This window comes from Stigmatopora nigra, chromosome 2, assembly GCF_051989575.1.
Source record: "Stigmatopora nigra isolate UIUO_SnigA chromosome 2, RoL_Snig_1.1, whole genome shotgun sequence".
NCBI lineage: Eukaryota > Metazoa > Chordata > Actinopteri > Syngnathiformes > Syngnathidae > Stigmatopora > Stigmatopora nigra.
In genome coordinates this window covers 15,352,501-15,910,000 of record NC_135509.1, presented here as the reverse complement: position 1 = coordinate 15,910,000, position 557,500 = coordinate 15,352,501, and the positions used below count along the sequence as shown (strand labels likewise).

At 39.1% G+C, this 557,500-nt stretch overlaps 40 protein-coding genes and 1 long non-coding RNA gene across 75 annotated transcripts in view; 21 read left to right on the top strand and 20 right to left on the bottom strand.

Moving 5' to 3' along the window:
• Window positions 1-4,347: 4,347 nt before the first annotated feature.
• rassf7a (Ras association domain family member 7a) lies at window positions 4,348-31,153 on the bottom strand. 5 transcript variants are annotated; one of them, XM_077710574.1, is made up of 7 exons: window positions 31,015-31,153; window positions 29,440-29,541; window positions 11,507-11,702; window positions 9,173-10,089; window positions 7,274-7,448; window positions 7,099-7,188; window positions 4,348-4,824 (listed from the first exon to the last, which is right to left on the bottom strand). In XM_077710574.1, exons 3-7 carry the CDS (start codon window positions 11,607-11,609, stop codon window positions 4,793-4,795), a joined length of 1,317 nt encoding a protein of 438 aa, XP_077566700.1. In that variant the 5' UTR covers window positions 11,610-11,702; window positions 29,440-29,541; window positions 31,015-31,153; the 3' UTR covers window positions 4,348-4,792. The 5 variants fall into 5 exon arrangements, with proteins under 5 accessions (XP_077566700.1, XP_077566704.1, XP_077566701.1 ...); XM_077710578.1 differs by having other exon boundaries at window positions 7,099-7,185; XM_077710575.1 differs by lacking the exon at window positions 31,015-31,153 and adding an exon at window positions 30,240-30,386.
• A 1,212-nt stretch (window positions 31,154-32,365) lies between these two features.
• Window positions 32,366-34,516, top strand: LOC144185900 (uncharacterized). The gene is made up of 2 exons (XM_077710509.1): window positions 32,366-32,505; window positions 32,852-34,516. Exons 1-2 carry the CDS (start codon window positions 32,491-32,493, stop codon window positions 34,010-34,012), a joined length of 1,176 nt encoding a protein of 391 aa, XP_077566635.1. The 5' UTR covers window positions 32,366-32,490; the 3' UTR covers window positions 34,013-34,516.
• A 1,158-nt stretch (window positions 34,517-35,674) lies between these two features.
• On the bottom strand, window positions 35,675-43,244 carry lrrc56 (leucine rich repeat containing 56). Of its 2 annotated transcripts, none has more exons than XM_077710480.1 (12): window positions 42,955-43,244; window positions 42,292-42,379; window positions 41,779-41,839; window positions 41,257-41,353; window positions 40,938-41,135; window positions 39,144-39,312; window positions 38,855-39,061; window positions 38,275-38,342; window positions 37,905-38,047; window positions 36,942-37,135; window positions 36,530-36,836; window positions 35,675-36,254 (listed from the first exon to the last, which is right to left on the bottom strand). In XM_077710480.1, exons 1-12 carry the CDS (start codon window positions 43,111-43,113, stop codon window positions 36,167-36,169), a joined length of 1,779 nt encoding a protein of 592 aa, XP_077566606.1. In that variant the 5' UTR covers window positions 43,114-43,244; the 3' UTR covers window positions 35,675-36,166. The 2 variants fall into 2 exon arrangements, with proteins under 2 accessions (XP_077566606.1, XP_077566607.1); XM_077710481.1 differs by having other exon boundaries at window positions 38,855-39,058.
• A 273-nt stretch (window positions 43,245-43,517) lies between these two features.
• LOC144193299 (GTPase HRas) lies at window positions 43,518-58,708 on the top strand. The gene is made up of 6 exons (XM_077712106.1): window positions 43,518-43,878; window positions 51,295-51,453; window positions 52,584-52,762; window positions 54,183-54,342; window positions 55,324-55,448; window positions 56,335-58,708. Exons 2-5 carry the CDS (start codon window positions 51,343-51,345, stop codon window positions 55,441-55,443), a joined length of 570 nt encoding a protein of 189 aa, XP_077568232.1. The 5' UTR covers window positions 43,518-43,878; window positions 51,295-51,342; the 3' UTR covers window positions 55,444-55,448; window positions 56,335-58,708.
• Window positions 58,709-59,267: 559 nt separating this feature from the next.
• On the top strand, window positions 59,268-60,121 carry LOC144209504 (tumor susceptibility gene 101 protein). The gene is made up of 5 exons (XM_077735862.1): window positions 59,268-59,344; window positions 59,476-59,560; window positions 59,640-59,705; window positions 59,779-59,942; window positions 60,011-60,121. Exons 1-5 carry the CDS (start codon window positions 59,303-59,305, stop codon window positions 60,119-60,121), a joined length of 468 nt encoding a protein of 155 aa, XP_077591988.1. The 5' UTR covers window positions 59,268-59,302.
• Window positions 60,122-61,474: 1,353 nt separating this feature from the next.
• LOC144193297 (tumor susceptibility gene 101 protein-like) lies at window positions 61,475-67,668 on the top strand. Its single transcript, XM_077712104.1, has 10 exons — window positions 61,475-61,817; window positions 62,461-62,548; window positions 62,834-62,899; window positions 63,058-63,221; window positions 63,608-63,734; window positions 64,075-64,132; window positions 64,260-64,354; window positions 66,061-66,263; window positions 66,380-66,619; window positions 66,711-67,668. The coding sequence occupies exons 1-10, from the start codon at window positions 61,776-61,778 to the stop codon at window positions 66,798-66,800; spliced, it is 1,173 nt and encodes a 390-aa protein (XP_077568230.1). The 5' UTR covers window positions 61,475-61,775; the 3' UTR covers window positions 66,801-67,668.
• A 1,399-nt stretch (window positions 67,669-69,067) lies between these two features.
• On the bottom strand, window positions 69,068-75,351 carry ldha (lactate dehydrogenase A4). Its single transcript, XM_077712105.1, has 8 exons — window positions 75,184-75,351; window positions 73,235-73,360; window positions 71,942-72,059; window positions 71,704-71,877; window positions 71,449-71,622; window positions 71,206-71,323; window positions 70,085-70,208; window positions 69,068-69,937 (listed from the first exon to the last, which is right to left on the bottom strand). Exons 2-8 carry the CDS (start codon window positions 73,358-73,360, stop codon window positions 69,773-69,775), a joined length of 999 nt encoding a protein of 332 aa, XP_077568231.1. The 5' UTR covers window positions 75,184-75,351; the 3' UTR covers window positions 69,068-69,772.
• A 16,044-nt stretch (window positions 75,352-91,395) lies between these two features.
• On the top strand, window positions 91,396-224,403 carry brsk2b (BR serine/threonine kinase 2b). 6 transcript variants are annotated; one of them, XM_077739779.1, is made up of 21 exons: window positions 91,396-91,597; window positions 91,703-91,825; window positions 166,434-166,528; window positions 182,259-182,344; window positions 184,747-184,887; window positions 193,296-193,412; window positions 196,951-196,984; window positions 197,426-197,494; window positions 199,038-199,184; window positions 203,462-203,493; window positions 204,150-204,314; window positions 206,375-206,472; window positions 207,578-207,728; window positions 208,920-208,985; window positions 213,377-213,440; window positions 214,442-215,198; window positions 215,269-215,317; window positions 216,059-216,182; window positions 218,215-218,395; window positions 219,690-219,779; window positions 222,281-224,403. In XM_077739779.1, exons 2-21 carry the CDS (start codon window positions 91,732-91,734, stop codon window positions 222,415-222,417), a joined length of 2,697 nt encoding a protein of 898 aa, XP_077595905.1. In that variant the 5' UTR covers window positions 91,396-91,597; window positions 91,703-91,731; the 3' UTR covers window positions 222,418-224,403. The 6 variants fall into 6 exon arrangements, with proteins under 6 accessions (XP_077595905.1, XP_077595904.1, XP_077595907.1 ...); XM_077739778.1 differs by having other exon boundaries at window positions 91,397-91,589; XM_077739781.1 differs by having other exon boundaries at window positions 91,397-91,825; window positions 222,498-224,403.
• A 1,499-nt stretch (window positions 224,404-225,902) lies between these two features.
• rxfp3.3b (relaxin family peptide receptor 3.3b) lies at window positions 225,903-227,146 on the bottom strand. Its single transcript, XM_077735848.1, has one exon. The coding sequence runs from the start codon at window positions 227,046-227,048 to the stop codon at window positions 225,903-225,905; it is 1,146 nt and encodes a 381-aa protein (XP_077591974.1). The 5' UTR covers window positions 227,049-227,146.
• A 2,593-nt stretch (window positions 227,147-229,739) lies between these two features.
• ciao2a (cytosolic iron-sulfur assembly component 2A) lies at window positions 229,740-231,975 on the bottom strand. Its single transcript, XM_077739810.1, has 5 exons — window positions 231,654-231,975; window positions 231,043-231,207; window positions 230,928-230,977; window positions 230,494-230,539; window positions 229,740-230,066 (listed from the first exon to the last, which is right to left on the bottom strand). Exons 1-5 carry the CDS (start codon window positions 231,679-231,681, stop codon window positions 229,966-229,968), a joined length of 390 nt encoding a protein of 129 aa, XP_077595936.1. The 5' UTR covers window positions 231,682-231,975; the 3' UTR covers window positions 229,740-229,965.
• Window positions 231,976-232,134: 159 nt separating this feature from the next.
• Window positions 232,135-252,323, top strand: spg11 (SPG11 vesicle trafficking associated, spatacsin). Its single transcript, XM_077710248.1, has 40 exons — window positions 232,135-232,465; window positions 232,896-233,071; window positions 233,994-234,221; window positions 234,485-234,674; window positions 235,053-235,190; window positions 235,362-235,738; window positions 236,447-236,592; window positions 236,664-236,760; window positions 237,045-237,200; window positions 237,269-237,429; window positions 237,928-238,104; window positions 238,178-238,249; window positions 238,536-238,651; window positions 238,715-238,893; window positions 239,477-239,672; window positions 240,201-240,398; window positions 240,662-240,768; window positions 241,033-241,178; window positions 241,957-242,121; window positions 242,359-242,425; window positions 242,771-242,933; window positions 243,030-243,238; window positions 243,609-243,708; window positions 243,777-243,936; window positions 244,009-244,239; window positions 244,312-244,518; window positions 244,611-244,718; window positions 244,806-244,974; window positions 245,041-245,252; window positions 246,118-246,841; window positions 247,092-247,240; window positions 248,125-248,329; window positions 248,402-248,536; window positions 248,696-248,829; window positions 248,937-249,056; window positions 249,141-249,312; window positions 249,519-249,598; window positions 249,673-249,828; window positions 249,893-250,044; window positions 250,143-252,323. The coding sequence occupies exons 1-40, from the start codon at window positions 232,260-232,262 to the stop codon at window positions 250,318-250,320; spliced, it is 7,062 nt and encodes a 2,353-aa protein (XP_077566374.1). The 5' UTR covers window positions 232,135-232,259; the 3' UTR covers window positions 250,321-252,323.
• On the top strand, window positions 251,538-260,075 carry LOC144182352 (uncharacterized). The gene is made up of 15 exons (XM_077710249.1): window positions 251,538-251,666; window positions 253,052-253,234; window positions 253,310-253,414; window positions 254,010-254,129; window positions 254,201-254,263; window positions 254,355-254,471; window positions 254,633-254,746; window positions 255,717-255,889; window positions 256,031-256,700; window positions 257,108-257,250; window positions 257,768-257,828; window positions 257,968-258,182; window positions 259,199-259,385; window positions 259,501-259,596; window positions 259,905-260,075. The coding sequence occupies exons 2-15, from the start codon at window positions 253,052-253,054 to the stop codon at window positions 260,052-260,054; spliced, it is 2,397 nt and encodes a 798-aa protein (XP_077566375.1). The 5' UTR covers window positions 251,538-251,666; the 3' UTR covers window positions 260,055-260,075.
• Window positions 260,076-260,626: 551 nt separating this feature from the next.
• On the top strand, window positions 260,627-265,438 carry LOC144215230 (beta-1,3-galactosyltransferase 1-like). The gene has a single exon (XM_077744071.1). The coding sequence runs from the start codon at window positions 262,729-262,731 to the stop codon at window positions 263,770-263,772; it is 1,044 nt and encodes a 347-aa protein (XP_077600197.1). The 5' UTR covers window positions 260,627-262,728; the 3' UTR covers window positions 263,773-265,438.
• A 145-nt stretch (window positions 265,439-265,583) lies between these two features.
• Window positions 265,584-274,404, top strand: slc7a10b (solute carrier family 7 member 10b). The gene is made up of 11 exons (XM_077744041.1): window positions 265,584-266,660; window positions 268,093-268,297; window positions 268,476-268,627; window positions 270,363-270,488; window positions 270,582-270,735; window positions 271,079-271,202; window positions 271,321-271,424; window positions 271,493-271,589; window positions 271,671-271,820; window positions 272,418-272,595; window positions 273,219-274,404. The coding sequence occupies exons 1-11, from the start codon at window positions 266,465-266,467 to the stop codon at window positions 273,338-273,340; spliced, it is 1,608 nt and encodes a 535-aa protein (XP_077600167.1). The 5' UTR covers window positions 265,584-266,464; the 3' UTR covers window positions 273,341-274,404.
• A 115-nt stretch (window positions 274,405-274,519) lies between these two features.
• On the top strand, window positions 274,520-280,812 carry dus2 (dihydrouridine synthase 2). Of its 2 annotated transcripts, none has more exons than XM_077744053.1 (16): window positions 274,520-274,684; window positions 275,217-275,347; window positions 275,426-275,471; window positions 275,534-275,625; window positions 275,690-275,733; window positions 276,325-276,385; window positions 276,542-276,589; window positions 276,659-276,724; window positions 277,181-277,251; window positions 277,342-277,428; window positions 277,826-277,994; window positions 278,517-278,638; window positions 279,266-279,412; window positions 279,497-279,584; window positions 279,683-279,756; window positions 280,097-280,812. In XM_077744053.1, the coding sequence occupies exons 2-16, from the start codon at window positions 275,231-275,233 to the stop codon at window positions 280,296-280,298; spliced, it is 1,434 nt and encodes a 477-aa protein (XP_077600179.1). In that variant the 5' UTR covers window positions 274,520-274,684; window positions 275,217-275,230; the 3' UTR covers window positions 280,299-280,812. The 2 variants fall into 2 exon arrangements, with proteins under 2 accessions (XP_077600179.1, XP_077600187.1); XM_077744061.1 differs by having other exon boundaries at window positions 274,548-274,684; window positions 275,190-275,347.
• A 252-nt stretch (window positions 280,813-281,064) lies between these two features.
• LOC144209534 (nuclear factor of activated T-cells, cytoplasmic 3-like) lies at window positions 281,065-292,417 on the top strand. Of its 3 annotated transcripts, none has more exons than XR_013329163.1 (14): window positions 281,065-281,389; window positions 282,235-282,478; window positions 283,021-283,329; window positions 284,140-284,520; window positions 284,924-285,086; window positions 286,075-286,280; window positions 286,367-286,539; window positions 286,610-286,750; window positions 287,425-287,483; window positions 287,550-287,841; window positions 288,758-288,916; window positions 289,906-289,989; window positions 290,056-290,522; window positions 292,266-292,417. XR_013329163.1 is itself a non-coding variant. In XM_077735909.1 (11 exons), the coding sequence occupies exons 1-11, from the start codon at window positions 281,323-281,325 to the stop codon at window positions 288,853-288,855; spliced, it is 2,133 nt and encodes a 710-aa protein (XP_077592035.1). In that variant the 5' UTR covers window positions 281,065-281,322; the 3' UTR covers window positions 288,856-289,384. The 3 variants fall into 3 exon arrangements, 1 of the variants encoding a protein (XP_077592035.1); XR_013329162.1 differs by having other exon boundaries at window positions 289,885-289,989; XM_077735909.1 differs by lacking the exons at window positions 289,906-289,989; window positions 290,056-290,522; window positions 292,266-292,417 and having other exon boundaries at window positions 288,758-289,384.
• On the bottom strand, window positions 289,521-291,317 carry pdcd2l (programmed cell death 2-like). 2 transcript variants are annotated; one of them, XM_077735959.1, is made up of 2 exons: window positions 290,817-291,317; window positions 289,521-290,503 (listed from the first exon to the last, which is right to left on the bottom strand). In XM_077735959.1, the coding sequence occupies exons 1-2, from the start codon at window positions 291,268-291,270 to the stop codon at window positions 289,896-289,898; spliced, it is 1,062 nt and encodes a 353-aa protein (XP_077592085.1). In that variant the 5' UTR covers window positions 291,271-291,317; the 3' UTR covers window positions 289,521-289,895. The 2 variants fall into 2 exon arrangements, with proteins under 2 accessions (XP_077592085.1, XP_077592095.1); XM_077735969.1 differs by having other exon boundaries at window positions 289,521-290,497.
• Window positions 292,125-294,728, bottom strand: immp2l (inner mitochondrial membrane peptidase subunit 2). Of its 5 annotated transcripts, none has more exons than XM_077735981.1 (5): window positions 294,667-294,728; window positions 293,188-293,351; window positions 293,001-293,104; window positions 292,628-292,796; window positions 292,125-292,410 (listed from the first exon to the last, which is right to left on the bottom strand). In XM_077735981.1, the coding sequence occupies exons 1-5, from the start codon at window positions 294,698-294,700 to the stop codon at window positions 292,282-292,284; spliced, it is 600 nt and encodes a 199-aa protein (XP_077592107.1). In that variant the 5' UTR covers window positions 294,701-294,728; the 3' UTR covers window positions 292,125-292,281. The 5 variants fall into 5 exon arrangements, with proteins under 5 accessions (XP_077592107.1, XP_077592139.1, XP_077592130.1 ...); XM_077736013.1 differs by lacking the exon at window positions 294,667-294,728 and adding an exon at window positions 294,398-294,542; XM_077736004.1 differs by lacking the exon at window positions 294,667-294,728 and adding an exon at window positions 294,189-294,269.
• znf277 (zinc finger protein 277) lies at window positions 294,357-300,603 on the top strand. Its single transcript, XM_077735947.1, has 12 exons — window positions 294,357-294,760; window positions 295,281-295,521; window positions 296,002-296,090; window positions 296,156-296,238; window positions 296,583-296,674; window positions 296,826-296,936; window positions 297,593-297,725; window positions 298,783-298,850; window positions 298,909-299,005; window positions 299,290-299,332; window positions 299,844-300,018; window positions 300,115-300,603. Exons 1-12 carry the CDS (start codon window positions 294,733-294,735, stop codon window positions 300,293-300,295), a joined length of 1,341 nt encoding a protein of 446 aa, XP_077592073.1. The 5' UTR covers window positions 294,357-294,732; the 3' UTR covers window positions 300,296-300,603.
• ankrd27 (ankyrin repeat domain 27 (VPS9 domain)) lies at window positions 300,339-319,775 on the top strand. 4 transcript variants are annotated; one of them, XM_077735892.1, is made up of 29 exons: window positions 300,339-300,471; window positions 301,365-301,519; window positions 303,807-303,929; window positions 305,954-306,064; window positions 306,203-306,520; window positions 307,312-307,371; window positions 308,317-308,370; window positions 308,447-308,512; window positions 308,580-308,656; window positions 309,142-309,270; window positions 310,274-310,357; window positions 310,443-310,575; window positions 310,959-311,039; window positions 311,116-311,237; window positions 311,490-311,572; window positions 312,005-312,120; window positions 312,615-312,707; window positions 313,240-313,437; window positions 314,088-314,156; window positions 314,241-314,366; window positions 314,433-314,477; window positions 315,196-315,303; window positions 315,948-316,142; window positions 316,207-316,326; window positions 316,394-316,567; window positions 316,633-316,726; window positions 317,061-317,124; window positions 317,212-317,272; window positions 318,451-319,290. In XM_077735892.1, exons 2-29 carry the CDS (start codon window positions 301,493-301,495, stop codon window positions 318,874-318,876), a joined length of 3,357 nt encoding a protein of 1,118 aa, XP_077592018.1. In that variant the 5' UTR covers window positions 300,339-300,471; window positions 301,365-301,492; the 3' UTR covers window positions 318,877-319,290. The 4 variants fall into 4 exon arrangements, with proteins under 4 accessions (XP_077592018.1, XP_077592010.1, XP_077592024.1 ...); XM_077735884.1 differs by lacking the exon at window positions 300,339-300,471 and adding an exon at window positions 319,314-319,775 and having other exon boundaries at window positions 300,726-301,519; window positions 318,451-318,907; XM_077735898.1 differs by lacking the exon at window positions 300,339-300,471 and having other exon boundaries at window positions 300,726-301,519; window positions 310,277-310,357.
• A 68-nt stretch (window positions 319,776-319,843) lies between these two features.
• Window positions 319,844-326,947, top strand: LOC144209544 (transmembrane emp24 domain-containing protein 6-like). 2 transcript variants are annotated; one of them, XM_077735934.1, is made up of 6 exons: window positions 319,844-320,116; window positions 320,701-320,827; window positions 320,948-321,111; window positions 321,886-323,911; window positions 324,896-324,916; window positions 325,129-326,947. In XM_077735934.1, exons 1-4 carry the CDS (start codon window positions 319,844-319,846, stop codon window positions 322,099-322,101), a joined length of 780 nt encoding a protein of 259 aa, XP_077592060.1. In that variant the 3' UTR covers window positions 322,102-323,911; window positions 324,896-324,916; window positions 325,129-326,947. The 2 variants fall into 2 exon arrangements, with proteins under 2 accessions (XP_077592060.1, XP_077592053.1); XM_077735927.1 differs by lacking the exons at window positions 319,844-320,116; window positions 320,701-320,827; window positions 320,948-321,111 and having other exon boundaries at window positions 322,106-323,911.
• An 838-nt stretch (window positions 326,948-327,785) lies between these two features.
• Window positions 327,786-334,611, top strand: LOC144214506 (E3 ubiquitin-protein ligase rfwd3.S-like). 5 transcript variants are annotated; one of them, XM_077742968.1, is made up of 13 exons: window positions 327,786-327,953; window positions 328,606-328,844; window positions 329,122-329,396; window positions 329,464-329,513; window positions 329,637-329,819; window positions 330,981-331,072; window positions 331,137-331,251; window positions 331,325-331,550; window positions 331,822-331,972; window positions 332,038-332,214; window positions 332,734-332,948; window positions 333,304-333,518; window positions 334,076-334,611. In XM_077742968.1, exons 2-13 carry the CDS (start codon window positions 328,609-328,611, stop codon window positions 334,217-334,219), a joined length of 2,079 nt encoding a protein of 692 aa, XP_077599094.1. In that variant the 5' UTR covers window positions 327,786-327,953; window positions 328,606-328,608; the 3' UTR covers window positions 334,220-334,611. The 5 variants fall into 5 exon arrangements, with proteins under 5 accessions (XP_077599094.1, XP_077599058.1, XP_077599067.1 ...); XM_077742932.1 differs by having other exon boundaries at window positions 329,458-329,513; XM_077742941.1 differs by having other exon boundaries at window positions 327,821-327,953; window positions 328,609-328,844; window positions 329,458-329,513.
• A 180-nt stretch (window positions 334,612-334,791) lies between these two features.
• LOC144214492 (Golgi apparatus protein 1-like) lies at window positions 334,792-349,515 on the top strand. Of its 2 annotated transcripts, XM_077742913.1 has the most exons (26): window positions 334,792-335,191; window positions 337,803-337,832; window positions 338,371-338,457; window positions 339,188-339,403; window positions 339,586-339,789; window positions 339,870-339,941; window positions 340,471-340,657; window positions 340,738-340,946; window positions 341,801-341,922; window positions 342,324-342,425; window positions 342,517-342,670; window positions 342,793-342,828; window positions 343,683-343,907; window positions 344,073-344,135; window positions 344,210-344,323; window positions 344,576-344,664; window positions 344,852-344,969; window positions 345,133-345,225; window positions 345,317-345,454; window positions 345,536-345,659; window positions 345,888-346,030; window positions 346,400-346,501; window positions 346,574-346,681; window positions 347,231-347,351; window positions 347,498-347,604; window positions 347,807-349,515. In XM_077742913.1, the coding sequence occupies exons 1-26, from the start codon at window positions 334,859-334,861 to the stop codon at window positions 347,972-347,974; spliced, it is 3,465 nt and encodes a 1,154-aa protein (XP_077599039.1). In that variant the 5' UTR covers window positions 334,792-334,858; the 3' UTR covers window positions 347,975-349,515. The 2 variants fall into 2 exon arrangements, with proteins under 2 accessions (XP_077599039.1, XP_077599047.1); XM_077742921.1 differs by lacking the exon at window positions 342,793-342,828 and having other exon boundaries at window positions 334,794-335,191.
• A 1,835-nt stretch (window positions 349,516-351,350) lies between these two features.
• On the top strand, window positions 351,351-359,040 carry LOC144191556 (mitochondrial inner membrane m-AAA protease component AFG3L1-like). The gene is made up of 16 exons (XM_077710907.1): window positions 351,351-351,625; window positions 352,877-352,961; window positions 353,080-353,150; window positions 353,819-353,968; window positions 354,053-354,124; window positions 354,784-354,908; window positions 354,989-355,256; window positions 355,789-355,926; window positions 356,158-356,311; window positions 356,376-356,483; window positions 356,573-356,698; window positions 356,776-356,886; window positions 357,519-357,634; window positions 357,706-357,906; window positions 357,985-358,179; window positions 358,665-359,040. The coding sequence occupies exons 1-16, from the start codon at window positions 351,497-351,499 to the stop codon at window positions 358,890-358,892; spliced, it is 2,277 nt and encodes a 758-aa protein (XP_077567033.1). The 5' UTR covers window positions 351,351-351,496; the 3' UTR covers window positions 358,893-359,040.
• Window positions 359,041-371,242: 12,202 nt separating this feature from the next.
• Window positions 371,243-396,876, bottom strand: LOC144181008 (voltage-dependent calcium channel subunit alpha-2/delta-4-like). Of its 4 annotated transcripts, XM_077709221.1 has the most exons (40): window positions 396,471-396,876; window positions 393,105-393,186; window positions 392,732-392,848; window positions 392,474-392,533; window positions 391,564-391,726; window positions 391,349-391,480; window positions 390,584-390,644; window positions 390,183-390,333; window positions 390,034-390,108; window positions 389,703-389,792; window positions 389,508-389,621; window positions 389,335-389,413; window positions 389,126-389,259; window positions 388,986-389,003; window positions 388,698-388,775; window positions 387,825-387,905; window positions 387,680-387,754; window positions 387,344-387,430; window positions 387,199-387,270; window positions 386,998-387,059; window positions 386,333-386,400; window positions 386,196-386,241; window positions 385,971-386,068; window positions 385,658-385,748; window positions 385,088-385,180; window positions 384,891-385,012; window positions 384,418-384,486; window positions 377,880-377,941; window positions 376,457-376,471; window positions 376,337-376,381; window positions 376,193-376,255; window positions 375,802-375,872; window positions 374,962-375,037; window positions 373,939-373,991; window positions 373,325-373,380; window positions 372,997-373,017; window positions 372,776-372,893; window positions 372,580-372,700; window positions 371,802-371,879; window positions 371,243-371,362 (listed from the first exon to the last, which is right to left on the bottom strand). In XM_077709221.1, exons 1-40 carry the CDS (start codon window positions 396,557-396,559, stop codon window positions 371,261-371,263), a joined length of 3,288 nt encoding a protein of 1,095 aa, XP_077565347.1. In that variant the 5' UTR covers window positions 396,560-396,876; the 3' UTR covers window positions 371,243-371,260. The 4 variants fall into 4 exon arrangements, with proteins under 4 accessions (XP_077565347.1, XP_077565364.1, XP_077565355.1 ...); XM_077709238.1 differs by lacking the exon at window positions 372,997-373,017; XM_077709229.1 differs by lacking the exon at window positions 388,986-389,003.
• LOC144181027 (leucine-rich repeat and transmembrane domain-containing protein 2-like) lies at window positions 378,645-383,980 on the top strand. The gene is made up of 4 exons (XM_077709257.1): window positions 378,645-378,825; window positions 381,195-381,293; window positions 382,195-382,845; window positions 383,138-383,980. The coding sequence occupies exons 2-4, from the start codon at window positions 381,248-381,250 to the stop codon at window positions 383,593-383,595; spliced, it is 1,155 nt and encodes a 384-aa protein (XP_077565383.1). The 5' UTR covers window positions 378,645-378,825; window positions 381,195-381,247; the 3' UTR covers window positions 383,596-383,980.
• A 3,123-nt stretch (window positions 396,877-399,999) lies between the features above and the next one.
• Window positions 400,000-402,001, bottom strand: LOC144187786 (galactose-specific lectin nattectin-like). The gene is made up of 7 exons (XM_077710644.1): window positions 401,955-402,001; window positions 401,821-401,874; window positions 401,080-401,107; window positions 400,903-400,988; window positions 400,694-400,828; window positions 400,207-400,312; window positions 400,000-400,135 (listed from the first exon to the last, which is right to left on the bottom strand). The coding sequence occupies exons 2-7, from the start codon at window positions 401,872-401,874 to the stop codon at window positions 400,062-400,064; spliced, it is 483 nt and encodes a 160-aa protein (XP_077566770.1). The 5' UTR covers window positions 401,955-402,001; the 3' UTR covers window positions 400,000-400,061.
• A 388-nt stretch (window positions 402,002-402,389) lies between these two features.
• LOC144215199 (uncharacterized) lies at window positions 402,390-423,349 on the bottom strand. The gene is made up of 4 exons (XR_013330363.1): window positions 423,068-423,349; window positions 403,020-403,118; window positions 402,859-402,921; window positions 402,390-402,798 (listed from the first exon to the last, which is right to left on the bottom strand). It is a non-coding gene; the product is annotated as an uncharacterized LOC144215199 (long non-coding RNA).
• Window positions 420,064-425,873, top strand: LOC144215188 (myoblast determination protein 1 homolog). Its single transcript, XM_077744024.1, has 3 exons — window positions 420,064-420,798; window positions 421,893-421,980; window positions 424,262-425,873. Exons 1-3 carry the CDS (start codon window positions 420,142-420,144, stop codon window positions 424,507-424,509), a joined length of 993 nt encoding a protein of 330 aa, XP_077600150.1. The 5' UTR covers window positions 420,064-420,141; the 3' UTR covers window positions 424,510-425,873.
• A 1,351-nt stretch (window positions 425,874-427,224) lies between these two features.
• On the bottom strand, window positions 427,225-436,477 carry LOC144213536 (troponin T, fast skeletal muscle isoforms-like). Of its 2 annotated transcripts, XM_077742057.1 has the most exons (13): window positions 436,350-436,477; window positions 433,174-433,214; window positions 432,659-432,672; window positions 431,382-431,510; window positions 429,530-429,548; window positions 429,407-429,452; window positions 429,099-429,215; window positions 428,616-428,693; window positions 428,433-428,546; window positions 428,068-428,180; window positions 427,861-427,951; window positions 427,723-427,763; window positions 427,225-427,449 (listed from the first exon to the last, which is right to left on the bottom strand). In XM_077742057.1, the coding sequence occupies exons 2-13, from the start codon at window positions 433,191-433,193 to the stop codon at window positions 427,413-427,415; spliced, it is 819 nt and encodes a 272-aa protein (XP_077598183.1). In that variant the 5' UTR covers window positions 433,194-433,214; window positions 436,350-436,477; the 3' UTR covers window positions 427,225-427,412. The 2 variants fall into 2 exon arrangements, with proteins under 2 accessions (XP_077598183.1, XP_077598176.1); XM_077742050.1 differs by lacking the exon at window positions 431,382-431,510.
• A 2,477-nt stretch (window positions 436,478-438,954) lies between these two features.
• On the top strand, window positions 438,955-444,357 carry LOC144193332 (uncharacterized). Its single transcript, XM_077712162.1, has 2 exons — window positions 438,955-439,074; window positions 440,975-444,357. Exon 2 carries the CDS (start codon window positions 440,990-440,992, stop codon window positions 443,675-443,677), a length of 2,688 nt encoding a protein of 895 aa, XP_077568288.1. The 5' UTR covers window positions 438,955-439,074; window positions 440,975-440,989; the 3' UTR covers window positions 443,678-444,357.
• Window positions 440,159-456,565, bottom strand: LOC144193373 (uncharacterized). The gene is made up of 13 exons (XM_077712224.1): window positions 455,831-456,565; window positions 450,565-450,705; window positions 449,593-449,827; window positions 448,446-448,582; window positions 448,141-448,369; window positions 447,501-447,632; window positions 446,337-446,380; window positions 446,051-446,129; window positions 445,608-445,745; window positions 445,071-445,166; window positions 444,902-444,988; window positions 444,724-444,826; window positions 440,159-440,448 (listed from the first exon to the last, which is right to left on the bottom strand). Exons 1-13 carry the CDS (start codon window positions 455,887-455,889, stop codon window positions 440,426-440,428), a joined length of 1,503 nt encoding a protein of 500 aa, XP_077568350.1. The 5' UTR covers window positions 455,890-456,565; the 3' UTR covers window positions 440,159-440,425.
• Window positions 456,566-461,460: 4,895 nt separating this feature from the next.
• On the bottom strand, window positions 461,461-463,608 carry LOC144209470 (troponin I, fast skeletal muscle-like). The gene is made up of 4 exons (XM_077735799.1): window positions 463,494-463,608; window positions 462,674-462,763; window positions 462,437-462,610; window positions 461,461-461,659 (listed from the first exon to the last, which is right to left on the bottom strand). Exons 1-4 carry the CDS (start codon window positions 463,545-463,547, stop codon window positions 461,582-461,584), a joined length of 396 nt encoding a protein of 131 aa, XP_077591925.1. The 5' UTR covers window positions 463,548-463,608; the 3' UTR covers window positions 461,461-461,581.
• Window positions 463,609-466,700: 3,092 nt separating this feature from the next.
• On the bottom strand, window positions 466,701-470,763 carry LOC144209460 (troponin I, fast skeletal muscle-like). Its single transcript, XM_077735774.1, has 7 exons — window positions 470,681-470,763; window positions 470,096-470,125; window positions 469,625-469,664; window positions 469,434-469,562; window positions 469,156-469,245; window positions 467,967-468,140; window positions 466,701-466,793 (listed from the first exon to the last, which is right to left on the bottom strand). The coding sequence occupies exons 2-7, from the start codon at window positions 470,101-470,103 to the stop codon at window positions 466,716-466,718; spliced, it is 519 nt and encodes a 172-aa protein (XP_077591900.1). The 5' UTR covers window positions 470,104-470,125; window positions 470,681-470,763; the 3' UTR covers window positions 466,701-466,715.
• Window positions 470,764-472,621: 1,858 nt separating this feature from the next.
• Window positions 472,622-477,085, bottom strand: LOC144209465 (troponin I, fast skeletal muscle-like). The gene is made up of 7 exons (XM_077735784.1): window positions 476,911-477,085; window positions 475,178-475,205; window positions 475,056-475,092; window positions 474,371-474,499; window positions 474,183-474,272; window positions 473,491-473,664; window positions 472,622-472,755 (listed from the first exon to the last, which is right to left on the bottom strand). The coding sequence occupies exons 2-7, from the start codon at window positions 475,183-475,185 to the stop codon at window positions 472,678-472,680; spliced, it is 516 nt and encodes a 171-aa protein (XP_077591910.1). The 5' UTR covers window positions 475,186-475,205; window positions 476,911-477,085; the 3' UTR covers window positions 472,622-472,677.
• A 2,458-nt stretch (window positions 477,086-479,543) lies between these two features.
• Window positions 479,544-484,622, bottom strand: LOC144209452 (troponin I, fast skeletal muscle-like). The gene is made up of 7 exons (XM_077735767.1): window positions 484,517-484,622; window positions 481,664-481,699; window positions 481,394-481,430; window positions 481,136-481,264; window positions 480,978-481,067; window positions 480,174-480,350; window positions 479,544-479,845 (listed from the first exon to the last, which is right to left on the bottom strand). Exons 2-7 carry the CDS (start codon window positions 481,672-481,674, stop codon window positions 479,765-479,767), a joined length of 525 nt encoding a protein of 174 aa, XP_077591893.1. The 5' UTR covers window positions 481,675-481,699; window positions 484,517-484,622; the 3' UTR covers window positions 479,544-479,764.
• Window positions 484,623-485,670: 1,048 nt separating this feature from the next.
• On the bottom strand, window positions 485,671-489,345 carry LOC144209447 (troponin I, fast skeletal muscle-like). The gene is made up of 7 exons (XM_077735754.1): window positions 489,315-489,345; window positions 488,167-488,195; window positions 488,044-488,080; window positions 487,163-487,291; window positions 486,787-486,876; window positions 486,097-486,273; window positions 485,671-485,881 (listed from the first exon to the last, which is right to left on the bottom strand). The coding sequence occupies exons 2-7, from the start codon at window positions 488,172-488,174 to the stop codon at window positions 485,786-485,788; spliced, it is 537 nt and encodes a 178-aa protein (XP_077591880.1). The 5' UTR covers window positions 488,175-488,195; window positions 489,315-489,345; the 3' UTR covers window positions 485,671-485,785.
• A 3,572-nt stretch (window positions 489,346-492,917) lies between these two features.
• On the bottom strand, window positions 492,918-495,286 carry LOC144209438 (uncharacterized). Its single transcript, XM_077735743.1, has 4 exons — window positions 494,760-495,286; window positions 494,604-494,684; window positions 494,228-494,424; window positions 492,918-494,124 (listed from the first exon to the last, which is right to left on the bottom strand). The coding sequence occupies exons 1-4, from the start codon at window positions 494,944-494,946 to the stop codon at window positions 493,324-493,326; spliced, it is 1,266 nt and encodes a 421-aa protein (XP_077591869.1). The 5' UTR covers window positions 494,947-495,286; the 3' UTR covers window positions 492,918-493,323.
• A 997-nt stretch (window positions 495,287-496,283) lies between these two features.
• On the bottom strand, window positions 496,284-503,606 carry LOC144182746 (synaptotagmin-1-like). 2 transcript variants are annotated; one of them, XM_077710279.1, is made up of 9 exons: window positions 503,212-503,606; window positions 502,342-502,455; window positions 502,049-502,221; window positions 501,290-501,382; window positions 500,809-500,976; window positions 499,971-500,138; window positions 499,681-499,798; window positions 498,418-498,551; window positions 496,284-497,322 (listed from the first exon to the last, which is right to left on the bottom strand). In XM_077710279.1, the coding sequence occupies exons 1-9, from the start codon at window positions 503,231-503,233 to the stop codon at window positions 497,059-497,061; spliced, it is 1,254 nt and encodes a 417-aa protein (XP_077566405.1). In that variant the 5' UTR covers window positions 503,234-503,606; the 3' UTR covers window positions 496,284-497,058. The 2 variants fall into 2 exon arrangements, with proteins under 2 accessions (XP_077566405.1, XP_077566406.1); XM_077710280.1 differs by lacking the exon at window positions 501,290-501,382.
• Window positions 503,607-504,920: 1,314 nt separating this feature from the next.
• Window positions 504,921-509,901, bottom strand: LOC144193308 (dihydrolipoyl dehydrogenase, mitochondrial-like). The gene is made up of 14 exons (XM_077712122.1): window positions 509,759-509,901; window positions 508,845-508,920; window positions 508,671-508,750; window positions 508,356-508,424; window positions 508,177-508,246; window positions 507,999-508,099; window positions 507,783-507,926; window positions 507,599-507,700; window positions 507,324-507,514; window positions 506,856-507,026; window positions 506,541-506,730; window positions 505,775-505,912; window positions 505,608-505,697; window positions 504,921-505,334 (listed from the first exon to the last, which is right to left on the bottom strand). Exons 1-14 carry the CDS (start codon window positions 509,795-509,797, stop codon window positions 505,269-505,271), a joined length of 1,527 nt encoding a protein of 508 aa, XP_077568248.1. The 5' UTR covers window positions 509,798-509,901; the 3' UTR covers window positions 504,921-505,268.
• Window positions 509,902-516,985: 7,084 nt separating this feature from the next.
• The window catches only part of LOC144213367 (receptor-type tyrosine-protein phosphatase zeta-like), a 48,915-nt gene continuing 8,400 nt past the window's right edge, over window positions 516,986-557,500 (top strand). For 2 of the 3 annotated variants that reach the window (XM_077741804.1, XM_077741798.1), the window contains exons 1-24: window positions 516,986-517,235; window positions 530,953-531,015; window positions 533,109-533,288; window positions 535,730-535,881; window positions 535,963-536,058; window positions 538,382-538,451; window positions 538,525-538,682; window positions 539,533-539,683; window positions 540,722-540,906; window positions 541,549-541,675; window positions 543,853-543,893; window positions 544,050-545,460; window positions 546,322-546,759; window positions 547,918-548,056; window positions 550,943-551,022; window positions 551,094-551,179; window positions 552,353-552,373; window positions 552,931-553,027; window positions 553,548-553,630; window positions 554,690-554,824; window positions 555,572-555,706; window positions 555,797-555,960; window positions 556,602-556,737; window positions 557,236-557,382. In XM_077741804.1, coding sequence (XP_077597930.1) covers window positions 517,175-517,235; window positions 530,953-531,015; window positions 533,109-533,288; window positions 535,730-535,881; window positions 535,963-536,058; window positions 538,382-538,451; window positions 538,525-538,682; window positions 539,533-539,683; window positions 540,722-540,906; window positions 541,549-541,675; window positions 543,853-543,893; window positions 544,050-545,460; window positions 546,322-546,759; window positions 547,918-548,056; window positions 550,943-551,022; window positions 551,094-551,179; window positions 552,353-552,373; window positions 552,931-553,027; window positions 553,548-553,630; window positions 554,690-554,824; window positions 555,572-555,706; window positions 555,797-555,960; window positions 556,602-556,737; window positions 557,236-557,382 — 4,356 coding nt within the window. In that variant the 5' untranslated portion in view covers window positions 516,986-517,174. The remainder of the gene's footprint in view (window positions 517,236-530,952; window positions 531,016-533,108; window positions 533,289-535,729; window positions 535,882-535,962; window positions 536,059-538,381; window positions 538,452-538,524; window positions 538,683-539,532; window positions 539,684-540,721; window positions 540,907-541,548; window positions 541,676-543,852; window positions 543,894-544,049; window positions 545,461-546,321; window positions 546,760-547,917; window positions 548,057-550,942; window positions 551,023-551,093; window positions 551,180-552,352; window positions 552,374-552,930; window positions 553,028-553,547; window positions 553,631-554,689; window positions 554,825-555,571; window positions 555,707-555,796; window positions 555,961-556,601; window positions 556,738-557,235; window positions 557,383-557,500) is intronic. The other variant, XM_077741813.1, reaches the window with a different exon arrangement.

Here is a 557,500-nt window from a genome sequence, read left to right as displayed (position 1 = left end):
AGTTTCCTCAAATGTTACCGAATATATATATGGTTATTAACGTGGCAAAGAATTAGAAAACAAGGATAGTTATGCAATTTTCTGTTACATCTTTTTTTCTTTAAAAGAGCAAGTTTTATGTGTTTGATTGTTTCATGCACAAAATAAACCACTTAAATGCATATGTTAAAATTCCATTCCTGCACAAGTGTTCTTTATTCATTTAATCATTTTTTATTTTTATTTTTACATTTTCCTGTATTTATCACTGTCACGTCCATGGTCAAATCAACCGAGTGTGGGTAATCTGTTACATAATTTAGTGTAATCCTGATTTCCAACTTCATGTCATCGGGTTATGTGTATCCTAGTCGGGAATAATCCATTTGGGTGTCCATAGCCAAATAGTGTTTAGGCCGTAAGGTTCAAACTAAGGTCTCCAACCGGATGTCTGCCTAAAAAGACACAATGTTCTTGGTTTGTTACTTTTTTGTTGTTTCCTTTTTTTTTTAGGAGTGCTTCATCTAAAACAAACTTGAACCATTCTAGATGTGAAACCCAACGTAAAATGCAAATAAATACCATTCACCATGTAGCTATAATAATTAATTTATTATATACATATACATATATACACATTTATATGTATATATATTTATATAATGTCATTTCATTCTTCCTACTAATGATCGTGAGATCAGATTGTTATGCAGCATCCTTGCTACGTGCACAACCTCCCTCTGCTCATGGCACACTGTACACAAGCGAGTCGAGTCTAACCACTACGCACTGTACGCATAGGGGTGTTATTTTCTTCAAAAGGGTTCATAAAACTCCTATGACACACTAATAGCAGTCAATGACGTCTAAAGCGTTTACAATATTATAAATACATTCAATGGTATCGAAATCGTGGGATAAAAATAACTTAATTGACTATTTGTTAAGGGTGAAATGGTTTATCCCTAATGTAAGACGTGCAAAACTGAACGCACCGCACCCCAACCGGAGCACAAATCTGAACGTAAATGCTAGTTGGGGAAATACCATCTTTCTGACGATTTCATTCGTCGATCATGTTTTGTAGGCGGGGCTTATTTCTGTAAGATGAAATTTTATTGGCTGGACTTCTTGCCTGTTATATTGTTGATGTTGATTTCCATAACCAGGTCAGGTTGTCGATGCACGGGAGTGGGCAGGGTGCAGCCAGTGCAAGTGAACTCAACTTCGGATGTGTGGGATTTACTAGATTCTAATAATGCGCCCAAGTTTGACATTTTTTAAAAGGATAAAATAACTCACGTGTCTTGATATTGAAGCGGTGTTTTCACATAATTGTTTTTCTCATTGTGTATGTATTTTTGAAGGTATCCTACAAGTAAAACTTGGTACCGGTAAGTAGACGGCACAGTAAGCTCTATGGGATGGATGTTCTATATTGTATTGTAATATGCTACATCTCCTCAAATTAATTTAATTTTGGCATGTCATCATACTATTTTTTTTACGTATAGTTAGAATTAGTCATGTAAACTGCGTGTCATTTTCAAAAGTATATTACATTATAGTTCTTATACATGTTGGGGGTACCACATGCTTCTGAATTGATGACCTATGTTTAATTTTGTTCTATCTTGTTTGATTGTCTGTTATTTATCACACTATGTGTACCAGGGTTGTGATTTCCAAGATCTAAAAGCAGGTAAGCCACTGACTAACGCACATTGCGCCCAATGACAGTTCCACTGTGCGTGTGACAGCGGCTAACCTGGTTTTTGGGATGCCTTCTAGAGCAAGACATCATCCAAGAAGTACTCCACAATGTCCCACTAGTACTTTAATGTATTGCTGAGGCAGGCCTACCAATATGGGCACCCCAGTCAAAGGGAGGGCCCTTTGACAGCCTACTGTACAATTGGGCACCATTTAGGTGGTGACACGCCCCCAATGAACTCTTTAACACTTTTATCACTTTTACATGACCTAGTTAGTTTCTTCTAATTCAGTCAACTTCAAACTCATTTATGTAAAATGATGTGTGGTTTGTAAAGTGACACATTCCATTTATGCCAAAAGGTGTCATTACATCATCATACCTGTCAACTGGTACGTTCTCGCCGTAATTGGTACAACTGAAAGCCCATTTTTATATTGGTACGCTGTACACATGAAAATGGTACGCTAAACGGTGATTTTGAGAAAAAAAAATAAATTAAGGCACTTTCTAGCCATTTTTCACCATCCGCCATTGTTTCTTCCCGGAAACGCATGTCTGCCAAGTGATATATGTACCGGCGCCTCTGATTGGCTAAAAAAAAAAGATCATGATAAACATTTCGTTTTGTAACACTTTCACCATGTGATTTCCGTTTCCTGTCAAAAAAGTAAAGTGGTAAGATTTTCCATGTATTTATACATACCTGTCAACCTCGAACCATTTGTGATCTTACCAAATTTTGTTTTCGCCCTTACATATATGTATAAATACATGGAAAATCTTACCACTTTACTTTTTTGTAAAAAATCACGAACAACAAGTAGAAAATGTATGTTTATGTGTTTATTGCTTTCAAATGAAAGTAAACATAAACAAGGGAACAGGAAACGGAAATCACATGGTGAAAGTGTTACAAAACGAAATGTTTATCATGATCTTTTTTTTTTAGCCAATCAGAGGCGCCGGTACATATATCACTTGGCAGACATGCGTTTCCGGGAAGAAACAATGGCGGATGGTGAAAAATGGCTAGAAAGTGCCTTAATTTATTTTTTTTTCTCAAAATCACCGTTTAGCGTACCATTTTCATGTGTACAGCGTACCAATATAAAAATGGGCTTTCAGTTGTACCAATTACGGCGAGAACGTACCAGTTGACAGGTATGTAATTTATACATATATGTAAGGGCGAAAACAAAATTTGGTAAGATCACAAATGGTTCGAGGTTGACAGGTATGCATCATCATGGAATGTCATCGCAGTTAATCATTAAATTTGCATGATGTCAGTAGCTTTTTAATTAAGTGCGTGAGGTTTACATTATTTGAACAATAAATATGTTAAATATCTCATCTGTACTATTGACTTCATTTAATTATTTTCATTTCATAGCCATAAGGACATGAAAGTTGATAGGTTAATGTCTGATTGACGCATCGTGTTGGTGGGGCGTTTTAATAGAAACGCTTGGATGACATGTAATACTTTTATATTCCAGCAGGTCGCGCCAGAGGTGCGGGTTTGTACTGTGTCTCTACAGACTCCAGACAGTGACGCCACCTCAAGGATTTGGGGATTACATAACACTTGCCAGACAGTTTTAAATCTTGGTACTATAATCCAATTCCCAATGATATCTAAAATGGCAATTTTATTGTGTTTAAATGCACGTTTACACTAGTGTTAAAGGAAAAGAGGGAGCATAAATAATGTTCTTGAGGTGTCAAAACAATGGTCTTAGTCCAGAACTGGGTGGCACTGCATAAAAAAAAGGCTAAAATTAAAAAGATAAATCACATTAAGCACGCAACAACTAGTATTTTTGTACACCAAGATGGAAATAAATATGCAAATGGGGGGAATTTTGTGTTCATTGTCATTTTCAGCACAAATATTCAAATAGAGTTGTGCTTATAGTGAACTTGAATCCACAGCTGCAAGATTATGCAACAAATATTTAAAAGAAGTTCAAACATTAAACCTAGTAAAGTGTGACTGAGTTTTTATAATTTTGCATTTATCTAAAAAGGACAGCATAATTGAAATAAAAGAAATGAAAATGAATGAGTTATCATTATACTACTAATATTTTTTGAACAACTCGGCATAAGAACTAACCAAACTAATGCTAGAAATAGAAAGTGTTATTGTTATTCACACAACCTAGTGGTTATGATAAGTCAAGATTGTTGTATAATTAATTGATTATAAGATACAATCTAATAAACACATCTTCAAACGACCAACATTGTTTTGCAACAATCCACTATGAATAAGTTATACTTGAAATGTTGTGGGAGGGCAACGATGAACTTGCCTGTTGACTGATAGAATTGTGCGCCTTAACCTCATCACACAATGTTATTTTAATCTGATAAATTGCTATTTACTGTTTATCACAAATTGGAAACTACCTGCTTGTTTTAGATTAAAAGTCTTCAAGGGCTTCAATAGGCCCGCTTTTATTAAACCATCCTGTCAATCATGTAAGTTTGATCATGTGGAACAGCATCAGATCAGTGAGGCCAAGATACGTATTTTCCTCTGCTGGATGCAAGAGTGCAGTATTCAATCACCTATGAATGCTGAGAAATAATCGCGACGCATCACAGGACCCATTGTGCCACAAGGAGGGGGAAAGAAGCCTGAATAATTCAAAACATATAATATATTCATATTTCACAAAGAAGCAATGTCATTTTTGGAATGCCTTGTTGGTTATTCACCGCTGGAGGTTATACATTCACAGTTTTAATTCACATTTCTATCATTGAAAAATTAAAAGCATCTGTAATAAAAAGGCATTAAATACAGTAGTGTCACGAATCATTTTCTAAAACATTAAGATGTTTTATTGTATTTAAATACATTGTAATAATTACTCTAAAAGGTCCTTGATTATTTTACATTTACATACAGTAGATAATTTGTAGCATGTACAGTGGTAAAACTCAAAATATATTTGTATATATTGTCTTATGTATTTACAATATCTATGTCATGGTACTAATGAATATCTAAAGGAAGAGGCTAAAAAGAAGGTGATGGTGACATAAAAAAGGAATAAGATTGCCTTGGCCCTGGGGTCCATGTTTTTATCTCCACGATGACTCTCGGGATGTCAGTGCTGCAAGACAAACAAAAACAAGTGGGGATAATGATCCCTTTGTTTAAAAAAAATAAAAATACAACCCTTTAGGAGAAACCCACATCACCAGGATATTCACACATGCTGGTAAGAACACAAAATGGAATAGACTAAAGCTTACAACGTGGAAAAGTAGACTGCAAAGCCAAAAAAAAATGTACAGAAAGTGTTTTGAAGTACGAAAGTAAGAAAAGACAAAAAAACAGATTTCCGTCTTACTTGTGTCTTTTTTTGTGCTTTGCATACAATCAACACTGGCTTTAGGAATTTAAAATGTATACGTGCTAAACACCCCCTAAAACTATAATACACTTAGGGAACTGTGTAAGGTACGACAGGTCAAAAGTTGTGATGGGAAATAATCAGGCACATATTAAGGAGAAATATTTCTTAAACCTTGGCCTCCTTGCACATTTTGAAAACATTTACTTTCACTAGCGTTTGGGTTAGGGGCCTCGTAGCTTGTATGCGTGAGTGTCAGATTTGTTTTAACTTGCAAACAGGTCAAGGTTTTACACAGGAAGAGAATGGGACAGTGCAAAACATGCTGAGCCCTCTATTAAAGGCTCTTGTTCTTTGGATGTTGAGGGTCACCAAAGTACAAGGCGTTGGGAGTTGAGATAGACCCCCTTACACATAAAATCAATTTAAACATACGTAAATTGAATAAAAATTCTACATATTCAAAAAGAAAAGAAAAATGCACATTAAATGTGGAAGTACAGTGGGTATGGCAGCTGTTAGAAGTTAAGACTTGGCAGGAAGGTTGTCTCAAAAGGGAAGCCCACATTTGTTAAAGCCCAAATTTTTAATACCCTGGCCAAGTTTTATTGGTTCAAACAATACTTTTTGGGGTTTGAAATTACAAACATTAAAAGTGCCTAGAGATATGAATGACAAAATATTTGCCAATGTCAGGAAAACCTACTTGCACCACCCTAGAGTCCCACTTATAAAATCTTGAGCATCATATGCCTATACTAAAGCAACATTTTATTATATTTTGATTATGAAAATTAGAAATACATTTTTAACCGCACATTAAATTACTGGTTGGCATGTCTGCAACAGGTGTGATGCGTACTTAATTTCTATCCACGTATGAATGATCGGAAAAAAATCTATATTGAACTAATATAAGTGCATTAAATAAAAAAATATATAAATAAATAAATCGCTCCGACTGCCCAGCTCCAGCCTAATAATCCCACAATTGATTCATCTAATTAATAAGCCCAAAGAAAAAAAAATAATACTAGGGCTTTGAGGATTGATGAATATAAATACCTTAAGTATAGCTACCAGATGTCATTGTGATCAAGTCACAAGTAGCAGGGTAGTAGAAAATTAAATCCCCCAATTTAAAAAAAAATATTAATCAGTTCTGAGAAAAAAAAATAAAAATAAAAATAAAAATCCAGCTCGGTACAGATGCATATACATCCAGAAACTGATATGTCAAAAAATATTGCCAGAGTAGCAATTTAAGTTTGTGTGTTCGCCAATAACAATAACTAAGTAAGCTATTGAGACTTACCCCGTGGCAGGTTACGTGTTACATATTAGCAAAGAACCGCAATGGACCTGTGGTGTGAAAGTGTTTTAAATGATTGACATTTAAATAATTTAAATTATATGTTGTATGCCCTGTGAAGGGCCTCTCTCCCAAAAACACCCCAAAAAAAGAAATACAAAAACTGTATATCTTCTAGTCTTCTATAACAAGTCAAACAAGATCTTATATTTCCACTGTCATTTCTAGCCAGAAAATCTCTCAGGAATAATTTGGCAGTGACTGAAAACGTGGCCAGGGAAAAATTTGGGCTGTAAGGTTTACATGTAAAATACACCAAAGTAAATTGAGCCATGAAGCAGTTAAGAAAAGGTCAAGAAGAGATTAAGAAGAACAGAAAACAGACGAGGGTAAAATAAATGAAATTAAAAAAGGAATGTGAAATTTCTTCTCCAATTAATGGTGAATCAGAGAAGGGGGGGGCTATTCAGTGTTATTATAAAAGGTATGGTAAGACAAAAAAAGGCAGGCAGTTAAGAAGTTGCAGGAAACAACACCGGGACACCATAGGAATGCTTCCACAACCCCACACCAAAAACAGCAAACTCAACCCCAAAACAAGGCAAGATGGAGAAAAATACAGGGGGCAACAGTCCCAGGGACAATGGGGGTGCGGGCAGGGCAGTAGAAGGGCAGAGCAGGATGGCTGTGGAAGGCGGCAGGGTCTCAAACATACACACCCTCAGGGTTGAGGCTGGACACAAGGGGATTCTGAAGGTTGCGTGGATGTCCCAGGAACTGTTTGGCAGTAGGTCGAGGTGGCGATTCTGCTAAAGTTACAGGGACCAAAACACACATTTGAGGGAAAAGTCTACAATAAACAGTGTTGATTATTTTTTTGACTTGTCCACTTACTGCCATTTCTGTAGCCTTCCTGGAGAAGATGTGCCAGTTCTAACTGTTCCAATTGCTCTTGGAGGTCTGTGCGTGAGTGACTATGTGCAGGCAAGACACCGGCTTGTTGAATAAATTGCTGCAGGTTACACTGCCGCAGTTCCTTGTTCAACTCCTCCAGCTCATCCTGTTTGGCCTAAGATGAATAAATAAATCAATAATAGGATCACACTGGAGAAACACAAATGGAAAATGAAAATTGTGTTGAGAGTACAGTCGATTCCATTCTATGGGTTAACTATGACCTGTAATATTGTTGGTTTTTTTTTAAAGATATGGACACAACTTATCTTTTTATGTGTGCTTGAAGTGCTTGCTGCCATTGGGGGCATCAAAGCAGGCAAATCCCAACTATTTAAACTGCTGGGCCTGCCTCATCACCAGTCACCATCATTCTTTTGCACTACCGTAACTCAGTTCAGCAACACTCCAGAGTCTTTGATTCATTTCCAAGCCTTCCATTGCTTGCTCTAAATTAATCTGAATACAGTGAGACACTCTTATACAATAATTTCCCTAATGAGACCCATGGGAAAAATGGAGGAAAAATTATCTAAATACTAAAAACACAAAGTTTAGAGATTGGTTAACTGATTTAATGTGTGTAATGAAAACAGCTGCGAGTCATAACCTCCCTTCCCCACCACCTTCTGTTTAAATGTATGCAAATGTTGGATATATATTTGTGTATGTGCTGGGGGTATTGCACAGTGAGATTCTGCTGCAGTTCCCAACTAGAGTCTCTACCAACCTACTGCCAGTAAAACAGAGCTCATTACAACCAATACAAAAAATATAAAAGCTTTAGCCCATCAGGCTTACACAATGTTCCTTAGTACATGGATATTTATCTAGTGGTAAAACTCAGCTAGAAATGTTAAACCAGAAATCCTATAAGTTTATTTCACTGGGTTTATTTGAATAAAAACGTGTAAATTGAGGAAAAAAATGAAAACTAATATGTTGGTATTGATACACAATGCACTGCAGATAGTTCCACTGATGACTGTGACAAAGAGCTTGTCTTAGAACATCAATCAGAGACCTCCGAGGAAATGACTTGCTGAAATGCAAACGAGCATATAATTATTCTTTAATCAGTTTTGCAAGCACTTAGCTCTGACATAAAGCCCATCGGAACAGGACACAATGGTCTGTATCTTATCACCTGACTCAAAGTTGCTCTGTACTCTAGTTCCTCCAAATGGAACATTCCAAATGACGTGACCTCAAATAAATGAGCTCACTGACACAGACACCAGAGTGTCTAGTTTCACATGGACTAAGAGGAAAAATTTCAACTGGATTAGGCTTTTATTGACATAGTCACAGGCACACCTAAGAAAACATTTGGCTGGATAAATAGCTGCCTACGGATAACTCTCATTTAGTTGATCTATTAAAGTGAAGCTTTTGTACTTCCAGAGAAGTATGTATGTTCATTTTATTCTACATGAACAAACAGTACAAATATTGATAGACATTGTCACCTGTAATATCATAATGGTGGATGGTTATGACATCCAAAAAAATGAGTCACGCTAGACTAGTTCATCCATACTAAATGTCTCTATCATAACAATTCCATAGTGTACAGGTTAGGATATAACAATTGAAGTAATTTTGTCAATTAAAATACATAAAGATGAATTCAAAAAGTTGCCATTTGACTTTTTGTTGCTCTGTGCTCGTTAAATGTTCTTATGCAGAAATGTGTCTGCTGCAGTGTACAAGGAGAAGAGGGATATATATTTAAGTCTAGCTAGAAAAGGGTCTATTCTACACTGTCAAATAAAAAATCACCATGACCTATAAGGATCATTACAGCCCCTTTTCTAAAATGATGACCTCTCTCCTTACCTGCAGCATGGACTCTGTCTTCCCCAGGGCTTTATCAGTCTCAGTGAGATGGTCTTCTAACTCTGTTGCATGCTTTTCCTGGCACTGGAGTTCTGCTTTCAGAGCATCGAGGGACTCCTCTGGCCCGTTGTTTTTGGTTTCCACTTGACTTTCTTGTTGAATGTCTTGTTCTAGCTGAGTGGAGCGTGCTGCAAAGTCATGAAGCTGCCTTCCACAGTCATCTAACTTAGCATGGAGCTCCCTAAGCTTCCTTCTCATGCCTCGTTCTTGCTCCGCCTCACCGTGAAACTCATCCTCCCAGTGCTGTTCGTGGGCAAGCTCAGCCTGGTTCATCCGCATTGTTTGCTCCAGAGTGTCCAGCTCTTCTTGGAACTGAGAATCAGAGATAGGTGAGGGACTCGGGGAGGGGTAGTGGCGCTCCCAAGTATCAGACTCTCTTTCGAGGGTTTCCAGTTGTTCTTCGATGGCCCTTAGTCGCTCTTGTTGCTGAAGAACTGCCCGAAAGACCTCCTCTTTGGATGGGCCTATTGTTGAGGAGGGAGGTAGAAGATGAGAGGTCGAAGGGATCGGCGAAGAGGAAGGTGAGGATCTCTGTTCTGGGGAATCCCGAGGAGCCCTCTGAAACTGCTTGACTTTAGGAGAAGTTGATGGGCCTAGATTGAATGTAAGCGATTTCTTGGGTTGGCTCCGTTTTAAAAGGTCTGGCTCAGATAATGTGGGAAGTGTGAGGGGGCTAAGTTTGTCTTGTTTTGTGCTAGGCTTGTCGCTGCTGCTCGGTCCAGTGCGACGCAAAAAGAACTGAACCTCATTGCCGTGTTGGCCTAACTTGGCTAGAGATTCAAGTGGCTTTTCTGTGGCCAGTAGCTGTCGCTCAGTATCCCGCAGGCGTTGGATAAGAACGTAGCGGCCTGTCTGACCTATGGACAAAGGAGGAAAATTATGTAAGCAAGTATAACTGTACGTATTTACTACTTTGCAGAGTTTCAATGGGTGAAATTCAAGCCTTTAGAACTGAATTCAATGATAAAACAGGGGAAATGTTTACGGTCAAAATCGGTTAACAATTAAAATGGCAGACATTTTTACAGACAGTTCACACAATACAGTGCAATTTAAAATCTAACCCATGAAGGCTCTCTCACCTCTGGTGGTCAGGTGAAAAAAAATGATTCATATGGATCCTGGAGTAATTATAGACATTTGATAAAGATCATATTATGATTATAATATTCGTGTCTAGTCTTGTAATGGCAACATATACACAGCTATATTATGAATGATTTTGAAGTTAAGTCACAGGGTGTTACCTAGCACCCACCATTTGCTATTTAGTGATATGTGATACACAGAAGGATTTTACAGTCAATTAAATACCTTAATCACAAAGAATTGAATTCAATATTTTAAGGACCCAAGGAAACCCTGCTTTCCTTTATGTTTTACAGCTTTTTCTACAAATATAAAAGAAGAAGGTGTAAGGTACCAGTGACCCATTGAAGACATTTCTTCAAGGTCTGTTTCTACGACTCACTTCACTGTGTGAGGAATATTAAGTGAACAAATTACATCAAATGGATTATGATACTTCCAAAGGCTCACCCCTGAGAATGAGGGAAATGTAAGGGATTCATCACATGTAAAAATGTTCGAATAAAACGAAAGTTTCCAAAAGGACCTTGAAATTAGGACAAACCCTCCCTAACGGCTCGGCAGGCAGCTCACTCATGAGGAGAAAGGAAGGAAGAGAGTGCTAAATCTGGTCTTATTTTGTTTAATGCAGCTGCTGTGTACGGCTTGAATAAAGCCAGAAGAATATGGTAAAGCTAAAAAAAAATTAAATGACCTTATGACAATCCAGTTGGGCTTTTAAGTTAATGCAAAGCTGTAACTTCAGGATTTAACATGATGCTCAGTTTTGTCCGCATGCCTTTTTTTCCCCTTCAAATTTCTATCTGTATCAATGTAGCTGTATAGTAGTTTAGTTTGTTCACCACAGTATGGTTAATGAGATGGTGTTAAAAGGGAGAAACCAAGTATAATAAGAAGCACTTAGTAGTTGGACTTTTTTTATGTTGATGAGCCTCACGTAAATTATGTTCCTCTCATTGCTTTATTATTGCCATATGGAGATGACAATTTTCAGTCCAGCATCAAATAGTTGTTTATCATCAAATATAATATAACACAGCTGTTTGTACCCAAGGGGCAAAACGTGGTTGATTACCGTTTGGGTACCGAAGAGATTAAAATGTACCAAGCGATACACATTGGTGGAAACTGGCTTCAAATTGTATCAAACTAAGTGCTACAAATCATATCAAAGGTAGTACTCACCTATTGCCTGGGCCAGAGCGATGACCACATCCTGACAAGATGTCTCTTCTGATAGCCCGCATACCACCCGCACCACTCCGTCCACCCATACTTTGAGCTCCATCTGTGCGGAGTGATGTACGGCAATTGGTGATGTAGTCTTTCAAACAGATCACTAGTTAAGCTTGCCTCAGCTCAGCAATGCATGGCTCAAAATCTGCATTGGATGGATAACAGAGACACATGGATGTTGAAAGTTGTAAATATTTTGTGCCTATCTTACACAAAAAGTATAGTTGATTGAACTTTATACAATTCACATTATCCTCTATGTGATCCACTGATGTCAAGAAAAAGATATGGTTATAAACCAACCACGTCAAAGTACAAGTTTTACCAGCAATAAAAAAATGTGACGGTCTGTTAAGAGTTGTGGTAAGATCTTATGGACCTTGGAGCATAAATGCCAATCTGTAACCCAATTAAATGCTCTACTACTCTCCTTAAAAGCTGTTATGATAGCTTACTGCCAAGGGGAAAGAACAGGGAAAATGGAACACTCAAACGTGTATGCATCTTGGAGTGCGTTAGATTACAAACAACATCGAGAAAAGAGGTGTGTGTGTGTGTGTGTGTGTGTGTGTGTATACGTGTGTTTGTGTGTGCCACTCAGCATAACCTAAAGTGAGTTGAATGGAAAAAATAAACAAATTCTCGCTAGACAGCTGGTTTGGCTCTAAATTCCTGTTATTATGTTGATTGTAGGTGCTGTCGGTTTTTCACTTTTACAGACAAGCTTCAAAACAAGGTAATAAAATACTGTAATACGTAGTCATAAAAAGTGGCCCGGAGGATTGAGTGGTTAGTGCATCAGCCTCACAGCACTGGGGTGCTGGGTTCAAATCCATGTCGGTCCACCTGTGTGAACGTTGCCTGCGTGGGTTTTCTCCGGGTACTCCGGTTTCCTCCCACATTCCAAAAACTGCATGGTAGGTTGATTGGACACTAAATTGCCCCTAGGTATGAGTGTGAGTGTGGCTAGATATCCGTCACCTTGTGCCCTGCAATCGGCTGGGCGCCGATTCAGGGTGTTACCCGCCTCTGACCCGTAGTCAGCTGGGATAGGCTCCAGCACCCCCTGTGACTCCAATGAAGATAAAGTGATTCAGAAAACAAATGAATGAATGAATGTGGTCATAAATTGTGAAAACACTCAAACACAGAGGTGTGATTATCTACAGAAGTTGGAAATGAGACAGAAATCATGTCAAACTCAAACAGATGGCATTCTTTTTGGTCGGATTTGTTCTAGGTCTCAATGGGAAGTGTTTCAACTCTAGGCACCCCCATCTACCTTATCTTGGCTTTCTTTCAGTGCCTGGCCGTGCTCCGCTGGCTACCAATAAGAAGCTGACTCTAAGGAATGCACTGACTTCATCAACTATGCGGAAGAATTCCAAGGTTCTTTTTTAACACAATTCAACCCAGGCCAGGCCAGCCCACCCCTGTGACCTCACCAACCTGTGCCCTCATTACTTCTCAACTTGTTTAAACGAAAAACAATGGTATAGTGACAGCGTTAGAAACTTCAACCCAACCCAAGATCACACAGAAGAGCTGACGTCAGTGCCTGAGGTCAGACTAGAAGAATGTACTCTGAAAATTAAGGAAAATAAATATAATAACTATAAACATTAAGAGGGATGTGTGATATAAATTGTGTAATGTAGGGGGAAGAATCTTGAATCTGGCAAAAACAACAAACAACGACACAGCAGTGATGTCAATATTTTTCTTTAAAAGAGGAGTGTTGCAATACATAATAAACCTGACCAACTGAGTCACAAAGTGCGAGTGAATACCTAGACAATCATCTACATTCCCAGAGTGGCTTTTTAAATCTGATAAACAGGAAGCAACATTTCAAATCTTGGAGCCATCGGCAATGGAATGACGCTTTGCTGCCCGTGTCACGGGGAAGTGACACACCTGAACTGAGTTCAAAGTACTTTCAGATCTAGAGATGGCCTGTTAAGAGTTAGACCCAAATGGAGGATGAGTGCTACCCTTCTTTGAAAATACTACTACAAGCAAAGAGGGTTTTGCAGTTTGACCTACTACATATGGCGTTATACACACATCTTAATTGGTTCCATTTCATTCTAATTATCTATATATGGGCTTGAAGAACTCAAAAGTAAATATAAACAAGAATTCCACACTCCTATGTTATTTAGTTCTAGTCCCTCCTGGCAAGTGAAACATGATAAGCTGAACCAACAAGAAAAAAACAGGCCTCTGAGTTTCAAGTTGCTTTCTGTTCCCAGTGTCGTGGACACCAACAGTGAGAACCAAACAGCAGCCTAAGCGCTTTCTGATTCAATGATTGGTGGATACACCAGCTGATTTTGATGTACTGTAGCTGGTTTAGGATGAACCCTAACTCGCATTGCTCATTCACGACAGCCCTATAATTGACTGCCAAACGGTCAATACCTCATCTTTAAAAAAGCAATAGTGCACCTAAGTGTTGGACTCATTCACAAAGGGTGATAACAAATCACTTAATTGTTTTAGCATGCTTCAGAAAGTGTTGATCATGTTAATCATGCGTTTACAGAAAAAAAGTTCTTTAACATAGAGGCATAAATGCATTCAAATCAAATTCTTACTAACGGGTTAAAAATGTTCATTGTAATTTGTGTTTGTAAACAAAAACAAGAGAAAATACAGTAGAAGCTCCAATAAAAACAGCATTAAAAGCTCCCCGAATGATATTTGGATATTAACACACAAAATCTATGAACTTACACTGACTGCAAATATTTCTACACGAAAACACACATCTATTCAAGTAAATGAGTTTAAATTACTTTTTTTTCAATTCAAATTCCTGATTTCATCTTTATTATATAATATAATGTATAATATTCCATGGCTTTAAGCACTACTTATATCCAGACCCAACCCACCCAAACAATCCAACACACAGTCTCACTTGAAACCAGACCCTTCACAGGTGATATTTTGACTTTTAGTGCAGGGAAGAAAAAAAATTGTTCACTTTGTGATTAACCGGCAACCACAAGAAATCAAAACTCCAGCCCAGCAAAAAAATATCAGGACCGTTGGCTGAGTGCATGATGAAAGGCATTGAAAGAGAAAGACAGAGTGGAAGACAGACAATGAGCAAATGAAACAGGCGGTTGGGGAGATAAATGTGAAAAATAGATAAAGGGAGAGGAGAGGAAGAGCTGCAAAGAAAATAGCTATGATTGGAGCCATGTGTTTGCAATTCTCTCCTCTCTCGTCAGCCATCAAGCAAACCCGCCTTGTCTTTTATCACCCCGTCTGTGCCTCTTGTCTCTCTTTAAAAACAGTCCTCAGTGAATTCCACCAAAGGCACAAGGGTTTACCACCACTCACAGGCATGCATACACCAGGCATGTCACAGCTCATCTGTGTGCTACTCTGAGTGAGGAACAATGATGTGAGCTCCTTTACAAGCGACATGTTTTCACTTGGCGATATTAAAGACAGGACAAGGTCGGCTTAGCGGCTCAAGTGGTTAGCTTGTCGGGCTCACAGTTTTGGGGTCTTGGGTTCGAATACAGGTCAGTTCTCCTGTGTGGAGTTTGCATGTTCTCCCTGGGCTTGCGTGGGTTTTCCCTGAGTACTCCAGTTTCCTCCCACGATCCAAAAACATGCATAAAATGGGCTGGACACTCTAAATTGCCCCTAGGTATGAGTGTGAGTGTCAATGGTTGTCCATTTCAATGTGCCTTGCAATCGGCTGGCCACCGATTCAGGGTGTGGAATTAATGATATTAAAGACAGGTAACTAATTCACTGTCATTGGTGGCAATAGACATCCAATCCATTTGAACTAAGGCAGGCCTTATTCGCTGTCAAAATGCACGGTTCACCTAACTTCAAGTCAAATATTCTCAGAGACTAAATGCTTAATGGTTGAGATCTCATTGCAAAGTGGACAATTTACTTTTTATGATTATGGCAAATCCCCATTTTGAAAATATTTTTATGCGAGTCATTTTTCTGTCAGATTTGTGAACTAAGTCAAGCAAACTGGAAACAGCTGAAGATTTTTGCCCCAAACTATGGATGTTAAACAGCTTATTAACATCTAGAATTTCAGGCTCTATATGGACCATTGTCAATAAAATAAAGATGTGTTCTATCCAACACATCAGTCACAGGTTGGATATAGTATCCAGTATGCATCCATGTACAAGCAGGGAGGCCATTAATGCTTATCTTCATGAGAGGGTGCTTCAGGTCACAGCAACAGTTGGCCTAGAAACAATGCAGTGTGCATCCCACTCAGCATCAGAGCCTAACCACAGATGTGTACTCACTCATTCTTATAACACAAAGCTGCCAGTGTCAACACACACTGTGCACTTGTATTTGGTGAAAATCCCAATGAGTAAGAGCAGGGAACAGAGGAGCGTGTTCCAGGCTGGGTAAAGATTACATAGTAGGTTAGATATTGTTGCTTGATAACAATGAACAGTTGGTGCGAAAACCTCACCATCTCTGTGCTCGAGGTTGGCATTGCCAACACTGGCACTAACCAGACCGCTCCCATGTGAACTGCAGACAACTTATTGTTGTTTTGGCTTTATAGAGGACAGTTGTCTCTTTTGTGGCCTCTGGTATCACTGGGTCGTGTGCAGTGCCAATTATGGCGGCTATTCTGCTGCATCCACATGTTGCGACTGATAAAACTAATAAAGTGCTTGCTTTTGTGCTCCCTGACGGCCGATTTGCATTTTTTATTCTACCCCTCCTTCTTTGTCCTCTTTGCTTTTAGCCTGCTGGGAGCACAGTTGCTATGTTCAAATACCAAATACAAACAGTTTAAGTGCACACCATGCTCCGTTGTTAAAAACAGTGATAATTATCAGCTATTTAACAATTTAGCTTCCAAAATTACATTGGAAGAATGACTCACACCTGTTTACTCTGCTACATGTGAAACAAATAATAATAGTTAAGTAAAAAAAACATACCTACAGTTCAGTACAAAGATCTCTGAATGCAGGAAAAAAATCAAATGTTGGTACACGGAAAAAGACTTTGGCACTCCTTACATGAACAAATAAACTTTAGCATATACAGTAAGCTGAACTATGCACTTGCACTAAGTGGTGTTTGCGTAGTTGAAAATATGTGTGCGACGGGTGTGCTTGCTACTTGTCTCAAACAGCGCAGTTTTATGAGTATACTGAATAAGTGTTTCTTAGAAAGGTGCAGAACATTCACTTATACAGTCATTAAAAAGGAAAGATACTAAACCTCCACAAATTTGTATTTTGTGTGCACATTATATTATTAGAGTATAGTGCAAGAACAATACCATGGGTGTCAAAAAGCATGATATTTCACAAATGCAAATCAATAACCTCAATGTTTAGAGTTTAGGGACTACTGGGTTTAGGGCAGTGATCTGAGAATCATCAAGTCATTTTCATAATAATTACATTTTAAACTGTATGTCCTCGTGCTGATTAGCAGGGAAATTACAAATTTAAGTTAGGCAGCCAGGTGCTTTAGTGTGTCTGAAAAATGTGCTCATGACCTACAAATACTATGACAATGTCCTCAGTCTGCTTGAGCCTCTTTTTTTGTTAGTATGGAAATTGACTTTGATTAAGCGAATCCAAAACAGCACTAAAAAAGCTGTAGTCATCGGAGATGCAAAAAAAGCCCACTATCAAGCACTGCAGCCTTCAACTTGCTTACTATAATGATCTGCTTGACCAAGTGTGAAATCTCAATCAGAGTGGATTAATTCTTGCTTCTAACACTTGTGCCATAAAATCGAGGGCACATACAATAAGGGAAGCAATTAACTTTAAAATATTGCCATGTAGCAATGTCTTGGTAAAATCTAAAAGAGCACAGTGATAGATGACTATACATTAAATTCAAACATTCAGTTTTTAATGTGATCCGCTCATAGAAATTAGCTAATTTGCATGGACATAAACGCAAATACAAACTCAAATTCCAGACCAATGTTGTAATAAGCATAACAATGCATTCTTAAGGGGTTGTGACACAGCAAAGGTGTGCAACAATGTTGCCACTTTCTTGAACATAGTTTAACATCAAACTGTTCTTCAAAATTAAAACCGGTTGAAGCTGAATTAACAGCACCAGTGCTGCCAGCAAACACATTGTTTTGAATCAATTGATTCAAAACAAGACTCACTGAGAATCGCTTTCAGAAAATCAAGCAAATCTTTCGAAACCTATAAAATTACATGACAACTAACAGATAGAAAGAGAGAACTGAACTCATTCACTGCTACAAACATTGTTAAGTCCGTTGACATCTGGTTAAAATAAAAAGGACCATGACATTACAGGGTGTGTAATTGATGATTGAGGTGGTTTGACTGACATCGATGCCCTAAATAAGAACTAGATATGGCCATGCAGCATCAGTCTATCACTTTTCAATGGCAGTCCCAAATTCTGCAAGAGTCTTACTGTGTAAAACAGCTTCGTGCATTGTCATTCATCATGAAGCATCTAGGTAGGGATGTCCAGATGCAATTTTTTTTACTTCCGATCCGACCATTTTCAAAATAGATTTTTCCAATTATGACCCAACGTAGTTTCAGACCAGTAAAAATAATGCAAAAAATTATGTTGACTTAATTATTAATTAATTAGATTATTTGAATAAAAGTGAACCCTGCTAATGCCTCTCCAAGAAACGACTCGTTTACAAATATTACATGATGCTCAGTTACTACGATTAGTTTCTAAAGAAAAGTAATCCCCCTCAGGTGACAAATTTGCCTAGTAGTTTGATTTTCAGCAGCCGAAAGCACAATTCTACCAAAAACACACACAATCTGATCTTGTGACCAAATCTGATACATCAAAAATAGCCATATTGGGTGTTACTGCATATCACATGTAGACATCACTAGTAGAAGTTTACAAAGTTGAAAAACTGGATTGACCAGAAAGCAAATGAAGAGGTATAATACTGTAAGATGCCACATTCCATTCTACTAAAGAATCATCAGGGTAAATTCCACAGGATATTGTATACTGAAATCCTTTATTAAAATGTCACTACAAAACCACTACATAATTCATCTGGCCAAGACTTACTCATTCAGAACCTGGCTTGTCAGTTAGTTTTACTGGCGTCAGCTGAGAAACCAAGCAGAAAAGAGAATATCACAGACAGGGACTTTGTTTGCGCTGACTCATGATTATACACACACACACACTACACACTGGCACTCACACACAGAGCCAGCAGCAAATGGTGAGAATGATAATGGCAGATTGCACAGGGCTCCACTGAGAGTTTGGTTTAGGATGAGTGGGTTGGCCAGCCGCAGGCTTAGCCCTTAAAGCACATACGTTCATATTTTTTTGTGTGAGCCAAAGGAGAAGGCTCTCCGACTGCTGATGGCACCCAGGTGTAATTATACACTGCCAAACTGAGTCAGCAGCGCTTGCCAACCAAAGAGGCCAACTCTTTACCCAATCATGCACATGCACAAATTGACAAGCTTGTCAGTAAGTGTGAAGTACATTTTCACACAAAGCCCAAATTGAAATGATAGCTGAGAGTTCTCATCAAAAGCTTTCTTGAGGAAGAAAATGAATTCTGAAATATTGACGTTTTTTTTTTTCTCAGGTGAACATGCGTGTGTGCCACTCTCATTTTCTGTATGCGTGCTTGCATCTGACACAGGGGATTCACGTCTGCCACATCGGCCGGTGTCACAGGTTTGAAGCTTTAACTCATTATTAATTTAAAACATTCCTCCACATCTTCTCAAGTGAATTATTCAACACTGTTTCCTAATTTTTTTCTTTACTTCCAACAAAGATTCTTTAAAACCTTAACTGTTCACAATAACATTTTTAAAAATACAGAAAAAAATTAGGGCTCGATCGAACATGACTAGTGAATGTTTGTTATTACTGTATTTGACTTTACATTGGATGGACTTCAATAAGCAAGATTCTCCATTTACAAATGTTGTGCTGCTTTCAAGATTTTTTCAATGTACAGTGCGTCTGGATAGCTTGGTAGTCAAGCTACAGATAAGCACGCACCTGGCTGAGTGGATGCCTTAAGCATTGCAACTGTCTTAAAATGAGTCAAAAGCAAAATCTTAATTTAAAATGCCTTCTGGGATAGATTGCAGTGTTTATACCAAGGAAAATGGAGAAAAAAATGGGTTATCTCAGTTTTATTACAAATGAATGCCATCACATAATAATGAATGTCTTACACCACACTAAAGTGGTATATTACACCAGCTTCAGAATCAATTTAAACTCACAGAAACTAACGGATGTCATATGTGAAGGGTGAAAAACACAGGTGGCTTGGGTGGGCCTAAACTTATACTTTGTAATTGTATAGTTTGATGGGAATGTCTCAAACGACTGGGCCTAGCTCACTCTCTCATTACTCTTGGAGGAGTTCAGACCCTCGAGCCTGCCAATTCTGCCCAAGTCGAGTGTGTATGCACATGTATGGGTGTGGATGTGTGCCTGCTTGTGTGGGCGTAGAAAATAGTGGGATGTAGATTTATACCTTGTTGAAAGTAATTAAGGGACCGAGATAGTTCTACTAAAACCAACTTTCATCTCTCCCAACCTCAAGATTACAGGGTGTACTGTGAACACGTCTTTTAAAGCCTGCATTTCTGCTCTTAAGAACAATAAATAAAGTAGCTCGGAGTGGGTTACAAAAATCCAAACAATAAATGACTGAAATCTCAGAGCCCCTATGTCCTCTCAGCACTTTAGTTTGTAATTGGGAAAAAATCCCATGGCATAGTTTGCAACATTTCTTCTGTGAATGTCTACTAACTGATTATTGGAAAGTATTATAGGCTTGGATTACGAATGCTACAGGAGGACCTCATTGAAATTGCTCTGGAGGAGAAAGTGTGGGATAAAGTGGCAGAAAATAGGAGGTTGGAAAAGTGGTTGATTTTCGCAACAGACTATTCTATCCTGCATTTTGTACGAAATTACTTATGGTGTAGTCAATGGTTATGTTTACTATTGTATTTGTGCACTTCATGGTGAAGCTTTAAATCTCATTATACTTGTGTAATGACAATAAAAAACATTCAATTCAATTGAGTACACACTTATGATTGCAAATATCTTACATTGATTCAAGACAAACACAATCAGTCTGCATTTAGTATATTGAATTATAAAAATAATTCACAAATAATTGATTATTTTGGTCAAACCTCTTGTTCAAATTAACCCAGTGTCAGAAAAGTGGGGAAGTCAGTCCAATGCCACTGTCTGTCCCTATCCACAAAGCTGGTTGTGTATTTTCAAGTTTAAAGGCAGACATTTTTTTCTCTCATCTGGGTGGTTTGACCCCCTCTCCTTCCTTTCTAACCCTGGCTGTGGCCTTTGGCTGAGGCACCTTGTTATTTACTGCCAGAAGATTTCTGTGTGGACAAAGTCAAAACAGCATGGTTGGTTGAGCAAAGGAGGAACCTGCTGCTCGCTCACACACACAGAAGCGACGTGGCCATCCCAACAGGGGCAGAGATGTTTACTACACTGCAATCACCATGGACAAGAGGACAAATAGACTTAGACATCCATAACCCTTTTGACAATAAATGTCTGCCCTGTGGAGGAATTACAAGAAGAGATATGTGGGCATGTGTTTGGTCATGTGACAGAACAAACAACCAATGACGCATTGCCCCATGAAGACTGTGACATTTTACCCCTAGAAGGTCCTAGCAGTGTTCTCAAAGTGGAACTTTGTGGTCAGTTGAACTAATTTGGGAACATGACCTTAGGTGGACAAAGTTCTGAAAGTTAATCCTAGAAATCAATTGTATAAATCTGACCACAAACCAGCTTACATTTTGGGATTTTGACAAGAAATTTCAAAGACTCAAACTTTCTAAACTTTGTGCAGCAAGTGTTTGTTGAGCATTTTACTACAGGACTTTAAGTGTCAATGAATGAGTCAAATAGGTGGAGTGACCCATTTTTACATTTAGTTTTACTGAATAAAATATTCCTGCAAAATCTTAGCAGATGCCAACGGCTAATGAATGTTTTTTTCCGACAATATGTTTGCAAATGAATTTTAAAAAGATCTAAAACCGTGACCACAGTGCAATTTCTTGCCTAAAGCCCTTCTTTCCACTCAATAATCCTAGACTCCCAGCTAAGAATGCACAAGTCTGTTGTATTTGTTTTTGCCTTAAAAAAATGAAAAATAAAAATAAAAAAAATAAAAAACAACAGATGAAGTCGAGCTTTCTGGGCTGAATTAATATTTTTTTTAAATTGTTTTGTAACCAAACCGTGTTCTACTCATTGCATCTCTGACCTGGGAGATAAGAACCCCTCCCACACAAATAAGTGATAAATAAAGTGGGTTAATTTTGTATTGGAAAAGGGTGTGAGGAAGGTTGAGGGAGCTGGGTGTGAGTTGAGAAAGTAATGCAAGAAGGACTGGATCAATCTTTTATCACTGCAGTGTACTTTCATCCCTAATGGATCTGACATGAGCACAGCACTGCCTCCCATCCCATTGCACAGGCAAAAGAAGGACACATGGTGCAAGTACTTTGAGCGTAAGAAGAAGCTACATGACACACACAGAAGCTGGGAAGCGGTTTGAACCACACTCCCAAACTAATCATACACTTGAAACATATACATATTATTTCGTGTGCTAGCATCATCCAATTACCTCTTGCCCTGAGTGCACCCATGGGAGCTGGTAAGCATGGCCAATAAAGGGTCCAAAAAATGAAGTCATTTCACAGCATGAGAACTTACTTTGTAATTTCACATCAAAATTCCAAAAGCTATTATGTATTGCATGGGCAGTCTTGCTTTCTTTTTTATGTGAGTTGAATGGCAGAGAAAAAAAGTGAAAGACTCACTTGCACAAGTTGATGGAAATTTATGTAAGCAGAGAAAGAGTAGTAAAGTAAATAAGTATAGAATATGGCACAGTGACTCTCAAATGATACTGAACTCTTACAATCCTAAAAGGTCTATTCAAGGACAAAAAGAAAAGTCAAAGCTGTGAGGAAGTTGTACAGAAAGGAGGAAATAGGCACTTACAATGTGAACATAAAGTTGTGACCCCAAAAAATGCTTGCTGCGTGGTCAGGGCAGATACTTGTCAATTAAAGAGACACGTTTAAAGTATTGGAACATTTTCAGGAACTAAATACGGAAGAACACATTGTATGTATGCCCTTGCAACAACTTCCAGTTTTCTAAATGATGCGGGACTTATTTGGGATGTTAATACTGTTGGAACAAAGTTAGACAATGTAAAAAAAATGTAATACATTTTTAAATGATAAGAAGGAAAAAAAAAGATAATTCAGGCAATTCTATTTTAAAGAGAAAGTGCAACACAACACAATGTGTCAAATAATGGTAAATAATTCAAGTCAACAGTGATATTATGAGGTTGGACTTTTACAGCAAGGGCAGACAAGACTCGAAGTGGCAATTTTAGGTGTATTAAAATGAATTAATCAATAAAGATCTAGCTAAAGCATTAAAAGGCAACTGTTAACTAACAATACTTGGTCATCAAGCCTTGTTGCGGAGTCATAAAAGATATAAATATCTCTGACTCACATATGTAACATGGGAATTGAAAAGAATGTAGGTAGAGAAGGTTCCAATCAATACCCAAAATCCGGTAGAAATAGACTATTGACATCAAAAGTTGTTTTTTTTTCTTGCTAAGGACTGTTTGGATTGGCGGACGTAATGTCAATGTTTAAATAAGGTTCGACATAAAATAGTATTAATTAAAATAGTGTTTGTACCACACAAAGAGTGATATGCTGCACTTAACTCTGCCTACGTCTCCAATGGATTAATCTTTAATACCCCAGTGTTAAAAACAGCAGTCAGTGTGTGACTACAAGTAACATGCACTTGTCTCATAGCTCTTACAGTGAATGTTTCTTTTTGGAGTAGAAAAAGACATTGAAAAAAATAAAAAATAATACTCAGGGAAGTCACACTCATTACAACACAAAGCCAGTGGTTTCGCCCAAACAGGTTTGAGTCGTTCATACAGGAGTACTTGCTACAGACAACTGAAAAGGTATACTTTGAGGCATGGCAAATATTTTTGTTAATTTATAAAGGTGCATAAGAATACAATGGATAAAATGAAAATATACTCATTCAACTCTGTGATGCAAAGTCACAGAACAGACAGCTGACTTAAGAGAAACTTCCTTGTAATGACATTCAAATAAGCAAGGACATTCAAACAAACTAAAATAAATCTTTTGACTTACCAGGAAAAAATATATTTTCACTTCCTTTGGGTTCTAATAGATCCAACTTCTGTTTGGTCTGTCTGTGTGAAATCCTTTACACCTGGCACTGTAGCAGACTCCGTCCAGTGTGTGTGACAGGGTTTCCGTGCATGAGAGTGGAAGCGTCTGTAGACGTGTGTATAAAGAGAAAGAGAGAGGACGATGACAGCCAAGAGTAAGAGGTCAGAGGCAGTCAAATGTAGTGACCGAGTGATAGGATTTGTCTTCAATAGTTTTCGCTCCGTGTAGCTGCCTGCCTCAGGAATGCACTGCTCCTGGATGTCTTCACCACAGTCAAGATCAGAGAGCCTAGAAGAGTTCTCTCTCTCTATCTCACTCTCTGTCTGACTACACCCCTCCTACTCTCTCACCCACAGAGAGGCACACTATCAGTCACTCCTCTCTCTGTCACACTTTGTCCCCACCCTTTCCTGCTTTGTTGACATCAGGTATCTCCTCGCCTTTCAGGTAAGAGTGTTTACAGCCACACATTTGTATTGTATCCGTTTCCACATATTAACTTGTTATTTGGTATTTAATCAACGTGCCAGAAACAAAGTCAATTAAAGAGCAGCTGAAAGTATTGGTACACTCAAAGGATCAATCCCCTGAACTTGTGGGGAGAAAGCAGCTGTTAGTGGATATTCATCTGTCAGGTGAATTTTGCGCTTACTTTTCAACAGAATGACATTCCTGTCCAAGTGACGAGGGGCAACTGAAAAGTTGGTATGCATTTTTGTCTGAGTTAGCCAACGACTTAATCAGAATTCTTCATTGTAGAGAAGAATAAGCTCAATCTAAAATCCAATAATGGTTGCACACATTAAATGGAACTAAATTATTTCTTATGAAGATAAAACATCCATGATAGAGTACATTGACAGTACGAGCTTGGCCCTAGAATAGATTGTGCTTGAAAAATATGGACTTACTGTAAATTCAACTTTGAAAATAAAATAACATCAGCCATTTCACACGGGTGTATCTGTTCGGATAAAAAACATAGAAATTTACCACCGCCCAAATATGAAACTAAGACTGGTGACTGATACTACACCTGATACCATCAATACTCCTGCGGAACAAGGAGTGTTGCTCATCATGAAACTACATTAGCCAGGGCATATTGTATTATAGTAGTCCCCAAGATGTACTGTACTTTATATTGAAAGGCTATTGTTATGCTTCCAGGAATATATATTTTTTTTTTTTTTAATTAAAAAACAATCACTGTCCCCATGTTGGGAAAGACTTAGTATAGCCCAGACTGTTTAGTAGGGCAGATATTGAAAATTAAACATTCACACATTTAGATTCAGCACAATGGACAATTTAGAGCTATTAATGAAACTAAATTTCAAGTTTAAGGACTATAAGGTGGAGCCAGAGTATCCTGGGAAAAAAACTATGCAAGCACAGAGAGAACATGATTTTTTTCAGAATTCCATTAAAGTTGTGCATCCTTGCGGAACTTAAAGATCAAAGGCTCTTATACCTTTTTTTTATTACAGAACTTGCCAAACTTTGTTACACTTTTAAGCCAGAAGGGAGAGATGTTTCATAAAATACAGTTCTTTCAATGTAATGCAAATGAGATGCAGATTTAAATCTAGGCCAAAGTCAAAACCTGCTCCATATTATTTTAAAATAACATTCAATGCAAAATATTCTAGACAGACATATAACAGTGCATAAGCAAATGTAAATTGTTTTATATGTCAAACAGCAGTAAATTGCATAATGCAAACACTAGTGTACACTCCTAGCTTCTAGTGACTAGATGTCAAACTCATTCCAGAAACGGGGTGCAAGTGGGTGCAGGTTTTTGTTCCAACCCTCCAAGACAACCTTTACACGTATCTGTTCTCTTACATCTGTAATAATTTGATTGCAGTCAGGTGCTGCTTCTTCTAGCAGGCCTCCTCATTGGCCTGACTGTCTTCGCTGTTTCAGCAGAGAGGAAAACCTGCAACCACTTGGGCCCTTTCTGGAATCAGTTTGACACCTGTGTAATCTAGTCAAACTGACCCAGTGGAGAAATGTTTCTTTTCTGCGGGGCACTTTAGAGTTCTCCCTGAAGCAATGCTTTTGGCACATCTAAGCTGTGCTGTCAGACAAATCACTTAAAGAACAGTCATGAATAAAAGTCTCCTGAGGAATTGCTGAATCAAATCCGAAAGTGATAAAAGGTTAAGGTGCTGTTGAGTGATATTTTCGAGGAGCATAAAAGTAAGCACATTTGGATCTTGACCAGCTACCAAGTTTCAGAGGATGATATGCATGTCCATTTTCAAATCTTCATAGAATCCTTTCAACGGCTTTTTGTGAAACTGCCCAAATCTTGCTTCGGTGGCTTATCATTCTGAAGAGAGAAACAAAAGAGGACTGCAGAGGGTATAGTAACGTGATGTGCCAGATTAGCACACCAAAGTCTTCTAGAGTTTGCTGACACCTTCCAGGAATTCCTCAGGGCACCTCCTCCTGCTGTGACTATTTAGTCCACCTTCCTCGGTCAAAACTCACAAATCATTCTTCGATTTAGCGTGACTCAAACATTCTTGCAACACACATTCCCTTCCTCCCACTTGCCCATCCTTTATCATTCAGTCAGGAGAAGTAAAACGAAAAACCAACATTTCTAATCACGCAATACAAAGCCAGTAACATGCCTTAAGTAAACACATCTGATCTACCCAAAATGTGGTGACCAATCAATCAAAGTCTGCTAAGCAGAGATGAGAAGTATTGTTGGCTATGATAGTAACAGCATGGTAGGGATGTCCAGGGGTTTCAGAGGTTTAAGGGAAAGCAGCAGGCAGAGGGAAAGGTTTGGTGAAAGTGTCTTTGTTGGCCTTCATGCACCATTAATGAATAGCATAAAGCCCAAATACGCTTTGCCTATCCCCATCTTCTGTCTTGATAACTTCACTACTTCTCATTGAGTAAAGTTTTCACAACTTTGCCAAGCCAACTAGTAGTATGAAGTATAATCGTACTGCAAAACACGTTACACTAGGACTGGGGTGCTTAAAAGGTCGCTCGTGAACTCGATCCAAGGTACTATTGGTAGAACCAGTCTATTAGTTTCCTTTGGGTCTCAACGATGACTCTGTACCACGTATTTGCAATCTGCCCAGCGCCATCCTCACATCGCAGGACGTGATATTTTCTCCACTAGCTTTTCTTACGCATGTGTGGCTCTTTGACTCTCAGGTTCAAAGTTTTGCTCTTTGTGTCTAACTTGTTCGGCACCCCTGATATACATGAAAAAACAATGTTTTCCACTTTATGCAAAAAAAGTTCCCAGAGTTGTATGTCTAACGATTGCGTCACTTGTTTAATGTACCTATGCCTTGTGTAATATTATGACTTCTCCCACTGAGTGCAATTACACTGTTGTAATTTAAATTCACCGCATTCTTCAATGAAAAAGGAACTAAGGCTTCCCAGAAGACTATGCAGGTGAATTGGAAGATTGTGAGATCTGAAAAAATCCAGATGGTTATGTTTTTTCTTTGGAAGTTTGTCGCAGGCTTGACAGCCTTTAAATTTGTAACTAATCAACTACAGTATTTTTGATTTTATTGGAAGATACACCTGTAGTACACTGCATCTTTGTCTAACTTCATGAGAAAGTTCAAAGAAAGACAAGAAATTAGGAATATAATCATCTACTTGCACAACTCTAAAAACATTGGAAAATAACGAAGATTTGTATCATAGCCTGCAACACACGGTTCTATCAGACGGGCATGATGCTAGGCAGGTCGCTGTTGTAGTGAACAAAACGGAGACTGTGCGACAGGCCATAAATCCCAAGGCGAAAGGAGAAAAACACATTTACGAAACTCTGTCAATTCTCAAGTCATGACATCTCTCTGTCGGTGCCTTACCTTTAATCAAAGGTGATGGATTCAATGATATGTGAGACATACTTGACCCGTACAACACACGTGCGTGCTTTAAAACGTAAGGAGTAATATTTTTAATCGGTTTTTATTCCAGAGAAAATAGGTAAGTCCAATGGTAATAATTCACAATGCAGCTTTATCTTTTTTAGAAGGTCTAAACGGGAGCTTTGATTAAGTTTTGGTTAATTACACAGTAAATTTACGCCTTACATTGTTTTCTGTTGGCGCTGAGTGTGTGTAGAAAAAAATCCTAAAACACCTGCTCTAACAACAGTATTTAAAAGGTTTAACTGGACCAGTCTTGTCAGTCCTTTCCCTCTGTTGTTTTACCGGATCAAAGGCAAGCTGTAGCTGCGATTACGTGAGAAAGTCCTTTGTAGCTTCAATCATGCATGACACCCAGATGCAGCTAAAGAAAAATACTGTATGCCCACATATGCATATAAACATGATGACAAGAGTGAATAATAGAATTGTCAGTTGCAACAACACAAGCTGTTATTTTAGAACAGAGAATGTATGCCAAAAGATTCACCCAATCTACAAGCTTAAAACCTGTTGAATTTTAAAGAGACCCATCACCATCTTCATCAGAAGTGGAGTGTGCAAAAGTGAGTGTTCGTGATTTTGAATTAATGTCTCTGAGCAGATATAAAGCTCTTTGAAAATTGCCAAATGCCTTTCAATTCCTACAACTGATATACAATACAAGTGGTATGGAAAACTTGGGCACACCTAACAATATTCAAGATTTTTCTATATGAATCAGTGGTTGTGTGGATTGGCAGTTTAAGTATATAGAATTATTTGTGTATAAGTGTATAAAGGTGTGATGAAAAAATTGTAATAATTGGATAAACAAAAGACAGGGTGCGTACATTTAAAATGACAGGAAAATTTGAAAATTGTAACACTGACCGTTTTTTCTTTTTTAGCTCTTCTGATTGGCAGTTTTTGGCTACTACATGGCTCACACAGATATGACTACTCGAATTTGTGATATTTACAGATAAAATCAAATACATACCATACAATGTTCATTTTGATGTAGGAAGTGCTTGGGGTAACTGGATTAAAAGCACCTAACGTAAGGGGCCACAATACTGCATGTATCGTTTCCATAGAAACCAAATAAAGATGCAACCACCTGGTTGGTGGAGCCCAAGAAGAGGAGCAGAGCACCACTTCAGATTGGTTACCATGCCAAAGAATTCCAATTGGTTCATGTTTTGATTAAATACCACAATATTTTTACCTATTGGCCAGGTTTTGGAAATGTAAAAACAATTAAAATTAAAATTAAAAATAAAAGACAGACAGACAGAAAACAGATTGCAACAAGGCTTTTTTCTGACAGGTAATATCATTGCCATCTATTTAACAACACAACCCCACCAATCCTCTTTAAGTATCCAATACTTAATACAACCTCAATATATTTAACCATTCATTTTTCACCACCGCTTAATCAGACTCCAGGGGTGCCAAAGCCTGTTCAAGCTCATGTCAGGGGAAAGGGTGGAACTACACCTTAAACTTGCTGCCAGTCAGTTTTAGGGACATAACTCAATAGATAAATACAATTCAATTATATAAATAAAACATGAAGTAACCCAGAACTTTCTTGAGTTGGAATGTTTTACAATTAGAGACAATGTATCCATTATTTACTCACCTCTTGCAGCCTGTCTCTGCGATTGTCTGGCGTAAGAAGAAAAGCGGGAGGCGAAGAGCGAGACAAGCCTGCTACTGACAGTCTCCGTTACCTGATCCACCACTGCCAATAGGAAAGACACAAACACACATGCTTACAGAAGCGCAGAGGGGAGGGAGCTGCTGAAGAGCAAGTGAAGGGGTGCCGCCATTCCCCGTTGCCTGGGCAACCGACGCTCTTTCAAAGAAATCATCCAATGGCCAACACAGGCAATTGTTTTCAGACAAAAAGTCACATGACTGCTCCAATGCAACTCCCAAATAGCAGAGGTGAAAAGAGAGGGGGAGACATGGTGCTTGTGGAGACAAGCAGGGAAAAGGCTATTATGTATGCATCTATCTATATAAATGTACACACATACACATATGTAGGTAAACATATATACATATAGACACACACTTATATAAATATAAATACAAATGTTCTACATAGTCAACAGTACCTCTCATAAAAGAAATCCCCTATTTAAAGTTTAGTTATTTGGCCCAATGATAAAGCTCATTGTATTTTTTTTTTGTAATCCAAATTAGGATCAATATTATTGAACTCAGGCACCCTGGCGGATGAGTGGTTAGCGCGTCGGCCTGGCGGTTCTGAGGTACTGGGTTCAAATCCATGTCGGTCCAATATGGCACGGCACGGAATTTAAAACCATCAACAGAGCAACTTCAAATGTCAAATACAATTGACTCACTTTCAGCTTTTCCACTTAGGGGTCACCACAGCAAAACAGTCAATCCAATACAATGAATTAAACTCACCGCAGTGGCTTTAAAATTAACAACGATAACTCCACCATGTTGTCTGCTTCAAAGTATATTTCGGCCTATAAAATAACCAACTTTCCATGAAGATAGTTCCATTGCATTGCCACACGGTGCCCATATCTACAGCATCAAGGTGTACACCGCAAAATTGCATTTTGGCAAGTGCGTTAGGCGATGGAAAGTGTTAATGGAAAAACTGCACACCTTGATACTGTAGATATGGACACCTTGAGTTTAGATCATATTATTTCATTGCAGCTGTTCCCTACCTAATTATTAGATACATACCTAATAATTTGGTTAGGGCACAGCTGCCATGAATTAATAAGATCTAAATTAGTGTAGACGTCTAAAATAAAATTGGTCGTCATAAATATTTTTGTTTGACCTTGAAATTAATTTTATTAATTTTTTCACAATAAATTCCACTTTAGAGTTCCTTGTTTACCTTATTACGCAATCTGAGAAATTCGTCCAGTGTTGGCAACCCTAATTGTACATTTAAGTTAACCACTAGAACGGGCTGCACAAAATCATTATGATAATAATATGTATAAAATTATGAGTATCAATTATCAAACATTCATGACCAGTGGAATGAGAGAGTTCAAAGTTCTACTGAGTTTGAATCTGCAGGTGCACAACTTGTTGCATCAACGAGCGATGAGCGACAAGCACTCCCACAAGAGAATTCTATACAGAACAGTGCAATATTTCACTTAAACAGTCCACACCAACACAAAACTTGACAAAAGTGACCAGAACTTACATTGAGACGTCGAAAAGCGGCGGATCAGCTTGAACACCACGATCAAAAAGCGACTTTGGTCCCTCGAGAGAACATTGTTGTCATGCTGTTTCGGAAGCGCGTTTTGTGATTTCCGCTCAATATTTCAAACTAAATATTTCAAATTAAAAGAGCTTTGTGCGCCGATGGTGTTGTTATCAGCGCACTATATATATTTGCCAATACTATAGGTATTACGAGAACTTTCAACACGTTCTAGGTATCTCCTCGTGAGAAATATAATATTATGGAAGTTGCATTGTATTCAAGTGTACATAAACTTGATTAAACAAGTTCATCTTTCAGAGAATGGAATGTTCCTCTCTACATTTACATTATAAACATTCCATCCCAAACGCGTCTGAACAAGTGGTAATTCCAGGTATAGCTTGTGAATAAAATGACTCATCTACAGTCAAAACAGAGACGTTTCCTAAGGCCAAAACAGAGACGTTTCCTAAGGCCAAAACAAATTCCATTTTTTTTTTGTATGAAGAAGGTGTGTTGATTGTTTTCTTCTGTGTACATTTAATTAATGTTGTATTTTCGTGTCTATTCAGTAGTGCAAATCTAGAAAACGGGCGAAGCTAGAGGTGGGTAGTAATTGCTGACAGTTGTGCTCCACCCGGCCCCAAACCCCCCGAGCTTTGGGACACACCATAAAAAATAGCTTTCACCTCATGTTCTCTTGCAATAATAAAGTCATTGCTTTCATGTGCAACAATAAAAAGTACATGCAGTTGTGATTGGGACTGTTTCATTGCTCATAGTTCACTGGGATATGCTCCAGCACCCCCACAACCATCTTCGAAATAAGTGGCAATGAAGGTTATAAAAATTAATTAATATATTGCTGTCAATGGCTCTGAAACATGATCCTTTTCTGAAAACCCTCCCATTTAAAATTGATTTGACATCTACTTCCATCAATGGCAGCCAGCATGTAAAGCGATGGAAAGTGTTAATGGAAAAACTGCATCCTGTTGTCTAGGCGGAACAATTATGGCTGAATGACAACAAGCCAACACATGCTCACATACTGTACTTGAAACATGGCACGTTTAATCCATAAAGTAGGGGGAGGGGGGTGCCTCGTGGGTGCATAGACAATGGATTTAAAAAAAAAAAATTGGTTCAGTAATTGCATTTTTCCTAAGTCGTGGCTGTCTTAAAAATTTCAAACCTCCAACCATAGAAAAGAAACATAGTACATCATCTTTTTTTATTTAGAAGGATGACCTTACATCACATGGCTTTGATGATGTCACAGAAAATGAGATCATCGTGTATTTTATAATGATATCATGGCTATGATGCTGTCAAACATAATATTGTGATTTATATGCTGGAGTTGAAATTCTGTAGCTTGTTGGAAAAAATACAAGTTCAACACAAAACCTCTTTAAGATGGTTGTGAATCTCACTGCAAATTTCCCCTGAAGGAAGATAGTGCCAATCATGTTGCCCGATAAGGTTAGATTATCCATTTGTTTTATTGGACTTTGCAACCAATATGACTGCCAATGATAACCTACACAGTTATTTACACATGTATAGTTCTGACCTTTTTTGTTTTTCAAACATGTAAGTACAGTAAAGCACTGTATGTAAACACATTCAATTTATCTGCCAATTCTAGATGCTTTTCACATTATTATGCATTATTTAATGCACAATATAGTATTCTGTTTGTACTCTTCTTGAAACACATAAAAGTTTCAAAATGTATCACTGTTCAAATATTTGATTCAATTCTGTTTTTAAAAAAAAAACATAAGTACATGAAACTTTCATTCTTGTATTCTTTTCCATCTTTTAGATTGAGGCAAAAACCACCAAGGAGCATGTACCAAGTCACAATAGAATACGCTTACTCCTCTCTGGAAATACCAAAAAAACATTGCGTGCTTTTCTGCAATCAATCACGTTTGGTCTTCAGGATAAGAAACTAACCTGTCGGCCCTGCCAACAGAGTATATTCAGATGTAAGAAGGACCCTAACATCAAACCTGAAGACCATGCTGCCTTGGACCACGCTTCTCTGATCCCACAAATAATTGAACTCCAGAATAAGGTCCAGGAAAACACTGCCCATCCACCAAAGGTAACTAAATCAAAAAGAGGTGGAAGAGAGCGTAAAACTCATCAACAAAGTACTCACTCCTCAATACATCGGGTTCCCAAACATACTAAAGAGGCATCCACACTGCCAATTAACATTACCCCCAAAATTACAAAACTGGATGTTGGAGCCAAAAAGCACAATGGGCCACCACCTATCTACAAGAATCCTAAAGGCACTCAGAAAATTGCATTTCAAACAATCACTTTGGACTATGACAAATGCAAACAGAATCGACTCATCCAGCCTTCACTCCAAAATGATGCAAAACTATTAGGCAAAGGTATTCCACAATACAGTCCACTGGTCCCCCATAAAACTAAAATACATTCAATGCCCCACCTGCAGAAGAAACCCTACATTGAATACAGGAACAATCAACAAAGCGACTATTCCGTAATCCGTAAGGACTGTAATAACAGTCACCAAGAAATCACAAAGGGTCTCCAGATAACAAAATTGGACTGTCCAAATAGACAGACTGTCCGCCCCATCCACAGGTATGACAAAAAGATTCAACAAACTCTTGCCCAATCCATCGCTTTGGTCCCTGATATATCCCAACTGAAACAAAGCACCAATAGGCATGGTGTCTACAGAGCAATTAACAAACCCGCTAAAGGTACTCATCAAGAATTCCCAGAACACATCTCCATGGGCCTACAGATAACTGAAGTCAAGTACAGTGAAGATCAACCACCTACACATAGAGAATCTTGCAATAAGTGCTCTCACGTAACCAGAGTGGATTTCTGTCCTGGTCTCAATCTCAATAATCAAATCCACAGGCAAACTCTACACACTTGGCCAGTTGACTCACAACCCATTTCCATGTGCCTTCAGATAACCCCACTCTAGTATGGTCTTTAAAATCCCCACCTAAACATTCAAAATTATGCTAACGCACAATTCAAAGGCATTCTGTAAACCAAAATAATTTGTCTGCCGCAAGACCACGACTATTCTGTTTAAAGGGCATGGTGGTTCTCAACAACAAGGGTGAATGTTTATCCAGAAATTATTTTCAGAACTCAGATTCCTTCAGTAGTAATGGGGTTGTTGTTGTTCTTTGGACAAGCCATGACTGTGCAAGTGTTTGATATGTCACTAGATGGAAAGATACAAAACAAGAAGTAGAAAGCCAATGTGTTTCATTTACTGTACCGTACTGTAGCTTCAAATGAAATGTTACAAAAAACTGATTACTAAAGCAGCTGGAAACAAAAGAACATTTGCAGAAACATACTACCAGTGTGACAGTGAAACATTTTACTCTTTGCTTGTTATTTTGTTTGTAATTATGACACTAGTTATCTTGTGGTTCTGAATGGGGTTGTGAGTGAAATAAAATTTAAAAACTGGTGTTGGAAGTTCAGAATTAGCTCTGAATTTAGTTACTAATTTCAGATTGTAAATCCTAGATTCTGCATGACATTGTTGGAAACAGTTGAAGGTGACGTTCTATTATTCCACTTATACCACCTGCTGGATTACTTCTCTTTTTATAATACATCATTGGTTTCTCCCAGCCACCTGATAGTGTAGTGGTTCCCTCACCTGACTTCGTTGTAGGCAAGTGGGCAAAACACAGAAGGGCATGGAGCACAGGCGGGGAAGACAACATGATGGCAAAGACAAAAACAAGTCCCACATCCCAAAAACTTGCATGATCTAAATTTCCCATAGGTTAAAGTGAGCATGAAAATGAATAAATTTATTGTATTTAGAAACCAAAAATACCCCCATTCCCTATAAAATCACTTACAAGCAGTTCAAGTATTTTGAAGTGATGAAGGAAAAAGTACAAAGAAATTGTTATGAAGCTGTTTAGTGATTTTGCCCTATATAATGTATATTTATGGCTCTGGTTTATGTAATTTTATTGGGTAAATCATATGGAACCAAATTCCACACAAAAAAAGCATTATTTTACCTTGTGATATTGAATAATGGTTTGTGTTTACATTTGAAATTTCATGGTATCCTCTGTTTTTATGCTCGTCGAGTTTGTTTTTGTTACTAGGTTAGAAAAATAAAGGGGAAAGGAGTGGAAATTGGGCCTATATTGTCGCCTAGCGGCTCCCAGAGGGCATAATTTGAAATAACAATCTAATAAGATTTTTCTCTTCATGATGATTGATATCTTCATTTTTATTTACAACCATTTCAGGATATCCTTATTTACTGAGTGGTATTGTGTTTTGGTTATTGTGTTCAATTCAGGGTTTTTTCATGGGTCAAACTGGGAGAAATATGAAGATCTGAAGAAAAATGAAAACTTGTATGGATGAAGAATTAACCGTACCTTGGCACAGCCCTTTTCATTTTTCTCACTGTCACGTTCTACTTATTCTTAGGTGCTTGGTTTGTTAAGTATGGTGTGCTTTAGCCAGAGTAGACGCAAATGTCCCAAAAGCTTTGTCTTACATATCACTTAAGTTCATTCGTCTTCAACAAAGCATGAACAGTTCCACTGGCTTCCTCCATCATTTCTGGGCCCATAAACCATTGGTTCTCACATTTTAGCGGCATGAATACTGAGGTAAGTTTCTCTTTTATTGGCAGAAAATTGGTTTCCTGAACCACAATCCTTTAATATTGCAACAACTTAATGTATGTTCTTTTTCATGCAAGAGCATATTTCACACCATCAAAATAAAACAAAGGCCAACATATAAATATACTTTCAATGTGATAGGCCCCATTGATTAGGAAAGCTGCCATAGTTACCAACTCAAAACCACTACATTCTCCTGCCCACACCAAAGTCATTGAGTCCAGAATCGAACTCCATGTCCACCTTAAGATCCACAAGGATCAAGAAAGGGCAGTCATACTTGACTAGGAATGACTGAGGAAAATGATGATGATTTTAAAGATGTGCTGTCTTGTAGTATGGTGGATTATTGTCTGGGAAATAATTCAATGAATTCCCTCATTCTTCATTCAGTTGGCAGTCAATACCCTCTTAAAACACTGTCCCACGCGCCAGCCTGGAAAACACTTGTGCGTTCACTCTGATGGGACTGGAAGTCGCCGCTTTGACCAGGAGTTTTGACAGTTCACTTTTGTTGCAAGTCGGTACACATCCATCTCTGCACTGAAAGGGGGAACATTTAAATCCAATTTAAATCAGAATCAAGTTCAACACTTTAAAAAGCAAAACACTTTTTACATTGCCAATATTGGTAGTTAAGGTCGCAATTTGTAATAAAACAAAATTGCCCATCTTCCAAACTGGGCTGTACAGATAAGTCATCAAACTAAAAATGTCTGGGTTTTTCTTCAACTTCACCAAAAACCCCAAATTTAAAAAGAATCATGTTATAAGGAATTTAGTAAAACATGTTACATTAATAATAAATAATGCTTTACCCTGATTCCTTGTGTCGCTCTTGCAAAATAGGTAATTCATATGCTTGTTTAAGTCTTGTAGGTGATGTACGGACACTTTTTTTCATCCTTGTCCTCTGATTGCATGACACGCCTGAATGTGTCATGATTGTGGCCATCCCAACTTTGTGCTTGTCACTGCAGAAATTAAGCTCGTCTTCTGAATTGGCCAGATTGGTTCGAATCCTCTGTGTACGGATTCCTATAGGCTTCTCCTTACCAGATCCATATTTGGAATTCAGAGGAGGACAAGGCAAATGTTTATCGTCACGATAATGGTTATCCACATCTGTTGACACAGATTTAAAATCAGTTCAAATAAAGCAATATTATTCCCTACTCTCAGCGAACATCAGAAAAACAAACCAACGAAGTTCATTAAGATAGTTTTTACCTGTGCAAAAAGACTTGCCAGATGAATTAGATGAGCTAGTGTCTAGGCTTGCCTCACTAAATTCTTCATTACAACTATCGCTGCTAGTGCCATCCAGTCCTTCTCCTCTATCATCATTGGACGATTCATTGTCGTTGCCATGCTGAACAACAAGTACTTGCGGGAGTCTATCACTTTGTATTTCTTGGACACGCCTGGAAGAAATGTGTGAGTTTTGATTATGTTGAAGTCAATTAAAGCCTAGAGCCTATCCCAGCCAACATTGAGCACCAGGTGGGGGATACCGTGAATCAGTGGCTAGCCAATCGAAGGCCACAAGGAGACAGACAACCATTCAGGCTCAGACTCATAACTAGGAGCAATTTAGAGTGTTCAACAAGCCTACCCTGCATGTTTTTGAATGTGGGAGGAAACAGGAGTACCCGGAGATAACCCACACAAGCCCGAGGAGTACATGCAAACTCCACACAGTGAGGACGCACCTGGGATCTAACTGTGAGGCCGACGTGCTAACCACTACCCCACCTACATAAATAAATGCATGAATATATTTATCTTACAATGTGCATGTCGTCAACCGAATTCAACATGATTTTAAGCATTCAAATTTCCTAACTACGTAAACTCACTGGGTAATTGATTGTATATGCTCTGTCAATCTAGTCCACAGAGAACAATGAAAGTAAATAAAAAAACGAAAGACTTGTTGAAGAATGAGATCCCAAAACTGAAAATGAATTTTATATTATATATTAACGATTGTGAAGATCTAATACCAATGTTCGTTAATTCATTCACTTCATTGTCAGTACCACTTATTACTGGCCACTGGGCGTGCTGGAGCCTATCGTAGTTGTTGCAAGCCAATCACAGGGCACACCACCACCAAATGGAAATAGAACCCATATTACTAGTTGTTTATTTAGATGTTAAAATAAATCTAATAATGAGAGGGTTGTATACCTGTCATGGTTCTTTCTCCAAGCTCTAAGTTCAGTGAGCACATCGTCACTGTCTTTTCCATGTGAGTCTTGGGGGTCATACATGTGCTCTGGTACATATAGGGGCAAGTCAAAGGGGGTAAAAAGTGGCATAGAGGGTGATGTCTGTTAGCAGAAACAAATATGAATAAACAAAAAAGTGAACATGAGGATTATACCAGTCAAGAAATAATGTTTGTACACCCAACAACTGTATATAAGGCTGTGTTCAAAATTAGTACTGTCAAATACTGTAGGGCCACTTTAAGACGCACATTGCAGGTCAACTGTTGACCTGGTTCTCACAGCAAAATGTGAATATACCTTAACTTCTATCATGACATGCCACCTACCTTCAACTTCTCACGCCTTGCCCGTATTGCCTTTGCAGGGTTTCCACAGAATAGAATGTTGCCAGCTCCTGCACAGAACATATAAAAGGAATACATTCATTCACCTTCGGAATGGCTTATCGTCACAAGGGTGCCGGAGCATCTCCCAACCGAGTGTGGGCATGAGGCATAGTAGTACACCATAACTTGGTTGCCAGCCAATCACAGGGTACACAAACAAAAAAATACCTATAGAGAAGTTGGTGTGTCCAACAAGCATACAATAAATGGCTTAAATATGTAGAAGGAAACCACCGTTTCCAGAGAAAACCTATGCAGGCATTGGGAGACCATGCAAACTCCACACAGGAAGACCGCATTGAACCCTAAATAGACTTTTTAAAAATCTATGCCCTGCCATTGGCTGGCCACCAATTCAGGATTCCTTCCACCTGGTGCCCATGGTTAGATGGGATAGGCTCCAGCACCCCACGTGACTCTTGTGGGGATAAGCGGTTCAGAAAATGTGTTAGGTGAATTAAAAAATCTATAATATTTTTTGTTAAATAAAAGGCAGCAGATACATAGTGTAATATGTAACCATGTGTCAGGGTGCAGTTGTCTTCTTCAACTTCAGAAAAGTCTGAATCCACAGAGCCAGGTGTGGAGACTCGGGAGGAATAAAATCCTGATGAAGTTGCTGAGACGGGTCTGGAACCAGTTGCCCTTGCTAATGAGTGGTTCTGTGAGGTGGAGCCAGGGCGCCTGGCTGTACTGGGTCGGCTGTATGAACCATTTGCTTCTGCTGCTGCATACAACAATAAGAGGGTCAATACAAATACCATAAATATCCGTTGTTTCATGTGTCCACGACACAAACGTATGCATACCATCTTCAGACGAGGCTGGAGAGGAGTTCCTCAGACATTTTCGGAGAATAGCCCAGTCTTCCCACAGAGTGCTTTCTGAATCCAACCTGCCATCCTCAACTCTTGCATTGTCAAGGTAAAGTAACTGTGGAACTAACTCTTTCACTGCATCCCAATATCTATAGTCCGTCTAGAGAGAGAGAGAAATAGGCAAAATAAATTATTATTATTATTATAAGCCTGGTGTTCATAGGTTTTACAGAATAATATAGAAAAAATAAACTCAGCGTTTCTTAGAAGCTCCACCAAAACTACAAAGATACTATCTAGAGCAAGGGTGTCAGACTCGGGTTGGTTCGCAGGCCGCTTTAACGTCAACTTGATTTCACGTGAGCCGGACCATTTTAGATATAATATTTAGATTCTTTTAAATAAATGGATTAAAAGAACTCGATTAAAAGCCTTGAATATTTGTTTTTATAGCTCTAAAACCATGTTTATTTCAGCTTTTTTAAAATATATTTTTAGATTTTACAAAATGATTTTTAAACTAAAAACACAGAAAAAAATTATTAAAAAATTACAATTATTGATTTAAAAGGGGGAAAATCAGGACATTTAATATACATCTATACTCTTCATTTTAATTTGATCCTAAAACCGAATGTCGGCACTCATGATTTACTTTCCCGGGCCACACAAAATGATGCGGCGGGCCAGATTTGGCCCCCGGGGCACCACTTTGACACATGTGGTCTGGAGGAACAAAACAGAAACTAGGGGAAACTAAGACAGTGAGGCTTAGAAAAGAGAACGAAAGTGTTGCTGTGTGTTTGTAATTTGGAAAGAGAGTTTGGCAAAATCCAAGAACCCCTCAGTTGCTTCAAAGCACAAGCCTCATACAGATTCAGCTCAGCTTTTCCTTTCATTGCCCTAGTTTCCTAATGAATTCTATGTTGGCTAGCATAAATAAACCCTTTTACAGTGGCCTCCAAACTTATCACGCTGTTACAAATCAGCAAACGTCGGAAACCGTCAGTCTACACAAAACATGCTGGAACTGCAACTGGTCATTGAGGAAATGTTAGAGCCACCAAAATATAATTCCATGAACCTATTTAGTATAAAATGAAAAATGCATCTGGTAAGTAATTAGAAAGTCCAACTTAGTTCATTATAGTAAATGTTTTATGTAATAATTTGTACTAAAAATGTGCAATATGTAAAGTTGCACTCGTAATTTTATTATGTGTTATTGTGTTTCATGTTTTCAACCTTTAAAATATTTCATTCAATTCAATTCATTAACTGTACCGCTTGTCCTCATGAAAGTCATTAGGGTGCTGGAGCATATCCCAGCAGACTATGGCCATAAAGACATTTCAGCGATTATTTTTGCATATCACAAAAGAGGGCAAGGCAACACGGTGTTAGCATGTCCGCCTCACTGTTCCGCGATCAAGGCTTCAATCCTCGGTGGGTTCCGACCTTCCTGTGTTGAATTTGCATGTTCTCCCAATGCATGCGTGTGTACTTCAAAAGCATCGTAGGCTGATTGACAGCTATAAATGGCCCCTAGTTTGAAGTGTGAGCATGAATAATTGTTCCTCTCCTTGTGCCCTGTAATTGGTTGGCACCCAATTCAGGGTGTCCTCTCCCTCCTACCCACAGTTCCAGCACCTCTGCAGCCTTTGTAAAAAAATAAGCGGTACATAAAACGAATGAATGATTGAATGTATAAATGAATAAAACTAAGCAGCGTACCAGAATTGGCAAAGTTTGACAATCATTGAGGGAAAAAACATATTGACCTACTTGTGTGGTAGTGGGGTTTGGCTGCAGACACACAGGGTTCCCCTCCAATGTCAGGTTTTGTAATTTGCTACATAAACCGAGATATTGGACCTGGACAAGGTCATCTACTTCATTTCCTTCAAGATCTAACAATTGTAGGTTTTCAAGCATGCCGACCTGGCTTAAATCTGACACCTTGTTAAAGGCCAAGTACAATTCCTGTAAAGTAGAGGGTAAAATAGATTTTCCTTAAACAACAACAAAAACAGCCACTTGTGAATTGTTAAATGAGGTGACTTAGTATTTTGAACTAAAGCAATGTATGGTTTATGAACTATACCCTAAGAGAGGAGAGAGACGAAATACCATCCAAATCTTGTAAGCAGCAGCAAGACAGCCATAGAATCTGTAGGTGGGAAAGGGTGGTTCCCAGGTTTCTATGACAAACAAAACAGAAGATATAAAACTATTTTCCACCTTACTGCTACATTTCCCAAAATGTAAGCCCTACTTTTTTTACAAGCTGTAGTCCTGTCTAATTTAGAAGACATTTTTACTTCCGAAAGAACGATAAGAAAGATGAAAACTCTGAACACATAAATTCCCAATTGTATTTATTAATAATATCAATTAATTCTAAAAAGATTAACAGAGCACATTGTGTACATTGGAGAGTAGGTGAATGCCTAGATAACATTATTCACTACACCGCCATTGCAAAATCAATAAGTAAGATATGTATAATCTGTAACAATGACAAGGGAATCATGAGCAGAACCGGGACAGAAAAAGATTCCAAACCAGGTTGAAAATATTTAGACTCTGTTTACAAAATGTCAGCTATTGTGTCATTTTTACTCACCGTACAGTTATCAGCACACTGTTGTTCATCTTAAGCAGCACCAAACTGGGCAAATAAGAACCTAAAGAATGACATTAGCTATTTATGATGAATGAATGCAAGAAGAAAGGAGCTTCTTCAGTTCAATTCAAAAAGAGTTCTTTGCTACTCACTTCATTATTTTGAATATTAGCTCTCATACACACAGACAGTGTGACTTCAACATTAAATGTATTGTGTATATAAAAACAGATATCCAGACAACAGAACAAATGCCACAAGCAGAAAACTAAACATATAAACTGCTATTGATCAATTCATAAAGATGGATATTAGAAAAATTCTATAATTAACTATTGCAGATGTAATGCTGCCTTCAGGCCAGAGACTGGGGACACCCTGAATTGGTGGCTGACCACCAATTCAGGGTGCCCCCTCCTCTGACCCGAAGTCAGTTGGGATAGGCTCCAGCACCCCCCACAACTCTAGTAAGGATAAAGCGGTTCAGAAAATAGATGACTGTAAATAACTCACCAAAGTTACCCAAGCTGTATTCTTGAGAGTTCACGCAGATTTCTAGCGAGGTCACCTGAGACAACTGTTTTGTTCCACAGAGCACCTCCTGTGAACAATCATCAAACAACTGCCAATCGAAATGTATAGCATTTATAGACACAGTAAGGCTATAGTTTTTTTTTTCCAACCAGGGTGCCGTGAACAATCATGAACAGCATCCAGTGAACCAGTTTTACTAATGTTGTCTTTTTTTTTAAACAGCATCATTACCAACCACTTATCTGGATGATGGTTGGGTTCTCTCACATCAGATTTTATACCAATATTTACACTTTTTGATATATATCATTAGGTGGCTCAACTTTACTTATATATTCGATCAATCAATTATTGTCCCTTATGGGAGTTCCCTCCCACATCCTAAAAATATGCAGGGTAGGTTGGTTAAACACTGTAATATGTGCCCTTGTGCTCTGTGATTGGCTGGCCACCACTTCAGCCTCCATCACCTGATGCCCATAGTTGGCTGGGATAGGCTCCAGCACCCTCTGCGGCCCATGTGAGGATAAGCAGTTCAGAAAATGAAGGAATGAATAGTTTTTGCTGAGATGCACTTTATCAAAACCTTGTCTTTAATTATAAAACCACTAAAATTACAACAACAATTTTGGATGACCTTACCAGTTTTTCCTGAGATAAATAGACCTCCATCGTCGTTTCATTCTCCTCGTAGATTTTCATGACAGGAGCTGGATTCATCGGACCCGATTTATCCATCACAGTCACCCGGACCCGACCAGACCCAGGCCGAACCTCTCGTTTTACACGCACATCACTCATTTTTCTCCCCTAAAACCGCATTAAAAAGGCCTCTCTGTACTTCAACGCACATGTTTTTCTTGTATAAATGCTAATTCTGCCATGTTTTTCAGCCGATCGGTGCGGGCAAATGTTTGCTTGACAACCACTTTCATTTTCCTGGATACAGCAAGGAGCGTCCTTTAGCTGCGTGGGAAATGTAGTTTCTGCTACCCACGGTACACGGAAGTCATCCGAATGTGATGAGTACGTAAGTGCATTAAAAAGTTATCTAGGTATTTTGGTTTCACGTAGCATTTTCCTCTCAAAAAAGTGCAAGGATCATCACTTTCTGGAGTGAAAGGCATGATTGTTTGTGACTGCAAACAACGTGTTGGTTGTGCGCGCTCCCGTGAAATGCGTGCGCTGGTCCTGAATTCGAGAGTCGGACGCGGCTCGTGCACATCGGGGCGGTTCTGCGTGGGTCTGCTGTGCTGGGCGTGGGCTTCACTCACTTCACAGTCCCCACTCCTCGTCCTCCTCTGCTTTCACACTGGAGCCACATTGTTCGTCGTGGTCGCATTTTGGGTCCAACCGATGCCCCTCGGAGCCCCCCCAAGTCGCCTACTGCTATCTATCTGAGGACAAGTAATAGATCATTCCAATTTTGGTGGTTTGAAGACGATCGGAAGCTGTACGGAGGCTGGATATCTTGGATTGAAGAGGGAACTTGAGTTGGAACATCTTGTTTTTACAACCCTTCTTCTTTAGAGGACGAAACATTGCTTTATTATACGACCGCTCATTGTGAGTAACGCACCAAAACACATTCCAGTGTCCGAAAGATAATAATGATTATCTATCCGCCTTTTGCAGCCCGTGTTGTGTTTTGCTGCTCATACATTAGCTAGCAATAGTGATATTTTAATGGAGAAAAAAATCCCCCTATCGTTTCCATTCCCACGCGTTGGTTTAGTTCAAGCGACGTGTGTGTTCCTAATAAATAATACATGAGTAATTCGTACTATTATCCTTCTGAAAGAAAAAAAAAACGACCCGGGTTCATCGTGGGAGGAGGTTAGTATAGATGTCTATGTCTGTTGTTCTTAAATCAGAATATGGAGGAATTCTCATGCATGCCGTTACAATGATTGCATTGTTAAAGAAATCAAAATCAACGAGATTACGTTTGTTGCTAACGGTGTGCTCTCAGATCGAAGGGAGGGAGACACCCTGTCACGCTGTGGGAAAACTGCAAATGTATCACTGCGGAAGTTGAGCTGCTTTACCAAGGTGCATACTCTTATGATGCTGCCTCCCTAAATTGTAGCAAGAGCAGAGGCTAACTGGGAGAAGAATGCTCAAATCGTGGCTGGTGGGATTCATTCATTCATTCATTTTCTGAAAAGGAGCCGTAGGGGGTGCTGGAGCCTATCCCAGTTGACCCTGTATCCATTGCCAGCCAATCACAGGACATGAGGAGATGACAACTGTTCACACTCACTCATAGCTAGGGGCATTTAGTGTCAAGTCAGCCTAACATGCATTATTTTGGGAATGTGGGAGGAAACTGGAGTACTCGGAGAAAACCCACGCAGGACCAGGGAGAACATGCAAACTCTACACAGTTGAATGGACTTGGATTTGAACCCAGGACCCCAGAACTGTGAGGCCGAAGGCATTTACCTGTCAACCACCGGGCAGTTGGCTGGTGGGATTCGTACAGCATAAACAGTATGGGTCCTGAGCGCAGTATCATCAGCATCATCAGCATCATAAAGATAGCAATGTTGATTATTGATTGATAAGTAAATACCATGCTGATTATTGTCAGGTGTAATTTGCAGTTTTATAGTGTTTGTGAGCCTGATGTGCGAAAATATCACATTGAAAGCTGTCCAACCATTTTTCTTCTACTTCTTTCTACACTATCATAATTGAATTGACTTGAATTGAATGTTTTCAGTGTGATTATACAAGTATAATCAGATTTAAAGATTCACCATGAAGTACAACAATAAATAATCATGATAAGTCATCAATAAATAAGTAGTCAACCTACATATTTAAGACAGCCAGTTACATTTCAGAAACTAAAAAAAACCCAAAGCAGTTTGAGGTTTTTTACTTTTTTTGTATTGTTACATTTCAGACATTTAAATGTAAAGCATTGTTTTTAAGAGGACTACATATCTACAAGATGATGTTGATCAATGTTTTGTGTTTTTATGCATTTCAGTGTTATTATGGTTAATCAATCAAAATATCAAATTAATAGTTTCATCTCTACTGGTAAGCTGACAAATTTGTAGGTTGCTTTTAACACCCTCACCTGTACTGCATCTAACAAATGACTTTTTTTCCCCCAGATATATGTTAATGTTGTCCTGGCTCTGTTCCAGACGTGCCTCTTAACTTATAAAGGATGGTGCTGGCCCTGTGGAATTCCTTGCACTTTAAGATTTTGTTCCTTTAATTAAAAATAAGCTTCTGAGCCCTAAGTTTACAAAGATTGATTATATTTTCAGACTTAAAAAAAACCAAGAAGCCAAATGTTTGAAATCTGCAAAGCTGTTTTATCAACATATGCATAAGGTTCTTTTTCATTTGGAAAACAATACTTTCCCTTTCACTGCAAATAAGTATCGACCTCCTTGAGTATTAGCCCCAAAAATGGCAGGTTATCTATTCTCTACGAAAGATATAATCATGGCCCAACTTGGAATTTCTTTCATATTCTGAAACAACATTTTTCCATTTAGGCAATTTATAAATGGAATATTTTCTATTTAAAGACATTCGTACGTAGAGGTACTATATTTTATTCAATAACTGGAATTAAAATAAAGTCTTGGAAGATTGCTCTCATACCATTGAAAATTGTATCTCTTATATTAAAGAAAACATTGGTTGTTCATTTTCTGAATGCCCCTCCCTAATAGAAAGAGTAACAAATTCCATTGATGAGCTCTTCATTGAGTCATGCAAGAATTGAGACTCCAGTGAATCAGCTGGATCAAGTCCAACTAGGGAGTACCCTAGAAGTGAACTGTATCTGTCATTCTTTTCAGTGGACATCTGGGCTTAACAACTAGTAGCCTGTGCCCAGTAGGAGAGTGATAAGGATTTTTATGAAGATATTCTTACTCATTCCCTGAATGTAATCAGTTAAATGTGCAACTGCAATATCAGGACAGGCTAACTAACTTGTTTTATGATAAGTACAATTTAGAAGGACAGCTCGACTTCCTTTTTAAATAAGCTTTGACAGATTTTAATTAATTGATCTGTATCTCAGGAGGGATCATATATGTTTCTCTTACAACAGTGGTCCTGCCTTGGAAAAAAAAAACGAATCGGTCAGTTTGGCAGGATTCTGTGTCTGATGATAAGCTGCTTGGCTCCAATAACCAATTGTCCTTTGTGGAGGTCAGCTGGCCCTTTCATCTCTGCAGTTTCCTCCATGGTCTTACTCTTACTCTGACCCTGTAGACAAAAGGTCACCTGCACACAAATTTTCAAATGTTGATTTGACACTCATTTCCAAATTGAAGCACAATATATATATGGCCTTGTAATTTTTTTCAGCCTTATTTTTTTTACAAGCGAATGGGTAGTGGAAAATTTTAGCTATTCAATGCCATTTGGAAGAATGTATTTCATTCATCATACATAAGCTTTCATGAAAGTATGAGTTTGATAGCTAGCTAGTTCATCCATCAGTCAACACTTGTTTGGATGCTCTCTGATGATGTCATAGAACTTCAGGAGGGTGCAGTAGCCGTCGGGGAGTCGTGTATTGGACTGGGATACCTCCCAAGGGAGGTTCTTCTTACCAACAACGCTCCATTAAATATCTATTATCTCTGCTGTAGGCTTGTGGCTCTGCCAGTATGGATTCTTTTACCAATTAAGCACTTATATTGAGAGCACAGAGCATACTATAAAAATTGTCCATTCTTACATAGGTTATGTCTTCAATGATGGTGAAATATCCAGTTTTACAGATCTTGGAAATATAGCAGTGGAGAAAGTTAATCTAAAAGTTAAATGACTCTTGTTGTCTCTTTCAGTCTGCTTTTTATATATGCGGTTTATTCCTCATATTCAGCCACTGTCCAATGTGTTCACTTTGGCAGCACCCTCCTAAAACTGTCATGTAAGATTATCCTCTTGGCTCATGCGGGGGTCTAGGGTTTCAAAACCAACTGTTAATTTCCCAGGCTGGCGGTGTCAAGTTATAAATAACAAAACACATACGTACTGTTAGTTATCCTTGCTCACGACAGAGCCATGCATAATATTTGGTAGTTGCATATGTAAATAAAGTGGTACCCCTACTTAGGAATGTTTCTACATATGAAATATTCAGGCTACGAAAAGCCTCAATGGGAAAATTTTGCCTCTCTTGCATCTATAGTCAAAGTGGCAGCCCGGGGGCCAACTATGGCCCGCCGCATCATTTTGTGTGGCCCGGGAAAGTAAATCATGAGTATTGACTTTCTCTTTTAAATCAATAATTGTAATTTTTTAATACATTTTTTTCTGTGTTTTTAGTTCAAAAATCATTTTGTAAAATCTAAAAATATATAGAAAAAAAGCAAAAATAAACATTGTTTTAGATCTATAAAAACTGAATATTCAGTTCTTTGAATCCATTTATTAAAAAAAATATCTAAATATTATATCTAAAATGGTCGAGTTGACATTAACTCGACCCGCGAACCAACCCGAGTCTGACACCCTTGATCTATAGTAAACCTCATCCAATCCAATCAAATTAAAACCATTAACTGGTAGCGGCCTCGGATCTGACAGGGAAGCACAACGTCAGCCTGATCCAAAGGCATAAATATTTTATGCAAAATTTGAATAGTTTTATCATTTTTAAAGGGTTTAGAGGGAAGTATTAAAGATTGTGGGACGATGTATGCTAATTCTTATGAAAATTACAAGTACTATCAGAATCACTTCTGGACCCAATCTATTTTGTAAGTAAAGGTACCACTGGAATATTAAATTTAAGTTTTCCTTACTCGATTTTACATTCAGTTTATTTACCAAAAATTATACTTATTTAAAGGTTTTTGGCAATTGCACTGCATTCACAAGTTTTCCATTAACCAAAGAAGAAGCTCGTTACAAGTGTGTATTAAAGGAAGCAAACATGGAGATAATTTTTTTTAAAAATTCATCTCCATGTGTTGATTATTTATCAGATACTGAGATGGCCTAGATTGAGAGGAGATCGCAAAGCTTTCTAGTTTCTGGCTTCAGTTACTGTGGGGTGGGTGTACTACCCTTTTTGATACCGCTTTTTTCTTGAAATTACAAGTATTGTCACAAGCATTTCAATATTTCTTTATACCTGTATGTAAATGTTTTCCCAAAGCTTTTAAATTCAGATGGATTCCTGTTATGGTTGCCGCTCAGAGTCACTGAATCTGTAAAGCAACAGTTTAGTGATGTAGGCTCTATTACTGCTACTTAATGGCTATGCCCTTCGTTATGGAGTCTACCTTTCAGTCATTCATTAACCTAAGTGAGCAAGTCATGGCAAATCTTATTTTGCTTTAGGCAGAGATTATTAGACGTCCTACTCAAAAGCAAATACAGTACATTTCATATTCTAAAGAACAAATTTGGGTTTACCCGTGTGCCTTTCTACATTTTTAAAAGCCAAAGTGATGTTCACCCCAGCTGTGTTTAAAATTAAAATTGTATTTTCATGCGCAGGTGCATTCATAAGATCAATAAATCATTCATTTGTAGTGAAGTCAGGGGAAAAAATACTCAGTACAATGGCTCTTTGGTCACAGACAATAATCAGGCTACTCAACCACAGCTGCCTCATTATTGTAAAGCGTTGTAATTCTTATAATGGATGGTGGTTGGTGCCTTGTGGATTCTATGGTTTGTTTCCCCACTCTAAGGAGCTGATCGGGGTTTCTGGGGGCTTGGAGCGGGTCCCCTGGTTTAGCTTCAGTCACAGGTGACCTATGAGGGGCCTTTCCCCTCGTCTGTTGCCTACACAGCATTTCCATACACCACATGGTTAATGTGCATATATGCCTCAGTACACTATTAATAGGCCCCACTAGACATATTGGATTTATCTTCTTGTACCATAATTAACAATGACACGGTGAATATTATAGCATCAATTCACTAATTCTCAAAGGCGATTAGTATAAATATGGATTCCCTACCTGTACGTACTTCACATCAATAGTACTGCTTATGCACTAACCATACTCTGTCTTACACTATTCCTTTTTGTCTTCGCAGGTTTTTTTTACAATTACAATTTTACAATATCCGTATGTTTGCTCTTTTTGTCCTGAAAACCTTTTAGTCATGCTGTGTTTTTGAATGAACACAACAATATATTTAAAAAAACGTAAACGGAATATTTAAAACTTACCTCTGGTACACCAGAATCTTTCCAGCACTAAAAGGCATTCTGATCTATTGATTATCTATTTATGCCTTTCCAAGCACCAGACCAGGGCAGGTTAAAAAGAAAGTGATACGATAAAGAGTAAATCACCACATACATGATGATACATTACAATATCGTATCTTCCTACAGCGATATGGGTCGTTAAGATTTAAAGGTTCTTCTGAAAGAGAATGACAATGATGGTTCAAATTTAGACATTAATCAATCAAGGCTGTTGATGAGGTTCATTGTCACTGTTTCCAAATGAATATTAAAAGTGACATGAAAGATTTAAGTCTTTATTTCATGAATGCAATAAAAGGTAAAATGTCCTTTACAATGTCCTGTGTTATGTTATGCTACATTTTGGTGGTTATCAGGGCTCAGTACCACAATGTTGCATGAATCCAGTTATTTTCATGTCCTTTTAAATTTATAGTGAGACAATACGAGACTTTTCTAATCCATATGTCAAACTGTCTGCAATCTCAGGGTCTCTAAGGGCCAGCAGCAAAATGAGCATAGAGGGTGGTCATGGTCTGCTCGCCCTAACTTGCATCTGATGTAATCTTGCTAAAGCTTCATGGAAATTTCTCCTCCTAGTGCTGACTCATCATGTACCATCATGCCTACCACTAGTCTGTTTTCAGGTCATTTTCAGGTTGCTGCTTTCTTACATTTGTGTTAAATTTGCGAAGACTGAGTCACATGGCACTGTACTTTATGTAATTGTAAAATGGTATGACTGCTTTGTCTACTCTTTGTAATGTTAGGAAATAGGTAACATGTCCTGCATTTGTAATTTAGTGGAAAAAAACACCAAATGTAACCTTTTTTTTTTAACTGTTAATCACAGTTTTGCTGACATTTGATATGCAGTGGAACCTCTAGTCATAATTACACAACCCAGTCGTTCATGCTGGTAGTAAACCTTTAACTTTAATAATTGTAATAATTGCAAATTTGTTCTTATAAAGATGATTAATTTCCAATTAAATATTTCGAAAAGGGCGACCATTCTTGGGTGTAATATGCCTTTCGCCTGAAGTCAGCTTGGATAGGCTCCGGAAACCCTTACGGGGATTTGCGATACAGCAGATGAATGAATGAATAATGAGGAAAAGAGAAACACAATTTCACATGACTTTATTGTAGTGTTTAGCACTTTTCCGATGTTCCATTTAATGTGAATATTTTAAAATCTTTCTTTATTCCAACCAGTATGTTTGAAATCAGTGAGGAAAAAAAACATCTTCCTACACACTGTTAAATAAATAAACACAAAGACCTCAGATATCAGATTCTAAATTTAGGAAAAGCTGCCCCTCAGGAATGTCAATCCTAGAAATCTCCCCTTTGTCATGTTCCTTTTTCTGTCCACTTCTCACTGAGCAGAAGAGAGTAGAACGCTGAGTACCTTCAGCACATTTTTAAAATTCCCACTCCCAGCTTCTCTTTCTCTCTCTCTCTCTCTCTCTCTCTCTCTCTCTCTCTCTCTCTCTCTCTCTCTCTCTCTCTCTCTCTCTCTCTCTCTCTCTCTCTCTCTCTCTCTCTCTCTCTCTCTCTCTCTCTCTCTCTCTCTCTCTCTCTCTCTCTCTCTCTCTCTCTCTCTCCCTCTTTCTCTCTCTCCCCCTCTTTCTCTTCCTCTCGCCCTTTCTCTCATTAATTTCTAATGGTAATATATTCTTAACTTAAGATGTTTTTTTTAAAATATTATTGCAGTATTTTGGGTTTGTCTCTATACTAAACAGCAACTCGTCTCTGCTTGCTTTTCTGCTCAGCTACTGCAGCAGTGTGCGTGAATGTGTCTGTGAGCCACCGCGACAACGATGACGGAGTATAAATTGGTGGTGGTGGGAGCTGGAGGCGTGGGCAAGAGTGCTCTCACCATCCAACTCATCCAGAACCACTTTGTGGATGAATATGACCCCACCATTGAGGTACAAATTTGTTTCTTTTTCCACTGTTTTTCATTTTCTAGCCTGAAACCCACTACAATTGAATAATTAAGAAGGTAGTAAGCAAGCAAAACAATTTGATATGAACTATTACGATAGCCATTCTGGTGGTGTGCATTTCTGGCGTTTTACATTTGCTTGGCTTGTAAACTAATCTGGTGCACAGAAAGTACTTGCAAGACAAAATCATTAGATATCATTATATACATTTTAGGATTCTTGCGAATTAAAAAAATAAGCAACACATACTTTCTTGTAAAAAAAAAGAGTTTGTCCCTCCCCGATTGGGTTCTCGTTTTCTCACCACGCCTGCTGCTGGACAGACAATGTCCTTTTTGTAGTGTTGCATTCCTGTCTACTATGCTGTAATAAACAAAGGGAAGGCACTCCCATGTTTTTGTGGTTTCACTTTGGAAAGTTACATACCAAATTGTTATCTCAACTGTGGTTGACCTGCAAGTGAAAAGTCCGTTAACCCAAATGAGAAACTAAGGACCAAGTCCATTGCTGTGAGCTGTACAACCCCTATTCCATAGAATTGAAGAGTGTGCTAAACATCAATAATACACAATAGGACAGTTAGAAAATCACGTTGAACCTATGTTTACCTGAATACACTACATAGACATTGCGGCTCAAAGGATCGATACATCCCTAGAATGTACCTTCCAAATTTCCTTTCGATCTGGCCATGATTAATAGAGTAGCAGTTTTAATTTGTGTCCTCAATAATAAGAACAACGTTAGTGACCTTTTGAGTCTGGCCTTGAGCGGTGTAAGAAATTTGAACAAGCCAAGACCACCTGATAGAACGCATTCAATCTAATGTATTGTGATCCCTGCAATCTCACGTCACAATGTGTACATTTACTTCTTTTAATCTCATGTGACCGGCATTCATTATTTCAATAAAAAAATTGAGCTATAGGGTTCTCTCTATCAGTAGTATATCAACACCAAAGATCCAGTTTGGATAATATTAAGAGAGAACTACACTAGTGATGCCCACGTCTTTTTGTGTGTGAGGCTTGAAACATTTTTATGTGGCTTTTTCAAACTTTTATGTGTCTGAGATCATCTCTGAAATATCATCTGCTATGTTTGCTTTGCAGGACTCTTATAGAAAACAGGTTGTGATTGATGGAGAAACCTGCCTGCTTGACATCCTAGATACTGCAGGTCAGGAAGAATACAGTGCAATGAGGGACCAGTACATGAGGACAGGGGAGGGATTCCTCTGCGTTTTTGCAATCAACAACACCAAATCCTTTGAGGACATACATCAATACAGGTGTGGCAAAATTGTAACAGTTGGCAAATTTTAACTTGGATATGTTCAACTTGAATAAGTGCATGGACATTTCTACGTGTTACACTGCGCCAGAGAATCAAAAGAAAAAAGTATTTCACTGTGTGCCAGCTCACTGCAGTAGTTGGGTGATGTCAGGCTGTAGCATTTAACACGGCTAGAGAAAGCCTCAGCCCCAAGTGGAGGATTGCAGCACCAAGCCAATGACATCGATCCTGACGCAATTAGGGGATCTTGAGATGACACTCTCAAGGACAGGAAGGAGGAAAGAGGGCAGGAGTACCCTATTCCTTCTTTGAAATTTGGATTTACTTACCGTATTTTCATGACTATAAAGCGCACCCTCAATGAATGACATATTTTCCATATATAAGGCGCACTGTATTATAGGGCGCACTGTCTATTTTGGAGAAAATTTAAGACTCTTAAGTGCGCCTTATAGTCGTGAAAATACGGCAATTGCTATTGACTTCCAGGTATGAAGCACTCACTACACAGTCACATCTAGAGCCAGCCATTGTTGATGTTTTGGATTTTTTTGTATAAAGTCTTGCAGTGGGGGAGGAGCTATATGATGGAAGATGTTGTAAACTTAGATGGCATCTGCATATTTAACAGTATTGTTTCAGTTCAGGCGTTTGTGTTTTTTTTAATATCCAACAGTGGTGGTTTTTCGTTTTTGGTTTTGTTTTTTTTCCCATATATAAGACGCACTGGATTATAAGGTCCACTGTCTATTTTGGAGAAAATTTAAGACTTTTAATTGCGCCTTATAGGCGTGAAAATACGGTTGTTATAATTCGCAAACTTCATTCAACTACTCTAAATAAAATCAAATATTTGAACACTAATATCTTTGTTATTGCACCAAAAACAGTGCTCCACATTTTTACTGTTAGAATGTTGTGAAGTCATGAAATACTAGTTTCTTTTGACTCCTATACAGTTACAAGTTGAAACGGGGTAAACAACATTAGTGGTGTTGACAACAGATGGTCTAGCTTTGTCTAATGTGGATGTGTCCTGCTTCTCTGTAACTGAGGGGAAGGAGCTAATAGATTGATTGGACCCCCTCCTATTTGTCAGCCGCTGGCTGCTGTAGCAATGAGGTAATGCTCTTTGCCGCCAGCATGTCGTCCATCTCCATCACTCCCACTAAGGCACACTCCTTCCTCGAGCACTACAGAGAGCCCCCCTGAGCTGATAGGAAATGTATCCTTCCTTCTCAAGGTCCTAGTGCTCCCTATTTTTTGATTTTGCTAAGGTGATACAGCTGCTCTTTACAAAACAGGGAGCTCTACACTTAAATCTTGCATTTTTGAGGGGAATTTAAAAAAAAAAAACAGCACAATACTGCTAATGTTTCATCATATTTCCTATTTGGTTCATGTACATCCTGCAGAGAACAGATTAAACGTGTGAAAGACTCTGATGATGTTCCAATGGTGCTTGTGGGCAACAAATGTGACCTCCCAGCACGCACAGTGGACACAAGGCAAGCCCAGGAACTGGCCCGTTCCTATGGCATCCCTTACATCGAAACCTCTGCAAAGACACGACAGGTACATAATGTCAAACTTCAATCCAGTTCATATGCTTATCATAAACCATATAATCGTTTTAATCATTTTTATTGCCCATCCAACCTAGGTCTGGATGATCTGACAAAAATGTCATTAACACAGCTCTTTTTTATCGTTTGATCACGATTATTATCACAATTTCTTCAAAGTATATATTAAATACCATAAAAAGTTGACTATTTCACCACATGTTATTTTCCTTATGTTAGATTTTAATTATTTCAAGTGAAATTAAACATGATATTCACATTTCCTTCACATTCTATCATTGAAAACATAATCAGATCTAATCAATGAAAGTGATCATATTTTGATATTATCAGCAACACCTAATTGAACATATGCCCACAACAATTAATTGTTTAAAACACATGACCAATTTTAGTACTTATGTCATTAATGGAAGCCTAAGAATTCAATTTTAAAGAAAAAATATATGTTTTGTTCATGTTCTCATGCCATTAAAAGTGTTAATTGTATTGGTAGAATTATGATGAGGATGCCTTGTGCTCCAGGCGTGACTCACATTCAGGTTATCACGGCTGGAGAGTAGAAACATATTTTAAAAAAGACTCTTAAGTATTGATAGTGGCATAGTTCTCTCCTATGACTCACTTTTATACATTATTTTCATCTACAAAACCGACCATTCATCAATCATTTAAATGGAAGAGCGAGTACTTTATTTTCCTCATATTATATCCTGATGAAAAGTAGTTGAGGTGATTGCCATGGTAACGTGACACACTTCTCCATGGTGAACTGTCCTGGAGGCTTTACAGTCCCTGAGGGGAGGTGTTTGTTATGCAACCCTCTTTAGATAAATTACATTAAAATTCTAATCAGTTTTCTGAATATGAACTCAAACATCTTGACTGTATTATGAGATCAATCATTTAAACGATAAAACATTAGTTGATGAATAAAACATAGGAAGTAATTGTTATTTTGTGTTTACAGGGAGTAGAAGATGCCTTCTACACATTGGTCAGAGAAATTAGGCAACACAAGCTAAGGAAGCTGAACCCACCAGATGACAGTGGTCAGGACTGTATGAGCTGTCGCTGTGTCATATCATGATGAAGGTGAGGCTACTTAGTTTCTATAGATGGGCTTATTTTACACATTTGGAAGTTCGCAAGGAGCAAATCTATTCCAGTGTATTTGATTTTTGCTGACATGAACAGCAAATTGGGAATGGGTGAACGTCCATTGGCCAAATATGGCTCAACTCTTGGTTAAAATATTGCAAATGTCAATAAGACACAATGTCTAGTGCAGGGTTGGACAAACTTTTCAGACCGGGGGCCACATTGACTTTAAAAATTTGACAGACAGGCCGGGTCAGCACAAGATAGGATAACATAATAAAAACTGCATCCGTTAACAGGACAAATGAAACATAAACAGAAAAAAAGGTACTAAAGTATGAACGTACTCATCACTCATCATTAAAGTAAAAAGAATAAAGTGCAAAGTAGAGTCAAAAGGGATGTATTAAGACATATTAAAATGTAATTTAAAAAATGATAGAAGGGCTGTAAAACACAAAAAAACAAATAAGAGTGGACAGAGCTACTGCCACTGGCTTCCGCGTGACGGCGCCATCTTGGGCAAAAAAATTGGACAACTTCGGCGGGCCGGATTAAAAAGCATAATGGGCCGGGTGTGGCCCGCGGGCCCTAGTTTGCCCATGACGCCATCTAGTGGAATGAAAGTATAACCAATTGATTATTTTCATCAAAAACAAACCTGTGGTCAGTGTCAATGTACTTGTCTCGGAAGGATAAAACAAACTCAAGCATGTCTTCCATGTCGTCACATTTTCTAAATCAAGTATTCCGATATGTATTTTAGTCTAACAAGCTTTATCTTTAGTGTGTAAAAGGTGGGTGTAAACACATAATAAAGCATTTTGAGTATACATATACAATGCCATTCATACATTTTACCCTGTCATCGTTCCTCTAGCACTCCTTCGCTGCTTGGAAGAAAATACTACAGCACAAGAAGTCACAGCAAGGACTTGAAAAGAGGAAGAAAAAAAAACTGAATGATAAAAAATTAAATGAACAATTGCAATTTTGGTCTTGCAAGAAGAAGCTGAACCAGAGCCCTTTTTATGGACAGGCGGTTATGGACTATTGCCTATGTGGGTGCCTGAATAAGCTTGGGCAACCGTCTTTTTTTTTCTTCCTTCCTTTTATCTTTTTGTATTTGTTTTCTCCTTGTCAGCCTGCAAGCAACAGCACTAATCACTGTCAACTACAACTTGGTCTTTCTGGATAACTAACTTATTGTTTTCAGTCTCGACACTGTCCTGCAGGGGGCTACTCGGGACCTTCTACTTTACGCTGAAATGCTTATTTCACAATGGGCATTAGTAGTCATTGGACATTTGTTTACTCTGGAACCACTTTTGTAACCCACTTCCGAAAATAAAATCTAGCTACCTCCCTTTAAAAGTGGAGGCTGACCAGGGAATTTATAGAATGTGTTGTTATTGTTTAATAGTTAGCCATGCCGCCGCAAAAGATGTGCATTTTGCTTTAGAACTGGAATATATTTTTGTGAGCAGATGATCCGAAAAATCACTGAGTACTATTGATTTATTTCAAAGAGCTACTGTAAGAATACTTCAAGACTTGACGATACTACAGTACTATAAGGCTTTTCCCTGGGTCAAAAGAGCAGGCCAACTCACCCCTTTTATTATAATTTTACTCAAAACACTAACTTTGAAATGGTTTTGAAAGACATACGAAGCTTTATTAAGCATTTCATCACTCAGTATGCTGTATATAAAGTGCTATAGTGCTAAAGTGCAATTTACTATATGGTCGAATTGGATTTTGTTTTTGTATATGTGGAAGGAGTAACATTGAGTCCATTAGGCCCTAAATCTCTACAACCTGCACAAATAGCAAATTGGACGTAAAAATGAAAGTCTGAGCTCTAATAAGCTGCCTTATGTTTTCCACAAGAGGGGTCTTTGTGGATATTAGTAGTAATAATAACAATTGATGTTTAAAAATCAGTAATGAGTAATGGTTACTACGTAGTAGATTGTTGCCGCTGCATTGAGATGCATATCTTTTCATTGATGTCCATCTTACATTGCACTGTTAGCAAGAGAGGGTACAGTGCATTTGCACAGTTGCTTCACCTGGAAAAATGTTCCTATTAGGATTGGAGCAACTTGATACGCTTGCACAGTTACACAAACAGGTTTTCGTAGAAATTGTTTATTTTGGAAAGAATATGCTATAACTGTTCTGTGTGCTTCTAAATATCATAACACATTTTTTAAGAAATTCTCATCCTTTACGGTGTCACACAAACACATGACATGCCTCGGAATGCTTCAACTTCTCACACACACACCTCATTACCTTCAAGAAACGTGTATACTGTACATGTATGTGAGTGATTAATATATGTAATGGATGCTGGATTATGAGGTGCGTGGCTGTCTTTCTCAATGCTGGCTGGCTTGTACTCAGTAGTACTGTGTTCATTTGCTACATTATTCAAAAGACTGCTCTTGCCTGTTTGTACTTGTAGCTTCTTATATATGCACATGAGAAGTTTTGCCTCTTGTTCACTTTGTGTGCAACCACAGGAAAGAAAAAGCATGTTTTGTTAAGACATGCACTGTACAGAAATTGAAACTGCAGCATATTGAAGTGTCTAAAAGAGAGGTTTTCTGTAGTATATAGCCAATAAAAGCCAAATTGCCTCACTCCTTTGCTTAATTTGTTGGAGTTAGTGACTGTAGTCCTTTAAAAATGCCACTCACATGCATCCCATGTGGACATATAGGAACGTCCCCAATGTCGAGCAGAGATGAGTTTATGTTTTCCCACCACACATTACAAGTCATAAATAGTATGAAATCCCATGCTAAGTCAATAAATATCCAGAACTGAAATGTGAATGTGTTTTTAAAAGTATTCATCTGTGTTTAGAATTAATTTAGGGCCACCTAGGTGGACTGAAATATTTTGCTTTTGTTGTCTCCCAAGTCCATATACGTCATTGCCACAATGCCACAAATCTATGCATAACATCTCATGGTTTTAGAATGTCTCGTATTGTTGCCGCATGGATACTTAGCCAGTAATTCCGAATCTACGTGTCACTAAAAGCGTGTACAGACCAGTGGAGGTTTGGACACCTCTATTTGCAATGTTCTCAAGGGCTTCCCTCTCCCTTGAACACTATAAAATGAAAGTATGGTTGGAATTTGTAAAAGATATTGTCTGTTCAAGCTATTTAAGATGTATGTACTCTTTAAAAATGTGTCAAATGTTTAGTGGGGCAGGAATAAAGATCTTAAGGTAAATAGGTTGTTTTATCTGTTGTCTGCTTCTTTCAATTTTGATCTTTGCTGCTACCAACTGGTGAGAGCTTGAACATCCACAAGGCTCTATCTAGTTAGTGTAGTTCATACATAATGTATTTTGTGTAACACAAATTAAACTTGTAAAATGAAGTATGGATATACCAATATCAAACTAATAAAACAGTGTCAATCAGTTCAATGCATTGGTTTTACCAACATCTGTAAAGCATAAACGACAGATACATTTGCCAGGATATACAATTGTCATTAGATATCAAACAACAAGGATATACAATTGTCATGAAATATCAAACAACAATTATAATGGTTATATTATTTCAAAATAACCTTAACTTTGATGTATTTGTTCAGGTGTCACAGCGCTGAAATGTTTGTTTGAGGCATGTTGCCAAGTTTTATGGTTTATAAGTCACCTGATCATCACTACTAACCTGACACTGCTCTCCTATTGGTGTTTAGGGGTCATAAAGTTGTATGCTTGCCTATAAATGTGAGAAAATGATAAAGGGTAGTAGTGTATGTTGGTGAGACAGAAAGAAAAGACGAGATCAATTCTTGGATTAAAATACAAGCATGACATCCTTCAAAAACAGCATTAAAAAAATGCTGCCAAAGGTAAGTGAATGAATGATAAGTGATATGTACTGTGTGCTGATATTATGGTAGGAAAACTTTAAATGAGGATCAGATCAACATTGTCATATGTAAATATTCTTTTTTGTGCTTGCTTTTTTTCTGTTGTATAGACATATCTTAGAAGTCATGTGGCGAATGAAATCTACGCTGCATTAATCCACTTCAAAAACCTTGCTCCAATAGTGGATAAATATAGTAAGAGAACACAAATTGAAAAAAAAACTAATTTGATTACAATGTCAAATACTGACATCAGTCATGTTGCTTTATACAGTTTACAATGATGGAACCACCAAAGTTTTGATGAGTCTAACAGGAACTATACCTATCCTTTTTAATGGTAAAAAAAATCCTTTGTTCTGATACAATAAATCCTTTCACAAGATGATAAATATACTAACTGCCCCTGTTAGATAAGAATTACAACATTCCCATAAAGGTGTGGCTTGAGGAAAGTTATCCTCAGTCAGCTCCCATCTGCTACGTCCGACCAACGAGGGAGATGGTCATCCTGCAAGGAAACTACATCTCATGTAATGGTGACGTCTTGTTACCATACTTAAAGGAATGGAAGCAGGTGAGCAGCATATTTGAGGGATTTCCTACCTTGCATAGTGTTCACATACCTTTCTATACCCCTTTCAGGGGAACTGTGACCTAGTGAGTCTCCTGCAGGTGATGGTTGCCACGTTTGGAGACAATCCCCCCATCTGTATGCGACCTTACCTCCAGCCATCACAAGCACACTGTAAGTAAATATACCCGTAAGCAGAAGAGTGCCAGCTAAAACCGTCAGAGCAGCACAGAGATGGTTGAGTTGGTTAGCAAGGCCTGCCGCATAGTCATTAACATGGACTTCATTTTCTTCAAATGCCCAATTCAGTTTGAGGATAAAATTCTGGTTTCCTTAGAACAAGGGTGTCAGACTCGAGTCAGTTCACGGGTCGTTTTAACGTCAACTCGATTTCACGTGGGCCGGACCATTTTAAATATAATATTTAGATTTTTTTTTTTATAAATGGATTAAAAGAACTTGATTAAAAGCCCTGAATATTCTGTTTTTATAGATCTAAAACAATGTTTATTTTAGCTTTTTTATATATATATATTTTTAGATTTTACCAAATGATTCTAGAACTCAAAACACAGATTTAAAAAATGCAATTATCGAGTTAAATGGAGGAAAATCAGGAAATATAATATACATCTATAATCTTCATTTAATTTGATCCTAAAACAGAAAGTCAGCGCTCATGTTTTACTTTCTTAGGCCACACAAAATGATGCAAAAAGTAAAGACACTGTTTGTCCTAGATATATTCATGTTAATTACTAGGCCATGTCTGATCAAATCTGTGATTGTTTATTATGGTCATGAACTTTGGACTGGAGTACTATAAATGTCTTCAATTCCTGTTCTTAGGTTCGCTGCAGTTCCACAAACAATCAAATGTGCTTTCTAGGTCGGATGGAGGTTTATATTTGTCTTTACTAACAGAAGATGGCCGACCTCTTCTTCAAGGAAATGAAACCAGCTGTTGATAGATTTCATTATTAATGTTTTGCTTGCACACAACATATTGTGACCATGAATTGAATGCTTTGATCGTCACTATACAAGCATAATGAGATTTCAAGCCTAAACATAAAGAACACAATAACAACAACAAACAAACAGACAAATAAATAATCAATAAATAATAACAATAACTAATGAATAAATTATCAATAAATAAGTAATACATAATAACAATAGCTAATAAATGATCTATACATAAGTAATAAATAATAGAAATAACAAAAAAATCAATTAGCAATAAATAAGTAATACATAATAACAATAACTAATACATAATTGATCAATAAATAAGCAATAAATAATATATAAATAAATAAGTCGTCAACAAAATGCTCATTAAGCATCAATTAAGTCATGTTCTTTACAACACTCATACTTTTTTAAATTTGACTGAAAATGATTTTGTCTTGAATAACGTTTCCTAACTCTGTAGATGGCAATTTGTTACAATAAATCTGAAACATTATCATAAATCTGTTGTCGCAAAGAGTTTTTTCCTTTTGACGTCATTGGTTACGCCGGAAAATGTCAGCTGTCAAACCGGAAATTCCGTTTGTTGTCAGTCGGCTAGTTTTGTGTTGAGCGTTTGCTCTTTGCTCCTATTAGTCATTTTCCCAATACTCGTCCCTTTATTATTTTGATCTGTGACAACAAGAAGAAAAACTTACTTTAATCTACCGGCTGTTTAGTTTTAAATAAAGTGATTTTGGGGGTTCAGTCAAGCCCAAGATTGCGCTACCACTAGCCTAGCATTTGCGGAATCCTAGCTAGCGATTTGCCAACTCGACGCATATTGTTCACCTTTCTCAAATAAACCGTGAACGGGAAACGATGGCGGTAGTCAACGAAGGCGCCCTGAAGAAAATGTTAAAGGTAAAACCGGAGAACATGTAAATACTCTATCACAGAATCCAAATCTAACATGGGAGCTATAATACTCTCAAGTTTTGTCATTTCCTAGTTTTTTAAAATGCTTTGTGTATGAAACGTCATGTGTTATAACGCTGCCATCAAACTTAAACCTGATTAATGTTGACAGTTTTAATATTGTCCGCAGCACAATATTGTTTTTCGGATTCTCTAACATTCCTTAGCCATACTGTTGTATATAGCTCATTCACGGCCATTGACGTCCATTGCCGTCCAATCCATTTGAACTCTTCGGGTGATAGTCATTATTTACTGCAGTTCAAATGAATTGGTCGTCCATTTTGCTTTCTGGTGCCCAGTGAGTAGAAGTATGGTACATATTTGTTCTACCTATCAATATTCTTGACACAGGGATTAAAATGGCAGCTGATAAAAGTCAACGTAGTATGGCAAATAAAAGAAACATGTTCAGCCTTTGTGAAGCGAAAGACTGTTTCAAGAGTGTGTAAGAAATACTGATTACACAGTAAAAAAAAAAAAAGAATGACTCACATGTCAAGCTTTTCTTTCTTGTTATAGGTGTTTCTATTGTTTTCAAAATACGAGAATCAAATCATTGTCTTTGTTTCTCCTTATTGTATTGCAGCAATACAAGTACAGAGACCTGACTGTTCATGAAATCACCAATGTCATCTCTCAGTACAAAGATTTGAAGCCTGTAATGGATGGCTATGGTAAGCTATCCTAGCATATTCATATTCAATTAAACCTCTTAGTCCAAACAGAACCTCTTCCACTCTTACATAATGCTGTCTGGATACCTTCAGGCATTCGTTTTCAAAATCTCATACAAAAATAAAACATCTTACCAAATCTGGTCAGGCTCAGGTTGGCTCAGAAAAGATGAATTCTCGGTGGTCTTTGTCGCCCAGAGGTTTCACCCTGCTTCTTTTTTATGTGCATAGAATTAGTACTTAGGAAATATTTTGCCTTTCCTTATCAATTCAATTTGCTTTCAGTTTTCAACGACGGCTCTGTAAGGGACCTGATGAGTTTAACAGGAACGGTGCCTGTAAGCTATCGAGGTAAAAAAATTGTCATGTTTTTTCTTATGGGCATCAGTGTTAAATTATAATTCATTATTATTCTTCAAGCTATATCAGTGGTTTTTTTTTACATTAAGGCTGCCACATTACATGTTGAAAATGATAAAAGTGACATTTCATATTTAATTTACCCCTAGGAAATGTCTACAACATCCCAGTTTGTCTTTGGTTGCTGGACACCTACCCTTTCAACCCTCCAATTTGCTTTGTTAAACCTACCAGCACAATGATGATCAAAACTGGTAAACATATCGATGCCAATGGAAAAATCTATCTACCCTATCTACATGAGTGGAAACATGTAAGTATATTAGCCATGCAAATTCATAATTTACACAAATATTGGATCCTATTGCATTACATTTTTCTTGCCAATATGCATATAATAAACCTGAAACAGTCAAACTCATAAAAAAAAATAGATTTGATCAATCACGATATATATTATAAATTGTCATTGCATTGGTCTCTTTGTATTTGCAAAAAAACTGCAAAGTGTAAAAAAAAAAAAATCTATTATTTTCTGAAACTAGTTTGTCCCTAGGAGACATACAAACCAGTTCAAATAGATTGGACATCTGTCGCAGTCTAATGCCAGCCAGTGTGAATTACAATTCCACGAAATGTTCAATTGTTCTTTTTTTCTCTCCATTAGTGTGCCTTTCATATTTTCCTCTTTATTTTCAGCCTCATTCAGACCTGTATGGCCTCATTCAAGTAATGATTGTGGTGTTTGGAGAAGAGCCTCCAGTTTTTTCTCGCCCTACCACACAAGCACCTTACCAGGCTTTTCAAGCTGCTGGACCTCCTAATCGTGAGTGCTGTTGTTGTTTTTTTAAATTTAATTACTATCTCCCTCTCCCATGACTGAATTACCCAGTTTAACACAAGGTGGAGCTCATTGACTGCAGTAGTGTACTACGTAAAATTATTTGAAAATCCCTGATTGGCTCCAGCACAAACATGGAAGAAAGATGTTATTTAATTTCTTTCTACATAGATGGGTGTGACTGCAGCATGACTGGTGATAACTCGCCCTCGTTCCCAAATATTACAAAATTAAGATCATAACCCTGCGGCAGGGTACGATGAAATGTTATTTGGAAATACCTGACTGTATAACGTCGTTGTGTGTATTCATTCTCTTACATCAGCTTCTTATGTACCCGGCATGCCCGCAGTTTCACCTTATGGCCCAAGTCCAAACACAGGGTAAGATTTTCCACAATAACGTGGTTGTTATATTTGTTTGACATGTGTGCGCACTTTACACCTTTTTAGTCTTATACTGTCCAACACATTTTTAAAAAAAAACTAAATAGTTGAATTTTCTTTGCAGAGGTTATCCAGGGTATCAATACCCGGGGGGCAACTCCTACCCAGCTACATCTGGTCCTACACACTACCCCACCCCAACTCCTGTGTCCACAGTGGGTATGTATTACATGTATTACCATGTCTAATTATGTCTCCTATCATGACATGTATGATTAAATTTTAGTCAAAGACAATGATAAAAATCAATAGGGTTGGGACCACGACGGTATAATATCAACATACTTGAGTTTATTTCAAGATATAGCGCCCCGATGGGTGACTGGTTAGCGCGTCAGCCTCACAGTGGGGGACCTGGGTTCAAATCCAGGTGGGTCCACCTTTGTGGAGTTTGCATGTTCTCGCTCGGTTTCCTCCCACATTCCAAAGACATGCATGGTAGGCTGATTGGTCACTCTAAATTGCCCCTAGGTATGAGTGTGCACGTGAATGGTTGTCTGTTCCCTTGTGCTCTGCGATTGGCTGGCCATCTATTTAGTTTCTCCCCCCGTCTCTGGCCCGAAGTCAGCAGGGATAGCCTCCAGCAATCTCCACGTCCCTAGTGAGGATAAAGCGGTTAAGAAAATAAGATGAGATGAGATATATTTCAAGATCACAAATGATCTGCAGTGCAATAGTTTGTGAACTGGTGTAATAATTAGTTATGGGTGCAAAAATTAGTAATGAGTGGTAAAAGGGGTTCCTTGACTCACTTGGTGCTTGTCACTTGATTTTTCTGGGTCCAATACATTTTCGAGGAGTCAGTCAAGGCTCTATTACTAGTTCCTTGGCTGACATGTATCACTTTGTTACATTTCTTTGAAAGTAACCACTGTTACTAACCACCAATTTGCTGAGTTTGGACATCATCTTGTGGGATCTTAAGCATCTAGAAAGAACACAAAAAAATGTGAAGTGATGAAAAGAAACCATGAGTTGGTACGTGGTGGCAGAAATAAAAGAGAATGTTCATTTTGTTATTTTTGCAGTTATTTTTGTATGGATCATGATATTAAAATATATATAATGTAATAAAGCATCTAATGTTGTCCAAATTTAGCTGTTTGACCTTCACACTCAAACTCTCAAACCTCTAACCCTGAGTCTGACTTTGGTGGTATGCTGAACCCACAGTGAAAGGTCATCTGATGTAACTAGAGTTGGTAGAATTAAAGGCCAAGAGGACGTACGGTATGGGCCAGAGAGTGGTTGTATGTGCTATATTTTGGGACGTAACAGAAACTCCACACAAAGACTGACCTGTGATCAGCTGTTTTGGTGCGCTGGTGAAACGCCAGTGAACCATCTGCCACCTGGAGAGCTTTTGGTAGTGTCTTATATTTAGTAATGTCACAACTGTGACATTTGTAGTGCTGATTCAAGACTAAAGTATATATGGATGTAGGGTTTACTCTAAAGACCTTTTCACGCTAGCAAATCTGAAAGGTCAGGCGATGGCGGTGCGTGACGACGGGGATTGCTGCGAGCCTGAGCCTATTCAGGAGTGCTGACATAGCAGCATCTGAGCAAAACATGGCGAGGATTTTACTAGACTCAAAATGGAAGTCTTCAAAAGAAAACCATTTTCATATCTTTTGAAGAAAGATGTCATTATTTCAGACAAATGGTGTTCAAAATGCTAGTAATAAATGGACAGCAGAAGCCTGGAACCTACCTAATCTTAACACTGGAAGTGCTTAATCTTTTGTCCTGCACACTATCTGTTCCATTGGTTCATTCAAATGAATGTATTATTGTTTTTCTCAAAAAGGGGTGGAAGAATAAGATATTTGGAGTGAAATTAACCATGACCTTGTCTTGTGTAGGCTCCAACAGAGACGGAACCATCGGCGAGGACACCATCCGTGCATCTCTGATATCAGCTGTTAGTGATAAACTTCGCTGGAGAATGAAGGAAGAAATGGACAGAGCTCAGGCTGAGTTAGATGCTCTCAAACGAACAGAAGAAGACCTCAAAAAGGGTCATCAGAAACTGGAGGACATGATCTCAAGATTGGATCAGGAAGTGGTAATTTTTTCCCCAATTTTACGACATTCACCCACAATACGGTTCATTAGTCCATGATGATAATGGTACTTTAAATACCCTCCCCCAAACGTGACAATTAAATATTCTTGGACCAGGCTGATGTCGACAGAAACATTGAGTTGCTGAATCGCAAAGACGAGGAACTGAGCGAGGCACTGGAGAAGATGGAGAACCAATCGGAGAACAACGACATTGATGACATCATTGTGCCGACGGCCCCCCTGTACAAGCAGATCCTAAACCTGTACGCAGAGGAAAACGCCATTGAGGACACCATCTTCTACCTGGGAGAGGCCCTCCGCAGGGGAGTTATAGACCTAGAGGTTTTTCTCAAGGTGGCTATTTCAACACTCTTTTGAGATAACAAATGCACTCTACAGTGTTGTGCGTCTCTATCAATGCCGATTCATTTCCTTTGTGTTGCAGCACGTTCGCGTTCTCTCCAGAAAGCAGTTCCAGCTTCGCGCCCTCATGCAGAAAGCCCGCAAGACTGCCGGCCTCAGTGACCTCTACTGAGTGACACAAGCAGGCAACCAACATGGTTTCAGGTCCTCTGTGCTTTCCCTCTTTCCTGTATCCCACCTTTTATTGGGTCACAGAGCTCTTTCGATGCTCCTAAGATTTGTTCTCTGACCTTGTTCAAACCAAATGCTAGAGAGATTTTCAAAACACACACATGGGCTATCCTTTTAGCCAGGCCCGCCTTGTTTGTTGAGTAAGCACAAAGAGTCGGGGGTTCTGGGTTAAGAGCACCCCGGGGATCCCTTCGTCGTGAAAAGGTTAAGCTCGGATACGAATTCTGAAAGTGGTTAACCTTAAGAACACCCTTGATTTAGTGCTGCATGCAGCCTGAGCCACCCCGCATTCAGAGGTTTGTGTTTCTATTACGGATATATTTGTATCCATGAACCTGTCTTGGTTTTTACTGTTTCTTTTTTGGCTTCTTATCGTCACACTTTGATTTTACATTGTCAGCTGCTCAGGTTAGCCCTCAAATTTGACTGTTTGGCTGCATAACCCAATCATGTACAGTAGCTCTTCTACCCTGTACAGTATCTCTCTGATGACAATTTTTGCAAAGGGCATCCACTTTTTATTTTTTTTCTGCCCACTCTGTCATTTCTGGTGAGATATTAGATGTCAGTATAAAACTTTTTTTTGTAAAGGTTTGGAGCGTTATGGGTACTAATGAGACTATTATACTAATCATATGTTAAGTTATGACAACCCTCATTTAACTAGCCTTCTACTTAATGCACTTTGAAATGTATCATAGAATATCTGCTGTTATTTTTTGTTTCCAATTAAACCATTGATCATCTTTTGTATCTGTAGATTTATGTAAATCGTGCAAATAAAAAAAAACGTCTTGTTTGATGGCAAACTGTCACAAGATTTTTGTTTGCGCTACAAATGAAGTGAAATGAAATAGGGCGGAGACAGTTCATTGCGAAAAATCTCCTGACCAGGTTAGATCTAGAAAATGAGTTGCCATAGTAACCGATGAGTTTTTGTTGTATGCCTTTTTAAAGTAGGCCTGAGTCTCCCCCTCGTTCCCAGCATTTTCCTTAATACAGAGGGTTTCTTTAAACCTGCTTTGTGAAATGGAACCTAGTAATATTATAATACTGTGTTTTTTGTTGAGCAGAATGATCACCCTACAAATGCTGTTTGTCTGATTTACAGTTACAGGAAAGGTAAGCCTAGGTTATTGCTTCTACAATAACATTTTTTTTCCTCCACCCTCCAGTGAATAATTATATTTTTCAATTAAACTTTAGTTTTGTAGTAGTACATAGTTTAAGTAGAATTAAATATTTGGATTTACGGACCCTGGAAAAAAAATACGAATCTTTAGCCCTTGTGGATGTTCAATTCAGATGCTCAGTTTTATGCATGAGCTTTTTCCAGGTAACCCATTTTACTTTTACATCCCTAAAAAATTGTCTTAGATACGAGTGTGAGCGTGTATGGTTGTGTATGATTGGCTGGCAACCAATTCAGTGCCTCGACTCTTGCCAACATGCCTCGAAAAGGCTCCAGCATGCACGGAAGAAAGATGCTATCTAATCTCTTTCTACGTAGATGGGTGTGACTGCAGGATGACTGTTGATAACTCACCCTCGCTCCCAAATATTACAAGATTAAGATCAATCCCTGCGGCAGTGTACGATGAAAAATTGTTTGGAAATACTTGATTGTATAACGTCATTGTGTGTGCATTTTCATACATCAGCTTGTTAGTACCCGGCATGCCCGCAGTTTCACCTTATGGCCCAAGTCCTAACGCAGGGTAAGATTTTCCACAATCACATTCTTATTATATTTGTTTGACGTGTGCACATTTTACACCTTTTTAGTCTTATACTGTTCAGCAAAAAAAAAGTGAGAGTATGATTATGAAATATACAGTGTTCCCCCGCTACTTCGCGGTTCAGCTATCACGGACTCAGAGCTTTGCGGCTTTTTTTTGGAAAAAAAATACATATATTACATTGAAACAACATATTTTACAGTTTTTTTTTGTTATAACATGCATTTCACTCTCTCTACCTGTATTCTATATGGTGTACTGTATACAGGGGGGTAAAATACAAAATAAAATGAAAAATTTGGGAATTAAATTCAAATTAAGCATTTTTGAAGGGGAATCCCTACTTCGCGGAAATGCACTTATCGCGGGTGGACCCGGTCCCCATTAACCGCAATAAGCGAGGGAACACTGTTGTTGCATTTTCTTTTCCTAAAAAAAATATTGTAAAAAGCAGGCAGACAAGTGAGGGTGTTGCTCGGTATCCTGACTTTATTTGTTGCTTCACCACATAAAAATATGCCCAGGTACATCGTTACAGTGATTTATCTTAATGATAAATAAAACTAAATAATAAATATACTTATCATCTGTAGTAATGGCTTTTCAGAAAATAACACCATTACATTTTGTTAATTTCTATAGTTTCTTTGAGGGGAATTAAGGTGCACAAACAACATATACATACAAGTTTGTTTTCTAGTTTGATTGTTTCATATCAATTACATCACAAACCAAAGGAGTGTAAGGATTTTAAATTGACTCTTGATATAATCTTAATTGCCAGTGCACTTGCGGTCAGTCATACATTTTTAGATGGTTTGCGTTTGCTTTGTTTGTATTCGAACATCAGCAAGACGGGAAATCCGCCCCTACTGAGAATGGAATGTCTCCATCAAAAAAAAAATAACAAGCTTACCAAATGGACAAAAAACAAGACACATAACCATTACACTATAGACAGAATATGCACAAAGCGCATAAGGAGTGTATGGAAGAAGCCACAAAACTTACATTCTTTCTGCGTGTACATATATGAGGGGAGAAAGTTACAAAAATAGTAATAATACCTAGCAGTAACTTCCACTTTTAGCAACTTTATAGGTATTAATGTTTGCCACAAAAAGTACAAGTAGCAATGCAGTGTTCTGATGTTAATTTGCAGTCAAGTGTGACATCACAGAGTGAGCTCCTTCTGGACGGCCCACAGGGTCTCAGCGCTCTTCACCAGCTGCTGCTCCTCCTCAGGCTTCAGGGTCATGTTGATCATGTCCGACAAGCCCGTGTTGCCCAGGACACAGGGGACGCTCAGAAAAACGTCTTCTTTCACGCCGTACATGCCCTGACAAGAGACATACACTTGTAAGGTATGTGGAAAATCATTCGATATCAAGAGCTGTATCCACATTTTTGAATGGCATTGTACACAAACAGCTCTTGTGGTGGTTACTTCAACATTAGGGAATAGAACCTGATGAAGTTTACTTACCTTTACAAGTGTGGACACGGGGTGAACTCTGTGCATGTTCTTAGTGATGCTCGCCACCAGGTCAGCCACAGACATCCCGATGGCCCATGAAGTATAACCCTTCAGACGAATCACCTCATAGGCTCTAAAGTAGACACACAAAATGTTAAGATGTTTCATTATTTAACACATTTTGAAATCCCAACATTTTTTTAATAAGGTTTTGCTTATGCGAAATAATGATAAGGTATTGTTGCATTTAATGTCTATCAAGTAGCCTATTGCACACCCCTAAGAATACTTTGTATGTCTGAAAAGGCAAATAAAAAATGAAAAGTTGGAACCAGACCCTAAGATAGGCGTGTCAAACACAATGAAATGCTTTTATTAGTTTTTTACATGGGTGCCGTAAAACCTGAATTTTGAGTTGTGTGAAAGATTGCATTAATTACTGCACATTATTAAATTTCCTATTCACAGTCAGAGGTCGTTCTTTAGTCCACCCTTGGAAAAGTTTTAATTCCTTGACTTGTAAGACAACATTTAACAATTACTATGTGCCACTGCCATTGGTGTTTATTGTTCTTAACTCTTCATTTGGTTTATCCTTAACTCTTGTATACAGCTCTCCGTTTTACCTGCAGTTGTTTTCACTGTTGCGTTAATCAAATTCGAATTTAATTGGAATTTACTCGTATAAATTTAGACATAAATGACAGTGGAGTTTATGGAGAGGAAAATTAGTTAAAAAAATGCATGTGGATGGATTAATTTTTTATTTATTTATCTTACACATGAAATTACTTACCATTCATAATAAGTGCTGTATTCAAATTGTTGGTAAACTTAAAATATTTTTAATGAATTATAATTCGAGTCATCTTGAACAGAAATAAAATGAGAATTCTTTGTTTATTTAAATGTGGGAATTCCCTTTGTGTAATTGTCAACGATCTTTCTTGAAACTCAAATGTTGTCCGACAGTTGGCCAAACCCTATTTCAAATTTTTCTCTTGGGTTGGTCACATCCATTGAATTCAACCATGGACTTTGGTCACATTTGAATTTATTGCTACCTAGCATGGAAAAAAACAAGGGATTGTTTTTTTTTTTTTTTGTAGAGTTCATTCAATAGCACTCACCCATCGACTACCAATTTGTGCACAGCCTTCCAGTCTTCACCATCTCCCTCAGATCCCATCTTAGGGTTGAGACCCTGAAGGCTTACACCAGCCACGTTCACGCCACTCCACACAGGCACTAGAAAAGGCCAAATAGCAGCGATAAAGCTGAATTCAATGACTGGCCGATAAAACCATGCTATATTTAAGTTACCCCCCTCCTAACAGCAGCTTCTGTTTTATTTATAGCGAAGCGTGGCATACCACTGGAGTCGCCATGCTCTCCGATGATCCAGCCATGGCAGCTTGAAGGGTGGAGAGTCAGTTTCTCTCCCATGAGGTGGCGGAAGCGGGCCGTGTCCAGGTTGGTGCCCGAACCGATGACGCGGTGACGGGGGAACCCACTCAACTTCCAAGCAACGTAGGTCAAGATGTCCACTAAAGGGGTGAAGGTGACTTAAGTAAGGTGACATATGCTATTTGAGATTGGGAATCCCTTGATAGAGCCGCGCTTTTTACCTGGGTTGGACACAACCATCAGGATGCAGTTAGGGCTGTACTTGACAATGTTGGGGATGATAAACTTGAAGATGTTGACGTTACGCTGCACGAGATTCAGGCGACTTTCTCCTTCCTGCTGACGTGCGCCGGCGGTCAGGACCACCACTCTGGAGCCGGCTGTCACGCTGTAGTCTGGAGAATTCAGATTTCAAGATTACCAATAAATCATTGAATTTCTTTGTCTACAGGGTCTCACCTTTGTCTGCCACAATCTTATGTGTCTTCAAGAAGAAGGAGCCATGTTGCAGGTCCAGTGCTTCACCCTTCAGTTTGTCCTCCATCACGTCAACCAACGCCAGCTCGTCACACAGATCCTGGTCATCAAATTCAGTATGTACACATTCAAGTCAATCAGATATGAGATGATATCAGAGAAAATTATCAATTTTTTTTTCGAGGGCTGTTTGGGCAGAAATTCTTACGTACCTAAAAGTTGCTCAGTCATTTCCGGTTAAACAAAAATGACATTATTTCTACCTTTGGGATTCTAGAATTGCTAAAAACAGCCAAGAAAGAAGTTCACTCTCTTTTTTTAAATGTTTTTTGTGCACTTTTTTGTTTCGTTTTAATTGTACGAAGACGTGTAGATGGGAAAATCAAATTTGTTAGGCGGATTTGGTCTCTAAGGAAGCTGGAATCACTCTAATACACTAATTCCCATTCTACCTCTTTTTATCCAAATACTAAAACATTAATTTACAATTCTCCCATCTCTTTCTTTTTAATGTGGTGAAATAATTAACCCACTGTGTTACATAAAAGTCACTTGTGTCACCGGGTATATAAAAAAAATTGAGTTTTAATATGTAGCCGGGAAATCTGTGGACACTTAAAAGTCATTTTGATATCAATTGGCAATCTTCCAATGGCATATTTATACACTGAACAATTATATAGTTTTCTTTTTGACTAATTTAACTTAGAAGACACTAGAAAGGTCGTAAGGTGCACCCACTGTGGGCCAGTTTGAGACCACTAATCTAATCAGACCAAAGATTTATACTTCAGTTTGGTTTCCCGTGGACTTTTCGAATATAATATAGTATGTGCCCTGCCTCAACAACATTTTGTTCTATCCATTATCTAAATTGCAGAGAGGCCCACTTAAAATAACGAATATGGACCGGAAAGTAAACGAGCCGCATCATTTATTTTTATGCAGCCTTGCATTTGGTTTCCAAAGCATGGACCATGTTTTAATACAGTGAGTCCATTATTATGCTTTTGGCATGGATATAGCTAAAGTGAGAGGCCAATCTATAGTTGGATAAAATCAGAAGATAGCAGACGGTTAGGTGACTGTTCAAATAACAATCCCTTAAATTGCATAAACAATGATCACAAGAATTAGCCTAAAAAATAGTTTTTGTTTCCCAACAAAGCAAAGGGAGCCTTTTTGGCTTTTTTTTTTAACCCTAATTTTGTTGAGTATTTTATCAAATTATGTTGTTGCTGTTGGTTTTTGTTTTGAGCTACCCTATAAAATTACCTTGAGCAGGATACTAATGGCGGAGGCCATGCCCACCATGCCGACGCCCACCACTGTGACTTTGTTCCTGCTGCTCCCTGGCTCCTCCTTGAGCACTTGGGTGATCAGTTTGTCTTTGGTGGCCATCTTCCAAAGAGAGAGGGAAAAGAAATGAGCACTGTGAAAGCTAAATTGGCATGGTCGATATGCAAATGGAGATGGTGAACAAATGAGAGGGCATTAGTGTATAGTTTTGTGGATTCGTCAAAAACGGATCGGGATTTAGACATGCTTACAATCTATCAACCACAATAATAGCATATTGTTATGAACACAGTTATAACAGCGTGCATGTATAATTCATCCAAGAGTGAATTCAGTTGTTTTCAGTGTACTCATTGATTCAGAGTCTCGTTTCACTAAATCGCCATAGCAACCACCGCCTGGATGCTCACTGCTTTAGGAAGTCCCTTGTGAAAGGCCATAGGTTCTCAGGGTCGATTGGGGGAAGGTAGTAGGCAATCGTGTGTTTGTGTAATGTAGCCCATCCCCCAGCTGGCGTCACACACAATACTATTTATGGTTCCTGGAGAGTTGACTATCTAAAAGGCCTTAACTGTCAATTACGGAGAGGAAATGGTAGTTACAATGTCTGATGTGTCACTGAGATAAAATCTTGGTTCAAACAAAACAAAAAAAACTTCCATCAAAGAAATACTGTGCGTGTAATCTGTCACTGATTACATGATTTTTTTTATAGTTTAAAGTATGTTAAAATGTTGATTACGATGGACTCCTTTCATAAAAGTAATGCTTATAATATAAGACAAGGAAACTATTACTATTATAATGTAGGTTTTCTGGTATTTTCACTATCACTGGTCAAGGGGCTGCGCATTATCATGTAACACCAAGGGGTTTCTGGCATTTTTCCTATCACTGGTCAACAGGAAGCACAAATAGACACACAGCAGTGGAATGTCCCTAACAGGAGACCATTAGCCACAGAAGAACATGTTTGAAAGGGTCATTTGATATACTGCAAGGCAGGTTTTCTTGCATTAGGACTGTAGCCGATTCTAGGTATGTGCGTAATGTGAAAGCAACCTCTCAGGAGAATAATACTAAACATCACTATATACGTACTATATAAAATTCTAAGTGAATGTGATTGGTCAAACAGAAGTGTCAGGGCTGGTGAGGAGGGGCACCTTCATTGTACACTGGACTAATTCTGCAACAGGCAAAGACCCGTAGAAACCTGTTTAAGATTGTGTTAAGTCCCTTTAGGTTGTCACGGCATAAGAAATTCTACCTCAAGCTGGACATACACTTCAACTTTGCAGCAAGTAGGAAACCTAACTGTTGAAGGTCAATGGTTAAAGAGCATAACCCAAAATAATTGACTGATTGAGACCTAAATAATGTACTCTAATTAGATTGTATTATTATTATTATTATTTTATTTAAACTCATTGGCTGGCATTAACGCGAATAAACGTCAGATTCATATTGACTGGGAGAGTCTCCTGGTCAAAATTGATTGGAAAAATAGCATTTATATATATTCTTCATAGTTTAAATGAATTGGACGTCTATTAGTGAGAATTGCGGGCAATGACGTCATGTCATCAAATCATGTTATCAAATCATATTATCAAATCATGTATGTAATATACCAACAGGTTATAAAATACTCACACAACAGGTATTACCTTAAAACAGTTCATCGAAGATGAAAAATAGGAGCAAAAATAACTATTTTTATAATAATGTAGTAGTAAAGAAAGATAAAATATGTATTAAACCTCATTGCGGATACAAAATACTACAAACGCATTATGAAAGGGAGCCTTGCCACGCCCCTTCCTCGACAAAAACACGCTCTCAAATTAAAATAAATAATCGATTCCCCAGACAGTGAAAATGATCCGCACGAGGTCATATAACAGTTGTCAAACACCTCTTACCGTTTGAGTTTAGTGAAAAGGATGGAATGCTTCTTGTCGCGTTGGTTGTTGCTTGACGCAGTTCTCCCGCAGAAGAGATGCCGGTTCAGCTTGCTATTTAAACCAATGGGCGTCCTAGCTCGCCCCGCCCCCTTTCCTTATGAAGGAAACTTACGCAACACACGAGAAGATTGACACGGGGGCGTGGCCAAAGAAAGACCCGTGCGTGCTGAGCGTCACGTCCGCGCTCTGCCGCAAAATAAACTAAAAACACCTCAAAGAGGGCAAACTAAAGCAGAATAATGAATTAAGAATATGGAGGAAAATTAATATAATGAACCATTTTAACATTGGCTTCAAAAAAGATGTATATACAACTTATTTGTAGCATATGGGCGAGGGAAGTACAGTAACCTTTGAGTTTGAACACCGCTATTTTGGCACACCGGTTTCCTAACGATGAAACTGGAAGTTATGTCGTTATGAAATTCATGCGTTTCCTTTCGAGGTTTTCATAGTTACCTTTGAATGTTTTACTGTTATTTGAATTGAATTTTATGCTTTGATTGTCATCATACAACTACTATAATGAGATATAAAGCCTCACCATAAAGTGCACAATAACAACAACAAACGCACAATAACAACAACAAACAGACAAATAAATAATTAATACATAATAACAGAACCTAATAAATATATTAGTCAACAACATAAATAAGTAGGCAAGCGCACAAACAACAACAAACAAACTGGTAAATAATAAATAAGTAATAATAAAAAATAATGAATAAACAAGTAGTAAATATAATACAACATAATATAATTTATGATGCCAATAATATACTGGCACGACTCACTTTAGACCTAATTATCGTGAATGTAAATAAACTAAATAAACATTTAGTTTGGCACACGGGTTTAAATGAATTGTGCGAATGCATCGATACTACAAAGTTTTGCCAACAGGTGGTGGTATCATACAGATAATACAAATGGTGAGGTTTGAATTGTACTCTTAGAACTGAGTAAAGGTCACCTGGTCAAATAGTGGTTCTTCTGCCTGACTTTGTTGCGGGTACTATGGGTTCAATTCCAAATTGTTGGCAGTGCGAGTGGTTGTCTATCTCTCAGTGTGCCCTACGACTGACTGGCGACGAGTCTAGGGTGTAGTCTGCCTTGTGTCTGAACACAGTTGGGTTAGGCTCCAGCAACCCTTTTGAGGATGGGCGGTATCGAAGATGAATGATTGAATCTTCTAGTATTAAAATCCATTTTTTCTGTCCAAAAAGCATTAAAAAAACAGAATTCGGCTTCATGTTTGAAGTGGGGAGAAGGTTCATCTTGTACGGACATGCCCAGTCTGTCCGGTAAAAGCAAGGACTCACCAATAGAGGGAGATGTATGTGAGCCTTGCCACAGAAGAATTCTCCCATCTTCTGCTTTCGGCCTTTCTCTCCTGGGGGGACAGATGCATGGGGCCACTGCATTGGTCAACTGCGGCGTGGACGAGAATCAAGCCCAGGGCCAGACTGGTGGGCGGTTAATCCTGTCATGCAATCACAGGCCCAGCATCACCATGTTGCCAGTCAGTTCACTGTTGAGAACATTCTTGTGCTGCCTGGTTTGCCTCACCTGATCTCTGACCTCTTGATTTGTTCCCATCACCTTGACCACGATTTCGACCACAAGCACGTCTCTTGTACCTTTTTTTGCCCTGGACCCTTCTACAGACCCCTTGGCTATCAACCTCCATACTATGCTTAGCCCATTATATCTTTCCTGTACACGAGCATCGACTCTTGTCATTTTCATCCGCCTCCGACAGAATGTGAGCAAATTCTATCCTTATCAGCCTCACGGGGAGAACAAACACTAGTTTGTCATGTTAGCTCCTCCATTTGCTTCGGAGGGTAAACAAGTTGCTATTGCACAGAGCATTGGGACCACAGTGTGGCTGCTTGGGGGTGATAGTCGACACCCCTTGCAGTTTGCTGTATACTGCACAGCAATCTAATCACCTCCACACACCTGCCACCTCTGTTTAGAAATGAGGCCAAAGAACACGGAGGCATCAATCATAGGACGCCCAAGTCACGATGCATACTGTTTGTGGTTTCTTGATGAATTTGTTTCAATCCTCCTGCACTCTACCTTCTTATCTCTCCTTCCTTCCCATCCCCTCCCTCACTCCCCCCCGACTCCTTTCCTGGCCCCTAACACTGCTTGTGATTGATAACATTCCCGCCGGAGCTTCTTTTATTAGCCACCCATAGCCCGATTAAGCGGGGCAATAATACAGCAATCAACAGATATTACACACTGATAAGTCCGGGGAGAGCTCTGCTGTTTCCAGGCACAAACAGCACATTTACACAGATTGGATATGTTTTAATGTAGGCTAAAATGGTTGAGCGACTACACATATATTTGAATGTGTTATGCAAGTAGGGCAAATTTATTGCACTTTTTTTGCCAGCGGTCTCTGTCACTTCCTTATGATTATTACCACTAAAATAAAACCCAGGATCCCTGCATGTCATAATGAGGGGCCAATTAAAACCCTGATTGAGCAGATTGTGTCAACATCTGTGAAGATATTATTGAGAAATATGAGCAGCAGTAAAGTTGTGCTGGGCAACTTAATAAGGAAACATGTTCTGTCATTGTCATTCTCCCACAGTGTACCACAATGGTACACAAATCCTATAATATGTATGTATATATATTTATATTTGTATATGGGACAAGGGCAAGACAAGGGAAATATGTTGGGGTGTGCTATTGCAAGAGGTTGGGGGTGGCAATGTGTATATATATCAGTGGCGGGCCGTCGGGGCCTTCAAGGCCTTCTCTGCTGGCCTAAGAAAATGTCTGAATCATCTATATTCTGCTTCCAGATGTGTGTTTTCATATTGAAGCATTTAACCAATCACATTTCAGCCATTATTTTTTCGCCAGGGTCAGAAATCTGCCTCAAGGCCTTCACAATCAGTTCATCGCTTTCACCAACTATGATTGCCTAGTAATAGAGTGGAATAGCCAGAGCTACCAAACTGTATCTGGAGCGAGGTGCACAAGCAAATATATTGTTGTGTTGATTTAAAGCTATTTTCAAGACAGACTTTTCAAGAAAAAAAAGCTGAACATCATTAAAAAAATCTGTCACGACCGGAAACAAACATTTTCAGGATTAAATCGAATAAAAATGCATGCCAGAAATACGACAAGATAAGCTCGACTTTCAGCATTAGCTTCGATGGCAATAGAAAAGAAGGAAGAAAGAAAGGAGGATGGATATTGTGTACAGTTAAAAATGATTTTTGGTGAGTAAAATATGGCTATATTCCTAAATAGGCATAAAATCCTTTGTGGGGGTTGGATTGATTCGCTGAGGGCCTTGCTAGAAAGTGCATTGACTACTGCTGATATATATAAATATATATCATATATATATATATAAATGTTTAGTATATAAAAAGGGCATATATATGTATATATTTATAAATATATTTATATATATGATCGAATATAAAGTGCTGTGCACCTCCTGCAATAGCACCCCCCAACATATTTCCCTTGTCTTGCCCTTGTCCCACTTTTGAAAGCAAATTAAAATACCTGTATGATAAATGACTCTTCTTGTATCCAAGCATGTCAAGAAATGCAAGTGCTATTCTTCCTAGTTAGTACTACTCTTCTTCCCAATGTGCTAGATATACATAGAAAGTATTTGCTAATTAATATCCCTACTTAGTGATAGAATGTGAATGTGGCATTGCAGTAATGTTACTATGAACACTTAATCAATGAAGTTGAACTTGACTTATAAGTGAGTTGTTGTCAGTTGCTGTGTCTGTTCTGTTCTCACCGAGTATGAACTCCAACAGAGAGTGTATGAAAGCGAGTTCCTTCAGGCACTCTTGGCTCAGTTGTTTTATCCCACATCCTAACATGGTTGTTATGAATCAATCCCAAGGTTTATTTAGGGAAAAAAAATGCTTAAAACGGAACACACGTAAAAATACCCATACACAACAAAACCAGATAGGTCAGGGTTACATTGACGCACGATATGAAATGTTAGGTTGGTAAGTAACACATGTAGAAATGTAAGAACTGATTGGTCAGAACATACAAAAAGCAGGCAAAAATTAGCGCCATTATTTGCTAGACACAAGGACAAGAAAAAATAAATTGGAGGCAGGGAACAGAACAAAACCAAAACACATTAAACAAACACATTTCATGATTATGTGCATCAAAAATCTGTGTTTGGCGATATCGTCAAATTCAGCCAACAGACAAGAGAAGGAATTGTGAGAAAAATGATACAAATTCGGTGTGACTTTATGTTATTGTATACCAGGCAAGTATTTATCTCCCACACATTTATAACTCGTCATCCTTATAATTGGCTAATATTGGTAATCCAAATATAAAGTTGGAAAAAATACTAGTAATTTCTTAAAGTTCAGGTAGTCAAACTGTGCTTGTGGTTCCTTCCATCCCAATAGTTCATGTCCATCTGTGACACTCTTTCTTCAAGGACACAGCTTTACTTGGAAGGAACGTCAAGTATAAGGTTGGCTGCCAAATTCCCAAATGCATGCAGTGAGGATTTCGCTGACATCAAAATCAAGAGGCGCTATATTTTATGCCTGAGCACAGCTGCACATCCTATGAAGTAAAGCCCTGTGATAGGCCTTGTTTTGAAAGTCAAAAAAAGCAACCAAAACAACCTTTTAGCTTAAGATACTGTATGCACAATTGGAAGAAGATATATATTTATATATATATTTATATTTATTTGTTGCTCTTATATCTAAAAATTATCTATGAGACAGTGCATAGAAAAAGTATTGGATGACATCACATTCCCTCTGGCACTTCAGGAGAACCTGTGAATCCCAGACCTTAACCCCCTGTGAATGTTATCAAAGGTGAATGAGTGTGTCTGTGCACTGGTGTGTTGTGCATGAAGGGGTAAGGTTAATTGAAGTTGTTTGAGTGAAAATAATTCCCTCTAGGTCTCTAGGAGCATCGCAGGTGGAGCTGGATGGGTTCAGTAGTGGGTGACCAGAAGAGGAGGAAAGTGGTGGTGTGGAAAATACAACGGGGAGGAAGGAAGAAGAGGGAAATGCCCCTTTCCCCCCTTCTGCTAGTAGGCAGTGACACATGAGGATGGGGAGGCAAATGATTCATCTAAAGGTCAGGTGTGTCCGTCCTCTCATCTATCAGCATTATTTTGTATTGCTTCTTTACTTGTTTTTCTTCTCCTGAATGGGAGTGTTTTGTGATTTCTTTTTGAGCACCCTTCTCATATTGTCCCCCACTCCCGGTATGTCTGTCCAGCTCTTGGCTATATGTCCCCTCATGTGGCCTTTCCCCTCTTCTCCCATTCTCAGTTTCATTTCACAGATGATAGCTTGGCTCACTGTTTAGTCCAACAGATGATGGGGCAGGGAGGCCCGACCAAGTGTTTTAACTGCAATCAGTTTTTATTGCTCTCCTGAGGAACACACACAAGGCTATGCCAGCTTGATTTTTTTCAGTAGTGGAAAGGAAAACAGAGCAAGAGGGTACAAAAATGCATGTGGAAGTACTCCCAAGGGCAGCAACACAAAAAGTTATTGCAGTAAGGAGGATGGATGGATGGATCAATGACTAATTTTTACCTTGAATTTGATTATGTACTGTTGTTAAGGGGAAAAAACAGAAGAAAGTGGCGTGTTCACTGTATAAATATTTCCATTTTAGACAGTTTGTGCCCTTGATCATAAGCCCAACAAATAAAAATATATTAATATCAAGGAAAATTACGTTTTTATAGTTTGTATTTTTTTTTTAAAGGAGTAAAGTAAACCAGACATTATTTCATATTATTTTTGCAGTAGAGTAACCTTGCAAGCAAGATATTCCTTCCTGATTCATCATACAGTACCATTGAGACCAGGAAGGTTGTATACAATGTCAGAGTACATAGCAGTTCTTGTAAATATGTAGGTCAATATCTGTAGTTATTGTAAATCGACCAAATTTACTCACTGAAAGGAGAGCAAAGAATGTCACAAAATCTTTAAAAAAAAATTATAATGGGAAACATTGTCTTTGCCCTTCACCTTTACCATTATGACAAACTGTTTTGCTATTCCCCATTATTGGTTATATCAGTGTGTACATTGATGGCAGCCGATGTTGAAAAAGGCAGGAATTCTTTACGTGAGGGGCCAACTGCTGGCTTCAATCAACTTCAGTGGCGTGAGAGTGTGAACGTGAGTGGGGTCGTAGCAGGGATGGAGACGTAAAGCAAAGGCCGGCAGGTAATGCATCTGCCGCTGTCGTTTTGGGCCCAACATCCCTGCTTCGCCCACGTCTGTCGCTTCCTTCCTATTCTCCATCCATCTCTGCTTTGCCACATAACCTTCCTGCTCCTCCTCTATCCATTCGACCCCTCTGTGACAATGACAAAAACACAGCTGAGAATGATGGCTTATCTGGCTTTACAGTGATTGTTCGCACGTGATTGTAATGCAGTGCTATCGCTGATAGAGAAATAGTTTTAAGGTTGAACTTCTTCATCTTTTTTTAAAGGTCACTAGGCTCATTGCTGGATAAGAAACATGGCATGAAGCAGGGAGAGCATGAGTGTATACAAGGGTATGGATTTTTACTTCAACAAAACATTTTCCTTCTCAATGATGCACAGAAAAATAGAATTTTATAATTAATACAGGAAAAGGATTATGATGTGTAATTTCTTTCATCCATTTTGGATGCCGCCCTTCATATTTGCTTGTTTTAAGTGTCTTTGGTCAAATGTAGTCAAACAATCATTCACTTGCACTTCTATGAACAAAAGATCGAGCCCCCGGAAAGGACGAACATGGTCAACAAATGACTTCTTTATGAGTATAAAAGTATCCCAACATATAGAGTACATTTCCTGCAATTTTAGTGAGAAACACGCACACATACACTAGCTGGATTTTCTTATTCTCTGCAGGGTGTTAGCCAACCTGAACTTGACTTCAAGGCTATTAAAGACACAGACAACCATTGGTGCACTAATGGGAACCATCTGCATTTTCTAACTTCCCTGCTGGTTTCACAGACCTGATGAGACCTAAGGCCATGACAAGGTAATAATGGGGCATTGATCATATAACCTTTCTACAATGTACGTCTTGCTTTTTCTCTACTGTACATGGGTTTGTTCTTTGTCAAATTTCCTCTTTTTTCACGTCTTTTTTTCATTCTATATGTTGCTATTCAGGTTTAAATGTTATCCCAAAACAAAAAAAATGCCTGTAGATGGTGGAAAACAAACACTACTGTGGAAAGGTCATCTAAGACAGATAAATTCATCACCTTCCTTATGTGGTGTCGAAATTATGATGTTTTATGTACTACATTATAACATAGAGTTCTCGGTATACAGTACAGTACAACTGTAAAAAGATGATTATTAGATAAGGCACATTTAGATACAGATAATATATTAGCTCTCAATTGATAATATTGTATTTAATCCAGTAGTTATTTAGTACATATGTGGTGTCTTTTATTAATTCAAGATTCTAGATAAGATTTGCCAAATACATGCGTATACATCCATTGATATTGCCAGCAGTAATTTTTCCAACTGGCAAGAGAGAAAAGCTTGCATTTGAATTGTTGTGAGTCATTTTCAAAGGTAGCCAACTGGTGTGTGACTGAATCAGAGTTAAAGGTCATCTTTAATGCCACTTGCACTAAATACAAACTGTTGTGATAAATGTTCAGCAGGAATTTGAGAATCTGTCAAATATTGTGTATGAGCTTTATGTTAAAGTTCTAATAGCACTTCAGGAAGTTCATTACTGAATTTGATAGATTGGAATTCACTGGGCCATAACCCATAGTCACTTTCTTTGTAAAAATGAACCAAAACAATACTTTCATTGATTTAAAAAAAAACAATTCAATAGTTTCACTCAAATAATGCTTAATAGGGTTGTATACCAAATAAGCCTCCACCTAAAAGGAAGTGGACTGTTTTGACTAAGTGACAAATGACATCTTGCCAACGAAACGTTCTTAACAAAGACATGGGAACGGATACATAGTCAGCCATGTTATGGGGATTCTGCCTCCGTTTTGAACTTGTATTTTAATAGCTCCCAGGAATCTTGTTTTTCGATACTTATTTCCTCCTTTGTTTTACTTTTAATTCAATTTCATATTCCAACTCGTCATGATAAAGACAACATGTCTCCCCTACTGTTGTCCAATGTGTCATACGCCCACTTCCTTATATCATCAGTTTCCACTATGCAGAGGCAAACTATAACATACATCATTTTTATTGTACAATTTCAATAGTTATGCATCTATGGTGAGTCCTGATAATTCATTTTTGACAAGATTCAATCATTTAATTATTGCTTAAAATTTTATGATAGTGGGACTTTAACGCAATATAATTCATGAAGCCTACTCAGTGATTGTGTGAATGTGAGCCTGAATGGTTATCTGTCTTTATGTTCCCTGTGATTAAATGCATGACCGTGGCGACCAGTCTCCAGCGTAATCAGGCTTTTGCCCAAAGTCAGCTGGGAATGGCTTTGTCTTCCCTCAACCCTGAAAAAGAAAACTAGTGGAGAAAAGGAGAGTCTGTTCCTCTCACAACATGCCAGCTGATAATTGTATGAGAGAGGAAGCAGAGATACTTGTACATGGATAATTGGTGACTAGCCATCTTAATTACAGTTAAAGCACAGTTGTCTTAATGTACGTTGCACACAAGTATTTTATCTCAGTGATTAGTGAAGAAAACAATTAGCTTAACCATTGCAATTGCCCAATGACATAGCACGTTCTTCGCAATGATTACTAATTATATTCATATAAATATATATTAAATTATCATGTCAAACTAACCATAGAAGCCTCTTCCTATACTCATGACCTGATTTGGTGTGGCCCATCAATAATTAGATCAGCTGATTAATTTTCCTGTTTGAGTAGATTGAAATGCTTCACACAGAGTGAAGCAATACAAGACCAATCATTGGAGGGGAATGTTCTACCAGAACATTGTCAAACTATCAGAAATCCACATTGCAGGTATATAAAGCTGTACATGAACCAAATCTTCATTTCCAGCGAGACAACCGGTATGGAAAAATATTTGTTTTGTTGAATGTATATTGCCTTGAGTTGATAACCTCTGTTTAAAAGACTAAAGATAAGTCTAAAGACAAAGTTAAATCAGATCAATTGCCAATCTGATTATGATCTCATCAAAAATATAAGAAATAGAATCTAACGGCAACAGTTAACTGTATTTGAAAAATTCCCAGTTATCTTTATTGGTTTGACTATTGTCGGCTGTGTACATTTTAGTAGCAGAGAGTCTGATACTCCTTTTGATAACTTGACAAAAATTATATATTCATTTTTTTTTATATTCAGCAGCATTCAGGGTCTCAAGGCTAAATGCAAAATTGTAGTGAATGTATTTGATTTAAAAACAGATGTTTTCCGTGGGAGCACGGCATGTGTGGTTAGCGTGTCGGCCTCACAGTTCTGGAGTCTTGGGATCAAATCCAGGGTGGACCTTGTGTGTGGAGTTTGCATGTTTTCCCAGACATGCGTGGGATTTCTCTGGGTACTCCAGTTTCTTTTCATATTCCAAAAACATGCATGGTAGGCACATAAGACACTCTAAATTGCCCCCAGGTATGATGAGTGTGGGTGTGAATGGTGGTCCATCTCATCATGCCCTGCAATAGGCTGGTCACTGATCAGGGTGTTGTCCCCCGCCTCCAGCCAGCTGGGATAGGCTCCAGCACTCCCTGCGACCCTTCTCAGTTCAGAAAATGAATGAATGAATATTTTCCGTGGGCTTTTAATGCAAAGCATTTCCTCCTTGGCAAATAGTTTTCGTTTTCTGTGTTATGACTCACAAGAGGATAGAGATGTCTACTTTACATATTTGGCTGTTAACTGACAGCATGGGTGCAGAACTTAAGGGCTGTGTAAAACAGATGCAAAGTGGGTCAGATGAGCGAGAGGGGAGATTTCATCATGCTGCCGGTGCTTCAAGAGCCAGTGCCGGTCGATAGACTGCTTGCCTCGCAATAAATGGCTACAATCAAGCAATCAACATGTCTACAGATTTTATTATCAGACTAATATGCAGATTAATGGGAAGATTGTTTAGGGCTCATGCAGATGGGTATTGTTGTGCTGAAGTGGTACATGTGTATTTGTGGTTCTCTCCTGCAGTACATTTCTATATACTGCAGAGTCTTGTCACCATTTGTTGTTGTGGGAGTCATATGCACATTTGCATGCAGATTCTGGTGGAACAAGTGTGCAGGAAGGATCTTACATTTCAATGATTTCTTCAATACCAACCTTATCTGATTTGTCGTTCACCCAATATGTGAACATGTTTGGGAAAAGCTCTAATAATCAATATATGCTATCCGTGTGGTATGCACAACCTTGCACATGAAAGATGGACATGTGAACATCAAGGTCTGATCAGACCACTTGTCTTCCATGTGACTTTGAAAAGATGAAGGGGATTGTGTCAGGCACTGTTCCTGTGGGTGGGCCCCACTCTCAAGCCCACGTGAACCTTTTGTGTCCATTGTCCAATAGGTGTCTTGGGATAAACCTGAAATCAGATCAGCATAGGTTTTCCCCCTTCACCATTTGATACTACAATTGTCCATCTGTGAAGTAATGTATGAGCCTAATACTTTAACCATCAGGTCAAAATGCATTTTTATTCATTTTTCATCCACTCTGCTCCCCGCCAGGTTTGTAAATGTTTGCAGGTGAACACTGATTGCTCCACCTGAATGTGGATGACACGCAAATTAATCAAACGCACCATGCGGGCTTGACCAATAACAGCCAACAGCTTGCAGCTGATGGCTAACTGGTCCATTTTGTACAACGCTGAAGGGCAGAGAGTTCATGTACATCTGCTTTTCACTTGCAGTATTGTAATACAAGATATGTATTGGACTGGTTTTCAGTTTATGCGTGTTTGCCATTGTGCAGTCGGGAAGCTTTGTGTAAAAGATACGTAAGTATCAAATGTTTTACATGAGGTTATGTGCTGGGATTATTCCAGACAGTAGGATAAACTCACTGCAAAGAAAATAGCATTTAAAGTAGGGGTGCTAAAACCTTTTTTGCTCAAAGATCTACTTTTCAAGGAGCTAACTTTGCACAAACTACCCTTTTTTTCCAGGCTCCTAACAAAGCTTAGCAGTTATGTATGCGGATGATTTATGTATATATACCTGATTTCAGTAGGACTCAACCTAGTGTAGGCAGGTAGTAATCGTGTTTGGACTTTTGGATTTTACTACGAATCCAATCCTTTGATCAAATCTTACTCTCATGGGATTGAATGGTAGCTCATAATGACATATTGAGCACCCCCGATTTAAAGCAACATTTTTTTCACTTTAACACCACTTATCCTGGCCAAGATCACTGTGTGCTTGGGCCTATTTTAGCTAACTTTTGGCCGAACCGTGGACTACACCCTAGACTGGTCGCCAGCCAGCCATAGGTCACACAGAAACAGACCATTCACACCCACAAATCTACGAGCAGGAATTGATCCCATGCTTCGCCACTCAGAAGTCAGGCGTTATACCATCAAGTGGCTTTTGTGCATACAAAACAATCCCATTTTAACTGGGTCATATGGTAGACAGAAAGTGTGGAGTACAGAGTGCAAATGGAATCTAAATCAACATTTTTGATATTTTTTTTCTATTTGCTTTGTCTTACTAATACTGCAGAATGGGTAGAAGAATCTCTCTGGTGGTTTGTGAGAGGAGTGAGTGATGTCTTACTGATCAATACTGCTGCTACAGTCAGTGAATAATAGTGGAATGGCCTGGATGTAACAGAAATGATATATAGCAGGTCTGACATTTTGGGATCAAGGTGTCTTTGTGTCATTTTACTGCTATCTATATTGCTTGATGTTCTTTGTGTATGTGTGTGTGGGAGAGAGGGTATTGTATTTTTATAATCTCCATCTCAAGTCATCCTTCTCATTACAAATAAAAGTAGTTGTGTCTATATTTCAATGATTTCCATGTCAAGTTGTCCTTAGTACAAATAAAAATATAAAAAGTCAAATAAATGGTACTGAAAGCATGGTCCAATGATTTAATTTCATTGTCGTTATAGTAGCGACAGGTCATAATGATTAGCATTAAAACTGCAGTTAGGGTGAATTGTAGTTGGTAAACAGGCTTCATCTGAGTGTATTCTCTCGAACAACCAGAAGGAATTGTTGTTAAATAGTTTGTCCTGCTTATTGACTCTACTTGAAATATGAATAATACATCTTATATAACATTCAAAGTGAACTCCAAACACATGCAAGTAAGACTTCTCATTGATTTCTCTGCAGAGGCATCTGATAAAGGGGGTACTGGTGGGGAAGCGGAGGGAAGGGGTACAGACGAGGTGATTAAAAACTCAGGCTACAGATGTTCTTGGAGTACTTCAAAGTCGTAGTCCTGCCTGCACCATTGCCAAGTGCGATGCATTATTGAGAAGATGCCCACCTGCCTGCACCTGGCACTGACATCACATGCTCAGTCCACCTGGTATAAAGCAGTCACCTGGATAGCACGGCATGTTGGGTCACACCTCCCATAACAACTAGGCTCATGGTGCGATGAAGGGCAGCCAGGGACAGTGCTTGTGAACTTTATTAATGAAATGTAACAAGGAAGGAAGTGATTTTGTCAAGCATTTCATTTGCATTTCTCATCTTGAAACCGTCAAAGGAGACATTATGCATTTTGATTACCCATCTACTTGAAGTACTTGAATTATTATTCTGTCTAGCAGAGGACAACACAAAAAATAGATTTTTATAAAAGATCTACTTTGTTCAATAAGCTTTTTCTCTGACTTTGCTTGAGAAGGAAAGTTTCTTTTCCTAACACTGACTGCTACTTCAAATTATTTACAATTCCTGCCACCTTGCCTAAGGCCTAAGATTTGATGTCCTAGTACACACATAAATGAACGTTCTTTTAATGCCTACTGCAAGTATTCATTATATTTTTCTGTGATAAGTCATACCTCGGTATAGTATTTCGCCCTTCCGCCAAAAATTGAAGAGGGAAGAGGAAAAAAAAGTCATACTGGGGTTTAAGTTACATTTTGTGAGAATTTTATTGAACCCTCATTCTCAGAAATGTGAGGTGGACATGCTGACCAATTGACTGACGATCAAACACTAAACATTATGAAAATCACAATAAAAATTTGTTAATCTATCACATTTAGAGTTATTTATAATAAGGCTTCAATGACCTAACAATTAGAAAATGTTTGACTTCACTAGCAAATCCATATAAGTTTATATTTTCATTAGCAATTCAGAAAAACTCCAGCAAACTCTGCAGGTAGAGGGCACATTTACAGCATTCTCCTCACAACTGCAAGTGTTAACCCCCCTTCTAGTAAAACCAATTAGCTATAAGTCACACCTGAATAAGATTCACAGGCCCAGAAGCTAAAGAACATGCAATTCTGAATGAAAAATGCAAGATTTCATTTCTAATAGTGTACTCTAACGGGTAAATCAAGAAAAATATATACGATGCAAGTCATCCAAGCCATTATTGGTCTTAATATTATATTTTGGTTTCATGCCTTATTTTTAATGATTTTGTACATCCCGTTTCCGTCTCAGTTTGGAACTTGAAACCACGCAGTTTGTAGGGAAGTCAGGAAAATATGCCAAGACACCAACAGAGATCGGATTTGAGTTACTGTAGCTATCCTCTGTCCCTCTGATTATGCTGTAATGTGATGATACAATTTATCTTTAGATAGATTTGCCAATGGAAAGATAGCAAACAGTTCTTTGGTTAGAAGCAATAGAGAATTAAATATTTTTTTTAATGAAAAATAGCACCAGAGCAGCTGACGTCACAAAAGACACAACTAACCATGAGTCCTTAAAATAAACTCCCTCACATTGAAATAACTATATTACAGTTCCCAGATAACTCCTACTATAAACTATTTGTGAAAGGGATTGTGCTCTATTTCTGGAATGAACAATGTCCTTAGTTTTGGGGGAGAGGACTTTGTGTTTATGATGCAATTCTTCCTACTTGCTATTTCAGACACTACTTTAACTATGTCCTCAGTTTAAGAAGATTTGGAGGTCAAATCGTGCATTTTGTGTGTGGAAGAACAAGTGCGTATCTCAAGCACACGTCCCTTGACATCTGTGCTCTCTCAGGGTACGAGGAACAGACAGAGGCCAAAGCCACAGTCACAGGTCTCAGACCAGTGGGGTGTGAAATGAATTGGAAGTCCAATACACGCTGCCCCCCCTGCTGCCCTCACACTATCAACTAGTTTGTGTTGAGTGTGCTTGTGTGTGTTTGCAGAGGTGATCAAAAGGAGACAAAGAAGTGGCTGTGGACAATGACAGAGACAAGAAACTCCTTGCAGACTGTATAAATATTTATAGACACTTGTGACAGCTGCAATGTTCCAAAGTTGGATCACACTTTTACAGCCCAAAGCTGTATTACGAAGCACAAATCAGACTCTCAGAACCTTAAAGTATTTCAAATCAAACAAAGAATGTTCTAATGGTCAATTGAAATGCTGTGGCATGATCTCAAAAGCTCTTTTCTCGCCTGATATTGCAGGAATCTTGCTGAAATGAAACTTGAATTTATTCTTATCGTTGTAGATATCTCGTGCAATTATGGAAAATGCTTGATTGACCAATTGTAAAAGTTGTGGGTTCACTTACTCTTTTCCTCCTTGTCTTGTGAATGTTCAAATTAAATCATACTAATTTAAGCAGATTCCATTGGATCATTTTTGGATTTAAGGAATTCCACAAGGGTCACAACATTTTTCATGTTACTGTAAATCAGGGGTAGGGAACCTATGGCTCAGGAGCCACATGTGGCTCATTCCATGGGTGCATATGGCTCTCCACTAACCCGTAAGGTAAAATATGGAAACTTTGACACTATTTCTACCACCTCTTCAATCATAATTAGTATTTTTTATTACTCTTCTGCGTGTATGATATTCCTGATACTGATTTATTAGCAACGGCATAACATTGTTATCAAAAGAATTCAGAGACTTTTTGTACTTTAAAAGTGGTAAAATCACCAAAAAAATCACACATGTTTCATGTATTTTTTACCTTTCAAATCTGAGAATGGCTCTCAAGAAAGAATATTAGAAAATATGAATTGTTTATGTCCCTCTCTGTCAAAAAGGTTCCCGACCACAGCTGTGAATATTCCCGGCGATTGGCTAACATCCTGTTAAGTTTGTACATGCCTCTTGCCCAATGTCACCTGGAAGAGACTTCTGATCACCTGCCAACTTTATCTACAATGGAAAAAAAAGATAAATGATGCAAAACTCCTTTCAACTTCATTATTTGTTCATAAATTTATGAGGTTTATGTCCTATGGTATTGAATCATTTCTGTGCATTTTAGATCAATGTTTAACTGGCACTTTAAATAATAGATGTAAACATTTCTAATGGATTGGGCATCCAGAACCATCAATAGCACTGAAAGATGAACATTTATAGTCTTTCCAGTTTAAGATGGACGTCTATTGCCGTCAATGACATACAATCAAAGAATGACTCTGGGAAAAAAGGACTTTAGAGTGTTACTTGGAGCTGTGAGCACTGTGAAATTATGTTTTTATAAATTTTAATTTTTAGTTTTTTAAAATTTTTGTAACATTTTACAACAAGCTTCCTGATGGTGAAGAATATCACTCGCTTGAGTTTGGTACAGGCATATGTGGGCTCAATTCCCACCGGTGCATCTTTTTGGAATGTGGAAGAAAACCAGAGTACCCTGAAAAAAACATGCCCAGGAAGAACATGGAAACTCCACACAGGTAAAGAGACCTGGATTTGAACCCAGAACCCCAGAACTGTGTGCACTAACCACCCAAGGATTAAAATATAAAATAAGATTTAAGAAATATATCTAAAATACAATTAAAAAATATAAATCTAAAATAAAAATGTAACAAATAACGTCAAATATATCAAATTCTGAAACAGGGTGTGGCGTCGCCCCCAAAAGTTTGACAGCATCCAAAGCGCCCCTGTCAATGACAGACGTAGGCTCTTCCGTGATTGGCTAAGAGCACCGCCAATCATCTCTTACGCCTCCGCAGCACCTCCCACAGTCGCGCCTCGGCAGCGCAGCTCACGCCGACAATGCTTTGAACGCACTTGGCGTTCGTCTTCCGTGATTGGCGAGCTGTAAAAGAGAGAACGGGACCAGATCGCCTCCTCTAAAACACCGAGTCAGGTTTTTTTGAGGGGGAGAAGGAGGCAGAAGACGGCAGGAGAAGGAGATCGACGAGGTGAGCAGGTGACGGACGTGGACTTTTGAAAGAAATACCTCAAAGCGGCTCGGACCTCCGAGGAGGAGGAGTAGGAGGAAGGGTGCTTTTTCCTTTCCTGCTCTTCGTTATAGAAAGTCAGTGATCTCGAAGCGCATTCGTCATGTCATCGTCCGGCAAAGACAACAGCGGAGCGCCGCATGCCAATTACGTGGGTCCCTACCGTTTGGAGAAGACGCTGGGCAAAGGACAGACAGGTTAGTGAGCGTCTCTCATTGGAACACGTGCACGTCATTTAAGTGTTCAATTGGCAGCTCCTTGTGCTTTGCTCTTCTTCGCTGATCCGCTGACATAATCATTGTTCGCGCAGTGGGACGATGGGGGTGTTGAGGGATTGCTTGATTAATTTGATGCCGATTCACATTGCTGTGCATCCCGACTTTCTGTATGAGAAATCCCGGCATTTCTGTGAGAATAAACTTTTTAGGTCCGTTTCCACACCGCCTGAGTGTGCCTGCGTCCGCGTGTTTGTGCGTGTGCGCGCGTGCCTGTGCGCGTGCGTGCGTGTCCCGGTTAGAGCGCAGCCCCAGTCCCGTTAATCCCTATTTGCCAGATGCATTGATCTATTCTTAGTCCCAAAGCAAGGCAGTCAGTCGGTTCTCCTCCTCTAGGCTCTGGCCGAATGATGTGGGTTTCCTCCAACATGGGGTTGTGGGTACCACCCTGACAGGTGCTGGGAAGTCTCAGCTTCATACTATCTGTCTTATCACAGCCTCGGGTATGTTAGTGGTCCCTCGAAACGCAGGCATATATCTAGCTAGTGACCCCAGTGACACTGCAGTTTGTTGTTGATCAGTGTAATTCATGGTAGAAACAGGATTTCAATCAATCATTGATGTGCTGAGTTCTGTGGATTCTGGGTGCTGAGTGGATGCACGCAAAAAAAGAAGAGACAAATCTTACGGAGCCTCTGAAAAAGCTGTCTTCATGTTGAGAGATTTCCCTCCCATATGTTGTCTAAAGCACAGCAAATAGGCAGAACGTGTTACCTGGCCCAGCTGGTCATGCTGAGGAGCCGTGTATGCGTGTAAATTGCATTTCTCGCCCACTGTTTTCTTCACATATAACACTGGTCACTTCATTTTCCAATTGTAGGTTTGTTGGAAATTTCTGTCAGTTCTAGGACAATGCTATATGGTTCATATTCACTCATTAAAAAATAGATTGATTATTCGGTTCACAGCCCGCAAAATATTTGAATCCATAACCCCAAATTAATATGATGACAATGTGGTTTTCACTATCAGTGCCGTAGGGCTTCACTCTATAGCAGGAAAATGTCTCAAATATTTAGCAATTTCTTGGGATGTAATGAGAAATCCCTCATAATGCCCCTATGCGCAAAACTCTTATAGTTCAATTAATACCCCCTCATTCAAAACTTGACCTGTGGAATGTTGTTATGGGCATATTTTTAATTTTTTTGGTGCACTTCCAGTTCGTAGTTGTGATATCTGTTTTTAACCTGAAACAATTCAGAATTTGCCAAATAATCGAAAAAAGAAAATTAAACAGGAACGGTATTAGTGTGCTTAAAACGAGTCAACGAAACATGAGTTTGTGATAAGAGTATTTCTAAATAAATGTTACTTTTAAAGGGACAGATGTGGTAAAACCATTTTAGTTGAAGGGCCAAATTTCAGTGGGTTGGATCAGTATGTTTGTGGGCAATAAACAATTTAATTTAATGAATGAATACATTAATTATAGAAAAAGTCCAATCATACACAGATTTTTTTTGTGCGAATAATCACAATTCATGTATTTATGTATCAAATGCAATGGGATGACATTATAAAAAAAATGATCACTATTGGTTTGTTGAGTCTAAACCAAATTTATAACTTTGACCTGATTTATACCACGCCGCCGCATTAATATTATATTTACATTCTTGTACTAGCTTTCACCAAATGTGTTAATTTCCAAGCATTTATGAATAACATTCTTACCAACCAGCATTTTTAAACTATATCATAGCCTAACACATTTCTATACTGTCCCTAAGGACACTGTCATGCCATAGCTTTTTGTGACAAAAAACAAAAGAATCTCTTTTTATACATCCGGCACACATAAAATAGTCATTAGGAACCCCATTTTCTTTCACGTGTAGAGTGATGTAGGAGAGTTCGGAGTGGCTTTGCAAAGTAAACAGTGTGCAGCTCAAATGTATACACGTAAAGTTGAAGGATTGTAGAAATCTGCCTTGTTATTGTTGGCTTGGGAATAATATATGAATAAATATCAGCTACATTTGCACTGTTGTACAATAGAAATAAATGTTAAATGATGTTTTCCACCATATATTAATGATGAATACATCACCTCAAGTACCTTTGCTCTGCTATTCTTCCTGTATAATTGTTTTTCCACTATGGAAAGGTGTTTTTAGGTGCAGAAAGCCCAAGTTTAGTTTGTTCTCAGGAGAGCAGGGAGCTAGTGGTAGGCAGCTGGCGCATTGGTCTGCTGGGTACAGACTGGTAATGATATGGTGTCGCCCGGATCATCCATGCCTCATGATGTATTTATGAGCGGATTTTCCCCCAATTTCTGCCAAGGCTTCTTTGTCAGATGCATGCAAGCTTAGATAAGCGAAGATGTCAGAATCACATCCGGAATTGACTCTTTTGACATTTCATTTTAGAGATGTTCTATTTCACTGGGATAATTAATAATGCTATTGTGTCCATACATGATCTGAAATGATATTTATTTGTCCTGAAGTAAAAGGCTCACACATGCTTTGTATGTTCTGTTAGAAATTCAATTTATATAACCAGTACCCACGCATCTATTCCACGCTGGACCTATTTAGATTAATGACATGCATTATATCCCTTATGACCATTGATGAAATAGACCACTGTCAGGTCTTTTACAAAAGGTTGGACTGTAACTGTGTATAGGTCACACAGTATGCCTAGTCATCAGTGACATGACTTGGCACCTTTCACTGAGTTTAAGTGGTGATAGTTTGGTAGTATTATTAGAGAAGAGGAGTATGTCCTCTGGTCTTGCTGAGCATTGGTGCTCTTCCCTGTTCATTAAGTGATTAGTCTTGACACACGCACACACACGCACAAACACACATACACACACACACACAGATCTACCAAAGTGGTTCTGGTTTGGCTTCCTGATTTAATCCCCTACGCAGCCAAAGTCCCCAGTCACTCACACAATCACGTGGCCCAATGCACAGGCCTGCTCTAGCTTAGCGACATATCCCTTCCATGTTGGCAAAAGCAGGCACTTTGCCCAGAGTAGTATGTACTGCATTCTGTTCTCTAAACTGATACATAGGCTAATTATAATTTTTATGGGCCAGTAACAACAAATAGTGAAGGCATTTGCAGAACATATACAAGGCTTTTCTAGCTCTCTTTCGTGCCATTTTCTCTCTATTTCCTTGGGTTATATTGCTTTCAGTCCGGTGTATGCATCCGTCCGGGCCAGAACAGTGTCCTCTAATAGTTTGTGTCTGCATGGTTGACTGCTCATTAGGGCTGGAGCCACAGAGGCATCGAAGCCAATCTTAAACCAATGACAGTTATTGTGCTAGAGGGTAAGGGACCTAGTGTGAGACCTGTTTGCCTGCCAGGTGGTTATTAAGGTCGTGCCTCGTGTGGAAATTTACTGAAAATATGCTTCAGTTTTTTCAGATTCTGTTAATATTTTTGTACTGCTACTTACTATATTTAAAATATGTTTTTGTATGGTAATCTAGAACATTTGAACAGATGGAGAGTGTTCAGATTAAAGTATAACATGACATATGGGGAAGATTTAGCATTTTATTATCTACACCACTTTCCAAAGTGCTTTACAGGTTTGCATTCACCCTCATAGTCATGCAATAAGTGATGTTGCTGCCGTGCCCACTGAGAACAATCCCTAGGGATCAGTGTCTTGGCCAAGGACACTTCGACAATAGGCAGCTTTCATCAAACTGGATGGCCGGTCACTAGACGGCCTACTTTACTTCGCCACAGCCACCCTTAGTGTTGCAGAAGGTGCCTGTAACATGTTCAGATATGGTTGTCTCAATGTCAAAATTCTTTGAAGGCAAGTTGTTTTTTTAAATTAGTATTTCTATTCCATTGCTTTATTCCCGTTTTGTATTAGAGTACTTTATACAGCTATATAAATCAGAATTTTGGCATTGTTACATCAGTCATCTGTCTTTCAAATGATTACATTTTGAGAAACCTGAAAGTTCTACTTGTCTTCAGTATAGATATTTGTTTATACATCAGAAATAAGAGGTTTGTTTGTGTGTGTTGTACTTTATCATGAAGGTACTTGATTAGTGGAATAAATGCTCCCTATTGTTTGGCAAAAACACCCACTTAATCCAGGGTAAATCCTTGTTCTTGCAGGCTTTAGATACCATGTTGACAAGCTGTGAGGTGGGGGTCGTGTATGGTCCTTGATTCTTTGATGGACATTTTGAGAATGAAATTGTCTGCCTCAATGGCCTTCTTATTGACTTAAATGCAGACAACAAAACGCTGCTTGTGATATCTCGTTGGCGTGTATCTCAGCATGTATATCTGCAAAGGCATTCCCTTTCTGGGTTTACTGCATTGAATCTGGAATAGAGCAGTTGCATTTATCATAGTGTTAGCACAAGTTCTTTTGTAATTCATATGAGGACCCTTCAGGGCATGGCTATGGAAGAATGAGGGAAATATTTTATCTAGCCTCGCATACACAGACACATTGGATAAACTGCTTTGGGATTGTAGTAGAATCCATGATGATGCAAAACCATTAATTCAGTTTTGATTGATTGGTGGCTACTTGGGTTGGTTCATTGAGATCAATTTCAAAGATTTCCTGCCCGAAAGACGTGATCCATAGTGGTTCACACTGCATGATATTCCTGATGATGAACAGTGAGAAGGGGATTTTCATGCAATGCTGTCGATGGAAAAACCCTTTGGCCAAAGCATGAAAATGCCCATGTAACCTGTTGCGGATGCAATTCAATTACCTTCCATTAAAGTCATACTGGGATCTTAACACGTTCCATTTTCACTGAATGACTCAGAATATGTTGTTGGCCGTTGGCTTCATCTGGTGAATTCGGAATATAAATACAAAAACCTGAGTTTTCATGGATTTGTCCAGAGATTTAGACGGGCGCCTGGGACCGAGACAAGGTTTGTAGCAAGCATTCTTTTTGGGCCAAGCTGCTTGATTGTTGGGCCGAGACCAAATCCCTAATCCCCTTCTCCATGAATTGTACCCTAAATGGTGGGATACTAGTTATGTGCACTAGCATTTGCCTCCACTGATCCATATGTTCTGCCTTGGATGACTTAATGATGACAATTTCCATCGCAGGGCACATCTTCTCTCCCCTTCCCATTGGCTTCCCCAGGCCACTCAAGATTCATACAGGGACTCAACCATGTGGTAAATCAGACAAGACCTTGGTAGAATTGCATCGATTGGGAAGAATGTATGTAGCCAACGATTTTCAGAGATTAATGATGAGGAAAGAGGTGGAGAAGCAGTGATGAGTATAGTGAAAGATGAATGCAAAAAGAAGAGGAGTGGTCGAAAGAAATAAAGGACCTCAAATGGAGCACATTAAGAGCTCTTTGTATATGTGACTGCAGTAAAGATGGTTAAATAAAACAAAGTATTGATCATTCTCTTCATTACGCCCATCCTCCCAACATTTTCACGTCTTTATTGCTAATCTCCAGAGGTGGACAAGCCTTGATCTGAAAATGGAAGGGAAGTAAATTAGTGAAACATAGCAGAAAGATTGGGTTTTATGAGGTGATGGATTCGTATGTATCATGCCACTGCATTCTCTTATAGTACAACTATTTTCCGATTATATTTATTAGTGATATTTAAATTAATCGAGAGCCATCATGTAAATTGGCAGTTTAGAGACCTTATCTAGCTGACAATTTGTGTATATTTGTGTGTAATTCACTTAAAGTCTCTTAGCTGTGTTGTCTAATTTCTCTAGTACTTGATGAAAGCAGACTGATTTATTGTTAATGAATCAAACTAACTTTTCAGACACCTGATTTTCCTATTGAAAACAATGATACAGTCAATTCTTAGTCCAACTTTTCTCCACAAATAAAGTTCTGAATACCAGGATGTCAAAAATAGTAACATTAATAAATAATTATAGTCTCTCATATCAAGCGAACTAATTTTGGTTTTCCAATGTGCTTCTGATTGGTCATTATTCACATTGTTTTAAAAATAAATCACTTTCTTGCACTCTCTCTACTCAATTGTAACAGAGAAGTGCTTCTTTCCCGACAAATCAATGATGTTCAGCGCCTCAGTTTGGTAATTTAAACAGTTGGTACAAGAAAAAAAACCTAAACAAATTTCACACAGACTAGTCCAATTCTATGCTTGTTGTTTTATGCTCAATAATCTTTTTTTATTATCTTCTAACAGCAGCAAAGGGTGCATATTCTGCTAATGTCCCCTCTGTAGACCCAAATGAGTGCAATTATGTCTTTTTTTCATGTCCCCCTGACAGTACGCAATACATGCTGTATTTCTTAACCGGATAGGTTTGATATTGCCGCTGGCAGCGTTTTCGTTGTTTGGACAGTTAAAAGTCAGAAACTTCACAGCTCGCGTTAGGTCCCGTTAACCCTTGCTTAGCTTCCCGTCTGGCTAAAACGGCATGGACGCGGAGTTGGCTGCCAAGGTTGGTTGTCTGGTTGTCATGGTTTCTCCGCTTCTCGCTGTTTCCCAGTCTGCCATCATGAAGAACGGAAGGGATTGCACTCTCTTCTTCCTCCTACTCACTCTCCTCTCTACTTCTCCTTCCCTTGCTTTCAAACTCTGCATGTGACTGCATTCTGAAATCAGCATCATAATATCTGACAATTGCCTGTGAAATAGGCAGCCTCTTTTTGTGTTGACTTCTTCTTCTTCCATAGTGTTTTTCTCGATCATTTGTCTAACGTCATCACTAGGAATATGTGATGTATGGTTCCCATATGCTTGTGCAGCCTTGCATGCTTTTGCACATGCTCAGACAGAAGGGTATGGATCAGACAGGCTTGTCCTACTCTTTGCTCTGCGTTCTGTTCTGTGTTCCCATTTTAAATCTGCAAGATTAACACATGTGGGGAGCCTCGGCTTTAGTGGCTGTCGGCTCAGCTTGCCTTGGCAGGATGGCTCCTGTTATTGGGGGGAAGCTCTGTCCTCATCCCCCCCAGCACTGGCTATCCTGCTAGACTTCATCCATTAACAAATAGATGGGGAGGCCATTGACCTTGACTTTGGTGCCATTTTATTTTTTTAACCACAGCATCACCCTTACTTATACCACACTTCTGCACATACTCCACTGCCTCCCAGTAAGACCATTAATCAAAGCAATATGGTAATTGGAAGATTATTCTCATTTTGATCGATACTCATTGCATTACTATCATACATAACTCATAGAGGTCGGTATAAAATTCACAGTGAGCTCATTTGCTCCATGGGCTCAACAAATATGGATTTTTGTGCCTGTTTTATATTATATTTTCATACTTTTAAGAGATGTTCGTTTGACTTATTTTCTTTAATGGAAGGGGGAAATATGAGTACATAAAAAAAAACCTTTCCATCACTTTCTGACTCTTCTCTTCTGTGTCATCGCCCAAAGAAGAGCCCCTGGCTCACTAACACATTGTGCATGTCGTTATTCATTTACAATGTGCAATCAATTGACAACATAAGAGAGGTGCTCAACGATCTGATGAAAATAATGGTGCAGTTTTCCACCTTCAAAGGTACAAAGCAATCCAATTCATTCTTTTTAAAACCTTCTTGACCCTTGTGACGATAAGAGGTTCTGATAATAAAACAATTAGTATTACCCTAATGTGTTCCTGAAATATAACAGTTGGATCAAGCGTGAACTGAGTGAGAGTGAAATGAATGAACTTTGTGCTATATGTAAGACTTTGAGCCATCTACATATAGGACAGCAAATTAATGTTGTGTTAATATAGTCATTTACAATGTACACAACAACATTGTAATTTCGCAGGCAGCTGGTTGCAATTACATATCTTTGAATGGAACTTTTCTTCTGATTTGGCATTTGACCTCTCAGCCAAGGTTATTTGGGATTGGCTTGAGCAAACCCGTGACCTTAGTAAGAACTAGAGTTTAGAAAATTCACTATAAATTGCTTTTCTTATTTTATATATACATATTGTATGGCACGAATTACATGGTGATTTAAAAAAAACATGTAAAATCCTACGATAGACTACACTGTAATAGCTCTAGATTTTACTCCTTTATTGCATGATCATTGCATCATTAGAACCCATAGCAACGTTGTTTATTTATTTTCCTTCCTCCTTTCTTTATTTGGTTGTTAAACATTTCTTATCCAAGGGATTGATCGACAAAGCAAGCGTATAACAGAATGGAAAAAAGGGGCATTGCTGCATCTTCATCCCAGATTGTTGCTTTTTTATTCTAGGCGTAAAGCTGCTTATTCATGACGATGTTGGATGTTAGTGACGCACGGCCTGCGTGTGCGTCTGCATTTGTCTGAGCGCTGCATCCTCCTCCTTCACATCAGTCTGATGATCCATAACAGTGTCAGAGAGGCATAAATCACAGGCGTTTTAGCACATGAGATACTCAGGGTGGACTCAGTGCAGCCTCAAAAGAGGAGGAGATTTTTGAGTAAGACAAAAAAGGAAAAAAAAACAGCGCAGTAAAGCACCTCTCAGGGTCAGCGCCTCTATTATCATTCAAATCCAGGACACATACTAGGTCTCTCTCGCTCGCTCTCTCTCTCTCTCTCTTTTGCGGTCTCTCTGTTACACACACACACACTTACACTGTACAATGAGAACCCTCTGCATTCACACAATCAAAAATGCACTGTGCAGCGGTGTTGCGCCAGAGAGGAATCCCAGCTATCTGTTTGACTTCAGCAGGGATGTGACGTCGTCGTCATTGAGAAAATGCAGCCACAGCAGGAATATCTGTACAAACTGAAGCCTGAATGATAAGGACACTGACCTCTTAATTCATTCATCAACATCCCTCTAATGCTTAGTTATTTCTTTTTATTTCTAGTTATTGCTTTCCTTTTTGTGGGACCGAGTTACTGAATGCCCCTTTGTATTCCAACATTTCTAATTGTAAATAAGGTACCTAAAGATGTACTTGGTATGTAGAACTTTACCATTACCCAAATAATTTACCCTCTAAGCAACTTTGGGACAAAGTAAAAAAAGAGATTGCAATCTGCCAGACTGATAAATCTACTGGACAAATTGATCAAATGTTTTGCTGATGTCCCCAAAAAACATAATCAGTCGGTAATTAAAATTGCTCCTCCCCTGTTATACTTTTGATTAGGAAAAAATTAAAATGGCTTTTTCTCCGTTCTTAGCAGACTGATCACATTGGAAGGGATAATTTAAGGATGGATACACATTGATTGTTAGAGACTATTTATTGTCTCAGAGGTAAATTTATTAGATTAGATTATAATTAATTGTGGACGTGTTGCCTATAGATTCAGGTGTGTCAAGTTGAGTGCATGCACACTCTTCCATTGTGCTTTTATGTTTCAGGGCTTATGAGGCATTTCAGAAGCCAGGCGGTTGTAGCTCATTTTGAACTTGTTGGTTTCGGTCTTTAAATATACGCATGCTCTTGCCTTTTAAGGAAATTGCCCGTCAGCTTTTGCCTTTTGCGTCACCTAAAACGTTTGTCCATCGCTGTGTAAAAGTACACTGTGTTGATAGTGTTGATCAGTGTTTTCCTACCCTTTTTGAGCTCTGGCACAATAGCAAAAATTTCAAGGCACACCCCCAGATGAAATATGTGAAGCCAAACAACTTCCAGTTCATGTATGATTTTTTTTCAGTTCGTCATATCTTGATTTTAAGCTTGCAATAGTACAATCTTTGATTGTAATGATCATCATATTTCAATTTTAATCTTGCAATAGTACAATTTATGATTTATTGTATTATTATACAAATTTTGACGTTAATCTCATCAAAACGCATTGAATTTAAATGTTGCAATATTAAGATTTTTCTCTCTGAATATTTCACTGTGCGGTTTGTAATTGCTCATGGCTCACTGGTTGGGAAACACTGGTGTCTTCTACTGCACTTGACTGCATTTGGCTATTTTCAGTAGCAACATCTATTTTGATATGAAGAGTTTGTTACCATAGTAACATGGTTATACAGGACTCTGGCTGTCCCTGAAGTATTTTTTTTTAGCTTTTGTCGGATTGCTGTTCTCAGGGCTACTTTGGTTTATTGCAATTTGTACATTTTGAGCTTAAATGGAAGACATGTGACAGAACATTAATCATGTGAGTGGTTTTACAGTACCTAATCGCTATTGCTTTTGCTTGTTCATAACACTGCTATGAGCAGGTGATTCAAAATAAATCTTTAGGTTTCTTTGGAATTTTGAGCATCTTTCATCTCAATTCTTTGTAAAATTCATTTTTTTCACTTTCTTTTTCCCTTCTAATGTTCTTTTGACTGATATTTTAAAAGAATTTGTTACAAAGATATCACTTACTGTAAGTAGTTAATCAAAACAACAGCTCAATACTCTGCTCGGATGGTCTATATTTAAAACGGGAGTTACCCAAACTAAAAAATATAAACAAAATAATTATTTACGGTAAAACTACAATTAATAAAATTTCTCAACAATGTCCTATAGTAGCATTAAGAGAGTGGGTACGTTCAGAACATGAATTACATCTTGTATTCAATGCACAGTATGTGTGAGTTTCTTTTTTATGGTAAATTTACTAGAATTGTAGTATAAGAATCAGTTTGCAAATGATCAGGAAAAAAATCTTTTCGAGGGACTGTTTCAAATCTACCAAACAAACTGGTTTCTATCAACACCACATTATTGTAAACCATAATTTTCTCCATCTTGATCTTTAAATTGTCAAGCCGTAGTTGGAAGTCAACCCGATGCAGCCAAAGATCTGTCCGATTTTGACTCCACTCCATAATACCATAAATGGCTCCTTCTGTATTCTTATATCTCTGCTCTCTTCCCTTTTGTGTTTTACTACCACCTTTCTTTCTTCTTGACCCTTGCTCCTCCTGCTTCCTCATTTCCTCGCTTCATGCCTAATGGATATTTTCCTCCAGTCTTCAGACCTTATATTGCTGTTCCGCTCAGGTAGGCCTCATTTCATGCGGGGGTGATTAGATCTCATGAGCAATTTTTTTGGACTCATGCATCTGCAAAAATAATTAATTTAACCATTATATATACTCCTAATTTACAGATGCCATTCAGAAAACTAGTAACACATATCTATCCCATGCATTAAATCAATTTAAATGCAAAAAGTCAAGTTCACTTACAATATGTATCAAATATATTTCTAAGGGCCTTTGTAAGAGCAATGCAAGTGTGAGTAAAAATACCAACACTTGATTCCACTTCTGTGCAACTCTGGTAAGAAGAAATCAAAAGTGTTATTGTCATGAATAAGAATATATCTCACACATGACCATGTGTCCAAATCAGGTAATTTGATGCAAAGGCACACTAATAGCAGACAAACATACTGTGTCCTGTAATCTTGTAAATTTTTTATTAAGTAGCATGTGTATACTTGCTTGATGTATGAAGTCAATATGAGAATTCTCCCAAATGCGCCTGCCTCTGAATGTTCCGGTCCACCGTGTTAATTGCAGCTGTACTTCCATCTTTCATGTCATTGATATTTGCTGAAAGTGGTATGTTACAGGCAAAAGTTTATGTCCCACGACTTCCTGAAAATATAGATGGCATTAAAGAGCAGATAAGAGCTGCAATCAACACGGTAGACCGTGACATGCTGAAATGTGTTAGGGAGGAATCTCGGCCTGATGTCCCTGCTTCTGGCAGTGATCACATTTGAGAACTTGAACTTCTGTTCAACTGTGTTCAAGCTAGAATTTCATACGTTTTTTGTTTTTCACATAGTGTGTGGCGAATTTAGAACGTTCTTTTTGAATCACCCTCTATGCTGATATTAAAGCCTTCTGTTGAAATGGATCATGACAAAAATGTCTTGATCTATTCCAGAAAATTGCTTTGTTTTACATAATATATAGTATTGCATCCAAGTAATTGTGTTCACTGCTCTGCGCCTTGTCTGAATTTGGTCGTTTTATCCAGGATTGTTTCATTATTCTAATGGCACAAACACTATCATCCAGATGTGCTTTTAGTTGGAAAACTTCAGTTCAGTTACTAAGCATAAACTTTACACTTGATAAAAAAAGTACACTCTTTGTATTTTCCTCAAAAATATGATGTAATTTGTATTTTTTTCCCACACCATTTGCAACAACGGTAACTGTAAAAAAACAAGTTTCACTTTCACCATTAGGCTCTATGTTATAATGCTAACACTACAATGTGTTTGGGGTTTCTTATTTTGTATTTCCAAACTTTAGTTCTACAGTTTGTTAATGACCCATTTAAAAATGTGGGAAAGGAACTGGAGTTTAGCACACATCTGTGCCAAGTGCACGCCATCACGCACACGGCGATGAATCGCAGCTAAAAAAATTATCGACCCATTTTCATTTTCTATAAAATTTATTGACTTATTGCATATTGCGACAGGCTTGGTAAAGACCATATTGTATTGCCGCCTTTACTACTGTTAACGCTCCATACTTATAACATTCAGGCAATGGCTGGGCCTAAAATGTGGACTGATTAGACTGATAAAACCCTGAATGTATTACTCAGTTTTTCCCTAGTGTCACTACACTGCAGTTTATTACATTTTGTACCTAATGAGACTTGATGAAAACTTCCAACATAGAAGAGCTCTTCATGCACAACTGTATATATGGGAGAATATTCATTCTCACAGCTGAAGTGACTATAACGCACAGAAACACAAAACAATGCTGACAGATTTAGACATGATCCCAGTCAGCACGGAAACTTATGTTGTTCTGCAATTTTCCCAAGTCCTGGAGACTCATTAATCGCCAGAAAGAACAGCTTAGTGTGTGTAAATAAGTCTGGCTCACAGCAGAATGTATGCCTCTCTTGAAAAACAACACTAAATAATGCTGACTTACCTTACATGTCTTATTTGCCCCGTAGACACTATAAACCTGCAATTAATGCAAACAAAATACACACACCGTATATAAAGCAACCTGCTCGTCCCTTTACATTACACATAATAAGACAGGCTGAAGACCACATTATAATTCCTGATGTGAAAGCTCACATTTGTCCAAAATAGGGAAATTATCTCCATCCTGTTATGTTTGAGTTCAGGAAAAGATCCTCCCCCATGCTCTTGTATGATTTCAAGGTCTCTTCACTGAAGTGCTGCTCTTCATTCAATTATACAACTGTATCTGTGTCATCTAAGAGAAGTCACATGTATGAAGGCTAGAAGAAAGATGAGCTCATAGTGGCTCCCTCTTGGGGGTCTGAGCTATGTGTCCATCCTTGGAAATGATTCATTAGGCAGCCCTCAGGACTTGTGCCAGGATTCTCATGGTCCAGACAGTATCCGTGTTTTTCAAAGTCCTCTTGTTAGTGTTCTTTAATGCTTCGTACCCGGGGATAGAATGATGGAGTGCCCAGCAAAATCTGACCCTGGACACATGGACAGTTTTGCATTCAGTCATTGCCTTTGGGTGCTTTACCAGTAAAATAAACAAGAACACAAATAGCGTTCGTTATACAATAGCTCGTAGGTACGTTGCTTTTTAATTGAATTTTTATTTGAGTTGCTATTGGAATGCAGTGTAAGGAATGCAGGAGGATTTATTGCTTGTTTGAACAATGATGGCTGGGTATTTCTGTTCTTTCTAGATATGGCGTTTCTGGTAATATCAGTATCGAGGGTGATTAATACATATTTGTCAGCTTGCTGTGGCTCACAGATTTTACATGTGCACAATCATGGAGGTTACATTGCAAAATGCAGAACCGTGCCAATTACTTATATTTTTGAAGTATCTTTAACTGTTTATTTTTATTTTTATATTAATATTGTAAAGGTGTTTGAAATAAACATCCAACAACTGTTTTTTTTTTTTTGGTGTGAAGTACTTCCACTGCTATGTTCACGACTGATATTCGATACACATGACAATCAATCAGCTTTTTAAAGTAGGATTCATCATCAATTATAAACATTCCTGAGCTGTGCTGTATTTTAGAAAAATAGTTCATCCCAATCCCAATCAACACATTGTCCTGTCAAAATGTCAGTAATTGTGAGAGAAGCTCACCTATGTCTTCAGTACCCTTTTCCCTTTCCTTCAGGGCGCATATGTGAACGTGTGTAACACCGTTTGCTTCTGTGTGATTAATCTTTGTGGATGAGAAGCGATAGGGTCAGTGTGGGGGTGCCTGTTGAGCAAATGACAGTGATTAAGATAGGGGTTGGGGTGGCTCTGACCTTCATCAGGTTCTTCTCCTCAAAACACTACCTCCTCTAGACAAGCGTAACCTTATCACTGATGGCATGAGAAAAGTGCTGGAAGCGAAAACTAGCCAACTAGAGTAAGAAAGGACCAACTCTTTGCATATAATTTGATGGGATTTATTACCAAGTCATATGGCTCAGTAGGCTTGCAATTTTGAATTAAGTCTCACATAAAGTGGACTAGGACATGGTTTTCTTTCCTTTCTGACTTTTGTGGTGCTTCAATATTTAGTGTTTTTTTTTATTTGTATGTTAAAAATAAAATGCTTGAAGCTCGCATAAGATTGATTTTGGCTGTGCCTATTTCATCTCTTGTTAAAATAAAAAAGCAAATGGAATATTGTTATGTTTTGAAAGAAAAAACTGGTGCAATCATGTACTGCTATCCATTTTTTTTGTTCCATTTATTCTTACTTGGATCCTTTGGGACCAGGTACAGCTTTAACTGGTTGTCAGAGCATGATAGGAGAAAAGTCGCCGTCATATTCAAATTTACTATCTTCCTATTTTGGATTATGGCTGGAAAGGCGAAGATCCGATGAAAACCCACATTAGACGTGTTGAGAACATACAGACTGAGCCCAAGTTTGAACCCTTGTTCTAGTTGTGATTCTATGTGCTAACCGGTCATCCACTACTGTGTCATCTTTATTTATATCTCTCCATGACATTTAAAATGTGAAACTAATACATTCACATCTCCCATGGTATCAGTAAGATGTTTTAGTTTATAATAAGCATGAGCAAGAAGCTTAGGGTTCTTGAACATTTCATGAACTGAATCTCATGTTTTGTCTCATGCTATATAGTATGCCATTTGGTGTATTTGTTTAGTCTTTCTTGTTTAGTCTTTCTTGTTTTATGGTACAGCAAATCTGTGATATATATTTACACTACTGGGTTTAACAAATCAAATTTCCTTAATACAAATAATGGTCTACATTTTATTCATCTACATTATTCAAATGAGAGTAATCAAAAGGGAAGCATATTTAGCACTTACAGTATTACCATATTTGAATAGTTTTTAAATTGCCTTCATTTATAAGGCAAGTATTTCTTACCCAAAATGGGAAATTATTTGTAACGCCTATAAATCACTGAGCTCTCTGCTTAATGAGGCGGCCACAAGATTCCAAGCCTCCCTTGATTTGTGCTGAATCCATATCTGATATCCTGTGCTGACGGGAGTTTTCTTGAAAAGGGGGACTCCTTTTAATGAGTTTCCATTAAAGCCATTTGCTATCAATTGTATTTTCTGCTTAACTGGTATGTCCGCATCACACACCTTTCTCAAACCATCCCTTTCCCTGACACTCTTCATGTAGCTTCCAGTCCTGCCTTTCTAATTGTCTCATTCTCTGCTTCTGTGTTCCTGATGTCACGGCCTAAAACGACTAGCAGTGAGCATGGTTTCCTCTCTGTCTTTGCGCTTCACTATATCCTTTAAGTTAATCAAAATGCAGCACCATTCTTTAGAACTTATCCCATCTTCTTGCTGACATTATTTATCTTTTTTTTTAAAATCCTTATTCCGTGAGGTGCATATAAATGTCTTTTTTTTAATTACCCAGACATTTGAACTGGCCTTGATGCAAGTGTCCAATTTGATGACAGGTGACTCAATTCAGATTTGAGGATAAACAGACTCTGGTTTGAGTTGATTAGATTGGAGGGGTTCCGAAAGGAAGGCGATTCAACGAGACTTAAGAAAATCTGACTTGGGAAAACTTCATGCGGATAGTTAGTGCTTCTCACCTGCTGCCGCAAATCCTTGAAAACCAGCATGAGCACCTTGATCTTGGGGACAGTCATGGATATGGTTAGTTCTGCAATTCAGTTGTATAAACTTGAAATTAGCTCCAACATTATACTTTGATAGTACATTTCCAATGAGGGACTTTTATCAGAAAAGCCTTATTATTAGAGGGCTGATTTTTGTGTCAGTTTGCTGCCAGCTTGCATCGCTTTGTTGGTGTGATGTTCAGTGGGTGAAGTGTTTACTTTGTGTAGTCTGTTGACTGGCTTGTTGGTTCATCTATCAGCAAAATGCATTTTTGCTCAGGAGAAATGATCCGGCACAAAGCTGCTCATAGATACAAATGCCTACATTTGAGAGGGTAGCACTCCGGGTGAGGCATCTTGTGTGAATCAAGACAGCGGAACTGAAACCCAACTGCATTTTTCCAGTCGACCTTTCAGGGATATATAGGCACAATAATGCATGGAAATGTACTTCAGATACTTTCTGTCATACCACATACCAATACTGACTTCACAGTGAAGGAATAGTGGGAGTATTGGTTATTTATAGATTGCTTCTGCGTCTCAACTGCTACAACTGTTATTAGTACCTGGTCACATACAGTATGGTCCCCATGGTAACAATTCACATCTCTATGGCTATGTTGACACTGCTGAGCTGCTGTATGGAGTCACCCCCCAAAAAATGGCATTTTTTTTCCTTCAGTAAAATGCAAACTGTTAATCAGGTGTAGTTGAATTATGACCAGGAATTTTTCGTATGTGGATACAAATCCTAAACTTATTGAAGTGCAATATGAAGGCTCACATTGTGATTAGCCAACATAGATGTCATCAAAAGGCAACCAATGTCAAAATGGATTGATAAAGCAGGCAGGTGATAAGAGCAATGGTGACCAAATGAGTTAAAACACTGGGGCAAAATAATTAGATAATTAGATTTTGAACTAATAAATGCCGTGGAATGATATAATGGTCACACTGAAATGTAGAAAGTTATGCAATAGACCTTCATGTGCTCCAAAATTTACACCACAGTGCTTATTGTAAAGTTGTTTTGGTCACATCCGTACATCTTTAAGCAACCATCTTTCACGTGAAAGTCACTGGTGCATGGTCTGGGCTTTTCCTTTAAAAAACAAAGCACATAAAATTTCATTACCCGCAGTGTAAATGTAGCCTCTAAAGCTGTGGAATGGTGTTAAGACAAGTAAACTTTCCACAACCTTTAATGACCAAAAGAGTCTCAATGGAAACCCACAGTTTACAAAAATCAATGACATTCCCTGGATTAAAGCCCTCATCCAGACAAGGAAGAACTCAAATAAAACAAAGGGGCCAAACCTTTGGAAGGCATCACTGATCAAGGAAGTCTTATGATAGGAGACTGCCAAACGTGCACTGTGGGTATCGCTAATTAAACTAAACAATGATAGATTTAAAAATAATGAGTCTATTTAAACTCATGAAGAAACGGTTCCTTCTGGGATTCTGTTATTTTGAAAAAAAGACAAAACAGATCTGTAACTTCAGAAAAAAATGTTTTGACAAAATACCAAATTTAATCTCATTTTATTTTAACTAAAGAGATGATTAACTACCAGCTATCACCAATTTGTGAATGGCTAAACGAGGTAATATTTTAAAAGCTTTTGGGGTTATTAAAGGCAGAAGGATAATATCGTCTTTATTTGCACCTGTAATGTTTTGTTGGTGTATTTAAGTTGTTTATATAAGCAATGTTATCATCTGTGAATTACCAAATGTAATTTTTCCTTATTGTAATATAGATATAAAGGAAGACAAAGATATGGCGGTTTTATAATATTTGTTCTTATCACGTACGTTCTTGAACAAAGTGTGAAACGGCAGGAAACCTGTTAAGACCATGTTGCAGTAAAGGTGACACGAAGGTTAGCTTGTCTGTGAGAGTTCTCCTGGGAAACAAACAGTCAGCAGCATATTCCCCCTTACTGTTGCACCCCGGCCTACCTTAGGTTTCTGCTTTGAGTTCATTTCTTATTCATGTATACATAAGGACGTGCATACTTGTGTATGTAATGCCAACGTGAAGGCAGTCTGGAACGCAAGGCAGTCAAGCGTAAGAGACACCTTTTGAAATATGTGACATTCTCACACAACAATACACCCCGTTCTTCTGGCATGTGTTATTAATAGTGGAGAATGCATTTGTTCTTGGTGATGCATATTGTCAATAGTGCAATCCAGCCTACTTTTATATTTTTGAATTATAATGCATGCATTTTTTTTAATCCCAATTCCACTGGGATAGTTGAATCTCAGTTATGACAGTGCGCCCCGATTGTATGTCTGCCCCCCCCCACGGATGCCTGTCAAACAGGAGACAATAGCAGCCATGGCACTACTTGCCTTTCTGAAGAAGGAGGGTTGCCTCACATTTATTTCCCGTCGTACCCCAAAATCCCACTCATTCTTTTACTCTTCTCTTTCTTTCTAATTGAAGAGCGACTTTCTGTCAATGACAACTTTTTAAAATCATACTAATACCCGTTTGTCCATGTGTGTGTTGCAGATAATAATGGAAAACAGTAGATTTTTTTTCTAGACCAACAAGGTTACATGTCCCAAAAAAATCACAGATAACATGTAGATTCGTATCAACATTATTTATTAGAGAAATTGGAGTGTACAGCATTACACAGAACTCATAAGAAAATGTTTTTTTTGGGGGGGGGGGGGGGGTGATTTATTTGTATAACAAAATGAGGAGAGAAACAGGTCAGCAACACTTCCTTCCGATAAACAGAATTCGGTGAAACGTCTCAGACTTGGCCAGGTACAGCATCCACTTTGTTCCCCATGCTCTTGATGACATCTACTACTGGACCCGCATATGCGAGTATGTGAGTAAGATATAAAGAGAGTGTGTTTGTGTTCTTTCTTTCTCACAATTCGTAAATTCGTAAAGCTGAACACTGCTCTGCATCAGGATTGAGCGCTGCTTTAGGCCGATTCTCGAGCGTTCGCCCCAGGCTCTTCTTCCTGAGTGGTCCCTGTGTGCTCCTCAAACTGACACCACTCATGCACGCTCACGTTTAAGCACTTGTGTGAGCACACCTGGGGATTGCCACATCTGTGTGAATGCACAAACAGTGTGCAGCCTATGCCAATGCACAGGTTGAATGTAGTGTACTCGTCATTCTGAATGTATTGCATTGTACTTGTATACTTTACTAAGGTTGTAAAAACACTGGCCTCGTGTTTCTATAGATAACGCTGATTCATGTTTTTTGACGAATACATACTTTGTGTACATCTTTTTGATGTCATTGTTTTTTTGCGTTTGCAAATGCATAAGGTGAAAAGTGCCACATAAAATGGGTGCTAGTTTTTTGGCATACTGTATGGGAGAGTTGATTGCAGTCAAATCCCACTACGAGATTGAAGCTTTTAAAAGCTACTTCAGGCATTTGTTTTTGGAAAAAATAGTGCGGTAATTAGAGGCAGAAGTAAGAGGAAATGATGACTGGAGAAGCAATTGGTTGCTGGAACGGAGGCGAGTGGAATGGCAAAGTTCAGAAGCAGTAAAATAATGAAGTTTTGCTCTTATGCAATGCTTATTTCCTCCGTTTTACGATTCAAATTGGTAAGAATTTAGCGATTCCGATTCCAATACTCATATGTTTGCAGGTAAAGCAAAACAGATTCTCTCGTGCAACGTTGTGCTGGTTGAATTGGTGGCCAGCCAATCACAGCGCACAAGGAGACATACAACCTACCATGCATGTCTTTGGAAACCAGAGATACCCAGAGAAAACCCACAAAGGCTTGGGGAGAACATGCAAACTCCACACAGGTGGACCGACCTGGATTTGAACTCATGTCGCTCACTGTGAGGCCGACGTGCTAACCACTCATCCACCGAGCTGCCCCTTTTGTGGAACTCATGTTTGTATTAGACATGAGATATGACATCAGTAGAATGAAGTCTGATGGGAGAGACAGAGACATCAAATAAATATATAAAAGGGATTCACAAAAAATAGATTAGATGGTGGATGGGTGGGGTGGGGCTAAAGGTGATTGGCAAGGCAGATGGTTTGTGACTAGTGACATGTTGATGGCAGGGGTGTGTGTTTGTCCCTGGCCTGGTTGTGTGTGGCAGGGGTGGGGAAGACAGTGGAGTTGGATGGATAGGAAAGCAGCTTGATCTCATCGGCCCCTGCTGAGTGAAGCTTTCAAGTCTTGAAAGAAAAGTTGCGGGCTTGCCTTTTGTTCGGTGGCAATCTTGAAGCCCCATTAAAATAAGATCTGGGAGGGTAATAGTGGACTTGTCACTTAAAAGGTCTGGATGCAGTATCTGCCAGCTTTGGGAACATCCATTGACCACTTGACAGAGGCGTTAGTGTGTATTAGTCGATAAGAATCCAACATGCTTTACAAGCATGTGTATTCATGTGATTTTTTTTTTTTTACAGTCAGCTGCCACAGCAAAATTTGAATGATAATAGCTCCATTGACCCTGAAAAAAATGCTGTACTAGCAGGAGTATGTTGTATGCCTTTGCATATGTCTGCATTTGGCCGTATGCTTTGTCCTTTTTCCTCATTAAAATGTTCGTGCCCAGGACTGAGGTGAATCCGCCTTTTTCGTTTATTTGATTGAAAACATGATTTGCCGTTTGACTATTTACATATCCTACACAAGTGCGTTAACTCACGTGCACACCCCCGCACACACCTACTCTCACAGGCACAGCTTTTATTGGAACATAGCACCCTGCCAACCTGCTGTCTGTAGGACAGCAAAAATAAATGAAACACTTATCTCTAAATACATTTGGCCTGTCCCTTGCGTTTTTTTGTGTGTGTGTGTCACACAGCAAGACACTCCAAGGTCATCATGATTTTTCCCCTTTTTGAAATCTTCATTCGTTTTCTTTCTCAATCTGCCAATATCTCTTCACGGTAAATGTTTTTTTTTCTTACTTCTTTCTCTTGTTGTTGAGCTATTCCATACAGTACATACATTTGTATTTGAATGGGTTGTCCCGGTCTGTATCCCCACTGTATGTCTGAATGATGCATTAAACCAGGTTACCCCAGTTTGTTCTTGGCACAATAGACTTGCACGAGCATGCATATTTTCTCACAAAGGCTCCCCTTACCTTAGCCATCACATAGGGGTGGCACACAGCAGCCAAAGAACAAAATCCTATTGGTGCATTCGGTGTTGTTGTATATAATCCCAGACCCATGCATAGATGCGTCATTTATGGTCCATGGAGCCATTGTTTCGAGTCATAGTAACCAAAAATGCCTGTAAAGAATTCAGCATGTAATAATGTATCGCTGTTGATGTGTTTTTGTGACCTCTCTGCTGCTCCTTGCGTCCATTTTGCTTTTATCATCCTTACATTTTCACCTCAAAGACGCTTCTATGCTATTTGTTCATTTTCCATCCTGTGATCAGCTTCCACAGATGTCAGTGTCGCTCTTGCCTCACTCTTGATTAGGATTATACACGTCTGTTGTGATTATGCGTGATAAAGGTCACGCTGATAAGAGACTGTTTGCCGTTTGATCAGCGTTAATTCAACTTTTAATATTCACTTCTGGGCAGTAGGTTATTTGAAAAAAGAATTTGCATTGGGGTTAGTTCCCTTTTAAAGTATGAAACTAAGTGTCTATTTTTAAAGGAGTTTATGCAGCAATTTCAACATCATACGCTCAGTCCGCAGTCCAGATTCTTCCCATGAAAATGCGTGGGAAGGAAATCTATGACGAGAAAGCTATGAGAGGCAGCACTGGTGTGTTTATCTACCAAATGGTGAATGGGGACGATGAGATTGGACCCTCCTTATAGAGCTACTAAATGAATTTTACACCGCTGTTAGCTCTGCTTTTTTATGGTAAAGTGAGTTAGGAAAGTGTAACGAAATGCTTCACTGATAAGCCGGTTACAGTATGAAGGTTTTAACTGCATTTTATTTGTATGTAAGAAGTGAAATAGCTCCCAAAATTAAAGGGACTGTATTGACAACTCTATATTCTGGAGATTTATTTGATTTTTTTATGTGAGATGGCGACCACAGCCTCATGCGTGACAGCAGACTGTCATAGATGACAGTGATACTGAATAAGAATTCTTCATTTCATTTGGAGAGCATTCAACTGAAATTAATACTGCTAAAACATGCAAAGTGATAAATTAATCCTTCCATCCAATTTCTCCCACTTATTCTGTTTACAGTTCATTTGTGATCTTGATCTGGAGCCTAGCACAGCTGGGTTTGGCAGGCTGGCTGGCTGGCTCGATAAAAATCACAATCCTAACCAGAAGAATTGACATGCTCCGGCTATAAAGAGACATCTGATCAATTGGATTATATTAAAAAGTTTGCATTTCCCTTCTGAATAGGACAAGCAGAAGAAAATGGATGGCTTATGAAACATGTTGATTTAGTTGGTAATTTTTGAATGTTATCATGCTACTGATGCAGTTAATATTTTGTAACAGGTTTGGGATTTCTATATCTGTGCCTGTTTTGTCAATTTTTCCAATTTCTTTTGTCTTTCCTCATGTGGGAAACTCCAGATACTTGAAAGAACACCATTTTGGTTCAAAGTGTCAAAGACATTTATGTTCTTTCTTATTTTTCCTCCCCTTCTTATTTTCTCATTCTGAGGCAGATGAACAAAGACACAATTTGATTCCCGCTTAGCTGCAAGTCAATCCTTATCTATGAAACACTCTGAAAGTATTTCTCCTCTTCATGTTCTTATTTTAAAATTACTGCACATATTTTAATAAGGTGCATTCTGATCTGACCACTTAGACTAATATGTGTAGCCAGTGAAAAAAATCAATATAAAAGTTTCCTGGAGAATTGTTGAGCTGAGGCTCCACCACATAAAACAAGAGCGACTGATGCACCACCACAATATGTTTAATGTTATGATGATTTCATGGTGTCTCTGAATGAATTTCATATCTCTTCTCAAGCATAGGATGTTGCTATTATTGTTTAGCGAGGCAATCATTACAACAGTGCCACATCCATGTTTTCTGTTCCATCTGATATGAGAGATTCCACCACTTTTATGCTTCATTGTCCAATATAGTGTGTGCCACTCCATATCACCGCTCCTTTGAAGCGCATCCATCGTACAACCGTGTCTCTCTCCATTCTATGCCAAATCCTGAACACATTTGCTATCATTTTTTTTCTTCCACACCCATACAAGTCGCTACAGTTAATTAGCTCTTCACATTCAGGTAAATATCCCAATGTGTTCATGCCTCAATGAAGGAATAAACAAAGTGGTAATAGAGAACGAAAAGGGTGCTCAACCTGTGCATCATCCTTTGAATGAAATTGAAAGCTATTAATGACTACATGTCTGTTCTCCATCTCTCTCTTGGGGGGGGAGGGGGGGGGGGGTTGTGCTATGGTGAGAGCTGACAAGGCATAGTCAGGCAACAGAAAGGTTCACTTCCTTTTAGTGCTACAGTTGACCGTTGTAAGTCTCTACAAGTCTCTTAACTTAATGGGCCTTACTTTCTCTCTCTCTTGCTGTCTCTCTCTTTTTATTGTTCTACTCACTCATTTTTACCAGCACTGCTGTCCTGAGGCAAGCACCATTTCCTTAAAGACTATAAGCATGCTCTTGAAAGGACTCTGCTGTGTCCCTCAGTAGCTCCCTAACCTGCCATGTCCCAAACAATTTTATCACCGCCTCCCAGCTCAACTGTGAGGAAAAGAAGAGAGAGACTAGATTCATTGAGAATCATTGTAACAGATTGTGTTTTCTGCCTTTTCAATGATAGTAACTTAGGAGGATCTTTTCTTTGGTCTTACGGTTCTGGTCTCCATTGTAATTTGTACCCATCTTACCTGTGACCAATAGAGTACCACACACTTGGAGGCAGTGCAGGAAAAGGGTGGACCTTTTCAACATAATTGTGTGGAGGCACAGTTCCCTCATATTTCACTAAATAGATTGTGCAATAATATCCATAATGTACTTAACACTTTTAGAACAGCAAAAGCATCCACTTTAGCTTGAAAGATGCATATAGTTTTTAGTGACACGTCTGTTTGCGTTATACAGCTTGCTAATGTAATACATATGGTTTATTCAACAGCTTTTATTATTCTGCTGTCAGAATCCATTGATTCCAACAATCCACCCTTCATCCTGCTTGATGTGTTGCACAGCACTTAACCCATCTGGAATGTTTGTTCCTGACAGGGTCAGACTGATGTCACATGTGAGCACTGAGAAGCTGCTGTCTTTAAAGCTTGGCAAAATTTCTCCTTATGCCATATCACAGGGATATGTCTACTCAATAGAATCACTCAGGCTCCAGCACATTGAGAGAGAGAGAAAGCAGTGGATAAATGTCAGAATTTAATAGGGAATGGTAACTTTATCATATAAATTAAAATGGAACAATTTTCCTGTGATAAGAATAGCACTCAGCCGAAGCCAACTCAATAACACAATACTACAGTGACTCGCTACGTTATCGTTTTGTTGCAACATTTTCCAAAGCATAACTCTCGGATTGCAATAATAAAGTAATGAAGGCAATTATGGAAGATATTGTTTCAACTTTCTCATGTAATGGTGGATGCATTCATCCCAAAAGAATGAAGTGTCCAAGATCAGCAGGGTCGTTATAAAGGCAGTACATGTCTGAGAACATGTGAAGAAAATGAAAGGAGGACAAGACGGCCACTGACCCGCAGAGCCGAATATTCAAAACAACGTTGGTGACATATTTGTTCCGTCCTTTTCATTTCCTTTGGCATTTCTCTTGTGAATATAGATTGGATTTAAGATGAATTTATTGAGGGAGGCAGCAATGAGGTTACAGTGTACAGGTGCTTGAGAGAAAGGTGCATTCCTTTTAGATGGATCTCATGCAATTTTGAGCAGGGCAAAGAGATGATACAATAACAAAGCGCTGGATGGAGGCCAAAAGCTATTTGCGCCTTCAAGCAGGAAGTTATTGTTCTTTCCTTTCCTAAGAATCAGTGAACTACTTTCCTCCTCGTTACCGCATAGAGCATCACCTCAAATGTTGAATATCTCTTCCATAATGTTATTTTATCCAACGTGAATGGCCAATCTTATGAAAATGACTTTTAGGTAGTTTCCCCATCAAATGTAATTGTTAAGGCCGGTGATAGACATTTAAAATTTTAAAGCTGGAAAGTACACACACAAACTCAATAAAATCACAGGAAAAACTTCCAATTAACTTTGTACCTTGGCAATACCTGATGTTTTCACAAGAGTACTTCATTAGGCCCGGTCTAAGCCGGGTGCCATGAATGTACAATCCAAAACCTCAGTTACGATAAGATCCACAAGTATCAATGCCAAAAATGTTGCCTTCATGTAAAAATTACTTTTTGCTGCAATTACAAACAGTCAGAAGAATTGTAACATACTTTAACACCTGCTTATTGTGTTTGTCGTTCAATATGCTATACAGTTATATTTTAAACTAATTGAGAACCAAGCATTATCAATGTGAAGGCCCTTTTAGAATCCTAAGCATTATTATTGTTATTATTTATTGATTCTCCCATAGGAGAAATTCTGGTTTTGCAGCAGCAGGATATATGGTCAGAAGTATAGAACTGTATAAGTTGTATGGAGTTGATAACTACTCAAAAGAATACTGGTTCTGTATGACCTTCAAATGTCTTTTTCCATCATACACTAAACCCTTTTACCCCTTATTGCTGTGCTATTTGGTTTTTAGTGTTTTTAGTGCCATTCTGTCCTCTTCTCTTCCTCTGTATAAACCATTGTGGCTTAAGGTGTTGTAATGTGCTGTGCTGAGGGCGTCATTTTGGACACACACTTAGATAAATCCCACCTTAGTGGAACCATGACGAGGGCTGAGAAGCTTAAATCTCTGCTTTGAGTCTTGATACACACATACACACATTCATGTAAAAAAATATCCCACAACAGAAGGAAAAAGGATGTAAGAATAGAAAGATGGTTGTGTCAGGTATCGTGTGTATGGCCATTGGAGACATATTTTCTCACATTTTATTTTTTCAATTGCACACACTGACTACACCGGAAAAAATGAATTATATTAAATAATGAAAAAAATATACAGATGCTTATGTAGGAAAATGCGTTGTGAATAACATTATGCACAGGTTACAGTACATTCACTTTACATGTTCAATAAATAGGTTGAGTAATGAAGACACTAAAAATAGAACAGTGATTTTTTTTTTAAAGGAAAATACTGCCGACCCACCAACTATATGTGTTCCTCCTACTGACTTGCATTTGGTCTGGGGATCTCAAGCTGAGCCCCTCACTGTGTGGTTTGCATAAGCAAGTAGGTGGTCCTCTGCACACATCAATTCATCCTGTCTAATTGAGTTGAATACCAAATGCTGCAGTTCACTATCTATCCCCTTATCTCTCGCAACTCCCCAAATACACATAGATGCACCTATCCTGCATATATAAAGATAGGACGCAGATATACCTGCAAACACACACACACACATAATGCCCTGCAGACCTGTCATTCTAAGGTAATTACCTGGCCTTGCTAACTGTCAGGGTTACAGCAGCTATAGACCCAGGGGCTTGGGAGTTGTTACCTTATATTTGCACACACTCACACACACATACATAGAAATGCATCGTGAGTCCAGGAAGGCGCAATAAATATGAATGTCGGTCAGGTCCACTGACTCCCCCCAATTTTAATTTCTTTCCTCCTCCCGGGGGGAAATCCTAATGCAGCTGCACACAGCTAATAAAGAAAGAAGCAAGGAGGAGGTGAACCACTGGAGGTGCATCCCTTGCTATTATTGACCACTGTGTTTCAAGTCAGACCGTCACAAAATTAGAATGTTTTTTTGTTTCCTCTTTGGAAGTTCACACAGATGCAGACATTTTACTAACAAGATGAGGAAAATCTCTAATAGTCCCACAGTGCGGCAATTGCGCTGACGGCCAAATTTCTGCTGCTAACGATTTATATTAAGGATCTTTGTTGTCTGTCAACATGGGAGGAAAACCTTGTAATAGACAAGGTTACGTATTCAATTCACAGATGTGATGGGGCTGTTAAGTATGTCCTAAACCAGTCAGCACGTTCCATTATGTACTGGATAAATGGGGACAAGCCAAAGGGAGAAGGCATGTACTGTGACCTTGTGCATGTGTGTTAGACAATTACCACTGTTTGGTAACAATGGCCCATCTACCAAGTAGAAAAAAATGAATTCATAGACTGAAAGCAATCCCTTCCTGGTTGTATGTGTATCTAATGTTTGTGTAAATACAGGAATGTATTTTTTCTTGTTAGTCAAGTGAAAAAATCTTGTTTCTAATACTGGAATAAAAATAAAGCCAAAATAGCTGGTAGTCAGCATAACAGTTGCTGGCAGACACTTTCAAATATACGTTGGAACTGTTTTAGGCAGTGACGCAGATTTTCTGGCTTATTTGTGGCTTATTTTACATATCTGTTGTGCCGTGAGCTGATATAGACAATGCACACTTTAAACAACCCAAGAGGTGAGACAGGCTCTGTTTAAATGCTGAAAAGGGGAAAGAGGGATTGAATGGGGACCAGCAAAAGTGTGTGCCAATTTTTTAAAGCTTCTTTCGACCTATTTCAGTTGCATTTATGTGCTGTTTGTGCGTGCATATAATTAACATCACCGTTACATAGTTAGGTAGTGCCCATGCTCAGGAGCAGTGTATTGGATTGGAACAGGATTTTTACATAATTAGGTCAAATATGTGGGATTTGCATACATCAATTCTTAAGCAACCTTCTGTCACTTTAAGGAGCTTAAAGTGACTTCTGACATTAGAAACCATTAGAATATACTACAAATAATGAACTATTTGTCGTTCTACCCATTTTGTATTGAGCAACATCCGATTCTTTGCCGTCACTGTTTCAGATGCCGCAAAAATGCCTCGTAGAAAGCATGATAAACCAGGAGAAGAGATATTTTCACTGGTCATTAAGCTACCGCCTTTCAAAAAATGCTGAGGTCTGTTTGAAGTGATACTTAGTCAAATACCCACTCCTTATTACCAAGGGTGGATTGAAGCAAAACCCATGGCTTAACCAGCAAACCAAAAAGGAGGACACCAAGGTTGAAAACCAAAACTTGATGACTTTATTTTCAATTTAAACTCGCACTGTAAAACCCACATGGTACTTTTTGTTCTATCCTGCCTTCCCCACTTTGAACCCTTTGACTTATAGTTCAGTGCAACCTAGTAATGGATTTTTACAGGGTAAAGAGCTGCATGTCCTTTGGTATGAATTTCCAATAATGCAATGTTGGCCTCTGCCTCTGTCCAGTGCAGCTATTGTATATGAACACATCACATACAGTGTGATTTCGAGTTTGGTGCCTACCCATAGTCCAAATATCATGGCACATAGAAAGATGTTAACAGATTTCATAAAAATGTCCAGGTTGCATCCTTATCATTCAAATATATAGCTGCATGTCATTGGATTTTTAGCAACTGACAGCCCCGTCGTAGTAATCTTTGGATAGGAATCATTTTAAAATATATCTATATCCATGTGGAGTGTTACGTCATTGATCTAAAGGGGCACCAAAGATCTTCTCTGAATAAGTCGGAATGTAGACGTAGATAAATGGCCTTCTCACATAGCCTTGCGAATTTGATGCTAGAAACAAAGCTAAAGGTGAAATCGCCGATACAAACGGAGAGCATGCTACTTTGCTCTGAAACTCTGAAAGACTGTTTTTGCGCAATGGAACTAGGAATCATAAACATCTTTAAGGCAGACAAGGGAGAAACCAAGAAGGTTATGTTAACAGCAATACGGGACGGAACAGTAATGAACAAACATTAGGTATTTCTGTACAGGGAATGTTCAGATATAGATGAAAAGGGAAACATCAGAACTAATTAAGGTTTCACTCATAGCTGGTCACGAACACGAGTGATTGTGAAAGCCCCCTGGGTAGCTTTCACAGGTATATTAACATGTAAATTGCCCACAAAGTCTCCGCTGCACCCACAGGTCTAGAAGGTCTAGTCTGGAATATTTTGCTGATGCTGCCTAAAATAAAGCTGAGGGATGTGAATTTGTCTGCATAGCTCAGAATCAAACAGCAACGATGTTGAAATATGTCAACATTACACCAGACAGGTAAAAACAAATATTTGCTTCAAGGCAACAATTTTGCAGCATAAAGATTTTTTGGGGAAAAGACATACAGAGCTACTATTTCCCAACGTGCAATCTTATGCATACATGCTGTTACCAGCCATTTGGAAAGTAATGGGAGAGCACTTATCAGCTCTAGTTCTTTCAGAGCTGAAAGGCAATCTGGAAGAGGTGCAAAACATTGACACTCTAATTGGGAGGAATTAGAAAGTCAAGCTCTTTTTCTCCTTTGAGTGGTCAATACAAACCAGATTTGACAAATACCGAATTTGATGGAATGAAATACCGTATTTTCACGACTATAAGGCGCACTTAAAAGTCTTACATTTTCTCCAAAATAGGCAGTGCGCCTTATAATCCAGTGCGCCTTATAATCCAGTACGCCTTATATGTGGAAAAAACAGAAAAACCACCACTGTCAGATATTAAAAAAACACAAACTCCTGAACTGAAACAATACTGTTAAATATGCAGATACCATCTTAGTTTACAAAATCTTCCATCATATAGCTCCTCCCCCACTGCAAGATTTTATACAAAAAAAATCCAAAACATCAACAATGGCTGGTTCTAGAGGTGACTGTGTAGTGAGTGCTTCATACCTGGAAGTCAATAGCAATTACCGTATTTTTAAGGCACTTAAAAGTCTTAAATTTTCTCCAAAATAGACAGTGTGCCTTATAATACAGTGCGCCTTATATATGTAAAAATGTCAGTCATTGAGGATGCGCCTTATAATGCGGTGCGGTGCGCCTTATAGTCGTGAAAATACGGTAGCTCAAGTCCAACACAAGTCGTTTACCTCGACTTTGAGGAAAAAGGAATCTGAAAAATTGAATTTCCACCATCATTTTGTGCCACTCTAGACATGCAGTTAGATCTCATCAACACATTGTGAGCATGTTTTAAACAATTTAGTATCTCTGCTGGCAACACCGCTATCATCCTTTTTTTCAACCAGTCTTTGGATTACTGCAGAACCCCCACCCTCCACAGATGTGATTTTTTTTATTTTTCTGTGCCTGCTTACTGTTCATGGCCACCTTTTTTTGTCCCACACAAAAGAAATTCATTTCAAGGGCTTTTTATTTGTAATCTTTTAAGCTACACCTCTACTGCATAATACCTCTCTTGTGGTTGCCTGCACATGGCTACTTAAAATACTTTTTTTCCTACTTAAATATTTCATAATCGCTATGATCTTATTTCAAGGGCTTAAAATTCTTTCATGCAACGGTGCCTCACAGAGTTCGCCTTTGTCTAAAGATTTTACCCACCGAAAAAATTGCATTTCTACCATCCTAATCACTATTTTTGAATAAAAAAAATGCTTGTATTTTTGTTAACAGGAGAAGTTAGTCATTATGATCCTCTCCAATGCAAATGATGATAACAATATTGTAGGTGGAATTATAATCTGCTGCAGAATGACTCACCCTGGTCGACCCACTAAGTAAATAAAAGAGCTGTGCTAAAAAGGGAAGAGTAAAAAGGTTTTATTTTTACTTTGATGAAAAAGAGCAGCTCTCATTCTGATTTAACGTATCACCCTTCCCCCCCACAGCTCATTGCTGTTCCCCCAGAAAGATTACTGAGCTTTGAAGGCACCCGACTTTCAAAATGGGGGTTGCTGGATGAAACTCTGAGGGAGATGAGAATTGGTGCCGCAGTGTGTTGGGGGGGCTGAGAGGGGGCTGTCACACAGGAAATACCAGAACGAATAGTATGAGTCTTTATGTTTCTATGTGGGGGTGTTTTTTCTGTGAAATATTTAAGGGTACAGTCACACTCCAGTCGCTCTTTTCCACCTCCACATGTGATGTAGTATCAGCTACTTGTACATCATTTTAAAAAAATCTATTTCTTTTTGTGCTGAAATTTGTCTTTGCGTTCCCCTTGAACTACCACAATCTGGTTCCATATTTCTTTTCCCTTAGAGATGACTACTTTCTCAATATTTTCAGCATTCACCTCTGTCTTTGAGGCTGCCATGATGGGTATTATTTTTATTTCTTTGTTCCTCTAACGATGCTCATCTGCGTTTTCGCTGATACGCGCAAGCGTCTGATTGCGTATTCAGTCAGATGCTATCCAAGCGTGTCAAGATGTTGTATCACTGAAATATGTGCATTCCATACTCGATGCAACTTCACTTTTCTTTCCTTATTCCTTTAAACTGTGTGCTATCAGTAGAAAGACTCACTCCAAATAGTCATACATTCTTTTTTTATCCTGCAAAATATCAAGGCATTAGAAGCATATTGGTTATAGAAATGCGACAATAAATGGGGCCTTTTTCCAAAAAGCCTTTTTATCAACAAAACAATAATAGTGGGTGAGTAGTTAGCACTTTTGTCTTGTAGTTCTGAGATGGAGAGTTCAGGTTTAGATGTTCTTCCTGCGCCTGTGTGGATTTTGTCTGGGTACTGTGATTTTTCTCCCATATCTGAAAAACATGAAGGTTGGTTGAACACTCGAAAACAAAGGTCTCAAACTGATTTTTGGTCTTTCTTTCAACTGATCCAGAGGCAACAGTTTAACTATTTGGCAGTCTTCTAAAATGACTGCAATCAACTGATTACACTTGCAAAAGGTGTCCTCTTGTTTGCTTTGAAAGAAAACCAGCACCCACTGTGGCTCTTTTTGGATTGGTTTGAAACCCCTGCTGTAAAATCTCTCTAGGTGTGTGTCTTTGTGACTAGTTGTTTGTCTCAGTGTACCCTGCGATTGGCTGGCAAGCAATCCAGAGCGTCCTTCGTCTACTACCCACACTTGGCTGTAATTGTTTGCATCGTAAATGAGCAATTTCTTGAGCTCTTACGATAAGATATTGATTCTTTTAACAACAACTTTAGTACTAATTTGATTTAGTAAATCATTACCATGTTATGTTATCATTTAACCCAATCAGTTCCATTTCATAAAAAGCAATATACATACAAATCAATTATTATGTGTTTGACAGTTAACCCGGAAACATTTAGCAAATTTAAATGAGAGATATTTTATTCACAATGGCAAAATATGGCAATATAAATTGGTTTAGGGACACTTCAGGTCACATTTTTGTTTCTAGGAACATGTATTTTCCCGATGAGTCACTACATTCAGGCGAGGTTGTCTATTTTAGTTACTTCCCTCCTAATTTGTCCATTACTAATAAATTGTTGTTGCATGAAAACCAAACACCAAGGCCTTGCCTGCTGAGTAGATTGCACCTCCCAGGCACGAGAATACCCATAATGCAGCATATTGCTAATCCTATTGGCTGCTGACGATCCATTACCATTCTGCAGTATGCGTCACTGCTGAGAAGACAGAGCCAAAACCAGACGATGCTAAACGCTTAACTGCTGCTTAAGCTTGTCTGATATGAACAAGCGGACACAGAAGCAAGATGGGTTTACAATAGCGTCATTTAGATATATATTTTTTTGCACAAATTAATTGTCTGTTACCCATAGCTTATATCTAACGGTGTGTGTCGACAATCTTTGAACAATATTTCGTTTTTAGGTCGGTCGGGAGAGAACAGCTAACGACCTAAAGATGAATTAAAAGAGTTTAAGGAATAACTTCCAGTTAATACTCGCAAATTCAGTTCCTTAATCTGCAATGATTCCCTGTGCAACACGGATTTACTCGCTTAAGAATACCCTGATTACTTTTCTATCGCATGCATTAACTTTTACTCCCCTCTCGAGTTAAAAGTGGGGGCCTAATTTATTTCCACTCATATGGTAACGTGGGTGCTTCGGGGGCGGTGTTTGGGGTGAAGCACAAGAAACAGGGCGGGGAAAGAGGGGCAGGAAGAGCATTGAGGGCCTAGGATTTAATTTCCGCTTTGCACCGTGAGATAAGTCAAGTTTAATGAGCTGACAGAGTGAGATGGGAGAGGAAGACGAGAAACAAGAACCGGGGCATGCAGACCAGGGCACGGAAAAGCGAGAAGAGGAAGAATGGAGGAGATAGTGTGAAGTCAGCATATCCTGCTGATTTGTCGGGCATAAGCGGGAGCTATTCGCAGCATTGTAAATTTGAATGATTCACAACTTTTTAATTTTTTAACCCTTTTTTTAAACACACTGCCTTTGGCAGTCTTCTATAGGAATGTCCAGATACTGACTCTTTGACTCATTCCGATTTTCCACCTTTTTTTTCTAATACCGATCCGATAGCAAGACGATGCTCATATTTTTAGACCAGTAAAAATAATGTAAATGATAAATGACTTTGTTTGTATTAATGAGATGAAATGGTTGGTCTGTTGCTGTCATTAGTTTCTAAAGGGATGTAGACACACCTGGCAGACATGTTTGCATAGTGGTTTTATTCACAGCAGTCAAAAAGCACAATAGTACTCAAAATACACTCAACTACTACATCAGATCCAGTCTTACAGCCAAATCAGATACATTCAGACACTCCAAAATACAATCATACGGTGATACTTAGTATCGGATTAGGACATCATTAGTAATAGTAAATGAAGGAGGGTAGTGGATGACCACTACCGGGCGTCACGTGTTCAAAGATGCCAGCAGACATCGGCTGATTAATAATGATTTTATACGTGTATCACTTGCATCAACAACGCCGAAGATTTGCAAAAGAACTCGGTGTAGTCATACAAATAAGCTGTCAGAACTTTGCTTTGCATTTTTGAAGCAATTTGTAGCACCAGTGTTCTTCCAAAGGTTTACATTTCTTAGTGTAAATATTCACGAGACGCCTGGCTGCCATCCTCCATGCTCAGATAACTCTGCTGTCCTCCGTTGTTGTTTCCGTTTCACCGCCAGCGTAGGATATGGGGATGGTCCGTGTGCTTTTATTTTTTTTCTAATCGTGGTGTTCACATTCATGTAATGATGTGTCCAGTTTGTATGTGATTGCAGTATTGGCACATACTTCCATCATGTACAATATTGTTCTACTGAATTATGTTTTACCCTTTTTACCAATTCTAAATTCCCACGATCAAATTTGGTCAAGCATCCCTACAAGATTAAGATTCAGGGAATATTTTTACAATTGTTTGTTTCATTTCAATTAAATCCAATTAAAAAAAACCCGATAAAAATGCCATATCTTTTGTTATTACATTTGTTTTTCTTTTCAGTATTGTTTAAAGATTAAAGACAATATAAACAACAATATAAAAATATCACAAGCTTTGTACTCTTAAAAACATTTTGATTATAACGAACGTCGTCACTACCTTCAATTGAGAGCCTCCTGCAATGTATGGCAGTGTGGCAAAATCATAGTTTAATTGAGCCAAATTACAAATAAAGCTCTTCACATGTGCAAAAATATTCATATCCGTCTGGAATATTTGGATTATTGTGGTTGAAAGTGGGTGAAAAGGTCATTCAAGGAGATTGATGAGCTCTCCTGCTTTTGTTACATGAATAGCTGCAGGGAGCTCTCCTTGGTCCTGAAAGTAGCATGGATGCTTCCATTCACATTTCCTTTCCCTCTTAAAGACGCTTCTGAGTTGTATTGACAACATTTCACATTATTGCCGGGTCCCAATAAATCTTGCCTTTATTAGACCCTCAGCATTGATCAGTTTTCACTCCCCTTAGGCCTCTAATTCTATCTGCCCATCTCTGATTAATCCCTGTTTCTCCCCCTTTCTGCTGTCTCTCTCTTTTTCATTCAGAGAAAAGTGTCAGGCACTATCTTTGTCTCTTCTCTGACTGCAGAGAATTGGTGGGGGTTTGTTTTATGAACCCATTTTGTTGGTTTCAGGTCAGTTGTTTGGCTGAATGCCAGCAAGTCAGTGGATGTGGAATTACTACCACCAAGGCAAAAGTAATGATGTTTGGTAGATTTTTTTTTTGCCAGTCTGCTCTTCTCGTATAAAAAGACCACCCCCCCCTCCCCAAATCATAACCAGCAAAACATTTTTTATGTGTTTCTTATTTACACGTATGCTCCTCACATTGATTTCTTTTAATAAATATGTACATACGCTCCCTATGACCTTTCTGAGACTGATACCATGTTGCATTTACAGACTATCAGGAAATGCTTAACAGGTGGAAAGTACACTTGAGTGATTTTCTGTGCGACATGTACTGTGCTCACACCTGTGATAAAGTTCCCTAGAGACGTGACTCTTGATTTGCCATGACACGTTTAAGTGTGGGTGTGTTGTGGTGGCCATGATGGTAATCTGGCTGTCATGTTAAGACTTTCCTGCAGGGAAATTTCTGTTATGTCTGGGGTACTCCATAGGACCACCCAACCAGATACACATAGAATAGCTGATTTTTCTCTCTCCTGCTGATACATTCCTTTACATTCTTCCTTTCTTTATACAGGCTAATGATCCATAGGTTGAATTGCTATTGGATAATGATACATAGGTTGACCTGCCTTGGAGTCTGATTTATATATATATTTTTTTACCATGAAAAAGCTTGCAAATCAAAATAAACCCACAAATTAAATCAGCTTTCCCCTCTGAAGTAAAATGATAGGAATCTGTTACACACCTCATAAAGAAATTATTCCCTGGATGTATTTTAATTAAAAAAATGATAAAATATATTTTCAATGAAAACAAAATTTATACAAGGCAATGTTAAGGAATGACTGTTTAATTATTCAAATTTTAGACAAGGTTTGGAGCTGTAGTGTTTGAATAGGTGTTAAAAATTGGTAATTGAAGTCAGGGACACGCTTGGTAAGTTTTTATCAGAATCTAATGAGGGTAGGCCACACACATTTCCAAAATACAGCTTGCATAAAGGTCTCATTTTACATTTTGACACGTCTATTTATTCCAATTGAACCTGCTTTTGTTCCAATTTACGTAGTAGAAATTAAAATAAAACTACAAAGCAAAAAAAATGTATCGCAGCTAATATGATTTGCCTCGACTGCGTAGCAACGTTGGACCCAGGAGCAGAAATCAGACAACAATTAGGGAATGCTGGTGCAGAAACCTCAGGTTTAATGAAAAAACAACAACAGCAAAACCTTCACAAACATAAATCAAATCACTTAATCTTGAAGTAACAATCAGAGAAAAATGAACAAAATACGACTTATAGTCCGGAAAATACAGTATTTAGTCTTGATGGCAGTAGACTGAAAGATAGTCAAAGGCATCTTTATTATTCCCTTTTCATACTTACATTTTTTTTATTGGATAAAAATGACTTGAGGTGCAAGTACCAGTATATTTAGGCAAGGCACGGTATATAATACAGTTTCTTCATTATGGTTTTAAGTCTTGACCGCATACAGCTGTTTCCCCATGCAGGATCGTTATGTCTAAATAGCTTTAGTATTGACATTTTACTCTGAGTTACATGGGGGGAAACTGGCAGGTTGAAATAAAGGCCATCTCACCAAATAAATACTAAAACGTACAGAGATATCGTGAAACCATAGTCAACAACTTCCATCAGCACTCTTTGCCACAGGTACAGCTTGCACTTATATACTATATATTCTGTAAACATAGAGATACTGGCCTCAGGGTTGTCATTTTTCTTCTATTATCCATCAGTGTGTAGATAGACGGAGCAACTGAGAAACCGGAACCCACAAATGACAGGAAGTCATACAAAGATAAAGATTGTTGGATGCTGCATGTTAGAAAAAGTATGTGAGTGAGACAAAGGCGAGATGTCTGCAGGCGTATGTGTGTAGCACCACACCCCTCCACCCCCATGTACCTCCCCTGTGTTGAAGTGAGTTGTAAAAGACAGCAAGGCCCAATGTTGCAAAGGCCAGCAAGCTCTCGGCATTTGCATTATCAGGTGTCCACTTGTATCTTCTTCACAGCTGTCAGGGTTACCCTCTACAGGGCAGACGCTGGCATTTCTAACCGTCCAGTTAGCCTAGAACACACATTTCACATACACACACGCACACATGTATGCAGAAGCATTTACTCAATACGTATATTGAGGTTTAGGTATCTATACTTTGCTGCTGGGTCCTGTCCGAGCTGACATTTAGCTAGATACACCCTGGAGTAGTTGATCATCCATCACAAGATATTGTAGGCTAATTTGCATGTTTTTTTTTACTTGTTTTCCAAGAAAACAACAATATGTGAGTCAGGAATATGACGATACTTGCTGAAATTAATCGGTTTCTGGCAATTAGCTGTTTTTTTTTCATAGGATGTAATCACTTTCTGTATGTTAGTGACGAGACAAGCGTTTTTCAGTTACTGTTAATCACACTCCATATTTGACAGAAGCACTCTTGCGGACACTGCTGAGTTCCCTCCACTGCTCCCCACTTAAGGCAGCTCTTCTTCCTATCTCTTCCATCAGGTCCCCTGGAGCCCAACAACCACATAAACGGTCATAATGATAAATTTGTCTTACATTTCTCTTTTCTCGCTCGTTCATCTCACTATGGTCACGTACGTGCTTGAATTAAAGACTTTAGATGGAAGTCATCCCCTGTAGATCTATAAGATGAATGATTCTTTTGGCATGTTCTCCTGTTGCTTTGCTAAATCACTATAATCCACTAATCAATATAACTACTGTCATAGCAGTGCCTCACTTATCAAATTTAGGCTCACTAATTTATATTAATAGATAGAACATGCATTGCTCCTCTACAGTATATGGCGAAATGAAATGAGGCGTGGCTATTACAGTGAATGGGATAAAGAAAATCTGGGAGTATGGGAGAATCTTGTAGTGTATACGTGAATTCCTTTCCGTTCATCTAGATACTGGAACAATGTTATTCCAACTTTTGCTCCAGAGGTCAGTTAACAGTTTAAAAATTGGATATTATTCACATATTGTGTATCAAATGGGCAAAAACAATTTTGTAGTAAATTATAATGAAAGACATCACCAAAATGTTCATATATTTAATTCGGCAAATGTTTTGCAAGCCTTATTTTTGTTCCTATTGTATTTGTTTAACATGTCAGGGATTAAAAAAATCGTTATATCAAATAAGTTGTCTGACCCCCACAAGCCTGGTCCCCAAGAGATTGCTTGACCTTTAATCTTTGTTCTCTGTTTGGCTACTTTCCCACTAAACCCACCCAATCCTACTTTCATAAAGCTTCTAGGGCTGGTACTCAAAACTCTTCTCAAACTATTGATTTACAATAAATTTGTAGGCATAACATTTGCCCAAAATGCATTATTTCAAATTGTGACTCAGTAGAAACAAGAAGATAAAACAAATTAAAAGCATTGCTGTTCTTATTGAAAGAAGTATTTCATTGTACTTTTAATGACATTTAAAATGCAATTATCACAATCACTAATCAAAAATAAAGCACTAGTGGAGTCATTGTAGAGTTGGCCTGGAAAACTCTTAATATCTAAAATGGATTAACTTGGAAAATGTTCATGGTGTTTTGTTAACCTTATGTGACCCGGAAACATCCTGAGTCAAGGACCTCCTGTACTCGGTCCCTATCTCAGTGTCTGACGCTAAATAAACCAGTTCTGACATGAAACCAACACATCTACACTTTACTCCATTGACCCGAGATACTTCACTACTTGTCCGAGGGGACTACAAGGTGTTAACGTGACAGCTGCCTGGGCTCCATATGGCGCTGAGCCACACGAGCAGCGACACAGAGGGAGGGACGCAGCTATCGATGGCGAGGAAACACACAGGACTGTCGTTTTAGCACACAGACTTGCTCACAGGGATGGGTGGTAGTACTTGGAAAGCTGATAAAAACCTGATGTCTGACCTTCTTACCAAATAGCTACATGCCTGAAATATTTTCCCTTGCGGGTTCATTTGTCAAATAAAAAAAAAAAAAGAAGGCTGAACATTGTCCGCCGCTTGGATCACGAAAAGGTCGCGATGGCAACTTTTCACTTTTCTCTAAATAGCTATCAAAGGTGGTTCTATTTTAAAGATAGAAATCTGTAGTTTGGTAGTCCACTCTAAACTTGGAGTGAACTCCAGCATCTCTTTTCTTCTCATTTATTTTAGCCAGCGGCTTCTTTTCCTTACCAGATGGTGCAGATCGTCCACGTTATCAGGCAGAAGCTGAGAAAAAGTATCAGGATGGGCTAGGGGAATTTCAGGGAATGGTGTCAGTTGCAAGAGGCAGAGTCTTGAATGGCTCTATATATTATTTAGGGCCTGTTCTTCGGAAGGCAGTTAGGCTAAAGTGGCACTTGGTTTTATGGTTAGGGACACAATCACTTTACTAAGTGACAAGTGTACGTCTTTTTATAGTGTGCTGCAATCAGACCCTATATAAACAAAGATTCATTTAATGACATAGTTTAAATCAAATGTTTTAAGAGGTACCACACTAGAAGAAACTATTTAATTGTGCCAGTGGTGGTCCCCATAGCTTTGTACGGCAAGCAATCAATCCGCAGTGTATCTACGTTTAGCCTTAGGTCAGCGTAGCGAGATTTCATCTTGCCCTGCGGGCTTTTAATCAGGCTATGCATTTGAAAATAAAATTAGCATGAAACATTTGCATCTCAATTTAACTTAATCCAATTCCTCAAATTAACCTTCACTAAACATCTGTGACGTGTGCTAGTTATCAAGGTCACCGTAACCAAGCGTTGATGTGAAAAGAAGTACATTTCTAACCTGGACATTTCCTGTTTATTTGCAACTCACCACCCTGTGAGCTGTAATGTTCATATCATATTTACTTTATGATATCATCTGTTTGCTCTTCATCTTGTGTGCTTTTAATACATTTCACTGAAATGATAAAATCAGGTATCAACACTATTGTTTTGTTGGCCCATTTTGCATGCACTGCTCCATTTCCCCCATGGAATACAAGACCTTATCATAGAGACTCTGATATAGAATTGGTGGAAAGTGCTCGCTATTGCTTGAGGAATCTCGTATCACATGCATAAACACTAAGCAGGCAGGTTTGCTTGAATGGTGCTATGGGCCGGTGGCTTGTATGGTGATCTTCTCATCTTTCTGGTTGGTCCCATCAATGAAAAGAGCAGTTTCATTATGCATTTACATTGATCCTTGTTAATTAGACTTACTGGAGATTAGACTGAATCCAATTGCAACTCTTGGCATTATGGTATATGTGGAAGGCTCCACAGTTTACAGGTCACTTCTGCTAATTTTGAAAGGGCATAGAAATTGAAATTCTTTAGCCATCAAGTTGGGTGGAAATATATTATTGGTGAAATATTTGGCATTTTATTTTTGTAGAACTGCACTGCATTGCATGTGTGATATCACCAAAAGCTGTCTAGGATTATGAGATGGTGATGTTTTAGAAAAATGAGCAAAGAGTAAAAAAAGGCTCTTTTATGCATTCATTGTCCCAACCCAATAAAACGTTTCTGCATGAATAATGCAAATAAAAGGCCATCAACATAATTTGTGAAACTAAAAGGTACTAATTAATACATGTGAAGGCATTGAGAATGTTCACAATAATGTTTCCCCCACAACCTCTGTCTTCATTTTTTTAAGGTTAGAACCGGATGAATATCAAAATGCTAAAAATCTCAGCAATTTACATTTTTAAACTTTTACAATATCCCTTGAAAGTTACAATGTCCCATTACTGGGAGCTATTTTTAGAACAGCCTTTTGGGTTTCCCATAGGGTCAACGTTGTTGACCCCTGATAAAGATAATAGCATGTCCTATCGTCTTGTCTAGGAACAATATAGAAATATAAGAAGAACGTGAAGACTCAGAAAATATAGGTCAATACGAGGAAGCAAGAGGAAAGAATGGAGCGGCGTGTTAGGTCGATCATATCAAGATCTGAAATCTGTTCTCCCACTGTCTAGTCGTATATGTAAGACGAAATAAAACGGAGGAAGCGGCAAACACACAGGTCAGGGAGCATCAGCATGGAGAGGTGAAGAAAGGGCAGCAGAAGACATTTTAATACTTACTCTCAGTTGGAGCATGAGGTGCAGGGATCAGCATAAGACATAAATGTCAAGGACTTACCATGTTATGCGCCTCAATTGAGAACAAAGCACTCGGTCTGAATCATATTGGTCTAATCTGTATTGTACAACCTTCATCCCATGCCCATGTTTCTTTAAAGTTATTCAGAGTAATGGAAATGAAGCACAATGTCACAGACAAGGTGCAAAGCCACTTCCTGTGTGTATGATAGCTAAACAGAATTTTATACTCAACATTTCTCAGCAAAATAATGTGTTCAGTCACTCAATTATGTTTAGGGAAGTGTGTGATATCTGGCATGAGCAAAAACATTCAATCAAATGGTTGCCTGGCAACACGTGACCACTACTTTTAGATGTTGTGTTGCTGTGGCTGAGTTGTTGTGAGCAATCATCCATCCTTCCATCTCTCCATCTGCACCTTAATGACTCCATCCATCCGCCCAGCTGACCTTTTAAAAGGTTAGGAGAGAGAAATGTCCTTTTAGATACTTCTTCCTTATCTATAAAGATGCCCATTTACAACAAAGTCCCTTAGTCCATCTGACTATGTAGTGTTTTTAGACCCTGCAAAAGCCAATAATATAAGCGCAAGAACAAATCCAGGTTCACTTTTAAAGTCAACCAATAAGCAGTGTTCGATTTTGTCTTTTGAATCCCTAATACAAATAACTGGATATTGCATTCACATGCAAAATATGGAGTATTTAGCATTTCTTATAGTAGTTTCCATGGACTTCTTGTAGAACTGCGCAGGATCAAACATGAACTAATTAGATTCTTTCTAGTTCAAAATGAGGCCAACCACATTTTCCTATTCAGGATGGGAATTGAATGCAGGCTTTTAAAGCTCAGGCTTGACATCAAAACCTTTTATTTTCACTCAAATGCAGTGGGAGACATTGCTGGGTATCTCCCTGACACTTCATCACTGTTATTCCCAGTCTGTTGCCCCTGGAGACGAGTGGCATGTAGCTGCAGGTGGGCGAAGAAGTAGGTGTTGATGACGCCAAAGGGTCTGAAGATCACATGCTGATGTCACCACTTGTTTGACAATCACTGGCTCTAAAAATATTGCCGTGCATAGCTGAGAAATATCATTTAGGTATTTCTGTTTAATAGCCACCTGTTAACGTGCATTACCCTTTAACTTAGTCCTTTATTTATGTGTGTATGCAGGCGTGTGTATATGTGTCGAAGAGATCATGTTACTAAGCAGAAGTCTACTCGCAGGCTCTTCATTGGTGGAGATTATCTGTTGCTGGTGTTACATAACTGCTTACATCTCATCACATCTTCCATGGGGATAGTGCAACTTTGCAAGGAAAGCGGCAGTCAACATTTCCAGTGGGGACAATTATTCGTTTGGATTTTAGGAAAGCCGAAAAGTTAAGGGAGAGTGGTACTATACTTGTGCTTCTTCTATTGCAGGCTTTTACTAGTTTAGTAATTCACTTTTTTTGCAATGTAGGACTATCAGCAGAAGTGGTCAGCTTTGACCAGGAGACATTTTAAGAGGAAAGAAAAGCTGACAAGATTCAAAGCTTTATACATCTCGCTATACTCTATCCCAGCTCTGGGTGTGATCGTCAGGTGTGTGCAACTCAGCCTAAAGGCAGGAAGGAGGTGCAAGTCACATCAAAAAGAGCTGCTCCTTCAAAGCATGTCATAGTGGAGAAAACCCCAAACTTAGTTTAGGCTGACGAACCCATCAATACAACCGTGCATAAAAAAAAAAAACGACTGGGCCTACTGATGGCTCGAGAGGACTAACTTTAACCTCATTTGATCTGATTAGAATAATGAATGTCCAAAGTGAGTTCAGCTTTTGTTTCAGTTAGAGCCCTGTCCAACACAACACGCACGTCTTCCTCTGTGCTTCCGGAAGCGCTTCCATTCTCTTTGCCCTCTTCATTTTTCCCTCTTGTAGGAGCCCTTGAAGAATAGGTGTGCACTGGGAAAGTTATTGATTTGCTTTTGTCATGTTCAAGAGGGAGAAGAGAGGTTTATTTTCTCCAATACCCACAGCCAATGAACGAAAAAAAAATCAATTTTTTCTACATTTTGTTTGGCTATCTACTGGACAGAGCAAGTCTAAATAACATTACAGAACGTACAGTGACAATGTAGTACACGCACAATAACTGGTATCTACTACTGGGCTTAGGCACACACATGTTCTAGGTGCCATTATAAGTAAACCTGTGTCCTTACTGATGCAGCCGTTAGGTGTTCCAAAATAATGTTGTCCTGCTTTCCTGCTTACTAATGTGCTTCAGGCAGGATAACGCACCATTAATCCACGTTCACAGAATTGCTACTGGGCCACACAGATGCAAAATAGCACTGAGTTGTCAACCTCGGGCTCTTCTTATAGCAACTGATGTTGGTCTGAGCCAAATCTTAACTATGGGGGAAGAATGTGGTAAACTGCGCTAAATTAAATGATGGATGATTTATAAAAGCTAAGATAATCAAGTTAGAGCAGGAGTATTAAACCGGAATTTCTAAGGGACATTTGTTGAGGCAAAAGTCAGGAAGATCATCAATTATTGTGATATACTGTGTATCGATATATCTATTCATTGTGTCTTGGAGCGGTTCTGAGATCGAGGGTTCAATCCCCGGTGGGTTCCGACCTTTCTGTGTGGAGGTTGCATGTTCTCCTCTGGCTTGGGTGGGTTTCCTCTGGCTACTCCAGTTTTCTCTCCCATCCAAAGAACATGCATGGTAAGATTGTTGAACACTCTAAATTGCCCCTAGATATGAGTGTAAACGCTAAAATGATATTTCTGTAGTTTATTAAGTTTATGTATATATTTTTTCTAAATTTCAGAAGTTCACTTTATATTTTGAGTGACTTTTCGTTTGAAACATTCATGTCTGTCCCAAAATGATGTTTCACATCTACACTTTTAAAAGGGTATTTCAGTACAATTGAGTATAGTTTTTGTTTTATTTAATAATAAAAAGGAAGTTAAATGTAAAAGCACAAAAAACGGTCTCATCTGTTTTACTAGTATTTCTACTGTACAGTCAGTCACTGATATTTATTTGTACAGAACAGTAATGGAAAATTGAGAATTTTTACTGTTGCGGTGCAATTAAATTACATTTGGAAGCTAAATAATACATGTAATCAGTCTAGTTTGAAATGTTTTCAAGTCTTTATCCTCTAAGGATTTCACCAACTGCTCATCATTGTTGTTTCAATGAGATCAATCGTAGACTTCCTTTACTTTCCCCACCTGTCACATTCCCATTATCTTAGCAAATAACTGACAGATGTGTGAATGTGTTTAGTGCGAGCGAGGGTAATGGAAGTGAGTTGGTCTGCCAATACTTTGTGTATATTTACTTGTAGGTTCAACCTCATTCCAAGTCCCATTTGTATGCACTTCCTGACTTAGCTTGACACGCTAGAACCAAAAATACTGCAAGCCAGAAGGAATGGCAATGCGGAGGCAGATTCAGTCATGAAGTGGTTTTTTTTGTGTGTGCTGAAAACTTCCCCCTCTTTCATAAGCAGCCACTTTCATCATTGCACTGATTAAGTTGCATAAGAGAGTTCAAGCTTGGCCTCATTTTGTTCCCCCAGGATAGGCAACGTGTGGAAAAGGTTCTCTAAAGAGAACAAGGTAGAGAAATGGAAAACAGGGTGCTTTTGTGATCACATTGTAGCATTTGAGAGTCTTTCGTCATTCCTCTGGCCAGCGGTTGAAAGACTCTTGAATCGTGAGGTAAAACAATGATGGCAAACAGTTGTATAAATGGAGTGTGGCTTGTTTGTGGCAGGAACAAACCTGAGCTCATGTCTAAATGGTCGCTCATAGTTCTTCTAGAGGTTACTCAGATACTGAAATGCTCAGTGTGCATTAATCATAAATGTGTCTGGTAGTAATAGCGCATTATAAACCTTAACCCCCACAATAACATTTTATCAGCACTTGTGTTGTGAACAGAGACGTGATGTAGTTTAGAGTGCATCCCGGCTCGAAAATTGATAGTTTCCCCTTCACACCTTCCCCAGTAAAAGAGCCAAGATTGCCTTTTTGATCAGCAGCTGGTGTACCGTTAAGTTTTAAATATTGTTTTATTACTATATGATTTGCATTTTATTCTGACACCGCAATGCCCCTTATGATGTTTAACTCCCCCTGTAATCCAATGTGTTATAAACATCAGAGCTCAATCTCGCTAGCCTGTTCGTCTGACAGCTGCTTGTTATTGCACAGTAGTGTATAATGTAAGAGAAGGTCATTTCACATCAGGAGAGCTGGAAAATCAGAGGATCTATGCTTTAGTGTAAAGCTTCTACACTGCATGTGACGAAGAGATGTAACCTCTAGGGAAATTTTAGAATTTTTACAGTCAACATCACTTCCAACTGTAGAACACACTACATAACCATCAAAGAAGTGTAAATGTGTTTGTTTAACTTCAAATTTCAAGAGTTTATTTATCTGAATTTGTTCATTCTTTTTCTAGAGACAGTTTGTGGGGTTTCACACTCAGGAATGTAGTTAAAAGTGATACTTAAAAGTATTGCCTAGGCAATCAATAAAGGGTTTCACAATGTGAGACAGAGGATTTAATTGGTTATTTCCGGTGGAAGGAAAACGGCACAAAATTCAAGCAATGTCATGTTTTTCAGTTGCTTTTTAGTTGCCATAGTGCCTTTCTTGGCTTGACCAGCATATTCGCCAATCAGATTCATCATAGGCCTTTAAATAGCACGAGTGTAGGATATTCACAGTCTATCCTTTTGTATTGTGCTCACATCACAAATCAGAATAAACCAGAGATGTTACAATGGATTGCATTTATGCTTTGCATTAGCGAACTTGCCTGAAGGTCAGGCTGTCTTGAATTATTCACATTAAATTTTCATTTACGCTCATAATTCGTGCAAGTATGACCACTCGGGAAGTCAGGCAGGCGGTGGATAAGTAAGGAGTTCCAAAAATTCTGACGTGCCTGGGCGTCCCTCCCCAGAAGACCTGGCTCATCTGTAGCCTTAATAATGCCACATGCGGGAAAGAGTCAGCTCACTGTCTAACGATGATGGAAGCAACTTTCAGTGCATGATTAGACACAGCGGCATTTCCAAGCCGCAGTAAACGAGGACACGAGTGTCTTGGCATTTGCTGTATTCTCATGCAGGAAGAGACTCCTACTTTGATTAAGAATGGATGAATAGGAGTTGCACGTCGGCTTTTCTGTGTCTTTTAGGCTTTCTGCAGAATTCTGACGCAGAGATGTCAGAAAGGGAAACATGGGGCGGGTGACGAGAAACGATGACGTGTGAAAGCTACTGAGCCTAAAGGGGAGGATAGATTGATGTGAAAATAAAGAGCAATTGCTTTCTTTTCATGTATTAATGTTGGATTTCAAAGACTTGACTGATTTTAAGGGAACTATGGATGTTACCGCTATACAACCCTCCCCCAAACCTCTATCTCATTACTCTTCTCTTAGCCAATCACCACACCACACTGCTGTATTTGGGTCATTGCAACATGTTGCTGCCGTCTCTACTGGCAGATTTTTATTCTACAGTAATCTCCCTCACAAAATAGACAGTGAGAAAAGTAGTGAAAACATTGACAGAAAGCAAAGCTTTCTCTTCTTAAAACCCAACCTTAAAGCTTGGAATAGAAAAGGAGCTTCGTATTTGTGTTGGGATATTTCACTGCAACCTCCATTGATCCAGATTCTTTTCTGCATCTACACATTCTGGTCACTTTTTGGTGGAACCCTACTTCTGTTAATATGGTACACCCCCTCTTTGGACTATATCCAATTAACCTAACACGAGTTGTGTTACTCACACCAGCAAACTGTTCAATTGAAGCCCAGAATTCAGACTTTAACCCAAAACCTCTGAGCTGTGAGGCAAAGAGGCAAAACAGCAGCAGCAGTGCCCTGCGCTCCTTCTCACTGCGCATCAGCTTTTTATTCATGAGCCCATTCACTCGTACACAAATCTTAAATACCATCCTCTCACATTCCCAGCACTTGAGTGGATCTTAAAATTACTCATTTAAATAATTAAATTTGTCTGAATCGCAATTGAGTTAGAAGAGAACAGCAGCAATAGACTTGAATTTAGATTCTACAGCACATTGATGAAATCTACTCAGCTCAGACTGTAAAAGTCCTTCTAAATAGTTGATGACCAAAGCTAATAATTAAAAAAAAGCCTAGCTTTGGTCTCTTTCATACGTAATGGCTTTCAATTATTTTTTTTCTTTATTTCATCTTACAGTTTTGCATCTTATTGGCTTTTTCATAGATATTGCAATAATCTATTAACGTGTGTTTTGGCATTTTTCTTCAGCTTTTCTATTCAAGTGTGGCATTTATCTCAAATATGGGTTTTGAAAGTGTTTTTAAACTCTGTATTAATGGGGATTGATTGCTAGTGGAGGTTGACTTCAAAACAAAGTGTTTTACACTTTCACTGCCCCATATAAAATGTCTCAAAATAATTCTCTTTAACGCCTTGTACAAAATTTGATTTTCGACACTACGCCAACATCATCACATCATAAAAAAATAGTATATGAAAGGGCTTGGCCAATGCAGACCGCAAACATTGTAACGTTTTGAACAGTCGGAGGGCAAATGAAGGCGGGTGAACAGTGCTGGATAACATTGTCGAGGTTTTAACTACTTTTTTTACTATCATATATGATGGAAGTTATGTGTGGTAAGCTGCTAATGTAGTGCTCTGTCAAATGCACCCTTGTGCAATATGCTTTGTCAGAGAGCGACGACATTCATTACACCCCCCGCAACCCAAATTTACTTTATCATTTTACTTTTATTCACTTTGCTCCTCCCACATATAACATTTCATACACAGATTTAAAAACAAACCAAGGAGAAAGGGATCCAATTGTACTTCAATACCGAATACATGAAAATGTTCAAAATCATTTTGAACAAGGTTTAACATATTCTGTCCATTTAGACTACATTGAGTATCACACGTCTATTTGCAATTTATGTGCAAGGATATCTTTTGTCTGGCTAAAAACTTCAGCAACTTCATTCCAGTGACCCATTGTTGTTCTTAGAGGTTTGATTTTTTTCTTGAATATGGGTATTTTCTTTTCTTTATGGCTAATTTGCGCACATTTATTTTATCTTATAGCGAAGTGGCAAAAGATGGTGGAATATCAATACTACAGAAATGTTGTAGAGGTTAATGAAAGTCCATTGTGTAACCACACAATGTGTAGAAACTGTTGACTCTACCAGTGCAGCAACTCGTGTCCCTTTCTGGGTTAATGTGACCGAAAATCGTATTGTTGTTTAAAGCTATCCATTTCCTACCACCTATATGCGTGTCTCAGGTTAACTGCTGATTATGTCACCTTTGGAAAAAAAATGCATAGTAGAAAAGTGCCAGACCATTGCAGGAAACAAACATAATAATATTACTACCGCTGGGAAATACGATGGAATGCATGTTGATGTGGAATGGGTGGGAAAAGTGTGAAAAAGAGCCTGGGGGAAACCCACACTTGCATAGTGAGAATATACTGGCTCCCCCGCAGAAAATAAGCCGACATTCAAATTCGTATCCTTTTGACTGTGATGCAGACGCGCTAACCAACTGTTCCACTGTGCCCTAGATAATCAAATACTAAAAATATTATCACAGACATTTAGATTCTTCAGGCTTCCCCTCAACCTGCCTTACCCACAATCCATTGCTCCATTTACCCTCTCCGTGCACTGTCACCAACACAGACGTCATCTTATAACCGGTGCAACATGATATAGGACTTTGTCAAACTTAACTTTGTCAAAACTCTTCCTCTATTAGGGTCATGAGTCACAAAGCCTTCAGAGTGAGTTTTGTGTGTCTCTCATCTAATGTTAGGTTTGTCCGGGTTTGTTGAGAAGAAACGAGAGCTTGCCTGAAGGCTCCCTCACGTCGTTTTTTGTACATTAGTCCCATAGCGTTTCGGTGACGCCCTCCCGTCTCCTTTCTTCACCTCTCTCTCTCCTATTCCACCTGTTCTGCTTGCACTCGCAATCCCTCCATTTTCTATCACTGCTCCCAGGAGCAGTAAGAGTCAGGCACTTTCTGCCCTGTATGATAATTTCCTCTCTTCAACATCCTCTGCTGCATGTCTCACTCTGCCTTCTAGTGGGAAGTGGGGGTCCGCCTCACTGCTTTTCCTGCATCATTGCTATCTGGTGGCCACGATAATGACAACAGAAGAGCGGGGTGAAAAAAAATGGAGGAGTAGGAGAGAGGGTAGTGCAGAAAATCCTACAGCGCATGCCAATGACGGCATTAAGTAAACTTCAAATGTTGTAAAGGGTCTGACATGGGAACTTTTTTTTTACCCTTACTGCACTATGTTCTGCTTTCTCACATACATATATAAACAGATCGATGCAATACATCTAAAATTGTAAAATGAGGTGTAGAAAGATGTCTGAGCTGATTGGAAAGTGCAACCCATCATGGATGAGTAGAAAAAAATGGGTGTTACAAAATATTAATGTATTATTTCAAAGTGGAGCAATGCAGTTTTACTTAAAATCTCAAAACTCTATTGGAATTTCATATGTATTTCAGTGTTTATTGATGGGTATATGTATATAGTGTGTATATATACACATATATATCTTAATTTCTTTGAAAGAGGATATTCAAATACATTACTGAAGGAGGGGATTTGGACATCGGAAGATTCTCAAAATTTTGGGACTTTAGTGCAAAAATAAGTGATTGGGACATCTATATATAGTGCAGACAACCAATAGGGAATGAACACAGACAGATAGAGATACCCATGGAATTTAAAACAAACCCCATTGCAATACTAGAAAAAACCGTTTCCCTCCTTTATGAATTTCATAAATGGCATATAGTGAAAAATAAATGGGCAATTAGAGAACAGAGCACTAAAAACACATTTACATACAGTTCCAGGATTGTGTCCAAGAATAAATGGATTTGGATTTGTTACCTGGCATTAGGAAATTCTCCTTGTGCATGTGTAGGCGTATTCAAGTTCTCATGGAGATGCACGATAACACGAAGAAGTATTCTTGCCGCTGATGACTGAGCGCCGAGCGCCGAACACCCACGCAGCACTCTCCAAACACGTTTAACCTCTAAAACCCTGAGGTTACTCCATCCCTTTGGGTCATACCCACTGCAGTATGTGCAATCTGGCAAGTCCTCATTGACACTTAAAGTGATTTTCTCAGATTCTCTGCAAGCCTATCTAATTAAAATGGTGCAGTGCAAGCGCTCAAGGTACCAGACCCGATTTCCCTTGTTTAACTGGCACATGGTACTCCCCATGTAGTCATAGTTGAGCAGGTTGTAATAGGTGCAGTTTTTATTCGTGTTTTGTTTTGAGCACCTTGGTTGCATGATAGAGAAAACTGATTTGTGGCAATCAGGCTTATAATATTTGAAATCCAATGTTCTTCCCCTCTTCTTTTTCATTTTCTTTTTCTAGCTCTAGTTTTTTAATGGCTTTAGCAGTGTGGTTGATGTTAACAGAAGCGCAGGATCAAATTATTCATTTCACTGGTCTGTTTGAAAAACATTGCATGTCTGTCTCATTTTCATTTTGCATTTAGATGGGTGAGAGTGAAAGAAGAGGCGGAGAGACAATATTGGGACAAGAACTTGGGGAAACAATTTTGGGGCATTGAATTTGGCAGGGCTGGAGAAATCTTTGAATTTTATGGGCATTATTTCTCCTCTTTCCTTCTATTGCGTTTTCAATTTTCTCCCCCGGGCTGCAATAGCAGCTGTTGTGTAATTTTATTGAGGAAGATTAGACAACTAAAGAGCAGGAAAAACAAGATGAGATTAATTAAGTCCATGGTGGTTGCTTTGCCTTATTGTTGGAGGTTTTTCTCTCATCATTTATTAATTGATGGAAAGCTATTTTTACCAAGCTGTCTCCTCCACTGGAACTTTTTCATTCCTCTAATTAAGTTGGATACACAGCCTTAATATCTATATGTTTCCTAATTTCCATATTGTGTTTACATTTTGTGGGTTTGTGGTGGTAAGTGTTTAAAAAAAAAAAAGCTCCCGCTATGTAATACGTGATCTGCTTTTAGTTTAGTGGAAGAATAAGAACTGGATTCCTTGAGTGTAGGGTTCTAAAATTGTGACCGTTCAGACTCAGTGGGGAGAACATTCATTACTTGTACTATGAAAAAAGAGTGACTGAAAAGAACATTTTGAAGGAAAATAAGGTGCAGTTTGTTTTCCTTATGTCAGTCTTGAAGATATGACAGCGGAGAAAGTAATCAGGAGGATGAATGGGCTGTTTGCTAAACATCAGGTGGGACTGCTTGAAACACATCTACTCTATGGCACTTTTAAGCACAAGAGTACTCTTGTTAACAATTGATTTTTCTACTCGGCAACAATTTCTTTCTACTCATAGGAATGTTTTTTTTAAAGTTTATATCACAGCACTTTCCTCTTCACATACATAATACAAGTGTGTGCTATTAAATCACTAACAAGGCTGATGACAAATGTCATAACCATGGCAACTCCAAACAACCCTTTTTATTTGTTAGTTTTTTTTTTATATCTGTGAATGCACGTAGTCCCCTTTCTTGTGATGGTCATTGAAAGGATAGGAAGGATACTGTTTGTTTGCCTTTTCAAATGCAACGAGCAAGTTGCGACTATAAAAGTATTCTAAGCACTTTTTTTGCATTATAGTGTAATGCTCAAACTGTGATAGTATAAGGAATTTGGTTATCAATAAACCCATGGAAATTGGGTCGTAAATAAAACTCAAGTTTGTTTTTTTCACCATCATTGCTGTATATTTGACCAAACAGGCATTCAAACAATTACATCGATGAAGTTGTGTATAATTTTTTTAAGGATACAATTGTTTGGCCAAATGATTTCGAATGTTTTCTCTATTGCACAGGTGGCTTCAACTTTTTATTTTCTTCTTGCACATATTATATTGAGGTAAAAATAATGCATCTTTCCGTGTAATAGCCTAAGTGGCTGATTAAGCGTCTTTCCCCTTTTCAAATTGGTTGCTGTGGTTTTTATAGCAAAAAATTACCAATGTCCCAACATGTCCGATAAATTTATTTATTCATTCATTTCATGAACCACTTATCCTCACAAAGGTTGAAGGGGTGCTGGAGCTTATCCCAGCTGACTTCAGCACAAAGCGAGGTACACCCTGAATAGGTGGCCAGCCAATCGCAGGACACGGGGAGGCAGGCAACTATTCACACTTCCAATCATACCTAGGGGATAATTTAGAGTGTTCACATAGCCTACCCAACACATTTTTGGATTGTGGGAGGAAATCGGAGTGCCCAAAAAATTACCCACTTAAGTCTGGGGAGAACATGCAATCTCCACACAGGAGCATTGACCTTGGTTCGAACCTCATTTGCATTGGACATTCTCGTCGACCACCCTCTGTGTGTATGCGCATCATTTCTTTCATTGAGTTCAATTATTGATTTTTAGTTGGACTATTTGCACCCATTTACCCAAGTGAAATTACAAGTCCACAATTTCATTGATTTTAATTGGGGACCACTCCCAAATCAACATGATGAATAAAATGCTTACTGAGAAGGAAAACATTCATGGATTATGTGTATTTGCCTGGAATTAATTAGACATTTCCAACTTGGCAAAGCATGAGTGATCCAGCATGTAGGGGATGAATTGGAGAAGATGCACAAGAGACTAGTCTGTTTATTTTAAATTAATTCTAGTCCGTTACTCATAAATCACCCAGTATATGTACTGCCTTAAGGCAAAACACTGATACAGATGACAATAATGTTTGGTATAATATTAAATTTCCTTTGTCCACACTTTTTTGAATCTGTTTATAATGCATCATTTAATCAGTTCCCTGTCAATTTGTAGAAAATATCAAAATAAATGAAAAGAAAAACATTCATGACAATTATGCTGTATTGGCTGTGGCTTGGTCAGTTACCTACCTCTCTTTTAGTTTTTTTGGTTAGCTTTAAATGCAATAAATAATGTCGAATTATTGTTTTTATAATGTTCATCCATCCAGTGCCACTTATTAGTCGTCAATGATCGAAGGGGGACTTGAGCCTATTTCAGCTGACAATGGGCAGAAGGCAGGGTGTTCGCCATCCCTAACCTAGAACTAGCCCTTTTTATGTTGGTATTTTAAAGAACACATGGTATACTTGCCAAACTTTGTGACACCACCAGACAGATCGATACGCATTTGCTAGTACATATACATTTTTTATTATTGCCAATGATTGAATTACCCAAAGAATGGCCATTTTCTATCTTTTCACAAAGTTTTGCGATAGAGGTTAAAGAAGTGAAAGAAAGGTCAGATGTATTTTGCACTAGGACTTGGCAATTGATTTTTTGGACTGAGGTAAAAGACATCTCATCACTTTTTACAGGCAGTGTAAAAGTAGCAATAGAGGCACTCCTCCAATATGACATTGAAATAAAGTGTCAATGGATGCATTTCACGTGGTAATCTTTGGGAAGGTTCCAAATAGATGCCCATGCCCCACATGACTCTCTACCTCCATCGCAGGATCCCATTACGGCCAATTAGCTAAGCTCTCTCTGCTCTAATGGAACCTGTCAAACAAAGAAACTTAAAGAACTGTACAGTTGATCAAATGGAAACCTAAACTTTTCTTGGGAAGTCTAAGACTGGGACCAATAAGTAGTGTGGCATCATAATATCTGAATATTCTGAATTTAACCAACTGTTTGAAAGGGGAAAAGCACAACTTTAGTTTCTTGGATTTCTTCAGTCAGATTGGTAGTGTCTTTGTTTACACCTATTATACATCTATCAAGAAAATGGAAAGGAATCAATTTAACAATAAAGATGAATTTCAGTAAAGCATTGAGGAATTCTAAATGAAACCGAGAGACTAACAGAATATATATAACAAGGCTTGACAGGGGAAAACGAGGTGGACAAGGTCAATATGACTGTTAGACATCCGGAAACTATAAAGGTAATAAAATCATGATGGCGGGGGATTGTCAACAGTTTTTACGACATGTGTTTGTGACTAATTCAGATGCAAAATTGTGTGCATGACCTTCACTCTTTTGTATCCCGGTGCCACTTAATAACTGCCCATTAAAATTGAAATGTTCTTCTGACAGTTCAACAATTCAATGATTGTTGTTCTGTCTCCAGACGGGAAACAACACACCGTTCTTAAATAAGCATGCTTCTTTTTTTGCAGTTCTTCATTTGTCTTTTAGAAGGTATAGTTTGTGAACCAACTTGACAATATTTAGTGCTACCTTGACTTACGAATTCCACTAAATACTAAATGTTCATGTTACCAAGCACTTTGAAATACAAATGACCATTCCAATAGATGAAAACAAGTTATAGAATCCTCCAAAACATAAATACATTTCCTTGACATTATTATTTTCCAGCAAAGGCAATATAGGCGTTCATAGCTTCCATTTCCAGTTACCATTATGCTTTAAATCAAAATAATGTGCAGTCTGAAAGAAGTATATATGAGAACACGTTGTTTTCTACTACTCAGTCACATGCCTTTGTTTTCTTAGCTGATTCAGTAATATACTCTTAATCTTCTTCTACTATCAATGACATCTTTACTGATCCTAAATGAGTAAACAATGTTCATGATAAGAGGCGATATTTCCCACACACCCCTACTTTGAGACATTTAGTGTGTTCTCTGTTCTCAATTACTACATACTTTAATGCCTAGAATCCCATGGGTCAATGTGGTACATCACTGGAGGCAAAAGACATAAAAAATCTACAATATAGTCAAAGTGCAAATGATGAAAGGCAATAGCGTTTAACGTTGATCACTTTTTATTGTTAATTTCCATTTAAATTGGATGGGCATCGTGTGCAGTACACTGTGAAAAGTGCTCATAACATTCCTGCAAGTGTTCTTTACACGTTTTCTTCACCACATTGATGCACCTGAGCCCAACTCTCTACAAGTCGGATTTTTCTTTTTCTACAACTGCCACTAGGCAGCTTTCACAACCCTTGTTGTGTGAACTGTGCATGTGAACTGGACAAGCTGGGGGAGTGTGACGAGCGTGTCTGATTGAATGTGGTAGACAAGTTACAACCGCTGACCTCTCTTCATGGCAAGCATTGAAAGCACGCAACAGGCTCAGAGGCAGAGAAATAATCAGATAAACCTAAAAGAGGACAAAAAGCCTGAAAGAGATTGAAATACAAGGATTTCTCTAGCAGCATCAAATGAGGAGTCCCCACTTAATCAGAAATCAGGGTGCTGGCAAAGTCAATTTAAACTTTAAATTAAACACACTGTAACTTTGTCACTGTTGTTGTAAGCTTTTCAGATCTTCTTTCAGAGCCCTTTCCCATCTGTCTTGTTTCGAGCGTTTTTCCCCAAAACAAACCCTACGATCAATTTGTCTGGATATACGTATTTGAACACAGCAACATTGTTTGGGTGTGGAAGAAAACTGTGGCATTGGTACCGGGATGAGGTGTTCTGGTGTCCATTGTGACAAAAAGAACGGACACAGCAACCAACATTATTGGTTCAACTTCCAAGAGACAGTTAAAAACAAGCAAACAAAGTTTTTTTTTCTTTTTTTAATGCAGCATAAGTATTGTCCTGTGATTCATGTGGCACGCGGACTTCATACAAATCAAATAGGCAGTCTGTTTTTCCCTCAAAATCAGACATCATTTCCCAGTGCAGCTGGAATTGACAGTATAATTGCATGTTTTCCCAACTTAAATCAAATCAGTAACAAATAACCACAAAAACAGTAAAAAAAATTCGCCACACACACCCAGAATGAGGCGGTTAAAAGATGGCTGGATGTTCAATATTAACCTATCAGCACATATATTGATGAAAATCTGCTCTTCTGGCTACATCTCAATTGTACTACATGAAGGACAATTATGGGAACTGTCACTCAAAAGATTAAGACTGCTAACTGCATTTGTTGTCTTTGCAAATTCATATTCGAGAAAAGCCCCATTTTTTTCCTCTGGCATTTCTGTTAAGAATGGTCCCCAAAGACAAAACACAGAAAATATTCACTTAGAATTCATGGAAACCCTTACTGAACTCTTATTACTGAGGTAGCAATAGATGGCCACTAATTACAAAGCTCAAGGTTTCACCATATTTCACTCTGTCATTTGGTAAATTAACTTCTTTTTTTCCACCTTCAAGGCATTTAAAGCGCCTTGACACTATGTTCTCATTAAGTACTGATGTTGTAGGTTGTGAATGTGGGACTCTGTTTCTTGCTTTGGCAATGTCACCAGGATGGAGAAATTAACCCACAATTACCGTTTTCCTAGTCATGATGCATGGCGACTGTAGCCAATGTGTGTAGGTAAAACTCCTTCCTGTAAGTAACTGGTGGTCAACTAGTGTAATGGGATTTCTGAGTCAGGCTCCAATTCAGAAAATGTAAGAATAGGAGGTGATTTTCTGTAACAAAGTGCTCTTACTTCAATTAATTTTTGATGGTTTGACAAATGACTCGGTATGTAACAAACCACATTAATATGGCCTGGATTTTGATACACTTTATAATTTAGTTTTTGTTATTTGCAGTAAAAGTGACTGACATTTATGATCAAGCAAATAGTTCACTGTAATTTTGTGGTTATTGCAAGGCCTCAAAATGGCCAACCTGTGACAATGCCTGCATTGCATTTAATATCAGTTTAAACCGTAACAGAATACTTAGAATGGGTCCTTAACACAAACACACCAAAAGGAGACAAATGAATTGATTTATTCCCTGAATCGAGAGAAAACTATTGGATGGAAAAGCATTTATAGTTTCTATTCTGCCAGGTCCTATAGGCAGCTTCATTTTGCTACTAATGAAACCAGATTTAAAAAATATATAAATAATATTTCATCCATACATTGATTTATCCTGTCCAGCCGTCTTTAACATGCCTGAATGCGTTGTGTAAACTATATCAGGACATCCTGGCTTAGTGATTGTGGTCAGACATTTCACAGTGCTGCTTATTTTCCCTCATATGGATTAGAGTGTGACGTTTGAGGCCAGGGTTGGATTAATCTCTAGAGATACAAGACTCATTTGGATTATGCTCCAACACGAGTGCACAACCATCTATGCCCACACGTGTACACATTTACTAGGGGTGTAACATTTCATGTAGCTATAACTGTTTCAGTTTTGCATTTTCATTTCACAATGTCAGTCTGTTTTATGCCTTCATTTTCCTTATTAAATTTATTATGAGTGCAATTTTAACGCTGCCTGCAGAACACAAGTCTTGTAGCAATTTTCACAAGGACACTGATACCCACTATCGATTATTGGCACTATTGACAAAGATAACTCTAAATGAGTAGCTTGTAGTCGTGAAATTATTTATTTTACATTTTAACTGTATAATGTATTCCAAACTAAATGAATGTAGTGTTGCAAAAGTATTGTTCTTCTTGCCGCATTACGGCAGCCCACATTTTGGCGATGCCTCTCAAAATATTCACTGTATGCAGCAAAGCTCCTTTTTAGGACAGGCATAATCAAAGCTGACCCCATTTCTCTCTGACGGAATTCCAAAATTCAGCAACAGTCCTTTTAAGCCACTTGTGGTGCTTTCACCAGTCATACAGTCGGTGAAAACACATCAGCCATTTGTCCCAATGTTTTTGTCTATCAGTTTTTTTAAGATAAGCAAAAGTATTCCTTACAATGCATATTTAGCTCTAAGCATGACATAACTAATGACACAAATTCACAGGCATGAATGCATTAGCATCTGACATTGATTTAACGTAGTACATGTTTATCCTGCAGAGACAATCATACAGTCAGGCATTTAAACATGTAATCCACAAAGAAAGACCTTGGGCTTGAATTTACAAGATTTTCTCTGTTTTATCAAGAACTCATTGATAATAGATTTTTACTCAGTGTTATGAGATACAGTACCAGTAAAACTTTGACCTTGTTTTTGATTTTTCAAGTCCAACTGTGTCCAAAAACAACACTAAATTGTGTTTTTGACAACACTCCCCCTTTTGCAATCATCAATTTTGAAGCAGTGTGGTTCATTTTTTCTTCTTCAAAATGATTGATTGTAACGTGTAGAGATGTCAAAGCTCTCTGTCATAACCAATCATTTTGAAGAAGTCAGTCTGGTGGAGTAAGAACTCTTGAGTCATTGAAAATTAAACTGACATTATACCTGAAGCAAGATGTTCCCCTGGTGTTTAAAGGAAATAGCAGTTTAAATGAACTTTCTGCACATTATATTTTTCTATCTTTATTTACATGGATTTATTGAACTTATCAAAATGCTGATTCCACAAATGCCTTTCAGATGCATTTTCTGGGTAACTTTTCTCTTGTGAAGATCCGAAGCTGAAACTTTTCAAAAGGTGTCAGATTAAGGTTTTTCTTGTGAGCTTGTTGACAAGCAATATGGTGTCAGCAAGACAGGTTTCGGTGGAAGATGCCACATCATGCTGCGCTAGTTGGAGAGCATGAGAAAAGTCTCACACATGAAATCAGCATTCATTAAAAGAGGAAGGAAGGCATCTATGAAGTAACATCAAACAGCCTTTTCAAAGGCAAAATGTAATTCCATTAGGGATTCTTCAGCTTGTAAACAGCCTACTTTTGTTTTCTTGTAACTCAGCATGTCTCCACTTTTACAGGTGTGTGTTTAGAAGGATGGCATACATGGTATAATGATGGGACACAACAAAATGTCTTTTCAGACTTCACTGCATCGTATTTGGAAGCCCTTTCATAGCAGTAAACAGCTTTTCCCACTGGTTGGTCTATTGTTGTCAACACTCTGAAATAGCTTCCTTGCTATAATTAAAATTACCTTTCCTGACACTTCTCTTCCCATTAATCAGCAATTTCAAATTAGTCTGGTTGAAAAGAACAGTGTTTGAGATGAACACCGCTGTTGCATTGAATATTCTTTCATTCAGCAACACATTGTGACACTATCTCACACCATATCATGGCATTCTCTCCTTATGTCATCATTAAACACAAAATCTGAAGTTCTCTGATTTACTTGAATCATGTTCACTCTAGCAGTGTAAAATGAAAATGGGTCCTCTTAATTTCTTTTGGAAGGACCTACAACTAATTAATTTTAACCCCTTCAAATTGCAAAAATCTTCTGACATAAACAAAGGTATCAACAATAAGAGTGTGTTGGAAATGTGTGCACTGTACCACTCAAAACCTGGCATGTGAGCAGCAAAAATTGTATCCACACTCAATAGCTCCCAAATTCTCACAAGAAGACAAGGCTGAATTGCTCAAATTTCACTGACATTAAGTCATTAAGAGAATCAAGAGATGTGTAACTAAGATATTGAAATTTGAAAAAAACAACAGACAATGGGGCTAAATTTGTAATGGATTTCTTTGTGGTAAAAGTTCTCCCTTCACTGCATGATGGACAACATCATACAAGAAAAGCCTTAATAATTTAAATTCAATTCCAAAAACACAAAAAAAGTCTTTATTTAATAATCAGCGAGCTCCCCTGTGTCTAAAACCAAACCGTCATAGTCCTTATCTTGTTTGTCTGTTGTGAAGTTTTGGTCAGATACCCTCGAGGAATCTGGAGTTTTTCTTCCATGATTAGCATTTTAATATTAAACAGAAAAAGGACCTGAGAATGCAAAGTTTCGTCTGCAACTCTGTAAGAACATGCACAAATTGAGTATAACCTTTAGTTGTTGCAGGGGAACCATTGTCCCTTTTTTAATGGCTCTCATCAGCGTCTTAAAAAATATTCATTATTATGGACCATGATTCTGATTAAAGTCAGTTTCTCTGTGCATCTTGAATTCAATATTTGTACTTGTTCCTGTAATAATAATAATAATGAAAAAAATACCAGCATATCACAGGGCAACATTGTAACTGATAATGATGTTGGCGGAAACTGGTTAACAAGCAGAAAACCCATACAAGAATTGGGCAAAGCATACTGATGCCAACCTGGAAGGCCACACAGCCTGGTATTGGGAGCTTGAGCTGAAAACTGTGAGCCACTGCTCTGACTTACATGGAATTCTACCAGGAGACCAACCACGTCAATATCTGTGGGCCTGGTCTCTCTGTCTCTCATGCTTGATCGGTCAGTGCTTTCTCCTACTATTTCTAAGTATAAAACTAACAATATGGGCAGTACTGTAGCACTTGCAAAAGGAGGAAAAATATCAGAGTGAGAGACAGAATGAGGCTAAGATTGAAAGCAAAAAAATAGGGGGGGGTTGTGAGGCAAAAAAGACAATCTTGATCTAGGTGCATCAAATGTTCCAGAGCAAATGTAGAGCTTTGCTCTGCCGGGTTTCCAAATAAAACCAGGATGACAGTCAATGTCCTGAAGAAAAAGTTAAAATTAAAGGGCACACCTAGCTAGAACTTTTCCAGGTGTGGTTGCCTTATTTTTACATTCTCTTCAGATGTGTTTAAATCTTTGCCGATTAACAGTAAATAAATGTATCTATTAATGAAGTTGTAACTCATCAGAAATCTCTCACCGCTTACATGTCAGTACACTTTATCGCTTTTTACTTCCTCATTAGCTGCACTTAATCACTGCAGCGTGACTCAGTTTATTTACGTCATCAGCTGCAGGCTGAGTTTGTGTGTTTTTGTAGTGAGTGTTGGCTGTGAGTATTTGATATGATTTTTGACTCAGTATGTGCGTCAAACTCTGCAGTAAGTGTTACCTGCTTTACATATTAGTGGACAAGTCCAGAATGAGTTCTTACACTTTAAAAGTGATTGAAATGACTTGTGTGTGACTTCATGAAATATTATGCACTCGGGAATCTAAAACCACAGAAAATCTTCACAGTTTAGGATGTTTGATACCAATCTAACACAGTGTAAACATTCTTGTTGTCTGAGTATTGCTAGAAAGCTCATCAGCATTTGATCAAACTGTTACACAGTCAGTCATTAAGCCTATTTTGGGAGCGTTTTGCTGTTGGCCCCTTACTCCATCATAATAACAAACGTTTCCAATTTCCACTGACGTTCGTTCACTGTTCAGATAAGTCCATGTGAGACTTTTTATAGCAAACAATTGAATCAATTTGATCTACTTTTCGTTATGTCGTAAACCCTGTCATTGAATTTTGAAGGAGTCAAACACAGAGCAAATTTTCAAAATGAAAGACTTCAGCGAAATATGGAAAGTGAGGTTAAAACATGGGATTTTCTTCACGTTATACTCGCAAAATTCCTGGAATTCCACTCCTTTCAAATTGATGAAATCGTGCCATTTTCCAAACTAAATTTTACTCACTGCACCTCTCCATAACAGGTGCACCCAATACAATTACCAATGCTTCCTGTGTCTTTTACAAATACCTATTATATCCTTCTATGGCAGATCAGATTCCCCAAATTCATCTGTAAGGATAGTTAACCAGCCAGCCAACTTAATTTAGTATGCTAATGAAAACCTGCGTTTTCCCCCACCATGTGACTTTATAGACAGATTTCATCCCACGTTTAAGAACAGTAAAGATTGTCTCTATAGCAATCCTATACAGAAATTCCTTGACAAAGTATCTCCTTTCCACTCATGACAAACCTCTTTATTTGTCACCTGGGGCTGAGAAGATCGTCAATCCTCTACGCTGTCATTTTGATTGCTCCCACATCTGTAGTGATCACGTTGATCTCTAGCCAGGGAAACCATAGAAGAAGGTTTTCCTCAGACTTCTTTCAGCTTTTTCAGCAATCATCCAAAATATTGCCCTTGCCACGACCCAACGAATATATCAGTGCTTGGGGGTTTCAGTGATGTCATACGCCCTAAACAGCTTTACAGACATTCATCACAGAAGTGCCTCATGAATCACAGCAATGTGGCACACTCATTTATCGACTTTAACCAGGACACATCACAGTCAGCTGATGTACAGCGTTTGATAAGCATGTTAGGAAGACCTACTGCATTCAACATCTTCCTATGACAGGCTCATGTCCATTACACAGGTGTATAAACAAATCATATTTTAGCAACCACTGTTACCACTTAGAAAGTCACAAAGAGCATTCTCCTGACTTCACTAAAACTGACTAGTATATGATTTCAGTGGTACTGTGTAATTCCCCAAAAAATAAATCTAATAATTAATTCTCATAGTTAGTTAGTTCTCTACTTTGACCAAGAGCCAAGACTTAACTGATCATACAATACATCAGTTGTTCCTGTTCGTTCTGTATGTTTTACTGTAAAAGGATTCATGGAAAAATTGCGTGTTTTGACATCTGTTCCCCAAAGAATCAAACATATAAAGATGCACAACTTGTCACACAATTTAGGCCATCATTTCACATACCTCTGCCCAATGCGAGGAATGCCATCGGCTAAAATCTAGTTGGGATAGTCTATATTTCTGACTCCCTGAAAAATTCATATGCTCAGCTGGGAGCGGAAGCAGGCAATCATTCATGTGCATGATGATGGTTAGCACTTCCAAATTCTTGAAATTTGACCTAGTGGCGTCATTAAGCCTACTATTTAGAGCAGGATATCAACTCCAATGAAATGTTCTAAAACCCTCAACATCTCCAATATGGCCATCCTAATCCAGCGTGCCATTGCGTTACGATTCGCAGTGATTAGCTTGGTAAATTATTTCCTTCCGCATTCCTCAGCCAATCAAAGAGCCCGTCTTTCGGCTGCCATCTACTTGGGACTAATAATGGGAAGATAGGAAGTGAATAAGAATACACTATTGCACGAGTTACATGACTAACTCCTGGTTTTACACCAGTTTTCATCATCAACAAAGGAAAGAATGTCTTTTTTTCCTGCCATTCTCTATGGAATAACACCATCAATTTAGTTCTGTCTCTGAATTATCTGCAACATTTTTTGAATTGATAATTTCATCAAATAATTGAGCAAATTCCAATGAACTCAGCATGGCTGCTGGCCAGGAAGCATTCTGAGTGAAAGCTAAAATATATACAGTAGGTATCAGAGCCCCCACAACGCAACACAAACATCAAAGCCTGTCCAACACCTAAAAAAAATCTAGGCACGTAGACCTACCACACAACTCAGGCTGAGCACTGCAAATACATGGCAAGATTTTCTGACCTAGTTGGAGGGAACAAAAATCTAAGCAGTGAAAATAAAAATAAATGCATGTGAGTAGCTGTTTGCGTGCTGCAATTGGCATTTCAAATAAAATAGGTTTACTTCTAGGTTTGTTAAAGTTGCAGTTTAAAATGGTTAAGTTAAATAAACCAGATAAAACTCAATGATATTTGCATACTATTTTCTTTTAGGGATGGTCTGTTTTGCCAATTTTCACCGATCGAACAAGAAACAGCCTTGGGCTTCAGTTTATCCAAGTCATTATATATTGTATTTGCTAATGGTATAGCCCAGGGGTGCAAGCTGTCCAAAATCGTGATAACAATCCTGATCATTTCATTTGGGCTTGTTTGTGGAGGAAGACCGGGATAACAGAATGAACAGAGGCTCTCGAGGACCGGAGTTGGGGAGTCATGGTTTAGGCTTTTTGTTATTCATTAATTTTCTAAACTGCTTTGTCATCACAAGGGTCATGGGCTGTGCTGGAGCCTATCCCAGCTGACTTTCGGACACAAGGCGGGGGGCAGCACCCTGAATCGGTGGCCAGCCGATCACTGGGCACGAAGATACAGACAACCATTCACGCTATCCAGCCTAGGATGCATGTCTTTAGAATATGGGAGGAAACCGGAGTACCCGGAGGAAACCCATGCAGGCCCTGAAAACATGCCAATTCCACTCAGGTGGAGTGTCCTGGATCTGAACCCATGACCCTATAACTGTGAGGCTGATGCGCTAACCACTTATCCAGCGGGCTTCCCTTGTATAGCCGTTGTAACAAAAATAATACATAAAAAAATTGAATAATGCTTCTCCTCATCCATAAAATCTAGTTACGCCCTTCAGAATATTAAAAATTGTAGTACTCTTAGCATATTTATGCCACTACTTTGAAAGAAAAAAAAAGGATTGAGTATGGATCTGTGTCTACTCTTCACTTTAGTGTTTATGTGTGAAGTGTATTCTCATTTCCCAGTCTTCCCTATGTGTGCCCTCTCTAGCAGTCTTATGTGGTGACGGAGACATCATAATAAAGCTCCTCGAACTCATGTTGAGCAGCTGTCTCTGCGCCGTCTCGTTTATCCTGGTGGTGGAATTCTTGGAGAGGACACTGTTATCTCTTTTCTTGCGCTCTGTTCTGTGGCTCTCTTTTCCCTAGCTTTTATTACCGTTCTTTTCTTTGTGTTGATTAACCTCTACACATCCATTTTATTCATGGTATCTTTTTTATGCTCTTGCCATTTAAGCAGTGTCTTGCTTTCACTCACCCATCTTCTTTTGTTCAGTTAAAAGGCCAGGTCAAATTGACTCTTGGTCAAGTTCCCTCACAACTCTGTTGCAAAGGCTTATTTAGTATTTTAGGGGTAATGTTTTTTGCCGTGAGATGTGGGAATTCATTTCCTGTCCTCGTGATATAAACCCCATATCTGATGAATGAGTCAATCTAGATCCAGGGATCGATAGAGAGCTTTTTTTCCCCTCGCCGGATCAGTGGTGAGATGTGCTAATTGAAATACATATGCATGAAATATGTGAAGTCTCACTCATGCATGAGCATATGCACTTCTGACTGGTCAACACGGGGCCTCGTTTGACAAGATCACCTCAGGCATATGCTTGATTTTAATTTATTTTAAAGGAGCAGCACAGATTAGTTTTTTTCCTGGATCAACATTAGCTGAATGAGTAGTTTGTGGTTCATATACCTTACATTCTTTTGTATTTTATTTTACATGTAAAATTGGTTTAGTAAGAATCTGTTTTATTCAGTTTCCTTTTTTTATATATATATATATCAACAGATCGAGTGAAACATTGGATAACATTCAGTATAGTCTTCCATCCTTAAGGTTGTGTTTGCCAGCTACAAATTAGCTTACAAATGAAGTCTCTGAACATGTGAGGAGTGAGGTGTACAACAACATCCTGCCTCCGTCTTAATGTGTCATTGCATCTTGGATCAATTCAAGCTTCCTAGCTGCTCTTGATGTACAGCGAGTTGGATTTTGTGGTTCAGCGTCAATCGACATCTTCAAATGTTCTCGTGGGACTTTGTTCCCAATTGATCCATGTTTGCCAACAAATCTGGATCAACTCCACGTCAACACTTTAATATATAGAAGTAGCTTGAGGTGAATTTTAGCTTATTTAACAAGAAATCGTTCTCGTTTACAATTTGAAAAAAACACCTGTTTTTACAACCACAAATTATTGCTATGTATTGTATTTTTCTATATTAGATTTTACTATGCAAAATTTATAAGAAATATTACCCGAAGACTGGAGGAGCTTTAGTCTACACATGAAGTTAAAATATGCAAAAGTTGTATTACTGCCAAATTTGAAATATTTCAAAGCTCTGCAATTATTTTGTGACATAAAAAGTTGGGTATATTTCTTCTGCCAGGCACAAAAATGTGGTCATGCCAAACGGAGATTAAATATTCTACATTTTCTTTCACCCTTCTCTGGATAAATTAAATAGTTGTGTCTAGCATCGACAAAGTGAACGTCACACCCCCTTTTAGTATCAGCAGGAATCCAGGCTTTCTTCCGAGTAGCCTGCATTGTGTGACATTAGTATACTTTGTCTGGGTAGCATATTCTGTAAGCACTTCACAATGCATTAAATGTTTCCCAAAGTGCTTTATAATAATTATTAACTATAGAGGTGGTTATGCAGTAACCCCCTGCTGCGTACACTGGGCTCCATTTAACAAAGTTGTGTGGCCGGCACCAATTTCCATATTAAAAAGCAAATTTTCTGGAAACCTTTATTTTGCCATATTAAATATGATGTACACTTAAGGTTGGCAGAATGTCACGGAGTGGTTAAGACCCTCATCATTAGTGACCTCTTTATTTGACTCCTGTCTCCCTGGAGAAGTATTGCTGCATGTTTAGCATGCGCGATGACACCCGTAGCTTTGTTTCTATGGCTGTCCTTCCTTTCACTGCATATACTGTAGTGGAATGTATGTGTATGCCGATCTGTGTATGGATGTGTTTGTTCCATCAGCTGTGGTCTCCGTAGTGTGCCTGGTGTGGCTAATTAAAAGATGCCGTCTTCTATTATTCATAAAGCTGTAATTATACATTCCTTTTGCTGATCCCCAGTCAGTAGCATTAAAAATAGATCTGAGTGCCTCATAATGCTCAGCCTGGGCTTCTCTCAGTGTTTTGACTCGGGCTACCCTGTATCAGTGTTTATCTACAGTTACCAGGCCTCTCCTGCTCCTCGCACCGGCCACATGCTCATGCAATTACCTCTCTGCCTTGTCATCCCGCCATTATCTGACGTTCTGTTTGCTCTGATCTTCCCGATTCGGGATTTTCACAGTACATCCCTCTGACAGTGTCACTGCCGCTTGACTCGGGTCTGAGATTCTGATCACTTGGGGCCGGAATTCAGAGTAGGGAATATTTAGAATTTGTGACGACATGTAGGCAGTGAGATTTCAAAGAGAAGTGATACCACTGACTATGATCAAGTTAATGGCTGAAATGGAATTCTCAAAAAGGACAGGCAGTATTGAACTGTACTTGACTGAAGATTTTGAATTGAACAATTTCCTTCCATTGTTTTCCTGATATATAATCAAGCACAATGTTCTCGCTCAAAAATCATAGGCTCCATCTAATAAATATTTAGTGTATTAGAAGTTGTAGTGGAAGTGATAATAGAATATAAATGCTTGCATACTTAAATGCGAAAAGGCTTAAATGATGTGATTAAAAGTGTGATTGGTTTTCCAACTCTGTGTGACCTGTGATTGACAGGTGACCAATTCAGGGTGTGGTCTGGCTTTTGCCTGATGTCAGCTGAGATATGATTGTTAGTATTAAGAAAACACAAGTAGTATGCAAATTGGGTTGTTGCATGAGGCTTTTCATAAACTTTACATTCAACTGGGTAAACACCACTGTAATGTCACATTTTATTATATTGTGTTCAATAGCTTTTTGTCCTCCTGAAATGCTCTATTCTACTATCTGGACAGGCAGTAATTCACTTGTTTACCCACCAGCAATATTTTCTTGATTGGAGGAAAAGACTCTTCCTTGCACACAGAGGACTTTTAATGAAGTGCTATTTGCACATGTATTTGCATGTTAGCGAGATGGATGCAGTCAGGTATGGTGGGGATTCTGGGTTATGCCATTTAAAGAGCTTGTAAGATTAGTATAGTATTTATTCACAGTCCTTTGTGTCATAATTTACTTGCCATTTTTCAATATAAGGGGAAAAAATTGATGTGCCCCAAAGCTGTTCCATCCCTTATCAGCTTGACTTTCTTATGTATGCGTGTGTTGTAAATGGAATTGCTACTCCTGTATTAATGCTGCTTTATGAGTCTTCTGAAAGTTAAATATATATGTTTTTTTTAACTGTTTGTTGTCCTAAAAATGGCAAGACTCCTTTGCTATGTGCAGAAGGTTAATTGTCAGGACAGTGTTGCATTAATGTTTTATTTTAAGTTAACAGATTCTTTATGCGTGCGTCAGTGTGCCTCCAGCACTTCTTGACAAAGCTTGCTGCTTTTGAAGCTTTTTTTGTTGGTTGATGCCGCAATTGCCTGGTAGGCTTCGGATTTGTACAAGTAAATTAACAGATTAGGCTATCTGCAGCACATAGTAAAAGGGGAGAGTTAAACAGATCCTGAAGATTTGAAAAGTCAATCAACTGACAGCTCCCATTAAAATTAAATCACCACAAATTCTCTCACTGCTGCGTAAGAAAAGGAAAGCTATTAATATGAGGATTATGTTTAGTGTTAAGACTTGTGTAGTTCATATTCTAGGTGACAGTCTCAAAATACTGAAACATTTTTTTCTAAATTTGCTAGAAATAAGACGCATTGCTGCTCCTTTTTCGTTGCGCTGTTGAGACACAAATGCTGTAAAAGTAGCGAATACTTTACATTTTATTCTATGCACTTAAAGGCAATGGGGGGAATTGAACAACAACCACACCATAAATGTGGTGGGCCCTTTCTTTAAATTGACATGATTAAGTGCGGAACCCTGTCATAAAAGCACTCTGTGATGGGATAGGCCGAAATGTTGGAGTGCATCAGTGTCCAAAATCCTTTCTCATAGGAGCACATGCAGACAAATTGAAGTACTGAATGCCCGGGCCAAGGTGGAAATTGAAAAAAAAATCCTTCGACATGTTAGACTATCACCTAGATCTTTCCAATGATTCTGTTTGCGAGGTTATTAGAATTTTACACAAATACAGCATGTACCGACTTTGAGTTACATTTCTAACAGCACTCAAATGCAAATGGTATTGAAATATACAGGACGACACATTCTGTGGGTGGAGTGTCTTTTTGTTTTTGAGGATTAAAATTCCTCTTTAGACAACTTACTTGTTAAACTAATTCAGCACCTTGCTTGCTATTCCGCTACTCTGCGTCCCAGTGACAAGGCGACTGAACACCGGGCAAGAAGAGCAAGAGAAATCCCCCTGTTCAGTCAGCTTTAAACACAGCTCCTGTGACCCCTACACACAATAAATAGTCTTGTTCTCTGTTATTATTGAAGGCAATAGATGAGTAAAACAGGGACACAGGGATATTGTGGTGGGTGTTAACTCTTGTCCTTTGCTCAGAAGCTTGGAATTCCCACGCCCCACTCTGAGGGCTTTCCATTTGGTCGGAGAATGCTGAAGTAATAAGCCCAGTTTGCACATTTTGTTTCCTTTCAAACTCTGATCCTATGGCAGAGCTGTAGCCCCAAAGTAAAGTATTTGGGGTTAGCAAGCCGAAGTGAAAAGCAGCTCACAGATCTGTGTCTAAGGGCATTGAGCTTCTCTGAGCCAGCTCCTCTTGGGGAGAGAACGCTAAGCCAGCATAAGCTACTACCATCTGCCAGCATTGGCTTAGGGATTCTCAAAGATCAGGATTCAAAGCAAGGAGAGGTGCAGAAGTGGAGCTAATTCATTTGTCAGGCTCATCTCCATTGCAGTAACTTTCAAATAAAAATGACTTTTCCAATAATCTTAAATTAAAAGCCACTGCTGCAAATATGATACCTAGTGTTGGCAAAAAAATGGCTCACTTTGGAAGCTTTGGAACTGATAGAGTTTGAAAACCACTCCTGCCACACACAAACAATTCTCAATGATCAATTCACATTGAACTATTATTAACATCTGCAAAAGTTATGGAATCCAAAAAGGTTACCGCCTGGTGATGCCATAACAAAATGATATTAATGATTGGATTTTTACACTGCTTTCAAGGCATTCCAAGTATTTGGTAAATATTATTAATCTACACCAAGTTATTCCAGTGGTGATGTAATAAGAGATACATTGTGCAAATTTGAACTATAAATGTACCTGCATCACAAATCCATAGTCATACTGAGGATTTCCCATTTGCAGTTTGTCGTTATCTCTACAATTTTTGTGAAATCATAAAAAAAACTGACAATAAACAAATGACAAAAAATACCTAAGGGGTTCAAATAGAATACTGCTAGCAAACCATCAGAAAAATGTATGATGTCAATTTTTATGCTCCAACTATGATTCCAGCAGTACGTACGGCATGACAGAATATAGCAGCATCTTACTTTGATGTACTGTACAGTCATACGCTGGACAGTTTTGTTGCCCAGTGAGCTGGAGATCAAGCTCCCCCTTTCCCTACTCTCCCCCATACACACACACACACACATACACACCCACACCATTCATCGTCGAGGCACAAGGAAAGGAACGAATGCAGTGCTGCAGTGAAACTGGGAATCAGTCGATGGTGGCCTTTCCAGCCCACAAGTCTCAGCCTTGTGCCATTATACTGACGTTGTGCATGAAGCAGGCTTTTGATGCTATTGATTTGAGTGGAGGGTGAATGGAAGGGAGTGATTGATGCACTTGCTGATTCTATGTAGTTGCAAACCCAGGTCAGCCTCTCTATGTATTGTTTCTATAGTTGTAAATAAAGTCATGGATGCGTGGTGCGTGACATTGCCTGTCTGTGTGCGTGTATCTGCCCCTAGCTGTGTTTATACCAAACAGAGACATTTCAAGCACAACATGAATAACTGTTTTTATTTTTCCCGAGAGAGAATTCACACACCACTTAAACAACAGAGTGCAGTCATATGTGCAAATATTTGTGTGTTTGATGTCTGAAGTTCTCAGTAAATATCAAAATAAAAATGCCAACGACAAAAAAAAAAAGATTAAATGCATTTTCTCTACCAGAAAGGTTCCAGCAAACAAATCGACACCAACTCTGAAATTGAATGTTTGTCTTTGTTGCAGTCATGCACTGTACAAACCAAGCCTTAGAAGTTTAAACATATTTTACATGAACTCTAAAACACCTGTCAAGTCCGTGCTCACTCTGAAGAGTGCAGTATGAATTCCAGCCCTCTTGTGCTTATTCAGTAGCAGGCCATGGTGGCAACAACCGAAGCAGAGAAAGTCCAGACTTCTCACTTTCAGGCCACATGGCTCAATCCTCCTGGGAAAGCCCTGAAAAATTCTCTGAGGCCTTTTTAACAACTCACCAGGGCATGATTCGAAGAACACCCCACCCCATCAGACTCTTTTATGATAGATGACAGCTTCTTACCCTTGAGAGAGAACAAATACCCCATGGAAGGAACTCATTCAAGCTGTTAGTATCAATGATGTTCTTTTGACCATGGGGTTGAAGGACGTAGTATATACCAAAAGGGAACCCATTTGCACTCGCTTGACTTCAGTGCGGGCATGCATGGGTTCGATTCCCGCTGTTGGCGGTATGTTTTGAGTCCCAAAGGTCATCTGTCGCTGTGTGTTCTACGACTGACTGGCGACCAGTCTGAGGTGTTCTATGCCTTTTGCCAGTTGAGATAGGCTCCAACAAGCCTTCCAAGGATGCGTGGTACAAAAGAAGAATGAATGAACCTGTTTGTCTCTACTACTTTATTACCAGGCATATACCAATGCAGATTCTGCATTACTGAATTTTTCATTACATGATTCATCCCCATAGTTTCAAGTAAAGCTTTTGCACTCTCCAATTACTGTTTATCTTTTCTGGATTCTTCTAAAAAGAAAGATATACTTTTGGCTTTTTCTTTTGACGATTCTAATGTTGGACAGTTTTTAAAAAGTCATCATATAGCACTTTAACTTAAGTCAAGATCTTTTCTGTTGATAACTGGGTAATTGTTTTCCTACTGTTTTTGACAAATATTGGTACATTTAAAATGTGATTAATATTAATGACAATCTGTCATTAATTAGATAAAAACAAGTTCCATCCCTAATATGGGAGTACATATACACATATATAAGGCCTACTTCATTGTCATTTGTGAACCGATTGTCTGAAACTTGGTAGCTCTGTAGAGTGGGGCACTGTCCATTGATCAACAAGCCCAATATTTTATACTTGAATCAAGGGTGGTTATTTAATTGCAAATTGTGTACATGCACACAGCCTTCAGGTGGTTAGTGTACTTGGAAACACTAACACACTTTCTACAGAATTTCACTAGACCATAATGTTTATTCCTTCGTAGATTTTTCTCACTAAAAGAAACATTAGATGTTAGAAGATATATGGTTCGGCAATAAATCTTGTGCTCCACATGCTTTTTCAGGACGATATTCTCTCTTTAATGCATTTAATGTGACGAGTGAGTTTTTTTGCCGATCATTAACATATAATAATCATTACAGGCCTAATGGTCTTGTCTGCTGTTCCAAGTCTTGATCAACTGCCTTATTCTCTCGTTGGAATCTTTTTATACCCTCCTCGCCTTCATCTCTTTCCCCATTTTCTCTTCCCATTCCAGCTACATTTCTGTCCATGAAAAAAACCTTAGCAAATACTACCCACTATCAGAATTGCGACAGTTACTTTAAAAAGGTAACTTTAATTCAGGGTCGGGTTTAAACAGCACAGAGATAATTGGGTGACCAGAAAAAAAAAGCGAAACAGGTGAGACCCCATTACAATTTCCTGAAAAGCGTTTCAGCTTTATTATTCAGGAAATACTAAAAAAAAAAATACTTTCACCACGCTGTACTACATTTACATTTTAAATTACACAAAATAACATTGTTCAATCACTATAAAAAGAACTTTGTAAATACAAAGTATAGAGCTGACCACTGTTTTCGAAGCTTACGGTTTAGGAAGATAATTATATTTTGAATTTGGTGAGCAAGTCTAATATGCTTTGTTTTCTTATTTCATTTTCAATATAAACCTTTTGGTTGAGGACTTGACATTGTCTGATCTGCTCTCCTTCAAACATATGTCTGATAAGGACCATGAATTAATTATATTTGTTAAGCGAAATGTCAAGTTGTTAACATATATGACATTATGCCTGGCTCGCTGCATGCCTGAAGCGGTTAGAAAAAGAAAGAAAAATAGTTCCCAATGTTGCACTTCTCATCACTGCGGCAATCTCTCCCCAATCTATCAACGAACTCATGCCGTTCACTAAAAGACTGCTGAGAGACCACTGGGAGATTGATGAGATCATCGATCGGATAAAATCATCAAGTCCCATTAATCATAGCGAGATTGGGACTGTTTTGATCACTCAATGGCTGCCCAATAAACATCTATGTTGTGTAAAAAATAAAAATAAAAAACGGGCCTTTGCAGATGCACCGAGGTTCCCCTGTCCAGTTGCTATGTTGCTCTTAGTACTCTGAAACAGCTCACCAATCCATCTGTAATTGAATGCCCCTGACTTGAAGATTTTTCAACTCAAGGCTACGATAGCCCGTCCACCTTGCATGCTAGCGTTTCTTCAATGCGCCCTAACGGTATAAACACAATGAATGAGCTTGTCGACAGTTCACTCTAAAGTGTAGTTTGTAAAGCGCTTCAGGTCATAGCAAGATTGAGCTTAAAGAAACAACTGTGACAGGAAATCAAAACAGTGCAATTAGCTGGCACTTTGTTCCTTACTTTCCACCCAAAGCCAACCAGGCTAGGCTCAAGGTCACCTAGAACCCAAACAAATAATAGGTGGTTTTAGAATTGTGAAACTGTAAAACAAATCGTGATTTTTTTTCTTTCAAATTCACGATACAGAAATTATTTACAGCACTTGGCCAATGAATTTCACGTGATCATCTGCATCCAGTGATGGTCAAGGGTGGCATATTTTAGTGTACAGACATGAATCAATGTTTCCTGACCTCTGCTGCAGAAGCTCCACCAAACCCTGAGACTGACTCACCGAACCCCTAGGGTTCGAGCAAACCCAGGTTAAGAACCACTGGGATAAGTGTTACTGAAAACAAATGAATGAACTCGGTTATTTGTCAAGAATGGGCCTGTACCGTTTCCTCTCAATTGAAGAAAAAAAAACGATCTATTACGCATTATCTCGTGTCAAACATCCCCAATCACATTCTGCATGATTGCATTGTAGATTTCCATTGGTATTTTTAATTTTCGACCATTGTATTCCACTTTGCTTTTGATTGAGGATCTTAATAAGAATATCCGAGCATTTTTAGTCAGACTTTTTTGTTCAGTGAATAACAGGATTTGATTTAATTGCACAACATTGCATCAGTAAGAGTATAAGTGAGGAAAAGCAATGGATCACCTGCTGAGAATAACTACTCTAGCGAATATTCTCACTGCTGCGTGAGCTATTAATTGTTATCACCACCTATTCTGTTTACCTCTTTTTTTAGTACTCATCCGTTACTTCAATGTGTGCTGTACATGGCTTAACTGTACCTTGACTTTAAGCTAACACTGCACAACTCCGTGTAGCTCCTAAGCACATTATAAGAATCAATAACACAAGTGGTTCACTCTCTTGCTGTTTTTATGATTCGAATAAACCCTGGAGAGCAATTCAAGGAAGTGTCACTATACTTATGAAGTCAACAACTGCATTACAGACTTAAAGTCACAAGCCATTTTACATCACTGTTGGCAATAAACCACGTCTTCACACATCATCATACATCACATTTATTTCAGCATTCCAGAAGCCCATTAAAATCACAGCTAAAGCCTATCGTACAGTTACTTTATTTTCATCGCTCAGTCCCCCGTATTTTTGCCCACTGGCTTACTGTGTGTTTGGTGCTGTAATTGGGAGAAGATTTTTCATACACATCCATAGGGAATATTAGCAGGTTACTGTTTCTGGTGGTGATTTGGCCAGCAGAAAAAGTTAAACTGGTCTGGACAACTCACAATTGTTCTCATGTAAAATGGATGTTAAATGCAAACATCCAGGTAATTTCAGTTTATTGCTGTTTTATTAAATGTGTTGTTCTGTTTACTTTGTAGGATTGGTCAAGCTTGGAGTTCACTGTGTAACATGCCAGAAAGTCGCCATTAAGATCGTCAACCGTGAGAAACTCAGCGAGTCTGTATTGATGAAGGTAAGAAAACTTATTTATGAATGCCCAGTTGTCTCCCAATGTCAACATGTTTTGTTTATTTGTGGGCATATAAACATTGCTGCTTAACATAAAAGGAAACGAGACAGTGTCTCCAGTCTTAGTTTGTGTTTAAGGAAGAATTCTTAATCCTGCCCTAATCTATTTTCATCTATGTGATCGTTGTAATGTTTTATCTGGCATAGTTTTCTTGTTAGTTTCCACATTTGGAAAACTTATCATTCCCTGTAGCACTTTGTTTTAGTTACTTAGGCTCGCCATTTCTTCTATATATATATTTTGTGTTAACTGCCAGACTGAGGAGGAGATGTAGAGATCAGAAGTCGCTGTCCTCAATTGCAGGACCCCTTGTTCTCCTCGTCTTTTTAAGGATAGATCTTTATGACTGGCTGTGTGTGGCTTGTCACTCTGCAGAATAAATCTGGGATGATCAGACGCCTCTGTCATGCCTCCTCTACCGTTATGCAATCGTGCCCTTCTCAATACTGAGACGATGTGCAAACCTGCTACTTTTGAGCAGGCATGACAGAAAGTCCTTGGAGCTCAAGGCTAAAACAATGCGTGAAAGTGTGACAAACACACCTTCAATAAACCAATGTATCTGTTAGACTAACTTGGTTTGAACCCTCAACAAAGGCCCCATTTGATTATTTTTGGAAAGGCAGGGTTTTTTGTTCATTTTTTTAAGACCTGAAGGGAATGTCTGTGAAACTGACAGACAACCCCTTTTTTATATGAGACACTAGGTTGGTGTTTTTCAATTATGGGTTCACTGTGATCATTTCCCTCTTGATATTTGTGAGGATGGTCCTATAAGAACGTTATGGTTCCTTTATATAGGTCATTAGTGGGTTTATTGTGCTTTCTGAACAATAATGTGATTGTTTTTCAGTTGTTTCAATTCACTTCTTTTTCAGTTTTTTTCCTGCTACCCATAAAAAGTAATTGTTTTGTAGGTCTTGGGTTTGTTTGATAAGAAAATGTTGATGTTGTTAATTTGTCACCAAGCAGATGATAATGTAATGGCAATAAATGTTTATTGATGATGCCCTTTGGGAAACTTTTCACAAGATTCCCAAAAAACACAATAATCTTCATGACATTTATCTTGCACAGTTTCAAACATCAGACTGATTGAATGACTATAATTGTCACGCTGATATAAAGATACTATTGAATAAAACTCTAATAATGTGGCTCTTTTGCAATTTTAGCTCTAAAATACCTATTTTTGAAATCATAGCGCTCTAGATTTTTTATTCTTCTTTCGAAAACAGCAACATAAAATAATGAACAAAACGAAGACATAGATTCAACGGAAAAAAATGTATTTTAAATTAAAAGTATGCAACTATGTTTATATGTACAAATATATGTATGTCAATTGCCAAGACAGTATTATCGTGTATGTGAACATTGCAAACATCATGCAACCCACATTTTATTCTCAGCTTCACACAGCTCCTGCCTGGTGCCTCTTTTCTGTTATTGATTGCTCAAAGAAACACCACCACCAGGATCATTTGTTTGTTCAAGATTCCTTTTGATGGCTATAATCATAGATTTTGTGCATGATTTAGGATTTATTTGAGGTTTCATGTTTGTCAGCTCAACCACTGAGCATTCCTGAGCCTCTCAAATTTGTCATTTTTCAAAATTGGCCTTATTTTGATGCCAGAGAAAGCAACAATAAACTGGTGGCAGAAAACTGTCTTAAACAGGACACCCGCTGAGGCTATACTGTAATTGTTGGCTTAAGAAATTGAAAGCAGGGTTGCAGACTTGCTTACACTACAGAATCTGCAAATAGAAAATAAATTCCTTCATTTGCATCTCGTCTGCGGGAAAATCCTTCACTCGGTGAAATGCCTTGGCTGCGCTGATGGTGGTATTTGATAAGGACTCAGCATTAATAATCCCCTTGGTCTAACAACATCTCCCCAGTTCACACTGAACTCCCATGCAGACATCTTTTAATTATTGTTTTCTCTGCTCCACGGTAGTCCCAACACTTGACATTTCCAATTTTGTAATGCATATATATGCATATTTCGTAGTATAGGAATGCTCAATTACCGTACTTACCTTTCCCAATTAACTGATCGAGTAGTACTACATGTTTTTACTTCCACGTTTTCAGTGTGTATTATAGTAATCAGCTGCTAAGTGTAGGTTAGTGCAAAACTATCGCGGGTTGTAATTGTTGCAAGTTTGTATTATGTTACGACTGTAGAAACCAAACAATATGTTTCATATTTTTGATGATATATATGATGAATAATGTAAGTCATTTGGGTGGAGTTGATGCTCGGAATCAGGTGTAAAAGCTTAAAATCTTTTTCTTTCATTTTTTCGTGTAACCCTACTGGCCGCCATTGACGGCGTGAGTCGTCCATTCCATTTTGTCTGCTAAAGCCGAGCAAATTGTATTTGGACATCTATCACCGTCAATAGCAGTGAAATATGATCACTCAATGACAGAGTTTCTAGTTTAAATGTTTTGCATATTTTTTTACGATTAATTGCATCAAATGAGTTAAGAGCTACAAGGAATAAAATAGCTCAGAGGTCAAATGATTTGTGATATCCCTGAGCTGATCACGTGATAGGAAATCAGGCCCAATTACAGAGATTTTAGAAAATAGGAATTGAGTGGAAAAAGCCTGATTTTTCTATGGCTATTAATCCACAAAATAAGGTACAGAAGGATATCGTTACAAGAAGAAAGACATATGTTTCATCAGAAATCAATAAATAATTGCTTAGGCATCTGTACTCTGTATCGGAAGACCCTCAAAATTGGGTGAATTTGACTTGAGTGCAAAAATATGTGATCGAGACAACCCTGGTCTCTTCTGCTTGTGTGGCTACCAATCCACACTGGCAAGAACATTTGGAACTCTGAGGTAAGAACTTCTACCAAAGGAAAGCGTTGATGATATTGTTGCTTAATATATAGTAAGTCATCAAACGATGGGTAACCGGTTATCTTGAAGTCAGCACCCACATTTCCATATTCTCTTACTTCAGCACATCTGTTATGTGTAGCTCACTGGGTGGCTGTGAGAGCCCCCAAATCACATTTAGAGAGGTCACTTCTTTTTATTATGCTAATATCTTGGGTTCCCCACAGTGCCATTAGAGAAAGCAAGTTCTCTTTCTATCGATACGAGTGTGCAAATGTGTGTGTAATACCACTAAAGTCACCTTCATATTTACAGTATATATCTACAGTGTTTCCATCGCCCTTCTTGCCCTAATGCCCTTTGCCTGAGTGGCCCTGGGAATTGGGAGTGGATGTGCAAAGGACAAGACAATTTGAATTAATTGTCATGATCTGCGTGTGCACACACGCTAAGATTATTACGCCACACAATTTTGGGGATACTTAATATGTAATTTAGAGCACAAATGCCACAGGGAGTAACTATGAGTCTATTACCTTCAAACAATTCGAGGTAGGATATTATTTTTTTTACTAAATAACAATCAAGCATGATCCTACCAAAGGTTGAAATGTTTTACTCTATATTAATACTCATCAAATCTATCTGCTTGTTTGAAATTATAACTGTAGTAATTATCGCCACATAATGCATAATTTAAAAAAAGTGTTAAATAAACCTAGCAACGTGCTTTCATTCCTGCAAATGAGGTTTATTAACACTGTTTGCTGACATATTTAACAGAGCAGTTACAAAATCAGACTATGTGGCATGCACACCAACGGTGATTTTGACTATAAAAAGAAGCTCATATCAAAACACAACTCCAGCAGTCAGTCACTTATTCCTTAGAACTGCAACAGTGAACATTTGTGCAGGTGACAGTTGGTGTTTAACCAAGCATTATAATAAGGAGGAGGAGAGTTTAGCCTAATTATTTTATATTATTTTCCTAAAAAAATCCTAATGATTTTATTTAGTCATTCTTAATGATACCATATACTTTGCTTTGTACTTCGTGCTTTGTTGTCTAACTTGTAACTATATCTAAATATGCCTTTCCTGTATCTGCATTCTCACCCTCTTGCTACTGTGACAATGAAATTTCCCAAATATGGGATAAATAAAGTTATCCAATCCAAAGGTACAGGACATATCAAATAATACTTCCAGACTACAACCCCATTACTGGTAACTACACTTTAACAAGCTATAGCTGTGATTTCAAATGCCTGTATCAATACAAGGAGACGATTGCAGGCTTTAATCCGCTGTTTAGTTTTAGGGCAGATCAAATTGTTACACGGCGTTGCGTCTAACATTTAACTGAAAGACCAGAGTATCTTTGGAGTACAGCAGTGTGGGTGTTTACTATTGATATTTTCCTCATATTATCCTCTGATATAGCAAGCTGGTATCAACTTTCGCTGCCAGTGCTGTTGGGCTAGGAACAACTAATTAGCCAGAATGACTTGTTCTGCTCCTCGAGCAGCCCAGCTTCAAAGTCCCTCTGTGGAATCCTAATAAGAATAGCTAAAGGGGGAGGGGTTTCAAGGAGGTGTTATGGTGTGAATGGAGAGATGGAAAGGCTGGAGAGAAGTTTGAAAAATGTATCTGAAGGAAATGGATAAGGTTATTGTGCACTTGTTGGCTTAGTGAGGTTTTTGTACGCTGTCTCTTAACGTTTGTTGTGTCCTGCCGTTGTAAAATGGGGGAAAGTTTTTAAAAAAAAGAAAAACATTTCGAATGAGAACAGTGTTTGAGCTGAAGAAAGATTGCTAGAATACCAGTAGGTAGCCCCGACGGCTGGACACTAAAGAATGGATCAATAGCGATTCTGTTTTCTGCAGTGTTAATTAAGAGAATCAATAGTAATTTTAATTACAAACCGTTTTTTTTTTCACAGGAAAGGGTATTACACGTCTTTTATAAGACCATGTTAATGGAGCAATGTGTACGATTTCCACTTCAATTACTTACCATTATTGATTAAATGGCCTTAGAATTTCAGTAGACATTAAAGAAACATCTTTTTTGGACAATCTTCTAACATGGCTCTCAATGGTGAAGCTGGGATTTCTCCAGTTTGAAAGTCAATCGTCAGCCCATAAACGTTTTAATTCTGTGCTTACAACGGATGTCCTGCCTTCCACCACCAGTCCATCACGATGCTGGTTTTTGTCTTTGTCCAGGGTCAAAGAGCCCTCAAGGACATGCATATACATTGCACTACAAGTACATATACCAATAATACACATGCATATACTTGATACATGTATGTGTACTTGGGTGTGCTGGTACTAACAGTATCTACTACAAGTAATTGTGATACAGATGTGTACTAGTACTGCAAATGTCTAGTGGGTTTGGTGAGTTCAAGATGCCAAGCATATAGTTTTGCATTGTGGCCGAAAAGTTTGATTTTTGTATCATTTGACCAGATCACCTTCTTCTACATGTTTGGTGTATCTCCCAGGTGGCTTGTGGCACAATTTAAACGAGACTTCTTATGGATATCTAGGAGAAATTACTTTCTCCTTGCCAATCTTCCATAAAGTCCAGATTTGTGCAGTATACGACTGAATGTTGACCTATGGGCAGACAAAAGGTTGAAAAGCAAGGCACTGTAATTGTACTACAACCACATGTACTTATACTAAAAATGTGCACTTGTATGTTCTAGTAAGTCTACTTGCATTGCAAGCTTATGTATTTATGTTTAATTTTACTATCAGTATATCAAACAGCACAGCAAACCCATGCAATTTCTCCAGAAATGCTAATTTTCTGACTGAGATGCAACATTAGGTATGATATGGCTTTAATATTTCAATCCCTGGTTGCAGTAGCGTTTTTGGCGACCAATCTTGAATATTGCTCCTTTGACAGCTCCCTGTTTGTAAAGCTTTATCATAAAGTTTTGTTCCAGATAATAGTCGGATGTGCTTGAATATGCCTGAAATAATTTATGGACGAAAGAAACGGAGAAAAACAAGTGCTGAGGTAGAGGCAGATATTGCAGTGGGCGGGCAACGAATCCCACCTGCTTTAATCTTGTTATTTCAACATTTCAGTGACACCACTATAGCCTTTTTGTTCTGCCATTTCAACCTGCGCTCCTAACGATTATAGATTGACCATTCACTCCATCTCTGTTTTGCTGCAGGTGAAGTGGATATAGAAATGCTTTCAACACACACATTAAGTCTCACACTCCCGTCTAAAGATATTTTGAGTTAGCATGTGTGTATATATGTGCCTGTGTGTGTGTCCTTTGGATTTAATGCAGAAACACAGTAAAATAAATGGCTTTCATATGTTGCAGCCCTTCCAGTTGATCCATCAGATTGCCTTCGTGGAAAGCCACTAGCCAGAGTTTTGTACTATATGCCTAGAGGATAGTAGCATGGACGTATTATGGAATTATAATCGGGGATTGGGTTCAAGTCACAATAAGTATAGTCTCATAACATTTCATTTTCTGAACCGCTTTATGCTCATTAGGGGTGCTGGAACCAATCCCAGCTGACTCGGACAGCCGATCGCAGGGCACAAGGAGACGGACAACCATGCACACTCACTCCCATACCTAAGAGCAATTTAGAGTGTCCAATCAGCCTACATTGCATGTTTTGGAATGTGGAAGGAAATCGGAGTACTCATAGGAAACCCACTCAACTCCACATAGGTGGACCGACATGGATTAGAACCCAGGATCCCAGGGCTGTGAGTCTGTGCTACCCACTTATCCTCTGGCCACCCTATAAGCATAGTATGTATCAGGGGTCGGGAACCTTATTGATGGAGAGAGCCATAAACAATTCCTATTTTTTAAATGTTAATACTTGAGACCCATGCTCCGAATTTAAAGTCAACATACAAGAAAATGTGTGCCCTTTTTCGGTCACTAAACCACTTTTAAAGTAGCAAATTCTCTGAATTCTTTTGATAACATTGTTACGTTGTTGCTAATCAATGAGTAACAATGAGAATATCCATGCAGAAGATTGTAATGAAAAAAAAATGATAAGAAGGTGTTGGAGGCTCTGTCAATGCCGCAATGCCAATGTTACCCTCGGCTTCCTGTGCTTTCTCACCAGCAGTTTCCATAGTTTACCTCATAGGTTAGCGGAGAGCCATATGCACCCATCATAAGAGCCATATATGGCTCCTGAGCCATAGGTTCCCTACCACTGGTATGTATGATAATTATTTCGGCTCATTCAGTGTATTTTCTCCTGCTAAATTTTGCCTTGCCACTAACTTCAACCCCTCTTCTCTTGTCTTCAATTACTAGCTGACTCTAATTCAAATTCATTCCAACCGTATACTCATTAAAAGTTTAAAACATGCTGTGAGGAATATCCGCTTCTCTCTCACTTTAAATTTTGGTGCTTTAAAAGTAACAACTACATTTAACTGTGGGATAGAAGTAGAGGATTGAAAACCCACTTCTATTTATATGCCATTTTGTCTCATTCTAAATAGAGTTTATTTAGTTTGAAAATATTATTGTTTTTATTGTTCCTGCATTACATGACATTAAACGCATGAGGTGATTGGTTGATTCTTAAGACTGTTTAAGATATGGTCTCAATGTGCAGAAATGAAATGGAGCGAGACAAGTCAAGTTGTAAAATGATCCCCCACTGAGCCCGAGTGGAGACATACAAGCATCTGATGCGATTTCGTGGGCTTCTCCTCTTAAAAGGCAACCGTTTCCCTGTTTACACTAGTTTTCATCTCTTTTGTCACATTTTGTTTTCCTCTTGCAGAGATCACCTCGATCTGCTTTAAAGTGGAATTTATATTTTTAATATAAATATATATATTTTTTTAAATCAAATTTCCCCTCAAAGTATAGTTTGAGTTTGATTCCTTTTCTTCTTTTTTTTTCTTACATTTTTGAGTGAGCATGTTCTCTTCTCGAGCGTTAAATGATTATGTATATTCTGGTTCATTTTATTTGACTAAAGTGATCTAATATTTCACCATTCTTTGATCCCTCAATTCCAATTTTACAATAATTCTATCCTTTTGTTGCTGACTTCTCTTCACCACTGTGAAAATGTACTATTTTTTCTGACATACATATCAATAAGTCACGTATCTGCCACTTAACTTTATTTGTTACCTTTTTCTTAATTTGAAATATACCTTTATTTACTCTGTGGTAATTGGTTAGATGAGCCACTTTAGATTTCATTTGCTGTACCTAATTTATAAAAAAAATTATATAGTTTCTATAGTTTTTGTACTTCTGTTTGGATGCACGTGCTGCTGAAACACCTGAAATGCTGATCCATAGAGAATTATATTATTTACATTCTTAGATTGTCTTCATTTTCATTTAGTTTTCAAAGTATTGTTAAAATTGGAAGTAAAGTTCAGTTTCGGCCAGTATCTTACAACTACTTCTATCGGATATCGATAGAAAAGAGCTGACCCTTGTCTCATTAAACAGCATATGTGGATGCCAATGTGCTTCTACAAAGAAACTACAGCATTGCAATACAATAATTGATGAGCAATGAAGTGGAAGTTACATGACATGGCATTTTGCCGTTAACAGCAATGTTGTTATACTGTAAATCTATTTCAGTACAAGACCCTGCTATCACTGTAACTGACAGCTTCTGGATCTTTATGTACTGTAGTTGTGCATTCATTGTATCCATGACACACACAAACTCACACACATTCATGTCTCCCTTGAATGCCCTGTGGGACTGTCAGTGACCGTCACCAGTCACTTAGGTCATCGAGGAATAATACTTGTGATACAAAGAATGCCTGCTGGGCAATCTAACAATGCATGAAGCGAGCAATTATACAATAATGTCAACTTTGTTTGAATGTGATTGATTGTAGGACTTTAGTACTTTTCCTTCAATTTCCTGATTGCTTCACTTTGTGTGTTGAAGCAGAAGTACATCCCTGATGACTTTTGTCTATATTACAGCTCTGAGTAATACAGGTCATTTCAGTTGACCAGCCTTACACTACATCGTTCGTGATATTGAGTCCAATGCGTGACTAGTATTGAGTAGTCTCAGATGTCAGTGATTAGGCTCAGTTTTAATTTTCAGGGATAATGAGAAAAGCTGAGCGAGTCACAGTTAGGTCATTGCCCTGTCTGCTTGGATTCCTATAGCCAAATAAGATTTGCTGTTCATGAGTTGCTCACTTTCATTGTAGTGTTGTGACATCCATTCACACCAGTGTTAGTGGTAGCCTACCCTTATTAAGTCAGCTCTACTTAATAGTTTATGAAAAAAGGGCGACAATAAAATTAGATGTTGAACGTAAACACATTCCTGGTAAAGAATTGTTTTCGCTCTCTATGGTACAAACACTAATAGTTCAGATATGGGATTTAATTCTATATCAGCTCTCCTAAGTGTCCTGGGGCTATTGGAATTATTTAGTGTTTGTGCCCTGCAATTGGCTTGCCCAGAGTACAAATTAATAGTTAATTTTGTTTGTTTGCAGTTCTGAGTCCACCCACGATTGCAGTGAGTATAAGCTGAATGGAAATTGGGTGGATGAATGATTCAGATGCAGGCTTTTGGATTTTTACAATGCAAAAACTTTGCACAATTGCTCAGTAGCAACTTTCTAGCAAGCCTTTGAATATTTTGTCATAGCTGCCCATTCTGGCACCTATTGAGACGTTCCTCCACAAGATGAAAATAGACTATTATAATAAGCCAAAATTATTATGCAGTCATAATGGTACTTCAGCGTGGGTGTGCTGTTCTACCGTGAAGTGTGGAGAAAATATGCACTCCCAAAAAAGGCTTGACCTCCACCAGTTTATACACTATATTTATTCCAACACTTGTTTCAAACCATAAAAAAACTAAATTTGTGGATTAAATGAATGCTTGTCTGTTATGTCAAATAAATTCATAGTATTTATCTTTCCATTTTCATTTTCCATCTCCATACCATTCAAGGTCACCTTATCAAGCCAGCTTTGTAAATTATCTTTCCGGAGGTTAGTCAAAAAACCTGCCAAAAAGACATTTCAGATGAGTGACGCCCCACCATAACAAAGCCTTAGACTGTCTGCCCATCAATAATAAATCACTCCTGTGGGTGGCTTTTGCACCTGCTTAGTGAATGGTCGCTCACACAACTATTGGCATGTTGTAGTCCATTCAAAGAAACTAGAACTGGAGTTCAAAACAATTCATGTCCTCACCATCTGACATCAGGGCCTCTCCCATTAGCCTCTGTTATGACCAAGGTTGTCTAGAGCCATGCCTGTTTCTGTGAAATAATGTAGTCTAAAGCCATGAAAGTGGCAGCTTGATTTATCTGAGTAGCGCAGATCTAAGTAGAACCAAATAATCAAAGTTTGATGGGAGGAAAAAATGGATTTGTTATGGTATATGTTATACGGTATTGTTGATAAGTGGAGGCCAGTAAAAAAAGAATCTGGGATGATTAGCAAGATTTGGAAAAGCTTTAGATGAGTAAAAGATAAGGACTAACAGAGACACTGTGGATATTGATTTACACGTAGCATTGATTAAAGTAGATATAAGGATTACTTCCTTGTCACAAAGAACTACCAGCGCAGCAATTATCTGAAAAGCCTGCTGAATTTGTGGATGCATTACAATCGTGATACATTGACAAGATTAAAGTCTGAAAGTTTTGTCGAAATTTTCATTTAATGGCCTGCTTGCAATTTGGGCTGAAACTTTCTGTTGTTCTCAGTGGGCTCAGCTCGGTAAATAAAATCATGGCTTTTAGAAAAAAATGCTTAAAATGCAGGCTACATTATTTACTTGTAGCAGATGGAGAAATTCAGTAAACAAATTAAACTTAGCTTTTTTTAAACTGATGGAATAATTCAAATTATAATTGATTCCAAAAATATTCATTAGTGACAGCCCTATATATAGAACAGTTTTGCTACACTATGTCTCTGCACTAATATTTTGCCCCACTCACTCACAGATGTCTCCTCATTTTCTGAAGCGCTTTATCCTCACTGGGGCCACAGGGGGTGCTGGAGCCTATCCCAGCTGATTTTGGGCCAGAGGCAGGGGACACCCTGAATTGGTGGCCAGCCAATCGCAGGGCACAAGAAGACAAACAACCATTCATGCTCACATTCATACCTAGGGGCAATTTAGAGTGTCCAATCAGCATACTATGCCTGACTTTGGAATGTGGGAGGAAACCGGAGTACCTGGAGAATAACCACGCAGGAGCACATGCTAACACACAGATGGACCGATCTGGATTTGATCCCAGGACTCCCACTCTGAGGCCGACACACTAACCACTCGGCTGCCGGGGAGCCCTCACAGATATCAATAGATCCAAAAACGGATGGTTAAAAGTATAACTCTCACTTCACTGGTAGTGATCAGTGTTTACGGATGAGTGTTTGAGTGGCTGTCTGGATGTATAAATCTGCCAATAGCATGGCTGGATGAAGAGTTGACTGTTTATGTCAAGGAGACCAACCTGTGCTGTCAACTCTTGTTCTACTCACTACTCAGTTGAATACACACCTGCCATAACTATTCGTCTCCTTCATACTTGTGTGTATCATTTAGTGTAGTGTACTGTATATATGTGACTCACTAGAAGAGTGGTTAGCACACCCATTTCTGAGATCCAGGGTTCAATCCCCAGTGGCTTTTCCCGGGTAGTCCGGTTTCCTCCCACATCCCAAAAACATACGGGGTAGGCTAGTTGGACTCTCTTAATCGTCCCCAAGTCTAAGTGTGAATCTGAACAATTGTTTGTCTCGGTGTGCCCTTGTAATTTTGGGTTTTTTTGGTCATTACTATGGCTCCTAGGCAAGCATAGCCAATCCACTGAGTATTTAATTTTCTGAAACAAATCACTCCCTGGTAGACTTTGATCCACAGATTTGAGCATCACAGGACCTTTCAGTTATTGGCCTGGGGGGTATGATAGAATTGTCTGTTTTTCCTCTTTGTACATGAATGAGAGAGACCAGTGTACCAAAAAGTACAAGAAGCATAAGCGTGTGAGATGACAGAACTTGCCATCCAATATTTTCCCCTCTGAAGTTACGGGCCAGCTTCAGGATTGTTCTGACAACAGACATATCTAATGTCTTTGCATCATATCTGTTGCTGTCTGCCTGTCTGATCCTCTCTGAGCACCATGTTATTGATGTTCTCCAGCATACGTTTAATCATCCATTCTCACTTAGGCCCAGGATTTAAAGAATCAATATCGAAGCCAATGTTAAATAGGCTTCCATCTTTTTTAGAATAGATTGAAATGTATGACCACCTATGCATGTACACCGCATTTTATTTTTCCCGTTTGTCTTGGAAGGAAAGCTGCCATTATTTGTCACCTGTTTCAGAGCAATATCTTGCTAAAAATTTACAACAGCCTTCAAACCAGTGATCTTATAAGAGTGAGTCATATGCAAGATAGTGACAGCAGAAACTCATGTCCAAGACAACTGAAGTCGGCACAATGAAAACATAGATGCTTATTTGGTAACATCATCCTGGATGATTTGAAAAGATTATCACAGCCGTCATATCCAGGAAAGCTGCGTGTCTTCACCCTAATTCAAAGATCAATTGCATGCAATGTTTTGTTTCTCTTGTATTTAGAAGTTTTGTGATTGCTTTCCCGCAAGCTTCAACAGTAGTCATTGCTAAGGATGTTGTTAATATTGCAATCCTCTTCTGTGCCGGAGCCTATCGATCCTTTTAACTTGGCAGGATATGAAGCTGATGGATTCCCTGTGGGTCAAAGTGTTGCCAATCAGCCCATCGCAATGTGTTCCTGTTTTAACGTGATTGTCTAATGACGGCTCGCCAAGAACAATATCCACACAATTAACGAGACAAATGATCTTCCTGTCAATGAAACACTTTTGCTTTTACATTTATTTGATTAGACCTTGCCTGTTCTCCCTATTCTTCCTCAGGGATAGCTGCTTTGTTATTATTAATTAAGATAATCGTGAGCTTTTGGAATTGTGGGAGTAGTATTTACAAAAAGGGTACAATTAAGAAGGGCCTAGACCCAAGTTTCTAAATTCAGGCTTTCATAGACACAACATAGATGGAGCTTTGTGTTTTATCTGGGTGTCTTAGTTACTTAGTAACTCGGTTTGCGTGTCAACCAGGGGGTGTTTCGCAGATCCTACCCATAAAGAGTGTTTAATGCTCCAAACCACTCACCTTTGTTAGTTAATGAACAGCTTAATCTTGCAATAATCGTGTGGTTTTACAGTTAAGTCACCACATTAACTTAATCCTCGTGCTTTCTTTCAATTATTGAAAAGTGGGTGGCTGGAGGTAGCTTAACAAGCCTGCTGCTGGCTTTGCAGCATTTCGACAGCTCATCTCGCCTTGAATCCCATGTAGCATTAGTCTCTCTGCAGGGATCTCAGCTGCCTGCTAGAGAGGCGCCGTCAGCCCGTTTTTATCCATTCAACTCGGTGCCAGGTGAAAGTGTCACGATGCACTGCTGCTCATAATGCTCATTAGTCTCGATTATCCCCAATTTGTTAAACCGTTACGAACACTGAAGGCAAATTTGCACGTATGTTGATGTAGGAAGGTATTCTGTTTTTTACTAGTGGCCACGAAATGAAAAACAACCATTCATGTGTCCTCTTTAAAAGCTGCCATAGGCACAGAAGATTTTTCTTTCCCAAATGACATTGAGGCAATGGTGTCTTTCTACTCCTCTGTTTGTCAAATCTAAACCCAAGTGATAGAGGAAGAAGCCGAGGACAGGGGTGAGCACAAGGCTGTCTGTGAGCCCAGTGGGGCAGCGAGGGGCTTTAGATAAAATTCAAACAAGTAGGATCCATGCTGACATTCAATGGTGGCAGGTCATGCTGACTCCCAGCTTCCGGAGATACAAATCCAAACTGATCTGGTTGATTTCAGGTAAAACCAGCACTTACTGATCCCCTGAAACAGTGTAGTTTACTCTCAGCATTTCTTGAAGGAAAGAAAGAAAGGTGAAAACCTGTTTGGAGTCAACTGTCACCTCGCTGTGAACCTGATGTTGTTTCTGTACAGATACTGTAACAGACTGTGAATCCATCCTCTGAAGAAGTTAATACTAGTGGGCATTTTGACCCCCTGTTTACCTCCAAGCAGAATGCTTTGTAGATAAACTCATCATATTTTCAGGGACGTTGTAGCATTTCTATACAAAATATTTCTCATCACTACAAACAACAAACAAATAGTAATTGCTATAGTGTTTATGTTGTTGTGAGGAGTGACAGAACAAATCAGATTCAGGCCAGGGAATATTACGCGGAATGAGGAATATTACTCAGCTACCTGAACTCAAATCATTAAGATATAATCATAATATCATTTCACAACTTAATCATGTCTGCGACAGCAGGGCATGGAAGCCTCAGCTCTGTGAAGAGCAATTACCATGTCATCCATCAAGTCCATCAAAAATGACATGAAAAATAATGAATCTAGAGAACAACGAAAATAGTGGGTTACATGGTCCATAATCATAAAAGCGCACAAATCCAAAGGACTTCCGCATCACATGTTTACTTGTGCACCACATCATTTTGAGACCTAGCATTGTGGGTCCTTTCTGTGTGGAGTTTAGTCTTCTCGTGCCTACGTGGGTTTTGTCTGGGTACTCTGGTTCCCTCCCACATGCCAAAACCGTGCATTGTAGGCTTGTTGAACACTCTAAATTGTCCCTATGTATGACTGAGATTGTGAATGGTTCTCCGTCTCTTGTTCCCTGCGATGGACTGGCCACCAGTAAAAATAAAATAAATAACTAAATAAAAACACAACTTAGACTACCTTTCATTTCAGTGAATTGTTTCGCCCTTGTGGATAGCATACAAAGGGGTCTAATTTTGATAATGATGCCATTGGCAAAATGTGGATTGCTCTGTGTAATCTATTTAATGATTTAACAACAACAACAAAAAACAAGTAAAATACAATTTTAAAAAAGTAGCCCTTCTCTAACCCAGATGCATGTGACTGCCAATTATTTCATTGGTTATTTGGGGATAATTTTCTTGTTACGCTTAGTAAAGTTGTTTGATAAAGAAAAAATTCTACTACTGTGTGGTGACAGTTGATAATTTTAAGATTTATCATGCAGTTTTTTGTGTCTGTGGTTTAAAGTTTATCTGAAGTACTGTTAGGTGTGATTTCATTTTTTTAAGAGTTCTTTGATTATTCTTTGTGTTTTTTTCCTTCTGTTTCTCATTGATTGTTCTCCACCCCCTTTGTGTCTCCCAATTTGTTGCCTTTTGTGTCACCCACCTGTTCCTCATCATCTTGTCAACCCCATCCTTGGAGTATCCTCTGTTTATATTGACTCAGTTGTCAGCTTTATCGTGCACTCATGATTTTCCCAGTACGTTTTGTTTCGCTTTTTGTTGTCACTTTGTTAGGGTTTTTTTTGTTTGTTTTGTTATTTTTTTTAAATACTCAAATGAGGTTGGATCTTATCGCCACAAAGTCTTTGCATATGTTTTCATCCGCTCCTTAAGTCCTTTTCCCTATTCATGGAGATTGCTGTCCGTCATAAGTCACCAGGTTACAACTTGACAACAAAAAAAATGTCATGAACACACAGGCCTTTTTCTCATCTTATTCCATTTTCACTCCAGGTTTCAATTCCTCACATTAGTCTGAATGATCTCAATGAGTGCCAGCCACTATTACATTATTTGAAGTATGGTCACTTATAACTAATCCAATTTCTTTTTCTCTTGGTCTCTTTTCCCACAGGTGGAGCGAGAAATAGCAATTCTGAAGCTCATAGAACACCCACACGTTTTAAAGCTGCATGACGTCTATGAAAATAAAAAGTACTTGTAAGTATCAACTTTGGATTTCTTGCAAATATACGAGGACAAAGTTGTGCTTTAACCCAAACAATGTTTTATCTTGTAGAAAAAGGTTGGTTAGTTGATTACTTTGGTGTGTTTTCCCCTACAATTCTCAAATATGATTATGTTGGCCCAAGAGGCAGTTTTAATTGGCTTGGTATGATCTAAGGACAACAATGTCAGCCTTAGAGGGGCCTATGCTCCATTAGTATTGGCATAAGGCATTTAATTATATGGCTCATGCTTTGGGAATGCTAATCGGGAGAGAAAATATCCATAATGCAAACAGTATGACACACTTGTCAGCCGTGAGATGATTTGCAGTAGGCTACATTAGCCATGGAGACTGGCAGCCGTATTATACATTCACACTCTAACACATTCATAAAGCTATTTGCTAACTTGTGGTGAGTGGCAAGCCCATCGGTCATTTGCTGTAGTCCCTTCATCCACAGAGGCCGATTTGTCAATCACATCCAATTAGTTATCATCTGGACTTTTACACACCAAGCGGGATACAGCACACTGTTATCTGTCCTTCAAGATTATAAAAGGATGAGAGTAAGAAGAATATTTAGTTTTGCGCTCTAAGTGGATTTTTTAAATCTTGTTTTGATCCATTTAGGATTGACAGTTGGTCACGAGTAGCGTGACCTAACAACTGAAGCACTCGTGTTAATAGTGTCAGTTTGCACTTTTAAAGTCTCTGTAGTGAAAACCATCGAGTAAAAGACAAACAATCAAATGGTGCAAGCTATCCGACGTTTTAAGATTTATGAGGCCTTTGCCATAAATATACAGCAAGTGGATTCCTGAGTGGAAATGTAAGCTGAGTAGGTACAGTCTTGCATCAATATTCTATTAAAGATTACTTCATTGCCGCCCAAGTAAATGATCGCATCATGATGTTGACATACATGATACCTCTAAAAAAGACAAATAGCAGCCATTAGTGTGCTGCCAAAGTAAACATAATGGAGTTGTTGAAATCTAATTTATAATAGGCTGTCTGAAAGTCTTATTTTAATCTTCGCTGCCAATGCTGCAAAGACGCATGGATTCCCATTTGCTGCCATATTATATATGGAAAGATCCCCGTGAAAGAAGTAAAATTATAATTTTAATTGTCTTTGTTGCATGTAGACTTGGATGATATGACATTAATTGTTATAACAAAGAAATAATAGTAATTATTAGTCTATTGATAATTATCACGATATCTATCACATTTTTGTGTTAAATTTAAAACTTCAAACTTCTGTGAATAAGTCAATAAACTACTTTCATTACTAATTCAAATATGAAAGTAATCCTGTAGCCTTCATAAGAAAAGAGAATATGAAATATGAGGATTTTAAAACATTTTTGATATTTTGCTGTATAATAAAGATGAGACAACTCCCTCAAACTATGAAAAGTAAAGAATCAACACATGGAGAAATTTTATTTTAATATAAAAAATTAAAAAAACTGAGCTTTTTTTCTCCAACCAGCTTTTAGTGACCCTCTTTAGATATCCTCCTATGCTTGAAATATGTATCAACATCATTTAACATTACCAATGTTCTCACGGCTCAGGGGACAAACCTTTTTTCGGACACTTTGCAACATCTTGTATAGTCTTCCCCAAGAGAGTTGAGCTCTTTTAGCTGGAGGGAGACCAGCTGCGTATTTTTTTTTTTCCTTTTACAGTCCATTTTTCCATGGCGTTTATGGGAAGGGTGCTAAAGGTATGTATTTCACCTGCTGCCTGACATTGTGTTTGTGCAGTAGTGAAGATAAAGGGAGGTTGAGCACCAAATCAATGAATGGAGGCCAGTTGAGGGCACAACTGGCCATCAGCCTACAGACTGTTTCATGCAGGCTTTGGCAGAGATTCATCTCCTCATGTCCCTTTGGAGCACGAGAGCATGGCCATCCAGTCATGATGACTTGTGGCTGAAAAAAAATATGAGATTAGGTTACACGGAGTGCATGATCCTTCTCTAAATTCTTTCATACACTTCCGATTTCTGCAGTTAACAATAACCACGCAGAGGATTTCCCTTAAGTCTCTTTCACGTGATTAACTGAGCCACACTGTCACATAGTACCCTTCTTCATTTTATGTCTAAGTATAATGAGCCTTTCTCATCCTTTTGATGCCTCCCACAGGAAGTGGGTTTGTCAGAACCCTTCACATAGAAGTGCGCTTGGGACAGTTTGAAGAATTAAATATACATAAAAACAAGGGTGTAATGTGACTTCTACTTTTAATGATGATCCCTCCCACATCATCTTATGAAAGCCGTTGGAAGAACATGCTCATTTTTTTGGGGTAGTTTCTTGCAGAAATGTATAAATAAATAAGTATATTTCTCTAAATTTGCCTTTCTGTCCCTTTTTAGGTACCTTGTACTAGAACATGTGTCCGGTGGAGAACTGTTTGACTATCTGGTGAAGAAAGGCAGATTAACGCCAAAAGAGGCCAGAAAATTTTTCAGACAAATCCTGTCTGCACTGGATTTTTGCCACAGTCATTCTATATGGTGAGTGTCTACGAATGAATGTGTGTAAGTTATGTCTGTTCTGGACTAGGGTCACATGAATTGAACTTGTTTGCTACCCTTGAAAGGCAGATTTTCAACATTTGTTGGCCGAAACCAATCTGAGCCGTAAGTAGGGCGCATTGACTCTTGTCAGGTTTAGTGAGGTTTTTCTTCCAATTTTGCGCCAATATCCCACAAAGTGAACCCTATGAAAAAAGCATAAAACATCTACAAACATCCTCACAACATGATAGAATTTTCTCTATATGAAATAGTGAATTCTAGTTAAGTTAGTGCAACACTTCCTATTACTATATGTTACCCCAAAATAATAATTCAAGGCACGATTTATTTAAATCTAAAAAAGAAATTTGGAGTATAAAAACATTTATTATTTTTATTTATATTATCATTGAGTCATTCCTTTTCTGAACCGCTTATCCTAACCTAACAAAGGTCATAGGGGGTACTAAGAGCTTATCCCAGCCAACTATGGTCACCAGGCAGGAGACACCATGAACTGGTGGCTAGCCAATCGCAGGGCGGTATTAGACGGCGGACAACCATTCACGGTCAATTTAGAGTGTTCAACCAGCCTACCCTTAATGTTTTTGGAATGTGTGAGGAAACCAGAATACCCAAAGAAAACCCATGCAAGCCCGGGTTAAACATCCACACAGTGAGGATCCACCTGGGATCAAATCCTTAACCCCAGATCTATGAGTCTGATGCGGTAATCACTCAGCTGCCAAGTCTTATCTTAAATAAAATATAATCAGATACAACAGTAGAAAGCGTGTTGAGCTATTTCCTTAGTTTTGCTGTTGTAATTGGTAATATGCCAAATTTAGTGTGTGGTCAGTGTAAAAAGAAAACTTCAACAGCTCTAAAAACCAGATTTGGTTCATCACCCTAAATGGCAGCCAATGAGTTAATAAAAATGCATTAATTCCAATGTCTTTCAAGCAATGGATGTGCAAAATTGTATATGCATTTGCTCATGTGCAAGTGATTTATTTGACTTCATGTGATGCAAAAGCAATTACGTTCCCGTAGGTATTATGTATTTAATAATTAAAGCTTGCAGAAATTGTTCCATACAGCAGCAGCAGTAGCACCTGTTAAAGAATTTCCTTTAGATGTTGATAATCTTATTATCCAGGTATGGTAGAGTAGTCTCAAATAATAAATAATTTAGAAAAGAATTCAGACTTAAGGATTTTGTACCACTGATCTGTCTTGCCTCAGGCAAAGAAAGTCTCAAGTCAGTAATTAGTGCGGGTAGTACGGATTAATCCAATTAGGGTAAAGCACCTGACACCGAGTGCCTACACACACATAGATTATTGCGGAGCCTTTGTCATGAGATTTAACTGCAGATTCATTTTCCATCGTCTTTTTTCCTCTGGCTGCTCAAATCCGCTCAGTAACACTCTTAGAGAAGGATGCCTTGTAAGTCATTGAGAGGCGGATTCCCTTTCATATTCCTTCTTTCCTCAATTATAGAGGCCAACACAAAGGCAGCCCTCCTCACCTCACTCGTCATCCCCACTAATGGGGGTATCGCTACCTCTGAATAAAATAATGGTGGCCTATTAATAGTGCATTACAATTGGGCCAAATGGTGGACATTACTGTCACACACAGACAGGGGTGCTCGGCCTCATCAGGCGATTCTTACATCACTGGAGATGTTTGACTTGCAGTCATTTTCAGTGAAGATTTTCTTACAGTATAATTTGATGATAAAAAAAAGAAATGTGGCAGGGGTGAATTTAGTCCATAGTTGTCTTCCTCTAATTAAAAACATTGGCTGAATGTTTTGTCAGTACAATATATACATATATAACTAGATACTGGCAATGTTGTGTTGAAATTGACTAGTTTGATACCCAGGTATACTCTGTCTAACTGAGAGATATCCAGTGTGACATTTACCAATTGAATGGAGACCCCTTTTAGATCGGAATTTTCCTGTTTGCACTTGAACAAGGGGAGCCAAAGCTCCAAGGTAAAGGTCGGATCGTCCTCTTAAGGTTTGCTAATCAAGATTAAAATCCTCTTCTTTTAATTCAGAAAACTAATATACACGTTTACCCTCGAATGGATCGCAACAAAACGTGACTTAGAGCATAAAAATATATCAAAATGTTTGTGCTGTCCTGATACTTTTCAAAATTTTAATTTACAAATGATCAGTTCTCATACATTTCAATTAAAAATGTGATGCAGCAGGCAGTGGGGAAAAAGCTTCAGGGGAGTTAAAGAAAGTGTACTATAATTATTTAACCAAACAAAGCAAGGTCCATCGATTTCAACACAGTGTTTCTTCATTACAATGCCTTTTAACACTGATTATTGGAAGACTAATTAAGTTTACGAAGCTCAGGAAGTACAATTATGGAAGTCTCAAAACAATTTTCAAATGACCAGAAAACAATAATTGTTCAACACCATGAGAAAGGATGCAAAAAGCTATCTCAGTGATTTTAGCTGTCAGTTCCCACTGTAAGGAACGTAGTAAGTAAATGGATTACCTCAGGCACAGTTCTATTTAAGGCTAGGACTGGCAAACTGGCAATGGAAAATATTAGATAAGCAGAGGCAAAGGATAGCAAGATCAGTACATCTCAATTCACAGATGAGAAACCTTTTATACACACATGCCATAGAAGAAAGTCGCTTCAGGTATGATAAAGCATAATTGGAATAGCCATCTTTGTTTTGGAAATTTGGAAAGGTACTGTGGACTGATGAAACTAAAATGGACTTATTTGGACATAACAAGGGGTAGAATGCATGGAGGATGAAGAACACAGCATTTCAAGACAAACAATTGCTTCCGTCAGTCAAATTTGGGGCTATTTGCATCATGCTGTGGAACTGTGTGGCCAGCATGGGTAATAGCAATCTTCTTATAGTTGAAGATCAGTGACAAAGTTGAAGTGTCTGGATACTTCAACATAATAACAACCCCCTAAACATTGTTCAAAATCTACAAAGGCATGTATGCAGAGGGAAAGGTACATCTCAGGTCATAACAGTCGACAGAGATGAATAATATATAAAATATGTTGGCTGGTTCAAAGAGAGCGGCCCATGCTCTGAAACCATCAAACTTGACTGAACTAGATTAAAGTATGGTCCAAAAAGCCTTCAGCCAGAATTCAAACCCAATTGGAAGTTATGGAACATGTTTAATAGCTGTTGTTTTTGTTAAAGGGGGATCAATTAAATATTGATGTAAATTTTCTGTTGGCTTGGCAAAATTTATGAACCTGGCTCATTTTATGTTTAAACGATTATTGCACACTTTCTGTCTTCATGGTAGGTTAGGTCAGCAATCAGAGATGTGTGGAGAAAGCTAATCTACTGAGCATGCCACATGACATATTTCCATAATTTGGCTGCGTGCAATTGATAGTGATAGTAATAATGTGTTTCCTCCATCTAAAATGTAGTTATCCATCGTAAATGTGTTAATTTGTTTAGTGGCATGTATACATACTGAGTGAATCATGTTTCGTAACCCATGTCATGTTGTGCACTTCTCCACTGAGGTTGCAACTGCCTGCTTTTGTAAAGTTTTCAACCAAACTATAATGATACACTCAAACAAACACACACACCCAATACCGTACAACCACTGACTTTGATAAATAACTACAATCAAATCTTAGTTCCTAAAAAAGCAACAACAGTTTTCTTGTGTTATGTACCATAATTTCCGGACTATAAGTCACCCTTTTTTTTCATACACAGACTTGTGTGACTTATAAAATGTTTTTTTTCTCTCTGACCACTACAAAGGTCTGTTCCTTTTTTTGTGATAGCTATCCAAAAAAGATATAAACGTTACATTAACAGGTGCCTATTTAGCCTCTTGTTCTCTATTTAACAATTTTTACTTTCTTTTTTCTTGGTTTCAAATAAAAAAATTACCCTCCTTAAAATGCAACTTATACTCAAGTGCGACTTATACTCGAGTGCGACTTATAGTCCGAAAAATACAGTATGTGGTCATACTACAGTAAGACGTTACCTAATGCAATACTCGCATCACTGCTCTTGTTTTATTGTTATTCATGCAGAGAAGTCTAAATACAAAAGAAAATCCTCCAGTACTACATACGGTACAAACTGTAAGAGTAACAACTAGTATCCCAAAATCTTTATGGACACAATTTTTATATCTTTTTGCTTGTGGACATTGTTAAAATTATTTTTTTTCCCCGAGCAAAAACCTTTTTACAGAAACTGGCAGTCTCTACTATTTCCTGTGACATGTCCAGCCCAAATGAATTGCTCCTATATGAACAGAAAGGTTATTTTGTATTGATTTTTTTTCTCAGTTCCATTGCTGCGAGGAACCTGTGACAGTCAGTCCGAGGTCAATCGAATCAACACCTCACATATACTCAATGCTCCCCAGTCACATTGTCCGCCCACATCGTCACATCTTGCTCATGCTATGTTTTCTGGAGCATGTTATGCATGTTCATGACTTTGAGCCCCCAAACCATTCTAAGGCGAAGGCAATGAACTGAAATCAATAACTAACTCCACCCAGGCCACAACATGATCTGGGCTTTCTCTTCATATTTTTTTAGTGACTGGACAAGTGAGTCAGTTATCGTCTCAATGTGTGACTTCAATACTAATTTACTGTTTGAGTGTGGGAGAAAAATACTGGTATCATCAGACGTCTTCCAAACCATGTTGGTCTTAATTCTTATGCTTAGCTTATACATTCATTATCTTTTGTACTGTGAGTCTTTCAGATCTGTCCTTGCTTCTTCTTTTTCTTCATAGTAGGATTTTTTTTATGTCTGGAGACTCAACATTAACCCTACTCTCTCACAGTACCTTTGACTGGTTCTCTGCTAGTTTTAACCGTCCCAGAGGCTGTAATGCATTTAAATTGCTCCCAAATGTACAGTCTGCATACAAATTTAATTTGGTGTGTCATCACAATATCTACCATACATAAGCATTTAAATCCATTTTTTTTGTACTATCGCTTCTACCACACAATTTTCTATTGCAATATCTTTGTGAATTGACACCAAAACTCAATTAGAAATTGGTTTTACCACTGCAAAGTGTTAAATGGAGTGGTCAGAAAGGAGTCTACTTGACAATGAGAAGGTTGTATTGAATTCTATGTATTCCATGTCTAACTTCCTTCACCATCTTTTCAACAGTTCAAACTTTTCGCTTTCAATTCAATTAGAGGTCATTTACTGTATGGAGATTCATTTTACAATACATTTCAGAGGGGGTGGTGGTATAACTGGCCTTCAAGAAGTATTTTTTTTCTTAAAAAACATGTTCTGCCTTTTCAGACAACTACAAAAATCACTATTTCTACTACTACTACTACTACTACTTTTAACGGTTTTAGCCAAGTTTATTTCACATGGACGAGGAACATATATTTCTTAAGAACTATAATATAATCATCCGCCCAGTATTAGTTTATGTAGTACAGTAAAAAAAAAAATAGCATGGCATGTGTGTGCGCATGATGACAGGCAATTAAGTACATGGTGGTATATTGCCATGTTCACGGGAAACCAATCTATTAGGTTGTTAATCTTGCCTGGGCAGCATTTATTTATATGTTGCATTCTGTACAAGTCACTACAGAGCTCTCATTTTTAATTGGAACTTAATCACACTTGAATACTGTTTTTTTGCCTTCTTTTTTAGTGTTCTGTGTTAAGTTTGCGCTCCTGACACATTTTATGTTGTTTTGTGCGCAATGTATTGATTTGGCTTTGTTCATGTTTTCAATTAGGTTTACATATTTCTGACAACAGTTAAGAGTTTTACATGGGTCTACTGCACAGTGCAGCCAGTTGTGTCCTTGTGACAATTTATTGTCGCATTATGGGGACACTTAATCATATCATTGCATTATAACAACCCTGCAATGCCAGCCAATAATTCTTCTACCATCTCAATGTACTTTGCTCTGAGAAACTGTCCATGAAATATTTAATTTGGCCTGCTTTTTTTCTTAGGAGTCACCGTCTGATGTTTTTTTTTTTTTTGGTTTGCTTATGTTTGGCCTGTGATCACAATGAGATTTTTATCAGGCTTCTCAATAAAAATGTAGACTGTTTGACCATCTCCTCCAAATGGTCAAATCGCATCATTTACGCAGTGGAGGATTTTAGATGGATACTTTGAGATGAAGATTAAAAGGACAGGTGGATTTCGTAGAAAACCAACAAGTAGTAGTTCTGCAAAAGTTATATTTTAGAAGTAATAAACATTTGTGCTTAAGGGCAACATTTTATTATTTTTTTATGATAAAGTAAGATAAAAGGTTTTCTCAGCCTCTGGCTCGAAGTCAGATGGTATAGTGTCCAGCACCCCTGTGACCGTAGTGAGGATAAAGTGGTTCTGAAAATGAGATGGCATGAGATGAGATTATGTTTAGTGTTAGGAATTTTCACTAGAAGAAGGTAGCAGTAATTGTAGAAATTGTTGTGCCTTACATTTATTCCTCCTTGCATGAATTTAGTCGTATTACGTTCTTGTTTTCTACTTACTTTAAATGACCAGGGATGCATGAAAACAAGGAGACCGAAATAGGGATGAGTGTTCTTCAGTGTCTATATTACGCCAAAGTTGGGGCTTATAACACAAAAAGTATTGTTAAACATCTTGCTCCGTTGCTGTTACAACATGCCATATAACGGCAAGTAAAATTTTAGCACCTAACTAGCCACATAGCTCCTCATATCAGTCGTCATCCTTTTCCATTTTATATTTTAGATACGGTCTCATTTTATTTTAAATTTCAGCAATAATAACATTGGAATTTAACCCAGGGTGGCATTTGAAACATCATGCATCTAATTGTCTTAATATGGCAAACCACAGTGACTGTGAATACCAAAGCAGGAATATACCAGGTTTAAAGTATGAAAGCCTTGAGCACAAAAAAAAAACTCTGTGATGAGCCAATTTACAGGGAATGCAACTTGAGAACAGCTATGGAATTTTAGTCTGATGCTAAACCACCTGACAGCTAATCCCTTAGGAGAGGAAACAGGCTGTACAGCAGCTGATGCCATATTAGGTTAAGTGTCTATTTTGATGTTGCAATGTCCAAAGGCAAATGTCTACAGATGTTTCCCCTCTTGTATCATTAGTTTCAAGTAATGAAGGCATTCTTAGTGACACTCTGATAGCTTCCATTACATTTCCATTCTGTAAAAAGCAGAAAGACACATTGGTGATATTGGGAAAGGTTACAAAACCTGTCCTGGTAAAATAACTTGTAAAGGGAAATTCAATTGGCTTGCATGCCCTACTAAATTGCATCAAAAGTTATGAAAAATATTGTAGAATATAAACGCAATGTCACCGTTGAAGAATTTCTAGATGGGAAAATATAACGTTTTTAAATTCTAACCTTTGACACTATGCCAAAGTGAACATTAATAGTTCTTTCACGAACAGTACAGTTTAGTTAAACAGATTCAGGACTATGTCACCGAACTGAATGAATACAAACTTAAGCCACAAGGCAGAAAATATGCCTCTCTTCTGAGACCAAAATGGCATTCTATTGTGTACCATAACAAAAAAACTTGTATATTGTGATTATAAAAAAGTAGAACTAATTTATATCCATGACATAAGGTCTACAACGATCACATCTGGTTGTACACCTAATGCTAATACATACATCTTCATTGTAACTGTAAATTTGATATTAACAGCCTTTCAATTTTTCAATAATTTTAAAAAGTTTTTTGTGTTTTACTTAAGGATCTTTGAGTTTATGTAAAAGCTAGTTTGTGGCAATAACCACGGTTTATAAGGACAGGCTATTGGGCACTTTTACAATCTCAGTCCTTCAGTATCATTTTACAGTCCATTCATAGACAGCAGTGGAACACAGAGGAAGCAAAATAAGATTTTTTTTTTTATCCAATTGTCTCTTTTAAAGGAGGGTAATAGGTTATTCCCCAAGTGGTGTAATGATAATGAATGACAGCTAATGAACTCCACCTCTGTGGCGGGCTCCCCTTGGTGCTCTTTATTCAGCCAGTTTGCTGGTGGCTGTCTGCAAGATGAGAGGGACGGCATTAGTGGAGGAGAGAGAAAGGAAATGGGAGAAGAAAGGGACACAGTAGGGGGCTGTCACACCTTGTAGCACTTCAGGGTTGAGGTGCGAGCTGCGGGTTTTCCTCATGAGTCAGATGAAAGGTGGAGTTGATGCTGCAAGCGGGAGGGCCGTGCACTAAAGGGTGAAGGTGCTGAGAATGTGAACCTCAAGTGCTTGATATACCAAATCCGTCCATGCGCCTTCATTTAATTTGTACAACAGCTGTGTAACGTATTCTTGTCTCATTAACTTTTGCATATTTTTATCCGTCCCGTTTCAGCCACAGGGATCTGAAGCCTGAGAATCTACTGCTAGATGAAAAGAATAACATCAGGATAGCAGATTTCGGCATGGCTTCTCTACAGGTTGGGGACAGTCTCTTGGAAACCAGCTGTGGGTGAGTAATGGCGAAAACATTCTCATATTGCCTCTAGATGAAAATAGAAATTTGGAAAGGCAGGAACTAATGTAGGAATTTTGCCGTCTGCTCGGTGTCGTGATCTCAGAGCCTCTGTCGTTGTGAGTTGAGCTCTTGAGGATGGACAGACGGTCTATCTCATAGAGTGTGCCATAGCTTCGGGCAGGGCCAGGGCCATGGCCATGCATTACTGTCTCCTCACATCAGCTGCGGGTTTTATGATGCGCTAGTCACGACCATGCTGGGCCCATCAATCCCACAATGACTGCAATGAAGTGGAAAAGTCACTTTGAAAGTGCGAGAACTACACACAAGTTTTATTGAACCCCAAAGTGTAGTGAGTGGTGTACGAGCACAGCTTGCTCCAAAAATAAAACTGAATCAATTGTTGGTAGCTTATTTTCCTCTTTGGTGCAAACTTATAGCAGCATGGAAAGAGAAAATGGCTGCAATGTTTGTATTTCCTATATTCTGCTATAATATAAAAAAAGAGAGAATCAACATCTACAGGCAGTGTCAAACTCATTTCACTAGATAATATTCGGCGGACCTTTTTTGACATCTAATTTAAGTGTTTATGTGTGAAGGAAAAATATCTCATGTTAAGCGGTTATGTCTCTCTAACAGGCAATTTCGGGAAACGTAAGAAAAAGTGCAATTTAAAGCCATATTCCCTAAAAGATAGCTTATCGTTAAAATATAATTTTTTAAAATACACAAAAAACATAGCTGAGACAGATGGCGAAAAAAGAGTTCAGGATTTCTCATAAAACACCTTTTTGTAACATCTCACTGGAAAACCACTGTCATTAACTTAACTGTCACAATGGAAATAAAAAGAATATTAAAAATGGTTGCTAAGCAATGGATTTGTCTAACCTAATTTGGAGATTTCATGACACTAAAAAAGTGTTTTTTTTTTACACTTGAGAGTTGCTTCTTTAGTCTACTAACCATTTTGTTTTTATGAACATTTGATACAAAAGCTTTACACACCTTTTAAAATCGCAAATGAGAAAAAATCTGTTCCGTTTCCGACTTTGATTTGACCTAGATTTTGACAGCCAATTACAAAATAAAATGCTTGAAGTATGTCAAAGAGGAGAAGAAAAAATAAACGCTAAGACAATGATGTTTATGCACACCGTTTTACAAATGGGAGGATGTCCACTATTAATCATTCATTCATCTTCCATGCCGTGAATCCTCGTAAGAGTTTCGGGGGATGCTGGAGCCTTTCCCAGCTGACTTCGAGCAAAAGGCAGATGTATGGCACACAGAGAAACAGACAACCATCACCACCAGAGGGAATCGAGCCCCCACCAGTGGGAATCGAGCTTCCACCTGCCTTTACTGAAGTCGGGCCAGGGAACCCCTATACCATTAGGCAGCCAGAATTAAGCAATCAAAAGATTCAAATTAAAAGGAATAAAAGGAAGCGAAACCGTTATGCAGAAATTAAAATTTTCCCTTAAAAAAAATGGTTTGAAATGTGTCCCATGCATGGTTATTACTAGTAAATCATACGATTAACGCTGAAACACAATTATTTGTATAGTTTGCATTATTTTAAAAAGTGGCATTTAAACAAAGGGTTGTGTGAAGACATAGAATTCTATGAAAATTACATTTCAACTATAGGTTTACACAATTGTGATAACGTTGGATTGAATTGAATTAGTTTTCACTCCTGAACTGTTATGAAATTACAATACACATGACCTCTAGTGTGTTTTACATTGTGGCAATAGATATAAATTATAATTGCCCTATGGAAGAATATTCCCTCAGTGGTTAGATCACGTGACACTAACCTTGCCAGCTTTACAACATCTGTCCCAAATCCTAGCCCTAATTCTGACAGATTATACCTCCTCCTTAAACTAGACACATTCAAACACACGCAACTCAATAACATGTGCACATTACTAACAATGTCTTGAATATCCCTGAACTCATATACTGAAACGCAGTGGCGTAACTTGGATAAGTCACACATCGAAGTTCACCTCCAAATAGCATTTGGTATTATTCATTCATTATTTCTTTCATTTTCTGAACTACTTGTCCTCAAAAGAGTCATGGGGGTGCTAGAGCCTATCCCAGCTGACTTTGGGCATCAGGCAGGGGACACCCTGATTTGATGGCCAGCCAATCGCTAAAATCGCAAAAGGAGATGGACAACCATTGACACTCACACTCATAACTAGGGGCAAATTAGAGTGTTCAGTGTGATCGATTCCCCTTCGGTGTTGGTAATGCCTTACATTATTAGATTAAAGTCATTTTACTAAACCCAACACTGTAAGCACGTTTAGTTTGTGTGCCTACTGTACATGCAGACACTCCATGCATTCCACAGCTTTTATAGATTTCCGATTTCTCCCCTGGACACCTCATCTCCAAGTACAGACATGACAGTTTTTAATTAAACACATTTCTTTGGCCTCCTGGTGCCATTCAAGAGCCTGGCACTAATGTGCAGTATTGAATTTGAACATGCAAATGGAGATGACTGTAGAAGATGACTGACATTTGTAAACATTGGTTAGCAAAACCATTGACAAATACATACACCTTTTGCATGCATTCTGTCTGTCTGTCTGCACGTCTGCCCGCAAAGGCATAATTGAGCAACAACCCCTCCTAATCTGAATAATTTACTAAAACACTTGAAGTCAGGAAGGCTGAATATTGTATGGGCTTGCATGTAAACTTCCCCAATGACATGACGCTTGTGGTGCAATAATAGGCTGATATTCTGCAAGCCGGGGGCAGTGCAAATGTAAGACGAGCTATACATGAAACAAACATGCTGCTTAATTGAACTGAAGTTGGTGAAAGTTGAGAAAGCCTTGACTTTTTTTAACTTCTTTACCAGCAGGTTGCATCTTGCCACTCTAATGCTGTTGTGAAAAATCTTTAGGAAAAAGAAAGAAATCATTTCCAGACATAGTCACCCACTGTTCTGTTCAACAAAACCACCTCGTCATATTTGAGTACTAGTTATTAAAAATATCTTACAATGTGAGTGTCCTCTACTGTATACCCAGTAATGTGTATAATATGTGTGAAATTCTAACATCGCAATTGGTTCACTCACCCATGGAACTAACTCTTCTATGTACTTCTATAAATCGTTACACAATATTGATGTGTCAATCTCGCAATTGACTTTACTGTCAAGATATCCAGAAACTGTAAAGATTAGTGGCTCTGCTTACTGTGCTCTGCAAGGCGACGACGCCCTTGGTCCAGAGCGCAGGAGGACTTAGGATGGTCCGGACTTCACTGATGCGCGTACTGATCCGTGTGCTTTTAAAACATTTACTGCTTGTGCAAATTGTTCTTCTCCCATTTTACATGCAGGACATTTTAAGGTATCATGACTTTACAAAGCCATGTTATGGCACTGCAAAGGCTGAGTTGTCAGGGAAAGAAAAATCAATGTCTTACTTGTCAACTAACTCTTTGTGAAATTATGCATTCATTCCTGGTGTTTCTGTTCTTTCAACAGCTCTCCACACTACGCGTGTCCTGAGGTCATCAGGGTGAGTTGACATGTTTTCCACTCTTGAGCTATTAGTTTCTGATTATTATTATTGATTACAAATATTTTTGATATATATAAGGTCTAGGCATGCCTTATCAAATGTTCTGGGTGGGGGCTTTCCTGGTGCAGAGGGGCAGGATTACAGTCTCTATTTTTAGTGGGTTTGTTGGGTCATCTCTGTGGGACCACCCATGGTCCTGGAGTGCTGATAGTGTACACTTTGAGCTTGGCCATTCAAACTGTAGTACACTTTTAGGGTCTGTGACAAAAGTATTGTAACAGAGTACCAGACTTAAAATGCAGAGCTATAAATGTGAATCATCCATGTTATATTGGTGAGGTTCTTTTGTCGTATATCATATGCTCTTTTACAACAAGCCTCCTTCTTCGGGGCTCGGTCTGGTTTTACTAACGCTGCCGTTAACTCTGTCATCCTCAGGGGGAGAAGTATGATGGGAGGAAAGCCGACGTATGGAGCTGTGGGGTTATTCTATTTGCCCTATTGGTGGTGAGTGTGTCAACTTTTTCTTTCCTTGCTGATGGATGCAAAATATTGCATTATTATAGCATACCAGCTATTGAATTAAGTTGAACAAGAAGATGGGTTGTGAATCTTCTCTGTAACCGCACGGGTCAGAGAGTTAACGTCTCAATTCCAAGACACCCTCAAGCTAATTCTTCATCCACAGACACATTGCAGAATCCGTAATGGTGCTTTCCCCCCCCCCCTGCTGCTTCATTATGTATGTGATTTCTCAGACATGCAGCCCCACAGATTTGTTTCATCAACAGCTGCGCTTTAGTTCTTACTCACTCTTGCATGAATATTTAATACAGTCAAACTGGAAGAGGACAGCTAAAAATGAATATCATGCTGACTGGCTGAAGAGTCACCATTTGGCTTTGTTCATTTCTGTTTGTGTGTGTGTGCATACATGCTGGTCTCGTCACACAACTGCATTGTATTACCGTATTTTCACGACTATAAGGCGCACCACATTATAAGGTGCACCCTCAATGAACAACATTTTTCCATATATAAGGCGCACTGTATTATAAGGCGCACTGTATTATAAGGTGCACTGTATTATGAGGCGCACTGTCTATTTTGGACTGAAAATGTAAGACTTTTAAGTGCGCCTTATAGTCGTGAAAATACGGTAATTGCTATTGACTTCCAGGTATGAAGCACTCACTACACAGTCACCTCTTGAGCCAGCCATTGTTGATGTTTTGGATTTTTTTGTATAAAATCTTACTGTGGGGGAGGAGTTATATGATGAAAGATTTTGTAAACTAAGATGGCATCTGCATATTTAACAGTATGGTTTCAGTTCAGGCGTTTGTGTTTTTTTAATATCGGACAGTGGTGGTTTTCTGTTTTTTCCACATATAAGGCACACTGTCTATTTTGGAAAAAAATTAAGACTTAGGTGCGGCTTATAGTTGTGAAAATACGGTACTCGATTTAAGTATTACTGTAACATGTTTCCAACCATTCCTTAGTCTTACACATTTTTGGCTGCACATTGCAAGATTTTTCTGGTTGTATGTTACACTTGACCTCAAGTCATTCGGTTATGCTCAGATTTTTGCTTACACATGTACGTTTTTTTTTCTTTTGGTCACGTATGTCCCTCACATTTTCTACCATTCTATAATCTTGTCACCCTGGGGAAGTTGCCATTAATCATGCAGCCACTTGGAGTGTCTCAGTTGTCATCTTATATTGATAAATGACTGATATAGTTAAATAAACAATGTGGATGCCACTTTGAGGTAATTTTTACAAATTCCCTTATTTTCATTATACTGTAGGTTGTTTGCTTTTGCTTCATAGCTAAATTAGAGCATTTAAATTCAGAGTGAATGTCCTTAAATACAAAGGATAATCATTGGAATTAGTCTAATGCAAGTAACATTTTAAGGATTCAATATAAACAATTATTTTCTCCCTTAGTGTTATTTTTTTTCAGTTCAGTGAGTGAGGATGGATTAACTGGCTGCATCTACATATTTATTTTTTTCACTTGCCTACCAATTATTTTTAGGGAGCGCTGCCATTTGATGACGACAACCTGAGGAATCTTCTGGAAAAAGTGAAGTTAGGAGTGTTTCACATGCCCCACTTTATCCCTCCGGACTGTCAAAACCTCCTGCGGGGAATGATAGAAGTGGATGCCTCCAAAAGACTAACGGTCAGTGAAGTGGAAAGCCTATGCTGCTTGAGCACCTTTTGCTTTTGGCTACTGTTTATCTGTCAGCCAAAGGCATGCCTGTACAAAAAAAATGGTATTGCACATTACAAGTGAAGCTCAGAACTTCCATTTGACGCTCTATAGGACATTTTTAATTCTGTTCAAGGCACAAATTATGCATAATTATACAAACATGCATACAATCCTCAAACCTTAATATTGATTTTTTAAGTCAATCTAAAAACCTAAATAATGTGGAGCTGGTCCTGGTTAAGTTAATGTTTTTGCAGCTATCAATTGATCAATAGGGTTAAAATATATTTAAAATGCAGTTACCTTGAATTCACTGTAAGTAGAAAGTGTAAGTTGAATTGCAAACAAACAGATGAATGTGTACTTACATGACGTAACCCACAAAGTCTCACATTAACTCACACCAGTGCAATATTCAGAAGCATTGGATTCTACTTGGACCCCTTTTTCACAACAAAAACACACAAATCGGGCACCCAGCTCTTGTCTGTTGTGTTATGTGGCAAAAACAATTTTTATTAGATCTATGATGATTTTTCAGGTCACGCAACTCTGTTCTGTTTATTATTAATGCAGATTCATGACAAAACACTCACATAGAGTTTACTTCTTATTCTCACAAAGGTCACAGGTGGGCTACAATCTTTAAGTTTAGGTAGAAGACTGGGTAAATCCCAAATAGGTTCCAACCATTTGGAGGGCACAAAGAGAAACAAAAGCAATCACCCTAAACAACTTGGAGACTTGATTTAAACTAGTTGCATTATTTTAGAACATGGGGAGAAACATAAAACCACATGGAGGATTTGCAAACATTGGAAAGCAAGGACAGTTTAGATTCAAATGCAAATCCTACACACTATGAGCTGTGCGTGCTAACCAATTAACCCCCATGTTGGCCACATTTCAACCAATTGTATGAAATGTAAATAATAGCAAGAAATATCAATGCTTACTCATGCTCATAAAAGCTCTAACCAGGCAGATCAAACTAATTTCCCCCCCAAATATTGTTGCGTCCATCAACTTGTACATTTAAAATTCCGGCCAAATTTCAGGAGCTGTAATTATTTTTAATCATATATAATTTTTCACAAAATTACAACACTACAGGGGGAAACAAACATTTTATCATCATGCAGACAGATCAATTTTCAATTGCCCTAAACATGAGTCATTGAATGGTGTTAGATGTGATAAAATCAGAACCTTGAAAGTATCCACTTCTTTTGCATGCGTCGTTAGCAATAAAAGTTTTTGGGTTTTTTTCCCCCCGTGTGTAACAAGGACAGGTCGCCCTCAGGACCTTTTAGTTATGTCAGCTAGTGCTCTACAGAGCGCTGCACAAAGACCGAGCCACAGGGAGAAAATATGCTACCTGTCCCCCCTCCCAGCCCATCTCTCTCGTGCACAAGAGGTTTAAACAGCTCCAGGGATTTGTTGTGACCTCGCAGAAAGTCAAATAGCCTGGCTGGATGGAATGTTCTTACTGTTCAGTTGTTAGTGCACGATTCACAACGGGAGGCAGTCAGAATGACAACCCAAAGGACGACATTAACGGGCACAGAAGTCTCAAAGTGACCGGCCGGGTGTTGAGAGCAAAACTACTTCTTTGCTCACATCAAACTAGTGTCAAAATCCCCTTAACTCATTTCTACATAAGTATCAAAACCATCTGAAATGGGAGGAGCTAGTAGGAGAGGATCATGTTCAAGTTGCATCAATAGACGTCCACTTATTCATCCCTCCAATCCATTTGAGCTAGAAGGCTTGACAGTGATTATTCTGCTCTCCCAGTTGAAATGGATTGGAGAGCTCAATAATCCCTGTCAGGCATCCTAGTTCAGATGGATTGGACGTCTATTGACGTCAATGAAAGCCAACAAGTTAATGAGTCATTCAGTAGTTGTAGTATCAGGGCTATCATTGGCCTCTTAGCAGCTTAACGGCTAATAATGTGCAAAGGTTAGAACCGTCAATCCTTTTCTCCACATTGTGTAATTTGGTTGTGGAATTTATTCTAAATGGAAGCTTTCATGCACGTAAGTGTCGGTGCTGTTCTCTTCGTCACTTCTGGGTCACAGACATCAGGCAATTGCTCGTAAATCAAGAGACGAGCTTAGTTTATCATTTCAATTTCTAATCACACACTTAAAATCCTCATGGGGCCAGCACACTGGCTAGAATGAAAATATACTGTAGTGGTACTCTGGTGTCTTCTTTGTTTGTTTTTATGTGATCACAACCCGTAAACCACTTATTACATGGTTGCTCCGTGTGTCCTGTTAAAAATGCATTACCCACTCCTTGAAGACATGGCTCATCAAAGATATTTGCATTGATGTGTCAGTAAAGGCTTCCTGCTGCTCTTTTTCACATCTCGCTCTGCCCTGATAAATACCCTATAAAAGATGGAGCACGTGCACTGATTTGTAATTCCATTACATTTAAACATTTACACCAGTGTTAAGCAACCTGTGGCTCCAGAGCTGTCTGCAGCTTTTTGGCCCCCTTTTTGTAACTCACTTGCCCTCAGCAACAACAATAAATATATATATTTTTATAAACATTTAAAAATAATAAATGAATAAATATATAGTATATAGTATGTATATAGTGTATATAGTATGTATATAGTATATATGTACATACATATACACACACACGTGTATATTTGTGTATATGTATGTGTATACATATATATTTATATAAGTGTGTATGTGTGTGTGTGTGTGTGTGTGTGTGTGTGTGTATATATATATATATATATATATATATATATATATATATATATATATATATATATATATATATATATATATATATATATATATATATATATATATATATATATATATATATATATATATATATATATATATATATATATATATATATATATATATATATATATATAAAGTTTTATATTGTTTGTATTATATTTTATATTATACTGTTTTATATTCGCCTGCTGACAGAAAATGTTAAGATGGCTTTTTTTATCAGAACGATTGCTAAACATTGAAAATAATTTGCCTTCAAAGCATCCATTTTTTAAAACATACTGTATTTTATCATTTTTTATTTATTCGTCCCTTACATGCATCATTGTTCAATAAATCCAACTAAATGAATCCGATAAACACATAAAAGATTGCTCACTTTGCAGAGCGAGTGGTCAAACACCAATTTATCTCCGTTAAAAGTGTCCGCAATTTGAGATGTCACATCTACTGATTGAAGGTTGAGAGATGGCACTTCAAACCTCTCTTTCGGTATGATATTGCCCCTCAGCCACCAGCCCTTCAATAGAAATAGAGACCAAAACACATTCTTACTGTATTGAACTACCATTGCCAATAATTTGACCAATGTGACGACCTCAGTGGGAGCAGTTTTGAAATGCTTACCTCCTGGCTTGTCATTGAACCAATATGACATGGAAGCAAAGCAGAGGTTTCTCCTCTGGGATTGTGTAATCATCCAGACGCTGACGGAGATGCACAACTGAAAAAATGAATGGTAATAGTTAGGACCACTCTGTCGCCTGCATGGATCCTCAGCAAGTAACAGGAGTGCATTTAAGTCCCAGCAGATAGATTGATCCTGTTTACCTCTGTGGCAAGTTGAAGCTCTATACAGTCATTTTCTTGCCCTTTAACTGGCACTTTCTATCCGGTTCTGGAAGATGGTTTCTATAAAAAAATATTATAATAAAAAAGGCTGTGTTGAGTGTGTTGGCATGGAAGCACATTAAAATTATAGAGAAGAAGTATTTGTGTGAACCGCAAAGAGAATGAGAAGTGGAGATTCCCTTTAGACCTGGCGGGCTTGTCCGGGTCAGCAGTGTGTATGATGGAGATAAAATTCTGTTTATAGCTCTGAGTTATTATCGCTTTCTCGCGCTTCCCTCTTCTACGTGCCGCACGTCTTCTCGGTCGGCCCCTTTTTATTTTTCATTCTTCTATTCACACTATTAATATTTGAGAGGCTCATTTTATCCTCGTGAATATCAATCATCTATTATGAGGCCCAATCACATTTCTATTAGTACACTGAGCTTATTGAGGCCATACTGCCTTCACCTCAATTGGATTTTCTTTTTATTATCCACCCAGGAGTCACCAAGTTGATTTTATTTTGGATGTGGAAAAGAAAAACAATGCACTTTAAAGTCGATTTCAATAGACAGTCATTGCACATTTAATTCTGACCTGCTGTCTTTCTCCTCTTCTGTTTTCTAGCTAGAACAGATCCAGAAGCACACATGGTACATGTAAGTATCTTTTCATGCCTGCTCCAACTTCCAGCCTTTCCTTTATTTGAGAAATGAGTCTAAAGCATGCAAAACAATCAACATTGAAGCAGGCCAGCTTTTCGCTTACCAGAATGTGATGATGATTTGCTCGTGCTTGAAAAAGGATAGAGAACAAACGCGTTGAACAGGAAGAAAAAGCAGCTGGTTGGGGCAGGGTGGACAGGTGTTCACTCACTCGGAGTTTTACAACACCTGTTTTGGACTTTTGGAAACAAAATTATGATGTTTATGGAAGAGTAAGCTGTCATGACATCTTGTTCAATATAAGGAACACTCACAATGGTTTTTAATTAGTTGTTAGCAAAGTTAAAATAGATTAATGTTAATTTCTGTTAATTTCTCTAACATTTTGTATAGTGGAGTGAAAAATTGAAGGGTTAATTTAACATGGGGGAAAAATAGAGGTAATAAAGTAAATCACCTTTTCTTTCCCCTTTATCTCTATCAGAATGTATTTATAAACTTCATAACTTAATGACAGAACCTTCTGTTAATCGGCAATTACGATTTTTAGTTAAGATGTTAACGTTCCGTTTTGTACCTGATAAAGAGGCCTTTACTCACCTAGCCCAATTGTAGATCTGTTTAAAAGTCATGTCTTTGTGCCTTCACAGAGCGGGTAAGAATGAGCCAGAGCCTGAGCAGCCTGTGCCGCGAAAGGTGACCATTCGCAGCCTCCCGTCACCAGACGACATCGACCCAGACGTCCTGGACAGTATGCACTCTCTGGGCTGCTTCAGAGACAAGAACAAACTCTTGAAAGACCTCCTATCAGACGAGTGAGTGCACTTTCAAACCTGAAATGAATACTGGGAAATAGACAGTGTGAAATAGAAGAACACCAAAATCTACACTACAGGAACAATAGGAGATGTTTCTATGCTCTTGTGAAATCTCATGTAGTTGTCAGTGTAGGATTTCAGAATTCAATTGCATCCTTGCCTTTTGTCAGATTAATTATACTCTACTTAAAAGTTCTGCTAAGTTTTTATTTTTACTGCAAACTCCAAGTTTGGAATGTAACTTAATTAAATAGTTACAATTTAAAAAAATGTTGATCATCTTTAAAAACATTAAAAAAATTTAAACAATAAGCAAATGAAAAATATTCCAGTTGATGAATGAACAGAACATGAAAGGTTTTTAAAAATGAATAAATCTAACAAAATGTAATTCAAATAGACACATTCGATCTGATGGACATCCAATTATTTCATTGTATAATTTTATATTATTGGGCTAGAACACATATCTAACATTATCTTATTTTACCATATTGTTGCAATGTAAAAATGGAATTGAAACTTTTTAACTAACGATACTTACTTGACGTTGCCTTGGTAATTCAAGGCTTGAATACAAATTGGCACTTTTCAAGCATTAATTTGTCTTTTTTAAAAACAACCAAGTTAAATGAGGCCCGTGAAAAATACTTTAGTGTTGTCTGGACTGCAGTAATACAAAGTGCGATGTGATACGACTTTATATATTTATGACTGATTGATGAATTACAGTAATGGTAATTATCAATTTAAAATTCCTGGCACATTAAAAATACATATTCTGCAAACAACGCAATAACTCAAAGTACTCTCAGCCTTTTCCTTAACACCTCTGTCCACGCTCCTAAGAGAATTGGGTAATAGTCCAGGACAGGGTGGAAATGTGCAATATGCATTTCTTCCTCCTGCCTCATTTAAGCTGAAACTGCAATTCTTCCTCGCTTTGCCTCCTACAGTGCTGCAGTTTGCTTTTATCAGACAAGACCAAACCTTTGCTGCTATGAATTGCAAAGAAATAGCCCAGAGCCAAAAAGATACACTTTCATTACGCCATAGTACTGCAATTCAAATCTGACCTCCAATACTGTATATATGTATGATAATGTTTTAAAGTAACATGACTTCTAATAGTCCCACAACGGGCTAACATACTTTATTCAGACATAGGAAATTTAAAAATCGCTATACATTGGTAGAATAATCATGTAATAACATCCTAAACTATTGTTATGGTCTCAATCTTCCAATCCATCAAGACTAAACCATGGACTTTTGCCCATGTCTGTGGCTAAAGGAGTTGTGCATTGTGTTACAGCTAATATTTATTTTAATGATGGACACATTTTAAGAGTAAACGAAGTACAGTATTACCTCAGTTATCGCGGTTAGTGGGGGGCAGAATCCCCTGCAAAACGTGAAAATCCGTGAAGTAGCGACGTCCCTCCATAAAAGAATCCCCCAGAGAGCGCACATAGAAAACAGTTAGATGTTAAAGGTAAACGTTTAGATAGAAAACGGTTGGATGTTAAAGGTAAATGCATAAATAGAAACTGGTTAGATGTTAAAGGTAAACGTATAAATAGAAAACGGTTAGATGTTAAAGGTAAACTTATATTTTCGTATAAATAACGATAAACGGTTAGGTGTCAAAGGTGAATTTATATTTTCTTTTCTTTAAGGGGCCCACATATGAGACATTCATGTTATAACAAAATAATTAATTTTAATTGAATACTTTTTGACCCGTGAAGCAGTGAACCAGCGATAACCGAAGCGCAAAGTAGCGAGGTGTCTCTGTAATGAAAATACTACAGGAAATGAATATATTCCTTCGTTTAATACGGTCATTTTTATCATGATATCTATATGTGGCTACAAGGCAGCACAATAATCAAGATGAATAGTATACTGTCACAAAAAACTAAAACTTTTCTGATTGATTAATTACTGAGATATATTGGGTTCACCTCAACATCAAAATCAAGGTGACCCAGACTCAAATTCGGGAGCAAAATTATTATGATTGCGACAACTCTAATTTTATGTACTTTTTACAGTGATAACCAAGAAAAGATGATCTACTTCCTGTTATTGGACCGAAAAGAGAGATATCCTAGTCAAGAGGACCAGAACCTCCCTCCTCGCAATGAGATAGGTAAGACAAACACAAAAGATACAGGCTCGAGCTGAATAATGCATCTGAGCAGTCTATAAATAACAGCATAGCCAGAGAAAATCCACAAAATATGTTACAACAAATCCACATTGTGACAATGTTCGCAGATTACTTTCCACCTTGTCATTAGCCGATGAGTACATTGGTCATGCTAAGTTCTGAAATCTTCTGTTTTTCAATCTGATACACGTCATCCATCCCCCCGTGGAAGAAATTGGATCAACTTCCCACTGAGGTGGATTGGCATAACAGTAGATATTGTTTTGTTTATTTCTTGCAATGATATACACACACTGTATTCAGAATGTGGGCAGGGAAAGACATGGAAATAGGGAAGAGTTGTTTTTTTTTTATCCTTCAGAAATGTTCTGATTTAGATGTCATCATGAAAAATCTACCTACACACATCACATTTCCTACTCGGGTACAGGTGGCTGTTACTTTTTTGCTAATGTAGTCAAGTCTAGTTTTTTATTTCACCTACCTTTGTCTCGTAGGGTAGAATGTTACTATCCGTCTGTCTACATGCACACAGAATGCAAATACCTACCCCTTTATATGTAGTGTGATATACATGCATATGATAAGGTATGATTGTCCATTCATTCTTATACGCACATAATTTCCTGCATTTCCTACCTGTTATTTCACATACTTTAGATGTCATTTGTATGTTTACTACTTACTATTTATTTGAAAAATAGATGTGGTCAAATAGTATTTACTCTTTTACACTTGTCTGTCAATCAATATGCACATATATAAAAAGTGTTCCCATATGTATATCCACACAATACAAATATTTTACTCATCTACAGGAAAAAAATATCAATTATGTACTCAGCACCTCAGCTGATTATCGCCGCAAATCTATAAGTGAGTTTATGTATTATAACAAATTTGATCCCCCTCCTCATTGAATATAATAATACCAATAATGTGGTCATTATTTGAAAGTCTGGTAGGGAAAGGAATGTTCTTCACTATTAGCGAGATTTAATGTAATCAATGCTAAATGTCACTTAAAGGAATCGGAAGTGTGTCAAATAGTGTTTCTTCATCCTGAGTACTAATTGTTACACAGATCCTCCAAAGAAACGAGTCGACTCTCCTATGTTGAACCGACATGGCAAACGGAGGCCAGAGAGAAAGTCCATGGAAGTCCTCAGTGTCACTGATGGCGGCTCACCAGTACCAGCCAGGAGGGCCATCGACATGACGCAGCATGGCCAACGGTATGAATTACGTTATTTCTTGGCACTGTTAGATGACAGATTAATTTAGTTATTTGTTTTGACAAGAGATTACTGAGGACAAAGTTAATTGATCCATACCTTTTTCGGGTGGATCAGGAAAGAGGAAAATGAAAAGACTTACCTGCCAATCTCGATTTTTACCGATGCCAAATTATTTTTCATTTTTAACCAACCATTTGATCAGGGCACCTTCATTCGGTTATGTATACCAGTGTTTCACAACCTTTTTTGAGCTGTGGCACACTATTTGCATGGAAAAAAATCTCCCAATTTAAATGTATGTCCCTTAATTTAACAATATAAAGTCGTTTTCATCAAAGTTCTATTACAAGAATTAAATAAATCCCCCAAATTATTCTAAAATCAAATTTTTCACACCAATCTAATGTCACCAATGTCTGCGGAACCTGAATCACTTCCGGTTCAAGTACGTAAAAGTATGTATGTATCAAAAGTGACAATATGAAGGTTGTATTTATCCAACCCGTCCCTTCATGCAGTAGTGTAATAAAATATCTGAAATGTAGCTGTCCACTGGTGTAGCGCAGCAGGCATGGGTTCGATTCCTGCTGGTGGCAGGATGATTGTGAGTGCAAATGGTCGTCTATCTCTGTGTTACCTACGGCTAACTAGCGATCAGTCTAGGGTCTGCCTTTCACCCTAGGTCAGCTGGGGGCTCCAGCAAGCCTTATGCGGATGCGCAGTATGAAAGATGAATGAATGAATGACATGTTTTGTTTCCCGACAACTATGTGATTTATAAATTTCCATTTCATGTCTTTCTCTCCATTTCTGCTGCCTTGTCTCATGGATATTTGATGCTGCTAAATTTAAAAAAAAAAACAATTGCAAATATAAATTCCACTCTAATGATTTTAATATGGTAAAAAGGCACCAGGCAATGATTGTTCTATTTTGAATTTTGATTTTTGCTTTGGTATTTTTGAATATGCAGTTGAGTAATCTTGATATGTAGGTGTATTTACTAGGTGATCAAAGAAATCTGTCTTTATTTGATTAGCCGTTTTCTTTAAAAACAGACAGAACCTTGTTGCTTACCTTATATTTGAGTTAGGCTAGAAGTGTTTGGTCCGGCTTGATGGAACGTTCATGTCGTAAACATCTGACCATTAGTGTAACCTACTCGCTTTGTCTTCTGTCTCACCATAGTAAGTCAGTGTACAGTAAAAGCTTGGATATTCCGCTTACCAGGACAAAATGCAGCAGAGACGAAAGGTATTCATTTCTCACTCTTTCCCATCCTTCCCCCCCTGACCCAAGTAGATGTCCATGGATGGAGAAAGATGCAGTAGTGTACTTTTTAATAACCGAGTGTTTCCTGTAGTTTTTATGAAGAATATCAATCCAAAAAAAAGTTCACTATGTAAAGCCAAAGCTTTGTGAATTTTAAAGCAGGCCTAATTTTTCTACTGAAGATGTGCAAAGCAAAGTTTAAATATCCCCTTTTAACCCACCCCACCCTCTTCCAGTATGAGCGCAATTATCCTTTCTTGAATGCATTGGTAATCAGTTCCTCCCATGCTGTGTCCCACTTTCTCTTGAGATGCAGAGGGTTCCTTATACTCTGGAAAGCATAGCCTGAACCGTGCCCCCAGAAGGCATAGGCAGTTGATTTAAAAGCTATTTTCGCATCTTATTTCAGCTGGCAATATATCATCGCCGCACACATTTGCGCTCGACGCCTATGACGTTGATGACAGCGGGCAAGATCGACTGTGAGTTACTGTGATCTGCCTAATGACAGAATGCTGCAATGTAGGGGAACGGACATAAATGCAAAGCCAGCGAGTAATGCAGTATAACTCCACTATAAAGATTTGGGAACACATCCCAACCTAAATTGTATTAATAACCCTTAATAACAAGAACTTTATATGGCACGTATTGATTATTTACTAGCTTATTAAGTCCTTTTAAAGGTAATATTTTATCTTGGCCCGGCGACCAAACGTCCGGTGGCCAAACGTCCGGTGGCCAAACGTCCGGTGGCCAAACGTCCGGTGGCCAAACGTCCGGCGGCAGAAAGATTCCCATACCTTTTTTTGGCAGCTGTTACCGATTTTGATATACAGCTTTGTAGTATCGGCCAATGGCGATACTACACCGATAGGACACCATTTGTTTAATTTTTGGAAGGCTTATTTTGAGGTTTATCCATTAGTTACATTATTATAGAAAAAAAAGACTGCTGCATCTTTTCTCCATTTCTTTTTGTTCCACACAAATGTCAAATGTGGACTCCTCCTTTTCTTTATTTTTTTTTTTATTATGCCTGTGTCATTCAATCACTCTCTTCAATACCCTTGTGTGGCATCAGTCCCTGTCGAACCCCCCCAGTTCTGTGTGGCATTGTTTCACTAATGTAAAAATGCAGCTAGATTGTCTTTGTCTACGGTGCTGATGTAGTTGCTGGTTTTACCCGCTGCTGCTTCTCTGCCTATAAATCAAATTTCTCTCGCTTCCCCGTAGATAGCAGTGGCAAAGTCATGTGTTGTTAACCAAGTCTAAATCTTTCTTTAAATCTCATTTTCAGCTTTTTTTCTTCCCCAAACTCAACGTTATTTGACTCCAAATAATTTTATCAAAATAATTTACATTTTAGTGTTATTTGAAATGTTGTAAAAAAATAATAATGATAATAATTAAAAAGTATAACTATTCCTCTGCATAAATGTTCCTTAGATATCATTTTACATCCCGTATCTCATGTTAGAAGTGCCAATTCCACATTTTCTACCTAAAATACTGCCCTAAAATGCCAAAACAACCAGATCTTGTACATTGGTTTTCTTTAAAATCCTAAGAGTGACCTTAGAGAAATGAAAGCTGGATAATGATATGCTAATGACATAGAAAAATTGTGGCAGTGTGATCACATCTTATTGAAATATTTTTTCCTTTTTTTTACATCACTGACCATCTCCCATTGCTTAATGCGAATGAAATCATTTGGGTTAGTCCATCAATTTTAATAAGTCATAGTGTTGTCTAATTAGCAAATCTAAGTTGAAGACACTTAAATATTTTGACTTCAAAAGCTGCAGGGGTCTTATTGCATCTTCAAACTTGAGGAGCTGAGCTGTCGACATTCATTTAGTTAATGTTCAGGGAGTTACACTCGTCCCAAGAAAGGAAATGAAATTCCGTGATAATTTTTATAACTAGCTACATCACACAGGCCAGATACTGCTGAATTATAGTCAAACGTAGCGACATGAACAGTATGATCACCACTTTTGTATCAATTTCATTTTACTTTACTCCATTCCTTTCTATCAGATCCATCTGAACTACTCCCATATCACACCGTCTCTTATTAGACCCCCGTGGGTGCTTTAGATGACTATGATAAAGCCCCTGGTCCCACACACACTCGAAAAGACTTCTGTAAATTGTCAGGAATTTATAAAGCAGGGTGCCAGTGCCTTTGATTTAAAACGAGCTGAAACTTTGATCTGTTATCTACTTTCTATTGGAATAAAATATTGAATTGTGATTTGCTGCTGACCAGTTAAGGTTGTCCTAACGCTGCTGCCTGTAATTGGCTGCGATAAGCTCTGGCACCCCTTGTGACCCTTTTGAGGATAAGCAGTACAGAAAATGAATGAATTTGCCACCCCTATTATTGTATTTTTTTTATTAACAAGCGTATCATCACCTAAATTTGGGGAATTCAGTTTGTGACTGGGAAATGTATCTTGACATATCATGATCAGACTATATTACTTCTTCCCATATCATTTTCCAATGGTTCAGAAGTCTCAATTTGGTCTTTAAAAAGGTCTTTAAGGTAATGTCCACATTTGCATATGAAAATATCTTGAACCCAGTCACTGTCATTCCAGATACAGTCATACTTTTCACAAAATTACACAATGTTACAGAATGTAGTTGCTCCTAAATGATGAGGAAATTTTCATGTTACAAAAAAACGTTTACATAATAGACATCCAATTCATTTTGACAGCGAGAGGCAGGCAGCAATAGACCTTTCTCATTCGGAGACAACCAAAGAGATCATAGGATTTAAATTTGAAGTACTACCATGATTATGTGTTTAAAGACTTGTTTAGTGGATTAAATAGAACATTTCTAGAAAAAAGTCGAAGTCAGTTTTGCTGCTACCTAAACAGGCTCTAATGTTCCCAAGATCATTTGATTTTGTGTGCCACTCTTTACACAAAACAGCCTCTGATATTTATTCATTGTCATCTTGCAGCAAGGCAGCCTCTCTGATGGTGCATTACTGTGCAGGATTGCCATCTGTATTATTAGCTCCATAGACCTGCTGGTCCAACACTAACAGATGCAGAGTATGTCCAACAATATGCTCATAATGGGCCAAGGAAGCTGAATGTGTCTGAGTTGACATGAGGTGCAACTGGCTGGATGTGTGCACAAGCTCTCAAGGCATTTTTCCGGTGAACTTTGGGCCTTCCATTTCGCTGTCTGCTCCTCCGCTTTTTCAAACAAGACTAAGCCCATTTGTTCTCAGCCTCGCCCACTCATGTGTGCGCATTTCACTTTGCGATCGCCATTGTGATATTTATAAGAATAACCTGTGAGTGGGAGTTCTATCTTTTCACTGAAGCAGTTACTCTTTTTTTTATTATTATTTTTGTCTCTGGAGTAAGATCACTCAGTCATGAATTAAAAGATTCTACGGTTGATATAAAAAGTAACTCAGTTTTTTTTAATTATGTCCGTGGCGACCTATTGCACCAGCTCAGTTTGTTCTTTTATAGATAGCCAAACGTAAGGTCGCTTTGTGTATTCGTTGTTGAAAATTAGGTTGTTCCAACACCAGGGAGGAGCATCGGTCTTCATTACTGCACTAGTCTTCTTAAATCTCAGGAGGAAACTCTCCTTTTACCCTTTTTTTCTTCCTTTTAAGAGGCAGACAAAAGTGTGAAGACTTGCTCCACAACTGCATCAATAAGAGAAAGGGTTGGGGGGGGTGTGGATGTAAATTGAATGACAAGAATAAGCAGTGCGCTGACGGGAAGCAGCTGGCATTGACAGCCACTGTGTGTGTGTGTTTTGTCGTATGCGTGATGGAGACAGATTGTCCCGTGATTGTTCATTTCGGGGCTCGCCTCGGCTCACAATCGTATTGACGGCATCTGCATGGAAATGGAAAATGAATGGCATGCCATCAAGCGCCTCCACTTTATTCCCCTCCTCGAGCTATTTGCTACTGATCAGATGTAAACAGACCAAAAAGTTGCCATGTTTAATTTATTAAGTGTAGACAGAGCAACAACAACAATAAAAAAAAGCTAATTTGGATGCTAATGTGTAGAAAAGCGTCTTTCGATTTCCAGGTAAGTGTGCAGTCAAATGAAGTCATTTGACATTGCTGTTGATTCGCTGCCAAATAATATCTGTTGACAAATAGGGGGCTTGCACTGTGTGCTGTAGTATTTCCTTTCCTGTGCGAGCTCAAAGGCACACCCCGTAGCCGTGTGCTTGGCGTGATGGCGCCATATGTTCTAGTGCTGCCTAGTGCAACATTTGACCTTCGAGCTTGTGACCTTTGCCTTTGTGTAACAGCTTTGCTTGTTCAGCTCCCAAATGACTTCTTTCCTCGTGTGTTTGGACCACAGGTCGCGCTCTATTAGTGGAGCCTCCTCAGGCCTAACCACCACCAGCCCGCTCAGCAGCCCACGGGTAAGTCAAGACCTTTTGACGCCTTTACAAATACGCACGGGTAGATGACGTTCCACCTCTTGACCCAGTTCTCCGGTTTCGCTTCCCCTGTGGTATGACCATCTAACTACTGCTGATATCTTCTTATCATTGTCTCGATCGGGAAAATCAAATAATGGTGTCTTCATTGCAGCACCTCCTGACTTTAACAAACCATTTAAGCACTCTTACTTGCAAAATGCAATTTTGTTTCGTTACCCGTTGGATTTGTCATCATATGATGTGTTATTTTCTAAAACGATACATTTCGTGAATTCCAGTTAGAACACACAAGGAGAAATGTTGAGCCTCAAAGCATTTCCTCCCCCTATCCTCTCAGCTTTATAGATTCGACTGTTTTCGGAGGCCTTAGCAAAGTGAAAATCCAGCTCAAAGAATTATTTACAAAATCCGACTTGTCTATTTTGGATTGGATTGGCTACGCTAGGCATAAACGTATACAGCTGACTAACCTTGAAGACTCAGGGTTATGTAGGATCCTCAAAAAAAGCCCCTTACACCACCGCTCATTTAAAAGGGAAATTGATTTCCAAGGCCAGATAAATTGGAACTATTCTGTCCATATACTTTTCCCAATGTGGCTTGAGTTTCAAGGTTAGAAATCAATAAGAGTTCAAGTGTAGGTTCTTATTAGCTCTGGCTTCTGAGCTTGCTGGTTTTTTTTTTTTTTTTCGTTTGTATGTGTTCATCCACTGATTATAGTTATTTTCCCAATACCACAAAGATAGTATGTTTGTATTTTGAAAGTATCTTGTTTTCCGACTGTCTGTTTGTTCATCTTTATTGTCCTGTTTCCATATCACTTTGCTATGTTTTCTAACTGCACGATCCTCTTTTTTTTCTTCCCAATTTTGTACCTATGCTATTGGTTTACTTCCTCGTCATCTGGCTTCTTGGTGGTTGTATTCACTTTATTCCCTTGTTGTATTCCAACACCTTCTTTATCCATTGAATAATAACAGCCTGTTAGAAAGTTTTGTGTTCCGCCTCAATCCCCTGATTTGCTGCAGTCCCCCAACACTAGTCCCATTCCATCCCCTGAGCCAATCCCAAATCGTTCAGGTCCTCGTATGTCCACGCCTAACTCACTGGCCCCGAGCAACGAGGCCCTGCCCACAACTCTTAACAAAACGCAAACGCTCCCGACCAAGCCTAAACTCGCCCCGAAACCTCTTCACGCTACTCGATCCAACCCGCTGCCCGAAGTGTCATTAGATGCCGCATCCTTGTCGGCGTCCTCAGCTTCCTGCCATATTCCACCTCAACCCCCATCTACCTCCGTGCCGCCCACCCCCACATCCCCACTTTCTCCTACCCCCCCAAACCCCGTTACTTCCGTCTTAAATAGCCCTCAAGTACGACGCTCCCATTTCGCTGCCAACCCTCAACTGTCGTTACCTTTCAGCCCTGTGGTGCCTCCCTCGCCCATCAGGCTGCATCATTTTCACCCCGTAACACCCACGCCATCTTCCTACGCTGACCACCCACCTAAATCTATCCCCCTCATACAGGTTACCCCGCATCCTTCTCCCCGAGGCAGTCCCCTACCCACCCCAAAGGGCACTCCGGTGCACACTCCCAAGGACAGCCCGGCAGGGACTCCGACCCCTACACCACCCCCAAGTCCCTCCATTGGTGGTATGCCATGGAGGACGCGCCTCAATTCCATCAAAAACAGCTTCTTGGGCTCACCGCGCTTCCACCGCAGGAAACTTCAAGGTCTGTGTGCACTCAATATCCATTTTTAATTCTTGTTTTGGTTCCACTCTTTAAACTTTTGTTTCAACAGTTCCCACTCAAGAAGAGATGTCCAGCCTCACTCCAGAGTCTTCCCCAGAGTGAGTAATTGTTACAGGTCCTAAAGTTATCACACTAAAACAGCTTAGTTCTTTTCGCGCAAGGTTTTCAAGTACAAAGTCATGTAATCAGCGTGAGTGATGGTCAGGTCTACCATAGGAAATTACCTGCCAACAAGTCATACATTATATTCCCAGAGAAAAAAAATAGAAATTACGACAATAAAATTGAAATATGATGAACAATAAGGCCATATTGAAATATTACAAAATTAAAGTCATTTTGTTTCTAATTCAATTTTACTACAATGAAGTCATACATTGTCATGCTATTTTAAAAAGTTACAATATTAAGAGATAAAATTTGTTATATCACGAGAATATTATGATGTATCTTTACGTAATATAAGTGATGAAAAAAGTCTAAATGTTACATAATTTTACATGCTATCCAATGGCACCACATTGCAATTTTTCCCTTTATAACAGTATAACCTCTTTTTTTCCATTATGTCTCATAATATTCACATTTTAGAAATGCAATGGCTAGCTCTTTTTTTTACCAGCTAATTGATCTCCTTTATTGTCATTTCGGTCAATGTACTGGCACTTAGCACATTTTAGGGGTCTTTTGGAGTCAAATGTTTACTGTAGAATGGCTCGTAAAGCCTCACATCGTTTACTTACTGAACACTGCTTGCATTCTTTTCCGAGTATTCACTTTAAACACATCAAATATGCTGCATTTGCAATTGTCTAACGTCTAATGCTGTCTCCCAACAGACTTGCCAAAAAATCCTGGTTTGGTAACTTCATCAACCTGGAAAAAGAGGAGCAAATTTTCATTGTTATCAGGGACAAGCCACTCAGCTCCATCAAAGCCGACATCGTTCAAGCATTTCTCTCGGTAATGTCAACCAAACAATCCATACAGTCTTGCAAAACCAATATACCCTATAGTCTATTATGTTGGAGTATGGTGTAGTCCAAATGAATGCAAATGATGGACTAATGTTATTTTAAGGGTGAATATATTTGTGTAAAATACTGGTTGTTAAAAAGGAAAATTAATCAATAATTAAACAATTAATATAATAATAATACCAGTCCAGATCATCTACTTTTGTGTAAAGGCCAATTCTTCCATCATTGGACAAACTAAAGTTATTAACCCTTGCAGGACAGTAGTTACTACAGTAAACAGCTATTTTTGGTCATTTAAAAAGACTTTGATATTCTTAATTATTTTTTTTATATTTTTTAATTAGTAATCATAGTTGTATCTTAATTAATTTGTAAAACTTAATCATTCTAAGTCAGTCTGTAAATGTATACAATGTTAACGAAAGCCAAATCATTAAATAAGACCATGAGGGGGACGAATGAGCATTCATCCCCCGGCCCCCATTTAAAATGGATTGTACGTTTAGTAAATAAGTTAAACCCGTTAAATAAAAGGGGAAAAAAAACAATTTGCGACCTCTAAATTGAGAATAATGGTTGTAAGGTAACCGACCACTTGAGGTCTCTCAGTACCGGATTTGTGGTTCTTAGAAATGTCTCAAACACAGACACACTGTTTCTGTGTCTTAGCCGCAATTTTTCCTCTCTGACGACTGCCGGCATAAAGTGTGCGAATGCCATTTGTCTAAAAGCCAATAAGCATATAATCACTCTCCCCTATCCTTTTTTGTTTTAGTTCTTCCGACTGTTGGGTTTAACGTATTGTAGTCAAACACCGTGCTGAAAAGAAGAACTTTACTTCTATTCATTCTATCCTTCCTCCCTAAATCTCTTCTCATCACCCTCCTGTGCCCTAGCGAGTGTGGCAGTTGTAACTCTATTTGCTTTCTTTCTAATAGCCGGCTTGGTATACGTCTCATGAGTGTGTGTTGGGCCCAAGGTCTTCTAACATGTCTCAGATTTATGTTGCAATCCAATCAACTGCTTTTGTTCCAAGCTTCTACTTTCCCCCCTGACTGCAGACTGAAAGGATGTTAATACAAAAACCTAAAAGCACATCTCCTGTAGCTTTTTATACCCTCAATTTTACATCTTGAATGTATGGTAGTGATACTCCGGTGTATGTTAAGAGAATAAATCAGCAAGTTTGTGTCGAAAAGGAGGAAGCAGTCAATCTGACCCACATTATGCAGTGCATTTGAACTCAACTTGGAACAGACACACTCATGGTATCTAACACAGTGGTCTCAAACCGGTCCTCAAAGGGCCGCAGTGGGTGCAGGTTTTCATTCCAACTCAACAAGGATACCTTTTGCAAGTGCAATCAGTTAATTAGAGTCAGGTGCTACTTATTTTAAAAACACCGGATTGGTTAAAATGTCGGCACTGGATCGGTTGGAACAAAAACCAGGACCCACTGCCGGGTAACATCTATGCAGTGCACAATCAAGTTAAGCATTTAGCAACCTGTGCTCACTTCAGTTCAATTTTACAAGATCTTGCAGTAAATGTAACCAAGTTGGGCCCAACTCATGAAATCAAGGTCAAATATGCCCCCTACCCCATCATTAATGTTGCTATTATCCCTCCCGGGCAGTGTCGACAGGAGATTGGCACCTGTATCGGTGGAATTATCCCTTGGAGCACCCTCACATTAATGGAATGTCAACACATCCACTACGCTATGGCGAAATGCGGCCATTTTACGACTGACGTGTTCATTAGGCATAAAAATGCATTTTAGGCAGTTGAGTGCAAAGTTGTTGAATGACTGAATACCACATTAGCTTTAATCCTTTGCACGCATGGCTGCTTCCTAAGGTATTAATCTCCTTAGAGTTTGGATGTGGCTCATAATTCATAGGGAATCTTTCTTTGAGGGTTATAATTTCCAGCATGCCAGTGAAAAATTTAACACGAAATGCGGCCTTCATTTAATTCTATCACTCACGTCCTTTTTCTCGGTTTGTATTCAGATCCCAAGCCTGAGCCACAGCGTCATTTCGCAGACCAGTTTCCGAGCAGAATACAAGTCCAACGCCGGCCCTACAGTCTTCCAGAAGCCGGTTAAATTCCAGGTGGACATCACCTACACGGAGAGCACAGCTGCCACCAAAGAAAATGGCATCTACTCCGTCACCTTCACACTGCTCTCAGGTTTGGATATTGCACTATACCAGATAATCACTGTATCATTTTTGCGTGTATCGTTCAATTACGGTTTTCCATACATGCAAACCTTCACACAAATCTCTACTCTGTTATTTTCTGAGTCCAGACAGGTAAACGGTACACAGAACATTACTGAGAAAATGTCATGGACAAAATTTACTATTTGGGAACAATAAAAACATCTATTTCTTTACAAGTATTTAGTACAGGGTGACTCAAAAAGATGTGTACCCATGAAAATGTCTATTTTGACTTTGATTAAAAAGCTATTTATTTCAAATTACAACCACACATTATTCAGTTTATGGAAGACCATTCACCAGAGATTCAGCTATTTCAGTCAATTTTTAGTCAATTTATGGCTTTCCCAAGATGTGTTCCAAATGTCCACCAATCCGTTGCAAGTAAACCTGTACTCGTCTGACAAAGTTGTCAATCACTTTTACACACTCCTCTTTCGGGATGGCTCTTTTTTTTTTTATTTTAGCTGAAAACGATCATCCATAGGTTCACCTTTCACATCCTGCAACAGAAAAGAAATTTGTTAAAAAATGGATTTTTTATCGAATAAAATATGGGTACGCATCTTTTTGGGTCACCCTGTATATTGTGTGTACAAGTACATATACAACTATATACATATATGTGTACAAGTATATACATATATGTGTACAAGTATATACAACTTTACAAGCATCCACGAGCCTACGCTATCAACTACAAACTCTATTAAAAAGAATTTGAATATAATAATATTTGTCCACCTTATAAAACAATACTCAATATTTCATACCAAGCACCACATTGAGGCTGTAATCCTCACTTTTTGTGGGGAGTTTGCATGTTTTCACCGTGCCAGTGTAGGAGTTCTTTATATATGCGCCATTGCACTAGCACCGGTTAAAATTGAATATTTAAAATAGAAATTGACACAGGGCTCTTGCCTCACTATGCGTATCACTGTAGGTGGGCATCATATTATTGTCAGTCTGCTTGACGAGAACCCCGCTGTCAAGAAATCCCATTCGGGGAAACCCCCTAATCCTTACCTGCCATTGTAGTGTATCAAGGGGTTTCCATTTCTGTCATCCTATGTGAAGGCAGGGTCACGACATTTTATTGACGCGCCATCTAAAGCACTCCCACTCTTTTGTCTCATGATGAAATAAAATATACTTCTATGGATGTCTCCTAAAAGGGCTAAAAATGGCTTCTGGTTCAATTATATCTGCTTCCTCATGTGTCTGTCCTTATTCAAGTTAGTATGTTTGTTTTATAGGACCCAGTCGTCGCTTTAAGCGGGTAGTGGAGACCATTCAGAGCCAGTTGTTAAGCACACATGACCAGCCTGGAGTCCAGCAGCTGACTGGTGAGTAGGACCCCCCCTTTTTTGCACCACGCCATTTTATCCCTCCCCCCTAGGTCAAATCACCACCACTCTTCTAGAAAACCTCCTTTCTCCCACGTCAGCCTTACTCAGTGGTTTGCAACGTTGCCTAGTGAAAATTATAGGGAAGGTACGGAAAGGCCAGTTGCATTCTTATGGAGGCAATGTCACCATGGCAACACCGTGGTATCCGACCTGGGCAAATGTGCTGTGAGCTTGACTCCCGAGTAGATGATTGCAGAGAGAGTAGTGCTCCACATGGGGTTTGTTGTTCTGTGTCACATTAGTGATGTCTTTTATCGGAAGGAGCTAAACGAGATTTGCGGCGTTCTGCTTATAACACAGAAGCAATCAAATGAGAGCTTGAGTCCCTTCCATGCTGAAAACTGTTCCCCGCTTTGAGGCTTGGGTTGTCGAATTTTACATCCTCGTGGCTCCTCCTGCTGGATAAATGGGAAGACACACTTCTTTTTCAGCATTATTGCCTAAATCAGGGTGCTTTGCACTATCTACCCTTTTTTACTTACTGAGAAAGCTCAGTAGTTATGATACAAGCAGGACCCAACGTAGTGTAGGTAAGTAGTAATAGTGCTTGGACTTGTGATGGCGCTCTTTGCTAGCTCAACTCCCATATAACAGCCACAGCTGCGACTGATAAAAATCATCAATAATAACCTCATACAATTGAAATGTTATTTAGGAATATAGCCATATTTTGTTCACCAAAAATACTTTTTAACTATACACAATATCCATCCTCCTTTCTTTCTTCCTTCTTTTCTATTGCCACAGAAGCTAATGCTGAAAGTCGAGCTTATCTTGTCGTATTTCTGGCATACATTTTTGTTCGATTCAGTGCTGAAAATGTTTGTTTCCGGTTGTGACAGGCTTGCTTGCTTTGGAGTTGTCCGACCTTTCTTAATGATGTCCAGCTTTTTTTCTTGAAAAGTCCGTCTTGAAAATGGCTTTGACAGTAAATCTGCAAACAAATTATTTCTTCTCCTTTAGCCATTGCGGCGTGACAAAAATGAGATTAAATCAACACAACAATATATTTGCTTGTGCAGCTCGCTCCTGATACACTTACACATAGTTGGTGAAAGCGACGACTTATCCCTACGCCTGCGAGAAGGCCTTGGTGTCACCAAATCAAATTCTGATTAGTTAAAGCATCAGTCTTATCGACACTTGTTTAATCCAGCAGAGCCTGCAGAACTGATTGTGAAGGCCTTGGGGCAGATTTCTGACCCTGGCAACAATTAATGGCTGAAATGTGATTGGTTAAATCTATCAATATGAAAACACACATTTGGAAGCAGTGCAACCAGGGGGGAAGCAATGAAAGGAAGCTGACAGACAATTTGGAATTATTTAATAAGTATTCATGGGCAAAATATAATTAACATCAGTCTGATATTTCTTAGCCCAGCAGAGAAGGCCTTGAAGGCCCTGGCGGCACACCGCTGTTTGTCCAATCACCAATGTTGTACCCATTTCAAGCGAGTATCTTTCCATATGTGAAATACATACTGTAATCTCCCAGTGCAGGCCTGAAATAGGGAATTTGATTGCAGTCAGTGTAAGCTCTATGGACCACCCGTGATATTTTAAAACATGTATAATTAATAAACTACGTGTTGCAAATGAAAATCACTTTCAATAGATCAGGTTAAACAATTGGTAGCAATGGCAGCTCATTATGAGCATTATCGTACAGAAATGGCCAAAAATAAAGGGCAGGTTGGCACCTTTCTCGTGTTAAGATTAATTTAAATGATTTGACAGTTGGATTTTAATTGCTAGATTAAAATGCACAAGGGAATAACTCTGATACATCTTAAACTTTTTCCTCTTTGCTAATACCTCCAGTTTCCCCCTGCACGGCAGGACTTTGAATGAGATAATAGCAGTTAATAGGTGGGACCGAAATAAGGGCTTTTGCATGTTCTTTTTCAATCAAATGTGTGGTAGATTGACTTTGACACTTTTGTGAGCATGTTCAGTTTTCGGGAGGGTTTTAGCACATTTACATTTTGTGCTAATGTTATTGTTTTGTTTTACAGAAGGTTTGTTGTTGTTTTTAGATTTGCAATCGTCTGACATTGTCAGTTCGATTTTTGCTATGTGAACATACTCCATATTTGTTTGCGTGCGTTGAGATTTTGCAAAGATGTTGTAGGTTTTGTCGGTGCACGTGAGAAGTTTATATTAAACTTTATGTATTCTGGTGGGAGTACGTCAGATTTTGAGTGTTGCTGAGCGATAAGTTCCTTGTGCCCTAGAGCAGAACTCAGATCTGCTAATACCTACCGCATAGTACTACCCATAATCAACACAATCAGACCCAGCCGCTTCTCGGCAACATTTGTACAACCTTTGCCGCCCTATCACCTCTCCTTCCGTATACTCTTCTTGCCTCAACCCCATGTACCATGGCAGCTTCACATGAAGTGATTTTGCCATAATACCACACCTCTTTTCAGACGAGAAGAACGGCCAGGTGCCATCCAAGCGCTGCCCCTCACCCGCTCACATTCGCAGGCACGAGCAGGAAATCCATACGTCCAAATGTGCTCTGGTCCACTTGACACTACAAGAGGAGTCACTAGATCCCAACTAGATAGAAAATGCCACATCTTTTCATCTCACCTCCTTTGTGCTGCTCACATTTGTGCTAACCTCGATTGTCTTTCGTCCCAGGACTTATCCAGAAAACCTATTAAGTTCACTCCCTCCCCCTTTTTCCTGTCCAACCCCCGAGAGCCTGCCAAGAGACAGAAGTACACGTGGAGGACTGATTTCGAGAGGTTTGGGTTACTACAGAAAGCGATCCTTCCATGCAGACTTGTACCTTCGTCTTTCCTTTTTCCCCCATATTCCCTGAAAGTAGAAGTAGTTGATTATACCATTGGTGTTCCTTACCCCCCCCCCCCCTCATGTCCACCCACTTGCACCCAACATGCCAACCCACCATAAACCCCTTGCTCAGAAAACGAGCATTTTGCTAAGAGACTCAAAATGCATACCAGCACTTGTCAAGTATGCACACTAAACTCTGGGATGTATTTCCAAGAAGAAAAAGAGGAGATGGAGACGACGCTTGCCGGATTGTAGTTTTTTTCTCTCCTGTGTGTGTGTGTGTGTGTGTGTGTCTGCTTTTATTTTGACAAGAACTGCGTATAAAATTCTCACTTGATCTGAAATACCATTACTGCTGCAAATGAACTGGAACTGTGATTTCAGAGAGAGATGGGGGTGGGGGGAAATGGCAAGGGGAGGTTTAGGAGTTGGGTACGCCAATGTGGACTTGTGTGAGTGAGTAGCTGAAAATGAAGGATTTATGGTGTTGTACAGACTGCTGTGATTTCCAATGTACAAAGTCAAAGAGTTGTCTCGTCGTGACACGATGTTTAGCTAGCCGAGAGGACAACAGACATTTGTATTTTTTTTGGTCTCATGGTCTCATCTTTGTCTTTGATGTTCTCCATCGCAGCACTTTTGTCTTCAGTTCTCCATTCAGACTTCTATCTCTCAAATACTTACCAGCAGTAGGAATATAAATGACAAACAAACATTCTAATGTGATATACGTGCTTATTTTTGTATTTTGGCCCCTTATTTATTCATCTCACGGTGTCATTTCCTAATTTATTATAACTGGACTATTTATATGAACAAAGCTGTTAGGTCAGTTGAATGTTATTTATTATTACCCCTCTTGTGTGTTTGTAAATGGGGCATCATTTGATGAAAACAAGATCTAATTTTAGCTGAATGGTGAATCTTTACCTGGGTGAGATGAGGTGAAGTTGAAAAAAAAAATGAAAAAAAAAGGAAAAAAAAAGTAATTGATTTAAGAATGTAGACTTAGCCTCTTTTTGGAGAGAGGAAATGCTCTTTTATTGCTATTTGTCCGTTTCTATATTATTGTTTTTGTGTAGGCTGGGCCTGAGAATTGAAAACATTGATCCACTGATCTTCTCTTTGTATATAGACCGTTCAAAAATGGGATTGATTGTCTTCTTTGCCATGATGGGGATTCCTGCTCTATACGTTTAACTTGTATTGCTGTGTGCATGTCAATCAAACATGAGCTTTTCTTTGCATGGCTTTGATGTAAAATGTTCCACGCTGATCAGACGCCACTAAAGTACCTTTTTGCGTTGGCTCCACCGGCCCCTTGCTTTTACTCCTGGCTTTTGTTTTTTGCACTTTTTTTGAGGGGATGTTTTTTTTTTCTTCTTCTTTTTAAACTCCCCACCCGCCCGCTGATCTTTTACTCCTCATTTTATCTTGCACACAACGTTTTTTGATGAAAAAGGCCTCCTTCACTTTTTTGCCACTCCATAAGGACTCTGAGGTCTGAGCTGTCTTATGCGTACGTGTAGAAGACATTGGAAAGAAGATATCACTATTTACAAAATACAAAGCAATACTCTCATGTCAACCCTTCTTTGTTTTCTACAAATAGAAAGCAAGCAGCTCAGTGGATAGATAGTCAGTAATTGAGAGATCCAGAGCAGGAATTAAACAAACTGCTGTAATCCCCATCTAACATGACTACTGTGAGCATCATCAGTGCTGAAAAAATAAAATCATTCAGTTATGGTGTCGTTCTTTTTTAGTTTTTTTCCCTCTGAGCAGACTTGTTGTTTATTTGCCACAAACTTGTATTATTTTTCTTTCTGTATTCTTTCTTCCTTCTGCCCATTTTCCAAACCTAGGTAAGATGCCAGCCTCACAGTTCTAGGGTTGTTGGTTCGAATCTCAAGTTGGTCCACACAGTAAGCAGTTTGAAGGCTACCCGGGCTTGCGTGGGTTTTCTCCAGGTAATCCGATCTCTCCCACATCCTACAAATATGCAAAATAGACTGGTTGAACACTCTAAATTACCCCAAAATATAAATGTGAGCTTGTATGGTTGTCCATCTGCTTGTGCCCTGCCATTGGCTGGTGCTCATAGTTAACTGGATTTGGCTCCAGCACCCCCTGTGGCTCTTGTGAGGATAAGCAGTTCGAAAAATGAATGGTTGAATGCCCACTGATTTGAAAAAAAGAGCTCCTGTGATGAAGCCTTTTATTGCCAACCTATGGAAGTGACGGTGTAGGGGGGCTTCAGCACCACTATATCGTCACATCCATATGGGATTCTGATTTACAGGAGTTTCATCATGATCTCACGGATGTTAGCTTGGCACCATCGGCTCCTCAGCTAAGCACGTTCAAAGATTGTCTCCTGTGGTCTCATTGCATGTATGGAAAAAAATTAAATACAATATTATGCTATAATGAACCTGCATTATGTAATAGACTATCCAATGTTTGGTCAATTCTGCTTCACTAGGATAGGAAGAGTCAGCAACAAAGGATAAAAAAAGAAACCAGTCCTTGTGACAACTCCAGTTGAACAAAAAAAAAACATCTGAAGGATCTTACAGCCTCGCTTTCACGGTCTGTATGCATATTTTTCTGCAATTAATGTAGTTTTCTTCACCGTTATCTTCCCTGTTACTGGTATATCTAGTTTTGTTCTGAAAACCTCCATTAATAATTTATTTGATTATTGATACTGACGAGAGTCTAAATTGTTTCATCATATGACTTTTTTTTGCCATATTGTTTCGGATAGGTTTGCCCGGCGTGAGAGTTTTCGCCTTACAGTTCTGAGGCCGAGGGTTTGATCCCAGCTTGCATGCTCTCCCTGGGCTTGTGTGGATTTTTTTTCCTCCCACATCTCTAAAACATCCACGTAGGCTGGTTGAATACTCTAAATTGGCCCTTTGTATAAGTGTGAGTGTGAATTGTGGTCCTTCACTTTGTGCCCTGCATGGTCTCCCCCTGCTCCAACACCCCCTGCAACCCTTTTGAGAATAAGCAGTATGGAAAATGAATATAGATGAAACAAAATCCTTATTTGCTGAATAGTACATCGCTAAACATAAATTTTGAAAACAAGTTACACTGTTAACGTTCAAGTAAACAAAATAGCTTACTAAAATGACATTCAAATAAATAAATAATAATAATACAAGGTACACTTTGCATCCATTCATACAGCAAATTGGTCAATGCGTGTACTCAAAGTTCGGAAAAGACTGCATTTGGTCACGTGACATTTTCATTCTCCATTACAGCCGGTTCGCAGAGTTCAACCAGTTCTGGCATTTGTGAATTTTTACTGTTCTCCAGGTTGTTGAGCGGAATCCCACACCCGCATGCATCCTGGGGCGGTGATGGGGCACGTGGGTGTATCACAGCGGGTGACGCCACCTTCCGGAACATGTCCCTAAGGTGGGCTCTGAAATCACGGCGCAGCAGGCAGTAAAGCAGTGGGTTGAGGCAGCTGTTTGTGTGAGCTAAACACACGCTGAGTGGGTGCACATACGTGTGCACCACATAGTAGGCACGGTCCCAGTGCACCAGGTTCAGCTTTACCAGAACACCCCACAAGGTCACGGCCTGATTGGGCATCCAACACAGAAAGAAGGACAGGACGATAATAGTGACGGAGCGAGTGACGTGGGCACGCCGGGATAGCCCCTTGGTGTTGCCGTGTATGCGCAACAGGCGTAACAGCAACAAGTAGCTTGCACAGACCACCCCCAGAGGCAGCAAAAAGCCCACTAGAATCTTCTGCATGTGGTAAAGTGCAAGCCAGGTGCCACCTTCTGGAAAATCCAACAGACACAGGCGCTCTCCGGCCACGTGTCGCACCGTGGAATAAATAGCGGCGGGCGCCGTGGCCACGGTGGCCCCTGCCCATAGCGCGCCCACTACCCAGCACGCTGACAACCTGTGCCTCCGTCGCTCTAGACGTGGCCGTAGCGCCGAGGCCAAGGAGCGGTAGCGCGTGACGCTCATGGCGGTGAGGAAGAAGACGCTGGCGTACATGTTCATCACCGTCACGCTCAGCACCAGCTTGCACATCACATGACCGAAAGGCCAACTGAAGTCCAAAAGGGTGTCAGCCGCCCAGAAGGGCAACATCAGCACGAAGCCCAAGTCAGTCACGGCCAGGTTGAAGATGAACACGTTGATGGTGGGGCGACGGCCACGCCCCCCACTACTGGATCTACGCACTCTGACAAGCACCAGAACCAACAGGTTTCCTAGGAGCCCGGCCACGCAAACCAGCAAGTAGAGTACTGCCAAAAGCACACGAAGTGTTGCCAAGCCATCCTTAGGCTCGTCCATAGGCACTGAAACGTTCCAGGACGTGCTGCAGTTGCGGCTTCTTGCCTCCGTGGCCATTCACTGTTTTGTTTTCCTTTCTCCACGTTGGCCACCGGTGCACCTGAGGTTGGTTACCTGTTTGACCTCCTGTTTGGCTGCTCTTCTTTCCCACTGTGAGCTGTTCCACTGCAACACCCTTTATACCAATGTGCACTTCGGGGAGGCGCATGAGTGAGAAGGGGTGGGCCTTGATGGACCAAAGCTTCTCACACATGCACACAACTCTTATGAACAAATCCCACACAAAAATCATATACATAATACTAAATGTCTTTCACATTCACACCACGTGTGGGTGCACACCTACATTTAAATGGCACATACACTACACACACACAGTCATTTTCAAGGCACACATAGATAACGTGATTACTAATCAAACACACACGCGTTCTTTTCCCATCACTAGTGGCAATACACAAAAACAAGCACATACAAATGCATTCATACACCCAAACCACAATTAAATCTTAATTACGCACACACCATCAGTAGCAATGCAGCAACACACATTTTTTTTAATGTCATTTAATCCTTTGACACATGACTGAAAACCTGCGCTTTGTTTTTTTGAAGGCTAATTTGTATGAGCATGCTTGTGAGTGGTTAGCTCATCCGCCACACAGCTCTGGGATCCTGAGTTCAAATCCAGGTCACATCCACCTGTGTGGAGTTTGCATGTTCTCCCCGGGCCTGTGTGGGTTTCCTCTGGGTACTCTGATTTCCTCCCACATTCCAAAAACATGCATGGTAGGCTGATTGGACACACTAAATTGCCCCTTTTCATGGGTGTGAGTGTGCATGGTTGTCCATCATCTCCTTGTGCCCTGTGATTGGCCAGCAGGGATAGGCTCCGGCACCCCCCATGACCCTAGTGAGCTGTTCAAAAATTTAATGATTTTTTTGCCTTCAAGCAGGTAAGCCGGTTGGCCAAGCTGAGGAAAATGTTGGCATGTTTCACTAAGTTTGAAGGCATCACTCAAAGGAGGTAATAGCCGTGACAACCGTGTAATGCCACCCTCACTCGCCTTGGGAGTGTTCTGGCCTTGAACGGCAGGCTTTGTAGTGTGCACTGTTACTAAACAGCTTAACGCTGCCGTATGATCCGCGCCCTAAAGGCTACTCAAAACTGACCGGCGTTATCAGTACCATACACACAAAGCTAGATAAGGCGTTTTTTTTTTCCCTGGCAGGTGTTAAAGAGATGCGATGTGGCTTCTTATCACTGTTTGCTAATTAAGTAGCAGGGAGAAAGCAGTGAGTAAAGTCAACACAATATTGTAAATGAAAATGACAAATTAACTCAAACGATATTTTTCCTCAAACACAATCACACACAGGAAATTAACCCGATGCAAATTGACTCTTTTAGCGATACAATAAAATTTAAGATAGAAATCCCCACTGGTCACTTTCTGTCTGCCTGCCTCCACCTGCGGAGTGTTTTCAAATATACAATCAGCTGTCCACTCTCTCTCTCTCTCAATCTCGAGTAGGGGTGTAAATCTGAAATTTTATCTATTGTTTGGCTAACGAAACTCATAACAGCAGTTTCTGCTGAAGCAGAAACTCATCAGGATAGGTAAATAGAAAGACTTCTCCATCCTATTGCATAGGGTGGAGGAGGGGCACTTAACTGGATTCCATAGATTGAATTTTGCTGACCATAGTATACTTTTTTTGTAAAATACACCAAAAAAAAAGAACAAAGAAAAATGTAATCCCATTTTGTAAGTGATGTAAAGAACGGGCTCTTCGCATATACATCTCCTTCAGTTTACTCATATTACAGTGGCGGCCAACGTTTTTTTTTTTTTTATTTCAAGAAATTCAATCTTTTTATCAGAACGTGGTTAATATCTGTTGGAAAATGTAAAAAGAAAAACACGACCACTGTCGATAAATCCCATTGTCAATCGTCTATTCTGTTGTTTTAATCCAAATATTTTCATCGAGACTGCTGTGACAAAATACATGTGGTTAATGAGTTGGGTTGTATTTTGAGCTAAACTTCAGTCAGATACTATGCCGGTGTTAGATGGTTACCATGCGGGATTGTTGTCCTGACTAGCATCATCGAAAGCACAGTAAAAAAAATTTGTATAATAAATGATTTTAGATCTTTTAGATAATAAATGATTACATTTTTTTCCCCGCCAGGTTTGCTTATACATCTAGAAGCAGCGCAACAAGAGGAGAAGCAATGAAAGGAAGTTTACAAACAAATTTGAATGATTTAATAAGCATTCATGGACAAAATATAATTTGCATCAATCTTTGAATCTTATATTTTTTAGGCCAGCAGAGAAGGCCTTGCAGGCCCTGACGGTCCACCACTGGGTTTTCGTGGAGACATGCTAGCTTTCTTTAGTCGGAGATGATAAGGGAAAAAAAACCCTGTAAATTCAATTATCAGTTCCCAGAAAGAGATCATAAAACCAGATGACCGACTTGTGAGGCCTGCTTGCATGCAAATGAATTGTGAGTATACGCACACCCACACAGTAATGACTGTAATTCCAGGTTAATGAGCAGATTCCATTGAAACATGTTAAAAATAGAAGTTAATGTAGTTTGCAAGCAAGTGCATTCAGACGCACGCCCGTTTATATACTCTACATTGGCTCACATTCCCTGAAAAATGTATACACCAGAGTGTTGCCATGTTAACTACCATTGTGATGAGCTCCAAAAAGTTAATGACACAGCTTTGAATTTTGATTGTTTTTAATAAGAATTTCTCCATTGAAGTCAACATGAAACGCTGACATTTGTTTTAATGCATGATTTACATATGGGATGTTAATACCATCATATTATCATAACAAATCACAATAGATAGGAACTGTAGAAAAATTACTACTCTATATGTTCCTCAATGTATATACATACACACACACACACTCTCCCATACAACGTGAGCATGGGTGTGCGCTCAGTCATCAGGCTCGATAACGCATTGCTCCACAATCTCCCTGAGGTCGGGGTTCTCCATGGCTGCCGCTACTCGTTCTTTGTCGTTGATCTGCTTGTTGACTGTTCGCAAACATAAAAAAAAGACAAACGTGTGAATGTCAAGCCTTTCCGTGTGTCACTGACCCCCTAAAGCAGAGGTGGGCAAACCGGTCCTCGAGGGCCGCTGTGGGTGCAGGTTTTTGTTCCAACTGATCCAGCACTGACACTTAAGCCAATGACATTTCTGCAGAAAACAATCAACTGATTGCACCTGTAGGACACCAGATTGGTAAAAAGGTGTGCTCTTTATGGGTTGGAATGAAACCTTGCACCCACTGTGACTCTTGGTGATCTAGTTTGCCCACTCCTGCCCTAAAGTGTATTAATACGCTGTAATACCATCTAAATTGCATGCTGCTATTTACATTGGACTACAATCTCCATGCAATATTAATTAGCTCTTAGTACAGTTGACTGTTTTTAAGTGATTGGATGTAAAGTGACTTACTGTCTTCTTCAGTGGAGTGCGTTCCCTCACTGATGTAAATTTCCAGCTGAAAAAAAAAACGTCATTAGACACGTTTTGAGTTTGTTGTTATTCAACAACTGACTCCATACTCACCTCTGGATTTTGATATTGTAAATGCCAACTAGATGAAGAAGTAGATCAGTGCATATATATAAAGATGTAGGTATAATTTCAGTACATCTAGGAGTGTTTAGATAAAATATTTAATTGTATTCAACCCTTGATGGTATTTGTGGATAACTATAATTAGCTAATATTTAGGTCACTTTTGGCCATTATTTGAGCACATCAAGGAGTTTTAAAGTAAAACTGTACATTAACATTCACACCGACGACGCAGCCTTTTGCTTATGTTGATTATTATTCTAGTAATAAAGTGCAAAGTATTTTTGGAGTTGTTGTCTCACACTCACTTTATGTTTGAAGGGAAGACATCGCTGAAGCTTGACTTGTAAACACAAACCTGCACATAAACATGGAAAAAGAAGTCATACGCAAGATTCAGCCAAAAGGAAGCAAGCAACTGACCGATGAGAGTGGCCAGCGAACAATGTGGGACAGTTGGGGAGAACTTGATGATGATAAGGTACTCTTCAGGACCCAGTTCGCGGACCTCCACGCAGTTCTCTGTCACCACGTCAAGTTCCTCCAGTGTGTTTGGCTTCTCTGGGTCACGGATGGTTCGGATCACATCTGGCGGGGGATATAAACAGTCCAAGATTCATATTCAAGGTATGAGTTTCAATTTCTCCATAACTTAAGTCATAGTTTATGTCTGTGTCAATAGATCTTCAATCATCAATGAACCCATGATTGAAAAAATCCCTCATAATTTCACATGACCTTAGCAGTGTAGAAAGTGAACTTAATTAAATGATTAATTATCTAATGCACTAATGTAATTAAATCCAATTACTTCTGTTTGGTGAAGCAAACACGTATTGGGTAAACAAACAGGGCAGCGAATTATTTTACACCAGGATACGACGAATGCAATTTAAATAGATTCGTTCATACTAGACTTGATTGTATTCGTTTATTTTAATTACGATCTTAAATTGTCAACTTATCATCACTACTTTATGTGCACTTGTGCTTATAACGAGTTGTTTTTAAAGGAGTCTGGTTCAATCACCCACCGTAAACTTCTAATGCTTTCTCTTCCATTCTTGTTCTTCTCGAATCATTCCTGGGATCAGTGGAGGTTAACAAAAAGCGTGTGTGACAGTCATGATGAGAGGCACAAAAACAAAATATAGAGTGATAATTTCGAAGAAGAGCTGAACTGTACTCTGATCAGCTGATGACTGACATTTTGTTTCTGGCAAAAGCAATCGATGCCCGAGTACAACAGGCATCACTTCAACTATAAATTCATTCTGAGCCACTTTATCCGCACATCGTGCATCTTTCTCTCCCAGTTATTCCTAGTCTTATTTTTCTGATTTAATTAAAAAATAAAAATTGAGCAAAATCTTTTGTTGTTGGCAATCTAGCGCTTCTGGGAGAGAAAAAAAAATCTTAAAAAGAAAAGAAAAAACTATGGCTGGCCAGATTGCTGACATCGTCTTTTGATTAAGTAGGCCTTGCCATCTGTCTTCTCATCGGTCAAACGCAATCAGGTGACACTCGTGGCTGTCACGTGACAGTTGGTTCCACAAAACAAGCCACCAAGATGTCTCCCATGCGTCGAGCGATCCGCGGTTTTCTAGCCAACAACTTTTGCAATAAGTAGGAGTGCCGAGATGGCGGATATCTCGTCGACGTCCGCCCTGGAGGTGGCCCTCCTGCCGGGCAAGCAGCACTGGCGGGAGGTGGGGAACGTCGTCAAGGCTCAGCTCGCCGCAGGTAACACTTTGCTGGGCTGCCTGGAGCTCAGCGGGACGCTTGTGCTGTGTGAACCGACAAATGAGGAGGCTGTCCCGGTCCCGCTGGAGGGACAATACCAGGAGTGAGTCCGCTTCTTATTTTTTCACACTTTACCTGCAAAGGCAATTAACAGTAAATAATCACTCCCAGACTCTTATTTCAAAACAACCCGACATCTATTCTTTAGACCAGAAAAATGCATGCAGAATATGATGTAACCAATACAGCTAGTTGGCTCATGTTGACCTCACAGTTCTGAGATCTAGGGTTCGATCCCAGGTCTGGACCTTCCTGTGTGGAGTTTGCATGGTCTCCCTGGGCTTGTGTGGGTTCTCTTTGGGTATTTAGGTACCCGCCACCTCCCAAAAATGCTGGATGGGCTGGTTAAACACCCTAAATTCCCCCTATGTTTGAGCTCATATGGTTGCTGACCCCCACACTAGAAAATAGTAATATTGAAAATACCTCCCAGTAAGCATTTAGACTGAAACTTTGTGTATTCTTTCTTGTAGCTTTAGCTGGGAGAATACTGGAAGTGACTACCCTGGAGGAGCCCAAGCCACACGCTTGCTTGCTGTGGGTTCTGACTCCGAGCTAAGGATGTTGGAGGTGGATGCCCAGAAAGAAGTTGGAATATCTGTTCATTTTATTGGCAAGTGTCCTGCGCATTGCCTCCTGCAGGACCATTGTGAGTACTCAAGGCCGCTTACCTGCTAATATTATGTTCTGATTTACAGGTTAAGGATTTATGGAAATGTTTTAGTTCAATGCTTGACAAAAGTATCCACTATTTAAATCCAATTTAAAAGGTGTAATTTTTTTCTCTCTTTCCACTCCCTCGATTTCTACTGTCACCTTCAAATATAAAACAACTACACAGGCAAACTCAAATTCTACTGGAAGAATCTTTTCAGTAACTCATATATTGGATCAACCACTCTATCATCAGCTTTAACAACTTAAAACACCATTTTATTATGCAGGTTTACTTTTCTCTCAGATTCCTCCTTTAGCTCCTGTCACAAATTTTCATGAATACAATATTAATGAGCACTTTCGTCATTGTGTGGATATGACAACTGACAAAGGTGGCCTGTTCCAGGCAGTCGAGGGCTCATCACAAAGTCATTTTTTTGCACTATAAGGTGCAACTAAAAGACTCAAATTTTCTCAAAAGAGCGTCCTATATATGGATCAATATTGGGTAATCATTGTATGAATTTGCCTTTAGCACAGCTCCATCTAGTTGACATATAACTCCACTCCTAACCACGACTACTACAGCTCCATCGAGTGGCTGTATAACTCAATCCCCTGCTAGTACTACTACCACCACCACCACTACTACTAGTACTACGACTACTACTACTTCCACTACTTATAATCCGGTGTGCCTTATATATGAAACAAATCTTTAGATAGGCCATTCATTGAAAGTGCACCTAATAATCCGCTGCACCTTATAGTGCAGCAAATACGTTACTTTTCAAATTGTCTGCATAAAAAAATAGAATACCCGGTCCGAGGCTCACTTTCAAAACAGTAAGCAGTGTGGCAATTGTGTCTTAATACACAAAGGAAGAGCATTAATTACACTTTTATGTCTTTAGGTGAGGGCTCCACGCGAGTGGTGCGTGTGCTGTCATTGGTGTCAAATCACTGCATACTACTGTTGGACAGCATTTGGTTGCTCCACCTGAAGTGGTTGCCTACGCAAGAAACTCCGCAGACACTGAGCCGCTGCCGACTTATCTCGGCGGACGGGTCCGTCCCGGAGGACGTCCATTGCTGCACGGTCCAAGACGTCGCCTTCACCCTTGGTTTGAGTGGACTTGTCTGTATCCTCATTGTGTTTCAAATAGTAAATAGTCAGCCCTATTCATTACTGCCAATTCTCTCCAGATTTTATTGTATTAGATATTATTCAAAAGTATATTTAGTTTGGGAATTACTGCAGCTGTGATGTCCCAATGGGGGTGATTAATGCTTTATGATCCACCACAAGGATTACAATTGACTCTTTTCAGACCTTTCTAGTGAAAAGAAACATGCAACCCATTATAAGTATGATAGTTTCAGAATTTCTTAACCAGGCATCCAGCTGTCTACGACGCCTCCGATGGCACTCTCTTGGCATCTGTTGATGTTGTTACCTTCCTGGCAAAAGAGGCGGAGCCAGCCGCCCCACGGTCGCAATTTTGCCGCCTGATGGTGTCAGACGACATGAGCACGGCTGTCGTTGTCACGCGTGACAATGCCGCTGTTGCTATTGACCTCGACGTCTATTTTAGGTAGATTTGATCATATTTTCTTTTTCTGTCTTGTTTTGCTTTACTGCTATTTACTCAGACTCGACCACAAATAGTAACCATTTTTGAATTTTATTGTTGAGAGGATACGATTATTTGATTATAGCTGCAATAATGATTATATTCCTGAATAATTCCAGATTTGTAATATATTTTTGGCTTCAAAATATTTGAAAAATGAGCAAAAAGCATCGTTTGTGTGCACAATAATTCCAACAGTATGGATTGTTGAGAATTTAAAGAATGGCATGTAAAATATCTAATTCTGGAATGACCCTTATGCATTTATATTTCATTTCATTTTCTGCCCGTCCATTTTGTAGATTCGTAATAAGAAATAACTTTATCTTTACCTTGCAGGAGGCACCCCGAGCACCTTCTGTGTCAGGAGAAACCTGTCGGCCTGCCATTAAGGCCCCAGCGACCGCTTGATGAGGACAACGTGAGGAGCGCCAACTGCAGCTTGGCGGCTCTCGGATTTGACCTCAGAGCTGACAGGTTAGCACATCTCTCTGAGCAATCTTAATTCTTATATTGACTTTCAGTAAGGTCAATATGCCAAAGATGTACCTGCCTCTCCCACACATGATTTTTAGACAACTCAACATGGAGGCTCATGAGGACAAACAATGTAGAATGTGAACGTATGGTTTGTCCCTCCCCGTTTAGATCTTGGGGGTCTCGTCTGGCGTCTATGTTCAACGCAGCCCGGGTATCTTCCTTCCCGTCGCCCCTCCGACCTGTCGCCACCTCTTGGGCATCTCGTCTCCCCCGCCGCGGATGCCGCCGGGCAGCGCCTTCGACACACAGCCGAGTTCCTCCAGACGGCGTAACGTCCACCTTCGCCTTCCCGCCGTCATCCTCCCCGCTTCTGCTGTCAGTCTGCAATTTCTCAGCCATGTTGATGTCGGCGTCCCCTGGAAACAAGCACACCACCGCCGTTCTGTGGGATTTTGTGTCTGGAAATGTCACTTATCATCAAGCTGAAGGCCCAGCAGCGGCGGTGGAAATGTGTGGAAGCAAACATCACGCTGTGCTCCTCAAAAGTGCGTTTTGACCTTAATTATTTCTTTCCAAACAAAGTTTTGTTTCTTATGAATGGAATGGGTACAATTCAAGAATCGGTTACAGCTATGAAACTAAGTAACAACTTTTTTTTTAATTGTGTTTTTGCCCAAAGATAAACAGTATAGTAAAATGAGCAAACACTAAAAATTAACACTTAATTATTTTCGTTGGTTCTTTTTATTTTATTTTCTGTTTTCTAAATTAATTAATGTCGGGCTGTAGCTACTATTTTTTTAAAAATTTAATTGATTTGTTTATTAATTCGTTTTTCTGATTTCACCAAACACCCTTCAAAACTAAAACGTCCCACTAAACAGCAAAAAAATGTGTGCTAGGTTTGTGCACATCACATGAAAAGCATTTTTTTTTAATTACATTATTGGGCAATTTTAGTGAATCTAAAAAAAAAAAAAAATTGCCATATTTTTTTTCAGAGTATATGTCTCAACTGAGTATAAGTCGCACTAGCCATTGAACGCACATTAAAAGGTATAATTAAGTAACAACAGACAAAAGAAGCAACTGATAATATAACATATTGACCATTTTTTTAAATTAGCCTTATAAAACAACATAGAAAGCTATTGGCGGTCATAGTAAAGCAAATTTTAAAAAGGCATACTAATAGTCTGGGAAATTTGGTACATCTCTGGTAACACTGAGGATGTTTCTTCCTTTTTTGGCAGAGTGGGGAATGTTCCAGGTGTTTTTCTCGGTGACCCGGCAGGAGCTCCTGAGCAGCTTGATGTTGTTTGGCAATGCGGCTACCGTGGATATGCTGTGTCACCTTAACACGTGGGAGCGCTGCTCCATCCCCATCCACTCCCTCAAGGTAGAGGAGGAACCTTTTGAAGTCACCCATATTCCCCCGAGTCGTCCATCTTGTGCCTTCTTTTAATGCAGGCGGGAATCAAGAACCGGCAGCTGGATACGGTGGATTTTTACCTGAAGAGCAAAGAAGACCTTCTGAAAATGCCTGGCACTGCCAGCTTCACAGAACGTATGACCCGACATCATTATTATGAAACATTTAATTGTAAACTAAGTCAGATATACTCCTGGCCTCAATTTCCATACACACTTCTTGAAGTTTTATCTATTTTGACCCAAATATTATTAGTTTTAACGGTCAATCTTAACTCGTTCAGTTTTTTGTATACTGTCATATTGCAAATGTCATAAGTCAGGGGGCTCAAACTCGCGGCCCGCGGGCCAAATGTGGTTCTTTATATATGACATATGTGGTTCTTTTGACATTAATGTTTTTTTTTTGTTTTGGCGCAGGGGTCCAGACATTGCGTCCCGCCTTGGACCTGTTGTGCGCCGCAATTAGGGAGTACCGCAACGAAGCGCAGAGCCAGCAGTTCTCAGATCAGCTGCTTCACATCACACTCAACTTTGTCCATTCTAATATTCGATTTATGCTACAGAATGGCAGCTGTAAGATGACAGATGCAGGTATCACCATCTTCGCATTAGCACTGAACACGTGTGTTTGTTTCGTGCAGATGAAGACGAAGATGTGCGCGGATGTGTCGATGTCCTGAATGAGTATCTGATGGAGCTCAGGACCTACATGAAGAAATACCCATGGCCTTTGGAGGAGGAAACAAAATGCAGCACCCCAGCGAAAGTTGACACTGATGAGTGGGACGGGCTTCCTGTAGAGGTGAAACTTTGGCTCATTATTTTCCAACTAGAAAGTGTGCGTGAGGGCGCATCAAGATGTTTTTTTTTTCTTCTATCTGTCAGCCTGAAAAGTCATATTCTATGAAGTTTTTTAAACATACTGAAGACCGCAGCCTAATTTTGAAAATTGCTGAATTAACACCATTAAAAAAAGACAATCTTAAAATGAATTACTACATATGGTAATGATGATTTTGGAACGAATAAATTAATAATAGGGGAAAAATAGGCTGATTGTATTAAGGACAGGAACCAATCTCCAAATTTCGTTAATATTAGATGTAGAATGCATCCTATAAAGTGTCGTTTTTAAGGATGTTTAAAGGGCTTTCTAAGACATATGCACTAAATACTAAAAATACACAATTAATTACATTACATTCTCTTTTACAACATACAACATACAACAACATACAACATTTTTTCTTACTTTCACACTAATTTATTTGCCCTAAAACGATATTCTCCTGATTTCCAGGAAGTGGTGCGCATGTCCGTACTGGCCAATGAGATGCCCAGGGCCCAAGCGGTGTTCCGGCGGGCGGGCCTCCCCGAGCGGCGTCTGGCGGTCCTGAGGGCGACAGGCCTTCGTCTGGTCTATTCCTCTTTGCAGGGACGAGACCTGCCCACCGCTATAGCGCTCCTCACCAATATGGTGGGTGTTTGTTCAGATACAAAATGTCAGTGTTGAGACAGCCTTGCATGACAATAAGCATTCATTTCTTCAGGGTTTTAACGTGAAGAAGGAACTTCACCGCATCTGCGTCTTCACAAATGATGGTCCACTCAGGGACTTTGTGGTTGGTTGTCAACTTCCTCTCATTTGCTCATTTTCATTTCCACTTGTACTTTCATATTCATCTTTTACACTTTACAAACGTACTTCCTTTTTTTGCTGTTATATGCCAACTTTCACATTACTTTACAAATCTGTATACAATGCGTATGTATTACACATTGAATTTTACATTTTTTGCAAGTTTTGACACTCACACCCCAGTCATGCAATTGTAATTGACTCATATATGACATTCCATGTTCATTACACCTCAATTGAACTGTGTCTCTAATTTTACTCTTGCTCAGGCAGAAGAGCTCCGTAGACGGAAATACTTTTTTGAGGAAGAGCAAGCTAGCGTCGCATTCATCGAGGAGGCATCGCATCTGAGCTCGCTGCCACGGATTGGCCCACCGACTGGCAGGTAAAATATTCTGGCAACCCTACGAGCACCATGATAGCCTGACCTCACCTGTCCATCATCAAGGTCAATCCAGCTGCGCCTGCGCACTGGCGCTGCATTAAGCGAGGATCTTCTAGACGAAACAACAGGACAAGAAATGCAGGAAGGGGCAAGTCTTTGGCAAGAAGTCAGACTGGATTGGGTGAAGAATTGGTCGGAGAACAGCAGGGCAGCAATCTTGTTGTCCAGACGCCAGAATGACGGTAAGAAAATGTACATACTTAACATGTCAGCTTGATTGATAACTGTATACAGTAATCCCTCAAATATTGCGGAAAATGTAGACCACGTGTGTCAAAGTGGCGGCCTGGGGGCCAAATCTGGCCCGCTGTATCATTTTGTGTGGCCCGGGAAAGTAAATTGAGTGGCGACTTTCTGTTTTGGGATCAAATTAAAATGAATAGTATAGATTTATATTAAATTTCCTGATTTTCCCCCTTTTGAATCAATTATTGTATTTTTAAATATTTTTTCTGTTTTTAGTTCAAAAATAATTCTGAAAAAAAGCTAAAATAAACATTGTTTTTAATGTATAAAAAAATTTATATTCAGGGCTTTTAATTAAAGCGGCCCGCGAACCAACCCGAGTCTGACACCCCTGATGTAGACCGAACATGGCAATAATCCAAACAAATGCCCAAGTAGGATCACCCCTATTATTACTACCATACTATATTTTCCAGAGTTGGATGGCTTGTTTATCTCCATGTAGCGAGTTGATAGTTGATGGGCAACCAATTTGGGATTTGTCTATAAACTGAATGCGTACTATGCTGTGGGATTTAGACTTGAGCTGGTGTGCGGCTTCTGTGTTGTGGCCTCACCTGACATCACTGCACGAGCGTTCTACTTTGCTGACTTGGATGGAGCACAGCGAGATGACTGCCACTGCCCATTGGCCAGAATTGACAGTGGACATCATAAACGGCAGCACTTTGTGCAGTTACTTCCTCAGAGAGGAAATCCTCGATGTGCTCGCAAGGTAGGACCCCTGTTCAAACACCATTTTAACATATTTTAACTAATTTTGCATCTTTGTTGTTGAAGTCTGCAATGTGGCGAAAAGCTATACGGCTCATGTATATGACTGGCAATTTGATCCAGTCAAATTGAATTGGACTTTTATCACCCTCTATGACACTGCAACTTGATTATTTACTGCCAGCCATCACAGTTTGAAATGGATTTGATCTCTATAACCCTAAACGGCAGTGAATGAGTTAACAATAAAATCATGCAGACGACTAAGGATATTGCAGTAGTATATATATTTACACTAGTGAAACTAACTTGATGGAACCAATGCAAAATGTCCTGGCATAGCAATAAAGTACCAGAAAATCACAATCAAATTGGATATTTTGTATCTAAATGTATTGATGTCTGCAACGTTTGTTGGTAACCTTGTAGGTTCCAGGTTATTCAGTAAAAGCAGCCGAGGGATCTTTGTTCAAGATCTTTCTTTAATTCTGATTTTGAGACCTCATACTGGCATTTACTCTTCTTTCAGACGAGGTGTGTTCATCCATGATGAGCTTTCAGACTTGGACCAACTTTTGTGGCGTCTGGCTCACGGCGGTGGTGTGATGTCACAGTCCATGCCGCCCATTCCTCGGCACAACGGCGCTGATATCCATTCACGGGTAATTGCTTGGTGCGGGGAGCACCAATTGCAGTACCTACTCTACGCTTACTTGGAACACTACAGGTGCGCTCAACATTCACACCTTAATGCACCGTAATCCTATAATGATCGGGGAAAAAATTGTGATGACTGGTACGGTGGGAAACTTGCAACAAGAGGCATCCCTGTTTTTAGGCACCACAGCAGTTGCTTGGCTTATCTTGAACAAATCATGTCGCTGGTCTGAATATTTTAGTAGGAAGTAAAAACAATGGGAGGTGAAAGTACATTTTCTTGCCCTGCGGGAAAAAGTTATTTGGTCTGGTTTCTTTTTATTCCGTGGACAGGTTGACCCCGAGGAACTGTACAACACTGTCCACTGGAAGCCTGATTCAGTCCCAACCATGGTTTGACTTGATGGTGAAAATGCAAGAAATCACTACAAACCTAACAGGTGGCAATACTCAGTACTGCTTGTACATATACAAAGACAATATTTACTGGATGTATTGCTATTTGCAGGAGAGCTTAACATTGAAAAAGAGACATTTTTATTGAACAATTTTGAGCATACACTTCCACTAAAACAAAAAAATATACATTTGGAGAAATTTGAGCATTTTGGGGCTATCTGGAAGTCTATTTACTGTGTACATGTACACAATATGATGCCACTCACACTGTTGTCTTCTTTTCTTCTTTCTCATGCTTCCCCCAGAGCCAGTTTTGGTGTATCAAGCTAGCCTGACGTGTGCGCAGCTTCTGTTACCAGGAAGTCCACCGTCACTTGGCTCGCTTCTACTTGAAGGTCACAGCCTGCTTGCCCTTGCAACCATCATGTTTTCACCTGGCGGCATTGACAAGGTCACAACGGCATTTCCACTAGCATACACCTTTCACAACCAATATCTCCTTTCAAACTGACTTTTATGCCATTAATACTGCTTTGACTTATTCTACTCCTTCACTCACACTTTTTTGCCCCAAGATCTACTTTTAAATGCGCCAACCTCCCGCAATCTACTTTGTTGTTAGGGTTAGAATTCAGGGGTGGGCAAACTGGTCCTGGAGGGCAACTGTGGGTACAGCTTTATAACTTTAACCAACGGGGGTTTTGCTGAAATGAGAAGCACCTGACTGCAATCCACTGATTGCACTTCTAACATACCACATTCAAACGTTTTTGCTCCAAGATCTACTTTTCAAAGAGTAAACCTTCCAAGATCTATCCTTTTTACAGGCCACTGACAAAACTCAGCAATTATTGATATACCTCGCATTAGACTCTATCAACATGTATGTAAGTGGGAAGGAACGGTGGTAATAATCCCCTGGCCGGACATTTGGTCGCCTGGAGGTTTGGTCGCCCGGACGTTTGGTCGCCCGGACGTTTGGGGAAAAAATTGAAGCGAGTGGTTTTGGAAAGCCTAACCCTGTAACATCCACCAAAGGTCGATGATTTAGGATGCACTGTAGTTTCGACTGTAAAAACCTTTTGAATCTTAAAGAGATTTCACATGGACTTTATACTTTGGACATGGACACATACCTTGCTCACATTTACATATCGTTTATTAATTCACACTTTAACCTTGATGTTAAGCCCATTGGAAAAAAAAATGTTCTACCTTGTGTTTGGCAGGCACTAGATCCGGTTGAAAAGTTGTCGCAGACAGGCTGCTCAATAGACCGTCAGTTGATGAAAATGGCACTAGCACCATACCCTAAACTGAAGGCAGCTCTTTTTCCACCTGGGCCGCGAGGGCCTGGTCCCCTCACAGATGTGTCTGTGTACCATCTTCTGCAGGTGAGAAGGGATTAAAAATTCTACTGTGCTGGAAAAATCGTGTTGTGCCAATGTTTAAAAGTTACATTTTAATTGAATTCAAAACAACAAGGAGAATTAATGGTAATTATAATGCTATTTGACATGACATTTTGTCTCATTTGATACATGAATTGATATAAAGTATTTTTTATTCATTGTGGTGACAGACTCAAGAAATGTTAAGTTGTGTGCTACGCTTTTTTGTGGTTGCTGCAGGCACTGCATCCACTTGACCCTAGCCGGATGTTTGGCTGGCAGGCGGCTAACTCGTTCAACTCATCTGGTATGTCCATTATCAGCTGGGAAATGCAGTTTGCAGCGTTATGATCCAATACCACAAAGGCATATTGTAATACTCATTCCAATAATTTGGGCAATGCAAGTCAAACAACCTTTTTGTGTACAGATCAATGTAAAATCAAAAACAATGTTTAACTATTTCTGTTTAGGACATTTTTTTCTGGGAATTATAATTAGCTAGCTATACCCAGGTTAAGTTGTTGACATTTAGACATATCTGTGAAGATCTGTTTTAAAAAGATCGTCAGATCATAATGATTGTAGTTATGTCTTGTAACTAGCGTGGGTCAATCGCATGAGCAGCAGCTGACCTTCCCTCTCGCTGCAGAAACGCCAGAGCCACCACACTTCTCCAGCTCCCATCTGGTGGACGCCTTTGCGTTGCGAGAGCAACTTGATTTCTTGTACTACCTGCGATGCGGGCGGCCGTCCTTCGCCTTTGCCAACTTCCTCTTGCATCACCTGCTTGGCTGCCCAAACATCAAACAAACGTAAGTGAAATGTACACACACTTGTGCATTCACAGGGTCAGGCTTTTAACTTATGGGGGTGGGCGTCTGTCTGTGTTTACTATGTGCACATCTTAGTCTCCAGGAGGCCCAACAGCAGGTTCACATTTTAGCAATGGAGAGTTTCGACTTGTCATCAGTGGTTTCGGCTGCTGTTTGCTTCTGCGAGCTTCTAGGCCTCAGCAGCCTCCAAATCCGAGTGGATGCCAAAGTCCTAAATACTGTATGGGCACACTGGAAACTCAACAACATCAACAATGGGCAGAGACAGCCTCTGCACAAACTGGGTAAATTCCCTTTCATAAAAACACACTTTTTAACACAGGAGCGGTTATTAACACAGTCTTGAGTTTAAATGGTACCTTTACTTACAAAATCTATTGGTTCCAGAACATGTTTTTAACTTACATTTTTCATAAATGGAGAATTATTTTATGTGTAAATTATCTAATTTGTTCTAAGGTCGTGAAAAAAATCTACCAACTGAACCCTTGAAAAGTGATCAATGTCACATTTTTGAATGAAAGATATGAGAAACACAAAATAGTATTTGGAAGTAGAGGTTCCACTGTACATGCACACACATGCTACCCGCACAGTTTCTCATGTATGATCACACTTGAAAACCAACATTTAAAACACACCATGTGGGTTTAGGTCTGAAGCTACTGGAGGGAGACTCAGGAGCAGCAGAGCAGCTGATTGGCTACTTGGAAGCTGCTGTGACTGATAGCCTGGAAGCCAAAGATGTTAACCAGTGAGTTAGTTCTACCAATGGTGTCATTGTCGTTACCACATTTGTCACCATATGTTACTTGTCACCAGGTGTTCATGGGAGGCAGCTAAGGATTGGTCGCTTCCAGTGGACTTTTGTCGTCTTCACGAACTTCCTCTCAGCAGCGTTTATCCCGCCCACTGCGCACGTGATGGACTCTTCTTCAACTTTCTGTCATTCGTGCAACTCCATCACTTTACAACACAACAGGTGACAATCTTTAAACCCACCAGTTCCTCATTTTTGACTTTCTTAGCTCAATTGTACTTTCCGTTTGGTTAGGTGCATTCTCTGCTGTCGCAATTTAGCCCCGCCCTTCGGGAACACCTTTTCGCTGCGTTCAGCGAGCTTCCCTCGTTCACCGGCGAGTCACTTGGGGGGTCGACGTCCCCCCCAGACCTCTTCCAAGTACTCCTTCGTAGCCAGGAGGAGGTGGAGCCTAGCACTTACCTGTTGCGAGAGGCCCTGAACAATCATAGCCCCTTATTGGCTGTACTCGCTTCCTGTCTACAGGTGAGCCAAACAAAAGGCACGGCGCAACTTTTCGCCACATCTCTTAATGATTTTGATGATATTGATTGACAGGACGTAGAGCTTGTGTCATGCCTGTCTGTATGGCTTGTCACGGCCGTCGATGACATCGCTGCTCAGGAAGTTTCCGCCCACCTGTCCGAAGCGCCCCAACCTCATCCATGGGGCCTTCAGCACTTGTCAATCATCTGGAGGACTCTTTTAGAACAGGGCCTTCTCGGAGCTCAAACCCTACTGAGAGGGTTCCAGCTTTTCTGCAAAGTAACTTTCACCTGAGTAAACTTTACTTCCTGTGTGTGTATTTGGTGTCCTCAGGTGGTGAAGCTAGTTGTTTTTTTGTTATAACCTGATAGGACTGCCCATTACTGGATGTGCTGAACATGTTCCTGCTCTGCTGCGACTATAGAGATTTCAACCAAGCCAAAGTCAAACTCCAAAATTTCCACAACAAAATCACAAATGTCAGTTTTCAACCCACGCAGACATCCTCGTATCTGATTGCGGTCACTAATTTGTTCATAAGTCTGTCTGTTCTTCTACTTCTTCAGATGAGCGCAAGCGGTCCAGCGACTCGCGGTGGCATCCCACTTCAATGGATTTGCAGCGAGGCATATTTTTTGCTCTTGCTCTTGTGTCGGCGTACGTGCTCACCATTTGAACTGCGCCGCCTCCTGCAGGTCTTGGCAGATGCTGGGGACATAATGAGCAAGAACACAGGTGAGAGGAACATCCACTGTAGAGATGGAGCCTATGGACACCGTGTTTGTGTACATTTGGATGCAGGTCCAGACTTCAAGAAGCTGAGTCAGTTGAGCGATATTCTGCAGGGGTCTGGAGTGGGCGTGTCTCCCAGGTTGCTGCACTGCGATTGCTCTGTCCAACAGGAGGAGTTTCAGGCTACTGTGGACACTCTCCAAGCGAGAGGATTCTATAAACAAGCCCGAAGAGTTGCTGCCTTAGCGCAACTACCTGTGCAACGACTCCTCATGTGTCAGGTGACAACTTTACTTCCTCTAATTATTTCCCTGCTTCCTTTTTTTGGTTTGTTTCTGCTTCCTTAATGATAGTGTTTCTACTTTCTTTTTTCCCTTTTTACTTCCTGTCTTCCAAGATTAGCTTTAGGTTTGGGATTTTTTTTTTCATTAGTTTATTAAGTTTACAATATTCCCCAATAAATAAATCAATGAGTCTTAGTTTTAGAGGGACTTTGTTCCATTTTCCATATTTTTACCATTAGTTTAATGTATATTGGGTTATTTGTTAAGTGCATTCTTATATATATATATATATATATATATATATATATATATATATATATATATATATATATATATATATATATATATATATATATATATATATATATATATATATATATATATATATATATATATATATATATATATATATATATATATATATATATATATATATATATATATATATATATATATATATATATATATATATATATATATATATATATATATATATATATATATATATATATATATATATATATATATATCTATATATCTATATCTATCTATATCTATCTATATCTATCTATATCTATCTATATCTATCTATATCTATCTATATCTATCTATATCTATCTATATCTATCTATATCTATCTATATCTATATATCTATATATATATCTAGTCTCCTTTATTTCAATAAATTTTTGTTCGTTTTGTGAATACAATATAATTTCAGTTATTAGAATTTGCTTACAGTGTTCCATTTTTTTCCGCCTTGTCTGGCCATATTTTCCCTTCCTTTTTACCCATGTTTCTACCTCTGTATATGTGTGATGCTTCCATTTGTCATTTTCTTCTTTGGTTGTGTCAATGCAGCTAGTGGAGGAGTTGGCACATGAACGTTCCAAATGTCAATGGTCCAGACTGGAGAATCGTGTATGCTTTTGGAGGAAGTGCCACCAGCAACTGGAGGAAGAGTGTGTGGCCCCTGACTCGGCGACCCACTTTTTCCTCTCCCAGGCAGACTCTGCAATGTCCGAGTCGGCAGCGGCTTCCGAGTTTCAGTCAGAGCTGCTTGCGCTCCGAGAAGGTTGCCTGCTTCTGGCCGTGGCTAACCGTTGGCTGTCGCTGTGTCGTCTGGTTCCAGTGGGGCAAATGGAGGGCTTGGAGAAGAGGCTGTGGGTGGGCCGCATTCGCCAGCATGATTTGGTCGCAGACATCCAGAGAGAAAGCGTTTTCAACCTCCTTCTGCCTGATGTCAATGCATACGAACTTCTCATGAGGGACTTTTCCTTCTGCAACATTCCTGAGCTCCATAGGGACAGTCTCCTCTCCCTGGAAGGACTTCCTGGTCCTGCCGAGGAGCACCTGGACGTGGAGCCACTCCTCGATCCGGCGCAGAAGAAGACTCTGCAGTTGCTGCTGGATGAATCGTTGGATGCTGGGAACGTACACGAAGTCAGCCGTGCCTGTCGCTACTTCTCACTCTACCATCCTGATCTGTGGCTGCTACTACACTGCCGAGGCTTAGCATCTGGAGAACTCGCACCGCAAACGCCAAATGAGCCTGAAACGCCATCCAGGAGCCTCCTACATGTGTGTGAGTAGCTCACTTGCCTGCGACTACAAGTTGTGGTCCAACCGTGACTATAGTTTTTAAAGGTTTGATGCCAGTCAACCACTCATAAGTAGCTTTATATTAGCTGTTGAGTATTTTACAAAAAGCCTCAATGTGTTTTCCAGATAAGAGTAATTTCCAGTCAATCAGTAATCTGTTTGCGTTTATCCAGATGCATCAGGAATATTTTCACATTAACATAACTGCTGTGGACATGCTTTTGTTTCATCAGCGCCATCTGTGAGCAGCGTGTCGTCCTTTGTGCTGGTCCCTTCACTTCCTGAAGACGATGTCGCCATCCAGTTGCAGAAGATGAGCGAGCAGTGTCGCCATGGCAGCAACTACTGCAAACGAGTGCTTTGCTTATATCAGCTGTCAAAGGTAGTTCTGTCAATTAGGTGTACTTTAGTGGGGTTAATTCTTGCCCTTTGTGTGTGGGAGTTTTTTTTTTAATTAATGCATGTTTGCATTTAGTAAATGTTTCTTGATGCTGGTTTGTTTGTTTATGTCTACTTAGTTTGTTGGTATTTAATTATGTTATGTTTGTATATTTGTTTCTGTGTACAGTAATACCTCTACTTAAGAATGCCTCTAGGTATGAATGTTTCAGGTTATTAATTTTTTTATATGCTAATGGGTTACTCGATCCAAGTTACAAAATCCCCTCAAAAAGTAAATGCATATCCTTACCAGTTATTTTATTTAGAATTTGCTTTATTAAGCGATTAAAAATAGTACAAATGCAACGTGGCACATTTTTCACTCACACACGGCACACGTAAAAGTCTAAAATGTAGTACTACAAAGTGGACTGCTTTCGGCCATGGTAGTAAGAGCTTTTGCCGCTATCTGTAACAGTCGCGGAGGGAAATATTTCGGGGGTGCAGGGCACATTTTCATGCGTTTTATTTATTTTAAGACATTAATACATAATTTCTTTGTAATTTTCTCTCGTTTTTTGTGTTTCCTCACATCTTTCATAGAAAATTGGGACACTGGCCAATTTTAAAGGCTTTGTTTGGTAGTTGTGTGAGTACTGCGGAACAAATTAGAGAATTTACATATAAAGTACATCTACTTACGAAATTTTCAAGTTGCGAAAAATGTCTTGAAACCAATTAATTTTCTAAGCACGGGGATGACTGTATATACATTTTGTTAGCAAACAATTGGATCTAGATTTTGTCTTCACCAGTGTTTGTATGCAGGTGCAAATCTGTCCTTGTGTGTAAGTTTTTATGTATTTATGACACGTGTATTGACAGGAGCTGAAGTGTTCCTTCGATGAGCTGAGCAGCGAGGATCCAGCTAGTGTTTTGGAGAAACTCCTGCTTTGCGATCATCCCGAACGCTTGCGCAATGCGCAAATGTTCATCCGAGCGCAAAGTTTTAGCGCCGACGTCACCGCTGAGCTGGTGGCAGCCGCCTTGGTGCGCGACAAACAGGAACGAGCACACCTAATGCAGACTGGTAGGTGAACAGAAGGCGGACGGCAACCAAATGGCATCTTTACAACACTCGTGTGTAAACTTCCGTGTGCAGAAAGGCATGTCTTCCAGCCGTCAGAGGGTCGCGACTCACTGGTCCAGCTCATCACTTTGTGTGAAGATCCTAACCTTGTGGGACTAAAGGTTCTGGAGATGCTCCAAAGCATACCTCTCAGGGATCTCAACTGCAGTATGACCAATATATACACACACAGCATAATCTGCCCATAACATATCAATATGTAAATACTTCCACACACTGGTATCATTTTCAACAAGTATAAATACATAGTGGCACAGCTTTAGGTATAGTCACATGTATTTACAGTCACTTGTTGTTTTTGTGTAGTTGTGGAGTTGTTAATCGCAGCGCACGACTGCTTCAGCGTGACATGCAACATGGAAGGAATTGTACGAGTGCTTCAAGCCGCCAGACATCTGAGCCACGCCTACTTGGCGCCTGGCGAGCACTATGGCCTCTTGGTGAGCGCCGACCTCACATTCACTCTGAGCGCCTCTTCTTGGCTAACCTGCACGCTTACTGAACTTGCTAAGGATGCTGTATTTTCCCACTTTGTGTTCACATTCAGGTGCGCTTGTTGACGGGAATTGGCAGATACAATGAGATGACATACGTTTTTGACCTGCTGCATCAGAACCATCGCTTCGAGATGCTGCTCAGGAAGAAAACTGACATGACAGCAGGGCAGGTGCATCTTACGCAGGAGATACAAACTGCTAGTACTTGCTTTGGTGTTCATGTCTTGCGCCTGTGTTTGGCCTCGCTTCTTCAGAGTTCCAGCCTGAAAACGGCGCTGCTGGACTACATTAAGCGCTTCCTGCCAGCAGACAGCGAGAAGCACAACATGGTGGCGCTGTGCTTCAGCATGCGGCGCGAGATCGGCGAGAACCATGAGATGGCAGCAAGAACTCAGCTCAAAATCATCCAGTCCCAGGCCTGGCAAGGTGAGATGGCGTCCTAGCCAAGTTTACAAAAAAAAAAGCTCATTCTACTGGAGGAGTGACCATTTTTGTAGCTTTTACAGTCATGAGTGGAGAAAAAAAACAGACATTTTCCAATAATGACTGACCAATATGCAAGATCAACTTCTTGTGTGTCTATCCTCCTTGCAAGATGTGTGTTTTCTAACTCCTGTTCTTGTTTTCATCAGCAGTGTCGTCTCCAGAGCTCAAAAATTCTCTGCTCAAAGTGTTGTCTCTGCTTAAGGATGCCGCGGAAAGCTTTGCCAAGGTTATCACGTTCACCATCGGCCTCCCCGTATCTGTATGACTATCATGTTAACTTTGTGTGTGTGAATGTAACAGGACTCGTGCGTGCACCAGGCGAGTCGGTGTGTGCGATTGGCCAAGTTAGTTACACTGCAGCTACACTTCCTGAATCAAGGCTCCGCTATTCAATTGGTAAACCTGCAGCCTACTGAAATAACGGACGCCGCCGTGGCGCTGCCCAGATGCTACCAGGTGGACGAGCGCCCAAATGTCAGGTGCCAAAGAAAATGGTGTTCATGGTGATGTCTCCTTTGAGGTGTTGGTGTTGTCGGAGGCGTACGACTGCAGTCCTGATTGGGCGGAGCTTGTGTTCCAGAAGGTGGTCCTCAACGGCGACTTTGCATACTTGGATGAGCTCAAGAAACTCCGCCTGCTGATGTCTAGCCTCTTTGAGGATGTTTTTAAAAAGTCAGTCACTATAGGCACATCCCCAAATGTCACCCCATTACTTAAATCCTTTTTGGAAGTCGTGTTCACCATGATCTTATACTTGGCTCACATTTAAGGCTGGATGGCACAACTGGCAACGTGACAGCAAATGTGCGCCGCCTGCTCACATATTGTGATGACATCCATCTGCGCTACCGCCTGGCGTGCCGGCGACAACTTGATGACGTCACCAGGACGCTGCTGCAGGACGCCGCCACAGCTAGTTACCTCAACGACGTCGGCGGCACGCACTGACGCACCCAAACGTAACAAAACATAGCACGATTTACATACCTCACCTTTGCGTGTAAGAATGAATGGATATGCCATTAATCAGCACATTCCACAAAAGCATTTTTTTAAATGCGCATCTGCTCGGTTACAGTAAAATAGCACTGTCAGCGTACACTATTGTTGTATATTAAAAACATTTTCATAGTTAGTAAACCAGGTTTGAGGTTCCTCACTTGGAAAATGTATGACAAGTTGTCAGTCACGTAGTCATCGCTGTAATCAAAGTATACCATCAAATTTAAGTCTGACAATGACTTGAATTTCAGTACTGTCGTATCTCTACACACAAAATTAATTGGTTCCAGAACGTTTTTTTTAAGTTGAAAATGTCGTAAGCAGAGTAGTACTTTATATGTAAATTCTCTAATTTGTTCCACGGTCCTCATAAAACTACCAACTAAACCCTTACATTTTGTAGGAAAGGTGTGAAGACACACAAAAGAGAGAGAAAAGATCATAAAAATATTTAATAAGTCATTAAAATGAATAAATATGCTAAATCTATTCGTGTTGAAGTGCATGTGCACAAGCGTCAGGGTGCTAACGTTAGGCAACAGAGGCAGAGTGTACAAACACATGAATAATATAATTATAAAATTAAGAATTCAAAATAATATTACATATAGCTTTTAATTTTTTTTTTCATTAGCATTTTATGGTTTCTTTGCCATCTAATTTTTCACCCATTCTATTTATCGCCACTGCTGTTTGGATTTAAGTTCCCCTTCGGCGGTGCTTGTTGACAGACGTCTGGAGAATTTCGTACCTAGAGGCATTCGTAAGTAGAGGTATGACTGTATTTCAATACCAAATATATGAACACAGACGAAGATAACAGATGTGGTCAAACGTTTACTATCTACAAATCAGATTTTTCTCTAGAGTGATTGGAACAGATACTTCTTTGTCACAAAAAAAAAACATTCATGAAGTTTGGTTCTTTTATGACTTTATTATGGGTTGACAGAAAAAGTGATCAAATCTGCTGGGTCAAAAATATACACACAGCAACACAAATTAGCAATTGTGGTGACTTAGAAAGTTGTGTCACTGAAAAGAGCTTCATGGCATGCCCTCTTAACTTCTTGTGAGTGATTGAGTGACTACAGCTGGTGACTTCTCTAAGGTCATTCATCTAAATAGGGCTCGTTGGATGCAAACGCCCACACACGCTACAATGGGAAAGTCAAAGGAGCACAGCATGGACCTGAAAAGGCGAATCCTTGACTTCAACAAGTCAGGAAAGTCACTTGGAGCCCTTTCAAAGCAGCGGGAGGTCCTAAGAGCAACACTGCAAACAATTGTTTGTAAGTATAAAGTGCATGACATGGTCATTGAAGATTATCAAAAAATATCAAAATTATTAGAACATAGACAACACCTGATATAAAAGACCAAGTGAAATAAGGTATTTAAAAGTTTTGAGAAACATTGGCTTGCTTTTACTTACGTTTTACTCCACAGTTACCCATTGGAAAATGTTTATTCTCTCTTCATTTATTTAAACAAAATACTTTCCACTGGGATACATACAATTCCAGTTCTCTGTCCCCTTAACACATCGGGCCCACGCACACAGCTAAGTACCTACCCTTTTGTCTTGGACAAAAAACAGTGCCTTTTATTATTGTTTATTTGTTTTTGGTTTTGCAGCAGCTTTATTAGAAAAGTCAGGCTTTTTCTGATTACTGTTGTACAGCTTATATGAACTAATTAGAGTGAAAAATGTTTTGAAATTATTTATTTATTAATGATGTATTTTATATCCACAATCACCTATCTCCTTGTTATTTTCTATATTTTTGACTGTTGATTGTTTTAGTAAAAGGAATGCGTTTAACCCTATATGGCCAAAGGTTTTATATATGACTGAAGAATTTTGATCAATGTGATTTTATTTTTCCGTGATAAAAATTGATGTATCATATGGAGCAAATTTCCGATAAATTATGCAAATTGGGAAATTTGCAGTATTTTTATTCCGATGGCTACATCAGTGAAGGTTCAGAATTTGATAGAACTTTAATTTGCTGTCAATTATTTTGTGGTTTGGGCTTTACAGGATTAATACAAACACTTATTCATATGCACACCTCTTCCCCCACTCTTAATATGATTTGATGATGATCCTCACAAGGCTCATGGGGGGTGCTGGAGCCTATCCCACCCAAATATAGGCACCAGCTAGTGGCCAGCCAATTGCAGGGCACAATGAGCCAAATACCAATCACACTCATAGCTAGGGACAATTTAGACTGTTCAATCAGTCTACCTTACATTTTTTTTGAATGTGGGAGGAAACTGGAGAAAAGCCCCACACACAAGGGGAGAACATGCAAACCTCACACAGGAAGGCCAAAACACACAGGATTATACCTGCGATCTCAGAACTGTGAGTTAGACAATCATCATATATTACAGCACAGTACATTTGGTCATACAGTATGGACACAACCATGGGGCTCTGACATCTACACCATCATTAGGTGTTTAGGTCTTAAAGTTAAACATTGCTCTTACTGCTGAGTCACGCCAAACTCAGGTGTCGTGATGTTCTTTGAGCGTGTTAACGCAGGCAACAAGCCCAGTCTCCTATTTATCCTCATCTCAAGTGTCAAAAGAGTCAGGTTTCCTTTTTCCAATTCTCATCCAATTCCTGTCAAAGTCACTCTTGTTCTTCTTGGATGTTGAGATGGGAAGTGGTGCATCAACCAGCACTGTGGAGGGAAGCCATTTGGGTCGGGTGGATGACTTGCAGTTTGACCCGGTCACCTCCCCCTCGCTTGCGGTCAAGACCCTTACACCTGTGGTACAAATCCCCTCACCTATAGTTAGGACCCCTTCGCTTGCAGTCCTGAGTGGAGAAACATTGGAGGTAAAATATTTTTTGAGTGCTGGATGTGATGTCTTCAAGATAGTTGGGATTTTTGGGGTCCGTTTTTGTTTGCAGGAGGATGACAGACGTCAAGTGGTGGATGTGCTATCTGTCGCAAGCGACCAATCTGACTCCAATGAGGCTGAAGAAGCGACCATTGTCCTCAATCCCCCAGTAACCGTGAGTTGGTTTGATTTTGAAGCTTGCTAAATGTCACCATGTAACATGATGCTGCTAGACTACTGAGAAGCATTATGTTAATGATTTACATGCTATGGAGCATGAATATGATAAAAGAAAACTACAGCTTGCCTCTTCATTGTATTTCAATCAAAAGGCAAATGCTATAACGGGAAAGGATGATTGAGCATAGCATTCTTTATGGAGTACCAGACATTTTGCAATATACCAATCGAGTCACATTAGACAACTCTAAATTTACATCGTATGAGATTACACACCCATTCATCAATTTTCAACACCTCTTATCCATGTCACAGCCACGGGTTGCTGGAGCCTGCCCTCCAGGTAACCAGGCGAAAGGCAGACTATACCCCAAACTGGTCGCCAGTCAGTCTCAGGGCACACATAGTGTTTTGCACCCACAATCACTCCACTACTGAATAGGTAAGCCAAAGTGAAGCAAATAAACCACACCACCACTAGTGACTTTACACTGAAAGCTTTTACGCTATGGCAACACTGCAAAGACAAGACTCCCACAGACTTTAGACCCGATATTCAAGTGGGCGCCTGGCAATGTGTATCATAACAGGAAGTGTCCGGTGAGGCAGAGGAAGTTTCTGTGAACTTTGAGAGTTTTCTTCACAACAATGGAACCTTGTACAGCTGCTTCGAGCACCATGGGAACCGAGTCTACGTAGACGAGGCTCAGGTAGTGCTGAAAAAAAGATGCCAGAGTTGCGTCAGCTACATTGCCATTGTCTCCTAATCTCTCCTGATCAGAAACTGCAGCCTTTCCCCCAGGAATGGTTCGACATGGGTCGCTTCATCAGCCCTAACCAAGAGGTGATGTTACAGTCTTTTTCCAAACTTCCATCACTTTCTGTCCGTGTCCAAGGAATTTTCCTCTATGGTCCTTGACCATCTCCCCCATCAGGTCTCCATCCAGCCACCGGTCACTAGCGTCCAGTCGGTGGCGACGGTGGATGAGGACGATCGCGTAGGCAGCATTTTCATCCCGGGCAAAGGAAATGTGATGACGTACATGTTTGAGGTGAATGACCTCCGCTAAGGCACACCAGTATTATGCAGATTTTTGAATTCAGAACGTATATCTTTTCTTTTCAATAGTACTTATCTTGTCAGCATCTAAAATTATACGTGTTTTTCTTTTATCCTCCAACACATCTTGTGTGCATGTGGGACTCTTCCCAGGAGAGGTTGAACGTTTGCCGCTTCTGGGATCCTCATTCAGGCGTTTGGCTGATGCTTCCCCTCCAATGGGAGATGAATGTAGACTTTGTGCAAAGCAGAATTCACAGAATCACGGTAAGGAGGGAAGTCCCACCCACTTTAAAGTTGGCCAAAGCATAGGTCAATTTGAAGAAAAAAAATGATAATCAGGGAAGCTAATAGAGGGTGAGATGGTTACAAACGGTGGTGGAGGTCAAACGATTAGAGCAACAGGAGCATTTTGAAGTACACGTTACTAGGCATGAGATTGTAAAGGTGTGCACATTCAACACAAGATGGCAGATGGAGTAGACAATCTTTTGTTGATTTTGAAGATATTTTAGAAAATGATGAAGTCGAACAGGGGTTTATAATAACCGCTAACATTATCAGTTCAAATGATGCTAAGTTAGTCTGATTTCTTGCTACTGAACTAAAATGTTTACTTTCTCACATATACTATGTCAAAGTCAAAAGCTTTTATTGCCAATTTAAACAAGAACTGAATATAACTAAATTAGTGGTGCTACTCCACAAAGTGCGTGTTTCCCAATAGAAACAAGTAATTTAGAAAAGTCATGTCCGGGAAAGATAATAGAATATGTATTCTAAAATATTACATATTGCAATGTGTTATTGCTAACTATGGCAGAATTTTTAGAAAATAACAAAGTCTTTGGAATCAAATAAGAAAGGCAAACCTGATGAGAAGGGCGTAGGGAAACTGAGGATCATGGGACATGGGCATAACAACGCAGAGGATCCGACGAGGACTGACAAGCACACGGGGTTTAAATAGAAAGACATGGGTTGACGAGACAATCAGAAATACCTGGGTCACACAAGAGGCAGCCAGTAGAAGAATCACCAGAGGCAGGGAGACGGCTGCTAAACTCAATGGGCAATCACATGGACAGGTCACACAGGGAAAAAAAAAGATAAAACCAATCCTTAACATGACTGGACTGGACTACCAATCATTTGACATATAAAACTAAACCACATCCTTTCCTAACCACCTCCCACTGATCTGAAATGCTATTTCATTTTTGCTGTGCACCTCAAGTCTGTCCTCCCAGGCCTGCTGGACCACAAGGAAATAATGGCAGCACTCCGACTTTGTAACTATGACGCTGAGGATGTCATCTCTGCTTACCTCACTATGTTTGGAGAGGTCCTCTTGCATGCTAATGTGAATGCTACAGGAGATCCAGGATACAGCGATCTCGATTCATTCAGGTTAGAAAACATGGGAGCAATCTACACTAACCTACTATATGATGTTACCAGACTGTGCTACACTACCGGCTGATACTGCTGCATTCTATGCTGATTGATGTTGATGTTGTTTTCCATTTGATACTGGTGTGGTCCATACAGAGCTCTCTTGGAGCGTGACCATTTGATTGAGGATCTGAGGCAGCAGCTTGATTCCATTCAGAAAGAGTCTGATGAGTATCAAAATAGGAACAAACTCTTGGTCCGGGAAGTTCACCATCTGAGCGAGATTGTGCAAAATCTCAATCGCAAAACAGCCGAGCTGGAAGTCGACCGACAGGAGGCAAGGGAGAAGGTCCGTTTTCTACAGAGTCGTCAGAAGTCAGTGGCACCCACCACTAAGAGCCTTGCTGCCAAGCCCTCAGTGAATCCGGATCAACTGCGCCAGGCCAGCGGCCTGGCCCGGGAGCTCAAGGTCTCTGCTAAACAGATGAGGTCTTTGGTTCTCCTGTCGCTCAGTGACTTGAAGAGCATACTAACCCAGGCGGAAGATATCCTGAAGAAGACGGCTGAGGCTCAGCTTCGGGTGGACGGTGATGCACAGACGCTGCGCTCACTTTACCAAAAGGAAGCGCTTGAGAGACGCGCTTTATATAACAAACTGCTCGAGCTCCAGGGGAATGTCAGAGTATTCTGCAGGTGCAGGAACATCAGCACAACTGGAAGCTCCTCATCTCTAGAACAATATGACCAACAAGAGGTCACGCTAATACACAAGAACACCAAGAAGAAATTCTTCTTTGACAAGGTCTACGCACCCACCAGCACACAGGTACCGTAAGCAAAAAAAAGAACAACAAACACAATCCCCATTTTGCTGACTCGAGTGTTGTTTCTAATGGACCTAAAATTGTCAGTCTTAGATATGTTTAAGTGTAGTTGAGATTTTTCAAGCCAGTTATTGACGCTCGTCATTGCATCTGTGAGTTATTCTACGGAATGTTTTTTGTCTTTTGCGTGGACATATAGGACGGCATCATCACCATACATTTGGCAAGTAACAGTTGAAGAACAGCAACGTGGGATAATCTCACTTAGTCTCAGTTTAGGGTTCAGTGTCCATCATGGCCTTGAAACACATCGCTGACTCGTTCCAAGAGTGACTCCTGTTAGGAACTGCGCCACGGCCACCCTCCAATATCTCTTAAACATTTTGTTGATGTTCCTGTCTTCTGGCAGGAGGAGGTTTTTGCAGGGACGGTGCCACTCATCACCTCCTGCGCAGATGGCTACAATGTTTGCATCCTGGCATATGGGCAGACTGGCTCAGGAAAGACCTTCACCATGATGGGTACCAAGGACCAACCTGGAGTTAACATCAGGTGTGGATGTTGTGTTTAAGTGTCTTTTGTCGCAGTGCTTTCTCCAAATTTATTTAAAAAAAATTTAAGCAAGGCCAGACGGGTGAGTGGTGAGTGGTTAGTGTGCCGGCCTCACAATTCTGGGGTCCTGGATTTGATCCCAGATTGGTCCTCCTGTGAGGAGTTTGCTCTCCCCTGGCTTGTGTGGGTATTCTCTGGGTCTTCTGGTTTCCTCCCACATTTCAAAAACATGGATAATTGGCTGGTTGAATACGTTATGAGTGTGAGAGTGAATGGTTGTCCGTCTCCCCGTGCCCTGTGATTGGCTGGCCACCAATTTGGGGTGCACCCCTTAATTAAATATCTGATTAAAAAAAATAAAACTACTACTTTATTATTTAACATATTATTTCACTTAAAATAATTGTTTTATGGGCCTATGTTGTGTATGTTTTCTGTCTGTTGTAAATGCTTGATGCTACTTTGTTCCAGTCTTCTATTGTCATGCTGTTACACCCTTTTCTGTCCCCCACTGCAGATCCATACGAGAACTTCTCCGTGTGTGCTCACTTAAAGAAAAGGTGTCGTACATTCTCAAGGTACCAACACACTTTTACATAAATTGCAGCTAAATGCAGTTTTGCTTTTCATTTGGAACACTGCATCAGTTTATTGGATGGAAAATATTTCAGTCTTCCTCTATTGGACTCAATACGTACTTTTATTATTTATGTGTAGATTTCCATGTTGGAGATTTACAATGACACGCTCAAGGACCTGTTGGCAAAAAATCCCGCTACGTCATCCAACCTGGACATTCGCGTGCAGGGTAAGGTCGTGTCCGTCCCGGGACTGACTCAAGTGCAAGTGCGTAACGAAGAGGACATCCTCCGAGTCATGGAGACGGGAGAGAGAAACAGGAAGATGGCGGCCACCAAGATGAACATACACAGGTGAAGATAATGACAGAGAAGGCAACCCACATACCTAAAGTTAATTAACACTTGGTGCAAGCAAGGTATCTATGAGAGGGGCTTGCAGAGAAATTTAGTTCTATTTTGGCAACGGGGGTTGCTGTAATTCAGGGGTGGCCAACTCCAGTCCTCAAGAGCCACTATCCGGTCTGTTTTCTGTACCTCCCTCCTCTACCACACCTGAATCAAATGATCAACTCATCAGCATAGTCTCCAGAAGCTTGTTACTGGCCCAGATTATTTGATTCAGGTTTGTTGGCGTAGGGAGATCTGGAAAACAGCCCGGATTGCGGCTCTCGAGGACCGGAGTTGGCCACCCCTGCTCTAATTAATGCCGTTTCTGAGTATCCTTATCTTGGGAAACAAGAAGGAAATCACTACTCATGATGTTTATATTAGATCAGTGTTTCCCAAGCACTTGCGTGCCGTCAGCAATGGTAAGGTGTGCCTCGGGAAATTGCAAAAAAAGTCATCCAACGTAATATTCACAGAGAAAGATCAATAGGAATATAACGAGATTAAAATTTAACTAATATTAGGTTATAATCAAAACTTTCCTCCCATATACCAAAGACATGCATCTACATAGAAAGTGCTATGATGAGTCACTAGTTGACAGTAACAATGTCCACAAGGATTACATAAAAACTTCCAAAAACTGAGAGCTTCCTGGAAAGTTCAAGGCATGGGAATTTCAGCATGGCCTGCTTCGTATATTGATGTGGCTGATGAGAATCAATTCCTGACTGTAGAAGAGTCTATCATTTAATTTACTGGATTTGGAGTGTATATTTTCACCTCACACACTATTCTGTTGGTCTTTTTAAAAAATCAGTCAAAATGCTCACATACGTTGTAAATCTGGGCTTTGTTTTGTTGAAAAAAGCTAAAAGTGTCAGTATGTTAAGTTGATATCATGATAAACATTATGACTAGTTTATAGTGACAATGACGATTCCAAGGACAGACTTTGTGTTTGGTGCTTTGGTTTTTAGTTCTCGCTCCCACCTTCTGGTGGCACTGGAAGTGTGGGGCAATGACTCGCTATCTGGAGAGAGCACAAAGGGTACGCTAACCTTGGGGGACCTGGCCGGGTCCGAGCGCATCTCGCGGACAGAGGCCGAGGGCCAGCGCCTGGTGGAAGCCGCTGCCATTAACAAGTCGCTAACCGCATTGGGGCAGGTCGGCACACAGCCTCAGCCGGGTGTTGCATGCAAATGAAACCATCATGCCAAAGATGGCATCACGTAGCAGACCCAATCTCACGCCATCTTATACCTGCCGTGTTTGTTTTTAGGTGTTTGCAGCGCTCAAGTGTAACGCCCTTCATGTGCCCTTCAGGAACTGTAAACTGACTCACCTTCTCCAGCCCAGTCTCAGTGGAGATGCTAAGGTTAGACACCAACAACTCACTAAATGTTGTTTCATTTGTATTTTTTCATAAAGAAAAACAATTAAACATTGTCACATGCAACATAAGAATTGCCCTTATTAAAAGTTTCTCTTTTTTTAACTTTGTTTTGTTAAATATATGTATATTCTTCTTTTCCTTGAAAGAAGGATGGGATATATGATTCCATGAAAATGTTTAGCCCGCAATAGTAATGTAAAAAAATGTACCTAGGGAGAAGTTAATGAAAGAAAATTTAGTGTGTAAGAGTCCTGATCTCTGACGTGTAATTTGTTTTTTTGTCCCTTCAGTGTTGCGTCTTCATCAATGTGAGTCCAGACACCAAGGACACGACAGAGACGCTCGGCACGCTCCAGTTTGGCTCGTCTATTCGTCAGGTGACGCTAGGCAAACCCACCAAGAACGTAATGCCTACCAAATGTGACAAGACCACAAAATAGGCTGCAGCAATGGGGGACCAGCCATCCAGAAAAGTAAATACTCCAACCATTTCATATCTATTAACTTTTATCACATTGTAACGTCACATTTACAATGTTAGCGTTTTAAGGTTTTTTTTTGTTTGGTTCTCAGTTTTACAGGTTGAGATTTTGAGCCCGGGCACTTAACCAATTTGGGCCTGAAATTTCAATCATTGGTTTGGGTTCGGGTCTCTCTCGCTGCAAAAAAAAGAAAAACAGGGGAAGAAAGTACATTCATACCTCGAGATACGAGCTCAATCTGTTCCGGGAGTGAGCTCGTACGTCAATGTGTTCGTATCTCAAACCAACGTTTCCAATAGAAATGAAGTAAATACAAGTTAATTCGTTCCTACCCTGTGTCAGAAAACCCCCAGAAAAACAGGATATTACAATGGAAAACACAGTTTAATGGGTTGTAATTCACCATCTACTAACAGAGTGACAAATACGTAGTGATTATGATGTTTATGTTTAAATATCATCAGTATTTAATTTCCTTGTTTAATCAAATGGAACAAATACATCAGAGGCTTGAATACTTGAATAGCCTGACTAATCAACAACCAGCATTTCCAGTTTAGCATTTTTGGCACCACTTATTTTTTAATAAGCTCCCATAGAAAAGTATTTTTGTTTGTTTGTACTATAGAGCTACATTTCCTCGAACATGAGTAAAGGAAAAGCCGGTCGGCGGATAAGTGGTTAGCGCGTCGGCCTCACAGTGGGGGACCCGGGTTCAAATCCAGGTCGCTCCACCTGTAGGCATTTGCATGTTCTCCCTGGGCCTTCGTGGGTACTCCAGTTCCCTCCCACATTCCAAAGACATGCATGGAAGGCTGATTGGATACTCTAAATTGCCCCTAGGTATGAGTGTGAGCGTGGATGGTCGTTTGTCTCCTGGTGCCCTGCAATTGGCTGACCACCCATTCAGGGTAACCCCTGCCTCGGGCCTGAAGTCAGCTGGGATAAGCTCCAGCACCCCCCGCAACCATAGTGAAGATAAACCGGTTTAGGAGAGGAGATGAGATGAGTACAGGAAATGAATTAAAACTTTTTTTTTTTTTTAAACATATACCGGAAGTTTGGATGTCTACTTTTACCACGCCTCCATCTCACAGCTCAAACTTGATAAGAAACAACCTATAATTTGATGTGCTCACCACCACTTCTTGTCCATCCTTCATTTAGATATATTTTTATTAATTTTTTGACTTTAGTGTGTTATATGCAGTGTTTTGCAGTTTGTAATTTTCCCAATCTTTTGACTTGTGGTAGCAAGTCTTTTTTTTAATGTAATAACTTTACAGTTTGAGGAATGTGCATTTCAAATGTACATGTTTCCTGTCTGTTGAATACAGAGGATAAATGACAAACTGCAACAAGAAAAAAAAAAAAAAAAAAAAAGGTAGAGCCAACATAGGTGTGGCTCCAGTGTCAGACTAACAGCAAACTGAGGTTCGCCTCGCTGGAATCGCACAGAGCAAAAGCCATGAATTTCCATTCTCTGTTTTTCCAATTTTCTGTTAAAAGCTTTTTCTTCTAAGCTGAATGCACCATCAACATATTTGATGATATACTTTTAAAATTTGTCAGCAGATTATTATTTTCCTCTTCTTTGGAACCATCATTCTGAAGAAATCATAGAGAAAAAGGTTTGTGTTCACATTTTTAGTCCAATGAGCTATTTATCAATTGTTGTTTGGGGTATCCGTAGAAAAACATGTTAAAAAAAGGACTTTGGATATTGTGTTAATTGCAAAACTGTAAACAAGTGAAAAAAAATCTGTAATTCCATTTTATAGGCATAACAATATCATCTACTCCCTTACCTCATAGCAGTGTTGTTTAACTCATTTAGACCATCTATGGAATAGAAAAATTATGTAAATGTATAACTCTAATTATATAAACAGTTGCCATATTTTGAAGTGAATTTGGAATATGAATTGGTTAAAATATAGTGGACTTCATATTTTAACAAAAGTATGCCTTATTCATGTTTCCATGGATTGTGGCGATTATACATGAGCAATAAACATGATACAACATATACAGTGCCGTTAGCTGTGGACCTTTACCTTTGAATCCTAGACCAATGATTCCCAACCTTTTATGAGCTGTGGCACACTTTTTGTATTGATTAAATCTCAAGAGATACCACAATATGAAAATCTTTTCATTTAAAACCATGTCGCCTACATTAACAATAGTCATTCTCACAAAGTTTTATCAGCAGGAATCACATAAAGGTCCAAAATGATTCCAAAATACATTTTTGACACTGACCTAATGTCACCAAAAGTTGGTCTCTGAGGACCCTGAATAACTTTCATTAAGATTGATGCAAAAATATCTAATGTCATGTTTTTAATCGCATAATTTTATGACATTTAGAAACCAAACAATTTACGGTTAGAGAAAAATAAGCCACAAAATGACTTTGACAATTTTAGTCTTGTTATAGTATATTCTATTCTGTAATAGTTCAATTTGAATATCATTATTATCCTTTTGTATTTTTTCCTCTGTGAACATTACATTGTATGAATGTTGCAATTTCATAACTTGTGAAACACTGTACTAAACTTTCAGTTTGACAATTGACAAGTGTCATTTCATTTCAGTTCCACTCTGTCATCAGTCACTCAAGGAAATGTCACCTGGCACGTTACTCGGGCGTTTGTCCGCTTGTACATCTACCTGTCGCCACCTATTCTTCCTACTGGCACTGCTAACAGCACTTCTGTTTTTCCACAACAACATAACCATCGATAGCCATTACTGGAAACCTGGATGGTGGAAGCAGGACGATGCAAAAAAAATTTCAAGTGAGCCTACCATGGATACAAAAACAGAGGTGAACCCTTACTTTGTGGCATACCCGGCTGAGTATCATTTTATCATCAATGAGCCCCAAAAATGCAAAGACGACCAACCTTTTTTGGTGCTAATGGTTCCCGTGGCACCCAGCAATAGACGCCATCGTGACATTATCCGCAAAACATGGGGAGGGCAAAGAGAAGTACTTGGGAAGTGTATCACTGTCTTCTTTCTCCTGGGGCAACACACTGGGGAACCTGTTGAGCAACTTGACCAGCAGTTGCAGCAGGAGAGCAAAGAGCACCAAGATCTGATCCAGAGCAATTTCATGGACTCCTATAATAACCTGACCATCAAAAGCATGGTGATGTTGGAGTGGCTTGACTCATATTGCTCTGACAGTTCTTATGCCATGAAGATTGATTCTGACGTTTACCTCAATTTGAAAAATCTCATTACTATGCTGTTAAATGCCCCACAAACAAACTACATGACTGGATATTTGGCCATAGGAGCAGAGGTTTGTAGAGATTCCACCTCCAAGTGGTATCTACCAACACATGTTTACCCTCAGCCTTTGTACCCATCGTATGTTCTAGGTTTGGGTTATGTTCTGTCTTTGGATCTCCCTAAAAAGCTTGTGGAAGCTTCCAGACATGTCAAGGCAATTTACATTGAAGATGTGTACTTGGCATTGTGTGCTCAGTACATGGGCATCCATCCCACACAACCTCCTGATTTGAATTACTTCCACTTCGATCCTCTGCCCTACAATCGTTGTGCTTATTCCAAACTTGTCGCCACCACCTTGGATGAACATACAGATCTTGAAGGCATTTGGAAAGACTTGGAAAGTCGAGAGGGAGAGCTCTGTTGATTTAAGTATCACCCCAAATTAGGATTTACACTATTCCAGAAAGTTTTTTATGGCCTTTTTCTGAATGTACATTCAGCACAAGACTCACTATTTACAAGCTATTTGAGATACGAGAAAAATTCCAAGCAAATATTTGCCCAGATATATGGGCCAAATTTGAGTTACAAGCATACTAGACTGCCAGGTGCCCGAGTATTGGAGGGGCTGCTTATGATAACAGCATACTGTCGTTCTCGCTGCATCACCCTCTTGTGAAACTATTTATGAGCTCTGGATGTACAGGTTGCGTTTTTTAAACGTTTTTTTTTTTGTGTGTTAATCAGTGCAAAATGAAGGGAAACACTATAGCTCCTAAGCAAGCCGGTGCAATGAGGACTAGTGAGAAGAAAACACGTATGTTAATAATCAACACCAGCTGTACCCTTCAAAGTGAGTCGTGGCTGGTTCAATAATTTTAAAAAACAAAATGGGATACACTTGGTTTTGAGGCACGGAGAAGTAGGAACTCTCCCTGGATAGCCACGGTGCAATACATTAATATATTTGCCTCGGTTATTGCACAAGAAGGTTCATTTAGTGTAACGTAAGATTAAAATGTATTTTTAAGTGTGTGTATAGTAATTTAAGTAAAATTTAAAGTTCATGTTATGCTACGAGCACGTCCATCAAGTCTTTGTCTCTCTCTCTCTCTCGTCTGCGTACTCCGTTTCCGTCCGTCTATTATAACCACTAGATGGATACGTATTTGTTACTTTGTGAGTATGATTTAGACCCAGGATGTTTTTCCATTGCGAATAAATTGACATACGAGCTCAGTCCCCGAATGCACTAAGCTCCTATCTCAAGTTATTATACTTTTAGCACTTGTTTTTCTAATCTTTCTGTATCCTACTCTTACTATGGTTTTATAATTGGAGATTTTTTTACTATTAGCTAAATAATCTTTATTTTGTAAGAAAACGGGTTGTTCTAATGTTTGTCTTTGAGACAAAACTACCTCATTTTTAATGAGCTCCTCTCTAGTTTTCCATTTTATTTTTTTATATATAAATGAGTGGAAAGACCTTTGATAAAATGTTTTGCCTAGTGGAAATATTCAAATAGTAGCACTCTGTTAGTTACAATAGAGTAGGTGTACCATGTTTATGAATTTGAATTTGAACAAAAAGGAACCATTAAATGGCCTTTGGACAAAACAAACTCAACAACTGTACAGATCATACCGTTCATCCAACCGTGATTTTTAAGTGTTTCAACTTGTCATACAACTTCAACAACCTGCATTCAAGTCAGGCAGAAACCAGCCCACCCTGTGATGACTGTTATTGGTTTGAAACCACTGAACAGGCAGAGAAAGTGTCTTGCCAGGTTACAGGGTAAATACAGAATAATCTGCCTTACAGGCAAACAAATACAATGTGAATATATGAAAAAAAATGTCTCTAGATGGTAAAACTCCGATATACATCTTGCATACAAGCAGTTCGTTACCTTTCTGATGTAACCATCTGGATTTTTCGACAAGACTAGACCTGTGCATCTGCAGTGTCACCTATATTTAGCCATGTGGGTGTGGTGAAGATGTGAAAAAGACTTATTCACTTGGCACATTCAGCTCAAGTGTTTAAGGGCATTGACTTTTTAAATAAAGACACTTTGATTGTTATTGCATAGTTAATTTTTAACCTTACCTGACAATCACATCACACTAAGATTTGTCAACAGCCGTTTATAAGTTTCAATGTTTCAGAACTGATCTTAGCTTTACCTTTTCAAAAGAGATAAATAGCCCCTAACATTTTCATAAATGTTTTATGCCTCACAGTTCTTGGGTTGAGGGTTCGATTCCAGGTTTCTCTTCATTGTGTGGCGTTAGGGTTTGGGCATGTTTCCACTGGGTTTTTTCCGAATACTCTTGTTTCCTCCAACATTCCAAAACATGCACGGGATAGGCTATTTGAAAACTCCCCCTAGGTATTAGTGTGAGTGTGAATGGTTGTCCGTCTCCTTGTGCTCTGTGATTGGCTGGCTACCGATTCAAGGTGTCCCCATTATTTATGTTCTGGGGATTTTTTATTTTGTTTGACTTTTCGGAACTTGGATTGTTTTCGTCTTTTGGAACATTGGGTTTCCAATCAAGAATTCTGTAACCTGAATATTTTGTATGTAGAAGCATTGGTAAGTAGAGGTATCACTGTAGTATTCACATCTATTCTATTCTACAGTGGTAAGCACTGCTGAGGCCTAGTTGACTTGTATTTACATTAAATCATTAGATAAAACCCTACCAAATTGATGATATTTTTAAATAATTATTATGCTACTAGTTTGGCTAGATATAAATATAGTCAATACTGTACGAGCCCACTTCCTTAAGTGAATTCTCAAGTGATTTTAACATTTATTATAGGTCGTTGTTCTGTTGCATGATCAACGACTTGCTACTAAAAATGTTCTAAAATTTAACAGTGCAAAATGTTCGAGACTTAAATGTGCTACTGCCCTTTATCAAAAACCTTGATCTCAGTCGCAAGTAACACAAAGTTTGTCCTATAGTGCATGTGTATTTATGAATGGAAGCATATGTGTGTGTGATTGGTGTCCCTGAACGCCTCACGGTGAGTTGCAACTATTTAACATTCAAGTCTGAGCATCCGCAGGTTGTTGCGCAAGCGCAGCCCATTGAGAAAACATGAATGCCAAAAGAGGGGAGCACTGGGAGCGAGTGAACGAGACTGGAAGAGGGTACAGGACTGGCAGGAGCAGCCCCAGCGGAGCCGGTAAGGCCGACATGGACGGGCCGCCGCGTGACCGCATGACCCGGGTCCAAGACCGCGTGACACTAAAGAAGGAGATCGGCCTGCTGAGTGCCTGCACCATCATCATCGGTGAATTGTGTACTCGTCGTCGTTAGTCAACTCGTTTTTTCTCTAACAACATACAGGAGAAGTTATCATTCCTACTAGCTCACTTTCTCCTGAGCATCATCCTGACTGAGTCTTTTGTGTTAGTGTGAATGACACAAAAAGGCTGTTTCTTCTAACGTAGGATCGGTTTCAGACCACATTCTGTACTCCGCATGTGCTAAACACATTCAAAAAGGAGTCAAGGGATGCTTCTAAAAAGATTGGTTAACAGCATTATTTTGCTTACCTTGCCTTCATTCATACTAGTGCTGTATTACTACTACTGCCGCATTTACTCGCATATCAGGCGTGTAAGCCAAACCCTTAAAATTGCCTTAAAATTGTTGAATTAATTTTATTTGCTAGTGTTTGGAATCCACTGGAACCAACCCCAGAAAGATTCAAGAGCCATAATCTGTTTTCAATATCTCCCTCCTCCACTACACCTAGATCAAATCATCAACTCATCAGCAAACTGTCCAGAAGCTTGATACCGATCGAGATGATTCGATTCAGGTGTGTTGGTGGAGGGAGACATGGAAAACAGACCGGATACGGGCTCTTGGACTTGGCCACCACTGGGTTAATATGTCCACCCCAAAGTTCTAAAATCGATCCCCTGTAGGTTCCAACCCCCTACAAAAAGTCATTAGCTGGCTTCCAATTCAGTGTCCTCCGCCTACTGCCCATAGTTGGCTATGATAGACTGTAGCACTCCTGTCACCCTTTTGAAGATGTATATTAATTCAACTTCCTCATAATCCTCGGTTTATTTTTCATGCCATTATGTTAAATACCTTCCAACCATCCCAACATTTTAAATAACTTGATTAATTTTGACCTCATGTACTAATAAGACTTCTACAAGCAGCCCATATGTCGTCTTTGAAGAGAAAACTATTACTATTTAATCATTTTTCTTTAACTGTACTTCAACATATTGTTTTGATTTCTTGTTGAATTGGTGTACTCTGTTACAGCAACAGAGCTTATCCTTCTATCCACAGCCTTTTAGTATTTCAAAATGGTCATTCTAATGAGGACTAAGGGCATACTCGTCTACAGATAATTAAACTCACAGGGTGGCTTGGTGGGTGAGTGGTTAACACGTCGGCCTCACAGTCGGGGATCTGGGTTCGACTCTGGTTTCCTACCACATTCCAAAGAGGTCCATGGTAGGCTTATTGGACACTCTAAATTGCCCCTAGGTTTGAGTTAGTGCGTGAATGGTTGTTTGTCCCCTTGTTTCCTGCAATTGGCTCGCCACCAATTCAGGGTGTCCCCCGCCTCTGACCCGAAGTCACCTGGGATTGGCTCCAGCACACCTCGCCACCCTAGTGAGGATGAAGTGGTTCAGAAAATGAGATGAGATAAACAAACTAGAAGAATAAGTGTCTTCTTTCTTCATCGTCAGGCAACATCATCGGATCGGGTATCTTCATTTCGCCTAAAGGTGTTCTGGAGCACTCTGGTTCGGTGGGCGTAGCACTACTGGTGTGGATGTTGGGCGGCGGCATCGCTGCTCTGGGCTCATTGTGCTACGCCGAACTTGGTGTCGCCATCCCCAAGTCGGGCGGTGATTACGCTTATGTCACCGAGATCTTCGGAGGCCTTTTAGGGTCAGTTGATGTTCCTTCCTTTGTTTATTGTTTTTGATTGGTCTGATATTGAACTATTTTTTTACTGTTGTCATAGCAACATGCTTCTGCATTAAATTTACTGCTCAACCTGACTCAAATGGTTTAACCAACAAACTTGCCCTGAAATGACCGAGTTGCTGTTTTGTGACCCCACTAGATTCCTGTTACTGTGGAGCGCTGTGGTGATCATGTACCCAACCACCCTGGCAGTCATCGCTCTCACCTTCTCCAGCTATGTGCTACAGCCCGTCTTCCCCGAGTGTGCACCGCCGTACTCTGCTACACGAGTTCTGTCAGCCACCTGTCTCTGTGAGTCACCTCAGTCAACCTTTTGTCTAATTAAACAAACACCAATCACACCTTGAACAAAGAAGTTATTTGTCATGGTGGTGACTTGGGTTTGTTAATAATGATTATATTATACAGCTGAATAGGAGCGAGCGTTAAAACTCACCATTCTGGTCAGAAACCAAACAGCAGTGTTTTCTTTGTCTTTTGGGGAGTCACTGAAGATAATGAGGGCTACATTTGTCTGAACCGGGTCCATAATTCACTGTGTGGGTTCAGTTCCCAATCAGTAACCGTGTGAACATGAGTGAAAATGGTTGTTTCATCTCCGTACTATTGTCAGTACTGTGTGTGCTTAGCAATTGACCTGTTCAGAATGTAGTCCACCTTTTGCTCAATATCAGTTTTTTCTCGTATCTTCTTCTGCACACCACCAATGCCTCCATGTCCATCCACACGTCTCTTTGAAACACTGGCTAAAAGTTATCCTTCTGGGCAGTGCCAGGTGAAAGGTGATTATTGTCTCCTTCAGGGTGAGGGAAGCGATGGTGCTGGTGGCGGTTTTGGGGTTTCTGGTGGGGCGGTCACATTTTGTTGGTCCTTCGAAACGGAAACAATCCATCTGGCGCGGCTGACAAGCATTTCTTTGTGCCGGAGAGCTAGGCCACTGTGAGTGCCCATGACACTGATGGATGAGCCCCAAGCAAAGAGCATTCCTCAAACCATGGAGACCCAACCGCTCCCCACAACACCAGGAAGCCACACCAACCACACAGCCATGATGCCGGTATGAAGTAGATGATGACAGTGGATAACAAACGTGTCATGAATACCGTTTCTTTCTGGTATCCTAAATGAACTGCTCACTCTGGAACCCTAGTGGATACCCCCGCCCCATATACTTGTGTTGAGATTTTGGCTCTTCAATGTCAAGGTCAATGACTGGCTCCGTACACTGCACTGCATAAATTACAAGTTGAATTTGCTTCTTAAGATTCCATGCTTTGAGTGAAACAGCCTTTGTCTCAAGTTGTTGCTTGGTTTGAAATAATATATGTTCTTTCACTGTACTATAGTAACCTTTCGTGTTTCCCAAACATTTAAGAAACCAAAAACAGGACACATTTCAATCAGAATCAAATTACATTCAAATAGAAACATGGATGGAAATATAGAAAAGAAAGGTGGGCACAAATATACGATTGGAGCACAGGAAGGGTAAATGCGAAGAGTGCAATGAAGAAATGTGAGGGAGTTGAAGAACATTGTACACGGGTGTGTGAGTAGGAAAAAGGTGTTTCCTCACTGTGTGGAGTTTCCATGCTCTCCCCAGGCTTGTGAGGGTTTTCTCTAGGTGTTCTGGTTTCTTCTCACTTTCCAAACGTGCACGTATGCTGGTTGGACACTCTGAATTGCCCCAATGAATGAGTGTGAGCCTGAATGGTAGCCCATCGATTGACTCGCCATTAATTCAGGGTGTCCCCTGGCTGGTACCTGAAGTCAGCTGGGACAGCAACACACAATTGCACCGCGACTGAATGGGAATTGAACCCAGACTGCCCACACCAAAGTCGGGCAGAAGAACCTCTACACTATTGGTTTAGTCATTCCAAACTAATATTAAAGTTTGTTGTTCCGAAAAAATAGCACTTTGACGCAGAATGCATTGTGAAAAGGTGATGAAGAAGTTACTCATTGGGGATAGCTCATTATGCTAGTGAGTTTTCATCTGTTTATGTATGTGTGTGTCCACCAGTGTTGCTGACGTGGGTTAACTGCAGCAGTGTGCGCTTGGCTACCAGAATCCAGGACGTGTTCACTGTTGGGAAACTGCTGGCTTTGGGCCTCATCATTGCAGTTGGGATGGTCCAAATTTTCAATGGTGAACAATCTTTCTTACATGATTTCCTCTATTTCCTATGGTGAGACTTCCCGGTCCTCATGTTTTCTTGGTGTCTTTTTGTCAACTTTGTAGGGAATTTTGAGGCGCTGACTCCTCAGATGGTCTTCTCCATGGATCGGACTCCTTCAGTAGGGCAGATGGCTCTGGCCTTCCTGCAAGCCTCCTTTGCCTTCAGTGGATGGAATTTTCTTAATTATGTCACGGAGGAGGTGGTGGATCCAAGAAGGTGAATGCTGCTGATAATACATTACAATACATCATTTCATTACTTGGTCAAGTTAATTTTTTTATGTCCAACAGCCAAATTGTGATCATTCACAAAAGTCCAATGGTGGCAAAAACCACTTATAATTGAAGACATTTCGAAACAAAAGTACCTTCAACTATAACTCTTCTGTTTGGAGTTCCCTTATCCTTTTCTTATTTGTTGTTGCTGTTCAAATCTGGGACTGGCGGGTGTCGTTTTTGCAGTGTAATATTTTTTGTAGATTACCAAGAGCTGGATAAATAACAACTTTGATTTTGATAGTTTCATATTTCCTCTCTCCTCCTGTTGGTGGCGTCCTCAGGAACCTCCCACGCGCCATCTACATCTCCATCCCTTTGGTGACACTGGTCTACACGTTGACCAACATGGCCTACTTTTCCTCCATGTCTTCTGAAGAGCTACTTTCTTCCAACGCCGTTGCTGTCGTGAGTATATCTAGCCTGTTTGCATCAATGCTAACTTTCTTGGATGATTGCCTTCAGCCACTTCTTTTGGTGTTAGAAAAGGTTTAGAGGGGCAGATCTGATTGACCTTTTCGTTTAGACTTTCGGAGAGAAGCTGCTGGGCGTGTTCTCCGTCATCATGCCCATCTCCGTGGCACTGTCAACGTTCGGTGGCATCAATGGCTACCTGTTCACTTCATCCAGGTGAGTGCCAATTTTTATCATTGGTTTTCACACAGCGCCATAAGTGCTGACTACTATTTTTTCGGTAGGCTGTGTTTCTCAGGTGCCAGGGAGGGTCACCTACCTAGCTTGCTGGCCATGATCCATGTCAAAAAATGCACACCCATCCCTGCTCTGCTGGTTTGCGTAAGTTTTACCTGACTTTTGCCACAAAGCCATATCGATTGATGACATCTCTCGTTGAAGTGTGGTCTTATGTGTTTACAGTGCACAGCCGCAATGGTCATTTTGTGTATTGGGGAGACACACAATTTAATCAACTATGTGTCATTTATCAACTACCTGTCATATGGCGTCACCATCGCAGGCCTGCTCTTCTACCGCTGGAAAAAGCCCAACCTCTTCCGTCCTATAAAGGTCTGTATACTCTATTCTTTTTAGATTTAGTCTTGCAGGTCTACCTTTGCCTGATAATCTCATTATATAGTTTGTTACTTGTGTTATACTTTCTTCTTTATTTTCTTTTTTTAATGCTCTACTTACGAATGACTACTATTCATTGTATCGATTTGTTCTCATGCTGTTTTAGCTGTTGCTTAGCGATACAAATTTAGACTAGGATTCTGATTTCGGGTCACCAGACTGTTCTAAAAAGCAAATTGAAAACCAGATCCAAAAGCGGTGTAGATCGTATTTAAAAAAATACTTTCTTGGATGCGACTTGGAATCTTACATAAATTGTGATAAATCCCAAAGCATCTGAGATGGTCAAGGTTGAACTCTTTGATTTATGAATTACACTTTCGTGTACTCTATATGAATATTATGTTATGGGTCTGGGAAATGCCAAAACATAAATTGACGTTGAAGTATCTAGTCTTTCATTCCAAAATAAGCCCAGTAGCTAAAAAACAAAAACACAACACAACACTATTCATTCAATTATTAATGCCTTCTGTTTTTATTTGTATTTGTATTTATTTAATGATGTCTCGTGACTGGTACAACCTGCAGGTACATTTGCTGGTGCCCGTGTGTTACCTGATGTTCTGGGCGCTGCTGCTGGGCTTCAGTCTATACTCAGAGCCTCTTGTGTGTGGCGTGGGCCTTGTCATCATGCTCACTGGGGTGCCTGTCTACATTCTGGCCGTCCATTGGAGAGCAAAACCAAAGTGTGTCAACCGCTTCATTGGTGAGTTATCTTTCAAACAAATCTTCATGCTCCATACCCCTGTTGCGCCTTTTTCTTAATGTTTTGGAGACATCAAAACAAAGCTATAACTATTTTGCGAGGAGGAAAAAAACATGTACCATATTTTCCGGTCAATAAGTCACAATTTTTGTCAAAGTTTGGCCTGGGGTGCGTCTTGTGTGAAATGATTCACGCATTATCATATCATTTCACGTGTTATTTTCGCACTGAACCGCAAGAGGATAATGTCGGCCTGTGTTGATAATTTCAACATTGGGGTAGGTGGTTTTTGGCTTATTGCCTCAGGAGAGGTCGCCATGGCAAACCCTTGGAATTGCCTGTAACTTTTTTAAAGGTAAGAAAAAATAGATATATTCAGCCTGTTATTGCCCCTATTCTTATTTTTACTATTATATTCATTGTTTTGGATTTTAGCAAATATTATTTAGCCCAAAAATGTGACTCCGGTGCAACTTATGTTTTCCCTATAAAGTTTGTCCAATTGCTGCCATATCTAACATGTAATCTATACAAATTGCTGGTGTGTTTACAAAAAGTAACTATCAGAACAATACATGATTGCAGTCTGTTTGACCTGTAATCTTATTATTGTTATCACACAGAGACAGCGACATCAGTGGGCCAGATGTTGTGTTTCGTGGTTTTTCCTCAGTTGGACCCCATTCAGATCACCGAGACTTCTCAGTGGAAAGAGCCATCGTCCAGTTTGCCTCCTAAATCCTAAAAATGCAAGATAGCACCCGTGTTTAAGATTCCTTACAGGGCCCACATTCTGTTTTTTTGCAGGAGCATCCAATTTTGACATTTATGGACTAGAGAGTTGTTCATGATTTTCTTGAAAACACAGCGTCCAACTTGTCTCCATCCTCTCCTCTCCAAAAAGTCGGGTATGATTCTTGTGAAAGACCCTGACTATTCATTATACAAGTTTAAAAAAAAAACAAAAACATCAACTTTGTATCAGACATCTAAATGCAGACAAACCTCAAATTAATCTGTTTTCTAGACATTTCCATCATGTTAAACTGCTGCTTGAGCTGACACCCCTGTTGTAAAGTGTAAAGAAAAGCAACATATGCTTCAGCTCTTGTTTATTTTCTTTAATTTTTTTTTTTTTTTTTTTTTAGCATGATGATGTATTTTATTTAGTTTTAACTGCCTGACTAATACAGAGTTGTCTTTTCGATTGTATGTATATAGCCAAGCGGTCCCCAACCTTTTTCTGACTGCCGACCGGTAAAACTCTTTCTATTTCCTTGCAAACCAGCTAATGGGACGGGCGAAAACTTAAGACAAAATAATGTGGTGTGGGGTTGGTGCACAAACGAGACCACGACGGAAAAAAAATATAGTCCAAAGCTTAATAGCACGTATTTATTATAATAATAATAATAATGATTATTATTATGATAACTATTATTACTATTGTTCTCATTGTAATTATTTATTATTATTATAACTATTATTATTGTTATATATTATTGTTGTTGTCGTTATTGTTATTATTATTATTGTTATTATGATGATTATTATTATTATAACAACTTTTTTCATTTCAAGTAGGTGGGGCGGGATTGAAAACATTTATATTTATTACTCTGATGGACCGGCACTAGGTAGCTCGCGGACCGGTACCGGTCCACGAGCCGCTGGTTGGGGACCACTGCTATAGTAGCCTCTTCAATTGCGTTTAATTAAATGTGTCAGGGTGGAGGTTCTCACTGAATTGGTTATATGCAGTGAAATTTCATTCATTTTAAAGCGAAAATAAAGTACATTCCAAATGTGTTTATGCTTTCAGGGTGTAACAGTAGGAATGTCGCACTTTAAAATGGAAAACGTTTACATTTACGACATAATAATTCTTCTCTAATGTTTTATTCTTCAATTGACAGTAGAATTGAGGAGACGTATTAGCAAGTTTCCCTTTTCCACTCGATGTATTCTGCATCTATACCCACGTGCCATGACGTCATTTTAACCGGAAGTCAAGCAACACGCTTCAAGAAGCTGCACGAGTGCGCAACTCATTCCAGTGTATGCATGTATATTGACGTTTTCCATGTTGGTGAGTATCAACAACTAATTTTAACATTTTGCCCACATTTATTGTGCCGTGTGTTTTTTTTCCTGATTAAACGTTGGCTAGCCACATATTTATAGTGCTTAAACCACCAAACATCACTGAAAAAAGTTCCAGAATTCATTTGTGTGTGTGTGTTGGCTTGCAAATAGGCAAAACAAATAGAGTTGGTTCTATTATAGTCACGATTTTTGTTAGGAGGAATTCGTTTAATGCAGTGGCGTCCAATTCCTTTAAACTGGAAAGACTGAATGTGAATTTTCATATTTCATTGTCAGTAACGTCCATGGACGTCCAATCCATTTTGAGTGGTAGGGCTCATTTACTGCTAGACTGTCACTGTCAGAACAAATTAGCCGTATAGCGCCGTCAAATTCAGTCAATGAGCAGAAATGTGGATGCCAAAAGTTATAATATCAGCTGTGTTTAAGTTAGATTTACTGTCAAAACCTAAAATTGATATTGATCTTGGAATTGTTAACATTTGAAGTGGACTTTGGTCTGCTGGTGCATTCAGGGACTTAAGAGAAGATGTCTGGCAGGCTGAGCTTCACAAACATCACCGCATTAGCCCCCATGGTGCGGGTGGGCACCCTGCCCATGAGGTTGCTGGCACTGGACTATGGAGCTGATGTGGTCTACTGTGAAGTGAGGATGACGACAACAATGACAAGTTATTCATTGATCCTTCGTAAGAGTTATTGAATTGTTTACTCTGTCCTTCAGGAGCTGATTGACATCAAAATGGCGCAATGTCACAGGCTAGAGAATGGTGAGTAATGGCATCTGTAAGAGGAAGTGTGTGTGATAGGACACGTGTGCACCATTTGGCAGAGGTTCTACAGACGGTGGATTTTGTGGCTCCGGATGATCGCGTCATGTTCAGGACTTGTGAGAAAGAAAAGCAGCGAGTCGTCTTCCAGATGGTGAGATCAGAATTGACACACTAACGTGACTTGGGTGTCATCACGAACCTTGGTTGTGTTGCAGGGCACAGCTGACCCGGATCGAGCCCTCACTGTGGCCCGACTAGTGTGAGTTCTCCTTCCTCACTCTTACTGTAAACTTTCCCTAAAATTGTCTTGATTTTTCTGAAGTACAGTACGTATTACCTTGAATTTTGCAGAATATATATACCAGATAATCGAAAAAGGATCACTCGTATTATTTCTACCATGCGGAGGTTTTTGACGCACAGGCAACATGGTGACGGGGAGTTGTGACGGCTGGTTCTTTTCTCTCTGAAAAAAATACAGCGCTCCGCCCAGTGCGACCAGATATTACACGAGGAGTTGCGGGGAGAGAGCCAGTGCCCCTGATAATCTTATGTGCAGCCAACGAGAAGTAATATACTATACTCCTCGTATTACCGATCGCCCCGGCCTTCACGCTGAGTGACGGAAAAAAAACACTGAAAAAAATGCAACGCTCCGCCCTGTGCTCGTAAATATCTGTTATACACGAAAGGGATGCGGCAAAAAAGACGATGCGTGCACTACAATGATTAACTGAAGCCGCAAAGTGGTGGAGGATGACAGTATTCCTAGTGTTTCTTACCGCAATTTCTCATGTACGTATGTAAAATGAATTATAATTAATTATACAAATAATTCTAATAATTTCAGAGAAAAGGATGTAGCGGCTATCGACGTGAACATGGGCTGCCCTAAAGAATACTCCACAAAGGTTAGTGAAAGAAAATTGCAAAAACCTAAGTGGCACTCTTTAAGTCTCCCATCTCATCTCATTTTCTGAACTGCTTTGTCCTCGCTAGGGTCAAAGAGGGGGAGGGGGGTTTTGGATGCTCCATATGTGAATGACATGAGCCGTGATGTGTTACAGGGCGGGATGGGCGCGGCTCTTCTATCCAATCCTGACAAGATCGAGGCGGTGAGTTTTGGGAAAAAGAAGGTGCTCGACTTTCTGGTGACGTTGTGACACCCTTGCTGTTCCCTGCAGATCCTCAGGAATCTGGTCAGCGGTGTCTCTGTACCCATCACCTGTAAGATCAGGATACTCCCCTCGGTAATAACTAATTGCTACCTTGTATTGAATTTAATTGTTGTCTGAACAAGACAATTAAAATTGATCGGAGGCCTTCCACATGATATCTAGCATTGGAATGCAATATATATATATACTATAAAGTGAATACACAACATTGCATAAGACTTGCACTTATAATTTTCTCTTATTTTTGTGAGTTTCCTCACATCTTTCATACAAAATTGGTACACTGACCCATTTTAAAGGGTTTAGTTTGTAGTTGTGTGAGGACCGTGGAACAAATTAGAGAACTTACCTATAAAGTAAAACTACTTCCGAAAATGTAAAGTTTCGAAAAATGTTCTGGAACCAATTAATTTCGTACATAGAGATATGATTGTATAATCATATGAAAAATAAAAATCACAAAAGTGAACATACTCAAGAGTCTAAACATTTTTCTTGATCTTTCTTATGCATTCTTCTCGCGTCCAGTTGGACGACACGCTGACTCTGGCGCGTAGGATCGAGAAGACTGGTGTGGCCGCCATTGCCGTCCATGGCAGGTAAGATGTGACGTGACAGTGTAGCAAATCTCTAAAGTGGGAATGGAGGATGTCTGTATATCTGATGCGGTTGTCATGGCGACCGTGCAGGTTCAAGGACGAGCGTCCACGACATCCAGTCCATTGTGACTACATCAAAGCCGTGGCACAGGCCGTGTCCATTCCTGTCATCGCAAAGTAAGAGAACAGTCATTAGAGTCAATTAATTTTTTAATGAGTCGCGGGGGGTGCTGGAGTTTATTCCAGCTGATTTAGGGTAAAAGCCGAATTACATCCTGGACTACTCTTCACTACCAGTCAACATCTTTTGGAGATTGAGGTGTCAATGTCATGCAATGAGTTAAATGGGTCCCCTCTTGGGGTTAAAAAAAATACTAATTTGTGCTGTAAAAGGTTCATTTTCTCAGAACTCAAAATTGTTCTTGTGGGAAATGAAAAAATACCAAGCTGCCAGTTTAGAACACTTGTTACATGTTGTATTTTGTGTGGAATGCTGTTATACAGTATGTAAGGCAGCATGTTCCTATCTCACATTCTCTGACATTTCCTTGTTCACTGTGGATGTCTTGTTTAGCGGGGGTTCGCTGGACCTCGTGAAGAGCCATGGTGACATCCAAGCCTTCAGGGAGGCCACAGGCGCCTCATCCGTCATGTTGGCACGAGCAGCAATGTGGAACCCATCGGTGTTTCGCAGCGAGGGACCACTTCCTCTTGATGACGTTATGATCCAATACCTCAAATATGTGAGTGTGTACCTGTCGTGAGGTGGAAGACTCAGACACGTGCAAACAGACACATTTTCATTTTTGGAGCTACAATGCAAATTTCCTGATGGAGGAAAAAAAATCTCAAATGGCGGATGCGTAATCTACACAAGCACAAGCAAAATTAAGAAAGTGCCAAATTCCATATTTAAAATAAATAAATAAAGAAAAATGCTCATAAAATTTGAACAAAAATACTATTGTAATGAATTTCACATATAAATTGTTTTCATTTCTCAACTCCAAATGATTGATTGTTGAAACAACTAGTCACCACTGTAAAATTGGTCATTAACTTGTATATATTGCCAATATTGCATTGTATATTAGTATTTGGAGTAGTGTAAGCTACTTTTCTATTTGAAAAAAAAATCAGATTTGTTAAAAAATAAAATCCTCAATAGTATAGTACTTATGCAGGGTTATTTTAATCTACTATTATACAAACATGAACCTATTTCTGAAGCTACAATGTCATATGACTTGGACACATGTGTGCAGGCACTGCGCTATGACAACCACGCCTTCAACAGCAAGTACTGTTTGTGTCAGATGCTGAGAGACAAAGTGGAATCAGTTGTGGGGAAACGTGTCCAGGCTGCCCAGGACAACTCAGAACTCAGGTATAAAACACATTTACCAAGTACTTTATATATCGAAATGGAGGTGAAAATTGTGAATCAAATGGTGGCTTATAGGCGAGAAAATGTAAAATTCAACAATGTTAAGGCAATTTTAAGGGTGCAGCTTGTATGCGAGTAAATACAGTACTTCTTTTTGTGCCACAACACTGACGCTCATTGGACAAGTCAAAGTGGGAATTTGGTCATCCACTTAAATTTTATTCATTTCAATAATACCCCAACATCATATTTAATTTAGTAAGAAAGGTAGATCATTTTCTTGCTTCCCTTAACAAACAGTAACAAAATAAAGCACAAAAGCACACATTTAATGAGCACACTTGCCAGGAGATATGAAGATGCTGACACCAAGTGGACAAATTAATGCTTATACTGTACTTAAGGTGACACAATCCAATTAGCATAGCACTGTTTAATTTTTGACAGTTGACCTACACATAAAATAAACTGGAGTCAGGGTAAACTAGTGAAAGAAATTGTACAAAAATACATTAGATGAAGCAGGGTCGCAAACCTGGAACCTGCATTTTGGAAGATTTGTTGTTAAAAATAATATTAACTTGTCTGTCTTTAAATTTATTTTTTGTGTGTGTGCTTGTTTTTAAGTGCGGCGTATGGTCTTGAGGAGTTTTTCAGCGAAACGCAAGCAGAGCTTCAGGCTCGCCGCAACGCCTTACGGAGTCAGGACCAGTGTGACGACAACTTGATCACCATGGATGGCGACGTCACCACCATGGCTCTCAAGTTTCAGCGGTAAACCCAACAACCACAAAATAATTCAACAAATCAACACAACAAAGTCTTGTCAGTGACTTGATGTTTATTTTTGGGAGGCAGACGTGAATATCCTCCTCAGCTCACACCAAAGATGTTTCTTCTGGAATGGAGCCGACGTCAAAAAATAGTGCAACCCAGTTACCAAACTGTAAGCACACACATTCAAAACATCAACACGATTTTTATCAATACATTCTGAAGTGGATATCCCAAAACCAACTTGTTGTCTGTGCCTATTCATTCCAGGTCCAACGTTCACAGGACCGAGCATTCCAGTCCACCGTGACAGTGGAAAACAGAAAATACAGATCTTCGCTCTGGTACTGTACACTTTTACACACATGGAGCCTAATTCACATAAAAAAAACTCCTGCTTGAATCATAAACAACATCTTTGATTCATCCATACATATATACATATATATGTATTTCCCCTACAATTTGTGCTAATGCTACAATGAATTGTAGAACCTCCTGAGACCTTCCATGCACACAAATAATGAATGGATTAGCTTTCAAAAAAAACATTTACCTAAAGGTTTAATATATTACAGGTGATGGAAATTAGTTCACAAATTTGACTAAACTTCCAAATGCACCAACAATCTATACTTCTGTTCCTGGTGTACTTACCTTACTGATGTTCCTGAAATCTTCTAGGGAGAAGTCTAAGAAGTTTGCTGAGCAGGCATCCGCAGTGGTATGTCTGCGTGCTCTTGGAATTCCTGAAGGTCGTGTCTGTGAAGAAAATGGCAAACATGTACACAAAAGAAAAATTGAAGATGAGCACAACGTAGATGAAGACAAACGGAAAAAACATATCATCAAAGCTGATGGTGATCAAGAAAACAGCAGCTTGTGAAGTTGACCTGTGGAACTAATGCCGCATGATTGGACTTATTTATTGTACGTCCCAAAAACATGCACAAGGCAGAGGATAAGTACTTTATGTCATGCATGACTCGTAATGCACACTTAAATTCTATCATGTGATATTTTGCTGACATGCGCAAGGTGAAATTTAATTTTTGGAGGCTTTTCATGTGAGAGCAAAATGCAGAAATGGCTGTTGGCGTTTAATTTTGTCGGAACTTTTGGAGGTTTTGCCTGCAAGCTTTACCCGCTGCAGCCCACTATTTTTTAAGAGAGTTTTTTAGTTGAATTATGAGCACCTGAAAACATGTCAACTACATCATGATGCGACGAGGAGCAAAACAGTTTATTCAATGGCAATTATATTTTTTTTAGGAATGGGTCATGTATAATCATGCTGCTGTGTATATTTTCTTGAAATCCTTTAAATTTTCTTGAGAGTAGAAAATGGATCTATTCAACATATCACGTGTTGCGTGATTAAAAAAATGTTCCTTCACTCATTTGGCTTAATTTTGATTTGTTTTGAAAGATGGTTTAGAAATCCTCCAACCCGTGACGTCACCGCGGAAAAGGGCGACCATATAATTTGAGAAATTTTGATTTGATGTGTTTGAGCCTGTCATTTATGGCAATAGGTGAAAAATTCTTTACTACTACATGGGCAGGAGAATTTCTCCCTTTTTTTTTTACCTTTGTTGATACAAAACCACCATCATTTTTACGCTCAATGTGCTCAGTAATATTGAGATGACCGCGGTAACGTGAACGCATCTTTGGCACAACCTGGTCGTAAACGAGTAGAACTTTGTTTGAACCGTAGTTCGGCGACTGCATCGAGCCCAAACGAGTACAAGTTGATGCCACAATGACAACAAAAACGCTTTAATTGAAGATCTGCTCCACTCAACTACTTATAAGCTTGCTAACTAATCGACGTGTCTGTTTACTGTCATTCAGCTCGACTTGGAACACTTCTACGTCTCTCCTAAAGCAAACTTTTGGCCGCTTGGATGTCCACTGCAAATTGCCCCGAAGAGCTGGATTTTGGTCTCATCTTTGAAGAGGGGCAACAGAATGGTTAGTTTTATTTAATGTTTTTATTTTTAAAATCAAAGATTTGCAGATGCGTTTAAAATTTATACCGGATGTCTGAAATTTGGGCGACGGCGTTATAATAAGCAGGAATTCTATACGTACAACATTAGACTTTTAAAGCATCTCGTTAACAATTTCATTAAAATATCTATTAATTTAGTGCATGTTGCGTCCATTGTGAACTACGTTTCCGATTTATTTTGAAACTGACAAGAGGAAGTTGTGTGTGGCCTATAATGTCAATGTGACAAGTGCAGCTGTCAGCTGTTGAATTCTTCATTTTTTTTTAACTTGGGAGGGGTGAAAAAAAACAATCACTTGCTCCTCGAGATTAGTGATCCAGACAAGATTAAAATACATATTTTATTTATCCAAACCCCGACAATGGTTACATTACTAAAATTGCAATATTGTAAGGGAAAAAAAGTGCGTTTGCAAAGAACACTTTACATAAAATAAAATTGGGATCAATGAAATTTTCAAGTAATAGTTTGTTGCTACTTTTTTATGTGATATGTCAGTTTAACAATTTCAGATTAATTTTAACTATTCCAAAATCCCAAATATTTATCATTCATTTGACAAATTCAATTCCTATTTTATATTAATTGAAAATGACACCCGCCCCCTTTAATTCATGAGATATACCAATATTTCAGGTCTTGAAGTTTTAGCATTCACAGTCAATTTCTACAGTACTCTTTCTGTTCTCGTGTGTTATTATACTACTGCTGCTGCTGTTTTCTTGTTGTCAGGTTAACATAATTCATGTAAATGTTACCACAGTTTGCAATTCAAATTTTGACAATGTTATGGTCTCATGTCAGGTCTCCCCATCCAACTGGCCCCTCCCCTCGACCTACAATCAATGGGTTCATCATATGGCGCCCCGGGGAATTCCCCGTCATTCCCCTGTCCCAGCATCCAGATAACGGCCATTGCGCCCGGTACAAACAGCAACAATGATGAATCAGGTGGCGCGGAGGGTGGTTACCCGGAGTCGTCGTGGCGCCGAGACCAGTTGTACCTACCGCTGGAACCGTGCTACCGTGATGCCCCCTTCTGCCCCAGGTATTTGTAGTTCAACAACATGAGCACGAGTGTGTAGCTAAAAGTATTTGTTTTATTTTTTTCGGTTTTGGGAGTGGCTGAGAATCAAACCCCATTATTTCAATCAAACCTGGCAAATAAAATTATTTTGTCAGTGAATTAAAAACGTACTCTCAATGATGCGACATTGACTTTTTATTTAAAAATAACGGACATAGTAGATAAGATTGCATCTTATAGTCCGAAAGATACAATACACAGACCTTCTTAAACCTGAAATCTAGGTTTCATTTTCTCAACATTAGATTAATGGCATAGTTCATGAAAGTAGCTCATTTGTATTCTTGGCAAATTAAAACATTAAATCTATGGATACTTAAAACCACCTATGAATGTCTATTTAAAGTAATGAAATTTTTTTTTATCCTGCTCATAGATTAACTGAAACAAAATATTGAAAAAAAATGACTTGGTTTGCTTCAAATCAATTTTCCTGCAGCACTTTGATATCTGACCTTTATGTAACTTGCTTAACATTTATTGTAACATCTGCCGCCCCGCAGCCCCTGCAGCAGCCTGTCGTCCCGCAGCTGGATGTCGGACCTTTCTTCTTGTGACTCTTTCTCACATGCCAACGATGATAACGCAGACGGCGACCTGCGAGATGCTGCGTTGCTCTTAGCGCTGGGCACCCCGGGCTGTGGGAACCATGGCGGAGGAGCCTTCGGAGTGGAGCTATGGCAGCAAAAGTACCAGAACCCTCAGAACTCGGCATCTGTCAGTCCAGCGCTGTCGCCTTACCAGTCCCCTCAGCATTCTCCTCGCGCCAGCATCACCGAGGAGACCTGGATGAGCCGCCGCCCCGCTTCCAGGTCAATCACATTACAGCCCACACGCTTAGTAGAGGGTAACAATTGATCGATTGTTATATTATGATACTTTTTATCCCAAAATGGGGCAAATGAACATTCAATCGCACATCCAAAATAAAATGGACATTTAGCCCCGTCCATGGCACTGAAACCAGAGCATTCAAAGTCAGTCTTCCTGGTTTTTGGACCTGAAATCAATAGGAGGTGACCCAGAAATGCTCTAAAATCAACTGAAAGTGAACAAATGATCAACGGGAAATGACTTGAAATTAATTAATTGGCTGCCATTGATGGCAGATACTTTGGAAATGGGAGAGATGGATCTAAATAATAAAATGTTCATTTGCTACCCCACCTTCCATTCTGAATTAAATTGGATCTCCAAGTGATACACTAATTTAAATTCACAGCAGAAGGTTGAAAAGACCTTATTTTAATGGTTTTAGGTGTTGAATATTGTAGAATAATCTCATGACTAATTTATTGAAAATTGTTGTAAGCCTTGTATCGCAAATCGTCTCGGATCGTGAAACACCCAGAAGTTCCCACCTTTAACATTTAATGGACTAATTCAGAAACACTGTATGGTAGAAAATGATCCAATTTCACTTATACTTGTTCCCATAATTTTTATGAACATTTTTTCTGAATGAATACATTTTTTTAAACCCATACCAAAAATTCAAATAGACAAAATTACAAATATGGTAGTGCCTGACAGCCTTGCGGTCTAATATAGTTAAAAAAATATGAGTCAATTAATATTTCAATCAATAATGATAATGTTGACCATCCATGTTTCCCCAACAGACCTTCTTCCCGACCTACATCACCATGTGGGAAGCGTCGTTACGCTAACGGTGACACTTTTGCACGCTCGCCATCACCTCAGTGCCCGCCCATCGTAACATCGGGTGGGTCCCCGTGGGGGAGCGTGACGGACATCACGCCGGCAGGACCCCTGGGACTCTCCTACCAGGAATTGGATGTCCCGTCCAAAACCAGAAGGAAATCTGCAACACGGCTGGGTGTCATGACAGGAGAGTCATTTTTGGAGGATGTAGGGGCCAGCGGGGCGCCCACACCTGGGGAGGTGTCAAGTGAGAGTGGCAACCTGGCTGAGCTTTTCCTTCAGGTTCCTGCCCACTTCAGCTGGACTGCCCCCACAACTGCAACTGCACCCCTTTTTAGGTACTAAACTCATTCATACACAACTTTTTTGGCTGCCATTCATGGTCAACAATAGAGTAGAAACATGACCATATAAAAGCAAATGTCCGTATTAGTAGACATAATGTGGGAACACAAAAAAATACCAAGATGTTTACATAAGTCGAAACAAGGCAACAGGGAAAGTAAAATAAATAGAGATGAGATGACAATATATGACTAAGCAGGAAGTAGAACCACCACCGGAAAGGAAAACAGATCAGATAGGAAATAGAAACATAACTAACTAAGCATGAGGCAGAAGACAATACCATAAGTAGAAATGTTAACAGCAAGGAAATATAATTGTGTCCAGATGAATAAAGGTATAAACATGATAGCGAGATAGTAAAAGCCCCAGATTGATGGTGTTTTTTTTCTATAGAGCATCGTCCCCTCCCCCGCTGGATTTTCCTCTCCCGAGTTCCTTTGGGCCCAATCGTTTGAGCATGGAAGCAGAACCTCGGCCTTACCACCGTGCTCACTACGAGACCGAGGGCAGCCGGGGAGCCATCAAGGCTCATGATGGGGGCCACCCCAAAGTCAAGGTAAGGATACCAAGTTTGGAACTAAAATCATTCCAGTTGCTGCCGCTAAACCTCACAACTATCCAATGTGTCTCACGTGTTGCATTCATGTTTGTTTTAAGTTGTAAAATAAGATTCAATGGGCACAGATGGGCCGAGTGGAGGGAAACATTTGTGAGGGAGCAAGAGGTTGGTAGTGTAACTGACACCAACCGCGGAAATTCTATTCTGGGCGTGACTTTACCAAGCGCACATAAAGAAGGGCACGCGTGGCAAACAACACGCTAACTCAAAAATGCACCCTGCCTGTCATGCATACTACATTGTATGCACGTGTACTGTTCATAATGTAGCATAACTTAGTCATTAAGTACAATTAATCATTTGACTGATTAAAATTTATACTTTAAGAAGACACTGCTGCCTACTTGTATTGTAAGGGAGAACCAGGTTGCTTGTCACATCGGTTCGTTGGCACAATTGCTGTTACAGTACCTGTAGGAGCCAATGTTGCGCAGTTTCAATGCTGAAATGATCACAATTATGCCAAGACACATTATTTTGAGCTCAGCTAATTTTATCAAGGTCCATTTTTACATCTTTGCTATTTTTTATGGTCTTTTAAGTGCAGGTTTCTAAATATGAAAGTGTTACCAATCAAAAACATGAGGAAAACTTTGCTTGATCTATCTGTATCTAGCAAGGAGTGTAGCTATTGGCTTAAAAAGCAAACTGGAGTCAATTGTCACACCATTGACAGTGCAAATTATATATAATTCGATTTTCATGATGATAAAATCCCACTTCAATAACAATTTCAATACAATAATTAAAAAAGGCAAATCCAACTCGGGCATTCAACTTTCTTGGAATTAATTAATGACCATTCAAAGACAAGTTTGTGAAATTATAGTCATAATAAAACTGTAAAAATGGTGATAATCAACACCGTTCTCCTTTATACTGATGTAATGTGGGAAAAAAAGGTACTTTGTCTTCTTGAACACAGCTAAGTGGTCCATGCTGGCGGCCCCCCTCAAGCCTTTTGGTGTTCATGGGCACCGCAGACGAGCACCAACCCCTTCGCCCGCACTCTTTCTACCAAGTTCACCGCGTGACGGGAAAATCGGTGAACACCTCCTGCCAGGAAAAGATGGTGGATGGGACCAAAGTCCTGGAGGTCCCCCTCTTGCCTGAAAATGACATGACCGCCACGTAACTAAATCTATATATTAATTGAAGCACAAAAAAACAAAAATAAGTTTTTGGATGAATGTTGATTCTTGTTTTGTGCTCATCAGCATCGACTGTGTGGGAATCCTAAAGCTGCGCAACGCCGACATCGAGCTGAAGAAAGGCGACTCGGACGTGGGCAGGAAGAACACACGTGTCCGAGCCGTTTTCAGGGTCGCCCTCCCGCAGCCGGATGGACAGACGCTATGGCTCCAGACAACCTCACTTCCTGTGGAGTGCTGTGAGTGTCTGTCTCTACAATGTGTTGGATGCGGTTCCATTTTGCTGAAACTGTTCTATACGAATTCCAGCACAGCGGTCGGGTCAAGACCTCCCCCGCGTAGACCAATTCACACCCGTTAGCTGCCGGCAGGAAGGTGGACAATGTCTTGTCATCATGGGGTCCAACATGACGTCGCGCTCCAGGGTGGTCTTCGTGGAGAAAAGTCCCGGTGAGCTCTTTTTATCTCCTGCTACAATTTAGAATGTTTAACCAGCATGTTTTGGGGGATTTGGGAGGAAACTGGAGCACCCAGAGAAATCCCACACAGAGACAACATGCATACGCCACACAGCAAGTTCCACTGGGGATTGTACCCTCAATCCTAAGAACTGTGAGACAGACCTGTGACTGCTGCCTAATTAAAACGTACAAATAGATACATGCAAATAAAGAAAAGCTATATATTTCCTTTTTTTAATTACAAAATGTTTGAAAACGGGTTAGTAAATATTTTTGCCTAATAGGAGGCTCAAAAAGAGCATTTGAATCATCTTTAAGCCAACACTGTCTTAATTGACTCACAGTTGTTGTTGATTGTATGTATAATTGATTAGTTGCTGATTAGTTGAGTCATCATGGCAACCTTAGTATTTTAAAACTGGAGACCTGAATTGTTAAATGTGATATTGTAAGTAAGTATTTCCATTCTGTATGCCCATTTTCTTATTGAAATTGTCAAAGAGCTTGTCATTTAGCCACTGAATTCAAATCCAAATATGATGACATTTTTTGGGTTTGGATTCTTTTGACTGAATGGAATCCTAAAATCTTGGCTTCATTGTTTGGTCGCAATTATCCTTGAAAAGACTGTCTACTAATGTCTCATGACTGACACCTTGGCAGATGGGCGTGTCCTCTGGGAGGCGGGTGCTCCCGTTGTACCTGAAAAGAGCACCAGCAGTGTAAGTAGTTTGCAAAATAAAACCATGGGAACAACAGTTACGTCCTCAAATATGTGTGTGTTTCAGTCGAGCCTCACCGTGCACATTCCAGCATACAACCACAACACCAGCGTCCCGGTCCAAGTGCTCTTCTACGTAGCCAATGGCAAAAGACGAAGTACTTGGCAGAACTTTACATACCTGCCTGGAACACAATTTGCCACGCCCCCATGCCAGGTGGGCCCCCTTGACGGGGAAGCGCTACGTTATCTTGTTACCTCCCCACCGGCCTCCCATTCTGGACCCAACATCAAGCGGGAAACAGAGGACACGCCCACGGTGGCATTGCTGGAATTGCAGGAGATCACATTGGATGACGGTGAGATCCTTGTTGTCTTATTTTTGCTTCTTAAATGATCTGGCGTGAGCTAAATTGCTTTCACTGGCCGTAATTGACAACTCAACAGATGAGTTGGTACAAAATGTACAAAACCTTTTTTTATGGTCATTTTAAAGCCTTTTGTCTGATTTTTCAAAACTCATAAAATATTGACTTTTGCCAATTAATACAAAATCTACCAGATGAAAGATGACTTTCTTATGCTAGGATTTTTCTTTTACTAATTAGCAGATCTTCAGTTCTTTTTACCAAAATTATTTTATTTTGCTCCAAAACCTCCAATATCGACGACTCCATGGGCTGTCCATTCATAAATAATATATATTTTCAAGAAACACACTATGGGAAGCAGGTTGGGGCTAACAGTTGATTATGTATTATCAAAACAATGCCATATTTATTTTTGGAAGGCAATGTCCAACCTTGGCAATAACAGGGGTTCCTACAGTTTTATGTATAAATAAAATATATTCAAGGCTTTTAAGAACAGGATCAAATGTCGGATCCGCAGCAAATTTTATTGCAAAAATATAATTCCTATCATTCAGATGTAAGAAAGAAAGAAATATATCAGTGACAGTTTCATGTATAGTTCCAAAATTTGGTCATTTTAGACCTACAATCTAAATACAATGCTTTTTGATACTACTAAATGAGTACATTTTTCTTTTAAGACCCCGTAGGAAACCTGAATAACAAAAAAAAAAGTTGGGGGGATAATTTCAATGATGTGTTTTGCTTTTTAAGAAATGACACCAAGGAAATCAGAAATTGGAGTTTGTGAATACCATAGATTTTATATGAAGTTGGGCTTCCATTTTGTGTTGCCAGATAGTGGATAATGCTTTGAAATTGGTCATGCTCTCTGACAACCGTGTGTCTGCGTTGTGTGCAGTCAACGAAATCATCGACAGAGATCGATGCAACCAGAGCAGTGCCACAAGAGCCGACCCACCGGACCAGTATCACCAGTGTGACTGGGACTTCAAGTGAGGCGACGTCAACCTGCCCTTACGAAAATCCCCAAAACGCTTACGACTTTTCTATTGGCCAGGTGAAAATCTATTTTTAATACTTGACTTCCTGTTTGTGTACCTCTGCTGTGTTATTTGACTGCTGTGTTTAATTATATATGGTTCTTGCGACAACACAATCGGTTGGGATCACAATCATTTGCATGCAACTATGTCATAATAATAATATAGTGGAGCCTTGCTATATGAGTGTATTTATCTTTTCATATGGCACACCAGATTGATTGGCCTCCACTATGCATACATATGTATGATATTACACAGGTTTGTCTGATAAAGATAAATTTGAGACCTTTTTAATGGGAGGAGCTTTAAAAAAAAAATACAATTGTTCTTCTCTTTACTGACTAATTAAAGGTGCTATGAAATGGTGACCATGCCAAAAAATGACTACATACACTGGTTTAATGTTACATGTTTTTATTTTGTGAGAAGTGAAGACTAATAATTATATAAATTATAAAATAAAGAATATAATTTACCATTAATATTTCACAGTTTCTGTCACTTTTATAGATGTGTCCACATAGTATAGTACTACCAATTTTGAAGACACTTCTATTTCATAGCACTTTTTAAGCCACCATATAATGTAGGTATTGGTCAAGAAGAAAGGCAAAAACATTATTTCTTATCAAGAGCTTTTATTGATGTGTTAGCCTCTTTTAATTTGGAAATCAAATGTATTTTGGACAAAACTGGCGCAATTGGGCGACCCGGCAGTGTGAGTGCTTAGCGTGTCGGCCTCACGGCTCAGGGGTCCTGGTTTTAAATCCAGGTCACTGTACCGGTGCAATCCTTAGTGTGAGCGGAGAAAAAAAAAAACGGCAAAAAAATGTTATACCAATTTTTATTCAAAAATGATGGGTGCGCGTTATACTATAATAAATATGGTACCTTTTCTGTATATCAATCAAGCCGTGTTTCTAACTTTCACTGACAAGGTCTTCAAAATCCTAGTAAATCACGATGTCCCAAACGGGAAAAGATATTTGTGCTTCATTTAAAGAGCTCCTGGTCCGGGTCCATTTGGACAAAGCAGAACTCGCTGCGGGGGTTCCTCTCCGAAGACGTCCAGCAGCTCACAGCGCAGGTATAGACCAGCACTGTCCCAAACTCCATCAGCGAGGCGGCATTTGTCCCAACCGCATCCTTCCAGCTCAGCAGACTGACGAGGGCTGGCATTAGCTGGAATTCAAATGTCCGTGGGCCCCCACAAGAAGTACACGGAGGCACCAGCTGCCGCTCGTCGGTGGGCGGTTCCGAGATGAAGAGCGTTTGTCCACCGCGGCAATAGCGCAAGATTTGTTGGGGACATGCCGAGATCCTCTTTCGGAATCTGGAGAAGGAATGGTCGCCATGATGCGCTTGAGTCTTTTCATATTTCTCGCCGCTGCTTTCGTCTAAGCCCGCGACCACACCCTCTCTTCTCTCGTAGTCCTTCAGCAGCTTCTCGGCATGAGACAGCCCCACGTCGTCCTCGACCAGTACGTCGCGTTCGTCCACCACGCTGATGAAGAATGGGTGCAGAATGGGAACATCAGGCTGAGGCTCTGCAATGTGAAGGCTGTCCAGCTGGTTGCTCATCTCTTCAGGAACATCTACAACTACATGGTTTATTAACAGGTGAGCAAAGAACAGGTCTCCACTCCATGTATTTCTCCAAATTTTACCCTTTTATTGACGTTTTTCTCAATTATTGGATTAGATAGGATAATTGTTCATCCCATATTTAAGAAATTTCATTGTAACAGTAGCAAGAGGCGAGAATGCAGATACAAAAAAGGCATTTTAAACATAAATAACAAAAACATTAAATTCTGTAATTTAAAAAATTCTTAAACGAGATAATTTTCTACTAGGGTGGACTTGATTCAACAGCAATGTCATATTTATAATTCCATCCAAAACATTTCGTACCTTTTTCCTTCTCCGGAACGATTTCGACTAACTCTTCAAATTCCTCGTTAATGCCCCAATCATCGGCAGAGTCACACCAATCACTGGCCGACATAGGAGCCTCTTTGGCCGGTTCGGTCTTAGCGGAGCTCCGCCCCCCTACCCCCTCAACCTCCAGGCTTTGATAGCGGAGAGCCGTCCAACTCTTCGCCCGGCCACTGCATTCGGCAGCGGGGCAGGCGAACAGCTGGAGGGTCCGGTGATAGGGCGACCCCATCAAGGGGCAGTAGACCTGCACCACGTGGACGAGCGGGACCGAGCAGCACCCGCAACGGGGGGACGAGGGTGGGAAGCCAGGTACGAGGTCCGGAAGGCCACCGACTTTGTTAGTGAGGAAGGACGACCGATGCTTGGAGTCGTCCAAATCGCCGTCGAAAACGCCGAGAAGAGTGATCTCTCGGTTGGGAGTAGCCATTGCGACACGCGTGGGGAGAACAGCCAACTGCCGGAAAGCACGTGTCAAAATAATACTTAGTATGGCGTCGACTGTGGTTTAAAACTTTACTAGCGCCATCTGTAGTGAGCAGTGCCTACTGCAGCAGCACCTATGGAATTAGTCACCTAAAACAGACAACTGATTTTAAGAAATTCAGTTACTTTTTTTTTTTTAAATAGTAACGGAAATATTACATGTCTTGTGAAAATTGCATTACTGCTTTGCATAGTCCCAGACAACTATAGTTTTTAGAAGAAATATTTTGGCACTAAAACACCCATAAAAAATACTTCTACAAACTAAGGTTAGTGAAACTTCAAGACAATGGGATTTCATCAGGTATTGGATCATACCACTTAATAATAATTATTATTCACCTCAAAGAAAGCATGAAAAAAATGTTTTCTTCTATAGGGATGGAGGTATATTATTGTTTTTGTAAATTCTTAATATACTCATTAAATGTATGACCACAAGCTGAGCAGGAAAACGGTTTCTCACCAGTGTGGATTCCCATGTGACTTTCAACTTCTATTTCCTAAAAAAGCTTTGCCCACAAGCTGAGCAGGAAAACGGTTTCTCACCAGTGTGTATTCCCATGTGACTTTCAACTTCTATTTCCTAAAAAAGCTTTGCCCACAAAGTGAGCAGGAAAACGGTTTCTCACCAGTGTGTATTCCCATGTGACTTTCAACTTCTTTTTCCTAAAAGAGCTTTGCCCACCAAGTGAGCAGGAGAAAGGTTTCTCTCCAGTGTATACATTTTTCTTTTTTTATATTTAATCCAATTTTCTATCAAAATTTTAGATTTAAAGCCAAACACAACCATGTATGTACACAAAAATTAAAATGAAAGTTTTATTAGCAATGTCATTATCACTTCTTTAGACAAAATGGAGGACAACTATGAAGAAATAAGTCATGATCACGATGCAACATATCAGAGCACTATTACTTCACTGTCCCTCCCGCCAGCAGGAGGAATGCAAGGTCACTGATCATCATCCTCGTCGATGAACAACGGCGTTCTGTCAGGTGGGAGACGGCCTTGGATGCGCTGCCAGCGGGCCGGAGGCCAAACGATGTGAGATGCACGACCGTGGAGGAGAGCCAGCGACACCTTGATGCACAAATACCACTGTGAGTCCTGTTATTAAGACCATCTTTTCTTCTCATGTATAATATGCACGATAAAAAATGATTGTAATAACAATACGCTTCAAAGAAATAGAATTCAAACAATTTTGCAGCCATATTTCCTATGGACTGGGTCTGTTTGTAACATCATCCAAGTGGATGGTTGCTAGTAGTGGGTTGGTTTGGATGGGTACACGTACCGGGCCAAAAGTGTTGCTGTCTAGACTGTGGCCGTGATGGTCACCCTCTATCCACAAGTGGCCGTCAGGGACGCGCACATGTCGCTTCTTGTAGCTCAGAGTCCTGATGAAGTCGCCCTCCAGGCCAATGACACGCTTGATGATCTTCTGTTCAGGATTCCTTGGAGACCTAAGAGCCAACATGAAACAAAATTGCACATTGACTGGTCGCCAACTAATGTCCAGGCTCAAATAGAGAAACAACAGACTGGTAAGGTTTGTAGTTAAGTAGAATACTCGTTACTGTTCACGTTTAGCGGTGTCTCTTATTGGCTAATCAATAAACAAAACAAAAAAAGAACAATTTCTACTGAATCAGTTAGCAAAGACTCACATGACTGACACAATGTCTCCTCTCTGAACTTGGTATTTCCTAACACTCCAGCGATTGAGCAGAACCACGTCACACTCGGATGCACCGTCTGGGTTTAGAAAAGGCTGCAACAACACAGGGAATTGGTCTCTGCTCACCCCTCTCAAGTTTTGCGGCCAGCCGGGTGTCATTTTTGGGATGGCATTACCTGCATGGATGCACCTTCCACCCTGGCCACGTACGCCAAGCGGTCCAGGGCAGTGACAGTGACGGGAACAGCCACAAAGAAGCCGCTCACGAAGGCTCGCAGGTAACGGCGCCCCCACGTTCCTCCCTGAGCCATGCTCACCGGGATATGAAGCAAACAGGAAGCTGAGAAATGACATCACTTTCAGTTATGGCACAGAATCACTTGGAAGGCAAGTGAACTTTTGTTTATTTTCCCCCTTCTAGTCAAAGTCTATCGCCATAAATAACATGCAATGAGTATAAATACTATGATTTTTTTCTAAGTCTTACTTGGGGTTGTAACCAGGGTGTGTTTCAGCTGCTTTTCCTTTTAATGAAATTAAATGTAGTTTTAATTAATACTTATATTTAGAATGATATAAAAATAGAATGATTATATTTTTCCAAAATATAGATCATAAAAATTGCGTAATTTATTTATTTATAGCAATAATAGTCACTTGCCCGAGGAAAGGATTAAAGGTCTTAACAGACAACTAATGCTTGTTGCTAAAATGTATTAGTAATGTGTAAGAATACACGTGCTAATATTTTCAGTGATGTCAACAGAAAAACCTTGACACGAGTATAAATTAGATAGTTCACCGTCAAGTGGCTTTAATGTGACGATGACTGCAAAAACACTACGTGGAAATTTCAATGGGATGGGAAAAAAATCAGAGGGTTACAACTTGATGTTTATAAAGATGTCATACACTCCCTCGGTTCATCGTGTTTCGGTCAAATAGTAAAACAGTTGATTATCTGTGACTTTTTTTGACCTCAACATCATGAGCAGGCGCCATTCATTTGAAACTGCATGCTGACTGCTAACCAAAAACATGCTGCTAGATAACTAAAGAAGCTTCAAACGTTTAATAACCAATGCCTTGAAACAATTGTTTTGTGATTTCTCTCACTGACCTCAAATTTGACAGCAAATGAATAAAAAAAACAATGACACCAAGCTAGCATACCCACCGGCATGACTTTGCTGATATCCTTTATATGAAACTAGATGTTTATAATTTGAACTTTGAGCCAATTCAGGCTAGCGTCGTCAATGATCGGCCATTTTGTACCGGGACAATACAATTTAAAAAATAATATTTAACATTATAGCACGTCTGCTGTACAATTCCGCGATCGGTGGTTTCTGACATTCGTGTGGAGAGTTTGCAGGTTCTCACAATTCCTGCGTGGGTTTTCTCCAGATCCCCAGTCACCTTTATATCCGCGATTTCTCCCGATAGAAGATGGCCACGAGTTACTTACTAAATTGTATATTTATGTACGACTTCCTGATGCTGTTTCGTTTATTATTTTCCTTTTTTTCTCGTTTTAATAATAATACTAAAGTGTTTTAAGACTCATAAAACACATGAGATAAACAATGTTGGTTATTATTTTAATTGTTTTAAATACATGTAGTCAGCAAGGCTTTCATTAGACGTCCTACCTCTTGTGCGTATTGCGCCTTCCGATTGGTCCATTTGGGGATGTTTTCCTCATGTGACTTAGTAAAATGGCTACAAGAGACACGGGTGAAGATGGTATGTTAATCGTTAAACGTGTCAACTATTTCCATCTTTATTTAAGGATAGTTTAACTTGAAGAATGTTAACATCTGAGTGGGGTTGCAACATTTTACGCATTTTTATGCCAACGTTAATAGAAACTAACAGTTCAATGCTGTGGAATGAGCGATATCCTTCAGTCAAAACCTAGAGCATTCCATGTTGGCAACTTCTCAAAAGTAACAGTCTAGTTTTCATACAAGGTCACTCTACGTACATTGAATTGAATTGAATACCTTTATTGTCATTATTACAAGTAGTATACAATACAAATGAAGTGAGTTTAAAAAAAAGTCTTTTAAGTGATTAGCAGCACGTGAGGTAATTGTGGTGTTTTAGTGCAAGTAAACATTGGCAGTGCTAAGAAGTAACATTTTGAAAACATTCATTACTCGTATGCATCTGGCAGTGGCATGATATTTTACGTATAGTGCAGTCATAGTACATACATGAAAAGGCAGTAAATATGTTATAAGTGTATACTGTATGTTCTCAGGTGGGGACCAGATCCTGGAGCCGCTATGTTTCCCAGAGCAATCTCACTTTCCTTATCCCAGTAAAACAAGCGATCCAGACTCCAATCATCCTAGCTCCCATGGTTTCACCGTAGACTTGCTGTCGTGTCTCTTCTGCTCAGAGTCGCTTCCCGTCACGCACAAGGATATTTTCCTAAAACATCTTCTGCTGCAGCACAAGTTGGTCATCGCTGATGTCAAACTTGTGGCAGACCTCCCAAGGTAATATGCATCCTCTATAATCCCACACTTTTGTTTTTCATAATAGTTGTGCACTTGCAAAGTTTTGTTATCAATATTCTGTACTTAAAATAAGAAAAGGCCTTCACTTGATCTATTTTATGAAAAGAACGTTTGGAACACACAGTTATTCAATGGAATCATTAATTGTATTTGATACTGAGAGCCTAACTTTTTCTGTACCATTGATCCTCACAAGGGTTGTGAAGGGTGCTGGAACTTATCCCAACCAATCGCAGGGGACAAGGAGACGTTCAGACTCATACTTAGGGGCAATTTAGACTGTTCAAACAGCCTAACATGAATGTTTTTGGAATGTGGGAGGAAACCGGAGTACCTGGAGAAAACCCACACAAGACCGAGGAGAACATGCAAACTCTGCCCAGTGGGGATCCACCTGGGATCAAACCCTCCGTCCACCGGGCCACCCAGACCCTAACATTCATAATTTTATTTGTGCAGCTATCTATTATACTGGAAGGGTCGATTTCTGGAGCAGCCTGTCACTGATTTCTGTAGTCAGATCAAGACCAACTCCACTGGGCCTGTCGGTGAGTAGGCAAGGGTGTCTGTGCGAATGCGATGTCGTGTGACTATCCAGTGATCGATCCTATAGAAAAACAGGAGCTTTATTTCCTCCTCTGCGATGTCCTTCCGGAAGACCGTGCCCTTCGAGAGAAGCTCCAGCAGAAACGTCTGGTGAGACATCTCACACCTTGCTAGCAATTCAGCAGTTCAATTCAATCAAGTCAAAGCATCAGTAGGATACCAAAACAAAGCAGCACACTATCCGTTTGAGGAATATGTAGATATAAAATTCTCTTTCTTCGAGATCCGGAAAAGTGAAAGAAAACATGAATATTCTGGAGAGAGCTAAGATTAAAATGAAGTTTACTTGCCAAAAACCAAAACAGCAGCACCCACACAGTCAGCCAAGACACACTTTATAAGTATTATAGATAACAATGAAGTATGTTTCCTGGGTGAAATGGAGGCATATGAGATGGACTGATTTTGGGTTTCCTTTGGTGTTGCACACTCAGGAGGAGGTGCTGGAGCAGCAGCAAAAAGAGCGAGAAGACTGTAGCTTCTGTCGAGTTTGTATGTTCTGCAATGATGAGTTCAGGGGAAACAGGTAAACAATGATGAATGTCTGTTGTTTCAATTTCCAAACTTGATGACATTGACGGTCAAAAGTTTGTCATGATTTAGAATGACTCTTTCCACTTTACCTGACACGATGGAGCTAAACTGATGTCAACAATGTGGTGGTGACCTTCTTTCAGGTCCAAGCTTCTGAACCACATGGCACACGAGCACTCGTTTAACATCGGGCTTCCCGACAACATCGTCTACTGCAACGAGCTTTTGGACACGTTGCAGAGCAAAGTGGACAAGTCAGTCAATACACTTGGCATGCTTTTCATTTTCATATGAACATCGTTGTATACACACATGTTCAAATGTGTAGGAACCCTTGTGAAATTCACCAGCAAGTTTCATTGAAGTTTAAAGCCAGGGTGTCCTGTTCCCCAAAAGGCAGCAGTGTGTGCAGGTTTAATATTCCAACTAATATAGCACGGGCAATATAACTAAAGAGCTCTATGCTGAAACAAGCACCACCTGACTGCAGTCAACTGATTGTACATTTAAGACACTAGATTGGTGTAAACTTATTCTCTTCATCCATTGGAATGAAAACATTCATAGATAAACACTAAAACTAAAAAACACATCAAACTCAAAAAGCACTGTCCATTTATTTTGACCATTCGCCTATAAATGCATGAAATATGCTTGAAGATAAGTGCTGAAAACATGGGCAAAATCTGTAAACCCAATTTTTTTTTATTCACAGAAATTTTGCATGCCTCTTATCCGGCCGGTCTACACTTGAGCGCAATGAAACAATGTAGTATTAACTTTTACTTCGACTGGACAGTGCTTTTAATTCTTTAGGTATTCCTGTTATTTTCCGGAAAACTTTTCTTTCATTAACAGGGCCAAGCGCACTTTTGATCATGTGTTTATTGTGTCTTTTTGTCCATTTCAGCTTGCAGTGTTTGTACTGCGAAAAGACATTTAAGGACAAAATCACGTTGAAAGATCACATGAGGAAAAAAGCACATCGCCGCATCAATGCCAGCAACATTCAATATGATCGCTTCTACATTATCAACTACCTGGTAACTACATCTTTCAACTCATAATTATTGTCCGCTATATGTGGGTCAGCATCCATTTGTACAACAATTACCTACCAGTAGCATTTAAAATGATACGATTCACTGGCTATAATTGAATTCAATGTTTCGAGCCCAAAATTCAGCCTATTCAAATTAATACCTGGAAACTGGACAATGAAGGTGACATTTTTCATTATATACAGTATTTTTAGGAAAATAACTTGCACTTGAGTATACGTTGCACCAGCCAAAAAATAAACAATGGAGAGGAAAAAATATATAGAAATCGTACTGGTTTCTAAGTCTCCTTTTTTAGCAGCCAATTTTGCATTTCATCAGAAACCATGTAAAAACTTAAGTTAAAGTAACAATAGTAAAATGGTGAACAGGCTAAATAGGCATTTTTTAACATAACAGTTTTTCAGATAACTTTAAAGAAACAACTGCTGGCTGGTCAGAGAGGAAAAAAAACATTTTGCACTTGACTACTAGTCGCCGGCCCAGCCAACCTATGAAAAAAGTGCGATTTATAATCTAGAAAATATTGTAATAAGGCAATCTCGTTTAAATAATGATAGATACTATGGACAAACAGCAAAAGAATCACACCCAACACATTTACATATTATTTTAATATAAAGTGTCAACCTCTTCAGGTTAAAAATAATGCCTATATGTATTTCTGATTCCTAAAAACAAAAAACATGGAAATAAACCATGATAAAAAAAAATAATATGCTCAAGTCAAACAGAATGGCTGCCATGAACAGCACTAGATGTTCAACTACTATGAAAAAAACATGACGTTAGTATTACTCTGGTTACCCTTAGCCGGTATGTATTTTTTTTTTTTTACATGTTTGGAATTCATTCGTTTGGTGATTAAGTTTTTTTTTTTTTACAAAATATTTATAATTTAAGGAACAAGCATTTCAAATGCAAATGTTCCTTTTGTATTTTTAGGGGTAGTACTCTCAAGTTCATATTCAATGCCATTATTCCATATTTTAAATATTGTATCCAAAGCCTGCTAATTGTGTTATTTATATGCCCTCAGGAGCTTGGAAAATCTTGGGAGCAAGTGCAAAGTGAAGATGACCGTGAGCTGGTGGAGGACAAAGACGAGTAAGTGGACAATTTGGACTTTGTGTTGGAAGTTTGCCTGACGCTGCTGTCTCGGCAGCGACTGGTCCGATTGGCGTGCTTGTCCCATCTTGGCCGTCTGCTTGTTTTGCGATGATCAGCGCGACACTATGGATGACATCTACGCCCACATGAAGGTAATTTGGAAGAAAATGGGTGAAAATGCAGTCTTTCCTTCTTGCATGTGTTTCAATACTTTTGTCCAAAGGCCATATTTTCTTTATTTTTCAAGTGTCCTACATGTCTGCTAATATTTTTGGTCTACCTTCAAGGAACAAAGTACTTTATAAAACTAGGATTAGGATGTTAAAATTCTAAAAACCATTGAACCATAATTGCTGCTTAGCAATGTTTAAAAAAAATATTTGAAACGTTTAGAAATAAAAATAAGATACTAGTCTATGTGCTGTTTTTTTTCCAGGAAGTACATGGCTTTGATCTCCAACATCTGAAGGCACAGCTAAGTAAGACATTCACTCTTTGAACCGCTTATCCTCACAAGGGTTGTGGGGGTGCTGGAGCCTGTCCCAGCTAACTAAGGGCACCAGGCAGGGGACACCCTAGTTGGGGCCAGCCAGTCCATAGCCTTAATCAGGGGTGACCAAACTATGCCCCGCTGCCCAGTTTTTTTTTTTTTTTTCAAGATAATCAATTATCAAATATGGCCTCCATCTTGAGTTCAGGTTACATTATTGCTGGAGGGAGAGAGTGAGATATGTTAAATTGAGCTATATTACATTGACAGTAATAGATAGCAAATCCATTTAAACTAGGGAGTGAGGGATTATGTTTCACTACCATTGACTATTATGGAGGTACAATCCATCTTGACTGGATGGCTGGCAGTGATCAACTTTACTTACTATATTACTTTTCCTGAAAGCAGTCTTTGGAGGCAAATGTTTGCACACCCCTGAATCCATCTGTGTGTTTCGACAGTGAATAACGTACAGTGCCTGTCATTCTTCTGTTCAGACCTCACATTCTACCAACAAGTGAAGATGGTTAACTTCATCCGACGTCAGATCCATCAGAACCGCTGCTATGCCTGCCAGGACAAGTTCCGTTGCAGAGAGGATGTGGTGAGACATCTACAGGATGAGCATCACACCATGAGACTACCACCCTCTGCCACCTGGAACCAACCTCAGTGAGTTTTGATGGCAGGCCCGGATTAAATGGTTTTATGGGAGGGCCCGCCTACTCCGTCCGTGCCTTTGACGTTTGGTGTCATGTGACTGGTCAGGTACTACTTCCCTACTTATGAAAATGACGCCCTGCTGTGCGCGCTGCCCGACAGCGATGGGGAAGAAAGCGAAGGGAGAGCGGGGGAAGACGGCGTCCCCGTCATTGCCGAGGATGTGTTGGATGCCGGGCTCATCAAGGAGAGAAGCGTTCTCAAGAACTTGCTCAGAAACGTCACTTGATTCACATTTCTTTTCCTGCACCGCCAAATCTGACTGGACTCTTTTTGGTGACATCTTTTCACCATCTGATGTTTAATAAGTGAGAGAATTTTCTTTTCTTTTTTCAGTTTGCCCTAATTATTCGGATCAAAGGATTGCAAATTTGCACCATCTGTCAAACACCTGAGTCTTCTATCGTGAGTGCAAAGTTATTTCAATCTACTTACGTTAACTAGTTTTTGAAGTCTAATTAGTTGCCAGTTCTTGTTGTCTGTAGCAAATACTTTCTAAGATTTGGAATTAAAATATCTGTAATTATGCTTTGCAAAGTTTGTTTTCGATTAATGACTGAATGATGGAAGGAATCGGGTAATTCTCGTATTTTCTCGTACACAAGCCGTAATTGTAACTAAAAAAATAGGACCAAATCAAAGGCATGGCGTATTGTAAAATTCAACAATTTTAAGGGTGTGGTTTATGCACGGGGGTGGCTTATATACGGGAAAATCCGGCGTGCCATTAAGCATTAAGTGTCACTTGACTTTTTTTCAGAACTAAGCAACAAATCTCATCACACTGCAGCAATTTTTTGCCAGGAAATCTGCCCTCATTTCTTTTTAGCAAAATATTGAAATCTAAACTGCATTTAGAGTTAATAATCAAACTGCAGTTTGAAAAACGAGTGGCGTTTCCCTGGCCTATTACTACGACGATGTTGAAATCTGCCTCATATGAATAAGTAAAAGTTCAATGTACTGAAAATCTAATTTTAAAAATGTTTTACATATCTAAAATGTTAATTCTTGATTGTTAAACTTTTAAAAATGTTACATTTCTTTGTCATAGTATATATTACTTATTCCTTTTGATCGAATCAAGTTAACCATCTGTCTGCGTCCCATCCAAACGACCTGCTTTGGGGTCGCGACCCACTCGTAGAATACCCTCATGATGAACTTTAAAAACAGCATGTAATATCAAAATTGGCCAACAGGGGGTGCTGTTTCTCTTGCAGTGATGGTCAAGTGCTGCTCATTCGTGTGATTCGGTGTGTTTGGTCGTAACATGATATGTTATTGAGCATTTGCAGGACAATGGCTGTCACTCGGCGTGACGGCAGAGATTGTGACTCGTTTGACGCCGCGTTAGCTGACAGCAGGTCAAAAGGCTGACGGTGCCGGGTGAGCAAGGCCGAGGAAGACCCGTGTAGGACGTCGGATGTGCCCAAGACCTCGATACAAGACGGTAAGCGCACTTATTTACTTTTGTTTCTTCCTTTGAGCCCCGTCTATTTCGACCCTATAAGGATGACAAGCCAAGCTATTTTCGCTCTAAACTGGAGCTGGCGAACAGCGTCTGTTTTGGTTTTAGCTGCTAATGAAGCTAATTGTGCACACTTCCTGTCCGGATGGGCTGAGCCACAATGGGCTTCGTGGTGAAGCATTAAATCTAATTATACTTGTATAATGACAATACAATCATTCAATTCAATAATAACACGAATCTAAATATACATCTAAAGCATCAATTGACACGCATCTGAGCTGCAGAATGGCCCAGTAAATAAGAGCTTGCAATTCACTATTCAGACTAATAACGAGCATATGACAAGTTCCATGTCATCCGAATGATAAGAAAAACATTTTTTTGGTTATTGATTTTAAACAATGACAATCAAATGCATGGGCGTTTCTGGGTTTGGTGGGCAATGGATGGTTAGCCCCCCACGAGATGCACAAGATATGTTCCACACGAGCACTCGATTGTAATTGATAACCACTTAATCGTTTGGGACTGTTGTCAATGAGTTTTGGCTGTAAATAACGTAACGTTTTTGTGTTGATTGGTTTCCGTCCAAAAAAGCCTTTTGACTTCTTATCCTCTAGTAAGGGCATTCCATTTTTTTCTCCGATTTGATTACTCTCACAAATGCATTGTATATTGTCTAATCTGAGGGACAATAAGATTCCTAATACACTAATAAAGGGGACTTTTAGGCCACAGGGTTCTTTTTTTTGTATTTTATTTTTTTGGACACTTTTGATTACTAACTCTTTATAGGCACTATTTCTGGTAGTTATTATTCTAATTATACATATAGTAGCAAATACGTTAAATCTGTACCTTGCAAGATTAAAAGGAATTTTAGATAAAACATTGTATTCAAATCAGAGCGGATGCAGATTTAATAATAATTGGTCAATTTACATTGCTGTATAGAGTAAGTAGCACAGGGGACGGCAAGCATAGATTCTGAACCGCTTATCCTCACAAGAGTCACGGGGGTGCCGGAGCCAGTCCCTCATAACAATGGGCAAAGTATGCTCTGAACTAGTTGCCAGCCAATCGCAGAGACAAACAACCATTCACATACAGACACACACACACACACACTTGGATAAAAACAATTTGGCTATCATGCATGAATCATGCTCAACATATTTTTAATTGAATTTAATTGTCAAATCCATTGAAAACCCCCAAAACAGTGGTCTAGAAACAAGTGGGAATTAATAGTCAAGTAAATCGAAAACAAATGTTGTCGGAAATCTACTTAGTAAGAAAAACCTTATTGAGTCACATCATCTAAAGCATTTATCACTAATTTGATTCTTGACTAATACGGAGGGACCGGGTTCTGAGAGGGCACGTGGCATTCACTTACGTCATGACCCGTCACAAGAGGGCTGGGTATTCCTGGCCCCCGGGGGGTCACAAGTTCCCACGGGGCCATCACGTGATCTCATTCCACACTTTGATCCGCAATGAGGATAAGGGAGTAGCTCTGGCTAGCCTGTAGTTTGTACTGGAGTGAGGATAGTGTGCGTTTGTAGCTCTTAGTGTGGAGATGAAGCTGAAATGTGAGGAGGTGAGTGTAGCATTGTTGTCATCTTTGTTGCTGTCAACGCTCACTTATATTGATTGACTTGCCATTTAAGTTTCACTCATGTTAACATCCCATTTCTTGCTGCTTAAACTTGCGCTTGGAATTTTCCAAAACGAAAAATCTCATCAGTGTATGTTTGCGAGGTGGAATGGTTACTTGGAGGCATGTTGAAAATTTGAATACATTGTGATGTTTGAGTTTTGTTTTGTTTTTAACCTTAAAATTAAAATTTGGTGTGAACTGAGAATGCTAGTTTTCAATAAATCCTTATTTTAGTATTTGTTGGAGTAGTCTTAGTTTTGATCAGGCGACCTATGAGACATTTGGAGACACATTCTCAATGGTGACAGCTTTTGCAAGGCAACAAGCATCTATGCCTGGCTCAGAATGTCTGAACTTTAAGTATTTTTTGCTGAACACCTGCTCTCTTGTAGGTGGCAGTCCCTCACTCTTCCCTCTTAACCCGTTTCCCCTTTCTGTTTCTTTCTGAGTTGTTTTCTACTCGCTAAACTTCCTCATTACCAGTGTTGCATTCTCATACTCAGACTGTTTAGTGTAGTAAGGAAGTCAATGTTTAAATGTTTTCACTTGAATTAAGACAAATCTTAGTTCAACTCTAACCCCTGTGGTAAATTCTTCCTTCAGGTGGCACCCTTGGATCTTCCCATGGCGGTGTACGACGAGAACATTGCCAAAAACCCCTTCTTTGTGGCCCTGGAGAAGCTCAGGCCGGAACTCTGTGACCAGGTGGCCCAGCTTCATGGCATCGTAAGACCTTCGTTCTATTCACACCCTGTAACCCCACAGATAATCCTTTTCAAATACTCTTTCTTGTCTTTTATTGGATTCATTCTTGCATTTGGATATTTACATGGGGCAGTGGTTAGTGTGTCGGCCTCACAGTGGGGGACCTGGATTCAAATCCAGGTCGGTCCACTTGTGTGGAGTTTGCATGTTTTCCCCAGGCCTGCAGGGGTTTTCTCCGGGTACTCTGGTTTCCTCCCACATTCCAAAGACTTGGATTATAGGCTGATTGGACACTCTAAATTGCACCTAGGTATGAGTGTGAGTGTAAATGGTTGACTGTCCACTCATAACCTGCGATTGGCTGGCCAACAATTCAGGGTGTCCCCCACCTTCGCCCCAAACTCAGCTGGGATAGGCTCCAGCACCCCCTGTTACCCTTGTGAGAATAAGTGGTTCAGAAAATGAATGAATGTACATGCATATTTCACCAGTACTGATCACCCACATACGAAGGGTGTTTGGTCCATGTTGCAAATATCTAATGATCCTTACATGCTGCCAATTTTGCCCTCTATCATCAATCTGGTGAGGATACTTTCCATTTTTATGGTCATCTCCCTGGTCAGGTACTCTGGGCACCTCTCACCTGATTGATCGAGGCCCCAAAGACATCATTGGACCTGCTGGAGACATTGTGACTTTTGGTAGGCCTAGGAAATGCCTTAGAACCCTAAAAATAGAAAAGACAGGGAAGCCTAGGATTTCCTGCTTAAGTCACGACCCCGCGAGGATGAAAATGAGTGGACAGATGGACATAAATCATGAAAAAAATATATTATCAGTACCATCTGCCAACTAAAACTTCCCATGAGCAAAGATACTCAGCCCATGTTGTTATGTTGTTCCGCGTGTCCTTAATGCTTCAATGTTTATGATTTCCGGGACAGTTTAGCTGATGTCAGGCTCTGTTACTCATTGACAATTCCCATTTTCACTTTGAAGAATTGAGCTCAGCCAGCTGTCCACTTGTGTAAACAAATGAAATTATCTCCAGTCAAGTTGCGATAAGATCCAAAAGTCACTCGGATGTAATGAGCCAAGTTTGTGGCACTTGAAAGAACAAGTCGGCATAACTACAAAGCCATCCTGTGACCCAAGAAGATACCAGTTTAGATCTTAGCACGGCGGATATCTTGTTATTTCACAGTGAAATACTTCCTTGAAAAAGTAATTACCACACACATTGAATTTCACTAAGTGTGTTAATCGATTGCCACAAAGAACATAAAAAATTATCGCTGTCATCTGACTGACACAGGTGATACGTATATCTGTCTGGCTCTAAAATGTGAGCTTCTTTCTGACATTCAGTTCTTTTTCAAGAATACATTAAATTTTTGGTTTAATTGGCAGATCAGTCTCACAGTTCTGAGATCGATAGTTCAACCTCAGATCCAGATATTCTGATAATCAATTACTGGAATAATTAAATGTTAATAATGCTTGTATCTATTTTTGTATGAACAATTTCAATGTTGGGTTATGAGAAAAACTCTAAATAATATTCTCTATAACTATTGGGCATGTCATGCATGCAAGTTGATTTACCCCAAGAACAAAATTCTAGTAAGTAAATATAATATGGCCTAGTGGACGAATGGTTAGCGCATTGTCTCACTATTCTGTGGTGGAGGGTTCAATCCCAGGTCTGGACCTCCCTTTGTGGAGTTTCCTTGTTTTCCCCGGTGGGTTTTCTCCAGGAATTCCGGCTTCTTCCAACATCCCAAAAACATGCAGGGTAGGCTGGATGAACACTTCAAATTGCCCCTAGGTATGAGTGTAAGCATGAATGAATGGTTGTCCGTCTCCTTGTGCCTTAGGATGGTTGGCCACCAATTCAGGTAGTCCCCCACCTGGTGCCAATTGTTTGCAGGTATAGCCTACAGCACCCCCGTGACACTTGTGAAAATATTGTGGAAATATAACTGGATGAATTAGCTTCAAAACTAGCAGCTCACTGTTTTGACACACAGCCATTTGTGCAGGTACTGGTTCCATGCCGTGAAAGTCTCGACGGCTTCACTGTATCAGACCTTAATTTTGACCACTATGTGCTTCAGCCAGTAGAGGACGGATATCAGACTGCAGACGGAAAGGTTGGTATTTTTATTCTATTTAACTGGCTATGCAGTACGTCTAAGAATAAGTAAAATTATTCTGTATCCATTTAGTGTTACAATTTTTAGAGGAACTTTTAAGATCTTCAGCTGAAACCTAATATGTTTGTATTGCAGGACATTCAGATCCAAGACAGGCAGGTCCTGTTTGGGTCTGGCGTTTCGCCGCCGGTATCTGTTCCTATCCTGTTCGAAGAAACCTTTTACAATGCTAGGGAGCAGAGCTACAGCATCCTGTGCATATCCAGGCCTGTGGAAGCGGGCGATCAGAGCCCAGGAGAGATAGCAAGGTCATGGGGGACTGTGTACCATCTCAGGAGTGTAGATGAGGTTAAAGAATTCCTGGGCCGCCACACACACAAGCTGGATAAATTCATCGTCAACTTCTGTCAAGCCTTCAGGGAGCATGACAGGAAGGGACTGAGACACCACATAGTAGGACATTTTGTTACATTTTGTGTTGTTGTGTCGTGTGTGTGTGTAGCGAATTTTGAAAATCATCCAAATATTTTGGTTCGTAGATGCGCACAACTGGGTGTGTTTAGCCAACCTCAGTTACAGCGGTGATTTATGATAGAAATCCAGGCCGTCTGTATTACTTTTGCCTAATACTTGAATTGACTTCATAAAAAAGTAAGCTAGTTTGACCATCAAGCCCACCACTAACTAGTCTATAGCTCCTTCGTAAAATCTCAGTTTGATGAGACGGCCAATTTTACAACTGGATTGAAATCTCTATTCTTGACTAAGGTTTTTTTTTAATTTTCTATTATCACAAAACCCTTTTTTTATTAGAGGATACAGAAAGTAACTCAATTATTATACAATTTACACAATGTTGCCCTAAATACCTTTAAATTAAAGATTAAAATCTTCAGTTCAAGCACATCATGTTCATTTAGTTTTTTTAATCTAGTGTGGCGGTGTTTAAAAATAATTACATCCCATGAGAGAAGAAATGAAGAATTCATTTTATGCATAAGATGAGCTTATTCATGGTTAATCATCATCAGATTTCCTACATTGTGGAACGGAATGGGAATTTCTACCGGTAGATCACTAAGGTACTATTGGTAGATTGCCAAGCTTCAATTGGTAGATCGCTAAGCTTCAATTGGCAGATGTGTTGTTTATGTCACATAAAAGACAGGAAATATCACATGTTGGATATGTTCCGTGACTTGGCTGTCAGACTTGGATAACTTACTTAGTGTTTTTGATGTTAGGACTCCGTCCATGGCCTGTACACGCGGTGTCTTCAGTGTGTGCTGCGAGAAGCTCGATTGGTGAGTATCAGAACAAAAGTTCTCATGCTCCATCAACAATTACATTATGCTTTTGATTTCCAGTTTTAAAAATCATGTGAAGATTCATCATCATCATATGATAATTGTAATTGCTTGAGGATCATGTGGCTCTAACGAGGATCTGCAATAGATAAGGCAAGGCAAAATTATTTGTATAACACAATCCAATTACAAGACCTTTGGTGAACTTCGCCTCCTAAACATCCATCGACCAATCATATACCAAACAGACTATTGTTAATAATGAGTCATTGCCTCATTGGTTGATGTGGTGGTTTTTATCAAAAACTGCCATAAATCTTTCCAGAAGACGTCAATTAACGGTGCTTACCAACACAGTAAAAGCAGCAAGACACAATTAAACACAAATGATGAAAAACACAAGCCATGTATTGCGTATTTGTAAAGTAGGGTAAGCTGAGTACAGCAGTTAAGTGTTAAGGTTAGGTGAACACTGTAGTTAACAAGAGTTTTCAACCCTGACTTAATGGAGCTAACAGGTTAGGTATATTTCAAATCTCCAGGTAGTTTCTTCCAAGATGAAAAGCAAAATAACCACCTTATAACATAATATCGGTGTGACCTCACTCCGCTTGCTTCTTTTCTTGGAGCACATAACAAACATTTTCTCTGTGATTTTTTTTAAATGGTTCTTCATACTCAACGGGTAAAGTAAATGAAACCTGAGTTTAGTTCCATGGTCCGACATTCTTATATAGACCAACACCTAGGTGTTTCTTTTGAATCCTCTTTTGAGTCAAGCAGACAAAGCATTTGACTTGTTTGTTGTCATGATTCAGAATGTTTTTAGCAATGTTGTCATGATTCAGAATGTTTTTAGCAAGTTCTGATGGTTTGTTTTCATGACTTTGTAATATTTTTCTGACAATGTTTGAAGGATTCATTCTGACTTACCTTATTTAGAAGGTCCTGGCCAAACAGGAGCTTCAAATGAGTCTTCTAAAACAAGCAGTGGAGGTAAAAATAAGAAAAATTGAAAATCTATTTGCTGGTGGATTTGCTGATTTATACTACTGTGTTTACTGCACGCCAGGTGTACGTCCATAACGGCATCCACCCTCTGATCTTCAACTTGGTGGGAACGCTTGAAGCCAGCCAGGTGGGCGGAGCATAATGTTTGCCGGGTGTTCCAAGTTAGAAACGAGACTTGATGTTCTCTCCAACAGGATGCTGCTTTCAACAAAATCACCAGGAGTCTTCACGAGCTGGAGCATAAAGACTTTGGAGTCAAAGCACACTTCAGGTAGCTGGAATTTATGAATGATCATACATGTCATGAAAACCAAATGTTTTATTCATACTACAAAACCAATCGAGATCATGGCCTTGCCATACATAAGAAATACAGGTGCTACGTTCATGTGTTTCAAGTATTTTAAACAAGTATAAAAGCCATCGAGTCCACCCGATGGTGCAGTGGTTCTTCCACCTGACTCCGGTGCGGGCAGTCTAGGTTCGATTCTCACTCGGTGGGATGTCATTTTGTCTGTTTCACTGCGCCCTGCGATTGGCTGGCAACAATCCAAGGTCACCTTTGGAATGTCTAGCCATCCTAATGTGAGAGCTCCAAACTCAAGCTTAAAGTACTTATTACACCAGCAAGTAATTCAATAGTTCAAGTATGGTGTGATTTTGTCCGAGTATGTGCTATGATATTTGCTAAATAGGCTCGATTGGTGAAGGCAGTTGAAGGGCAATGAAAACTCTTCCCTTTTTCTGCCATTTTAGCTTCAACTTGTCTCGTGCCAAACGGGAGCTGAGTCAACTCAACCAGCAAACATCGCCACTCCTCAAGTTGCTGTGCTTACGCAAAGTGGCCTTGACAGCCACGCTCACATCATCCTCCTCCTCCTCCTCCTCAGGTATAATGGCAGCAAACTCAAACACCATTGGAATCAAGACATTTGTAGCCATTCTCTCTGTTAATTACAGTAATACCTTGACATACGAGTGTCCCAACATGCGAGACATTTGAGATAAGGGGAAAATTCCGCGCAAATTTTTGCCTGGCCCGGAAACAGCTGAGATTGGCTATATAGGTACAAAATGGGTCAGCAGAAAATTATGCCTCCTTGTGATATCATTGACCTGGCAAAAAAGGGGGAGATTTATACAGTTCACAGAATGTATCTTTGTACTTAGGGAGACTAGATATACAATTGGGTACAAAGTCTCATTTCCCCTTTGGCATGTGAGTCCGGACTTAAGATTGCTCTGTGTGATCCGCGGGTTTAATTCAATCGTAAGCGCTCACAATGGAAGGTTTTGTTAAGTTGACAGTGGCACGACCCCGTGCTAATTTTTGTTTGTCCACTAGTCATTAACTTGTTGGTGGGCATAGAGATTGAGGTGTTTGGCGACATCGCGCTTAGCTAACTGTATTTGTGTGTGTTTTTAAAGGGTGTAAGGTTTTTTATATATCTTTGTTGTTGTTTGTGTGGCAGTTTTTGCTGTGTTTGTGGGTGAGGGGCACGCACATTTTGTGTATGTTTTGTTGTTGTGTGAGTTCATATTGTGGTGTTTGGTTGTTGTTTTTTGTTGTATGTCTTTATGTTTGAGCATGAAGAGGACTGGACCCACAAGGAGGGGGGTCTCGTGGACATAGATTGTGGTGCACTAAAGTAACCGTTTAATAACAGAAACTTTTTCATCTCATCTCATTTTCTTAACCTTTTCATCCTCATCGGGTGGGTGCTGGAGCCTATCCCAGCTCACTTTGGCCTAAAACAGTTTAATATTAAGTTAAACATTTTTTTTCATCAAGAATTTCTTCAATGAACATATTATTCTAGCATCAGACATACGTTTGTTATAGTTCATTTATTGAGATATCATTTAATGATGCTGTTTCTTTTTGTATAGCAGCAAGCATACATACGGTCTCTGCTGATGACCTGCTGTCAGTTATTCTGTATCTGCTGGTCAAGGTGGAAATTCCCAACTGGTGAGAAGGAAACATACCAAAGGAGGTCTTTATATACGCACGTGCATACTTATAAAATGTCAATTTGATGTGTGATATTTTGCAGGATGGCCAACCTGAGCTACATGAAGAATTTCTGCTTCAGTCAGTCAAGGAAAGATGAGCTCAGCTACTGTCTAAGTACCTTTGAGGCTGCCATTGAGTACATCAGCTTAGGAAAGCTGCACCACACGCTTTCCGTGTGTAGTACACGTAATCGCAAAACACACACACTTGCACTGTTGCCCAACCTTTTTTGAGCTACGGCACACTTTTTGCATTGAGGAAATCTCAAGGGACACCACCACCTGAAAATATTTTACCATAAAACTATGTCGCCTATATTAACAATAGTCATTCTCATCAAAGGAATTACATAAACCTCCAAAATTATTCCAAAATCCAATTTTTCTCACTGACCTAATGTCACCAAAAGTTGATCTCTGCGGACCCTGAACAACATCCAGTTTGTCAGATTGAAGATTGCTCATGTTTTTTTCCCTTCCAATTACAGAAGGGTCCCAATAATCTGCACACATGCTGAAAATGTGTCTGTACTGTATGTGTGTGTGTGTGTGTTCAGGGTTGTGGTGAAGGGAACAATGAGGTGAAAATGAATCTTGAGCTTGCGAGCGCCTCCACGCCGATCAGTCTTTTGTTTGAGGTAAGCAACAGAACCTTCTGACTCGATTGTGTTTCAATTGAGGTGCCCAAAACTCACGTGTGTGGAAATTGTTCAGCACATTTCGAAAGGAAACGAGGCTGAAGTGGCTCGTCTTCTAAGCGAAAGCGAGAGTGAAGAGGACATGCGCCTGTGTCACCCTCTGTGCTCCTGTGACCTCTGTGACCTCCAACAATCTGGGTCAGTACAACTTTGACCTGAAATATGAAATCTAAAAAATCTTTAAAGATTAAATACAGCGGAACAGTATTTTTGGCAGTTTTTATAGACTAGAGGTAGCTAGCATACTGTGTTATACTTAATTAAAATCATTGTCTGATTTAAAAAAATGTATGAAGTCAGGGCGGCTCAACGGCTCAGTGGGAGACCTGGGTTCAAATCCAGGTCGGTCTACCTGTGTGGAGTTTTTTACCACTTTGCTTTTTGTTGCAGGAAGCTGAACGACCTGTCTCTCGTTACGCCGTACTCCAGGGATCAGCGTGGGTACACGCCGCTACACGTTGCCGCCATCTGTGGTGAGGAACACAATATACGCCAAAGCTAATTAAATAACCATAAAAAAGATTGATTCCACATTTTTACTTTAGTAATAGGCTGTAGAATATAGATACATTTTGTGAAATCCTGGTTTGTCACCTCAAAAAATGCACAAATAGTGCTTTTTTTGTGGTTTGATTACATTTTGAATACAGTTTTATTTTCTAAAAAGTAACAATACATTGATCTGGATTGATATATAGTGATTGGTGAAGCAGCAATTCAATTGAATGAAATGCCAAATATCAATCAACATTGTCATCCTAGACATAATTGTATATAACCTTTTATAAAAACAGGTTTTAATATAAATGTCTTTTTTCTAAATAAAGAAATATCACACTACAAAACAGATAAAATAAATACAACACACTTTTTTGATTCTACACGTGTGTATTGGGTTTTTCAAGGTCAAGCACAGTTGATTGACTTGCTGGTATCCAAAGGAGCGCCAGTCAATGCCACGGATTACCACACGCTCACACCACTGCATCTGGCTTGTCAGAAAGGATACCAAGGAGTAACGGTCAGTACACACCCACAGTCATTTTGTGAGCTTCTGGAGCTAACCCTATAAAGGTGTTGTAACACAGGAGAAGAAAAGAACAACTGCAATTGATGGATTTTCTGTCACTGTCCATTTTGTGGCATTTCCAAAAAATATTATTATTACATTTCCAACGATTAATGGGATAATAGACTGGTAATCTGTTATTAAATGAATTCACAACACACATTTTATAAGGATTTGACCCTCAGCTTTTCTGCTCTCTATACGCTGACATTTTGCATCTTCTGTCTGACACAATTTCCTATTGAGTTATCTTTATAGCTGTGCTGGCAACAATGTCGCTTTTATTTGTTGTCACTCGCTGATCCTTATTTAGAAGTACAGTTGAACCTCAGGGTTGAAGGCTGTTAAGGCATGTGGAATAGAATAATGCTAATTTGAAAGAAGATAAACCCTACACATGACTGTCAACATATTTGAATTCATCTTTTCTGTGTGTGTGTGTGTAGCTCCTGCTTTTGCACTACAAGGCTGATGCCGATGCTCAGGACAACAATGGGAACACGCCACTGCATCTGGCGTGCATGTACGGACATGAGGATGTGAGTTGCACCCTTCCTCACCTGGCGACACCCAGACTCCACTAGTATTTCGATAAAACTCCACCGCCATTCGTAAAAAAGTGTCATATACAACAGTTTCGAATACATTTAGCAATTTATAAAAACTTCAACTTATTAACCTATTGTGTGCCAGCTGCGCAGCTGTTATTGGCCCCAATAGTATTATGGTAATAAGCATCTATTTTATAGTCATTACAAAGCTGCATAACACAACAAAACACAAGTATACGTTATATAGTGAAGCAGCAGGATGTTCAATTAAGTCATATGAAAATCTACATATTATGCTGACTTACTAACCCATTGGCAGGTTAGTTTATATTAGCAATGGTGTTGGATTGTAATGATAAACCTTAAAAGATGTTCTCCATGAAAACACAAAAAAGCAGCACATAAAAACAGCTTGTGAAAAAAAACTACACCGCCTATAAAAAGTCTACACACCCGTCCAGGTTTTTGTGATATAGTAATATGAGTCATGTGTTTGACAGTGTAGATGTTTTTTTTTCAGTGTGTGAAGGCTCTGGTCTACTATGACTTCCAAACGTGCTGCTTGGACCTGCGAAACGACAAAGGCGACACACCCTTGCACTTGGCGTCGCGCTGGGGGTATGAGTCCATTATCCAAGTTCTCCTGGAGAATGGTGCCAGTGTCCACATGGTCAACAACAGCGCGCACACACCTGCCCATTGCGCCCTGAATTCTAAGGTTAGTGTGTGTGGGGGTTCTTATGTTATGCAAATTCGACGTGTGACTCCATTTACTGAAATGTTAACTATTTACTTTTTATTCCACAAGATGCTTTCAAAGCAATAGTACTTTTCTGGGTAGTTTGTTGCAAAAAAATGTAAAAACTAGTTATACATTCCTGGATTTATTGTCATTCAAGCCATCAATATACCACAATTCTGACCTCCAAATACTTTAATTCATAATAACTAAAGTTAGGAATTAGTACGGTTCTCTGAATCCTGTATGACTATTACAAACGTAGTCCCAAGGAATCCCAGACACAAACTTTAGAGTGCATAGTCAAAGACCGAGCAAAAGCCAGTTGACAAAACCTGAGGAAAACCTGCCTGGTTCAAGGAGCAATTGATTGGTATACGAAGACCGATATCGACATGCAAAACCAACGCAATAGTCCAGTTGAGAAATCGCATAACCTTGAGAAATCAATTGAGGCCTCAACACACATGGAAATTATCCTGCTAAAGATAGATAAACAAACACTGTCAAGGTCTTAAGAGGGCAAAGCACACAACTTTGACAAGTATTCAAAAGGTTTACAGTAATGTAGATTTGCAAAAGCAAGTTTTTACATGCATGCCTCCCAATTTGTTTCTTTGTTTATGTAGGTGCTGAGTTTGTTTGGGTCATCACAGAAGAACCAGCCCGTCAGGAACAACAGCAGCAGCAGCTTTCGGGTCCGGGCGGCACATTCACCTTTAAGTCAGCATGGGTATTTTCGTGTTTTCTTGAGTGACGCCATATCTCGATCTTCCCCTCAGTCTTCCGCGCGAGTTTCTCCCCCGATGTCCGACCGCAGCAGTCGCCGGTCGTCCACATCGAGTGTTTCGTCATCCTCGCCAAGCTGTGAGCGACGACCTGAGGTTGCATTGGCAAGGCATCACCAGGTGAACCGGCGATTTCCAAGCACGTCGACAAAGCTGGTTTCCGTGATGACCTTGAATGATTGACAGGTGGACAAGCTGCTGCGGGCTGTGGCTGATGGAGATGTCGAAATGGTGACCATTCTACACTCTTACTGTCTGACAAGTTGTCTTTAACTTTGCCCCAACTTGAGAGGGTCTTTCAAACTCATGAACAACTCCAACACTTACTCCATTTTTAGATTATTGAAGTTTATTTGTGGTTAGAAAGTGATTAGGTTGAAAAGCTTAAAGAAACACATGACATTATATTAAGTTTACATTAATAAAACAGATCAAGGCATTGATTTGTTTACTAATTAACTACAAACAAACAGTAAACTAATAAAGTAAGTAGTAGGCATCTTAACTGATTGAATGAACCAAACAAACATTCACTTTGCTAAGGTTGATGAGTCATCTAAAGACAAGGATCACAAATGGTGTCTGAAATGATACAAAGTAAACATTAATACACTGAAGAGTGTCTTTGGGTTTTTTAGTTGTTTAGTTTGTCTTGTCAGTTGCTAAACTTGGTGACTTGCTCCTCTCTGGTAGGCTACCTTTGATTGTTCCACCTGAGCTCACATGCTGTCTGTGGGCAATATGTGGAAAGCTTTGTCTGATTGAGGTTTCTCTGCCCCCTGCGGGTTTGGTGGGGGCCCTTTTCCATTTCATTCCTGTCTCTGTTTGTTGTGTTTCCCTCTTTATTTCCCATTTTTATCACTTTATCGATCTTATTATATATCTTGACTTCTTGTTGGCTTTCTCTCGTTCCTTGTCGTCTCTCTTATCTCCTTTGTGTATGCTTCAGGTGCGTTACCTGTTGGAGTGGACAGACGAAGATGAGGTGGATGTCTTAGCCGAGGGCTCTCTGTGTCACCCTTTGTGTCAATGTGCAACATGTGCGCCAGCTCACAAGGTAATACATGTACAAAACTGAAAAAAAAAACACTTTCCAAATTTTGTTATATTTCTTCCATCTCACATTCTCTCGTCTCATCCCCAAGATTCTAACATTTTCATTGCAAAACAAAGTACAGTCTTAGCAAGATTTCAATGTTGATTAAACAGTTGTCGCTTACTTCACGATAATTAGAAATTATGGGAGTGCATTGAAGCCACATCAGAAATCAAAACTTCAGTGTTTTTTTTTTTTTACCTGTAGTAGCGCCTCAAAAATGACTCATTGTTCACTTGAAATAGTTTTTTTAATGTAAGCTCATTCCTCAATATTTCAGGAATTTAAGAAAGTTGTTTTAGAAAAGCCACTTAAGTCACGAAAGACGCACAGCAATATTAGGGTAGGATATGACAATATGTACCTACATCTTTGTGTCCAAAATTATGAGAACAAAGTCAATAGCAATGTGCAGGCTTCACAGACATTGCAGAAGAGTAGTAGTCAGAATTACTTAGGTAAGACACTCCATGCTGACTCGATGACAAAATTGTGTTTTTCCAAAATGTAAGATTTCAATGTATTTTTACCTGCTCTGCAGATGTTTCAAGCAAAAGTGTATATATGTGTATTTTTTGTGTTTATTTATTTGTATTTTTCCACAGTTGCATGCAGTCCCGTGTGGCGCGTTGTGTGTGAAGAGCGCTAATGTGGACGGCGTCAGCCCTCTCCATGTGTCATGCACGTATGGTCACCTAGAACTGACGTCGCTCTTTATCCGCCACGGCGCCGATGTCAACGCACGCACTGACCACAAAGCTACACCCCTTCACCTGGCCAGTCAATACAACCACCTGCAGGTAGGCGTGGCCTCTACGGAAGCTCGGCGACCATCAGCACTGATATGCGGGTGTGTATATTCAGGTGGTGACGTTCCTACTGGAATGCAATGCCAAGATCAACAAAAAGGATCGGTACGGCAACACAGCGTTGATTGTGGCCTGTCTCCATGGCAACCTGGAGGCCGCCACAACACTCACACACGTGAGCATCGACTCTGAGACCGCAGATGGCGAAGATCTAGTTGTGTTAACGTTGTTTTTCTGTTCAGAGCGAGGCCTTGGTTAACGTGCGAAACCATCAAGGCAACTCGGCGCTGCACTGCGCGGTGCGGGCAGGTCACCACGCGCTAGTGGAGATGTTGCTGAGGGCCGGCGCATGCCCACACCTCAGGAACAAAAAACACAAGACGCCCCTAGAAACGGCATATCAACTGGGCGGGAAGGTCGGACGGACGAGCATCGCGTGCGTAACGTGTGGTTGCGACTAACTATCTCCCTTTTCGTTCAGAATGGGGAGCTTGTGAGATCGCTCCAGAAAGCATCAGGACTTTCCCCGGATGACGAGCCTATCAAACTCCTGTCTGTGCCCAAAGGCGCTCTTGGTAATGTTTCGGCCTTGAGACAACAAAATGTATTTATGTATGTATTTTTATATGAATACATGGAGATTTTTCACAATAAATTAAATATAATTATAAATTTACCAAATTGGAGGAAAAAAACTGAAAAAGACTATTTATTCGCCCCAATAACACCCTTAAGTTGATTTCCCTATTGTATTTAAATGTACTATAAAACATTAAACCTCTTAAAATAAATAAATTAGCTCTTAATTGTGTTTAAATTTGGCTGAATTTAGCTGCAGCACAGGCCTATTAAAAAGAAAAACATCTTTGTCCCTTTTTGTTGTCCTTATATCCATCTGTCTGCCTGCAGCTCACTCCTTTGTTCAATGTCTGAGGCTCAACGATCCCGTGCGACACAAATCGGCTGCCAGCAGGTCGTCTGTCCATCTTCAACTTCCCCCTCGTCGACAACCTCTTATCCAGCAGGATTGTTAAGTGCCTCCACATGTGTTTTTCTTCAGGATTCGGCAAATGAAGAAAACGTCCTGCAGTCCAACTCGGCGAGCAGCTGCACCTGAGCAGGTTGGTCTCCCATTCCTGTTAATGACACGTAGTATAAATGGACAAACAACACCTAGGCGGCACATTAGGGTCTCAACATGAATTACCCATAGAAAAGTACCTCAATATGGCTTTTATTGCATGGGAGCAAATTAAATAGAAAAGCTGTTTTACTATTTCTACTTAGGCTGTCCTTAGTGTAGAGTAAAGAAGGAATCTACATTATGCTTTTTTTTTTTTAATCAAGGAGAAACATCTGTGTAGTAATCGGTATTGGAACTAATGCCGTTACATAACAAACTACTAACAAAACGCCTCACATTTATCACTATAACGGCCATATAGTTTTTTTGTACGAACATTACCCGCATTACTTAGAAATGAAACGTCTTCATCTCTACTTATTACCGTTTTTATTCGAGTACAATGCGTACTCGTGTATAACGTGCACCCATAGTTTGTGGCTAAAAATTGGTATACATTTTTTTCCCACTTTTTCCTCAGCTGATACCAAGTATTGCACCAGTACTGGTAACTGGCAAATGTTGAACACGTATAGCCATGACAAAACATTTATTCACAACATATGGTACAGAAACCTGGTAAAACAAACTACCAGAATGAACCCAGTTCTGAAATGGAATTTACAATTTTAAATCCTTGAAGTCTATTTCATCATCATGATATTCAAACATTTTCAAAGTCTGATGCATCATTATCAGATTCAGCAAACAATTGATTCCATTCTTCTAACATTTCTCTGGAGCAACTTTATTTTAGCTATAAACTAGCCGAAGGCTATTTGGAGTGGGCTGGCCCTAAGCTTTCAAGCAAAGTTAAACATCTGCAATATTATAATTTTACTCAAGTAGTTTTCTTTTTTCTGTCAATAATTTGGTCTTGAATTTGAAGCTTTTGTCATCTTTTTTTTCTCATAAAATTACCTATTTTCCTTTTAATATGACACCTACGCGAATCACCCCCTCCGTGTTTTTGATTAATATTCATGAGAATCATTATCGTCATTGAGAGTTAAGAGTTGAGAAGTGCCAGATTTTTGACGTTGGGTCATTTGATTATCATAATTGGACTGCTTGCGACTTGAAGCATCCAAGTCCAATATATAACTGACCTTTGTTGACGCTTTGGTCCTCGATTTCTTTAATATGCAAGCTCATATGTCCTTATGTGTGTTTAAGCAAATGCAGCAGAGTCCAGAGTCGAGAAAGCACCAGTTCCGACGTGTCGGCACAGTGGATGCCATCGGCCCGTCCGCGGGTGATGACGGCACCCCGCCGCCAATACGGCGGGGCATTGCTCGCTGGCACACGCTGGATTTGGGAGAGGAAATGACGGAGCCCTCTCTTAACGTGTGCATGTGGACTAAGTGTTTTAATGAAGAGGAATCTGTACACGATAGTTGTGCAGCAATTTCGACGTCAGACGGACGGACATTGCACGCCACGTTGGCGGAGCGCTCGCAGGACGACGTCGCTCCGCGAAGCGCCGACGTTGGGGAGATACCAAAATGCTGCGATCCGCAACTCCTTCAGGACACGACCCTCACTTGTGACACGCCCCTTATAGGAGACACACCCATCTCCAGTGAAACATCTCATGACTGAGACCCTCCTCTAATCAAAGAGACCTTCAAATGTAAGTGAATATCTGCCTCATTTCACTTATTTAACATTTTTTTGTGTTCATACCCATCAAGTAAGTCCTTTTGTAGGCGGTACTGTCCAAACTGTTGACAATTTTCATATTTCTTGTAGGGGACAAACAAGGCATTTGTTTTCTTTGATAGACACACCCCAACAAACATTTCTCCCCTTGCAAAAAAATAAAAAGGTGTAAGTACAACAATTAAAAAAAAGCTTGCAAAAAGAAATGTACTAAGCCAAAAAAATAGATTTATTTTGACCATCCAAAAATCATATAGTTAACTTATTCGTTATCAGACCACAAACTACTGCCTCTTTTATCAACTTTTTCTGTATATCGTGCTTAATCTACAAATAAAAATCACCTTAATTGTCGCATGTTTTGGTTTACTTTGCAGATGTGACATTGGAATGAGACCTCAGGCCTCCAACCTAAACTGTATTAATTTTCCGAACCGCTTAGCATCGCAGGGGGTGCTCTAGCTGACTTTGGGCTCCAGCCGGGGGACCCCCTGAAATAGTGGCCAGCCAATCATAGGGCACAAGGACGACCATTCACGCTCACACTCGTACGTAGGGCCAATTTTGAGTGTTCAACCAGTCTAACCTGCATGTTTTTGGGATGTGGGGGGAAACTAGAGTACCTGGAGTAAAAACATGTAAGCTCCAGTACTTCCCTCATGTTTGCATGCTTCCTGTTCTTGGGTTCCACTTTGCTTTGCAGCCAAAGGCAATGATGACAAAAATGAAGAAGACCGCCAAAGATGTATTTTTCCTTGACGTACCTTCATGTACTTTTGAGTTTTCTTATATTACATATTGTAGATGCACATGTCTAACATGAACAAAGTGTACCAGTAGCACCTTCCTGGCTGTAGTACTTTGTTGTTATCACGCTGGAGCAGCTGCAAGCCTCACCAGCATTCCCATGCGGTTAATAATTGTCCGCCGGGAAGTGGGTGCTCCTCATCAGTTGAAGATGAAGCGCCACGCTTTCGGCCACTTACTGTTGTCAGTGACCTTGATTGGGTTCCTGGGTGCCCAAGGAGGCCCGCTGGGCAACCCCCACCCCAACATGACGGACCAAGAGCTCTTCTGGGGCGCCGACCAGTACGACTTTGCGATGGTCCTGGCCGCAGCCGGGACGGACTGCGTCTGGCACTTCGCTCACCATGGAGAGAAGTTCTACCTCAACTTTGTGGTGAGATCATGCGAGCACGCTAGTAACCCTGAACCAGAATTGTTGTCATTACTAGGACATGATTCAACCCAAGGTCCATGTGTTTGTTTGTCGCTACTGTAGCTTGTGACAATGCGTATATATCGATATGTTATTGATGTATTGTTTCAAAAAAGGTGCTATCAAAATTGAACATTCATTCATTCGGCCCCTCTCAGTCTAAATGTATTGGTTGTCATGGGCATCATTTTTCAAGGTCGGACATTGAGTAAACAAAAGACTAATTCGTTTAAAAATATGTTGCTACATTAGAATGTTGCTGAATTTATTTCCAGAAATTACATCGTAAATGTGCTTGTAGTCTTAGAGGAAGATGTTTTGACATATTTTCCACGACAATGCAAAATCTGTTATTTTTCTATTTGGAAATGGCTAGTTTTACTCAAATAGCTGTATCATGGAACAACATAGATTGATTTTCTGATTTGTGGATCAATCATTGTTGAATTGCCGTCGTAGGGAGTTGATTGTAAGCCTTCTATCGCAAATTGTATCGGGAGGTTCCCACCCTTAGTATAACTGCTTTGTGCTTTGTGCGGTTTCAGGTGCAGTGGGTGACGGGTGTGGGACACGACCGCCACTTGTCGGTCACGGTCAACGCGCCCAGTGGCCTACTGGTTTCCACCGTCGACGACGCAGACGGACAAATTGAGCTGGACGTCAAAGAGACCGGTACGCTGCCCCACCTAGGTCGCACAAACACACCATTCAATATTTATACCGATTTTCTGAAGGAAAATAAAGGTTTTAATGTGTTTTGGTCAAATTAATGTGCTTATCTGTGTGGTTCAGGTTTCTACCAGATGTGTTTCAGTAACTTCCACAACCGTTTCGGCAACATGCAAGTTTCTCTCAGTTTTGGCGTTTACTATGACCACGCACCTCCAAAACAAGAAAAGGGAGACGAGAAGGTCGCCGCCATCAAGAAACTCAACGACACATTGAGCATCATCGAGGTTCGTCACTGCCAATCCAAATATGAGACATTACATTTTTGCTTTGCGTTTAAAAAGAATAAGAAATAAATGGATGAATGTGTAGTATTAATCTATTCAGGGACAGGGATCACCACATTGGAATTCTATTGAAAAGTTGATACACAATTTTGGACATTAAAAAACAAAAAATAATTGCTAATGTTTTCCACATTAGCAATTATTTTACTACTTTTAATAATATTTAATTATATTCAAAAAGAAGTGGATGAATTGATGGCGATAGATGTCCAATTCATTGGGAAGACTGACTGTGAATGCTTGTGCTTGACGTCCGATCCATTTTGACCGAATTCCCAGTCATAATGGATAGGATATCTAGTGTTGTCAGTAGTAGCCAGTGAGTGCAAAAGAGAAAGGGATATGTCATGATTTGGGCATTAAGAGGATAATATTTTGCTCCATTTAGCCGTTTCTTCCATTGTATTTGTAACATTGTGCCAACTCATTTACAAAATGGTAAAAAATTCAAGTGGACTGACTGTGTGAAATGCATATGCATATTTGTACAATTAGTATTCACAAGTTCTCATCTGGATTTGTGTCTTTACATCTATCAAATCTAGGACACGTAAGAAAATGACTGCCTAATTCGAGGAAGAAAATACAAACGAATTGGCGCAATGCCAATCCCTATTTCCAAATTTTTGAGAGCATTTCACCATTTGATAACACTAGTTGACTTCAAATATCGATATCTGAGTGACTCCAAACTGTTTTAACGTTTGCTTGCAGGCATCGTCGCTGCGCGTGGAGAACGCCGTTTTTCACATGTTCCGCCACTACAACTCGGGGCGCATGCGGCACGGTGCCGACGAGTTTCTGTTGGTGTCCAGTCAACGCCGTGTCAATTGCTGCTCTGTCGCTCTCAGCGGTCTGGTGGTGCTAGCGGGTTATTTGCAGCTACGCTTTCTCCAGAGCCTCTTTGGCCCCAAAGCTGAGAGCTGTTGATTTTCTCACTTGCTCTTTAACTTTTTTTGCTCAACGGCCCCGTCATTTAATACTCCTTACTCACAACATGCCTGTAAATCGAATAATTTTCTGCGTGATAGCGACAACTAAAAAAAAAAAAGGCCCCCCAAAAAATTGTAGAAATCTCATTCTGGAAAACAATATTGTTTCCAACTTCCAATAAATTTTAAATATTATTACGCTTACATATTCCCAGATTTTACAAGAAAGCGATATATTTTTCACCTATAGATTATATCACAAATTGAGCCCACCCTACTCAATTAAAAAGTCAAATTACAATCTCCCGTTCAAAATAACATGTTTACCTTATATACACCTCTATGTATTTTTTTTCTATAAAAAACGGAAAAAAAAGTCATCAGTGAGATATATTGGGGTGAAATCTGTTTTTTTAAGATGGGAGATGTAGTTCTTGGACAAAGTTTAAACTCATTCATTCATTCTCTGAACTGCTTATCCTCACAAGAGTCGTCGGGTGTGCTGGAGTCTATCCCAGCTACCTATGGGCACGGGGCGGGGGACACCCTGAATTGGTGGCCACTGGACAGCCAATCGCAGCGCACGAGGAGACGCATATCCATTCACGCTCACACGTGTGTTCAAACAGCTTGCCATGCATGTTTTTGGGATGAGGGAGGAAACCTGGAGAAAACCCACGCAAACCCAGGGAAAACATGCAAACTCTACAACGTGAGGAACCACCAGGGATCAACTCACATTTTTAAGACAGCGTTGCCCTTGTAGAGAATTTCAGCTTTGGCTGTTAACATGTTCTGGCTTGCTCAGACCTGAAAGACACAATAATTCAGCAATTGGTTAATTAGCCTTGTTTAGCTTTAAAGATCAATCCATAATGACCCATGCCATGCCACTAGGTTTCAATACGATCACTCCAAGAATGATGGAGGACAAAGACCTTCAAGTACTGGGCTTGAATCCAGGTCGGTCCACCTATGTGGAATTATGGAGATATGACTTTGAGCGTGAATGGTTGTCTGTCTCTTTGTGACCTGCGATTGGTTGCCCACCAATTCAGGGTGTCCCCCCCCCCCCCCCCACCTCGAACCCCAGCTAGGATAGGCTCCAGCAGACCTTGTGAGGATAAATGTGTTCAGAAAATGAATGACGGAATATTCAACTCCTTAGTCATCTGATGGGAGGAGAAACTGGTTTGCTCAGTGGTAGCTTGAACCGCACTTGGTATGGGGAAATGGAACAGAGCAGAAAATGCGGCACATTTCAAGCTATTCAATAGCTATGTTTTGCAAGGTTCTTACAATAGAATGCGGATGTAGACATGGAAATATACCGTGTCAAAACACGTGTTTAATTTTCCAATTTGTTGTTGTGTATTTTCATTTCACTGTTACACTCTTTTTGGTGTGAAGAAATTTCCCATTAGTACGTGGCAGGTTTCATTTTTATCATTATTATTGAACAATTTGACTTTAATTTGAATCAGATTGACACTTTAATTGGCATGCTTTTTCCAAAATCAAAGTTAAGTTTTTTTTCCTCCACAGCTTATATATAGATATTAGATATATAGTTATATAGATATATAAATATATATATATATATATATATATAGATAAAGAAACACTTTTGGATTCTGCACCCCCAAAAAAAGAACTTCAACAGTTACATAAGACTCTTAACCCACCAAAATTTAAAATTTGCTTTCACTTTAGTTTGACGCAGATAGGGTTGGGACTTTTTAGTAAGCTGTGCCAAGAACTCATTCACACAGAAGACTCCAATAAGTGTTGACTACTACAAGAACAAGGTGAAAATTATTTGTTATTATTGACTTTATTTTGTTTTATTTCGGGGCCTTGATGTTTGATTGATTCGGTTAGCTCATCTAAGGGTTTAAAACTTTTTGTGTAATAAATAATGACTACCATAAATGTTTTGCTAGAGCCGAACTTACCAGTTTGCCAAGCTACAATAATTTTTTTCCGATGTCTTATCTGTCTTAATTTAACTTAAAAGCATTTGATACGACTGACCACCTTTTCAGAGGCATAGAAAGATACAATTTCAAATTGTTTTTGTATATATGTATGTGTGTATGTATGTGTGTATGTATGTGTATATATATATATACATATATATATATATATATATATATATATATATATATATATATATATATATATATATATATATATATATATATATATATATATATATATATATATATATATATATATATATATATATATATATATATATATATATATATATATATATATATATATATATATATATATATATATATATATATATATATATATATATATATATATATATATATATATATATATATATATATATATATATATATATATATATATATATATATATATATATATATATATATATAAATAATGTGTGTGTTTGTGTGTATATGTATGTTCGACGAGATAACTCTTAAATTAACAAGAAAAAGTAAAACTTATTATCTTAAAATTATATTTTTGTTTTTTTACTTCTGTACTGTACAAGCAGGTAAAAAGAACAAAAAACAGCTCACTCCCTAGGCGACGCCCTTACGGAATTATTTTATTTACAGCAAATACTTTGCAGTAAAACATTTATGGGTTAGGATTTAAATTTGTTGCAATGGGAGGGTAATACAAGAAAGGCAATTTTACCCACGCAATGAATTGAAATTGTAAGTAAACATGTGGCTCTGATATGTTATAAAAATATTTGTATTATTATCAATCTTTATTTGTGACAAGTGAATTGATTTGATTGGCAGGTGAACATCAACATGGCTGACGTGAGTATCAATGCATTTTTCATGACACGCTTGGGTGTATTTGTTTCAAGCATTTGTGTTTAATGGAGTGGCGCAAAAATCAACATTTCCTGCTGTTAGATCCATAAATATCCAATTGACTTAATCTGGTGTCTTTCATGAGTCATGTTTGTCTTTGAGATTCAAAGGATTTATGTGAAGTGTTAAGTATTTGTGCAATTGTTGTGTTTCAGCTGGCCTTCACAACTATCGAGACTATCCTCACCTTATGCATAGAGGTGTACAAAATGGTAAATACGGCAAAATCCAACAAGGACAAGTGTCAGAAAGTGGGTGAACGTGTGTGCACTTTGGAGAAAATGGTGCAGAGCCTCGAGAAGCGGCCTGAAAACATCTCATCTGACATCAAGGTTGCCCTGGAGAAATTTCATCAAAGTCTGTTGCAGGCCATAGAGTTCATGAGCCACTTTTCCAAAACCAAGAAGATTGTCAGCTTCTTGAAATCCAGTTCTCACGAGTCGACATTCCAAGAAATCAACCAGAAGCTCACAGAGAACATCCAGCTGCTCTCCCTGGCGCTGCAGATCGACCAAGGCAACACCATAAATGACGGCCTGAGGGCCATGGCAGCCCAACACAGAGCAAAAGATTGTGACCACCCCATGCCTCTCCAATACCCAAAGGTGCCGTTAAAATATGGATGGAGGAGCCATTCTTTCGACGCTCCTATTCACAGTTCCAATCCCGCTTCGTTGGAAAGAGCAAATACAGTTGAGACTGACGAACCTCTTTCCAGTTTGAATCTGGACCGCCAATCGTCATTTGACATGTACACTGCTGACAATTCACCAATCACTGCAATGACCCCAACTTCCATGTCAACAGTCACTGCAATGACCCCAACTTCCATGTCAACAGTCACTGCAATGACCCCAACTTCCATGTCAACAGTCACTGCAATGACCCCAACTTCCATGTCAACAGTCACTGCAATGACCCCAACTTCCGTGTCAACAGTCACTCCAATGAACCCAACTCCCATGTTTCCAGTAACTCCAATGAACCCAACTTCCATGTTTCCAGTCACTCCAATGAACCCAACTCCCATGTCACCTGTCACCGCAATGAACGCAAGTCCCATGTCACCTGTCACTGCAATGAACCCAAGTCCCATGTCACCTGTCACTGCAATGAACCCAAGTCCCATGTCACCTGTCACTGCAATGAACCCAAGTCCCATGTCACCTGTCACTGCAATGAACCCAAGTCCCATGTCACCTGTCACTGCAATGAACCCAAGTCCCATGTTTCCAGTCCCTGCAATGAACCCAAGTCCCATGTTTTCAGTCCCTGCAATGACCCCAACTCCCGTGTCACCTGTCAATCTGTATTCCTACGCCGTGAACTCCCCTCGCCCTATGATGGTCATCAGACCTCCGCCTGTGCTCTACCGGCCCCCCTTGACTGTGACCTCCACCGTGATCAGCAACAACGGCCAATACCCCAGAGCCGCCTTGAAACATGTGAGACTTGTTAGTATGGTGCCACCAGCAGTTTTCCAGCAGAACGGTGTCACGGGAAACGCCATCATTAGGAATATTTATCATTGATCAAGACCCTCTTTGTTATTCACCAAGACAAGGTCGGGGGTTGTTTTAGGTCATATAAAGACTCCTTAGACATTTTGCCAGACAGCTGGAACTCGAGTTATAGGGACTAGAACCCTGATTGATTCGAGTGGCAAATTTTATGATTGCTGGACTCAAACCAGAAGAAGAAAAATTTCAACTTGGACCCTCTTTTGCCTTGTTTGCTTAAGTAAGCTTTATATATAGTGAATAGAAGAAAGCACTTCAAATTGGATACACTCATCAACTATGGATCTTATGCCCTCAAACAAAAGAGCAGCTCCTCGTTCAGCCTTTCTTGAAACATCACTGACATAGATCATAATGTCAATTTTTGCAATGAACAGAAAATGTTCTGCCCAATTAAGCAAGTCTATGTAATTTTCCAAGCACGTTGATAAAGAATGCCTGCTTTTGAGTGCAAGAGTTGCTGCTTCAGTTTGTTACATTTTTTCATGCTGAGCACAGTATTGAAGTAGCCCTGTCAGAGATTATATAAAAAAAAAATTGAGCAATGAAACAATGTTGTAAGGGCGTTTTTAGGCCAGTCCCCCGTGTTACACCAAAATGGAGAATATCGGACATTTATACCATTCTCAAACCACTTTAGTAGCCATTAGTCACCAACAGTTCTGCAGCCATATAAGGTACTGCCAACCCACTAGAGTTCAGGGCTTTCCTATGGGTATTTTTGAGAGTGGGTATTCATCACCTGGAATCGAACTACTGACCATTTGGTCCTGTGACAATTTTATTTTATTTTTTTCCCCCGAAAAAAATCTGTGATGTAGTGAAGCCTTGAAAGTTGAAGCCTCGATATTCAAGGGATTACTGTATTCCCAATCTTCTCAGATCTACATTTTACCTAATTAATTAATTAATTAATTAATCATTTTCTGAACCACTTTATCTTCACTAGGGATGCAGGGGTGCTGGAACCTATCCCATACCTGTCAACCTCTGCCATTAACTGTCCTTATAAACGATTATGATTCCCCGTACAAACCCCCCAAAAAACGTACAAACACCGTACGACGCATGTTTACTCGCAATTACTCGTTTCTTACTATGTGGCTCCTCCATGCTTGCTTCCACGATATTTACACGACGCGAAAAAACATTACGTCACCTAGTGCTTTGACCAATTGGATGTGACCATTACGAATGTTTTTATTTTAATTTTAAAAAATTCTAAACCATAAATAGCAAATAGAAATGTTCGCAAAACTTTTTATATTATAAATATATGGATTTTTCGAATTTTCATGAACGAGCCAATTCACGTGGAGCTGTGGCTGTGACGTAACGTTAAACGGGTCAGGAAGTGAGTCACGAAGGGCGCGAGATCTCGATTGAAGACTTTAGTTCCATATCAACCATCTAGTCATGTAGTATTCTTAACAGTTCTTAGCTACGGAGCATTCTGGAAGGTAAGCTTTGGGTACACGGTACCCGAGGGTCGCTGGTAAAATGCAGCACTTGCCTTATGGCTAGTGACTATCAATCACGCTCTTGCTAGCATAACAGTAGTTAGCAGCTACTTGTTAGCACGTAGGTCTACCGACTAATACAACGAATTTACAACGCTTTAATACCAGCAACTGTTAGCTCTTAACGTAACGATTGTTGGCAATGTTCTTAATTGGCGGTTTGTATCCACAAAAAACAAACAGCTGTAAAATCATTGTGTAGTGACATAAATATGGAAACACTTATTTCTGTGGAGTTTTTGGGGCATGGATGCCGTGTTTTTTTGCGCTAGAGCAATGTGCCAATCTCACTGGCAACATATATAAAATTCAGCATCATTTCCTCTACTCATACTCTACACAGCTGGACGGACCAGGACTTGAACCCAGGTCCCCCACTGTGAGGCCGACGCGCTAACCACTCATCGCTTTGCAGCCTTAAAATTCAAAAATTAAAGCATACATTTAAAACCCTTATCTTTTTCACCTGAATCTCTGAACATTTTGTGAGCGAGTCTGGTTTACGGTCACATGATCGGGGACATTCCTAGTATTGTTTTTTCCCTTGATGTGTATTTCACCATGTGCTATACGGCTGACATAATTCTTTCAGCAGATGGATGTCATGGAGGTGGACCAGAGCGCATCTGTCCCTGCTGCCAACACCGCCATCATCCTCTCCGACTCGGGCAGCAGCACTGAAGTTGATGAGGATGATGAAAATGGCCGTGGCGAAGGAGGTCCACAGGTGTCATATCTGCCTAGAGTTCCTACCACTTGGGCCTTCAGTCGAAGGAGGGAGGGCCAGGCAGAGGCTACCACACAGTCATTGGCCGTGCGCAGACGCGTCAGGTGAATTGAATCTTTATTTGCTCCAGTGTTTATCAGCCTTCTTCTAAAACCTTAGAAGTTTTCAGCATCTTCAGTCCTACCTCTACTAACAAAATTAATTGGTTATAGAACTTGTTTCATAACTTGGATTTTTTTTGTAAGTAGAGCAGGACTTAGTATGTAAATTGTCTAATTCGTCGTACGGTCTTTAAAAAAAAAACAACTAAACCTTTCACACAGGAGGTTCCAAAAAATATCTATTTGTCTAAAATGGTTTTCCTTATCTTTTTTCTTTTAGACAGGGATTCAGGGTGCATTACTCAAGCCAGGATGCCACAAACTCTAGAGCCTCTACCGATTTCCTGCTGCGGGTTCCAGCTGCCGTCTCCAATGCCTCTGTTGGTCCCGACCTGCCTTCCAGCGGATCGGAGGGCAGCGATTCAGAAGAGGAAGAGCGAGGTGTGGTGGAGCCCGGCACAATCCACAATGTCCAAACCACCTCGCCACATCACTCCCAACGCGAAAGCTCTGACGAATACCCACAAGCCCAGCAAGATGCCCCTGCCCCTCCTCGTAAGTGGGAAATTTTGATTGTAATTTTGTGTCAACCTATTGAATTAAATTCTGCTTTTAGCTGCAGATGTTCACAAAGAAGAAGAAAATCTAGAAAATGGACATCCTGGCATGCAAGTAACAAACATTTTTTCCTCCCCGTCTTAAATTAAGACAGCGGGCTATAGCATTCTGAGCAAATCTGGATCCGATTTTTTTTTTTTTCTTCCCAGTATTGACTATTCCAGTTTTTGCTTTCAGCCACCGCCTACACCAGCTCCTCAAAGTGAAGACAGCGAGGGTGATACGTGTAGCATTTGCCTCGAGGCTTGGACATCAGCGGGCAACCATCGGATCGTTGCCCTGCGCTGTGGACATCTTTTTGGACTCCTCTGCATCCAGAAGTGGCTGGCATCTCAGCGGTCTGCTGCCAAATGTCCGCAGGTCAGTAAACCCATCATGAATGCTCCTTTGAAAGTTATATTTTATAGCTCTCTTTGTGTCTTTTTCTTCTTTTTTGTTTTCAATCTTTGCCCTGTTTAAGTGGTTTCCCTGTCAGAATCTGTAAAATTGAATTGAATACTTGTGTCATCATTTTACAAGTATAATGAGAGTTAGAACTTTCACCATGTGAAAGTGCACAGATAATAAAAAACAGAGAGATAAATAAATAACTAGTAGTAAATTTAAATAAGTATTCCAAGTGAGTTCACCGTAGCGGCCTTGTTCTGTCTGAAGTCCAGTTACATGGTTTTGGAGATGTTCAGTGCCAAGTTGTTGAGAGCGCAGCACTCGCTGAGTCTATGGACTATGCAAAAAAACAATCAAAAACATCGATAATCAATATATAGCAATGATAAATAAATAATCAATATATAACACTGATAAATACATAATCAATATATATAGCAATGATAAAAAAAATCAATATATATAGCAATGATAAAAAAAACAATATACATAGCAATGATAAATAAATAATATCTAGCAGTGATAAATAAATAATCAATATATATCAATGATAAATAAATAATCTATATATATAATCAATATGTAGTAATGATAAATAATCCATAAATAAGTGGTCTACATAATACATAAGCAGTAGTCAGCATGGGTAAGTTGTACAAAGTGACTAAAGTAGCTCGCAATAAGTCTTGATTTGGTCTTAGGTGCAGAACTCGAGTTACATATGATGACGGGTCTTGGGAAGAAACTGAAAACTAATCGGTCTCGTTGCCGTTATGGACAAAGAACCATGGCGAAAGTGCCAACTTATACAAATGGGGTTCCAAAGATATGGTTCTCCTAATCCAAAGACTTACTATATAATGCATATCACGATTATTAATCCACAATTCAATGCACAAAACAATTTCTTTCATGAGAAAAATATTTGACTTAAATTCCATCAATACTAACATTTTATGGGACACAAATTTTACATAAATAAAAACACAGATTTTACAGTACAATTTCCCCTCTTTGTAAAACATGAATGAATGGACCACTGTCCCTGAAAATGCCTCCAAAAATAGCTCTTTTCAACATTAAACGTGTTTTGCTGATTTCAAACTACAATTCATCTCCTTTTGTCTCTTGCAGTGCAACAAGAAGGCAAAGCGCTCCGACATATTGCTACTATACGCCCCCAAGCTCAGAGTCATTGACAATAGCGAAGAAGAGAGCCTGAGAAGGTGAAAAGCTATACCCACTGCTTCCCTATTCTTCATTTTACTCAACCCACATATGTTTCCATAGGTCTCTGGAGGCTGAGCAGTCAATGAGGAGGAAGGCCGAGATAGAATCGAATCGGTACAAACTCAAACTTGAGGTGATCACGAACAAGTACAGTCAAGCACAACAGGAGCTGAAGGTATCCACCGCTGTTTACAGAGTACAAGCTGTCATCCATGGACAACTGACAGTGGTTCACTTTTTATCCTCAGGCGATCAGAGCTCAGATGAGTCAAGCGGGCAGCAGTTCTGCCAATACCGCATCCTCATCTTTGTCAACGCAACTTACCTGTCCAAGTTCCAACCTGGTGGCGCCGTACACCTTCCACGACGCAATAGTGCTTTCCAATATTGGAGGCTGTCGAGTTTTAGCACATTGTGAATCGCTCAACTGTTTGGTGGCTTCGCAGCCTTCTCCTCGCCCAACGCTCCTGCCCGGTGAGACTTTGTTGCCCTGTTCCTCATTTTCATCACCTCCTGTATATTTGGCTCCCATTCTTTTTATTTTCTGAAAGCGGCTGTCAGCAACTAATATTTGTGTACCCTTCTCATATATGCTTCTTCTTCTCGATGCTTATTGTCCTTTCTTACTATTTTATTTGCTCTTTTTTTTATTTCTTCATCCTCTTCCACTAAAACTACTTTCTCAGCTTCTTCTCCTTCTACTCTTGCTCTTTGTGAATTATGAATGTGTCTCTGTGCGCCTTAGGCTGGGGTGTCAAGAAGGTGAACCTGGCCCATATCAGGTCCAGTCAGTACATTCCCATCCACAGCGATCAGGTGAGAGGGCTGTGCTTCAGTCGGCAAAATGCTGGAATGCTGCTTTCGGCATCCCTGGACAAGACGCTCAAACTCACAAGGTAACCTGCACTTTGGCGGCCTCTAGTGCCTGTATCTTATGAATTTTCTTCATCTGTGTTTGCAGCCTCGAGGGCAATTCGGTGATTCAAACATATAATGCTGGTAAACCAGTTTGGAGTTGTTGCTGGTGCTTGGACAACACAAATTTTGTTTATGCTGGTCTCAACAACGGCTCCATTCTGCTCTATGACCTCAGACACACCAGCACCCACGTGCAAGAGCTGCAGCCACTACGGTCCAGGTAACCACCACTTCTCAATGTCATACATGTGCGGCCCCATTGAATCGTGTTGTTGAGGCATTGTGTCACATGGTACCTTACTTCTACCCACATAAATACGCACTAAACGACTACAACAACGCTACTCACAGTGCCCAATTAATTTTTGCATGTCTTAAAAAATATCCTATCTTTTGGGTGTTTTGCTCAAACGTTCATACTAAATTGGTACACTTTTATACATTTTCAAGGGATTCAGGGGTTGTATTGGGGAACTTATAACAGTTGGACCAAGTTACTTCATTTATACTTATAAAATGCATCTCTAGTTACAAAACCACTTCTGGAACGAATTAATTTCTTAGTTGGAGGGCCCACTGTATATTTTGTATTTGATTCTATTACACAACTGTTTATGCTGTCAATTGGATTTTGAACTTCTTAAACACGGTTTTAAAAAAAAAAGCCATTAACGTTGCCAACTTAAAGGTTTAAGTAAAACTAAACTAAACTGTGAAACTGTCCTTTCACTTGTTTCAGGACTCCTGTGGCGTCGCTATGCTACATCCCTCGCACGGCATCCAGCAGCTTCCCGTGTGGCGGGCTTATTGCCGGCACGCTGGAGGGTGGCTATTTCTGGGAGCAGCTTGGGGATAACACGTACAAACCGCACATCCTGCCGCTCGAGGTCGGAAGCTGCACCGGCATCCAGGTGGAGACAGAGAGCCGCCATTGCCTGGTCACGTACCGAGCCGGTGAGGATTGGCCATGTTGTAAAGCACATTTTTATCTGTAAAGAAATAGTTCATTATTATTATTATTTTAAATCCACAAATCACCTATCAAGGACACTGGGAATCAATACCTTGTGCTTTCCATACTTGACTTTTTACTGAGTTCTAGACCCTACCCAATAGTATAATTCACTTCTATTTCTAACTATTTATAGTTGTGAACACGGTCATGAAACAAATTAAGATTGTAAGGTAAAGCACTGTATCTAGTTACTAAACTTTGTCCATAGAGCAAAATAGTGCATTTTAGGTTGTGTTTCTCTTAATCTGAAAGGTTCAGCATTTAAAACATGAGTTAACTGGCTGCTTTCCCCAGGCCGCGCCCACCCGACAGTTCGCTGCGTCCTGATGGCGTTGACTCGGGTGCCTCAGCAGGATGCGAGTGAACCGCTCGGCTGCTCGTGCTTGCCCGTGCAGACTTTCAACGCTGGCTCGTCCTGCAAACTTCTTACGAAGAATGCCATCTTTGCCAGTCCGCAAGGAGACGGCGCTCTTGTGTGTGCTGGAGATGAGGCGTCACAATCCACCATGGTACTTTTTGTCCTTAAGGTTTTTTTTTTTTTTTACATATTGCTGCTTTTCTTTAAATGGTGGACAGCCATTGCAAGCATATTTCTAGATTATGATTTACAAATTCACCAACTGTAATCTCTTGAGTAAAACAGGCTCTTGTGTACTCTAGCCTCACCATAAAATTGCCCTTAAAAACCTTTGAGCTGTACTTTTCACACCATGGTTTGCTAGTATCACCTGGAAAAAATGCAAAGTTTTTATTTTTTTAGGACTTTACTGAGATTTTATTTCATTCTGTAAACATGCAACTTTAAAAGTGATGGTGTTCCATTACAGAGGCTCAGATGTCTAATTTGCACACTTTTAATAGAAAAAAAGGCTTTGAGCTCAATTGAATCTTTAAAATATATACATTGGAGACCACCATTCTTTGAGATTATGTATGAATTTATATCATTTGGAATTCTATCAAATTAAATTTGAAAACTGGGATATATATCATTTAAAGTGGACAATGGCTCTTAAATGTTGTGGTTTGAAATACATTGCTGAAACCTATACACTTGTATTGACAGGTGTGGGCGGCTTCCAGCGGAGCGCTACTGCAAAAACTTCCGGCCGACCTCCCCGTACTGGACATTACGCCGTTCAAGGTCAACGGTGAGCATTTCTTAGCATCACTGACGGAGAAGATGTTGAAGCTTTATAAGTGGAAGTGAAAAAGCACACGGGACTGAAAACCAAACTGAGCACGTCACAGACTGGTTCATCATGTTCACGGCGTCCATTCTGTTATTGGGAATGGTTATAATATTCACTTTTAATAGAGGATATTGCACATTTGGATATATATATTTTACTTTTCAAGGTTTCAGTGCTTCTGAGTAGAAGCCTCAGATATCGGAGTGGCCTTGAATGCAGCACTAGCCTGAAGTGCTTCAAAGTGGCTTGTAAAATATACCACTTGAACACGAATGACTACATTCATGTTCTCCAAAAGGGTTTCTTGCTACTTTTTTTAAGAATTGTCATGTCTGTGAAAGTATGAACATGGTTTTTTTATGTGTCATGACTGTTTTTGTTTTCATAAATAAATGGTTTATAAAACGGATTTATACTGGGTTAGGGAATGTGTGTCTGTGTGTGGGGGTGTCGGGAGGGTGGTCTTGCTTTGTATAATATGATGGATGCACAATGGCAATTTCCGCAGTGTAATGCGATTGGGTGAACCTCCGCCTGAACCCGACGCGCTCATGAATTATTCCTGAGCCGTTTTACTGCCAGGGAACTTCCTTGCCGTTATTCCCAACATCCCGAACGTCCATGAACGCAGCAGCAGGCTGACTGGCCGAGCGAAGATGGCGGACTGCATACGTGTTCCTCAGCTCCTGCTTTTCTTGTGCGTCTCGCCGCTTTTCAGGCCGGGTCGAACTGACGGCAACGTCCCGGCCAAAGCCTGGCAGGTCCCCGCCAATGTCCAAAACCTGGCTGGCGGTGGGATCCTGCCTGCCTCCAACGTGGGCACTGGTGAGAGGAACCCGGCCGCCGGCGCGGCCTCGGCGCCTCGGAAGCGTACAGGCTGGAAGTTGTCCGAAGAAGCGGTGTGTTGGGACGACATGAAGCGCCTGTGTTCCAGGGATACGTGGAACAACAACCTGGCAGTGCTTGAGTGTCTACAGGACAAAAAGGATGTGAGTAGTCGGCAAAAGCGGTACTGGTTTCGGGCTTTTGGAGCAGGGTGTGCCAGCTAAAACTAGCTCCTTCGGTAGCCACTTACCCCACGTACATCCGTGAACTACTTTAATTACTTTGATTTTTCGGTGATATTGTCAGAAGAACAAAGCTAGGATTAAACTTTGTTTAATGTGCCACTCGAAATTATTTTGTTGTTATCGTTTGGTGAGTTATTACATGGGTTTTAAGTGATTTTGACGTGTCACTTAAGATTTCTTTCTTGCCGAGTTTAGTGGTCGGAATGTCGCTACATTTCGGTGGAAAACGCCTACGGTAAGGGTTTCCGGGTTGGCTAAATGTATCAGATAAAATCGTAAATCGGTCTGTTTTAAATGAAATATAAAAATGGGTTTTGATTTTCCAAAGTGTAATAATATTAGATTTTGGACATCTGTAATCAATCAGAAATTGTATTGTATACTGGGCTGTAACTAACGAATATAATCAATTTATTTGGATTACTTAATTAATCTGATTTGTGAGGATAATATAGTCCATATTAATATTCAAAAAGCGGCACGTTTTGAAAGGGACAGTGCAGAAATTGCTCTTGCATCTCCTGACTGCAACAGCTGTCAGAAAATTGGTATTAAAAAGTAGTTGTACCGAACTAAAAAACACTTGAAGTTGTCTTATTTCAAATATAAACAGATGACAACAGAAGGCTTTTAGTCAACACACTCCTTTAATTCATTGGCTGCCATTGACTGCTTCTATTTTGACTGGGAATTTTGGGAGAAAATTGCACTTTTTTCCACACTATTACATTTTGTATTGTGTTTGACCCACCAAAATATTAATATTGAGGCCTTCATGACCCTGCATGTGAACGCCATGTCTTTATGTGGTTAATTGTATTCATTTCTAAATATAGTTATTTGCCCTATGCAGGATTAAAGACATCCACATTGTGGACGTCTTGAATGAATCAATTAATGACAAAAGGATTTAATAAACTTCTAGTTTATTGAGAGTGGTAATTATATTCTGAATTGCAGTGGCAATCATGGCTAAGGCAGTGCACCTTTTTCCCTGCTGAATTTCTGTCAGTTTTTAGCTGGGCCAATAATGATATCTTTTTATGTCCTATATTGTGCTGTTCGAGTTAGGTGCCAATGAAGCAAGACGCGGGTTAGCAGCCAGTTACATTGCCGTCTAATTGGCTGAGAGTGGCTGGGAAAAAGGGTTGTTTTTTTTCGTCACACGTCAAAGCATTTGGCTCATTACTCATGTCTGCTTGGAGAGGGAGTTACGGTTACCTATTAGAAAAATGGAAGGATCGAAAATGTCGTTAAACTGTCAACGTTGAAAATTGGCATTCTTTTTTGCAGCCATGTTGATGTTTTCAGCACGGATGATTTAGTGCTACAAAAACCACCCAGAAATCTATTATCAACAACAAAAACTTATTTTTTTCTTAACATCAATGTTTTCCGCATCCATTTTTTCAAAAATTGCCACAATGAAATTTTTGCTTCTAAAAAAATGTGTTTCTCACTAAAATGTTTTACTTGTGTTTTTTTTCTGCCAAAAAATATCACCTTGTCATAACCACAGAAATGCTTTTCCTCAAACCATTATTCATACCAATCACTGCAGAATTTAGAAATCAGATATTGTCAATATTATCTTTGTCAAGCATTCATTTTAATGAAAGCAAATATCATCTTAAAACGACTGCTATTATGTAATTACATAACTGTAAGGCTTAACTACTTTCAGACAGTTTGTCAACTGAACTCTGTAAAAAAACAAGTGCAAGTGATAGCTTTTGTGATGTTTTGCCAAATTTAACAAACAATATTATAAAAATGTTTGATACTATTGCTCAAGGTGTTGAAAGAAATTACCAAAATAGAATTAGCACTTCATTTTGCACATGTGGAAAGTGAGCTTCATGGATGATGGGTGTACAGTTGCCACCCTTTTAGTCGCCCAATTTAATAATGGTTCAAACCAAAAGCTGTGTATGTCTGCGCGTACACATGGGTGTGTTTGTGTGTGTTGTGGTTTGGTGTACGTGGACTCTAGTGGGTGGATGAGGATCATGTTGAAGAATTTTCAAACTGCTCACATTGTTGAAAAGATTTAATCATGCCTTTTAAAAATAGACAACACAAAATAACACCCTCAATGACACGCTTGTTTATTTTAACTTTAATTCACTTAGCCCAATGGTCAACATACACCCACACTGTTATAGCTACTTACTTATTTGACCTAGAATTACATTTTGAGCAGTTAAATGTCTGTGTCAATGAGTTAATTGATGAAGTGTAATGTAAACAGTGACTATAAGATAATTTTCGGATATCTCTATCACTATTTCTTTTGCATCCAAACACGTTTTTTTGTATTGCTCAAAGTAAACTCCCTGCGGACATAGATGTATTTCTTTGTTGTGGTTTATGGTATGTTTTATTCCACAATTAGTCTATTTGGCGGATTATAATTACACCTTTACCGCCAAGCTTAAACTGCCAACTGCATTTCAAAAGCCAGGATCTGTATATTGAAGAGGCTTCTGGAACCTCCTTTAATTCATATTTGTGTTTTTCTTCTTTCCAGGATACAGAGATCGCACCAGAGTGCAGCCACGTAAGTTCTTCCCAATTTTTGACTTCCCAGCTTACAATATGTCCAGCTATTCAACCAAAGTCTGAAATTGGGCCTTGGTTGAGGTTTCAAATTCATTTTTTTTTTGTCATGGGCCACGTCTTACTCGAGGTGTAATTTGGAGAGCCATAATGAGTTCTTTGGAACACGTTATGCGGCTTGAAAAACAACAAGCGGGCAAAAAAAAATCTTAAGTGTGATGGGACACCTTTATGTTGACATTGCGGCCATTTTTATAGCGCTTTGTCACTATTTTGTGACTAATTTGTGGCGTTCCTTATTTATCGTAGGTAGCAATGAGGTCTTCAACAGAATGAATCAGGACACACTGTACACTTGTAACAAATTTGTTTTAGAAAATTGTCATGATGATCAGGAGAGTGCTATTATGTGGAAATGTGAATATGTGGATGTTTCCCTCTTGTTGCTCTTAACGTTAATTTGGTTGAATAGGTAGACACAGTCATGGTGTTTAGGCCTTGAAATATCAATATTATAGAAAAATATGTATGTCCCTTAGCTGCTGTGGAACTACAAGCTCAACCTGACCACTGACCCCAAGTTTGAGACCGTTGCTGTGGAAGTGTGCCGATCCAGCATCTCCGAGGTCAGTCTGCATCAAATTGTCAAATATGTTCCAATTGGCCAAACTCCTCTTTAGACTATATGCATCTTTATTATTAATCATTCAATTACCCAATATTTTTTTACCATGAGAGGGAATTAAATAATCACTTATTAAGAAATAAATAGAAAATGGAAAAAAATATGTGTCAAAATATTTTTTACATCGTGTTGTTAATTTGAGATCTTTTAAATGCCTGTTTAATATTTTAGGGCGATAGAATTGCTCTCTTTTTCATCATTTATCAACAAATTAAATGAGATCCATAATCATTCAATAAGTAAAATATTTATTTTTTTTAACTAATATTAATTTGTAGTTGTGTAAATTATTTATATAATTCTAGATACATTTTACAAATGTAAATAACTGAATTTGTATTACTCTATGGCCAACTCAATAATTGTCATTGTATTTGTAATTATGGGAAGCATGTCAATCATTTAAACCTTTTCTTTTTATAGTTACAATTGATTGAAATGATTCAATGTTAAATTAATATTTAAAAATTATTTGACAATAAATAACAACCTTTTTTTACTGACATAAATATAGAATTATTCAATTTAAAGGAATGTAAAATCCGAAAATGAAAAACAGCTAAATGAATGCAATCAATGGGGGAAGTCAAAGCTTAGGCCACCATTGTGATTCGTCTTTTGGCCTCGCATGCTCCCAATGACTCGAGAGGGCATGTGTGCTTGTGTGGTAGATCAAAGAGTGTGCAGCAGAGGAGCTTGGCAAAGGGTACTTGGTATCGTGTTTGGTTGACCATCGCGGCAACCTCAGCGACTACCAGTGCAAGCAGTACATCACCAAGATGACCAGCATCGTCTTCAGCGACTATCACCTCATCTGTGGCTTCGTGGACAAATGCCGCGACGACATCAACATGTTGCACTGCGGCAGTATCAGCTCGGGAGACAAGGTGACAGCCCCTTCAACACGCAACACTTTAATCTTGGAAATGATAAAAAAATAGTGCCCAAACTCTCCATGCCATGTGCTTATGATATTTTATCTACTTCAGATGATAGAAGTTTCCTACTTTAGGTTCTCGCATTACGGTTGTCCTGTTGTGGTGTTTTATTTTTAATTTTTTGTGCTCAGGACATTCATTCCCAGGGCGAGGTGATCGCTTGCCTGGAGAAAGGCTTGGTGCGCGAGGCGGAGGAGCGGCCGGGGTCACACTCAATCAAAGACGAGTGCAAAAAGTCCATCATGAGGGTGGCCGAGCTCTCGTCAGACGACTTCCACCTAGATCGATACCTTTATTTTGCCTGTCGGGATGACCGCGAGCGTTTCTGCGAGAATGTGAGCTTCCCAAAGTCGACGTCCAACCATGCTTAGGGGTCGCAACAAGAAATTTTACGAAAATTCTCTTTTTTTTGCAGACCTTGGCGGGCGAGGGTCGTGTGTACAAGTGTCTTTTCAACCACAAATTTGAGGAAGCCATGTCAGAAAAGGTGAGTTACTTGCAGTGCCATACAAAAACTATTTGAATATTTTGTAGTTATTGTAATGGTCATAATATCAAATGGCTCTCAGTATTGGGGAATGCAATTCGTGCTCTGTAAAAATACGAATTTCAGTAGAAAGTCAAATCTAGCTTAAAAATAAAAATCCAGATGCACCCAGATACATAGTTATTCTATAAAAATGATCAACTCATTGCTTGTGATTGACAGTGCCTATCTATATAAAATATTTTAAAAAGAGATAACTAACTCGATGAGAAGGCTCTTAGTCAAAATGGGTTGAATGTCCCAGCACATTTGACGGCAGCCAATGAAAAGTAATGTTTTGAATCAGTAAAAATGAAATAATTCAAGTATATTGAAGTAATTCAATGTTTTAGATTTTTTTTAAAGTTTCAGTAATGGTATCAAGTGACTTTATGCAGGTATAATATCAATGTCACACTTTTGGTGTTTTGGGAACACTTTTGACTGGAATGTACCTACATGATTACATTTTTTTCTTTATGCTGTTCAGTGTCGTGAGGCGTTGACCACCAGGCAGAAGTTGATTGCTCAGGACTACAAAGTCAGCTATTCGCTGGCCAAAGCTTGCAAGACAGACCTGCGGAAATACCGCTGCAGTGCTGACAACGGTGTTCCCCGAGCACGAGAGGCACGACTCTCTTACCTGCTACTTTGCCTGGAGTCTGCCATTCATCGAGGTACTCCCCACCTGTGCAGCTAGCTGTCCATTGTACAAAACGCTTACAGTACACCTCACATTTTTCATTTGTACATGTAGGTCGGGTAGTGAGCGGCGAGTGCCAGGGTGAGATGATGGACTACCGGCGCATGCTGATGGAAGATTTCTCACTGAGCCCCGAGATCGTGTTGCACTGCCGCAGCGAGATCGAGGCTCAATGCTCTGGTTTGCATCGCAAAGGCCGCACGTTGCATTGCCTCATGAAGGTCGGCCGTAGCGACGCCATCGACCTCAACTGCCAGCGCGCGGTCAGTCCACAACACCGACATTGTTTCTAAACGGTCTAAACCAGGGGTGTCAAACTCCCTCTGGTCTGCGGGCCGAATGCAGCTTAATTTGAGATCAAGCGGGCCGGACCAGTAAACTCATTGCAAAATTACATAGAACTAACAATAAGCCCACTTTTTTCCTTTGTATTAGTCACTAATACTAATAATTAGTGCAAAGAATGAGTAAATTATCAAAATGTTTATGAACAGAAAATTTTCCTTTTACATTACGAACAATATATTATGAAAGAGAGAGAATAACATAAGAACATAAAGAAAGTATGTGCAATTTTAACAACACTTTTACACAGTTAAACATATATTTAAGTGTGTTGTACTTAAAACTGATCACAGAAATAGTAACAATGTTCCAATAATATTTAATACCAGCCTTGTGTTTTTCAACATCTGAAAAGCAATTTGAACAAACGAATAACTTTCACAGCAATTATTCGTCTTGCTTGGAATTTGCACTGTGGATAATACAAGAACTACAAATTTTAAAGAAAATTCATATTTTTTATACAATGCAGCTTTCTTCCCCGGGCCGTAGCAAACCACCAGACGGGCCGGATCCGGCCCGCGGGCCGTATGTTTGACACCCCTGGTCTAAACTGTAAAAAGGATGTGTAAAATAACACATAGCAGAATCAGCAGATAGAAAAATCTCATTTCAAACTGACATACAAATTTGAGAACAGATACTCGCATGCAAACGTACGCAGCACACATGAAATCTGCTGATGTGTCCAGTTGCATCTGTTGAACAGCTTATGGTGATACCCTGGCTGAAGTCGCTAGTCTAATTTTGCGTGTTTTTTGCGGGAGCTCAGCTGCAGACGCTGATTCAAGAGGCCGACCCTGGCGCCGACTACCGTATCGACCGTGCTCTCAACGAAGCTTGCGAATCAGTGATCCAGACGGCGTGCAAGCACATCCGCAGTGGGGATCCCATGTAAGAAAAAATGTCACAAAAAGAACCCACAGAAAAACAATGTCTATTTATTTGCATGTTGTTTTGCTTTGTTTTTTTGTGCAAGTTTTACATTCATGTGCATTTGTCGTATCCTACTGGGTTTATGTTTTGTCTGTATTTGTATTTTAGTTTGTAAATGTAATTTACTTTTGTTAGTTCCGGGAGGTTTGGGCTTGTGTGTTTTGTGGTATGTTTTTTTCGTGCATGTAAGGTTTTTTATTTTTTGGTTTGTCCTCGAGTTAAATCCTCAATTGAAACATCATTTTGGCAAAATGAGGATCATTGCTTACATGGTTTATCTCGGGCAAAAGTGTAAAAGTTCACTTGGCCTGCATTGGTGCCTTTTCAACTTTCTTGTTTTTGTTGTTGTTGTTCGACAGGATCCTATCGTGTTTGATGGAGCATCTGTACACAGAAAAGATGGTCGAGCAGTGTGAGCATCGCCTCCTGGAGTTACAGTACTTCATTGCTCGAGACTGGAAGTAATGCTGGCCCCACACATACACACACACACACACACACACCTCCTATTAAACCCACAATCACCTCTAAGAGCTAAATCCTCCTCCCCAGGTTGGATCCCATCCTGTATCGAAAGTGCCAGGGTGACGCAGCACGCCTCTGCCACACGCACGGCTGGAACGAGACTAGTGAGATGATGCCACCAGGCGCCATTTTCTCGTGCCTGTATCGCCACGCCTACCGATCAGTGGAGCAGGGTCGCAGGGTGAGTGACTTGGGTCGGGGTGAATTCATGGGATACACAGTGGACATAACCTAGCAATTCGGACCTGACGAGGGTCATGCGCAAGCTTGTGTACTATGAGTGACAACAGTGTGTTCTTGTAGCCTCCAAAAGGATTCACTGAGGGAAAAATCAGAACTGTGAGTACTTTCTGCACCACTGATGACCATCGAATGGAAAATGATGAGGATGGCAATTTTTACGATGATTACGATGTCCACATGGCACATGTGGACATCATCTTAATTCATGTCATTGTGGACAGCAAATCACTCACTAATTATTTCTGTTTTAAAATGCAGGCTCCTCTTTCGCTTTTCATACCTTGACTTATGAGGGCCCCAATTTAAGTCAATCTCTGTCACTGATGGCCATAGACATCATTTCCATTTTGATCTGGCACCCATGGCAATGAAGGATAATGTCAGTTAGTTCAAATGGATTGGATTTCTCTGTCACCATCAGTGGCAGTGATTATAAATAAACAATTACAGTCTTCCCTTGATTATCGCTACTTCACTTATCACAAATGTACTACTTTGCGATCAATTATATGCATATATATTTTTAAGTTAATAAAAATGTAAAAATCCACACCGAAACATGTAAGCGGAAGCCACTCCTCTGTCTTCCGCTTGCTAGTAGGACTCAGCACTGAAGGGCCCATTCCTTATCCTCTGCCAATAGCTAGGGGTCTTGTTGCTGCAAAATGGTGGCAAATTAGCATTTTTTCTTTCAGACTTAGCTTTGCCACTTCTCTATTGTCCTCCCACTGCAAGGAAACCAATGGGAATTGATATATTAGCATAACACACTTGACCAAAAGTCATTCATTAAATAAATAGCTCTTACTACCAAACTCTTAAGTCAAGGCCTTTGGATCTCACAGTATCACTGTCTAATTTTGAGCTTTCGTGATCTTAATTGGGGTAAATGATGTGTTGAAATATTCCTTGTTTGTTGTGATCATAATTATTGATTATATGTGATGCAGTTATCTCGGGACTGCAAGGTGGAGGTGCAGAGGATCCTCCATCAAAGGGCGCTGGACGTGAAGCTGGAACCCGAGTTGCAGAGACGCTGCATGACTGACTTGGGCAAGTGGTGCAGCGAGAAGACTGAAACAGGACAGGAGCTGGAGTGTCTTCAGGACCACCTGGATGACCTGGTCCTAGACTGCCGCTCAGTGGTTGGAAACCTAACTGAGCTCGAATCCGAGGTAGGAGCGACAAAGCAGCCCTGTCCATTTATGCAATCTTAAGCTTTTCTCACATTTTCAAAGCTTTTGAAACATCTCCAACATGACATGCAGTATTTGAAGTGGAATGGATCAAAACAATTTTACCAAAGAACTAGCTAATTCTCTGTGGCATTTTGTTAACAGGACATTCAGATTGAGGCACTTCTTATGCGAGCCTGTGAACCTGTAATTCAGTCGCACTGTCACGTAAGTCTCATGATTAGTAAAGTGCTAATGATATGACCATGGTGTTGACTTAACCCATTTGGTCTGCTTTCTAGGACGTGGCGGACAACCAGATTGATTCAGGAGACCTGATGGAGTGTTTGGTGAAGAACAAACACCAGAAGGAAATGAATAGCAAGTGCTCGGTGGGAGTTACGCATTTTCAGCTGGTGAGAGAAAACGTGAAGTTGGCATACGAGTGTTAATGGTACAAAAATTAGTCGTTTGCGTCACGCATAAATGCCATTCATAATATTCAGTACCTTCACATTTGGGTCATTCAGTTTTGCCTAAATGGTAATTGAATCATTCTATTTTCATATTAATGTTTGTATATTTATTTTTTTATTATATCTATGTATATATTTTTTAGATTGCAATTGTTTACTGCAGATACCCTCTTTCTTTTTTTGGCTGCTCAGATCCAGGTCAAAGATTTCCGCTTTTCCTACAAATTCAAAACAGCCTGCAAGGAAGACGTCCTCAAACTTTGTCCAAACATCAAGAAGAAGTAAGTCCCATGTGCATTCCTGCTCATTCAATCATTTAGTTCATGTTTAAATTGAGATTTCATAAACATATTCCATATGTTAGATTTTTACATCCATGCTATTTATGCAGTCTGGACCAGACTCCTTTCAAGCGGATAATTTAATGAAATGCATGGAAGCTAAAGTGTTACTTTTTGTGTTTGTTAGGGTGGATGTAGTCATGTGCCTGAGCAGCACGGTGAGGAACGACACCCTGCAGGAAGCCAAGGAGCAGCGCGTGTCCGTCAAATGTCGCAAACAGCTGCGCGTGGAGGAGGTGGAAATGGTGCGACTCCATCCTTCCTTCCTTGACACTTTCCAAGCGGTCGTCACAAAATACATGAGCGTCAAAGCGCTCTTTTTGGGTCTTGACTCAATAGTGACTGAAAAGAGCAGCGATGTGCATACACATTAGAAAACATGTGTAACAAATTCTGTTTTATCTGCAGTCGGAGGACATCCGTTTGGAACCGGAACTTTACAAATCATGCGAGCAGGATATCGGCCGCATGTGTGAGACGGTTGTCTTTGGAAACGCACAAGTGAGCGCACACGGCAACACGCTAGGTGCCAGTTGGCACATTATCTTGTCATGTGTCCTATGACGAGTCCCCCCCCTGGATGTGTGTGAAGGTTATCGAGTGTCTGAAGGAAAACAAGCGAAAGCTGACTCAACGATGTCGCCAGAAGCTCTTCAAACTTCAGGAAGTGGAGATGGAAGATCCTGATCTGGACTATCAGCTCATGAAAGTCTGCAAGAACATGATCAGAGTAGGTCGCAAGCGATCTCAGTAGCCAAGGCTATAAGATTGGTGCTGGGGAGGTTTTCTAAATTGTATTTTGCTAATACAGCGGTTCTGCACGGAATCTGAGGGGAAAAACGTCCTGCAGTGTCTGAAACAGAACAAGAACAGCGAGATGATGGACCCCAAGTGCAAACAGCTCATCACCAAGCGACAGATGGCACAGAATACGGGTATGGCTGCAGCACGTTTTTTCATAGCAACTTTTAAGTGCACCTGCAAGAAACCCTTTTGGGAAATGCAAGAGTAAAATGCTAACAAATCCAGTAAATTGCAGTTCCTTTTTAGATATTTTCCAAACAAGAAACTATTTCTGTTGAACAATAAAATTGCCAAACAAGCTGGTCAAAAATAATGTGGAATTTTTGGCCGCTAATGCTTTTGGCTCTTGTTTGTTTCAGACTATAGACTGAACCCAGTCCTGAGGAAAGCTTGCAAAGCTGACATTCCTAAGTTCTGCCAGGGCGTCTTGAACTCAGCAACCGCCGACGGCGAGCTGGAGGGGCGCGTCATCGCCTGCCTGAAGCTCAAGTACGCCGATCAGGTGAGACCAGACAATGTGTGGGTATGGCTGTGACTGGTGCTGTTGTTTCTTCCTTTCATTCATTTTTGTTTATGTGTATTTGACCTGTATTTCCTTTTTGCTTTCTTTTTCCTTGTCTTTTCTTTTAATGTCTTCATTTTTATATTGTTTCCCCACAAATTAGTCTTTTTGTTTTGTTTATTCTGTATATTTTGATTTTTTTTCAATAATTAAAAATAATTAATAATTTCAAATCTTATGAGTTTTTGTTCAAATTCAATTCCTTTATCTTTCCTTTCAACATTTTCTTTGACTTAACATCATTTTTTTTCAAATTGTAGTTCTTAATTTGTTGATGTGACATATTTTTTTGTTTTGTCTGTTTGCCAGCGTCTTTCATCAGATTGCGAAGACCAGATTCGGGTCATCCTACAGGAGTCAGCGCTCGACTACCGATTGGATCCTCAGCTCCAGCTCCACTGCACTTCCGAGGTTTATGCCCGGCTGCATTTTTCCTTTTATGACATTCAGACTTAGCAATGAGTTACATTTGCATTTATGTAGATTGGGCATCTATGTGCCGAAGAGGCGGCGGCACTTGAGCAGACGGGTCAAGTAGAAGAATGTCTAAAAATCAACCTGCTCAAGATCCAAGAAGAAGCGTGCAAGAAGGTAATGGTGCCTTTTATTCAAGTTTGTAATCTAGGACTGTGGCATTTGTGGCTATTGTTGGGTGTGACTAAATATAAGACAAACAAAATGAAAAAACAGAAGTCCTTATATCTGAGGCTTTGTGTTGCTATTGTAATTTGGAATACTTACTCTGAGAAAAAAATGTAGGTACCAATCTCCTGTATATGAAACATTTTCTTCATTATAAAATCATGTAAACATAGTTGGTTCTGGCTTTGGCAGAAGTGGCATTTCTACTAAAGGTTTTTGACCTTAATTGCAAATATTCCCCATAGCGCATTCATCGTACTGTTTAATATCTGAATACATTTGACCAGTGACCAAAATTGACCAAAAGACCAGCGACCAAACGTCCGGTCACGCCACTCTGAGATCATGTTCTGAGATTATTTACTTTAAAGCACTTTACCACAGAAATTGCTAATTTTCAATATCTATGGCTTGAAACACAATTAAAATCAGAACTCAAGGTTTTTGTTAAAAAAAAAACAGGATTTGTTTAATTTCTTTTTATTTTCATGCTTTCAGGAGGTGTTAAATATTCTGAAAGAGAGCAAAGCGGACATCTTTGTGGACCCTGTTCTCCACACGGCCTGCGCTCTCGACATCAAACACCACTGTGCTGCTATACCACCCGGCAAGGGGCGCCGTGAGTACACACACACACACACACACAAACGGTAGTACAGAGATGGATATTTTCTTTCTTGACAGAGAGGAAGAAATATTCATTTTTAAAAAGCCCTACGAGGTGTGTACATTGCCTCAATGTTGTCCGTTGTTTCCTGTGACCAGAAATGTCATGTCTGATGGAGGCGCTGAAAGACAAACGTGTGCGTCTGCAACCTGAGTGTAAGAAAAGACTTCAGGACCGTATCGACATGTGGGGTTTCGCCGCTAAGGTAGGTCTACCATTTTGCAATGTTTAGTGACGTTTGTATGCAGTGAGGTCTCACTTTTCGCCTCGTATAGCCCTTATTGTAGTTTAATTATGTCATGATGTGACTTTTGGGACTTGCACAGTCGTATTTGTGTCATATCGCTTTTGGGGGTGTTGGACTTTTGTGTTTTTGTGTATGAGCAAGTCACATCTGTTCTGTCAAGGTGGCGCCAGCGGAGGGATTTTCAGACTTGGCAGCCCAGGTGCTGACATCCCCCTCCAAGAACTACATCCTGACGGTGATGGGCGGTGGTGTGGCGCTGCTCTTCCTGATAGGCTTGCTTTGCGGGAGGTTCACCAAACGTGTCGTCCAGGAGCTGAAAGACAGGTAGACTTTGCCCACCTCGGGCTTTGGACACTCCTACAGGGGGATCGCCCCACCCCTCCCAGAATGCTCAAAGTGGACATCATGCACTCTCTACTCGCACCACCTGCTGTTAAGGAGGCCATGCCCATTTCAGTTCTTTATTTTTATTTAACCTAAGCTGGTCGGGTCACTCGGGGGTTCTAAGGTTAAGACTCTAAGGAACTGAACATGTAAATGTAAAAAAAAAAAAGAAAAGAATAAGAAAGAATAATGTCACGTGACCTGCTCATCTGTGGCGTGCCGCATTGACTCCAACGTTTTCATTTGTGCGTGTGGTTGAGGTATATTTGAATTATCGCCATGCGACTGCCAGCTGGCCGGTGCCAAGACAGCCCCCTCCCCAGCCCTTATTCTGCTTATTTGTTTTATCAAACTTTTTTTTTTTCTCAAGGGCACCATACCCGCACAATGCCTTTTTGATCCCACGCCTCTAACATTTATGAGGGTCCATACAGGCAGTTTGAGCCAGTGGTTGGCGCCATTTTGATCCCAGAGAACAGGGATGTCTGAAAGACGTCATTATATTGTGACTTTGTCACAGTGCCGTCCGTCCTTGATGTCGTTGCATGCCATCGCTTTCCATCAGGTGTCAATTCGTCGCTTGGCAGTGGTTTGCGACGTTACTGCTCACATGTCCTGGTTTTGTGATGTGACTAAACAAGGACAGAAGTACTGAAGCCTAAATTTTCTGCGCTTTAGGAACGTCCCTAAAAGACGAGAAACAGTGGCGCTTCGCCACGGCGTTGCACATAGACGCCTCCCAAAAACACAGTTACTTCATCATGCCAAAAAAGTGCACTGTCACTTTTGTGACGTCGCACTTTGACTCCTCAAACTTACTGGTGTGCTTGGGTATATTAATGTTAAGTTGGAAGTTATGTGGTGTGGCTTGTTGAGCACAAGTGTTCCAAAGTTGTTGTTTTTTTTGGTGTGAAGGAGGGGCTGGAATCTTTGCACTCGTTAACGTATAAACAGTCGGCGGTTAGCTCACTAGCCTTATTTATTTGTTTCCGTTGTATTGCCTTCCAACAAACGTCCTGTTATCTTGTTTGGGACGGGAGTTAGCTACACGTGCGTGGGCGCTCTGTGGTGGCCACTTTTCATGGCAACTTGGGGGATGGTTGGGAGGGGGAATGCTGTTTGCTTCTGTGGTATGCAGTCCCAACAATGGGATTGGACCTCACCGAATCCAGAGCGATGACGTCACTGTGAGAGCTGTTTTAAAAGTGCAAAGTCACTGCACAAAGTTTTCATGGTGCAGTTTAGTGACATGAGCGTCCAATGGCACGAATAGATGAGTGTGTGCGGGATTGCGTGAGTGCGACTTCTCATTTCTGGTTCTTGTTGTGGCGAGTAGACGAGCTTTATTTTGTGCTGAAGAAAATGCTTTTGTAAAGGATGTTTTTTCTTGTTTTTTTGCTTCTGTCTACTTTTTTTTCGCGCTCTTTTTGTTGTACAGATATGAAAATGAGCAGTTTGTTAATAATAAATTCTGCAAGGTTTCTACTTGAGGGTATCTGTTGTTTTTTATTTTGAAAGGGCTTATTTTGTTTACACTCATCTTGGTAGTAACTATATTAGTTTGACTGAATATAAACATTCTTTCTGACTGGTCAACTTAGGAAACAATGTCAAACGCAATAGAAAACAAACTGTTTTCCTTTATAGTGGTACTTTGTCTGAATAAAACCTATAAAATTGTAAAATTAATAATAGTAATTTGCCCCCTTTTCAACGCATATCTCGGTCGCGGATGTGAAATCTTCAAGATGGTTTTAATTCTTAATTTCTTTGCTCCAAAAATGCCTGCCACCCCGATCGTTTCCTCTAGTTAAGAAAAATTGATCTGTCACATGAATTTTTGGATTCTGCAGCAAAGCTGAAATTCATCCTGATGAAACAACAGTCAACCAGACACCTGATGATAACAATGACCTAAATGGTAAAAATCAACAAAGTGGAGGATGTCATTGGTATCTGAACTGTCTGAAATGGTGCTTTGATTAGGGTTTGTTTGTTTTGTAATGTGTTGAGGTGTTCCTGCTGGAGATGTACAAAGCAACCAACTGCTCAACAGATGCCACGAAGATAGTCACGTCACAAAGAGGTATGGAATATTTAGTAATAGTAATGGAATTTAGATGACACCTGAGCAGATTTTCATTGTATGATTAGTCAATGAGGAGCCAGACACACACTGCAAGTAGCATTCAATGATAATTTATTTACAACAAAGTCCACCAAAAACCTGGACTACGGGACAAGATAGGGGAAACAAAAGATACTTAAGTGGCACCCTCAAATAAAAGGTGGTGCCATAGGTGGTGTTTACCATCACGGATTCAAAGTAGAACGTTCACCTGCCGCTGTTTATGAGCTGCTTCTCTTACAGCACATACCTGGGAAGTTGAGGACCCCCAGCATGAACATGTACACACTTGCATCATTTACTTTCAGGTGATGTAAAAAAAAAAAAGTTTGTTATTGTAACATAAATTCCTTAAAATTTAATTATAATAACATTTTTAAAAAATGCAAACACACTGGGCTCATCGATAAAAAAAATTACCATTAAACAATCAATGATATTATCATTTTTAATTCAAAATGACCATGATTATTAGAATAAAAATAGAATAGTTCAATTGCCTGTTCAATTGATTGAATTAACCAATTTTAGGGAACAATGTGTACATTAGCTTCCATGCTTTTCACCTTTAACCTCTAAATCTCTGATTGTATCCTTCTCTTGCACACTGGCTCCCTGTTTCATTCAGAAAGTACTTATTGATGTTATTATAATTATTTCAAGATGAAGGTCTGGGAATAATTGTTGTTTTGATGGCCAGTTGAGGGCATCCTTCTGTATTGACATACTACTGGGTCAATAAATATGATTCTGATTTTGATGTATTTAACTTTGTTTTTTCTTTTCAAACCTCGATGGATTTCACAGATTCATTCACAGAATGAAGGTAATTATTTTTACATTTTGCTTGGGTAAGTAAATTCCAAAACGTATTTCATTCAGAATTGTTATTTCATAATGTGTTATGTATATGTGAGTCTTTCTTTTAACCCAATGACATTGTTTTATAAACAAGGGTGGACGATTCTCTCCACCAATCAGAGAAAAGTACTACAATGAAGCCCCTTTGTTGCCATTTAAGTGCCGGAGTTTAATTCGACCGCTATATCAATGATAACACTATTAATATAAATATATTATAACATAATGAATTGAAAATAATATATTTTTATCTGACAATCATGATCCTATTTTATAAAGAGTTATATATGTTTCTTAAATATCTATTTCTAATCAGGCCTTACAGGGGCAATCTTTCTGGGTCTTTCGATCATCCCAGTTGACATTTCACGTCGCTCCTTGTTCAATAACTGCAACGATGAAGACGTGAAATTAACTCTGAGAAACTGCCTTTTTTTCCTCTCCCTTTAGTTTTTGTAGACGATTGGAAGAGGGAGAATGTCACCGCTTTTTAAGCTTCTCCTGACGGCCGGCCGGCCTTTGTACTGCCGGGCTACTCTCAGGGCTCGACTGGACATAACTGCAGGACGCCGCTTCCTCAGTGGATACACGCGCTTCGCTCTGAAAGTAATGCACTCGACGTTTTTTCGTTTATAATTGTGCTTGTGTTTTTAAACAAAATGTATCGTCTCTTCTTAGAAGTTAACAGAATCGCCTTGCATACATAATCCACCACTTGGACAAGTATTGGGAGAAAACTTGGAAAATTAGAAAAACAATCAGTGGACCCAGTTGAAACATCCAGTGTTAATCTTACAAAAAAAGGGAATGGATGTATTTTGGAACGGTTTCGTTTTGACAGGGTTGATATATTCTATGACCTGTGAGTGTTTAAACAACAATCAAAATGTAAATATGGCAAAAATGGCGTTTTTCTTGAAACCACGTGTTCTGTATTCACTCAAAACAAACGTCTTTCCGTGGGTAAATAAATGAATTCTGCGAGTAAACTCAAAACAAAGAGCTGACGCAATGCAAAATGTAAATGTCATCCTGAGGACATGTGACGTGAACGGGAAAATACAAAATAAGATAAAGAATGGTGTTCCTTAAAGTAATTATTTAGTACTGGCATGATTCATCTGAATCGATCATGAGTAAACAATGTGATTAAATTTAATACTCTAGCCGAGCCTCAGATTGCCTGCCCAAAATCCTCCCTAAAAACGTAAATAGGAAAATGTTTTCTTTTCAGAATCTATATTATTCTTGGAAGTTTTGTTTACTTGTTGGCGATAATGCACCAAATAGTAGACTAACATCGTTTATATGGAGAAATTAAAATATTTGCTTTGAAAGTTGATTACGTTGTGATGAATCGTTTTCTTTTACCCTCAAAATTTGGAGTGTTTAATCTGTCAGTAACAAAATGACACAAACATGCATGGTTGAAGGTTTCAGGTTGTACTGCCCAGAGGCTCCAGCACCCCGCTATCCTCGTAAGGATTAGTAGTTCAGAAAATAAATGAAAAATATTCAAATTAATGTAGCTAAATACAGTTTAGACCCTTAAGGGACAGTGATCACTCCAATAGGTTAGTTTTTTGTTATACTTATAAGAAATACTTGAGGATAGCATCCGGATTAAGTTCATTCATCATCCTGCATGAATGGATAGATGAAAATGTGTCACACTTCCAATATTAATCTTGATGAATCTTATCAAACTGCTCTCAGCTTTTTCCTCATTGTTTTTTCCTTAAGTATCAAATGGATGCATTTGAGAGATGGCCTCAATGCTGTCCTGATCCCACCCCTATGATTCGATTTGCTCAGATACTTGAATCTAATCAGGAAATGTCTCCGTTTTGTTTTCAGCGCCCACCACCGACTCCAGTTGGCTCTCTCTGCACGCGCAGCCTGCGTTTGGCTCAGCGACGTGTTTACTCCAGTGAACACAAAGGTGAAAATCGACCTCCATTGTGTCAATTTACGATGCATTTTTTACAGCCCTCCACACATCTGACAGCAACAATGAATGGTTTTTAAAAAGTAGAAATAAAACATTCTGTGATTTTCAGATGGGAAAGGAGAAGGCGGAGGAGGCGGTAAGGGTGGAGGGAAAAAAGACTGGTGGAGCCGAATACAGAAGGTAATTGTCATTGAATATGTGCCAAAATGAAACTTGTGGCAGAAATAAGATAAAGTTGAGTGCTTGGACATGTAACACAGTTGTCTGACATTGACAGTTTGTACTGGTCCAATATCAACATTGTCTGTCATGAAATAAGACATTTTATGTTTCAATAGTGATAGAGTACAGCAAAAGAGTAGCCTTTTGTTTATTACAGTAAATTCACGTCATCCATTTGTATATAGATGCACAGTCCCACCTCTACTTACGAATGCCCCAACGTCCAAAGTGAGTGACTCAAGATACGAAAAGATCCAAGTTACAAAATCCCCCCAAAAGTAAATGGTTCTTATCCGTTATTTTGTTTGGAATTCCCCTAATTAAGCGATTAAAAACCATACAAATAAAACTCGGCACATATTTTCGCACACACACGGCATATGTTTAAGTCTAAAAACTACTACAAAGTGTTTCAAAAGTTTTAGTTGGCGGTTGTTAGGACCATGGGACGGCTTATAGAATTTACATATTAAGTACTCCTTACAAAATTTTCAAGTTACGCAAAAAAGTCTTGTAACCAATTAATTTCATAAGTAGAGGTACAACTGTGTGTGCATGTAGTTGAATCTCAAGTTGACTTACTGTTACTGTTGTTACACTTGCACTTTTTAATTGTTTATGTTCAGGGTGATTTCCCGTGGGATGAGAAGGACTTCCGCTACTTTGCCATCGGGGTGGCCGGTGCTTCCGCGACACTTCTCTACTTCTACTACCGTGACAACGGCCAGGAGATCAGTTGGAAGGACTTTGTGCAGCAATACCTGGGGCCTGGCATCGTAAGGCAGCTTGGCAATAATACTATACTCAAACAACGAACGGTTTTAGAGCTGAGGTGTAAATGGGACCTTTTTCTGTGTTAGGTGGATCGTCTAGAGGTGGTCAACAAGCAATACGTGCGTGTCATCCTGGTGCCTGGCGCCAATGCAGAAGCGGTCAGTAGGGATATGATACTAGAAGCTCCTATTGTGACCAGTATTGCACCAATATCATTTGAGTCTCGATACTGATTCTAATACCTGGCTGTTGTGATTTATCAGCCAATGCCGTTACTGTACCAATACTACGTTATTTAAAAAAGTTACACTTAAAAACTCTTGATACGAAATTGCTGCACACTCACTCAAATGTTAATTTATAGCATGGCTTGCACAAACTGCTTAACTTGGTGACAGCACAAGATGCACAGTCAGTCCATTTGAAGTGACTTAATGTTCATACTATAGTTAAACTCATTTAAATTAACAGCATTTGACTGGATGCCAGATGATTGGACGTCTATCATCAGGGGGGCACAGTGATCCTATTGAAGTGGCGTGTGTAGCTATTTTGGTTTGGTTGCTGTAAACGAGGCCTCGAAAAGTACATGAGTACGTAGTACCACTCAATTATGTAATTACTACACTACTACTACTACAGTACTAATAATTTATCCCCAGAAAAGCTGATTTGATAAACAATTACAACTTGAGAAAAACACTTACCGCAACTTTTGCTCTGTGAAATATGTAACAACAGGCATTTTAAAAGTAAAGCTTTTGCCTCACGATTGGTTCAAAATTGCCATGTTTTGTGTGTGTGTGTGTTTTTACAGAACTATGTATGGTTCAACATTGGCAGTGTTGACACATTTGAGCGAAATCTGGAGACTGCTCACTCTGAGTTCGGCATGGACGCGTCACATAGACCCGCTGTGGTCTACAGCTCTGAGAGCGACGGGTCAGTATCCCCATCACAGGAACACCTTGTGACGCGTGTCCTTCAAATGCAGCCTTGACATGGTGTTTGTATTTGCGCAGGTCGTTCCTGATGAGCATGATTCCCACGTTGCTGCTCATCGGTTTCCTGGTCCTCACGCTGCGTCGCGGACCCATGGGGGGCGGCGGCGGCGGCAGGGGTGGGCCCTTCAGCATGAGTGAGTCCACTGCCAAGATGTTGAAGGACAACATTGAGGTGAAGTTCAAGGATGTGGCGGGCTGCGAGGAAGCCAAGCTGGAAATATTGGAGTTTGTCAACTTCCTCAAGAACCCACAACAGTATCAGGACCTTGGAGCCAAGATCCCCAAGGTGAGCAGATTTCTCTCCAAAAGCTTTTTTTTTCTCCTTATTACACACTCATTTTTCCATATTCTCTTTTGGGTAGAACTGAGCGTGCATTTCAGTGTTTGTTTAATGTTCATTTCTTCATATATCGTCTTTATCGTCTTTACAGAAACAGACCTGGGGCAAAATATTTCTTACCCAAGAGTATTTAGATTAGATTAGTACTTTATTTCATCCCGTATTCGGGAACTTTCTTGATTGCAGTAGTAAGATACATAAGACATTGTAGACCTAGGTAAAATAACTGAGTTTTTTTCCAACTCTTGATCTCAGACCTGTGAAGCATATTAATTTTCAGAGTTCAAAATTAAACACACACGCATCCAAAAATATTTGGTTTATTTTGGACAGAAAGTGCAGTTTAATGATTTTTGTTGTTCGTGTAAAATAGAAGGATTTGAAGTTAGTATGATGTAAGAAATAGAATTCTTCTAGGGTTAGGCCTTGCTGTCAGTTTCCTGGATGGTAAATGCAAGCAACTGTGTGTGTTTTTTAGGGCGCTGTGTTGTCGGGACCACCCGGCACGGGTAAGACTCTTCTGGCCAAAGCCACTGCCGGAGAGGCCAACGTCCCCTTCATCACCGTCAATGGATCGGAGTTCTTGGAGATGTTTGTGGGCGTTGGACCTGCTAGGGTGAGTTCAGGAACAGAATTGGAGCAATAACAGGAGTTTAAGCAGTAGCATATGTTGCAAAAGGACAAATGAATCGCTTTCTTTTGTTTAATTTAAAACACTCTAACTGATCATCTTACGTTTTATAAGTCGAATGTATTATTATAAACTTAACACACATCTTAAAATGTCAATCGCATGGATGTCCGCTATTAAATTTGTACCATTTAATTAATTATTTTCTTTTAACAGGTAAGGGACATGTTTGCCATGGCGAGGAAGAACGCTCCGTGCATCCTCTTCATCGACGAGATCGATGCGGTGGGCCGCAAGCGAGGCGGGGGAAACTTTGGCGGCCAGAGCGAGCAGGAGAACACGCTCAACCAGCTGCTCGTGGAAATGGACGGTCAGGCGCCACACGCGTTATCTCCCTTTTAGGTTCGCTTCTCACCTTTGCAATTTGCACTCAGGCTTCAACACGGCCACTAACGTGGTGGTCTTGGCCGGCACCAATAGACCCGACATCCTGGACCCCGCACTCATGAGACCCGGACGCTTCGACAGGCAGATCTACATCGGTAACTTGCAACCTCTGGCATTTACTTTGCCATCGCTTGCTCCCTCCCGCACATTCTCAGACTGCTTTTCTTTATATTGACCACGTCAGGTCCTCCAGACATCAAAGGACGCGCGTCCATCTTTAAAGTGCACCTCCGACCAATCAAGTTAGACCCAAATATCGACAAGGACACACTGGCTAGGAAGATGGCCGCCGCCACGCCGGGATTTACCGGCACGTCAAATGGCTGAAATCCCAAAACCAATAGGTGAAAGTCTGGCTTAACGTGGATTTTTCTGCGTCGGGTGTAGGGGCCGACATCGCCAACGTTTGCAACGAGGCGGCGCTCATTGCCGCCAGATACCTGGAAGAGCATGTCAGCCACAAGCACTTTGAGCAGGCCATCGACAGGGTCATTGGAGGTCAGTCCAGGGGGCCGCCTGTGGGTGACTTTCTGCATCCTCCTCCTTTACTTCACATTTTCACACATTTTCTCATCCTCTAGCTCTTGCACGCTGCTTTCCTTATCTGTGTTAATCCCTCCTCCGAAGTGCCACCTGAATTGTTTTGTATACAAAACAAAAGGTTGCAAAGATTTTTTTTCAATGACCACTCTTGTGCGTTTTATAATAATTAACCGTACTTGAGTTGATTACAAACTTGCACAATCTTGCAATGCAAACACTAAAGCTGTTAGCCCAATCCTCCTCCTCTGTGTATTTATATTTCCTTCCTCTACCATACCTGAACCAAATGAACAACTCATTGGCAAACTTCACAAGCTTGATAATCTTGATCGTTTGATTTGGGTGTTTTGGTTGAGGGAAACATGGAAAACAGACTGGTTAGTAGGGGCCCCTAGAGGGATTAGGTTGGCTACCCCTGGCATTTAGTGTTCAAGGTCTTAAAGGAAACTTGGTGCATTTTCAATCTTTTTCCGCACCATGTCATGAGGCTAACTGGCTGCTGCTTTCCACTTCCTGCCTTTAGTTCAATTGCTAGTCTCACTTTCTTCTTTTGCTCACCAATTTCCTTGTACTGCTTCCTGTTTCAGGTCTGGAGAAGAAAACACAAGTTCTGCAGCCCACGGAGAAGAAGACGGTGGCTTACCACGAGGCGGGCCATGCCGTGACGGGCTGGTTCTTGCGACACGCCGATCCCCTGCTCAAGGTGTGTGTCGTGCGTGGCATGACCTGGTTGAACTCATCTGGAGATGACATGGCTCACTGTGACCTTCTCAGGTGTCCATTATCCCCCGCGGGAAAGGCCTGGGTTACGCGCAATACCTCCCACGCGAGCAGTTCCTGTACAGCCGCGAGCAGCTCTTTGACAGGATGTGCATGATGCTGGGAGGACGCGTGGCCGAGAGCATCTTCTTCGGATGTGTCACCACCGGCGCGCAGGATGACCTCAAAAAGGTCACACAGTCAGCATACGCCCAGGTAACGTGGCCTTTCCTTGAAATTTACGCATGGGGAATTCGGGGAGAGATTTCCCATTTTTGGTGGTGTGCCCGGCAGGTTGTCCAGTTCGGAATGAGCGACAAGGTGGGTCAGGTGTCGTTCGAGCTGCCGCGGCAGGGCGAGATGCTAGTCGAGAAGCCGTACAGCGAAGCCACGGCCGAGTTGATCGATGAGGAGGTGCGAGCACTGGTGGACAGGGCATATGCGCACACGCTGGAGCTGCTACGTGACAAGAAGGACTTGGTGGAATTGGTGAGTTCCAGATATGTTCTCTTTCTTACTTAATTGGAGAGGCTTAAAAAGAAGAACATTCCTTAGTCTCATGCTGGCAGAAGTCGTTGCCCCAAGATGTACTTTGGCATTTTTTTGTGGCAGGGTTAGGGAAAGGGTTTTAAATTTCAATTAATACCAACTAGTCAGCAAAAATCAGTCTGCCAAATTGCGGTTGTTCACCTATTGCGTCTTGGAGCATACGAACTGCCATAAAGCAGGTATTACTGAACTTTTTATTTGAGTTGGCACAGTTTCTAAGTTTGGTAATTACAAATTGTAAGCGCAAAACACATCTGAGAAACTGACATCCCGCATTTCTTGGTACTATCTCAGCCTAGATGTGGTCCTTACTAGAATGTAAAACTCCAGGTTGGATTAATATAACAAAATACAGTAATCCCTCGCATATTGCAAAATGGCTCAGGAATACTTATGTTCTCATAACATGAGCAATGTGCGTTCAGGTGGGCAAGCGTCTACTGGAGAAGGAAGTTCTGGACAAGGCGGATATGTTGGAGCTGCTGGGCCCACGGCCTTTCGAAGAGAAGTCCACCTACGAGGAGTTTGTGGAGGGCACGGGGAGCTTCGAGGAAGACACCAGCCTGCCCGAAGGCTTGCGGGACTGGAACCAGGAACGGCTCGTCGACGACGTGGACGAATCTGCCACTCAGGACAAACGGCAAGCCAGCTAGACTGAGACCACCCAATGCTGCAGAGCCATATCCTGACCTGTTGTTTAGTTGGACAATTTTTAAAATGTTATTTATTCACTGTAAGCCAGAGGCAACATCCGAGCGAGATATCCTCGCCCTCGGATAGGACTTAACCTTCTCGGCTTCTGAGAGGATGGAAGACTTTTTCCCCACGCTTGAAAAGAGTTCCCACTATTGTCTAGGCCTATACAATATCTCGTTTGTCGCGTGACATTGCATTTTTTTATGATACTTCAAAATTAAATGGATCCAAACACCCTGTGGTTTGTATTAGTAAACAAGTGCCTAACTTCCACAAAATGGTTATTTGCATTGTAGCCTCAACTTTATATTCTTTACTGTACATTGTAAACAGTGGTTTTATAGCTACTTGTTTATATACATGCATATATACATGTACATGTATATATACACGTACATGTACATGTGTATATACACATGTACATGTATATATACACATGTACATGTATATATACACATGTACATGTACATGTATATATACACATGTACATGTATATATATATATACACATGTACATGTATATATATATATACACATGTACATGTATATATATATACACATGTACATGTATATATATATACACATGTACATGTATATATATATACACATGTACATGTATATATATATACACATGTACATGTATATATATATACACATGTACATGTATATATATACACATGTACATGTATATATATATACACATGTGCATGTATATATATATACACATGTACATGTATATATATATACACATGTGTATATATATATACACATGTACATGTATATATACACATGTACATGTATATATACACATGTACATGTATATATACACATGTACATGTATATATACACATGTACATGTATATATACACATGTACATGTATATATACACATGTACATGTACATGTATATATACACATGTACATGTACATGTATATATACACATGTACATGTACATGTATATATACACATGTACATGTACATGTATATATACACATGTACATGTACATGTATATATACACATGTACATGTACATGTATATATACACATGTACATGTACATGTATATATACACATGTACATGTACATGTATATATACACATGTACATGTACATGTATATATACACATGTACATGTACATGTATATATACACATGTACATGTACATGTATATATACACATGTACATGTACATGTATATATACACATGTACATGTACATGTATATATACACATGTACATGTACATGTATATATACACATGTACATGTACATGTATATATACACATGTACATGTACATGTATATATACACATGTACATGTACATGTATATATACACATGTACATGTACATGTATATATACACATGTACATGTACATGTATATATACACATGTACATGTACATGTATATATACACATGTACATGTACATGTATATATACACATGTACATGTACATGTATATATACACATGTACATGTATATATACACATGTACATGTATATATACACATGTACATGTATATATACACATGTACATGTATATATACACATGTACATGTATATATACACATGTACATGTATATATACACATGTACATGTATATATACACATGTACATGTATATATACACATGTACATGTATATATACACATGTACATGTATATATACACATGTACATGTGTATATATACACATGTACATGTGTATATATACACATGTACATGTGTGTGTATATATACACATGTACATGTGTGTGTATATATACACATGTACATGTGTGTGTATATATACATGTACATGTACATGTGTGTGTATATATACATGTACATGTACATGTGTGTGTATATATACATGTACATGTACATGTGTGTGTATATATACATGTACATGTGTGTATATATACATGTACATGTGTGTATATATACATGTACATGTGTGTGTATATATACATGTACATGTGTGTGTATATATACATGTACATGTGTGTGTATATATACATGTACATGTGTGTGTATATATACATGTACATGTGTGTGTATATATACATGTACATGTGTGTGTATATATACATGTACATGTGTGTGTATATATACATGTACATGTACATGTGTGTGTATATATACATGTACATGTACATGTGTGTGTATATATACATGTACATGTACATGTGTGTGTATATATACATGTACATGTACATGTGTGTGTATATATACATGTACATGTACATGTGTGTGTATATATACATGTACATGTACATGTGTGTGTATATATACATGTACATGTACATGTGTGTGTATATATACATGTACATGTACATGTGTGTGTATATATACATGTACATGTACATGTGTGTGTATATATACATGTACATGTACATGTGTGTGTATATATACATGTACATGTACATGTGTGTGTATATATACATGTACATGTACATGTGTGTGTATATATACATGTACATGTACATGTGTGTGTATATATACATGTACATGTACATGTGTGTGTATATATACATGTACATGTACATGTGTGTGTATATATACATGTACATGTACATGTGTGTGTATATATACATGTACATGTACATGTGTGTGTATATATACATGTACATGTACATGTGTGTGTATATATACATGTACATGTACATGTGTGTGTATATATACATGTACATGTACATGTGTGTGTATATATACATGTACATGTACATGTGTGTGTATATATACATGTACATGTACATGTGTGTGTATATATACATGTACATGTACATGTGTGTGTATATATACATGTACATGTACATGTGTGTGTATATACACATGTACATGTACATGTGTGTGTATATACACATGTACATGTACATGTGTGTGTATATACACATGTACATGTACATGTGTGTGTATATACACATGTACATGTACATGTGTGTGTATATACACATGTACATGTACATGTGTGTGTATATACACATGTACATGTACATGTGTGTGTATATACACATGTACATGTACATGTGTGTGTATATACACATGTACATGTACATGTGTGTGTATATACACATGTACATGTACATGTGTGTGTATATACACATGTACATGTACATGTGTGTGTATATACACATGTACATGTACATGTGTGTGTATATACACATGTACATGTACATGTGTGTGTATATACACATGTACATGTACATGTGTGTGTATATACACATGTACATGTACTGATGTATACACTGATGTATACACTGATGTATACACTGATGTATACACTGATGTATACACTGATGTATACACTGATGTATACACTGATGTATACACTGATGTATACACTGATGTATACACTGATGTATACACTGATGTATACACTGATGTATACACTGATGTATACACTGATGTATACACTGATGTATACACTGATGTATACACTGATGTATACACCTGATGTATACACCTGATGTATACACTGATGTATACACCGATGTATACACCGATGTATACACCGATGTATACACCGATGTATACACCGATGTATACACCGATGTATACACCGATGTATACACCGATGTATACACCGATGTATACACCGATGTATACACCGATGTATACACCGATGTATACACCGATGTATACACCGATGTATACACCGATGTATACACCGATGTATACACCGATGTATACACCGATGTATACACCGATGTATACACCGATGTATACACCGATGTATACACCGATGTATACACCGATGTATACACCGATGTATACACCGATGTATACACCGATGTATACACCGATGTATACACCGATGTATACACCGATGTATACACCGATGTATACACCGATGTATACACCGATGTATACACCGATGTATACACCGATGTATACACCGATGTATACACCGATGTATACACCGATGTATACACCGATGTATACACCGATGTATACACCGATGTTATACACCGATGTATACACCGATGTATACACCGATGTATACACCGATGTATACACCGATGTATACACCGATGTATACACCGATGTATACACCGATGTATACACCGATGTATACACCGATGTATACACCGATGTATACACCGATGTATACACCGATGTATACACCGATGTATACACCGATGTATACACCGATGTATACACCGATGTATACACCGATGTATACACCGATGTATACACCGATGTATACACCGATGTATACACCGATGTATACACCGATGTATACACCGATGTATACACCGATGTATACACCGATGTATACACCGATGTATACACCGATGTATACACCGATGTATACACCGATGTATACACCGATGTATACACCGATGTATACACCGATGTATACACCGATGTATACACCGATGTATACACCGATGTATACACCGATGTATACACCGATGTATACACCGATGTATACACCGATGTATACACCGATGTATACACCGATGTATACACCGATGTATACACCGATGTATACACCGATGTATACACCGATGTATACACCGATGTATACACCGATGTATACACCGATGTATACACCGATGTATACACCGATGTATACACCGATGTATACACCGATGTATACACCGATGTATACACTGATGTATACACTGATGTATACACCTGATGTATACACTGATGTATACACTGATGTATACACTGATGTATACACTGATGTATACACTGATGTATACACGATTATACACTGATGTATACACTGATGTATACACTGATGTATACACTGATGTATACACTGATGTATACACTGATGTATACACTGATGTATACACTGATGTATACACTGATGTATACACTGATGTATACACTGATGTATACACTGATGTATACACTGATGTATACACTGATGTATACACTGATGTATACACTGATGTATACACTGATGTATACACTGATGTATACACTGATGTATACACTGATGTATACACTGATGTATACACTGATGTATACACTGATGTATACACTGATGTATACACTGATGTATACACTGATGTATACACTGATGTATACACTGATGTATACACTGATGTATACACTGATGTATACACTGATGTATACACTGATGTATACACTGATGTATACACTGATGTATACACTGATGTATACACTGATGTATACACTGATGTATACACTGAATGTATACACTGATGTATACACTGATGTATACACTGATGTATACACTGATGTATACACTGATGTATACACTGATGTATACACTGATGTATACACTGATGTATACACTGATGTATACACTGATGTATACACTGAATGTATACACTGATGTATACACTGATGTATACACTGATGTATACACTGATGTATACACTGATGTATACACTGATGTATACACTGATGTATACACTGATGTATACACTGATGTATACACTGATGTATACACTGATGTATACACTGATGTATACACTGATGTATACACTGATGTATACACTGATGTATACACTGATGTATACACTGATGTATACACTGATGTATACACTGATGTATACACTGATGTATACACGGATGTATACACGGATGTATACACGGATGTATACACGGATGTATACACGGATGTATACACGGATGTATACACGGATGTATACACGATGTATACACGGATGTATACACGGATGTATACACGGATGTATACACGGATGTATACACGGATGTATACACGGATGTATACACGGATGTATACACGGATGTATACACGGATGTATACACGGATGTATACACGGATGTATACACGGATGTATACACGGATGTATACACGGATGTATACACGGATGTATACACGGATGTATACACGGATGTATACACGGATGTATACACGGATGTATACACGGATGTATACACGGATGTATACACGGATGTATACACGGATGTATACACGGATGTATACACGGATGTATACACGGATGTATACACGGATGTATACACGGATGTATACACGGATGTATACACGGATGTATACACGGATGTATACACGGATGTATACACGGATGTATACACTGATGTATACACTGATGTATACACTGATGTATACACTGATGTATACACTGATGTATACACTGATGTATACACGATGTATACACGGATGTATACACGGATGTATACACGATGTATACACGGATGTATACACGGATGTATACACTGATGTATACACTGGATGTATACCTGATGTAATACACTGATGTATACACTGATGTATACACGGTGTATACACGGATGTATACACGGATGTATACACGATGTATACACCGATGTATACACGATGTATACACCGATCGTATACACCGAAGTACTTACACGATGTATACACCTGCTGTATACCACCTGTATGTATACACCTGATGAATACAACCTGAATGTATACCACCTGATGTATACACCTGAATGTATAACATACACTGATGTATACACTGATGTATACACTGATGTATACACTGATGTATACACTGATGTATACACTGATGTATACACTGATGTATACACTGATGTATACACTGATGTATACACTGATGTATACACTGATGTATACACTGATGTATACACTGATGTATACACTGATGTATACACTGATGTATACACTGATGTATACACTGATGTATACACTGATGTATACACTGATGTATACACTGATGTATACACTGATGTATACACTGATGTATACACTGATGTATACACTGATGTATACACTGATGTATACACTGATGTATACACTGATGTATACACTGATGTATACACTGATGTATACACTGATGTATACACTGATGTATACACTGATGTATACACTGATGTATACACTGATGTATACACTGATGTATACACTGATGTATACACTGATGTATACACTGATGTATACACTGATGTATACACTGATGTATACACTGATGTATACACTGATGTATACACTGATGTATACACTGATGTATACACTGATGTATACACTGATGTATACACTGATGTATACACTGATGTATACACTGATGTATACACTGATGTATACACTGATGTATACACTGATGTATACACTGATGTATACACTGATGTATACACTGATGTATACACTGATGTATACACTGATGTATACACTGATGTATACACTGATGTATACACTGATGTATACACTGATGTATACACTGATGTATACACTGATGTATACACTGATGTATACACTGATGTATACACTGATGTATACACTGATGTATACACTGATGTATACACTGATGTATACACTGATGTATACACTGATGTATACACTGATGTATACACTGATGTATACACTGATGTATACACTGATGTATACACTGATGTATACACTGATGTATACACTGATGTATACACTGATGTATACACTGATGTATACACTGATGTATACACTGATGTATACACTGATGTATACACTGATGTATACACTGATGTATACACTGATGTATACACTGATGTATACACTGATGTATACACTGATGTATACACTGATGTATACACTGATGTATACACTGATGTATACACTGATGTATACACTGATGTATACACTGATGTATACACTGATGTATACACTGATGTATACACTGATGTATACACTGATGTATACACTGATGTATACACTGATGTATACACTGATGTATACACTGATGTATACACTGATGTATACACTGATGTATACACTGATGTATACACTGATGTATACACTGATGTATACACTGATGTATACACTGATGTATACACTGATGTATACACTGATGTATACACTGATGTATACACTGATGTATACACTGATGTATACACTGATGTATACACTGATGTATACACTGATGTATACACTGATGTATACACTGATGTATACACTGATGTATACACTGATGTATACACTGATGTATACACTGATGTATACACTGATGTATACACTGATGTATACACTGATGTATACACTGATGTATACACTGATGTATACACTGATGTATACACTGATGTATACACTGATGTATACACTGATGTATACACTGATGTATACACTGATGTATACACTGATGTATACACTGATGTATACACTGATGTATACACTGATGTATACACTGATGTATACACTGATGTATACACTGATGTATACACTGATGTATACACTGATGTATACACTGATGTATACACTGATGTATACACTGATGTATACACTGATGTATACACTGATGTATACACTGATGTATACACTGATGTATACACTGATGTATACACTGATGTATACACTGATGTATACACTGATGTATACACTGATGTATACACTGATGTATACACTGATGTATACACTGATGTATACACTGATGTATACACTGATGTATACACTGATGTATACACTGATGTATACACTGATGTATACACTGATGTATACACTGATGTATACACTGATGTATACACTGATGTATACACTGATGTATACACTGATGTATACACTGATGTATACACTGATGTATACACTGATGTATACACTGATGTATACACTGATGTATACACTGATGTATACACTGATGTATACACTGATGTATACACTGATGTATACACTGATGTATACACTGATGTATACACTGATGTATACACTGATGTATACACTGATGTATACACTGATGTATACACTGATGTATACACTGATGTATACACTGATGTATACACTGATGTATACACTGATGTATACACTGATGTATACACTGATGTATACACTGATGTATACACTGATGTATACACTGATGTATACACTGATGTATACACTGATGTATACACTGATGTATACACTGATGTATACACTGATGTATACACTGATGTATACACTGATGTATACACTGATGTATACACTGATGTATACACTGATGTATACACTGATGTATACACTGATGTATACACTGATGTATACACTGATGTATACACTGATGTATACACTGATGTATACACTGATGTATACACTGATGTATACACTGATGTATACACTGATGTATACACTGATGTATACACTGATGTATACACTGATGTATACACTGATGTATACACTGATGTATACACTGATGTATACACTGATGTATACACTGATGTATACACTGATGTATACACTGATGTATACACTGATGTATACACTGATGTATACACTGATGTATACACTGATGTATACACTGATGTATACACTGATGTATACACTGATGTATACACTGATGTATACACTGATGTATACACTGATGTATACACTGATGTATACACTGATGTATACACTGATGTATACACTGATGTATACACTGATGTATACACTGATGTATACACTGATGTATACACTGATGTATACACTGATGTATACACTGATGTATACACTGATGTATACACTGATGTATACACTGATGTATACACTGATGTATACACTGATGTATACACTGATGTATACACTGATGTATACACTGATGTATACACTGATGTATACACTGATGTATACACTGATGTATACACTGATGTATACACTGATGTATACACTGATGTATACACTGATGTATACACTGATGTATACACTGATGTATACACTGATGTATACACTGATGTATACACTGATGTATACACTGATGTATACACTGATGTATACACTGATGTATACACTGATGTATACACTGATGTATACACTGATGTATACACTGATGTATACACTGATGTATACACTGATGTATACACTGATGTATACACTGATGTATACACTGATGTATACACTGATGTATACACTGATGTATACACTGATGTATACACTGATGTATACACTGATGTATACACTGATGTATACACTGATGTATACACTGATGTATACACTGATGTATACACTGATGTATACACTGATGTATACACTGATGTATACACTGATGTATACACTGATGTATACACTGATGTATACACTGATGTATACACTGATGTATACACTGATGTATACACTGATGTATACACTGATGTATACACTGATGTATACACTGATGTATACACTGATGTATACACTGATGTATACACTGATGTATACACTGATGTATACACTGATGTATACACTGATGTATACACTGATGTATACACTGATGTATACACTGATGTATACACTGATGTATACACTGATGTATACACTGATGTATACACTGATGTATACACTGATGTATACACTGATGTATACACTGATGTATACACTGATGTATACACTGATGTATACACTGATGTATACACTGATGTATACACTGATGTATACACTGATGTATACACTGATGTATACACTGATGTATACACTGATGTATACACTGATGTATACACTGATGTATACACTGATGTATACACTGATGTATACACTGATGTATACACTGATGTATACACTGATGTATACACTGATGTATACACTGATGTATACACTGATGTATACACTGATGTATACACTGATGTATACACTGATGTATACACTGATGTATACACTGATGTATACACTGATGTATACACTGATGTATACACTGATGTATACACTGATGTATACACTGATGTATACACTGATGTATACACTGATGTATACACTGATGTATACACTGATGTATACACTGATGTATACACTGATGTATACACTGATGTATACACTGATGTATACACTGATGTATACACTGATGTATACACTGATGTATACACTGATGTATACACTGATGTATACACTGATGTATACACTGATGTATACACTGATGTATACACTGATGTATACACTGATGTATACACTGATGTATACACTGATGTATACACTGATGTATACACTGATGTATACACTGATGTATACACTGATGTATACACTGATGTATACACTGATGTATACACTGATGTATACACTGATGTATACACTGATGTATACACTGATGTATACACTGATGTATACACTGATGTATACACTGATGTATACACTGATGTATACACTGATGTATACACTGATGTATACACTGATGTATACACTGATGTATACACTGATGTATACACTGATGTATACACTGATGTATACACTGATGTATACACTGATGTATACACTGATGTATACACTGATGTATACACTGATGTATACACTGATGTATACACTGATGTATACACTGATGTATACACTGATGTATACACTGATGTATACACTGATGTATACACTGATGTATACACTGATGTATACACTGATGTATACACTGATGTATACACTGATGTATACACTGATGTATACACTGATGTATACACTGATGTATACACTGATGTATACACTGATGTATACACTGATGTATACACTGATGTATACACTGATGTATACACTGATGTATACACTGATGTATACACTGATGTATACACTGATGTATACACTGATGTATACACTGATGTATACACTGATGTATACACTGATGTATACACTGATGTATACACTGATGTATACACTGATGTATACACTGATGTATACACTGATGTATACACTGATGTATACACTGATGTATACACTGATGTATACACTGATGTATACACTGATGTATACACTGATGTATACACTGATGTATACACTGATGTATACACTGATGTATACACTGATGTATACACTGATGTATACACTGATGTATACACTGATGTATACACTGATGTATACACTGATGTATACACTGATGTATACACTGATGTATACACTGATGTATACACTGATGTATACACTGATGTATACACTGATGTATACACTGATGTATACACTGATGTATACACTGATGTATACACTGATGTATACACTGATGTATACACTGATGTATACACTGATGTATACACTGATGTATACACTGATGTATACACTGATGTATACACTGATGTATACACTGATGTATACACTGATGTATACACTGATGTATACACTGATGTATACACTGATGTATACACTGATGTATACACTGATGTATACACTGATGTATACACTGATGTATACACTGATGTATACACTGATGTATACACTGATGTATACACTGATGTATACACTGATGTATACACTGATGTATACACTGATGTATACACTGATGTATACACTGATGTATACACTGATGTATACACTGATGTATACACTGATGTATACACTGATGTATACACTGATGTATACACACATATATACACTGATGTATACACTGATGTATACACTGATGTATACACACATATATACAGACATATATACATATACATATATAGCTACTTTGTTTCTATCGTGAAAATCCATTATACCCCCCTTCTATGGATCACAAACAGAATTTCCCTGACATCCCCTCACCTTAGGAGTAGCCACTTGCCATGGTTACGTGATGTGGACGAATGACCCGCAAAGCAGCAGGGTGCCACACAAAAGCCTCATTGACAGCCAGATGGTGCACGCACCCCCACAATCCTTGGCATTTTCCTGAAACAACCACAAAAAAGCAAGATGTTAATACAGTAGTTGATGAGCAAATGTTTTTTTTTTCCCCAGTCAAGTCAATAGTTGTTGTTGTGGAGTCATGCCACTGATGACAGGCAAAGGAAATTACGATTTTACTAATATTTTTTTATTTTTAAATGTTTTTTGATTTAGTTATCATACCAAAAGGTGCTATGCATTTTTTTATATCCATTTTTAGATTATAAATTCAGTGAGTGTCATGGTCACGTTTTGCCTTCCTATATTAAATATACGTGTACGTAGATAGTCTTTCGATGCTGAAATCGAAAATCGCTGACCACAACAGCCTACGATGTAGAAATGATACTCTGCAAAACTACCTTTGCCCAATAGAAGGAGCTATCCGACTGGCATTTGGATTTGCTACTCCGATAAAAAATGTTAATAAATAAAATCTGACCTTGGGGTGGTAGGCATGGCAAGACTCAGGGCGCCGGCGCACTTTCTGCGTCTTCATCCGGTTGCACTTGACAGTGGCGTTATGTTTGAGGACGTCAAAGAAAATGGTCTAGACTAGAGAGGTCCTATAATGACACTGACTTTCGATCCAATGTGATTTTTCTCAAGATATTGTTTTCAAATGCCCATATTTTCATATGAATTTGAATAAAAACATTCAATTCAATTTGTACAGCAGCAAAATTAAATCCAAATATAATGAAACCAGTAAATGATAAATCACTTTGCATTTAAGTCACGAAATGCCTTGTTTGCAATATTACAATACATCGGCTGCTGAGTAGTTAGGAAGGCCTCGCAGTTCTGGGGTCCTGGGTTCAAACCCAGTCCAGTCCTTCTGTGTAGAGTTTGCATGTTCTCTTGTGTGGGTTTTCTCCGGATACTCCGATTTTCTCCCACATTTCCAAAACCATGCATGTTAGACCACGCGAACACTAAATTGCTCCTTGGTGTGAGCGTGAATGTGGCCAGATTTTTAAATGAAAGTTACACATTGAACTGTTACTCTCATTGGTTTATAATGAGACGTCGTCCCACTGTGCCTGCATATTTGCCTCGTGATTTGATTGACACCAGAATAAAATCACAGTAATACTAAAAACACACACGACTACTGCAAAAACTCCAACCTTAAACGGTTTTAGGGGGCGCAGATACTGATACTGAGTATCAGATCAGGACATCCCTCATCTGGAGTTGACTCAGAGACTAGTCAAAAGGATATATTTGATCTCTTTGGCCTGTAGCAGGATGGGGCTATACTGGCGCGAACAGTCACAGTTTGCTTCAGTCACCAGCAGCAGCAAGTTGGTGTCGGGAACCTGCTGCACCACAAACATCCTGCCGAGGCAACAAGATTGTGAGCTCCATTTGAGTATGAACCAACCGTAAGTAACGTTTTCTGTGTCGACGTACTTCTGGCAGCGTCCGCATTTGATGATACTATTTGCTTCCTTGACGGACGAGTCGTACGTAAACCCTGGATAGGCCGTCTCGCATGGAGCCAGCGCTTCCACCTTCTTCTGCTTGTGAGCTACAAACACACACACACACACACACACACACACAGCCACAGTTGTGGTACATATGTAGAAAATAATGTCAACTCAACCACATGATACATGTTTTAAACTCACTTGTGTGATATCCAGCCTTGGCTGGTAGATGATGATGAGGATGATAGAGATGATCGCATGGAGAAGGATGATGAAGATGGTAATGTCATCAAATAATCAATGAAACATTGACAACAAGAACACAATAAACACTCAAGGACGCCCCTCACAAACCAGGAGCGTCCTTTTGGGAATTCAGGAGTGCCTTAAGATACAAGGACTTTTTTGTTGTTGTTTTAAAGAATTGTTTTAAGCAATTACTAACCAAGATTTGAGATATGAGAGTGTGTATAGAGGACTGTATCTCAAAGCACCAGTGGATTATAATTATAGCAGGAGGATACATTACCATCCACAAAGTAGTCCGAGTGCCAAAAACCGCACAGGTTGAAGTCCAACACGAACCTTGAAACACACACAAACATTCTGATAAATTTTGCTGCACATTTAAATTCTATGCTTGATTGTATTGTTTTTTTTTAATATGGTAAATTGTTGAAATGCAAACAGCAACAAGTCCAGAGGCTTCATATGAAATTGTTATTGAGCAGAATATTTTTGGGATAAAAAGATGTCATAATATAGCATTAAAAGTGAATACTCTGGGAAGCGTATTTTGAACACACTAGAAAAAAATACTTCAACGTCCTATTATTAGCGGGCATACAGTATTTAATGCCTTACCTATTTCTATATCTTCACCCTCTTGCTACTGCGTCAACGAAATTTCCCGAATATGGGATGAATAAAGTTATCCCATCCAATCCAATGTTTTAACATAATGGGTGTTGTGCATTAACATGAGAACATGGGGGAAGCCAATAAACTAAGCTATTGGTACAACAGCGTTAGGTTTGGCATTACCTGTCGTCACTTTTAAACAAGATAGACATCACCTGCTAATGGGAAAACAAATTCATACTGTGATATAATATACACATATTATATACATATATTACTCACATAAGTGCATTGGAAAAGATCCAGCGAATGATTGCCACTAGGCCATAGAAGGGCTGCCGAGACAAAGAAAACAAAAACAATAAATTTGTAACATCAGGTGAAGAGTTAAATCATTCCAAGAATGCCACATTTAAAGTGAATAAGAATAATTTTTAACTTAAACTACTAATGGTGTACAACATGAAATTCTGCTTGTTTATTTACTCATTGACACCAACAGTGTATAAATATTAAGATAGATGGTAGTAGATATTAAATCATACGTGTCAATTTGTGCATATTTTATACGTTTTTTGATCACTTCAAATTGTGTACACCATATCACAACTTTTGATTGGGATTTTAAAACTGTAAAACCGATCTCGTATCACCCATTTCAGATCGTCTCGATTACTGGTCACAGATCAAAACGTCATCGCCGACAGCTAATGTCATGCTTAGAGCATTATATGCGAACGCGCATTCCCCTTTCACCAGTCCGCCTTTTTACTATATAAATATAGCGCATCAGCAAGCAATGTACCCAGACAGTCAAGCTCTCAGCGTCATACATTGACATCTACAAAATCTTGAATTTAGTGCATACTGATTGGGCACCACCTCTACTTTGGAGAAAATTTTAGACTTTTACGTGCACCCTGTGTGTGTAAATATGTGCCTCGTTGCATTTGTACGTTTTTTTTAAGTTGCTTAATAAGGGGAATTCCATCATTAATAAGGGGATCAATTAGCCAAGGTTGCCAGGTATGCTAAATCAAGTTGAGAAAGTTCATTAAAATATAGAAATATAGGCACATATTACATATAATTTTATGTGACTGAAATATAGTATGGCATTATTTCACAGTAATAAGGAATGAGTGGTTTGTCTACTATTGAAGTATACTTGGATGGGACTCAAAGTATATTTGAATGGTGGCATTCATTTTGAATGTTTCTGTTAAGCCAAGTGTTATTTGTGCCGTTTTGTGCTGTTTTGTGCATTTTTTCTGGTATTTTTGTGCATGTGTCGTGCACACTCACACTTAGCAGAGGCCGAGCACTGCTGGCGTGATGGTGGCTGTTCTTGCACATGGCCTGGTAGTCAAACAGCGAAACCCTAAATCCGCCACATGGAAAAATAGCAGAGTTGCATTAAGATATCCACTTTTCATCAAGCTGTGACTCAATGCAAACCGTCAACAAATATAATACACTACTCCAAAAAGTACACTACTTATGTACTATATTGTCTTTGGTATATTAAAAAAACACACACAATAACAAACAAATAGAAAAGGATTTGTTGTTCGCCAAAGGGAAACAAAGGTCATTTGTTTAAATGGAAAAGGGATTTCATCTGTAAAACGTAATGTGATTTATGTGAAAAGAACTACAGTAAATAAAGAATAAATATAATCCACTAATACAAAATGGTATCATAAGATGTAGGTCAAAATACTTAGATCACATTTTTAATCATATATTTACTGCTTAATCTTTTACCACAAAATCCTTTTATTTGAACATTGAAAATAACAATTATTTAAATGTTCATTTGTGAATTTGAAAATATTAAGCGATAGAAAAATAATAAACTGTATTTTTTTAAAGAAGAAAATTGTCCTTTTATGTGGACGGGCAAAAGGTTTTAATCTCACATTAAATCAGATTTTTTATGTAAAAGTAAAGAATAAAAGATGAATGAATTTAACAATCATAAGATTAAAAAATAGAAACTTTTACTAAATGACAGGGGGTTCTCTCTAAATAGGGCAAAGCTTTTTCTCAAAAAGAATGTGAAATGTTAAGACCCTCCCTGACAAATTTCACTTTTTGTGGCATCATGAGAAGAAGGTAAGAAGGTTAGCACTTGCCACTGACTTTTTATACATGCCCATCTTTATGAGTGTCGCCATCACAGCGCCATCCACCTCGCCCATGAAACGACCCACCTGGAAAAAAAGGAAGCGGCATCAAATCTATGTTAAAAAAACAAACAAAAAAAACCCTGATGACATGTTAAATTCACTTGTTCATATAAATTGTCTGTGTTTACATTTGTCTTAATTTACTGTCAAAGTCCAGCAATCAAGTGGTGACTTGATCCTAAAACTCATTCCATTGGTTGAAAATTTAGTGTGTGTGTGTGTAGTTAGCATTGAAGGTGAGTGTGAAGGTCGTGTGGCAGAAGATTAGGCGATCAAATCCCGCATCACCATCCAGATGTGGTTATCAAAATAATCCTTATCAGATGTGACCCTTGACCTCTGACCTCCTTCCTCTCCTTGGAGAGCAGGATGAAGCCATGACTGTCCACCAGCAAACACCTCAGATCCTGAGATGGAGCACATGAGATGGGCAATGAGATCAAGCCGATGCCATGTCAACAACGCACAAGCACGACGGAGTTACGTACATCACTTTCGCAGTTGAGGGGGCACAGTCCTTCGATGTTTGAACACTATCAAACATATATGAATTAACAAAAATATCTTTGATACAGTGATATTGGTCACACCAAAGTGTAAAAACTCACGTCTGTGTCGCTTGCCTAAAAGAAAAACGACAAGGAATGATTCAAAATGAGTCCATCATTAAACATATGCTCAAAAATAATGATTTAGAACTTTTCATATAGCAAATGGAGATGTATTTTTAATCCAAAGGGTAGAACATTCTCACTTAGGTTAGATACTATAACAAGGCAGATTAACATTCATTCAATTTCCATACGGCTTATCCCAGCCAACTACGGCTACCAGGCCGGACAGCATCCTGAATCGGTGGCCAGCCAATCGCAGGGCACGAGGAGACAAACAACCATTCATGCTCAAACTAATACCTAAGGGCGATTTAGAGTGTTCAAGCCCCCTACACTGCATATTTTTTGTGGTTTTTGTGACCACGCGAGCTCAAGGAGAAAATGTCAATTGCAAACAAGATTACAGAGCTGCCAACCTACGTTGACCCCATTTCAGTACCCTTGTCCCATTTTCGGAGTATTTCTGGAGTGATTCATGCAAAAATCGATATAAAATGTAAAAAATTAAAATAAAATAAGCGTAGGACAATTTAAATCAAACAAACTGTTATTGTCATGTTTTGATATTCATTGCAATATTGTTTTTGTAAACTATTGAAAAAGTATAGCATAATGAAAATAAGTAAATTAAACATTTTTACATGTAAATTAAACATTTTAAACGTAAATTAGACATTTTTACATGTAAATTAAACATTTTCGTAGAGAGTACTAAATCACAGTTGCATGTTTTGCTGTATGTACTAAACTGAATGATGTATCACTGCTATAGGCCCAGGGGCAGCAATGAGTCAAATTAAAATTTAACATTTGCCCTTCAAATATAAAATTATGAGATCAAACTTCCATTTAAAAAAGAAATTAAGTAGGGCAGATATAATCGGTACATGTAATCATCAATCAGTGCTCTGAAACAAATTGTTTGTTATTCCAAAGTTAACAAAACTGGAAGGGTTTATGGCCGATGACAATGTGTATCTATATATGTGCTTATATATGTATGTGTGTGTATTTGTATGTATTTATATATTTCAGCAACATGGTTATTTATTTATATATTTATTCATGTATTTATTTATTAACTTATTACCTATCTATTTACGTCTAAAATGCCTTTCCTATTTTTGCATCCTCACCCTCTTGCTACTGCGATAACGAAATTTCCCAAATACGAGATGAATAAAGTTATCCAATCCAATCCAACTCTGCCCATGCTGGTTTGGATAAAAGCACCAACACATACCATATAGTGACAAACATGCCTGTGCACGTGTGTATGGGTGTGCGAGTGCGCGAGACCAAGCTCAACATTAAAATATAAGGAGATGAACGTAATCAACAGCTGTCAGCTCTCATTAAGTGCTAGCCCACATCTGTCACAGTCGCAGCCTGTCTACGTGAGTGTGTGTGTAGTCACCTGCTTGGTGATGGCCCAGAAAGTCTTCTCCAATAAATCCAAGGACATCTGCAGGCCAACAGCTAAAAGTAGCACATATACAAACACAAAATCAGATGGCGTCAAAGCACTCTCAAAAAGACAAAATGGATGCTGTTCTGTTAAGGCAAGCTTTAGGACTGTTTGAGGCCTACTCAAAATACATTTGGAATAATAATGTTACTGCATTAAAGCTATGCATGCCACCTTAGAGTTTTTAAATAAAAAAAAATATTTTATCATTTTCTTGAACTGCAAACAGCGTTAATTAATAGCAGAAAAAAATCACAAAGAAGTGAAGTCGCAATAATCGAGGGAAGACTGTATTTTTTGTTAGAATAGGTGGTTTACATAAAATGTGGGATCACTTGTGGGAGATGTTGACTTTCAATGTGTATAAAAAAAAATTAAAAAGCCACAAAAAGGGAAACTGCCTGCAAAAACAATGTATTTTGAGGTATTTTGGGAAATACAAGCAAAGTGTGTTTCATTTTGATAGAAATACACGTTTTGTAGTTTGCTTTGACAAGTAAAAACTGGGTGGATTTGGTATTGTACAAGTGAAATATATTTAATGTGTCTTGTACACTTTCCTATTCATTCATTACATACATTTGCCACATAGATGCCATTAACACCAGCTCTGCAACAGCACTCTCTCTAGTTCAATGTGTGACAGTGTGTGTGTGTGTGTGTGTCAGCTAAGAGGGCAGTGATGTTATGAGGGTGTGCAGATGATGAGGATAAGGAGGAGGAGCATCCAGGATAAAGTGCATTTGTGTTTGAGCTCCAGGAGCAAGTGGATCAAGATTTATTGGCGGATGAGCACTCGCTTTCCTTCCCTGCAGGACCACTTCATTTTCATCACGGCAATGTGGAGCAAGTGAAAAGGCATTTTTGTTTGGACAGTCGAGCTGATTGGCACATGGTGAGTGTGTCTTTAAGTCTGCTTGTGTGAGTGAAAGGGACTTGTTTAGGAAGTTCTCCTGAGAGTAAAAGACCCACTGGACTGTGCATCTGTGGATTCAAGCCTGTTAGAGTTTTAGAGGAGCCAACATTTAAGATTAGGGTTTAATTTTTGGGTCCCGTTTGAGCGTTTAAATCAATGGCAGGGTTTTGACTTTTTGAATCAGGCCTGTTTTTATTCACTTTAGTCCCTAGGTTGAATTGTTATTTAGTATTTTTAGTGTTATCAGGGTATACATATTAAATTTCATGGTGATATAATATTTGGATAAGAATATGATATTTGCCAAAATTACCAAAGTCTGCCACTTGATTCATTGCCCTTAGATTGATTGAATAAATTGTTATGTACTTTTCACCTAAAGCAAAAAATAAATTCTAATTTTAGACAATTTTGTTGTTGAAACATTCCGGCCATTGGCATGAAAATCATTGTTTTAAAACAAAGATGCATATCTAACAAATGACATTGGTTGATAATTTGTAAATAATTCATTTGATTGTTGCTTTACAAATGATGTCTTAATTTAATCAATTAGGTCAATTAAAGCATCACCCTAGATTTATTTATTTACAGTGTGGTTGCTAGGTCATGTTTGAATGAAAAAGCTATTTGTTTATTTGATACTTTATCTATTTTGATGTATGGTTACATACAGTAAATAGTAAAACAGAAAATACAGTCTAGACAACATTGACATTAAAAATACACATTCCCTCATTTAGTTTGGATTAGTGTGACATCATTTAGTGGCCTGTGTGAATGTGTGAGGCAGCATGACTGTCACTTATTTGCAATGTACACTTAGTAAAATGTCATGTAATTATAATAAAATATTTTAACATATATTTTTCTTATTTTAAGTTATAACTAAGTACAGTAAGTAAACAACCTGAATGTCATCAGGTCAGCCTTAAACATCTGATAGCGTAAACTCTACGTCATATGTCGTGACGTTCTTCTGTGTTGTCTGTGGTGACCTGAGTGGTTTGTCATCTAATGTGCCTGATAGCTCCTTTTAGGCTGCCAGATGTATTTTCCTCCCGCAATCTGTGGCACGTGTGTGCTTTTCTTTTGTGGCATTTGAACAAAGCAAGATGCAGGGCCCACAAAGAAAGGCGCTTGGGGCATCGTCCATCTTGACTTATGTCACCCAGATGCCTCCGAGCTTCCACAAATGGAGCGCAGAGGCAAGAAAGCCAGCGCGAGCACACGTACTGCATTTGTTTTCTTTTGCTTCCACTCAGTGAACTGACCATACTCTTAATCCACAAGCAGTGATTTTTCACTAACCCCGGCAGTTTGGCCTCACTCAAAGCTTTCCAGGGATTATTCAATTTAGTTGCGGATTAGTGGCGCCAACTCATTGCAGCGTCTGCTCTCGGCTGGAAGGGGCAAGCTGCGAGCATGTCTGCATCCAGCATGTCAACAGTGTCAAAGATAGATTAAATTTTTTTGCTGTTAACTTTAGAATTACCATGAAACCTAGTGTGGTATAAACCATTAAATTCAATGGTTTATATCACACTACGTTTCACGCTAATTCAAAAGTTAACAGCAAAAACATTCAATTTAGGGATTAACAGCTAAAGACACGATTAAAAACATAACATGTAGTACAGGGGTGCACAAACTTTCTTTGCTCAAATTTTAGTTTGCAAGGAGCCAACCTCCCGCGATCTACGTTGTTTGACAAGCCACAGACAAAGCTCGGCAGTTATGGATAGCCAGGGGTGCCTACACTTTTTCCGTATGCGAGCGACTACAGAAATGATCATATTCATTCTTACAATTTATGTTTTAATTCTTACAATTTTGAGGTGTGTTGCATAACCCCATATGTAAGTACATGTGGGTGCATGCGCGTTAGAGCGACACTGTGCCGCTACTTTAAAAAAATTGCTTGGCACCAAGCTGTTGGGATGGAGGAGTCACTCGGCACCGAGTTAGGAGGGGGGAGCAACTGGAACAAATCCCATCACCACCAAAGGGTGATGAATTGAAACACGTAAGAGTCGCACGCATTTGAAGTGTCCAAGATCAATGTATCACTTAATGAGCAGTTGTCATAGCTTGTTAATGTGAGACGACGTTGCGGGCTCCACACATAACATAATAAAAATAATAATAAATAAACAAAATTAAAGCATTGAATATCTTGTGATGTTTGTAAGTTATGCAATCCAACAATAGCACATTTGTTATTGACTGGTACATCACAATCGATGTATTCGCCACCGCTGATATAGCATGTCCAACAAGTGTAACTAAGTGTCATATAAATGAGCAATGGTGTAAATATGGAAAGTGTGGTTTTGGGTGCTCTGCAGATTTTGTTCAAACGGACCCTGGCGTGATCCAATGTGGCATCAATGTGGCTGACATGAGGCATATGAACTGGCAACAACAAAACCTGCAAGCCCTTCTTGGTAAGTGTTGCTATTTTTTTTAACTATTTTTTTGTGTTGATATATGTCATGGCCTCCCATATGTCTAACACCAATAGCATGTCGAAAAGTGCCACCACTTTGCCAACAAGGAAACATACTTGCATAGTTCCTAATGAGATTTAACCATTCCTAGGTCTGCTTATATACTCTCTAAAAGATCATTCATACTCTTCAAATTCTAAAAACCTAAATATTTCCTAAAAGTAAATAAATTATTTTGTAGTTCAGTTACTACTGCTTTGTCATCATCCTTTTGTATGTAGATGTTAAATTCCTTGAACATTAAATGGTTTGTGAAACAAATATCCTGTCCCAAAGATAGTACATATAGTACTATGTCCAATTCAGTTAACCTGTAGGACCATGTATGCTCAAGTTTCAGTGCTGGTACATTTTGACCAAGAGGGTGCCAGCGATCATTCTCAATAAGTTTTACTTGGGTTGTGAGAAACACAATAATGTGATTGGATGTGAGATTATTTCAACAACAAATGTGACAAGTCTCCAACTCATTATTTAAAACAATTAAATAAACTATCATGATTATTGTCACAAGTATTCTAGTGTCCCAATCAAGCAATTTTTCACTTCCAGCTCAAATAGATCAGAAGTCGATCAATTGGCTTTAATGGTGGCAAATCAGTTAACACTCATGCTTGATTTTCTCACGAGAGCCAGATGCAGTGGCATATATCGTTGTATTTTGGATTTTCCATTTGACACCCAAATGGACTTAAAGGGGAATGTCATGAGCGGCTTCAAGTGGCTGCAGATGGAATCACAACAGGGCAAATTGTTGTTCGCAAATCTACAAGCAATACTTCTGAAACAACTTTCTGCACAAGCCATGAAAACACAGCCCTGTGTGTCTGCTTTTCAGCTGCTGCTGTTACACCGGCTCTGATTTTGATGGTCTGCCTGAGCCCGGGTCGATGCTGTCCCAGCATGTGCACCTGCAATGGCAACATCAGCGACTGCTCGGGTCTGTCTCTGAGCACCTTGACACCCCTCTTGCCCCTGCTGGATCAAGGCTGCGTGACATTGCGCCTCTTTCAGAACAACCTTTCCACACTTGCATCCGTTGACTTTAGCAACCTGACCAGCCTGGAATTCCTGGACCTTTCCCAGAATCGATTATCTACCCTGTTCTTTGGAGCATTTTCACATCTAGGTAGCCTGCATTGGCTCAACCTGTCCACCAATCTGCTCGGTGCAAACTTGACCACAGAGGACTTCAATGCCAAAGAAGAGAAGGACCGGGGCCTGAACAAGGAGGTCTTTAAGGGTCTGTGGTGGCTACGAGTTCTGGACCTGTCCTCAAATGAGCTCCACTGGCTGCCTACAGGGCTCTTAGACGGTCTGCAGAGATTGTCATGGTTGTCATTGGCCAGGAACAATTTGGCCATTCTAGAAAGAGTCACCTTTGAGCCCCTTGTGGGACTTCAGGAGTTGCACCTTATTGGGAACCCCTGGGAATGCGACTGTAGGATGACGAGCTTCAAACACTGGATGGAGTGGATGGTCTACCGAGGTGGGCTTCAGTTCTTGCAAATCTTTTATCTTCAGGAATATATATAATTTATGAAATATATATTAAATCATAATCTAATGTTAACAAGCCATAGTCTGCTAAAGTCTCTAGACTTTTCTTGAAGGGTTATATACCTTTTAAGTCATGTTTTCAAGCAAAAAAAAATGGAGTTGGGTGTGTATTTCTAATTTTGGCATGGGACAAAACTGCTGAGTGTTTAACTGTTTTTACCCCAATTTGAAAAATCATAGTGCAGAAGCTTTCATAATGCTAACAAAATGTATTTTCACAGATGGACTGGTAGACGCCATGATCTGCAGTGTCCCCAGAAAATTGTTGGGGCGGGACCTACGCGGTGTGCCGGCAGAGATGTTTGCCAACTGTGTGCAGAGCGCCACTGGGGAGTCTTCATCAGAAAATTTTAGCCGCCCTCTGTGTCCGCCAGGTCGTCTCAGCATCACAGACGACTGCATAAGGCAGCGCTACCGTCCGATCAGCGTCCGCCGAGCTCACGGTACGCAGATTGTAGCGGGTGTGGTGTGCGGAACAGTCTGTATCATGATGGTGGTGGCAGCCACCTATGGCTGCATCTATGCCTCACTCATGGCACGCTATCAGAAGAAGATGAAGAACTGTGGGCAACCGCTTATGGCCCAGGACGGACCAAATGCCGACCCAGAAGAGGGGCTTGAAGAGACTGCGCCGAAAGAGTCCTGCGTGGTGTATGGGTACCGCATCAGTAGCTTCTGATTTACTCAAGATCCCTGTTGATTTATCATCACCAAAACTACCTTTCATCTACCAAGCCCAATGAATAATTTCAGTCCCAGAATCAACAGTGTAGGCCACTATATAAAACCACCATTGTAGTGATTAGGAAGTAGACAAATAGTGAATAATTCCCAACACAACCACAAACTCACATCTTGGTAGTTATGCTACAGCCTCGTTCTATAGGCACACCCAGCCTTCAGCAATACTGTCATCTACAGCCCATACAGAGATACTACAACTTAAATTAGGACCTTGTTCAATGTCTACCACGTGTTTATACCATCACAGTAAATGTGGATTGTTTACATTCCTCTCTGTGCTCCAAAACTCGCCTAACTCAATAAAATCATTTTGCCTGAGATGATTTGTTTTTCCACCGCAGAAATTTTTTTCAAACATTTATGATTTTAGACAAATCAAGAACAATCCCAAACATGGTAGTCCACTGCTGCCAGTAAGTGAACTTCCACAAAATTGGAAGCAAACAAATTAGGGATTAATGGATAATACAATTAACATCCAAACTGGGACTCACTGAAAAGTATCTGAGTAGCGCGTTGGAACTCATTAGGCAAATTTTGACAGCACACTTAAACTCTAAAAACTGTGAAAAGGCCACAGCCAAACAAGAAAACTTTCCAAAATAATTCCTTTATCATATACTTTTGTCCAGAAAAACTGCAGTGACGATGTAACGGAGGGTAGTGAAATATGATAATTCTAATGACTAATGATAAACAGAGATGAGTTCTTGGCAACCAAATCTAACAAAAGCAATTGACTTAAAAGAAAACTGACCTCCAGCCATGGCTGTTTTTCCTTGTGCTGAAACAGTGACCGATGTCGTGGCCACCACGTATCTCACGCCTGGAAACCAAAACACCAAGAAATTAGACAACAAACAGTACAAATGGGAAGGTGGACAATGGTGGACAAACTGGTCTTTGACGGCCAGTGTGGGTACAGGTTTTTGTTCCAACCGATCCAGCACAGACAGTTTAATCAATGAGATTTCTGCAGAAAACAAAAACAAAAAAAACACCTGACTGAAATCCACTGATTGCACTTGTAGGACACCAGATTGGTGAGAAGGTGCCCTTTCTATGCTCTCATTGGCTAAACTGCTGACACGAATTGGTTGAAACAAAGACCACGACCCACTCTGGCCCCTTGCGGAATCGGTTCGAGAACCCTGCTTTACGTGTATGATAACGATAAATGTCAATATCATGAATCGGTCTGTTATGTGAAAACGATAGTAGCAATCTGACCTTTGTCATTGACAGCATAGTAGAAAAAATTGCCAGGTGGATTCTCCACAGCCAGTCGATACCACAGTGGGAAATGATCGATAGTGAACAAGTTGTCCTTGTCTGAAGGGGTCAAGAACTTCCTGTGATATGACACCCGGATACATCGTGATATTTAGTCTGAGCGATTGGGTGATCGACACGGAAAGTGTTCTCACTTGGCCACACGCGTCTCCGTGCCGGCATATCTCATGATCCTCATCAGACCAGCACGTGTACCTAGAAAAGCCGCTTCCATGCCGGGCTCCAGCCTGCACAAACACACACAAAAATACCCTAACAATGCAATCCATCGATATTTGTGTGCTTTGTCGTGTTGTGTTTGGGTTTAAAAAAATTGGAGTGTGATAATACAGGCACACACATGATAGGGGAGAATAGGTTGGTTCGTCACAATGTTTACACTATCATGAATCTCTTCCCATCAACAAATTTTAGAGGAGTTGCCACTTGTTAATGGATTACTCCAATCTATTATATTGTTTAATTTAAAAAAAATATATATATATATATCTTTAAAGGGTGCACGTTTAATTCATTTGCAACCAGAATGACTTAGACATCTATTACCGCCAATGGCAGGGAAAGAGTTACCTACTGGGAGAACAAAAATAGAGCGTTACTTGGGCTTGGGTCTTTCTGTTTATATTTGCAAACAACCCTGTTCTCCACACATATGCGCGTACACACCGACAAAGACAAAACGTTTGCACGCAGGCAGTGCTGACCTATCGTTGAGCACAATGGCGTTCCAGTAAGCTTCCATCGGTGCCGTCACCACCGCGTCAAACAAAGTTTGCTGAAGCAGAACCTCATCACCTAGACAACACACACAGATGATGCCATCAGTTAAGAAAATAATCCTAAAAGGTGCCACGGCGGTCATGCAGATTTTTAGGTCATTCATTTTTATGGCTTTTCAGCTTACCAATATTACAGGTGAGACAATTCCAAATATATTTTTTTTAAGTTCAGAATGTATCCCTCATAATAATCGTGTCTAATGTGATAATGCAATGTCAATACATAGTGATGACGTACATTCTAGGTCTGGCTCCTTGCCCATTAAGTAGCGGATAGCCACCTCCAGCTGAGTGTACTTGCGATGGGCGGGGTCAATGTCCGTCTCACAATATGTCCTTAAGAAGAACAACACAAAGAGTAAACACAAAACGGGATCGCGGAAGGTATATTTGATAGCCTTTGACGGTTATCTAACATCAGGATTTATTCCTATTTATGGTAATTGAAATCTACCAGTCGTACCACTCGGATGCGATGCTGAGATCCGGAGAGGTCAAGTCGTGGAGCCCTACAAATGCAAAGTTCATAATTAAAGCAAGATTGTGACAAAAGTGAATTATCCTCAACTAATGTGGGTTATTCTGGGTAATACAGCTTACCTTCTTCCACGGATACATTTCCCACAAACATGAGCTTCCCATGACCCTGGGTGAGCACCATGCCGAAGCTAAACACAAATACACACAACATTTGCCACAGTCGTAATGAATTGCTCAACAAAGTATATGCTGTCATGTTCCATTTTAGGAAATAAAGTGATGCCTTGACATTTCGAATTGATCGATAACTGTAATACTAGTTCACACAATGCTATGATGGAATAATCAGTTTGTTCAAAAAAAAAAAAAAGAGAAACGTTTACATTGTTAAAGTTGTTGTCCGTGCAAAGTGAACCCAGAGTCCCGAACACTAAATGCAGACAGTAAGTTGATGTAATATTAACCATTCTTGGCACATGATGAAGAATATTACATTGTTGTCGTATTTTATTTATGTTTTTCATTGCGTTATTTGAACAAGTGAGCATTCATTTGATTTTGCGACTGTTCACTGAAATAGTCTGTTTCAACAAAATTCTTTGTGATGTCACGTGGCTTTGAATTGGACAGAACATTTACTCTTACTTTAAAAAGGAAAATATCGAGATAGACTGCCTATTGTATTACAATAGCCAGCTTCAATCAGCTATATATCGGGATATAAATTTGGGCCCATATCCCTCACTCGTTATAGATTGTATCAAAAAGGATAGAAAAGATTGTACCTGAAAGGAGTGTCGTCGATGTTTGTGTAGAAATATTCGTTGACCAGGAACAGTGGTCTCCTCTATTTAAAGGCAGGAAGAATGTTGTGTATGTCAATCAAGTCATTTTTTACCCTAAACTTGTTAAAGTACTTTTCTAGAGAAGACACCCTTCTTTAGGAAGTGGCTCTAACTTCCTACAGACTTCGCAGGTGGACTCACCCCATTCTCCACAGACGCCCTGACGTTCAGACTGTGGCTTCCCGTCTCGCCCCTCACCATGGCTGTTCTCAGCTGAACGAGAGAAAATACACATCAGACATTGGGCCAGTTGGGAACAGGACCATAATGCGTTTGGGGTGGTCACCTTCTCTTCACTGTCCTCCCACTCCACTTCAGACAGATCAACACTGTTGTAGTTGGGCTTTGGCTTCAGCTTCTTGCCATCCTTGTACTGAAAACGTGTTACAAATTCTAACATTTTCACACAATGTTTTGTTTTTCAATTTTGGTAATTTATTCTTTTTATATCTTAAAAAAATATCTTAACATTTAAAATATATATATTTATCATACATTTAAAGTCAAATCACTCATAATTCTTATAACACTGCTCAAAATAACAAGAAAACAAAACACGTGAATGTATAGGGGGGTGAAAAATTTCCATGAAAGATTTGCAGCAATAGAAGTGTGAGGTCACCAGAGGTCGGAGGTCAGGATGCGCGAGGATGTAGCCGTTGTTGGTGATGAGGAAGGCATAGCCGTGAACGCCCAGCTGAGGAAAAATAAAAGACAGGATCACCAATGACATCATGACGATGACTTAGATGTGGAGGATGACTGACCATATATCGGGGTGCGAGCTTCATGACCTCCGAAAGAGGAATGTCAGTGCCCACCACGCCCAGCAGGATCCCGTGTGACAACTGCACACATGTTCACATGTAAAGAATCAGACAAAAAGTCCCAGCAATATGGATTTAAAAAAAAAAAAAATAATGCTGGCAGTATGTAAACCACAGCTGCAAGGAATTTTACCATTAATGTTTATTTTATGTTTATTTTAGGGTAATTTGAGCCAATTGTTACTTTAAGCCCTAACACACACAATGAAATGTGAATTCAGAAACCCAACAGGTCTTGAATCCTTGATTAAATTAACTTAATTTTTATCCATTAGGGTTTTGGGGCTAGGTTTTAGATTGAGGTTAAGAAACATGGTTATTGATTTAAGATAGGGTGCTGTTTTGAAACCCTCATTTTAAACTGTAACCGTATCTTTATTCTTCTTAAAATCCTAAACTACAGGTGGCAAATTCAAGGCCCAGGGATCAGATCTGACGAGTAAATTACGTGCATCTACTGTGTTTCTTGCAAAAACGTGATCATTTATTAATGAAAATCATCTGTTTCAAAATGTAAAGACTAAATAGAGAAGAATGAGGACTTTAAATTAATGACAAATGATTTTCCCCCTATGTTTCATTTTTTTAAAAAACAAAGATAAAAAGACAATATATATTAAGTATTTTGGGCCCAGCAGCCCTACTTGGCAGATATAATGGCCCTTTGAAGGAAACCACAAGTACAATGCAGCCAATGACAAATGAAAAGTCCCTAAACCCTAGTTGCCTTAAACGTGAAGATCCCAATGATTTCTTTGTACGTGTGTAATCAAAGAAAAAAGAAAAGACTTGGGAGTTAGTTTTTTGACTGACCGTCTCCTTCTTCTTGCTGAAGACGGGCATTGCGACCGACGTCATGAGCAGCAGACTTTGCGCTTTGGTGTTAAACAGCTGATGCAAAAAAGCACAACAACATGTCAACATTCAGGAAAACAGCAAAATTATTGCCATTGAGTGTTGTGTCAATTTGATGAACGCAATTTTGAAAGTCGTGGTTTAATAAAGCTTGTGAAACACCCTCATATGGTAGACCAAACAGGACAAAACCATTGGGAGATTGGGACTTGCTACTTTACTTAAAAAAAACATTTAATGTTTTACCTCCTTGGTGTTGGGAAGCTGACAGAGGGATGGGCCACAGAATGATGACGGTGATAAAAATGAAGATGAAACAAGACGTGATGGAGCTGAAGAGGAACAGGACAAGGGCCGCGGGTGCGTGCGCCCTTCGAGGGGCTCACCACAGTATCCATGTAGGCTTCGGTCCAGATGATGTCGTGATCGTGGTTGATGACCATCGGACGACTTAACACGTGTAGATACTCCATCACGTTCTCCTGCACGTCGGCCAGAGTGGACACATGCGTGTAGTAGCCTGGAATCACACACACCATAAATAATTCATGAAGCACCCAAGTAAACAACAGACATATATAGAGTGATGTACCACCTTTATTGTTGCATGCGATCCATTTTGTGTTTTGTGCAAAGGTCATCTCTCTTCCAATCAAATATGTGAAGACACGCACCTAAAAAGACAATACAGAGTCCTAATCTTCAAAATGCTAAAAATGTATTTCAAAGGATTCTGTATGTTAAATTTCGGATCAGTGTTGCGCTCACCCTGCGGTCAGGCCAGTTGAACTCCTCAAAGACGGACTCAAAATCCTCCATAGCACCGTCTGTGATCAACATGATGGCCTGGTTGCACATACTGCCTTGACCTTTGACACGCGCCTGTCCAGAGTCAAGCACATGCACATTTATTGTTTTCGTGCATGAGATCAAAAACAACCCACCTATCCACAATTTTCTCACCTCATTAAGGATCTTGAAAGATTCTTTCATTGCGTGTTTGATCTTTGCTTCCCCTTTCACATGAAGCTCATCCACCAGCATCTTGAAATGCTGACACCAACACACACACACATGCGTGACAACAATGACATGACACATTACATATTTTTTCAGGATCATAAGTCCAAGGTTTTCTGGGTTTGTGCATTTGTAAATGCATTTTTGTGACTGTTTGTATTTGTCTTTGTCTGTGTGTTTGAATTCTACCTTCATTTATTTGTTTGTCTTTTACATGGATGTGTGTTTATGTGTGTAAGAGTACTTGTGTTTAAATATTTTAATTGCATGTTACCTCCCTGTTGTCCAGGTCAGCTTGGACAAGAGTTCCTTTGAAGCACGGCTCCACATAGCGGACATAATCTGTGTACTACACAATTTTTAAAGTTATGGGTGAATGAATTGGATATGATAAAAAAAAAAAAAAACATCTGTGTATCTCACGGCAATGACGTTCACAAAGTCATTTTCGCCCAGTGTGTCGAGAATGGTGTTGATGGTGTGTTTGGCGATGGTCATCTTCAAGCCCTTCATGCTGCCGCTGATGTCCACCATGATGATGATGTCCTTGGGTGACGTGGCTGCTTGGATGTACCTGATGCAGATGAACGGCATACAACAAACCTGCGGTCATTGATGGTATTTCTTTAAAAAAAAAAAAATCAATGGCATAGTTTCTTAACAATATAAGGAATCTAAGCACCAAGTATTTCCAAATTAAAACTTCTCAACTAACTTTGATGAGTCTCCTTGACTAGCACTAAATGACTACAGTTGATCACGTAACGTAACAATTCAAGCCATCCGAGTATTGTATTGTTGCGAGGAGAGGAATAAAAAGTCACCAGTTTCGGTTCCGGCAGTCAAATGCCGCCACACCGTTGCTGTCTGGAGTCCATTTGATACCTGAAATCCAGACCAGATTCTTAAAATGGAGCACATATTTATCATCAAACACACGTGAGTAAGTGTTGTTTTGAATAAAATAATACACTATGATTAAAATTTTAACTTATTATTATTATTATTATTTTCATAAATCTAATTAAAAAGGCACAATGTGGTGCTCTGCAAAAGCCAATGAAAAGAGCCATCGGATTAGCCATGCCTGCTGTTTAAATACAAAAGAAACATTAGAAACAGGGAGAAAAAAAAAGAAAAAAAATGTACTCCCAGAGGCACTGCACCCTCTGCCCTTCATTTAAACAGGTGATATGTAGACGTATGGTGCATGACCTGATGACTAGTTTTTTTATGCTTAGATTTCTGTAGTGTGGAATAGTGCTGTGGCTGGGGATCTGCCAAGTCACCAATTTGCAAATAAATATGTGAAAAAAATATACATACTGTATTTTCTCGCATATAAGGCGCTTTTGTTGAGTGAATCAAGATATTTGGGCGGCTTATTATGATATTGGGAAATTGTAAAGTCAAAAAATGTCAAGGCAACTTTCAGGGTGCGGCTTATACCCGCGGCCGGTTTATAGGCAAGTAAATAGGGAATATACTATACGCACAACGCAAGCATGAACACACACTAAGATTTTCATCCACCCCACGGTGTAACAGATTGCATATGGGGGGCCACTACCAAATGGGTGTCTTCTTACCAGGGTAGATTCTAAAAAAGCCAGTGGAACTGCCAAAGAATTGCCAGGTGAGTGTCGGGTCTTTCTGGAAGTTTGCCATGAAGACGTCATTGAGGGCTTCCGAGTTGTAGATGGCATTCAAGATATTCGGGTCTGGAGGAAAGAGATGGTCAGTGTTGAAAATGCAAAGCAAAAAAGATGGCAGAACCTTCTATTCAGCAAGCATAAACTCAGACCTTTGTTGTAGACGTTAGTGGGCACCTGGATGGTGCTCTGTTGGATGTTGACGGGCATCTTGTTGAAGTGCTCGTTCTCCTCCAGGGCAAACTCCCCACCCAGTTCCACAGAGTTACCGTCCTCATCCACCGTGTTAATCAGCATCGAGTTGTAGTAGTCGAACTGCCACACAAAAACGCATCCACACATGTATTTATGTGCGCTCCGACACATAAAAGTCACGTTGAATCAATAAGAGTTAAAAAAAAAACATTAAAAAAGAGGGAAAAGAAATAAAATCACAAATAAATTGATGAAAAGTCATACAATTGGTTATTTGAATCATGTTCGAAATTTGCTCGGGTATATAATAGAGTTTAAAGCCCTGATTTAAAGAAGCTAACTGTGCAAGCCAGCCACAGATCTTCAGGTAAACTGTTCTTATGCCATCTCATCCTTCTTGTTCTTAGAAGACACAAAAAAATGACTCCAGATGATTTAAGGGTTCCAGATTCTTCATTGTGGTCAGGAAAATAGCATGCGTTTTGGCCTAAGGCTATTTAGTGTTTTATAGACCAGCAGTAAGATTTTATAGCCTATCGTTTGACTGACAGGAAGTCTGTGTAATGATTTAATGGATAGTGTAATATGGTCCAGAGTAACAAAACAGCAAATTAAACTCAAGAAATTACAGTATAAGATATGTTATTTTTTTTAAATGACTATTGTCTATGGCATGTACTATTTGATAATTAAATTTGTGTTTTTGTTTTAAAAAATATTCTTAATTGTAATCCAAAGGTCAGGATCGAAAGAAATGCTATAAATTGCTTAGGTTAGCCGCACATATATGCTGTTGGATATAAAAGAAAGTTTGTGTTCTCATTATAAATGATATATCAGAGGGAGTGTTGGAACACATGCACCCACCTCTAAGGAAGTATTGAAATCATGGTAGAGGTCGGCGTCTTCTGCTGATTCAGCCAACCTCTGGCGGAAAAAAAATCATCATAAAATAAAATCACTTTGGTCTGCCTTTGGTTTGTCTCAAACTTAGTAGGATTGACATGACCCCATGGGGGAAAAAAAGTAATTAGTGGCCAAGTTCAGTTTTTTTATTGATAGTGATGGAATAGTATGAATGAGTACTCTGTATAAATTATTTAAAAGATAAAAAATAAAAACCACCTTAACAGACTTCATTTTGCTTCCCAGCATGCGTTCAATCTTTTCAGAATAATCCTTGACAAGATCATCTCCAGCAAGGTCATACATCTGGATGATGGGCTCCACATCCTTCAGTTTCTAAAGCCATACACAGCAAGACACACACTGCACTATTAGCCGAGCTGCTTAGAAGCATGGCACTAAACAAAGCACAGTAATGCAGGTTACTTAGGTTATTTGTGTCACAAGTGATTTGTGTCAATTATTTTGGTCTTGTGGATTTTCCCCAATTAGATTTGATCTGAAGTCGGCCAAGTCAGACGTCACAGTGACCTCCAGTGACTTACTCCAAATCAGAAATCATGCCAAAGTTGCATCGAAAAACAAGCTGTACCTTCTGAAGAAGAAGAGATCCTGAATATTTGGTGGACAGATCTCGAAGTTGCGATGAAATGATCGATGCCCACTGCTGAACACTATGACACAACGACACAAGAAAAAACATACTCAAGAAATGACAACATTACAAAACTGTTGCATATTTCAGCAAATTATTGCCAGTATGCAGATTAACAGTGGACACACAAAAGATAAACAACATTGCACAGTTACAATCACATTCTAACATATATAGATCTGTTTGGGTATGAGAAACATTCATTCATTTTCTTAACCACTTATTCTCACAAGGCTCACGGGGAGTGCTGGGGCCTATCCCATCTGACTTCAAGCACCAGGTGGGGGACACCCTGAATTGGTGGCCAGCCAATCGCAGGGCACCAGGAGACAGACAAGCACTCACACTCTATATCTAGGGGCAATTTAGAGTCTCTAACCAGCACTACCATGTGTGTTTTTTGGAATGTGGGAGAAAACCCACGCAAGCCCACGGAAAACATGCAAACCGGAATATCAACATAAATTGAATACATGGATCCCTGCAAGAAAATAAGAGTAACCACCCTTTATAAAATCCTGCAGCATGTTCATGCTCGGACAAAACACCATTCACCCGATATGGAGAACGGGGCTCAAGGCAGTGTAAGGTGAGTGGACTGGCAAGGCCCAACTGGCATGGGTCCAGCGGGTATAATGGTCCGCAGATGGTGACAGACGAGCTGTTAGCACGAGCATGAGGGGGCACAATTTTGAAGACGTAGCCATGCAAATGCAAAATTCAGTTTGGATATTTAGTGAAACAATTCAGAAAATACTGTGGTGTGTTTCGAACAATAATGTAATATATAAATTGGCCATACGTCCTGCAGTATGCAGGAAGTGTGTAATTTAAAATTCCTTGTCCTGAATCCTGAGCAGCCTCAAACAGGACACTTATTTGTCATCCCTTCTCAAATTGGAACTGAACATGACATAGTCCAGCATGTTTGTGAAGTTTTCCTGCATTAAGAGCAGCTAGCAACTTCGGAGAGTGCTTCTTCACCTTAATTTCCTGAAATCCCTGTAAAAAAATCTGCAGATTGCATTCTAAAGCCATTCCACAGTATTGTGGACAATGCACTTTACTGCAACATTCTCAATGCCATTGGGCATTATATAACTGCACAACCAATCGAGGACAGATCATTGATGTAAAAAAAAAAGCATTCTGGCTAGCGAGACTTTACAATAATGGCAAGTATTGCATCGCAACACTTAAAAACAATCTGCAGCCAAGTTGCGAGTGAGCTGAGGCCAGATATTCTAGTTGGAGCGCGCGAACACAGATTAACCAGATTATCAGGTTGAGTGGACAAGATGGCAGAGGGACAAGAATATGTGGAACAGTTGGCGCCTCCCAAATCCTGGCCACTGACCTAACCGGCCAGCAAGGGGTGGAGCCAACTTCCTCCCGCCAATGATTTGCAGCCACAATAGAAATCAGGCATTAAAATTCATATTGAAGCAGTTTGTCTATGTAACAATTATATCCCTCGTGATACATCCATTACAATGATAATGACTCTTAAAAAGTATGTTTTTTTTCTGGTATGTTAATTGACAAGGAATGACATGCAATCGAGATTCCAGATAAAATTTCTCGTCAGTCACTTTGATTTTCAATGATGGAATGAAAGGGCAAATAATGCTTTTATTTATTGAAAGTTGAAATGCCAAAATCTAGTTTACAATAATTGTGGTTTAATCATCTGCTGTGTGCATGAGTGTGTGTAACTGTCTGTTTGTGTCTGTTAGTTCCCTATGGACTCTAAAATGGCTTTGACAATTTATCTGAAAATTGACACAGTTATGCTTTCAGCGTCTGTGGAGGACACAGAATTGGATTTGTATCAATTTTTTTCAGACAACTACCAAAAAACTATCGGGTTTCCAAAAAAAATGGTCCGATTTACACTAAATTCACACACCTTCGCAATCTGTTGCCAGGGGTGTCAATTCGGAGTTTCAACATCATGAGTCTCTTAACGGTAAAGAAAACCGATAAAATATATTAAAAAAAAAACAAAAAACAATACGGCACAATTGTGACTAAACCGTCTAATGGATTTCAACAAAAATTGGCAGGATTATGAATCTGGCCGTTCAGAAGGTCCCTGCCAAGTTTGACAGTTTTTTTTTTTACACAGCCACAATTCGACAATTGATAACACTTCAAACCAGTATTTCCCAAATATGCGGTTTTCAGAAAAAATAAGTTCAGCGTGCAGTGAAGCGGAAGGAAGAATTGGGGCCCCACGCTCAGACCATGGATACAAAGGAAAAAACACAAGCAACAACAACTATGGTTGGATCTAGACTTCTTCGAAAACCCACTTCCCTAATTCACCCTAACCGATTGCCTCCAGCCTTAAAATACAGGGTCCGCGGAAGTACTAAGTTAGTTTGCAGTGAAAAGGAAGTGCACTTCCCATTAAGACATAACAACCTGCGCACAGTGAAACTGCACATGGCCATGCTATGCGCACGTTGGGAAATTTGAACTGTATTGATTGGCGTCTTACGCACCTACTTTGACTCCACACACACACGAACGGGCACTGCTCCAAAGTCTTACTCAAGGCCCAGCAATGCCAGGCTCTTCTGCTTGTTTACTGTGGTCCCATAGAGATTTAGATCAGAAATCTGTTTCATTAATTTACAAAAGGTTTAATATTTCTTTCTTCAGGAGAAGGAAAACTATTACCCAGATCCAAACTATTTTATGTTTGTTTATCCACAGTAGTGTGGAGGCTTTGATCCATCCAAGTAAAATTAAAATTTTGATCAGAACCTAAATCAAGTTGAATTAATTATTTATTGCATAGCTAGGGCCATGTTAGAATAAAACTTAATGGTATTAATATATTTAATCCATAGTTGGAATTTCACTTTTTACAGAAGAACAAAGATCTTTGTAAAAACCCGGTTAAAACCTGCTTTTTCATTGTCAAAGCATGAAGCTCTTCTTCAAAGCCAACTTGACTATATTGGGACCATAGCAAAGGTGAAGCCGTTTCTTTAAATTCACACTGGCAACATGAGAAGAAAATGGTGCAGATCAAAATTAGTTTGAACTGGTTTCATTCATTCATTTTCCATGGCCATCTTCCTCTGCTCATCCCAGCTACTGCTACTGTCAGTAGGCAGGGTTCACCTGAAATGGTTGCAGGCCGAATTGCAAGGCACCGCGAGACCGACAACGTAAAATTTGACAATTCCGATGAATTCTACTTCACACCCAGTATGCAACAATTTGACTCATTCACTGTCAAAACAAGGACCACTAGAAATAAACTGGTATAAAACTGCGGAGTGGACTTACGTCTCAGGTGGTATTTTCATCTGAGCATGAACACTGGCCCACAAGAAAAACAATCCCAAAACTCTGCGCATTTTAGACCCTCTTTCCATCCTGACTATTGGGATTTGTCAGGATGACTTAGAAGGACTGATGAGGCCTCCTCACGTGGGATCCAGGATGAAAACCAGCTTGTTGCTCTTCATCAAGTTTCTGCTTCTTCTACTTCCTCATGAAGGGACCTCACGATAAAAAGCTTGAGTACCCCTTCCCGCAAGTCTCCCCTTGCTGCTCCTTTCTCTTCTGAGTTCCTTCAGGTCTGGCCAGGTTCTTCCTCATAGCATCAGCATACAGTTGTGTGAGCTTCCGGCATCCCACTGTGAATTTTGCTGCCGCTCACCCAATTTGCGACATAATCCACTTGGATTAAAAAGACCTCTTCAGCAGCAGGAAACCAGCAACGGGGCAGGCGGGACCAGAAGGGTTTGCAGGATGTCATTGGACAGACGCTCCGTTTCATCTAAGAGGATTACGCGCACACTAGTATACATATGTGCATGCACGCACACATATACAAACACCGCCCCAGACATACACATATTTTGTATACATAAGGGTTTGGTTTTATGAAGAGACAGACACACATCCACACACGACGACCAATTAGAAGAAAAGTACAAAATAGTGTTTTCTTTGAATACTGGAACGCACAAACACACCTGCATTTTGTCACGTTCACACACCAGTAGGCAGTGCTGCTACTATGCAAGTCTTAGGGTTGAGGGTATTTTCCGAGTCTTCAAGATACCCCCTATGGCAAGGAAGGAGGTTCCTCGTCATCTCATTCATCTCATCAAGGAACCTACCAAGGTTGCATCTAAAGAGTCGGGCTGACTCTAGAATTCATGTGCCTTTACAAATCACTTTATTTTTTTAGGCATGAAAGGATTTCTTTTACCTCCTGAATTGAGGCTATGCATGTTCTCCCTGAGCCTGCGTGGGTTTTCTCTGCTTACTCTGGTTTCCTCCCACATCACAAAAAAAACATGCATGGTAGCCTGGTTGAATACTATATTGTCCCGAAGTACAAGTGTGAGAAAAATGGTTGTCTCATTGTGCTCTGCGATTGGCTGGCAACCAATTCATGGTGTGCCCCACCTTCTTCCCAGGGTTGGCTGGAATATGCTCCAGCAAATCCACAACCCTTGATAGGATTAGCGGTATGGATAATGAATGTATAATTTTCCAATTTAGATCTTAAGTTGATCTATAACCATAAAACAATATTCAACTGAATTCAAGTATGATCATAAAAATAATCAGATAAAAAGAACAAATTACCCAATGTTAGTTCCTACCAAATCCTTGTTAGCAGGAGCCAACACATTCATATTATAAAAAGGAAACCCAATGAGAAAAAAAATCACTATCTTTAAAAGTTGTGGTTATTTCCAATACACTAGTTAAAAAAACTCATATTTGGAAAACTAGGATTGGTGATAATTGTAACTGTTGTAGCAACTGTGCCCCACCAGACAACATTGTTTACCAACGCCCTCAATTTCAGGTGTCAGTAGAAACAATGGAAATTATAGTACCTCAAATCATCTCACCTGCATGGATGAACGCATTCAAAATTGAAATGTCTAGTCTAAAATAATGCTGTTGTTAATGACATTACATGGACCACAACGCTATCTAGTGGATAAAGGTAAAATCACTGCTTTCAATTTAATGTCACATTGACCCACTTGCTGTGCCGGCCGGTATAACATGCTAAGCTGCTGACAAAATTTTCCAATGGAAATAAATTCTGATCACTATTATGAAGGTATGTAGCGCCATATTTGTTGTCATCACATGAGAAAAACAAATGTTATGCCCATCAGCAGACAACCTCCTTAACAGAAAGATTAGGAATACATAATCCTTTTGGAAATTGAGGTCCGCCAATTCAATATAAGGCCAAAACAAGATAAATACTATTTTGGTTTCAAGCCACACTATGGTCCCTGGAAGTTTGAAGAGGGGAGCCTCATCATTACATTGTGAACACGGCCAGCCCTGGTTTTCTGGGGGCCCCAAAGATAACTCACTCTCGGGGGGCCCTGACGGATCAGCAACGACAAAAAAGTGGACCTCTTTGTACTAAATCAATCCTTACTTTTTCCAGACACTCTGCTCGGCCATTCAGGTGGATGTCTTGGAAATATTGATCCTGAAAGCTCCTTTTCATGCACATTTTTCTTCAGCCACTGGAGCACACTACATCTGTTAAAAAAAACACACCACACACACACACATTTTCACACCATATTTTAACCACGGTGGGGCGCTTGATGTGACAAAACGTTGTCGTCCTTTTCTTTACATGCATCTTTACAAACAGCGATCCAATGAAAGTTGCAACCAAAGAATAACAAAGTCAAGCAAACAAAGTCATCTAAAATGCGAACATCAACACTAGAAATGTTTGCTCTGACTTTAGCTCTCGATGTCAAATTTTCTCACTTCCTACCTACAAGATGTATGACAATAGTACTCACACTTGAATGATGTCCATGAAACTGGATATTGCGGACAGAAGGTGGTAGCTAAACATGACAAGCAAATGTTTTTGTTGTGTTCTGTTTGTTCTCTTTGTGTTTTGTTTATGCTCTTTATGCATATATGTATGCGGGTAGATGATGGCTAAACGGCTTAAACTGCTAAACAGAGCGTTTCGACTGCAATAACATCCAGGTGCGCTGGGAATCGACTTGACCAATGAGGGCGCAGTCTCCATAAAACCAGCTCACACGTGATCAACTGGGTGCGGAATATAAAAGGACCGCCCTCTTTTTAAAGACTCAAGTTTGAAAAAAGACCCATGAACACAAATTTCCAATCTTCTACTTAAAATAATGACAGTACATCTACAAAAAAATGTTTATAAGAATAAGTGTATTCTAGAGAAAAAGCAAGGTATTTTGCTTCATTCAAATCATCCAAAAATTGTCAAAATATGTAAACTAAAGTGCAATCACATATGTAAATGAATGGCTTTTGTTTTTTTAAATGTACAATAACCACTCATCTGTAATAAAACAACACATTTGCCATAACTGCATCAAGTTACTACTGCACCTAGGATGACCTAATCTAGACTAATTTCTCTTCTTGTACTTGCACTGTAACCCCACAGTCTGCTAACCATTTCAGTCACTTTTTGTACTGACTACTTACTATGTTGACAACGAATTCAATTTAATTCAATTCAATGAGTCTTCAACTTGAATACACACCACTCATAATAAATGTGACTTCTGAACAACTGCAATTCTTTTTGCTGTAAGCAGGAAATAAAATGAACATGTCTCTGCCAGCTAAAGTTCATATTTATATGTAGAATTCTGCATTGAAGTTGAACGTTGTTAAAAAGAGGACATATTTTGCTGCAGATTCATTTATTTATTAATGAGATTACCCGGAATGTTGCCAATAACAATGAAGAAGGAGAAGAAAAATTAAAAATTAAAGCCAGGAAGTAAATGATCATACTGAAGTTTTATATGGTATCATTTATGATATGGGGAATCCATTTCTTCAAAAAGCATTGTGAGATTATGGCAGTAATCACCACACATGCGCTTCTTTGCTGCAAACGTAGGAGAGTAAATCCTCGCAACTAGCATCTCCCCAACCGCCACCTAAAAGAAATACATAGTTTAATGTAACGGTAATTTATCCACGGCTAATTTGACTAAAAATGGTTACTTACCACTGTCATCCATCTCAACACAGTTCCCATTGCCGTCTGGCTGACCTGAAAGGAAGTTATCGAAATCTTCAAGCGTTCCATCAGTCCAAATGAAGTCATCATCGCTCTTTAGTTTTTTAAAAGAAGACAAATTGGATATTAGTGAATATTTTTATACTCCTGTTGGGTGCTGTGTCACGAAACGTGTTCATTTCCGATTTTTGGAGCCTTTTTGATTTTTTTCTGTGCCCTTAGTGAGTATGGAAATTGATGCTTTCAGCCTGAGTGGGAGGGGGTAGAAATTGCTTTGATTATCGACAACATGACGGGATTGGTAATAAATGAATTAACAAAATGTTCATTTCTTAAAATGTGCACCAAATATTTCACATATCGTTTTATGAACGAAAAATGAATTAGAAATTTCCAACAATTCTCTCTTCAATGTCTTTTTTTTACCATGAAATATGTGATGTATGTGTACAGTTGAGTTTTTTTTTTCTCTTACATTAATTGCATCATGGAGTCCAATCCAAGAAGTATCAGGTACAACAGTACCAATTTTAATCAATTCAAGAACGACAGCATTTTCAAGGGCACTGTGGATGGAGACCAGATTGCCACCAAGAATATTGCAGACCTTCTGTTGGGGAATAAAAAAAATAAATACAAATTAAATTTGATAAGGTTCACTGGTGTATTGGAAGACTTCCAAACCTCTGCATCAGAAAAACACCGCTTGTCTTCTTGGTAGATGTAACAGTTGCAGCCCAGGCGAGTCCAGCCTCTAGGACAGTCATTGACTGCAACACAATAGTTTTCATAGGGACAAATGCATACGTAATGATATCAAATCTGTTGCTTTTAAAAGGTTATTAAAATTGCTCTACACACCTTTTTTATGAGTCGGAGGCCGAGCAAACTGAAGTAAAAAGGAAAATATTCTTTGTTTTAAATAGTAATCTCATTGATCTCATTGGTGCTTGTAAGACATAGAAGTTCATTTATTTTATAAGTAAACAGTAAAAATCTAACTATCATCCCATTTGAATGGATATATTGATTCATTAAGCCTGATCGCGTCAAAATTTATCAATGTGCAATTAATCTTCAAGCTGTGTGTTTTTCTTTTTTAAATATAGTGATGGCCCATGATACGTCTCATATTTCTCATCTAATTTTCTGAACCGTTTTATCCTCATCTGGGTCACGGGGGGTGCTGGAGCCTATCCCAGCTGACTCCGGGCCAGAGGCGGGGGACACCCCGAATTGGTGCCCAGCCGATCGCAGGTGCCAAGGAGACAAACAACCAATCACACCCACACGCTCATACCTAGGGGCAATTTAGAGTGTCCATGCATGTTTTTGGAATGTGGGAGGAAACCCACGCAGGCCCGGGGAGAACTTGCAATCTCCACACAGATGGACATGACCTGGATTTGAACCCAGGACCCCTAGAGCCATGAGGCCGACACATTAACTACTCGCACCACCAAGCCGCCATGTCTGACAATACAAATTGAAAATTGTAACAAACATGCAATAGCTTCATATGTTTCTGTCTTCATAGCATTGTATCAAATCAAATCTATCAAAAGCCTTTGAATCAGATCTATTGGTGTGATTTGAACTTACAGCTTGGGTTAGGACGACGCAAAGCAGCAACAACGAAGGAAGAGAAAATGCCATCTGTAGAATTACAGAGAAAAAATTCATTTCATTTTAGGAGTACATTTAAACACAATTTGAAAAGAAGGCTCTAGAATTACCTTTGCATCCGTAGTCTTCACTGTATTTGCTCGTGTGTCGATGACAGCCGATTATATATACATTGTAACGATGTGGAATGTTGCTGATCAGCAATTCCATTAATATATGGATGCCAATAAATAGTTTGGGCGTGGGGTAAAAGATGCCGCTAAGTTTTTCCCCAATTCGTCCTTCTGTTTCACTGCACGCTCACCTTATTTTTTTCTGAAAACGTTTTCAAGGAAATACCGGTTTGAAGTGTTATGGATTGTCAAATTGTGGCTCTGTCAAAAAAAAATGCTGGCGGCAGATTGGGAATGTGTGTCGAATTTGGTGTGAATAGGACCCTTTTTTTGGAAACCCGATTGTTAGGTTCATTTTTAGTTATCTTTATTATATAATATAAAACAATACATCTTGTGTCCCTCCAGGCTCCCCTTCTCTGATGTGGCCAGGTGTGTTTGACTGGTAATCGGCCCCAGTGTATGTATTTAAACCCCTGTGTCTGACATGTCTGTGTGGGAGTAGTACCCACTGTCTTTTGTTGCCCCGTTCACTTAAGTCATGTTTGGAAGAAAGAATATGTGAGTGTGTATGTCAGCGGTTATTCTGAGTTTAACAGAGAACAATAGTACTTAAATTGAGAAGAAGTTTGCCCAGCATGGCCTGCTATGGAGTGGAAAGGAAGCATTAAGGGGTATGGGATGGAGGCATAAAGGGTGGTAGGGTGCACAAGCAGGCTGTTTTTAGTGTTGGAGACCCTGCAGCTGTTGTGTGGCACGCTCCAGACGTGAAGAGAAGCAGCGGCCAGCTCACGTCACTGACAAACAGACCACTAAGGACCACTCTGTCAACGGTGTGCATCTGGGGAACGGGCATTGGTGAAATGTCAAGGCTTGGAACGTAAAGCTTGGTTTCTCCTACCTCACTGAAGGCTACATAGTCTCGCCAGCTGTTTGCACCTCTGATGTTCTCGACTGCAGCATCCTGTTTAACAGTTGTCAATCATTGCTCCATCCATCGATCCAATGATTCAATGCGTCATCCAACCAATTACACATGAAGTGAAGACAAAAGACACTCACAGGATAACTCAAAGAAGTGTGATAGCATCGGAATGGAGACGTCCTAGTTGTAAAACCTTCAAGGACTTGTTGTTAAATGTGGAGGTCTCCAATAGTCACCTGAGTTTTGGGAAGAGAAGGAGGCAGTAGACCCAATGAAGGAAGGGAAGGTGCAAACAAAATATACAGTGGTACATCTGCTTACAAAAGATTCTATATGTAAAAATATTCAGGTTATGAAAAGCTTTGTTGAAAATACATCAGGCAGGGAGACAAAAGGTGAAAATAATGGACAATCACAATGAAAAATAAGGGAAAAAAAACAAAAAATCCCAAACAACCTAGCAAAACACACACAAAAACTCATAACAAAATCCCTATTAGACCTGTTTCTGAGTCTAATGTATGCAGTTTATTAGTAGTTGTTTTTTGTGCAATTGTGTGGGTCTGCCTATGCAACTGACTGTGTGTGTATATGATTGTGTGCTTGAGTGTATACGTGCGTACATATACATTTTTTGTAGGGGTGTGTCTGTGCGTAAGTACATGTGCATATACTTGTGTGTTCTATATGTGTACACGTGTGCATGTCAGCTGTCATTTCATCGTGTTTCCCTTCACACTTCTTCCATTGCTCATCAGGCGGCATCAGGAAGGCCTCACTTCCCAGCCTGCCTTTCTGCCCTCCCCAGAGTTCTCATTTAGTCTCTTTGAAATCCTGGGATCGAGTGTCCAGTGAGTGCAAGTTAGGCACCGCTCTGTTGCTGAGTCGGCGGATTTATCACAAAACATGTTCACACTTCTTCAACATACCAATTAATATGCTTGATTGCTGTTTTTTGTCTGGTGTTTTTCCTGCTAATTCTATTGGCACTTTAGATACCTAGCCATAACCCATATCATTCCTCTTTTTTTCCCACATATCTAATTGCACATGGTATTTGTCAAATGTACACTATTATTGTACTGCACCATTAAAAAGTTCTTCACACATATACGTGCACTTTTCGGTTTTTCTGTACGTTACTACAAAATGATATGAACTAGGATTACCTTACGTTTCATTTATCCGCCCAACAACATGACAAAAGATCACTAGAATTGGTCTCCCATTCCAACTTCAAATTGTCAATGTTTCAGCTGAGTCGACCAATCACAATTCGTCACAGTGTGTGACGGAGTGGCTGATAGGTGACTAAAAATACTTGTCGAGGACCTTATGGAAGCTCAGCAGAAACCAGTAAAACAAACACGGGTGGGAGGTCTGGAAATTTCATACCTTGGTTGAACCACTTATACCACTCAGCATACCCCAACACAAAACCCCTGACTGGGTGCATGGACTGGGAAGATGGTGGGAGAAGCGTTAAATAAGATTTTCCATCAAAGAAAATTAAATTTGATGTGAAAGTTTGATAGTTGACCAAGTTAAGTGGTCATTAGTTGAGTCACTGTTTTCTTTTTTTACAGGAATTACTCAAAGTCAATTAGCACCCTTTACCTTGGATCGACAGTGAATAGCAAGTGACTTCTTCTCTTGAGCAAAACATAACTTTAACCTCTAGATCTTTTCACAATTAATCAGCAATGAGTTTAACAAGTGGACAAGTACCCTTCCAGTGTAGAAGAAGTCAGCATTTTTCACTTCTTTCATTTTGATGATGAACATAAAACAGGATAAGAAGTGGCCATCTTGGAATTAGTTGTTCTGCAGCTTCTTCTTCTCTTTCAACACATATGCACTAGCTCTTCCATGTGTTTGGGGATCCCTCTTTCCCTGAGGACCCCTCACACATCCTGGCTGACTGCCTGGATCGGGCAGAAGGGGCTATTATAGTTGGTAGGCGCCTTTTAACTCACCAGGATCACACTCTGTGCGGGAGTGGAAAATATGATTAGTAGGGGCACTTTAACAAAATCCAGAGAGAAAAGCTCTTTATGGAAGAGCGTGACAGAGGCACATAAATATTTGCTGGCGCGAGCGAGCAAAAAAAAGTGCAACTGCAACTGGGCAGCGTACAGCTGACAACAGGTGTTGCAGTTTACGTGCTGAAAGCCAAAGCTCCCAGTCTCATCTTCCATGTCGACAAATGCAAAAAATAGGGGACGTGAGAGCACGCTTTTGTCCATGTGGACCTAGCGTTAGCACAGGAAACATTTAACATTAGGGTTGTAACGGCGGATGTAATGAACCCTTTGAACCATTTTATGTTCAGTTTGCTATTTGTTGTTGTTGTTTCTTTGGTTACCATTTAAATCTTGGCCAAATAGAGAACCATAAAAGACTCTCCTAGACCTTCTATTGATATGTCAATATTTCCTGTTAAGTTAATTAAAACTTAATTGTGCCTTCCGTTCTTTTATGTTTATTGTCTTTTTATGACTTCTTTCAAAATTTTCACTGGATAATTTTCTTTCTACAGATAGGACATAAACACAAAAAAAGTCAAAAGTTTGCATCTAACTTCTTGTGCTTCAGTTGGACTGAAAGAATGGTGTTTTCAACAAACAGGCAACTGCGAGTGCATTAACTCACAGATGAATATGACCCCCCCCCCCCACACACACACACTGTGTGGCTTCTCATTGGTCTACTGTGTCGTCACAGAGACAACAGCTGTCTCTAGGATGAAGAAGCTACTTTGAGGGTGCCAGCCAGTCTGCAGGCCTGCAACTAGAGCGTCCCACAGGAGACCCTAACACACACACACATACATATACACGCACACACTAGCATAAACATGGATGCACCCAAGCACATTGACAAAGGCTATTAAAAATGCTCATATGGAGAAAAACAGAAAAGTACACACAAAAATGTACATAAAAGCACATACCCACAGTAACACATGCTAAACCATCTCCTCGGGCTCTTATGAATGTGCATATTGAGGGCTGCATGGATGATTGACAGGTGGGACAGGTGGGTCATTTGTGTCTATGCATATGTGTGTGTCCCACCTGTTTACATGTGCATGCACACACACATAACAGTATGAGCAGTTTGCTATCCCCCTATGACCTGTGACCCCGTGACCAACTTCTCATCCCCACGGGCACGGTTAAATAAAAAAAACGGTACTGCCCATGCACTCCACAAGACCCCCATGTACTCTCATCACACACAGCAAGTCAGCCAAAAACAACAATACATGTACCTAAGTGAAACATCTAACCTTTCACCTTTGAGCCCACCTTTAAGAGGTAGTAGTATATTTATTTTTTACTACAGGTTCTCATACATGTGTTTTTGACTGTTGCCCAAGTACTGCTGTGATACATTGAGTTCATCTCATATACATCTCAAGATATTTCAGTGGTTCCTTAATTGAAGTACTCTTTGATTGCTAGATTTAAATGGACACATTTATTCCACTTAAAAGCCTAATCAGAATAAAAATGTTCCATGTCAACACCCCTTTCTAACCCAGTCAAGTCAATTACAATCAAGAATTTATTCCGATTTAGAATCCAATTGGATCATTCAGTTACATAACACTTCTGCTCCATCCATTCAAACATTTCCCATACTGCTTATCCTCACAAGGGTCTTGAGAAGAGGACATCCTGCATTGGTGCCAGGCCAATCACAGGGCATAAAAATTGTTCTTAAACTTTAGAAAACAATAACATGTTGACAGCACATTTTGACATCATTATAATACTGTTATTCTCGCAAGCTAGTAAAAGCAGAGTGAGTGCAAGATAAACTGAGCTTGTCTGCATCTGAGACTAAAATGTTGCAGGAGATAATAAAAGATAATAATATTATTGAAAGACCTGATGTAGAAAAATTGGAAATGAAAGCAAAATTTTGGTGATGATTAAAAAGGAATACTGGCAGACTGTTTTGTTGACGCCTCATCTTTCTACTATTTCCGGAATATTAAACCAGTCTGCTCATGTCCAAATAATTTGTTGTATCTGAAAGTGTCCCCTTCATTAAAATAGTGTATTTCCTATCGTAATTTTAGAAGTTTTGTGTGTACCAAAAATGTAGTCATTGTGTTAAAGAGCAAGTATGGGGGAAATTGCAAAAAAATGACTTGATAACATTTCCTAGCCATAATACGGTAACACGAATACAGTGTTACCTCGCTTATCGCGGCTAATGGGGACCAGGACCACCCGCAATAAGTGCATTTCCGCGAAGTAGGGATTCCCCTTCCAAAATGCTTAATTTGAATTTAACCCCCCCCCCCCCCCCCCCATTTTTTAAGGGTTTTTTTTTACCCCCCTGTATACAGTACACCATATAGAATACGGGTAGAGAGAGTGAAATTCATGTAATAACAAAAAAAACTGTAAAATATGTTGTTTCAATGTAATATTTTTTTTTCTTCCAAAAAAAATCTGCGAAGCTCTGCGTCGGCGTTAACTGAAGCGCGAAGTAGCGGGGGAACACTGTACACACATTTCAATTACAATGTGTATCTCTTTATGTCATGTCTCTGCATGCTTTTCTGTGGGTTGGTCAGACACTCGTCAGTGTGAGGGCCATCTGTGTCTCCGTCTGTGAGTGAACATTTGCTGTATCGGTGGCAGGTGCAAATTAGGGTGATCACTGTTGGAACAGTGACCATCAGAAAAAAACAACACATGCGATGTGTGCAGACCACTCACACACATGCACACACACACATACACACGCACGCAACTCCACACATAACTTTGGACAGACAGTTTCGATGTTATCTACCTGTAATTTTGAACAAATACGTTCCTTTGCTAAACTATAATGTGAGCCGCAAAAAAGAAAATAATATGATTCTTTTGTGTGTGCTGTGGCATTTAACAGTTATTTTATTGTATTCATTTCCACTTTTTTTTGCTTATTTTGTATGATCTTGTGCATATGTCTATGTGTGTGCTTGCGTATATGTACATACTGTATGGGTGTGGATGTGTACATTTTTATGATGCTTACATAGGTTTGCATTTGAATAAGTGTAGTGCAAATGTGTGTTTTTCTGTCTCTTGTGTGTAAATGTGAGTGTCTGCAGGTTTTCATTTGTGCTCATTTGGTGTCAACATTGGGCTTTTTCCTAAAAAATAGGTACAAAACACGAAGCTTATTCTCTAGGATAGTACATTTAGTTGTGTAATGGTTAAGATGAATTTGTGTTTGAAATCTGTGAGGCTCCATGCATTAAAGTGTAGCTTTGTGTATGAATTTGTATGACCGACCACAAATACCTCTATCCATTTACTGTAAATTGATTTGTGTATATATGAGTTATCGTTTTTGCGTGGGTGTATGTTGTTGTGTGTTTGGAAGTGTGTTAGTGTGTGTGCATGTAGTTATTTGTTGCAAAATGTGTAACCTGAGATATTGTTACCCCCATTGGTGGGCATGTCTTTGCGCTGTGCGGGTGCTAGTTAAAATCTGTGAAATTGTGAGTGTCACGAAAACCCAACGACAGGGTTTGCGTAGTCGTGCGTAGCGCCGCGTGTTAGCTGTTGGCAAGCATGCTGCTATGTAAGCCGATACGTGTGCATGCTTGCTTGGAGGGGGCAGGCCAATCCGAGCAGGTGCTGAGGCAAGCGAAACGATAGTTGGCACTCCCAACCAATGAACAGCCTTTTTAGCAGAGTCGGGCATCGGGTGTGCGCCCTGCACTGTGCAAACAAGATGTTGTCAACACAAGTAACTTTCAGAGAAGGTCAGTTCACAACACTTCTTTGCAAACATGTTCAGTTATGCAGTAATTGAAGAAATGCAATAATTAGGAATGGATAAATGAATGAATGAATACATTAATACATAAATGAATGTATTTATTGATGAAGTGCTGCATTAATCATATACTCAATCCAAATACCTAGCACATGTATGATTTATGAAATAAATTAGATAGTAAACTAAAGATACTTGAATAAATAAATGAACATTTTTTAATGTTGCATCAATGGACTACAGTATTAACATACTCATCACTCATCATTAAAGTAAAAAGTATAAAGTACAAAGTAAAGTAAAAAGGTATGTATTAAGAAATATTAAAATGTAATCTAAAAAAAGATAGAGGGGCTGAAAACACGAAAAACAAATAAGAGTGGACAGAGCTACTGCTACTGGCTTCCGTGTGACGGCGCCATCTTGGAAAAAAAAATGGACAATGTCGGCGGGCCGGATTAAAAACTTAACGGCCCGCGGGCCGTAGTTTGACCATGTATGCACTAGATCCTTTTTATGATTGATCTGGTTCATCTGTTTGTCTCTAAAATTTGAATTATTTACACATTAGGTGACTACATATATCAAAACACGCGTATTCAAGAATAAATGCTTCACTTAACTAAATAAATGTACATGAATCCATAACTAATGCATATTTATCTGTTGGGGCGAAAATGTTCTCTAACATCCAACTTTTTCTCCAAAAGTCTCGTCACTTGGCTGTTGTAGACAGGAGAAAAGTCAGGTCCACAGCTGGCCTTTGGCTTTGAAACACGAGATGTCCACAGGCTCTGCTAGGCAGAGTGATTTGGGCAAGTAAGTGGTGGAAGGGAACAACGAGAGCTGACTTTGACCCCACAATTGTGGCCACTGAGGGACATATTTCTTTCTGATTATGATGCCAACACAAAATTTATTCCATTCTGGAATTCCTATCCACAGTTTTTATTAGGCTCCAGGGTACACAACTGGTCAGCGCACCTGTCCCCCAGTTCAGAGGTGGGGAGTTCAAATCCAGGCTCTGGACCTCCCGGTTAAAGTTTGCATGCATGGATTTTCTTTAGTTACTGCAACTTCCTCCCAAATTCCAAAACATGCATGTATTGAATCATTGTAAATTGCCAATATGAGTGAACATGACTACGTGCAGAACAAGTGGCAATCAAACGATTCCTGATTTACATTGCCTTCGGCCCAAAGTTCTATTAAAGAAGGGCTCATGGAGATGACACAGTATGAATGGGCTTTTCAGTTTATGTTAGAATTCTTCTTTTTAGCATTTGAGGAGTGTATTCTTCTGCAATTATTATTCTGGCTATGATATGAAGCTTATTGAGGCTTTTCAAGATGACTTTGAATTTGCATCAGCAAGTCCAAAATAAATCCAACCCTCCCTCCCTCCCTCCCTCAATTTCAAGAGGCACCAGAGGTTAGCCCCTCTCAATCCCCTGCTCCCCTTCATTATCCTGTGCAGATGTTGGTTGGTGGGCAGCAAGTCCACGTCTCAAATGTCAGCCATCTAAATGATATCAAAACTCGGCCGGGAAGCGCTAAGCCCGTCTGAGCTCTCGTGTTCCCGGGCGACGTGAGGCGTTCACGGACATCGCGTGGACGGGAGGAAAAGGAAAGCGATCCCGGACGAGAATTAAGTGGAGGATGTGATGCTTAGAACTTTAAGGAGACATAATCCCTGCCATCTGGACCCGCCCATTGTTTAATATTGATGTTGTTATCTCTTATGGGACGGTGGGGGCATGTCAGATCATGGGAAGGGGCTTCTACATTTGTTTTCCTTTCATTTGCAGCTGGATCCTTTTCAGACGGATGGGGTTGACCAGTCTGTCTGGGACAGCGAGGCCTTCCTCGTGGGCCAAGGCATGCTCTCGGGCATCAACAGATATTAATGAGTGATATGTTAATGTCGGTTAAATTAAATAGAGTGTCAAGACCAAAGCAACAAAAGTAAAAAAAAAATAAAGGTAGCATAGACTCAAGAAAAATTGGCCTCATGATCTATGAACCATTCTGTCCAATTACTAGCTCCATTTCAATTTTTACATGCTGCAATTTCTCTGGGATCTACAATACAAGAATTCAGTTCAAGGAAAACCCCTTCTATTGCAGTTTATGATGTCTTGGTTCTGCAATAACATGTTGAGAATATCTGGCATATCTTTTGTCTAACTCAGCTCACTCGGGCATCTTAAGTGTTCAACTGGGAGGATTGCCTGACCTTTACAAAGATTGAAATTACCTAGAATATTTTTTCTGAGCCATAGACAATCATCAGCTAGAAACTGCATTTTGTTCACTTAGCTTATATGATATTTGATCTTGAACAATACTAAATACTTTTCACTGAACGATACTGTATATCCCATGCACGGTATGTACTTTACTTAATGTATGTATTAGGATACCCTGCAGCTACAGTGCGCATTTGCATTTAACAGGTACAGTGTGTACATATAAGTTCCTGGTATTGTATCTGAGGCTGTGTAGTGTTCCCGACAGACATAAAAATATACTCAGTAGGGGTGTCAAGTCCCTAATGTTGCGTCAGTGTAAGCCTATGGCATAACTAACCATGCGTAACCGTGATGAGGTTATGCATTCTGATTGATGTTACAATGGAATTACCAAGATGAATACAATGCAAATATTCCCATTGTTTATGAAAGAATGCATGTATTATATTTTCATTAAAAAACTAAGGGTATTAATCACGCATTCATTTTCTACAGCGCTTATCCTCACAAGGGGGTGCTGGACCCTATCCCAGCTTAATACGGGCACAAAGCAGGGGACACCATGTTATCAGTGGCCGGGCCAATCACGGGGCACAAGGAGACGAACAACCATTCACAGTCATACTAGAGCCAATTTAGAGTGTTCAACAAGCCAACTCTGCATGTTTTTGAGATGTGGCAGGAGACTAGAGTACCCGGAGAAAAGCCACGTAAGCCCAGGGAGAACACTCCACACAGTGAAGAGCGACCTTTGATCGAACTCTCGACCCCAGAACTGTGAGGCCGACTTGCTAACCTCTTGACCTCCGGGAAGCTTATTAAGCGTATCAGACAACCACACATAAATCAAAGTTAGAATAAGGAAATAGATCTCCCCTAAAAAATGAATGTATTGTTTATTGAATTCAAGATTGATTGACAGAACAAAGTTATGGATTATTTCTGAATAAAAGAATCAATTGCATGTATTTGCCATAATTGTATGTTCTTTTAAATGATTTTTAATGATTAATTATCATTTTTGTTTGATGAGCAGTTTTTAATTGCTTTTTAATTCCCTAAATATTAGGTTTGTAATGAAATAATTAACAATTATTAATGAACAATGGGAATGAAAGAATTAATTGTTGTGATAAGTTACTTGATTCTTCTTGCTTTGTGTTGATTTTTTAATGTGTAGCATTAAGATTCAACTGAGGCTGATCACAGTTAATTAATTGATTACGAATCACTGCATTTTACATGAATGAGAGAACAACATTATTATCTTACCAAATTACCGTGCAAAATTTTGGATGACTGAATCACTGGTTATTTTTGAATGAATGTCTCACTTATGACGATTGCCGGTTAAGTATCACTTACAGTATGCATGAATGAATGTATTCCATCATTCATCTCATCCGATCATATTCATGTTTTTTTTTTTTTTTTAACTACAGAGGAGGAAGGCGATTGAAATGTTACCCAGATTCATTGGTGGAAACGCCAACTTCTAAAGTTTCAACTGGCTTTATGTTTTTGAGTTACAAATGTAGCCAATATTTTTAGTAAGTATATGACATTAATGATATGAACAATACATGTAATCTGTTTTAACAAGTAGAAAAAGGGAAAACAGTTGTAACAGTTGTTGTAAAAGGCCGAATATGGAGATAATCTAGTAAGTTCCCACTACAACAACACCCGATGCCCCGTCATTCCGAGCCTTTGCCCAGTGGCGTGATAGATGACTTTATGCCACTATTTTGGGACGGGTGGCGCGACGTGACCTTTCCGGTGGAATTTCTCATCTGACCATTTAATGCATCTGAGAGCTGGTTAGGACGCTTTGGAACATTCTGGATTCTTTCTCCTAGCTGAGAGCTCTCATTGCTGCTCTTTGATGGGCGAATATTTCCTCGGCCTAAGAAATTTACAAGTGTAAACTGTCTGACATGAAATAAAAATACTAAACCTTTCTGTTTTTGGTCCAGTTAGAATGAATGGTATACTATAACGTTTTGTTAACAAGAGACAGAGTTTCAAAAGAACACGAGCCATTCATTTTTGCAATCCTTTCACATGCCATACTAGGATTCTTGAACCAGTTCTTCTGACGTTAGTGTCTATAAAGAATCTTTCACCCTGTGTGTATTTGCAAACAATCATTTTCAGTGTCAAGTTTTGTATCCAATAAATTGAAGAGATGCCTTTCCCTCTATGTAAGTGGTCCCTTATATGTTCAAAACCTGCTCTAAAACCAGTCCCGATTTGTTTTCAAGTAGGAGAACCAAAAGTTGAGACTGTGCAAAACAGCAGTGTGATTAGCCTCTAGTTATTCACATTTTTTACTCAGGTGTCTTTTTTTTTTCTTCCATTCCCAACATTTGTTCATACAGCTGAACTTGAGCACACAATTTCTCAATTCTTCCAGCAGTGGACAGCTGCAGCGTCAATTACACACATGCAAAGCTTCACTTCAGGGGGATTATGCGCCATGCTATAGCCTAGAGTGTGGACTTGTGTGTGGTGATTGTGTGCTTGCGTTTGTAAGAGAAGAGAGCAATGTCTATCGGTCATGGTGATTGGTTGTATATTTGGAAGAATGCAAGATAATACTAGCACGGCAGATAGAATGAGAGAGAGAGAGATAATATGTGTATGTGAATTACAGAATGCTATTATTGGGGTGAGAGAGTTAAGTGTCAGAGAATGTGTAAATTTGCAAGAAAGAGTGTGTGTGAGCGTGAAGCCACATTGGCGGCTGTGTGCCCTCTTTGGAATAAGTGACACGTTATCTAAAATTTGCGGTTACTGGCCAGTAGAAGTAGACAGCAGCTGTGTGGTGATGACGATTCACCGGATTGGGTTTTGGTTCTGATTCTGAGCGCACATCAATTTCTTTTGTCATTGTCATCCAAAACCACTCATCACTTATCATTGTTTTTCTTTTTCAGTCGACTATGTTGTACTTCCTGACCGCTCTCTGGGTTGTTTAAATGAAACGATTCTTCCAGTTATAGTTCAGTTATAGTTTTTTTTCTTTAAATATGAGTCATTAATAACTAACCCTTTAGTTATTTCATAATAAATATATTTACAGCTAACAGCCTAAACTATATGTAGAAAACATGAAAAGTTATTTGAACTGGAAGGTAACCCTAACTGGAACATATCACATTTAAACATTCAAAATGGAAATGTATCATGTTAATACCATATATACTTATTTTCTTGTAAAGTAAAACTTTTCACAATTATTTTGAGTCTTAACATTAATCATATGATTACAACACTCAACCTTTTTCGTTCACACATTATTCATATTGCTTTTCCCCGTGAGAGTCACAGGGGTGCTGGAGCATATACTGTCTTGACTATGAAGAAAATGTGGTTACACTCATAGACTGTAAAGAATAACTTACTACACATACTACACATAGTACAAGTGAAGACATTTATAATGGACACCACCTCCAATTTGTCCTGCACTTTCTGATGCAATGGATAAAAATTCCAAAATATCCTGGGAAGTGCTTGGGTCTTTACTGACCCACCATTTTTAGAGGTATTTTAGGACCTAACGATTGTGGATCAATCAGTTATTGTGTAGTATTATGTCACCATACAGTACAAGTTCAAATTTTTAACCAAAGTTTAAACAAGTTTATTTTGGTGATAAAAATCCACCATTTTAGAATAAAGATGAATGTAAATTAACCAAAAACCAGACAAAGACTTCCAAGATGAGAGGTTGGGCCACCCTCCAGCATTGTTCTTTCCTTTTTGATTGGTCATCCCTTCTGGAATGTTCTCTCATCTACAACAATGTGTTGACACTTTCATGATCACAAAGGTCCAAAGTGATGTCAACGCTGTCCAACTGAACAAAATGTCAGTCTGAGAGGACCACCAGGATAAGAACATAATTAGGAGACAGTGGGATTGTTCAGCTGTCACCCACAAGGGGTTTTATAAGTGTTTTTTTTTTTGTATTTATTATTTGGCAATGTAGGATTCAGTGTCTTGCTCAAGGAGACATCAACAGTGTCGGCATTCATTTATTCCATGACAATAGGGTCTTTTGGTCTAGCCCCCTGAGTGCTTCTTATGTAATGATCTTGATGTAAGGTAAACCAATGCACTGCTTTGAGGTTTGCTAATGTTCCCAAGGATTCCACTGACATGACAACCTGTACCCATAATTAAACTCCCAGACCAGGTTGAACCAGTGCACCCTGTTTTTTGTTGCTACCCAATGAGACACCCAAGAAGATACACAATGAGGCATGTTAAGAGACAACTAAATAGACATGCAGTAAAAGTGTCAGTTTGGAGAACTTTATAGCCGTTTTTTGAGGGTTTAATGACCATCATAATGAATGAAGTAAAAATGACAATACTGGAAGTCTTCTTGTAAGTGAGTGTCTAAGACTTGATGAAAGTAAAATTCATTGAGCGATTGCCAATCTGGGACAATGTCTAATTCCAAAACCTTTGTTTAAACAAAATTGAACACCCATTTATAGTTATTCTTGCTAGATATACAGATATATAATTTTTAGGCTTGGCCTTGTATTGTCTCCCTGCACCGAAACCATTGTTAAGTAAATTACGGTCCACTCCAGAGGCAGTATTGGACAGAATGGAACCGCTCACCCCCCCCAAAAAGATTAATCAAATTTAAAGAATGCTTCTGTTTGTCATTCTACATATGCAGTATCAATCAGAATGTTTTTTCATCTCGGCATGCAGAAGATTTAGGGTTAACAAATATATTTTGCCTTTCCTGATTGCAACTTATTTTTCTATGTGAATGCAAAGAAGGATGATTGATGAATTGATTTTAAATTTACTAACTCAACATAACACAGAACGAAAACAAAACGTGAACAAAAGTGATTCAAAAGGCATGCCAGCGTTTTCTATATGAACATGAAATATTGTCATGGCAACTAGTGGGGAAGGCCAAGAAGATTGTGTTGACTCAGACCGAAGAGACTCGTCACCTGCAGGTTCAAAGGTTACAGACCACACAAGGGCCCGCAACCACTACATGATCACACGAAAACACAGACATACACACACACACATCCTCAACCCTACACACACCAGAGCACCCCTTGTAACCCGAGTCTCATTAATGTGCAAGGGTTTAACTCTCATGTCCTCATCACCATCACCACGTTAACTGCTTGATAACAAATACACAGAGCAGACTACACATTCATCTCAGTGTAACACACACTTTTGCATCTCCACACACCACACAGTACTCCCACCACACCAACACGCATACACAGTACTCACATAGACATTAAGAAAAATTCACACCTATGACGCCATTGCGCTTTCCTTGCACATTACAAAATATTCAAGCCCCAATTGTATCTATTCTATATAAGTAGTATCTTAAAACTACTTCGGGTGGCATTCCAAAGGCCTCAGAGGCCCGCATGACATGACAAACTCATTAAAGTTCTTAACACGTGTCAGGTATCAACATTCCAAAAAAAAGTCAACATATGAACACTACGTTGATCATCATCATACAATATGCAAATTTTTCATCACGTGTGTGAATTTGCGTGTGCATATTTCTGAGTGTTTATTTGTGTGAGGGTGATACAGCGTAGCTATATGTGCGCAGGGGTCCGTCTATATTTGTATGTGAGTGGGGATGTACCCATTAAGTGTGCTAATGAGAGCACTTGTGAGTTGAAGACCTTCAGGAAGATTCTTCACCCAACAGCTGAGCCCCTAAAACTATCCCAAGACCCCCAAATGGGACCACCCAACACCACTACACACTGCGCACATATATAATACATGTCACATTTACTGGTACATTTGTTAAAATTTGTAAAGAGTGAAATTTATTGATGGCACAAAGTTTTCAGGACTGTTTCTATAGTCACCTTGTCAGGTTGCAATGTTATCAGTTTGTATTATGTTTCATATAGTGAAGCTGTCCCTTTTTTCAGCTAACATGTCTTTTTCTGTTTCTGTTGTTATGTTCATTTGCTGTGATTTCCTTGTCATTTGTGATGCTGTCCATTTGATTATTGCCGAAATGACCAATTGAGTACAGTGAAATGGAGTTGTGCTTTTTAGTTTTTTTTTCATATAATTATATCAGTTGTTGTTATGTTTTTTTTCATATACTATATACATATTTAATGATATCCTCATCTTTTAATTTCATTCCATTCCCATGTTCTCAGATAAACATGTCAGCATTTTTGTCACATTGCATCTTGACATCATAATTTTGTACTATAATGTATGTATATTAATGGTATGCAATTTCCATAGGTTGATTCTGTCATTAATATATAATTTCATCTCATTTTATGAACCGCTTCATACTCATTAGGGTCACAAGGGGTGCTGGAGCCTATCCCATCTGACTTCAGGCCAGAGGCGGGGGACACTCTGAATTGGTGGCCAGCCAATCCCAGGGCACAAGGAGACAAACAAGCATTCATTCTTACACTCATACCTAGGGGCAATTTAGAGGGTCCAATCAGCCTATCGTGCATGTCTTTGGAATGTGGGAGGAAACAGGAGTACCCAGAGAAAACCCACGCAGGCCCCGGGAGAACATGCAAACTCCACACAGGTGGATGAGACCTGGATTTGAACCCAAGACCCCAGACCTGTGAGGCTGACAAGCTAACCACTCGCGCCATCGGGCCGCCCTTTGTCATTAATATGTCAATACTAATTAATAGTAAAAAGCACAATACAATTGGGTTTGATTTATAACAGCTTATTATTACATCCAACATTACATTTGATTTAATAATAAGCTGTCATATGAATTGTTATGAAGTTTAGTAATGATTTTTTTTTGGTCAGCTTGTGCTCCCCTATTTTTTGATATTTTATAATTTTTCAAGTTCTAACATCACCTCTTAATATTTATTTAATCATGTATAGCACTTACCGTGTGTCTAGTAACATTACACATGAATGCACACATGCTCTCCCACACACAGCAAATGAAGGCTAACATGATGCTGACAATGACATCGGCTGCAGCTGATTGTGCGTTGACAGCTGCAACGTCTGTGCCGTGTAAAAAACACACACACACAAAGAGCAAGGAAAACGCACCCACACTTCAGTCCCCGTGTGTCCAGGTGATCATGGAACGATCCAAGGGGGTAATGATGTTAGAGGTCTCGGACCACCTCCACTGAGCTAGCAGCCTTCCTGTCAATCAACAGCTATGTTGACTACTACTTATTTATTATGTTGACGACCAATATATTTATTACTTATTTATTTACTATTTATTGATTAGTTATCAGTTTGTTTGTTGTTATTTGTGCACCTCAATACTTTTCTATGTTGTTGACTACTTATTATGTTGAGGACTTATTTATTTATTATATATTTTTTTCATTCCTTTAAATCTCATTATACTTTTATAATGAGAATAAAAGGATTCAATTCAATAAAGAAGGGGGGAATACTCTACTTTATTGACAGAATCACCAAACATTTTAAATGACGTGAGGAAATGAAACAAATCCCTGACATTAGTATATGTTCAATGAAGTATTTCTATTATTTAATCCAAGGGTGTCAGACTCAGCTTTAACGTCAACTTGATTTCACGTGGGCCAGACCATTTTAGATATAATATTTAGATTTTTTATTTTATAAATGGATTAAAATAACTGGATTAAAAAGCCCTGAATATTCAGTTTTTATAGATATAGAACAATGTTTATTTTAGCTTTTTATATATATATATTTTTAGATTTTTTAACTAAAAACACAGAAAAAATGGATTAAATAATTCAAATTATTGATTTAAAAGGGGGAAAATCAGGATATTTAATATACATCTATACTCTTCCTTTTAATTTGATCCTAAACCAGAACGTCGGGACTCATGATATACTTTGCCGGGCCACACAAAATGATACGGCTGGCCAGATTTAGCACCATCATTCCTCAAGAGGAAGTTTTGTAGCATACAGTCACAACCAGATTGCTCATCACAATTCATGCCACATGACTGGCATAGGAAGGAGCCATCGTAGTCTTGACGTAGCCAGAAAGAGAAAAGTGGCGATTCTAGCAAGCAGGTTGGTTCACTGTCGTCTCAAGCACCAATTGATCGATTTTTGATCATTGCACAAGAAAGTGCGACTTTTCTCTTTTTAAGGAGGAAGGGGTGATTATAACAGCTGTGAAAAGGTTTTGAAAAGTTTTGCTGTTCATAAATACAATTCCAAATGGAGACACTTTTCGAAGCTTGGGAATCTGTGAGAAAGTGCATTCATCAAAGTCTCCTGTGCTGAGACTTATGTGTATCTGTCCACCAAACCACAAAGATATTACTACGCCAGCACAACTGCTCTGAAATAGACCAAGATTCAATTTCGTGACCCGCCCCCTCCATGTTAAATTCATTCACGCTTTGCGCTCGTTACAAAATGACCATCAATGCTCTCGGCTGTTATGAACGCCACTCACACGTTCACAATGAATGGTTTTCTGAAAGGAAAAGGCCGAGCTGCTACTTTCAACGTGAAAATGCCAGAAGACATGCTCAGTGATCTGCCTATGGACGCCGATGAAAATGAGCAATGTGAATATAACATAAATGTTAATTTAAAACCTTTCCAGGGACTAATTACCAAAATTGGGGGTGTAAATCCTGAGTAAATATGTATATATAGTTTATCAATGTGTATTTATATTAGTAGTCGATTGTACACATAGTACTAATAGTTCATAGTTCTGAGTTTACATTTGAAGGATATGTTCTGATATAAAAAAAAATAAAAACGTTACAAAACATTCATTCACATGTGCCCTTTGGCTTTATTCTATGATTCATCCAATTGTCGTGCTGGTGAGTACAAAGTTCAGACGAGAATATACAAATGTTGAACTGGATATGTGTGCGTGTGTGTGTTTATGTGTGTGTGTGGATGGAGGTGGGGCTTATGGTGGGTTATGTGGGGGTACCGTAATTGGATCCTAATTGCCATGAAGTCGTAAAATGGCTCCCATCGCCCCGATTGGCCACCCTCACACCCACGTCAGTCTCCAGGCTGCGCCCACATGGGACTTTGCAGGTATAAGAGGCTCAGGCGGGTGTTTGGGGTCCACATGAAGTTGACACCCCCCGTCCCCTTTCCCATATGAATCCACGTTAAATTTGCTGTGTACTTTTTCTGCTGGACTTCCGGTTGCTGGTGGGTGAATCATGGAGCTTTCGGACATCTCGTTCAACATGGCAAATTCGGGCGTGGCCAATTCGGGGTGTCCGGGCGACGAGTTCTACGACGACCCGTGTTTTAACACAAGCGATATGCGCTTTTTTGAGGACCTAGACCCTCGCTTGGTCCACGTTGGCCTCCTGAACAAACCAGACGACTCGTCGTCGTCATCCGGATCTTCGCCTCTGCACGCGCACCACCACAACATGCACGCTCACCACCACCCGGCGGCGGGCACCAACGAGGACGATGAACACGTGCGTGCGCCCAGCGGGCACCACCAGGCGGGACGCTGCCTCCTGTGGGCCTGCAAGGCGTGTAAACGCAAGACAACCAACGCCGACCGGCGCAAGGCCGCCACCCTGCGAGAGCGCCGCCGTCTGGGCAAAGTGAACGACGCCTTCGAGACGCTCAAGCGCTGCACGTCGGCCAATCCCAATCAGCGGCTTCCCAAGGTGGAGATCCTGCGCAATGCCATTAGCTACATCGAAGCCCTGCAGGCGCTGCTCCGCGCCGGTGCGGGCAACAGCCCCGGCGCCCCCGGAGGAAATGGCCCTCAGCACGATGCCTTCTACCCGCTAGTGGAGCACTATAGCGGGGACTCGGACGCTTCGAGCCCCCGCTCCAATTGCTCAGATGGCATGGTGAGTCCAATTTGCCTTTGAAAACAAGGACTGGAAGTGTCACATAATGTGTGAATGTTCAATAATTAGATCTTCACAGTTGTAGGCCTGTTTTGCACATTGCAGTTGGAGTAAAATCTATATTGTTATTGTATATGTATATGGAAGAAAAGACCAATATTCGTCATTAAAATGGAAGTACATCTTTGCGGCGGGGATCTATTTTTAATGAGAAGGCGGATAAGGAAGAAATGGAAACAAACAACGAAAATACAAGATCAACCGAAAAAAAACGTTTTATGCACTTAATTCCATTGTTTCCTTAATTTTTTTTCTGTACGTAAATAAGTTATTATGATGATTATAATAACAGCAGTTTGCTGTTAATTGGTTTCAAACCGTTGGCCTAGAAATTATTAAATGACAAATGAAATACATATTCATAAGTGAGGCCCAAATGATTTTTTTATACATGAGAAATTGGCAGAATGGATGTAAATATGGAAAGATAATGTTGACAACAACAACAACACAAATTCTACGATACATTTAGAAAAAAAACAGTAATTATGCTGAATCAATACTAACGTTTTATTTCCAATTTCTCAGTTTTCACAAAAACAAATCATTTACATTTTTAATTTAATTAATCGAATTAATTACTGTGCAGCTTTCAGGGAAGACAGACTTTTCCCAGATTTGACTATTTATGATTATCCTATTAAACATTTGATTTTAATAATCCCATCTGAAAAGATTTTGTTGTTGTTGTTTGTTTTTGTTTGAAATGATTTTTTGTCATGAGCCAAATGATAACGTCTTTTTAAGAAAATGCTACATCAAGGGAACAGAAATAATAGACATTTTTAAAATATGTTTAGCAATATTCTAACACAAATTCAACATGTTAATTGTTTAATCCAACGTAACCAAATCATTCCATTTCAGCTGGCATTTTGTTTTACTTTTCAGGTTTAAATTAGGAAAGATACTCATCGACATTAATCTGTACTGATAATGATTGTCCTAGTAAATTTACATAAGAAATTTCAGTTATTTCTTTAATGTTTTAATTATTAATTATATTGAAAATACTCTTTTGTGTTGTTGTTCAGACGGATTTCAACGGGCCGGGCTGTCCGTCATCGACTCGAACAACTTTTAACACCGCTGGCTTTTTGAGCGTCACCAACAGCAATGAAGGTAAGATATGGAAGGATGTTACTTTTCAAAAATAACAAGTTTTTCAAAGAAAAAAAAAAGAGAAACATCCATCTATCATACATTCTCATTATAAATAAAGGAAGCTGTGTAATTCCAAGTGCAAAAGAATGATTGGCCTTATTACAAAGACTACACAAAATGTAAAATGTATGCTTGTGAATCTTATGGTTGCTTAATATATTCGATGAAAACTTCCAAATCTTTAGTAAATACAAATTTTAAAACAGCTAAATTATTTTTATAAACAAACAATTGGATAAAATCTATCATTAATCCCAACATTTTTAAGAACACAAGGTGTGTATGTGTGTGGAGGGTGTACTTATGTACTCCAAACTTCTATTCTGATTACAGTTCTTAGAACAATGTTTTCCACTTGCTTTTAGTGTATGATAAATTGACCCCTCAAAAAGTATTCTCTTACCTTAACCCGTTCCATCGCTCCCCTTGATCGTCACGGCTATTTTGCAGAGGGGCTTTGGCATTTTTTTTTTAAAGGGGTGGCCCACCAAAAACTTGAAGTACTTGCATTTCACTGGCCAAAAGATCACCAACTTTAATAAAGTGTTTCCCCCCACCCCAGTTGAAAATACTGCCCATCTATATTACTCACAAGATTGATTAAAATATTACTAAAGTGTTGTATTTTATAACATTCAAAGCCATTTTTCAACAATTTGGTTTGAATATGCACTAATTTGATTTTTCAAGTTGCTCTTTGTTGGGCTCTTCTGCAAACAAAGATTTTAATTAGGCTAGTTGGATCCAATTTGAAATTATACAATTGGTATGTTGGTTTGTTTTCATTGCCAATGTGTGACGAAGATAGATTGCTAATTATAATTGTTCTGTAATGACAGCAAGCTTAACAAACTGGTCAGACGAGTTACATGCACAAAAAGTTGACCAAGTGCCATTTTTTGCCGCCAATCAAATCAAGTGTTTGGAACAGCGCCAGTAAGTGTAGGTTGCAGTTAAAAATATTGTGCTAAACGACAGTAAATGCACATGTATAAATTTTACTGCATCTTCTCTAACATGGTGTAGCACCCAATTCTTTACATACCAGTGAATGAGGACGATTATGACGAGCAGCCATCAACCCAGTTATGAAAAGCACAGCTGAAGAGCGTGCATGCCTTCTACTGACTAAGTGGAAACTTACAGGCTGCATGCAATAGGTGGGCAGTTAAAAAATATATATATACATAATCAGCTCAGTGAAACACAATATTTGGGCTGTGAAAATTGAAAAATAATCAATACATAAGTATAAATAAGTAAGTAGTTAACATAAAATAAAAAGTTGTAGTCTACAGAATTAATAATACGTAGTCAACATTGAACAACTGGGAATGGTAGGCTGGTTGGACACTAAATTGCTCTTAGGTGTGGGTGTGAGGGTGAATGGTTGTTTGTCTGCCGGTGCAATGTGATTGGCTGGCCACCAATTGTGGGTGACCCCATCCAGGTGCATGTTGTTGGCTTAGATTGCCTCCACAAGTATAACCCCTAATTAGACCATTGTTTCTTTTTTGCCTCATCAACACTTCCAGAATATTCTTTCAGTCCAAACCAAAAATGATTTTTGGGAGAAGTCAAATAAATCATAAGATTTTTATTTATGTATTTATTTATCACATATAGCAGTGTACTGGTGTGTACACCTGGTCGTCCAAGAAGTTAGGCATTTCATTCAAAGTTTTACTGCATATATAATGTAAACATGATGACATTTTAAGCAATTTAACTAAAATCATTAATTAAATATAGTTTTATTTTAGAGCATTAGGTCATTTGAAGAATCATTTGTGAATTGTGCAACATGAATAAGGATGATGATTTTTATGCAATGTTTATGTACATTTAGGAGTATTCACGTAACACTTAAATATAAATGGTCACCTCTTCTGGCTACTAAATACTTTTTTCTTTTAAATAAATATGATTTGTTATATGTCAGCATCCACAAATTCATGAATATGCCTGAAAAAAATGATACAACATTGGCTTAAAAAAAACAGTACAAGTAGTCTAAACCTCAGCAGCCATCAAATTAATCAATAATAAAATAATAAAGTGATCATCAACATCCATTTCATAATAAAAGCCAAATATCGATTCACCTTTGTCACTTTAACATAAGCTTTTTCACTGTTCCTTTCAGTTAAAAAAAAGACAAAAACAAAGTTGTCAGCGCCTCAATTGTCAAGCGGTCTGACCAATAAGATAATTTATCATCTACTATCCTGTGTTTCAGGTGCCAAATGTGAGCGAGCTTCGGTGGTGTCCAGTTTGGATTGTTTGTCCAGCATCGTGGAGCGAATCTCTACTGACAGCAACACCAACATTACCAACGGCACCAGCAACTTGGTAACTCCCAATGATGGGCCCTGCTCGCCGAAAGTTGACACTCAGACTGAGGACACCGTCGCCCTTGCGCCCTCTGGCGATGGCAACACCCTAAATGGTGAACGCGACCCCAACCTTATATACCAAGTCCTATAGGGCAACCACAAAACTACAAAAAAAATGGAATTCTCACCACAAATTAACCTGTTTAATAAATGTTCTGTCAGAACAGGACAAAAAAAAACCACACTTCCAAACATGGTTTTACATTTTAATGTGATACATTTTGTATTTTGGTGTGGTGAGTTTGACGTTTTAATGTGAAAATTGTTACGTTTCAATGCGACAAGTTTAACTGTCCTAAAAATTATCGTTAAAGTATTGCTTGTAAACAGGCAAGTATTTTAAAATATATAAAATACTTCTGTAATTTCAGCTAATAAATTAAATAGACAGTCTGTAAATACGTACAGACACATTTTCTTTGCTAAAAAATGTCACGTTTTTGTTTTTTAACACTACATTATAATTAATTGAAAATAACTCTGCACAGAGACAAACTGCAGATATTTAATTTAATCTATATTTTATGTTAATCTAAGTCTACACATGTTAAACAACAACAAAAAGATCAACAGATGTCAATAATGTCCCAAAAAAAAATCAAGAAAAAAGATCATCTTGACCATACCAAGTTTATTGTAAGTTTTCCCTTGTGGTTTTGAATTATTTACAGCCATATTATTTAATGCTTCCATACTTTTTTGTTTTTTAATGTGTTTATCAATAATAATGGTAGCAATTATTATATACAAAGATGAATTAGCATCACTGCAAGATGTCTACCTTTGGTGAAAAGCAAACTGTGTAATATTACATTTCTATTTATAAACTATTGATGATTGTTTTTAATAGGGAAATGTGTTGCTACCACACTCACATCTCAAAGTGTTTAATATCATTTCAACACCTTTGAATATATTATAGTTGATGTTTTAACTTTATAAGTTAAAACATGAATTTAATCATGCCATAGTGAGTTAAGTAATTAATTTCGTCATATGCAGTTATCTGGGTACGATGACATTTAGGCATTTGTCGAGTCAATGATGATGACAAAGTCTATGTCCGATTATTATTATTATGACACGTTTCATTTTTTGTAGCGCACAGTGACATATTTAAACAGTATCTAGACACTTCTCTATTTCTTTTCTAACAGTATTAAACAATGATCATTGTCCTAAATACTACACAGTGATTTTAGGAGTAGTTTCTTAAACCTCTAGGATGCTTTTGTTTTTATGGTTTGTTGGTTTCTACACAGCAGCAGGTTTTTCTAATTGTTGTGATTATGAATAATGGTGAATATGAACACTTTTTTCTTTTGTGTTTGGAGGTCAAACATGCGCTTACATTCCTCCAACTTCAGCTTCACACTCTCCAACAAAATCAAGAAAAACACAAAAAAATTATTGATTTATTGACTGCTTGGTGGCACCGTTGCAGCAGGACCATTTTTGTACATTTGAGCTAATTTTGTAAATAAGAGTGTTTGTTCACTGTATTTAATTCATGCTTTTGTTTGTTTGTCGTGGAAAGAACATGCTCAACTTTATATTTATACAAACTGAGTGACACTCCAATAATAATATTATTAATAATAAATAAACTTTATTTATACTAAAGTATCTTGCTTGCTGTGTTATATTTTAATTTTTCATTCATTATCATGTGTTCTGCTGTTATGTGTATTTTTTTATTGAGTTCATTTATATATTTATATACACACATATATACACACATATACACACATATATACACACATATATACACACATATATACACACATATATACACACATATATACACACATATATACACACATATATACACACATATATACACACATATACACACATATATACACACATATACACACATATATACACACACATATATATACACATATATACACACATATATACACATACATATATACAAACATATACACACATATATACACACATATATATACATACATATATACACACATATACACATAATAAATAAAATTCATCTTCATTCATCTTCCATACTGCACATCATCTTAAGGGTTGGAGGGTTGCTGGAGCCTAACCCAGCTGTCTTCGGGCAAAAGGCAGAATACACCCTACACAGGTTGCCAGTCAGTCATAGAGCACACAGAGAGACAAACAATCATCCACACTCACAATCATACAACCACCAGCAGGAATCGAGTGGCTCGGGAGTTATACGTGGCTCTTTTGATGGGTGCATATGGCTCTTCGCTAACCTGTGAGCTAAAATATGGAAATTGCTGGTGAGACCAGATCCCTGAACGCACCAGTAGGAGTGACACTGTGGTTCTGACACGTTTCGTCAAAAGAATCCAGATACGTTTTCTACGTTAAAAGGGGTGATATGCACACTTTTTAATGTATTTTTACTTTTCTGGGTGGTCTGGCGACAGAGTGATTAGTGCACAGGCCTCACAGTGGGGGGACCTGGGTTCAAATCCAAGTTCAGACATTCCAGTGTGGGGTTTTCTCTGGGTACTCTGGTTTCCTCACACATTCTAAAGATATGCATGGTTGCCTAGTTGGACACTCTAAATTGCCCCTATGTATGAGTGTGTGTGTGTGAATGGCTGTTTGTCTCCTTGTGCCCTCTGATTGGCTGACCACCAATTCAGGGTTTACTCCGCCTCTGGCCCGAAGTCAGCTGGGACAGGCTCCAGCACCCCTGTGACCTTACATACATACATGTTAATGAACCTGTACATTACAAATATTGGATTTTAAGTGTTTTTTTAAAAAAACAGCTGTAATGACGAGAAGTGCAAAAATATCGTCCTGAAGAGTCAAACTTTATTTACAAAAATCTCGAGAGCCAAACATTCAAAAGAGCGATGAGGGCCAACGTGATTTTATTTCAATCGTTAGCAGTTAGTGCTAAGCGATCATGAGTGGTGATGGGCATCCTCAGCATGACGAAGTGTTGAGTCCTCTCAGCTAAACTATCTTGGCCGGCGGGGTTTACTTTCTGCGGCGGGCGGCAGCTCCCTTCTTGCTGCTGTGGAGCACAAATCACAAAACAAACCCATATTAGTTTGTTTTCATATTAAAATTTCAGTTTTACTTTAAAGATCCCCAAAAATAGAAGTAATCATCAACTAACATTTTGACAGGTCAAAGAAAAGTAAAAGATTAATATTATTGTAGTTATAGTCTTTTTGGGGAAAATTCTTCATTAAAATAAAGAACAATTGTGATAAAACATTAGCATTATAGCCACTATGTGTTGAAATCATATTTTTGGAGTTTAACATGCCAAAATGTTACTTACAATTTGCTGAGTTCCTCCACTCTCTTGCGCAGGGTAGTGACCTGTAAGAGGTACACATGAAGCACATAAACCTTTCCATACTTTACATACATTTTGGCAGTTTTTTCCCCCTCCTTGTTTAATCTGCACGATACAGACCTCATATTTCTGCTTCTTCAGCCTCTCTGTATGGTCGAACTTCTCAGATTCCAGCTGACACATCCAATCATGCAGCTCATTGATCTTGTCCCTGGAAGAAATGTATGTATATATTACATATATATACATATATGTATATATTTTCATTGAATGTGTGTTTCATTCAAAAAAAGACATTTGCAAGCATCTCATAGTGTATTCTTATACCTGAGCTTGTCCTCATTGAGATGGTCAATGTTAAGTTGCTTGCGTCTAGCGGCTAAGATCTTCTTCTTCTTCTCTCTCTCTGTTTCTTTCTTTCCTCCTCGCTTCTGGTCAGCCTAGCGGATTGAAAAATGTCACACAAATTTCAGTGTGTACAACCACGTCAATGAAACATGTTGAAAAATGTTAACATGTTGGTCCTTGGTTGCCATATAGCACCAGGAGAAATCCAAATGTAGGACATACATATTTTCTCAATCAACCGGGTTTTTATCAGGGTTTAGCTTTGACATACAACTTTATTCCAAAAGCAAATACAAAGTGTATGGTTCACGTTGGGAATAAAACAATGATTTGTCGGTTAGTACCTTCTGGAGATGGCTGCTGTAGTTGGAGCCCATGTTTGACAAAGCAGACTTTTTCTTGGCTTCTTCCTCGGCCTTCTTCTTGGCATCTGACTCTTCCTTAATACGACGCTCCTCCTGCACGCAAACGACAATGACCAATCCCAGTCTTGGCTTTATAAAAGGTGGTTCCGAGGGGTTACTCACCTCACGCCTGGCCTGGCGTTCCTTGTCCTTCTCGGCACGGACGCGTTGCTGCTCAGCTCTCTCGGCACGACGTTTCTCCTGAGGGAAGATGATCGCGACAAATGTTGTAAAACTACGCGGCATTTCTTTTGTTTAACAAGTTGAAATTTATGATGAAAACTAATTTAATCATTAAGTTTTGACTCGTTTTGCATGTTTTTGGTATGTAGGAGGAAACCGGAATACGCAGAAAAAATCCACACAACCCAGAGGAGAACGTGAAAACTCACTGTAGTGAGGACCGACCTGGAATTGAACCTTCAATCCCATAATGCCACCAACATTTAGACAGTATATTTATAATTAGTTCATTTAAAATTAAACTATTTAGCAAATATTTTACGGACAATCTAACAGAGGAAACTGTAAATGTCGATACAAAGCGTGAGTGTGAACTACTATTCTTTAAGTTTTTTTTCTGTGATGATTGGTCTCCACACTCACAATCCTGTCCTTGAGGGCGATCAGCTCCTCTTCTTCCTTCTTTCTGTGCTCGAAGTGAGCGTCAATCAGGCCCTGGAGCTCAACCAGGTCTTTGTTTTGACGTTTTTTCTGGATGTCCTGAAAACAATGACACCACCGACAGGCATGTAGATAATTTATGCACAGTACACCTTGTGTATAACTATATTAATACTGGTATCTAATATAATATACAATGTACTCTCATTATTCTCAGTTCAACCACGTTCACAGTCACATTTGACGTCAATTAAGAGTCTTAAATCAAGCCTTTTAGGCCATCAACTTACATCAAAGTCCACTTTTTCCCCATCAGGGATTTTGGGAGCAGTTGGCCTAGAAAGAACCTTTGTTTTAGTTTTCACGATTTTGGAATCAATTAAAGATAAGTTTTATTCAGCCTCGTGACTTACTTGAATTTTGGCTTCTCCTCTGCAGCAAGCAAATGAAGAAGGTTACGGTAGTAGGAAGGAAGGGGGCACAAGTATAATCAATGCTGTTAGAAGCCAAACATATAAAAGTCTCTCAAGCAATAAAATGATTATTTGGTGATTAGAGTTTACTGGAACAAAATAATCAAACATATTAAAATATAATTACATTCAACCCACATTACACATAAATATTGGTGTTTGCTTTCAGTTAGCTGCCTTGTCATTATTTTTTAATATCATATCATGTTAGAACAAAATAATGTTTTACTTGTCAATTAATATGTCAATTACTATTGTGAGTTTTAATAATCAATGAATCTGATGAAGAATCGTTTAATTACCAGTGGTTTATCTTCAACCTGCCGGGAACTTTGTTAATGCTTTCAAAACTTTATCAAATATCAACATATAGTATATTAGAAATTGGCTTATTGTGGGAATTTCAAGGTTTATAAATGATTAGTCAATTATCAAGGTGTTGATTGATTTGATAATTGACTAACTGTCCAGTAACGGAGTCGCTCTTGTACCTAGTAGTATAGGCAATTAATAAACAAGTAAAAAATAAACATTTTACAACCATTTATACAGCAAGGTTTCACTTTGTTATTATTAATTCTCCTCCTCTGCTAAGAAAATGATTCATGTTTGTGTCGTTGGCTGGACCAGGATCTTGTCCTCTTCCCTCTCCACAAGACAGGTAAGGTCATATGATCATACGAGTCCTCTCCGATTGGTTGACCGCTTCATGCCATGCAGTTGACAGGTGGGCGGTGGGGAGTTTTTAAAATGTCTTATTCTTTCATATTCTTTCACCCTTTTTTTCATTTTGAACCTGATTGCATGGAGCTCCAGGGTTGAAACATAAGAGTTTTATTTTGAAAAGAACATACCTTCCTCTTCAGAGGCCTCTGCATGCAGCAAGCGCCGAGAACAAAAGCAGAATAGAAAATAAAAGCGTTAGCGCTGGCACTGGGGAAGCACAAGCAAACTATTTCAATAAATAGTTTCTATAAATTAATTTCTATAAAGCAAAAAAAGCTGTTATCCATTTTGCGTCGATGATTGATTTTCAATCATCTTTGTGACCACCAGGGCTGTTAGCGTGATAAGCACTAAATTTATAGCTAGCTAGTGTGGTTTGGTTAGCACATTAGCTCGTCGAAGGCAAAAGAAATTCAACATTTAAAATGGTTTTGTTTGCTTATCGTATTTTGTTGCACAAAAGCCGTATTTGTAATTTTGTATGTATTTAAATATTTTTTTTATATATACTTTAATCTAACTAAAGAAAATGATTGAATCAAGAGGCTTATACGCACACAAGACTTACAGTGTTGCGATACTATTTCACCAGTAGATGTCGGCAAATTAACATTTACCATTTGTTGGTTATTTTCTGTTTTGCAGTAAGAAAACAACAATTCTATTATAATTCTGTGATTTTAGGTTAAATAAATATTGAGTGTTAAATATGTGTCGGTATTATATTTGCCACTGTATGCAAATTATTGCATAAATGGAAATATAATAAATCATACGTGTACTATTATTAAAAAAATAATACACAAAGCACCCAAATTAACGTGCAGATTAAACAAACTCTTCCAATAACTAACGAAATGTTTTGAGTGCTGGCCAGCATATCAAGCCAAACTCCAGCAAAGGAAACAAAATGCCACCAAAATATAAAATGTCGTAGACTTCGCACAGAGGTGAAAGGAAGGTAAGTTACCATTATCATTTGCATGACTGGAGCGTACATTGTTGTATGGGAAAGGAAAGGATGATAGAATACCCCACCACCCCATCCTCTGTCCATGCCACTTACCTTCGTACTCTTCCTCTGCTTCTTCTTCAGGTTCGGATTCTACCTCGGGTTCTTCCTCTGGTTCTACCTCGGGTTCTACTTCTACTTCTGTTTCTGGGGCCAGCTCTGAGTCCTCTAATAACTCTTCGGCTAAAGATACACCACGTGCGGTTAATGGAGGCAAAGAAAGGGCAGTTATGCGTAGATTCCTCAAACTTTTGGAGGCCCAGGACTTCCGACAGGATAGACATTTCTTTCAAAAAATATTCTTAGAATCTCAAAACCATTTTTTTTGTAATATGGTGAAAAATGAACATCTTAAGATGGTGAGGACATTTAGACGTTATTATGAGTCCTTGAAAATGGATTGCAAGGTAGTAAATAAGTGAAACCTTCCTAAAAGATTAGATGCTCATTAGAACCCTAACTATGCAAATCCAAATGCAAAATACAATTAATGATCTAATTCATATTTCCCACATAAGCAAAAGTACAGAAGTGTATATCTCTTCAAAAATATGTATTTCAGCAGATAATCATCATAACCATCGTCTTTTTGGGACACTAATACCAATCAAATCGAAAAAGCTAAAGTAATCAAGTGAATTATGTTTTTCTTGGTGACCTTCGAAATTGGAGATACAAGTGTAATTTAGAGTCCCACATCTATATAGTGCCACCCAACTTTAGAGCATTTAACTACCATTGATTCCCATTTGGCTTTCTTGCAGTTTATTGCAGATCTCAAAGCAAAAACCTGCCAACCCCAATGGTGTCCGGGGACCCCAGTTTGAGAACCACTAGCGATGAAACACAAAGTGTCTGTTGTCAGAGTCAATAAGTGAGTGGTGCAAACGGCTTCCACATGCAATTGATAGTCAAGTGGCATTCATTTATAAAGCCGCCAAACGTTTCATATGTTAGTTACTGGTTAATGTGAGGATCTTACCATCGTAATCTTCATGGCGGTCCGAGAAAGAAAAGGAGCAGAAGGACATTTACAAAAAAGATCCTGCGTGTACCTCGGTACACTGGCGGGATCCATGCGGGCTGTCATGCTGAGGCGCCAATGGTGGTGGCTACGATGCCAATGAGCCAGGGTAGCCACCGCCATTGGACGCGCCTCTTCTGACGAATCAAGCCAGACCGCCAATAACAAACAACAACCAACAAAGACAGAGGACTGAGGACCGTGATGACCATGAGGACCAATGTGATGATGGCGATAATGATGATTATGATAGTGATGATGATAAAAATGGTGGTGGTGATAGAACATGATGATTCGTATGACTTACCCTCCGTCTGATCGCTGGGGACAGAAGACAAAACAAGATCAGAATGCAGGAAAGAATACTTTACAAAATTCAAAATGGGTAAAATAAGACACAACAGAAGCCAGCAAAATATAGAAATATAGAAAAAGATACAAGAGCAGACAAAATGGCACCATGAAATGACACAAAAAAGTGGATACATGATAAACATGGATACAAATAGAATAACAAAATTGACTCAAAGATGAAAGAGGGGAAGGTGACAAGAGAAGACAATTGATAACATGAGGACAATAGACAGGAGATGAGAATAAATGAAAAGACAAGACAACATTTAAGACACAAAAAGGGACTGGGGAAAAGTGACAGTTTGAAACAAAAACAGAAAGAAGGGCTCAAACCACATAAAATGACACAAGAAGTGACAAAAGAAATAAGAACACAACAAAAAGAGGAGATAAAGTGCAAATAACTTAATCAGTAGAAAACCCCAAAAATAATTAATCACTACACTCTTTTGGCACTAGGGGACTTACTAGTCTTCGGTGTCAGACATGTTGAAAATGGACGTCAAAACCTGCAAGTCAAACCAGAAGATTGATATACCACAGCATTTTTCAATGTAACACATTTATTTTAGCATATTTTTATTATATCCAAGTTAATCATTTAACCTTTTTGTCCAAATCTTACTCAAATTTGGTTTTACACCCATTTACTTTGGTTGTATTCCTGCTGTCGACCACTACATGTCACATTTATTTAACAATATACATTTACATTACAGCCTACAGCCATACACCCCTAGTTTTTGCCAAGGGTTATTGGACGATAAATGCCATTTTGAGAACTTCCTTGGGCTTGTGTAGCCACATTTACAGTGCAAAGCATATGAATGTGCCACCATTTTGTGGTTGACACTTAGAACTGCGCTGTTGAAGGACGGTCAACCTGGGACGGGCAAATGAGGAGGCGGGGTACAATGGCGGGGTGGGATGGAGGGTCGATGGAGGACAATGATTATGTCTACATAACAAAGCGCTTCCGTTTAACAAGGTTGTTCATTTAAGTCACCTCGCTTTTAAAAGTTCCTTAGCCAAGAATTAACTTTATTTAAAGCTCGCCTCTAAAATAACTTGAACAAGTGCCCCTGTCACACACATGCACATTTAACACCCTCTCCCCACACGCCCATATCCTTGACCCCCAGACCAAAAAGGAGTATAAAAATGTGCATGTGCTCCACCGGAGTCCGATTTCAGAAGTTTCCAGTTTGCAAAAATTGTCAACAGTTTAAAATTAGACACAAGATGCAAAACTCGTTAAGGATTTTAGGGGTGCTAGAGCCTATTTTAGCTAACTAACTATGGGCAGGAAGCAGGGCAATTAATGTTTTGCCAGCTAATGTTTAGACATGACATGATGACTAATATTATTATTTATTACTTATTTACTGATTATTTATTTTGTCTTATTTATCGGTTTGTTTGTTGTTGTTGATTGTGTACTTCCCTACTTATTCTTATATCAACTACTTATTTATGTATTACTTATTGCTTACTCATTTGTTTGTTATTGTTATTTGTGCACTTGGTGGTGAAGCTTTAACTCTCATTATAATTGTATAATGAGAATAAAAGCATTCAATTTAATTAATCATTCATTCATCTTCCATTCGGTCCATCCACGAAAGGATCCTGGTGTTTGCTGGAGCCTACCCAGCTGTTGTCGGGCAAAAGGCAGATTACACCCCAGACTGGTCACCAGTCAATCGTAGGGCACACAGAAAAACAAATGACCATCGGCACTCCCAATCATTTGGCCCCCAGCGGTAATCAAACCCACGCCTGCCCACATCGGAGTCAGGCGAGTGGACCCCTACACTAAAAGGCAGCCCAACTAAATTCAAATAACTATTATTAGTAATCGTAATATCATTACCACTCCTCAACTACAAGATGTGTTTATATTTTATATTCCCCAAAATAAATGTTTTAAAAGTTATGGGGCTGTCATTTTTTGATAACAGGTTAGATTTGGTATATTTAACTAGAAAGACACATTTCAGCTTCATTCATGCGCATTTTTCCTCAAATATTAATGTTGTGTTGATCGTGGTGACTTTTATTTTTAATTTCAGATGGTATAGCAATGTAGACAAAGATTGCGATTTAATCATATCGTACTCTATCATGCATGTGCGTGATTATGCATTTTGGAGTGTTGGTTAAAATGTTCTGATAAAAATCTAACTTACAAAAATATATTTATATGGAATTAAGTTTAATATCCAATAATAATAACAAGTCCGGCAATATTTTAACCAATCAGGGGAACACAATACTCCTAAAAGAGAACAGAATGGAATGACATAGAATAGTATAGCATAGCAAAGATGTTACATTTGAGTGATAGAGTGAAGAGTTGATCCAATAAGAAAAGAAGCTTAGGCCCACATTATTCCGATTATCGCATTCCTTCATCTATTTCCGAGTCGCAGCTGTGCAGTGCCCACCCGACTCAGGTTTCCCAGAACTCCATGCCTGGATCCCTTTCCTTCCTTGGAGGAGCTCCCGTCCCTGCACCTGGCGTCACCTTATGTGGCCGCCTGCTGGCTTCCTTCAATCATCTCCCAGCCCAATTGCTCCCTGCTTAATATGCCTTTCAGAATAAACCTCAGAAGGTAAAAAGGTCCTTGCGTTCTGCTTCCAGAATGCTGACAATTCCCAATGGGAATTTGCTGACGTGAGTTCATCCGTCTGGAGAATCTTGGCCTTTCATCTGGGTGCTAAAGTGTTGATCCTGCCACCATGTGGCTGCGAGCCATAACCATTTGCAACTTCGCTTATAGAAGCTACCGACCCACTGGAACGCCAAACCCAGAAAAACAACGCTGTCAAAACTATCTGCTGTTGATCCCCTTTAAAAACAAACACGTTAACTGTGCCAATTACTTAATTGGCTGGTATTTAACAAACTTTGCAATCCCTACACAACAATCAAGACAACTCAGGTTGTTCGTGTAACTACATCAGCAGAAGAAGAACAAGGCAATTCTGGACATTTTAGTAAATCCTCCAAAAGAAGAGTAATAGGACACAATTCCCACTTTTTGCATTCTAACCCATAATACAACATAACAGAAAAGATGAGCTATTTTCAGAACAGGCCTGTGAGCGACTCATATGGTCCTTGGGAGCGTCCATGTTGATGACCGCCTGCTCCAAATGGACCAGATGGAGACTCATATAACCTAACCATAAAATTCAAATAGAACCACCACGCAAATGGAATTTGGACACCTTTCCATCGTTTCAATGCATAAAACAACGGTGTAAATTTGACATCAAAAACAGTTCTCAGTGAAAACCTATCACTACACCAGAAACATGACTAAATGATTAAATCAGGCAGAAGCAGTATAACAACTATTCAATGTTTTTTTTTAGGTATTTTTAAACCTTTTTCGAGCCAAAGTACTTTCACGGCACTTTTGATTCAGTACTTTCTGTCACGTAATTTGTTCTGCTTGACAGTATATATGTTATGGATGGATAGTTGATAAATTATTCGGAGCAATTATATCGTTTCTGGACTAAGTCTAAGAAGTAGAGGATTTCTCATGGCACACTAGTTGTGAATCACTAGACAATGGGATGGTTGGACTATAGGACCAGGATAAGGATTAGGATTGGGATTTGGACCTCCTTACCTGAGATAAGAAGTAAAGAAAGAAGAAGTATGAAGCGTGGAGGTCCCCGCTGGCCCAGAGCGGCTGTCAGGATCTGCAAACTTGCCGCGCTGATGATGTTCTTCTGTTATAGTGACACTTGATCCACAACATGGCCTCATTGGTCCAGAAGTCAGGAAAGAGGCGGGGTTTCAGTACCGGTGGGGCTGGGTTGGCGTATTGGGGGCGCCACCCACACCACACCTCCTTCCTCCTCCTGGTCCTCAATAAGGAGATGCCAGCACTCTGGCAAGTAGGAGGAGACGTTGGCTCAAGTTTGGAAAGGAACCATTGCTCTCCCAAGTCTTTGGGCTATTCTGGGAGCAGGGCATGAGACAAGCACATTTTAGAACGTTTAAGACCAAGAAGAGGAACAAGTAAAAGAAGGAGGAGAACATTTGATGTTCAACAGGCACTCTAAAAAGTTGTTGTTCCAATGTTTTTGCTGTTCCTCATCTGAAGTTATCTTCTCAAAGTTTGCATCTTGATGTTCTGAAGCCAACCTAGCATCCTTTGGAAATGCCTCATTTTTAACAACCAGTGTAAAGCATTAATCTTCACGAAAAAGTAATAATATTACAGTTCTTAGAAGCCTGAAAGACCTGTTCTGACTAACCTGAACCCTCTCATGCACTTGGGGGTGCTGCAGTAACACAGTATGAAGTGCGTAGCTCAGGGAGAGCATGCAAACTCCAGATGGGAAAATCCTGGCCTGGAATCGAATCATTGATCCCAGAACTGTGAGCGCAATGCCCTAACCACTCATTCATCAAGTTGCCTTTTCTTAAAACTATTGTATTAAATATTTTTTACTAAAAGCTGGTAAACTGGGTTACTGACAATATTATTATTTTGCTCCTAGGTATGGGTCTGAGTGTGCATGACTGTCCGTCTCCTTGTGCCCTGCGATTGGCTGGCCACCGATACAGGGTGTCCCAAAGCCAGCAGGGATAGGCTCCAGCACCCCCCACGAGTGATAAAGTGGATAAGATGTCCTCCTTACTTCTCATTCTCATTCAAATGACTTTTTTGGTGAACATGTCACTTGAGATAGTCAAGTTTCTATGTATATGCGATAATGACTGGTAAATTAGAATTAGATAAATTTCCCCTTTAGTTTGGTGCAAGCAATTTAGGATCGATTCCCATTCGGTGGTGTGATTGTGAGAGCCTGTGTTCCCGATGGGTATGACTGACTGGCGGCTAGTCAGCCTCTGACACAAAGTCAGCTCCTGGTCTATCTCGAAAAGATAAGTTGTGTTAAAAATAAATGAATGAATAATCGGATTTGAAATGGTTGAACCACAAAAAAACTTACTAATACAGTCGGGGCGGCCGGGCGGGTGGCTACCAATTCAGGGTGTCCCCTGCCTTATGCCCGGAGTCAGCTGGGATAGGCTCCACCAAGGTTCGAGCAATTTCATGAAATAGGAGAAGGAAAGAAACAAGTTGAACATTTTTTTGCTTTCCATTGTTAGTGTTTGACACAAACCAAGGGGAAAAAAAGGATTATGTACCTATTTTGAGCCCACACTAACTCACATAGGAGGTGTATTGGTCACAAAGGGAGGTCCAGTCACCTCGTGCCAGTGCTGGTATACAGTCCAACATGCTTTGTTTCTCAACAAGCCATTTGAAAAATGTGCTGTTATAAGTCCCCAACAGGCAAGTGGCACTCACAGTGTGGCTCAGTTGCCTCAGCGGCATCCCCGCTATACTCGGGCCTCCCATCACATCGACAGTTAGGTCTTTTACGAGAGTAGCCCACATAACGCAATGTATCCCAATATAAAGCAGGACAACTCAACATGTAATTAAACAATATCATGCCCTACAGAACCAAACATTATGAAACACGGTATCAACAAAAAAATCAGCATCATAAGACAGTTGAAATCAATTTGTAAGCCGATGATTTAATGTACCATAATATAACACAAGAAAATATAGCCTAACATTAGGGAACATGCAATCATAAATGTGACATCATGTTACACAGCTCTATTTAATACTATCAGGGTTGTTTAGAACCAAAAGACAGTTATTCTCTTTTGAAAAATGGGTTAGATGAGAAAGGAAAATTGCATCATGTTACACAGCTCTGTTTAATATTACATAACGTGCCATGTGACTAACATTTACTGCAATGTAACATAACGATATATTCTAAGATTGCCATCATTTGCATCGTTTCTCCGACAGTTTTGTTTTCCTCAAGTATGTAGCCCGGTCCCCTTGGGAGGCCATTTTCCCTCAATTCTAAAGCCCTGACCGGAGGAGATGAAACCTAAGATTTGGAGCGTGCATTTTCAGGTTGGCGTCTTACTCGGCCTCTGCTGTCACTCCGTTTATTTTGGGACTGTCATGGCGTGCGGTCCTTGCGTTCTGAGGCAAGGGGGTCGAGTGGGGCGCGGCGCAAAACTGCAGCTTTGACAGTCCAGGTTACAACAAGCAGGCAGCCGCCGGATAGACGGCTGCCCCCCTTAGCAGCACTGAACCAGGTAAACTTACCTATTTTTCTGATCCAGCGGCAAGGAAGATTGAGTGTCTGGGGAGGGGCTAAACCCATTGGGCACCTTACTGCTGAGAGGGCGGGCTGCAGATCTTGAAAAGTGCTTGTGTGTTTGCTATATGAGTTCCTGATTGGACTTATTTTGCTTGAAGGGGAAGCCCTGCTTGCTGCAATCCAGCTACCTGCCTCAAGCCGGTAAGAAATTACCTTCATGGGGGTTTGGGTCTTTTTAGGTTGAAATTGCTCATTGTAGACCAGCATGGATTTTCTGACACAGCTATATTTACTGTCCCGACTTTGGACTCCAACCATTTAGCACCTTAAAAGGAGGGGGTCAGGGGCAGGGGGGCTCTCATATTTGAACTAAGACAGTTGTGCAAAGTGTGTGCACTTGGAGAGGGCTCGAGGGTCTGCTGGCCTACATTGTAACATGTAGTGACAGCTGATTCTTTATGATCATTCAGATTTTTTATTATTCTCAATTATTCTTAGTCCTTTTTCTACAATTGGCTGGGCTTGGTAGTAGCAAATCGGCTGTCAGTGGGTTTGTGATGTCACTGCTGTCATGCCTGACATCTATTTTTGCACTCTGCATGTTAAAGAGTATAAATACACACACTATACTGTAACTATATTCAATGTGAAAAGACTAAAGACACAGAACTGCCTTCCATGGTTGTTTACTGACATTGAAGGGATTGGAAATAAAAATTAAATTGCGGACATTCATAATAATTGAAAATACTAAACAATCTGACCAAAAGATGTATGAAAACATGTTAAATATGCACTGGGATAAAGTCAGTTTACCATTTTTTTTTTTATGCACGAGATGGAGCAGTACTTCACATTGTGTATGGCGTCCTTGAATTTGAAACTTGAACCAAATTCAAATAAACGTCATCTACTTAGCTCATCTTATCAGCCCAGAGACATGATAAGCACACCTGAAGAGCACACAGAATGTCTACTGGCTAACTAAAAAAATATTTCTCTCACCTGTTTCCAAACCGAACTGCAGCTTAGACTTGAAGATTATTCCTAGTGCAATGGGATAGCTTTACATTTGTGTATGAATGTGTGCCTAAATGGACAAATGTTAGCTTCTGCAAAGCCTTTCAGGAACCGGGAGGGTGTAAACCAGGATTCACCATGGATACAGCTCTATACTGGATAAGTGCATTCATGTACGATTCCCTTGAAATTCCACAATGTTTCAGGACCAGGAATCAGGAACCCATGATGGAGAAGGAATCAGAGTGCTTACTTTGTTTTTCAAATGACAAGTTTAATATTGAAAAAGTAACATTTTGTAAAATATAATCACTGACAAAAAATACGGATTGTACTGTTAAAAAGCTTATACTTGTCTTTAAAAAAAGGGAATTAAAAAGTCACGGAAGCACAACAAAATGAACAAATATGAGGAAAAGTAAACACACGAACAGTTGATTGTCCAGCTCAAATAATGTGAACAAAGGAAGACATCAAGTGGTGTATATGCAGAATGTGGAACATCACTTTGTGACTTTGGGGTGCAGTGGACTCAGTAATCACTTTGACAGCCATCTGAAAAAGACAAAAATACATTCCTTTTTGTTTATTTTAGAAAAAATCACTATCAACCGTTATGTTGCTTATAAAATTGATCTGATCTGATTTTAAATTTACAGTTTAGCAATAAAATATTTTAAATAGGAGAAACAGTTTACATACATGAAAAAAAGATGTAAAAATGTTCTGTAAACATTTGATGTGCTTTTTAAATGTATTTATTTGAATGGTAAACTCTTTTTTAAAGTTGCCCATGACCTATGATTTTAATACTGTAATAGCAACAAATCCAAAAATTATGTTGAAAATGCACTAGGACTCTTTCTCGGATTGGTAAAGATTCTGAACTGATCCAAGCACCACTGTGACCCTGCCATCCACTTAGCAACTTGGTGTGAATGAAATATTTGCTTTGCAACATACCGCATATTTGATAGCCCCTAAAAATCCCAGAATTAGCCACCTGTGTGAATCAATGAATGCAGTATTACATGATCAGGTTTTATTTATATTTCACTTTTTGTTGTGATTTGGTCTTCAGGGGGCAGTGGGACAAATGGCAGTCACGTTGGGAACCGCTATCCCAAGCGGATTCTTTTCCCTCCAGTACCCGCCCCCTCTCTTCCCCAAACCAGGGAAAGACAATGCACGTCTACAGAAGCTCCTGAAACGAAATGCCAAAAAGAAGACGTCCCCACAGGTGTCACAGTCTGCCAGTGTTTTCCGCTCCAGTCTTTCCCCTGTGAATGAAGCCAGCCCCGACCTCGAACGCAGTGATCACTCAACACCACCCAAAACTCCCGAGGTGCCATATGGATTCTACAGTGGCCAGTCGTCATCCCGATTTGCTGCACGGCCACTATATCAGCATGTTGCATCCCCATATCCGCAGCGGGCAGCTTACTCTCGAGCAGGCAGGTTTTCACCTCAGCCATTCACCTTCCCTTCATACCCACAACCTAGCAGTGGTGTGGCATCACTTTATCCAAATTCTTTCCAAATGTGCGAAGCACAAGCCGTTCTGACGACACCTGTCCAACCATTGCCTCTTCACCCGATGCCCCCTCAGCAACCTTCCCCCTTTTCATCTCAGCTAGCAGGTCCTCCTCCTATATTAAAACCCCCTGATTTGATTCCTTTTCCAGAAACTCCCAGACTGACTGTAGCCCCACCAACCATGCCAAAGCCAGTTAGTCCCCATCCGACCTTGTATCCAGCAAAGCAAAGTCATGCTTTGATTCGGCCTCTCACTGTGCTGACTCAGATCGACAAGCCCAAAAGTCCTCGTCCAACATTCAAAGCCACTGAAAACTTAAAATCTCCCAAGTCCATGTTTGAGGTCCCCCAAATACGCTCATATACGGCGAGTACCTCTTACTACGAAACATCCAGGACGCCACCCGTGTATGACACAGTCGCTCTAACTGCCATCGGGACTACCGTCACCACTGAAAGTAATCTAGAAGCAAACTTGGCATTTGAAACTGGTAGCGTTCCCACCCCGAATACTTCAATCACGTTGGAACAACAGGCACAAACATTAACAACGTATTTAAGAGAAACTGCCAAAGTAGAGATAAACCCTGCTGTAGTGCCAACCATTGAACTCAGCAGACACACACCAACATTGGAAATGAGAAGCAAAACACCAACACAGGAAATGCAATCACCACGGTGTCTCACAGGGCGCCCGAGGACCCCAGCAAAGCGCGCCGCCACACCTGTTTTTGAGATCTCCAAACCTAACCCTCTCTTGTTTGCAGTATCACCAGTGATGGTGGAACCAGAGAGGTCAAAAACCCCCAAAATAAGAGCGAAAACTCCAGAAATTAACGTACTTGGCTCAGTTCTGATTGAGGACGCTCCTGTGAGCTTCCCAACCATAATTACAAAGTCCAAATCAGAACCTGATTTGACCAGAAAAATCCCAACTGCTGAGCTAACACCTGCTGTGACATCTGTTGGATATCAGAGGCCTAAAACGCCAACGTATGAGGCAACCCGACTACTCAGCTCATCTCCAGCTTTTAAAAGACCAAGAACACCTACATATCCCGGGGCGTCCACCTATAGTGGATCTGCTGAGGCCTTCCAGAGATCAAAGACCCCGACACTAGTGGGGCCCAAATCTAAGTCTACCTACCGTGGACTAATGCCTGGAGAGTATGCTGCTTTTGGAGGAATCAGGACACACACACCGACCTTTGGAATTTCCAGAGATCAGGCCACAGCTATTGAACCGTCTGAAACACCCCTGCGTAAAACACCTACCCAAGAGCTGACAGTAGTCAAAAAGACACCCCAAGTACAGGAGATTTCTGTCACACCATCAATTCCTATGATTATTGTTTCTCAGATGCCTCAAACCACAGCAGTGACACCACCACCACCAGAAGCAAGAACAGTTTCTCCCAATATCCCAGAGAAACAACATCAGATCCAAGAAACACCAAACAGCAGGCCTGCAAATTCAAACAAAATTCAAAAGACAGACTTACCAAAACCTCCCGTGACAAAACAAGCTCCCCCCACTTCTGCCAAAGACCCTATGAAGGTAGTAAGAAAGCTTCTTGGCAAAGAGAAAGTCCTGCCCACTGAGGGTCAAGATCAGGCAAGTGTTGAACAACAGGTGAAAAGCGTTGAGGTAGAGAAGATAAAAGTAGAGTCTATACAAAATCCAGAAAATGACAAAAAAGGTGAAACTGTACCCACAGCTGAGAAGAAAGACGATTCGGCTCAAACTACCCAGAAGCCGAAGGCCTTAAAATCCAAATTGAGTGGCTGGTCCAGGCTGAAGAAACACATGGTTGTGGAGCAGGAGGACCCTTCATTTCCACAGACACAAGGTGCAAGCCAGGATCAGAGCCAGGAGGTCAACGCCGATGGCTCCACCCCACCTAAAGCCTTAAAGATGTGGGATGCTGTCCTCTTTCAAATGTTCTCCAGCAAGGAGAACATCATGCACCAAATTGAGTTGAAGAAGAAGGAAGAGCAGGAGATACCAAATGAAAATAAAGACAAAGACAAGGCCAGGGATGAGACCAAGGAAATCCCTTCCTTTGCACACCGGCTGCCCATTTTGCTCTTCAGCCCCAAATTTGATGCCAAAAAGCTGAAGGAGGCAGCATCCAGGCCACTTACCAAGTTCTCCACTGTTTTTGAGATGGGTTTGATTGCACGCAAGGCCAAAGAAGATGAACCAAAAGACTTTAACAGAACAGCTAGAGGCTTCAACTCTTCTTAAAAAGCCAGTGAGGAACGTAGACAGTTCAGAAAAGAATCTAAAGAAAATGTGGGCAGCCCGGTGGACGAGTGATTAGTGCGTCGGCAATCCCAGGTAGTTTCAATGATTGAACACTCTAAATTCCCCGTAGGTATGAGTGTGAGCATGAATGGTTGTCCGTCCCCTTGTGCTCTGTGATTGGCTGGCCACCAATTCAGGGTGTCCCCCGCCTGGTGCCCGTACTTAGCTGGGATAGGCTATAGCACCCACTGTGACCCTTGTGAGGATAAGCAGTTCAGAAAATGAAGGAAATGTATGTATGTCACTGCTTCGTAATGGTCTGGGCTCCACTAGTCATCACTGGTTCTGTTTGTTTGGGCTTCAAGTGATAACCTTGTTATTCTTATTATTAAAAGATTATATGTTTCAACTCTTTAAGAAGCCTCCCATCTGTTTGCAAAGTTTGTATAGTGGTTTTTGAAGTCCATCTGTGTATCTCCTGAAGTTTCAAGATTTCATTTAGAATTTTTAGATAAGAGATTAGAGAACACAAATAACGGCATTTACACTATTTGTTGACTGTTTTGTGTTCTAAAGTCAACTTTAAATAGCCAACTTTAAATATAAGATATAAAAGGAGAAAAACAGAATGTCACATAACTTGAAAGTTGTTATGAAAGTTGGAAAAAGAATAGACGGACTTGTACAAATATCCGATTCAATTTCTGTGTGTTCTTGTGCTTGCCTTCCTTTTTTTCCTGTATATGATTTTAGTCTGAATTTCCAGCTTCACATCGGAAATAATTTTCAAAATAAATGAACAAGGCAAAGCTTTTCACCTTTTGCTGGTTATGCACTAAGAATATAATTATAGAATCATTGAAAATGACTGACAATATTGTGCCTAAAAGACAACTGTAAATCAATGAGAACAGACATATTTTAAATTGTGGCTATCCTCTAAGGAATAAATGTCCCACAACTAAAATTTCCTGGTCATTCATAATGGGAAAAATGCCTTGAATTTCAATTTCAGATGACATAAAGTGGATTTTTAATTCCCTTACCACATTTTTCATCAGCTTCATTTTCCTGATTCACGGAGATCTTCTCATACTTGCCATGCCCCGTCACCACAAATTTGAACTTTTTACTCACTGCTGCTGAGCCCTGAAAACACGATATACTCATCAACATTTCGCACAATAATATCACATCTAACTACAAAGCATTAGTCTATGTTACCTTGATGTCTGCGGCAGACCTCCCTGTTGAATCTCCAATAATCTCCCACATGTTTTTCTTCTGCATCACATCTCCATACTTCACATCCTGACAAAAAATATATCCCTTAACGCTAAGCTTAAAAACATTAATATGGCAGTCATTATTTTGGAGTACTTTGTAAACTTACGGTTACTTGGCTTTGTGGAGGTCGGCTAATATTCGGTTGGCCCTTTGCCAACTGGTTTATGAGGTTGGCAACGCCGACCTTTAAACCGTCAGTGTCCTGATTCATTGGATAAGTCAAAAATGTAAGAGTTATTTAATTTTTTTAAACCCAGCACAAATATGTCCTAAATTGACGATTAATTGCCCAACAAAAATTGAGTACAAGTATCTTAATGAGGTCAATTAAGGATACAGTCAAAGTGAGCAGTACTTAATCTAGGTCAGGGGTGTCAAACTGATATTTTTGTTGCGGGCCACGTCATAGTTTCGATTTCAGGGGCCGTTATGTTCTCCAACTAGGCTGCCAAAATGAATCGATTAATGACTTGACAGCTTTGTTGAGGACACCAACTTGTTGGACAAGCCAAAGATAATGCTAATTATTATTCACATTTACTTAATTGCATCAAAGCATCACAGTCAGAGTTTGAAATAGAGGAAAACTAGAAATAAAATGAAATATTTGCTGATACAAAGTGGACACCAAAAGGTTTCTTACCCGACAGGAAGATGTTTTGGGTGGGCTGCTAGTCTGCATATCACCAGCCTCAAACAAGTTCTTCTTGGAAGTAACAGCCTCCAGTGAGTTGGGAAAGTCAACCACTGAGGGTTTCAATCCTCGAGGTTCCTGAGAGGTCTGGAAACAAAGTGAAATATTGTCACTATCGAAATACTACATTGAGGCTTGATTTTAATGCAGAAAACAGTTAGATAGACATAGAGCAATAGGCAGACTGACTGACAAAGTGCACCACAAATAAAAATGTAACAATTAATATTCGCGAGTTTAGCAGACAATTTAGGAATTGTAACAATGAAAATTAAATGAAGGAAATATATTGCGCAAACAAATGAATATTGAATGAGTTATACAATTTAATGGAGAACAAAAAGGGAAGTTGTACTATGTATGTGTGTTATGTATGTGTGTTAAGGCCGTACCTCGACAGCATGAGCATACTGCTCCATCTTGTCATCAATGCGGACAGGGACAATCGCTGTTGTCTTTTTAAAACTGTTACTGACCAATCACAGACATTTACAAATAATTAATATCTCAACACTGTGGCAACATGAAAACAACAACAATTCTTGAGATAGCGTTTCCACTTTGGAAACCTGGAACATTATAATACTAAAATATTTAGGTTCAACACTGTAGTCAACTTGCAATATATGTATAGCTATTGTAAATGTAATGTCAATCTTTCAAATATATAACATTTACCTTTTCTTTAGGGAGCGGTTGAGGGACTCTGTTCTCTCTGTAATCTGGAAGTCACACACATACAGATAGAATAAAAAGGAAGTGGTGACTTGCCGTCAATGTCCAAAAAATGTTAAAACATTTAAAAATAGTTATAATGTTTTAAAAAATTCAATCTGAAATTATGCTTGAAATGACAGACATTTTTATGTGTTGCAAGATTTTTTTTAATAAAAAAAAGCAATGCTTGAAATGGTTTTAAAGAATTATGTGCAAAGATGTGTAAATCCAATTTTTCATGTTTATAGAATATTGTTTAAATGTGTTGTTGTGTTTATCAAATTAGTTTCAAATGATTTGAAATGGATGAAAATAAATTCAGTGTAATGTTTTGGTGCCTACAAGGCGACCAAAAGATGTCTACTGGTACAATTGCCCAAGATGTGCTGTGATTGGCTGTAACTAAAGGGATGGACAGACTGTAGAGGCTTTTTTTGGGGATAATGAGATGTACTTTGAGGAGTTTCAATCATAGCGCACTTATTTTTTTCTTATTCATTTCCAAATTGAAAGCCTCTGCAGCATTGTCACATGTGGTACAATTGATCATGTGTACATTGATGATTACATTTACTTCTACTCTCACAACAACATGCTGTGTCATGCAAACTTTAAACATGACATCACCATTGCATGACCTAAAGATTCATATATTTGTGCACATTTAAAAGTCAAAGATGAACGTGCAGAATGAATACTTGTATCCCAAAAATAAAATGCAAAAAGGAAAAAAACGAATTAAAACACGTGTGTGAACAGTGAAACAACATGCGTCATTTGACTTACGCGCGGGGGCGTCTGCAGCACTCGGCTGTGGAGCAACACCACATCTAATTGGTCAATGCCACCTCCATGGTTATTATATTGAATAATGAATTGCATAAATCTCGATTTCTACTGACAAGCATCCCAAATTGGAGCTAAAGTTACTATGGATAAACATCACAGAAGCAACACAAGATGTATAACTATAATTATAATTGACAATACAATTTATCTCTAATTTTTACTATTATTTATTCATTATTATGGGGGTTTAATTTTGTCTCCATGGCACCAATTGATCAGGTGACTCTTCCAAATGTAAACCACGGGTAGGGGGGTGCTCGATGGGCAACCATTTACCTTGTGCGTAGGCGTCTTGATGGGGCTGAAGGCCTTATCTGTGTCGCCGCTGTCGCCACTCCAGCTCTTCATCCGCACAGCAGCATCCATCCTCCTCCTCTCAATATCCTCTTTCATACGACGACGTTCCTCCTGTCCAAAAGAAATCATCAAGCCAATTCAAATTAAACTGTATATCACGTGTAAAAGTGGCGGCCCGGGGGCCAAATCTGGCCCGCCACATCAGTTTTTGTGGCCCGGGAAAGTAAATTTTGAATGCTGGCTTTCTGTTTTAGGATCAAATTAAAATGAAGAGTATAGATGTATATTAAATTTATTGATTTTTCCTCTTTTAAATCAATAATTGTAATTTTTTAATCCATTTTTTCAGTTTTTAGTTAAAAAAAATCACATTAGAAAATCTAAAAATACATAAAAAAGCTAAATGAAACATTGTTTTATATCTATAAAAAAACTGAATATTCAGAGTTTTCAATCCAGTTCTTTTAATCCATTTATTAAAAAAAAAAAATCTAAATATTATATCTAAAATGGTCCGGCCCACGTGAAATTAAGTTGACGTTAAAGCGGCCTGAGTCGGACACCCTTGCCGTATATCCACAGCATCTCACCCTGATTATGAACAAGAGACATTACCCACCTCCTCTTTAGTGGCACGTAGCCGTTCGTCATCTTGTCGCCGCCGTTCCTCCTCACTTTTAAGCCCTCTCCTCAGTTCTCTCCTCCTAGTGAGCTCTTCTAGCTCGATCTCGGCTTGTGACTTCCGATGCTTCAGCTGCTCAAGTTCACGACACTCCTTCTCCTGGAGACCTCGGTGGATCTTCTCCGTACGGCGCTCCACCTCCACGATGCCCGACGTCTCGCTACACCTGAAACATTGTATATTTCACCAACACGATAATAATGTTGCTGTTCAGTGTTGTTTTTTTTTGCATTATGTTGTACCTGGGAAACCGGCTCTTGGGTTGTGTTCTAGGATATGATGAAACTTCCTCTCGGCTAGTGTCTCCATCGGGTTTAGAAACTTGGAATAAGAAATCTTCTGACGTGTGAGAGACCTCGCCTGGTTCTCGTTTCTCCACCTGGAAGCGAGTACTGCATGTTTAGAATCAAAGTGTGCTTGGTGGAACAAAGTATGATAATGTGATACAAGCCACAGGAGCCAACCAATAATTATTTCCAGACATATGATGTATTTTGTCAAATTAAAGAGTACCTCATACACACACATTTTTATTTGCAATCTGTGTGCAAAATACAGTCATTTTTTTCTTATAACTGACACTTGAATTCACATCACAAGATAGTAAAAGCATGTCCAGACCAGTGATTCTTAACCTTGTTGAAGCTACCAATATTTCAGATGCGCATTCACCAAACCCTACTTTAGTGTAGTGTTTAGTTTTGCTTTTTATTCCTAAATCTGCGGTCCAATACCAGACACACAATGTTTTGAACTTTGTTTTTAGAAGCATCTGAAGCCATTAAGCGAGTGATGATGCTGTCATTTCATTTTTTGAAATCCCAAAATGAGCTTTTTAAATTTTTGAGGCAGGATTTGAACAGATTCAAGAGCAAGGAAATTGTATGTGGTTTGCTAAAAAAAACACTGTCATGTGGCCATACCATATCAGCAATCAACAAACTACATACACCATCATTCAAAGTTTGAAAAACTATTTGCTATCTTGTCAAATTCTTGTTGTTTTTGTTTTCTCGAAAAACAAAAATAGAAAACAAAAACAACAATAATTTGACAAGATAGCAAATAGTTTTTCAAATTTTGAATGATGGTGTATGTAGTTTGATGATTGCTGATATGGTATGACCACATGACGTTTTTTTTTAGCGAACCACATACAATAAAAGACAAGAACTGACAATACAATAAAACCAAAAATCTACAAGAACAAAAATAACCAGAAAGGAATTGAAATCACAATAACTAATAACAAGATTCACAAAAAACACTATGCACGATGGTAAGAACCGAAAATAAATGAATAAACGCCACACAGATGCAAAACATCAAGCAACTTTCTTTAAATTATAAGAAAATTGAGAATGCTGGTGGTACAAAATGATTGGTCACCTGACTTTCGTGATTGGATGAAGATGATGACGTACAGGACGATGTTATGGTTCCTTCTGAGGCCGCTCCGTGGGTGTCCCTGTTGCGTTCCTCGGTTTCACAGTGCTCCCGTCCTCCCTTGGCCACCTCCTCGAGGCGCTGTTGTCGTCTCTGCTGTCTGCGCTGCGTCCAGTCACTGAAGCCTTCATCCTCCTCCAGAGATGGCGAGCTGTTGGGTTTCACCACACCTTGAAATCTGGAGGAAGAAGAAATTTGAATCAATCTCGTTACTCCCTTAGGAGTACTAAAGAATTAGGTAACTCTCGCTCTCTCTCTCTGGCCCTACAATTATTCGAAAAATCTCTCTTAATTGTATCGAGATTTTGTCAAAGTAGAGTTCAAAATAATAAAACTTGTCAGCTGTTGTCCCTTGTCGCATGATAAATAATACAAATAACTATCTTGGATTTTTGTGTGCATTGAATTATTCATGAGGGCAATAATATTGTATGGATTCATGTGGACACCTTTCCAAGGTAAAATGGGCAAATAGCGCACCAGTGGACATCAAAAAAAATATTTTCTTCTCACTGAACAGAAATGAGTCGTTAATCCCATATTTTAACCTTATTCGAGGTCAACTTTATCGGTTACCTCAGCCAAAGAAGAGATCATTCACCTCTGATATTTTGCTTCAACTAACCAATCAACGATGGAAAATAAAGCAAAAAAATGTCATATTTGCTAAATGTAAAATTCACCAAATCCACTAGAAAAGGACTATACTCCAGACTACTAATCAAAAGAGAAAGATACCTTTTACCAAAGTCTATAAAAATCACACAAAAGAAAACAAAAACTAAATTACAAGGTTGGCATAACATAAACAAACAACTGCGTTGCAGGGGATTATTATATTGAAGGTGCAAAGTGAAATGATAAATAAACAACAACAAAACACATTCTTTTAAGGTTGCATCACAGTAGACGTACGTGTCATCGCTGTCTGTCTGGTTGCTCGCGTACTCTGGGGGCGCCGCATCACTGTTCCTGTGATAGCCCTCCTCTCGAGCTCGTCTTCTACGTTCTCTTTCCACTTCCTCGGCATCCTCCACGCTCCTCTGAGCTGTCAACCTGCAACAACATCCAACCATTGTCAATATACAGATGATCAAACTGACACAGTATTTTTGTAGTTTGTAGTTAATGCATCATAGATACACAACCATTTAAACCATGCTGGATTTTTTTATGATTCAGTGCTGATCTTTCCTTTGTCAGTACAAACCAGCTGGGCCACAGATGGATGCTGGTTTGCTGTGACCAGCAGTAAAAACAAATCATAATCAAAAGCACAGAGCGACAATTGGAAACAGGCTCGGAAATAAAGACTATTTGACTACTGGAAGACCAACTTTATCTTGATTAAGACCACTGTTGCCTGATTGGTAAATGGAAATAGCTTGTGACAGTGATAATACTTTCAGGTTCTAATAAAGAAAAATAAAGAAAAATAATAAGGAACAAAGCCACAGTCCCAGTTTGTAATTAACGGAAACTAATCATCTACTGCTCATCCTTGGAAAAGTTGCAAGGGTGCTGGAGTGAATAATGTCTACCCATTTGCCTAAGGCACATGTGTTAAAGTGGCGGCCCTGGGGCCAAATCTGGCCCGCCGCATCATTTTGTGTGGCCCGGGAAAGTAAATCTTGAATGCTGACTTTCTGTTTTAGGATCAAATTAAAATGAAGAGTATAGATTTATATTAAATTTCCTGATTTTCCCCCTTTTAAATCAATAATAGTAATTTTTTAATCATTTTTTTTGGTGTTTTTAGTTCAAAGAAGTTTGTAAAATCTAAAAATATATTGAAAAAAAAGCTAAAATAAACATTCTTTTAGCTCTATAAAAAAACTGAATATTCAGGGGTTTTAATTCAGTTATTTTAATCCATTATTTCTAAAATGGTCCGGCTCACGTGAAATGAAGTTAACGTTAAAGCGGCCCACGAACCAACCCGAGTCTGACACCCTTGGCTTAAGGTTTACACATACATTAAAATGAGTTAATTTTCAATCTCCCATTGTTTGCAAACGCCACTTCCTGTCATCTTTTGTCCTTCCAATGTGAGCAACAGGAAGCGAAGGCAACAGAGTTGGCAAGGTTGGAGGTTGATGTACAGCTGGGTTTAAAAAAAAAACACTTCCTTCCCCTTAAAAAAGACCTCCGCAGGTTGACAGAACGCTCTTTGAAAGACACCTGTTTGGTTTGTTGCAGACGTGTTTGCACTCGTCAGGTATGACGAAATGTCTGAGGACTTACGGAAAAGATTAAAGACAAATGATCCGCCTCACAATGATGCAGCAAGGATGAAAGACAAATTATTACATGCAATATACAGGTTTTCCGGCTGTGATGAGACTGTGCCATAAATTTCAAACTGTCACAACCTGACATCCACAAATAAAAAGGAAATCCTCTTTTCTAACATTATGGGCTGAAGTTCCTTTTAGTTAAAACGCAGTGTGTTATGTCATATCTTTCTCAATATTTGTCATAGAAAATCAACCCTATTTCAAAATGCACTTTTTATTAGCGTTATAAGGAGCGCAATTTGAAATAGGGAGATTTTCTACTCAGCCATTTGCGCACAACTTGACAATTTAACAGCAAAAATAATAATAATAATCAAATAGCACAATAATAATCTGACTAGTGTACTAGGCCTATTAAGATAAACATCCCATTAGGTAATGTGGTTTTACATTGAATTAGGAACCACTACAATAATTATATTTCGTTTAAAATGCTAAAATTATATTTTAATGACGTATGAAGAATACCTTTGAAAATGACCTAAGCATATTGGACTGTTGAACATTTTGGGGGTAATAGGAAGTGAGGCACCAGGAGATGTGCCACATGTTGTCTTTATTTATTTAACATGATGGTTGGGGGAGGGGGAGGGTTTGGGCCGGGTGAGGTCTGGGCTTAGTGGGGGGTTCAATCCCCTGTCAATCAATCTGATACCTTCATCAAAACAATTTAAAACATTTCTTTTGCACATTTGTTCCAATTGTCAACATTTCTTTGTTCGTATGCGTGTCTGTTTGTAAGCTGCTTCCATGTAAGTTTAGAAGTCTGTGTGGGGTTCTGTATTTTTGTGCTTTTAGGTGTGTGTGTGTGTGTGTGTGTGTGTGTGTGTGTGTGAGCGTGTAGGACCGACAGGTCATAGGTTTCAGTCTGTTTACAGTTGTTCTGCTTCCTGAACGATGACATCATCACTGTGCTGAGATAAAAACACACATTTGCTTTTTGTTCAACTACTTTACTCCTCTAGTATGTTCAAAGAAAAACAGTCTGAAACATGTCAAAATTAGAGCGATAAAGATCTTACTACAGTACTACCATTCCTTTGACATGACATCACTACGTTGCCATAGAAACCAAATCTTTTAGGCTTCTTTCTCCCAGTTTGTGATGGCATAATCACAATATGACATCGAGGCCACATGCCCAAAAAAGTGACACTTAGCTACACCTCCTGCTTTTATTGTTCAGACGTGACTCAATGTGGCTAATTGGTGAGCTAACGCCACCGTGCCGTCAAGATGATTCGTGCTGGGTGATGACATCATTGTGACTCGTAGTCTGCTGTGCAAACCCCGACTTTAACGACAACGTCACACTGACTAAGAGGCTCTCGATAGAAAAAATATATATTATTATACTATATATATTGTAGGGCAGCACAGTGCTTATGTGGGTTTTGTCCAGGTAGTCCAGTTTCCTCTCACATCCCCGAAACCTGCTGCTTGTACAGTCTAATCCAAGGGTGTCAGAATCAGGTTGGTTCACGAGCCGCGTTGATGCATTTTTTTTAATATATAGGGATTAAACGAACTGGATTAAAAGACCTGAATATTCATTTTTTTGTAGATGTAAAACAATGTTTATTTTAGCTTTTTTAATATATTTTTTGATTTTACAATAGGATTTTTGAACTAAAAACATAGAAAAATGATTTAAAAATAACAATTATTTATATATTTATTATTGATGGAAAATCAGGACATGTAATGTACATCTATACTCTTCATTTTAATTTGATCCTAGAACAAGAAAGTCGGCACTCATGATTTACTTTCCCGGGCCACACAAAATGATGCAGCGGGCCAGATTTGGCCCCCGGGCTGCCACTTCGACACACAAGTGCTCTAAACTATCCTTAGATATGAGCACAAAAGATTGTTTGCAACCTACTGCCCATAGTTGAATGGGATAGGCTAGAGCACCCCTAGAACCCTTGTGAGGATAAGCAAAACAGAAAATGAATGTATCAATATAGATTACACAGTACACAAGTCATCCTTTACTTTTTAGTTTATTTATTCTATTTCTTTTTTTCCTCAAACATTTCCACTGTTTAATAAATAGTGTTGGTTGGTTACTTAAACATTTTGACAATTTGTAGTTCCTCTTAACTTTTTCCCCAGGGATGGTATGGCAAACACCTCAGCAAATAACCTTATAACCTTTGAAACTGCCAGCACTTCCTGCCCAGCCTCCTCAAACCACCACAAACAAAAAACAAGCCCCACTTCTACCGTGAAATTGATGTCAACATGTGCTTCTGACTGAACATTCCAAATACCCCAAACCCTAAAACCTTTGTGACCCAGAAGCCTGTCAGTAATCCCATCTCTGATATACACAAACATCAACATTAGCTTTCACAAAAATTGGATCCCAAATTGACAAAAATGTGTGTACATTTGCAAATGTGTGCTGACCTTTCCAAGCACTGGGAATACTGGACACCTTGAGGTGTTCCTCTAGCATTGTTAGGGTTATTAGTCTTACATTATTATATATTCAATTGCTATGAAGAACGCTTTGCTTTACTTAGAATGTCAGGACATGAGGACATATTTAACATCATCGCATAATAGGTTTTTTGTAATTTGTTTGACCACAGTATGTGCAAAATATTAAGATTTACTTACTGATTTCTGTAAACATTAGATAAATATTATCTGTACCTATCTGAAATAAGATAAGTACTGCATTATGATTCCATAACATTGGACAGCCCGGTGGTCAAGTGGTTAGCACGTTGACCTCACAGTTCTGGGATTGAAGGTTCAATCCTCGGTTAGTCCTTACTGTGTGGAGTTTGCATGTTCTCCCTGGGCTTGTGTGGGTTTCCCCTGTGCACGAGGGGTTCCTCCTGCATTCCAAAAACATGTATGATAGGCTGACTGAAAACACCAAATTCCCCCTAGGTAGATTAGTGTGATGATTAACGCTTGTTCGTCTCATAGTTCCTTTGAGCTTGGGCCAAGCTTCAAGATGTCCCCCAATAGAACAAAAAAAGTATTTTTCCACGAGTTTGGTGTATAATATTTACACAAAGTGTTTTAAATATGAATTCTTAATGGAAGATATTTGACAACAATAGGCCCAAAACTTGTTTGTTTGCTTTTGAATGCAGTTTTGGCCTTATTGTCCCTTTAAAACACTCGTTTGAACAATTGACACAACATTTGGTAGGTATGCTTATCCTAAGAATATATATATTAAGATTTACCTACTGATTTTTAATAAACATTTTTAAAATCTGCACTAAATACTGTGTTTGATTCCACATCACTGGGCAGCCCATTGGATGTGTGGTTAGCACATCGACCTCACAGTTCTGGGGTTGTGGGTTCAATCCCAGTTTGATCCTTACTACTACTGTGGAGTTTGCATGTTCTCCCTGGCCTTGTGTGGGTTTCCCACGAGCATTCTGGTTTCATCCCACATCGTCAAAATCATGTGTGATAGGCTGACTGAACACTCACAATGGCCCCCAGGTAGATTAGATGACCATTGATGCTTATTTGTCTCCTTGAGCTTGGGGGCTTCAAGATGTCCCCCAATAGAAAAAAAAGAATCTTTTTCCACAAGTTTGGTGTATAAGATATTACACAGTAGTTTAAATATAAATTCTTAATGGAAAGAAATTGGACAACAATAGGCCCAAAACAAGTTCTAAAAAGAATAGCAAATAATTTTACAGGAATTTTGTTCAAAAGTTGCCATTTTAGGGCGCATATCCAGCACTCATTACATCCAAAAACTAGTCTCAGCCCTCAAAACTGCTAATCATAAAACATGGTGCTCTTATCATGATTTGACAAACAATAAAAGTCTCAAATAATCACACTTAGAAATTATCCATTGATACAAAGTCAGATTGAGTGTTGGAACTCACCTAATGAGGTTCTGGAGACCTTGTTTGCTGGAATTTCTCCTCACCAGTGCATTGGACATCTTCAGAGTTCTTCAGGGGTTCCTTGCTGTAGGTGGCGACGTTCCAAATATTGGGTAATATACCTTCTTCGACTTCAGTCTTTTTCTGTGGCTCCAAATGTTGGATTTCCCTGCTCCTTCTTCTGAGATTTTTCTGAGGTAATGTTGTGCTTATACCACGGTTGGATCTTTTGTTGCCTCTCACTCTCTTCCCTCCCCTGCACGGCGTGTCGGGAATGTTGGAGGGTGGGAGGGACAAGGGTGCATGGACGGGGAGCGGGTTTTAGTCATCGCTGCCACCCTCCCACCGCCCAATCCCCCCCCTCTGTTATCCTACATGTGGTTTCTATTGAGAAGAGCTCAGCATCCTTCTGGTCTTTTGCGTGCTGGTGTGAGAGTATGTGTGGTGTTGGGGTTGAAAGATGATTCCTGGCCAGAGTGATGATCCCAAATGCCCCTGTGTGCCCCTCAATACCTTAACGATTTCATCATTGAGTGCAACTGAAAGCAGACGCCAGAGGTGCAATTTTTCTTGTTTTTGTGTTGAACTTGTCACCAAGTTGCCATGGCATCAGGAACTGATTTCAAGTGTGTCAGTGTGTGTGTATAATAAGAAAAACTACACTCACATGCACACACACACTCTGGAAGGAGTATGTCTCTGATGTGGTTCTTGACACCATAAAGACTATGCCAGGGAAGGCATGTGAAATGACCAGGAAGTGCTCTAAAATGGATATAAAGTGCCCCTTAAAATGAAAAGGAAGTGCTCAAAATTCAGTGTCCTTTTTTAAGGTTTAATGTTTTTTTTTTCATTTATCAATATAAAATGTTGGGTGGTCACTGGAGCCTAACCCAGCGGCCTTCAGGCCAAAGGCGGGGGACACCCTAAATCGGTGGCCAGCCAATCGCAGGGTACAATGAGACGGACAACCATGCACAATCACACCCATACCTAGGGGCTATTTAGGGTGTCAAATCAGCCAACCATGCATTTTTTTTGGAATGTGTGAGGACACTAGAGTACCTGAAGGAAGCCCACGTAGGGCTGGGGAGAACATGCAAACTCTACATAGGTAGACCCACCTGGATTTGAACCCTGATTCTAATTCTGTATCCAATAATGGGCAAAACCAGCTGCTAGACCTACAGAAAAAAAAACAATAGATCAAAAGGAGGAAAAAAGAAAATATTAATAAGCGATTTGAAATATGGCACATGTTGTCTTGTCCCGACTCGTAAACATCTAGTGAGCAAGCGAGAGACCCCTGACGTGCCTGCCTCTGTCTGCTCTGACGCACCAGAGCAAACACTCATAATAAAAGGGTGACTAGTTTTACAAGATAGATGATGTAAGGACAAAAACTCCAACAAAACAAATATAAACGCTCAGACGGACAAATCAAGACAAAATGTATGAAATCATTTGTGTGCAAGTTTGCTCATAAAGCAATAGCTTCGGTAACTTATATAATTGCTCTGTGCTATTTAAGAATCCGGCCCTTCACACGACAAGACGTATTATAGATTTTTATGAAAAATAAACAATTTTACAATGCGTCTTACAGTCACAAAAGTACAGTAGTTATTTTTGTCAAAGCTTTTATGGGGGGGGGGGGGGGCACAGCTAAATTTCCCTCGACTCAAAGAGAAAACAACTCTCCTCAACCTCCTTTCTCAATTCAAGACCCTAAGTGTTCCCCCTACCTCCACACACACCCCCCCCCCCCACACACACACACACAAACACACACACACACACACACACACACACACTCCCACCCCCGATTTGGACTAATCACCTGAACCCGATTCCTCTGTCTGACAAGAATGTACCCCCTTGAATTCCATCTAAGGAACAAACTCTTTCACTAATTGGACCAGTATCAAAAAACTGGAGCTGCAAATAAAATGGAGTCCAGAGTATTTTTTTTGTGTTCACATAGTGAATGAATGGATTTCATGTCTGCTCCACAGCTCTGGGGTCCTGGGTTCGAATCCCGGTTGGTTCACTTGTGTGGAGTTTGGATGTTCTGGGCCTGAATGGGTTTTCTCTGGGTACTCCGGTTTCCTTCCACATTCCAAAAACATGCACGGTGGGCTGATTGGACACTCTAAATTGCCCCTAGGTATGGGTGTGAGTGCGAATGGTTGTCCGTCTCCTTGTGCCCTGCGATTGTTGGCTGGGATAAGCTCCAGCACCCCAATGACCCTTGTGAGGATAAAGCAGTTCAGAAAATAAATGAATGTATTTAGTGCTACATAATGGAAATCCGTTCATCATATATCCAAAGAACATAAATGTGAGTATCAATGGTACATTTCTAAATAACATGATTAGATGACATCAATTCTTCATTTATTATCCACAATCAAATTGTTTTTTTAACCCACTCACTGAGCAAGTGTGATAAACTGATAAATCAACAAAATTGAAATAACGGCATTAACCATTAAAGTGTTCAGAATTTGTGCTATGCCATAGAAATTAGCCTTTGGCTATAATCTTACATATTTACATTTGTATATTCATTAACATGAATATGTATATGTTCATTATTATTTATTCTCACTTTAATAAATAAAATGAACTCAAACTCAAGGCTTACACTTATGAACAGCAGAGAAGAAATGTCCTCTACTAGCCAAGTCCAGTCCTATAGAGCGCCTATCCAGTCTGTTTTCCATGTCTCCCTCCACCAACACACCTGAATCAAATCATCAGGATTGATATGAAGCTTCTGGACAGCTTGATGAGTTAATCATTTGATTCAGGTGTGGTAGAGGAGGGAGATATGGAAAACAGACTGGATAGGGGCTCTCGAGGACTGCAGTTAGCCACCCCTCTTATAAAGGCTGTCTAAAATCCACGTGGCCTCCTCGAAGGGTTTAGGGGTGGGGTGTACCCCCATATATCTTATACTACCCAAAAGTGTTTTCCTTCTGGAAGCAGCAAACGATAAATTGCCTGGTAGACCCTACTGCCCTTTCAACTGGAATTATCTGAGGCCTGACTGACCCAGATGTGCTTTCTTATGTAATCACATTTTTGAACTTTAACCTTTCCAGATGTGTTTGAATCCCCAGGGGGCACATCCAGATAACTTTCGAGATGGGTATGCACGCAGCGTGGAGGGGAGTGAAAACCTCATGTTTTTCCTATATTTATGCTCTCCTGAAAGCTCCAGAAACTTTTGAAATATGGAGTCATGGATAAGTCAAGTTAATAGCGAGTCCATTTATGAGGTCCAATTGTGCCAAGGAAATTATGAGTCTTTTTTTCCTTTGTTTTTCTTTTCTTTTTAGTTAGTTTTTTCTTCTCTTTAATTCATTTATTTGGGAAAATCACTGCCTGAAGCCATCTGTCATCTCATTTTGTTAATGGCTTTATCCTCACATGGGTCGCAGGAGTATTACAAAGATTTACACAAAAATTTCGCTTAAGTCCAGATGACAATTAGGAAAATTTACAGTTTAATTGTCTATTATGAAAAAAATCCACAAAAGGTTCTCACAATCCAGTGACAGAAAAGACTGCCAGTGGGTTTTAGAGTCCTTCTAAGAATTATTTTCTTCATGTTTAAGTTTTTGCATGGCCTTGAACCATCCTACTTACTTGAGCTATTCCTCCCCAGACCCTATTGATAGCTGACCCCTCTTCTTGGAGGTACCATTCAGGTTAAATAAAGTTAAGAAAGTTTACTCTGAGGTAGCCATTTATGGCCCTTTCCAAGGATCCCTTAAAAGCAAAGTCCAGGTGGAGTTTTTTTTCTGGGACAGTTTCCATCTTGATAAGAAAAGTCCTAAAAAAAAACCATATCAAAACCAAGACATTCCGTGATTGTGAAGATCACGTTTTGAAATACAAATAAAGTTGTACTTCAAACAAGGCTAGATCACTGGAGAATGAAAGAGATTTTCTCGGTGTAAAAGTACTAAGTTGAGAGTAAAAGTGCTGACCGAAGCTAAACTCCAAATATAACCAGGAGGTGTCCCTTCGCACCGTCCAATATTCGTGTCCTCCTCCTTCTCCAGGGAGCCAACAAGTAAGTTATAGTTAGAGTGTGCTGGAAACCTTAGAACCTTGGACACCTGGCACAGCAGTGCCATGTAAGGAATTACTAATTAAGTACGTTATTTTTTAATAGCACCTTTCACAGAGACTCACAGTGTATCACATACTTTGGGATATACAGTATGCACAGTAGTCATTACTAAATAAATTATAGAATAAAATTTTAAGATTTTTTAAACTGTGAATTTTGTGTCAAATTTAAATACTGTCACTATGTCGTCATTTGAGTCAGTGTGTGTGTGTGTGTGTGTGTGTGTGTGTGTAAATGTGTATCAGTTTTCCTCGTACTCTTTTCCTAGTCGTCCTGATCCAGGCTAGACCACCTGCAGTAGATCAATCTTTTTTGTTGTTGTTGTTTTTTAAGCTTGTAAGGGAAACACCGCAGTTTTGAGGGGTTAAAGCCTTGATAAATAGTATGTGGCCTTCACAATACAAGTTCTAAAAAGAAGAGCCATTGCCAATACTTTGACAGGATTTCAACTATTTTTCTTTAAAGTTGCTTTTGAGGGCTATTTTGGCCTCGTGGGCCCTTTAAAACACTCGTTTAAGCAATTAACATAACATTTGGTGGGTATGCCTATCCTAAGAATATTGACATTCAACCCATGCCACCACCTGAACATCAAGCTGGTTTGTTTAGAAATGCTGGGGGTATAAACTTCCCCTGACATGAGCCACATGAACATGAGGACATGTTTATCATCATCGTATAAAAGGTTTTTGTTGATTTATTTGAGATATTAAGATTTATTTACTGCTTTTTTAAACATTAAATAAATATTATCTGTACCTATCTGAAATAAGATAAGTACTGCATTATGATTCCATAACACTGGACAGCCCGGTGGTCAAGTGGTTATCACATTGACCTCACAGTTCTGGGATTGAAGGTTCAATCCTCGGTTAGTCCTTACTGTGTGGAGTTTGCATGTTCTCCCTGGGCTTGTGTGGGTTTCCCCCGTGTACTTGGGGTTCCTCCTGCATTCCAAAAACATGCATGTTAGGCTGACTGAATACTCCAAATTGTCCCTAGATAGATTAGAGTGATGATTAACGCTTGTTCGTCTCATAGTACCTTTGAGCTTGGGCCAAGCTTCAAGATGTCCCCCAATAGAATAAAAAAAATCTTTTTCTACATATTTGGTGTATGAAATATTACTCAGAGTGGTTTAAATATAAATACTTAATGAAAATAAATTTGACAATTATAGGCTCAAAACAAATTATAAAAATAATAGCCAACTATTTGACACAATTTAGCTATTTCGCTTTGACGGGGATTTTTAGGGCTACGTTTCTTTTAATTTGGAAGTAGTCGAAGTAGCTTTTCTTTGAATCGTAAGCTTGGAATCAATTTTGCTGTTGGACAATCAAAACCAGATGGAAATGATACAATCTTTCAGAAATGAAACATCCCAGTTTATGAATCTTGATCAAACCAAGACTCATTCAGATATAGTTTAAGAAAATACATGAACACACACAACTATGAAAACTTTATTGCGTAGTGTGACAATGGGAAGAACTTTTCATCAGAAAAGGAAAAAAAATAAAGAGGAGCCCTCTCATGTGAGATAACTTTCTACCAGAACAAAATGGAAGTTCATCAAAACACAATGAAGACCAAAATAAATCCGCTTAGGAACTCTCGAACATCTTCTTCCTGTCAGCTTTGTCCTCAATGTTCTTACGCCAGTCACCCACTGCCTCTGTAGGCTGAATACACACAAAAACAGGGGGAAATATTCACATGGTGTTATTGTTGGAACTGTTTATACACATGTACAGATATCGGACATATGTGAGAGGGCTGTTTTGGCCAATAGCTAAATGAATTACCGAATATTCAATGTACATTGATGGATTTGTGGATTCCCAGATGATGCAAGGAAAAAAATGTATTCATTTGATGGATAGTTTGATGGTTATGTAGTGGGAGGATTAATGGATAAGGTGTTGGTGATGGATGGATGATTTTTAGTTTGACATGAATAGAGAGATGGGTAATGGTTGATGGATAAGTGGTTAGATGAGCGGTTGGGTATTTTTACAAATTGGTTGTCAATGGACAAATGAAATGTATGAAGATATATGTATATTGTATACAGAGAATGTTAACTATCTTGATTTCATCAAGGATGGATGATAGGATGGGTACTCTACTGAGATGGGTTGTTTTGCCTATGGATGCATGGATACATGGATGGATGTATGGATTGACAAATGGATACTATAGTGAGGTTGAACATTAGGGGTCAGGATGATTTTATGGATGATTCATGTCATGCATGTCATGAAAATAAAAGATGGATGGATGGTTGGATGGATGTTGGATGAATCAGATGAGGTGAGATGGGTGGTTTGGTTTATGACACATGTGTATAGGGGGATGAATGATGAGTATAGTTAGATGGAATATGATGGATACGTAAATTGATACTGTCTTGACGACAATAGCAATGTGACTGTACTCCTATTGTGTGTTGCTCTCACCTCCTCTTTGACTTCTTTCTTGACTTGCTTGAGGTTGGCTCGGAGCTCCATGTTTACAGTGTGCTTGGAGCCCAGCAATGCCTTCAGCATGGAGTCAGCCGACATGCGTACCTTCTTCAGAGCCGGTTTCTTGACGCCACGCAACTCCACCACCTTGATGTTCAAGTCCTCAATCTATGCAACACATTGGGGTGTCATCACTTTCCTCGTTGCCCATATCAAGCCGCGTCCTCTCACCTCCTTGTTGGCTTTGTTCACTTTGGCCTCAGTGTCATAACGCTCCTCATCCAGCTTGTCAATAGCAGCGTGGAGTTTCCTGCACATATCCTTAACACAACAAAAACAGAGATAATTTTACTTATATTCAAGGCTGAGATTCAATAATTAAGCAGTATAACCTTTTTTAATAGTAAAAAAAAAAGTCAGTTTAAGAAAACAAGTTTTAAAGAGCCAGTTTGAAGCTAATTTAGACGAGTTTCATGTAAGGAATTCAAGTTTAAGATGAAGAACCTGTTTCGGACTCAATTTTACATGGCTATTGAAACGGTCCCGCGAGCCTTGTGAGGATAAGTGGTTCAGAAACTTAACGAATGAACGAGTTGAAACAGTTAGGCAGAGGCAAGAGCTTCTATTTACACAAAAAGAAATTCATTGACTCGCTATCTCTACCGAGCATTCTCGTAAGGGTCGCAGAGATTTCTGGAACCGATCCCACCTTACTTCAGGCAAAAGGCAGACTACAGCCTAGAGTGGTCGCAAGTAGGGCACGAAAATAGATAGACAACCATTTGTACACACAAACACACCAAAACCAAGCAGGCCACGCCTGCTTGCACTGAAATCAGGCAAGTGAAACACTACTACACCATCAGGTGAGATAGTGTCTGGACAAAGGAAATACCAATCTTTCAAACATTATGCAGATAATGTATACTTCCATGATTTAGCATGATAACTAGCAAAAATCATCTAGAATATCAACTCTCCATGGTGATTTATAATGCGAAATTGAGTACTATATACAAGAAAAACTGGTAATGCCTTATAACGCACTCACCATAAGTGCGGCCTGATTCCCGCTCAAGTCAGGACGGGGACAATGCTCAGCCATGTGAGATTCCTTCTGCTCAACCAATTCCTTTTTTTCTTCCTCCAGCCAGCTAAATGCAATCTGCAGGATCAGACTCTGCAACAACAACATAGGTCCAAGTTTGGGAAATATTAAGAGTAGTATTTTTACCACAGTATGTGTCAGATATTTAGAAATACTTACTTACTTTTTTTAAAAAAGCTTTTATGATAAATTTAATAACATTGGACATATACTCGTATCTGTAATAAGTACAATTTATTTGAGTGTGGCACACAGGGCGGCCCAGTGGCTGAGCGGTCAGCGCATCCGCCTCACAGTTGTGGTTTGACGGTTTAATGCCATGTCATCCTCACTGTGTGGAGTTTGCATGTTCTCCCTGGGCTTGCGTGGGTTTTCGCCGGGCGCTCCGGTTTCCTCCCACATCCCAAAGACATGCACGTCAGGCTAATTGAACACTTGAAATTGTCCCTAGATATAGTCGCCAATGACGCTTGTTCGTCTCCTTCATCCCTGCATTTGTCTAGCCAGGAATTCAGGGTGTCCCCCAATAGAATGAAAAATTTTAATTTTCATGAGTAATGGAAAGAAACTTGATAACAATAGACCTATTTTGAATTTAATAGAATTGATTAATGCCATTGCCTAATGCCATGATTCAAGTTTGAAATAAGTAAAGGCAATCTGCAGAATGAGACTCTTCAACCACCCAAGGTTGGGCAAAATTCAGATAATCATTATTATTATTTTTTAACCACGTCAGATATTTAAAATAACTTACTGATCTTTACAAACTCTTAAAATACGTCAAATATATTTGTGTCTGTGATAGAAGCAATGTGATAAATTATTTTAATCTATAGTGGGTGGCCTAGTGGTTCAGTGGTTAGCAAGTCAACTTCATACATCTGAGGTTGAAAGTTCAATTCTAGGTTGACATCATTGTGTGATGTTTGCAACATCATCAATCCAAGGTAGCATTCGATTTGTATTGGTATTTTTACCACAGTATGTGTCCGATATTTACTTAGTCTTTAAAAAGATAAAATAGTATATACTATACCCAAATAAAAAGCAACACAATTTAAAAAACATGATGTCTTGCCTTTAGGTGATGCCTGCGGCTCGAGCTCATTTTTTTCCTGTCAAGATATAAGGAAACGGAGCATTTAATAATCCAATCAACACACCACATGCATACACACACACATAATTGATGTCGCCATGACAACATGACTCACTCCGACATGTTGCCGTGCGTTGCGTCTCAGCAGCTGCATACATGAAATAGAAAAATGAAAGACTAATGAAACATGACGCACATCATCATGAATGCTGACATCAGCGTGTTGTGTTGATTGATGCACAGCGACATTTTCGGGTGCGAAAGTGATCCCAATATGCCCGAGCACTAAATTGGGACACTTGGGATCAGGTGTCACATCTGGACAAGTTTCAACAACTGTTTTTCTTTTAATTTTTTGAGCTACTTACCTGGAATATTTTACAAAATCGTAATGCTCTACCCCTTAATCAGTAAATTTAACTAATAGTTTAACAGCCTTTGGATTAAAAATAAATAAATTATTAAAATGAACTAATCATGTAAGGGAAGAATACATGCATGTATTCTAAAATAAAATGAACATTCACAAATAGGTTAATTTTAAAAAATGTGATAAAAAAAAACATGAATTATGTAATAATTTTAAACAAGATGACAAGCTGGAGAGTATATGTTTAAAGTTAACACTTTCTCACCATAAATAAGTGAAAACCTAAAACAAGGTATATCATGAATGCATTCTGAACATGTTTGACACAAATTAGAAATTGTGTGTGTGTGTGGTATGTGACAAAAAATATATTTTTTGGTGATTAATCATGTTGTCAAGAGTTACTGGGATTAGTAACATTCTTAATTTCATTTTTTCTGTCTACAAGATCATTTGTTTGGCCAATTTAAAGCTGCGAAGAGTGCACACTCTTATACTGAAGAATCCAAGTCATCATGCTGATTTAAGTGGAAAAAACATTATACATGGATGTCACATGACCAGGCAGAAAAGCCAAACTAATACGCTATTTTGAAAAAGAATACATTCAATTTAAAAATCATTAGACATTGCTCAAGGTTTAGCTTTAGTTCTAATTGACTGTAATGCATTGAAACAATATAATCTTGTCGCCATATGTGGTGACAGACTTACTTGGAAATGATGCAGTTAGCCTAATAAAACTGTTTACAATTGACCCCCAAATCAGAAATACAGCAAATTAAAGGTCTGACTTGTTAGCAGAATGGAAGAAAACAACTCAGGAGCTCCATAAATTGCAATAACTACATTCAGAATAATGAGTGGTAGCTAGAATTGAATTATGTGAGACTGGTCGTTTTCATTTGAAAAAAAAAGGTCTAAGGCTCTATGGAAATGAATCATTTTCAAAAGACAAGAAAAAAAACACTGGCTTCTATAATACACAGGTTCTGGTTTAACCATTGATCAAAACAACTACAGTCAGGGTGATATAAGTCTTTACTTGAAACTGGTCTATGTTATGTCTCAAAACAAAGTTGGTGACCCTTTTGGTCGCAGTTGTTTTAGATTTTTTGACCAGTGAATTTGGGAGCTCACCTGAGTGGCTGGGAAGAAGGATAAAGAGGACCAGGAAGTGGAGACGTTGCCAAATCCTCCGAGAAGCCGTCCTGTGTGCATTTATATATGCGGCGTGACGAAATGTGTATGTCCTCATTATGGAAGTGGAGTCCTTGGAAGGCCAATGGGCCAGCGGCCTCCTGAAATACACCTAAGCTCAGACCCCCATGGGCCCCCACCCCCACGGCCCTCATTCCTCTAACTGAGATACCTTGGTGTCAGACTCAATTGACGTTTTAATGTTTTCATTTACTTTTTCACCTTTAAATGCATGGTCAGTGACATGTTTAATGTTCTACCAGCCTTTAAATTGAATGATTATTGCAACTGCCTTAAGGTCAATTTTAAAAAGTCTTATATTTTTTGTTGTGACGTTATTGGATTAAATTGGTTCACATGAATGATTAAGAGAAGTAAAAAACAAAAGACAGACCTTCTTTCAATGTGTCCAATAGAAAAAATGTTTGTTAAGGGGCAAAATGAGAATATTAGTCATGAATATTTGTCAAGATTTATTGTTTTTTGGTTTGTTTTAGGAGGTTTCAAACATCTTCTTCCTGTCAGCTTTGTCCTCGATGTTTTTGCGCCAGTCGCCGACTGCCTCTGTTGACTGAACACAAAAACACGCGGTATATCAGCTTTAGATACCTAGCCTGAAATGTTTGCTTTTTGCTAAATCCTGTGAATACTTTCCTGGGATATTTTACCTCCACTAAAAACCTTAATGTTCCAGTCTTTCATGACAATCATAATGACATTATTTTTTTCACTCACTCCAAAACCATTTAGTCTTGTTTTTCTTTTAAAGAACTAGATGTCTTGTGAATAAAGCAAACACAGAAACTATTTCTGAAAGGAAATTTCCACTTATTATATTTCAGAAAAGGGTCAGTGGAGGGGGAATAATATTTGAAAAATAAATACATAAAATATAGCCATATTCAGGTTTTCAACCTGCTGTTACATGGCCTGACCAAACTGTGGTAAAGAATTGAAAAGGTTATTGGCGGCATGTAAACGGAGATTCTTTCCAATCGTGAATGGACGTTTGGTCACTGGTGTTTTGGTCGCCGGTACATAGATATTAAACAGTACTTAGATATTAAACAGTACTTAGATATTAAACAGTACTTAGATATTAAACAGTACTTAGATATTAAACAGTCCTTAGATATTAAACAGTACTTAGATATTAAACAGTACTTAGATATTAAACAGTACTTAGATATTAAACAGTACTTAGATATTAAACAGTACTTAGATATTAAACAGTACTTAGATATTAAACTCTCTCTCATGAATATAATTTTGAGAGTTGGCTTCATCAGTAAACTCTCTGTCACCATTTGACCGGCGACCAAAAGACCGGGGACCAAAAGGGACCTAAAGACCAGTGACCTAAAGACCACCGACCTAAAGACCAGCGACCTAAAGACCAGCGACCTAAAGACCAGCGACCTAAAGACCAGTGACCTAAAGACCAGCGACCAAAAGACAGGCGACCATAAGACCAGCCACCAAAAGACTGGCGACCATAAGACCAGCGACCAAACGTCCGAGCACCCTTTCCAATAAAATCAATCACATTGCAACAATCAAAATCAAACAGAACTTAATTTAAACAAAACACAAACTTCTGACTTAAATTTAATGTGAATATGATTGAGGCTAATACAATTTTACTAAATCTCATTTGTTCTGAGAAATTGACGCAGATCACACAAATGTCACTGCGCTGAATCTGAACGCAATAATATTGAGGCTGGTAATGTTCTCCACTTACCTCCTCCTTAATTTCCTTTTTGACTTGCTTCAAGTTGGACCGGAGGTCAATGGTGGTCTTGTGTTTTCCGCCAAGCAGTGCCTGCAGCATGGCATCGGCTGACATGCGCACCTTCTTCAGCGCTGGCTTTTTCACGCCTGCCAGCTCGACCACCTTTAGTTTTAAGTCCTGGATCTGGAAAAGTGGGCAGACATGAGATCGGATTTCAATTTTTCCACCATCAACAGACTGTTTCAGCACAGTACAGTAGGACCCTCTGAAACATGTGAGTGGAATTTGTCCGATAAACAAGCTTGTAACTAATTTTATAACATAGTGGTACTTTAATTTGGCTTCTGATTCATTTCCCAGCCCTGTAATTTTCATCATAGGTATAGTTCCACTATTGTATGCAATAAAATGAGGGAACATTTTCTGATTTATAAAGTATTTAATTGCCAGTTATGGAGGATTTGGTTAAAGAAAAAATATATATTCAAAACATGGCAGTTATTGGCAAAAAGTTATTTTTTAGATTCTTCTGAATATAAGAGATTCCGTAGTAAAACTGATCACCAAAGTTTAATTCAAGAATCTGTATTGTTGTTCACATTCCATCAAAAACACATGGACATGACAATACTGGAACTTTCTATTTCTGTCCATTCTCTTGAATTATCTTTTATAGTTAACATTTACAAGATTATAGTTCATTTTTAGGTTATAGACTAACATTTAAGGGCAACCCGGTGGAGCGAGTGGTTAGTGCGTCGGCCTCACAATGGAGGACCTAGGTTCAAATCCAGGTTGGTTCATCTGTGTGGAGTTTGCATGTTCTCCCCAGACCTGCGTGGGTTTTCTCCGGGTACTCCGGTTTCCTCCCACATTCCAAAGGCATGCATGGTAGGCCGGGCTGATTGGACATTCAAAGTTGCCCTTAAGTATGAGTGTGGGTGTGAATGGTTGTTTGTCGCCTCGGGCCCTGCGATTGGCTGGCCACCAATTCAGGGTGTCCCCTACCTCTGTAGTCTGAAATAGATTGGGTGTTTACGTCAATGGCCCCAATGAGATTTTTTTTAACCAGATCATGACATTATAAGTCATTTTAACTGGGATTATGAGTTGAATTTCCAAATGAATTGAATTATTAGATTAGAAAAAAAATAATTTCATAAATGAAAATGTATATTCTTATAAGAAAATTATTCACCTCAATCTCAATCTTGAGCACCTTAGCTTCTACATCGTAGCGAGCATCGTCAATCTTATCGATGTTTGACTGAAGCTTTTTGCAGATTTCCTGGTAGCAAAAAAGTCAAGATTTGTTAACACGAAACAAAAACAAGTTAAAATCTGCATTATTACAATTTACTAATAGGAATGTGGAAACATCTTTTTGCAGGCTTTTCTTAGCACTTAACAGACAAAAAAATCATTTTTCATGCCTAAACTCACTAGTTAATGGCCAAGCGGCGGTGCTTATCTCACCACTAAACTGGCCATGTCCCCACTCAGGTCTGGTTTCGGGCAGGTCTCCGCCATGTGGACCACTTTGGCCTCTTCCAGGTCATTCTTCTCCTGTTCAATCCAGGTGGCGGCGATCTGGAGCATCAAACTCTGCGGGGGAATGAGCCACGTCCAATTAAAAAACGGCGATCCAGTTAGCATCAATCGCTTACCTTCAGATGATGTCGGCGACTGGAAGTCATCTTCTTTGCACTGTGGCAGGAAGTTATAATTAGCCTCATCCATTCAGCCAATATCAGCTACGACTATCGAACTCATTTTCCAAATACGTAATAATGAATATGTTTTAAACTGATCTTAACGTATTGGACTGTTAAAAAAAGATACTCAATTACATTTTTGGAACGGAAAAAAATATTTAAATTTGAAACAAAAAGTAGTCCATAAGTGATAAAAATGTTATTTTTTAATGATGCATTTAGTTTTTAAAAGAAATAAACCACTTTGAAAAGTTTTCGAATGTAATGGGAACTAACAGCTATTTCATAATTTAACATGTATGATAAAAAGCTCTTAAACAAAACAAAATAAGACAGTGTGCAGTATGACATCTGCATATATTTTTTTCCCTTTTCTTTTTGTATGAATATGTATTATTACAATGTTAGTAATTTTGTACTTACTCAGCCATTTTGGTTGCTGTTGGTCAGTGTCTGTTGGAAAAAAAGACATTGGCAGTCAGACTGGCGACCAGTAAATAACAAGCCCCACCTACTTTCACACCTCTTACACCTGCAGCTACTAAAAGCTAATTTGGGTAAGCTTGGCCACACCTCCCGCCTCGTGTTTGGTTGATCCACGGGTTGAAAATTGTTGCTACGTGAAAGGCCACCAACACAGCAGGTGAGCATGCAAGACCATTAACACTAACAAACACACACACACACACATTTGCGAATACACACAACTGCATAGATAAACATACATCACGAACACGAAAAACAAACGCATCCAAACACCCACCCACACAAACACAACTAAGGCAGATGGACACACTTTAAAAATGTATCCATATACACAAATAAGTACACGCTGAAACATACAGTTCTACTCACAAAAATGCAAACAATAAAGACAAACATTCCCACACAAATGTATACACATCTTACTAATGATTTGCATTCAAACTTAACAACTGTTAACCAAATAAGATTAATAACAGAGGAAAGTATTCCCGCTGAAGGTAAACCACGGGAAAAAATTCCAACCTGTGACTGTGACTTCTTCCTGAGTGGAGTTCTGACTGCTGATGATGTTCAAGAGGATGAAGTGAAGAAGGGGAGGAAACAGGAAGTAGGCAGGGGCAATGATTTAAAAAAGATGTGTTTATAGATGTGTGACAGCAAAGTCAGCAATGGCGTCAGCTGTGTCCACTCTAGGAATGGTCGCACAACTATTTGGAGGGTGGAGCCGCCGAAACACCATGATCGGACGCCTAATAAAGAAAAATGTTAAATACCTAAATTAAGGATGTCAAACTGATTTTTTCATTGACCACGTCGTTCTTAGGGTTTCCCTCACGGAGACTTTTCCTGCAAACTCAGAAAATATTTAAAAAATTGAAATCATCATGTTTTGACATTTAGACCTATGGAGAATTTGTAGCGTCCAATCAGCCTTCCATGCGTGTTTTTTTGGTTTGTGGTAGGAAACAGAAGTACGTTGGGAACCCACAAAGTCACAATGATAACATTTCAACATGAAAAAGATACAGCACAAGATACGATACATATAAAAAAGTGCATCCGTTAACAGTACATATGAAACATAAACAGAAACAAAAGGCTCAAGTATTATCATACTCATCATTAAAGTAAAAAGTATAAAGTACAAAGTAAAGTAAAAAGGAATGTATTAAGAAATAGATCGGACAGAGTTACTGCCACGACAGCGGGCCGGATTAAAAAGCCTAAGTATGTGGCCTGTGGTCTGTAGTTTTCCCATGTCTGCTCTAACACGAAGATGCCAGGTTTCATCTGGTTTAAACTGGTTCAGGCACCAAGATTTTATGACATAAATTGACTACCACAGAATCCAGACCTTTGACACCAATGAGAATCTTTGGGATATGGTAGGTTTTGCACAGCGTTCCGGCTAAATAATCATCAATGCAAGATCTTGGTTAAAAATAAATAGATATTTTTTGTTTTTGTTTTAAAACGCAATAATGTAGTACGTTTCCTTTTGGACTATTTTTTAAACATCTTTGCTGTGTTGTGAAACATGCCCATTTGGGAAGGCTCAAAATAAAATGAGACAAAGCGTGAGAAGTAAAAAATAAATAAATAAATAAAAACGTCTGTACTGACATCTCTTGGTATATTGTGATCATTACAGTTTGGCACTAGTTAGAATATAGAAACTAAGATGCCTCAAACATTTTCTTCCTATCTGCATTGTCCTCCACTTTCAGTCTCCCACAACCTCAACTGCCTATGTTGTGCCGGACAATTTTAGGTATAATATTTAGATTTTTTTTTATATAAATGGATCAAAAGAACTGTATTTAAAAGCCCTGAATAAAAAAATGTTTATTTTTAGGTTTTTTAAATCTATTTTTAGATTTTACAAAATGATTTTTGAACGAAAAACAGCAAAAATGATTTAAAAAATTACAATTATTGATTTAAAAGGGGGAAATCAGGAAATGTAATATACATCTATACACTTCATTTTAATTTGATCCTAAAACAGAAAGTCGGCACTCATGATTGACTTTCCCGGGCCACACAAAATGATGCGGCGGCCCATATTTGGCCCCCGGGCCGCCACGTTGACACATGTGGCCTAGAGGACATCTCATTTTGTGAACCGTTTTATCCTCATTAAGGTCGTAGGGGGTGCTGGAGCCTATCCCAGCTGACTCTAGGCCTGAGGCGGGCGACACCCTGAATCGGTGGCCAGCCAATCGCAGGGCACAAGGCGACGGACAACCATTCATGCTCACACTCATACTTACGGGCAATTTAAAGTGTCCAATCATCCAACCATGCATGTTTTTGGAATGTTAGAAGAAACTGGAGTACCCGGAGGAAACCCACACGGGCCCGGGGAGAACATGCAAACTCCACACAGAAAACTGTGTGTCCAATGAATGAGAAATGTTAATACAAAGTGACACAGCCACAATTGATGTTTTTTTTCCTTTGAAAAACATTTAATGAAACAACATATTTCTTTGGTGACAATTACTCCAAAAATGTTTTTAAGATGACTCAAACATCTTCTTCCTGTCTGCTTTGTCCTCAATGTTCTTACGCCAGTCGCCCACTGCCTCTGCTGGCTGCACTCACACACACACACACACACACACACACACACACACACACACACACACACACACACACACAAACTGTCTATCAACCCTACATCTATGATACATTTTTTAGCTTTTTCACAAAATGCTCTGAGTCTAAAGTCAATTATATGTTTTAACATTACAATTGTCTTTAAATGATGTTTTCTTTTGCCACGATGACTTGCAAAGTAATAAACGATTTTGATAGCCGAATAGTTTTAGAGCTGTAATGATTATCCAAAGCCTATTTAAAGTGTCATAAAGGGTCATATTTCTTTACTTTTTTTTATTGAAAACTACCTTTTTTTATATATGTATATGTTTATTCATATGTATTAATGATTCATTGTTATTATTTATTGATTATTTATTTATCTGCTTGTTTGTTGTTGTCATTTGTGCACTTTGTGGTGAATGTAGCTTTAAATCCATTTGACTTGTACAATGAAAACAAGAGTATTCAATTCAAATCAATTCAGGGTTAAGAACGGTGTAAATATTGATTGAAATTGGATGAAATTGTATTTTTTGCAAGTAATATGAAGTTGATACACATGATTTATATTCTTAGGACACACAAAATGTGGGTTGGATCTGGCCCATAGGCTTTTTGTTTGATAACTGTGCACTAGTGTGTTATAATTTAATTCATTTCACTTTGGACACACGCTCTATGATTTATGTTATAGTGGCATTGATGTACATTGCATGGGTTCTCACCTCCTCCTTGACTTCCTTGTTAACAGGTTTCAGGCCGGCCCTGAGCTCCATATTGACTGTGTGCTTGGAACCCAGCAGCGCCTTGAGCATGGCATCGGCCGACATGCGCACCTTTTTCAGGGCTGGCTTCTTCACGCCTGCCAGATCGATCACTTTGATCTTCAGGTCTTCGATCTATTCAATAAGATCCAGTTAATGTCATTTTCAAAATTTCAAGTAAGACAATGAATATAAGCCACTTGCATGTTTTGATATCGTAACACTAGTTGGCCGATTGAGAAAACTTACTGCCCAAATATTTTTAAATATGGGCTTTAAAATGAGGAAATATACTGTCACCTGACTAATAAAAAGTGTGCTTCAAATGCAAGCTACAGGTGACATCACCGTTATTATGTACATTTCGTTAAAGTCTATGATATCAAAAAGGCCAAAAAAATGCGTGTGTTGAGAAACAAAGAGACTAGTCACCAGTCAGTATACTGAATTGAAGAGAAATACACTTTCCAACTGACATTTTTTAGTCTAATTTGAACCTCGAATCTTAACATTCTTTTAGAAGCGAATACAAATTCCACACTCATCAATACTTGAAGAGCCAAAAACTAGAAGTGTAATGCAAACATGTTGATTACTAGTCCAACAAACTGCTAATGTTAAAAAAGTGAACTTAATATACGATGCTGGCTTACCTCCTTGTCAGCTTTTCCGACTTTCATCAACATGTCATATCTTTCCTCGTCCACTTTGTCAATGAGAGCATTAATCTTCCTGCATGTTTCCTGCACACATCATCAGAATGAATATTCTAACCCGGATAGCAACAACATATTTCATCATGTTTGTTCTTCTGATTAAATTAAAAAGAAATAAAAGTGACCATGAGCGTTGCTTGGTCGCCGCTGAGGCTCGGCCTGGGACACGCCTCAGCCATGTGGTTTTCCTTGGTCACCACCAGATCTTTCTTCTCCTGCTGGATCCAGTTGAAGGCGATCGAAAGGATCAAACTCTGTAAAAGTAACGCAAAGTAGGTACGCAGTTACATGAAAGTTCCACTTTTTACAACTTAAGTTAAAAAAAATCCTAATTTATTGTGTTTAAACATGATAACAAATCTTCTTTAAACAGGAGCCCTCCTCACAAAACATATCACGTTACAAAATTGAATATATAAGTCTCCCATTTAATCATGCATGCATTTTGACATCATCCTACTGTTTAATTGCAGTTGATTAAAAACAATATAAAGCAAAAAAAGTAAAGTAGTATTTCAAAATAACCTGTCATGGAGAAGAATTATTTACATATTTTAAGCCTTTAATTATTTGAACCCTCCAGCTTTTACAACAAATTGTTTATTAGAATTTTTAAAAAAAACTATTTATTTTACAAACAAGCTTAATATTTTCTTGTTTAAACAAAAATCAAACACATTTTTATGTCTCGGATGAGTTTTTGTGTTAATAATGAATTTTGGTGAGCTTTATCATATAAATGAGGCAAAAATATATATTTTTCCAAACTGCTACAAACATGTTATGAGCTCCAATTTTTTCAAAGTTTACCTTCAAGTGATGCCGGCGGCTGGAAGACATCTTTTTTCTAAAAAAAATGGAAATAAATCAAGATCACTTTCACTAACATTTTACCCAAAGTTTGTGAGTGCTTTTGAAAAACATTAACTTACTCCGACATAGTGGCTTCTAGGTTGAGAGCTGTGACCACAAACAAGAAGAAGAAGAAGAAGACAAATTAGTAGAGAACTAAATATGCTTCCCTAACGATTTGCTAACTTTGGATTTTATAGCAGCTGGGGGTCAAATGTCGCTCATACTAATCTCCTTAGCGAATGGCAGGAAATCAAATCTCTCAGTGGAATCTACTTCGGCAAGACTCCTTTCACGGAAAAGAATTTGTTGAGGAAAAGCTGTTGCAGCATGTCGAGCGCCAGCGCCCATTGCCCGCCTAAAAATACTACAAAGCTTCATGGCCTTAAAAACTTTAGCAGACATCATCATCTTTATCATCAATTTATCGAAACTTGAACAACTATGATGGTCTTCTTCTCATTCAAAAGCTGACAAATATCAAATAACAAGATGATGATCCAATCTGTCAACATCGTCAATAACAAAAGCCTTGCGACAAATTCCAAACACAGCAACAAATATCACAAATAAGTAAAAGTGGGGGGCGGTAAACGTCCAGAGATTAACGAATGCAAAATAGTTGAATAGTGTATAGAAAGTAGAAATGAAAAACAATAAAGTGAAAACAATTGAATTGCAAAAAAATCTGTTGAAAGTAGAAATTTAAATGAAGAAAAATAATAATAATAAACTGAAAATACAATGGAAATAACGGATTCTTCATAAAGCAAAAGACAAAAACTGGATTGAATGAAATTAGATGCATGTAAATTAAAGATAATTAATTGAAAATGAGATCAAATATTAAATATGATTAATATATAATTAATTAAATATATTATAAGAAAATATTCTTAAATGTGTAAAGATGTAAATATCTAAACATATATATAAGAAATATTTTGAACATTAAAATGGAAATTGCATGTAAATGTAAATAGCATGCAAATTAAATCTACCCATCAAAGGCAATCTTCAATAACATAGGAAGTAATAAATACATATTAATAATGTAAATGGTAATGTAAAAGTGATAATAATGAAGAAAATAATTTAAAAAGAATGCAATAAGAAATCAAAATAACAAAACTACCTCTGAAATAAGCATATACAAAACCATGGACAATAAATATACTTAAAAAAGATTTTTAAAAGTCATTGTAAAAAACAAATTAACATACCAGACATTTTGACATCTAAACTAATTAAACAAAAGACAATCGGCAATCCAGGTGAAGCAACAATAATTTCTCACTACACTATTGAAAAAATAAATAAATAAAATCACTCATATCCCAAATTTTCTTAGATTTTCATTTGATATGAAAACACATTAAACAATGTTTTTTATGGTAAAAAGGAGACAGCCAGGATATGCTGTATTTGTTTAGTTTTTTTATGCTGATCCCACTGCTCTTACCAGCTACAAGTACGTAAACAACTACTACACTTGTTTACTACTATAGCAGATGATATAACTGCACTATTGTATTTTAAAATGTGCAATTTTGATGACATTTGTTGTCAATTTCTCAAGATATTACTTGGTATCACTGATACAATCCCTGGGATTAAAAAACGGCTCTGTATATGTACTTAGCATTGCTCTCCAAAACAGACCAAATGACAACAAAAAGATCAATAAATTAGCTAAATTATAAGGAGAATCATGCAGCAGCTGCTCAAACCCTAGTTTAGGAAGCCAAGGGGTCGTAAGGTCAATGAAGAAGAGTGCAAGGGGGAGGAGCACATGCAAGATGAGCCAGCTCACCTGTGCTGAGGAAGAAAAAGACCACCAAGGAGAAGCAGCAGCAAAGACAGCGGTAAGAGTGGACACGACTCCCGCGACCCAATATATACTCGTATAGATTTACATATCAAGATGAAAATACGTGTGGCTCCTCTTTATGGAAAAGACAAGGACGCTTGCCACTGCTCAAATAACAACTGCCTCTCCAAATCTACGAGGCTGAGGAGGAGCCTGACAACTCCACCTCCTCAACATGATCACTCACTGTGATGAGAAAATGGCTGAAAGGCTGAAAATCAAGTCAAGAAATGAAGCGGAATGAATCTGTCAGGATTTTTTTCAAACAGGTTGCATTGCCTGTAAAAATAGTCAAATTGAAATAATGTGTGAATCAGCGTATTTACAGTTAGTTAAATTGAACAAATCTGTTTTTTGGATATTTTACTTTTGTATATTGAAAGAATATCTCTGCAAAATAAATTATTTTGTTTGATTCAAAATAATAAGAATATTAGAGATATTTCAAGGCCCAGCAGCTTGAGTGGTTAGCCGGTCAGCCACACAGCTCCGGGGTCTTGGGTTCAAATCCAGGTCGGTCCACCTGTGTGGAGTTTGCATGTTCTTCCCGGTTCTGCGTGGGTTTTTCCAGGTATTCTGGTTTCCTCCTGCATTCCTAAAACTTACATGGTAGGCTAAATGGACACTCTAAATTGCCCCTAGGTATGAGTGTAAGCGTGAATGGTTGTTTGTCTCCTTGTGCCCTGCGATTGGTCGGCCACCAATTCAGGGTGTCCGCCGCCTCTGGCCTGAAGTCAGCTGGGATAGGCTCCAGCACCCCCCGTGACCATAGTGTGGATAAAATGGTTCATAAAAGGAATAAATGAAAAAGTTATTTGGATATTTCATTCCTCAAGTTGGTTCTAAGGGACAAATGAGGTCTTAAGTTCGTTAACAAGTATACTGTAATTCGAAGATTTTTAATCCATTCATTTAATACCGCTTATTACCTCAATACTTCAAAATTTCAATGAAGTTTTCACATATTTCTGAATGTTCATTAAAAGTTACTTCATTTTCATTTATTTGGTTGAATTGAAATATCATTTTGACCTCACATGAGCAAAGCAGTTCTTTAACATATTTGCACTTCTGGTCATCTTGGTGCTAACAACCTACAAGAGTGATAAAATTCATGTGTGAAGTCGAAATAACATTAACAGCCTCAAGTGTGACATCTTTAGCAAGTTAGTTTTAACGATTACTGTGCTAACAACCCATGTGATGAAGCTCCCAACAACACTGACATTGATCCAGTCTATATTAAGCCCGCTTAACAAGTACAATTTTTTAAAAAAGTGTGCTTTGTTATTGCAGAAACTGTGGTGGCACCAGAGTTGCATTCCGATTTGTGCTCAGATTTGGTTTCCTCACTAATTGCTTCAGGCTCCGCTTGCATGGAAAGTTCTGTATTAGTGGCTGGATATTTTTATCATGTGAAATGACCACATAGTAACTAGCACGCTGGCCTTGTGATTAGTGGCTACGTTTACAGGCAGTAAATAGCTCTTTAATAATTAGGTTAGTCAGGCAGTAACCCAGTTAATGACGGAATGTCAAATACCTGACAACTTTTCTAATTCCAATTTAAGGCCATATAATTGGCTCTCAAAAAATAATGGTAATAATGTTATTATTCTCGGCAAGTAATTAGGTTGACCATTTGTCGCATTTGGCTTGGAACATCCAAAGATGCATGATTTCCCATCACAGAAGGTCAAAAACGACAACTTTTAGGTTCAATTCAATAATCCAGAACAAAATTTAGTACCAAGTGCTAAAAGGACAAAGGTCATCTAAAAAATCATCACCAGAACCTGTGCACCAAATTCATATTATGTTAATTTAAAAAAAATATTGTATCATATATTGTATTCTATATATTATATTCTAAAATTTCTGTTTGCATCAATTTTATTTGCATTTCTTTACTAATTTTATTACATTTTATCTCCTTTTTACTTGTCTTACTTTTGATTTATTAATATTCGATATTGAAAAAGTGCCACAAAATTAAATAACGTAACTAAAATGAGTCAATAATTGATCTCTTGGACACCATTCAAAGACGTTTTTGGTCTATTTTCACTGTGATCTTAACTAAGTAACTTACCCACCTTAGATCTCTAACATGTGGATAGCTGTGTCATCGTTTACGACGTGAAAATCCCTGCAAAGAGAGCTGTGTCACGCATGGTTAAGTCGCTACTGCTTGCTGGAAGAACACTAACTTCTTGAATGCAATTTGAATTATCATTGGAAAAACCCTTTTACCCGGAGACAGAGAAAAGTATTGCATTCATTATCCTTACCATTTACCCTTCCAAGAGTCACAGGGGGTGATGAAGCCAATCCCAACGAACTACGAACACCCTAAATCACAGACCACAACAAGACGGACATCCATCCACTGCTGCAAACCTTGGATTGAACCATTAATCTTTGAACTGTGAGGCCAATGTGCGAACAACTTGTCGACCGGGCGATCAAGAGAGAAAATAATTTCCATCTTTATAGGTACTGTACTGTAAGTACTAGGCCACGGAGCAAAAGCCGATCATTCTGCTGAAAAGGAGAAGAAGAAACCCAAGAACATGTAATTTGGCTCAAGCACAAGAGTTTTATTCCAAACAAAGAAGTTAGCTAGTTAACATGGAGTCTAACAAACACCACATATTTCAACTTCCTGTCTTCTATCTGAACCTTACGAAGCACCTATAGAGAACTTTACAGTGAACACCCTAACACGTTCATATTTTGGGCTAAAACTCTTGAGTTTGGGACTAGAAGAGCAGAAGCTGAACGGGGTCATCGATGTTTAGCTGTCAAACATCTTCTTCCTGTCTGATTTGTCCTCGATGTTCTTACGCCAATCACCAACGTCACGAAGCTGCTTGTCCTAAAAACAGACAAAGCTCATGTTATCTTTTGACCAAAAATCGACACATTTCTCATGCGCATCTGGAACTATTTGACCAGAGATGATTAACAACTATCAAAATAATAAGAAAAAAGGCAAATAAAATAATATAAAAATCATATAATGAAGAATTCCAATAATCTATTAACACCCCCAAATGTTTAAACAACTAATCAACCACTCTCATTATCTCACACCAATTGGTACTTCTGAGCTGTTACTACTACTGCACTGTTTTGGCTCTCTCAGTCAAAATGGTTCTCGAAATATCTCCCAAACTTGAATGTTTGCCAAATCCGGTTCTCACCTCCTCCTTGACTTCCTTTTTGACCTGCTTGAGGTTGGCCCTGAGGTCCATGTTGACGGTGTGTTTGGAGCCCAGTAGAGCTTTCAGCATGGCGTCAGCAGACATGCGCACCTTCTTCAGACGTGGTCTCTTGAACTTACCCCTCAGATCTACGATCTTGATGTTCAGATCCCGGACCTGTAGGATAAAAAAAAAGGAAGACAAACTTTAAACATATTAGTTTTGCGATTCTTATCACGTCCTGAAAAAAAGCAATCCCACCAACAAAATATGCCTCGGTTTTGCGTGGGCCGGACCATTTTAGATATAATATTTAAATATCTTTTTTTTATAAATGGATTAAAAGAACTGTATTAAAAGCCTTGAATATTCAGTTTTTATAGATCTAAAGCAATATATATTTTAACTTTTTTTAAATATATTTTTAGATTTTATAAAATGATTTTTGAACTAAAAACACAGAATTGATTCAAACATGACAATTATTGATATAAAATAGGGAAAATCAGGAAATTTAATATTCATCTATAATCTTCATTTAAATTTGAACCTAAAACAGAAAGTCGGCACTCATGATTTACCTTCCCGGGCCACACAAAATGATGCGGCGGGCCAGATATAGCCCCCAAGCCGCCACTTTGACATATGTGGCCTATTCCATCACATAAAAGTCAGTTATGAAGAAAATGTCTTATGCGTCCAAAATCCATCAAACCCACCCGATCCGTCCATCCAGAACTGAACATTGACCATAAAATTTTCCATTGGCATGAATTGTTTCTTATCATCAAAAGATGTCTTCACCTCATTGATAACCATGTCCAGCTTGAACTCAAGGCAGTAACGTTCTTCCTCGCTCTCATCTATCTGCTCACGTAGTTTCTTGCAGAGCTCCTAAGGAGAACACCACAGGAACTTGAGCATATCAATGTCAAAAAGGAAGGTGGTAGGGGTTCACTCACCCGCAACTCATCGCCCGAGTATGGAATATCCATTGAAGGACATTTGTCTGACAGGAACCTCTCTCGTTCCCCAGCCTTCTCAACACCCTCAGCCTCCAGGAGGTTGTTGGCCACCACCAGCATGCAACTCTAACATCAAACATATGGTCATTTGGTACAGAATTCCACATAGTATTACATATTTACACGTAGTCAAACATACACGCACACATGCACAGAATTTAAGCACATATTAGTGTATGGTTCAAATCCTTCTACCTTCAGAGTATGCTTGCGCCTGGCAGATAGTCGCTTCCTGCACAGATAATGACATTAAAATGTTATATGATTTTGATTTTTGAGTGCTAAAATGCCTTGTAATTCAGATGTAATACTCTACTACTGCTCTAATCTCAAATTATAATTGAAAATGGTATGATATCAACTGATACCATTTAGGCAAGTTGCTTGTAATATTTTTAATTGGAGATACAAAGGGTTATTGACATTCCAAATATAAGCAAGCTTGATTATAGTGACATCACTCACTCAGTGGCCATGATGGCTTCTCGATATTGACGTTATCTGCAAAACAATGAAACAAATACACATTAAAAACATTAATTCAGTTATATATTAGTCCAAAATTTGTCAAAAATGCATTGCGGTTTGTTTGCTTGTATTTTGAGGTTTTTACTTTTAAATGAATGCCAATGCAAAATAAAATAGGATTGTCTTTTCCTTTTCTCTCCAGCCTTTAACGTTATTTTAGGACTTGAAGATGTCTCAAGTAATCCCCATGGATACAATGTCAACATTTAATTTTAGAAATAAGTTCTTGTTGAAAAGCATCCAGACAATATCGGTTATCGTTTAAGCATTCTGGTAATGAGAGTCCTAATGTTAACACGCCTCCGTGTCACAAACTCACTACATGGTGACTAACTACATATTGCATAACTAATAAATGGAATCAATGAAACAGTAATTAGAATTATACTATGCCCCTAAATGATATTTTACCATTTTTCTCAGCCAAATTATCCTCACTGGGGTCACAGAGGGTGCTGGAGCCTATCCCAAAACTTCAGGCCAAAGGTAAGGGACACCCTGATTTTGGTGGCCATCCAATCACAGGGCACAAGGAGACAAACAACCATTCACGCTCACACTCATACCTGTGGGCAATTTAGTGTGTCCAATTAGCCTACCATGCTTGTCTTTAGAATGTGGGAGGAAACCAGAGTACCCGGAGGAAACCCACCCAGAACATGCAAACTCCACACAGGTGAATGTGACCTGGATTTGAACCGAATACCCCAGAACTGTGAGGCCGATGCGTTAACTACTAGCTCAAACGGGCCACCCTTTCTTGAAAAAAATACAGCACGAAAAGATTAAAGCTAAGGCTTATTTCTCGACATTATTGAAGCTGAAATATCCTGTCATGACCAATATCGTTTACAACCCAAAGCGCTTGGTATCAGTTGGTGGGTCTTCAGAGGGCAAGTATCTATTTATGACTACTCAGCTGTCGCTGAGAAGGAATAAAATGACGTTAGGCTTGTCTTAAAAGAAAAAGATGTCTCAGGGACGAGCGCATCCTCGCAGTTGGCATACAAACAAATGGCTGTCATCAGTCGGGTGGAGGAGCAGATTCAAGTATATGATGGGGTTGGGTTTGAAAAGTATTTTGGGAGGCGTGGGGACATGATGCTGAGGGACATCTGCGGTAGGGATTGTCTGTTCGGCTGCGTAACCCAACACGCAAGCCGCAAGAAGCATTGAGATGAGCCATGAGAAATAAATAGAACTCAGCTGTCTCCAAAAGCTTTGCCTTCGCCAGTTTTTTGTATCGTTTTCATCATTTCATTCAGTCAAAATGTCTTCTGACATTCTACAAGTACTGTATGAATCAATACATTTATTGATTGGTAGTGTATGTGCCTCATTAGAAACAGGGCTCTGCTTCATGGCATTGTGTTGTCCATGTTGCCATGACAACCAAGACAACGAATATAAAAAATGGAATGTTGATGATTTTCTGGACTCGTAGGTAACGTATTATGTATTTTTCCTTCATTTTCTGTACCGCTTATCCTCACAAGGGTCGCGGGGATGCCGATGTCTTGAAAGTTGTCTAAGTTTAAAAAAAATTACAGTTGGTATGTATGAAGATATGAGGAGTTCATTTGCAAAAAAAAAAAGATAAACTTTCGTTGATTTTCTGGACCGTTTATCCTCACAATGGTCGCAGAGGTGCTGGAGTCTATTCCAGCTAACTATGAGGAGTATGCAAGGAATACTATGAATTGGTTCTGATAAACACTAGTTTTGAAATTAGATTCTTTACATGAGGTTGTTTTATCCGCCAACATTTGTTTCAGTGTTACCCCATGTATATCAGCATAAAACCCCTCTCAAAGTTCCCATTTTGAGGCAAAAGTCAACAAAACAAGCAAAAGTTGTCGCCTCCTCTCAGTCATTCAGGGTAGCCCGTTTAGAGCTATTCAATAATGTTTAAAGCTAACCACTAACTTTGTGTAAACTCTAGACTTTTTAAATGAAAATACTGAACAACAATGACACGGCAGAGGTTGTGCTCTTTCGTCACATTGACGTAAAAAGAAGATTCTGAAGATATTGTCAATAGGTATAAATCTATTTAACAAGATAAACTTCTCGGGAAACCTACAGAACATGACCTTCACCAGACATTTTATTTTCTGGGAGACTTTGTGCCTTTAACAAGTTCTAAATGACTTTTAAGACATTAAATGAGGTCAACTTTTTTTACAGAAAAAATTGAATTTTAAAAGAAAGAAAAACTATTTGAATATGTTGCTAAGTTTCAAGTGTAATTCAAGTTTAATTGAAATGCTTTTAATATTTTTGTCGGGTCAGATTCATATTTTTAGTATTTATTGTGCTTATTTATGTACTGTATGTAAATCTATACACTGGACATACACATATATAGTTTTATATAATGTGTCATGCATTGTATTTGAAATATTTCATCCAATGTACTTGAGTAATGTTATCATTTATATTTATATTGGATTAAATGTATGTATATAGATAAGAGTATAACTTGAATTTAAAAACTAGAAAAACCTACATGTTTTTTCTTATTTACATCTAAACATAGTTGTCAAAGCATTATTAATTTATTTTTTATTTGTCAAAATGATTTTTTCTGCTGAAATTTGACACCATTGATGATAAGCTTTAGAAAGTTAAGTCAGCACCAAGAGACCACTGTCATGGAAACAAACATTTTCAGTCAAACAACCCTATCATTGCTCACAATACTACTATGAAAGAAATCAATATTTGATCATAATATAAAACAGGATGTCAAAGGATGCTTGCATTGGAGTCGTGTCACATGTCACTGACCTGCTCTGGTGGTGTCGGTGGTCTCGGGCGGTGTCAGGAGTCGCTGTCCTGCTTGGGCAGAGATGAGCTTTAAATGCCAAGCTGGTGGGAATGCGGCCTCTCCTCTTTAGGGAAGCAGATTAGTAGACAAGCCAATGGCCACGCAAGGTCATGTAATACAACGCACGTACATACACGCACACAGTCAGACCCTCCTTCAAAAGGACCCCTCTACATTACCCCAAGGCCCCTTGTATAAATAACTGGCTGACCTTTAAGAGTGTTTTCTTATTATTATCACGATAGTGATGGATGCAAGGAGAAGAGGAAGAAGATGAGGAAAAAGTATAGACGGTGAGGTTAGATGAGAATAAAGATGAGCAAGGTGGAGATAGGTTAAGGCAAGGGTGTCGGACTCGGGTTGGTTCGCGGACCGCATTAATGTTTAGTGTGGGGCGGACCATTTTAGATATAATATTTCGATTTTTTTAACAAATGGATTAAAAGAACTGGATTGGATTAAAATCCCTGAATATTCAGTTTTTTTAGATATCTAAAACAATGTTTATTTGAGCTTTTTTAAAATATATTTTTAGATTTTACAAAATGATTTTTGTACTAAAAACACAGAAAAAAATGATTAAAAATGACAATTATTGATTTAAAAGGTGGAAAATCAGGATATTTAATATACATTTATACTCTTCATTTTAATTTGATCCTAAAACAGAAAGTCGGCACTTATGATTTACTTTCCTGGGCCGCACAAACTGATGCGGCGGGCCAGATTTGGCGCCCGGACCGCCACTTTGACACCTGTTAAGTTGATAGAGAAGAACGGGAACCTTAGGAGAAAACAAATGAGACGTTAGAAATGTGTAAAGTTGAGAAGGGACAATGAAATGGACAAAGATTAGGATGAGGAACGTGAGGAAAACAAGGAAGATAAGGACATAAGAATAAACGTTAGGGCATATGATTTGAAAATTTCGATCAATATAAGGGCGGGAGGATGAAGTTGATAAAGAGGGTGAAAAACTAAGGTTAAAAATGATTACATCTATATTTAAAAAATAGGAAATATGATAGTGAAATGACAAGAATAGCGTGTATAAAGATGGAGCAAAATAGTGAGGCTGGGGAAACGGCATTTTAAAGTTCTGAGGACTCAAAGCAATAATTTGATATTTTTATTGTGTAGGATTTGATGTTCAGCAAACAAGTGAAGGTTTAAATGTTTTTTCATGAAGATCTCGCCAAGTTGAGCAAGCCATCCAATCGTGTTTGTCACTAGGAGTCCCCCTCAAACATTTTCTTCCTGCCATCCATGCCCGACTTGTCTTCAATGTTCTTGCGCCAGTCGACAACATCACGCAACTCCTTGTCCTTGACAAAAACAAAAACTAAGATCAACTAGTGGCCCGCCATTGACGGAACTAGACGTCCAATTGATATGAAATGGTAGTGTTCAAATGGATTAGATGTCAACCAATGACAAACTAATTTAAACTAGTCATTTTAAGTCCCAGCAAAAGGATGAAAAGAACTAAAGAATAGCAGAAATACACTTGTTTCTATCCTAAAATGTGTGTTGAGCTGACCTCATCCTTGACCTCTTTCTTGACCTGCTTGAGGTTGGCCCTGAGGTCCATATTGACGGTGTGCTTGGAGCCCAATAGCGCCTTCAACATGGCGTCAGCCGACATGCGCACCTTCTTTAGCGTCGGCTTTTTGAATTTGCCTGTCACGTCCTGGACTTTGATCTTGAGGTCTTCAATCTGTCACCATAGCAGACGCGCCAGTCTTATCTTAGTTAAACCAGTTGCTATTTCACAGCCAACCATCATTTGCTAATGCCAATTACCAGGCCAGACGTCACTTTTAAACTAGCACACAAAGTCAAAATTATACCAGGAAACTTTATGACTGAGAGAGACAAAAAAAACACATCTATTTATTGTACCGTACTTTCCTAACTTTATATATATATATATATATATATATATATATATATATATATATATATATATATATATATATATATATATATATATATATATATATATATATATATATATATATATATATATATATATATATATATATATATATATATATATATATATATATATATATATATATATATATATATATATATATATATATATATATATATATATATATATATATATATATATATATATATATATATATATATATATATATATATATATATAGTCTGTTATGTTGTTTTTTTAGGGTTGTGTTATTAATATATAGATATATCCTACCTCCTTGTCTCCCTTTTTGACCTTTGCTTCAAGGTCATAACGTTCCTCGTCCACTCTGTCGATCTTTCGGTGAATCTCCTTACACAACTCCTGTGCATGCACATGCAAACATTCCTTTTTATCCCCTTACAAAACACATCCCTGGACAACAGCACACTCAGAAATATAGACACATGCACATATGGCAAACATACACATATTCATCTCAAACTCTACTACATGTACACATCATTTTTTGCAAAAACACAAACACTTGAATATGGAGATGATCTCCATAATGTACTAAAACATGCACACGTTGTATATATATACAATCAGTAGTCTACTCATTCACACACATGGAAACCCATCTCCATGGACTTAAAGAAACACACACCTGTAGGGCTTGCATGGTGTTGGGTAGCACCGGCGGAGGGCAGCACTGAGCCATATAGCCCACCCGCTCCTCCTCACGCTGACGGGCCTCCCGCTCAAGATAAGCTTTAGCAATGGCCAGCATCACACTCTGAAAACCAATACAACCAAGGCAAAACAAACAAGCATATTAAAAATAGTCAATGATCAACATCAGACACAGGTTCTCAAAATGATCACAATGTCTGGTGTAGTATAATAATCATGCAGTAGATTTTGCAGAGTACTGTATGTACACTCCACAATATTTAAGTTAAGTCTTGGGTATTTTACTTTATGTAAACTAGTGTCTATCTTGTCATGTGATGTGTGTATTGTGGCATAATCATTCCAGAAAGACAAACAACAAGACAACAAATCATTCCATATTGCTATTTTTTTCTTGTAATTTGCATTGATACATTGTGCTACTAATTAACTAGTAACATTTTGTGTCTCAAAAGTTATGTGGAAAATGTGAAAAAAATCAATATGTATCATGATCAGTGTCACATCCTCATTAGCTAAATGACTCCAGCCGTGGTGACAGATGTCAAGAATGCAATCATCAACACATTTGCAAAATGAACAAGAGAAAGTCACATAAGGTGACAATCACATACTGGACAGTGTTCTGTTAAGGACTATTTAGGGGTGGCCAAGTCTGGTTCTCGAGAGCCCCAATCCAGACTTTTTTTTTCCTTGTCTCTCTCCACCAACACACCTGAATCTAATACCTAATCGGAATTGATATAAAGTGTCTGGACAGCATGTATTTAATTTTTCCACATTATATTCTATATTTTGAGGTGTACCTGCATTACCATCATCTATAATAAATAGTACTTTCTTGTATGTTCATACCTTGAGGTGATGTTTTCGACTTGAAGACATTTTCTTCCTGAAAGAATTAAATTCAAATTCAAATATAAATAATGTTTATACATACACAAGTACCATTTTAGAAAAGAAAATTGGTTGACTTACTCAGACATTTTGGATGTAGTGATTTCAAACTGTGATAAAGAAGAACAAAACTGATAAAAATTCTTTTATATAAAAAGCATAACTAACTTAGGTAGCTATGGAATCATTTGAAATACACACACACACACACACACACACACACACACACACACACAAAGATGATAGCTAGGAGCGCTGTGTATTTCAGAGTATTTTAAATCAATTATTTTTAATAATGATTTTGCCTGTGCCCAGCGCCAATTTGAATGGAAAAGTGTTTGGAAACTCTGACCAAAAATCTTATTTTGATAGAAGGTTGATTGAATTTAATTTAATTTAATGCTTTTATTATCATTGCACAAGTATAATGATATTTAAAGATTTCACCACAAATAGCACAAATAACAACAACAAACAAACAGCCAAATTAATAATCAATAAATAAGTAGTCCAAGTGAGATCAGCAGAGTGGAGCGGCTTTGTTCCGTTTGAAGTTCCGACTGCAATATACTATAGCATAGTAGGTCTTAAATGTATTACACTAAAAATACCACCTCCAAAAATACTTGGCTCTCGAAGTACTATCATAATGACCAACACAAAAATAGAGTTGCGTACTAGACCCAAGTGTTCACTTACGATATAACTTTAACATTCTTAGATGTATCCCAAAGTATTAAATTGTCTCCAGTAAATAGTCTTAAATTTAATGAAACATTCCATAAATGATTTCAATACAGGGCTTTATTGGAATACCCAATTGGTAATTTTATGCTAGGTTTGTTCTTTCACTCTTCAAGTGACTAAAATAAATACTAAAATACTAAGACAAATTGTTATTAAAATATTGCCCAATTACAGATGATTATTAGAAATAAATTTAAGTGCATTCAATTTCTTGAGCAAAAAAATAAGTGTAATAAAGTTTGTTAGATTGGAATAAAAGAAAGAAATATTAAATTATATTGAAACTCAGTGTCAAAAGTTTTAGATGTCATCATTAAAAATATATTTTTCATCCATTATATAAAAAATATACACATAAATATACAATACATAGAAAAAAAATAACCCTAACCTTAAAAAAGATATTCACAAAATTATAGAAAGCACTAGAAATCAAGTCAAATACAATTCAAAAATATGGAGAAAGAAAAAAATTCACCTACCTCTAAAGGAACAAAAACGAGCGAGGACAAAAAAAAAGACCCTATGCTCTTTATTTCCTGTCTTTCTCTTTATGGACGTATATTTTCTTCAGCAACCAATCAACTGTCATTTTCTGAGACACTACATCTTAATCCCTATGCCTCAAAATAACTTTGACCCATGCTTTTATTCCCAAAGTCCTGCTCACACAAGAAGTGGAAACCAAGAAGATGCAAAAGAGGACAGCTGGAGACTCTTAAGATTCCACAGAACATTACACACTATATGCAAACTTAGGTAAATTTTAAAAATGAGTTAAAAATGACAAAAGGTAGTAGTCACTGTAATGTTCAGAAACAACATGGCATGTTCCATTCAGTTTAGAAATATAACCAAATGGGATAAGCATTACTTTTAAAGATCGCCATGGGAACAGCCTCCAATAATAATCATGCGGAAGTTTATCACTTAAATGGGGGCTAGTGACAGACATAATGCAGCATGTGCAGAAAAAAAGTATGCCGGCACCACTGACAAACTTAACTGGTAGCCGTGACAACGAATACTCTTCAAGATTCTGAAGTCATTTTAATTACCTTTTTGGCTCTTTGCCATTACATCAAACAAAAAACAATTTTGTAGTTTGTTTAATTCCCATTGTGAAAGGTAATGGTGCACATTTGTATTTGATGGGACATTAACTAGGCTGCAGCCCAGCGTTTGAGTGGTTAATGCAGGGGTGGGCAAACTTTTGGGCCTGGGGACCACATTGACTTTAAAAATTTGACAGATGGATCGGGTCAGCACAAGATATGATACATGATAAAAAAAAGTGCATCCGTTAACAGTACATATGAAACTTAAACAGAAAAAAGGGACTCAAGTATTAACATATTCATCACTCATCATTAAAGTAAAAAGTGTAAAGTAAAAAGGAATGTATTAAGAAATATTAAAATGTAATTTAAAAAAAGATACAGGGACAGTAAAATTGCTCTAAATTGTCCCTAAGTATGAGTGAATGATTATCCGTCTCCTTGTGCCCTGTGATTGGCTGGCCACCAATCCAGTGGGGGGCCTCCAGCACCCCCGTGATCATAGTGAAGATAAAGTGATTCGGAAAATGGATAAATGAATTAACTGGGCTCACACAAAAGCAAACAAAACAACTACGAAAGTGAATTCATTTTAACTTTTAATCAATGAACAGTACAAATGTGGTCAAACCACTGAGAAATCACCTGAGAACATCAACCACCTTTAATTTCACCTTCACTAAATAACAAGTGTGCACACAGAAAAGAGACCAAAAAAGCATTAATATAATACAGCCACCATTTACATAAGCTCACATTTGTGTCAAAAAGATGGGGTGCAAATCTTACATCACAAAAAAACAAGACGGCATATTTTTACACACTTAGCTTTTTCAGCCATTGTTACCATCCTTTTGTTGCTGTATGACTTAATGTAACTTGTAAATATTTGCATATATTGTAAAAAAGGTTTATGGCAAATAGTGGACTGTTTACAAAAAGCTAAATTATGACCTTAGGTAAAAAGAAACAAACTAAAATGTTTTCGTTGGTTGATAAATATTGAATTAATATCCAGAACATGATTGTACTTTAAAAAGAGTATCCATTTCTAATGCAACAGTGAGGAAAAGTGGTTAAAATGTAATAATACAAGACATAAAGCAATAGTTAGAGAGAACAGGGTTAAACAGAACTATAATTTCTCATGTATTTCCCAGGTTTTTAATTGTATATATGTCTATACGTTAATAATTGGCCTTATATTTATTGGGCGTATATGAATGTCATATTTGCTTCAGTTTAATTGTGATGTCCAGTGTTACAAAATTATGACAATGTGCGATAAGTAAACAATCTTGCCCTCCTTTATGTTATATATTATATATAGAACAAAGTCTATATTCCAAACCAAGTCATTTGGACATGACATACTCCATATTTTGGTAGTCAGGATTTATCAGATGGTTAGTATGTATATAATATCACCTGGTTGTGTACAATACATGAGAAATTACAGAAGTTGTAACAATATGCTCGTTTAAGAGGAAAATATCAGATGGAAGCTGTAAGAACAAATCAAAGTATTACAAAAATAAATTTTAATTTTACATATAAGCTGAGGAGTGTTCTATTTGCAGTTGTAGGATTTTTTCCCTCTTCTTTAATAATATTAATTTTCGGAATATTACAATATTTTTCATTGTCACTCAAACTTCATACTTTCACCTCATGTATAGTTTGCATGATGTGATCATAAAATTACTGTTGTTGCAAAGCACAAGCCATTACTTCCTCACAAATGATCACAAAACTTCAAAAGATTTTACAGTGAACACAGATAAGATCAAAATGATCAAATAGTACAGCGGTACAAATGGAAAACAGGATCAAGTTCTTCCTCACAGAGGAGAACTCCATGTGTACAAGTTCACATTATTGTTCCAGCAGCAGACATGACATCTATATGCAATCATCTCATTGGGAATGACAAAGTTAAAACCAATAGTTTGGGGCAAGAATCAACTGGGGGGGGGGTGCAACCACAAGACCTGAACTTGACTGCTTAGTGCCATAATACATTACATCACACAAAAATTGCGATGGTGTAGTGGTGGGGAGTTTAAAATTCTTGACGGGCAAAATGGTCATTAAGATCTACAAGAATGAATCCACCTATTTAGAACCAGATGTCAAATATCCTGAGACGTTTTTCACAAAGATGACAATTGATGGTTATTTAGAAAATAAGTAGGAAGTCGCAAGAAACCACTTGAACATTAGAAATACATAATATTTCTTCTGATAAATCTTGATGTGTGAGGGTATGAAAAAAAAAGAATTAAGGGGGGGAACATTTGCAAAAGAACAATTGCAAGTCCAAAAGAAACAACTTGCTATTAGAAACACATCTTGAAATGGAACTGAAAATTCCAAGGTAACAATTAGAGATCCCTCCATGCAATTTCACATTCACGGAACCAAAACTAGGATTCACACATGCACTAAGATAGTTTAAATAAAAAAATAAAGAAAATAATAACCTCAACTTGTTGTCTATGATCGTCCTGTGGTACAAACGCATTATTTGAATCGATCCTTTGTTTCTAACACGTTTTAAATGAAGGCTGAGACATCATCTGGAATCACAAGCACATCTGAAGCAAAAACTAGGTTTTACTCCATTCATGAAAACCTCCAGAAAATGAATGTCCATCTATGCAATATCACATTTTTTTGGAACCATGATCACACATCTCCTGTGCAGATTTCTTTGAGACCAATAGAAGTGGGATAAATTCACAAAAATTAAAAAATAACTGGAGTCCAACAAGAAATCTACTGGTTTCACAACTTGTTTTGTCCTTCCATTGAGATCAGCTTAAAAAAACCCTCACTTAAGCAAAGAAAAATCTGCATGTTCTTCTACAAGGCATTACCACAACACCAGGTACTAATAGGACATTCAACATTAAGCTATTCAATAGGGTTAGGGTTGTTGACAAATATCAACTGGAAGTTTAGGCAACACCTGGTATAAAAAAAAACAGCTCATCCATCCGTTTATGTCGGGATGTATTCATTCATTCATTTTCTGAACTGTATTCTCACAGATTAAACCCCCAAAAAACGGAAGTTAAAACATCAAAAGTTCAATTTGAGGTCCACGTGACACAACCTGGCAACCCGGTATCTTTTCTGAGATATGGTCATGAGACTACCAATTGGTACCAGTAGTACAGTTCTGGACTAAGAATCCACACCTTTAACTTCGAATCAATTGGGGAAAAAAAAAATCTACTCAATGCCCAATTATGAACCTTTCCAGGACCATGTAGTAACAGAACCACGTTCAGTCGAGTTTTTCACTAATATGAACTGACGATTGGCACCCAACATGGCACCCATTGCAAATCTCTTGAACCAGGCCAAACATCCCCGACTTTAGGTGACATTAGTAGTGCAAGTCGCCATAGAAAATCCAGATGCCGAGTCAGGTCCAAGCTACTTTCCTAGAAATGGCCTGCTTGAAACTTTCTGGGTCAACATCCCCAGGCCTGAGCGTCCTCTCGAGGCTGACCAGCAGGTTGCGGTGACACTCACGGATGTTGACGGGGTATTTAGCTCGGAGGAGCTCATAGGCAGCTATGAGTCTCATGTTGCGTTTAAGCATCAAGTACTGGATGACGCAGGTGGGCGCCAGGGAAAAGCCGTCCCCGCAGTGGACCAGAACCCGCTTGCGTTTGCCGGCCGAGGCGTGGATGCACTCGTTGATGTCCTCGAAGCAACGCTGCCTCACGTCGCCGATGTCCACCTTGAGGCGGGACCAGCTGTGCCGGGCACCGCGTGAGCAAGTGCATGGGATGAGGCTAAGGGCGGGGGCCACCTGGCCCGGGGCGCCGCTCATGTCAATAATGCTGTCGATGTTGTTGCGGCATAGCGCCCTCCCATTGTACGCCGCGTTGAGGTTGCCCACGTAGATGTAGTCTGTCACCTTTGAGATGACTGGTTCAAAATGCTGTGGGGCACCCCCGCCGCCTCCCCCGACCTCACCTCGGTGCTGGTCGCCATCGTGAGCCGGGGCCGTGGCGGCCCTCCGGCTGTAGTGACGCAGCTTCTTGGAGCCGGACCGAGACGGTGGGTTAGAATCGGACTCGGAACTGACATTCCAAGGTGGGGAAAATAGCGAGAATCGACCAGTCATCTTTGATGGGCCCCCCGAGGCGCAGAAGAGGGATGCCCGCTCTAGGGAGCCGGTGCTGCTGGCGGCGCCTGCGTTGTGTGCCTGGTCCATCTAAAAATAACGTTCCAAAACATTACTGCATGTGGTTTGTGGTTCCTTAACATTAGATTAGATAATTTTATTCATCCCATAGTCGGGCAACATTGATACACACCTGAGCTTTGAGGTTGTTCTTCCATTCTTGCGTTTCAAGAGCCCTAAAACGTCCACTGCTGTCAGATGACACTGACATACACAGAGGACGATGGTGGTGGTGTGCCCGGGGCGGCAATTGGGGGGTTAGAGCCCCCGCGGGGGCAGGCGGCATGTCGGACACGTCTCTCTTACTCATCATCAAATTGGGACAGGAACCTGCAAAAACAATGTTTTTTGTTGTGTTCCATAGTAAGATCTCATCAATGCCTCTTTAAAGTGATTTGGTGTTGTAGAAATTTGCCTATGCTTCCTGAAAAACATCCACTTTCTAAGTTTACTAGGATGTAACTAATATTTGTTGGCTGTCTGAAGAGAATACAAAAAAATATATATACCAGCGCATTGCAGGCGGCTGATTGACTGAATGTTGAGTGTGTTTTGGTTGGTGAAGATCTTGTGTAGAGAGTTCACTAATCCTGTCGTGGAAGAGGAGGCAATAAGAATGTTATGAATGAACGACAAATTATGGGGAGAAAAAAGATGATTGTTACCACATCGACGTTTGTCCTGCTTAATATTCGGTAGCTTTTCAGCAGCCTGGATGTTGCGCTCAGAGCAGGCGGCATCCATGTCGGCCCTCCTGCACACAAGGGCACAAGCATCCGGCTCAGACGGCGCATCATCTTGGCGGCTGAGCCCGATCCGCGCAACGCCGCCATCAAACGGAGTCGGGCGCATCAACCGCAAATGCCTGGAGTGGCAAACTCAGCATGTGGATGTCATGCCATGACCCCAAAGTCCAAACTTCCGCCAAGCAAACTTGTGGATGAACACTATAGTGGGATCTGATCATTCATGCGCCGCTACTTAGCATCGCTAACTGTGTCACCTTCCAGAGACCTTCGGATCTTATTCCGGATTTGGATCCAAATAACAAGACAAAGATTATCTTTAGGCGAGACCCTGTTAAATTGGTCATTTGACGAAAGAGCTGAAACGAGCGCTCTACAACTGGCCGAGGAGCGCAAGCCACCCCGGAAGCGCGTCTGGGGTTTTTTCGCGTCTTTTTCTTCTTCGTGGGTTTATTGGAGAGTGGCATATGACTTTCAGATGCTCTACTGCCACTCCCGATTTACCAGGTTGGAAAGACATTCTCCACTTAAGGATACAATAACCTACCCCCAAATTATTCAGGCAAAGATAGTATAAATGACAATCTTCCGTTTTCCCTTATACTGTTTATAGAATTATATTATAACCAGAAAAATAACTAAACAAAGGGGTGCATCACTGCACTATAAAAATGCACATGCTAAAATATACTAAGTGTCTACCTAAACAACCCAAAATGTATGTCCAATTAATTAATTGAAGTCATTATGAATTTGGGTAAGTGAATAACTGACTCTAAACAGCTGTGAGATAGCCCCCCAATCCCCCATGCTTGTTTCAAATGGCATTTTTTAAATATTTGACATTAATGTGAACAAGAAAAGAAATACTTTATCAAAAACAGTGTTAATAAGAAATGGGAAATATTAAGTTAAATTTAAAGTAAGAAGATGCAAACTCACTGTGTTTTTGCAGCAGCTTGTCAAGCGCATTCACACATTAATTAAAGCATCCCTTGCTCTTATTAAGTGTTTTTCCTCCTCCTGTGTTGTGAGTCATTGGATGACTGGTAACCTGGTAACATGATGTCACAGCTATTCTCCCAGTTCATCATCCACCTCTTCATTGTCATCAAGTGCCTTTGTCAAGTAGCGAGATATAAAAAATAAAAAAAATAAAACACACTTCTTTCTTTTTATACACACAAGCAAATATTTAGCTTGACTGCTCATGCGGCTGATGGGGGACAGACTACATTTTGAAGAAAGAAACTACGAAAATACAATGTGCAGCCCTTAGGCCGACGGCATCACTGCAAGCAGATGATTAGTCCTGCCAGGTCCTCTCAGGAGGCTTTAAGCACTACGCCAAAAAAAAAAAAAAAGACGATGACCCAGCAACTGCTTGATTGCCTCACAGGCCCAATGGGAACACAACTAGTACCACAAAATAGTGCACATAAATAGTATTTACATACTATATTTACTTAATACAGTACACTATACATACCTATATTTAAGCACAAGGAATCAACTGAGGCACAATTCTTGCAGTATTTACAGTGGCCGTAACAAAAATATGACAGAAAATAAAAAAATATGTATATTTGGCAGAAAACAAGTTTCACATCAAACATACAAACAGCAAAAAATACTGTTTAAAAATCATCTATTATAGAGAAAATTCTTTTGCCTACAAAATTTAAAAACTGGGCCTAAATTAGCATTTTGTAATTTATTTTAAATGACTAAATAGAGTCAAGTTTAAAAGAATCCTGGAGTGAATTCCAGAATATAAAAATAAATAAAATAAAGTGAGGTTTTACCACATTAGAAAACTTGCTTGCCATGGAGAATCAACAGGATAATACTTCAACTTATTGACAAATACTCAAGTTCATGTTTAAATAAGCGTTTCTTGACAGCCCTACTCTACTTTCCAGAGCAAATATTAAGGCTCCCCAATGTAATAAATACAGTACAATAATTGTGTCTGGCCTTGGACAAGCACACTTTTACTTTTTAATTGACTTGACAAATAGAAGCCCTAGTTTTCCTTTAATATTTTACTATTATAACCCATTTAAAACATTATATATTCCTTTGGGCATTAAAAAAGAAAAAAAAATCAACTCACTCTATGTCATAAAGGCACATTGTGCAGAAAAGAAACAACTCTGATCTAGTTTTTAGATCATTAAAAAAATTCAATGATGAACTCCCTGAACTACTTAGTGGTTCATTTTAAAGCTAGTTCACGCAGAAGGTGAACTTTCTCAACATTGGCAAACGGTATCTTTTTCTTGAGAGGAAGGGCGGCATTGACTTGCTCTGTTGACAGCAACGTGTGCCACTGGGCCACTGGTCGCCGCGGGTTGGCCAGCATGTCGGCCCAGTGCCTCAACTGGTTGCCTGGTGCGTCGCACCCCAGGAAGATCTTGCCTGTTGGGTCATTGGGCGTCATTGAGTCATGGTCCCACACCGAAATCACCAGGTTGACACGCTGGGGGAGCACAAATGCAATCCTTTGTGATGACAGTAGTTCTTTAATTATTTTCCATATTAAAGTGGAAACCAGAACATAATTTTGAGATATTAAAATGATTTTTGAACTAAAAACACAGAAAAAATGGATTAAAAAAATGAAATTATTGATTTAAAAGGTTAAAAATCTGGGAAATATAATATACATCTATAATCTTCATTTTAATCTGATCCTAAAACAGAAAGTCAGCATTCATGATTGACTTTCCCAGGCCACACAAAATGATGTGGCGGGCCAGATTTGGCCCCCGGGCCGCCACTTTGACATCAGTGATGTAGACCATAAATTAGTGCGGGTGTGTTAAAACGTACACTGATGTGCAGTGGAGTTGGAAATAGGTTGCAAAGTGGAATACAGATATCTGGTTTTAGGTTCAGGTGAATTCATTTTAGTTTTCCATCAAAACAATATATTTTTAGAGGCATGAGAATGCATACCTGTCAACCTCGAACCATTTGTGATCTTACCAAATTTTGTTTTCGCCCTTACATATATGTATAAATACATGGAAAATCTTACCACTTTACTTTTTTGTAAAAAATCACGAACAACAAGTAGAAAATGTATGACCAGAAACAGCTGATCAAATGAAAGTAAACATAAACAAGGGAACAGGAAACGGAAATCACATGGTGAAAGTGTTACAAAACGAAATGTTTATCATGATCTTTTTTTTTTAGCCAATCAGAGGCGCCGGTACATATATCACTTGGCAGACATGCGTTTCCGGGAAGAAACAATGGCGGATGGTGAAAAATGGCTAGAAAGTGCCTTAATTTATTTTTTTTTCTCAAAATCACCGTTTAGCGTACCATTTTCATGTGTACAGCGTACCAATATAAAAATGGGCTTTCAGTTGTACCAATTACGGCGAGAACGTACCAGTTGACAGGTATGAGAATGGCCTTAAAAGATGTAACTCTTTCAATTTGGGGGGAGCATCACCATTGCATAGGAAGAAAAAATACATTTTTGGAAGGCAAGAAGGGCAAAAGAATGCATTACACTTGAAAAATTGCTATATATGTTCTTATCGATCTTATAGTCTCATACCCGAATTTGCTCCAAAGTCACTTTGAATGTGAATGCCTCGTTGTAGTATGGATTGAGTGTGTTTTTCTTGATGGTTGACTTTTTCTTCTTCCACTTCCTCTTGTCTATAGCTAGTTGGATCTTCACATACGGATCTTAAAAGCACAAAAGAAAACATCAATTACTACTGACAAACCCAATATTATTTTCAATGATATAAGGCTAAAGTTCAACTGTTGATTCTAATTCAATAAAAGGATGACACATGAATCTTGAATTAAACAAGTATAAGCCCCTTCCTGGTCTACATTCAGGCCTGGATATCCAAGACTATAAAAATTGCTGTATTAAATGGCACAAACTTGGTGAGTCATACTGCTTTCTCTCCTATGTCATATGATGCCCTGCCTTCATTTTCTGCCTCTGGGAGTTTGCATTAGCTTTAGTTCTGTTAGTTCAGTGGCATTGCCTAGAACCTTTGAGAGCCTGCTGTGCGGGCTGAAATGATCAGAAAGACTTAAATAGCACCATGTTTTTATTCTTTCAGTTTTCATTATAACCATTTTGTGTTGGATTATTTGAAGTCTGCTCAGAGTCTTTGAGAATACTGTGCTGGCACCTTGCAGTACACAGAAATTTAAAATGTAGGTTTCTTTTTAAACCAATCCAATTTCAGAATCGTTTCTAATACCATTTTTTTACACTGTATTCAAACATGGGCGAGACGGTTTAGGAGTGGTAAGCACGCCTGCCTCACAGTTCTGAGTTAAGATGTTGAATTCTTGGTGGGTTCTGACCTTCCAGTGTGGAGTTTGCTCCGACATCCCCAAAAGATGCTTGGTAGGCTGATTGAACAATCCAAAATGGTGCCTCAGTGTGAGTGTGTATGTAATTGGTTGCTAGTCCACTTGTGTCCTGTGATTGGCTGGCAACCAGTTCAGGGTGAACCCTGCCTACTGCCCATTGCTGGTTGAGTTAGGCACCAGCACTCAAACAACATCTTGCCTAGATCACATATCAGTTTAACTAGTACATAAACTTTGCTGGACTAGAACCCAAGTCAAGTTAAAACCAAAGACACAACAGATCGTAGAAAAAAATCCAAATCCTTGTAAAATTACAAATCCAACCACATCAACTGAAATGGAAAATGATCTAATAGCCAAAGCAATGTCCAATCAGCCAGTCATATTCTGCTGAAGGGGACCTTCGAATTTAGCTGGATTCGAGGATTCAAGTCATTTTTGGGAGTGGGTTAAATTTGTGGTTAGGTGAAGATTTAACCTGAGCTTCCGTTGAGGTCTGTGCTTTTGAGGTTTTTGGCTTCCAGGATAATGACCGTCAATGTGCTGGATACTGGAACGTAGCGAAGAGAGAAGCAGATTTCACCCAGGTTCTCCTCCTGAATTTGGTTGAAAATAGAGTTATGAGTAGTAGATGTTTATTTGGGCACTCAGATCTCGTCTCAATAAATTCATATTAATGGTCTACCTAGGTTTGGGATTAAAGCATATAGGATTGAACTAGATATGTTTTTTTTTTTACTGTTTTAGTATAGTAGGTTTATGTACAACCTCCTCATTGGTGGGCTCGCGGAGGTCCCTCCATTCTTCCAAGACGTGATTCCAGTCCACTTGTGATAATTTTATACGTAGCTCTCCAATGATCTCGTGCTTAGAGAAGCGGTCAAAGTCGAAAACCTGGAGTACAGCTGTCGACTCCACTAACGTTGCCTTGGACATCTGACAACAAAATCAAAACACTTCAATTAATCTACAGCTATATTTTGGTATTGGTCTTTTTTTTTAATATGCTTGACCAATGACCATTGTACATGGTATGTATGGATTTTTGATTGACACAAAGAAATCCCCATCTTTTGACTAAGATTTGAACCACTGAAAAACAGTTTCACGTTAACCACTGTTGCAATCTACTTAGTAGGTTTAAATTCCATTCTAACTAGGGTTAGGTTATAGTTAAACTTGGACTGGGTTCCACTCTATAGGCAGATTCGGTTTCCAAACTAACTTTCTATATCCGTTCAATTGTGAATGGATTGGAATGAGATATAGTTTTTAGTCCAACTATTGTAGGATGTTGTCGAGATGTATTTCCCTCATTGTATAGTAGTTTTTGGGCCCACTCTCACTAGAATCATTGCTACTGAGATGTAAACTTCAGGTAACTGAGTTTAAGTTCTAGGTTTATAAGGCGAATTGTACTCAAAGTTACCAGTGACTGGGTTTTGGGATTTTGGGCGTAACTTTTCTGGTGTAAAATAGCCTAAATAGGAGCTCTTGATTACTGGATTTATATTTTGGTGTAAATAGTAGAAGGCTACAAAGAAAGAAATACTATGCATGATCTTTTTGGCTGCAAGCTGTAAATTTGATTGTTATCATGTTATACCTGGAAGTTAAAGGTTTCATTGAAGGTGGCATTGAGTGTATTCTTCAGGACTCTTGTCTCGCATGTCTTGTTTTTTTCAGGTAGGATGTAAACCTTGACGTAGGGGTCCGAAGACCCTCCCAGGTCCATGGCCTTCAGACTGGTAGCTTGCTTCACGCCCACCTTGAGCTATAGACACCAATGAGCCAGAACTTTTACAGGAAAAAATGTGTTGAATATGAGTTATAGGCCTAAACTCTTTTGTTCTGATTTTATCCAATTTTTCTTTGTCTTCCCACTTTGCCCTTATTCTCATACTTGTTAATACTCCTGTAGCAGCAATATGTCTCCACCAGCTCCCAGTGGAGGCACTTTCTGTTGACAGAGCAATGCCTCTCTAGAATAGCACATAGCACCCCTCACTAAATACACAAAATGAATGGGTTTGTCTGTTTTATTGTGTAAAGGCTCTTGGGGCCCGGGGTCAAAATATTTTGTTCACCTCAGAGAGAGTGGGGTCAAACTCTAGCGAGTACAGCAATTTCCCTCGTTGTTGCTTGGTGACAAATTGCACTTCCTTTGTGCCAAGTTGAACCTGATTGCAAAAAGTAAACAAAAGAAAGTGCCAAATCAATGATAGTCCCTGACCAATATTCAAAGTTGCTAACCAACAAAAAGACTTGAAACATACATCAAAGTACAGGACAAAACTGAACCTTCATTGCAAGAAATAAACAGAAGACCGGACTAGGACCACCAAACTAGAAGTAATCACAGAGCCTCTTGTTTTCTACGAGTTTGGTCGGCATGTATGTGTATGTAGGTGGAATTTTAAGCTTATCTCAGATAACAAACCCTGGCCAAGACATAACAAGACATGTTTTTAAATTCATCAGGCCACCACATTGTGATGAACTTGAACTTTCCAACCACGTCTACATCTTAGCATCCTTAATAAAGCCTCTATTAATAATTACATTTAAAAAAATGAACCATCTGTATATTAAATTTCTCTATGACGCAAGCATTCTTTGTTGCAAAAGCAAATGTATGACAAATGATTCTCATAATCACACAATCTTACAATATTATTGACATATAATATATTTTGTGGTCTTTTTCAGGTTTTAGGGTTTATTTGGACTTCAGTTATCACATTCTGTGCCAAAACAAAAGGAAGAATTTAACTATAAAGTTCCTTGAATTTTAAAATCAGTCAAATATATACAAATAATTATGATTATATAAACATTTTGCTTACATGCTCAGTGTTGGTTTGTCCACTGTATTGCTTCAGTTTAACAAGAGCCTCTTGCTGCTTTTTCTGTCGTTTCTTCCTTCTGTGTTTGCAGCAGCAAATACAGATGCATAACACAAGAAGCAGGATTATAATGACAGCCAATATCGCCAACACATAGATGGCCCATTGAGGCACTGAAACATAAGCACAAAGCCACATGCAACACAATCAGTTAATTCTAAAAGGTTTAGCATGCCTACCTACTACATCTCGTTGTATAGGTATATTCTTATAACCATGAATTTGTTACCAACATGGAATTTCATCGATGATTCCTTGTACAAAGCCACTGGCTGTTTCGTTTGTATCGAAGATGTCATTGATGAATGAAAATGAAGGTGGGCTGATATCTAAACGTGGTACAATGCCTGGCAATGACATTAGGAAGATGAGGGAAAAGAATGTGAAATAAGAAGACTATCAAAAGGTTTTACAATGTAGACATTATAGTCAGACTGAATCCTTTTAAGCAATAATGAATGATCAATATCACTGATATATTTTTGTCATTCCCTCTATTTTATAGACCCAGGGTTCTCGATCCTGGTAAAGTGCAGATTTGTTTTGTAATATTTTTCAAATGTATTTTATTGGCTCCCATTGAGAGTGTAATTATATTCAGATTAAGTTTTGTTGTACATTATTAGTATCATTATAATATATATGTAATTTTAATTCACATTAACCATTGAAAAAGAAGATATATGTCTATATTATATGACATAAATTTACAGTAGCAGTATCACAGTATCTTTCCCCCTGAAAAGTTGAATTGTGATACATTTACATGTCAACAAAATAAATATAGTTTAACTAAAAAGTGCTGCAAATCTAACACAATGTCACACGCTGAACAACCTAAAACTCAAAAATTGGGATCACTCAAGATTCACAGCAGTAATATTAAACGTCTTAACAATCAATACATTATACAAATTTAAATTTAAACACAATATGATGTGCTTTTTGGTGAAACTGAAGCAATTAAAAGAACTGAGGAGGAACTGCTCCTCTGTCAACAAAAAAACAGGTTGTATTGTTGACAAAAATCAACTCTTTCATTCATTTTCGCCAGCACATTTCCCAAATTAAAGATGAATAAAGCCAAGATGAAAATTACTCACTGATATTCCAGAAAGCCTGCATGTTGAAGACGGATATTGTGAAGCCACTCACTCAGCTGGGACGTTGACAAACGAAGGGAAGGAGCAAGAAAGGACGGAAGCGGTGTCTGGCATGGAGAGAACAAGCTCAAAACATCTTAAAGAATGTTTGATGGGTGCACAAATGAATCCTCCCTATCCTTAAATGCCAAGAATCCCAATCCCAAGTTACTTCAACTGCATAGATTGCTGTCAGACTACTGTACTAGATTGTAGACTTGTAGTCTAAGTAGGTTCAGGTTTGAGACAAAATACCACTAGGGCTTGTCTAATGTTTGTTTGCCCGCTAACTAGGTTAGAAAATAAGTGCCTGTGACTGGGTGGAAACCAGTTCAGGTTCTGCCCCACTGTCTCAGTTAGTGTAATTAGTTCAAGAACGGAGTTCTAATAGGGTATGGGGTTTTCCCACAAGGAATAAGGTTATGGTCTAAATAGGTTTTGATATTTTATCTGTTTAAAGGATTGTGAGAGAACACACATCCTGATCCTTCTCAAGTGCACACAAAATGTTTGTCTAGAACCAGTGTAGCGTGCTCGGTTGTTGACTTTGTTCTAAACGGCAAAGTGAGACACTTGATGAAGGCCGTGTTCAACACTTCAGTTTGGTGCAGGCATCTGATGTGTTGTCATTCACTTGAAATAAAAGCATATAAAAAATAATATCAGACAACATTCCCAAAAAGCAATTAGGGTGATGATATTAACAAAGCCAAGAAAAACAATCTCGCAATGGCCAAGATATATATAACAGATATTATATAGATAACAATAACTTTACCTCAATCCATCATGTCCATTTTCTAACCATGTTTTTTTTTCATCTCTTCTCGCTTCTCCTCTGCCTTTAGCAGAGCTTCAACTTTCACCTGCAAGACCAGCACAAGTGTCACGCCTTTTCAGTACACACTAAAAGGTTTGTTTTTATCTTAGGTAAATGATGAGTGCAATGTAAACCCAGAGAGGTGTCATGGATTGAAAATTCCAAGTGGAAAAACAGAAATTATATCTGAAAATAGAGATATATTGGCAAAACAGCTGCATATCTCAAAAGACTATAAAATGCTGCTCTACTAACAAAAAATCCAAGTTGTGGAACCAATTAGTTTTGTAAGTAGAGGTACGACTGTATACGAGAACTATGTCAAGCATTTTAGAATGTATTATCTGGTTTCTTGGCAGTTGATTCTTTTTAAATAGAAGACATATTATTTGTCAAATTCCCAAATAAAATTCATGTGATGAATGCTAGCTACGTACCTATGGAGGTTGTCTATGTGAAAAACCTGGGAATCAATAATTAGTATTAAGGTAATAAAGGTTTTTCTGTTATTTTCTTTTGTGGAGAGGTAGTGGCTTCTTACATTCTCCAAGACACAAGTACTGGGGAACTTTGTGTGTTGTTTTTGCCATTGTACAATATCACAATTTTCCATCTACTATAATAGATGGCAGTGGTTGGTTCTTTGTGATTGGTGTGAGGTGAAGGAATGTTCGTCTAAAATATTTGTAGTGGACACCATGAAGTCATTTACATCTAGTTGTCCCTGATGTTTCAGTGCAAATCAACACCCCAAAAAATGTATTAATGAAAAAAAATGTCCATCAAAGCCATGAAATCCCAGAAAATGTCTTTTAATATGAGATATTAAAAAAAAACAGAAACATACATGTTTGACCACATGATGTATTTATTTCAGATTTGCAATTTGGATAAAAATGTCCTACAAGCCAAACAGGTTTTGGCTAAGGCGACACATGCTAAGTGCCAACATACAGGACAAAGAAAAATAAATAAATGCTCAGAACGAATGCTTTGATTAATGTTTGCGCGTTACACTGTAAAAAAAGGGGAAAAAAAAAAGTGTCATATTTATCTGCCCCTCTGGATATAGTTCTAATCGAATATTTAGTTGATGATAAAGCTCATAGGTATTCTGGAGTAAGCGTTAACATGGGGCGTTCCTGGTATTGCAACCTTCTGTTTCTGCCGCTTGTGACATGAAAATAATGATGGGGGATCAAAAGTTGATAGCCTTGCCAAAGGAGGCGGCCAGGTTTGCTTCTCTGAATGCCTCTGATACCGTCTGAAAAAAAGAAATGCATGTGTTATGGGGAAGCCCTTTTCATTTCTTGAATTATTCCTTTTTTACAATTCTAAACAAATTTGAATTCCCCAAAATGAAACAAAGATTAACAAGTGTCCAATTTTACTGCATAATTCCTGCCAGGGGCTTTATTTGGATTCAATTTAGTTGCTACCTGGTTGTAGTTTGAATTTGGATTTGAATACAGAATTGAATTTTCCCTAAAATGTCAAATGTAACACTTAATGACAGCTGCTTTCAGCTATAATGTACCGGGTGGGCGTGGCAGACTCTTGCAACGTCCTCACAAGATGCGCCGTACTCCATGGCAAGGGCCGCCTCGTTGATCATCTCTCCAGCTCCCTATAAGCAGATGGCAACGTGGCGTTATTAAAAGGGGTATAGCAAATCATACAGCATAGACCCGGCAAAAAACGTACTGTTCCGAGGATATGAGAACCCAGCATCCTGTCAGTCTCCTTGTGGCTGAGGATTTTGACCAACCCGTCTGTGTCTGCATTGGTTTTGGCACGGCTGTTTGCAGCAAATGGGAATTTTCCCACTTTGTAGGGAACACCCTAAACAGCAACAAGTTATTAAGTTTGAATCAGTCATTTGAAATATAATAACAGTCTACTTAAACTGGATATGCCAGCATTCTCCGGACTACATTGTGCATAAATCGTCAGGATCAACCTTTTCAGGGAATCATAATTATTTTATCTATCTGAGTTTTATGCACCATCGATTTCAGACAATGAAGAGTGACTCCAGATTGCGTGATTATCTTTGTCAGTATAATTTGACAAAGCTAAAAAAACTAGGAAAAACCAAAATTGCGGAAGATAATGGATAACCTAGTAAGCAGTTATCAACATTTATTACACAGGTCCAATTTTGTGTGCCCCTCAAAGTCAAGGATGGGAGCCCAATATGCATCTAAATAATACTAAATCAATATGCGAAAAGTTGGTCTAGAGCTCTTTTTTTAGATCATCTTTATCCATTAAGAAAACTAAAATACTTATTGTTATGTTATTTAAAGCCCCTGTTAAGTAATTCATAAGATACTAATCCTATTTAATATGGTTCTCTATACTAATGTTATTTTTTTAATTAATGAAAGCATTGAACTACACCATGTTGCCTGCTGTTCTAATGTAAAGCAAGTGGACGGGTAGTTATTTTGTTCGCACGAGCGCCAACCTCTTCCTTGAGCTGCTCCTCGGTCTTGCCCACCCAAGCCACCTCTGGGTGAGTGTAGATGACAGATGGGACACAGTTGTAGTCAATATGCACGGCGCCACCCGCCATGCCTTCTACACAGATGATGCCCTCGTCCTCAGCCTTGTGCGCCAACATGGGCCCGGCCACCACGTCGCCAATGGCATGGATGCTGTCACAAAGATGAGGATGGTATGTGAAATCGTCATCACATGATGGACATGAAGGGCAAGGGGCTGTACAAACATTTTATGCAAGGCCCTCCATTTATGTCTGCAACATCATCAAGTCACGTACCTGGGGACGCTAGTCTGGAAGCGGTTGTTGACGGGAATGCGCCCCCTGTTGTCAAGCTTGATTCCCACGGATTCCAGGCCCAGGTCGTGGGTGAATGGTCGCCGGCCAATGCACACCAGCAGCACATCGCATGTCAGTGTCTCATTTTTGCCGCCAGCCGCCGCCTCCACGCTAAAACCGCAGAAAGATTTGTTTTTTTTTCCCCATTCACCCAATACATTATCCCCATTAAAAAGTAACTGATACATCATTGGTTTCTAAAGAGCCAACATTGTTTTCAAGTGTATGTTATCAAAACAAAATCTTTAACAGGTTTAATTCCCTTGAATATCTTGAAATAAAGCTCAAATGATTTGCAAAAGTGATCTGTCATCTATTATTCCACTTACTGTATTACCCTTTTAGTTTGTGTACATGATCATGGCATAACATAATAACAAATATTTTATATCTAACAGCATTACTCACGCCACGTCCATCTTTCCATCAGGCCTCCGGGTAGCCCCCATCACTTTGGTTCCAAGTTTGAATTTGAGGCCTTGCTTCTGGAGGATGCGCTGGAAGTTCTTTGAGATCTCCATGTCGATGCCCATGCCGCCTACGTGGCCAAGGAATTCCACCGCCGTCACCTTGGAGCCCAGACGCTGCCACACAGAGCCCTGAGGGGAACACAGACAGCAAAAAGGATCAGCGGAGTCCCGTTGGCTGATGAGGCGCCAGGTGACCGCAGAGACAGTGCGCACCAGTTCCACGCCGATGACTCCGGCGCCGATCACGATCAGCTCTTCTGGAACTTTTTTCAAGGACAGCGCACCAGTCGATGACACCACCGTTTCCTCGTCAATCTGCCAAACCAAAAACAGACAACGTTTTTCACCAACCTGAACTTTCCTTGGGTATTTGACATTTGGAGCGTGGGAGGCACACCTCAATTCCAGGGAACGGCGTGACCTCGGAGCCAGTGGCGATAAGTATGTTCTTGGTGTTGATGATTTGCTGGCTGCCATCAGCTGTCAAGGCGGTCACCTGGTTCTTTCCTGTCACCTTGCCGAAGCCGTTGACGTGGGTCACCTGGTGGGATGGCACTCCATATAACAAGGGCTCACAAAAACAGGGAGGGGGTCAGAGCAAAAGGGGTCCTACTTTGTTCTGTTTGAAAAGATGTGCAATGCCTCCAGTGAGTGCTTTGACTGCCCCGCTTTTCTGAGCCATCATCTTCTCAAGGTTAAGAGAGAGCCCGGAAACTGAAAGAATACAATGTGACAGGATTTATCAAGGGCCGCCATTCGGGCTTCCGTGTGGCGTCATCCTTCCACCTTACTTTCGATTCCCCTGCTCTCAAAGTCTTTGCCGTGTGCCAAGTGGTAAAAGTATGAGTTGTTCAGAAGAGCCTGTGTGCACACATTTCCTCATGTTTAACATAAATGTGGATACTTTGTATTATCATACATGCTTTGAAAGAACAGAACTCAAAGAAAATCACAATTTGAAAGGTCTTACTTTGGATGGGATGCAGCCCACATTGAGGCAGGTTCCACCCAGCGTGGCATTCTTTTCCACGCAAACCGTCTGTCAAGGCACCAAGATCGTATCAGTCAAAAAAGTACTTTTCTACTACTACAATGACAAAACCTTGTACTACAACACATAGAAAAAATGCATAATATCTAAAAAAAATAATGATAAAAAGTAAAATTCTGCTTTATTTTCTAATCACTATGGAAATTTACTACCTGGCTTGGTCCTTATAGCCAATGTATGGCATTTGTTTTTTGTGAGTCAGCAAACACTGTAAATTTGAGGGGTTTTTTTTACCTTGAAGCCGAGCTGCGCAGCTTTGATGGCAGCAACATAGCCTCCTGGACCGGAACCGACCACTGTAACGTCTGCATCGACTGCGCACAGAAAAAAAGGCAACAACACTTAAAAAAAAATCAGGTACTTTGACAGGTGTTAAACATTGTACATAAGCTGATTGTGTTATCTTACTCGCTGCTTTGTCAGCATACGTTCGGACTGACAAAACTCCTGCACCTTGTAGCTTGCATGGGAATTGATGACTTCGCTAAGGGGTGACGACAAAATAAAAATTAGTCAGAAATGCTGTCAGGAAACACAAACTGCAAACAAATCAGGTGGATCCAAACGTTTTATTTTTTTAAAGTGATTACCTCGGTGTGATTGGTATTTTAAAAGGTGATAATTTATATGGAAATATAGCTGTCATGTACACAAGATTTAATACACAAGTAATTGTTTGTAGCCATTCTAATAAACATCTTATGATTTAATGGACAGTAGTGACTAAACAAGACGAGTCTTTGGATGACTTCCGTTTTTATAAACACAGTTGAGGCGATCTTAATAAAATATAACCATATTCATAAATTAATGAGATGAGGATTTGGTCGAGGCAGCCTTACATAACAACACATTGAGTAACATTAGCTAAGACATAGCTAATCTAATTCACTCTTCGCGTGTCAGAGACTTTTGTGTTTAAATTCATGTGAATAATTGTGTCATTAAACGACTAAATATGATCAAGTAATTTTGGAAAAGTGCTGATCAATACCAGATTCAACATTCTAGTTGGACCAAAAAGAATAACTTTTTGGGTAAGCTTTGTACACAGTTCAATAACCGTCTGCGAATCCCGAATAAAGCCGATCGATTACACAAAACGAGGAAATTATAGTAATTTACACTAGAGTGAATATTTTTTCTGGTGATACGTACATTCAAAATGAGAAATAGCACTTTTTCACACTATGAATGCTTGCGTACATAGCTGGCAAGCTAGGCGAGCCGGGCGTTCGCGGCAACCAAGCAAACCACAGAAAAACGATCATCTGCCACCGACAACGAGTGCATATGGTCACGTTGCAAAGTGGACTCCTTACCGTGGCGACTGTTCGATATAACTGCGTCCAAGTATGCATTTTGTCGGCGTGCCCTCCCGTCAAAGGCAAGTTGTTTCACCTCCAGAAGGCCCAGCTAACCTGCCAAGGACTCCTGACAGCACGGCGCAGCAATATGACGTAAGTAGGCACAATACAAAATAAAACGCTTTAATAACGGCTGTTAATAAATGCACTTTGTGTTATTTGCTAGGTAAAACAAAACGTGGTAGAAAATGTGCAATCTCATATTAGAGTATGCTCAAGAAAATGATGTCCTATCTGATTTATTTGCCAACACAAAATGTAAAATTCTGTAGATTTGAAGATTAAAAACCTGCAATCATTGCAATTGATTAACGCTGTGAAACGTGAAGCAAAAACACAATTTTAAATATAATCGAAGTACTTATAGTATTTTTTTCATAATTAGTGCAAATATTTTGTTTTACTGGCAGCCAATATGAATGAAACAGTAAATTTCAAAAGCTTCTGCAGTTCAAGCTAGTGTCCACTAGAGAGAATCAACGTCTCCTTATCGTGCTTTGAGAAACTTGATAAAAAACAATACAATGCATTAGTGTATATACTATGTGGATTGGTTGACTATAATTCATTATTATTGTTATTATTAGGGTGGCACAGTGGAAGAGTGGTTTATTGAATGTATTTATTGAAAAAAAACTTGAGTTAAATGGGCAAAAAGTAATTATGTATGAAATAAAGAATCATGCCTGAACTAATTTTATACAACAAACAACTCTAATGAAATGCTATTACAGTTTAATTCAAAAGAATAATACTTGGCCAGTGATTTTTTCATGCTTTGCTCAAGACTGAGTCCACACATAATACTTAGAAATGCCGAAACGACAACTTTAGAATGTGCATAACCACACTTTGCCTGCTGTTATTGCACAGAGTCAAGTAATTTTTGCGACAAATAAAATGACCTCACGAGTTGTGTGCATGTGTGTAGTGCCTTGAGTGTGTGTGCGAGCCACGGAAGTGCATTGTGCCCACTCCTCCACCATGAGAACGGGGCGGGGGTCTTGCTTGTGTTGTGAACTGAAAGGCCCTAAAAATCCTTTGAGGCAACTTCGAAGCGACGCCACACTTTTAGCTCCAGCAGGACTTTATGAATTATGCATTCCCACCTTTTGTCTTTGGGCTTTGGGAGGCGGCAGATAGATTACAGTGGTCAATGCAAATGTAGAAAAGAAAGGTTTTCTAATGAAAGTGTTAAGGGAAAAATCTTTTCTGAAGGATTTTTGCTTCAGTATGTCGGAATAAAAGCAGAATGGCTAAAAAGGTCAAAATGTTGGCTGGAGATGCGAGAACGAGCGTGAATGGTAAAATTGGACACATTTAGCTTTTAAATGGGCCCACAATATTCATTTATTCAAACATTCATTCATTTTCTGAACTGTTTATCCTCACAAGAGTTGCGGGGGTTCTGGAACCTACCCCAGCTAACTATGAGCACCAGGCGGGGCACACCCTAAATCGGTGGCCAGCCATTTCCGGTGCACAAGGAGTCGGGCAACCATTAATCAGCCTGACATGCATCACTTTTGGAATGTGGTTGAAATCGGAGTACCTGAAGAAAACCCACGCAGGCTAGGGGAGAACATGCAAACTCCACACAGTGAGCCTGGGATCGAACCCATGGCCGATGTAAAAAATTAAGTGATTAAGATCATCTATTTTGACAATAAAATAATTGGCTAAGCTCAATTTTCAATTCAACAGTTTAATGATCAATAATTATTAAAATAATTATTAACGCCTTGTCACTTATGTTTATCCCCCAATATTTATTGTGAAGCAGAAATTACATGAACAATAAAATTCCTGCCACTTTACTGAAAAGGAGATGAAAGCGCCTTGAATCAAAGCGGAGAGTGGAAATAGTGGACCTAAAAAAAAGTTTAAGAGGGAAAACGAAGGTTTTTAGTTTTGGAGACAACATAAGAGAGTCCTAGACTTTGTTGGCTTGGACATGTCCAGGGGAGATATAGGAATTTGGCTTCCATTTACGTATATAAAAGGATAATACAATTACATGATGTAGTGTTTGATGTAATTAGGGAGGACATGAAAGTGGCTGGTCTAAGGGAGGATGATGCATAGGACAGGGTGAAGTGGAAAAAGTTGATTCGCTGTGCCGACCCCTCACGGCACTAGCCAAAAGAGTAGTAGTAGTAGTAGTAGTTTGTTGCTTTTGGAGAAATGTGGACTCTGCAGTGAAGTGGATGTCTCATCTCATTTCATTTTCTGAACTGCTTTATCCTCACTGGGAGCCCATCCCCGCTAAATTTGGGCCAGAGGCGGAGGACACCCTGAATCAGTGACCAGCCAATTGCAGGGCACAAAGAGACAGACAGCCATTCACAATATCACTCATACCTAGGGACAATTTAGAGTGTCCGATCAGCCTACCATGCATGCCTCTGGGATGTAGGAGGAAACCAGAGTACTCAGAGAAAACCCATGCAGGCCTGAGAAGAACATGCAAACTCTAAACAGAGGAACGTGACCTGGATTTGAACTCAGGACCCCAGAGCTGTGAGGCAGACGCGCTAACCACTCGCCCCACCGAGCCTCCTCAAGTGGTATTTCATTTTAGATGAAGGGAAGTAAATCTTTGTCTTGGGTTAGACTGGAGGCATGTGTATGTGTGTGTGTGTGTGTGTGTGTGTGTGTGTGTGTGTGTGTGTGTGTGTGTGTGTGTGTGTGTGTCTGTACATGCAAGTGTGTGTGTTCTAATGTTCATCATATTGTCGCAATAGAAGCATTTGTACTTGTAGGGCCCTTGAATAATGTCTAGCCTCCCCGAGGCTGCTTGGTATGCTGAGAGTCATCATTAGCCATGCTCAATCCCATCTCCACAGTTCAACGGGCGACAAAGGAGCGGGCGGGCGGATCTGAGCCGCCCACCTCAATGACAGCCGGACTTCAAAGACTGATAAAGCGTTTCTAGCCATTGAATCAACACCACGGAAAACGCCTGAATGGCAGGCATACTCATCACGTGTTTTCATATCGTTCCAAAAAGTCCTGTAGGACCTGGACTTATAATTTAAAAATTAAGCACTGGTCACGGTTGTGCGTTGTGACCGAGTGAAGATCCAGGATAGTAGCAACCGAAATTAGTTTTCTCAGCAAAATTTCCAGGCTTTGACTTAGAATTGGGATGATGAAGTGGTAGATAACATTTGCTATTTTTGAGTGGTTTATCTCAACTATAGTTTCCTTGGGTAAAAATATTTAGGTGGCAAGCGGAATTTCTCGCTGTCCCAATTCATTTCGTATTACCACTTCTTAAAGGGTTTGAGTGACATTATGTTCAACAAAACATCATCATTCAGATTCACAGTAGGTCAAAATGTAAAAAGTAAAATATGAAAAGGCAAAGCAATTCTTTATTTTCTTCATTTGACGGTGGACCTACTGAGGACCATTAGCTCTTGTGTGAATTCGGACCCTTCAGTAGGGGGAGTAATCCAAGGAGGGAGGTGTGTGTGAGGTATCATAGAGTAAGAGTTGCGGCTGTGGCGGATTAAAGAGGGGGAGGTTTTTTTTTATGATACCCTATGCTCTTCTGTGTGACCTCATTACCTCAATCCATGATGTTGAGGGGATTATACAGTACAACTACAATTCAACAACAAATCACAATTCCATGCACTTGCACATATACTACACACGCGCTGTTTTTGTCACCTTCAATGGTTGCTGTCCTTTCCCGGGTAACTTGATCTTGGGTGGAGACACTGGACAACACCTTTTCCATTCAAAAATGGAAGTCACTCAACTTTCCATGACAGGGGTGAGAGATTCAAAATAGGTCCATGAGGTGTTCCAGGTTTGCAACCATCGACATGTTTAACAAATGTTGTGTTAAAGATGAGTTTTGTGAATGTGTGAAATTAACAAAGGATGATAACTTTGTTTGTTTTTAATACAATTTGATCATGAAGCATGAAAAGAGTTGAATAGAGTGAAACTCTGGAGAACGTGAGAGATCTTTATTCCATATATAGCTATGGTGCAACTACTCTGTTGTGTGTTAGTTGTGAGGTGAATTTTATTAATTTTACTTTCCAAACATCACAAATATTTTCTTTTTTTCATTTTTGGTCATAAAAGAAAAAAAAACAATCAAAAAAACAAAGCCACATAGATCCACGGCAGCAACGGGGCGTCTGGGTGTTACCGTGGTAACTGCTTCCCAGCTTCACCACGGTAACCACAGTGCTGCTCATGCGTGATGGACTGGGCGGGGCTTGAGGAGAAAAGAATCCAATGAACGAGTCACAGTTTTCAAAAATAAAAGCTAATGATGTCCTCTGATGATTTCTACTCTTTTATTATTCGGAGGAGGCAAAAAAAGTTTATCTGCCCCCCACCATCTCACCACCACCCTTGTGAACATTGACACTAACAAGTGTAAAGCAGTTTTTGCATACATTAGAGCTAATCCGGTGTGAATTATGCTAATGTATTCTCTGGTTTCAAGATGCCAGTCAACTCATTCTTTGTCAACTTTGAAATATGTTCGCACGCTCAAGGAGGAAAAGTTTAAAAACACTTTTGTTATTAGACAATTAAAGAGTACAAACATTTCACAATTGTAAATGTGAACTAATTTGTGCATGTATACAAAATACATCAATAAATAATCAATATGTAGTCCCACTTAAATCCCTAATAGATACATCAATATGACAATAAATAATTTATTGTCTGTACTGAGTATCCTCACAAGGGTTGTAAAGGCTATCCAAGCCATCGTGCTGTTTAAAAATGTACCAGAAAACATTAATTAAAAAAACATCAGTAAAAGATGTTTCAAATACTAGATCAATAAATAAATAAAAAGTCAAACAAAATGTATACATGAAAATCCATACATCCATTTTCAATGCCAGTTGTCAAAAAAGCATCAATCAATACTTAAAAGTCTATCAATTGATAAAAGAAGAAATAAATCAGTAATTTCATTCATAAATTTGTCACTGCATGCACAATATATAAATAAAATCTTGATTAAATATAGGCAGACCGGTGGAAGAATGCTTGATATTGAAGGGTTAAATCCCTGGTGGGTTACAGCCTTCTTGTGTGGAGATGTATGTTCTCCTGGGGTCTGCATGGGTTTTTTCTGGGTATTCTGGTTTCTTCTCATATCCCAAAATGATGCATGGTAGTCTAGTTGGACACACCAAATTGCCCAGAGGTATGAATGTGAATGGCCCCCACGACCCTTGTGAGCATAAACGGTACAGAAAATGAATGAATGATCTAATATGTATTACTCTATATGCTACATGCTATAAGACAGTTAAACCAAGACTTTCTAAAGTGTGTCGGCCTCACAGGTCTGGAGTTCTGGGTTCAAGTCCAGCTCATGTCCATCTGTCAGGGCCGGAATATGATTGGTGGCTGGTTGTGCCTGCCACCCAATCACAGGCCTAGTCCCTAATCACTCAAACACTTCCAGGTGTGATTCATCAGCCAGTGAGTGAGGAATATTTAAAGCCAACAAGAACATGACCACATGACTGCATTGTTATCTTCGCTCTGGACTCCACGACATACCCTATGGTTATTGACCTTCCTCCCACAACTAACGATTCACCTACTCTGCTTCCTTTTGTGCCTCTGCCCGCCTCTTAGATGTTTCCAATAAGAATTTGACATCCGGACTTGCTGCTTTTGCCTGCTTTGGGGTCCTCCGTCCCAGATCGTAAAACGATCTTTGTGGAGTTTGCATGTTCTCCTTTGGCCTGCATGGGTTTCCTCTGGGTACTCCGGTTTACTCCCACATTCCAAAGACTTGTGCGGTAGGCTGATTGGACACTAATTTGCCACTTGGTATGGGTGTGTGAGTGCATGGGATGGGCTCCAGCAACCCTAGTGAGGATAAAGCGGTTCAGGACATGAGGAGAGATAAATTATACAAAAATAGAATAATCTAAAAAATATACAGAAACATAAAAGAAATATCTGGAGAAAAAAACATTTTGTTAATTACCAGATTAAATATGCACACGCGCTTACGCACACAGCGGGAGTTGAGTGAATTATGATTTCTGGGTCACTGCTGCTGTTTTAGTCCCATCTCATTCGGAGGGCGCAGTCACATTATAGGGGTCAAAGCTCACATGAGCATTAATGCACACTCTTACTACACATGCACACAAAACACAGGCACACTCAGTGACTACCACACACACATCTGCTACATTTTCCTTGTAAATATGCGTTCTAATGCGGATGACTTCCAACCGAGTGAACATCGCTTGACTTTCCTTTGATTGACAGGTTGCACTCACATTCCTTGCCAGGTCTAAGGGGTTGCCCAATCATTGTTCAATCAAATTTCCTTCATTCATTTTCTGTACTGCTTTATCCTCACTAGGGTCCTGGGGGATGCTGGAGCCTATCCCAGCTAACTTCGGGCCAGAGGTGGGGGATACCCAGAATTGGTGGCCAGCCAATCGCAGGGCACAAAGAGATAAACACCCATTCACACTCACTCATACCTAGGGGCAATTTAGAGTGTGTCCAATCAGACTACCATGCCTGTTTTTAGAATGTGGGAGGAAACTAGTACCCAGAGAAAACCCACGCAGGTCTGGGGAGAACATCCAAACTCCACACAGGTGGAGTGACCTGGATTTGAACACAGATCCCCCAATGTGAGCCTGAGACGCTAACCACTGACCCACCGGGCCGCCCTGAATTATAATATATCGAGCATGCGGGGCCAAGTCCGGTCCTCCAGACCCCCTATCTCAGGGGTGGCCAAGTCCGGTCCTCCAGACCCCCTATCTCAGGGGTGGCCAAGTCCGGTCCTCGAGAGCCCTTATCTGGACCGTTTTCCATATCTCCATCCATCAACACAACTGAATAGAATAATCTGGGTCGGCATCAAGCTTCTGGACAGCTTGCTGATGAGTTGATAATTGGATTCAGGTGTGGTAGAAGAGGGAGATATGAAAAACAGACTAGATAGAGGTTCTCGGGGAATGGACTTGGACACCCCTGGTACAGAGAAAAAGATTATAGCAAACAATAATATATTAAAAAAAATCAACGTATAGTTAGTTGTGTGTAAGTATGTGTTCAATGGGGGAGTGGTAGGGTGGGGGCGTTGCACGCAAGCTGGCACGTCCCCGCCTCGCCGCTCATTGACAAAAAAAGAAGAGAATAAGAGAGAAGCCAAAAGGTTGTCTGAGTCCTCGGAGAACGAGAAAAACACTACAACTCGTTGGACTTTCTTGAGGACGCCCCACTAGGAAGCTCGGAGGATCCGAGCGTTATGGATGTGCTGTGAGGAAGGCTTGATCGACGGACGCTCGCGTGCTGCACCGCTGTACTCGGAATCCTGTTCGAGTCCGACGGACGGACATGGATGTGAACAGCGTGACGCTGCGAGGCGTATTACACATCTTATTGACGCTCCAGCAAGGTCAGAACCGAACAACATTTTAGGCATTCACAACTAATCAAGTGTTTATTCAACTTTATTGAAAGTGTTGGAGAAACAAATGCAACATCCAACACTTGGGCATTATAAAAAAAATAGAGATAATTAAAACAAAGAACGACTTTCAAATTGAAACAAAGGAAGAAGGAAAATAAGAACATTATTCATAATGTACAACAATGCCAAGGTAGTTTGGATCTAATTTTAGATGCTTTTGCTCCAAAATATGAGTGTTGCTCTAGTGCATGTATATGTGGTGCCATTTACATTTTTAAAAGTAAAAAAAAAACTATGCTTCTGGTCCTTTCTGACAGTGCCTGTGCTTCAACTTGTTTGCAATTTTGTGGTTCAGCTGCAAACTGAATGTCACATTTCAAATAAAACCACAAGTTTTAAAAGATTGGGGGAGTTTTTGAAATGTTAATTCATAACAGTTTAATTTTCCGGTATAAATCGTACTTAAAGTGGGCTAGTTTGTGAAAGGTAGATGATTTTGATACACTGGGTTATATATGAAGTTGTTTTAGTATGCTTTTAAAAGTAGTTCTGCAAGTTCTTGTGACTTTCTTGCAGTCAGAAATATGTATATACTTGTACACAGCAGATACAGTATATATAGTGTGTGAGTAAGTTTTCAAAAGGACATGTGACAGTTGAATTTTAAATGTTAGGTTATGGTAAGCCCTTTTCTGATATGACAAGTCACAGGTCATTTGTCAAAAGGAAAATAAACAAGTAAGTACATGATGTCCACAAAGAAAATTGGCAAATAACCTTAGAAATTATTATTCACCTGATTGTTGATGGTTAGACAAAAGCTGTGATTTAGATTGTTTGGATATAAAATGAGTTAAAGACCTGAAAACTCCACACAGGAATAATATAACCCAGGCTTGAACCCTTGATCTCAGAACTGTAATGCGGACATGCTAATCGCTCTATAGTGTGCCCCCGATTAGTATGAGAAAAATAATTGCTTTGTGACATGAAGTGGGCAGCCTGGTGGTTCTCGGTTGCAGCTCTGCACCTTCCTGTTCCCAGCCTGGTGCCCATAGTTGGCTGGGATAGGCCCCAGTACTACCCGGGCCCCTTGTGAGGATCAGCAGTACAGAAAATGAATAGATGAGTGAATATTATTATTTGTCCTTTCTTATGGCGCCCCGCAATTGGCAACCTGATGCCCGGTTTTCTCAAGAAAGTAGTAATTTTTTTTAGATTTTCCATATTACATTCATTACATGTCTCATTTCTCATCTCATTTTCTGAACCACTTTATCCTCACTAGGGTTGGTGCTGGAGCCTATCCCAGCTGACTTTGGGCTATAGACAGGGACACCCTGAATTGGTGGTCAGCCAATCGCAGGGCACAAGGAGACAAACAACCATCTCTGCTCACATTCATAGTTAAGTGCAATTTAGAGTCTCCAATAGGCCTACCTACCATGCATGTTTTTGGAATGTGGGAGGAAGCCGGAGTACCCGGAGGAAACCCACGCAGACCCTGGGAGAACATGCAAACTCCACACAGGTGTACATGACCCGGATTCCAGATGTGCTAAGCCCTCGTGCCGCATTAAATACGTACAATTTGCTTGAAATTTACCAGGCTATTGACAGTGTTGTAGTTGACTGTGCTTATCCACCGCCAGGCGGCGGCAATCTTTGTGCTCATTTCATGCAATTATAAATAATGTTTTAAATGTTTCAATGTTGATCTTGAAATAATCTTAGATTTGTGTTGTTTTGTGATAGTTTGGCAGTATTTTAGAAACAAAGAAAATAATAATTTGAAAAAAATCTCTCTACTTTTCCCAGCTCTGTTATTGAGCTTCCTAGCGGAACTTGCATGTCTGAATACGCTCATGAATATTCACGTTTTAACGAGCATGTCGTTGTTTACTATGAAGTGGAGTAGAAGCACCCAGGAAGGAGGAACATTGGGTCTGGATCCCTTTCTCCAAAGATTAGCCCAGAACTTGGCAACAAGAGTGTGGAGATGTGAAGACGCTTTTGTTGGAAGGCCAGCAGCCACTTTGGCTCTGGAGATTCAGCCGTCGGGTTTGGATTTGCAGAATCATTGCTTCATTCTTTACTCCCTAATCTCCTTCGGTGCAATTTTTTTTAATGGTGATCAAGATAGTTTCACTCAAAAACTTGAAACCTCATTCAGAGTAATTCATTATTCCCCACTCATATTCTTAGTAGTCAGTATACAGTTATACTTTGTGTATGTATATACCAACGTGACAAAAATACAATGGAAATAATGAAGAAAGAAGGAATATATATTTTTTAAATGCATTGGACGATCAATTAATCATTCCCAAATGAAAATAAAGCTGAAATTTCAGGTTTTTTTAATGGAATCCAAAAATAACTAAAACATTTGTCAGTGCGATTAACTTAATCAGTGGCACAATATTTTTCTGTTTGAATGTTGTTATGCGCAGTCAGAAAATGGTTTTTTCTAAATCTAAACTGGTGGATAGCTGTAATCCATTGGGAATTTGACTAAATTATCATTTTCTCCCAACATATTTTGGTGGTGTTTGCCAAATTTTGCGCTTCCATTGTAATAGCGATTATACAGTTCTATTTGTGGTGCATTAATTAGATTAGATTAGATTCGAACTTTATTTCATCCCGTATTTGGGAAATTGGAGGAAATACAACAGTATATATACACACACACACCAAAAAATAACCAAATACACTGTCCAAGTGTTTGTGTTTTGTGTAATTTGTACTGTGTGTAACGCATTGCAAAATGGACGATTGGTTGTTCAATGGCATTGCTTGCAAACTGCGAGGAAAAAATAACGGTCTGCGTCCAGTTTGTGGTCCAACCTAACTTCACGGTGTTGGTCCTGACGAGCCACCCGCTATCAATGCTGCCATCCTATTGGTTATATCATAATCTGTCCCTTCATTCTTACCCTTTGTGGCTTCAGTGTACAGCCTGTTTTCAGTCCTGTTTTTGTTCCCATTATGTGTCCTATTTATCTAGCTGACCGTTCCAGTATCTTTAGTCCAGTCCATCATTTACAGAACCAGTCTTTCCCATTAACTGTACAACCACTGCCCTGCTGTCCCTCTCCCCGTCCATAAAGTTATCGGCCTTAGTCTATTCATCAGGCAGTCCAATTGTCTCTCCTACACTCTGCCCCACCGTCTGTCCTGATCGTCCTTACCATCCCATTATGTGTTTATCCCGCTGTCCGTCCCGCCATCGTCTCAGCAGACCTGAATGATGCTGTCACAGTGGAGATTTGTTTAGTAACAGTAGCAGACTGAGTGTCCTTCAGGGGGGCTCATAGAAAAGGGTGAGTTTCACGGGTGGGGGTGCACCAGTGAGTGTGGGGGTCATTTAAGCATTTAAGCATGACGAACCCGCCATTTGTCCTGTAGACGCCGTCACAAGGAGAAAAAAATTCATGTGTTGGCGATCACATGAATTGGGAGGAGGTGGAGAAGCTTATTTGGTTAGAGACCTTGACACGTCACAAATGTATTCATCTATGTTAACAATTACATCTATTTCTGACTAGCAGCTTCCGTTTAGATAACTTTTCTCTTCTTCACCAGAAAGCAACACTAAAGTAATTATGAAATCTGCTGAACAAATGAGGCAATGAAAAAGTATTTGGATTGCAAAATGATCATTAGTTCATTAATATGCAATCATGAAAGTGAGTGAGGCTGAATGTTCTCTTCTCTTTCCATGTCTTTGTATTTAATGATATTTTGAAATTTTTGCTGACTCTGCCGGTTCAGAAAATGAGATGAGATGAAATTGTTTGCTAAATGTTTTCTCATTTCTACTGCGCCCTGTGGCGAGTACTGTAAAAGACAAGTTGAATATACCAAGGCTTAAGCGGAATCAATAGGACTATGAACGGGTTCCCTATACACAAAAAATACAATACATTTTTCATTTTGACAACATACATAGAATACACCCACTAAAGCAGAGCTTACAAATATGACCTGGCTATATCTCAATCAGTCCTTCAAATTACTGCAATAAGAAAAGTGCTTATCCTCATAAGGGTCACGGGGGCGCTGTATCCTATCCCAGCCAATTTTGGGAGCTAGGCAGGGGACACCCTGAATTAGTTCCCAGCTAATCACAGGGCACACAGAAATGAACCATTCTCACTCCCACTCATAGTAAGGACAATTTAGAGTGTTGTTGGTGCTACTGGACAAAATTAGGAAGAATTACATTTATCATCACAGCAATGTTTTTCCCAAGCAAATGTTTGTGAGCACAAATCTTTGAGTCCTTCATCATTTATTCTCTTTTGGTTCTTTTCTTGCAGTTCCTCTTAAACTCTCGTATTCTTTCCTTTCTCTATCGGGATGTCCCACATTTTCCCAACTTGGAAATTCCCCTCCCCACCCCAGTGCTTACCCCCCTTCATGTTTTTAATCCTCATTTGTACCCCCAGTGAGCGATGAGAGCTGTTGAGAGCTTTTTGGTTGGCCAAGCATCTTGTCTTTTGCTGGTGTACTTCTGGCAGCCTGCCACCTTTCTCACCCTCCAAATCCTGAGGAGATACTATAATTAATGTTGGGTTAAGGATGGGGGGTAGGCTGAAGGATTCTCAAAAGTTCCGCCACAAAAAAAGAAGCTTTGCAAAAAGTGATTACAGAGGTGTCTTACCAAAAGTCGTTACTGGAATGATGAGCAAATAATTTTTCCATGTAGTTCGCCGTTTGTCGGACAATAACATATTTTGTTAGTATTTGATTCCATGATCTTTAAAATGCATTATCTTATCATTCTGGAAATGTCTCACAATTGTTGTCAGGAACTGGTTTAGTTGAGCAACATTTGCTTGTTTAAATTGCTTTTCAGTTCTGTCCAGTTTAGATAGAATTGACATAAAGGCTATGAGATGATCACTCAAAATCTTTGACTTAGTTTTCCTTCAACCACTTCAAGGCCTCTTTTAATTTTCTGGAATTAAGCAATTAGAAATAAAATTGTAACCCTAACTGATGTATAAGAGGAAAAAATGGTCTAAGATCGGGTCAAACAGAAATAAAATTATGTTTTTATATCTTGAATGCAAGTTCTGGTTTCTTTAAAAACACATTACCGTATTTTCAAGACTATAAGTCAACTTTTTTCATAGTTTGGCTATACCCAAGTGTGACTTGGATGCCTTTGATATTTTCCCTCTTACTAACAAAAGATCTTGTTCTGTTTTTTAGCGTCTAGTCATAAACAAAAACCTCCACTGTTGCCAATTTTGTCTGTTTTTCTCATTTTCTATTAATTTAGCATGAAATATTTGTTACTTGTATCTAATATATTTAAAAAACTACCCCCCAAAACTTACTCCAATGGGACTTTTGTTTTCCTTTCCTATGCTTTTTAGTGTGGCCACTGAACAAACTAAACTCCTTAATCCAGGCAATATAATTTTTTAATAGTTAACTTAAACACATCATGATGTGACTTTATCTATAGTAAATCGCATTTATTCTTTTAAAATGCATTGTCAAGATTACTTTTCTAACTCGTGTTAGACTTGGTTTTCAGGTTTAATTCAGGGTTCCTTGTAAAAGTGTCTCCTCTGCATGGATCACAAGGTTTCAAACCCTTCTATAAGACTTCATTGCTTTTTTGGGGGTGAGATGTCAATATGTTAACTTTTCTCCCTTGAAAAAGGGCAACATTTAAATTCCAATGGAATTCCACGTTCTCCATGTTAGTTCTGCTCAATTAATGCTATGATAATGGGGCAGCTACCTCGAAATATCTCTCTCCGGGATAAAAATTCTTGAAACGTGTGCGCTCGAACTTAGGGTGAGGTGAGTTGAGGTCGCGTGGGATGCGTAGGGGTGCCTCATTGCCACAGAGAACAAGTAAAACCCCCATTGAGAAGCTGGTGGAGAGTCATTGGCGTTGTCATCCACTTTTCTTCCTCTTGAGTGAGTGGTTGCTCCTCAATACGAGGGGCCTGTGATGCTCTAAAGGCTGAATTGAACGACTCCCGGGGCAAAAAAAAGGGGGTATGAAAAAAAGAAAGGCTGTGCGGCGAGTGGAGGCGCTTGAGGCAGATGCAAGGCCACACAAAAGGTTCGGGACCTGACGCAACATTTTACACTCGAGCCGTCCCTCTGATCCTCTTATGCGGATCGCCTCCTTTTGTAAGCGACCCCCAGAAGGAGCTTAAACTGCTTTGGGTGTGAAAAAAAGGAGCGTAAACCTGTGGTGAGCGTTCAATGATGACGATGTCGGGGTCACAACGTTTTTATAGCAGAAGGAGGGATAACACCAGCAGTTGAACAAAAATGATTTGGCATGTTAGGAAATCCTAATGTGTCCTCTAACATTGACTGGCGACCATGCCATTGATCTTTCAACTGGCTTACGACCTGTCAACACATTGTTTGTTTATGTCCTGACATTAGCTGGTAACAATTAAGCAGTCTGTTCTTTTTCGAGTATCTTGAGATGATTTCCCCTCAAATATGTCATTAATTTTTCTCCATTTCATGTGTATATCAATAAAAAAAACCTAAAATAAAAAGGATTAAATCCACATTTTGATACTGATAGTAGTATCAAGGCCAGAGTTTGCCTGCAAAAATGGTTTGAGTTATTTAATTCTACTTTGGGACCATTTGGAGTCTTCCACATTTGGGGAAGGTCATTTAATGTCTAGCAAAGCATGCCGGGAAATGAGATGTCAGTGAAAGTGCTTAAACCAAATTGCAGCCATCAAATTTCCAGTGGGTACAAAGTGACACGTACATCTGGCACTAGTCGCTCACACTGATTACTCCCACATGTGGAAAATGTTTAGTATTTTCAGATGGGAAATGATTTGGTGAAGATGAAAATGTGGAGTACTTTCTTAAAAAAGAAAAACAGGATTATGTGTGTTCCATGGAAAGGAAATTAAATAGGCTTGAAAATAATGAATAAAATAAATCATCATTAATATGAATTTTCTTTTGAGACATGGTCCAATTTTTTTTATATTTGGCAAATAGTAAACCTGGTTATTTGTAACTTTGTCTATATTTTCTAAAGTATCTTTTGTGATGGGCTCCAACTAACCCCGCGACCCATGTGAGGATGAGCAGTTCGGAAAATGAATGCATATTGTAAAATGTGGTATTCATGAAATAAAAAAAAGGATTTCTTAAAATGCCGTCTAAAACTAATGAACAGTGAATAAGTGTCCATGTAAACCTCGAAATCTAAAATCAAACACATTATAGCACAATCTCAAAAAGATCTACACTCAATTTAAAATCTGGTCCTAATTTACATGAAACTCAGTTTAACCATGCAATTTGTAATTTGAACCTCACTTGCCCTCCTCTCTGTTTTTTTCCCTTTTTTTGCCATGTCCAAAATGTGTTTGCTGACAGTTTTTTTATTTTATTTCTTGGAACAAGCATTTGGCCCTGCACAAACTGAGTTGACTGTATTTCAGAATATGATAACACAAATTATTTTTCATTGCAAGTAAATATTTTCCCCCTCACGAAAGCCACATGCGGAAAAAAGCGTTTTATACTGCATAATGATATAGAGCTACGACTGACTGGCGACCGGTTTGGGTGGAGCTGGGATAGGCTCCAGCACCTTGAAACTTTGACAAGAACAAGCGGTGTTGAACGTGAATGAATAAGTAATGATATATAGCTTGGGAGATGTTATCTTAGATCATCTTTCAAATTTAAACCTCTATCAGTGGGCTCACTTGGTGAGGGAACAGAAGCGTGTCAAGGTTAGATAAAGGACAAAGTGACAGATCCATAATTTGCTCCGCCACTGTTCATTTGAATTAGGTCGTGCCTTTAAATAGTCGTGATTCCCCAAGGCACCCTAACTTAATGATGGCGTGTTAATGAGAGGCACGGTAGATTCCGCTGCAGCCAGAAACAAGTAACGAAAAAGAATAGCAGTAGTTGAACAATTGAACCGCGAAGTAAAAAATATATAAATAAAATGAATGGAACATTGTAACTAATGCAGTAAAAACAATTATCAGGATTGTTCTCCTCTTTTATTTGTGACAGGGCTGTGATGGACAGTAACTAGTGTTAATTCACACCTATTTTCACAGTTTGATGGTAGCCCAGTGGAGAAGTGGTTTGTACGTTGACTTCATAGTTCTGAGATCAAGGCCTCAATCCCAATGTGTGGAGTGTGCATGTTCTCCCCGGGCACTGCGGTTTCCCCCCGCATCCCAAAAACATGTAGGATAGGCTTATTGAACACCCTACAAGGCCCCTAGATCTTGGCTGGAAATTTTGGCCGGACGTTTGGTCGCCGGACGCTTGGTCGCCGGACGCTTGGTGGCCGGACGCTTGGTCGCCGGACGTTTGGTCGCCCGGACCTGCGATTGGTTGGCCACCAATTCAGGGTGTCCTCCACCTGGGATAGCCTCCAGGACCCCCTGCAAACCCTGTGAGGATAAGTGATATGGAAAATTAATGAATGAATGAAAAGTCTTTGAAACCTATTTCTTTTTTGACTGTGTACACCAGATGTTTTCACTGAAGCTTGTCATGTTTTTTTCTCGTTGAAATCCAAACATCTCACTTGTTAACATTGTGAGTGTTCCGGTAAGGGACAGCGGCCATGTCAGCAGGTAGAAATGCTACCCTCATTTGTTTGGGTCTGGTTCACATGGAGCAACCGTTCAACTCCTCAAGTTCTACTTGACAACATAAACACTCAGGTCACACGATAAACTATCCGGATAGCTTGAAATTGAAGCCATCCGCTGTTAAAATGCTAACATACGCACAGTCAAACAAAATTGTGACTCTTCAAGTGTTCTTCAGCTTCAGGTCACACAGAGTTGGCCGAACATTTTCTGGTAAATATTGCAGGATGCAGAATTTCACCATTCACTGGAAATAGTCCGGGTGATGGAAACTTAAAGTAAAAATGAATACATTTTTGGTTTGTTGTTAGTAGCATGATAATTTGAAAGAACATACGAAAATGAGTACATTTTTAAGGATTTCAAAAGAATGGAAAAAAATGCTTGTACTGTCCTTGCCGACTGTCAATCATAGGACCGACACTTGGTTGGTGATATTACGGTTTGCATGTAAACATTCGAACACTTTGAACGACTGTATTTGACTTCAACCGGACATGCATACAGTAGCTACTTTACATATGTTCAATGAAGATGACTAACTTCTACAAACTTCACCAAGAGTGTGTTGATCCCTATAGTTTTTTCTTTTCCTGTTGAAAGAAGAAATTCCTGATGAAATCTACCTCAGGGCCTCCTTTTTAGGGTGGCTGCAGTGCTGGTCTTGTTCATGTCCATTTATAGACAAGAGACGAGGGTGTTTGATCGATGTGTGGCAGCTTTACGGCGGCGCTGGATTTTTACACTCTTGGAGTAGTCTTTTGAATGCCTAGCAGCCACGCGATGAGTCGCTTTGATTTGCCGTCGGAGGTCTCGCTCTGTGTATAAAAGCAGCAGCGGTGAATCACGGGCAAGCGCATGTTTGCATGGTGGACCGGTTTTGGCTCCGGGAGATGTTGCAAACGATCTAGTCAGAATTGTTTACAGGTGAAGTATTGATCTGCTAAAGCAGGAAACTATTATATGCCAGCAGAGTTTGTATGTTAGCATGTACTGATGTGTGTTCATGTCAGACGTGGGAGTAAGGACCAAGGACTCGATGTCAAGTAGCAATTGAGTCCTGAGTTACTGTGACAGAGATTTTTTTCCAGACTTTTTGGGGTAAAATCTGGGCATTGGATGCTCCACATTTTCCCCAGAATAGCCTTTTGAATTCTCGACAAGAAAACAGACAAAAATGTTTTGTTGGTTCTGAAATTCCAATCTTCAAGATACAATTTTACAAATCCTGCACCAGTGTCTTCCTTTTTGTTTAATTGTTCAGCCATTGGTTTATTTTGCAAAATGGTAGCTACACAGTAAAAGTAATTTCATGTGATTATTTGTGATTGATGTAAATTTCACATTTATTCAGTTCATTAGGTAAGTTTTAATATTCCTTTTATTCTGGTCAGTTGCTACTTCTTGTTATTCTATAAAACCATCATCTTTACAAGATTCCAAGATGTTATATCAAGTAGCATTTTTTCCAAACAGACTTAAAGAATAAATAGTATAATCAGTGATGGAAGTGATCATTTTTAATTGGTACTTTTGTCAAGCTACATTTTGCCTGCTTCTGTTCCCTTTTGTATAACTGTCAAATTTTTGGCAACAAAGATGATTCATTCCTGCCCTGAGGAAATGACATGACATGATGAAACATGTCAAGCTCCGTGTTAAGTATCTCATGCTAGAGACCGAGTCGCTGACTGAGTATTTTCCTCTCGGTTCTTCCATGTGTCCACATTCAATGATTTGTGGTTTTACATGACATTAGTGCTGCCAATATGGGTGTGGGTTAAGTCGAGTAAATCCACTTTCTTTTGACCAGAACCAAGGTTGTTTGGGGGGGATTTGAAGGGGTTTGGTGGGTACACACACTGGTTGGAACAAGAGTGAAAGAGTCCGATGGATTCCACCGAGTCTGGCCCGGTGACCATGACTGTGTGAGTGCAGCCGGCCCGTCGAGGTCCCGTAGCCCCTCATTCTCCTTGCCGTCGCTTGCTGAATAAGAGGATTATCCCACTCCCAGAGCACATCCCCTTAGACACCCCAGCCATCCTAATGTTGTCAGCATGGCGAGGGGTCTTGAAAGCCAAACGACAACATGAATAAAGTCTTGTATCATTATGAGACCATGATACTATAAACAAATGACCTCATTTAAGTATATTTCAAGATACAATAAAAATGTTTGGCCTATTTATCTGCTCTATACTTTTTTTTTTTGCAAAATTTATAAGTACTCATCGTCCTGAACTATAGTATAAAGAATAATCCAAACTTTTTATTGCCACACCTTTCTGAAGTTTCTCTAACTTGAACATGAATTGTATTAGATTACTAGTAACGTAAAATGGGAAGTACCAATATTGGACTCATGAATAACAAACATGGAGCAGTGTCAGCATCACAAAGATCACATGAAGACATATTGCATGTTATTACCGTTTGACAAGTGGATCATTATTTAAACTTAAAGGTGCCAAGGCACATACTCCAAAAGGAGCAGCACAATCTGCATTGAATTTAGTAAAAAAAATAAAAATTAAAACATTAGTAATTAATTTCTTTGTCTTGTTTTTAAATATATAATTGTGCTTACAATAGTGAAGAATAATACCACTTCATTAAAATGTATGGCATTTTTTTGTAATTTTAAATTATTATCAATCAGGGAAATTGTGCTTTTGAATGTGGAGACCAAACATGGGAGAAGAACAGCTGGAACATTTTGTCCCTCAAAGATGGAGAGGAAGCAGACAGCTTGATAGTACAACTCAAAGTTTCCCCAGGACAGCAACTCACAATCATAATCAAATAAAAGAGTCATAGTGGCCAGTGTTTTGTCAGTGTGGCGCTGGCCTACATTGTTTATCATGGTAATGTAAATAGAGGAGTGCAAACCTGAGAGTTCTCATCTTTTATTGGGCCATTTGCTCATTTAAGAGACCACTTAGTGTTTAATGATTCTAGTAAGGAAATGATAGGTCTCCAATCTGTAACTTCACATTTTCCGGTAAATAAGAAATAATGAGTCATTTGTCATTCTGTGGATTTGTGAACCTTAAAAAAAATTGTTGTGTTTTTTGAACTTGTCTTATTGGCAAAGAAACAACTAAAACAACTATCTGCTTTCTTAGCAGGGTTGAAAAACTGCATTTACATTGTCAAATTGATACACCTCTTTGGTGCGACATTCTTTACAGAACTGGAAATTAAAATTAGCTGTATATTGTGAGGAATGAAAAATGTACTAGAAAAATGACAGTATGTTTACCTATTATACAATAGATGCTGTCACTGTCAGGAAAAATACAACTTCCAAATACTAGCTTTTACATATTCATAAATTTAGTCCCGACCACTTTTGAATAAAACCACGGTAAACAAACATTCGCTAATTTCTCGCCTTGCATTCACATTACACAAGTTGTACTCGCCTGTTGCCATGCAAACAATCGGCGAGTAATGAATGGTTGCATGAATGACGCCAACAAAGCGTGGTGGCTTCCTGTTGCCATTATTGTGTCTTTCATTGCTTTTTTTTGTTGGGTCTTAATCCTTCTCGCTGTATGCTCACCCAATGCATCATGGGAAAGCGCCCAGTGGTGCGTTATGACCTCAACTTGGTTTCATTGGGTGCTTGGTCAGTTTGTTTTGAAAGGAAAATTCTGCCTTTGCATGTTTGATGAATTAAAAGACAGACATTTTGGTTTATTTTATTTATTTTCTGAACCGTTTATCCTTACAAGGGTCAGAACTTTGAGGCAGGCAGGCTAAACCACTTGATCTCTACTTTTTAATTTCATAGCGCAGTATATATCTCATTCCCAGCTCTCTCTGGATTTAATAATAATCCTGTGAAATAATACTATCTTTGACCAAAAGTACTGTACCTGTATCACAGAAACTTCTTCCTGAGCTCAACAATGGCTAGACATTCACAAGGTGTTGTCCAGATAAAAATAACACTCGGGCACATGGAAATTGCACCCAAGGAAGAAAAAGTCCACTTGCTGATTTCACTATACTACTAGTATTCCCCCAAAGAGGCATTTAGTTTTTGCATTGGTTTTAAACTATTGCCACACCAAGACCTGTTGCAATATTCCTACAGACTTTAATCGATAAGAACAGTACGAAAATGTATTGTTCTTTTAAACAATATGATAATCATTTTGAAATATGTTCCTTTAATTAAGAAGCAGATGATTTGAAAAAAACAAACCTTCCAAAAAATTCATAACTCATCAATTAATGGCATCACTCACAGATTTTTTTGATACTGGGGCCTTTTTATCGACTTGAGGAGAGTTTACAAGAGTGCTCCTCATTGTTCTAAGTGATGGAGGGATGGCAAGCTGCCCATACAACGCCTAGTCACCATTTCCTTTATGAATCCATATGTACAGTAGGTCACTAAGAGGGCAGTATATGTGTGCAGACTGTCAAAGATGTAATCCTGGATTACAGCACTATCATCCCAAAAATGGGCACAGCAGGAGGCATCATCTCATAATTTCCTGCAGACTCAAACTGGGGGCAGCTTAACAGGATTGATTTAAAAATGTTTATGTCCGTGCACCAATGTTGTCTTTGGAGTTCCTTCCCATGAATAGAGTCAAAGAAAACAACCAAGGATTTCTTTTTGATTAATGTCACACCATTACACTAATTGACAGGTATGCCTTGCTGGATTGGTGATGAATGTTGCTAATACTTGTTCTGAAAATGGTTATTTGCTTCATCAAGTGAGAGGACAGGATTGTAGAAGTATTTTTTTGTGGACTGTAATCCCCCAGCCAACATGGTTTTATTTTAAATACTACCACTAAGTCCAAATAAGCAATTTTGTTCTAGACCAAATAAACACTTTTATTAGAAGTATTTAATTTTTGTTATTAGTTTTCAATTTACTATTGTATGCTATTGTTTCTCATTTTTTATGCCGTTATTTTCAAATTTTACACACTTTCTGTCAGTTGTACGAATTTCAATTTAATGTGATTTGATTTAAATGTAATTTCAACATGCTCTCTCTAAAGTTGTGTTTTTTATATTTTGTCTTCCAGTTGGAAGTTACACTTACAGAAATCAGCGCAAGTTCACTGAGGACATCGACTGGTCATATGCCGGTAAGTCAGTCAGTGGAAAAACAATAATACCACTCACTTTGACCCAGAAAATATAGTATTCTTTCAAAAAATATACAGCAAGCATAGACATTCTTATTTCGTGAGAAAAAAAACTTAGATTCCCCCCTTTTCCATTCTTTACAAATCCATGATAGAACATTTCTTACTTTTGTCAAATTACAACTTTTAGTCCACCTAATCAAGGTTTGAAAAGTATGTTAAAATACCTTAAAGAATTAAAACCTGCCTAGAGTTTTTAAATAGGGTTTTTATTGGGTGTAGGCTTTTGGGGGGTTTAGTTTGCATTAGTAGTCTTGGCTTTTTGCCATGTGTTGACTGTCCTTGTGATTATCCATTGAGTTCACCTGTTGTTTCCCCTCCCCTGGCTTCAATCCTGGTCACTCCCTCTTGTGTCAATCATGTGTGTCTCGTCAACCCACATTTGTGTATTTAAACCCTGTGAATTTGTTTGCTCTTGTTGGATCGTCTGTTGTTCATGTCTGTTTCTACACAAACCCTGTTATTTTCCTTCAAAATGATGTTAGTGAAATTACTCTCCCCCCTATGTTAAACCTTAACCTTTTTTTGTCATGTGTTAACATAAAGGGAGTTATTTCTAGACAATGTAGTCATTAGGTCAACATGTGTAACCAATTCTAACTCTAGGGATTAATGAACTGTGTCAATCCCTCTACTTCGCGTCATTTCAAGCCAAGTCCCTGATCTTTAAAGTTCCAGTTTCTTGTGAGTCAAGCCATTCCTTCAACTGTTTTACCCCAGTTTCAAATTTATGGCCATATTGTCACTTTTGTCAACTTTATGTGACGCCTGTTAAACCTATCCATGTATTTATGGTCTATGTGAGGGACAACTGTAATGACTTTTACTCTATTCGCCTTGGTTTTGGTCCTTTTAAAAGGATCCTTGAGCATTTTCCACAAAATGAGTCCTGTTTCTCTTTGCTAAAATAAAAAACAAATTATGATGATATTATTCAGAACATTTTATAGAGGATGTTTTCATTTCCAGTTGATGGATCATTTTATTTGTCCTGACAAGCTCCGAAACTATTCTTTTCAAGTACTAGATTCAAACTTAAAGGAGCCTCATAAAAAATAGGATTCAATTATTCATTAAATAACCCTTACATACCAATAGATCTTAAAGAAACGTATTTTTGCAAATACCTCTAGCACCTTGTATATGATAAAACCCAAACTGACCTATTTTAAGATTCACTTGTGAATCTATAAAAGTTATTATTTTGATTGTGTTTATGACAGATGTCTCACCCACCACCAATAAGCCAGTTATGAGATCAATTCTGTGCCTCCATCTAGTTTGGCAAAACTCAGTAATCTGTAGGCATTTTAAACTGAGGCTGCTACATTTTTTTGTTACAAACTGCTATCAATTTCAAATGAATCATGGAAAAATCTGAATGTGAAGATGGTTTGGGACTAATCTATCAGTGCACTCCTGACACTATTTATACAAAAGTATTTACATACTATGTACATACAGCAGCTTCAATTCAAGGTAGTGTGTTGCCTTAATTGTTGTTCTGTAAATAGACTTCCCGTGAAAGCAGACATGTTGTCCATTTGTCCATGGTGGACACTCCTGCGTGCATGATACTAGTTTGCTATAACTGGATCTGGTCCAAGTCATAATGACTAGGTTTATTCCATTGACTTGCTACACAACATCCACCCTGACACAGATTCCACCATGATATGGTTGTTGATTCTTTACACATATTATATTTAAACAAACCACATAGAACACCAGAGAATTCAACATGAGTAACAGCTTTAATAGTAAAAAATAAACCATTAAAAATATAATTACCAGGTCATCTTTCAATGAATAAAGTAATGAGATGTAATCAGGTGTCAAACTATTGAATAAAAATCCCTTTGTGGTCTAAAATTGAAAAAGTAACAAGTGAAATTATTTTAGTTTGTATTTTGTGAAAAAAAATCATACTGCTTTTTTAGTGGCAGAGCTATAACTTATTTTGTTACATTTTTTTGGTTTATGTATTCATATCAATGAATTATTGCTGACCGCCTATATGATGTGCCCCCCAGGAAAATTAAACCAAAACAACTGGGCCAAGAAGTTTCCGTCGTGCAGCAATGCTAAGCAGTCCCCCATTAATGTGGAAGAGAGCCTTGCCCAGGTCAAACTAGAATACCAGAAACTGCGCTTGGATGGCTGGGAGAACTTGACAGGACAACGCACCGCCATCAAGAATGATGGCAAAACTGGTAAACACTTATTATTTGGCAATTGTGATGATGACTATGATGTTGATGTTGATGTGATGATACATTTTGAGCAATATGACATATGGTCAGTGATATTTTGGTTCATCCTCCTGACTTCGGTGGTGGGGTTGAGGGATCAAGTCAGTAGAAGTGTGATTGTAAGTGTGAATGGTGGTTGTCTTGTATGTGTAGTCTACAACTGACTGGTGACCAGTTTAGGGTGTCGTCTGGCGTTTGCCCAAAGTCAGTGGGATAGGCTCCAGCACCCCACAAGACTAACATGACATGACAAAGCGGCGTTGAGAATGAATGCATGTCCACCTCCCAATTTTGAGGTCCAAGGTTCTTCCTGTGTACTACGGTTTTCCCCAAATCCCAAAACATGCATGGTAGACTGGTTAAGTATGAGCGTGTGTAAGAATGTTTGGTTTCCTTTAACCTTGTTACTGGCTGTAAACTATTTTAGGGTGTACACCACCACTGCCCATCGTTATTTGAGATTACTTGAAGCTCCAGCCCCTCCACGACCCTCATGGGGATAAGTGGCACAGATGATGAAGGAATGAATCAACTTATTCATATCGATCTATTTTAATCTACCACCCCCAGCCACTCGGTCTTTTTGAAATGCTCAGGAATAGTCGACCAAACCTGGGATTTTTTTTCTCTTGTGAGTTGAAATTGGAAAAAAATTCTGATGCTAATCTCGATTCACTGTGATGCAGAAAACTCAATTTACTCTACCTTACTGCTCGGTCCCCACCATTTACTAAACAATCACTATTGACCTGACTTAAAACAAAAATCTTTCCTGGCGAAAATTGTCCAGTGCAGTAATTTGATGTTGGCATGTAAAAATTAGTATTAAAGAAATTGTCCTTCTTTCATGTCTCACATTTCGCTTCAACAGTACTTCTTTTGAAAACTTTTGTAAACTTTTCTCGGGGATCCAGTTACGTGTCTGTTGACTGACTGACTTTTGTGCTTCATTTCTCTTTAAGTGGTGTGAAACATGATAATGCTGATTGTTCAGCAAGAGTCTACCGCAGATACGACCCGCCCTATCTCTTTTTTAGTGATGATCACATGCTGATCATGATGTTGGACAGTACTTTTTGCATCTCTGTTCACACTTTCACTCAAGTCCCAATATGTCATTAAAAAAGTGTTCGACTCTTTTAATAGCAAACTATTAGTTTGTCAACATAACTCAATTAGTTTAAAGTTGAGTCAATATTTGCTGTTAGCACAATAACTAGAGACCACGCTGTTGTCAAACATGATAAATTAGCTCCTAAAGAGAGCAGCTTGAAATGATCATTGTGAAGGCTTTAGCCTCACCTGGGCTTGGTTTATGCTTGCCTATTTTACATGCTTTCATTGCAGGGACATTAGACTTTAAAAGAGGCCTGCAATCATTCGGACAGGTGCATAAATTCTCAAACTGACATTTGTTATAAATGAAACAGTGGAACAGAAAGAATGTTATTTTTAAAGGTGACCTTGGTGTTTAATAAAGAGTAGCATTTTATTGTGGTTCACAATTAAGTTGATGTGGAACTTATAGTTGAAAAATAAGGAGGCCATGTTTGAGCACAATTTAGTGCTACAGTGCCTCACAAACTAGAGGAGGTCCTTATTTTTCACACATTTCGAGCCTGATTTCTTATTTCTTATTTTAAGCATTAGACAGGGCACAGGCCACCAGCAAGAGATTTAAAAATAATAATAATAGGGCAACTGTTAACTTGCTTCACTTAAGAGGTGAGCAGCAGCAGTTTGAACTTGAACTTTTCACCTTTTAGAGGAAGGACAGGCCAGTCCAAAGGCATTGCTCTTGAATGAGAGGTTGTCTGTAAGAAATGTCATTCCTAAATTCTGATTCCGCAACCTGGTAAAATGCAACATGTTGTCTATTTGGAATAATTTGAAGTGATCACGTATCGGTCAATGTCGGGCGATTGCTCCCCTTATTAATCATTGGTTCTGCCCTTATCAAGCGGTAAAAAAAAACGTACAAATGCAACGCGGCACATATTTACTCACATAGAGCACACTTAAAAGTCTAAAATTTTCTCCAAAGTGGACTGGGTGCCCAATCAGTATGCACTAAATTCAAGATTCTGTAGATGTTGCTGTATGATGCTGACAGCTTGACTGTCTGGGTACATTGCTTGCTGACGCACTATATTTATATAGTGAAAAGGCGCAAGTGTAAAAGGGGAATGCTTGCGAGGTCGGTTTTACAAAATGTACTTAAAAAAAAAAACTTACAAAAGTTGTGACATGTCGTACACAATTTGAAATGATAAAAAAAACTGAAATATGCATAAGTTGACCGGTATGTTGATCATACAGTTATCGAAGACACTTTAATGGGGGCACATGAGTTTGACACCTTTTGGTTTATGTACTGTAAATGTCAAATATGTTCTGTTCAGTGGCATTGGATGTGGACGGTGACTTCTACGTCAGTGGCGGGGGTCTTGGTTCAAAGTTCAAGGTGGGGCGCATTACCTTCCACTGGGGCCGCTGCAACGCGTCTTCTGAGGGTTCCGAACACAGCCTGGATGGTGTCAAATATCCCCTGGAGGTGAGATAAGGGAACTGTTGGGACTGCGGAAGACTGATGATTTGCTTTTGTTTATTTTTTTTGTTTTTTGTTTTCTCTCAGATGCAGATTTATTGCTATGAGCCACGCCAGTTCGACTCTTTCCACCAAACTGTCAAAGCTGGGGGACGAATCACAGCTCTGGCAGTGCTTTTTGAGGTGCGTCCGTTGGAGTGTCTTAGGGTGTGCATTTGCAAATGTTTGAATTGTTGTGTATGGGTGTGTGAGATCACTTTTCTGGCCTAATGTGTTCAACACAATGATCACCATTGACATGCAAATGAGCATCTGCGCACACTCGGCCAAAGAATGAGTTCACGGGAGAAGTCGCTTGTGTGAGAACGTGTAAACTTTGAGCTCAGCAGATCGTCAGGTTACTTGTTGGACTTAACACAACAGTGAAACAAGATGCCGAAGGGCCAATGTCCATTGTTAGTACAAAGAGAGCTAACAAGCTCCATTTACACAAAGTAGTAAGAAAGCCGTAACATGTTCTTGTGACGGATTGACCCTGGCGGTCATGTGAACATGTCAGGCACTTTAGCTCCACCAGTGAACCAAAATAGGAACTACAGCAGTGTGTGTTCATTTTACAATTGTCTTTTTACCTGGGCTGCCTACTTATTTTGTGTGAAGAGAACAATTATGCTGTTTAATCCCACTGAAAAAAACAGAAAACAATATGTACAACAAGGTAACATATACCTTTTATAAATCGTATTAATGAGAAAAAACGAGAAAAAAGAAAGTTTTACACCACAATTCGCATCATTTAAATTGAATTTAGGAAATACTTTCATTGTGATGAAAAAATATTCCCATACAATTTCCATATGTACGTTTTTTTGTGACCTTGATGCTTCCAGCCATTGAATTGAATGATTTTATTGTCATTATAAAAGTATGAGATTTAAAACCTCACCACAAAGTGCACAATAACAACAACAGACAAACAGACAAATAAATAAACAAATCAATAATAACAATAACTAATAATCAAATGATCAATACACAAGTCATAAATAAATAAGTAGTCAACATGATAAGTAGTACTAATGTGGTGTTGACCATACTGTATTTGGAGAGCAACATTATTTTTCCTTTCAGTATGAATACTTCATTGCAATTCTTGTAGTGTGTTATATGGAATACTGTATCGGAGGAAGAGGAAAAATACAAGACCTTGTTTTGTCGACCAATTTCAGACAGAAATCCCCTAATGACTTAAAAATTCTGTATTTAATCCTCTAACCCTCCTAACCATTGAAAAGGTGACTTATTTTTTTTCTTTTTAGAAGGAGACTCGTTAGAACTTGCTCTTATTAACCGTTGTTGGATTTTTCTTTTTTTGGCATTATATTTTGTTGTAGCTTGTGCACTCACTGTGAGTTGAGGCAGGTTGAAGTGAGTCACAAACAGCTGGCGTCAATGAACGTCTGCTTTTGTTGGAGTTCAAAGGTTCCGTCGCTTTTTGTTCAGTGCGTCGGCGTGGCTCGGGGCTGCGTTGGCATGCTGCAGCCGGCAGAGGCCATGTAGGAACACTAGAATACAACAACAAGTAGCAGCCAACACACAGAAAAAAATATTTTTAAAAACTCACTTCATTGTTCACATTGATTTATTTTTCTGCGAGGCCCTTTGCAGACATTGGCGCTGGCAAGAACAATTTTAACTTACATCGAGTGAACAGTGTTGTATTTTCGCATTCCATTTTTTTAAAAGAATTTTTTATCAAAAAGAAAACAAAATAACTTCAAAAACGTGCAATATTTTGCCAAAGCCCAAGCAATGTAGAGAAAAAAACAGAAGGACGATATATTTTGGAGGTGTGTGTGTGTGTGTGTTGGAACTTGGTATAGGTAGAACCAAGGCAAAAACTACAAACCACAATAAATTCTGTGTATGTGAACCACAAATCTTGAGGAACCAATATGGAACCCACATGCATGTAAATAATGGGTTTATGATTACAAATAACCTTAAGCACAAGGCAGAAATTCTGTGAACCAAAGTAGAACATCTCAAAACAAGTATATATATAACCAATTTTGTCTATGTAAAAACCAAAATAATCAAACCACTATAAGCAAAAGACCAATGAACCAAATAAAATCTCCATTATACAAATACAACTTCAATAAAAATATACGGAATGAGAGCATTACTGAGCTCCAATAGAACCATTGTCGTAAGAACATAGAACCCAAAACATCAATGTGCAAAAATAAAACCTCAATTTTCCCAATTAAAACCCCTAAACCACTCAGAACAAAATATTTATGATCTAAATAGAACATCCATGATTAATTTTTTTGTCAAATCCACACATCCACATATGAATGAAAAGAAAACATGATTAACATGATAACTAGATATAGGATCAAACTAGGACCAACTGACTTTAAGTCACCCAAAATGCCCATAGAAAATTGTATGAATGTTTTCTTATTTGCATTATTTAACATTTGTATTGTGTTGACAGGCAAGCTTGGGGGAGGACAACTCAAACTTAACCACCATCATTGACGCCATCAACAGTGTCAGCAGATACGGTAGCTCGAGTCGCATTCTGAGTTGACCAAAAACATTATTCTCATTACCATTACTCTTGATGTTGTTGTTTAGGTAAGAGTGCGCAGGTTGCGCCCTTCTCGCCACGAGCACTTCTGCCTCACTCCACAGACAAGTACTTCATCTACAATGGCTCGCTGACCACGCCACCTTGTATCGAGACTGTGGAGTGGATCGTTTTTAAGAACAGTGTCTATATCTCACCTGACCAGGTGAGAGTTAATATGCTGAGAGGACTAGCTGTGAAAGAAGATCAAGATATAGAGAATTAGTTTTGTTGTTTTGTGCTAAATAGTGAACTGAATGCCTTTATTGTTATTATACAAGTATAATGAGATGTACAGCTTCACCATGAAGGGCACAAATAACAACAAACAAACTAATGAATAAATAATAAATATTAACAATAAATAAATATATAAATAAGTGATAAATAAGGAAGTGTAGTCATCATAAGTAGGGAAGTGCATAAATAACAAAAACACAAACAAATTAACTCACGGATGATCAATAAATAATAATAACTAATCCATAAAAGGGAACATATTATCAAAGCTTCAATGTAAATTAAGCCATATCTCACTCATAATGTAAATTGGCTTCACTTGGGCAATTTAATTTTGTTATTTGAAAGTTTTACTGGACTGATAAGAAAGTAGAATGACTGTTTTTACAATCTCGCAATCACAAATATATAATCACGACGCAAATAGGATAGCAGCATGATGACATGTATGAGACCATGTTTTTAATATAGCAATAAAACAACAATTAATATAATTACATTGATCTGAAATTGAGGAACATACAATTTCTAAACATATTGCAGGTGGCGTGCAGTATCGTTTATTTTTTTTTCAATAGCTCCACAAGCAGCATGTCTTGGCTGGTCGGCATTCCAGCTCAGGGCGGACTGGAAAGCTTTAAACAATTAACTTTGAGTGATATTTTTCCCAACCCCAACTTTACATCTTGGGAGGGGGAAAATAAACCTCAGCCTTACACAAAACTAGTAACTGTAACGAGTTTGTAATGTTTGTGTGTTGTGTGGTCATTTTCTAGCTGGAAGTGTTCTGTGAGGTGATGACCATGCAGCAGGCAGGGTACGTGATGCTGATGGACTACCTACAGAACAACTATCGAGAACAGCAGGGCAATTTCATGGGTCAGGTCTTCTCCTCCTACACCGGCACTGAGGAGCTCCTCACACCAGGTATACTTTGTCCCTCTCCCACCAAAACTCCTCCCAAACAGAACATTACAACCTCTGCAAAACAAGGGGAATGAATACATGTAGTGGAAATCGAAATGGCGCAGCCATTGAAACAAAATAGAGTAATGATGATCCAAACAGATAATCTCTGAGTAAAAACAACTATATAAAGAAACTTTAAAAAAAATAATTATAGTAGAACCATAAATAAAAGCAAACATTCTATGATACGAATAGAACATAAATTAACCTAGAATAACCCTTGAAATCTACAATGAAAACTTTATGTCCCAAATATGACCTGCTCTGACCCAAAATAGAATCTCCATGAGCCAAATAGAACCTACATAGCATAACAGAACCAGACCAAAACAGAACATAGCTGACCTAATTTGATCATCTATAAACCCAAATAAAACTTCCAATGAACCCAAACAGACCCTTTGATGACCCAAATGGAGTCCCACAAGCAATGAAAAGTAAGCGGAAGTTGCCAATTCCACCCGTGAAAATGTATTACTACTTCAGCTCAATATTTCATAATTAACTCCATTGATCCACATGACCCCCAAACACACACAATCAATTTCATTAGTGATACCAGCAGCTGAGTTTGTCAATACCAGTTGTGGAAAGTAATAAATACAATGCTTTGTTGCTGTTTAGATTTTTCTGTATTTTACTGGAGTATTTCCCTTACTTATGAATGTTTACCTTTAATTCCAACATTCAAAGATGGATATTTATGCTTTCAGTGGTTACTCAAGTGTTTTAGTTGAATCAGTACATGTACTGTGGCTTTTCTAGTCTTCTCTTTTGCACTAAAACAGTATTCTGGCCAACCTTTGTCAGTACTCCTAACCTTACAAAATTCAGTTGAAAAGGCCTAATGATAGTCAGTCCTGTATCACTCTTCCCTCTGCTGGTGGAAGCATAAGAGTGCCATAATTCTTACAGTGTGGATCATTGTATTTACAGTACTCAAATGACAGTACTACTTAAATGAACAAATATGATTAAGGATTATGGATGTCTCAGTGTGCAGCTCAGAGCCAGAGAACATGGAGGCGACGGCCTACAACCTGAGCAGCCTTCTGGTGACTTGGGAGAGGCCACGGGCAGTCTACGACTCCGCCATCGAGAAGTACTTGGTCAGCTATAAGATGGCTGACGCAGAGGATGCAGCACCCTCAAAGTACATGACAGACGGAGATCAGGATGTGGTAAGGTCCAGTTGGTGATACGAAGCAGCAACAAGTTTGCAATTTAGGGTTGAAGTCGTCGACTATATTGAGTATGGATGATCGATACTGATGTTTTGACTTCCGATCAAATCCTATTTTTCTCAAAATATGTTTTGCCCATGCCGAACCGATCCCCAGATATTTTAATTGGGGTTGCGGGAGGTGCTGCAGCCTATCACAGCCAACTATTGGTGAATTGGTGCCCAGCCAGCCAATCACAGAGCACAAGCATGCATCCCCACACTCCTACCGAGGGGCAATTTAACGTTTTACACGATGATCTGTTACTGTCATTATTTTATTTAGTGATGGAGTCCTACTCATTGGTTCTGCTTAGCGGTTTAATTTACAGCAGCTGTAAAGCAGTGAAGTGCTGTGAAGCAGTAGGGTTGAAAGGGATTACTGGTTTGGATCCGATCTAGGGACCAAATCCAATACTTTACTATACCACAAAAATAGTCATAGCGAGCACTAATACCGATACTCAGTATTCGATCGGGACAATACTTATGCAGTATATTGACTTGGAAATTATAGTAACTTTGTGGAGCATGGTAGCAAATTTGAACCATTATTGTGTGTGAAATTTATTGAGTATAAATCTTTTGCTTCTCACACCAGGGTGCCATCCTTGATGACATGGTGGCTAACTACAGCTACATGATCCAGGTGGTAGCGGTGTGTTCCAATGGGCTTTACGGACGCATCAGCGACGAACTGACTTTCACCATGCCCATCGAAGACCCCGGTAAGAACAAGCTTGGTGTAGTAGTTCTGGCAACATGAGATACAAACATACATGATTAACTAAATGGACAATTAAGAGAGGAAAAGACTGCCAAAATGAAACTCTTACATTAATTTGATATCTAAAACAGTGCTATTTTGACTTGTGAGTTGAATTAGTTTTTTTTGTGAAAAAGCTAGTAATTGCAAACAACAAATATATTTTGTTTTATTAATCTATTTCAAACTTCATAAAATTCCATAATGGGCTTCATATATGAATAAATTAATATATTTTTTAGCTGCTATATGCATACATAAGTTAAGAAAGCACTGTCCTTCCTGATGTGTTTTAATGCTCCTCAAAATTCATCATATATGTTAGATGCTCCTTGTTATATGTGATTGTTTTTATATCTTTTCATTCCTCTGCCCTCCTTTCAGTTCCTTTTCTGAACTTGTCTTCTTTTGTCTTTACAACTATTTTTTTGTTCTTCATCCACTTCACTCAAATTAGGACACCTTTTGTTGTTCTTGTCGCCATTGTTTTTCTTGTTTCTCTAAACCACTGTTGGCATTTAACTCATTGTGTAGTGAACAAATACTTTGTATTTATTCTATGTGGAATTAAAACTGACAGAAACATTATAAGGTACCTGATGGAAAGATGATTTCACATACCAGATCAGTACCTTGCAACATATTATTAGACACAAAACATTTAAATCTAATATTACCCATACTTTGCCATTTTGCTCTACTCATCACTTGGTCAACCTTTGTTTCACAGAATATGTTAGCAAGGTAAGAAAGCTTGTCTTTAATAAAAAAAATAATGTCTGAACAAATCTGAAATGAAAAATGTCTGAAATCCCAAGGTATTAAATTATTGATACTAAATGTTAAGTCAGTAAACAATGATAACAAAATGGGGGACCATATTATACACAAATCAAAAAGAAAATCAGCTTTACAGAGGTGTTTTTTGGATACTGAAAAATGGAATCAATTTTCAAAACCATCAATGCATTTTGGAGCAATCTTTTAATTATACATAATTGCCACTAAACAGTTTGGGCAGGTGTCAATTAAATATTATATACTAAAGGACATTTAAAGTGACAAACGAAAAATAGTATAAGAACGAACAGAGACTGTGACATTAACCAAAACACGACTAACACAACAAAACAGAACATTTTATATTCACAAAATTTCTCCAAAATGAGCAACAACAAAAAACTAGGGAAAAGGAAAGGCAATAGGAAGCTAATTGAAGGGTCCCAGTAGAATGAGTCAGACCATAAATGCATGAGCTCTGCCACCAATAGTAAATTTAGAGGTGCAGATTTTGCATCACGTGCTGATTAGATTTGACTCTCTCCACCATTGATTTTAAACACACCAGGTATTTTTTTAAATTTTATTTTGCACATCCAAATTCACTCTTTTCTCCATTGATAAATTTGTAAAACCTCACCTCATGCCTGATAAAGCAGTTTCATCCGCCACACGCAACAGGTAAGCACTAAGCTCCGCCCTCTTTTGCCTACTGTGTGCTTCCGCCGCATTTGCAGAGCACTCCTTTTTTCTGGGGTTTGCTATACATCCCTCCATAGTGTCAGGCGGTCAGCATAAAAACAAGTGACTAGCCCATCGAGGAGGGTGAAACAGAAAATGATTTATTACAAATGCACTCTTATCTTTCTCCCATGTTTGGGAAATCCTGGCATGATTATTTTCTTTTTAGCATGGAAATGGCTGAACTTTCCTTTCCCACTGTCCTGCAGTCAAGATGAGCTTATTTTCAAAAAACTGGGCCCATTAAAAAAAAAAAAAATCTATAGGTTTTTCAATCATACTGGTCATCATGGTAATCTGCAGAAGTGGGCTACTTGACCTTTTTTTCTTTTTCACTTTTAATCCAAAATCTGAAAAAAAAATGTAGAGCGAAAATGTTGATCTCTTTTGATTAAAGGTGAAAATGAAGTATCATTACCCACAAAGAGTCCAGTTGCCATAAGGCAACGGTTTGCAATTCATTTTTCACCCCATTACTTTATTTCTTCAAATGTTCTTCTTATCAGTTTGTCTTTCCCACCTGATCTGTCTTCAGTAGAAAAGAAATAACCTTTAAGTTGGATAGTATACATTTTTCGAGTAATACTAATTCAGTTCCAATATGTGCTCTTGTTACAGGAAATAGCCTGAACCCATATTCAAATGAATATGACTACGAGGTAAGAAATATTTCGTTCCCTTTGTGCAAATAAATCAATAGCAACAATATAAGAACAGACCAATAAGGGGAAGCACAAAAATAATTTGAAACATACTAATGTAAGCAAATGTTTACTTACCTTTCCACGATGTAATGTGATATTTTTGTTTTCTAGGAAGAGAACTACCCACCAGATCCATCTTTGAATGAGCCCATGCAAACAGAAGATTATGAACAAGCTCTGATTCCGACTGAATCACCTTTGACTTCGACCTTGGAAATACCTCACCATCCACCACAACATGGGGTCCGAGCCGCCAAGACAGAGTCGACTACCGTTGCCTCTACTACTTCACCGATTACTCCTTCCAGTCAGCTACCAGAAGTCACCACCAGGTTTTCCTCTAAAACAGCTTTGTACAAAAACCAAAGAGATAACGTCGGTGGCATTGCTCCAAAGTCCTTCAGTGAAGCAGGACTGAATATGACAACACCGATAGTAAGCAGTTCTTTGCCGAATAGTGGTGAACATGTACCCCAAAGTGGCATCACCACGCCGTCAATCATGAATAAGACCATGAACAGGCCAATGACCACAACCATGCAGGAGACTATGATCAAGGCCATGAACAGAACTACAGCAATGACCGCAAACACAACTGAAAAGAAGAGCATGGCCATACCAATGGATCATACCATGATCAAGCCAATGTCCAATATGAATGTTACGACTCCATCGATCCCAGACACAAATGCAAACAAGACTGAGACTTTGAATAACACAACTGCAATGCTCACAAACATGACTGTGTCAATGACACAAAACACCACGACTATGATTCCACCAATGGATATGAACGTGACCATGAATACTGCAACTGCAGTGACTCCAAAAACAAACACAACCACAAACAAGACCAAGACCACTCCTTTGAACTATCCAGAAAATATAAACAAGACCATAAACATGACCATTCCACTGAATAAAACCACAGCCTGGCCAACGACCAAGACCATGAACAAGACAACCACTAATACGACAATGATTCCGATTATAAATCAAACTTTATATAAGACCACCACAATGACTAGTTCAACAAACAGAACCTTAATCGTGAATAAAATCACGAACATGACCTCGCCAAACAACAAAACCATGAAAAGACCAACAATCAAGCCTTGGACCAATACCAAATCAGTGAATAAAACATCGGCCGTGAGTACAAAAGTGATTGCAACCACGACTTTGACCACACCAACAAAAAAAACAAAGACGAATATCATCTTATCAAATGCAACCTTCAAAAACAGTACAGCCACAACCAAGAATGTTACAACAAATCTCACACATAGCAACCAAATCATCAAGCCATCTTCAGTGCCCTCAAGTCCACATAAACCTAATTCCACAACTGAGGACACAAGCAGAATCCGTTATGATTATGGGGGAACGGTCCAGGGTGAACCCTCCCAGGAATCTCCGCCAAGAGGACCTACAACTCCCAGCATCCCTCACTTTTCAGCCACAAAGTCTTCGGTGTGGCAGGGTGGTGTTCTCTTGCAGACCACACCTCCGCTCTCAAAGGGTGAGCACCTCTCTGTCCTCCCAAATTTGTCTTCCCGCTCTTCCCTTCTGCTTGATGTTATGGACCCTGACCCTTTCCCTGTCCCCTCCACGCGCTTGCATGAGCTCCCCACTTACTCCGCCCTGGATTCTTCCCTGCTGCCTCAACAAATCCTTGCTTCTCACACGTCCTCTCGCCTTGCTCTCTCGTTCGCTAATGACTTGGTGTCTGTCTCGGGGGACTCATCCAAGGTGTCGGAATGGGGAGTGTCGCCACTTCAGGTTTCTCGGTCCCTCACCCCCACCTTGGGTTGTTCCGAGCAAATTGCCATCACCCTGCAGTCTCACCAAGATGCCGTTTCTCGCCCAACCATTTCTTTTGCTGACATAATTTTGGAATCGGTCTCTTCGAGTAGTCCCGCCGAGGTCATCGGGTGGGAAGAATCACTTTCCGATGTGTCATTGTCATTGAGCCCCACTTTGCGACCGTCAGTTCCCCTCTCTAGCGACTTCCCGCTTTCTGTCGCCACTCCGGCTCTGACGTCATCAAACTCCAATGAAGTCGAGCTTTTGGGCTATGCGATGGGAAGTACAGCGGATTCTTACCTGCCTGATGATAGTGTTGACGGCACCCTGGAGTCCATGTGCGGTTGCTCCATGGAGCCCTCGGCGTCCTGGCCCCATGCATCGCCTTACGTTACCCATGGCGCCGTCGCTTCAACCCCTGTTGTTGGTGTAAATCTCCTCGTGACTTCTTTGGGTATCCTTGAAAATTCTTTTTCTGTAGCAGCTTCTGGTGACCTAGTGGTTCTGCTCTCTCCCTCCTCATCAGTTTCCCACTTTTTGCCGGCCACTCATAGTGCGCCCCCACTTTCTGTTCCAGCCAGCACAACCGAGCCCGTGTTCTCGCCGCCATCTGGCTCCATGACACCCACCTCGGCCGAGGGCAGTAACAGCATCTCGGGCTCTGGTTCCCACATAGATCAGGAGTGGGACAAAGTCCAAGTGTCCGGCTCGGGTGAGAGCGTGATTCCTCATTCCAACGACGGGGTGTCCACCACTTTGGCATCTGGACAAACGCCCGAGGATGTGGACGACCGGTCCTCAGCATTCTATTTTGATAGCGAGAGTGGTAGTACCATAGGATCCGGGCTAGTAGGCGCCACCACGCCCAACACAACTGCAGTACTCTCACCTACGCCTTTAGAGGAAAGTGGCTCAGGTCACGCCGATAACCTGTACGACAATGACACTTCCTCGGACTTCAGCATTCCTGAGCAAACCCAGCAGGAATCGAAGAAAGAGGAGGAGCCAATGGCAGGTAACCACTCCCAAGCCGACGAGAGAAAGAGTCCTGTCAATTGACATGTTGCTGATAGTCGTCTGAGTATTCATTCTTGTGAAAGCCAACCCATTCTTGACTGACTTTCATTACTATCAGTCTTCTGTTTCTCTGAGAAAAACCCACTCTGAAGTAAAGAAGCATACAATAGAGCAGGTACATACATTGTTGCAGTCCGTGAAAAGAAGTTTTGCAGTATTCAGTTATTAAAGACAGGTGCACAAAAACATGTTATTAAGAAATTATACAATAACTATCCTGCAACACATCATTGCAAGTGATTTCAATTCAATTGCGAACTGCAAAAACTTCCAAAACCTAAACCCAAATATGTATTTTTTCGCTGCACTTATCATTAGCATCAATTATTAGTACTCAAAATGTTGGTGTGTCCACCATACATGGAATACAACACAGTAAACATTGTTCAACACCAATAGCTAGAAACAAAAAATAAATACATCAACAAAACCTGAAATCTAGTAATCACACGATTACATAAATAAAAACAATACAGATACAATGTATATATATTACCATAACGACCACATCATTTACTAATTCAGTCTTTATCTGAACCCCTTTGGTTGCCAGCCAAAAAAAAATTAAATATGAAATGAAGCTCTCCATATAAACCATCAGAGGGCAGCAAATCACTAAAAAAACTGAACGTTGTGTTCCAACCCTTGCCATCACATAAATAAGGCATACACTATTTTTCATTAGTGAGTTAACTATTTTATTACACGATGAAATACAATTACACATAAAAAAATTACCAGGCACAATATCACCTCCATTTCTTTTTTCCTGTTCATCAGCATCTCCTTTTTGGAATCAGTCTTGACATTCTTGATCTTCCTCATTCAAACTTGTTCTCTTGAAGTTATCACTTTTTCATCTTACTCATTTTCTACATTATCACTGTTGTGGGCCTACAGTTAAAAAGGACATCCCTTTTTTTTCTAAAAGCATTTGGACCAAAGATTTCCACCCTTAGAGGTAGGAAGGATCCAGGTGATGACAACACGGGCTCTACATGTTTAGTTTTTCTCTTGTATGGAATTAGCTTTTCTCTTTTAGAGTAACAATGTATTGTGTGTGTTTGTGCATTTTCTTGTACGTTTCTGCGTGCAGACGTGAGCAACAGCAGCCACGAGTCTCGTGTTGGCTCCATTAGGGACGGCGAGAGGAAGGCAGTGGTCCCACTGGCCATCATTTCCACGCTCACAGCACTAGGCCTTGTAGTTCTCATCGGCATTCTCATCTACTGGAGGTGAGTAATCCTTTAGTATCCCCTCCCCATCTGGAATTCCCTTTTGGTAAGAGTAGTCATATTGAGAGAGACATTTCCAGGATTATTCAATCATGTTTCATTATCTCTTACTTCTATTTCTTTCTCTCTGGACCCCAAAACGATTACTGATAGGCTGGAATTTGCTCAATAAACAACCACAAGGCACATTAAACAGTTCCAGCATAAAATGACACTCTGTTTTACTATTATGTGTCCAAGCATATGAACAGGAGAAGCTAAAAGATAAAAAAAATCATAAGAAAAGGATGTGTCAATCATTTTCACAGCCATAAATTGTCTTTGATAGGCACCATATTTGAAAATTCACTCCCAGAAAGCATGTTTTTATAGAAGAAACATTAAAAAAAAATCTCAAGAACCAGTCTAGGAATGAAGGTCATTTTGCCAGACTTCATATCTTTTAAAAGCAAAACTGTTCTTTAAACCTCCTCTGATTGCCAACAATCTTGAACCTTTTTTTTTTTCATTATGTATTTTTTCCAGCTAGAGAATATCGCCATCCAAATGACACGACACAAAGTATTTGGGGCTTACATTTTAAATTGACTTCCTTTCATATTACCTTTTGGAAATAAATGTTGCTTTTGGAAATCAATGTTACTGACAAATGTGCAATCTAAATCAGATTTGGCTTAAACTCTGCTTATGCGTGACACATTTCTAATCGCATAAGACTTGGGGAAACATCATTCTTAATGTTTCCAGATGTTAAACATAATTTTTAAGCCTGATGGATTGTGAGTGAAATGTTCATTTGAATAACATCCGAGGAAGAAAAGCCCTCATCAAGGGTAAAAAAATAAAAAAAATAAGAACATGTACCGCAAAGGGTAGCAGGGTGTAGATGGGATCAAGGAGACTTTATTTGCAGGGACATGATCTCAATCTTCTCCTAACAAATGTATTGTTGTTATTCTCCCATGCGTATTTGCATGTGTCCTAAGCAACAAAGACTCCTGTGTTGAATGAAACTGACTTTATAGTAGCACAAGGCTGGAAAATGTGAATTTCTAAAAAAACAACAACGTGTATGTATATGGGAAAATGTGTTCAATTCGGACAAAAATAATTTGCTTTTGATCCAATCTCATTCAACATGTATTCATTCATTCACTTATTTTCTGAACCAGTTACCTGCACAAAGTTCACGGGGGGTGCTGGAGCCCATCCCAATATGGGCACGAGGCAGTGGACTGTGTTGCGAGGGTTAGGGTTAAGGACCACCATTAACGCTCACTCTCATACCTAGGGGCAATTTAGTGTTCACCCAGCCTACCCTGCAATTTTTGGGGGATGTGGGAGGGAACTGGAATACCTAGAGAAAACCCACACAAGCTCAGGACAAACTTGCAAACTCCACACAGATATTTCACACATTTCTCATTCAAAGATATTAAATTCATTAAAGTAGGGGTAGCCTAAAAATGCATTGAAGAAAATATTGTTCTGGGTTAATCAAATAGTTGAAAAATGCATATATTTTACCTTGGAGTATTATATTCGTTCTCTTTCAAAAAATGAAAACAAAATCAAAATGTGTGGCCAGTCAAATAAGCAACTCGTGCAATCCAATCATGGCCGTCATGTCAAACATATTTTGTGCATTTTCCATCTCTCGCATCAACATGTTATTCATGTTTGTCATCTCCACAAGATGCGTTTCCATTCACTAATCATACATGGATTAATCACGCAGGACTGAGCGGGGTGGGTTTGGGTGAGGGTTAGAAAAGGACATTCTCCAGATTAGGCTGGCATAAAGATCATCCCGTGCTAATGCCTGTGTCGCGTTCGGTGCTCGTTTGCTTGATGCACTTCTATGATGGACGTTAAAGTTGAGAGGAAAATTAGCATCACGCTGAATGCAATTCAATTTGATCAGATAGAAATTACGTAGGCCCAATCTAAAATATCAACAGTGAATTTTACAAATTGTTTATTCATTGAACTGCTCATCCTCATTAGGGGTGCAGGAGTAATTGTAAGACAAAAATGTATTTTACTTTATATGCTTTGGACTCTCCCAAAAATGAAGTTTATATAGATTTCTGAAAAAGGCGTGACAAAGGTTGATAATTTTAGTCAATATCATGTATTAAGTCATAAATACAGAGTTTTTAAAAAAGGATATTTCTGGAGAACAAAAATATGGTATTCTAAAAAGTCCTATACTTAAAAAGTTTTATATTTAAAATGGGTTAAACATATATCTGAAAGCAGTTGCAGAGAATTAACATTTTTATCCACAGAAATATTCTGGAAAAAAGAGGATTTTTCATCATGATACTATATTATTAATATTTATTATAATAACAATAACAACAACAATAATGATGACAATGACAATAAGAATAATGATAGTAATGGTTATTATTATTAGTAGTAGTAATATTGGTATTATTAGTAGTAGTTGGAGTCATAGTAGTATACATAATTATGTAATTTGATTCAATCCCTGACTAAAAAGATCAAAATGAATAAATATTGGTCATTTTGGCATTTTAATCTGTGCTGAAGTTTAACATTGTGTTTTCCTTCCTCTAATCCGTGATGTCCATTTTTGGACAAGACGTGATTTTCTGTTGCGAGTTGATCCCATGGAGTCTTGTTGGGATTAAAGGCCAAAATTAACATCCTCTGCTTCTCCTACATTTGTCAAGGATTAGCAGATAAAATGAAGATGATGCCATGGGTTTTCTCAAAATCCAAAGGTCTCCTAGGAGACTACTTTTTTTCACAAGCTGAAGGCCATGCTGTTGTTCTTTTTTTTCTTGTGAACACTAATTTGAAGTCTTACTCCTCCATCATTTGTGAAGTGATTTTCTTTTCAATTTTTGCCCACAGGACGTGTTTCCAGACAGCACACTTTTATGTGGACGAAAGCTCCACTCCCTGTGTCACCGCCGTGCCCACTTTCATGCCAGGTAATTGTGTCACACACATCTCTAAAATAAGTGTCTTTCAAAAGATGTTTCACTTAATGTTTGCCTTCTAGATAAAAATGCAGCACTTCCTGTCAAAGACTTTGTCAAATATGTTGCGGAGCTACACCAAACCAGCGGATTCGAACCCAAGTTTGAGGTGTGTTTCCAGTTTGTCTTTTTTCTTTTCCCCCAGTGAAGTGTGTGTGTGTGTGTGTGTTTGTGTGTGTTTGTTTGTTTGTGTGTGTATGTTTTTGCATGATGTCTTGCTTTCATTCATTGTGTGTCATTTCAAAATAAAACATCAAAATGGAAATTAAAATGATTGACACCAGGCAGTAATGGGTAAATATGGGCTTTTGCAAATTGCCAAGGGTATTTCTGAAAAAATAACATTTGTTTGATAGTTACATTCTACGCCCCTTGAAATAAAATAGTGTTTTCTATGTTTTAATAATGTAATTAATAATATAATCAATTCAACATACAATAACTATATCATGGCTATAAAACTTTTACTCCAGCTCCAGCTGTGAGTCATACTAAAAACATGAATAATAACCTCATAGGATAGTTCCAAAAGACAAACTATATTTCAGTAAATGGGGCTCTTTCTGTTAAACTTGTTATATTACAAAGTTCAAAAATGTATATGATTTATTCATTCATCTTCTGTATATCTTTTTGTGAAGGGGTGATGGAGTCAATCCTATCTAAAAAGTGGCTTCCCCTTGAATCACAGGGACTAAAAAGATTCTCAACCCGTCACAATTCATGTTATCCCCTGGCTGTGTGGGTTTTCTCTGGGTACTCTCATTGCTTCTCGCATTCTAAAAACATTCATGGTAGGACCATGGAACACCCTAAATTGTCTTTAGGCAGGAGTGTTTCTGAAATGTGGGAGGAATGCCGGTGTACCACGAGAAAACCCACACAGGCACGGGAGACCATGCAAACTCCACACAGGAAGAGATTGAACCCCCTGTGAGGTGGAAGTGATCCAGAAAGTAATATATTTCGAATAAAAGTAAATAGAATAACAAGTCGTATTTGGAAAAAATATAATATATATGAAATATGACAAGTATAATTAAATATACAAGCTGTTAAGCAGTACAGCAAATTAACAAACATCTGCTTTCAGCAACAAAATCCACATTTTAATGATTTATTCTTTTTAAATCACCATTTTCCAGCTGTTAGGTTTGCTTTTGTTTATCTGGTTTCATTGTCGTCCTCATGTCAAATTTTATTGGGGTTCTGTGTTGTCATGGAAACGCTGTGGCTGCCCGCCCCTACTCGTCTCCCCCTCGTCTTCTTCCTCGTTGGCTAGCTGTTAAAGGAGAGTTATGAGGTAAGACAACCCCAAACCTGGTGATTGTTTGCACGGGTGCACGTTTTTCATTTTCTGTAACACTTATATTCACGAGATTGTGACCTTTGACCTTTGGAAGTGAGTGAGTTAGGGTTGAACTGAAAAAAAATCAAAGTTTTCTACATTTGTTTCAACATGTTGTCAGGTTTTGACTCCTCAGCTGATGGAGAAGCCTTATTTCGCTGACTATCTCCATTGAATGTTATAAAGTCGACATATAAATACATAGAAATATAGACTTGTGCAGGCCATGTTCAATGATATTTTCATCATTTGCTGCAGGCCATTTAAAACTTGGCAGCAGGCTGTAGTTGGCCCTGGGGCCGTAGTTTGGACACCTCTGCTTTAGAGTGTGAATGTCTGGTGACCAGTTCACCCAGACACAGACTGCGAACCTGAACAAGATATTTAGTCTTGAAAATGGATTTATGCAGGGAGAATGATGAATTATATTTACCTTAAACATAACAGTTGGTTCACATGTTTAATTTCCTGGTGTTAAATGTGCATTGTACTTCTTTTTGCATGCGTTGTAGGAGGCGCAGGCGTGTACAACAGATATGGTCATGACCTCGGAGACGTCCAGCCATCCGGACAACAAGAGCAAAAACCGATACAGCAACATCCACGCCTGTAAGTATAGTAGTTTTTTGTTGTTGTTGTTGTCATAAAACTTATGAAATTTAATTTTTAATGAAATAAATTAAAATTTGGACGATAGTAATAGCAAATATATTTTTCTATTCCAAATTGAAGTCTAAAAAAATGAATTAAATCGATTCTAACTTCTTTAATAAAATAAAAAATAGCATTCTATTGTTTTTCATGCATTTCCATCAAAACAATGAGCATTTTCCAATACAAAGTTCGAATGAAAAAAAGTCACAACAGACATTTTAGCAACCACCATCCCCGCTTTTGAGCCTGCCAGTTACCATAGTAACAAGAGCTTTTGTCCTTCACCGAGCAAATAAAATACTTGATTCTTTTTTATTTTTATTATCTGTGAAGGGTCCTCTGGTCGTCTCAAATCAAAAGTTGAGTGTCGCTCTCACGTCTTGTGGAGCCCAACTGCAAACAAAATCTCGCCATGTGAAGCGTTCATCCTTGGGCAAGATGACGTGTTGCGTTTTTTCGTTTTTTTACATTTCAGTCGATCACAGTCGAGTACGACTCTCGGCCGGAGCTGACAAGGACGGACGCAGTCGAGATTACATCAATGCCAACTTTGTGGACGTACGTAAAACACTTGCCCTTTTCCAACATTGTCTGCCATTTCTATGCATCCCAATGCTTTCACACTATCAAAGCTCCAGCCCACTTTTACTCAACTTAAAGACACAAAACTTTCAGCCGGGTTATTCGGTTTTACTTTTATTTTTCAGTCTTTTTAGATACATTGGTACCTCGAGATACAAGCTTAAATTGGTTGCGGGACTGAGCTCGTATGTCGATTTGCTCGTATGTCGATTTACTCGTAACTCAAATGAACATTTCACATAGAAATGAACTAAAAACATATTAATTCGTTCCAACACTCTGAAAAAAACACCAAAAATAGGATATTGGATTGGAAAAACATTTTTATTTATTCTAATTTGCCATCTATTAACAAAGTAACAAATAACTAGTGGTTTAATAATACTAAAATGTGTTTAATATTATTAAAATTAGACGGATTTTGCGGAGGGGAGAGAGAGACAGACTGAGAGAAAGAGGGAGGAGAGACTTTTTGCTCAGCAAATTAATCTAATCTAACCTTACACTAAACTTAATTCAAATTCTGTTTTAAATTTTGATACCTTTCTTCTCCCTGGTAGGCTCTATTTGCCCGAAATTTTACTCGTATCTCAAATTGCTCGCATGTCGGCGCACTCTTATGTCGAGATACCACTGTAAGGCAACAAGTTTGTATTGTAGAGTCAGTCAGTAATGAAGGGAGGTGCACAGATATGGAACAATCTTTCAATAATCAACCAGATCAGTTACCTTGCTAAAAAAGATCCATAAAGCATCATAGGTGATCATGACTAGCATTTGTTGGGTTTCCAAAGTGATCTTGTTGATGTTATTAGCATTGAAACACAAAAATTATAATTGCACAGTTTGAGAGAAGACCAAAAGAGCCAAGATTGAAATTTCTGAGCCATTTTGGTTCACTAAGTCAGTCATATAATCTTTGGGAAAAATTGGTTAAAAATGAGGAGTTTGATTTGGTTTGTCAGGGCTGCCTGTACCACAACCAAAATATGATGACGTTTTAAACCATTTTACTTTACGATCTTTGTATCTAAGGGCTTCAAGATGCATCGTGCATACATCGCGGCTCAGGGCCCGCTCAAGTCTAGCACAAATGACTTTTGGCAGATGATCTGGGAGCAAAATGTTGGCGTCATCGTGATGATCACCAACTTGCTGGAGAAAGGACGAGTGAGTGACAATAGATTAGGAATGGAATTATTACCACTTAAAATCCAGTCTGAATTTAATCCGAAAATGTTGGCAGTGTTTATGCCTTAGACCAGAGATGACCTTTTTTTCTATGTATTCATTTGGTAAATAGGCATTCATTTAATTAGGACACCAGTTTTAAACTGGTTTACATTACAAATAAAATATTTATTAAAAAAAAATACAAATGAAATGAAAAGAATAGTTCTAATCCCACCCAGGTTCTCATTCAAAATACACATAAATGTAACATTTTTGTAACTTTTTTCTCCATGTACAGACAAGCAAAAGCTTTTACAAGTTCTTCAAACTTTGCAACGATGCGAGCTCGCCATAAACCTTGAAATTTAAATTCAAAGAGTAGTTTTTCAACTATGTTATGGTTAAGAGTTCAGATGTACTTGAGACCTGAAAGTAAAGACCTTAAGTTAACACTTACCTAACTGATAATAAAAAAAATATATAAGCTATTAAAATGTTCTCGCAAATTACATTGCTGAAACACTTTATACATTTGAATAAAAATAATCTTTATCACAAACAAATGAACTTTTTAGATAAAAAGTATGACAAATTTTGGCATTTCTATCCATTTCTATGTGATCATGCATAATAAAATGATCCAGATCGATGTATTGTTACACTCAAAAAACTAAAACATGGACGATTCTGTTTTATAACACAGAGTGGGTGTTTTCTGACATTTTTTTCATTTTATTTTGTTAGAGAAAATGTGACCAGTACTGGCCAGACGACAACCACGAGGACTATGGTGATCTAGTTGTGACGCTCAAGAGTATTCAAGAGCTGGCACACTACACTCAACGAACCTTCACCATCACCAACCCACACATCAAAAAGGTCCGCCAAATAGAATCGCGCTTTTTAGCTTGGAGACAATGAATGTTTTCAAATCTAGTGTTTGATGGGTCGTTGTTTTTGCCGAGCCAGGGTTCTCAGAAAGGATGCAGCCTCCAGCGAGTAGTCACGCAATACCACTACACCCAGTGGCCTGATATGGGCGTGCCAGACCATGCCCTGCCACTCATCAGCTTCATACGCAAGTCTTCACAGGCCAGGACCTCAAACATGGGCCCGGTGGTAGTGCACTGCAGGTATTTTGCTCATTCTCTACTCTTAAACTACTACTTTATCCACCCAATATATAAAAAATGGTTGACAACTTTAAAACACTTTTTTTAATATATTGCATTTTGTTGCATGGATGTGGTCCAGTATTGCCAATAGAAATGGTATTTAGTAATTAAGGCAGATGGGTTATTGGATGGCTAAATGCTGTTTTTCAATTTTTAATACGTTTCAATGGTAATGGTTAATTTATGCTTGTATGGTGGGAACACATCAACAACCACTATCGTTCATTTTTATGGTGGAAAAAAATGTCATCCTAATAAATGTTATCATGACAGCCCTACTAGATAGTTCCTACATTTTTAATAACAACAAAATCAAATGAAAGTGATCAGGAAGTGAGGAATGAGTCACTGTTTCTGTATGCAGCGATTCAATTGATAATTTGTTATTAATTCTGTAAGCCCAAATCCTTGAATACATTTTTTGATCTGGAAGTTTATCAATTGTTTATGCAGCTAGAAGTTCCGTTAGTCAATAAGGTAATTGGTGAATTTCAAGATGATGCCACCCCAGTAGTTATATGGTTAATCTAAAGTTTTGATTTTTAATACAATGTGTCGCACATCACTGAATGCAATTCTTGTTTCTTGGGTGTGTTTAGCGCGGGTGTGGGTCGCACAGGCACCTACTTGGTGTTGGACAGCATGCTGAGGCAGATGAGGCTGGAGGACTCTGTGGATGTGGATGGGTTCCTCCAACATATTCGCACACAGAGGAACTACCTGGTCCAGACACAGGTCGCCATTGTTTCTCAATACATATGCCATGGTTGTCATTTTGTTATTGAATTGAATGCTTTTTCTGTCATTATACAAATATAATGAGATTTAAAGTAGCTTTTCACCTTGTGTATTACTGTCTCTTGTCTAGTCAAGCCAAATTTGTTTATATCACTAAACCAGGGTTCGGGAACCCCAAAATGTTGAAAGAGAACAGAAAGTTAGAAATGTAATGTTAATTCTACACATTCTTACAGCATTGCTATATGATAAGAATGTTTGTACTCCTACAGAAACCTTATTAAAACAAACATAATTCTTTCTCACATTTTCAAATATTTTTTAAAAAGCACCAGGGAGCCAAAGGGGTGACGCTAAAGAGCCGCATGCGGCTCCAAAGCCCATGTTTGCGACCTCGTCCCTAAACCAACAAATCACTTTGCCCCCAACACTAACTTTGGGGTTAAATGCACAAATAATAACTAATAACAAAATGCCATCTGCCTCAACTTTCAGGAACAGTACGTGTTCATCCATAATGCCTTAGTGGAGGCCATTATGTTTGGAGATACAGAGGTGGAGGCCTCGCAGCTTCATACGTATGTGGAGCGGCTGCTGACTCCGCTGCATAATGGCAATACGCCTCTACACGAACAGTTCAAGGTAAAGCAGCCTAAAACACAATATTGTTTGTTTTCAAGATACTTCATCTCAGTATTTTACAACAAAAATATGGAATGATGGGACTGGCATCTTGTAAAAAGTGGCACTGATAAATTGA

Excerpts from the sequence above, each read along its gene's own strand:
- LOC144209470 (XM_077735799.1), bottom strand. The coding sequence starts at position 463,547 with ATGGCTGAGCATTGTCCCCGTCCTGACTTGAGCGGGAATCAGGCCGCA. Across the intron at positions 462,764-463,493 it reads GGAATCAGGCCGCACTTATG|GATATGTGCAGGAAACTCCA; the intron begins GTGAGTGCGTTA and ends TGTTGTGTTAAG. Across the intron at positions 462,611-462,673 it reads TGAACAAAGCCAACAAGGAG|ATTGAGGACTTGAACATCAA; the intron begins GTGAGAGGACGC and ends TGTGTTGCATAG.
- LOC144209452 (XM_077735767.1), bottom strand. Across the intron at positions 481,068-481,135 it reads ACTCGGGCGATGAGTTGCGG|GAGCTCTGCAAGAAACTACG; the intron begins GTGAGTGAACCC and ends TGTTCTCCTTAG. Across the intron at positions 480,351-480,977 it reads TGGACATGGTTATCAATGAG|GTCCGGGATCTGAACATCAA; the intron begins GTGAAGACATCT and ends TTTATCCTACAG.
- ldha (XM_077712105.1), bottom strand. The coding sequence starts at position 73,360 with ATGGCCACCAAAGACAAACTGATCACCCAAGTGCTCAAGGAGGAGCCA. Across the intron at positions 71,623-71,703 it reads GATGGTTGTGTCCAACCCAG|TGGACATCTTGACCTACGTT; the intron begins GTAAAAAGCGCG and ends TCACCCCTTTAG. Across the intron at positions 69,938-70,084 it reads CCGTGTCCACACTTGTAAAG|GGCATGTACGGCGTGAAAGA; the intron begins GTAAGTAAACTT and ends GTCTCTTGTCAG.
- LOC144187786 (XM_077710644.1), bottom strand. The coding sequence starts at position 401,874 with ATGGCATTTTCTCTTCCTTCGTTGTTGCTGCTTTGCGTCGTCCTAACC. Across the intron at positions 400,829-400,902 it reads GGTGTTTTTCTGATGCAGAG|AAGGTCTGCAATATTCTTGG; the intron begins GTTTGGAAGTCT and ends ATTCCCCAACAG. Across the intron at positions 400,313-400,693 it reads GACTCCATGATGCAATTAAT|AGCGATGATGACTTCATTTG; the intron begins GTAAGAGAAAAA and ends AAAAAACTAAAG.
- pdcd2l (XM_077735959.1), bottom strand. The coding sequence starts at position 291,270 with ATGGCTACTCCCAACCGAGAGATCACTCTTCTCGGCGTTTTCGACGGC. Across the intron at positions 290,504-290,816 it reads CGTTCCGGAGAAGGAAAAAG|TTGTAGATGTTCCTGAAGAG; the intron begins GTACGAAATGTT and ends TAAACCATGTAG.
- LOC144209534 (XM_077735909.1), top strand. The coding sequence starts at position 281,323 with ATGTCCACTGCAAATTGCCCCGAAGAGCTGGATTTTGGTCTCATCTTT. Across the intron at positions 281,390-282,234 it reads TGAAGAGGGGCAACAGAATG|GTCTCCCCATCCAACTGGCC; the intron begins GTTAGTTTTATT and ends GTCTCATGTCAG. Across the intron at positions 284,521-284,923 it reads GCAACTGCACCCCTTTTTAG|AGCATCGTCCCCTCCCCCGC; the intron begins GTACTAAACTCA and ends TTTTTTCTATAG.
- LOC144209460 (XM_077735774.1), bottom strand. Across the intron at positions 469,246-469,433 it reads GGGACATGGCCAGTTTAGTG|GAAATCTGCAAAAAGCTTCA; the intron begins GTGAGATAAGCA and ends TTTTGCTACCAG. Across the intron at positions 466,794-467,966 it reads AAAAGGAAATTAAGGAGGAG|TCAACAGAGGCAGTCGGCGA; the intron begins GTAAGTGGAGAA and ends TTTTGTGTTCAG.
- immp2l (XM_077735981.1), bottom strand. The coding sequence starts at position 294,700 with ATGGACCAATCGGAAGGCGCAATACGCACAAGAG. Across the intron at positions 293,105-293,187 it reads TGGAAGGTGCATCCATGCAG|CCTTTTCTAAACCCAGACGG; the intron begins GTAATGCCATCC and ends GTGTTGTTGCAG. Across the intron at positions 292,797-293,000 it reads GGAGACATTGTGTCAGTCAT|GTCTCCAAGGAATCCTGAAC; the intron begins GTGAGTCTTTGC and ends GTTGGCTCTTAG.
- LOC144214492 (XM_077742913.1), top strand. The coding sequence starts at position 334,859 with ATGGCGGACTGCATACGTGTTCCTCAGCTCCTGCTTTTCTTGTGCGTC. Across the intron at positions 338,458-339,187 it reads GCCGATCCAGCATCTCCGAG|ATCAAAGAGTGTGCAGCAGA; the intron begins GTCAGTCTGCAT and ends CTTGTGTGGTAG. Across the intron at positions 339,404-339,585 it reads GTATCAGCTCGGGAGACAAG|GACATTCATTCCCAGGGCGA; the intron begins GTGACAGCCCCT and ends TTTTGTGCTCAG.
- LOC144191556 (XM_077710907.1), top strand. The coding sequence starts at position 351,497 with ATGTCACCGCTTTTTAAGCTTCTCCTGACGGCCGGCCGGCCTTTGTAC. Across the intron at positions 352,962-353,079 it reads TTACTCCAGTGAACACAAAG|ATGGGAAAGGAGAAGGCGGA; the intron begins GTGAAAATCGAC and ends TGTGATTTTCAG. Across the intron at positions 357,635-357,705 it reads ACGCCGATCCCCTGCTCAAG|GTGTCCATTATCCCCCGCGG; the intron begins GTGTGTGTCGTG and ends TGACCTTCTCAG.
- ciao2a (XM_077739810.1), bottom strand. The coding sequence starts at position 231,681 with ATGGAAGAGAAAGCATTAGAAGTTTACG. Across the intron at positions 231,208-231,653 it reads GAAAGCATTAGAAGTTTACG|ATGTGATCCGAACCATCCGT; the intron begins GTGGGTGATTGA and ends ATCCCCCGCCAG. Across the intron at positions 230,978-231,042 it reads TTCGCTGGCCACTCTCATCG|GTTTGTGTTTACAAGTCAAG; the intron begins GTCAGTTGCTTG and ends GTTTATGTGCAG.
- lrrc56 (XM_077710480.1), bottom strand. The coding sequence starts at position 43,113 with ATGAGTGATGTGCGTGTAAAACGAGAGGTTCGGCCTGGGTCTGGTCGG. Across the intron at positions 39,062-39,143 it reads TCCAGCCTCGTCTGAAGATG|CAGCAGAAGCAAATGGTTCA; the intron begins GTATGCATACGT and ends TGTTGTATGCAG. Across the intron at positions 38,048-38,274 it reads CAAGGCGTGAGAAGTTGAAG|ACATCACCCTCTATGCCACT; the intron begins GTAGGTGGCATG and ends TTCTGCTAACAG.
- slc7a10b (XM_077744041.1), top strand. The coding sequence starts at position 266,465 with ATGAATGCCAAAAGAGGGGAGCACTGGGAGCGAGTGAACGAGACTGGA. Across the intron at positions 268,298-268,475 it reads ATCTTCGGAGGCCTTTTAGG|ATTCCTGTTACTGTGGAGCG; the intron begins GTCAGTTGATGT and ends TGACCCCACTAG. Across the intron at positions 271,590-271,670 it reads TCCCTGCTCTGCTGGTTTGC|TGCACAGCCGCAATGGTCAT; the intron begins GTAAGTTTTACC and ends ATGTGTTTACAG.
- LOC144193299 (XM_077712106.1), top strand. The coding sequence starts at position 51,343 with ATGACGGAGTATAAATTGGTGGTGGTGGGAGCTGGAGGCGTGGGCAAG. Across the intron at positions 51,454-52,583 it reads AATATGACCCCACCATTGAG|GACTCTTATAGAAAACAGGT; the intron begins GTACAAATTTGT and ends TTTGCTTTGCAG. Across the intron at positions 52,763-54,182 it reads GAGGACATACATCAATACAG|AGAACAGATTAAACGTGTGA; the intron begins GTGTGGCAAAAT and ends TACATCCTGCAG.
- LOC144209465 (XM_077735784.1), bottom strand. Across the intron at positions 474,500-475,055 it reads GCCGCCGGCATCACTTGAAG|AGTTTGATCCTTTCGATCGC; the intron begins GTAAACTTTGAA and ends TTACTTTTACAG. Across the intron at positions 473,665-474,182 it reads TCGGAAAAGCTGACAAGGAG|ATCGAAGACCTGAAGATCAA; the intron begins GTAAGCCAGCAT and ends CTTATTGAATAG.
- LOC144213536 (XM_077742057.1), bottom strand. The coding sequence starts at position 433,193 with ATGTCTGACACCGAAGACTA. Across the intron at positions 428,694-429,098 it reads TCGCCCTCAAGGACAGGATT|GAGAAACGTCGTGCCGAGAG; the intron begins GTGAGTGTGGAG and ends ATCTTCCCTCAG. Across the intron at positions 428,181-428,432 it reads ACAGCAGCCATCTCCAGAAG|GCTGACCAGAAGCGAGGAGG; the intron begins GTACTAACCGAC and ends TCAATCCGCTAG.
- LOC144181027 (XM_077709257.1), top strand. The coding sequence starts at position 381,248 with ATGAGGCATATGAACTGGCAACAACAAAACCTGCAAGCCCTTCTTG. Across the intron at positions 381,294-382,194 it reads AAACCTGCAAGCCCTTCTTG|CTGCTGCTGTTACACCGGCT; the intron begins GTAAGTGTTGCT and ends TCTGCTTTTCAG. Across the intron at positions 382,846-383,137 it reads GGAGTGGATGGTCTACCGAG|ATGGACTGGTAGACGCCATG; the intron begins GTGGGCTTCAGT and ends GTATTTTCACAG.
- LOC144215188 (XM_077744024.1), top strand. The coding sequence starts at position 420,142 with ATGGAGCTTTCGGACATCTCGTTCAACATGGCAAATTCGGGCGTGGCC. Across the intron at positions 420,799-421,892 it reads CCAATTGCTCAGATGGCATG|ACGGATTTCAACGGGCCGGG; the intron begins GTGAGTCCAATT and ends GTTGTTGTTCAG. Across the intron at positions 421,981-424,261 it reads CGTCACCAACAGCAATGAAG|GTGCCAAATGTGAGCGAGCT; the intron begins GTAAGATATGGA and ends CCTGTGTTTCAG.
- LOC144193308 (XM_077712122.1), bottom strand. The coding sequence starts at position 509,797 with ATGCATACTTGGACGCAGTTATATCGAACAGTCGCCACG. Across the intron at positions 507,515-507,598 it reads GAGTCATCGGCGTGGAACTG|GGCTCTGTGTGGCAGCGTCT; the intron begins GTGCGCACTGTC and ends TGTTCCCCTCAG. Across the intron at positions 507,027-507,323 it reads GATGGAAAGATGGACGTGGC|CGTGGAGGCGGCGGCTGGCG; the intron begins GTGAGTAATGCT and ends CTGCGGTTTTAG.
- LOC144215230 (XM_077744071.1), top strand. The coding sequence starts at position 262,729 with ATGTCACCTGGCACGTTACTCGGGCGTTTGTCCGCTTGTACATCTACC.
- LOC144182352 (XM_077710249.1), top strand. The coding sequence starts at position 253,052 with ATGGGAAGTGGTGCATCAACCAGCACTGTGGAGGGAAGCCATTTGGGT. Across the intron at positions 254,130-254,200 it reads TCTACGTAGACGAGGCTCAG|AAACTGCAGCCTTTCCCCCA; the intron begins GTAGTGCTGAAA and ends TCTCCTGATCAG. Across the intron at positions 257,829-257,967 it reads AGGTGTCGTACATTCTCAAG|ATTTCCATGTTGGAGATTTA; the intron begins GTACCAACACAC and ends ATTTATGTGTAG.
- LOC144193297 (XM_077712104.1), top strand. The coding sequence starts at position 61,776 with ATGGCGGTAGTCAACGAAGGCGCCCTGAAGAAAATGTTAAAG. Across the intron at positions 63,735-64,074 it reads AGCTGCTGGACCTCCTAATC|CTTCTTATGTACCCGGCATG; the intron begins GTGAGTGCTGTT and ends CTCTTACATCAG. Across the intron at positions 66,264-66,379 it reads CAAGATTGGATCAGGAAGTG|GCTGATGTCGACAGAAACAT; the intron begins GTAATTTTTTCC and ends TTCTTGGACCAG.
- ankrd27 (XM_077735884.1), top strand. The coding sequence starts at position 301,493 with ATGTGCCCAAGACCTCGATACAAGACG. Across the intron at positions 308,371-308,446 it reads TTCTAAAACAAGCAGTGGAG|GTGTACGTCCATAACGGCAT; the intron begins GTAAAAATAAGA and ends ACTGCACGCCAG. Across the intron at positions 308,513-308,579 it reads GAACGCTTGAAGCCAGCCAG|GATGCTGCTTTCAACAAAAT; the intron begins GTGGGCGGAGCA and ends TCTCTCCAACAG.
- rassf7a (XM_077710574.1), bottom strand. The coding sequence starts at position 11,609 with ATGGAGCTCAAAGTATGGGTGGACGGAGTGGTGCGGGTGGTATGCGGG. Across the intron at positions 10,090-11,506 it reads CGCTCTGGCCCAGGCAATAG|GTCAGACAGGCCGCTACGTT; the intron begins GTGAGTACTACC and ends CTTTGTCCATAG. Across the intron at positions 4,825-7,098 it reads GTCCAGCCTCAACCCTGAGG|CACTGACATCCCGAGAGTCA; the intron begins GTGTGTATGTTT and ends TTTGTCTTGCAG.
- brsk2b (XM_077739779.1), top strand. The coding sequence starts at position 91,732 with ATGTCATCGTCCGGCAAAGACAACAGCGGAGCGCCGCATGCCAATTAC. Across the intron at positions 182,345-184,746 it reads TATGAAAATAAAAAGTACTT|GTACCTTGTACTAGAACATG; the intron begins GTAAGTATCAAC and ends GTCCCTTTTTAG. Across the intron at positions 196,985-197,425 it reads CGTGTCCTGAGGTCATCAGG|GGGGAGAAGTATGATGGGAG; the intron begins GTGAGTTGACAT and ends TGTCATCCTCAG.
- LOC144214506 (XM_077742932.1), top strand. The coding sequence starts at position 328,609 with ATGGATGTCATGGAGGTGGACCAGAGCGCATCTGTCCCTGCTGCCAAC. Across the intron at positions 331,551-331,821 it reads TCGCCCAACGCTCCTGCCCG|GCTGGGGTGTCAAGAAGGTG; the intron begins GTGAGACTTTGT and ends TGTGCGCCTTAG. Across the intron at positions 332,949-333,303 it reads CCTGGTCACGTACCGAGCCG|GCCGCGCCCACCCGACAGTT; the intron begins GTGAGGATTGGC and ends TGCTTTCCCCAG.
- dus2 (XM_077744053.1), top strand. The coding sequence starts at position 275,231 with ATGTCTGGCAGGCTGAGCTTCACAAACATCACCGCATTAGCCCCCATG. Across the intron at positions 277,995-278,516 it reads TGATCCAATACCTCAAATAT|GCACTGCGCTATGACAACCA; the intron begins GTGAGTGTGTAC and ends ACATGTGTGCAG. Across the intron at positions 279,757-280,096 it reads AAATACAGATCTTCGCTCTG|GGAGAAGTCTAAGAAGTTTG; the intron begins GTACTGTACACT and ends GAAATCTTCTAG.
- LOC144181008 (XM_077709221.1), bottom strand. The coding sequence starts at position 396,559 with ATGGAAAGAGGGTCTAAAATGCGCAGAGTTTTGGGATTGTTTTTCTTG. Across the intron at positions 391,727-392,473 it reads ATTTCAATACTTCCTTAGAG|TTCGACTACTACAACTCGAT; the intron begins GTGGGTGCATGT and ends TTTGTGTGGCAG. Across the intron at positions 385,181-385,657 it reads GCCATTGTGCTCAACGATAG|GCTGGAGCCCGGCATGGAAG; the intron begins GTCAGCACTGCC and ends GTGTTTGTGCAG.
- LOC144182746 (XM_077710279.1), bottom strand. The coding sequence starts at position 503,233 with ATGCAGGCTTTCTGGAATATCA. Across the intron at positions 501,383-502,048 it reads GACAAACCAACACTGAGCAT|GTTCAACTTGGCACAAAGGA; the intron begins GTAAGCAAAATG and ends TTTTGCAATCAG. Across the intron at positions 500,977-501,289 it reads TTGACCCCACTCTCTCTGAG|CTCAAGGTGGGCGTGAAGCA; the intron begins GTGAACAAAATA and ends TGGTGTCTATAG.
- LOC144209504 (XM_077735862.1), top strand. The coding sequence starts at position 59,303 with ATGACATCCTTCAAAAACAGCATTAAAAAAATGCTGCCAAAG. Across the intron at positions 59,561-59,639 it reads TCCAATAGTGGATAAATATA|TTTACAATGATGGAACCACC; the intron begins GTAAGAGAACAC and ends TGCTTTATACAG. Across the intron at positions 59,943-60,010 it reads ACTTAAAGGAATGGAAGCAG|GGGAACTGTGACCTAGTGAG; the intron begins GTGAGCAGCATA and ends TACCCCTTTCAG.
- LOC144193373 (XM_077712224.1), bottom strand. The coding sequence starts at position 455,889 with ATGTCCAATGCACTGGTGAGGAGAAATTCCAGCAAACAAGGTCTCCAG. Across the intron at positions 450,706-455,830 it reads GGTCTCCAGAACCTCATTAG|GTTGACAGCTCAGAGGAGCG; the intron begins GTGAGTTCCAAC and ends ATGTTGTTGCAG. Across the intron at positions 444,989-445,070 it reads CTCCACAAAGCCAAGTAACC|GATGTGAAGTATGGAGATGT; the intron begins GTAAGTTTACAA and ends ATTTTTTGTCAG.
- spg11 (XM_077710248.1), top strand. The coding sequence starts at position 232,260 with ATGGCGGATATCTCGTCGACGTCCGCCCTGGAGGTGGCCCTCCTGCCG. Across the intron at positions 247,241-248,124 it reads GCTTATATCAGCTGTCAAAG|GAGCTGAAGTGTTCCTTCGA; the intron begins GTAGTTCTGTCA and ends GTGTATTGACAG. Across the intron at positions 248,537-248,695 it reads TCTCAGGGATCTCAACTGCA|TTGTGGAGTTGTTAATCGCA; the intron begins GTATGACCAATA and ends GTTTTTGTGTAG.
- znf277 (XM_077735947.1), top strand. The coding sequence starts at position 294,733 with ATGGCTACAAGAGACACGGGTGAAGATG. Across the intron at positions 298,851-298,908 it reads CTGGTGGAGGACAAAGACGA|CGACTGGTCCGATTGGCGTG; the intron begins GTAAGTGGACAA and ends CTGTCTCGGCAG. Across the intron at positions 300,019-300,114 it reads GCCACCTGGAACCAACCTCA|GTACTACTTCCCTACTTATG; the intron begins GTGAGTTTTGAT and ends GTGACTGGTCAG.
- LOC144209447 (XM_077735754.1), bottom strand. Across the intron at positions 487,292-488,043 it reads GTCGAAAACATCACCTCAAG|AGTGTGATGCTGGCCATTGC; the intron begins GTATGAACATAC and ends ATTGGTTTTCAG. Across the intron at positions 486,877-487,162 it reads ACACCATGCAAGCCCTACAG|GAGTTGTGTAAGGAGATTCA; the intron begins GTGTGTGTTTCT and ends GTGCATGCACAG.
- LOC144209438 (XM_077735743.1), bottom strand. The coding sequence starts at position 494,946 with ATGCGCCCGACTCCGTTTGATGGCGGCGTTGCGCGGATCGGGCTCAGC. Across the intron at positions 494,425-494,603 it reads CAGCCGCCTGCAATGCGCTG|GTTCCTGTCCCAATTTGATG; the intron begins GTATATATATTT and ends TTGTTTTTGCAG. Across the intron at positions 494,125-494,227 it reads AGAACAACCTCAAAGCTCAG|ATGGACCAGGCACACAACGC; the intron begins GTGTGTATCAAT and ends CGTTATTTTTAG.
- rxfp3.3b (XM_077735848.1), bottom strand. The coding sequence starts at position 227,048 with ATGGCCACGGAGGCAAGAAGCCGCAACTGCAGCACGTCCTGGAACGTT.
- LOC144193332 (XM_077712162.1), top strand. The coding sequence starts at position 440,990 with ATGGCAGTCACGTTGGGAACCGCTATCCCAAGCGGATTCTTTTCCCTC.